This window comes from Ictidomys tridecemlineatus, chromosome 6 (assembly GCF_052094955.1).
Source record: "Ictidomys tridecemlineatus isolate mIctTri1 chromosome 6, mIctTri1.hap1, whole genome shotgun sequence".
In the NCBI taxonomy this organism is placed as follows: Eukaryota; Metazoa; Chordata; class Mammalia; order Rodentia; family Sciuridae; genus Ictidomys; species Ictidomys tridecemlineatus.
In genome coordinates, this window is record NC_135482.1 from 23335339 (window position 1) to 23822925 (window position 487587).

At 37.5% G+C, this 487587-nt stretch overlaps 6 protein-coding genes, 1 long non-coding RNA gene and 1 other non-coding gene across 29 annotated transcripts; 5 read left to right on the forward strand and 3 right to left on the reverse strand.

Moving 5' to 3' along the window:
* Positions 1-47183: 47183 nt before the first annotated feature.
* On the reverse strand, positions 47184-47260 carry Trnaa-ugc (transfer RNA alanine (anticodon UGC)). Its single transcript has one exon. It is a non-coding gene; the product is annotated as a tRNA-Ala (tRNA).
* An 11753-nt stretch (positions 47261-59013) lies between these two features.
* Positions 59014-88116, forward strand: Usp44 (ubiquitin specific peptidase 44). Of its 2 annotated transcripts, none has more exons than XM_005324445.4 (6): positions 59014-59099; positions 69906-71397; positions 74890-75085; positions 78294-78402; positions 84882-85087; positions 86334-88116. In XM_005324445.4, the coding sequence occupies exons 2-6, from the start codon at positions 69976-69978 to the stop codon at positions 86531-86533; spliced, it is 2133 nt and encodes a 710-aa protein (XP_005324502.2). In that variant the 5' UTR covers positions 59014-59099; positions 69906-69975; the 3' UTR covers positions 86534-88116. The 2 variants fall into 2 exon arrangements, with proteins under 2 accessions (XP_005324502.2, XP_021581478.2); XM_021725803.3 differs by lacking the exon at positions 59014-59099 and adding an exon at positions 59154-59336.
* Positions 88117-90336: 2220 nt separating this feature from the next.
* Metap2 (methionyl aminopeptidase 2) lies at positions 90337-126377 on the reverse strand. 2 transcript variants are annotated; one of them, XM_013358230.4, is made up of 11 exons: positions 126227-126377; positions 124361-124465; positions 117278-117343; positions 113657-113759; positions 108005-108166; positions 107113-107294; positions 106203-106297; positions 97647-97743; positions 92660-92763; positions 91659-91774; positions 90337-91029 (listed from the first exon to the last, which is right to left on the reverse strand). In XM_013358230.4, exons 1-11 carry the CDS (start codon positions 126375-126377, stop codon positions 90777-90779), a joined length of 1434 nt encoding a protein of 477 aa, XP_013213684.1. In that variant the 3' UTR covers positions 90337-90776. The 2 variants fall into 2 exon arrangements, with proteins under 2 accessions (XP_013213684.1, XP_005324501.1); XM_005324444.4 differs by having other exon boundaries at positions 124361-124468.
* On the forward strand, positions 126341-151879 carry LOC120888063 (uncharacterized). Its single transcript, XM_040279875.2, has 5 exons — positions 126341-126473; positions 138518-138590; positions 138852-138914; positions 149007-149097; positions 151625-151879. Exons 1-5 carry the CDS (start codon positions 126376-126378, stop codon positions 151726-151728), a joined length of 429 nt encoding a protein of 142 aa, XP_040135809.2. The 5' UTR covers positions 126341-126375; the 3' UTR covers positions 151729-151879.
* Positions 151880-158848: 6969 nt separating this feature from the next.
* On the forward strand, positions 158849-161853 carry LOC144378310 (uncharacterized). The gene is made up of 2 exons (XR_013440008.1): positions 158849-159583; positions 160241-161853. It is a non-coding gene; the product is annotated as an uncharacterized LOC144378310 (long non-coding RNA).
* Positions 161854-227444: 65591 nt separating this feature from the next.
* Positions 227445-312337, reverse strand: Vezt (vezatin, adherens junctions transmembrane protein). 9 transcript variants are annotated; one of them, XR_013440385.1, is made up of 14 exons: positions 312145-312337; positions 284462-284596; positions 280292-280381; positions 275301-275476; positions 273887-274162; positions 270782-270931; positions 267893-268040; positions 259710-260035; positions 255944-256137; positions 242675-242775; positions 240668-240875; positions 240502-240564; positions 237890-238360; positions 237167-237278 (listed from the first exon to the last, which is right to left on the reverse strand). XR_013440385.1 is itself a non-coding variant. In XM_078052984.1 (12 exons), exons 1-12 carry the CDS (start codon positions 312301-312303, stop codon positions 236749-236751), a joined length of 2352 nt encoding a protein of 783 aa, XP_077909110.1. In that variant the 3' UTR covers positions 227445-236748. The 9 variants fall into 9 exon arrangements, 6 of the variants coding, with proteins under 6 accessions (XP_077909110.1, XP_013213687.2, XP_005324498.2 ...); XR_013440386.1 differs by lacking the exon at positions 240502-240564 and having other exon boundaries at positions 270782-270919; XR_013440384.1 differs by lacking the exon at positions 240502-240564 and having other exon boundaries at positions 312145-312303.
* A 155-nt stretch (positions 312338-312492) lies between these two features.
* Fgd6 (FYVE, RhoGEF and PH domain containing 6) lies at positions 312493-426195 on the forward strand. Of its 8 annotated transcripts, none has more exons than XR_013440382.1 (21): positions 312493-312812; positions 318425-320837; positions 354083-354230; positions 368074-368141; positions 368246-368276; positions 377271-377422; positions 381066-381222; positions 383715-383802; positions 397290-397340; positions 400558-400616; positions 400697-400768; positions 401644-401712; positions 402240-402323; positions 403224-403303; positions 409952-410054; positions 410989-411135; positions 412605-412707; positions 414305-414432; positions 420303-420431; positions 421740-421848; positions 422116-422254. XR_013440382.1 is itself a non-coding variant. In XM_078052980.1 (21 exons), the coding sequence occupies exons 1-20, from the start codon at positions 312797-312799 to the stop codon at positions 421791-421793; spliced, it is 4152 nt and encodes a 1383-aa protein (XP_077909106.1). In that variant the 5' UTR covers positions 312493-312796; the 3' UTR covers positions 421794-421803; positions 422116-422251. The 8 variants fall into 8 exon arrangements, 6 of the variants coding, with proteins under 6 accessions (XP_077909106.1, XP_077909105.1, XP_077909108.1 ...); XR_013440383.1 differs by lacking the exons at positions 421740-421848; positions 422116-422254 and adding exons at positions 415012-415076; positions 416932-416960 and having other exon boundaries at positions 420303-420377; XM_078052980.1 differs by having other exon boundaries at positions 421740-421803; positions 422116-422251.
* A 5124-nt stretch (positions 426196-431319) lies between these two features.
* On the forward strand, positions 431320-487135 carry Nr2c1 (nuclear receptor subfamily 2 group C member 1). Of its 5 annotated transcripts, XM_040279927.2 has the most exons (15): positions 431944-432407; positions 440571-440770; positions 442135-442208; positions 448995-449225; positions 454983-455064; positions 457882-458061; positions 459219-459366; positions 459444-459534; positions 461452-461633; positions 462948-463098; positions 469562-469683; positions 478782-478921; positions 480992-481129; positions 483772-483877; positions 485077-487135. In XM_040279927.2, exons 3-15 carry the CDS (start codon positions 442155-442157, stop codon positions 485249-485251), a joined length of 1800 nt encoding a protein of 599 aa, XP_040135861.1. In that variant the 5' UTR covers positions 431944-432407; positions 440571-440770; positions 442135-442154; the 3' UTR covers positions 485252-487135. The 5 variants fall into 5 exon arrangements, with proteins under 5 accessions (XP_077909114.1, XP_077909112.1, XP_040135861.1 ...); XM_078052986.1 differs by lacking the exons at positions 431944-432407; positions 440571-440770 and adding an exon at positions 431322-431577; XM_005324440.3 differs by lacking the exon at positions 440571-440770.
* The last annotated feature ends 452 nt before the right edge of the window (positions 487136-487587 follow it).

The window sequence follows — 487587 nt, forward strand, 5'->3', positions numbered from 1 at the left end:
AGACCAGATAACCTTTAGTAAAGGAAACTGAATACAAGAGTTTCCAATCTTGTAGGTATCAGGATCCTTAGCATAAAAATTTTGATTCCTCCCCCAGACCAGGTAGCACTCACGCTCTTAGAATCTATTTTTTTAAAAATCATAATAGCCAGGCATAGTGTACACACCTATAATCCCAGTTACTCAGAAGATGGAGGCAAAAGGATTTCAAGTTCAAGACCAGTCTGGGCAACTTAGTAAAGACTATGTCTTAAAATAAAAGGGGTGGGGATGTAGCTCAGTGGGAGAGCCTCTTGGGTTTGTTTGCCAGTACCACAAAAAAACCTAACCAATCATGAATGACAACATATGAAGTTAGTGATACTTTTTAAGTAAATTTATATTTTATTTTTATGTATATTTGGAAGTCAAAATACAGTTAGATAGGAGAAACAAGTTTTAGTATTCTACAGCACAATAGGGTGACTATAGTTTACAATAATTTATTATGTTTCATAAAAGACCAGAAGAGAATAATACAAAGGTTCCCAAATAAGTAATAAATATCCAAGGAGTTGGAAATGCTAATTATCCTGATTTGATCATTACAAAGTATATACCTGCATCAAATTATCACACTGTATACCATAAAGGTGTATGATCATTTTTAGATACTCCAAAAAAGAAAATTATATTGTTTCTTTTATTTATTTATTTGTGGAATGTCCAGTCTGTGACAGACGCTGAGGTAGCACTGAAGATTCAAGGGTGAGTAAAAACGAGTATGTCACTTGACCTCAGAGAGTACATATATATTCAGGACTAGTTACATATTGAGTCTACAGAAAATGTTCACATGCAGATTAAAGAACCCTAGTCCCCCAGTCCTCAGCCCACAGACTAAGAATGACTGGTATAAAGCAATTTTTTCCTTCTTTAACCATCACATCTCTACTAAATAAAAACAGGTCAAGAATTAATACTTGATTACAGGAATGTGAAAAATAAGTGAAAAGTTTGTCCCATGTTGTCTTAGTCCCGAGAAGACATATTTAGGATCTTTTTTCAGGGTCACACAACATGCCCTTGACCAAGATATGAAGTTGATTAATACATGTTGATTTGTCATTGCAGGTCTGGACTTTTGCTGTAATGTAATTGGAAAAAGGAAAAAGATGCTCATACTTTTAAAAGTTCTTAGGAAGCAGTATTTAGTGGTATCTAAAGTAGGGTTATGAACCATGAGTTTTTAAAAAAGGAGGTTTTGCTTTAACATCACACTCAATTTTGATGCTATAATAAAAGAAAAAGTCAGTTAACAATTCACCTGATACACTGGGTGCCTGCCAAGGTACTTGTTGATTTCATTCTAAAACGTGTCCTGTTGGGGGGCAGGTGACAAATGAGAGAGATTCCTCTCTTTTACATCTATATTTGATACATGTTCTTTCAGGAACGTAGTCAGTCAGGAGAGGAGGGTCTTTTATATTCAGCTATGCTACTTGATACCAGAGAACTTCTGAATAATCTGATTTCCCCCTGTGGCCCCCAACGGAGCAGACTGCAATCCTTTCCTACCTGGAGCGCTGCAGGGGGTGTGACAGGTGGAGACATTATTGGACATTTGCATTTAAAGAATTAATAAAAATTCCTCATTTGCCTGAAAGCCCCATGAAGTTTATAACCTTGACGTTTTATAACCCCCTGCAAGGGTTTGTCTCCTGGTATGGCCAAACAAACCAACATACGTCTGTATTTTAAAGTATGCAATTAGTAATGTGCTCCTGGACCTCATACTGGAACTATGCAGTTCCCTTGGCCAGAGAATTTCACAAAAGGGAAACTAACAATACAGAACAATGAAAGGCATTCCCTGGACTATATTAACCTTTAGGTCACCCATATTAATGACAGCTCTTCCATGTGAACATTTCTTACTTGAAGCAAACAATCTATTGAGAACAAAAAGGTCAAAACTGCCCTTTTGGGGGTTGACATAAAGATCTTTTCACTTATTCTTGCCTAGACATTGAAATTATGGTGCTGCCTAAGGATGATTTTCAAGGTTTAGTCTGTAAATCTACCTTATGGTGCTCTGGGATCCATCCCTACAGTAGTGCAGTCGAGTGCAGAGCCCAGCCTACACTGAGGGTCCTGCACTTTACTTGGGGCAACACAGAAAGAGGTAATTAGGGTTCCTTCTAAGACCATAGACCTATGAGAATCAGTTCTGCCAGGGAAGTGATGGGTTTTACCATCAACACCCTGCAGGTGAGTGGGAGGGGCACTGGGAAAGGAGTACTTGTAGAAAATGCAAGAATATGTCCTGAGCCAAGAGAGAAAGAGAGGGAATCTGCCCCTGAGGCTGACACCGAAGAAGACAGAGAGCCCAAGACACCAATTAGGAAGACTCTTAGAACTCCTCAGGACTGCCTCCTCCCCACCCCACCTGTTACCCCCCCCCCCCCATATTAAAACAGGAATTTCTAGGAAGGTAAGTGGAATCCCAAACAAGTAAGGCCACTCAGGGTTTTGGTAGAGATTCAAGCGCCCTCTAGAGGTGATGCTGAGGCTTCCAGTCGCTGTGCCCCTTGTGGATGCTTGAGAGAGTTGAGGCCAGTTAGCTTTCTCAAGAGAATGTTTCCACCACCCCCTGCACCACTGGGAGCTGCCAAGGGAGCCCTGCTTGATAAGAACTGTTCCCAAGAGCAGCACCCTGTTTGTCACCTTTGAGGGAAACCAGTCTGTCCTGGCTACTTAGCACCTAGGGATGAAGTGGAGAAATAGGGCAGTGTTTCTTTTGGAAACCACCCTGAGCCCTTTAATCTCAAATTGTCTGGATCCTTGATTCCAAAGTTATTTCTTCTGATTTCTTCCCCTGAAAAACCTTTGCAGACTTCAACCTTGCAGCAACCTCCCCAGGAACCTGACACAACCTGTTGCCTCAGGAAATCCACTTGGGGCTGCCACTGCTTTGGCCTTGCAAGTGGGGTGGGGTGGGGTGGGGAGTAAACATGCACACAACAGACTCTTCCACTGATGACAAGGTTTCCAAGAGTCTCAAAAGTAACCAGCTGAGGGCTGGGGATGTAGCTCAGTGATAGTGTGCTTACCTAGAATGTGAGGTCCTAAATTCCATCCCCAGGACCACAGGGGGTGAAAGCAGAGTGTGGAGAGGCCAGAACAGTGGCACACACCTATAATTCCAGCGACTTGAGAGGCTGAGGCAGAAGAGTTGCAAGTTCTAGGTCAGCCTCAACAATTTAACAAAGCCCTAAGCAACTTGGTGAGACTCTGTCTCAAAAATGAAAAATAAAAAGAGCTGGAATGTAGCTCAGTGATAAAGTGCCCCTGGGTTCAATCCCCAGTACCAAAAAAAGTAACCAGCTGAGTCATCCCTTCTCTCTCATGTCCTGAGGGCTAAAGTGCAAATGATATTAAGGGTGGCCTTGGGAGCCATAGCTGGTAAGTCACTGTGATTTTATAAAGAATGAGTTTATTTGGAGGAGCGGAGATCATCCTGATACTGTCCCCAAAACTCCATTTGTACTTTACATGACTGAGAAATGCAACCTACTCTGTTGGGGGCAAAGAGAGTAACCAACTGGGAGAAAACATAAGATTATCTCCTAAAATGTGAACTAAAGGAGTTAGAATTGCCTAGGGGATGTTTGTTTTAAACAAGATTAAGGGTCTCATTTCAGACTTAACTAGAATTTCTGAAAATGGGATTGATGTCTGCTTATATAACAAGCTCCCCAGGTGAGATTTATGCATATTAATATTTTAATCACTGCCACAGAGATTTGCAACTTCACATGATACAGCTCCTCTCAGAGCCTACAAGGACAAAGAACCAACACTGGGGACCCTCCATACCTGGGCTTCAACCTGCATTCATGTGGCAAACACTTTCTCATCCCCATCACTGGTAGTGCACTAGCATGTCTGCATAGCAAAGCACATGCAGGCAAAGTGCCAAAACATCAGTGAATTTTCCCCTCACCCATAGTCTAAGGCACATGCAAGACCTTATTTCCAGTCCCATGAACTGCTTCTTCCAAGATGACTGATCAGTGAATTCCGACTGTCATGATGAAGACCACCACCTCCAACCCAAAAAGACATGAACTTGCTCTGATAGCCTCCAGGACAATCACTTTAGTATGTCCCCAAAACCTTGGGCCATTCCTCTGTTAAATAACACCACAGGTTAGACATTAACAGTCCAAGCTGCTTTTCCAGGTTCAATCCAATTCTTTTTATAGTCTCTCTTCTGTTGTATGATAAAGATAATCCCTATGTCCCTTTCCTGGAGGTCTCTTGATCCAATCTTAGACTAGAACATAACCAAACTCCCTAAGAAAAAGGAAGTTTTGGGGCTGGGGTTCTGGGTCAGCGGCAGAGCGCTTGCCTAGCACATGCGAGGCCCTGGGTTCGATCCTCAGTACCACATAAAAATAAATAAATAAAGGTATTGTGTCCAACTACAACTAAAAAATAAATATTAAAAAAAAAAGAAAGAAAAAGAAAAAGGAAATGGTAACAGAACAGTCTTGATCCATTCCTGGAAAAGAGGGATTTTGGACTCCTGGATTCTAAAATGCCATCAATTACCAGATAAACCATCAATGTAATGTAGGATTATTGTGGTTTTTTTCCAAAAAAGAACATATTAAAATACATAAAATGTTTTATTAACAATTTACAACAACATATATTTTATCGATACAATTATATTTCACTTTATAATGAAATTTTGAGCTTTCTACTCTTCAACTTCCAAAGCACTTGTAGAGAAAGCATGATGTATCGAGTAGTAACATTCAATTTGTGTTCTGCATTTGCTTTGTGCTTTTTTTTTTTTTTTGCACCCATGGGTGCTTAACCACTAAGCTACATCCCCATCGCTTTTTAGTTTTTATTTTGAAATATGTGCTCACTTCGTTGTTTATGGTCTCATTAAGTTGCTGAGGCTGTCTTTCAACTTGTGATCCTCCTGCCTCAGCCTCCCAAGCCACTGGCATTACAGGCATGTGCCACAGCTCCCAGCTTTGCTTTCATTTTCTTAGTTAATATGAATATAAATATTAGCTGAAAATGTTGGCTTACTTTAGTGCCTGAATCTTACATGATGTATAAATCAGTCATATCAATTTCTCCTATATTTGGCAACTTCCACTTTCTTTAATTGCATTACCAGGCCCATGACATATAACCCTTTTGCACATTTCACAGTAACAAAATGAAACAAAGTATTTGTGGGTGGTTACCCCTCTTAGGACCTACAAAGCATGTGGTTTTGTTAATCATGAAAATATGGACAGGAAGTCAGTCTTCAAATGATAAACTTTTTTCTTCTTATAAGAAATTTGTAGCCCATAGTTCTAATTATGGATGTATAACTCATATAATGAAAGCATAAAGTAGGCATGCCAAAAAAATATTAAAATTAAAAATTAAAACCAGGTTTAGGAATCATAAACACAAAATTCCAGATAGCGGTTATTACAGGAGGATTGAGAAGGACTACACAGGGGGTTTAAACTTACTTTACTTTTTTGGTGCTTTTATTCCAAAATGAGAAACACAAGATCTGCAAGAAATATGACAAGATGTTGAGATTTGTAAAAGCCAAGTAGTGAATGAATAAATGAATAAATAAGTGCATACATATATGTCTTATTTTCCATATTTTTTATGTGCTTAAAATATAATTTTAGAAGGACAAAGACTATATCATAGGGTAATAACAACAGAACAACAGTAATAACATACTATAATTCATATTGTATTTGCCTTGTCTTACACAGGAGATGAGAGCTACTCTGAGTATACAAATGCAAGCAAGTCTGATTTTTTATTTTTTTGTTTTTTATTTTTTTTGGTGCTGGGGATTGAACCCAGGGCCTTGTGCATGCAAGGCAAGCACTTCACCAACTGAGCTATATCCCCAGCCCTAGCAAGTCTGTACTTCAAAGCATCACCATAATTCAGTAGATATTTTAAGTATACTGACCTTTCAAGTGGGCTGATAATAGGAAATAATTTTTCACTAAATGGAGCTTAAAATCAATAATAATTAATTGTTAAAATTAATTTTTTAAAAAACCTTAATATTAGATTTCATTTTTCTTTTTCAGACTATTCTTCTCATTTTGGAAAAACTAGTCCTTTCACACCTTTGAAGTGAAAATTTAGGAGAATTTTCTAAATTATGCTTTTAGTGATTTGAATGAAACAAAGTTCCCAAAGGTGAATACACAGCCTTTTCAGTGCCAAATAAAGTCATTAAAACATTGGAAGCAGTGTGTCACAGTGGCAAGAGAACAAACTCAGAAATCAAGAAATAGAATGTTAATCTTGACTTTGCTACTAACTAAATGAGGGAAAAGTATATCCTCATAATCATTAATTTCTGGATATTGGACTAGTCACTCTAAATTCCCTTCCAACTCTATGAACATGTTCACTTACTCTGAACAGTAAAGTAACATGATGATAAGAAAAAACAAAAAGCAAAATGTAACTCTAAATGAAGAACAGCACTTTAAAACTCCAACCAGTAGAGTAACAGTCTAAATTAAATATATGACCTTCCCAGGCACTGAGTAATAGCCAAATGGCGACTGGATCATGGTGGTATTTTTAATGTAACACTATTCATATGGGATTCCTGAGATTTGGGGAAAGCAACAGTAATTAGAGCTAAAATTATTAAAGGAGGAGGCTATCAGTGGTTCTCATCTTTGTTATGTATCAAAATCACTCATTTGTCTTGTGGAAAAACACAGCTGTCCAAGCTCCACCCCAAAAATTCCAATTCAGAAAGTCTTTAGTGTTCTTCAGAAGAACTCAGCTGTGTTCTTCAGAAGTCCCTTAGATGATTACAGTGTACACAAATGTTAGGAAGTGATGCTACCAGGGAATCATATCAGCAGATTTCCTGGTCATTTTGCTTGGTTATTAATTATGGAATTATAACCATAGGTCTACACTTATTTAATTATCATTTACCTCTTCCATTAAAAACAAAAGCTGATGCAGTGATGACCATGATAATGAAGATGACAGCAGCTGGTGTGTATTAAACATCATTATGAGCCAAATATCACCCAATAAGTCTACACATATTTTCTCCTCCCAATCACCACAGGAGATAGGTATTATTATTAGTAGTAGTAATAATAACAATAATAATGATAATAATATTGCCATCCACTGTTAACACCATTAATGAGCAGCCATGCAAGGATTCCAACCTTCGGAGCCCACACCATCAGCCACTGCCTTTGTCCTGCCTCAGTAATAATGGGACTACTAACAATAGCTGTTAATAACAAGAGCTGCTACCTGACAGTGCACCTACTATGTACTGGGCTCTGTAAAATACATACATAATTTCATTTAATCCTCAAATATTCCTGCAAGTTAAGCATTTCTATCTGTATTTTACAGATGGAAAAACTGACGGAGAGATTGAGATAAGAGCTGTGGAGTGACAGAGCTCAAAGTTTCAGGGAGATCTGCTGACTCTTAAGCATATTCTCTTTTGGCTACATCAAGCTGCCTCTCTTGCTATCACTGGTTAGAGCTGTAATTCCTGTCCAGGAATTTGACCCTTGTCCTACTTGGAGTGGTCATTTTCTAAGGTCCCAGTGACTCTAGAAGTGTACTGCCCACTGTATCGGTTTTTTGAAGGCCAACTATTCTTTCTGGTTATCTGCTTCCTAAGCAATTGTTCCCAAACTTTTTTATTTTTGAAAATATCAATTTTTAAAATGTATTTCAGTAAAATATTTTGAACACAAATGCCACTGTATTTATTTATAAACTGTATAATGTGTACTAATATGTGTATCATATAATATATACTAATATATATGAATCTCATAAGACATGAGAAAAGTAAAACATTTTAAAGCACATAATTTTAAATATATAACTCTTTCTAAATGTTTTCTTCCGACATTCCCCCTTTGAATTGCATTGCTTTAGGACATTTTCATTAGGCCAAATAGCCAAAGTCAAAAATCTCACCATTTATAAACTATAAAGTTCCATGAAAATTCCAACCTGAGTTGAAAAGCGTTTTTGTTTTCTCCTGAGACAGGGTTCCCTGAGTGCCCAGACTACCCTTGAATTTGTGATTCTCTTGCCTCAGCCTCCCAAGTGCTAGGACTACAGGTGTACAATGCCTCACCCTGCTTGAAAATCTTGAGACAGAATCTCAAGCCTCATTCCCAAAGATTCTGACTTAGAAGATGTTTGTGCCCCAGTTGTGACTGATGGATGCTCAGTGTGGATACCACTATTCTAAAAGATCCAACCCTGGCCAAGGACCAGAGTCAGTGACAATATTGATAACATCTGTTTGGTCCCAGTATTATGCTTTTCCCTGCCTGGACTCATGCCTGATTACCTTATCTCCCTGACAAACTTGTTCACAGGATTTCAGTGATCCTTCTGCTTTCTGCCTTAAATTGAAAGGAAATACTATGTCTACTCTTAGATTTTAGATGAAAGAAGTTTCCAAGGGATTTTTTTACTACTAGGAAGACTGTTCTAGCCCAACTTTCTCAGTGGGCTGGTCCCTGATCCCTTTTAAAGGAATTTCTCCCTTCTTCCATAGTAGTGGTGTTAGCACAAAACAGCTTCTCAAACTTCTGGCTGGGCTAACTCAGAAAAGCCTTTATTTCTCATCTAATCCTTGTGGGTTACATTTACACACACAGCACTACTACTTCTAAAACAGGTTTGTTTCTTTTCCCCAGTACTGGGGATTGAACTCAAGGGTACTATACCACCAAGACAGATCCTCAGCCCTTTTTATTTTTTATTTTGAGACAGCATCTCACTAAGTTACTTAGGGCCTCTCTAAATTGCTGAGGCTGGCCATGAACTTGTAATCATCCTGTCTCAGCCACCCACGCTGCTGGGATTATAGACATGAGCCATGCTGCCTAGCCCAAGCCCTTCTTATTTTTTATTTTGAGACAGGGTCTAGCTAAATTGCCCAGGCTGGCCTTCAACTTATGATTCTCCTGCCTCAGCCTGCCAAGTCACTGGGATTATGTGCAAGAGCCACCATACCCCACTATAATAAGTACTTTAAATAATTAATCATATTCATTGTATTTACACAGTTACATTTACGGGTATGTATTGTAAGTGGTCGAGAAGGAATATAACCATGCAATCTGTTCCCAGGGTCATGTCTCAGTAACTAAACCATAATCATACCCAAGAAAGATTTATCAAATGTTTGCATAAGCCATTGTGTTTGTCATAACAAGAGATTTTTCACTAAGCCTGCTGATTAGCATTCATTAAAATGGTTTAAAGTGTCTACTTTGCTGCTCAGACTCATTGTGACCAGCCTCAGTTCTCACCATTTACATAATTCCTGCTTGCCTGATTTGCTGTTGGTTCCTAATCTATCTCTCGTCACCTACCACTTTTCTAAGGTCTTCATGTCTACTTCCACCTGCCCCACACCTGCCCAAAGGACAAGAGTGATGATATCAAGCCTATAGCAGCTATAGGTAGATTGCTATAACTAGAGATGATGCGTTATTCATGGCAGAAGAGGAACTCCACATCATTTTGCTCCCAAATATATTTGTAGAGCTTACAAAATCACAGACATAGTCACCAATCAAGTTTTATCCACTATACAAGCCAAAACCATCCTTCCCATTTAAGGGGGAAAAAGATTATTTTGTTAAAAAAAATTTCATTTCTCATATGTAGAAACTGAAAGAAACTATGGACTTGAAAATATCAAGCTTTTTAAAGATTTCTCCTATTAGAATTGAGGTGATCATAACTCTAGACCTACTAACCTCAGATTTAGAGATTTCTCCTAAGAAAATATAATGCATGTGAAGATTTATGTTCAGAGGTATTTTGTTTAATTTTACCATAATAAGGGGGAAATTAAGCCTAATCTAAATGTCCAACAACAGGAATCTTATTCAAATAAATTGTGGTATGTTCATTTGATGAACCTCAGAAAAACCTTTATTTCTCATCATTTGATTAAGTTTTAAAATCATGTTACCAAATACTACTTAAAAAGTAAACCATTAAGGGTTGGGGTTGTGGCTCGGTGGTAGAGCACTTGCCTAGCATGTGTGAGGCCCTGGGTTTGATTCTCAGCACCACATATGAATAAATAAAATAAAAACCCATCAACAACTTAAAAAAAAGTGTTGATATTTTTATCAACATATGGTGGGGAAAAGAGCATAAAGTAAAACATTGTCATATTCATATAGATTTTTATGTCTTATTGTTACAACTATCAGAGAAAAACATCTCTGATAAAATTTCAGGTGAAATTTTTCCAAATTATTTTACTTAACTACATAAGCATGATTTTATTAAATGCATTAAAAGCATTGTTTTACTTAAATATATATGTATATTTTGATTTTAAAAGGGAAAAACTGGTAGGAATAGTTGTTGAAACACTGCAATGATTTTATTATGAAAGGTCCCTAAATCACTTTAATTTGAAATCAGTATTATTTTAAACATTTTATTACTGAAGCTACTCAGTGTAAATGTAATATTACTTTATTATTAACTTATCACAAAATGTTTAAGTTATGCTCATTGCATAAAGACATATGTAATATTTTATGTTAATTTTATCCCATCTGCTTTTCTTATTTTAGATACATGAGAATAATAAAAAGAAAAATATTATCTGATATCCAGTACTAAATAATAATAAGAAGTATATTGAGGGACCTACTAATAGTGGTATTGTTTTTTGTTGGAAAAGATAAAAGTTTAAAAAAAAAAAAAGATAAAAGTTTAGACTATTACTCATTACCTTTGCTGATGCAATTCATGCTTCCTATTGTCCTATATTATCCATCTTTATTTTAAACAGTAACACCTCATAATTCTTTGAACTATAAATTACTAAGTGTAAAAGAGGAATGTTTGTTAACTTTTTATACACAACTTCTCATGGTTCTTATTTTTTTAGAAACAGCAAAGGAGGAATAGAACTTTTCAGATAGTTGGCAGGTGTAGTGGTGTAAACCCATAATGCCAGCTACTCAGAAGTCTGAGCAGGAGGATCTCAACTTTGAGGCAACTTAGGAAGACCCTGTCTCAAAAAATAGAAAGGGCCAGGTGTGGTGGCACATGCCTATAATCCCAGCAGCTCAGGAAACTGAGGCAGGAGGATCACAAGTTCAAAACCAGCCTCAACAATTTAACAAGACCCTATCTCTAAAGAAAATATATAAAAGGTCTGGGGATGTGGCTCAGTGGTTCAGTGCCCCTGGATTCAATCCCCAGTACCAAAAACTTAATCAATCAATTAATTAATTAAAAAATAAAAAGGGCTGGGGGATGTAACACATTGGTAGAGCACTTGCTTAGCATTCACAAAGTCTTCAGTTCAATCTCCAGTGCTGGAAAAGAAAAAGAAAAAAAAGAAAGAAAGAAAAAGAAGTTTGCAGATAGTTTACAGTTAGTTTGTTTGTTTCATTTTGTATTTTTGTTACATGTGTATACATGTGGTATATGTATGTGAGTCTCTTACAAGGGAGCTATACCCCCAGCTCCAGCTGTGGGAATTCTTAATATTAAGTCTTTGTATTCATGGGATTTATGCCACTGAAAACAGATAAGTCACAGAAGAAAAGCATTACACTTCTAATGATTCCAGTGGGAATGAGGCAGAGGAAAGAGGGGAAAGCTTTGACATGGCAACTCAGCTTTAAGCCTTCATGTGTTTTAGGTCTAAAAAATATCCCAGTGTTGTCGGGACCTAACAGTATAACAGTATAACACACACTCAAAACAGGATTCTTTTAACATGTTGCTTTAAAAATTAGTATCAACTATGGTAAGGCTGGTATGAGTGAGTGGTTTAGTGTGGATGTTTAAATTGAGCCATCAAATGATATTTTTCTCCATTCAACTATGCAATACAGGACAAAAAAAGGCAGGGAAGCTTAAAAGAACTATTCACTAGAACAAAATTAGAGCTCTGAGTCAACTATTTACACATTGCAAATGTGTCTCAGCCACATTAACACAGCACTGCTCCTGGCAACCTGGAGACTGTCATATCTCCTATTATCACTATGGACCCAAAGAAGCAGGACCCTAAAATGTTCCAGAGTGCACAGTTCTCCCAGGTGAAGAGGAAGCCTCTGGATTTGGACTTGTGCTTCTCAAACAAAAACGTGCCACTGTATAAATCCTAACTTGGAATCTCTTCTTATTATACCAGTGGTATTCTCACTGGAAAGGGTTTCCCAGATAAAAAGCAAACATAGTTCAAGGTTGAGACCTTATTAGCATTTCCAAAGAGCTGTGAAAAGCCTCTATTCTCTCTCCCCTGCCAAGTAAATTTTGTTTTTCTGAGCTTTGGCACTGTTCCTCTGTTGTCATGGTGGGGCATTATTGTCACAGCTGTCTGGGGGGGGGCAGGGCACTGCCTTGAATATGTTTAAAAAATAACACTCAAATAAGGAACATGACATTCACTATATCACAAGAGATCTCATAAGACAATCATGTCCACTATTGCAAAATTCCAAAGTGTTAATATAAGATCACTGTACTTTTAAAACAATGGAAACCAAAGATGAAGTTAGATAAATGAATAAATAATTAGACAAATAAAAGTCCATGCCTCCATAAATATGCACTTCAGAGGTAAAGGCATTAAACAGTACAAACAGATGCCTTCATTAAAAAGAGAAAGTAAAACAGAGAAGAGTACTTTGAAGATCAATTTTTAATATTAACAAGTGATGTAAACTTTTCTAAAACAATAAGCCACCCTCTAACTGCTGCATTTAGTAAATTTCCTTTTTCAAAATGACCCATTATTTTTTTTTATTATCTTCTTCTTTAGACACAGTGGGCTGTCATAAATGCAAAAAGAAGTACTCCAGTCTGCTTCCCAACTTCATACTGATTGTAAATTTAAAAGGTGGTTAGAGAAGTTGACAATAGTGGGTATGATTTTGCAAATGAGGAGCAAAATATGAATATTTTATGCAATATATTGGAATTTCCTTTGCAACTATGATGCCTTTAGGATATTTATGTTTAACCAGAACTGCAGGTAGGAACTTGCAACCAACTTGCATTTAATGAAATGTTATTTCGTCACTAGTAAATAAGTGGCTTAGAGGTCATTTCACAACAACCACTTTCACAGTGATTTCAGGTTAAAAACAAAGCAACTTCATCTTTAGTTGCTACTTTGGTTCTTCCAAAATCAAGGGATATAGCATCTTATCAGTACCATCACAGATTTGCATTGGATTTTGAGAAAGTTTCTTCCCCAGTCATCACTCCTCTTTCCAGAAATAGAATGAGTAAAATAAAAGTAATGACACTTCTAATGCATGATGATCATAAATTCTTAAGTACTTCTCACAGGAAGATAGAATTGCATTAGGATATTGATTGAACAGTTTAACAGAACCAAATATAACAGAGACAAATGAGAGTGAAGAATTATTTCAGCTCTACATAAAAGCCTGAACTGACAGGTGACCTGGAGTATAGAGTTGCTTTCTCCCAGAAGGTCAACCAGGGAATTATCTATGTTATTGTTCCAATAAAGCAGGAGTAATGGTCTGTCAGCTGCTTTGGAAAATAAAACTTCATTGGGACATAGCCAAACCCATCTGTATGAGTCGTGTCTATGGCTGCTTTTGAGCAACAAGGGCAGATTTGAGTAGTTGAGACAGAGATCCTATGACCTGCACACCAAAATATTTCCTATCTGGCCCATTAAGAAAAAGTTTGCTGACCCTTGGAAAGAATGTATACTAAATGAAGCTCTCATCTAAACAGACAAAACCAGTTCACTGCCAGGTTGCAGCCTCTGTGAAAGGATAAAAGGGAAGTGAAGGTATTCTCTGCAGAGTATCTACCAACTCCTTTCATGTGCCATTGGAGAAAACTTAGTCATATGGCCCACCTACCTTCAAGGGAATTCTACCTTGGTAGCCATGTGCCCAACTAAAAACTGAAGGTTCTGTTACTGAAAAGAAGATTTAGAGAATGAACATCAGAAGTCAACTAGTAGGCTCTTCTATAGACCATATCTCTGGCCACCCAAATATCAACACAGACCCTTCAGAGACACATGAACATATTCACTTCCTCCCCAAGGGAACCAGTCTAAAGCCCCCCAACCACATCCATCTCAGTGTCCATGATCTCTGAGTGGGGGGCAGTCCTCTCTGTCAAGTTTGGACATTGCTTCATCTGCAGCAGTGACTCATAAATTAAGACAACCAACCTGCAGTGGTGTGATAAGGACAGAATATCCACAGTTAAAACTCCACATCAGGGGCTGGTGTTATAGCTCAGTGGTAGAGCACTTGCCTAGCATGTGTGAGGCACTGGATTTGATCCTCAGCACCACAAAAAAAAAAACATAAATAAATAAGATTAAGGTACTGTGTCCATCTACAACCAAAAAAAACACATAAATAAATAAAATTTTTTAAAAATACTCCAAGTCAGAAAAAGGAAGAATGGGTGATACACAGTAGTCTCTGGTCTTCAGCAATGGTCAAATCCTAACAAGTAAGAACCACAAAGATTCTCTGCCCTGGCAGAGGGCAAGTTCGCTGGTTGGCCCACTGGACAAGCCCAGATTCAACCACGTAAGAGGTTTGTTGTTTGCCTTGGTGCTGGGGATCAAGCCCAGGGCTTCACACAGCCAGACAAGTTCTCTACCACTGAGTCTCACTACCCAGCCCCTGGAAGGTTCTTTTTTTTTTTTTTTTCCATTTGCATATCCATCACCTTAAATGTTATTTTAAGGTAATTACATTTAATTTTTTTATTATTATTTTTTTTATTGGAAGGTTCTTTTGTGTCCATTCATCTTCCATAGACACCACTGAGGACAGTTTTGAAAACTATATCTTTCCTGGAGATCTGAACTTTTCTCAGCTTGCTTTCTGCTGATATAGGCTTGGAGGGCCCAAGGGTTTTATCAGGAGTTGAAAAAACATGGATTTATGTGTTGAGAGCCACAGCCGAAGGGGTCCCAGCAAACTTCTAGCTGCCAGCAAACTTCCAACTGCCAGCTGATGATTGGCTCACAGCGGCCCCAGCAACATCTAGCTGATTGGCTCCTCTGTGGTGATGCTCATTGGGCTGTTTCCCTGCCCTTTCAGACCACGGAGCTGCTCATTGGGGGACTTTTTTTTGCTCCGCCCATGTGACCCAGCCAATCGGCCTCAAGAGCAGGAGGACTGTGGGAGGTAGTGAGGCTTGTGGTTGAGGGAGAGGCTTGTGGGAAGCTGGTGGTGGCAGTTGGGCTCTGAGGGTTTTTCCTGAGGAGCTGTTTTATTTGGCCTGTGTGGTTCTAAAAATAAAGTTTGTTTCTTTTGACAAGTGGCTCCTGAATTGTGCCCAGCCAGACTGCGGCATTTATGGTTTCTTGCAAATATTTAATACTAGTTTCTGTGAATGATGCCTCTGGAGTTGTATAATGCACAATCTGTAAAATTATATGTGGTCACTCTAATTTTGATTGAAGTCAGATTGTGGGAAAGACCAAAGGGACTCCATAAAGACACTCTCTGAACATAGAAGGAATCAAGACTCATGAGCTGAGCCTCCCAAGAAAGGTTAAAAGTCACAGTGCTGGCTTTTGCAAGCTAATATCAGAATCCACACTGACCTAGCCACGGCAGGGCTGTGCCTTAGGAGAAATGGCCAGAGACTTGTAAATTGAATAGAACTTCACCCTTGAGAATCCAGAGAATACAGGGTATTTAGGTACACCCCTGAACAAGAATTACCTAGATGAATGGAACATTTTATCCTTCTCTCTATCCCCCACTTTTAATATAATGGCATACCAATTACATAAATATTTTTCCCTTCCTTCCAAGAAAAATCGAAATGTCCCTTCTCTATTAGGTCAAAATTAAACATATTCTCCTCTGGACTCTAATATTACTTAGGAATTGTAATACTTTACTGACTGGTTATTAATTATTTTACTTCTACCTAGTATGGTGGCTTAGGCCTGTAATCCCTGAGACTCAGGAGGCTGAGGCAGGAGTATCTCAAGTTTAAGCCCAGCCTCAGCAACTTAGCAAAACCTGTCTCAAGACAAAAAAATAAAAAGGAATGGGGGTGCAGCTCCATGATAGAGTACCCCTGGGTTCAATCTCTAGCACTGCAAAAAATAAAAATAAATAAATAAAATTACTTAACTTCCCTCTGCCTTAGTTTCCTTACAGAAATAATAGTAAAGCTCTTAAAATTGTAATATGTAAGATTCAATCCCTCTAACTTCACTGAACTTTGCAGAAACTGGTTTTCAAGACATGAAAGATGGAGGATAATAAAAATTTAAATTGCATATTGAACTCATTATGCCTCGGTGTTCAACAAGTATATTAGACACTGCTACTTACCTAAATTGATCCATTACCTTTCTAACAAAACCCCTGGTTGGTTCAAATATCTATCAGTCTCCATGTGGTTCCTTCACCTTACACAAAGACAATCTGCTCTCAGCTCCTGAAGTAATTATGAATCATATAAAACAGTCATTTATGACAAGAGCAATATTTGCCTCCCAGGAACACTTGACAACTTCTGTGGACACAATAGTTGTCACATGGGTGGGTGGGGGAGTAAAGGACAGGGGTGCTGCTAATGTCCTGTAATATACAAGACAGACCCCAAAACAAAGAATCCTCCAGTCCCAAATGCCAATAGTGCTAAGGCTGAGAATTCCTAATCTAATAAAATCCCATATCTCTTATCAAAAGGGATGGTATATGACCCAATGCTAACCAATGAGATATGACAAGAGGTATTTTAGATGCTTCTGGGAAAGCTTTTCATCTCTCTAAAAAGCATGCACCTGCCTCTCCCCCAACCTTGCCAAGTTAGCATACAGCCTAATTGTTCCAGCAGTCATCCTTCAATCATGAGAACAACTAGTCCAAGGACTGAAACAGAAAAAGGAATCTAAAGAACTTCTGTCTTTCAAGACATAATGAAACCTCAATGGATCAACCAAAATTGGAGCCATCGTGAACTGGAGTTCTTCCTTTTGAACCAATTCATCCTCATTTCATAAGTCAGTTTGAGTAGCACATTCCGTAAATTTTATCAGCATCAAGTTCTTATTAAATACCTAATCTACTAGAGACAGTATTAGGTACTGAAAATATAAAAATGAGGAAGATAGCCAATTAGCCCAATGTTGAGTCTTATTCTAAAGGAAGACATGGTCTCTAAAAAATAATTGTGATATGTGCTGTGATAGAGATAAGTGTAAGGAGAACCTAATGGAAGAAACCTTCCTGATACCTACCTGGGAAACTGAATGTTTCCCTTACTAGATTCCTTCAAGGCAAAGAATCCAATTGTTTTCACCTTCTTATTCTCAGTGTCTGGCATGACTCCTTGAATACAGGCATTCAATAATATTTGATTATTTCATTTGGATATTTATTAAAAGAATAATTTTTACTGGGTTGTTGTCCAAAGGGCTGGGGAAATAGCTCAGTTGGTAGAGTGCTTGCCTCACATGCACAGAGGCCCTGGGTTAAATCCCTAGCCACACACACACACACACACACACACACACACACACACAGATTGAATCCAAATGCAATTCACAATTTCACTAATATTTCCTCCTATTTTTCCCGAAATCTCCAGCCTGATAGAATGTATGTGTGAGCATTTGTCAAACTTTAAAAACAGGTTTAAGGTACCTTAATATATAAAATGCAGACACATGTAATTTAAAGTGAAAATCACTAATCCAAGTGAAAAGACACAATTTAAGTTAAAATTGGGAAGGGAACTAAGAGGAAGGAGGAGACATTCTGAAACTTGGAAGATCTTAGAGGATTATACCTGTTTGCTTTGTAAAGACAAGACAGTCACAAAACTGAGAATTAGAGATAAATTAAAGACAAAATTACTGATCAGCTGTTCTATAAATATCCTTTTCACTGCTTATGACACACCTACCAGAAAATAGCTTATGCTCAGTGAATTATGTTATCATCAGCACATTTTTTGTGGGATGGGGGAGATTGGTGATAGAACTCAGAGCACTCAACCACAGAGCCACATCCCCAGCCCTATTTTGTATTTTATTTAGAAACAGGGTCTCAGGGCTGGGGATGTGGCTCAAGCGGTAGGGCGCTTGCCTGGCATGTGCGGGGCACTGGGTTTGGCACATAAAAATAAAATAAAGATGTGTCCACGGAAAACTAAAACATAAATATTTTTTAAAAATTCTCTCTCTCTCTCTCTCTCTCTCTCTCTCTCTCTCTCCAAAAAAAAAAGAAAGAAAAAGAAAAGAAAGAAACAGGGTCTCACTGAGTTGCTTAGCATCATGCTTTTGCTGAGGCTGGCTTTGAACTCTCGATCCTCCTGCCTCAGCCTCCCGAGCCACTGGGATTATAAGCATGTGCCATCTTGTCTGGCTTCATCAGCACATCTCAAAATCAATATTGCCCATCCACAACAGGAATTCTTTAGGAGTTCAGATTTTCTTTGTTCAGATTTTCTTAATACCAGTTATTTCTCTGGATCCTATCTTCCTAACATTTCAGGCCAGAATGAAATGAAGCTAAAACCTTGCAGTAGGTAGCCATAAATTTTTTTTGAAAGAAAATTTGGATAGAGGACCTCCTTAGAAGGGCTGGGGATGTAGCTCAGTTGGTAGAGTGCCTGCCTCGCATGCACAAGGCCTGGGTTCAATCCTCAGCACCAATAAGGAAAAAAAAAATTGTAGAGAACCTCCTTAGACAAGGTCCTACCTGCTTGGATTAAGGAAACTACTTTTAACTCTAGCATCTATACCTTCTGAAAAATTACCAAAGTGTTTGAAAATTCTGTTCTAAAGTTTTCAACAGCTGTCAAATTTCCAAGAAGAAAACTATTTTTAAGGTTGCATAAAACTTCCTTAAAGAATAGGTTGAATAAGCATGATTCTTGGATTATAAATAGTACAAATACACTTATGCTTATTTATTCGTGGTACTGGAGATGCTAGGCGAGTGCTCTACCACTGAGCTAAATGCCCAGCCCTTTTACAAATATGATTTAAATGAGCTTAAGAAAAAGAGCAAATGACTGAGATGTCTGAGTTCAATTATAGCTGTATCCAGGGGTCAGGCAAATACTGGCATTTTTCATTAGCTCTCTTTAACTCTACTTTGTCCCTGTGTGTTAGTTTTCTTATAATATAAGACAGACTCAGTTTGGTTTGTGAAGATTACTCTGTAACTCCATGCTACATCCTAATGTTGCAACTTATGCAAAAGAAATCTTCTATATTACCTATCATCTATTAGTTTCATAAGGGTCTTTGATTGATCTGGTTTGTATCAATAGCCCACACCTGAACCTTTCTCATACCTAGAGAAAGGGGTTACTATGACTGGCCAAGCCTGGTTCATGTGCTATTACTATGGCCAAATAAATGAAGCCTGGCATTGAAGCTCAGAATCATAGGAAGTGGGGCACAGGCACTTCCTGAATAGAAAGGAGGCTGGACAAAAACAACAAATGAAAATGTCCACGACAGTAAAAAAGCATACAGTCAGGTAAATCATATTACCCCAGGGAGTTCTTAGGCATGTATTCAAGGAGCCTGTGACAATTAGTCCTCTCTCTATTTGAGAAGGTGGGGGTGTGTGGCCTTCTGCCCTGGAACTAGCAACCTTGCATCATGGGAATTTGTGTTGTGTTAACTTTATAGCTTGCCTGTCCCACGGATCAATCCTTTCATTTTGTTGTGACCTCAGATAACATGCTTAGCTCCTTTAGATGTTCTGATGACATCTTCTGCAAGACAGGATAGGTGGGCCCTAATATGCCACAAAGCTTTTTCTAAAGCACTTTGAAATCCTGGGAAGAGCGGGGTTACAGCGTATGCTCCAGTGAGCCTGTTAAGATTACTCATGATGACTCTAGGCTATGTTTGGAACTCTTTCTGAAGTGAATAAACAGATGGCCAGCAGTGGCTAAAACTGAAAGTAGTTTGAAAATGCTGAGAATCAATTACTTTAATACTCTCCAAGCTTACAGATCCTCAGAAATGACTAGACAATATTTATTAGGAAACATGTTCCTTCTGGAATGAATTCAGCTCAAGGAGAACAGATGTGCTATATTCTGAGACATGAATTCAGAGTGATGTGAAAGAAGAATTACTGGTTTCACATCCCTATCACAGAAGTCTTGAGGCATAATTAATTGATGATGATTACTTTAGAAATATTCTGAGCCAAGACTCCAGCAAAAAAATAAAAGTACTTTCCTCATTAACTTCCTAATAGCACATATTTTCACAAGAAATTCATAGAAATGGGCATATATTTTGCCAAAAAAGGATGGTGACTCAGCCAGCCCAGCTGTGAGGATGCAGCTGTGAGAGGGCTGAAGAAAATGATGGAGGAGAAGGCGAGCTTACAATGCAGACACGAGCTGGGAACCACACCAGCACAGTGGAAGACAAAAACCAGCATTTAGAATGAGTCTGGCAATTAGAAGCTTGGATATGAGCAAGGGGGAAAAATAAATAAATAACAAAACAGAATAAATTTAAACAAGACCCCTCACAAAAATTAGTATCAAATGTGAAGCAGCTAACTATAGGAATGAAGGCAGAAGTTGAGCAGCAATGGAAAAAGGCAGACCACACTCTAAATAATAAAAAGTTTATAATATGTAGAGATTATCTTGTCCAACTACTTCATTTTCCAGATGAAAGAAAACAAAATGGTTTGCCCAAAGAGGGTGTTTCACTTATGTCTTGCTATTTAACAAATTATTACCCAAAAAAATTATGTCTTATGTAAATTATTCTGCAATTTGGGCCAGGTTTGGCAAGGATGGCTTGTCACTGCTCCACAGGTGGCAGCTGGGATGGTGTGACTCTGACTAGAGGACCCACTTCAAGATGGCCTCACTCATACATAGCCAGGCAAGTTGGGGCTGGCTGTCAGCTGGAAGATCAGCTGGGGCTGTTGGCCAAGGATTTAGTTCTTCTCCACATGGCTTCTCCTTGTGGCTATGTTGGGCTCATGGAGAGGACACGTGGAGAACCCCTGCTCACAGCAGGGCAGTCTCAGGGTAGACATATCACGGCAGCTGGCTTCCCCCACAAATTTGTTAGGCCTTTCTAAGGTTTAAACCTTGATCCAGCACAGTGTCACTTCCTCTGCATGCTATTGGTTCAAGAGGGTCTCAGGGACAGCCCAAATTCAAAAGAGGACTGCGTATTCAGAGCTCTGACGATCAGAAGGCATGGTTCAATTAATTTACTGCAGAGAAGAGGTGGCTTGCACAACATTAATTATATGCTACTATTAATAGGAGGAAATTTGTATCCTATTGTGTCCATAAAATAGAATGTAGGAAGAAAAAAGGAAAATAGGCAGAAATAGTAAAATAACTATTCTATTATCATAGTCATATGATAACTATTCTATTATCATAGTCAAATCTCAGCTTCACAACTTAAAGAAACAGGAAAATCCTGGAGTTAAGGCTGCGAAGAGCAATAATTAGACTAGAGGAAAGGAAATAAAACTTGCCATGAAACTTTGTTTTCTTCCCTTTTTTCCCCACTTGGGCTGAGGATTGAACCCAGGGCTTCACACATGCCTGCATACTTGGCAAGCCCTCTATCATTGAGCTATACTCACAGGCCACCATGAAAGTTTTTAAAAACTAAAATTATATAGCCTGGGAAAAAGAATACTAGAGAGTGACATAATAATGATCCTCTAAGTCTGCACTATATATGAACTTTCACCACCAGTTTCTTCCTATTCTCCAAGAACAGAAGAAGAGGGTGTCTACTGACATTGTTCAAATAAGATTTAGGTTGAAAAATTTCTTGGAATACAGAATACATTAGAAAAAGGGAAAATAAAAAAGTCTTTCTAAAAGTCTATGAGAGAGACTACAGTTAGTTGCCAGGCACGTGGCTCATGCCTATAATCCCAGCAACTCAGGAGGTGGAAGCAGGAGGATTGCAAGTTTGAGGACAGCTTGGGCAACATAGTGAGACATTATCTCAAAAAATAAAAAGGGGCTTGGGATGGAGCTCAATGGTAGAGTATTTGTTTAGAATGCATGAGACCCTGGGATCAAACCCCAGTACAAGATAGATGGATGGATGGATAGATAGATAGATAGGAAGGACTGGTGATGCAATTCAGTGGTAGGGTGCCCTGGAAATCAATCCCAGTGCAAAAAAAAAAAAAATGAGACACACTGCAGTTTAAAATCTAGGAAAGTTTTTTTCTGCCCCTGGAGAAAAGGAACCTTCCATGGCAACTCTCCTGTGAAGCTGTGAAGTTCCAAGGAAATGGTGTTGTCCTCTATAGATCCAGTTGTCTACAGCTGCCCACCTGCATCATTATTAATCTTTTTATCCCCTGTTCTTATCCCCTCTGCCCTACATCCCACCTAGTCTAGAAGTTCCTTGAGGGCAAGGATTGTGTCTAGATCTTCTTATCCCAGAGCCTACAACTTGCTCTTAATGAGTATACACTAAATAAACAAAGCTTTTAGATACCTTTACCCATGCTGACTGGATGCTAAGCATAGTAATTAACTAGTTGTCCATTTATTTAGTTCAATTAATATTTAGTGTGCATTCACTCTGTGCTAAACACTATGCTATATGCAATGAGAAACCATGGTCAGCAAAACAGTTTCTCCTTAGAGTATAGTAAGAAGACCAGCAATAGATAGATGGGTGGATAGAGCAATCGATCAATCAATCAACTGATTGATAGATAATTTTTTATGGAAAGTTATAGCACAGTATAAAAGTAAAATAGGGAACCTAATCTGGGGAAAGAGAAAAGTGTTTCTGATCATGAGCTTGGGGTTGAAATATCTACAAGTTTCTTAACAATAATGAACACAGATTTTTTTTTATCTGTAAAATGAAGTTAAAATAGTATTTATCTCATAAAACTTACAAAATTTAATGCTTCATCTGTCAATGTCCATCCATTGGACTCATTTTAGTTTTTTTCTTTTTTGTGGGGTGCCAGGGGTACCAGGGATTGAACTCAGGGGCGCTGGACCACTGAACCATATCCCCAGACCTATTTTGTATTTTATTTAGAGACAAGGTCTCACCGAGTTGCTAAGTGCCTCACTTTTACTTAGTCTGGCCTTGAACTTGTGATCCTCCTGCCTCAGCCTCCAGAGTCACTGGGATTACAGGTGTGAATTTCTTTTTTGATCCTATTTGTAAGGATTAGTTTTTCATACAGGTCTTCCTCTAAAAAGGTTGACTTGTTTTATCTCAGAAGTCTTCAAAACAATAAAAAGAAAATTTTGTTTTTGTCAGGGTTTTTTATTTTGTTGGCAGTACTAGGGATAAAAACCAGGCCCTCACCCAGGTAAAGTACATCCTCTATCACTGAGCTGTATTCCCAGCTCCTTTTTAAAAATGTTTAATTGGCTAAATCTCATTCTGTTTTGCAACTTTATTGTGGGTCAATAAGGTTCTTACAAAATCTAAGGTAAATTATGGGATCTTAATGATCCTATTTTTCCTATATCTTGAAATATTTTGCTATTTCATTATCCTAGGAATGAGTTCACCACTACTGGTTATTCTCAGCTATGATTTTTAAAAAGACTAAAGTTAGAAAATGGAAGAATTATGAAATTACCTAGGAAGATGATTCAATAGTGAAATTAATCACCATTAATACATAATTCATTGTACTAACCAAAATATCCAATTATCTTTCAGGAAGATATATAAGATTAAAAAACAAAGTATCTTTGAGTCTTTTTTTTTTATGCTTTTATTGAGAGCATACATGAGTATGCAAGCCAAGTTCAAGAGACAAGAGAGTTCAGAAAGGGGGAAGTGGCACTTCATGTGGTATATAACTGTAACAAAAACAGAAAAACAGTAAATTAATAGTTACAGCTTAAGAAATACTCCCCTTGGGGCTGGGGTTGTGGCTCAGTGGTAGAGTGCTTGTCTAGCATGCGTGAGGCACTGGGTTCAATCCTCAGCACCATGTAAATATAAAATAAAGGTATTATGTCCACCCACAACTAAAAAATAAATGTTAATATTTATTTTCCTTAAAAAATCAGGTAAAAGAGTTCCTTAGGAAAACACTGAATAATACCAAATTAGCCAGGCACAGTGGAGCATGTTTGGAATTCCAACTACTTAGGAGGTTAAGGCAGAGGATGACAAGTTCAAGACCAGCTTGGGTAACTTAGCAAAACCCTGTCTAATACATAAATAAATAAATGAGGGCTGGTTCTGTACCTCAGTAGTAGAATGTTTGCCTAGCATTCTTGAGGCCCTGTGTGCAATCCCCAGTATGATGGGGTGGTTTGTGGGAAGACTAGAGGGTGGGTCACTGAATTAGATCTGGTAAAAGCACAAGAGAAGAATAAAATGTCCTTTATTATGTGAAAAGGTATTAGCACTCATACTAAATGAAAACAACCTATGATTTGAAATTTTTTCAGGGCCAACTTGATAAAATGTATGTATAACAAATTAAAATTATTTTCTCTTATATTAGACCTTATATATGCTTAATAAAAACAAAGCTTGAGAAATAATACCAGGTGCTTTCAAGATATCTGCTAATCAAGTGAGAATGATAATATTAACAATTATGATAATGATAGCTGGTACTTAATGAGCATCATAATAAATATTTTACACCCATTATTTCATTCAGTTATCACGCTGATATACATTACCTAATGTTATGGTTTAGATATATGTGGTGTCCCCCAAAAGCTCATGTGTAAGACAATGCAACAAAGTTTCCAGGTAAAATGATTGAGTTATGAGAGCCTTAACCTAATCAGTGCAGTAATCCACTATAGGCAGGTAGGGTATAGATGAAAGAAATAGATCACTGGGGGCATGCCTTTGGAGTTTATATTTTGCCCCTAGTGAGTAGAGCTATCTCTCTCTCTCTCTCTCTCTCTCTCTCTCTCTCTCTCTCTCTCTCTCTCTCTCTCTCTGCTTCCTGATTACCATATCCTCAGCTGCTTTCTTCCTCCACACCCTTGGACCATGATGTTCTGCCTCATCTTGGACCCAGAACTATGGAGTCAGCTATCTATGGACTGAGACCTCTGAAACTAAGGACCCAAATAAACTTTCCCTCCTCTATGTTGTTCTTATGAGGTATTTTGGAAACAACAATGAAAAAGCTGACTAAAACACATAAACATTGAAAAAAAGGACACATGATGGTTTTAAACTCTTAGAAACTGATTGAACCCAATAATAAGAAGGATCCACAAGGTAGATATTGTAGTACATTACCCAGATCCCTCTTCAATGAAGGACTTGTCATCCTAGCTGCTAGGAGTATTGTTGGCAAACAGAATTGTCTGTTTGTGCCACAAATGTCACACAGCCCATTTCAGAATTGCCTCAGAAGCAGAGAGCAAACTTATTCAAAGTCTTAACTCTTTCAGAATGGACTATATTTAATGACTAGATGACATGAGATTATAAGAATTTGACCATCTAGGGCCAACATGAAGGACTATTGTAGCTTCAGAGCTCCTGGTGGAACTGGCCAATACAGATTGGTGTGCGTCACAGCTTGGTTTATTGCTTGGCTTCTTTCTCCATCTTTCCACAAGTTTTGATCCCAAGGGCACTTCTTAATAAACATCCTGCATGTTAAGCTCTGTCTCAGAGTCTGCTGTTTGGGGCACCCAACTTGCAACAATGCAAACAGTGTAAGTACACTACCAATAACAGACCATCTTAAAACACACACACACAAATCCCATCATTAATAACTTATCCTACTTGGCTTAATTATTATAAAATACTCTCAAACAAATTGCACTGTTTTTAGTCTTGCTCTGCACAATTCCCTGCAGGTGGGAGGGAAGATGGCCATGTGCTTCTGATATACAAAAAACAGTCATAGATCCAACATAGAGCTAGAGGTGAAAAGTGAGAAACAAAGTCTGTCAGACTAAAGATATAACTGATCCTCTTAATTAAAGTAAGTAGGGTCTGGGGTTGTGGCTCAGTGGTAGAGAGCTCATCTGCCATGTGTGAGGCACTGGGCTTGATCCTCAGCACCACATGAAAAGAAATAAATAAAGTAAGTAAAAAATAAAGTAGGTTATTCCTCTATAAAGAAGAATATATGTAAAAAAATGCACTCTATTTGGGGAAAAAACTTAATCACAGAAATTTACAGAATAAAAAGAGACATACAAGCCCCTTTCCTTACCTCAACTCCTATCTTATTTCCAAGCAAATAATGCACTGTTTTTTGTTGTTCATTATTTCCAGACCTTGTTCCATGAGTATCTGTGCATTTGTTTGAATATAAATATTTAGTAGAAATAAAATTTACTATATATATATTACCCTCCAACCCACACGATGGAAGGTAATCTGCTTTATTCAAAGTCTATTGGTATAAATATTAATCACATATAAAAAAAAAAAAAAAGCCGGGCTGGGGATGTGGCTCAAGCGGTAGCTTGCTCGCCTGGCATGCATGCGGCCAGGGTTTGATCCTTAGAACCACATACAAACAAAGATGTTGAGTCCGCCGAAAACTAAAAAAAAAAATAAATATTAAAAAATTTCTCTCTCTCTCTCTCTTTAAAAAAAAAAAAGCCTTCACAGGAACATGTGCATGTGCTGCACTGGTGTTTGACCAAATGGCTAAATACCATGCTATGAGGCAAGTTGACACATAAAATTAACCCACTGCAAGACCATCTCTGAGAGGTGATGGGAGGGGACGGGAGGGGAGGGGGGGATAGGAAGGGCAGCAGAATAAAATAGACACTAGTATTGCTGTATGTATATACGTGGCCGTATAACCAATGTGATCCTGCAACCTGTACATGTGAAAAAATGAGAATTCATACCCCATTTGAATCAAACGTATGATATGTCATGATCATTGTATTGTCATGAGCAACTAATAAAAAAAGACTAATAGACTATTTTTATGAAGTAAAAAATCATCGTGCCAAAAAAAAATAATAAAATAAAAAAAAAGAAAAAAAAAAAAAATCATCGTGCCCTTTTGCTGCAGAGATGAGAATTGTCTAGTGCTGGCAGCACTATTTCTTCTCTAACAAGCTGCAAGTAAGTGAAGTAATACCACAGACGTTGATTTAGTTTTCCTTGCCTATATAAATAAAGAATAATAATAACAAAAAAGAAATAAAAAAATAAAATAAAAGCTACTCATGATCATTAGTCTTTCCTTAACCAAAAAAAAAAAAAAAACCATCTATGGTCAACTTGGCACCCATAGATATCTCTTTAACCATATATAATCCCCAAATAAAGATAATAAGATTATACATGTGCCTGACTTAACTCTCCTGGGTACAACTGAAAATGCTCTAATCATCTTCTCCCCAGAAGAGGAAGAAAAGAACTTGAGTGATGTTCACTTTTCTTTATATAATGCAATTTAAATTCTATAATACAAACTCAGTAAGTGAAGAAAACAAAGATATTTGCTTTGATTTAGATATATTCACATAAATACGCCTAAACAGACTCATTATAAGGAAGAAATACTCCTGATAGTTACAGCTCTCATCTCTACCTTCTTCTACTACTCCTATATTCCATTTGCCTTCAGCAAGCAACTCAGCTGGCTACGGTTCTTCACCTGGTAGAATGATCCAAAGCTTCATTCCTGAAGACTCTTCAGGATCATTCTACCAGGTCCTTCTAGATTAGACCATTATAGTTTTCCATTGGCCTTAATCACAGGGCATGCTAATGCTAAGTGACCCCCTAAGGGATCTCCTCTATTTCAGACATATTCCTCCTTACCTCCATTGTAGTATATACCAATCCAATTCACTCTGGCAGTCAGAATCAATCACTCCAACCAGAACAGTATCTCCTTTCTTTGCCTGTAAATTCATTAGCATGAAGGGCCTACAGGGACCTGGTAGCAGTCTTGGTTTCCAGTTCAATTAAATTATTATTGTGCCTTTTGGTAGAGCATTCCTCCTTGTGAAACTAAAACCTCTACACCCGCAGAGCATAAGGTTATGGAAACAGGAATCAGAAAGTTTGTTAGTGGATCACTACCAGTAATACCACCCCTTGAAACCTAGGCCCATAAATTCTGGCTATGGGAGAAGAGCACCATATAACAGACACTGATTCAAAGCATATACATCCTTCTGAGCAACCCTGCCCCATCCCTGAAAGATATTGCCACCTAACTGACACTATAACTTAAGTCTTCAAAAGTTCATTTCACTATTTTTATCAAATTATCTGCTTCAGGATGATGGAGAACATGGTCAGAATTCCATGAGCATGGGCCCATTGTCACACTTCATTTGCTAAGAAGTAAATTCCTTGGTCAGTAACAATGCTGTATAAAGAAACAGGATAGTAGATAAAACATTATATACGCCCACACATGGCAATTTTGGCTGAAGCAAAATCCATATCCAGAGTAAATGTTAATTCCTGTAAGAACAAAATGCTGCCCCTTCTATGATGGAAGCAGTCCAATGTAATCAACCTTACACCAGGTGGCTGGCTGATCATCCTGATAAATGGTGCCATATCGTGGACTTTACTCTCTGCTGCTAAAGATTGAAAGCTCAGTGGTGGGTCAGCTGTGGTGAATGGAAGTCCATGTGGCTGAGCCCAGGCATCAGTTCCAACCCTGCTACCTTGGCCTCCATGTTCATGAAGCCAGTGGATGATGATGGGATAGCTAGGGAAAGAAGCCCAATTGATATCCACTGAACAGATCATCTTGGCCTCTTGATTATTCAAATCTTCCTCTGCTGAGATCACCCTTTGATGAACACTCACATGGAACACAAACATCTTTACATTTTTCACCTATTCAAAGAGATATATCCACATATGCCTCCTCCAGACCTCCTTGTCACCAACTTTTCAATCAGGTTCCTTCCAGTGGCACTTTCCTGATCACTTACAAACCCCTGGCCACAGCTCATGAATTGACATCCAACCACCTGCTGGCCATTTCTCATTCTAAGCAAAATGAACAACCTGTTATACTATTTGAAGTTCTGTTCACTGGGAGGATTTCATCACTGTCTTTTATGGATATCCCAGAGAAAGGCTATGGTACCCACATATCACACAGAACTATCTATAAACCAAGCTCAATCTTCCTTTTCCCCTATAGGATGATCACAGGGAAATCCCCATCAGGCCATAGGTACAGACTGGGTGAGAAAATGTAACATAGTAGGAGGAGGGATCCTTCTGTAAATCCTCACTATAAATTTAGCTCATTCATTTTAATAACTGGATAGAATTCTATTACATCTTTGTACCAAAATACCATCTTCTACTTAATAAATTTTTATCATGTCTTTTTTTCCTTCTTTTTTTGCTTTTTAAATGTTCTATTGAACATCCTGATTTTATATATATATCCTTACACACCTATGAGATTTTCATTTAAAAAAATAGACAACAGAGTTAATAAGATTTCTATTTACTGTGGCAATTAGATTGGCTAGAACACAAACGTATCAAGAGACTCTGAGGACCTTTCTGACATCTATTACAGAGAGTTTCCCCTTATCACTTAGAAAAGAAACTAATGAAACTCTCAAAAGTGAGTGTGTGTGTGTGTGTGTGTGTGTGTGTGTGTGTGTGAGAGAGAGAGAGAGAGAGAGAGAGAGAGAGAGAGAGAGAGAGATCACCTATGTACATTTTGAGCTAACATCTAAATCAATATAGAAGGAATTTTTTACCCACAGGTCATCACCAAACAAATTTTGGGTATTCAAAAAAAAATTTTTTTTTTTTTGCTAAATTTATAGTATGGGTATACAGAAGGATCCCTCCTCCTACTATGTTACATTTTCTCACCCAGTCTATACCTATGGGCTGATGGGGATTTCCCTGTGATCAACCTACAGGGGAAAAGGAAGATTAAGCCTGGCTTACAGATAGTTCTGTGTGATGTGTGGATAGTAGAATATATTTCAACTTTTTAAAAATTATTCTGGGACTTTGGTTGTGGTTCAATGGTAGAGCACTTGCCTAATATGTGTGAGGCCCTGGGTTCGATCCTCAGCACCACATATGAATAAACAAAATAAAAAATTCATTGACAACTAAAAAAGATTTTAAAAAATTATTCTGTTAGCTGCTGGTACAGCTCTGCAAATTATCTAGTAAATCAGTTAGCTATTTAGTAGTTTTTAATTATTATTCCTATTAACAGGAGATGGTTCAATCTTGGGAATAATTGTTTCAAGAATGCATTTTAAATTCAATGGAAATCCTATTTTTGTGCTTGTTATAATAATATATCTTTACTAACTTTGCCAAACTAATGATCTTAAAATTTATATTTCATGAGTCAAAGAAACTCATTGTATCCCAGGTAACAGTATTTGTTTGTTTCTTTCTTTTATAAATGACTTCTAAGTTTCATATTTTAGTGGTTGGTTGTATTTATTACATTTGACTGAGCTGAGAATAGTTGCCTCATACACAGGAAGATGTTAACATATGTATTACTACTGATCACTAAGTTAGAAGAGATTTCAGCTTTCACTCACACAGCAAAAGCTTCAGGCAAAGTGCTCTAACTCTTTGTTGATTTCAAAAGAAATCAACCCCCAACCAGAGGAGATCCTTTCTGGTGGGTCTTAGGTAAGTAGAGGTGTTTTTACTCAGAAAACCTTACAGAGGAGCTACTTTGTGAAAAATTGCCCCACATTTCTTTAAAAAGCTTAAATTCCATCATCTGAGATTGTATTTCAGATGCCCTTAAATCTTCAAAGCCCTTAAATCTTCAAAAAGGATCTCTTACAATACAAATTCCTAGAAGAGTTAATCCTTTAAACCAAAAGAACTGCTATCATCTTCGTTAACAATTTAGAGATGAGATTGGCCAAGCAGATAAAAGGAGAACCACAGAGACCCCCCCAAAAAAATTTAACCAATTATTTCAACAATTTTACCTATAATCTACCCTCTTACAATTTCAGATATTAAGTGACTAAGAAATATGAGCCCATACTTAGTTAGGCTTAGATATTAATTTATCTTTTAAAATATTGATAATTCTAGATAATATCTTATTTATAGATAACTCTTCTCTTAGACACACTTTTCTATTCAGTGGATTTTCTAGAGTTGTTTCCTCCTAGAAATTCATGACTATTACCCAGGGGAATGGTCCTTTTTTGTTTTTGTTTTTTCCTCCCATCCGTCTAGAACTAGCTATTATCCCCCCACACTCCCCTGCTGGGAATGGAACTCAGCACCTTGTACATGCTAGGCAAGAGATCTATTGCTGAGTTACATCCCAATCCCAAGATATCCATTATTTTAATTTTCATCATAATCATATCCTTGATTTCTAAATTTTACTCCCTATATGTTTATCCTTAAATAACGCAGTTTAGTTTTACCCACTTTTTAACTTTTTCTAAGGGGAGATCATATTGTATGCTCTGCCTAGTATCTTCTGTCCCAGGTTGTGCTGATAGTGGTTTGTTCATTTTCATTTCAGTATAATTTTCCATTTTATAAATATGCTACAATTTATTCCTCCCTTGTATAGCTAATAAGTAATTATGATGTTTCCTTTGAGGACTACTATGAATAACTCAACAGTTTTGAATTGTTCAACAAGAACTGTAGTAAACATGTAGTAAGCATGGTGCATTTCTAGTTGTAGAATTGGTATGTCACAGGATATGCATGTCTTCAACTTCACTTTCTTTTTTTTTTTTTTTTAAATATTTATTTTTTAGTTCTCGGCGGACACAACATCTTTGTTGGTATGTGGTGCTGAGGATCAAACCTGGGCCACACGCACGCCAAGCGAGCACGCTACCGCTTGAGCCACATCCCCAGCCCCTTCAACTTCACTTTCTAATGCAAACTAATTTCCAAAGTGGCTATGCCAAGTTACACTGCCACTGTGAGTGTATATGAGAGATCCTTTTGCTTCTTGTACTGGTCAAAATTTGATACTGCCAGGCTAAATCCAGTGGTGTGTACATGCATTCAAATCTGTATAGCCCTATTAGAAATGAGATTGAGCACCTTTTTTCTTATACCTTATCAACCATTTGGACACTCACTTTTGTGAAATGTCTTTTCCCTTTTTGGCCCTGGGAAAGTGGAATTGTCTTTTGGTTGTTGTTGTTTGTTTGAAGGAGTTCTTTATTCTGGATATAGGTGCTATAGTTTGCTAATATCTTCATCCATTCCTGTGTCTTATCTTTACAGTCTTTTTATAGTATTTTTTGACACTTCCTCTCAATGTGGTCATTTTTTTTCCCTTTATGTTTAGTGCTTTGTTATGTCTCGTTTAATAAATCATTTCCTACTCTTGAAATACTCTTTCATTATCTCTGAAAAGCTGCATAGTTTTTACTTTTAAAGTCATTAATCATTAATCCACCTGGAATTAATTTTTCTCTATAACACTGAATTCAAAAATAATATTTTTGTTGTTCAATTATAGACACAAAATGGTCTGGCATCATTTGTTGAAAAGAACAAGAGATTCTTCAGAGCTTTTTTTTTTCTTCTTCTTCTTATTTGTTTCTTTATTTGTTTCTTTATTTGTTTCTTCTTATTTGTACTAGAGACCAGGGATCCTAAACCATTGAGCTTAGTGAGATCTTGTCCAAAAATTTTTTTTTAATTTTTTTTTTTTTTGAACAAGGTCTCACTAAGTTGCTGAGGCTGGCCTCAAACTTGTGATCCTCCCACCTTAGCCTCCCAAATCCCTGAGATTTCAGGCATGCACCACCATATGCTGTTTTGTTTTTCCTTTAATGCAGATGTAGGAAACTTCTGGCCCTGGATTTAGTTACTTTCAGCTCATAAAGAATGTAACAACAAGAACTCTATTCATTCCAATAGATCCTAAAGTTCAAAAGGGTTTTTCTCTTTTAACATTGTTAGTTATGATAATTTAAAAAGCTAATTATAGAAATAGGTTTTTCTATCTAAAACCAAGATCTGGCATGCCTTATTCATAATATATAAAATCAATGGGGGAGCCAAGCATGGTCCTGTGTACCTAAAGTCCCAATTACTTGGAGACCTAAGGCAGGACTATCTCTTTTTTTTTTTTTTTTTTTTTTAAAGAGAGAGTGAGAGAGGAGGGGGAGAGAGAGAGAGAGAATTTTTCATATTTATTTTTTAGTTCTCGGCGGACACAACATCTTTGTTGGTATGTGGTGCTGAGGATCGAACCCGGGCCGCACACATGCCAGGCGAGCGCGCTACCGCTTGAGCCACATCCCCAGCCCGCCGGACTATCTCTTGAGCCCAAGAGTTTCAGACCAGTGAGACCAGCCTGGGCAACATTTAAAAAAAAAAATGAACAAAAAATAGTCCTGGGCTTATCACCTTAAATCTAATCAAATTCAATAAAAACTTAAAGAGTAAAATATTTTAAAACACCGGATTTATGTCTAACATTTATGCCTGTTTAATTCTGTGCTTATTTATTTTCAGTCTTTATATATGAAATTAGTTTTGATATTTTTATTCTCAAGATTTGGTAGGATTGAGGCTCTGTCTCTGTCTCATAGACTCCAGCATTACAGCATCTTCTTTACAACTACCAATGGTTGTCTTATTTGAAGAGCTCAATATTTAGCCAAAATTTACATAATCTCTATTTCTTTCATTCTCTGAACATTTTCTAACTAGAGAGAAGCCTGATCTTTCTTTCTTCTCCTGACTCCTCTAGTCTGGGTTTCTTCAGACTCAAAATCTTTATTTTATCAGTCCTAAAATCTTTATTTTATCCTTAATGTTCTGCCGGGTTGCACGCGACTAAAACACTCAGGGGTCACTCCAGGGGAACTGGGCTAACTGGGCTGTGCGAAATAATCACACAAGAGACAGAAATACCTTTTTCATTGGGGGTGCTGTGACGGCTCCTCTGACCTGAAGGGTCTGCAGAAAGAGAGAGAGAAAGAGAGCCCAGTGCTGACTCCTTTTATTGAGGAGAAACTATTCAAATGAGACAAGAGGTCAGGTTTCAAGGGGCTGAGTCTAGCTTCATGATGCCTGCTGGCAGCAGGTTGACTGACATCTAGGAAGGCCTCACCCAAGGGCAGAGTAAGAGAAGGGGACACACAAAGGGCACTTCCATGGAACATTCTATCCCAAACAGGGCAAGGGGTAATATTACAAAGAAACAGGTGAGCATAGCTCCACCCATGGGGATGTGGGAAGGCACGCCCATGCAGGAGACACAGTCGCTTGCACCCTAAAGACAGGGGTATCATCTGGATTCCCCACACAACCAGACCACAGAGTGACCAACGATGCCACACCAATCAGAAGGGGAGACAGACATGCTAGTTGGCCTCCCACAATGTTTTAATGTCATACATATTTCCTTGTCATCTTTGTTCTTCTGAATGAATTATTTGATATTGTGAATCATAAAGTTGACCAAGAGAAAGTAAAATAAACTATCACCTTCCTTACTTCAGATTTAATACTTTCATTGATGGATTTACCCTTTGGAAGCCACTTTCACTTTTTTACTGTTTCTGTAGGCCATTCACAACTGGCCACAAAAATGATACAAAATAAAATGTTTAATACACTATAAATAGCATTTTGTTCTCATTTTTAAAGTGGTCTAATGTTTCTAAATTTTTTTCACTCTTAAAAAATAACCTTGCCAAGACCAGGTGCCACGGTACACATCGGTAATCCCAGTGGCTGTGGAAGCTGAGACAGGAGGATCCTGAGTTCAAAGCCAGCCTCAGCAAAATTGAGGTGCTAAGCAACTCAGTGAGAGCCTGTCTCTAAATAAAATGAAAATAAAATGCAAAGTAGGGTTGGGGTTGTGGTTCAGTGGTTGAGTACCCCTTAGTTCAATTCCTGGTACCCCTCCAAAAAAACAAATAATAAAAATAACCTTGCCAGGCATGGTGGCACACACCTATAATCCCAGCTACTTGGGAAGCTGAGGCATGAAGATTGTAAATTCAAGGCTAACCTAGGTGTTATGGTTTGGATGTAAGGTGTCCCCAAAACCCTCATATGAGACAATGCAAGAAGTTTCAGAGAAGAAATTATTGGAGAACTTTAACCCAATCAGTGAATCAATCACCTGATAGGATTGGCTGAAGGAAGTGGGGCATTGGGGATATGGCTTTGGAATATGTATTTGTATCTGGCAAATGGAGTCTCTCTCTGTTTTCTGATCATCATGTGAGCCCTTCCTTCTGCTACACTCTTCTGCCATGAAGTTCAATCTCACCTGGAGCCCCAAGGCACGGTGCCAGATTTCTATGGACTGAGGCCTCTGAAACTGTGAGCCCTCAAATAAACTTTTCCTCCTCTACAATTGTGTTGGTCCGGTCTTTTATTCACAGCAGCGAAAACCTGACTAAAACCCTGAGTAGCTGAGACTTTGTCTTATAAAAGTGAGGTGGGGATGTTGCTCAGAGGTAGATCGCCCCTGAGTTCAATCACAAGTAACACAAAAAAAAATAAATAAATAATAATTTAAGTTTAATTAAAAACAATTCAATTATGTTACTTGTTTCTTACAGATGATCCCAAATGTATTAAAACACACACACACAATTTCTTTTTTATTTTTCTTTGGTCCTGGGGATTGAACAATTGAGGGGCACTTGCCCACTGAGCCACATGCCTATCCCTGTTCTGTATTTTATTTAGAGACAGGATCTCACTGAGTTGGTTACACCTTACTTTTGCAGAGGCTGGCTTTGAACTCATAATCCTACTGTCTCAACCTGCCAGTGGCTGGGATTATAAATGTACACCACACCCAGCTACACACATAATTTCGTGAGAAGAAATAGAGCCACTTCTAATAGAATATTTATCAAACAGTAATATTTTACTCTAACATGCAAGATAGAGATTTTTTGATCACTTTGTTTTCTTCAGAACTTTTTTTTAAGTGGAAGGAGAAAATTGTTTCTCTGCTTATTCATGGTCTTCAGTATGTGTATGGGACAGCACATTCCCTCCTAGACTTGTTTCTAATAGTCATCATTTTGAACTCTTTTTTATTCAATCCATAGGGTTTTTTTCTTTTGGAACAATTATAACTGATGATCCAAAAAACACAATTCTGCCTAGCAAAATCCCATTATTCCAAGTACTTGAGTCCTGCGCCCCAACCTGCCAGCAGGCAGGGTACACAGAACCCTGTTATGAAGCAGTTCCACACGAGTGCCTGCTTCTCCCTTGTGTTCTCCATGGCTGGAAATCACCTCTTTGAAAAACACAATGCTATGCTGAATGTGCACTTTTCATTAAACTGTGACCTGTTTCCAGGCTGGGATCTGTGCTCCACATTCAACTAACCCTTTGGCCAAATTCACACCCACATATTTTGGACATTCTTCTGGCCTAAAACTGCACCCAGAGCATCTGTTCTGTGCAAAGGATTAATGAGGAAAAAAAAATGTGTGTGCAAGTTAGAAGTCAGTCTAGCTACTGCACATCCTTCTGACGCTTGGTCAATCCACAAAATATATGAGACAGCCATCAGCCAAAGTGCAGTATAAGTGGCTACTTTGAAATCTTAAAAATTTTACGTTACAGATGGGAAGTCAAGGGGTGGGGGAAAAAAAAGAAGCCTTAAAAACATTTTCTATTTTAGTCCCTTGCCATTTATAACCTCTGTAGAATGTTCTATTACAATCAAAAGTCTAAGGGCTGCCAGGAGCAGTGACATATGCCTATAAACTCCAGTGGCTGAGGAGGCTGAGGCAGGAGGATTGCAAGTTCAAAGCCAGCCTCAGCAATTTATGGAGGCCCTAAGCAACTTGGCCAGACCCTATCTCTAAATAAAATATTAAAAGGGCTGGAGGGGCTGGGGTTGTGGCTCAGCGGTAGAGCACTCATCTAGCAGGTGCGAGGCCCTGGGTTCGATCCTCGGCACCACATAAAAATAAATAAAATAAAGGTATTGTATTCAACTACTTCTAAAAAAAATAAATATTTTTTTTTAAAAAAAGGGCTGGAGGGCTGGGGATATAGCTCAGTTGGTAGAGGGCTTGCCTAGCATGCGTAAAGCCCTGAATTCAATCCCCAACACAACAGGAAAAAAAAAAAAAAAAGGGCTGGTGATGTTGCTCAGTGGTTAAGAACCCTAGGTTCAATCCCATGTACCAAAATAAAGTCTAAGGGCTGGAAATGTGGTTCAGTGGTAGAGCAGTTACCCACATACTTGAGGCCTGGGTTTAATCCACAACATTGGAAAAGAAAACAGAGTCTGAAAAATGTTTGGGTTTTTAATTTTTTCATAGGTGAAAAGAACAGGAAATACAGTTTTAAAGCTCACAGGGAAAAGAGAAAAAACAGTTTGTGTACCTTTCCCTTACCCAGACCTCTCTTTTCCTCTTCTCTCTGTATCACTTCTAGAATAAATAAATAAATAAAAGGGAAGCTGGAGTTATAGCTCCATGGTCTCTGTGGTAGAGAATATGTTTAACACATGTAATCCCCATCATTAACAATAACAAAAAATAAGTGCTGGTACGAATATTTTTTTTTACTAATTAATGAAATGTAAAGAGAACACTAAAGACTATGGACTAGAAGATGTTATTCTCTAATAAAATCTTCCAACTTAAATTACATAAAACTTCACCCAAAATTTCATTTACTTAAACAGAGTTAAACAGTCATTAAGAAGACAGAAGGAGCCCCATCTATTTCTGCTTCCAGAGATGAGTTTAGGGAATGTATATAAAGGGAACTCCTCTTTCTAAGCAAGTTTTAACATTTTTCTCTATTCCCTCCCACTATATTCCAGGGCCATTTGTCAGCAAGGCTGGGAGGAACCAACACCTTCACACATGCTATGGTACGACCCAGGCAACTCTTTTGACCAAAACAATGAAGACTCTGTTCTGCCCCCTGCCATAACCATCTCTCTTAATGTCCTGTTGATGACCTTGATGAGTTAGTTATTCTTCAGAGCACTGTGTGCTTGGAATAACTACTATGATTGCCTCTAATTCTCCCTTCTGATCTATCAAGACAGAATTAAGTGTCTTGTCCACCTCTTCACCCTCCACACTTAGGCAAGAATAAAACCTAAGAATTGATCGGTAAGCAGTTCTAGATTGGGTTCCCACTCTCCTTCCCCAAGAGTATATATTAGTAGAAATACTGATAGAACTTTGTAAACAAAGCAATTTCGGGGCTGGGGGTTATGGCTCAGTGTTAAAGCCCTTTCCTTGCATGTGTGAGGCATTGGGTTCGATCCTTAGCACCACATAAAAATAAATATTTTTATAAAGTTAAGGTATTGTATCCATCTACAACTAAAAAAATATTTAAAAAAAAAAGAAAGAAAGCAATTTCAACTGTAATGTACCTCCACAACATTGATCAAAGATACAGCGAAGATAACACTACAAAAAGAAAATCTAAGTTTAAAAGAAAGCAAACATTAATTCCCAAAATTTAGCTTTCTATTCCTGACCCAGCAGAATTCCAGAGCAGGTTCAGTCCATTGTGATTGTAATCTCTTAAAAAAGGAAACACGTGCCCACACAAAATATTTTCCAGTGTTTGCCTTTTCCTTAGGAGTCAGAAATTGATTATGTATATTTTAAATAATTTTCACTAATTTTTTCATGTTTTAATTTATTATTTTTTTAAAATAAATATAGATATAGATATAGATATATAGATACATTTTTTATTTTTTAGTTGTAGGTAGACACAATACCTTTATTTTATTTATTTGTATGTGGTGCTAAGGATCAAACCCAGGACCTCACACATGCTAGGCGAGTGCTCTACTGCTGAGCCACAACCCCAGCCCTCATGGTTTTAATTTAAATGGATATCTTTTTACTATCAGTGAACGTGGATGGGAGGCAGAATTAACAAATCTAAATGCTGACTCTTTTTCAGTTAGCAGAGCAAACGACAGCAGCTTTGCTGAAAGTATTATCCCAGAGCACCCCCTTCTGGCAAAATATACTAAGAAGTGAATCCATGGAAAAAGTGTTCAATATAAGGAGATAGATATTGCTTTTCTACTTTTAAGAACTTTTCTCTTTTTTTTAATGAGAAATTAGAAGTCATCATGGCATTCAAAAGAACAGTTAACTTTAGATTTAGAAGTTTAATTTTATAAGTAGATTTATTTACTCTTCCAACAAATAACTGTCTTCATCCTAAAAGAACATGGAACCCTATACTTGCATGGCAAGCTAAACTAACCCAGTTTTTGTACTGCTGACAAGCTGAATTCTCAGATGGATTTCTTCTACCACCAGATGAACTTGCAATATTTTATGAAGTGTCATCTTTCATCAAATCATTCCTACCCACTAACTCCTGAATTCCTCTTGGACACCAGTTTTATAGCCAGTTTGGGCTATGAACACCTTATAAGCTGTTATTCATTAGCAAGATCACTGATTCCTATTGTTAAGATCATGAATGGCCACAGCTATAAACATCGATCCCCAGAGGGTTTTTGATACAGCTGAAAAGACAAGAAGTGATTAAATAATTCTGAACCAAGCAGGCAACTGTCCACATAATTCAGCTGGACAAGAAATCTACATATAACTTATTTTCCTGTCATCCTTTTTTGTTTTGTTATTTTATTTGTGGTGCTGAAGATCATACTCAGGGCCTCAGGTATGCTAGGCAAGCACTCTACCATTGAGCTATAGCCCCAGTCTTTCCTCCTGTTATATTTTTTAAGGGACAAGTTCTTGCTATGTTGCCCAGGCTGGCCCCAAACTCTGGGGCTCAAATGATCTTGCTGCCTCAGCCCCCAGAGTAGCTGTGACCATAGGCTTCACAAGCACTGTGTCTGGCTATTTTTTGTTATCTTTTAACCCATTTATTTAGCCTTTCTAAGTGCCCTATATGTTCTCTATGCTCCTATATTTAATATTATAAAAAGGCATTGAATTAAAACATGCTTGAACAGGAACTAAAATGATAAGAGTTAGGTTTGATAGCATCTTTAAATGCTAATCAAGAAAACAGATTAAGCCCAGAATGGTGGCACACACCTGTAATCCAAGCAATTGGGAGGCTAAGGTAGGAGGATTGTAAATTCAAGACCAGCCTCAGCAAATTAGGGAGATCCTAGGCAACTTAATAAGACCCTGTCTCAAAATTTTAAAAAAGCTGAGGATATAGCTCAGTGGTACAGCAACTCTGGGTTCAATCCCCACTACCTCCAGAAAAAGAACAGATTAGAAGCTGGGTGCTGTTGGGCATGCCTATGAATCCCAGCTACTCAAGAGACTCAGGCAGGAGGATTGCAAGTTCAAGGCCAGTCTGGACAATTTAGTGAGACCCCCTCATCCCAAATAAAAAGGGCTATGGATATAGTTCAGTGGTAAAGTGTTTGCCTAGCATGTGCAAGGCTCTGGGTTGGATTTCTGGTACCAAAAAATAAAAATAAAAAGAGAGTATTAGGCATTGAGTTTCTCTATTTCTTTGAGAAAACCATTCTTACTGTTAATCAACAATTACCTTATGCCATGGGCACATTATAACTGACAATAGCACAGTTCCTAAAAGGACAGGTCCAACTAAGGAAGCCTGAACCCTGAAAGTTAGATGACATCTAGATGTTAAACATGGGACCAAAGCCAGGAGGTAGTAACTTGTGAAACAGTCTTATAGGTACAGACTATCCACCAGGCTGCAGAGAGCCCACCTTATCATTACACTTAAAACTTTACACACATTCTAGGTGATTGGTCACCTTCACTTGTATTTTCCAAAGGCCTCTTTTACACTTATGATACCAAAATCTCTATTTCCAACCCTAATCTCATACCTATTGGTCAGTTTCACCTGAATAAGCTAGAGGTACCAGATTTACTGTGTCCCAAACAAAACTCATGAATTTAACTGCTTCCTCCAGACCTTCTCCTTAAGAATTTGTGAAGTATTCATCCGTCCAGGTGCCCCATTAAAAAAAGCAGAAGTTGGACTGGGGATGTGGGTCAAATGGTAGTGTGCTCGCTTGATGTGTGTGAGGCACTGGGTTCGATTCTCAGCACCTTATAAAAATAAAAATAAAGATATTGTGTCTATCTAAAAACTAAAAAATAAAATATTTTTAAAAAAGCAGAAGTCACCTTAAATATTGCCAATCACTAGACTAGATACTATCACTTCTGATTTTTCATCTCACACACCTTTATTTCCCCTGTCACTATCTTAAGTCAAGTCTTGGTTTCTCCCTGAAATACTATGATAAAATTTTAGCATCATTGCCTCTAGCTTTAGCCCTTACCCCCATCCCATTCATAATCTATATCACTTGGGATTTTCTCAAAAGATAAATGTTTATGTTGCTTTCACTGTTCCCCCATCAGTTACAAGGAAAAAACTTAGATGCTCTATATCATAGCATAAAATAGCAACCTGGCTTTTCTCCCCTAACCATCCATCTATCCAACATTATTCATTTTTGTCTAAATGTGTGTGTGTGTGTGTGTGTGTGTGTGTGTGTGTGTACTGTAGGTACATTATTAATCCCACCATAGCAGAGGAGCAAACTCAGTCCTGGGAAGGTATAGAAAATTGTCTTAGAGAGCTTTTCACCTCAGCTTAGGATAGGTAAGAGTTAATCCAAAAAAGGAAGAGGATGTTCTAGGAAGAGGGAACAGCATACGCAAAGGCTCAGGAAAGAAATTATCTTGATGTGAGGAAAAGAGAAAAAAGTAAGACTGGAGATGTAGCTGAGCACTGTGGAACATGCCTGTAGTTCTAGCAACTCGGGATTCTGAGGCAGGAGGATCACAAGTTCAAAGCCAGTCTCAGCAACTTAGTGAGGCCACAGCTGGGGGTGTAGCTCAGTGGTTAAGTGCCACTGGGTTCAAACCCTGGTACCCCATTCTCTCACCAGAAAAACAGTACCCAGAACATAAAATGTGGAATACTCACTACCTCATTCTATCTAAAGGTCCATAACTTCAAATTATTTATAATTCTAAGAAACCACTTTTTAAAAAAAGTCAGTCTCTTGGGCTAGTCTATCCATAAACTGATCTTTGGTCCTTCCCTAGAGAAATGTTAGTTTAAGGGATTCCAGCCACTTTTAACCTGTGATGAATCTTGCTTCATTTAAATGTACCTCCCCACATTTTGACCTGCCCCAGCCTTGACATCAAAGCTCATTGAAGCTGACTTCGCATCCAAACAGCCCTGGGTAACTGAATTGCTGATCTCCTAATTTATTTTATTCAGTGCTGGGAATCCCACCAGGGCCTCATATGCTTTAATTATGTAATTTCAATGGCCTGTCCCTCCACCAGCAATGACAGCTCCTGATTCCAAAATTTCCTGGAAACTAACAGGAAAGACCTGTAGAGGTCACTTTACTGTTACGTGCAAAGGGAATATCCGAGCTCTGCTACCTTTCAAAAGGTTATGAAATAGTGTTATGTTGACATTCTTAGAAAAGAGCAAGTTAGAGAGTAATGACATCTTCTCCAGGCCATAGGACAAAATGCTCCCAGAATTCGAAAGTTCATTAGGCTGAAAGTGTTTATTGAAATTATAGAAAACTGAGAAGAAATGAGTGTATCACTTCTCAACATACATTTTTACTACTTACAGCCTTCATCCCGGATCAGAACTCATACAACTACAGAAAGGCATCGGAGCAGGCAGAGCTCCTAATTTAGACCTTAATCTCATTGGAAGGTTTATGATCCTCTCAGGTTATGTGACTATTTCTGAGGAGAGAAAGACAGATCCATGAAGAGGTGAAGAGGGTGGGGTTTGAGGGGAGAGAGAGAAAGAGAGGGAAGGAGGGATAGAGAGAGAGAAAAATAATTATTTTGTTGTTGTTTAGGCAGCTCTCAGGGGCCTCACACAAACTATGCAAGCCTTCTACCATTGAGCTAACTCCCAGCATGACCACCCCGTCCCTTTTTAAAACTCTTTCCTGACACCAAAGAAAATTCAAGGAGAAATCTGGACTCAGAAACCCCTCCAACTTTAACTCTTAAGATTATCTCAATCAGACAGAAACAGATCAAGGGATTGGTATTTAAGTCCCAGGTTTTTTTTAGAAAGAGCTGAAAGGCAGAACTGATAGGCTAGCATAAGCCTCAGCATTCACCATCAAACTAAAAAGAACAGAATAAATGATAATTGTCAGTAGTAAGGTATTCGGGCTGAAAACAAAAAGAAGATAAATGAGAAGGCTCACCAGGATTTGAAACCCCAGGGCTAGGGACAAATGGGGATCACTGACATAGAAAAAGGGGTGGAACCCCCCAGTGAGATGCAGATTTGTTTGAAGCTGGGTGACCAGCTCCTGGAGATAGGAGTCCCCAGGGGCCAGCCCTCCCCTCCCCCACCACTCTGTGTGAGCTCACAATTCTTCATCCTTCTGGGCAGTTGCCTCATAGGGATTTAAACTGACCAAAATGGACCGCTTCAGATGAGGCTTCAAATGAGGCTTCAGATGAGCCTTGCTTGCTCTTGGTGTGAAGTCTGAGAATTCAGAAAGGCCTGAAGTTTCGACGGGTGAGCAAGAAAAGAATTTGGGGGAACTGTGATTTATTTCTATTCCTTTAGGAATCAAAGGTTTAGGCTTTAACATGCACTTGGGTAGGCTTGGAGTTTAGGACCCTTTGAAAAACAAAGGCCTTTGTTTTTGACCAACAATTATTCCAGACCTTCCCATCTATCAATTAAAACTGATTCATTAACAATATCTAGCAAAAGTACTGTGATTCTAAAGGTGTCCTTGTACCTAACAATTACAGACATGGAATGTCCTCTCACAGCACCTACATCAGGACTTGTCAGGCTTAAGGAAAGAACTTAGTTTTATACTGTCTCAAAAGCAAACAAATTAGAAACCCTAGAGGGGAATCGTCTTTTTTTTGCAGGGTGTGGGTGGGGAGATACCAGGATTGAACTCAAGGGCACTGAACCACATCCCTAGCCCTATTTTGTATTTTATTAGAGACATGGTCTCACTGAGGGCTTAGCCCTCGCTTTTGCTGAGACTGGTTTTGAACTTGCAATCCTCCTGCCTCAGCCTCCCAAACCACTGGGATTATAGCCATGTCCCACTTGCCCTGTCTAGAAGAGAATCATCTTAAGGAAATTAGAAGCAGAGTCCAACCTAAGAGCAGCTGCCCTCCACAAGTTCTTGCAAGTCAAAGGATCAAACAGCACCACTGTCTACAAGAACTTGGGAAAAGATGAACCCAATTGATACTTTAAAGCTAAATAACATCCAGTAGACAAGGCAAGTTAACAGAAAAAAATTAATTAATTAATCAAGAACCTGTAAGACTGAATCTAGCTCCAAAACATTCTGTGGGCTTCTGCAATGGCTTGCCCTACCTTCACCAGAGACACTCCATATGACCTGGCATTCATCAATTGCAATGAAAAGAGCAAGGGTTCAAAGTCCAAGCATCCATTCCACATGAACTCTATGTTCTAATGGCAATTTTGAAGAGTTATTCAAGCTCAGTTTCTTCATCTGTAAAGTGGGAATAAACTATGCCTTGTTAAGATTAGGAACATGATAGGTAGCAAACAAATGGAGTGAGAGAATGTGAGAGAGTGTGAGTGTGTGTCTGTGTGTGTGTGTGTGTGTGTGTAAATTATCCCAGCCTCCCTCTGATACAACAGAGTACAATGTATTACACAGAAAGTATTGAAAAATATGAGAGTGTATATATAACATAGTAATTCATAAATCTGAAATAATGATAGAAAGCATATCAAGGAACTAGCCACAGTGTGGTATATGCCTCTAACCCTAGTGATTCTGGAGGCTGAGACAAGACAGTTATAAGGCCAGCCTCAGCAACTTAGCAAGACCCTGTCTCAAAAAATAAAAAGGGCTGGGGATGTCACTTAGTTGTACAACATCCCAGTACCAAAAAGTATATCAAGGGCCCACTTCAACTAGTAGAAACTACAAAATAAGTCTAAGGCTTAGGCTAGATCTGTTGAAATTGCTCTTTTAATTACTTTAAGAATCAATAAGAGGGGCTGGGGATGTGGCTCAAGCGGTAGCACGCTCGCCTGGCATGCGTGTGGCCCGGGTTCGATCCTCAGCACCACATACCAACAAAAGATGTTGTGTCCGCCGAGAACTAAAAAATAAATATTAAAAATTCTCTCTCTCTCTCTCTCTCTCTCTCTCTAAAAAAAAAAAAAAAAAAAAAAAAGAATAAGAAGCCACCAGAAGACTAATTTCCACTCAACATCAAGAAAAGTTGTTAGTGGTCCTAAAACAGAAGGAAGGGCTGCCTCAGGAAACTCTGAGTCCCCAGTTGCTCTGGATAAGACAAGAACATGAGGAAGAAGAAGAGAGAGGAATGGAAGGGCTTACAATGTCCAGATCAACTGCTGGCCTGGGCTTTACAACCCTAAAACCTCTTTGCTAGAAAATAACAGAAGGAGTTTCTATTGCAAAAATGACAATCTTAATCTACTCACATTTTTGCTAACTTACCAGTATCTTTCCATACTGTTTGCACTAACTAGTAAAGAGGGGAAAGTCTGCATTTTCTGCTTATTTACAATTATTCCTAAAAGCACTAGGGTTCAGAAACCTACATTCACAGAAATGGCTTAAAAAGCAAAAACCACATTAATGATATTTTTTTAAAAAATTAGAATTTTTCAGATTGTCTACTCAAAAACAAATATTTTTGTGTATATTTGAATATAACTTTCCAGTTGATATTCTTTTTTAAAATTTATTTTTTAGTTGTGTTTGGACACAATACCTTCATTCTATTTATTTTTATGTGGTGCTGAGGATCAAACCCTGGAGCTCGTACATGCTAGGCGAGCACTCTACTGCTGAGCCACAACCCCAGCCCTCCAGTTGATATTCTTAATGAAATATTTGCCCTTTTTCCATAAGAATTCTAAGAAAAGCAAAAACATTTCTTGTCAGAGCATTTAGAGGCCTATTTATGTAAGTTTTTAAAAGTTCAAATAAGTTAGAAGTCATCCAACAGATATGGTGTGTGGCATAGCTAGACTCCAGGCAGAAAGCCTCCCTTGTCTCAATGTGTGTATAGACTAGGGCACAGAGACATAGTGGAAATGGTCCAGGAATCTCTGGAGTAGGACTGCTGTATCCACATCCTGGCATTGACACCTTCTAGCTACATGATCTGAAATAAGTTGCTTGTTTTCTCTGGACTCTAATGTTTTACCTCTAAGTGGAAATGATAATATATACTTTATGGGTTTATCATGAGGATTAAATGACAAAATACCTATGAACTGCTTAGTATAGTTCTTGGCATATATAGTAGTGCTTATGAAATAATTGCTACCATTGATATATCGTTCCCTATGTATGGGAGATATGTTTTAAATGTCGCCCTTTTAAAATATCTACAAATGAAATTTTCATTATAAAGATGACTATGGAAATGACTAAAAGAGTATTTTAAAAGAACATTTGGGGCTGGGAGATATAGCTCAGTGGTAGAACATTTGCCTAGCATGTGGTAGGCCTTGAGTTCCATACCTAACACCACAAAAAACAAAACAAAAATATTAATCATTTCTAATCCTATTAGAGAAAAGGTAGTTAACATTTGGTGTACTTCTTACCAGTCCTTGTCTTTTACCTAGCTGGGGATCATATGTACACAGTTGGTAAGATGACCAGAATTTACAGTGTGAGATTATGTGATACTTCCTTCTGTAGTGAACAGTTCCCATAAACACCACTTTGAAAACTCCATTTTCCTCTTTGAATTCTTTATTTTCCTTTGTCTTTAAGAATTTACTATCTAGGAAGAAAGAACATACTACTGTGAAATCTCCTGGCTTGCTCCAAGAACATTTTACCACTAAGCTACACCTCCAGCTGTTTTCTTAATTTTTATTTTGAGACAGGGTCTTACTAAATAGCCCAGACTGGCCTCAAACTTGGAATTCTCCTGCCTCAGCCTTTCTCTAACAACATCAAGAGGTACGCTCTCCTTATATATTCACTACTTCCCTTTTCCCCTCACTCTCCTGTACCTAAGTTCCTGGACTCAGAATCTGACTCCACAGCCTGGCCTGCATAATTCCTCCCTGGATTGTTGTGTAGAGTCATATTTAGAGATGATGGAGCTTCTTTCTACAGGTATTTCCTTTTTTTTTTTTTTTTTTTTTTTTGCTGTGTTGGTGGGGGAGTTTACTGGGGATTGAACCCAGGGCCTTGTGCATGCAAGGCAAGCACTCTACCAACTGAGCTATATTCCCTACAGGTATTTCCTTAAGTGATTTCTAACTATACAAATTACATAAAGCTTCACAGATATAATTACCTATTTGTCCTCATATTATGTATGTAACAAATAAAACTTGAATCTAGATAATCAAAATTGATTGTTTCCTACTCCATAATGAGACACAGTGGTTGTCAGAGTAAAGGATCATCAACTTCTACCATCTAATCTAGTACTATTAACTCTGTAGTTGCTTATTCTTACTGTAGTTACTGCTATTTTCAGCAATAAAATATAGTCACCATAATAATAAAGTACTCTCACCACAAACAGCAATCACCTACCATTTATTGTGTGCTGTACACAAATGGCTGTCTATTACATTTTACATATATTACCTCATTCAATCCTCAAAATAACTCTGTAAGACCTCCTGTTTTGCATGGGAGAAAAGAAGATTTAAATGAAAATCTATTTGATTCCAAAACCACTGAATTTTATTTCAGTTCATACCCTGAAAACCTCTGAGTCACACTTATCTCAGGAGTTTTCTCATGTAATATTTCACAGTTCAGTAACATAATCTTTTAAGAGTTGCTGGGCACAGTGGTGTTCACCTGTAATCCCAGCAGCTCAGGAGGCTGAGGCAGGAGGACTGAGAGTTCAAAGCCAGCCTCAGCAATTTAGCAAGGCCCTAAGCAACTCAGTGAGACTGTCTCTAAATAAAACAAAAAAGGGCTGGGGATGTGGCTCAGTGGTTAATTGTCCTTGAGTTTAATCCCTAGTACCAAAGCAAAAAGAATCATGCTAACATTTTACAGAGCTAAAAGCAAAAGACTTGTAAAAACTGTCTGGAAAGGCAGTGCTCTACGAGAGAGTATAGTTTCTGGAGGGAAACAAGAAATCTATCCAACCAGCCCAACTGGCCAAATCAACACTGGCTACTAATATAAGATGCAACAGTTAGAGCCAGCACCATTAGAGCCTCACAAAAACAGGTCGATTAAAAAAAAGTACTTCATGAAACCAAAGCTCTTGGAGAAAATGAAAGATAGACAAGTGCATCACTAAGCACTACTACACTTTGACTGACAAAATTACGCAGAGGTTCTTGGTGAAACATTTTCCAGCCCATTTGCTGGGGTAACAAATCTATGCATTTTGTTATAAGGGCTGAGAACAGAAAAGCTCACTTTACAAGATGCTCTAGGAAAAGATATTTGTTAATCCTTTTTCCCCCGCCAAAAAAAAAAAAAAAAAAACCAAGAAAAAAAAAACATTTTAAGGAATATCTGTCTACAGTGCTCATCTCTGACCCTCATTCTTTTTTTCTTTTTTTTAATATTTATTTTTTAGTTTTCGCGGACACAACATCTTTGCTTGTATGTGGTGCTGAGGATCGAACCCAGGCCGCACACATGCCAGGCAAGCGTGCTACCGCTTGAGCCACATCCCCAGCCCTGACCCTCATTCTTGTTCCCCAGTCTGCCTGAAGTTTCTGGATGGTGTCAGACACTCATAAAACAACCTCTCTGATGATAGCTCAGAAAGCCTGACTGGAGAGCACAGAACATAGAGTATACACATATATTCACATACATCTGCATGCAGGTACATGTGAGATGGCCAGCAGGACACACACAGACAAAGGATTGGGAGGGCAGGGCTAAGGTTGTAGCTCAGCAGCATAGCACTTGCCTCACATGCACAAGACCCTAGGTTTAATTCCCAGCACCACAGAAAAGGAGAAAACCTAATCAGATTAAGTTTAAGAGATGACAGGATGGGGCATGGTGGCTCATTCCTGCCTATAATCCCTGCTACTCAGGAGGCTGAGGCAGGAAGATCACAAGTTTGAGGTCAGTCTAAGCAACTTAGTGAGACTGTCTCAAAATTTAAAAATAATAATAATAATTTAAAGGTGCTAAGAATGTATCTCAGTCATAGAGTACTGTTTGCCTAGCAAGTATAGGGTCCTGAGTTCAATGTCCAGTAAGGAAAAAAAAAAAAAAAGAGAGAGAGAGAGAGAGAGAGAGAACAGGAAGAGAAGGGTTGGAGACAGAAAGCATAAAACATTTTCAAGGACATGTATTATTAAGAGAACAGAGAAATGGAACAATGGTGGAGTAGTTAAGAAAAGGTATTTTTAAAAAGGGAGAAATGTGCCTACTTCTATGCTACTGGTAATGATCTAGCAGAGAGAAAAACTCATGATGTATGAGAGGGTGGATTACAGAATACATGAGTAGATGAGAAGGCACAATCTCATTCACTAACCATGGCACAAAAAAATAGTCACACAACTAATTAATGGTAGAGTCTAGATTTGAACACAGGTCTTCGGTCCCATTTTCAAGCATTCTTCCCACTACAACATGATAGAAGAGGCCTTGGTGCACTCATGACAACATATTTGACAGTCAGTATCACCACTAATTACATTGTTTCAAAGCACACCTGATTTCATAGACAATTCATTTTAGCACACTGAATGTGTGTGTGATATATGTCAGGCACCAGGATGGTGGGAAAAAGGGAATATAAATAATTATGGAAACAACTTAAGTGTCCATGGACAGACCAATGGATAAAGAAATATGATACACAGCTTACATGGTGGTCCATGCTTGTAATCCCAGCTACTCAGGAAACTCTGAGGCAAGAGGATCACAAATTCAAAGCCAGCCTCAGCAACTTAGCAAGGCCCTAAGTAACTTAGTAAGACCCTATCTCTAAATAAAAAATAAAAAAGGTTGGGAATGTGGCTCAGTGGTTGAGCACCCACTAAGTTCAATCCCTGGTATCAAAATTTTTAAAAAGGATGAAGTATGAAAGTAAAACTTGGGTATCCCAATAGTCATTTCCTAATGAAAGATTACTGCTGGCTTTTTTTTTTTTGACACAGTTTATTAACACTTTAAAAGTTAAAATTTCAAGACCTCTCTCTTTCCTTCTCCCTCTCCTTCAGCAGATACTTTTCCCTCTGCTATGAGCCTCACAGTGAGATCTGCTATAATGAAAGGGAGGATAAAACTTTGTTGTCCATGTTTCTCAGAGTACTATAATCATTATAACATTATAACATTCATGGTATTCATTCTCAAATTAATCTTACTTTAGTACTAAAGTAAAACATGATTTTAGGTAAACTGCTTACCTACTTTGAAGAAAGGTTCTCCATTAGTTTCTATGGGGGTTATAGATATGAACAAAAATCAGTTTCAGAACTGAATCTTTAAAGGTGATAATGACCCTTGAAGAAATAATGATAAATAACATTTCTCTGACATGGTAAGTAGAATTTTCACACGTGAAACTTCATTTGATCCTTAAAACATCCCTCTGAGAAAAAGGACAGATTTTCCTAACTTCACAAATAAGACAGAGGAAAAACCATGCAAGAATTTTTTAAAAATTAAAAATAACTGAATAAACTGTGATACACTGTGATTGTAACTATATAAATTATTATATAATTATGTATATTTGTAAATACATATTGTGTGTGTGTGTGTGTGTGTGTGTGTGTGTGTGTGTACTGACCCACTCTCCCATAGTTTATCCTAGGACCTGGGCTTAGAAAAATATATGTCCCACTGAGTTGTGTAATGTTTAAAATTCTGGATATCTACTGGAGGGTCCATTAGAAAGACTTAAAGAGCCAGAAATGCAAAACAAAACTAAACACAACACTATTATTTTACAAATAGATCCATTTACTACATGATGATTGAGCACCTTAGAAAATGAAAGCTTGGGCCATCTATTCCAGAAAAAATATAGGGAAAGTTTTCATGCAGAAAGGAAATTGATTTGATTCTACAGTAAAGCCCTAGGCATAAAAGCAGCCTGAGATTTCTGAAAAGTTGAATAGGAAGAGGTGGAGTGGATTTCAGACAAAGAAACAAACAAGCTAGCCTCACTATGCTCCTTCTATTTCATACCTAAGCCCTGGCTCAGTTTCACTTTCAGGAGGCCTATGTTGGAAACTCGCCTCCAAGGAAGAAGTTTCCCTCACCACATATACACTTGAAAGTTGTTTAGGGGCTGGTGTGTAGCTCAGTGGTAGAGCAAGTGCTTAGTTAGCAAGTATGAGGCCCTGGGTTCCATCATCAACACCAAAAAAAATCTTCTAAAAACAAATCAACTTTGGTACTGTCTACTCAGCTTGCATGTATCTTCTTTACTTGCTGCCACTCTCAAGCTTCTTTAGAATTAATGCTAGGGCTGAGTGTATAGCTCAGTAGTAAAACAAATGCTTAGAGTGTGTGATCTCCTGAGTTCACCCTGCAAACTCTGCCCCTCACTTTTCTTTTTTAAAACTAGTTCTCTTTAGAGGCTGGGGTTGTAGCTCAGTAGCAGAGCACTTGCCTAGCACATATAAGGCACTGGGTTTGATCCTCAGTACTACATAAAAATAAACAAAGGCATTCTGTCCATCTACAACTATTAAAAAAATTTTAAAAAATTGGTTCTCTTTATACATGACAATAGAATTCATTTTTATAATTCATAATTATAAAAGCATGGTATATGATTTGTTCTAATTCAGTCCCCCAGTATTTCCTCCTCCGCTCCCTCACTCCTACCTTCTGTTTCCCTTCCCTCTACTCTATTGATCTTTCTGCTTTTTACTTATAGTTTTTTTTTTTTTAACTTAGTGTCTTGTGTATCATGGAAAGATTCACTTTGGTATGTTTATTTGTGTACATAGGAAAGTTAGATTCATTCCACTGTCTTCCCCTATCTCATGCCTTCTTTCTTCTCCTTAATTTCTCTTTGTCTACTTCACTGATCTTTCTTCTATTCTTTTTGTTTATCCACCCCTCCCACACACACACCTTATTTTGGATTAGCTTCCGCATATCAGAGAAAACGTTCAACCTTTGACTTTTGAGGACTGGCTTATATTTCACTTAGCATGACAGTCTCCAGTTCCATTCATTTACTGTCAAATGTCACAGCAGTTCTTTATGGCTGAATAATACTCCATTATGTATAAAAAGCAATCGTGAAATTCATTTGAAAAAGTAAGAGACCCAGAAGAGCAAAGTAATCCTTAGCAAGAAAAGTGAAGCAGGCCAAGTAATCCCAGCAGCTCTAGAGGCTGAGGCAGGAGGATCAAGAGTTCAAAGCCAGATTTAGCAAAAGGGAGATACTAAGCAACTCAGTGAGACCCAGTCTCTAAATAAAATACAAAATAGGGCTGGGGATGTGGCTCAGTGGTCAAGTGCCCCTGAGTTCAATCCCTAGAACAAAAAAAAAAAAAAGAAAAAGAAAAAAAGAAAGAAAAGTGAAGCAGGAAGTATCACACTACCAGACCTCAAACTATACAGATCTATAATAACAACAAGAGCATGGTACTGGCACCATACAGGTACAGGTACAGGCATGAAGACCAACAGAATAGAAGACACAGAGACAAACCCACATAAATAGTTATTCTGACACTAGACAAAGGTGCCAAAAACATATGTTGGAGAAAAGATAGCCTTTCTAACAAATGGTGCTGGGAAAACTGGAAATCCATATGTAGTAGAATAAATTTTAACCCCTATCTCTCACCCTGCACAAAATTCAACACAAAGTGGATCAAAAACCCTGCACCTACTAGAACAAAATATAGATCCAACATTCAACATGTCAGCTCAGGAACTGACTTCCTTAACAAGACTGCTAAAGCACAAGAAGTAAAATAAAAAATCAATAAAGGGATGGCATCAAATTTAAAAGCTTCTTCACAGGAGGCTGAGGCAGGAGGATCACGAGTACAAAACCAGCTTCAGCAATGGCAAAGCACTAAGCAACTCAGTGAGACCCGTCTGTAATAAAATACAAAAAAAGGGCTAGGGACAAGGCTCAATAGTTGAGTGCCCCCGAGTTCAATCCCTGTTAAGAAAAAACAAAACCAAAAAAAAAGCTTCTTCAAAGCAAAAAACAAGAGAGAGTCTACAGAATGGGAGAAAATCTTTGCCACCTGCTCCTCAGAGAAGCCATTAATATCCAGGATATACAATGAACTCAAAACACTTAATACTAAAAATCCCAAAACAAATAACCCAATCAATAAATGGGAAAAGGAACTAAAAAGTCACTTCTCAAAGGAAATACAATGGTCAACAAATATTTGAAAAAAATGTTCAATATCTCTAGCAATTGTAAAGAAATGCAAATTAAAGCTACATTGAGGTTTCATCTCAGTTCTCCACACTACTTTCTCAACTTCTTACACATTTGTCTGAAATTAAGGTTGTTCGGGTCCTCTCATTTGAAAAATTCAACTGCAGTGTTTTACTACATTTTAATAAACTTTATGGCTAAGCTCTTTGTGTGTGTGTGTGTGTGTGTGTGTGTGTGTGTGTGTTGTTTGTTTCTTTGAGGTGCTGGGAATGGAACCCAGGGCCTGGAAGCATGCTGGGCAAGTGCTTCTCACTGAGCTCCATCCCAGTTCCCTCTCTAGTATTTCTTTATCTACTTCTTCTATTCAATTCTTTTTCTCCTCCGAATGCTGACATAAAGGTTATGAATATCTCAGTGCCTAGCATGGTACCAAGCACACAGGTGTTCAAAAAAAATGTTAAATGATCAAATTTAGACAGGAACATTCAATCTATAAAACTTCAGCAATTCTTGTAAGTAGTTTCCCTAAATTATCAAAATCATAAATTTTTCTTTAGTCTACAATTATAATTTCAAAGATATTTCACAGATCCATGAAAGCCTGGACTTCAAAAATACTAAAAGTTGGGCTAGGTGTGTTGCTCAGTGATAGAGTACTTGCCTATATGAGAGGTCCTGGCTTTGATTCCTAGGTCCAAAATAATAAATAAGGCTGGGGATGTGGCTCAAGCAGTAGTGGGCTCACTTGGCCTTGTGTGCTGCTGGGGTTCGATCTTCAGCACTTCATACAACCAAAGATGTTGTGTCTGCCGAAAACTAAAAAATATTAAAAAATTATCTCCCCCCCTCTAAAAAAAAAAAAGAATCTAGGGCTGAGGCTGTAGCTCAGTGGTAAGAGTGCTCACCTAACGTGTGTGAGGCATGGGGTTCAATCCTCAGCATCACATAAAAATAAAGAAAAATAAAGTCATTGTATCCATCTACAACTAAGAAAATTTAAAAAAAAAGAATCTAAAAACAAACACTAAGCATAAAAAGTACCTCTAGGTTTTATGGAATGAATTCTGTAATTCATTCATTCTCTTCTCTCAGCATAGTTTGTGTTGTAACTCAGAAAAAAGTAGTTACATACCAATTAGGGATCAGAATCATTAAAATTTATGTTGTTAGTCTGCCATAGTGTAATCTCAGCTGCTGGGGAAGCAGAGGCCGAAGGACTGCAAGTTCGATGCCAACCTTGGCAATTTAGCAATACCCTGTCTCAAAAAAAGAAAAAAAAGGGGCTGGGGATGTGGCTCAAGCGGTAGCGCGCTCGCCTAGCATGCGTGCGGCCCGGGTTCGATCCTCAGCAGCACCACATACCAACAAAGATGTTGTGTCCGCCAAGAACTAAGAAAAAAATAAATAAATGTTAAAATTCTCTAAAAAAGAAAAAAAAAAAAAAAGTTACATCCTCGGTAATGTAAATTGTTTAGGAAACTAATTGCTTGCCTTGGGAAAAGGGCAAACTGTCATTTCTCCCAATTTGAGGACTGTAAAAACAAGGGAAACCCCTGATACATTACTTCCATATTAGGGAACTTCTTATTTTGTTAATTCATTAGAACCTTTAAAAGTATTTTTGGCCCTGACTATATTAAGAGCTGTTGAGAAGTATACAAATGGGGCAAAAGGTTACTTTGCAAATAGAACCAGGCTCAGAATTCAGAACAAAAGCAGTGACTGCATAATAATGTACTGCTGGGTTGGGGGATGTGAATCTGGAAGCCTGGTTACCAGGAAAGCAGTCCCCCAGAGGTGATTGTTTCAGACAGCCCTGAAAGAGGCTGATTGTGATGATTTGCAGGAGTAAAACTTGGAGGACTTTCTACTTAGTAGATAAACATCTGCCCTGATTTAAAGATGGAAAGTGCCTGAAGTGTGAAAGACCATAAAGGGGCTCTCCTCTTAGCGGTCCAAAGGCCAGTTTGGGGAAAGACTGATTTTTGAGGATATACTAGGTAAGTTTGGGGACATCAGTTGATGAAGGTGGGAAGGGAAAGAGGCATTTTTTTAATGTTATAATAAAAACTTTAGACTTGGTGAAATGGGTAAAAACAAATACGAAAATTAAAGGATAAGAATGAGGAAGACAGCTATGTAAAAATTGGATTGCAATAGGGAGGTCCTAGAGCTGGAAAGTACCATTATTTAGGCCAGGAATAAATTGGTAGCTGGGGATATCTAAAAGTTGCATAAATATTAATAGTAATAAAATAAAGAAAAACCTATGCTGTAAACATTATTCTTGGGCAGGGGATGTAGCTCAATGGTAGAGCACTTGCCTAGCATGCACAAGGGCCTGGGTGCTATCCCCAGCACCACAAAAGCAAACACAAACATTTATTCTCTTTAATTACAAATGATAATCTTCAGATAATTTCCCTCCAGTCTCCTCCATTCCCTCCGTCTAGTTTATAATCTTTATAAAAGACATTTTATCAAGGATGTATTATTCAGTACTCTCCACCTCAGCTTGTCTTTGTTTTCTTCCCAACTCAGCTCCTCCTTCATTTATTCACACACTTTAGGCTTTAAAGACCCAATCCAAGTGCCCCTCCCCCCCCAAGCCATTTATAATCTCAGAAATTCTCTTTTCTCTAGAGGAAAGGGAAATACTAGGCAATGGTATCAACCAAATGAATTGTTACATAGTGTGCACGAACAAATGAACCGTACCATTACGTATAATTGTAAAGCAAAAATAAAAATATGGAAAACCAAATTCAATAAAAGAGAAAGTCTCCTTTTTCTGAACCTCTGTTGGCTAATCAGTTTCTTCACATGCAACTTGTTTCCTGATTGGAATTCTCAACCAACAATGGTCTTCATTTTAACTTTTTGGGGATTGAACCTTGTACATACTAGGCAAGTGGTGCTCTACCACTGATCTGTAACCCAACCCATAATAACTCTTTACAACAGTTTTTTGTTTTGAAATGCTGGGGATTAACCCGGGGCCTTAAGCAGACTAGGCAAGCACTCTACCTTCTGAGCTACATCCCCCTTTAAGATCATTGTTTTTCTATTTTGTTTAATTATGATCATTGTAGGAGACTTAGAAAAATTAAAATCACTTGTAGTCATAACACCATTATAGAAATTTTGGATTCCTTTTCAGTGTTGCTCAATATGAATATAATGTATACAAACATTTTTAAATAGTCAATTTTTTTTTTTTGCGTCTTGCTTTAAGACCACTGATACTTCTGATTATACTTCTATTCCCTTGTGGCTCTTGCTTCCTGGTGTCATTTCATTGTACCTTTAAACCATTTCAGTCTACCCCAACCTCTCCTTCCACCTTGCTCAGTGTCTGGGCAATTTTAACAGGCTTCCCACAGATTACCCCTAGTCCTAGAGTCCATCCAAGTCCAATAATCTTTGCAAAAGGGAGGAGGGATTATGTAGTACCAGTAAGAAATTTATGAAGAAGATTCTTGGAACAATGGGAAAAGCAGTTGACCTGGCCTTCATATCTTTCATTTAATATTTTCTGAAAATAAGATTTGATAATTATGCAATCTGCCATATGGCTATACCAGATTTGTTTAACAATTCCTATAGTGCTGTTACCACTGTTGACCGGTGACAAGTCCTTGCTTCCCTAATGTTGAAGAATAACACCAGAGAAGCACGCTGAGGCAAGGTCAGAGTGGAAAATTAGAAGTTTATTAATAAAGGACAGAAGAAGAAGGGAGACCCAAGAGGTGGAATCTGTTGAAGGGTGAATGTGTTCTGCTTTTTATAGTTTTTGGTGAGGGAATGTAGGTGGGAAGGTCCAAAGGGTTGGGACACAGGTGCTCCCAAGAAGTAATCTGGGCACTTCTGAGTCAAGTTTGCCGTTCATTAACATTTCTTTGGAATGGGCTATCTTCAAATCTGTTGGGGGGGCTGTTTCCTGGGCTTCATTAACATTCCAAGGGTTGCTCAACTTTTCCAGAAATTCATTCTCAACATGGCCTCCATTTTAGATTTCACTCCATATTAGACCCGATTTACCTAACTACACTGACTACCTAACTTTAAATCTGGCTTCAGTGCCGAGTAGCAGTTACATTATTCTAAGTAACACAAATACAATCTGACAAATGAACTTTAAGAACGTCTTTAGTGGGATTTAAAAGAGTAAGAATTTGATCTTATATTTCTCTTTTAAGGAAATATAGGAAAAAATATTCTGTATGTCAGAAATACTTAATGAAATATTTCCTCTTAAGAGATGTCATTGAGGGGGGCTGGTATTGTGGCTCAGCGGTGGAGCTCTCGCCTAGCACAAGCCCAGGCCCTGTGTTCCATCCTCAGCACCAAATAAAAAATAAATATCTAAAAAAAAAGAGAGAGAGGTGTCATTGAGGCTGGGGATGTAGCCCGATGGTGGAGCATCTCCAGGTCCTGGTTTCAATTCCCAGAAGCAGCAACCGCTTCCCCAAAGATCATGTAATGCTTTCAGTAATTTTTAGATACCCAGGTGGTAGGCAAGATTACATTAGTTCCTGTGTTTCAATTGTGGGGGGAGTGCACTGGAGTCTGAACTGAATTGGAATTGTATGCCACTATTTATAGGAAAAGAAGATTGAACCATTAAATTATGCAAGTTCATTCCTTTAATCTTTATTTGCATAACTACAATCCTCATGCACATATTCGGCTTTTTTAAAAAAAAATATGACTCGATTAGACCTTATTGTTATTTTGTTACCGACCTAAGAATTCCCAAAAGTTACTCTGCCCCACCTTAGCCATTTTCCTTTGGTTAGCAGTTCATCCTTTCAGATACCGTTGGTCACACCAATGGAAAGATATTCCCTAGAGGGTAACTGTTGATTTAAAGACAGTTTTGGGGCTCGCCTTACTGAAAGATTTTCCATTCCGCGGACAGGTTGACTTCGCACGTTCGACTTGTAGCTTTTTAAACTCTCCCTTGAGAAGAATCTTAATTTTCAGTACCCCACAGGGTACCTGAGGTAGAACTGGCTCAAAGCTGAGCAAAGAGAAGAGCTCCATAAACATTAACGGATTAATTTTTAGGTACCTGCAGATCTCATCCTCCCACCCCAGTCTATTCTTATTTCTTTAAGGTATCGACTTCGACTTCATTATCCGGAATTGGAAAATTGCAAATTTGCCCAACTTGCGCCGCCGACTGGGATCGCGCTCCTGCCATCTCCCTCCTCTGGGCGTTCCCATTTTGGACCCCGAGTAACCCTGCCGCCGTGTGAAGAAGCCCAGTTCACAGCGATCACTGCCCCGGCGGCTTACACCCGGCCGCCTGCACGGGGAGGTGAGGTTCTCTGACGGAATTTCTACGCCTCTGAAATTGGGCAGATTTTGAAGGGAAGGGAACCGGCTCGCGTTTCCGCCCAACAGTTCGAAGCCGTGGGATTCGCAGAAATTCCGGGAACGTGATGGGCGCCTGCGGAATACTCCGCATCTCACCCGCACCGAGGAAAAGCTGGTTTACCTTCCGGGCCCCATGGCCACGACGGGTGCGGAGCCCGCCCTGGAGGCGCTGCTGTCGTCCGCGTGCCGAGTCGGCCGGGGGCCGGGAGCGCCCTCGGGAAGCGGCCGCCGGGCCCGCGGCCGGGGAAGGGAGGGGCGGGACAGGGCAGGCGGCGTCAGCGCTGACGTAGCCGCGGGACCTGCAGCCCCCGCCGCCGAACTGGGGCGCGGGCCGGGGGTGCGCGCTAAGATGGCCGCTCCGGCTCGGACCGGTGAGTGCGTGAGGGCGTGAGGGCGCGCGGCCGCGGCGGTTGGAGGAGCGGAGCCCCCTGCCGGAGCAGACGTCCGACGGGAGCCCAGGGGCCGGGAGGCACCTGGCGGCGCTTTCCCGCCGCGCAGGACGCAGGGGCTCCTGAGGGAGGGAGAGGGGGCTACGGAGCGAGCTGAGGGGCGCGCGGAGGCGGCGGCGGGTCCGGCGAATTTAGAATTGGCGCCTCTGGGAAGTTGCGGTGGGTCTTGCGATGCTCGGGCCAGTGTTCTGGGGACCACCTCACGAGGGCTCGGAGATGCTGCGTCCCCAGGGACCAGAGATCCTGGGCCGAAGCGGGCCGAGACTGGGGGTCTCGAAGGACTCGGAGGGGAGCTGTTCCCTGCCCTCGGGCGGGAGCGCCGAGGAATCGCGGTCGCGAATCAGAGCCGGCTAGGGCCCGGGGTTGCGCTCGCACGATGGAGAGAGAACCGCATCCTGCCCGAGGCTCTGATGACCGCAAAGTGATGCTCAAAGTCTCTGCGGCGCTTTTCGGGGGAGGTTTCTAGTGCCGTGTTTGGGAGGAAGGGGCTTCTCGGGATCTTCCTTCCCTCGGTCGGGTCCCTGCGCTGCCTGCACCTGCTGCCTCTTACAGACATTCCAGTTTTTGAAAACCAGCCTCCTCGAATCACTCCCGCTGGCCCTCGAGGGGGAGCAAGGCTAGTAGGCGCAACTCTTTTCGGGGGGCCCGAGAAACAGGTCAGTGTGGGGAGGAGGAAAACGCCTACTCAAGCTTCAGAGGAGGTGGGACCCACCCCACTAACCCCCATGAAAAGATAGCGAGAAATAACAATTGTTGCAGCGGCAGAGTTGAGCTGTTGTAAATTTCACTGGTAACTGGGTAGTTTTCTTGCAAATTTAATATTAGAAGGAAAGCCCTTTAGTAACAGGAGATTCACTTTCGCTCAAGCCCCCACCCCCTTTACACCTTAATTAGCAAATTAGCATGGAAATAAGACCTGGAGGCCCTCCACTGGAATTCCTTATTATCTGTTAAGTAGCTGCCTGTGGGGCAGAAGTAGGGGTGGACCCCGGAATTCCATTTTGCGCTGTCTTCAAAACCAGCACTTGGTGTAAACAAGAAAAAGACTTTGACTGTTCGACGTGATCCGATGCCGATCCATGCAGGAGTTAAAACACATGTTAATAGAATATTTCACAACTCGAAATTCAGGGTTTTATTTGTCCTAACAGAGATGAAACTTTGTATCCTTGGAACCTCATCCTTTTGTCCCTAATTTAGCATCTCAGGGAATTTGAAAGAGCCTGGAAACATTTTTGCCACTTTCCGGTTTTCTGTACCCACTCCGATTTCTGTGGCGTTTGTGATTTTGCGATTGGATGTCAGATTTTTCAATCCAGTATTTAATACTGTAGACTATTCAAATTGAAATTGAGACATTCTGATATTGAACAAATAGTCGAAAATGTTCAACTTTCTCATTGAACTATTTTAATTGTGCATCGATCTTTTTCTTCCAAAATCCTAATTGTTTGCAGTTTTTTAGCTTAAAGAATTTGAAGTGATTAACGAGTAGGCATTTAACATAATATTTAGTGGTATACTTTTTTGGAATATTTAAAATAGAAAAATCTATTGAAGATTTGGGTTACATATCTGAAATTTCTACCTAATTGCCCACCCTTTATAGATTATCCTGTTTGTAGTTTGAAAGAAAACTTATAGTACCAAACTTTTCATCTACGCAATTGAATCTTACTGAGTATTATAATATTTTGATGGTATTTAAGAAAATTATCTGCTGATTGGTCGTTTAAGGGCAGAATCTGACTGGCATCAGACAAACTACTTAGCCTGAAAGAAAAAAAAAAAAAAAAAAAACCCTGTGAATGTTGAGTTTGGTTTTTGAATGTTAGCAGTACAGAGAAGGGGAACTGTTTTGGCTTTTTGGTAGCAGGAAAAAAAAAAAAGGTGCTTTGAAGTTTTTTTTCTTTCCTGCAGTGTTAGGTAGAACAAACAAATTTTAATACATTTGTCCTTGGAGGGAGATTGAAGAGGCTGGGGCATATACTCAGGAGTAATCAATATGGGAAAGAAAGAAAATGTGTGCCAGATCATTTACTGACTCTAACAGGAGACACTTTTGCCATTAGGCCCACCCTAAATAGGTGAAAAGTAACTAAAATATAAGGAAATTCTGTAAATATGGGCTTTCTAGCAAAAAGATTATTGTAAGAAGTGTCCTGTATTCATAGCATTTTCAGATACCCTGAAAACTGAAATAATTCATTTTTAATTTTTTTAACCCATCACAAAGGGGGGGGGAAAAACCCTGATGTTAGGCCAAATCATAGATGTACTAGAACAACTGTTAGAATGTAGGCATTTTTATCCATCTGTACTGGAGAGGTTCCCCACCACTGATCTACATCCTCCACCTTTTTTTCCCCCCACAATTTATTTATTTAATGCGGTACTGAGGATCAAATCCAGTGCCTCCTGCATGCTCAGCGAGCACTCTACTTCTGAGCCACAACCCCAGCCCATCCTCCACCCTTTTATTTTGAGACTGGCTTTCCTTAGTTGCAGAGGCTAGTTTTATACTTTGAATCCTACTGCTTAAGTCTCCCAAATCGCTGGGGTTACAGGAATGAACCATCTTGCCCAATATGTTTAGTCATTTCATACACAAAATATTTGAACTCAATTACTGGACTTATAATAGAATGCTCAGGTTTTTTTTTTTTCTTCACGTTTTCCCCCATTGTTATGAAGTTAACTGCAGTAGGTTGATGTATAAATATGTTGGTGTGACACTGATAAAATTGCTCATGAACTAATTACTTGTAAGTAGGAGTTGGAAGTAAAGTATTCAGATAACCAGAGGAAGCCAGAACTTGTATTCTAGGGGTTTTATTTTAAAACACCTACAGCTAGAATCAGTCCCTGCTTCAAGAGAGCTATGTTGGAGACATAGGGAAGGCCCAGGAAAAAAAAAAGGGGGGGGGATATCCTTTATTATTTAATGAGGAGTTTCAAGCCAGATCAGGGTAATTATAGATTCTAGATTTCTAAAGGAAGAAAGAATAACCAAAGCCTTTTTAGGGATAAAGGAAAGGAAATACATCATGATTGACATGGAGAAGTGCCAAAGCACATAATAGGCATAATAGTGTACCTAAGAGAATTTGAGAGCCCATTGTGTTCATTTTGTTCAATAATTTGTTCATTCAAAAATAGCGAACCCCTTTCTGTGTACCAAGCACTGTGCTTGACCCTTGGTGTTTTACAAACATCTCTGAAGAGAACAGGGAACTATGATGGTTCCATGAAGTAAGTGGAAAATTGAAAACTTCTTGTAAGGAGTTACTAGGGTTTACCCTAATTACTACAAATTATGGATAAAACTGTTTTTTACTCTTATCCAAGTGCGTGTAATGATTATGGTGGTATGTAATTCTTAAAGCCTACTTCCTACTGAAATTATCATTTTCTCCTAGCTTTTATTATGGAAAACAACAACTCTTAGTACTTTTAATAACTTTTAGAGGATATATTTGTTACTGTTAAAAGAAACATAACTCCTTACAAAAATTATCTTTATCAAAGATTCAACATATGTCTGCTTCAGTTTACTTCTTCTCAGAGGTCTCAAGTGTTTTTTGTCGGGGTTTTTTGAGGGGAGGTTTTGTTTTGTTTTGGATTTTTGGTGCTGGGATTGAACCCCCAGGAGTGCTTTATCATTGAGCTATGTCCCCAGCCCTTTATACTTTGAGTCAGGACCTGACTAAACTGCTGAGGCTGCCTCAAACTTGGCGATCCTCCTGTCTCACCCTCACAAGTTGCTGGAATTTCAGGTGTGTGCCACTATGCCTGGTTTTCAGTGTTTTCTTTATTGAGATAAAGATAATTACTATGACACAATTTTTTATTCACTTTATTCCCAGTGGTACTTTTTTTTTTTTAAATTGAAGTACAATGTGTGTTTATACAAAATGTGCATGCCCATTTTCTATTAAAAACTAGTCCAGGGGGCTGGGCCAGAGAGCTCACAGCCCAGCGTAGAGCGCTCCAGCTACCGTGTGTGAGGCACCACGTTCAATCCTCAGCACCACATATAAATAAATAAAGGTATTGTGTCCATCTACAACTAAAAAATTTTTTAAAAAATTAAACTAATCTAGGGCTGGGGCTGTAGCTCAGTGGCAGAGCATTTGCCTAGCATTTGTGAGCCACTGGGTTCATTAGTACTGCATAAAAATAAATAAAGGCATTCTGTCCATATACAATACAAAAAAAAAAAATTAACAAACAAAACTACTCATGGAGTTGTAGTTCAGTGGTAGAGTGCTCACCTAGCAGTTAGGCACTGGGTTTGATCCTCAGCACCACATAAAAAATAAATAAAGATATCATGTCCACCTACAACTAAAATAAATAAATAAATATATTAGAAACTAGTCCATATCCCAGTTACAAAGAATTTTTAAAATTATACTTATCTAGGGCTGGGAATGTGGCTCAGGTGGTAGCTTGCTCGCCTAGCATGCGTGAGGCACTGAATTCGATTCTCAGAACCACATAAAAAAAAAAGATATTGTGTCCACCTAAACTAAAAAAAAAAAAAATGAATAAATATTTAAAAAATTATACTTATCTAAAATATGGTCATGTGTATATAAAAACATTTTAACAGGATGTGTGGGAAGTGACTAGTCACTGGTGAGAGTAGAAAAGTGCTACAATTTGAAAACTCTCATAAGCCAAATTAAGGAGTTTTAATTTTATAGCCTTACAATTTTATAATAATTGTAAAATTGTCCCTAGAAGACACTAAGAATTATATAAAATGTAAATATTATAGGAAGATCATGTAACTGCATGAGAGACCAGGGGGAGGTTATTAATAGAGCATAATTTATTTTGGCTTCTATTCAGATTTTAACATAGTTATTTACTTTTAATTTTTTTAGGAAGATGCATTAGCCATTATCCTCATTCTTTTCACTTTATTAAATGGTAATTTAGTTTGTCTGGTTGGGGTTTATTTTCACAGTAACTTGCCTGATATTTCTTTAAACATTTTTTTAAAAGGACGGAATCTAAAAATTGAGCCATTAGATTATGTGATTCATACTATTGACATCCGTTCTCCTGTAGGAATCTCCAATGCTTATAACTGTATTTTACCATTCCATGCTTTCCTTCCAAGTGTTTTTAAGATATTAAGGTAAAAAGGTGTGGTCAGCTGAAAAAAAATCATTAGTTTGAAGGTAACTAGAGTTTATAGTGAAATATTGATATTTGAAGTAAGAAAGCTTAGCTACCTTTCTAAATTGGGGGAGGAATGCTACTGGGCATTTTAACCTTGGGGCATTCTATCACTGAGCTCTATCACCAGCCCTATTCTTTTTATTTATTTATTTATTTATTTGTCTGTCTATTTATTTATTTATTTTTGAGGCAAGGTCTTTAAAGTTAGCATGTATGGGGTTTTTTTAAAATATGTTTTTTAGTTGTCAGTGGACCTTTATTTATATGCTGTGCTAAGAATGGAACTTAGTGTCTCATGCATGCTACACAAGCCTGCTATCACTGAGCCACAATCCCAGCCCAGCATATATGGTTTTAAAAAGCCATTCAGTCGCTACTATTTTGAATTTCAAGTGTGAAACATTTTTAAATGCATGAAAAGATAATACAGATAATTTAAATTCTTACTATAGAGATTGTTCAGAATATCTTATTGTATGATGCTTTTGTATAGGTACAAATAATATTTTGTCAGAATCTGCATATGGCATATAGAAATGTTTTTATTATATTTCTTTAAAATGAATATACCATGGGACTGGGGTTGTAGCTCAGCGGTAGATCACTTGCCTTGCATGCCTGAGGCACTGGGTTCAAAACTCCACACCACATAAAAAGAAAGAAAGAAAGATATTGTGTCCATCTACAACTAAAAATATATTTTTTAAAAGAATGAATATACTGCCAAAAAATCATAAATCTGATGTGCTGGAGCCAGAGTTAATAGCTTCCCAGCAGTGAATTAACAAATGAAAAGAAAGGGCTCTGGATCCAGTAGGGAAAAATAGGAAGTGTCAAGTTAATACTACCATCCTCCTTGCTTTTCCTCTAAGCTTTTAGATCTTTGATGAGGCCTCTTTGGGGATATCATCCATCCTAACTGTCTCTGAGCATTGGCTCTAGGCAGGAAAGCAAACAGATTTTGGGGGGCAGCTGCCTACCTCTTTAGCACCTATTTGCTCCCTCCTTTCCCCTAGTCATTCACCCCACTACTGGCTTCATTTATAAGTGGAGGGCATAAGTGGGACCCCCTCCTCTAAAATAATAATCTCATGATCTGTCATTCTGGTTTCACATCTTTGGATCTTAAAAAGATTTTTGAGAGACCTCTTTTAAAATGTAAATTCGTGTGGGAGAGGTCAGACCTTAGTTCTTAGCTAACATCTTGATTTCAGTCAGTATTTTACTTGGTTGAGAATGGACTCATAGCTAAAAGTGATCAACTCAAAACTAGAATTAGTATTAGTATTACTAGCAACTACAATGTATTAAGTGCCATATTATTAAATGTCAGAAATCTTCAATGGATATGTATATATATATATATATATATATATATATATATATATACACAATATATATAAATATATATATAAAAATAAATATATAAATTCCTTCAACAACCTACTGGTATTATTACTAGTATTTTACAGATTAAAAAAAATGGTATGTAGAACATGTAGTAAATGCATTCAAGGGTTAAACTTAAACATTTGGATTTCAAAGCATGCCCTTCAGCCATTTTGCTGAGATACCTCTCCCCTACTACAGCACCTCTCAAAGAAATGATATGTCATCAAGATATCACTCTTTTTCACAGTCTTGCATTGAGTAGACTCATGTGTTCAACTACAGATACCATTTCCTGTTGAAGGTCAAGGACCTTGCCCTCATCCAAATATATTTTTTAGTAACAATTTCAGTGAAACAGATAAATTTCCTTGTAACTAAGGGAATAAATTTGTAGAATAGAAAAGGGAATAAAGAGGCTAGGGACAACTTAGCCTCTATTTACAGCACTATCTTTTTCAACTGTTTTTTTACTTAAAACATACAACTAACATGTGTATTCTTTTTAGAAATTTGAAAATTTGGATTAATAAAGAGAAAATATGATAATTTTTTGTCTCATTACCCAGCAGTAACCCCAGAATAAATATGTATATTCTTTCTAGGCGTTTTTCTACTCACTATTCTTTTCTGAATGTGTATACGGTGTTAACTCATTCCACCTCTTTAAAAAATTTTTAAATAATTTTCTTTGCATGTAAATAAATAGCATTCTCCTTTTCTCCTCTGAAAATGTTTAAAGTAATTATTGTCTTTGATTTGCCAGAAACATAATGCTTAAATAAATTTTCTCTGCATTTTTAATTCAGTACATTTTGAATGGAAAGAGAAACTTAAATTCTCCCTTTAACTTCCAAATTGAATCAGTTCCCTTATGCAGTGTTTAAGCACTGAGTCTACCTCTGCTCCCTTTTTCAAAACTGCTACAGCTTTAATTTCTGGATTTCTAGAGTCTCTTTATTCTTTCATCCCTCTTCCAGATCTGTTCGCCATTCAGATCTCTCTTTAACCTACAAATCTGATCATGTCAATTCTCCACTACAGAATTTTTCAGTGGCTCTATATTGCCCTTACAGCCTAGGAGCAAATCTCCAAGACCCAGGTACCAGGGAGTGGGTCTAGAAGGGCAGTTTGGAGTATGTGAAGGCTCAAACATCCTCTTGGCCCTGCCAACTCCACATAAGTGTAAGTGGGAGAGGTTCAGAGCAAGGGTCTACTGACCTTATTTCCTTTTGGTCCCCGATTGTCTGGGTCTAGAAGCAGATTGCTGCTGTGTGTGTTTAGTAAACTTCCATGGCAGTAAAGATAGAATTGGAGACCATTTAAGGAGCCTCATTGCAATAGTCCAGGTAAGATTTGTTTGTGGCTTGGATCAGGTTGGTTGAAAAAGAGATGAGTACCGGGGATTGGACTCAGGGATACTTAACCACTGAGTCACATCCCCAGCCTTGTGTTGTATTTTATTTAGAGACCGTGTCTCACTGACTTGCTTAGTGCCTTGCAGTTGCCTAGACTGGCTTTGAACTCTCAATTCTCCTATCTCAGCCTCCCAAGCCACTGGGATTATAGGTTTGCACCACTGTGCCTGGCAGATTCTAGATATATTTTGGAAGTAGAGTGAACCATTTTTCCTGAAGGATTGGTGTGAAGAGAAAATCAGGTATGACTGTAAGGTATTTTGCTTTAGTTACTGGAAGGATATAAGATAACAGAGTATGTTAGTCATTAATGTCTCATTAGCAACCATTATTGAATCCTAGGAGTTCTAATAAAATAGTATGTATGACCAGATTTTAGAACTCAGGAAATTTTTAGGGGAGAGAAGTGAATTTAAAATGGGTGGGCTGGGGATGTGGCTCAAGCGGTAGCGCGCTCGCCTGGTATGCGTGCGACCCAAGTTCGATCCTCAGCACCACATACCAACAAAGATGTTGTGTCCACCGAGAACTGAAAAATAAATATTAAAAAAACTCTCTCTCTCTCTCTATATATATATATAATATATATATAAATATTAAAAAAACTCTCTCTCTATATATATATAATATATATATTATATATATTAGATATATATATATATCTCCACTCTCTCTCTAAAAAAAAGATCTTTAAAAAAATAAATAAATAAAATAAAATGGGTATTTGAAATGTGTTCACATGCGCAAGTTGGTACTGGCATGAGTTAAGTCATGCTTAGTAGGACTGATATCTAAAAGGAGGCTCTGATAGCTAGGAGATTTTACAAAGAGAAGTAGGAGAGACCGAAACCAGCTTTACCTTTGCAGTTTTCATAGGGCTCTGGAGATGGCACTTGAAAGTACCATTGAAATTCATGTCATCTTATTGCCCTTAAAATTTAAAGCATGGTCATGTTACATATGATGTTAATTTTCTCTATCTAGGTTCTCATCTGCACCCTGAAATTTGGCTTCAATTTATGTTAAACCAATGAAAAATGGCTCATAATCACTAGCTTGGTTTTTTTTTTTGTTTTAATTTGTCAATGAACCTTTATTTTATTTATTTATATGCAGTGCTGAAAATTGAATCCAGGATCTCACATGCTAGCAAGTGCTCTACTATTGAGCCACAATCCTAACCCTATCACTAGTTTCTAATACATTTTTTTCTTATTATTTTAAGTATCTATAACAGAAATGCTCCTGACTTTAACTTATAAAGGAGCAAGTTGTATATTAAAAATTATGTAGGCCTTTAAAACAGAAAGTTTATAAACAGGGCTTGGTGGTGCATACCAGTACTCCTAGCTACGCTAGAGACTGAGGAAGGAAGATTGCCAGTCTCAGCCATTGAGCGAGACCCTGTCAAAAAAAAAAAAAAAAAAAAGGGCTGGGGGAAATATGTAGGTCAGTGGTGAGCCCTTGCCTAGCAGGTATGAGGTCAATCAATCCCCAGCACTGTTAAAAAAGAAAAAGGAATACGCTTCTAATTTCAGATATGCTTAGTCTTGCTAAAATGTAATGGCTCATTATATTGCCATCCACTTCATATTCTTTCTCTTTACTCTTTGTTTACACATATTTTTACATTCCTGAGAATATTCAAACATAAAAACATACTCTTTCTCCTGAAGGCAAATTGTCAGGTCTGTCAAATAAGAGTATGTTATGCAGCCATAATTAAAAGTAATCATTGATTTACTAAGTGGAAAGACAAGTTTAATATAATTAAGTCAAATATTTAACTTAAATAAATAGAATATTAAAACTTATTCACTGTAGCTGCAGTTTATGGAGTATTTATCATGAGTCAAATAAACGTTTGTTATCTCTCTCAATCCTTGAACAGTTCTAATGAAGTTAGGATGATTTTTCTCTTTTTTTTTAATAGATGAAGTTTAGAAACATTAAAACCTTCTTGAACTTTAAAACTTTCTTAAAATATGAATCACAAATAGAATTCCAACACATGCTTTTAACTATGATTATGCTTTGGTAACTCCACATGGGCCTCAGAATGTTAGTAAATATCAGTGAGAGATATATTTGGGTTTTGCCATCCCCAGTGTTTAAGAAGAGCAATGTTTTAGGAACTGCCAGCAAACTAATGGGTAAAGAGGATAGATCTTGTTCCGATTTAGTGAAAAGTGGCCACTACCCATTTTTCACCACTAGATGGTGGCAGAAAATTAAACACAAAAGTTTTAAAGGGAAAGTAAAGTATGTGTTTGTTTTGTTTTTATATTTTTAATTGTAGGTACAATACCAAAGTATTTGGGGGTTTTTTGGGGGGGGGCAGGGGGTGGTGCTGGGGATTGAACTCAACCACTGAGCCACATCGCTAGCCCTATTTTGTATTTTATTTAGAGACAAGGTCTCACTGAGTTACTTATAGCATCTCACCCTTGCTGAGGCTGGCTTTGAACTTGCGATCCTCCTGCTGCTGGAATTATAGGTGTGCACTACTGCACCGGGCCCAAAGTATGTGTTTTTTAAGAGCAAAGTGAGTGAGAGATTAGGGAAACCAGAAGTAAAGGGAGAGGGAAAATTACATACGATCTTACGACAAGCAGCTCAGAAATTAGAAGCAGAGAGAACAGATTTACACTATTCTTATGAATATACCTTATAAAAAAGGAATATTCTTGACTTGCCTTTTATTAAAAATTGACATTGTTCTGCTTAGTTTTCAGGTTCTTCAAGTGTTGTGAACAGAGAGTCGTTTGGATTATGTGTTTCTCAGACAGACTGAATAAATGCTAACAATGGATAAGTGCAAACACGTTGGGCAGTTGCAGCTTGCTCCAGACCATTCCATCCTCAACCCTCAGAAATGGTATTGTGTGGACTGCAATACAACTGAATCTATTTGGGCTTGCCTCAGCTGTTCTCATGTTGCCTGTGGACGATATATTGAAGAGCATGCACTCAAGCACTTTCAAGAAAGCAGTCATCCTGTTGCACTGGAAGTGAATGAGATGTATGTTTTTTGTTATCTTTGTGATGATTATGTTCTTAATGATAATGCAACTGGAGACCTGAAGTTACTACGAAGTACTTTAAGTGCAATCAAAAGCCAAAATTATCACAGTACAACTCGTAGTGGAAGAGTTTTACGGTCTGTGGATACAAGTGACAATTCTTTCTTCTTACATGATGGCACCCAATCTCTGCTTCAAAATGAAGATCAAATGTGTACTGCCCTTTGGCACAGAAGAAGAATGCTCATGGGTAAAATCTTTCGAACTTGGTTTGAACAATCACCCATTGGGAAAAAAAGGCAAGAACAATTTCAGGAAAAGATAGCAAAAAGAGAAGTGAAAAAAAGACACCAGGAATTAGAGTATCAAGTGAAAGCAGAATTAGATAGTATGCCTCCAAGAAAGAGTTTACGTTTGCAAGGTCTAATTAAGTCCACCACCATTGAAATAGTTCCTGTTGAAGTACCACCACAAACTCCACTATCACCAGCAAAAGATAAAGTCATTTCTACCTCAGAAGATGTGAGATTTAAAAAAGGCAGTGACTCTCCAGTCAAACGAAGACCAATAGGAACTCCTGGTGTAACAGGATTGAGAAATTTGGGAAATACTTGCTATATGAATTCTGTTCTTCAGGTATTGAGTCATTTACTTATTTTTCGACAGTGTTTTTTAAAACTTGATCTGAACCAATGGCTTACTGTGACTGCTAGTGATAAGACAAGATCTTATAAGCATCCACCCATAACAGATACAGTAGTATATCAAATGAATGAATGCCAAGAAAAAGATACAGGCTTGGTTTGCTCCAGACATCCAAGTTTATCATCAGGACTAAGTGGTGGGGCATCAAAAAGTAGAAATATGGAACTTATTCAGCCAAGGGAGCCAAGTTCACAGTACATTTCTCTTTGTCATGAATTGCATACTTTGTTTCAAGTCATGTGGTCTGGAAAGTGGGCGCTGGTCTCACCATTTGCTATGCTTCACTCAGTGTGGAGGGTAATTCCTGCTTTTCGTGGTTATGCCCAACAAGATGCTCAGGAATTTCTTTGTGAACTTTTGGATAAAATACAACATGAACTAGAGACAACTGGTACCAGGTTACCAGCTCTCATCCCCACTTCCCAAAGGAAACTTATCAAACAGGTTCTAAATGTCGTAAATAATATTTTTCATGGACAACTTCTTAGTCAGGTATGGATTTTTTAAAATCTTATTTTCATCTTGAATTTGTAAAGTACCAGAAATGCACATTCTGTATGCATCAAGGTTGAGCTTGTTCCACTTTAGGTCAAAATGGATTGGTTTTATGAGTGTGTATAAAGAAGTCATTTACAGTTTTTTCCTTCATGTATCGTTGGAAAATAGTTATGTGTTCATGGAATGAGAAGCTTTTTGAGGGGAGGGGGAAATTAGGAAACAGAACTTTCTAGGTAAATAATAATACATTCATTCCAGGGGATTAAAGATACTAATGTTCTGTAATACGAGTGGTGTACACTTAAGCAATTTCTTTTTCTTTCGCTCTTTCTTTTTGGGAGGTGGGGGTGGGGCAGTGTATGTGGCATTGGAGACTTAACCCAGGTGTGCTCTATCACTGAGCTACGCCCTGGCCCTTTTTTATTTTTGAGACAGGGTCTCACTAAGTTACTGAGGATGGCCTCAAATTTGTGATCTTCCTGCCTCAGCCTCCCAAGTCATGAGATTACAGGTGTGTGCTACCCTGCCCAGCTAATACTTGAGCAAGTTCAGGGATCCTTGGAGTACTTTCTGTAAAGTCAGAGGGTCAGAGTCTTTTACAAGTAGGTAGGAAAATTTTAAGATAGACAAATGTAATTTTATCTAGAGTAATAATCCTAAATGGGTTTTCCTCTATTTTAGTTACTGCTATAACAGTTTCCTCTCTTGTAAAATGTTTCAGCTACAAACACAGATTCTAATTGAAGGCTCTCTATAATGAATGAACTGTTACTAGAAGTGGACTCTCTTCTTCTCTATAGCACACAGCTTTGCTTTTATTTTAACTGAAAAAATTAGGCCTTTAGGTCATCTTCTTCCCCCTGTACACCTAGCTGTATTTTTCAGTTCAACTTTCCATTATGATACCACCTTTGGGGGGTTTTTTGTTTGTTTTGTCTATCTTTTATGGTGCTGGGAATTGAACCCAGGGCCTTGTGCATGTGAGGCAAGCACTCTACCAACTGAGCTGTATCCCCAGCCCCCTTCCTTTTGTTTTTATAGAACACTTTTCTAGAATGTTTCTTTAAATAGTTCAGATGCAGTTCTTATAAGGAATAACTGAAATTTCAGTTTAATGTTTCAGAAATATAAAGATTCAACATTATACCAATTAGCAAATAAGGGCTAACTTTTTTGTCAGGCTCTTTTTTTTTGTACCAGGGATTGAACCCAGGATTGCTTAACCACTGAGTCATGTCCCCAGCCCCTTTTTATATTTTATTTTGAGAGAGGTTCTAATAAGTTGCTGAGGCTGGTTTTGAACTTGTGATCCTCTTGCCTCAGCCTCACAAGCTGCTGACATTAAGGCATGTACCACTGCGCCTGGCCAGTCATTTTTATCTTTTCTATGCAAAAGCTTTCAAATATACTGTAAGTAGAAAATCTGTATAATATAGGAATTATATAGTAGAAAAAACATTCCCTTTCTTGTCCCATATCGGCATAATTGGTAAAACTTAATATTTTGACATAATTCCTTCTAATCTTTTTTCCTGCACATATTTTGTACCATAATTGACTTCAATTTAATATTAATATTAAATTAATATTGTAAGGCTTTTCCATAGTCATTAAAAATATTTGATCATTGTTTTTAGCTGCTTGGGAGGCTGCGGCTAAAGGATAGCCAAGTTTAAGGCCAGCTAAGGCAACTTAGCAAGACCCTGTCTTAAAATTTTAAAAATTTTGAAAAGGATTAGAGATGTAGTAGCTGAGTGTAAAGCAGCACCTCTGGGTTAAATTCCAAGTATTCCCTCCCTCACACACATGAATTGATCATTCTTTTCAAAACATTTTAGTGTCCATTATATGTTTGTTTGTACCCTAACTTTAATCCCTATTTGACTTTCAGATTTTGTCATTATTATAATATCATGATAAATTAATGTAGTTTTTCTGATGATCTCTTTATGACCAAGTCCTAGAAATAGAAGTACTTTATCAAAAGTTAGGACTTTTGATACTTAATGAAAACATTTTTTTCAGAAAGATTTTTACCATTTTATATTTCCAGGAGTGTGAGAATGTCTGTTTTCCCCTCTTTTTCCTTTATAAATGAACTTTGAAATTAATGAAAATTGTTACACAAACTTTGCTTCTCTTAACCCATATTGGGAGCAAGGACAATTGCTGGGGATTGAACCCAGGGCCTTACACATGCTAAGCCCATGCTATACCACTAATCTACACCTCAAGCCCCTTTTCCTTTTAAACGTGTAATAAACTCAGAAAACTGGTTCACAGGAGATTCCAACAGTTGCTTTTATTTCTTTTCTTTTTATTCAAGAAACTTCTCAAAAGGTCAAGCCTGGTGCTAATGAGTCCCCAGACTAAACACCAAGAGTGTTCTTTGTGTCAGTTTGTTATATCTAAAACCTGTAGTAGAACTGGCTTCTTCTTTTTGTTGCCCATGCCAGGAATGTAGCTTATATGAAAGAGTTCCTTTGTGATATTTGTTATTGTTAGCCCTTAGTCTGTCTTCAAATATGTGCAGGATTGGTGGCATTAAATCCTGTTGTATGTTTCAGTGAAGTTACTTTTTTTTTTCCTTCCCTTCCATTTACTGTGTTGCTATATAAGTTGTTAGAATACTTTTTTTGTGGTTTTGTGGGGGTTTTTTGTTTGTTTTGTTTTTGTTTTTTTTCATGCTGGGGATTGAACCCAGGGCCTTCTTGGTGCATGCTAGGCAAATGCTTTACCACTGGCCTACATCCCCAACCCTTTCTAGGTTTTTTATATTTGGATAGGGATTATATGTAACTTAAGTGAAAATATGATAATATTTATATGTATTCTTTTGAAATTACTAGTTGGTAGGGCTTCAAAATCTGCATAATGAAATTTACCAATAGTGTTTTACTTGTACTGTGTTTAAGATGGTGTATTGAAATGCTAGGAGTATAACTCAGTTCTGGAGTATATGCCATGTGAGATGACCTGAGTTCGATCCCCAGCAAGCACCCTGCCCCCCATAAAAGATGGGTGGGTTTAGAGGTTATAGGATTTGGGGTGATAAAGACAATCAGTAGAAGATGAAGGAAAAAGGGCAAAGGACCTGGTGCCTAATAACATAAAATATGTTAAATTAAGTGCATATAAATATATTTGTGATGTGTATTTATGTATACACACAATATGTGTACACAGACACAATGTATGCCTATCAAATGAGCTTAAGTTAGAACTTTTGCGTAAGTTCTAGATTTGACTTGCATTGGGGCTTTTTGAAGGCCTCATAGTTGAAGCACACTAGTTCATAATGGGTTTAATGATAATCTTTTGGAAAGAAAAATTAGAATTTTTCTAACAAGAATATAAAGCCAGTAATTCAGCATTTTAATGATGCATTTTAGAAGAAATACTTATGAATTGTCAATGACCTCTAAGTGAAAGGAATTGGTGTTTCAACAGAATTGTAATCTGAGTAACTAATATTTGTATTTACAGGTTACATGTCTTGCATGTGACAACAAATCAAATACTATAGAACCTTTCTGGGATTTGTCACTAGAATTTCCAGAAAGATACCAATTCAGTGGAAAAGATATTGCTTCCCAGCCATGTCTGGTTACTGAAATGTTGGCCAAATTTACAGAAACTGAAGTTTTAGAAGGAAAAATCTACGTATGTGACCAGTGTAACTGTGAGTACAGAATATTTTCTGCTTTTCTAAGATTAACACAAGTGAGAAGAAGCTAGAAGAAATTCCTTAAGTGAAAATTCATGTTTTTAGTTCATCAGAAGAAATTAGACTAGACATCTTTACTATATAGTTGGCATTTATGAACTATTTTGCCTTATTGATGACATTAAACAATTTTTTATCCTATAGTCACTTGAGAGAAGAAATTCATAAAATAAGAAATTTAAATTTGACATGTAGGGGCTGGGGATGTGGCTCAAGCGGTAGCGTGCTCGCCTGGCATGCGTGCGGCCCGGGTTCGATCCTCAGCACCACATACAAACGAAGATGTTGTGTCCGCCAAGAACTAAGAAAAAATAAATAAATGTTAAAATTCTCTCTCTCTCTCTCTCTCTCTCTCTCTCTCTCTCTCTCTCTCTCTCTCTCTGTCCCCCCCTCTCTCTCACTCTCTCTTTAAATAAATAAATAAATAAATAAATAAATTTGACATGTAGAGTACAATAAAGTGGCAAAGGAAAGCATACCACATGAATGAAATTTGCTTTATGACAGTTTTGCTATATATCAAAACATTGTTATGTAGATTATGTATTTACATATTTATTAGAAAATAATATGTAGCTGAATTATTACTATGTCAGTTGGCTTCATAAAAACAGATTCAGAACCATCTACTGTCTCTTTTGTATTCATTGTTGTAATTGTTGTGGATATAGAGTTAACCAGTGCTCACATTCCTAGTGGAGGAAACGGACAATTAACATCCATTATGAACCAGGTGCAGTGACATACCCCAGTAATCCCAGCAGCTTGGGAGTATCATGGGTTCAAGACCAGCCTGGGCTACTTAGCAAGACCCTATATAAAAATTTTTAAACAGGGTAGACATGTAGCTCAGTGGTAGAGTGGTTACCTACCATGTGTGGGTTCAATCAACAGCACTGCAAAAATAATAATAATAATAATAATTCCAATATGATAACTCTCAAGAGCACACAAGAACCCCACATTAGAAGATGAACTAGCTAGGGCTGGGGATGTGACTATTGAATGCTCACCTAGCACCGGAGAGGTGCTGGCTTCAATCCTCAGCTCCACATAAAAATAAATAAATAAAGGTTTTGTGTCCAATTACAAATAAAAAAATATATATTAAAAAAAAGATGATGATGATGATGAACTAGCTGTCTCAAACAGAAGCATCTATTCCAAGAAAATACTATCTAAAACCACATCGATACATACATGTCAACATATATGTGATATTTTAGTGTTTATTATACACTTTCAGATATTATTCCTAATTTCCATGTCTCAGAAAAAGATTCTAGAATCTAATCTTTTCTTCTTTGCAGTGCTGGGGATAGAATCCAGGTCCTATGCACATGATAGACAAGCACTCAAACCATAAGTATGCCCCAAGCCCTGATGATAAACTTTTAATAGAAAAGATTTTAAGTTTTAGCATTGGGGCTGGGGATGTGGCTCAAGCAGTAGCACGCTCACCTGGTTCGATCCTCAGCACCACATACAAAAAAAGATGTTGTGTCCGCCAAAAAATAAATAAATATTAAAAAATTCTCTCTCTCTCTCTCTCTCTCTCTCTGTTTAAAAAATAATAATTTGCATTTCTCTGATTGCCAGAGAAATTGGACATTAAAAAAAAGTTTCATCATTGATCTTATCCATTAATGTGATAAGATCACATTAATTGATAGTTTTCTAAAATTACTTTAATTCATGTTTTTCTGCGTACTGTCTAATATGAGTTCTATTCTGAAGCGGTCTAAGATGTATAAGGTTTTAGAAAAAAAATGTATAAAGTTTTAGAAAAAATTGACTACACCTTTGTCAATTTTGTTATGATGAAGTGTGTATTTTCTTGCACATAAGTGTTAACAGTCCCAGATGCTTTCATCACCAAATTTGGGGTAGACTGATATTTATAGTTTTATACTGAGTTCGCATATATCTACTGGGGCTACCACATGGTGGCCTAGAAGAGCTGCTTGAATACATAAAGGCAGAGGATGAAAGTATTGAGTCAGCTAGGTGAGATAGTGCATACCTGTAATCCCAGAGACTCAGGAAGCTGAGGCAGAAGGATAGTAAATTCAAGGCTAGTGTCAGCAACTTAATGAGGCCCTAAGTAATTTAACAAGAACTTGTCTCAATAATAATAATTTTTTAAAAGGGGGGAGGGGCCTGGTGATGTGACTCAGTGGTTAAGCACCCCTGGGTTCAATCACCAGTAAAAAACAAAAAAAAAAAATATATATATATATATATATATGAGTCAAGAAGTTGGCATCCTTTGTATAGCTACTTGTGGACCATAAGGTTGTAGGAGAAAATCAAGATGTAGGAATAGGATATTCATCAGTAGCCAGGTACCTGATCTTGGGGTGCTTATCGACATGGCAGAAAGATTTCTGGTGGTCAGAAGAGACAGCTAGAACACAGCTTTATGGTGGACTGATTCTGCCTCCTACATGAGAAGCAGCTGCTGCCATGTCTGGAGTCAGAGTTAATGTACAAGTTGGAAAAGTCCTAGACATTAAGAGCAAACTTTGGTAGGCAATGGCCCACCAGAAAGCCAGGACACAATCAATTCCTAAAAAGAACACTAGAGAAGTGGAAGGGACAACAAAAATAATCTCAAATTCTATTTGTCTAAGATCTGATGCTAAAAGAGCAAAAATAACATACCTGAGTGAGGGAACCCTTGAATGCTCTGCTGGAAAGGTCCACTTTCTGAGGCTAACAGCCAGGACTGGGGTAGACCCCCAGGAAGGGTGGAGGGTTGTTCTGGACAGTAAGGACTCTGTCCCCCCCGGGGTCCTGATTAGCCTCAGTAAACAAGTGACCGCACATTTTTTAACAGTTTGGGAAATGTGTATTAAAATTTTTAGAAGGAAAATTTTAGATTTTTCCTACTAATTGGCCACTTTTAAATATGTGGCAGTATACTTCATTCTTTCATTTGCATAATTTTATGAAATCATGTGCTTATTTCTGTCTAACTTGTCTAGCTTGTTTCATTTTTTAAACTGTGGATCATAAGATCCATGTTTTTATCATTAGCACAGTACAACAGCTGTAGCACAGTAAGTGTTTAATTAGTTCATGTCTGAGTTAAGTAAAAAAGATTTATGCAAATTTTCCTTGTATCTTTAATTTGATTTTCATTCTTTCTTTGATATTATAGCAAAGCGTAGAAGATTTTCCTCAAAACCAGTTGTACTCACAGAAGCCCAAAAACAGCTTATGATATGCCACCTACCTCAGGTTCTCAGACTACACCTCAAAAGATTCAGGTTAGTAGAAGTAGTACCAGTTGCCTACTAATTTCACACTTCTAACTTGGTTATTGCCTCTTACAACGTTTTAAAACTCGAAAGAACACATATGATGGATTAAATTTTAATACTGTATACTTGGCTAGCAGATGACTAAGGAAAAAAACTAATATGTGTTGCTAACCTTGTTGCTAAAACTAACCTTCTATTAGCATTTCTTTGTAGAATGCATTACTGAGGAGTATCCTTACATTTTGGTCAGCTATATGCTTGTAAATTTGATGATGTTTAATGTTCAGCATTTTCAAGTATAATTTTAAAAAATTTAACCTATAATTTTTTTGGAGTGTTTGACATGCTTTGTGCTTGGAAAATATGTGATCAAAAGCATAGCAATTTGGGCTAGAGATTTAGCTCAGTGGTAAAGCACTTGCCTAGTATGCATGAGGCCCCTGGTTCAGTCCCTAGCACCAACCCTGCCCCCCAAAGGATAGCAATTCAATTCAAAGTGGTTTTTAGAAAGCCAAAATCCTCGCCTTCTGAAATAATAAGGTAAATTAATTGGCAAATCTGTTGGTTAATGAGTAAATTACTTTATTCTTCGTGTGAACTGCATTAACCTGAGGAGGTATTTTCTCTTAAGGAATGAGACCCTCTGAAGTTACTTAACATGCAATGGTTTAAAAGCTGTCTAGCCCATGACAAATTACTTGTTGCTATTTGTCTTTGTAATTTAAAAAATACCTGTGTTTTTTTGTTTGTTTTTTTTTGGTTTTTTGGGTTTTTTTTTTTTTTTTTTTTGGTGTGTGTGTGGTGCTGGGGATTGAACCCAGGGCCTTGTGCATGCAAGAAAAGCACTCTACCAACTGAACTATATCCCCAGCCCCCCAAAATACCTGCTTTTTAAAAATTCAAATACTTTAGTATAGTAAAATTACCTCTCTCTCCTCAGTACTACTTCTTAGGATTGATTACTTTAACATTAATCATTCAGTTATTTATTTTGCTGTTAAAGGTCTAATCAGCAGCCAGGCTCAGTAATGCATGCCTACAGGTTGTTCAGGAGGAAAAGGTCAGCTTCAACAACTTTTAGTGAGTCCCTATCTCAAAATTTTTTTTTTAAAAGCCAGGATGTAGCTCAGTGGCATAGCATACAAATTCAATCCCTAGTACCACAAATACCACAAATATAATCAGCAAATACCATGTGAAAGTTTAGAGAATTTTTTGTGGGTTGTTGTTTTGTTTTGTTACCAGGGATTGAACCCAGGGCCACTTAATCACTGAGCCACATCCCCAACCTTTTTTTTTTTTTTTTTTTTTAATGTTTGGAGATAGGGTCTTGCTAAGTTGCTGAGGCTGGCTTTGAACTCACAATCCCACCTCAGCCTCCGGAGCTGCTCGGATTGCAGGCATGTACCATCATGCCCAGCATGTGAGTGCTTTCTGATTCAAGATATTCTATATTCCATATATTCAGGCATGCACAGAAATAATGATTCAGTAGAAATATATACACTGCATATAAATATACTATCAGAGATTTGGAGGGAGGGATTTAGCAGATGTCTAAAACTTTCCCAAAGCCTTTCTGAGGGTTCCTCTGGGGCTTTATTCATTCAAGTCCCATTTCATCTGTGGTATCTTTAGGGAAGTCCTCTCTAAAGTAGCACCCAACCAGCCATCTGTCACAGTATCCTATTTTTGTTTAACAACAAAACCTACTCTCTGCAATTAAGTTGCTTGTTATTTCTCTCCTCCTACCAGGAGGACAAACTCAGTAGACTTAGTGTTTTCATCCCTAATATCTCAAGGCCCAGAACCATGGTCCACACATAGTGAGCCCAAAAATATTTATTAAGCAAATGAATGGGGTATATACAGAAGGAGGAGCACTTTAGTCAAAGGGAGCCACATGAACAAAGATATGAATGAAGGAATAGGGTAGAATTTACAACAAAAGGTTTAGTGAAAAATGAGATGAGCCCTATTATTGTGTATAAAATAATGTGGACTGAAAATAAGTTTACCTAGGGCAGTGGAGATTGGAGGGACAATGTATGTACATATATAACATTCTGCAAAGATAAACTTGAAAAGATTTAAATTTTTGTGATTTAAATTGGCACTTAGTTGGTTTCTATAAACTATTGAAGGATTTCCTGTTCTAATTACTGCTTTAATTCCATCATGGGTACTTCTCTAATCTGACACTTTAAGATCTTAATTCAGATTTGTTTGACATTCCATGTCCCTTCATCTTCTACCTAAACATTTTTAACTCTTAATACCATTTTTGATTCTAGAAACTTTATCTTGTCTCTACTGCATTTATCTTTCTCTGTTCTCTTCATCTATTCAAAGTACTATTGTATTTTCCAGAAGATAAAACATAAAACATGTATAAAAGATAAATCCCAGTTTTTAATGGACCTTTTTATTTTGGAGGGACACACAGTCATTTTTCTCCAATTATTAGATATGATTTTAAAGTAGCTTTGTAGAGAGAAACATTTTACTCATATTGTAAATAAGCAAAAATATATAGTTAAAAACTGTCACAATCAGTTTTAGTAATTGTACTCAGATGCTCTGTATAGAAAGTGACAGAACTCCACAAATGTATTAGAAACTGAGGGCCCCACACTTTATAGATTACACTGTAAAACACAAATACCAGTACCATACTTCTATATTAAGGACAATGGGAAAAAGTAAGCCAAGATATAAATTTGAATAATTGTCTATACAGGCAGTACAAATAGACACCTAATTATAGTATGTTGGAATAAATTACTAAGTTGCCACATGCATAAAGAAAAAGATTTCACTAACAATAGAGAAAAAAAAATCCAAAAAAAAAAAATAACCTTAAAAGTGGCATCCTGATATACATCACTACAGAGCCAGTCACAGGGGAAAAACTAATAAATTCTAATAGAAGTTCAAACCAATATAGTATATACTTAGCTACATAAGCAGAAAAAAGTTTATCATAAGAAGTTCATCCTCAGCTGGGCACAGTGGCACATGGCCTGTAATCCCAGTGACTCGGAGGATTGCAAGTTCAAAGCCAGCCTTAGCAACTTAGCAAGGCCCTGAGCAACTCAGCAAGACCCTGTCTCTAATAAAATATAAAAAGGGGGGCTGGGGATGTAGCTCAGTTGCCTCACATGCACAAGGCCATGGGTTCAATCTCCAGCACCATACACACAAAAAAAGTTCATCTTCATTCTGTGAATGATCTTTGCAGCCAAGTAAAATCTTCACCCAAAGCATTTAATAAGAGTTAATTTCTGAATTTTCCAGATAATTTTCTCTACAGCAGTTTAAATGGTACAATGGTTCACACCTATAATCCCAGCCACTGGGGAAGGCTGAGGCAGGAGGATCACAAGTTTGAGGCCAGTCTGGGCAACTTAGCAACACTGAACAACTTAGCAAGACCCTGCCTCAAAACAAAAAATAAAAAAGAACTGGGAATGTAGCTCAGTGGTAAAGCATCCCGAGTTAAATCCCTAATGCAAAATATAAAGATGGGCCCACCGGTCTTTAAAATATTGAGCTCTATTGCTAGAGTGCTTGCCTAGCATGTGAGAGGCCCTGGATTCACTACTAGTACCCACCACCTCCACACCACCCCTGCAAAAAAAATCTATTCTGCAAACTTGAACCTACTATTACATTCATTTTACTTTTGAGTGATGAGTTACAATAGGAATAAATACAATTCTAAAATATTTGAAAAGCAACCCAAGTTTTACTAATGATTGTCAAAAAACTTGGTAAGATGTAAACTTTTTACATTTTCAGCAGGTTCATGTTGTTTAGTCCCCTACCAAAGGAGCTGGGATGGGAGGTTGCTGTGGGCTTGGCTTCTTTGGTTTCATCATCTTGTGGTTGACAACTCTAAATGCAAATGGAAAACTTCTCTCTCAACATGTCCTGATCTTTCTCATGTATGTGTGTTTATGTATGTAGGTATGTAGCCACACTTAAATATATACAGTTACAAAATTTTGTTTAATAATGAATGTATCTTTAAAATACAAAAAGAAGTAATGCTCAAAATAGTGATTGCCTCTGGGGAAAAGGAAAGAGTGGGATTGGGAAGAGCAGCAGAAGTCTATGAAGAAACATAAGAAGTGAAATATTTCTCATATATCTTAGAAATACTTTGTGTCTACCTCCCAGTCCTATTTTCTTCACTTCTTAGAAGAAAGCTATTACAAATTCTGGGTAGTGTTATCTTGTTCTTTATCATTTTGTTTTATTTCTACCAGCATAAAAATTTGGGTAGCCAATCTGTTATTAATAGGAGAGTAAATGTTTTCTATTCAGATGTCTTACTAGTGTTTTTTTTTTTCAGTTTTATTTATTTATTTATTTATTTTATATATATTTTATTGTTGGTCGTTCAAAACATTACATAGTTCTTAATATATCATATTTCACAGTTTGATTCAAGTGGGTTATGAACTCCCATTTTTCTTACTAGTGTTTTAAATTAATACAGAAAAGTAACAAGGTTTGAATATTATGGTAAAGCTAAAGATATACATAAAGTGAGAATAAATGATAGAAGCTTCTCATATTAACCAAGTCCCATTATTTTCTGTGTTGATCTTCCCTTTTATTAAAGTTCTAGGTGCCTTGGATGCAAGGATATTTATGCATTTCATAGGCAGGATGTACTGGCAGTTTCTGTACTCTCACACACACAGTATTTCTGTGACTTCTGGTTACCAAAATCCATGGGGATTTCTCCCCATCGAGAAAGAAGTTCTACAACAGACCCTAGCTGGGTGTCCTCTAGTTCAGTTAATTTTGACACTACAACTGGAGATAGAATCAGATCCCACAGGTTGAGAGTTTAGCCCCACAGATGGGCCCCTACTTCTTTTAGTCACAAATCCAGAGTTACAGAACTCAGGGAAATATTTAAGTTTACCCATTTACCACAAAGGTTATGTTAAAGGATCCAGATGGATGAGATGTGCAGAGCAAGGAGCTTCCATACCCTCCCTGGCACATCACCCTCTGGGAACATCCACATCTAGTTATTTGGAAGCTGCTATAGTCCCTTTTGAGTTTTTTGTTTTGGGTAATAGGGATTGACTTGGGGAGCTTTATCACTGAGCGATATCCATAGTCCTCTTTTTATTCATTTTTATTTTTGTTTTTGCAGTGCTGGGAATCAAACCCAGAGCTTTGCACATGACAGGCAAGCACTCTGCCACTGAACTATATCCCCAGCTCTATTTTTTTTTTTTTTTTTTTTTACATAGGGTCTTGCTAAGTTGTGGGGGCTGGCCTTGAACTTATGATCCTCCTGCCTCAGCCCTCCCCAGTCACTGGAATTACAAGTGTGCACCACCATACCTACTCCGTTTGCACTTTTATGGAGGCTTGGTTGATTAAATTACCAGCTAGCAGTGTTCAGTTTCCTGGAGACAGGAGATAGGTCTGAAAGACACAACTAGTACCCATCTCTGAAGCTACTTAGGAGTTTCTAGCCACTAGTCATCTTGTTGGCATTCAAGATACTCACTGGAAGGATTCCAAAGTCTTAGGAAGCTGTATGTCAGTAAGTGAAAAGAAGACTATTTCACAATGTCACAGAAATACACCATTTTACATAGTACTAAACATTTCAACATTTACTTTTCTTTCTAAACCCTGTCTATATTCTCTGCCCTTTTTCTATTGTTTGTCTGAACTTCAAGTTTTAATACTTTCAATGTATTTATCGTTTGTCAGTGTCATCCTTTCCCAAACCGGATTACGTTCTTTTTAAAGAACATGATCCCCCCACCCTGTAGCTCCAATTCATAGTATGCCTATAAGAAAAACATTACTTGCCACGTTTAGATCCAATAATGGGAGGCATGACCAGAAGATTGAGAAAAATCACAATATAGGGACATTATTAGAATCCTATAAGTAATGGATATTATCCTGACTTACATAAAGGCAAGGTCAGTTTCAAAATGTTTCTTTGTTTGTTTTTAGTTTAAAGAGCTCTGAAATGTCCCAAGAAAATGAGTTTTTCCCTGTTTGGTTTTCTTTACTTCTCATCTGGCCAAGAAAAATGTGTATTATGTCTCTCATCTGGGGTACCCTATCCATACTGTAGTAAAACAATAAGAGATAATAAGGAATTTTTAAAAACTCTTTGGAGCCTTGACTTTATCTGTTAGAGAAAAATGCCTTTAGGACTATATAATTTTCCAAGAGCTAATTTTCCTATATGTCGTCTAACTCACAAGGCAAATATGTTTTTTGAAACCTGATTGGACCTCTTTAGATTTATTTAACACCTAAATATCTCCATTTATACCCGACTCATCATTAAAAGGAAATTATATACATGTTTGTTTTTTTTTTTAATTCATATATTATTTCTCATTCTCTGAGGTCTTAATGTTAAGCAAGTGTCTGGACCTAGTATGTGCTAATTTTCCTTCCTTTTCCTGATTATTTTATTTTGTTCTCAGGTGGTCAGGATGTAATAATCGAGAGAAGATTGGTGTTCATGTTGGCTTTGAGGAAACTTTAAACATGGAGCCATATTGCTGCAGGGAGACCCTGAAATCCCTCAGACCAGAATGCTTTATCTATGACTTATCTGCTGTAGTAATGCACCATGGGAAAGGATTCGGCTCAGGACACTACACTGCCTACTGCTATAACTCTGAAGGAGGTATAGATAGGAAAAATTATTTTATGTTGGGTTAGACTTGGACGTTGGATTTCAGGCTTTAGCAATTTGTAAGTTGGCCACTAGATAATCTTAAACAAAGCCACCTGACCACTTTTCTCCTTAGAATGTTTCTGAAGTGCTGGGAGTAGTCCCCAGCGGCATAGGAGGCTGAGGCAGGAGGATTGCTAGTTCAAAGTGAGCCTCGGCAATTTAGCAAGGCCCTAAGCAACTCAGTGAGACCCTGTCTCTAAATAAAATGCAAAAAAGGGCTGGGGATGTGGCTAAATGATTAAGTACCCCTGAGTTTAATTCCAAGAAAGAGAGAGAGAAAAGAAAGAATGTTTCTTAAGTATGCTAGTTTAAAGGGGGTGGGGGGCAGGGGCTCTGGCACACACCTGAAATTCCAGGACTAGGGAGGCTGAGGCAGCAAGATTACAAATTCAAGGCCAGCCTCAGAAAGCACCAGGGACATAGCTCAGTGGTAGAGCACCCCTAGGTTCAATCCCCAGTACCAAAAAGACCTTGGGTTCAATTCCCAGCACTGGGGGAAAAAAAAGGGGGATGGGGTGGGCTGAGGAGAGGTTGTGTAGAAAATAATTGTATTTTCGTAAGGTTTACAGTAATAGTATATTTTCTGAAAGTCTGAAATACTTTTGAGGATTTAAGGGTTTGGGGGACACAATACTGAAGGTGGTCTTGCTAATTAAAAGTCAGAATGTATACTTAAAGACATGCTTCCAATAGCAGGGTCCTATGTTTATTCCTTTTACTTCAGTTCATTTTGTTAACATCTAACACACAGATCACAGATATACAGAACAAACTTAAAGAGTACAACTTTAATATACATAATCTAGTTTTATTTGCTGTCTCGATGACCCTTCTAGGACAGTATAATCCTATCAGAAGTGATTGGATTAGACATTTCACTATTCCCATTTTGGTACCTGAATGAAGAATGAACCACCACCACCAATACCCACACAATAAATAATGTGAACAACACACATACACACCCCTCTACAAAAAGCCCAGATAATCCACAAAGGAATTAATTCAACAGTGAATTACCAGGAGTTAGTTACATACTGTAACATACTACATGAGCTGTATTTCTCATTGGAGAAATTGCTGAGAAAATTATTTTTCTTTCAGAAAAAGCTTAACTTTCAGTAAAATTTAGCTTTTTATACTAGAAACTTCGGAGGTTCCTTTATAAACATCCTATTTCTATGCTTCACTCTAGGGTTCTGGGTACACTGCAATGATTCCAAGCTAAGCATGTGCACTATGGATGAAGTATGCAAGGCCCAAGCTTATATCTTGTTTTATACCCAGCGAGTTACTGAGAATGGACATTCTAAACTCTTGTCTCCAGAGCTCCTGTCTAGTAGCCAACATACCAATGAAGAAGCTGATACCACTTCTAATGAAATCCTTAACTGATCCAAAGATAGTAGGGCTTTCTTCTTGCAATTTGTATATATACTTTTTAAAAGGGCTGACTTAAAATTTTGAGCTTCATTGTATTTTTTTTATTTTGAAATCAGTGCACACTACATTTACATTTTGTATTTATGACAACTTTTTATTTTTTTTTACAGAGACAGTGTATCAACTGCAGGGAACTAAACTTTTTTCAAGTACTCAGAGTTTTAAACTTTTAATGTTTACCTCAGACTAGTGTTACCTCTTATTTTGATGTCTTAACTGACTCATATCATGAATTTGTGCAATCTACTAAAAAAATTTGGGAGGCATTTTATATACATTTGTTACTTACCTTTTGTAACTATTTTCTATACAAATTCAAAATAGATTGAAAATTAGACACTTTCTTCACAATGTCTTAACCAAACAAAGTTATTTCTTTCAGGCTATTTTCGTATTGAATATCTGCCCCTTGAAGAGAATTAAACTATATAATGAAAGTGAAATATCCAGATATCATCTTAATACTCAGCAGTCATACTCACTGATGTTCCTGAGGCTTCATGCATTACAGGGCTCAAAAGATATCTTGTAAATTTTGTTTTAGTAATTGTTCTTTATTTGGCAGAGTCAATCTGCATTTAAATGAAAATGGCAGATTTACAAATGGTATATTAAGTGAACTTTGCAACTAAGGACATAAAAAAATGATGGCTGGGACTTATGATTTGTCGGCAGCAAACAGGTTCTAATAAGGCAGATTCTAATAAAGCAGTCATTAAAAAATTGAATTTAGCAAAACAATATGATGTAATACAAATGTAGTTTATCCTGGGTATATGTTTATTTTATATTTGATAACATTAGATTTCTTAAAGCTTTGTATACTTGAAATGTTTAGTTCAAAGGAATAAGAAGTCTCAAAAAACTGCATAGGTAGAGAAGGAAAATTCAAAATTGGCAACTGGTTTATATACCTAGTGTCTCATTTTTCTAAAAAACAGAAGCCTGGATTTTTTACTCTTGCTAGGATTATGTGACTACTGGAAACCACTTAAACATGGGGCCCCAATCTTTAAAAAAAAAAAAAAATTACCTGAACTTGAATTTTACTAAAAACTGTGAGACACTCACTTTGCTCTTCTAATAATCTCACTAGATGTCTTTTAAATCCTACTGCTGCTCCCTTACTCAGAAGGGAACTTCACTCCACTAAACTCTGCACATCAGTTCTGTAAGATCTTAAGCACAGTGTTAATTGCTAGAAGATGATTTGTCCCTCTAAGTGGGTTTATTTGCAGCTTGAAGTCTAATGAAAAATATCATCCTGTAGAATGCTCTTGGCCACTAGTGCTTATATGTAAGTATAAACTTGAAAGAGACCTCCATTAGCACATTTAAGTTTCACATGTCATCTGGGGAAGTTGATAACAAAGTGCTATGAGAATTTATCACTGAACAAATTATTTGTGCCAAAAATACAGCTGGAACATAAATGACTAGGTTTAAAACTGTTCATTTTCTGAAAACCTATGCAAGTTGTTACCTCTATTGTTATGTATTCTTATACCTCATTAAAGATTTATGTGGTCAAGTTATCGAGTTTATCCATTAATTTCAAGTACTGTTTTAAAAGGCTGTATTTTTGCACCTAATTTTAATGGGCTCTTAGGATAAATAAGGTTATGTCGTTTATAGTGCACGCCTGTAATCCCAGCATCTCAGGAGGCTGAGACAGGAGGATCCTGAGCTCAAAGCCAACCTCAGCAAAGGGGAGGCAATAAACAACTCAGTGAGACCCTGTCTCTAAATAAAATACAAAACAGAGCTGGGGATGTGGCTCAGTGGTTGAGTGCCCCTGAATTCAATCCCTAATTCCCCACCTGCCAAAAAAAAGGTATAGTTGCTTTTATTTCAGTGTAAAAATACATGAGAAAGAGTTGGTTGTGGTGGTACATGCCTGGAAATCCCTAGTCAGGATGACGATGCAGGAGGATCACAAATTCCAGGCCAGCCTGAGCAATCCGAGATCTCTCAAAAAAGGGCTGTAGTTCAGCACTAGAACACTTGCCTAGCATTGAGAGGCCCAGGATTCAATGCCCAGTACTACAAACACACACACACACACACACACACACACACACACACACACACACACACACAGCAGTCTTAAAATTTAACACCTGTATGACCACAGAGGGTATATAGGAAATCTGCAGTATTTTCCATAAGATTTTGCTGTGAATCTAAAACTGCTCTAAAAATTAATATTTTAGCAAACAAGAAACTAAAATCTATTTTTAAATGAACAAATTTTAGAGTTCTCACTAAATACCTCAAATATCAATATGGGTTTCTACATTCTCCTAAATTGGTCTAACAAAAAACAACATGTTTGGTTGTAAAATAATTTACTAAAGGCACTATTGTTAAACATCAAACTAATTATTTTACCAATAAGGTACATCATTGTACACATAACAAAATGATTAAGAGATACATGGCTAGTAGGCAAACATATACAATTTTTTTTAAGTGACAGCTTTCCTATTTACAAGATCGAATCCATTCCAGGGGCAGCTCCCACTAGTTATTTGGGAAAGGAGCATGGAGCATATATAGGTTATAGATCACTACTGCTAAAAAGGTCTCTCAGCTCCGAAATTCTTCCTTGGATCAGTTTTTAAAATCCTGGGTTTAGAAATCAAAATACTTGTTTTGTATTTCCCACCAAAGCATATAAACATATGGATTCAAAACCCCAAAGGAGCTAGCTGGAGGGCTCAAGCCCTACAATGTGTCCACACAAAACTGGTGAGCTCTGCTGCTTGAACAGCATCACAGAAAATGAAGAAATTATTCAAAGGTAGCTATTACATTAGCACCATAATAAACATAGCTTTTACAGCTAAAAACTAGATTATTTTTCTCAAAAGATAACATTCATTTATAGCTCTAATGCTGAAAGCAGCTTTTCAATGTAACAATCTTAAGTACATAAGTCATAGCTTCCTCCTTAAGAGAAAAAGGTAAACAAAATACAAACTAAACAAGCATCCCAGAGGCAATAAAATCTCATTGTGCTAAAAGCATATACAAATTAAGGCTTTACCTTGGCACATAACAATATTGAAATTATGCTGGAACAAATCACATAGAAGAATTCAAGCAATTAAGGAATCAGTAGTGGGGTCCAGTTCAAACAAGTAAATGTTATGCATCCTTACATTCAACTTAACGCATTTAGCTGCTGTAAGAAGGGTACTGGTAACCTCATTTCCTGAAATGGCCAATCTCGATACTAAGAATCCAAATCAGCTAAGGAACAGAGTGTTAATAGCATTTGACTCACTAATGAAAAACTCTAATTTCAGTTTCACCTTTCTAACTAGAACAAGATCTGAACATGGGAGTTTTTCCTTTGCTTTTGTAGCTTTAATACCCTTTTCATACAAGCTGAAAACACCTCCTGATAACTACCACTAAACAAAAGAATGAAATGTTTGTAGATTTTTTTCACTAAATCAATGATTCTCAAGTTGGTGAAATGTTCCTACTTAGTCATGTTTCAATTAGTACATTTTTCCAACATCAGAAAAAAATGAGAGGTACTAATCTGGTTCTATAAGAAGTAAAATCTTATAAAACTGTATACCAGTGAACGAAAAGATTATTGTTCCATTTAATGCACATGAAGATCTTATTTTAGCCACTATGTCAGAACCTCTCGATGTAGTATCTACAGTCCAGATAAAATGCCTTGAAAGTTTTAGCTACTTCCTGTTCAAATTATAACCACAGACATTGAAATGTAGCTCTCAGATCTGAAAATGTCTTTATTTTTTAGAAAATGGATTCCAGGAAGGTTAAAAAGCAATACCAGAGGGCATAGGTGCAGAATTGGATGTAGTCATTCAAAGCATTCAAGTAAGAATATGGCAATATAAATATCCAAAAAGCATCTCTTAGGTGTTCAAAACAAAATGTATAAGTCAGTCCTAACTAATTTGAGCTTTATAGCATTTCCTAGACTGGGGGGGGGGGGGGACACGACAGTTAACATTGTAAAGTCCTGAAAGCTTTTTCCTTGGTTAATTACATTAGACAGTTTGCCTTTGATCAAATTCCTTTAAACATGGATAAAAGTATTACACAGGTCCACTGTTAAAACAGACAACATGTTGCAAATTAATTCTGGTATAATGTATTCCAACAAAGCTTAGAAAATAAAAGATGTTGAGGTGGCTTTGGACTAAGTTTAATAGTCATCTCCTCTGCTGACAACTTCTTTACAAGTCGGACGCAACAGTATGGTATGTTCAAACTGCGCTGTGTATGATCCTTTAATGTCACATAATGGTGGATATGGATCTACAATGCCCAAGTCACACAGATTCTTCAGAGCCATCAAATATTTGCTTTCTCCCAAACGATCCAGCCATCTCCGGCAGAAGGCAAGGGTGCCGAAGTTTTCATTGATGACATTTAGTAAGTGTTTTGTTCTTGGAAGCCTAAGAAAAGAAAGTCCAAAGTTAATGGTTGGCAAGAATTACCAACTCATTTTCCCCATTAGGAAAAACCCAAACCTTAGCTGAGTCTTCAGAAACTTGTTGTTACTCTTTCAACAATCAAAAGCTGGAATGTGTAATAGCCCATCCCTAATTATATACAGCAGCTGATTAGGAAACCAGCTACAGACTATCTTATATGTGTATAGACATGTGTGTGAAACTCCTAGTGTACTAGTCTACAGAGTCATGGAAGTTCCCTTTTATGCACCAAGCTCAAAAACCACACATAAAAGGAGGTGCAAATCCAACCTTTAATCATCTTATATAAAAAAGGTTAAAAAAAAAGGCAATGTAAATTGAAATAACTTTAACAATGGGAAAATATTAAGACCAAAAACCTAGGAAATACTAACTAGCTAGGCAAAATAATTGGACATTATTATAATTATCAGACACTTACCTATATAACTTTCATCTCAGATTAAAATTTTTAACAGGCTAATCTATATTGTAGAAACTCAACTTACATAAGTGTACATTTACAAATGTATACCCTTATGTTTGCCATTATTTTTAGAAATACTGTTAATTGAGAAGAGATATATTAATTATAAATCAATGTCTCTCACCTTATTGGCACATGTCCAACATCAAAATTTTTCATGTAATGTGAACACTCCATATCATCATGCACAACACCTTTTCCCGTACTACCAAAGGTCTCAATGGCATACACTTCTCCTTCCTTCGAAAATACATACGGGTCAAGGAAAAAAGAAAAATTCAGAACTAGTTGCAATTACCATCTCTTGACTTCCCACCTAATGCAACATGAAACATCCTGTAGCAGCAGTCTTTATTCAACCTTTCCCTGCCTTATCTCCTAAGCAAATTTTGATCTTTCTGCATTCCTTATTAAAATGCAGGGAATTTTGTTTACTGCTATACCACCAGTGCCTACTAAAAAGATTGGACCCAGGCATGGTAGCATCTGCTTGTAATCCCAGGTACTTGAGAGACTGAAGCAGGAGGACTGCAAGTTCAAGGCCTAGGCAACTAAGACATTATCTGAAAAAGAGCAGAGGATAGAGCTCAGTGATAATAGTGGGTGGCTAGGATATGTGAGGCCCTGGGTTCAATCCTTAGCACCGTGAAATAAATTTGAGACTGGTACCTAGGAGATGTTCAGTAAACATTCATTAAATGTTGAATAAACAACACTTTGGAAGGTCCAGCTTCCACAGCAGACTGGGCTCTGATCTGATTAGATAGACGTTCTACACACATGCATATGTACAAACATCCCAATTTCTGTCCAGGCAAGTATGAACAGTAAACTCATTTAGTTCAATATGCCATGTATTTAACTACCATGAGTATTGGAAGAAAAAATCTACTGGCTTGTAACCCAAGAGGCTGAGGCAGTAGGATCTTGAGTTCAAAGCCAGCCTCAGAAAAAGCAAGGCACTAAACAATTCAGTGAGACCCTGTCTCTGAATGAAATACAAACTAGGGCTGGGAATGTGGCTCAGTGGTTGAGTGCCCCTGAGTTCAATCCCCAGTACACACTCCCCCCAAAGAAGAAAAAATCCAAATACTTTTCATGGAAGTGTGTTAATGATTTACATACCTCCATTCTTGTTGCCTCCCCTCCTTTCACAATGGGCACCGTCTTCCCAGCATGTATTCTATATGGCCCAATTGAATGTCCATTCAGATTACGGATTGGCTTCACTGTCATAATAAATACGGAAGTAAGTGTTATTCAGGGTATCTAATAGGACAAGCACATTCTTGGCCTTTTGGGTACAGAGTTAAGGCATTGTTTTAAAAATAAGGAGTGGCTCTACTAAATAACCTCACACCTAAAGTAGTTAGATATAAACTGGACTCTAGTGGAACATGCAATTTATTGCAGTTATTAATTTAAAATAATTTAAGAGGGAATGGAAAAAAAATTACAGAATGACACATTAGGAGTCATCTAAGAAGTTATAAATCAGTATAAAAGTGTCACGAATGCGGGCTAGAGTTGTAGCTCAGTGGTAAAGTGCTTGCTTAGCAAGCACAAGGCCCTGGGTTTGATCCCCAGCACTGCATAAAAATAAATAAATAAAATGCATTGGGTCCAACAACTAAAAAATACTTTTTAAAAAAGTACCATGTATGCAAATGATTAAAAACCAAAAATATTTATCTACATGATTATGGCAAAAGCAAGAATACTGTGCCAATTTTAATAAATGTTAAATTTTATTATTACCTCAACATTTCAAATATATATATATATGTATATATTAAAATCTAAATCTCAATGTCCTGAAATCAGTGACAGAATAGACAAATTATGGCATAGTTACACAAAGGAATATTATACAACAATAAAAGCAACAAGCTAGGGATACATTTAATAAGTAGAAGAAATGCAAAGATAAAATGAGCAAAAAGGACAACTATATATATGCTCTGCAATTCCATATTTTTATGAGTTCAAAATTAAGCATACTTCATCTGTTTATAAATCAATGTCTCTCACCTTATTGGCACATGTCCAACATCAAAATTTAATTAGTAAAGCAAATAAAATACTCCAGTTCCTAAGACTAGAGGAAGACTGCTGCAACTGGAAAGGCACATGAGTGCTATGGTGTGAATATGTCCTCTAAAGTTCATGTATTTGGAAACGATCACCAATGAGGTGGTATTGGAAGGTGGCGCGTAATCGAAGATATTTGGTCACAGTGACACCACCTTAATGAATGCACAGGTCAATACCACTATCAGGGCCCTTATAAAAAGGCCTCTTCTGTGTGCACACTGTCTCACTCCTCTGTTCCCACCCTCCCTTTGCCCTTCAAGCCATGGGCTGATATGACAAGAAATCTTTCACTAGATGATGGCCCCTTAATCCTGGACTTCCTAGCTTCCAAAATGATGAGAAATTAATAAATTTCTTTATAAAAATTACTTACTCTGAGGTATTCTGTTATACTAGCACAAAATAGACTGAGACAACGGGATTGAGAGGCTTCTAGATGCTGGTAATAGTCTTTTCTTTCAAAGGATAAGATCATAGTTTTTGGCATTTGAGATGTTGAATTTTTGTTTTGTGCATTTACAGAACTACACTTCACAATTAAAAAAAAAAAAAAGTTTAGAAAAATCTACTTCCATAATTCTAGAATCTCCAGCATAAAGCTACCTTTATTCTGGAGTAGAATGGAAAGTAAGATTTTTTTTAAAAAAAAATTTTAATTGTAGATGAACAATACTTTCATTTTATTTATTTTTATGTGGTGCCAGGGATCAAACCTAGTGCCTCATGCATTGCTAGGCAAGCGCTTTACCAGTGAGCCACATCCCTAGCCCAGGAAGTAAGACTTTTTAAAAACTGTTAACAGTTAAATGAAGTGTAAAATACAAACTTAGGGGAGGTTATGTTAAAAAAAAAAATTAGCTTTTTAATTCCTCTTATACAAAATAATCTATTTTTATTTTAAAATTTAAACCTCATTACTCTAAAGACCTGGCAAACTGACCACACAAGCCTATCAAAACCATTTTTATCTTAAGAAGTTTCTTGGCTACACCTTCCTAGAATATACCAGTTTCAAAGAGAAAAGTGGTACAGGGATACTCATTTTTATTTATACATGCTGTGACAGAAGTAGACTAATTCTGATGCCAATAGCTTTAAAAGTAACTTTCCAATCCTTTGGTTTCTTGATCAAAGGCACTTCCCTGATGACCCAGTTCTGCTATGTGGTTTTGGAATGAGTACTCCTAAAAGTTTAGAACAAAGTCTATTTCTTTATCTTTCTATTATCATTATTTTTCTAATATGTTTTCTGCTTAAATTGGTAAAAATAAATTGTTGCCTTCTAACTAAGAACCTTTATTTATACCCTAAGAAGTATCCAAATAGGTGCTGAAATAATACAACCTAAACTGTTGTATTAGCTTAGTGAAAGAGACAAGAAAACAGATATTAAGGATCCTAATAACAATGAAGGTTGGAACTACACAGTAAATCAAATTGTCATCTATTACAACTTGAAAGGCAGATCACATGCCAACAAACTGTAGAACTGTGAGAGAACAAACTGTAAAAATGGAGGACATTAGTGTAATGCTGGCTAATATTGGAATTTCCAAGAATTTTCACAAATTCTCAATTCAGTCTAGAAGTACTTTTCACGCAGACTGCTATTCAGTACAGGCTGCCAAGAGTCACAAATTCGGAAAGAAAAAAATGCTCTTCACTAGATGATGGCAACGAACCAAGAAACCAGAAGGCCAAACTTACAGACCCACAAATACCTCAAAATAATTTGGCATTTATTCTCTTAATTTCCGTTTTATCCACGGACAGAAAATACTTCTGGGAAGCTCGTGCATAACATAAACAGCCAATCCTACAACAGTTTCTGACTTTTTTTTTTAATTATATTTTTATTTGTAGATGGACACAATGCCTTTATTTATTTATTTTTATGTGGTGCTGAGGATTGAACCCAGTGCCTCATGCATGAGGGGCAAGAGTTCTACTACCTAGGCCCAATTTTTTAAGGTTTTTTGTTTTTGTTTTTAAAGAGAGAGAGATTTTTTAAAAAAAATATTTATTTTTTAGTTTTCGGCGGACACAACATCTTTGTTTGTATGTGGTGCTGAGGATCGAACCCCGGCCGCACGCATGCCAGGCTATCAAACTACCGCTTGAGCCACATCCCCAGCCCAGTTTCTAACTTCTTTTTTTTTTTTTTAAAGAGAGAGTGAGAGAGGAGAGGGAGAGAGAGAGAGAGAGAATTTTTAATATTTATTTTTTAGTTTTCGGTGGACACAACATCTTTGTTGGTATGTGGTGCTGAGGATCGAACCCGGGCCGCACGCATGCCAAGCGAGCGCGCTACCGCTTGAGCCACATCCCCAGCCCCAGTTTCTAACTTCTTAAAAAGAACCGGAAAAATAATATTTCGCAAAGAAAAGCAACCTGGAAAAGAAGCTTCACCCTTAACTAAGGGATGAGCTAATTTAAATCCACTGCTTTTCATATGAATTAAGTTTTTAAAAATTTCACATAATAAAAGCCAGAAACAAAATATATAAATTATGGGAGGTAATCTAATCCTATGACTTTCAGCTCTTCCAAATATTTTTTTTCAGTTGAGCTTCTGGGGAAAGACAGAGAACGTAGGAGAGGGCTATTAAGGTGTCAGGATTAACGCTGAGTAAAAAATCCTTTTTCTTCAAATAAGAGTGATAAAATTATAAGAACAGAGAAGAAGTATGATTTTCTTTTTGCATCAGGGCAAAAATTAAGGTATATTTGGTTTCTTTAATTATTTTTCTCTTCAAGAAAGTAATTTCCTGAGAGAAGGAAAAAAAAAGACTTTGAGAGGATCTTGATCAAGGACTATATTCATGAGATATCCCAGAACTGGGGGAAAGAACAGGGAAAAATGACAAGTATTTGCTGAGTGCCTAAGTTCCGGGAACTGTTATATTTCTCAAAAACAAATCCCATGATTAATCCTATAATCAAAGAAACTTGGGTATTTAGAGGTTATAGGATTTATCTAAGATCAAAGTTAGACATGTCTAACCTCAAAGTTTGTTTCTTCACTATGGCACAATATTTCCTATCCAAAGGTTAACAGCCTTAGAGTATTCTGGCTTCAACTGATGTTCTGAGGGCTAGTGACTTAATGTGCATGAAAGTCATAGAAATAATGAAGTTGAAGGTACAGATGAAAGAGAAGAATTAACACTGACATGAGGGCTAGGCAAGAGAAAGGACATTCAACCATGATGCAACCGTGAGAGTGACCCACCAGAGGGAATGAATATATGTGTGTGTGTACATTTTTTTTGGGGGGGGAAAGGGGGTGTTGGGATCAAACCCAGGGCCTAATGCCTGCTAAGCATACATGTTCTACCACTTGAGGTACACCCCTAGCCCCCAAAGGTTATTAAAAAGGAAATGGAAGACATTTACAGTAAGGGAAATTAAATAGCTGGAGAAAAAAAAAAAAGACTAATAGTTGTCTAAGAGAACAAGACTGGTGGTAAGTTTCAGTATTCACACATGGGAAAGGACTGTTATGGAGGCGAGAGCCACTGAGTTATCAGGTAACTGGTAATACCTAGAGGGATGACATGACTGAATGACATGAATTTACTGAGAGACAAGGAAGCAGGACAAGCCTCCACTCAAAAGTCCACAAATGACAAACAGACGTGGTTAAGAAATAGTCTGCAAGAAAATTATTAGAACAGAGTTATAGAGAGTCATAAGCACAGATCAGGAAGAACTATGGCTGGGGACGGTCAGATAGAATCTGGGAGCTGGAAGAAGGCTGAACTGATGGAAATGAATGCAGCACACCAGAAATATTGGAGAATCATCAGTAGAAAGGGACTCTGGCTTTTCCCTAATCCTTGATTTTACTAGTTATAGAAATTAGTTCAAATTTTGGCTACCTTAGAATAATTTCCCAGATGACTTGTCAGTGACCATAGTACTTCTAGCATGCACCTAAGAGTTGATCCAAAGAAAGCAATCAACAGTAGTTTGAAAAAATTAATTTCAAAATAAGATACATTTTTAAAGACCATACCTTGATATGTCTTCCCATCTATTTCAACTTCATAGGATTCCATAACTTCTTGGATGGCCTCACCAACATCACATAGACGAACATCAATTCCAGCACACTAAAAAAAGAATAAAGTAAACTTTGTTTTTCACAGAGTAAAGTTGTGCAGTGACTTAATTTTTTAGTATTTAAAAATAAAGGACAATCAGAAAAAGTGCTTTGTACATCAAAAATACCTATATAATAAACTTTGGGGAATATTCTGGAAAGATGGTGAAATAAGAAATACCAGGAGTAAACCCAAGTTTCTTTGACTATAATAAAATTAATGATGTGGTTTGTTTCTGAGCAATGTAAGGAACATATAATCAGGAATTTGTAGCAGGAATCTGTGTCCCTACCCAAACAACAAAAGCATTGGCAAAATCTATCTGATGGATCTATGGAAATGCTGGAAATTTACTAAAGTTAAAACCTGCATGGGAAGCATCAGGTGGTTCCTATAATAACCTCCACACAGCCGGGCTAAGCCAGAAGTAGCTGAAAAGAAACTGTCTCAAATATCTTGGAGGGGGCTGAGGGCGCAGCTCAGTGGTAGAGATACTTGCCTAACGTGCTCCAGGCTGTGGGTTCAATCCCCAGCACCACCACCAAACACACACACACACACACACACACACACACACACACACAAATATCTTGGACTTCCTCATTTTTGTCTTTTTCCTCTTTTAGGAGCTAAACATTAAAGATCAATACTTTCAAAACAATATATGAGATCATTAAAAGGGGAGCACACATACCCAGGGGAAAATGCCCAGAAAAAATCTGAGAAGACCTTAAGTTTACATAGCAGGAGGACTCTTGACAGGGAACACTTGCAATAAAGAAAGAGGAGAGGGCTTGGGGCTGTAGCTCAGTGGCAGAGAGCTTGCCTAGCATGTGTGAAGCACTGGGTTCAATCCTTAGCACCAAATAAAAATAAACATATAAAATAAAGGCATTCTGTCCACCTATAACTACAAAAAGGGGGGTGGGGATCAGTTTGCATACAAATTGGGAAAAAGTAGCCCATTCAAAGGAAACAAATCAATCAGCAGAAACTATTCTAAAAGAGATGTGAGGGAGATCTACTGGACAAAGACTTTAAAACCACTATCTTAAAGTTGTCCAAAGAATTAAAGGAAGATATGAAGTCCAGCAAAAAAATGTATGAACAAAATGGAGATAAAGAGATTTAAAAAACCTGAAGGAAACCAAAAAATATTCTGAAGCCACAAAGTGCAGTAACCAAAATGAAAATCTTTCTAGTGAGAAGGATTCCTTTTTAACTTGTACACAAATGTTTATTAACCAATAGCATTATATTAACAAAGAGTGTCCATCATTGGCAGAAATACAAAGAAAGGATCACCAAAACTGAAGATAAGAGGACCCGATAGGTTACTGTCAACTAGACCAATACATGCACTGTAGGAGTCTCAGAAGGAGAAGAGAAACAGGGGCAGAGAGAGAATGTGAAGAAAAAATGTCTGTTCCCTACCATATTTGATGAAAGACACAAATATTCAAGAAGTTTAATAAATGCCAAGAGATAAACACAGAGACCTATATACCAAGACATACTATAATAAAAACTTTCTAGAGACAGTGTGAATCTTGAGAGCAACTAGAAAGAAATGACTCAGTACATATAAGGAATCCTCAATTAGATTACAGGCAGAGTTCTCATCAGAAATTCCAGAGGCAAGAAGGTAGTAAGATTATATATTCAAAATGCTAAAAAATACAAAACTGTCAACTAAGAATTCTATATCCAGCAAACTTGTCTTTCAAAAGTAAGGTAGAAAAATAAAGGCATTCCCAGATAAATAAGGCTGACAGAGTTTATTACTACTAGGTTTACCATGCAGGAAATGCTCAAGGAAGTCCCACAAAGTATATAATGAAAGGGCACTAGATAGTAGCTCAATTATATGAAGAACTAATTGCTACCATTAGTCTAATGATGATTTCTAACTCCACTTTTTCTTTTTTACATGACATAACTAACATATTTTTTAAAACTTAGTTTTAATCTAAATGTTATTATGGTATGTATCGCGGTACAAATTTAAGTTGGAAAATGTATACATGGCTCAAAAAAATTCACACTGGGGATTTAACTTTAAAATATTAAGTGTAATCCTCATAGTAACCATAGAGAGAATATCTATAGAATAGGCACAAAAAAAAAATGAGAAGTAAACATTTCATTACAAAAACATCAATTAAACAAAGAGAGCAATGTAGGAAATGAGAGACAAAAGAGTTACAAGTTATACAGAAAATAGCAAAATGAAACCATACCTTCCTTTATCAGTAATATGGATTAAACTCTCAATGAAAAGTCACAGATTAGCAGAATGCATAAAAACGCATGATCTAACTACATGCTATATATCTAAGAAATCTGCTTAGCTCCAAAGGCATAAATAAACTGAATGTAAAAACATAGAAAAAGACATTTTTTAAACACAGTAACCAAGACAGCCACTCTAATATCTAACAAAATAAAACTTAAAAAGGCTAGGAGAGATAAGGAAGACCTCAAATTTCAATAAAAGGTTCAATGGAACAAGATATAGCAATTATTAACACCAATAACAGACCATTAAAATATACAAAGCAAACACTAACAGAACTGAAAGGATTAACAGACAAGTCTCCAATAACAGCTGGAAATGTCAATACTATACTCTCCCTAACAAATAAAACAAACTCAACAGAAGATAAACAAGAGGACTTAATAAATAAACTAGATCTAACAGACATACATACACAGTTGGAATTTCTACAACAGAGCACATGTATACTTTTCAGGTACATAAAGGACATTTTCCAATTCTGTCTCATTAGAATTTAGATTAGATAGATACCATCCAAGTTATCCTCTCCAATATCAATGAGGTGAAGTAAGAAAAATTAATAATGAAATTAAATCTTGAAAATTCACAAAATTGTGGAAATTAAACAATACATTCTTAAAAAAAACTAATAGATTAAAGAAGACATCAGGAGGGTAATTAGAAAATAAAAATACAAGCCCGGTGCAGGTACACTGTAGTCCCAACTACTGAGGAGAATGAAGCAGGAGGATCACTTGAGCCCAGAAGTTCATGGCCAGACTGGGCAACATACAGAGATTCAAAAAAAAAAAAGGGAAAGCAAAGTGAAAACACAACATACCAAAACTTATGGGATACAATAAAAGCAGTACTAATGGATAAATTTATAGCTGTAAGTGCTTACATTACAAAACAAAAAAGATCTCAAATCAATAACATAATATTACAATTTAACCCATTAAGTGTCAAATTTTCAATTCTGTGACTATTTCAACAATAGACACAGGTGCACTAAAATGTGTTAGAAATCATAATCTAGAGCTTATATATTATTATAATTACATTCATTATTATTATGTAGTATATACTGTATTTAAGTTTCTATAGGTTGTCCACAACTGGGACAATGGGACAAAACAGTTAAGAAACTTTCTAGAAAAAGAAAAACAAACTAAACCCAAAATTAGCAGAAGGAAGGAAATAATTAGAGCAGAGATACATGAATTAGAGAAAATAGAAAAAAAAAATCAATGAAATCAAAAGTTAAGTTCTTTGAAAAGATTAACAAAACTGATAATTCTCCAGATAGACTAAGGAAAAAAAAACTTAAATTACTAAAATGAGAAAGTGGAATATTATTATTGATTCTACAGAAATAAAATAATGATTCTGAGAGAACCACAAACAACCACACATTTACAAGTAGATAACCTGGATGAAATGGACAAAATCCTAAATACAAAACCTACCGAGACTAAATCATAAAGAAATACAAAATCTGAATTGACTTGTAACTACTAAGGAAACTGAATCAGTGATCAAAATTCTTCTGACAAAGAAAATTCCTGGATCTGATGGCATCACTGTGAATTCTATCACTTGAACAACTAATACTGGGGGTGCAGCAGAGTGATAGAGAGCTTGGCTAGCATACTCAAGGTCATGGTTTCAATCCACAGAACCTCAAAACAAAAACTAATACCAATCCTTCTCAAATTTCTTCAAAAAATTGAAAAGGACAGAATGACCTATCTTATGAGATCAGCATTAATTTGATATAAAAGCAAACAATGACACTCTAAGAAAACTACAGATCACTATCTCTTAATAAATACTTTATACAAAATCTTCAACAAATATTACCAAACTTAATCCTATAGCATATTACTAAGTGAGATTTACTCCTGGAATGCAAAGGTAGTTTCCACATATAAAAATCAATGTTAACATACAGATTTGAAAGGGAGAAAAGTACATGATTATCTCCGTGCATAAAAAGCATCTGACAGCTAGGCATGGTGGTTGTACCACATCCTATGATCCCAGCTATTTGGAAGGCTAAGGAAGGAGGATGGCAAGTTTAAGGCCAGCCTGGGCAACTCAGCAAAAGCCTGTTTCCAAATAAAATCAAAATGGACTAGGGATGTAGCTCAGTAGCATAGTACCTGCCTAGTATGTACAAGACTCTAGGTTTAATCTCCAACCCAATACTGAAAAGGGGGGAAGAAGGAAGCATTTGTCAAAATTCAATGTAATTCTATGATTAAAAATACTCAACAAATTAAGAACAGAAGGAGGGTTGGGTATGTAGCTCAGTGATAAGAGTGCTTGGCTAACATGTGCATGACCCTAGGTTTGATACTCAGCACTGAAGGAAAGAATATGTATATATTTAAGAGTAGAAGGAAACCACCTTCAACATATGAAAAGTCAGGTGCCTATAAGAAATCTACAGTAAACACGATATTCAACAGCAAAAATGTTTTCTCTAAGACCAAAAGTAAGCAAGACAGAATGACTACACAGATATTTTTATTCAACCCTGGAAGTTCAAATCAGATTAAGCAAGAAAAGGAAACAAAAGGTATCTAAATTGGAAAGAAAGAAGTAAAACTATCTCTGTTTACAGATGATATGATGTTACAGGTAGAAAACCCTAAGATTCCACAACAATAAATAAAAACCCTATAAAAACTAACAAATTCATCAAAGTAGAGGATATAAAGTTCACACAAAGTCTGTTGCATTTCTATACATTTAACAACAATCTGAAAGAAATTAACTTAAGCAAGGAAATAATCCTATATAATGAAAACTACAAAACATTGTTGAAAGATATTTTAAGAGACATAAATGAAGTCATATTCCATGTCCACAAACTGTATTACTTAAGATTGTTAAGACATTTATACTACCTGAAGCCATCTACAGATTAAATGCAATCCTCATCAAAATCTCAATGGTGGGACTATAATGTAGCTCAGTTTTAGAGGGCTTGCCTAGCATGCCAAAGCCACAGCAACAACAACAACAAAAAAATCCCAATGGTGATTTTCATAGAGATAAAAAACTCCACTCTAAAATTCAAATGGCACCCCCCATGGGATGCTGCATAGCCAAAACAATCTTGAAAAATAAGCACAAAAATGGAGGATTCATACCTTCTATTTCAAAACTTACTTCAAAGCTACAGTAATTAATACAGTGTGGGACTTGCATAAAACCGACATAGACGGATGGAATAAAGCCTAGAAATAACACTCATACAGACTGTCAAATATTTTGGACAAGTGTGCCAAGACTGCCCAATGGGGAAAAGACAGTCTTTAGAACAAATGCTGCTGGGAAAACTGGATATCCATATACAAATGAATAAAGATGGACCATTCCTCACCTAATGCTATATCCAAAAGTTAAAATGGATAACAGACCTAAATTTAAGACCTAAAACTTACTCTTAGAAGCAAACACTGGGCACAAACTTCAAAATGCTGGATTTGGGCAATAATTTCTTGGATGTAACACAAAAAATCCACAACAAAAGGAAAAAAAAAAAAACAACCACTGGACTTCATGAAAACATTTTATGCATCAAAATGAACACAATAAAAAGGCAACTCACAAAGTAGAAGAAAATATTTGCAAATCACCTGATGAGAGATTGATATTCAGAATATATAGAGGACTCCTGAAACTCAACAACAAAACAACCTAATTAAAAAAATGGTCAACGGACTTGAATAGATCTCTTCCCCAAGATGATATACAAATGACTTGGAAGCAATGAAAAGATGCTCCCCTCACTAATAATTAGGGAACTGAAAATCAAAACTACAATGAGACACTACATCACATTCATTAGGATGACTACTATTAAAGAAAAGAACCAGGCATGGTGGTAGATGCCTGTAATCCCAGAGGCTAATCCCAGAGGTAGGAGAATTTCCAAATTCAAAGCCAGCCTCAGCAATTTAGTGAGGCCCTCAGCAACTTAGTGAAAACATGCCTCAAAAAATAAAAAGAGCTGGGGATATGGTTCAGTGGTTAAGCACACTTGGGTTCAATCCCTAGTACAAAAAATAATCCCCCCCCACAAAAAACAAAAAAACTACCCAGATAAATAATAGGTGAAGTTAAAGATGCAGAGAAACTGGAACCTTTTTTGTTTGCAGATGGACACAATACCTTTATTTATTTATTTTTATGTGGTGCAAAGGATTGAGCCCAGTTCCTCACACATACTAGGCAAGTGCTCTACCACTGAGCTACAGACCTTTCTTTATGCACTGTTAGGTTAGTGGAAATGTAAAATGTAGAGCCATATGGCAAAAAGTTTTAAAAAATTACCATATGATTCAGTAATTCCAATTCTGGGTACATAACCCAAAGAACTGACAAACTAGGTGTTTTAAAGATATCTGTACTTGTGGGGAAGGGAGGTCTGGGGGCAGGAAAGATGGTGAAATGAGACAGACATCATTGCCCTAGGTACACGCATGACTGCACATATGGTGCAATGCTCCATGGTGTATAACCAGTGAAATGAAAAATTGTGCTGCAATTGTGTACAATGAATCAAAATGTATTCTGCTGTCATATACCTAATTAAAATAAATAATAAAAATTAAAAGATATCTGTACTCTCATATTTATAGCAGCATTATTCACAAGAGCTAAAACACGGAAATAACCCAAATGTCCATCAATACATGAATGGATGAGCAAATGTGGTATACACATAAAATTTTCTTTCTTTCTATATTTTCAATTGTTGCATTATAATTATATATAAATGGGATCAATGTTACATATTCATACACTCAAATATAACAATATAATTTGGTCAATACTGTTCCCAATATACAATAAATTATTTGGTCTTATAAATTCTTATGACAATATAATTTGGTCAATACTGTTACCGATATACAATAAATTATTCGGTCTTATAAATTCCAACATAAGTCACAACATGAGTAAAGCTTGAGGACATTATGCTAAGTGAATAAACTAATCACAAAACAAATACTATGATTCCACTTACACAGCAAAGCACTTATATTAGTCAAAATCATAGACAGTATAGTGGTTTTTGCCAGGGGTTAGTGAAGAAGGAAAAATCAGGAGCTACTATTTAATAAGTATGAAGTTTCAGTTTTACTAGATGAAAAGAGTTATGAAAATGAATGCTGGTAACGGCTGCAAAATATTGTGAATGTACTTAAAGCCAATGAATTGTACACTTAGAAACGGTTAAGATGGCAAATGTTATGTAGTATGTATTATAACACACACACACACACACACATTCACACACTACATGGTGGTGACTGGGGGAAGCTAGGCTGCACCAGGGATTTGTAGGAAGGAAAGATGAACTGGCAGATCAGAGGATTTGAAGGGAAGTGAAAATATTCTGTATGATGGTGAATATGTCATTACATATTTGTAAAAACCCACAAAATGGGGGCTGGGGATATGGCTTAGTGATAGAGTACCTAGCATGTACAAGGACCCCAAAAAAACTCAGAAAAACAAAACAACAAAAACTCACCACAGAATGTACAAAACTAAGGGGGATGGGGTTGTGGCTCAGAGATAGAGCATTCACTTGCCTAGCACGGGTGAGGCCCTGGGTTTGACACTCAGCACCACATAAAAAAATAAATAAAATCTAAACGTATTGTGTCCAACTACAACTAAAAAATAAATATTAAAAAAATATTAATGTACAAAACTAAGAATGAAGCCTAATGTAAACTAAGGAATCTGAATGTTTATGATGTCAATGTTGGTTCACTGGTTTTAACACATGTACCTCTTGTTGGGGGATGTCGACAGCAGAGGAAGTTGTACATAGATGAGGGCAAGGAAATACATGAAAAATCTCTAAACTATCTGCTTAATTTTTTTGTGACTCTAAAACTGCTCAAAAAATAAAGCCTATTTACAAAAAAAAAAGCCACAACAAAAAACAGCCAACTTGGCAGGCAAAAATAGATTCAAACTCTTAAGTTTTAATAAATACTAGAAAAGGTGAATTTTAAAAAAGCCTTTGGTATACTTACTACACACTCTAGACTCTAGAGGCACTGAAATAAGTAATTCATCTTAACTACCCACAGACTGTAAAACAGAGTATAAAATGCTTAAAACATGTTCTATGAAACGGTGCTTATAGTTCACATACCTTTATTCCAGTATTAGTGGCATCTTTTACAGCTTTTAATAATGCATCATATTTGGGATTAAAAGTGACAGTAAAAGCACAGTCAATAATCCTACCTGAAAGAACAACATTCATCTGTAAGTTTATTTTCAGTTACTCAATTTACTTAATTTATAGCATTTAATCTACCAACCTCAATAGTTAAAAGGAAAACATAATGATGGGCTCAAGAAAGGCAGCATTCTAAGTTTTCAGAGATCATTCATAACCAAAGGGGGTGGGGGGAGGAAGTACACAAAGATTTCAGACTGAAATGTGTAATTCCTGAATTCATCTGTTAGACTGTAACATTAATTCACTACTCTCTCAGACAGCTATGTAAACAAACAGAAATAAAAATAAAGCAAAAAAAAAAAAGAAAAGACAATGAAATACAGAACAATGCAGGGCAAAAAAAATGAATAAACCAAACCGATAGAACCACTGGATCCTACCTATCCAATTCAGTAAACCTTAGGTAAGTAGTTCATCTAAGTTTGCTTTCTTGCCTGTTAAGTAAGAAATAAGGTACTTGGGGTTTGGGGGAGAGTTTACAAAAGTAAACAAATACCCCAAAGCTGACAAAATTAAAGGCTCTACTATTTGAATAGATAATGTATATAACAATGACCTGACTAAAGAAACACAGGATACTTTCCATGCTTCAATAAAAAGAAAATAAACCTTGATTACCCAATAGACTTGATTTTCAGTTGGATGCTTTAAAGGAAAAGAAAAAATCTCCCTCAACACATCTCTACTGAAAAGGAGACAAGAACAGAATTTGGGAAGTTCAATATTTATAGTTCCATCTAACACTATAAATCTGGAGTGGCTGGTCTTTTTCCCGAGGGGGTGGAGTAAAAGATAGGAATTATATCCATGAACTCACCACTTATATGTGTTCCAAAGTCTATCTTACAGATGTCATCATACTGCAATACTGTTGTGTCACCAGCATTGGGAGTATAATGGGCAGCACAATTATTAAGAGAACACCCAGTAGGAAAGGCCAGGCCTGCGTTTAGTCCATTCTCTTTTATTAGCTTGCGTGAACAGTCTTCCAACTTTTCACTAAACAAAAAGAAAATGAAATTTGTTTACTTTTAGATTCTTACTTTTATATATCTTATAGATCAGTAAGGCCAGAATGTTTACTAAAACTCTTACATTACTTTTTGGGAACAATCTCAGTATTTTCTGGATATAAATAAGTAACAATTTCTACTATGATATGAAAATAGCTCATCCATAAAAGACAAAGAAATTTCATATCTGGAGAAAACAATCCAATTTTATTTAGTAGGAGATAAGTTTCTGATAAGTTTAAATGTTGATTTTATTTTTTCATGATGTATATTTTTTAAATTATCTAAATCAAAGAACTGTCTTTTATACTAATAATTTCTCAAGGTGAAAAATTAGGGAAATAATTTTATTGGTTTCTTCACTGCACTATAATTATGCTTTGTGTCTAAGAATTTTTATTTTATTATGAATTATTAAATCAGAGATTACTACACAGAATATAAAAATTAGTAATGAATACATGTGCACCTGAATATACACGTGCAAAAAAAGAGAGACCACGGTACAAAACAAGTGTGCTCCTCTTTTGGTTTCCTCATTATACTGATACAAGAACTTAGTAGATATTATAGAATCTTTATTTAAAAATAGTTTTATGAGCAAACAGTTAAGGAAAGCCAAACATTATAACTGCAGAGTTAGTATTTAAATAAAAATTTTTTTATCATGTTCTTACAAAAACGTATTCCTTTTACCAGATTTCTATCATTGTCATCCCAGGCTTGATCCAGCTCATAACATATTTTCTAACTTGTCGATGTGCTTCTGCAGCTTCTCGAAAATCATTCCAAATCTCTTCACTAGCTTGATCTAATGCTTTCTTTTCTTCACTTGTAGTTCTCCAAGCAGCTGTTCGCCTTTAGAATAGGCATAGCATACTATGAGTCATTTAAAAAAACAGCAGAACAAGCATAAAAGCTGAGGGAGATAATAATACAAGATACTTTAGATAAAGGATATTATGCATTCAATTTCTGTATGTCAACAAACTTTCTGAAATACCAAAAACACACACCTGTAATCAAACCAAATCAAGTTAAACATTTTTTTAAGATTCTTAAGGGGAAAAAACACCTCAAGTGATTTCATTCATAGTCAGACTAATATACTGGCAATATAAAATAACAAAAAAAGGAGAAAACCAGAAAAGACATAAGAGTTCTAGAAACCAAGCAGGTAGGAGAGAAAAGGTCCTACTTCCACTGGAGGTGATATATACTTACAGATTTCAAAAGACTACAACAAAAAGTAGCCAAGAGAGAAGTAAAATTGTCCTGCATATCTGGGGAACTGGTTCCAGAACAAATCCAATGCCCTGGGGATACCAAGATCCTTGAACGCTCAAACTCCTTATACAAAGTGATGTAGTGTAGTATATACATACAACCAATGGGCATTCTCCTGTATACTTTAAGTCATCTCTAGATTATTTAAAATTCCTAATAAAATGTATATGCTATGTAAGTGTTATACTATGTCATTGTACGTGTTCACCATATTTTTTCTTTCTTTCTTTTTGCAGTGCTAGGGATCAAACCCAGGGCCTCTCACATGGTAAGCAAGTGCTCTACTATTGGGTCACATCTCTAACTCCAGATATGTTTTTTAAAAAATATTTTTGATTGGTATTTGGATGAATCCACAGGCACAGAACCCAGATAGCAAGAGCTAACTATTAATCCAAAGACCTGAACTGGAAATGTGTTTACACTATCCTCAAAACACATTATACTATGTGCTTGTATAGGATTTTTCTGATTGTATAAGATACCAGAGGTAATGTTTCTCTTCAAGGAATGGCTCACACATTTTTAAACTGCCAGGGTTAACAAATTTTTATATTTAATATCTAGGAATGAAAGCCACTGACTCCCTCTAAGCAGAACATTTTTAAAAAATAGTAACTGTTTTAGAATGAAAAATCTTTTAAAAATCTTTTAGAACATCCTCATAATTTGGGGGTGGGTGGGTAGGGTCTGTGCTGGGAATCAAATCTTGGGGCACTCTACCACTGAGCCACATTCCCATCCCTTTTTAATTTTTTTTTTTTTTTAATTTTGAGACAGGGTCTTGCTAAATTGCCCAAGCTGGCCTTGAACTTGCAAACCCCCCGTCCTAGCCTCCTGAGATGCTAGGTTGTAGGCATTCACCACTGCACCTGTCTAAGCTCCACACATTCTTCAGTAATATTGTGTATATAGCTCACAACTCATTGATTACGAGAGCACAAAGGAGGCTACTTCAAGGAATTACCCTTATTTGCCTCTTAAGCCAGTGGCTCAGCCAACTTCGGCTCTCAGTTAAATCCAACCTGGTATCTGTTTTGTACATAAAATTTCATTCCTGTACCTATTCATTTATGTACTGTGGATAGCTCTTCCATGCTAAAACAGAGTTGAGTAACACTCAAGACCTAATATTTAGTACACGTTCCTTTATAGAAAAAATATACCCAAGTCTGCTCTATATTACAGGCCTCTAAGTTAATGCTCTAAAATGCTTCCTGACCTCTTCTGTGTATTACTATCAAGTTTACCACATTCATTTCCTACTGTTTTTGCTACTTGTGTGCCAATATCTAGCACCTCTAATTTGCAAAGGCCCAAGGAGATGTCCTATTTGGCAGAGGATCACACAGAATTCTTTGGCTTGTTTTCTGTTTGGAAATGTATTTGAGATCTGTTTACTGATGTTATCAGATAATCAAAATAATATGGTACCATCAATATAAAGTCAGTTTTAACCCCATAAGTATTTAAATGTATATGAATTACTTTTACAGAAATAGTGAAAATTTAAGCAATTTTTATTCAAAATATACAATGGACCATCCTATCTATATTTGGTAAAAGCATCAGGCTAGAAAGTAATAGGATAAGATCCTTCCTTTAAAAAGAATAAGCAACTCAGTGAGATCCTGTCTCTAAATAAAATACAAAATAGGGCTGGGGATGTGGCTCAGTGGTTTAGTGCCCCCGAGTTCAATTCCCACTACAAGTTACTTCAAGTATTCCACAAGACTCACATTAAATTATTAACACTATGTTAACAAACAGAGGAAACCAATGACTTTCTTCTCTTAACAATAAGCATATAGAAATGGAATAAAAACATTTCATTGGGGCTGTGGTTCAGTGGTAGAACACTTGCCTAGCATGCATGAGGCACTGGGTTTAATCCCTAGGACTACATAAAAATAAACAAATAAAATGAAGCTAGTGTGTCCATCTACAACTAAAAAAAAATACTTTAAAAAAACACATAAAAATTCATTCATATCAGCAACAAAAACCATAAAACATTTAAGAACAAATTTAACAAGAAACAGATAAAATTAGTCTGAAAAAAAAATGAATAAGTGAAAAACAGCATACCAGGACAATGGATAAAACAGCAATAAAACTGCCAAATTTCAGAAACTAATAACAATGTGATTCTAATCAGAATTCTCACAATGACATTTCAGTATGTATGTGTGTGACTGGGGAGAATAATTTGTCTTATCAACTTATTATATTACAAAGTTTATGACCTATTTTAAAGTTTCAATATCATATTAAAATAGCATAAGAATAGACAAATAGATCAGTAAAGCATAACAAACAATTCAAAAATTAATTCCATTATATATAAGAATATATGACATGACAAAGATGGTCATTTAATTTGGTAGCATGAATTATTTACCAATAAACCAGCTATCCATTTGAAAGAAAATGAGTACACAAAAAATCCAGATGTAAAACAACAAATAATCCAACTCTTTGAAAATTATTTTAACTTAATACATATATACCTACCTAGACAGAATTAACTGCTGAATGATTTATAGTGGCAAAATATACTAGAGACAAAGAGAATGCCCGTCAATTACAGATTGGTGGAATAAAATAATACATTCACACCACTGAACATTATGAAGTATTCAAAAATAATAATAGAGGGGCTGGGGATGTGGTTCAAGCGGTAGCATGCTCGCCTTGCATGCGTGCGGCCCGGGTTCGATCCTCAGCACCACATACAAAGATGTTATGTCCGCCGAAAACTAAAAAATAAATATTAAAAAAATTCTCTCTCTCTCTTTAAAAAAAAAAATATAATAGAACTATTCTAATTACTTGGAGAGACTTTCAAGAGGTAGCACTGAATAAGAAAAGTAAAGGAAGTGTGCCTATGATTCCATTTTTATAAAACAGTGACAAAATATTCTCCCTTATATAAAAAAGACACAGATGTATACATATCTGAGTAAAGAAAAATATGAAAAGCTACCTGCTAGGTGGTTAACATGAGTCTAGAAGGAAGGGAAAGAAGAGGGAATAAGCAAAATAAATAAATAAATAAATTTAAAGGTGTATGTGACCACATATGTACTATGAGAATTTATGTGATTAATGTATAATTGCATGTATCTATGACATTTGTGGCTCAGTAGTACAGCACTTGCCTGACATGTGTGAGGCATTGGGTTCAATTCTCAGCACCACATATAAACAAATGAATAAAATAAAGGTCTATCAACAACTAAAACAATGTATTTTTTAAAAAGTACATCTTTTAAGACAGGGATAGCAAATGGTGAATTCACATTCAAAGAAAAAATGTCTGTGCTATAAAATCCTAAATTTTACAGATTTAATGCCTAATAATATTCACATTTGGGAATAAAGGAAGTGAAATTAACATCATGTTTTATGTTTAAAGGAAAATAGGATGTCTTTATATAAAAAAAAAAAAAAGAAAGAAAGAAAACTACAGTAGAAGCTTTCTTAACCAACTATTGCAACCACTGAGTCACTCAATGCTTTTTTTTTTTTTTAATACCAGGGACTGAACCCAGGAGCACTTAACTACTGAGCCACATCCCCAGCCCATTCTAAACATATTTATAGATACACACACACATATACTGTTTAGAGACATATATATTGTTTAGAGACAGGGTTTCACTAAATTACTTAGGGCCTGGCTAAGTTGCTGAGACTGGCTTTGAACTCACGATCTCCTGCCTCAGCCTCCCGATCCACTGGGATTATAGGCATGAGCCACCACGCCCGGCTTACTCAATGCTCTTGATTCCCTCTGTAAAACAGATTGAAATGACCATGGTATTCTGAATATTTGTGGCTGACAGGTTACTATGCTGGAAGTAATAATAGCAGCTAATTTACTTAATGCTCACAATGCATCTGTTACTTGTTTAAGTGCATTACATATGTTATCGTTCCTCACAGCAATCTTCAAAGTGTGCATTATATAGAAGAGGAAATGAAAGCAGACACAATAAATTACTTGCCCCAGTCACAAATCTGGTTGTTAGGACTAGGATTTAAATACAGGTAGTTTGGTCCCAATTTCCATGCTGTCTACATAATACCACTATGAGCATCTGCTGACCAGATGAAACTATCCTCACAAAACAATTTTCTAAGAATTGGGAGAGTTTGTTTCCAAACCTGTGTACTTGTTACTGTAATTATATAATTCAATAATACACTATATAAAAATAACTGTTTCTATGAAAACTAAAATGACTTGTTAAAACTAAAACTAAAATGAAAGTCTCCTATAAAGATAAACCATCAAAAAATACTTCTGTCAAATGGGGCACAGTGGCTCAGACTTATAATCTCAGTGAATTGTGAAGCTGAGAGAGGAGGATCACAAGTTTGAGGCCAGCCTCAGCAATAAAACAAGGCCCTAAGCAATTTAGCAAGACCTTAACTCAAAATGAAAACTAAAAAGGACTAGAGACATAGCTTAGTGGTAATGTGCTCCTGGGTTCAATTCCAGGAAGGGAAAAAAAAAAATCTAAATAAAATATATATGGGTTGGGGGTGTGGCTCAATGGTAGAGGCCCCCAGGTTTAATCCCCAGCATCAAAAACCAAACAAAATAAAAACACTTTTGTCAAAATAACTCTAGATAAGATTAAATTTAAATGTTTTGGGGGAAAAATGTAAAGATACAGACATCCTCAGCTCACTTGGTTCTTTCTTACTCCTCTCCAGAGAAATCCAACATAGACATCATAGGTAATGCATTATGAATAGTTTATGAAGGAAAAAAGTGAAATCCAATGCAAGTCCATGCCAAAATACTGAGAAGTGAAAAACAAATTTAAATTACCCTTTATCTAAAAAGATTTATTTGGGGGGAGAGTCCCACTTTTTTTTCAACCTGCAAGAGGTCCCAATCATTTTGGATAAGAGGGCTTCTACTGTATACAAATTCATAAGCTTTTAATAATAAAACAGTAGTTCAAAGTCTAGATAAAAATCAAACCTGCTTGATTGCTAAACTAAAATTGCCAAAAGTCAAACTAGAAGTTGTTTTATGATCCTTACCCATCTTGAGTGGGTGGGTATTCACACTCTTGTCCTTTGGGAAATACTCCATTAGGATACAGGTCACATATCGGTACTGAGGGAGGGTCTGTTTGAACTCTTGCTGTGAAACACAAATAAAGTGTTAACTTCTATAATTAAATATAAAAGTAAGCAGTCATTATAGCTTTCTCTGTTCTAATGATTGTTATATCTCCTCATTTTAATTTCCCCGATGTCATATTACAGTTAAAAACAGAAGACACTGGGCTGGGGATGTGGCTCAAGCAGTAGCATGCTCGCCTCGCATGCGTGTGGCCTGGGTTCAATCCTCAGCACCACATACAAACAAAGATGTTGTGCCCGCCGATAACTAAAAAATAAATATTAAAAAAATTCTCTCTCTCTTAAAAAAAAAAAAAAGACACTTCAACATGCAGGCCATTTCCTGACTTACTGCTACATGGTGGAATGATCTTAATACCATAGATACTGTGTGACTGCATGGTGTGACGCTACATCTACATAGTGTACAACCAAAAGAAAAGCTGTGCTGCAATTGTATACATTGAATCAATGCACTCTGCTGTCATATTTACCTAATTAGAATCAATGAAAAAATAAAAAAGACATCTTTAACTCCGCAAGATTCCATTATGTATTTAAAACATATAAAAACATCATATACTTTGGTAGAAAAAGCACACTTCTAATGTTTTCAACCCCACTTACTGTACCAGAGATATAAGAGCACAGAAGGTGGCTTTCACAAATAAAAAAACAAAAAAGTGCCAGGCATGGTGGCACATGCTCGTAATCCTAATGGCTCAGGAGGCTGAGACAGGAGAATAATGAGTTCAAAGCCAGCCACAGCAAAAATGAGGCACTAAGTAACTGAGTGAGACCCTGTCTCTAAATAAAATACAAAATAGGGCTGGGGATATAGCTCAAGGGCTGAGTACTTCTTAGTTCAATCCCCAGTAACACCCCCCCACACACACACAAAGAAAATTAACAAGAAAATAAGAAGTCCTATTACATATTAATAAGTGAAAAACTATTATTCCCAGGGAATAATTAGTAAAAGTTAAGAGCGTAAACTATCAATGCTAAAAATCTTGAGTTAGCCATATGCAAAATCTCCAGATACATGAAAAAAGTTATAGCCCTTAGCAAACATCTTAGACATTATTTCTCAAATTGTAGAAAGTTTAAGTATCCCTAATCTAAAAATCCAAAACACTCCAAATCTGAAACTTTCTAAGCACTGAGATACTGCCATAAGTGGAAAATTCTACACCTTATTTCATGTGGCAGGGTGCAGTCAAAACACAAGCACGCTAAAAATATTGTATAAAATTACCTTCAGGAAATGTGTATATGAAACATAAAATGAACCTTCTGTTTAGACTTGGGACCTATTCCCAAATATCTCATTATGTACAAATAAGTAGTTCAAACTCTGGGGAAAAAAAATTCAAAAATCCAAAACACAGCTGTCCCCAAGCATTTTGGATAAGGGATACTCAACCTGTAAAGTCGCCAAAATGCTTTAAGAAAATATAAATTTTTCTCTTGAAACTTTTAAAAATACATAAGAACTAACCATGTAGTTCTTTACTATATGAAGACCTGCCTTTTAGTAATGAATGCTATATCCAAGGAATACCAAGAAGCTGCACGAGAGCTAATTTATGCAGCAATATATGACCTTCCGTGTAGACAACTGAAGCATTTACCAACTACTGAGTAAGTGGTTCATGTTATGAAATTTTTCTTAAATTTTACACATATTTTCCTTTTTTTGTTCTGTAAAGGGGAAAAAAAGGCACATAAACATGACCATTTAATGAGGCAAATTATTATCTAAGGAACCATTTTTTGGCTCACTCCTTCAATCCAAAAGTAGTATCTCACGAGTGCCAGCTGGTTCTTTCTCTTTACATGATAACATTTAAAACTGTTATATGGGCAAGGAAAACTGGGAAACACTTTCTCCTCATGTTCCTAAGAGGAAACAGAATTATAAAATGAAAAAAAATTTAGAGATTACCTAATCGAGCTTCACATTCAATCTAGGAATCCTCTAACACTCCTTACAGATGAAGCTGAAATCCTGACAGTGGAGATAGTCACTATCTCTCAAGCTAATATTTATTCATTTTGGGAACACTGTAACTGTCTGAAAACTCGTCCCATATTAATCTCTCTCTCTCTCTGTGTCACGTTCCTCTATTAGTCCCAGCTTTATTCTTTGAAGTTAAAAAAGAAAAAAAATTGACTATCCACTGCTACTCATTCCTCCCTACAACGAGGAACCACTTTAAGGGATATGACCATCTCATCACTTTTATCCAAATTTGCCAGCCTTGAATTTGTTAATGTTTATTTTAAATGGACCCAAAACTGACTTATATTAATGTGTCAAGTTAGGTACAATTAGTGTAAGACTATACCTTGGGTTTTATAATTCCTATTGTTATTGAAATAACTTAAGACTCCTCACACTCAAACTCCTAAGGATCCCAATCACCCTATATTAATTTTATATCTGTATCTGTAAAATTTCCGCTTATTAACAGGTTATATAACCTTATTAGCAGGTTATTATCACAGTTATCCTAGGTTCAAAAAAAAATCTTGATTTTTGTTTAAATATTATCACCAATTAAAGACTAGTTATTCTGGTCTTTTTTTTTTTTTGGTCAAAGTTTTATTACAAATAAATATGCCTTCTATATTGCCTACGAATTAAAAAATGTTAAAGATCTCAAAAAGAGCCAGAAAAAATAAAATATAGCCAGGTGAGGAGGTGCACATCTGTAATCCCAGCTACTCAGGAGGCTTAGGCAATATGATTGCAAGTTTTAGGTCCGCCTTAGTAACTTCGGGAGACTTCCCTGTCTCTATATAAAAAAATAAACTGAGGAAGTGCCTAAGTGGTAATGCACCCCTGGTTTCAATCTCCAGTAAGAAGAAAGAAAGGAAGAAGGAAGGAAGGAAAGAAGGGAGGGAGGGAGAGAATTTGTAATGAAAATATCAGAGCAGAGTTAAAGTCTATCATTTACCAATTACTAGCTGTGACTAGGACAAAACAACTAAAAGCCTCAGTTAAATGAGATAACAAAAAGAAGTCACATGAAATCCTGATAAACATTTGGTATCATAATGTACTGTATTTGAGGATGTGTGCGTGTGCACAAGCATGCGCGAACGAGGGGGTGTTCAAATCCAGGGCCTCATACATGGCAGATAAGCGCTCTATCACTGAGCTATGCCCCCCAAATTATATAAAACTATAAATAAGCTATAATAATATGTATTGCAACATAGGGCAACAACTTAGCCATCCCTGACAAAATTATTCTTTGTATTATGCAAGTTTTAATTTATAAAATTTTTAGGAACTCACCCCTAACTTGTGATTAAATGCAACCAACTTACATAAACACTATAGAAAACACCAAAAAGTTTGTTAAACTAAAATATTTGCTATATAATAATTAGTTTCACTAAATTTTACCTCTATTAACCTAAATTTGTTTCTCTGACGTGTATTAGGACCTTAAACTTCTAAACTACTCTTCAAACCTGTTGGTTAAAAATTAGTATTACCAAGTAAGATTAACTTAAGATACTAACGTCCTCTCTTCTTCTTCTTCTTTTTCTTCTTCTTTCCAGTTGCTCCATCACCATCTCCATCTCCATCTAAGAAAAAACAATTCCAAATACACATTCATTTAAACATCATAAGGACAGGGGTAAAGAAAACACAAGGAGGGCTGGGGATGTGGCTCAAGCGGTAGCGCGCTCGCCTGGCATGCGTGCAGCCCGGGTTCGATCCTCAGCACCACATACCAACAAAGATGCTGTGTCCGCCGAGAACTAAAAAATAAATATTAAAAATTCTCTCTCTCTCTCTCTCTCTCTCCTTTCTCACTCTCTTAAAAAAAAAAAAAAGAAAACACAAGGAGACAGGTGTGTATGAATGTGTACATATACACAATGCCTTTTAAATAGCATTTGATAAGGTATACTGCTAGCTTTTAGTACATTCATTTATGTAATCAAAAAACACTCGAAGATTTTACTTTGAATTACTTGAACACACATTGTTGAATAAAGCATCTTTAAGAATAAAAACTGTATTGACTTTCTTTTTTAAAAGCTAGGAAAAATAACTGTAAAAAAATTACATCAATAATAATGTCCCTGTGACTTCATCTAAAATAACACTAATAACAATTCACATGTACTTTGCAGTTAAACACATGTATTTCATTATTACCTCATACAATGCTCAAAGCAACCCTGTGAGGTAACAAGGAATTTCTAAGGTACTTGCACATAACAACCCTACTGGTAAATTGCATAACTAGATCAATAATTATGTCAATTGATTCCTAATCTAGTAGGATTATGTGGGGTATCATTATTTTTAATGCCTTTTCTAATACAGTTAGCAGAAAAAGAATTCTGCAGTTGGGCCAAACTTTATGCAAAACTCAGTGGGCATGGGCGGGGTTGTAACTCAGTGGTAGAGCACTTGCCTCACACATGTGAGGCCCTGGGTTCAATCCACAGCACCACATAAAAATAAAGATATTGTATCCATCTACAACAACAACAACAAAAAAAACATTTTTAAAAAATCAGCAGGCATATATATATATACTCTTCCTGGATTCATGGTTCTGGGTCTCTATAGCACCCGAAGCCCCAAAATTGGTGGAAAATAGTTGTCAAAGAAACACCCAAACGGCCATGAATTTGTTTGAGTCTTTATAATAACCATCTATGATGGAAACTTTGAGAAAAGTTAAGGATACATTTAAAGACTACATGAAATAGTGACTCAGAACATTTTAAATAAATGTATAGACCTAATAGTCTGAACTTCTAAAAATGCTGTTCAATAAATTCCAGCAATTACTTTTGAAGTTTCCAAATCTACCCAGAAAAATCACACTGCTCTGAAACTGCAATGAACATGACGCTGTCTCAGATAAATATTAGTTGATGGTCTAATAGTATGCTCATCATCATTTAAGTGTTCTTTTGAAAGTTCCACCTAGTGGCTGTAGTAACATCAATAATTTTAGATAATAAAACCCACACCTATAAAACATCAAATGTCTCAAATTTTTCTTCTTGAAGTGCACCCTTTTACTCCCAGATTAAAGAAGAGCCATTCTCTCACTATTCTATATACAATATTATTTTAATTATCATATAAAGTTGCAATCATTGGCTTAAACTGATCTCTATTCATCTGTGTGCTCCTTAAGGACTATACATCTTAAAACTAAGCACAGTGACAAGAACATGGTGAATGAATGGCCCTTTAATTTATCCTGTTAATATTTATGAAAAAATCAATGAAAATGCCAGTATTTGACAATTTTTTACTTACAAAATTGAAATTTCTTTTATCCAATCTTTTATTGGGGGTACTGGGGGTTGAAGCCAGGAGTGTTTTACACTGAGCTACACCTCCATCCCCCCCCCCCCCGCTTTCTTTTGAGAAAGAGTCTTACCAAGTTGCAAAGGCTAACCTTGAACTTATGATCCTCTTGCCTCAGCCTTCCAAACACAAGACATGTGTCACCATACCTGGCTGTTACATACAATCTTATAAAATTAACAAGAACTCACTAGGTAGAAGAGTACAATGGAAACACAAACACTGCAGATTTACTTGTTATGAAAAAAATATTCAAGTGTCTAGCATACTGCTACACACACTAGACTCAACCTAAAACAAACATTTTGAGATATGAAGCTAATTTTAAACATGCTGAAAATTTTTCCAGCAGTGTGCCTTTGGTGAATTATTTAGCCTCCCTCTACAATGGTTTCTTCATCTTAAAAATGGGATAAATAAAATATCCTTATTTGATATTTTATCATCCTTCTGAAACTAACTGCCTTATTCAATGTCCAATGTCCGATTCAGTATAGAATAACAGCCACCACTTATGGAACTCTTTGTGCCAGGATGGCAGCAGAGTCAAGATCTGAATAGTAAGCTATATGTAGTTATAGTTCCAACCATTATACCATATTGAAATTTATGTTTTTATATGTCTGTCTTTCATAGCATCCCAAAATATTTCTATTAGGTAAAGATAGTTCATATTTATTTCTTTATTAAAACTATGCCCAAATCAACTGATACCCGGCGAACTGACAATTAGACATTCACATAGGAAAGGAAAAAACCCTTCCATTTTTACCTTGCTCAATAGAAAAATTCTGAAAGGCCAGATGTGGTGGCATACACCTATAATTCCAGTGACTCAGGAGGCTGAGGCAGGAGAATTGCCATTTCAAAGCCAGCCTCAGAAACTTAGAAAGGTCCTAAGCACCTAGTGAGACCCTGTCTTAAAAATAAAAAATTTAAAGGGATGGGGATGCGACTCAGTGATAGAACACTTCTGGGGGTTCAATCCCCAGCACACATGCACACACATACATACACACACACACACACACACACACACACACACACAATCAAAAAGGACAACAGACCTAAATGTAGCAGGTAAAAATATATAACATTCTTGAAAAGAAAATCTTCATGACCTTAGAAAATGACCATGTATAAATTAAAAGTGGATAAACTGGACTTCATCAAAATTGTGTTACGAACAATACCATCAATAAAATGAAAAGACATTCCACAGCATGGGAGAAAATATTTGTAAAACATGAATCCAGTAACGTGCCTCTAGAATACACAAAGAACTATTATTACAACTCAATAAGATGACAAATAACCCAATAAAACATACACAAAAGATCTGAACACTTACAAAAAAAGATATATGAAGCCCAGTATGGTGGCACACACCTGTAATCCCAGTGGCACAGGAGGCTGAGACAGGAGGATCGTAAATTCAAAGCCAGCCTCAGCCCCGGTAAGGCACTAAGGAACTCAGTGAGACCCTATCTCTAAATAAAATACAAAATAGGGCTGGGGATGTGGATCAGTGGTTGAGAGCCCCTGAGTTCAATCCCCAGTAGCCCTCCACACCAAAAAAAAAAAGAAAAAGATATATGAAGCCTGGATTACAGACTAGTTGACACCTGTAGTCCAGTGACTAGGGAGTCTGAGACAGGAGGATAACCAAGTTCAAGGCCAGACTCAGCAATTTAGTGTGGCCTTAAGCAACTTAGTGAGACCCCCCCATCTCAAAACAAACAATTAAAAGGGCTGAGGATGTAGCTTAGTGGTAAAGTGTCCCTGGGTTCAATTCCCAGTATCACAAAATAAATAAATAAAAAGATATTAATATGAAAGACAAATAAAAACATGAAACCATAATGACGTACCATCAACCACACCTATCAGAAAGGCTGTAATTTAAAAACTGACAATAGTTAAGTGCTTAGGAGAATACGAACCTGGAACTCTCAATCATTGCTGAGAGGAATGCAAAATGGTACAGCCACTTTGGTAAAGTTTGACAGTTTCAGAAACCTCATTTGTAGGTATTTACCCAGGAGAAATGAAAACATATGTTTACACAAGGGCCTTTTTGCAACTGTTCATAACAGATAAAAGCTGGAAACCCAAATATCCTATAAATGGTAAATGGATAAATGAATATGGAATATTACTCAGCAATAAAAAACAATGTACTAATTCCTAAAAATGAATGCAACATCTAAATAACTGTCAAAACTATTATTAAGTGAAACAATCCAACAAACAAGCTGCATACTGAATAATTATATTTATATGATAATCTAGGAAAGGCAAAAACTACAAGGACAGAAAAACATTAGAGGTGGCCAAGGATAAGAGCATGGAGCAACAGAACTTGATACAAAGGGACAAAGGAAATTTTTTGGTGGAGATATTTTTATGGAAATGGTCTGTACCTTTGTTTTTGGCAATGGTAAACAATTCAATATCAAAACTCCCCAAAGTGTACACTTACAAGGGGAAAATACTATTTTAGGCAAATTAATTAGCCGGACTTAAATTTACTGAATGATTTACCTCTGGCATGTTGCCAGATGCCTATAGGATCAATTATTACATTGATACCAACAATCTCATGTTCAACATACCTAAAATTAAATTCAATATCTTGTTCTTTGCCTACAAAGTCCCTCCCCTAAATCTAACCAGCTCTCTGCTGAATTCATATTACAGGCAAGAGCATTAATGTTCTGTCACATCAACAGTCTCCATTACTGTTATTGGATACTTCCTCTCCATTTCTATTTGACTATTTGTTTAAATCTTCCATCACCACATGCCTGGCCTTTTGCTAAGTGGCCTTAAAAACGATCTACTTGCTTTTAACATATACATACTCTCCTGTAAATAATCATGCACAAATATAAAGTCTAATTATTTTGTCATAACACGGTTAAAAATGCTCAAAGGCTCCCTCATTGAATCCTCTTTTATAGCCAGTTTGCGCTGTTTATTATACTCTGAAAACTTTCTCAGCATTATCCCTTCTCAAATGGTCTCTTCTACTTGGTTTTAATCAAGTCTTACTCCCTCCAATGAGTATTCTTTTAGCATTCAGCTTACAATTCCATCTCCAAATTTCATTGAATTGTAGTGTATACACCAGAATATCTTTTCACTTTGGATATCTTTTCACTTGGTATTTCCAATACACCAACAGTTTTCTTCTAGGAGAAAAATTCTAAAATATAGCTTTCCATCGCTCAAAGAGCACTCATAACAGATAAGTAGTACTTAATTGATCCTTATTATCAAAACAAATTAGGAAAATAATCAGCTCAAATTGGTGAAAACTGTCAATATTCCTAAAATTGTCTTTAACACACTGAAGGTTTCTAATTTATCACATAAAACATTTTCCATGTCAAGAAATTCAGTGAACTTTGTAAAGGTAAAAACAGAACAAAGCAAACATCAAAATTAGCACTATGATATTCTTTACATAGTGGATCTATAACAACCTATTATATTACCTTGAATTTACAAACTCCTTTCTTGTTCAAAGTTCAAGCCAAAGTAGAATGGAGAAGATGTTTGCTTAAGGAAAAGGAAAAGCTAATGATTTCTTTCAATCTAGCCACCTCTTTTCCACTTATGTTTACTATAGCTTTTTTTTTTTTTTTTTAAAGAGAGTGAGAGAGGAGAGAGAGAGAGAGAGAGAGAATCTTCAATGTTTTTTATTGTTTAGTTCTCGGCATACACAACATCTTTGTTGGTATGTGGTGCTGAGGATCGAACCCGGGCCGCACACATGTCAGGCGAGCGCGCTACCGCTTGAGCCACATCCCCAGCCCTACTATAGCTTTTTTAAAAAAATGCTGCTGTGACTTGAACCCAAGCCCTGGGGCACACTAAACAAACATTGTACCACAAAGCTACACCCACAGACCTTTCTTAATTTTTCTCTTTTTTTCTTTTAATTTTGAGACAACATTGCTAAATTGCCTAGGCTGGCCTCAAACTTGCAATTCTCTTGCCCGAGGTTCCTGAGTAACTGGCATTACAGGTGTGCACCACCACACTACACCTGGTGTGACTTAAGCTTCCTGAAGGCAAAGAACATATCTTTCTAAAAAAAAAACTACTCTAGATTACCCAAACAAAATAATTTGGTACAGCCTCCACTGGCTAAAAGGTATTAGCCCCAGGCTGACAATGCTGGTAGTAAATAAATAAAAATTCAAAAAATAGGAAATCCCTATTTCCTCCTGTACCAAAACAGGCTACAGAATAATTATAGACTTCTGACTTAATCTTCTCTCCCTCCTGTCTTACAGTTACATCAAATACTAGCATTCTAGTAGCTTTCTTAAAAGAAATTTTATTTAAATATTTATTTTTTAGTTTTAGGTGTACACAATATCTTTATTTTACATTTATGTGGTGCTGAGGATTGAACCCAGTGCCTCATGCATGCTAGGCAAGCGCTCTACCACTAAGCCACAACCCCAGCCCCAAAAGAAATTTTAGCTTCCGAGATCAGGCGCGTTCAGGGTGGTATGGCCGTAGACGCTGAAGGCTGCCCCCAAAAGAAATTTTATAACATTCAAATACCCATAAAGAACTAGGATCCAGGAATTCAAAAGAGTTTAGAAGCACTCCAATATGCTCCTTTAAGAACGAAGAGAGGCAGCACTGGTATAGAGAATAAAAGGCATGAAGATAAGGTGCTAAGTTTCAAATTCTGGCTCTGTTATATATACTAGCTGTGTCATGAGGCAAATCATATAACTACCACTTCTCTGTAAAATGGTAGCACCTACTTTGCTCGATTTGTGAGGTTAAAGTAAGTGAAAGTATTCCAGCATAAGGTCTAGAATATAGTAGTTGTTAAATAAATATCAAATAAACAGCCTCTCAATTTTATTGTATTAATACCCTCTACCTGGCCTTCTGCCAAGTACATTTTTTAAAAAAGCTTTTTTTATTGTAAATGGACACAATGCCTTTATTTTTTTTTTAATTTTTATGTGATGTTGAGAATCGAAACCAGTGACTCACACGTGCAAGGCGAGTGATCCACCACTGAGCTAAAACCCAGCCCCTCAAGTATATTTTTGAAAAACTAAGATCTGTGCTACCTGAGCAGCTAGTCAACATACACAACTTTTTAAGGAGTTGCTAATAAATGCCTCTTCCTTTATCTGCAACATTAACTGAAGCTTTGGCAAGTGAAATGTCAGATAGCCTCACATTTTCTATTTATAATCACAAAGATCAAATTAACCATTTACCTTCATCATCATCATCTCTTTCTTTCTCTTCCAATGCTTGTTTTTCCAACTGTCTTGCTACCTCATCCACTGAGGTTCCTGATTCTTTATCAGGTTCCTGTTGCCCTGCTGATCAAATAAAATAGCATGAACCAAATGTAATAAGGATACTTTCCCACTAGAATATGTTCTAATGATCCTGGACAGCTTGCAAGTGCTTTTTTGATAAGTGCTCAGAAACAAAAAACAGAAACATTATTTTGAATATAATTTGTTAAATAGCAGGAAAAAAAAATCTTCCATACCTAAGTAGTACCATCCATTCATTAATTCATTCAACAAAATATCCACTACACATACTAGCAGTAAAGATAAATAAGAATACCTTCAAGGTCCCTATCCTTATTGTACTTTAACTTTTAAAAGTATTCAACACACTCATCAAATTCTTTAATTACTAGCAAGTACCTATCTAGTAATTAAGTATCTATTACAGGCAATAGTGCTGAAGGCCTTAAGAAGGATTCAGACAGAACACCCCTAACTCTCAAGAAAGCAGCTGTCATAATGAACTGGGTTTGAAAATCAATCAATCGAAATAAACAAAAAAGGATAGTCCATTGCGAAAATACAAATTTTTGAACATCTAAGCACAAGATGAAGCCCATGCTCTGCAAGTAATTACAATCTAGCTGTATAAGTAATACATTGAGAAAGAGTAAAACCAGGTAGCACTTAATAAAGTGACATTCTGATTACTGAAAAGGATTTATATTAAGAGATACAACTGTTAAAAATATATTAGGATTATTCTGCTGAATACCTTCAAGGACAAACTGAGGAGTTTGGATTTCATCTGAAAGCCAAAACAGCCACCAGAGTACGTCCTAGGATTAAATTTTGCTCTGGAAGAGACCCAGCAAATCTACAACTCTCCCTCTTCCCATCTAATCAAAATTTCAGAAAGACGTCGATTCATCCTGTGCACCCTTGTTTTCACTCTGACCTCTCCATTTCTGTTTCGTATCTCTGATTTTCATTAAAAACAGCTAAAAACAGTTTTTTTGCTAAAATGAAGTTGGTGAACAAAAACGGTGACTTCTCAAAACACTTGAATTCCTAGCTAATAAAACGATCCAACTGTGTACTTTCAGTTGTTTTCCTTGCTTCACCAGTAGATTTGGAGGTTATTGCTTGAGACGTTCCATTCAGAGCCAAAGAAGATCCCTTCTGCATTTGCCTGAAAGTGGCATCATAATTCGGGCCTAAAGGCCCTAATGCTGGACGATGCTGTGGAATAAGGCAGGTGAAAATTCGCACCACCACAACCAGAAATTCTCGCTGACACGAGTGTGTGGGCATACAGACATATATACACACCCCAAATGCGCAACCTGCAACAACAACCCCGATGTAAACCCGGATGGTGGGGGGCCATCGGGTCGGGCAATACTCTTGCCCACCGACATCCATACGTCTCCGGTAGTTCCAGCAAAGAGGCAGCACGGAGATTTTTGAGGAGGGCCCCAAACCACGCGGAATTTGGTAGAGCCGTGTTGTGTGGCTGGTTTCATGTCCGCGCCATGGTCTGCGTGGGAGCTGAGCCCCGGTTAAAAAAAAAAATGGGGGTGGGGGGGCCGGCCCCGCGATCCCAGGGCTACCGCATGCGAAGCTGAGGCATTCTTCTACCTCATCTTTGCCTCCCAAAGCGGGAGAAGCCGCCTCTCCCCAGCCTGGGAATCTGGAGCCCGGCCTTGCCCCTCTCTCAGGCCTGGGAATCAATCCAGTCTAGGGCTCCGGGTCCCTGGTCCCTGCCACCCCCGCCGAGCCTAAGTCAAGTCGTTCGGCCATTCCTGGCAGGGACTGGGAAAACAAGATTCCCCTTACCTGCGGTAGCCCCTTTACTCTTCTTCTTCTTTCGTCTTTTTTTCTTGGCTGCTTCTTCCGCCGTAGAGGCAGCTCCCTCCTCCCTGTCGTCTGGATCCAAGTCGCCATTCAGGTGGCTCCCGGAGGCCGCTGCCTCCTCTACGCCCGCCATGTTGCTCGAGAGAGCGCGAGGGAGCGAGACAGAGCGGCGAGGGCCCGCTCCTTCTTCACCCACCTACACCAGCGACGCCGGAAGCTGCTCTCGATGGTAGGGCCGCGGGGAATGCTGGGACGGCGGAGGACTGGACTGCGGCGTCGGGCTCTCTGCGGCCCGCGTGCTGGCTTCTGTGCCTATCTGGTGTGGGCTAGGGTCTGACTGACACCTGACTGGTCCGAAGCCTCGGGCATTCCCGGTACAAATCTGCCCGCGTACCGTCAGCTTGAAGGGGGACCAGTGTGAGCTGGAGAAGCCCGTGCCTGCTGTGTAGAGAGGGCGACCTGCAGGAGTAGGGGCGTGTTGGCTGGAACCGAAAATTTTAATAGTCTTGATTTATAAATCTTAAGGGAAGCAGCGAGCATGGCTTAAAAAAATGCGTTTGATTGAACACATCCCTTTTTGTGTGTGTGACTCAAGGACTGCGTCGTTAGTCACAGCTCTCTAGGCACGTCATGTTGGAATCTGGAATTCCGTGTTTCGTGTACTGTAAACCTTGGATGATTCAAGATGGGAGCCCCTCACGCTTTTCTTATTTTCCAGTCCATGACAAGAATTGCAGGTTCTGACAGACGAGGATACACAGCCCTTCCCATTGATGCATACGCCACTGTCTTTATTTCTAGTCCCCCTTGTTTTTGGTCTTAAGACTATTAGCCAGAATGCAATTGAATTTTGCCTATTCTTTCTCTAATCTTATTATGAGAGCCTTGCAGTTTGAGATTTAGTATGTGGCCTTAGTAGATTGTGATTGGCTGCCTGAGCCAATTCCTCAATTTCTACCAAATATGGGTCTTTGTTCCCCGACAGAATTTAGGGGTTTTAATCAGTTTTAACCGATTATGTTTCCATGTTCCATATATAGGACACACATAGAAGTTTACAAAAACTTAAATTGAGCAACAAAGTTAAAGGTATGGGGAATGTGTGTGTATGTGTGTGTATACATATGTGTGCATATGTATACTTATCCTATATGGGTGTGTCATGGAAAATGATATAAAGGTATATATGTCATATGTGTTTGAGTATCTCCATATATATAGGACCCAAGAACATATAGGGACCAAGCTTCGTTGGCATCAAAATGTCTGTAGGGGCCTTCTTGCTAGTAGTTTTATATTAAACCTTACTCAGGCTCTGATCATAGCCCCTGAAGTGCAATATCAGATGGGTAGGGTGTAGCTCAGTGGTAGAGTGCATGCTTAGAATGCTGTAGGCTCTGGGTTCAATCCCCAGCACCAAAAATAAAAAATAAAAATAAAGCATTATCATGTCTTAAAAGTTCAACACCTAGCCAATTCTACTAAAAACTATTATACCTTTACAAATATTTATTTTTCAACTGAAATATATCCCTACTTACATTTTAAATTCCTTCCTATGGTTGATATATATAAAAGTGACAATAGAAAACTATGAACTAAACACAGTATCAAAAAAGTAGATTTATCAACCAGTTACGAGGAAACTGGTTTGTAATAATATTGCAAGTCCCACATCTTAGTATTAAAAAAAAAAAAACAACCTGTAATCCTGGTATTGGTGTGGAGGATTATCCTGTAGAATGAATCTAATGTGTCAGTATATGATTTCATAGCTTAAATATTTATTTATGCTTTTGAACAGAGGAAAATTAGTTTGTAGTGTAACCATAAGAAAATAGACACACAGCATATTGTTCATTGGTACTTTAAGTTACTTGGTTTTGTAATATCACCAATAAAAGGTTTTGGCAATGTTGTTTAAAAAAAGTAGATGTAACCTCCATTTACCCACAATCCTTTAAAATGCCTAGTATGATCTGGCCCTTACCTATATCTCTAGACTCTCCATTCCCTTTCTTAGCTACAGTTCACAAAGTTCTGTCTGACCTTGGAGCATTTCACACATGCTGTTTCTTCCATCTGGGCTGTTCTTTGCCTGGCTGATACCTTCACTCACTCAATTTGGGCATGGTGACACAGGCCCACCATAATCCCACCAGCTCGAGAGGCTGAGGCAGAAGGATCGCTATTCAAACCAAGCCTCAACAATTTAGCGAGGCCCTAAGCAATTCAGTGAGACCCTGTCTCTAAATAAAATATTTAAAAGGACTGGGAATGTGACTCAGTGTTAAAGCACCCCTGGGTTCAATCTCTGATACCAATAACAGCAAACTCGTACATGTATGAAAATCAATTTCAGTTCATGATTATCCCGTTTTCCCTTCCCCTTTTTCCTTTAGTCTTCCCCTTCCCTTCTCCTTCTGTACTCTACTAATTCCTTTCTCTCGTCTATTAATTTGTATTTAATTGATTCTTTATGTAATCTTATCCATCCCTCTCCCTTTTCTCATTGTACTCTAGCTTCTGCATATGAGAGAGAACATTCGACCTTTGAGTTTCTGAGTTTCGCTAATTTCACATAGCAAGATTTTCTCCATTTCCATCTATTTACCAGAAAATGCCATAGTTTCATTCTCTTTAATGGATATCACTCATTCTTTAATCCATCCATTTAATGTCTAATATGTGCCTGGATCTGAAAATACAGAGAGACAAAAACAGAATTCTTGTCATCAGGAAGCCAACTAAGAAAAATAGATATTAACCAACTGATTATGCTAATAATGAGATATTTGCAACTAGTGATATTACACCACATTAATAAGGGGATTTGCCTAGATAGAATTGTCCAGTACAGCTTCCCTACGTAGCAATTAGGCTGAGATCTGAAGGATAAGTAGACAAGGAAGAGAAAGGCTTGAAGAGGACATTCCTGGGAAAGGGAAAGGGAGGAGAGCTTCATTGCATTTTTAAAAGAACACATGGATTCTAATATTAGAGTGTCATTTAATTATTACTTTGTGTCTCTGCATGGTTCACATCAACTTTTTTGAACCTTGAGACTGGAAAGGTAAGTACAGGTTTTGGAGGAAAGAAAATGGTAAGAGGAGTGCTTACATGTCCTTTCAAATGATACTTAGGGCTTTGTCCTTTGCCTAAGAGCAAAGGAAATCCCTTAAATAATTTTAATGGATGAGGTGGCTGTTAACCTGCTAATATTTGTAGTAAGCATAATCAGATATGGAAAAGATCATCAAGGCTGCAGTGACAATTGAGTGTAGTCAGGCAAGAGATGATAGAGGCTAGGGCCAGAGTGATGGTGGATATGATGAGAAATGAATATATTTAATAACACTTGGGAGATTAAAAGGGGCAGAACTTGGTGAATAATTGTATAAGGGGGTTGAAGAACAGGGAAATATCTTGGAGGCCACTTAGGTTTGTGAAGGTAAAACTGAATGAATGGTAATATCAATCATAAAGACTTCATTCTTAAGACTTCATTTAATCTCAATTACCTCTCCTGTCTTTAAATATAGCTACATTGGAGGTTAGGGCTGGAACAGATGAATTTGGGGAGGGAGACACAATTCAGTCTAGAACATGAACATTGTCAAATGTCTTTTGGGAGGGAGGGAATTGACCCCAGTTGAGAACTACTGGCATAAAGAATGTGATATATTTAGGACAAAGTACTCGCTGAGGAATAAACCAAGTTTCCAGATTGTAAAGGATCCTAAATAATATGACTTTTATTATAAGGCTTATAGGTGATACATAGCAAAGAACACTTAAGTTTTGATATTGGAAAAAAATCTCAAATTCCTAATAAAAGATCACAAGAAGACATCTATAGCATTTCAACATGATGAATACTATATAGACATTAAAAACCAGTAAAATGAGATGCCTGTAAACTATGTGGATAAATTAACATATTTACATAATACAATTGTCAAGATGGACAGCAATATAGTCATTTTGCTCTATAAACAATTGCTCTGCTAGCAATCTAGATTCTAGACCTATGGTTCCCATCCTATTGGATCCTGTATTCTATTCTGAGAGTACGGTACTTTCTACCTTTTAAGTAAACAGTCTTTTTATATTATCATTATGAAATGACAATGAGAGTAGATAACGTTAGTTTCTGTGCCCTGGCCAAAAAAAAAAAAAAATTATGTCAGTTCTGAAACCATTTTCAAACTTTTCTCAACAGTGACATCCCAAAGGCTAATAATGTTCTCTATTCTGAAGAAAGAATTGAAAATGGGAGAGCTTGGTGTGTGGGAAAACTGCCAAGTTATGCTGATAACAATATTGATGAGACTTTCCCAAAACTGTGATTGGGAGCTTAGAGAGAAGAGTTTGCACGGCAGAAATATTTCTTAAGTAGAATTAAGAGAACTTTATGGTCCACTGAACTTGGAGGGGGAGAGGTTGAAGATGACACCCAGGTTTTTGGCTCTGGTTCCTGGGTGGAGAGTGGTACCACTCCCTGAGATAGAGAATGAAGGAGGAGAAGGACTTTTGGAGGAGGTGGAATGAAAGATAAGTTTTGATCATTCTAGGTTTGAGATGCCTGCAGGGCATCCAGGCAAAGATAGGAGTCGTCAGTTAGAAATATGGATCTAGAGATACAGATGTTGAGGTCACTGGGGCCTAGGTGTGGCAGAAGACCATGAAGGAGGTAATTCAAGGAGAAGAGAAAAGGACCAAAAAACAAAACACAACTCAGAAGAGGGTTTTGTTTGTGGGGAGGGTGGGAACTTCTGTTAAGAAGACTGTAGAGGAATGGAAAGACAAGAAGAAGAAATGTTTTCATAGTCAGGTGCAGTAGCACATGCTTGTAATCCCGGTGACTCAGGAGGCTGAGAGGAGGATCACAAGTTCAAGGCTGGTCTCAGCAACTTAGCAAGGTCCTAAGCAATTTGGTGTAAACCCTGTCTCAAAACGAAAAAATAAAAAAAGCTGAGGATTTAACTCAGTGGTAGAGTGCCCCTATATCCTGTCCCTAGAACCAAAAGAAAAGGAAGGAAGGAAGGGAGGGAGGGAGGGAGGGAGGGAGAAAGAAAATGTTTAATTGCTATAGAAAAAAGAAAGAAAATGTTTAACTGCTATAGAAAAATTAAATAGTACAAACTCTCAAAAGATACTATTGACTTTGGCCATTAGGAAGCCACACTGGTGACTTTGCAAGAGCAATTTTGTCAGGAGATACCCCAAAAAAGATACTCGAAAGAGATTGGGATGCATGGAGGATCAAAAGATCCTTTGTCTCCAACTTGTTTCATCAGTGACTTGTAATAATCCTCTGTATTGTTCCACAGAGGACACTTCTTAAAACTAAATGTAGCTCCCTCATGCTTTGTAATTTCCCCCCATCTTAATCGTGTCCATTGACATCTCAAACTACCTTTTATCTTACAATATGTCATTATCTCCCTCTTGCAACTGGAGTATAATTCATTGCTAACTAGTAGAACATCTTTCCTTTTCCCCATACTCTTCGGGTATTGATAATTTCCATGGATTGAGGCTGAACTTTAGGAAAAATATATATGATTTGAAGCAATGCTCCTGGGACCAAGATATCAGGAGACTCATTACTTACACTGAATTTGTAAGTGCTTATTGGACAGAGCTTTGTAGGTTTCAATGTCAAAAGCTCACTAAAGACAGATCAGAACTATGTGAAATCCTATTGACTAATGTCTACAAACAGTTCCTTCTTTTATTTTGCCAGTTTGATATTGTACATGGTTGAACATGGAAATCCTCCTGCAGATCTTTCATGTCCATGTTTTTTGGCTTTCCTTCCAGATCTGGAGATCTTTGCTTGCTAGTGCATATTTTAAGATGATGTGGTAGAGAAACTGACTGAACTCCATGTCTGTGGACAGGACTTTGTCACAAATAGGCCACATACAGAATTCACTTTTAGTTTTTTCACTTTTAGTTTTCTTTTGTTAATATAACCCTCCTTTGGTTCAGGTGTCTAGCCTTCTTTATTTAGCCCAGTGAATTTATCCTTGACGCAAGGGTAAATCCTGAAAAGAAGCCCCATCTCCCTAGGGGTGGTTTGTTTTGACACTGGCATGTGTTACAATTTTGGTCAATGAAGAATGAATGAGAACTTCTGGAAAAGGTTTCAGAAAAAAAACTTCTGGAAAAGGTTTCAGAAAAAATGAAAAGACAAAAGAAAGTGTAGCTCTGTCAGATGTGGTGATGCATCCCTGTAATCCCAGAGACATTGGAAGCTCAGGCAGGAAGACTGCAAATTCAAGACCAGCTGGGCAACTTAACAAGACCCTGTCTCAAAATTAAAAAGGGCTTCAGACATAGTTCAGTGACAAAGCACTCCTGGGTTGAATCCCTAGTACAACCACATACCAAAATAAAATTAAAAAAGAATAGTCAAGGTATACGCCAATAATTTGGGACATTTGTAACTATTATTAAAAGTTAACTAAGCAGAAAGGAAGAAAGAAAGAAAGAAAAGGAAGGAAAGAAGGAAGGAAGGAATAAAAAGAAAATATAGTCCCTTTACTTTATTTTCTTGATATTGTCAAGTGTGAAAATGATCCGTATAAAATAAGAACAGAGAACAGCGAGATGGGGTGATGTTGGGCCCTTGATGATGTTATTCAGCCACTGAATTGGACAATCCTAGAGTCACTCTACCTCCAATCATGTATGATATCACTTCTCTGTATTGTTAGAAATGGAGATTTCTGATATCTGAAATCTAACAATTACAAACTCTAGAATGTAGAAGAATTGGTGCTCAGATGTCAACTTCCTTTCTGGCTTTGATAGTGCTTCCAGATCATTTGTTCTACTTCTTTAGAAGAGAACCTTCTGCCCAGGTGTGGTGGTGCAAGCCTAAAATTGTTAGTTTTTGGTTGGTTGGTTTGGGGGTTTTTGTTTTGTTTTGTGCTGCGCCCCTCCCCTGACTCAGGCAATGGCAAGGCCCTACTGAGGTGGATGGCGCAAGGCGTCCATCCTCTGGAGGAGCGCAGTATGTTTCTGGGAATGGGCTGGTTTGTTTTTGTATTCCTTTAATAAGTATAGATGCGATTTCTCATATGACCATTAAGTATGAAGGAAAAAACATGGCTTTCCCAATTAATGCAACTACTTCTAAAGCATAGATCTGTTTGCTCTAAATGCAATGATTCAGCTGTGGAGTGTAAATTGTTAATGTCTAATGAAAAACTCCCTGTATTCCTGTCAAGGAAGTTTTTGAGAAATTAAATTAAAATCTAGAGAAGAAAAATTAATGTTAAGAAGACAGATTAGTGCTTAGTACTGGGCAACTTGTTCTTGTTCCTGTGCACAATGGTTTGTGCTCTTACTCTTATTTGATTAAAAGTAATAACAAGTCAACCACTTGCCGTAACCATGGCACCGGTTCCAGTCAGTAAGTCAAGAAAGAATAGTCAAGGTATAGGCCAATAGTTTGGGACATTTGTAACTATTATTAAAAGTTAACTAAGCAGAAACAGCTCAAAGCAAAACGCGAACTGAAAGTCCAAATGCTTGCTTATGCATAAGCCAAGATACATTCTTCTATTCTAATTGTAGCTACGTAATATTTTGTTTCTTTGAATAATGATTCCTGTTTTGTAACCACAAAGTACTGTGAGCCTGCCAAAAATGAAAAGTATATATGATCAACTTCACAAGTAAAGATTGGGATCAACACCTTCACTTTGGTGTCTGTGTTGTTTCTCCACCCCTCTTTCGCCGACACCTCACCATCCGTTTGTCTCCTGAGACCCCCTGTTGGAGCTGGTCTCCGACAGTTTTGTTTTATTTTTTCCTGGCAAATGATGAAGCACCTGAATCCTAGGCATTACCTCTTATAAGAGTAGACTTGTTGACATAATTCTCAACATAGACTTTAAATTAATCCTTTTGTTTTAAGCCTCATGTCCTACTCTCTTGCATATTTAGTGTTTACAAGTCCTTAGGTTTTTTTGGTTTTGCTTTGCTTTTGTAGTGAGAATTGAAGCAAAGGATTGAGCTACATCCACAAGTCTTTCATTTTTAAAAAAAATTGTATTTATTTATTGGTATGTGGTGTTGAGAATCAAACCCAGTGCCTCACACATGCTAGGCAAGTGCTCTACCACTGAGCCACAATCTCAGCCCCACAGCGTTTCATTTTTATTTTGAGAGAGGGTATTACTAAGTTACCCAGGTTGGTCTCAAACTGGCTATCCTGCCTCAGCCTCCGGAGTTGCTGGGATTCCAGGCATGTCATTGAACCTGATTTCCCCAAAGTTTTACAGGGCTAATAGGGACCCTTTTCAACAGAAGCTTATTCTATTGAACTCTGAGTTTTGCCTTTTTTTTCTTGTGTCATAAATCTTCCCTCCATTACTGAACTTCAGTCAGAAAAACTTTCATATTTGGTGTTCCTTGAAATCCTGCTTCTATTCATGTGTTGTTGTGAATTGATTGTTTTAAATTATTTTACAACTATCATTTTAATAAGGTTCTGGGAACAACAAGAAATTTGCATGTGCTTGGTTGACTCTCTTGGTTCAGAAATTCCAAACTTGCCTTTCCATCTAAGGATGATTGAGAATAAAAGCCTTGCATGGAATTAACTGGTCTTGAAATTCTGAATGGAACTCTGGTATACAGTGATTCCAAGGGGAGAACCAATAGATTTCTAATATTCCTTGGGTATGAAAACTTACAAAAGCTGGTGAGACAGAAGGTAGGTACTTTTTGAGGTGCTCAGATATTTTTGAGAACCTGATCTTTGGCAGTTGATGTCACTAGGTTGATAGATACAGAAGCTGGAACTGTCTGTATAATTTTTATTTTATTTTATATATATAGACATATATATCTATATAATTTTGTATAGAGATATGTATATATGTCTATATAATCTATTTATATATAATTTACCTACCATAAAATTCACATTACAAAATGCACAATTCTATGAGTTTCAGTAATTACATATCATACAATTGTCATCCCTATCTAATTATAGAACATTTTCAGTACCCCAAAAAGAAACCCCATACTGATTAGTATTCACTCTTCATTTCTCTTTACCCCAACCTCTGGACTCATTTACTTTGTCTCTATGACTTACCTATTTTGAATGCTTCATATAAATGAAATCATGAAATATACAACCTTTGGTGTCTGCTTTCTTTCACTTAGCAAAATGTTTTCAAAGTTCATCCATGTCATAGCATATAACAATTCTTTCCACTTTAAGTCTGAATATTATTCTATTGTATACATATACCATATTTTACTCATCCAGTCATCAAAGGATGGGTGTCTACATCTTGGCTATTATAAATAATGCCACTATGCCTGGTGGGAGGCCAAGGCAGGAGGATCACAAGTTCAAGGCCAGACTGGATAACTTAGTGAGACCCTGACTCAAATTTTAAAAAGAGGCTGGGGGTGTAGCTCAGTGATAGAAAACATTTGCCTACTATGCACAAGGCCCTGGGTTCAACCCCAGTGCTGCAAACAAACAAACAAACATGGTGCCTGTGAACATTTCTTTGCAATTTTAGTGTGGGCATATTTTCATTTCTCTTGGTTATCTACATAGAAGTACCATTACTGAACATCTTAGTCCTTTTGGACTGCTACAACAATACACCTTCCACTGACTGGTTTATAAATAACAGAAATTTTTTGTTCACAGTTCTGGAGAATGAAATGTCTCAAAAAAAATTTTTAAAAAGGGCTAGGGATGTAGCTCAGTGATAGAGAACCCCTGGGTTCAATTCCCAGTACCACTAAATTAAGAAATTAATTAGAAAACTGAGCATATACTTCAGTGTAACAGTGCCTGCCTGGCATGCAGAGAGCCCGGTATGTTCAATCCCCAGTACTGAGAGAAGGAGAGAAACTAAAAATGAAAAAGGAGTCCAGGGCATTCTCAATGCTTGTGTTTTTTGACAGTTCCTAATTATTTCTCCTCCTCCTCCTCCTCCTCCTCCTCTTTTTCTTCCTTCTTACCACACTACCTTCCTAATTTCCCCAGGGACTGCTCCCTAGGTTTCAAGATGATAATGACATCATTTAAAACACTCTAAATTTATTTAAGCTATCTCCCTTCCCCCCTCTCTCTCTCCAAAGAAAATTACATTCTGTTCTGCTACAATGTGTGTTTATACAATGCAAATGAGCTAATGATTACTAAATAAGGGCATGATGTCAGTGTGCTGTGGAAGCCGGCATACTCCACTGTCCTAATGAAATGGAGGGCACAGTTAAGAGAGTAGAAACATAACTTTAGCAGAAAAGGAAGAAGACTTCAGCTCAGCTACTGCACAGGCAGGAACTCTTTCAACTCTTAAAAAAAAAAAAAAAAAAAAACATTGAAACCCACTTCCACAACTCTTCAATTCTGGCAGGCTTCACTTCCTTCCATCCCCACCTGATGTTGATTTCACTGGCAGGCAGCTCCACGTCCATCACCATTATCTCAGCACCAATAAGTTTGCATTTCTATTCTGTTGTTTAATGTCCCCTGAAGCAGTGTCCACAACTGCCTGCTTGGTCTATGTTTCTCCCAGAGTGCCAATTACAATTTTTCTTTTGTATTCTTATTATAGAGTGGCATAGCTTTAAATGGTCTTTCCTAACAGGTTTCCCACCCGCCCCACCCGCTACGTATATTCTATTATTTTTAGTGCACAGTTTTGTAGGATATGAGATATTTCATGAATGCATATATCATGTTATAGCATTAATGCCTGAATTTACATTCTAACCAGGGATTTTGGAGGCACATATTTGCTCAAAGTAGAGTCTTCACTCACAGTGGCAGGACAGTGAGAGATGTTCAGATAAGCAGAAGCTCCCCCTCCCACACACAGGTTTTTTTTTTTTTTTTTAGTTGTAGATGGACACAATATCTTCATTTTATTTATTTATCTTTTATGTGATGCTGAGAATTAAACCCAGTGCCTTGCTAGGTAAGCTCTCTACCACTGAGCCACAAACCCAGCCCAAGCAGAAGTTTTCGATGTCTCTCACATCTCATTTTAAAAACATTTTCCTGTTCTCTTTAAGAAAGGGATAGCTCTATCTGAGCCTTGGAAAGTTTTCTTTATTATTATTTTCATTGATAATAATGATACTGATAATAGCTAATGATCATCAGTCCACCATACATCCTATTCATTGAATACCTTTGCTCCTTCTGCTTAATTGCCCATTACATTCATGGCAAATCCATGAAACCATTTAATTTTGGTTTAGCTGGCCCCAGATTTCCCTCCCAGTTAAAAGTTGAGTGGTTTTCACAACTTGCTTAGTAAAATGTACACCCCCCACCCCGGGTTAAAACATCACAGACTTCAACATTCACCAGAATCCCCCTGAGAGGACTTGTCTAAAATAGATCCCAGGACCAGGCACAGTACCACATGCCTATAATCCCAGCTGCTGGGGAGGCTGAGGCAGTGGATTGTAAATTCAAGACCAGCCTCAGCAACTCAGTGAGACTCTGTCTCAAATAAAAAGATAAAGAAGGGCTTTGGGTTATAGCTCAGTGGTAAAATGTCCCTGAATTCCATCCCCAGTATGGGGCGGGGGGAAGTTTCCTGGATTCCACTGCCAGAGGTTCTGATGCCTTCTGTCTGGGTAAGACCTGAGGATTTGCATCTCTAACAAGGTCTTAGATAATGCTGATGTTGCTGATCTAGGAACCACACTTTGAGTGTCACTGCTTCAATAAACCTGCCATCATCGGTATCACCCATCCTCACAGGTACTAATTCCTTCCCAAGAAACTTCCCCCTCACCTACTGTCATTGCACAGTATGAACCAGGGGTTATTTTGATCCCAAGAGGACAATTGGCAATATCAGGTGATGCTTTGTGCTGTTATGTCTGCATAAGTGGGTATGCTACTGGCATCAGGTAAGTGGAGACAGGGTTGCTGCTGCTAAACATCCTACAAAGTACAAGCAGTTTTCACCACCAAGAATTAATTGGCCCAAATGCCAGCAGTGCTAGAATAGAGAAGGTCTAAATTGGCACGCTGTTACTGCTTTGATTTCAAATAGCATTCAGTCCTGATTGTATCAATGTCAAGTCAGTAGCCCATGAAATGAAAATGGAGATAAGGAAATGATTCAATCCACATCCCCTAATTTTTTTATACTTCACTGAAAATAAAAACATCAAGTTTAAAACCACTGAATGCTTTGAATCTCACCTAGAGTCATGATAACTTGTCTTCAGACTTCCAATTTCTTTTTTTTTTAGGTCTCATGGAAGAATGCAGGCATCTGTTAAAGATAAGCCTTTAGACACTGGACCCATCTATTTCTTTGATCAGGTAATAATATTGCTCCATTTCATCTTGTAATAATTTACTTTTAAAAAATTTCAATTTTGAATGACATTTCCGTCTTCATCTTTTTAAAATATTTTTTTAGTTGTTGGTGTACCTTTATTTATTTTTATTTATTGATATGTGGTGCTGAGGATCAAACCCAGTGCCTCACACATGCTAGGCAAGTGCTCTGCCACTGAGCTACAACCCCAGCCTCTCCCTCTTCATCTTAATCACAAACTTTTTTTTCCTTTTTCATTTCAGTTGAAACCTGAAAGGAATAAATGGGAAAAGGAAACATATGAAAAAGAGCTCTCCCAACTAATGGTAAAATATGGGTAAAACATTTGGAATTTCTCTTCAATTTTTGATATCGTTGTACATTTGCACAGGCTTATATAATGTTCAAGGGCACTGCTTTCCCCTTATTCATCCCCACAAAAACTATACCAAGGTTTGGCAGTTCAAACCCGACTCTGAGATCATGCAGAGAGCTCTATTTTAGTCACTTCAGTGGTTAACCTAACATACTGGTCCTATTCATCAGTCACCCTGGTTTTCTTCTTGTTTTGCAACAAACCCTGCTCACTCTACCTTAGGGAGTTTGCACCAGGTGCTGCCTCTGCATTCTTGTAGCTTCCTCCCCGTTTCCTTTTAGTTCTCTACTCAAATAGCACCTTTGTGGTAAGACTTTTCTTTCTTTCTTTCTTTGAGACTTTTCTTGATTACCATTTTTAGATTTCTTTTCTGCTCCTAATTTAGCACTCCTGTCCTCCCTTCCTAACAATATTGCTGTTGTATTTATCACTTTCTAGCTTTCTCAATGATATTCTTATTTATATGTTTACTGTCCAGCCCCTCAAAAGATTATAAGGATTTATTTATTTACTTATTTATTTTTGTAGTACTGGGGATTGAACCCAGAGGTACTCTACCCCTGGACTATATCTCCAGCCCTTTTTATCCTTTTTATTTTGAGGATGCATCTGGTGAAGTTGCCCAGGCTGCTCTGGAATTTGAAGTTCTCCTACCTCAGTCTCCCAAGTACCTGGGTTTGTAGTTGGGCACCACCACACCTAGCAAGGACAGGAGTTTTTAAATGCTTGTTCACTTCTCTATCTCTAGTCCCTGAAATAGTGTTTGGTGTATATAGAATGTATATAAAGAATGACCTAATAAAGATTTGTGATTAACAATCATGGAATGTGTCAAGTTCACAGAGATGAATGTAATAATGAAGCTAGTCATTCCATTTTTTTTTTATCAATTTAGTTACTATAGTTTCTTAACTTGTGAAGTGGAAATAAAAAAAAAAATACACCAATCCGTCTGATCTTCCCCCACCCCCAGTACTGAGCATCAAACCCAGGGCCTCACACATAGTGGGCAAGTACTCCACCCCAGAGCTGCACCCCTAGGCCCTCCACCCAATTTGAATTATTTCAAGGAAATACCTAGGGCTGCTAACTTTATAAAGAGAAGAGATTTATTTAGCTCACAGTTTTGGAGCTCCCAGGGCATGGTTCTGACTTTAGCTCAGGTCTCAGCTATGTCACCTTATGGTAGATAGCAGTGGTGGGAATAAGCAGGTGACATCATCTTAAACCAGGAGCAGAGAAAGGATGGGAGGGGCCAGGCTTGATCCCTTTATAACAACTCTCTTGCGAGAACTCAAGGATTTCACAAGAACTGCCAAAGGGTCCACAAGGCCTAACTCATACCCCCAATTACCTAACTTCCTCCCACTAGGTCCCAGCTCTTAAAAGTTCCACCCCCTTCTGTAGTCTCACCCTGGGGACCAAGTTTTTAATACATAAAACTTTTGGGAAATGCACAATTAGACTATATTCAAATCATAGCACAGTCAATTTTATCCTTTTTTTAAAAAAAAATTTTTAGTTGTAGGTTGACACAATGACTTTATTTTTATATGGTGCTGAGGATCAAACCCAGTGCATCATCCACGATAATCAAGCGTTCTACCACTGAGCCACAACCCCAGCCCAATTAAAATCCTTTTTTTAAAATGTGGTACTGGGCATTAAAACTAGAGGTGCTCTACCATTGAATCAGCCATTCTTATTATTTATTTTTTATTTTTGGCATAAGGAATTGAACCCAGGGACACTTTGCCACTGACCTGCATCCTCAACTCCTTTTATTTTTAAATATTGAGACAGGGTCTCACTAAGTTGCTTAGGCCCCCAATAAGTTTCTGAGGTTGGCCTTGAACATGTGATCCTCCTATCTCAGCTTCCTGAGTTGCTGGGATTACAAGTGAGCACTACCATGCCTAGATAGATAGATGATAGACAGACAGACAGATAGATAGATAGATAGATAGATAGATAGATAGATAGATAGATAGATAGATAGATAGATAGACAGACTTTTTTTTTCCTTTTTTGAACCCAGGGCTACTTTATCACTGAGCTGCATCCCCAAGCCCTTTTGATTCTTTATTTTTAAATAGGTTCTCACTTAGTTGCTCAGGGTCTTGCTAAATTGCTGAGGCTGGCCTGGAACAATTGATCCTCCTACTTCAGCCTCCCAAGTCACCAGAATTACAGGGGTGAGCACCACACCCAGAGATAAAAAATATTTTTAAAAGATGAGTTTTACATTTTACATTTACAACCACTTCTCTGGTTGTCCTCCAAAGAACAGGTTACTTTGAATTACCTAGGTGCCAAAAAGGGAATACCACTTGTAATTTTTAAACATGGTTTGCATAGCAGGTTTACAAACTGTGACTGAAAATTATGATGTTGGAAATACCTAGTCCCTTTGTGGGTCTGTTCTGTTGTCTATATTTTAGTATAATATGATAATATCTAAGAGGGGTGTGTAGGATAGCTAAGGCAGCATAGAAAGTGTTTGTAGACTAATGTTAAGAAATTCATGCTGGGTGCAGAGGCGCCTGCTATAATCCCAGCTACTTGGAAGGTTGAGGCAGGAAGAATGCAAATTCAAGACCAGCCTAGTAATTTAGCAAGACCTCTATTATTTAATAAAATATTACAATATTTAATAAAATATTAAAATATCTCTAAATAAAAAATAAAAGTCACTGGGGATGTAGCTCAGTGATAAAAGCATCCCTGAGTTCAATCTCCACTACAAAAAAAAAAATAAATAAAATTCAGGGGCTGTGGTGTGACTCAGTGGTACAGTGTTTGCCCAGCATGCTCCCATTTTGATTCCCAAGGCCATACACATGAAAAAAGAAATTCAGGAAAATCTTTCTGGAAGAAACAATCTCTGTCATGTCTTATAATTAAATAAATGAATAAATAAAACATTGATTTTTAATCTTCTGTGTATAAATATAATAAACATTCATTGTAAAAAAAGTTAGAGAAATATAAAAGGAGTGCCTGGTGTGGTGGAACACACCTGTAATCTGAGCCGCTCGGGAGGCTGAGGCAAGAGGATCTCAAGTTCAAAGCCAGCCTCAGCAATTTAGTGAGGCCCTCCCCAACTTAGTGAGACCCTATCTCAAAATAAAATATAAAAAGGACTGGGGATGTGGAGATCACACTATATATAGAATTAGGTACACTTGTCACATAGTATAATAACATAAAACATTTTCCCAAAAATATTAAAAGCATTTCAAACAGATCCTCGTGGCTATCTTCTTTGTGGTTATGGAGTTATGTACTTAGCTATATCTCTAAGAACCCTTGGGCTCTTTTCAAACTTCTTCTAATTTAAAAACGTTATAGTAAGCCATTTTGTGCATTGATGTTATTTTAATATAGATTTCTAGAAGTCAAATTACAAGGTTAAAGAGTATAAACTATCTTTAATGTTCACATTTGTTGTTTACACTCATAAAAATAGAACATCCAAAGAACTAAAGAAAGCTGAATTGAGTGCAGTCACATCATCCAAGGAAAAGAATGAGTCTCAGTTAATCAGCATCTCAGAACCACCAGGTGTATCCAAGCTTCCACTAAACCTTAAATTCTCCAAAACTCACTGGCAAAAGAAATTATTGGAAGAATACATGCTCACTGCTCCTGAAACACTGAGTGAACTTGAGACAATATTGCAGAAATATGATGAGCACAACATTACATTCCCTGTGGGCATTGTCAGTCTCGTGAATTTCAGTTGGCAAGATCTCACGGAGGGCGCTTTTGAGTGTGCACCCAAATATTCAATGCCGAGTCAACACAAGACCTTGCCAGGAGATTCCAGTTCCATAACCATGGTTGACTCGAAGGAACAGAAAATCATCAGTGATCCAAGAGAAGAGTCTAATAAGGAAAATTCCCTGGTTAAAGCCCCAAATGATCAACATATGACATCATTTAAGTCTATGGAAAAAAATACATAAGTAGAAGTTACTGGTTAGATTTATAAATAATGTTCCCAAAGAAATAAATAAAAACAGCAAGTAAATGTGATATTGAGAAAGCATTGTATTACACGTTTTGTGTTTATTATTCTAGTGAGAAATTCATGGATGTTACAAAGTTACAAGAATTTACACTGTTTTTAATTAAAGCATCTATTAGGCATTTTTCTTTTAAAATATTTCTTGTTCTTTTTAGTTATACATGACAATAGAATGTATTTTGACATATCACACATACCTGGAGTGTCACTTCCCATTTTTGTGGTTGTACATGATGCAGAGCCAACACTAGTCCTGTAAATTCATATATGAACATAGGAAGGTTATATCTGATTCATTCTATGGTCTTTCCCATTCCCATCTCTCCTCCCTTCTCCCGGCTCTCCCCTGTCCAATCCAGTGAAACTCCACACTTCCTAATTTCACTTAGCATCATAGTCTCCAGTTCCATCCATTTACTGGCAAATGCCATAATTTCATTCTTCTTTAAGGCTGAGTTATATTTCATTGTATATATATATATATATATATATATATATATATATATATATATATCACATTTTCTTTATCCATTCATCTGTTGAAGGACACCTAGTTGTTCCATAGTTTAGCTATTGTGAAATGAGCTGCCACAAACATTGATGTGGCTGTGTCACTATAGTATGCTGATTTTAAGTCTTTTGGGTATATGCCAAATAGCATTATCTCACTAAGTTGTGGAGGCCTTAGTGAGATAATGGCCTCTAATTTGTGACCCTCCAGCCTCTGCCTTCTGAGTAGCTGGGATTACAGGAATGTGTCGCTGAACCTGGAAAGAACTGATATTTTAAAAAATAAAATCATGTTCAGTTATAGCAATTTAGATCACAGAGAGCTGTCTAGCTATTGCCTAATGTAGTCATCCTGATATCATGGTTGGAGAGCTAATAGGATTTTTGTTGCAGAGCTGTTTGAGGAGACAGTATATCTGAAAAAAAAAAGTGAAGTCCATCTGAAATAACTAGTAGATAAACTAAGCTTAAAAATTAGGCCTATCCTGTGGGGAAAAAGGCACACTCATACATTGCTGTTGAGACTGCTGATTGGTATAGCCAATATGGAAAGCAGTATGGAGATTCCTTGGAAAACTGAGGATGGAATCACCATTTGACCCAGCTATCCCTCTCTTCAATCTATACCTAAAGGACTAAAAACAGCATACTAGAGAGACACAGCCACATCAATGTTTATAGCAGCACAATTCACAATAGCTAAATTATGGAACCAGCCTAGATGCCTTTCAGTAGATGAATGATAAAAAATGTGTTATATATACACAATGGAATATTACTCAGCATTAATAGAGAATAAAATTGTGGCATTTGCAGGTAAATGGATGGAGTTGGAGAAGATAATGCTAAGTGAAGTTAGCCAATCCCCAAAAAACAAATACCGAATGTTTTCTCTGATATAAGGAGGCTGATTCATAGTAGGGTAGGGAGGGGGAGCATGGGAGGAATAGATGAACTCTAGAATAGGGTAATAGGTGGGAGGGGAAGGGGACATGAGGTTGGAAATGATGGTGGAATGAGATGGACATCATTATCCAAAGTACATGTGTGAAGACATGTCTGGTGTGAATATACTTTGTATATTGTACTCCATATGTGTAATAAGAATTGTGATGCATTCTGCTGTCATATATAACAAATTAGAATAAAATATTTTTTTTAAAAAAATCTGCTAGGGTGGCTAAATCAAAAAGACAGACAATAACAAATGTTGGAGAAATTGGAGACCTCATATCAATTGGGAATGTAAAATAGTGCAGCCGCTGTGGAGAGCAGTTCAGCATTTCCTCAGAAGTTACACAATTATCATATGGTCTAGTAATTCCATTCCTGGGAATATACCCAAGAAAACTGAAAACATTTCCATGTGAAATCTCATACTCAAATCTTCATACAGCATTATTCCTAGTAACCAAAAGGCAGAAACAACCCAAATATCCATCAACTTATGAATGGATAAACAAATTGTGGTATATCCATACAATCAAATATTATTCTGCCATAAAAAGGAACACATTAAATCATATGCTTCATATATATATGTATCTGAATATTCTGACCTCGAATATTCAGCAACCTGGGAGACTGAGGCAGGGGGATCACAAGTTCGAGGCAAGCCTCAGCAATTTAGTGAGGCCCTAAGCAACTTAGTGAGACCCTGTCTCAAAATAAAAAATAAAAAGGGTTGGGGCTATAACTCAATTGTAAGGCCCTAGGTTTAATTGTCAGCACTGCAAAAGAATAAAAAAGAAGATATTGATATATGCTATACATAGATGAACCTTGAGAAAGAAGCCAGTCACAAAAGGCCACAATACTGTATTATTCCACTTATATGAACATTTGCAGAAAAGGCAAATCCATAGAGACAGAAAATGGATTAGTGTTGTCAGGATCTGGAATGACATGGAGATGAAGAGTTATTGTGAATAGATATGGGGAATTTTTTTTTCGGGGCGGAGGGAGCTAATGAAACTATTCTGGAATTAGGTAGAAGTGATGGTTACTGAGTGTACTCGAAACCACTGAGCTGTAAGCTTTTAATGAGTTCATAGTTGATAAATTATTCTAATTTTTAAAAGTTATGACATAAAAAGGGAAATATTACACCGGGGGCGGGGGGAAGCTATTGTACCAATTCAAACAGAAAGCATTTATAATTAAAAACTGCTAACTGAGAAGTGGAATTCATAGTAGCTATAACTCTAGGCTCTGAAGGCGTTTGCGGTCTGCAGTGTGCAATATAAGGTGGTAGGCATGGCTTACAGTAATAATCTTAGTAACTGTTGCAGAGTTTGAAGAAGGTTCAATAGACTCGGATCCTTTCGCTTCCCTTTATCCACTGTGTGGAAATACAGTCTCTAGCAACAGTTGAGGCTGCTGTAATAGGGTAGTAAGGAAGGGGGAGAAAGAAACACAGCCACCCTGAAGGAACAGCCTCGTGCACCGGTTGCGTTTCCTAGGGTCAGCTCTGCCCTTCAGTGCACCCGTGACTGTGAGTGGGAGAGAATTTTATGTGTCCCTATGATCTCACAGGACATAGCTGCTTCCTTATTCTATTAAGGATCCCACTCTTTTGTTGTACATGATGTGGAGTTACCCTGGTCGTGTATACAAATACAAGGCTAGGAGAGTTATGATAGATCAATCCCACTGTGTTTCCCATTCCCCTCCCTCCTCCCTTCCCTTCATTTCCCTTTGTCTAATCCAATGATTATTCACCTGCCCAACCTTGCTTGTTTTGGATTAGCATCCACAAATCACAGAGAACATTTGGCCTTTGTTTTTTTTTTTTTTTTTGTTTTGAGGGGATTGTCTTATTTCACTCAGCACGATATTCTCCAGTTCTATGTCTATTCTCGAGACAATGCCATAATTTCATTCTTCTTTACAGCTGAGTAATATTCCATTGTGTATATATATCACATTTTCTTTATCCATTCATCCATTGAAGGACACCTAGGTTGTTTCCATAGCTTGGTATTGTGAGTTGAGCTGCTATAAATATGGATGTGGCTGAGCCATTGTAGTATGCAGTTTTTAAGACCTTTGGGTATATGCCAAGGAGTGGAATAATTGGGTCAAATGGTGGCTCCATTCCAAGTTTTCTAAGGAATCTCCATACTGCTTTCCATAGTGGTTGCATTAATATGCAGTCCCACCAACAATGTATGAGTGTACCTTTCTCCCCACATCCTCACCAACATTTCTCAATACTTGTATACTTGATAATTGCCATTCTGACTGGAGTGATATGGAATCTCAGTGTAGTGTTTTTTTGTTTTGTTTTGTTTGGAGGGGGGGTACTGGGGATCCACTCAGGGGAACTCCACCACTGAACCACATCCCCAGCCCTAACTTGTATTTTATTTAGAGACAGGGTCTTATTGAGTTGCTTAGTGCCTTGCTCAGTGTAGTTTTAATTGCATTTCTCTAATTGCAAATTAATTGTTGAACTTTTTTTTCCAATATATTTGTTGACCATTCGTATTTCTTCTTCCGTGAAGTGTTTGTGCAGTTCCTTTGCCCATTTACTGATTAGGTTATATATTTTTCTGGTGGTGAGTTTTTTGAGGACAGAGCTTCTTGAAGTCCTGAAGTAGCTGAGAACAGATAGGCTCATAGGCACAAGAGAAGTCTGAGGAACAGGAAGTTTGAGAGTTTTTTTGTGTGGTTGGTTGGTTGGTTTTAAATGTTCTTATGTAGTGTTTCCACTATATATCCATTCTGTCCTCTCTTTTCTTTTTTCTTTTTTTTACAGGGAGCATCATAGCAGGTGAAAATCGATAGTTGGTGTTAAATTTGGTGTGCATTTATCATGTATGTTTCCATGGGAACATGTTGGGCAACTTCAGGGCGGTTTAGAATGGCCTTACCGGGGGGCAGTGGCCACGAAAATGTACCTCTCGAGTCTTGGAAAATAGGAAATGAATTGTTTCATGACCCCCAACTGCTGGGCTCAGAAATTCATTATGGCTTTTGTACTAGATCATGTTTTACATGGACTACAATCTGTAGATGACAATGGCAGGACTCGGGGAGACCTGGGACACTCCTTATTGGGACGCTATGGTTTGAAACCTCTCCATGAGCTTTGCTGACAGACTTCACTACAATATAAGATGATGCTACCTCACCTTCCTGCCTTCTCTCTCCCCTTACCTGGAGGTCAGATCTACATCACAGACTAAGAGGACGTTCTCCCAGATTCCTCCACCTCCCACCCCACTTTCCCTCTCGGGAATTTCTCCTGATATGTCTAGTCCCATATTAGTTCTGGTTTTCAAAAGATCTGGACAACACACAGGGGAATCCAAAAGAATCACCAAGAAATGTGACCAATCCTCTTCCCCAGCCAATTTTATCATAGTAACAGTAAATTCAATAGTTTTAAGCATCTGGGGGGAGCTGGAAAAGCACTGAATATTTTCTCTGGGTTATATTTTTAACTTTAATGATAGTCAATATGATATGGTGGGGGAATGACATTCTTTTGAATGAGAAAGACTCCAAAAGACTTTGCCAGTTGTACAACTAATCATTTTGGGGATATCTGGGAAATCTGTCTTGATTTCATCATCATCTGCAAAATGAAGATGACTAATGATAGAATTTTCTTGAGGGTATTAAATAATATAATGTATACAAGCACGTAGCATAGTGCTTAGAATCTAGTGAGTGGTCAATAAATATGCCATGGTTTTTGTGATCATTTTCACCTATATTCTTATTTTTCTTCTTTTTTTAATCATTATAATTTTTTACATTATTTTTTCTAGATGCAGCCTATTTTATGGGATCCTGAATTTACAGAACTCCTGGTTTATATATAAAGTTTAAGGTGTCTCATGAGTCTTGCTTTCTTTCCAACAAGTTACCTTTTTATTTTCTTCCTTTCTCTTTCTCTCACTCTCTATCCTTTAAGACAGGGTCTTGCCAAGTTGCCCAGGCTGGTCTCAAACTTGTGATCCTCCTGCCTCAGTTTCCTGAGTAGTTGTGATTCTAGGAACACACCACACCAATCCTGGCCCTTTATTCCCTTTCGGACAGCTTTTAAAACATCTATATTTTTTCTTCGTAGGATGGATTCATTCCACTTCACAAATTAATAAAGTTTTTGTTTTAGATTTATATTTTAGCACAAAACTTGATAAAGACACAGAATGGCAAGGACTGGTGGACTCGTGTCCTGAGACCCCCCTTTTTTTTTTAATATATATATCAGCAATGGGCTTCATCAGTAGTTCTTACATGGAAGGCCAGATCTTAGGACAGAAGAATAAGAAATTATGCAGAGGAGTTTTGAGTTTAAAAAGCTGACTCATTTCCAGAGTAAATGGTGCAAATACCTCATGGGTTATTGTTGGTGTTTATGAAATCTTTGCTAATGTCCTGGCAAGAATATTACATACTGGCAATTTGGTTTTCTGTGATAATCTAGCAAAATGCTCTCTTTATCTTCTCCTTCCCCTCTCCCCCTCACATTTCTCCTTTGCTTCCTAGCTTTTGTCAACCATAAACAGACCTTCTGGGGAGGAAAATCTGCCTGTTGTCATCCACTTGTCACTGCCCTCCAAGTTCTGTTTGGAAAACGGTAAGATCCCTTTACCCACCCAAATACAACTCTGGTGAGCAGCCAGAATGAGAGTCATTTCCGCCCCTGAGTCTGGCACCTTTCCAGCCATCCTCTTAGTGCAGCCATAATCAGAGCCAGACACTGAAGTTCTCAGATTTCAAGTCAGTTTTTTCCGAGGCATCTCCCTGACCCAGCCATCCCTGATTTCTCTACCCTACACCGTAGGAGTTTTTCCTTTAAAAACTTGAGAAACCAAATTCGGTGACAATGGTATTCATATTTTTAGATGAGAAGCTCAGGACCCTATCATCACAAAAATAAACCACTCTGAATCAGGACGAAGGACTCATATGTTAAAAGGCAAACTTTTGTTGTTAAATTGATTAAATGTTATAATGGAGATCTTCCAGGAAAAATTATAATTGCACAGATATAGAAAGAATACTGTCTATCCCTGAAAAAGGTTATAAAGTGAGTAGGATATGGGCCACCCCTTGGAGTATAGTCATGATATAGCCAACTGCTCCACGACCCAGGGAATGATAGAAGTTAGGGCTGATGAGGCTCATGAACTAGCTTTTTCTAGTGTTTTGTCATAGAGCAAACAACCTTAAGGACTGTTGAGATTCTTGATTTGAAGAATATGCTTGGGGGTGCCCCTCTCTACCTCCCCATTCTTTACATATACTTCTAGTTGTTGGCCTGAGAGATCAGTAGTTAGGACTGGCACTGTCTCACTGGGATAAGCCAGATATTGAGGAAATCGACCCAGGTGTGTAAGCTAATAAGAACAAAATTCAGTAAGCGGAGCAAAGAGCAAGTAGAATTGGGTGTCCAGAGACTCCAATGTGAACGTGTGGGATTTCAGATAGGCAATCTGGTGACTGGAAGTTTCTCAGCGGGCAATAAAATGGCAAGCCAGGGGTCATTCCAGGTCTAGGTCTTGGTAGAACTAGAAAGAACTAGGCCTTGGTGACTGAAGGGCAGGATTTAATCCCAGTTTGAGAAGCTGGGAACAATTAGGATATTATCTAGTCTTAAGGACATTAAGATGGAGCTTGTTCAATCTTCCAGTCTAAGGCTATGACAATTCTCATGATCCAGTAGTGATGCACCTAATGTGATTAGGGTTGTATTAGGACTCTTTTGGTGGTGAGTGTCAAAAAGTCAACTCACTCTAGCTTAAGTGACAAGATGACTATTTGTTCATGTTTTGGGAGTAACTTGCAAGATCAAAGGAACAGCTTCAGCAACAGAGTCCAGGGAAGGATGTGGGACTCAACACTGCAGGAACTCATCTCTGACCATCTCTGGTGGAATGCATTCTGCAGTCAAGGACTCTATGAAGAAAATTGTCCCTGCCACCCCTTGATTCACATGCCTCCCTGCTTAAAAAGAAAGTAATTTTTTTTTTCTCCCAATGTCATGTGTCAATCCCAGGTAATGATTCTGATTAGGTCTATTCAAATGAAGAGGCCCAACCATGGTTGCCTGGAAGAGTAATATTATTGGTCAGACTTGGGACATTGGCTCATAGATGGCAAGGGAGTTAATTATCAGTCCAACTTGAGTCACATGTGATGGTATAGGATGATATCCCAAGAAAAGGCACGCAAGCCATTCCATAGTTTTGGAAGAGAGGGTCAGTCTGTCCTTCACCTAGGGATAAGTTGGGGCTAAGCATGGCGAGGAGACACACCGCCCTGATCCAGAGTTTCACCTGGAGTCTTGGTTATGAAGAGCTCAAGGCAAAGGCAAAGACCTAGGGAGGGAGTATAGTGTGCTCATCCTAATTACAACTCGGGTGGAGTGTTCCCCATGTAGAGGTCAAAAGTTCTAGATGGAGATAAGCCAATTGTTATCAGTGTTTATGTGGTAGGATTCCATGTTCTCCTTTTTTTCCTTTCTCTTCTTTATTTTTCTAATTTTCGTGTATATGTAATTCAGCTGTGTATTGGAAGGACTAGACTTGGTGAGATGAAATAAGAAATAGTAAATTTTCTTCTCCCAAATTCCTGAAAGCTGCTTGGGAATCTTTCCATTTGTTCACTACAAAGGTTGAATTTTTACAAGAGAAGAATGTTACTGCACAGAGGAGCCATCGAGATATTTTCTTCTATCTGCTCCTTTTACAGATGAGAAAACCGAAGCTCAGAGATGTTGAGTACCCATTTCATTAGGGGAGAGTCAGAAATAACTCAAGCCGACTGACTCCTGATACAGTGTTCTTTCTAGCAGACAGTCCATCCCTAGACTGTGGGGTGCTGAAGAACCAGCAGGTCCCGTTGGTATGCAGGCATTCTGGAAAGACTTCAAATACTTGAGAAGACAGCTTTGGGTTAAAACTTTGACCCCATTCTAGGGTAAAACCCGTTGAGGAGAGATAATCCCTGAGCTGATAATTATGCATAGTTTAACACAACTGGATTTGGTTCCTTTCTTAAAGTAGGCTTTTGTACACTGATGCCAGGATTTACCCAGTGAATATTGGTGTATATTCTGAAGTATCCCTTCTGCATTCAACATGTGTGTCTTCTTTTTTAAGGTTGGATCTTTAAGCATCCCTACTCAAAATTGGAAATTCTGAAATGGATGACTGTCCTCAGTACTGCTGTGGAGAGACTACAAGAAGCCACCACTCAAATGTAGGGAGCCCTCTGCAATCTTTATCATCATATACTTTTTTGAGGCATATGGCATGGTAGGCAAGAATAAACACAGAGTGGTGGAAGCCCTGGCCATGTTTATCATCCTGTTACTCTATCACCCTGTCTATTGTGTCTATAATGTGAGGGGGGAAAAAAAAAAAAAATATATATATATATATATATATGTGCAGGCACACGCAGACTCTTCTTTTCCTGGTAACACAAGGGAAATTCATTCTACGGCACATGAACTCACCAGTCCATCATCTTCTTCAGGTACTAGTACAGGAGTATGTATGTCCAAAGGACAGAGAGGAAAGAGGGAGGAAAAGAAGAAGTGAGGGAAAGAAAAGGCAGCTGAAGGCAAAGCTCTGTTCTAAAGGAACATAGAACCAGTCCCTCTGTTCAGAGAACTTGTCACTCACAACCTAAACATCTCAACAAGTTACAATCAACTGAAGATTAGGAGGTGATGATAACAATAGACAGGCAAAGCAATGACCCTGTGCTAGACATCCGACCTGACGCTTTACACGAGTCATCTGCACTCCTCACACTAGCCCCAGGGAGGTGTGATTGTTACCTCCATTTTATTGAAGAGGAAAGTAGTAGTGTGCCATGAGGTGTAGCGATGTGTCACCCTCACACAGCTAGAAAAAGGCAAGGGCAGACCCATCCAACTCCACCATCTGGTCCTTCCCCTCGGTGACTGGTTTCTGCCTGTGTTCCTCACCAGGACTCTGGTGTGAAAATAACCACATTGCTTTAGGGATTGTATTTTAAATGTAATACACACTTAGTATTTAAACTTTTTAAAAAATTTAAAAAGCATCAAACTTAAGTCATATATGTTTCTGCCACACGACCAGTGCTGGCTTCATGAAACAAGGTTCGATTCATGAGTAAATGCTAGGGAGTTTTAAATTAAAGAGACAAGACTCTCATTACCTTTAATACCAGCTCCACTCCAGCCACCTAATGCGGTATCAAGGCTTACAGGAGAGAGAGAGAGAGAGAGAGAGAGAGAGAGAGAGAGAGAGAGAGAGAGAGAGAGAGAGAACACGCCAGGGGGTGGGCTTTTATTGGGGAACAAAAAATTCCAGAGAAAATCCCATCCAATGAAGATTAAGGGGGGCAGCATCCCAAGGTCAGGGGCGACCATTGGGTCTTTGGGGTAGTGGCCAGACACGCCTCTGCACGGACAAGCCCTTGTCCCTCAGACCTGGAGAAGGGTGGGGAAAGCTCTGACACAGCTGTGCCTAAGCGCTTCTCACCCAGCCAGGGAGGTAACTCAGATCATGTTGGAGGATGGCCTCCCACATGTGTTCACAAAGAGAATACCATTCTTACATTCTGGCTATTTCCTTCTGCTCTTTTTTTTCCTAACATACATACACAGGCACCCATCTGCACCCCGCTATATGTGTAATAAAACTGTATTTTGTACTATGCATTTTGTGTGTATATAGATCTATAAAATGTCTTCTTTTAAATAAAAATTGCCATTTTTATTTTATGGGTTTTTAAGTGTTACTGGGGATTGAACCCAAGGAAGCTCTTTCACTGAGCTACACCTCCAGCACTTTTTATTTTATTTTGGGACAAGATCTTGCTAAACTTCCCAGGCTGCGCTCAAATTTCCTATCCTCCTGTCTTAAAACTGTCCTTTGAATACCATACTTCTGTCCTGCTTTTATTTTTTCTTTCACTTGATCATGAGCATTTCCTCATGTTATTAAGTTATTCAGAAACAAGATTTTGGTCTGTGCCTGCCCCTCCTTTATGTATATTTGTTTTTTCCAGTACTGGGGATGGAACTCAGGGCCTAGAACATGCTGGGCAAGCACTCCACCACTGAGCTACATCCCAACCCTTCAGAAACAAGATTCTGAATGACTGCTTTGAATTTGAAGGCATGGATGTTCCATGACTTTTTTAAAAAACCATTCTCCCATTTTAGAATATCTACATTTATACAAGTGTCCTAAACAATTTTTTGCTTCTTTGGTTCTTTCTTAAGTCTAGATTCCTACAAGTGGAACTTATTCAAAGGATCTGAACATTTTTAAGGTTCTAGAAAGTGTTTTCCAATTGCTTTACAGAAAAAATCATGCCAGTTAACTCATCTCAGCATTGTTCTTAGCACTAATAAGAATTATAATGTTCATGCAACTTTGCTAAACTGATAAACCAAAAACAATAACAAAAAAAAACTACTCTCATTGAGTGCCTATGGGTTTTAGTGTCTTACTTATACTAGGGATTTTAATTTTTTGTCATTTGTGGTAAATATTTCTTTCTCCAATTTGTTTGCTTCTGAACACATAGATGTTTTAATTTTTATTATTGTTTGTCAATATTTCATCTCATGATTTTTTCCCCATTGTTCTGCTAACTAGAGAAACCTGTCCTCATTCTGAGATTTGATAGACCTCCCTTACTTTAAACTATTTTTTATTCTTTTTCTACATTTAACTGAAAATCATGCATGTGGTGTGAAGTGGTGAGATTCTACCTTTATTCCTCTGTGCTGGTAGGACTGACAGCTTGTATTTATTGAATGCCAATAATAATAGTTATTGAGCACTTGTGTTGTGTGAGGCACTGTATAAAGCACTTCACACACCTCCACAAGTTAGAGACTGTCTTTATGTCAAGACTGTAAAACTAATAGGTGGATGAGGGGCTATACAAGCCAATGCATTTAACTGTAATTCTCTTTTATCTCTCTAGAGCCTTTTTGGAACACCCTTTCTTTGACTTTCTGATATGAGTTCTCAGTTCATCTTATCTTCACTCATTAAAATGACTTCAGCTGCTTTATTTATTCAGATGCTATAATAAGAGAGGATGTCAGAGAATGGTGTTAGAGGCCTGGACTCCTGTCTGAATGGGTTAAAATCCCAACTCCATCCACTCACATGACTTTGAGAAATTCCTTTAAATTCCCTGTGTATCACTTTCCTCACCTATAAAACAGACATAATAATAGTAGCTGCCTATATAGGGTTGTAAGATTTCTAACTCAAGTAGCATTTAATAAATTTTAATTATTAGCTTAATATTTTTATATCAAATCCTCTCTGGTTATTCTTTCTATGTAAGAGCATCTTAGCCATTTTCACCAAATTATTCTTCTAAATGAATTGAGAACTCATTTTTCTACTTTAATAGGCCTCCAGGGAAATGTGGAGCAGATAGTATATTTCAAGGAAAGGAACACCAGACTTGAAGTGGGTGCTCTCTGTACTTTCTGCTTAATTTTGCTGTGAAACTTAAACTACTCTAAAAAATTAATTCTAGGGCTGGGGATGTGGCTCAAGCGGTAGCGCGCTCGCCCGGCATGCGTGCGGCCCAGGTTCGATCCTCAGCACCACATACCAACAAAGATGTTGTGTCCGCCGAGAACTAAAAAATAAATACTAAAAATTCTCTCTCTCTCTCTCTCTCTCTCCTCTCTCATTCTCTCTTTAAAAAAAAAAATTAATTCTATTTATTTTTTAATTGAAGGGAGAGAGAAAAGCCCATCAAAGTTGGAGTCAGAACACTCACGTTCATTAGTCAATGGGTGTGGGATCTTGCATAAGTCCTTGGACTCTCTGAGCCTCAGTGTCATCAATCATTTGGGGATAATGATATGTTTTCTGTTTGTACAACAGCAGGTGGTTGTAAAGCTGAATTCAACACAATTTCCATAAACATGCTTTATAGACACCAAAGCACTAAGCTAGTAAAAGGCATTTTAAAAATCATAACCCAGTACCATCAGAGACAGTTTTTTGGAAACAAATGGGTTTATGACTAAGAAGACGCTCAGGGGATAAGATGGAGAAAGAGGATTTGGCATGTAGTAGCCAGGATGAGTAAGAGACTATTACACATGACCCATGGTAATGAACCATGTCAAGGAATTTTTTTTTTTTAACAATGAGAATTGTTAAAGTTGCTTGAATTAGTCCCTAAGGAATCTGTCATACACAGAATCCTAGTTTCAAAATTAGCACATGCACTTTTGCAATACATATATTACAAAAGACTTCCACAAGAAAAGCAGTCAAATTCTAACATCCCTTGATTGCTGGCATTAGAGATACTGTGGAGATGACATGAAGCTTGCTTGCTTATTTTTTTTTAAATAAAACAGAACTTTCAGTTTCTTTGCCAACCATGTGATTAGAGGCACTTAGTTTCAAAAAGCCCTACTTTCCTCATGTAAATGGGGATCCTACTAGACTCTATCTTATAGGGTTGATGAAAGCATTAAGTAAAATCATGCAGCTCAATAACAGTATATCTATGCAATATGGCAAATACTCTAAGCAACAACTACAATTATTGTTCTCTTTCCTGTACTTTGGCTCCTTCATCTATATAATGGGATAAGAGATTCTCTGCACATCCTTCAGTTGCTGCCTTCAATGAATGCCTCATTCATTGAAGTTGGATTTAGCATTAGATCCTTAGGCTGATTTGATGTGAGATGACTTGAGATGTGGTTTCTTATCTATTCCAGCCTCTGTTTAGAGTAATCCAATACCAGAAGGCTGGGACAATTGGGTAACAATTGATTTAAAGAAGGATTATTCCTTAAATCTAGCAATGGCTTTTCCTAAAAACAAGCAATCTCATAAAACTTCCCAGCCTTCTGAAACCATTTGGTGCAAGTTTTAGGGCTCCTTTGTTAAATGAATGAACTTGGAGATAAATTATCAACTGCTAGGGAATCCACAAGTCAACTTCTGGCCCTCAGGCAAGAGGAGGGCAAGACTACTGTGCTGCCAACACTTTAAGAAAGGTGGAGAAAAGACCATTTTTGTTGGCATTGGAGACTGACTGGTCTTTATTCAATAAAGAAGACTCCTCGTCCTACTAAATGGGTTAGAAAAAGAAGCATTGCTTTTAAAAAGGAGATGGGCAACTTTTCCCAAACTATGGCTGCCTACTCCAAGTATTGGATTAATGAGGCCTTTATAAACTGTGAGATTATACCTTGGAGTTTTTTGCACTAGAGCTTTTGTGTTTTAAATTTTGGCCTTCTTGGTAAGGAGAGGGAGCATGGCTTTTCTTTTCCCAATAATTGCAGAGACTTACACTCTAGGGGCATATTTGCTGTTCTTTTAATAATCCAAATGGTTCATTTGCAGAAAGGTACAGAAAATACAATCAATTCTCAGCAGCATTGAATTTAAGGGCTGAGATTTGAGCTTGGGAAATTGGCAATTGGACTCAGGTTTCTGGTTGGGTTTATAAATATGTGTTGTTAAGCTGACATTCTGCCAGCTTATAAACAGCATGGCATGCTTGTGTTCCGGTGTGGGGAAGACAGGCAATCTATGAATGCTTTGCTTTTGTCATATTGTTCAAAAATGCTGCCCACTCATCTTGTTTTTTTACAGTGGGATACATTTTTATGAGAACATGGAAAAGAAAGGAAGGAGAGGCAGGAGGAGGGAAGAGACAAAAGGATACAGAGAGAGCAGTTGTTCTAATGACGTGTTTCCATTTTCCAGCTACCAAGTGGCACATTTGGCTCTCACCCACCTTTCCCACTCTCGTTCCTCCCCCAGCTATTATACCTCTTCCTCCTATCATTAATCAGCTATAGTATTTCCAGTGATTTATTCTTAATCCTTTTAAAATTTCCTTTCAGTATAGCTTTTCCCACTCCCCAAATCCTGCACCCATCAAATAAATGCATGCATTTAAACATTGCTACAGGGACACACACATACACACACACACATACACAGACATACACACACATACACACACGCATACCAATTCTCCCAAACACACTAAAAGCCTCCTTGAGATATGCCAGCTCCATTTGAGGAAATTTGAAGTACACCTTAAAATGAAAACACCAGGGAACTCCTGATCAAATCTGTTTTGAGGCTGAAGGAACTTGCCAAGGGCGGTCTTAGACACTTTTTCATGCTGTTGCTGGGATTTTGTTTTTAGCCCCTCTCTACGCCCACAATGGAAGTGCTGACTTTTCTCTGAGAAGCTGGCTCCCGTTTCTCCTAATGAGAATCCTAGCACTTTGGATTATTCTTGAGAGAGTGGCCCAGTCCATCCCTGCATTCCATCTTAACAAATGGGAAGCCAGCTGTCCTCCTTTGGTTGCTGGGACCATGGGGTGGGGCAAGTCAGCCAGTCCTTGCAGATAGGAAACAGGCAATGTAGTCTCTTTAGTATATGACCCCCCTGCTTTGCCATCTTGACTCCTGAGACTTCTAATGGCGTGTTGCCCACAACTACTGCTTGCCATGTTTGGGTACTTAAGCGTGTGTGTGTGTGTGTGTGTGTGTGTGTGTGTGTGTGTGTACATGTAAAAATGTGTCACACACATGTGTGCATGTTGGGGGCAAGAAAGTAGACTAGGAAAGAACTAGGAAGGTTTGCTTCCTTAGCTGATTTTTAGATACAGAGCCCTGGTGGATCTGGTAGTGAGTTTGGAATTGGCATGCATGCCGTTGAATCCTGGCTTTACCACATAGCTGTGTCACTGGGGCACTCTCTTTATTTTTATTTATTTTTTTATATTTTGCAGTGCTGGGGATAGAACTCGGGACCTCCAAATGCTAGACAAGTGCTCTACCACTGAATTATATCTCCAGTCCTTTTTTAATTCTGAGTCAGGGTTTTGCTAAGCTGCTGAAGCTTGCCTTGAACTTGTGATTCTCCTGTATCTACCTAAGTAGCTGACATTACAGGTGTATGCCACCTTGCAGGGTAAACTCAGGCACCTCTCTTTAGAATGGTGATAAATAGTGCCCATCTTACAAGAATCTTAGGATTTTTGCCTGTAAAAGGCCCCTAGTGAATAATGGTGAATGATTAAATGAATGTTCCAAGAGACTACCTATCAGGACTCAGTTTGAAACTTAAAGGTAATTTCACCTCCCTTTTTTCCTTTGCCATCTTATTTTCAAATGAACATATGTATATTCCCTACCAAATTGAAATAATTGCAACTAGTATGCGTTACAACTAGTGCATACCAAATACTGGGGTTCATGCTCAGGGGTTTATGTGCATTAATTAGAGAGTTCTTACATATCTGTAAGATCTTATTATCCCCATTTTATAAAGAAACTAAGGCTCAGTGCTGCAGCTGTATCTCAGTGGCAGAGCACTTGCCTAGCATGTGTGAAGCACTGGGTTCGATCCTTAGCAACACATATAAATGAACAAATAAAATAAAGGCATTCTGTCCTTCTACAACTACATAAAAAATTTTTTAAACAGAAAAGAAAAGAAACCAAGGCTCAGGGAAGGTAAGTAATTTGCCTCATTTGTTCAGTACCAAGTGGTAGAGTCAGGAATTGAACTCAGTTCTCACAGAAAGCCTGCTCTACACTGTGCTGCTCCTGTGATCCCAGGGGCTGTATACTAGTCCTTACATTTCCTATAGCCTCTGGTATAGTGCTTGCACGTAAGAGATGTTCAGAAACCCTTTTAAAACAGTAAGCACTCCATGGGCACTTGGCTAAGGACTCAGGGTGAATCTATTTCAAAATTCAGTTCTTCTGATTTAAAGAAAGCTTATTACATCCGCGGTCATGGTAGGCCGCAGAGGCCTCTAAGAGAGTCACTAGCCAGATAAGATCAAGAAATGAGCCATGTTGTGAATTGTTTTCTTTTGAACAGAAAAAGAGAAGAAGCCAAACTGAAAAAAAGAAGGATTCAACAAACAACTTATCCTGAGCCATTATTATGAAGCTGAAAGCAAGAAGGAGAACCAGGGTACCCAAGACTCTCAGAGTTTCTGGGTGGAGTTGCTGGAGAGGAGGCCTAAGATGCCCATTCTCAGGAAGACCAACCCAACGATGAAGAAATTCCATCATGCCCTGGTAGACAGTTCCTCTCTCATCTCACATCCTCATGAAATTCCCAAGGGGAAAGGAAGGTGAAGGTGGCAGGATGTGAAGGAAGGGGCTGACAGGTGGGGGTTTCCATCCAGCAGAAAATCAATCCCAGGAAGCACTGGGGAAAGAGGTCTCAGGCCTCGTGTTTGTTCAAGGCTTTCCGGTGAGCGTCGGCCTTCCTTCCCACTGGGGGCAGGACAAGTCAGGCCAAAAATGAGGTGGGGGAAAGTTCCCTGGTTTTCAAAACTTCCTTCTTTTTCAAGGAAGCTCTAGTGGTCCCTGACATTTTTTGTGAAGTTCCCAGAGCTGGTGTTCTGAGAAAAGGACTTCTCCCCCGATTCATTTTCATGATTGTTAGAACCACATGGAAATTTAGTATCTGGAGAATCTAAGAGAGAAGATTGATTTTTGTAATCAACTCCTACCTATCCCAAAGGAAAAAGTCCCTGAGAGTCCACCATAGTCCATTTCGTAGAGGCTGGTACAGATTTTGTAAAATCACTCCCAGAGCCATATCTCTACCTGTCCACAGGTGTTGATGGGAGACCTGACTCTCCGGCTCTGTCTTTAAGCAGCTTTGGTTTCCAACAACTCTGTATTACCAGGACCCGTCTGATCAGACTCCCCTGTTATTATTCACAGATTGGTTTAAGAGAAGATGGAGCCAAACAAGGATGCAGGAGTGTTTACACAGGGGGAGAGCGTGGAACTGTGAGTCAGAAGCCTGTGTGCTTGTCTAACCCTACCACCACCATGCTCTGTGACCACCAGAAAGAGTCATCTTCTCTGGAATGCCTCATAAGGAAATAGCTAATTAAAAAGAAGAAGAATGTGTGTTTGATAGAGTTAATGTCTTTCTATAGGACAAAAATTATTAGCATTATTGAGTTTTTTACCAACATCAATTCCTTGACCTGGATTTTATCTATCCTTCTGGCCGCCTAGCTGTCTGCCAAAGCTATTCTGACCTCCCTTGGGGTGGTGTGTACACCAACATATTCAGTGACTTGCCAGATCCAGTTATCCTGGGAAGCTTTACACCCTTGGGCTGTGGTAGCATTTCTTTACCTAAGAGGTATGTGAGATAAACTAGAACCTGTAAATAAGCGTGCTATCCAGGGAAGAGCCAAATGCCAACAAAGGCAAATGCAGAAAAGGGATCTTTTTAATTGTTAGCCTAATTGGAAAAGCAGGAAATGCTTTTGAAAGATAGACGTGTGTTCAAAGCTGCTTCTTGTACAGACTTGCAATTTAGCACAGGTCAAATTCCATGAGTCGCAATCCAATTGTGCCATCCACTAGCCATGCTATGGCCCTCCAGTGCATAGGGGCTTCCAGTGTAGGAGGACCAGGTCCCAGGAGTGCACAGGCTGGCAACACAACTCGGAAACTGTGTAAGTGAACCAGGGGTAACTAGATCCCATGCCTGGGAAAAGTCACATCCCTCTCAAGATTTCTGCAAAGTTTTCAGGGATTATGACCTGGGGTTCTCCTCTGATTTTTGCCATCCTTCGAGAATCTTGGTCTCTACTCTGTGTCTAAAACGTGTGGATTTATTTTGGCTCTCCTTTGATTTGAACCAGTTGGAAAATTAGCTCCTTTCTTTGATTTTTCACACATTAAAAACCACTTACGTGAGGCCTCTGTGAAGGTAGCTGAATTTCTTGATGGTTTGGGTCACAAGGAATTTATGGCACAGTCACATAAACAACTTGCATGGAATATAAAGTGTACTAAATGTTCCAGTCCTTCATCTATCCTACGATGCTGCCAATATGTCATGTTTTTCCTTTCCTGGGTCCTCTTTTTTCATTACCTTTCTGTTTTAGGAGTCTCTTTCATCTTTCCTTTCCATATACCTCTCTTCCCAAAATGTTCTCATGTTCTTACAGAAAGAAAATGGAAGATCAAATTCCTCTCTTTATAGCTCTGTCCCCAAACCAGACAACTTTCACTGAGCTAGCTGACGTGGGACAGGGGGGATGGGGAGAGAGAAAGGAGAGGTGGGGTCACTTGGCTGCCTCAGGCAATCTTTTTAGCCACACCTTTGCTGTGATGTTTTGTTCATTTGCTTACACATTTCTTTTTTTCTTTTAATAAATATTTGTTGGACACCTATTCCATTCTAGACGTTTGGAGAGTGGCATGAGACATGGTTCCTCTTTGTCAAGAGCTGTGTTATAGAGAAACAAAGGCAATATTTTAAAAAAGAAAAAAAAATACAGACATTGAAATAAAAACCTATCTGTAGACGATATTTGTTTTCATTGATTCGAAATCTTTTCAGAGGGCTGGGATTGTGACTCAATGGTAGAGCCCTCACTTGGCACGTGTGAGGCACTGGGTTTGATCCTCAGCACCACATTTTTTAAAAATCATAATATAATAAATAAAGGTATTGTGTCCATCTATAACTAACAAAAAATATTTTTAAAAAATCTTTGCCAAGCGTGGACTAGTGTGGACACTGCAAAGATTTTTTAATCTAATCTAAGCGCCAAGAATATAGTAGGGAACAAAATAAGGTTCTGGCTGGGGTATAGCTCAATGATAGAGCTCTTGCCTAGCATTTGTGAGGCCCTGGGTTTAATCCCCAGGGACGGTTTGGATCACAAAGCCCTTACATTTCGGGGGAAGGAAACCAAGTAAATAATTAAGTATAAGCTATATCAGGTGGAGAAAAGGAATAAAGCAAGATAAGGGAGACTAGAGGTGGTGGGGACAGTTAAGGGAGGCCTGTTGGATGAGGGGACATTGGAGCAGAAATAGGAGAAGTGAGAGACCGACCTGGCTGTGGTGGGTGGGGTATTTCAGGTGGAGGGAAAAGCCAGAGCACAGCCCTTCATTAAGAGCAGGCTTGACACCTCCAACAAAACCCTGATCTGTAGAATTCCAGCTCCCAGAAAATGCCATCAAAATGTCAACCTGCTGTTAAGACAAAGGCGAGCCTGTTCTTACCAAAGCAGGGAGAGCCCTGCTTTGACTCAGGCTTCTGAGCTTCCTATGATGGGGGAGGGCAATCTCAGGATCCACTGGTTGAGGACAGTTGAGTAAACTACAAGGTACTGCTGTCACTGGAACTCATCTCAGGCCACACATCCAGCGGAGCAGGAAAAACCACTTTCTTTTTTATTGCTCAATGTAATTTCTCAGTAAGACCCTCCCAGTGAGCAGCGGAAGCTGACAGCTGACATCATTTCTCTGAGTTCATCTCAGGTCCAGGGACTGATGAACCACCTGCATGGGCAGTGGGGGGTTGTCGTCCACTCCTCAGGCGCCTTCATTCCAAGGGGTCTGCAGCGATTGCTCCCTGCATCACGTGACTGTGTCCCTCACCATACCCCCACCTCCAGTTGTCTCTAGGAACAGGCTCTCTCTCAGCCACTTCCATGTCCTTCTTGGCGCACCAGAAACACTAGGCTGCTCCTGTCCTACGCTCAACGTGAGGAAACTGAGGCTGGCCCATACCCACCCGTGTAGAAGCCCCCACCCACATCTGTTCAGTCACCATCTTTTGAGTCATGTGGGGTCTAGCATCAGCACTAATGCTCACGACCTGCCCAGGCTTTCTGATCTGGGGCTTCTGGTAACTTCCCCCTGTTCTGTGGCTTGACCTCAGGAGGATAACAAAGGACTCTTTCTCAGGGACTTTCCAGCACCTGACACCTTTACCCTCCAACACTGCTCTCCACTCCCACCTCTTTGGGTTGCAAAAACCTGCCTCTGACATTACATATTCTTTCCTATCTTTTTTGTCCCTTTTTTGACATCTCAACTTTTCAATCTCAAAAGCCAAGGATTTAACACTTTAGCTCTCATAAACTTTTTCTGAAGCCATAGGTGATGCCCAAGACTTTGATTGAGTGTCAGAAGGTCATGGGTTTTAAAAAAAAAAAGGGGGGGGGTGGGCCAGGTGCAGTGGCACATACCTGTGATCCCAGCTACTCAGGAGCTGAAGCAGGAGAATCACAAGTTTGAGGCCAGCCTCAGCAATTTGGTGAGGACCCGTTTCAAAATAAAAAATTAAAAAGGCTGGGGGTATTGCTCAGTGGTAAAGCACCCCTGGGTTCAATCCCCTGTGCAAAAAGAAAAAGGAAAAAAGACATTGCAAATACCTCCCACTGTATTATGTACTGCATGCCAATTCAGGATGATAAGAATATCAACAGTGTTACAGTGTTAATACTTGGAAGTTATGATAAAAAACACACACGATAAAGAACACACAGTCTATATACAGTATTTACAGTCAATTAACTGGGAAGTATAGAAGTATCAATATTTTTATTATCAGAAAACAAATATTATTTTAAAAATTCACATTTATACATTGTTCTTGCCCCCATAGGGTGATTGTGAGACTAAATAAGAAAAACTGCGGGCTGGAGATGTGGCTCAAGCGGTAGCGCGCTCGCCTGGCATGTGTGCGGCCCGGGTTTGATCCTCAGCACCACATTCAAACAAAGATGTTGTGTCTGCCAAAAGCTAAAAGAAATAAATATTAAAATTCTAAAAAAAAAATAAAATAAAAATTTACCATGGAAGTATTTAGTGTGGTCTAAGATACGAAAGATAATTTTTGGAGGTGATACATATTTTTATGGTATAGATTGTGATGATGTATTCTCTCCAAATTCATCAAGTTGCATGCATTATATATAGCTTTTTGTATGTCAGTCATTCTTTAAGGAAGTAGCTTTTTCTAAAAAAAAAAAAAAGAGCTAGATAGATAGGCAGACAGACCGATGGACAATAGCTAGCTAGCTAAATAGATATGGAGATACGTAGGAGGTCAAAAATCTGAAAGGTTCCCAAGCAGTGATTCTGAGTGGCTTCCTGCCACTCAGGGGATGATGGTGTATAGAGTGGATATTTTGAGAATCCCCAACTGTAATGGAACACATTGCTGAGAAAACATGCATCTGACAACCCACAGGTAGGAATAAGACTGAGAGAGACTGTCACAGAGGACATGAAAGTTGCTGTTTCAAAATTTTGCAGCTTCTATACTGCTTTAGGAAATGCGTCCCAGCAAAAAATGTTTTCTTTGTAAACAGAGATGGTTCAGCTTGGAGGCAGATTGCTGCCCAAGAGTGGGGACCCACCAGGGACACTTTTCCTGTCCTCTATGATACTGGCGGGTTTTCTGCATCTTTGGGGATTACTCCTGAAGATCTTCCTGGAGATGAAGGCTGGGAAGCAGGGACCAGCCCCCCTCACAGGGAGCATGCTGGTGGCCCAGGAGGAGAGGACAGGTGCATTAATTTGTTAGGACTGCTGTAATAAATAACCACAAACTTAGTGACTGAACATAAATGTTTTCTCCTATAGTTGTGGACATTTTTAGAGGTTCAGAATGGGCCTCGTTGGACTGTCAAGCAACATACGGAGTAAGGCTCCATTTTCTAGCCTTTTCCAGCTTCAGAGGCAGCCTCTGTTCCTTGGCTCCTGGCCCCTTCCTCCATCTTTAAGCCAGCAGCATATTTTCAAATCCGCTCTTATTTCGACTTACCTACCTCCTTTTCATAAGGAAACTTGGGATAACATTGGACCATATAATACTCCAGGATCATCTCCCATATCAAAGTCTTTGTCTTGAGGGGCAATATTACCAGATGAAGTTTGCTTAGATAGACTGTACAATGCTAGCCGGGTGTGGCAGTGCAAGCCTCAAATCCCAGTGGCTCAGAAGACTAAGGCAGGAGAATCACAAGTTCAAACCCAGCCTCAGCAATTTGGCAAGACCTTAAGCAACTCTAGATAAAGTATAAATATCTAGAGATCCCATCAATAAGAAAAGAGATAGGGATGTGGCTCAGAGGTTAAGCACACTGGGTTCAATCCCCTGTACCAAAAAGAAGAGAAAAAAAAAAAAAGAAAGAAAAAGAAACGAAGGGCTAGGCTCAAAGAGAATTTGTCCCATGCCCCTCTCCTAGCTCCTGCTAGCTGCCAGAATTTCTTAGCCTATAGACACATCGCTCCAATCTTTGCTTCTGCCTTCCCATTTCTACCTTCTCGATGTGTCCTTCTGTGACCTGTCTCTTTTTCGTAAAGATACCGGTTATTGGATTTAGTACCCATCCTAAATCTAGCATAATTTTATCTTGAGTTCCTTAACTAATTACATCCACAGAGGCATTATTTTTAAAATAAGCTCGTGTTCAGGGGACATGAATGAGGGGGCACAGATTCAACTCACCATAACTTCTATTTCTCTGTATTACTCTTCTTTGGGATATACTTTGCCCCATTCCTCTGCCTACCGGTCTTCCATGTGCTCAATTTCAATTTAGTTGGTTACACATTAAAAGCATCGTAGATGGAACATTTGCAACAAAGGCATTGCAAATATCTAAATGCAGCAAACAACCACAAAAAAATAAGCAAGAAATGTGGCTTTGGAAAATATTTTCTGGCTCTCAGAGCTTGAGGAAGAGATTGATATGATAACTGTCCCATAAGGCCGCCTCTTGGTGAATGGGGGTGCCTTAACTCACCCTCCAGATTTACAGAATTTGATTTTTTAAAAAATGAGTCCCAATTGTATCCCTTCCCATTGCCTATATTTTGACTTCTCCTGGCTTCGAGGTGATGAGAGCTGAGAACTAGGTCATCCAGAGAATAAGAACCTTTTTTTCTTAACTAATTTGTAAATATTCATTTGTGGGCTTTTGCCCCGTTCAGAGTTTCATATAAACTGACCACACTTCTTGTGAAGCCCCTTCTCCTTGTTTTCTTCCCTTGTTTTTATGAGCCAAGTCACCTGTCAAAATGTGTCAGCAGCTTGCCAGTAAAGAGGGGACAGGTCAGCAAAAAGTTAAAAGAAATAAAAGACTAATGCTTTGTTTCGAAGATGCAAATCCATAGAGAGAGACAGATTAATAGGCTAACAAAGTGCCCTGTGAGCCACTTGTAAACACCTGCCTTTGGTGTGTCAGAGTCTTTCCCAACTTTGATGTTGAGATGAAAAGGTAAAGAATCTGGAGGCATTTCAAACGCTGAGAAAGCACTTCCTTTCAAAAAGCCTTTCGTCTTCCAACCATAGTCGCTCACTAGTTTCGAAAGAAAGACTAAGAAACATGATGTAATTTTATGGCATTTTAATTGAACATTCTATTCTGGAACACAGTAGTCAAGACATAAAAGTGACGATTGCTTTCCCAAAGAACAAATGTATTTCACTTAGGTTGTCCAAGAATTGTTGAAGTTGAGTTCTTTGGACACTGTTTCTGGTGAGCTTGATTAAAATATCAACCCTTATTCATTGCTTGGTATATATCACTTTAAGTTGAGAGAGCACTCTTAGAAGTCATTTAATTTTTTTCCAGAAGCCCAATGATGAGGTGTAATTTCTAACTGAGGAAACTGAGACTCAGAGAAGATGGATTCCTTTTCCAGGTGATAAGGGAGAGAAGAGCATTGGAGTCAGTTTTCAGTTTTGCCCTTTCCAACCTTTAACATGTTCAGAAATGTCTGGAGCTCGGTGTACACTCTGTGAGTAAGGAGGATTCCTTGTGGTAACAGCAACAATGAACTTGAGCGGTGGGGCTAGGCACACTTACTCCATGTCTGGCTTTGGGGCCACAGCAACAGGGCAATTGGGTCATATATCTGCATCCCGGCTCAGGCTGCCTGCATGGTGGCCAGACTCCAAAAGCAGGAAGACTGAAGAATTCGAGGGCATAAGCACTTTTTGAGACTCCTCTGGCATCACGTTTGCCAATGGTTCATTGATCAAAACAAGTCCTGTGGCCAGACCTAGATTCAGGGGTAGAGAAATAGATAGCTACTCTTGTGCGATGCTGCAAAATATTACAGTCATTTTTTTTTTTTTTGCAATCAATCAATTACAAGGGAGACACCTGAATCTAAATTAGGCTTTTTCTCTCTATATCCCCCTACTATTTTCTACCTCTAATTCTGTTTTTATTAATCATTTATAGTAGACTTGGAGAAGCATAAATACATGGAAGGTGGATCATGAGGCCAATATTAGTCTGTTAGTTGAGGATGTTGATGAAAATGTGTACAGATTGGTTACTTTCTCCCTTATGGATCTGATCCAGATATCCTTATATTCTTAGTTGGAATTCTGCATCATTTTCTGATCTCTTTTTTCATCCTCTGCTGGTTGAACCTGGATTGGCTGCTTCAGATCTCACGACTTTCACCTACAACCATTCACAAAGTTCAGACACTACAAGGTTATGTTTATACTGCTGCCTTCGTCCATTTTCTGTTGCTATAATAAGAATAACCAAGATTGGGTAATATATAAAGGAAAGAAGTTCACTTTAGCTGAGGGTTCTGGAGACACAAAGGTCCAAGAATCAGGCAACTGTGTCTGGTGAGGGCCTCATGCTGCCTCAACTCATGGCAGAAAGCAGAAGGGTGAGAGGGCATGTGTGGAGGAGACAAAACACAAAGGCAGCCTCACTTTATAACTACTCTTTGTGGTAACTAATCCCATCCCTCTGGAGTGAGAATAGAGGTGTTAATCCAAACACCTCCCACTAGGCCCACCTCCCAACACTGCCAGACTGAGGAACCCAGCACAGGAAGCGACACATTCCAATCATACCAGCTACTTTAGTGATTTCTGTTTCTGACTGGCACTCTATAGAATCCCACACATTCAGAACCTTCTAGAAATGTGAATTCTTCATATGCTTGTTAATGTCTCTAGACATGTTTTTAGAACAATGTTGGGGTGATTTAATGGACTCTTCAGCTGTAGTATGAGTGTTGCTTAAAACATTTATATCTTACTAGGAGTGGAACCACCATACAATCCAGCTATACCACTTCTCAGTATTTATCTTAAAGAATTAAGTTCAGCTTACTACAGCGATCCATGCAAATCCATGTTTACAGCAGCACAATTCACAATAGCCAAATTATGAGAGGAGCCTAGGTGTCTGTCAATGGATGAATGGACAAAGAAAATGTGGTATATATACACAATGGAGTTTTATTCAGCCATAAAGAAAAATGAAATCATGTCATTTGCAGGAAAATGGATGGAATATGAGAACATTATTTTAAGCAAATTAAGCCAAACTCAGAGAGTCAAGGGACATATGTTTTCTTTCACAAGGAAGCTAGAGAAGAAAAAAGAAAAAGATGGGAGTGACCTTTGAAAATTGAAGGAAGATGAGTAGTGGAAATTGACTGGGTGGAGGGAGAAAGGGAGAGAAAAGGGAAAATACTGGGAAATCATATTGGCCAAATTATATTATTATACTGTGTGCACATATGAATAGGTAACAACAAATCCCATAATGTACCAATAAAAAATACAGAAAACAGAGGGCTGCAGATGTAGCTCAGTGGTAGAGCACCCCTGGGTTCATTCTCCAGCATCACAGCAACTTAAGGAAGACTTGTCTCTTTTATTTATTTTTTCATTTGTTCTAATTAGTTATACATGATAGTAGCATGTATTTTGACATATTTTACATATATGGAGTATAACTTCTCATTCTTCTGGTTGTACATGATGTAGAATGACATTGGTTGTGTAATCATATATGCACATAGGATTCTAATGTCTGATTCATTCTACTGTCTTTCCTATTCCCATTCCCTCTCCCTTCCTATCATTCTTCTTTTTCTAATCCAAAGTACTTCTATTCTTCCCTGACCTTCCTCTTTTTATAAAATTAGCATTCGCATATCAGAGAAAACATTTGGCCTTTGGTTTTTTGGGATTAGTTTATTTCATTTATCATGATATTCTCCAGTTCCATCCATTTACCAGCAAATGCCATAATTTCATTCTTTTTTTATGGCTGATTAATAGTCCATTATGTACATATACCACATTTTCTTTATCCAGTCTTCTGTTGAAGGGCATCCAGGTTGGTTCCATAGTTTAACTATTGTGAGTTGAGCTGCAAAAACATTGATGTGGATGTGTCACTGTAGTATGCTGTTTTTAAGTCCTTTGGGCTTAAACTGAGGCATGGGATAACTGGGTCAAATGGTGGATCCATTCTAAGTTTTCTGAAGAGTCTCTGTACTCCTTTCCATTGGAGTTGGACCAATTTGCATTCCCACCAGCAATGTATGAGTGTGTCTTTTCCCCCACATCCTCGCCAACAGACTTGTCTCTTTTAAAACTTGGTGATGCAGGATGTACATCAGTGGTAGAGTGCTTGCCCAGCATGTGCAAAGCCCTGGGTTCAATCCCCAGCACCACAAAAGAAAAAGAAAAAAGAAAACCACTCAATGATGCTTCTTTTCTCCCCAGTTGGGCATTTTGCAGCTGTGGAATCTAGGATTGACAACTTTCCATTTGCTGCTTCATCCACAGGTTTCACTATGAAGTATTTCACACTGACTTTCCTATGAATTATGTTGCCTGGTAAGAGTTTGTGTCAGTATGGAACTTGGTGATCTGGAGAGTTTCAGAAGACTGTGCTTGCTCTGAAGCCCTTCCAATCTCCTCTCCTATGAGTCACTCCTTGTTTATGGGCCTTGATCTTTCTTTACCACCATTGCACACATTGTTCCAGTTGATTGAGAGCTCTTGTCCCAACTCTGCATGACTGTTCCTTCTTATTTATCAGGTCTCAGTTTAAATGTCAACTCCTTGAAGAAATTTTTTTCTTACTTTTCTTTTTATCTTAAATAGTTTTATTGAGACATAATTCTCATTTCACTAAATTCACTCATTTAAAGCATACAACTCAGTGGGGTTTTAAAAAAAATTTTAATTGTCAATGGACCATTATTTTATTTATTTATATGTAGTGCTGAGAATCGAATCCAATGCTTCACACATGCTAGGCAAGAGCTCTACCACTAAGCCATGACCCCAACCCCAACTCAGTGGTTTGGTATGTTTACAGAGTTTTCCAATTATCATAATCTAACTTTAACATTTTCATCACCTAAAAAAGAAACTTTGTACCAATCAGCAGTCACTCAACATTTCCCACCCCCACCTCGAACACTAGGTAACCACTAACCCACCTAGAGATTTGCCTATCCTGTATGTTTTATATAAATGAAATAATGCATTTATGGTCTTTTGTGATTGGTTTTTTATGTAGCATAGTATTTTTAAGTTTCTACTTTGGTTCTCTTTGTGGCTGAATAATACTCCACTGTGTATATATATCACATTTTCTTTCTCTATTTATCATTTGATAGACATTTGTGTTGTTTCCACTCTTTTGACTACTAGGAATAATGCTCACATGAATATTCACATACAAGTTTTTGTATAGACATTTTTCTTGGGTAGAAACCTAAGAGTTGGATTTTGTTGGGTTTCATAATAATTCTATTTTTAACCTTTTGAGCAACTTTCAGATGATTTTCCAAAAGAGATTATGTAATCACTCATCTTAAGGAGCTCTGTCCTTTCCCCCATTACTGTAGCCTAAAGCTTTATTTACTTACTCTTGGCACCAATCACCATCTAAAATTGAAATTTCATTTATTGAGTCTATGCAACTGGAATGTGAGCTAGATGGTAGGAGGGGCCATATCAGTCTTGTTCACTGCTCTATCTCTAACACTTGGTACTTGCTTAGTATATAGTGGTGCTCAATAAATATTTGTTATGTAGTTGAATAGTGAGTAAGCAAGACTTTTGGAAGATTCGTGTCAAGCTATCAGGAACTGGTATTGGGTGCAGGATTAGGATTTGAAATGCTGGCACAAACAGTGTTCTAAGAGACCTAGCAATAAACATTGTAATCAAAGCAGCAGAATGATTTTTTTTTCCCACAAAAGCAGAGTTACAATGTTTTGCTATAGCAGGAAAAAAAAAATTCAAACCAAAGATCAGAGGGTTCTAGGTGTCACATAATCTCTGAGTTGAGAGCCACAGTTTAGTCGGAATGACACCTGGCATTTTGCTAGAGGGAATGGTTGAAAGGTGACCCTGCTCTGGGATTAGGGTGGTTCCAGGATTAGGGCGGATCCTGGGGGGAATAGGTTGGCTCCGGGATTAGGGCGGATCCTGCTGCTTTGGGCGCCCGCTACTTTGGAGTTCCCGTTGAGTTCTCGCGGGGTTCCGGGAGAATTGGTGCGTGGAGCCCGGTGGAGGGAGTGTGTTCCCGGGAAGTGTGTGTAGAGTGCCGGTGAGAGTTCGAGAATAAAGAGTTGCTGTTTGAACCTACAAGGCTTTTTGGTGGCTTGGTTATTTGTGCCCAGCCAGACTGCAGCACTGTGGCTCAGTGATGTCATCAAGGACTGGGTTCTTTTCATTTGGTTATCTTTGGCCTCCTTCCTTCCACAGCAGTTCCCCAGGTGGTTAGGTGATTACAAGATGACTACTAGTGACACCGGCTACATGCTCCTTTTATGCCTAATAGGAAAAAGAAATAAAATAAAATTGTGTGTGTGTGTGTGTGAGTGTGTACGTGTGTGTAGGTGTGTGTTGCTGGGGATTGAACCAAGATCCTCATGCACATTAGGCAACTACTCTACTGATAAGTTACACCCTCAGCCTGGAACTCTTTTTCAAGAATAAATGAGCTGGGCACAGTGGCTGATACCTGTAAATCCAGTGACTTGGGAGGTTCAGGCAAGAAGCAATTTCAAATCTAGCCTCAGCAATTTAGCAAGGCCCTAAGCAGTTTAGCAAAAAAAAATAAAAAATGGTCCAGGGATGTGGCTCAGTGGTAAGGCATTCCTGGGTTCAACCTCTGGTATAATAATAATAATAATAATAAATTAAATGTTTTTCTTTTCAGTATCTTTAGGCCAACTTAGTTCCAGAGCCAACCCTGACCTAAAAGCAGCTGCCAAGGAATGCCATTACCCTGTGACCTAGACTACTCAGTTTCTACCCTGTAAATGGGGAATGACTCAGTAAGGAGATGAGCAAAGGGGGATGAGCTGAGCAAACTGGAATCTGTTAGGGAGGTACAGGGAATGGATGCTGGATGGGCAACTACAGTGGAGCAGAGGGAACTTCAGGTCAGCAGCAATCTCTGGGGGTCTGACCTGCTGGGTAGGTGCATGGTGGCAGCAGCCTTTCCAAAGCCATAGTGGTATTAATGGAGGGAATGAAGCAGACACCTGGATCAAGAACTGGCTGACTTTTTCATTAAAAGGCCAGGTGACCATCATTTTAGGCTTCATGGGCTGTGCAGTTTCTGTTGCAACTCTGCTCTGCCCTTGTAGCAGAAAAGCAGGAAGAGCCCACACACAAATGGGCATGAATGTGGGTTTGAATAAAACTTTATAAAAAACAGGTAGCAGGTACATTCGTCCTATAGGTTGAAGTTGGCCTATTCTTGGCTTCGACGATGGATAATATATTATCCTCACTGTTGCAAAAGCAGCTCAGAACCGGCGCTGTCTGAAGTTGGGTTGACATTTTCATTTTGTGCATATTTTTGCACAAGATTCTTCTCTAAATTTTAAGATACAATTCATGATGATTGTTAGAGTTTAGATGTGGTGTCCCCCAAAAGTTCATGTGTGAGATAATGCAAGGTTTGGAAGAAAAATGATTGGGTTACAGCCTAAACCTACACAGTGAATTAATCCCCGATGGGATTAATTGAGTGGTGACTGGAGGATGTGGGTGACTGGGGGCGTGGCTATAGGGTATATATTTGTATCTGGCTAGTGGAGTCTCTCTCTGCTTCCTGAACACCCTGTGAGCTGCTTCCCTCTTCCAGACTCTTCCACAGTGACGTTCTGCCTCCCCTTGAACCCCAAGAAATGGAGCCAGCCTTCTATGGACTAAGACCTCTGTAACCATGAACCCTAAAAAAACCTTTCCTTCTTTACAGTTGTTCTGATTGGGTGCTTTGGTCATAGCAGCAAAAAAGCTGACTAAAATAATGATTAACATTTTGAGGCACCCACTATGTGTCAGACTGCTTTGCCTAGCTGATTGTTCTCTTGTTGCTATCAAAATTTTCTGTTTGCTATTGGCTCCCAAAATTTGACTCTGAAGCGTGTAGATGTGGAGCTCGTTGATTTTTATCCTACCTTGAACATCTTGAATGTATAGATTAGGTTTTCATCAAATTTGGGATGTTGCAGGCCATTATTTCTTTAAATATTTTCTCTGTCTGCTTCCCTTGTCTCCATTCTGGTACAACCATGATGTGAACGTTGATGTACTTACTGGTGCCCTAGGGGGCTCTGAGGCTTTATCCATTTTTCTTAATTTTAAATTTAAAAAAAAAGCTACAAATGAAAAAAAAAATTATTAGCTGGTGGTTGATGCAAGTGATTGCTGAGATTTCCTTTAGGACTAACTTTACAGACAGACCTGCAGAATTGCAAGTCAACAAAATTAAAATGGAAAGTAAGGAGCATCCAAAATCTTTACTTTCTGGATTGGAGCCAGACACTTTGCTGCTCTAGTCAAACTATAATATTGCCCAAGAGTGAAGTTCATTCGGAAAAAAAAAAAAGGTCCCTTTGACTATTGGTAACATAAATAAAATGTCCAGGATGAGAATTATATCCACAAAACAGGGGGTAACAAAACTTCCCACCCTTTCCCCTCTGAGGTGGTTGTCTTCCTCACCTTCCCCTCACTTCTTAGAGAATGGTAACTAAGCTGATGTCCTTAGAAGCTTCTCACAGAAGCCCCAGTGCTAAGCCTCACCCTTGGGCAATTCCATCCTGAGCACCATGGGACGTCTCTTGGCAGAGGTGGGGGTCTGCTTTCAGCAGAAGAGAAGCTAAAAAAAAGAGAAGGAAGGAGGGTGGGGACAGGAAGGGACAACCATCAAGCTGCTCCCAAAGGCATTTCATTATTAACTGTGAGTCATCTTATCAACCAGTCCCCTTCTGGGAGATCTGTCCTCCTCCCTAATGGAGACGCAGCAGCCCTGCCAGCAGGAAGGTGGACACAGGAGGGACGTGCGCAGGACCCTTGTTGTCCAGATCCAGTGCCTAGGCAACCACCTCAGGCTGACAGGGAGACAGCTGCCTTAGCCCGGCTCACAGGCAGGTGGGTAGGGTCTTCCCCGAGGCCCCTCAAAAAATGAGAACAATTAGAGGCCAGACTCCCCCCGCCACACACACACCTTGATCAAGAAATAACGTGCTCTAGATATCCAGGGCTCATTTGGGACTGCTGTTTCTGTTCTTTCCCACTGGCTTTGTGGCTTTGCTCCTCCAGCCCAAAGTGCAGGCCCCTTACCGAAGCCAAAATTGCCCCTTTTGTACTAGGAATGGCACATGATAAACTACAGATGACCCTTGGCTTCTGCCTCCACAGACTCAACCAACCAAGACTAGAAAATGTAGTTAGGTCTATGACGTCTCATCTGTACCAAATATGTTTAGGCTTTTCTTCTTGTCATTATTCCTTAAACAATACATTATTTACTCTGCATTTGCTTCAGTTCCTCCCCAAACCATTTGGTCACAACACTTCCTTACGTTGTTATTAATACCCTTCTATGTCTTTTTCCTCTTAAGATGAAATTCATAATTCTTTTTTGGTACTGGGGATTGAACCCAGGGGTGCTTTACCACTGAGCCACATCTCCAGCCCTTATTAGTGTTTATTTTGAGACAAGGTCTCGCTAAGTTGTTTAGGGCCTTGCTAAATTGCTGAGGCTGGCCTCGAACTTGCAGTCCTCCTGCCTCGGGCTCCTGATTAACTGGAATTACACTGTAATTCCCTATGCACCACTACATCCAACAAAGTTCAATATATTGAACTGCATATCTGATCCTTCACAGCCACCCACTCCAGTCTCAACTCTAGTCACTCTGGCTTTCTTTCAATCCATAGAATTCATTGTGCCCACCTCCTTCCTCATGGCCTTTTACATATGTCGTTCCATCCATTAGGAACACATTACGGTGTCAAATGTCCGCTCCTGATTGACTCAGCTGCTGCCAAGGCATGACATGTGTGATTGGCAGATCTCATTCCTATAACCCTCTAGACGGGGTTATGGGGAGAAAGGGTGTGGCTCCAGGAAGGAGCATTCTAATCAGGCAGCCCTGTGCACCAGCCTTCCCTTCCAGGAGATATAGATATTAGGGCAGGCGCAGAGTGGCCATCCTCCAGGCAGGAGTGAAGACAGGGGAGTTATTCTTGAAACTTCTCCCCAGTGGTACTGGGGATTTAATCTAGGATCACTCTGTCACTGAGCAATACCCTCAAACACTTAAAAGGGAAAAAAATAAATTTTGAGACAGAGTCTCCCTAAATTGCCAAGGCTCCCCTTGAACTATGCCCCCATGACCCAGCCCAATGCACACAGTAGCATTACCTCTGTCCCCTGAGTCACTGGGTTTACAGGCGTGTACTCCTGCACCTGGAAGATTTCTGGACTCTTAAAGGCTATATCTTGGTGACTTCTACCACCTCAGCCAAATCAATGAGCCGCAGATTTTTCTTGTTCTAAATAGGTCTCATTTCTTTCTTTTTCACAGGAAAATAATAGCAATGATGTTTAATCCGGATGGCGACATAGTGACCGACAAAAGTGGAAAAATCATAAGGGAATGGATGTGGCCGTTAAAGGGGGAACTTGATGATCCAGTTGAAATTTGGGTATTATTGAATAATTTATCATTCTTAGGATTACTGCTTATGTCACAACAATAATTTGAGATTCTAAAATATGCTATTATGGGAAAAGAGGATCGGAAGGATTCAGTTGCTCCGTTTGGCTGTCTACAAGAACCCCTTGATGTTATGACTTTTTATTTCAGTTCTGCATTTCACTTGGCACACTATGCTTGGACCTTTCTTAATGGGTTTGTCTTGCTAAGCAGCAGCTGGTTTAAACAACAATTTTTTAAAAACATATTATTAGGAAATCATTTCATGCATAATATAAAAACAGTTTCAAAATAGGCAAGTATACAAGGTTCAGGCGAAAGGCCTCTTCCCCTCAATCTCACTGTGCAGGACTTAATCCTATTGATGACTTGGTGTGTATCTCTGTAGGACCAAGGATCACAGACTCAGATCACTTAGATGTGGGCCCACCAGGTAGGAACTATAGTGAACGAGGACAATTCCTACCTGAAGGGCAGCCTCTACTCAGGGCCAAAAGACTTTCCACGTGGGAATATGGGCATGCTTATTTTTTATTTTTATTCAAAAGGAGAAAAAAAGCCCTAGATAGTCAAAGTCTTTGGAAAAAATATTCTGCTATTTGAAAATTAGCAATTAATTCAAACATTGAGAGACCCAAATCAAATACTTCAGAGTTGCTAGTCTGCAATCTCTGTGCTAGACTTTCTTGATTTATATATAGTTACTTTGTGTGTGTGTCAGTGTGTGTGTGTGTGTGTGTGTGTGTGTGTGTACAAAATGGGCTGCAGTAGTCTAGGGCCACTGTGTATGGTTGTGCTGGTGGTGTACTGAACAACCAACATCCAGGACATCATTTGTACAGAGCTGTGTTTAGTATTGAATCCCTGAAATATCCTAGAAGTATAAAATATACAGCAGATTTTGAAGACTTAGTACAAAAAATATAATATATTCTATTAATAATTTTATATGTATTACATGTTTAAATACCACTATCTGGATATGTTTGGTTGTAAACTATATAACTAAAGTGAATTTCACCTACTTTTTCTGTTTTTAACATATCCATTAGAAAAATTTAAAATTATTCCCACTGCTCACACTTGTGACTCACATTTATATTTCCACTGGACAACGCTGTTCCAGGCTTTTGTGTGAAGATTATGTCTAAGTCTCTTCCCATAGGATTTACAAAAATCATCTGTGGTGGCCATGTGTCCTACATATATTTTTTAGATGGTAATTTTAGAAGAAGTTCTGCTTATTTCTAGAGGGTTAGGAAAGTAAAGAGTAGGTTTTATTTAAAAAAAAAAAAAAAAGTCTCAGACAAGATTCTATGTGCAAATTTCCCAGTATTCTGAAGTCAGAATTTCCTCTTACTTTACCTAAAAAAAAAAAAAAAAAGAATAGTATCAGGCTGGGAATATTGCTCAGTGGTAGAGCCCATGTCCAGCATACATGAGGCCTGAGTTCAAACCCTGTTCTGCAAAAATACAAACCCAAATCACTAATGGAGTAGATTATTGAGTTCAGAAGACCTGTACCTAAACCTTACAGCTTTAGAGCACCTGACTCAATTAAAATGCTGTACTTATAGGGAGCTTTTTAAGTATTCTTTTCACATCTCCAGATGTTCACTCACATTTTAAGAAATTGTTTGGCTATGGTTAATTTTCCATCTTGTCATTTATAAAATATCTCCAACTAACATGAGTTCCACAGTAACATTAAGGCTTGTAAAATGTCTAAGCACTTGGCAGCCATTAACGGCTCTTCTCAAAGCTGAGCAAATCAGATGTTACCAACTGTATTTTACAAGAAAGGTTGTCCTTGTCTCAGGGCTAGAATTGAAGGCTCAGAGGTACCCATAAATTGGCCTAGCATTTTCTCAATTTAAAATGGATCCAACTTTATTTGTAAGACATGACTTTTTGACTTCACGAGCAAAATTGTTTCTGCTCACTCGAGTTTCTTTTTTCCCTTAATGAATCATAGCAGCCCAAAACCAAAACCCATTTCTGATTTAATAGAATTAAGCTAAGAGATTGAAACTGTTTGTGAACATTGGTCCCAAATTTCCTTCCAAATATCATATGCAAACATCTGACTTCCACTTGAATTATGAAAGCAGGAATTCTGTGCAAAAAAACAAACCAACCAAAAAAATCCCTCCTTTCTATTTCCCCAGGTGAATAAGTTCATCACTGTGAGGATTTCTGGGCGTTTTGCCATCACTTTGTTCTACAAATGGCATCCCCAAAGTGTGACACTGTCACTGGCACCTATAAAATGCAAGGCTGACTCTCTGTGTTTTCCTGATATGGTAGGTCCAGAGGTTTCTGATCATCTCATGCCACCACCCTGTCCAGAGCAATGTCAACTAACTTTTACTTTCACCTGGTTGATGCTGGAAGTCTGCCTGGTTAAAAAATCCTACCAAGGCTGTTTATGGATCTTTCCTGCAAAATAACTCAAAAAGTTTGGAAAAAGGAGAAATTAGAAGGCAAAGATAGAGCTGGGAGAAAATTGAATATCTATTCTCTGATTTAAGGAAGCTGATTCATAATGTGGTTGGAGGCGGGGCATGGGAGGATTAGATGAACTCTAGATAGGGCAAAGGGGAGAGAGGGGAAGAGAGGGGGTATGGGCATAAGAAAGACAGTGGAATGAGATGGACATCATTACCCTAAGTACATATATGAAGACATGAATGGTGTGACTCTACTTTGTGTACAACCAGAGATATGAAAAATTATACTCTATATGTGTAATATGAATTGTAATGCATGCTGCTGTCATACATAACAAATTAAGAAAAAATGAATACCTAGTTTCTTCTAAGGCTGTGATTCATAAGCTTTGCAGAATCAATTTCCTTTGTGTTCTAATCGGTTGAATTGTTTGCATTTATATAAATTATAATCTTTATAAAAACAATGCAGGGCTTATATATTGTTTTTTAAGTCAGGTGAAATTAAAGACATGCAAATTAAAACTACACTGAAATTTTATGTCACTCCAGTCAGAATGGCAATTATCAAGAATACAAGCAACAATTATTGTTGGTGAGAATGTGGGGGAAAGGGTTCACTCATACATTGCTGGTAAGACTGCAAATTGGTACAACCACTATGGAAGGCACTTTGGAGATTTCCTCAGAAAACTAAGAATAGAACTACCATTTGACCCAGTTATACCTCTCCTCAGTGTATAACCAAAGGAGTTAAAATCAGCATACTACAGTGTCACAGCCACATCAATGTTTGTAGCAGCTCAATTCACAATAGCTAAGCTATGGAACCAACCTAGGTACCCTTCAACAGGTGAATGGATTAAGAAAATGTGTTATATATACACACAATGAAATATTACTTAATCATAAAGAAAATGAAATTACGGCATTTGCCAGTAAAAGGATGAAACTGGAGAATAGCATGCTAAGCAAAATAAGCCAAAAAAAAAACCCAAAGGTCAAATGTTCTCTCTGATATGCAAATACTAACACACAACAAAGAGTGGGTAAGGGAAGAATAGAAGTTCAGTGGATTAGACAACTGGGAATGAAGGGAAAGAATAGGGGGGATAGGAATAGGAAAGACAGTGGAATGAATCTGACATAACTTTCCTATGCTCATCTATGAATACATGACAAGTGTAACTCCACATCATGTAAACCACAAGAATGAACACATTTTTTAAAATGTAGTATTCGAATCAAGCTTCACAATTTCTTTCTTTCTTTTTCTTTTTTTTTTTAATGTGGCATTTCTACTTTTCCCTAAATATTTTCCCCTAATAAGTTCAGGCTTGGAAAAAAATCAATTTATATTTTAGAAGAAGTAAACATATATCATCATCAAGTTCAAATATTACAAACTAGCACTACGCCTAAAATACTTGAAAGGATGCTTATGTTTACTGCTCTTTCAAAATGTTAAGTATTGACATCCAGGTTCCTGCCAGTAGTATAGTGATCCTTCTGCTAGTATTGTAATCCCTCTCATCTCATCTCAGAATATAAATCATATTGCCACCATTATTTGCTTACTAACTGATCAATATATAAAAATCATTTTCCTAAAAAGAAAACCCACCATTTTTTGTCAACTTTTTAAGGCCATTAACTATGTTTATTCTATCTGTAAACTCTATTAAGATAACACATTACCTTTTCCTTGGTTAACTCAAATTAACCTTTTCCTTGGTTAATTCAAATTGAGGTGGTTAAATTCCACTTAAAAATTAGACTCCTATACAACTTAATGAATAACCACCTTTTTTAATTTTATTTTTTTATTCTAATTTGTTATATATGACAGCAGAGTACATTACAATTCATATTACACATATAGAGCACATTTTTCATATCTCTGGTTATATACAAACTATAATGAATAACAACCTTTTATATATTTTAAAATATATTTATAATTTAAAAATGCTTTGTTCCCAAGCCTTTCCCATGCATCTTTATAACCCTAAAAAGAAAAATATTCTCAGGTTTTTAATTTTTATCAAAGAAATAAATTCAATGAGGGGCTGTGGCTGTGGCTGTGTCTCAGCCGTAGGGCACTTACCTGGTATGTGTGAGGCACTGGGTTCAATTCTCAGCATCACATGTAAATAAATAAACGAAAGGTCTATCAACAATTTAAAAAATTTTTTAAAAAAAGAAAGAAATTCAGTGAAAGGAAATCTCAAGTTATTTTAAATATTCCAATTATATGTTTGGATTTAGCCAAAATATCTTAAACTTTTATACTTACTAATCACAAGTCTCAAATCAATTTCCTCAATTTAAATGGAAAGCTCAAGGGTAATGTCTCAGATTCTCTAATTTATCAAAATCCTTTTATATTTCAAATAGAGCAAACACACAAAATTATCCCAGAACTGAAACTTCATTCATATGCATTAAAGTTTTAATCCTGTGGGATTAATTTACTTCATTTCTCTATTTAAATTCTGAACCTTCCTGGAGTTTATTTACCCAGGAGAGTTTAGAGGTTCTAAGACTCACGTTTCCTAGTGAGTGTTATCAATGCCATGGATGGTTTCTTTGACTCTTATTGGAGTTATCGTGATAGGCAAGTTCAAGTCCATTCCCTTCAGAGGTAGTGGATTTTTCTGGAGTTAAGTTAAAGTCTCAACATTTACTTCCTGATTTCTGTAAAGCAGATTCCTCAAAACCTTCCCCTTCTACTTCATTCTTCTCTTCATGGATCATTGCCCCCTGAACTCTCTTCATATTCCTCCTGGGTTCTATATACATTCACTGTAACGTATCAGAATTATGCAAATAACACCCAGATAATGAGCTAAGTATACAATTATGTTTATGTTTTATACATAAATGTTCAGGTAATTATATATACATAAATATATAACTAAATGAACCATTTTCCTAGCTCATTCAAACCTAAACATATACTACTCACTATAACTATATATTTTATTTTTATTCTTAGTACTAGGGATTGAATCCAGAGGTGCTTAACCACTGAGCCACATTTTCAGTTCTTTTTATTTTTCATTTTGAGACAGGCTCTTACTAAGTTGCTTAGGGCCTTGCTAAATTGCAGAGCTGGCCTTGAACTTTCAATCTTCCTGCTTCAGCCTGGATTATAGGTGTCCACCACCACACCTGACTAATGTCCCTATGACATATTTCTCTGAAGCTTTTTACTGCTACATACAACCCAACATTATGAACATTACATTTTTCCTTTATGTCCTTCTAATCCCTTCCATTGCTCACATGTAGCATAGTTTCCGCTGCTATTATACTGTCAACGACCCATCCAGGTTTTCCACTGACTCCTTGAACATGGGGAAATGGCTTTTGCTCTCATTTTTTTATTATGGTTAAATACACATAACATAAAATTTACCATTTTAACCATTCCAAGTATATGATTCAGTGGCGTTAAGTACATAAGTGTGTCTTCGTGTCTTTAGTCCTTGTTTCTGGCACATTGCCTGGACCATAAATAGCACTTGGTAAACACTTGTTGGATGACCTACTTCCTAAACAAATGAGTGAATGAATAAAGGAATCTATGTTTGCTAATCATGCCATAAGTAGTCTCCCTCACCCTCCGCCCTCGTGTGTCTGTGTATCTAGATCTGGTAGATATCTGTAACTGTATTTCTCTTCCTGTTTTAAAGGATTCAGGTTTAGCAGACCGAGGGAATATGGATGCCTTTAATCCCGCAACAGACATAAGTCCTTTGCTTGACACAGCAATAGCTATCCAACTGAGAACACTGCAGAAGAAAGTTAAGCACATCTTCCTTCACTGGCTAAATCACTACAGATGTGCACTGGGTCAGTTGTCCAATCCCTTCCATTGATCCCCATAACCAGTTCCCATCCTTCCAACTCCCAGAGAACCACATTTAAGTGCCTTTTCCCTCCTAGCTGCCCACATTTTGGGGTCCATGGGGGTCCTGGAACCAATCCCTCACAGACACCAAGGACCAGCCATACTCTTTTTTTAAAATATTTGTTTATTTTTAGTTTTAGGTGGACACAATATCTTTATTTATTTATTTTTATATGGTGCTGAGGATCGAACCCAGTGCCTCACTCATGCCAGGCGAGCACGCTACCATTTGAGCCACATCCCCAGCCCCAATACTCTTATTTTTAGTTCAGCTGGCAGGGGCTTTGGTCTACTAAGGGTGATCAGTGGAATATATTTTTTTTACATTTCAGGAATGGATTCACTGCTTCCTTGTAAAATATCCAAGTTTCAAGTGATCAGAAAACAAAAGGTCTTACTAGTCAATGTTCCTCTGAGACAAGATGAAAAGGATAAAAATAAGGATGAGGAGTATCTTCGATACTGAAATACCTTCCTAATGCTGAAGGGTCTCTTTAATCCTTCACCTCTTCGTCGCATCCAGAGGACCCCAGCTGGCAATCAGTCTTTCAGGTAACTAGCCTCATTTGTCTTAAAAATTCAGAGTCCAGCTTGGGTTTGAGAGAATATTGGGTAGACATCTCGTTTGGTCCACCTAGAGATGCTCAGCCAGGCCTCCTGTTAAGCTACTTAACAGGATTTCTCTGTAAGCTGGCTGGGTTTAGGAGTGGCCACTTTCATGCTCATTAATGAAAAATCTCTTTAGAAACTGGGACACAGGGGTCGAGCTGTAGCTCAGCAGTAGAGCGCATGCCTCATACTTGTGAGGCACTGGGTTCGATTCCCAGCACCACATAAAAATAAATAAGTAAGTAAGTAAATAAATAAATAAATAAATAAATGGATTCAAGCAGTTGAGCTCTCTCCAACCTGCTTCTTAACAGGCTTGCAGCAGAATTCAGATCAATCAGGATTCATCAATCGGTTTAGTTTGCCTTCACATCTTTAGTGAACACATTTAAAAACTAGCTCTACACTGGAAACTCCTCATGTATGCTGGATGACGTGCATGTGTGCCACAAGTACTGCTCCCCTGCCTTTCCTGTCCAGTCCTCCCCAAGGAAATGTGTCCCTCATTTCTTCATCAGCATAATGTGTTTGTATCAGATGCATCTGTACCTCTAGGACTGGCTTGATACCTAAGATGGAGAGGAAGCATCTCTAAGTCTAGGTACCATGAGGGAGGAAAGGCATCCTGGAAGAGCTGCGCAGTCTCATTCTGGTGGCAGCCTCTGGAACCAGAGGAGAAGGCTTGGGCTCTCCCACTTCAATACTGCAGAACAGCTGTGCATGTATCTGCCCCCTATCCCTAGAGCTTCCCAGACTAATGCTGCTCCAGTAACATTTGGTGCAGACAGTAAATTAAAGGAAAAGTTATAAATGCAGTGAGGGAAATGTCTCATGTATTTTGAAGTATTTGCATCCTACCTAATTAATGCTGCTAAATGAAACACTGCTAGCAGATGCATGACCGTGGAATAAATTCATGTTCCACATAACAGTTATCTGCCACCTACAGGTATGCGGGTTAAGCATGATCAGTAATAGAAGGACTTGGTTCCTGGCCTCTAAGGGCTTTATGTCTGCAGGAAGAGATAAGATAGTGTGCACTATTAACAAAGAGAAAGTGCTAGCAGAACAGTATAGACAGAATGATAGGTGTTGGGAGGAGAATAGAAAAGAAGGCGTGTGTGTGTGTGTGTGTGTGTGTGTGTGTGTGTATGTGTGTATGTACATATGTACATGTGTGTTTGTGTCCTGAGGATTGCACCCAGGGCCTCATGCATGCCAAGTCTGGACTCTATCACTGAGATACACTCTTAGCTGAAAGGAAGGGATTTGGGGATTAGGGGTCAGGATTTCATTTAGTATTCACGACACACTAAGGTTAACTATAATTAATCCCTTGCTGTCCTTCCCATCTCCACTTTAGTGCCAAAGAAACTGAGACTCAGAGAGATTAAGTAATTTGCCCAAAGGCTCAGCTAATGAGCACCAGATCAGGGATTGAGCAAAGGCACCTAGTTGAGATGGTGCAGGCAAGTCAACTCAGCATTGTTAGAGCTCAGGGTGTGGAAGACACAGAGGATAGGCAGGTATTTCAGAAAGACCAGCGTCCAAGGCGGAAGGTGCCGATAGACCAAAGGAAGACGCAAGACAAATCCAGGAATGAAGAGTACAATTCAAGACATACTTCTGCCTCTAAGCCCCTAATAAATTGTACTCTCCATTCCTGGATTTGTTTTGCCTCTTAGACATAGAAGTGTGCCTTGGACAACAGCAAATCCAGAAGATTCCTGCACCCCACAGCAGGAAGAAGGGATTTATATGCTAAGCTAGACAAAGGTGGGCCACAGCCAATAGAATGCACCTGGGCTTTCTCAACAACTGTTAACATGTCAAACATAAATTTAAAAACAGTCCAGATGTCTGTGGCCAGCTGAAAGCGCTTGGCTGTCTTAATGACTGTTTATCCTATAGGGTTTAGAATGTGTGCCAGGGTCACCTGACAAGCAAAATGGTTGTTGTGACTACAATGACTGTCATCCTATCAAGCTGGATGTTCTATTGTAGGGTGGGGACAGATCATGGGAGCCTTGACCCTACGCCAGAACCATGTGCAAAAACAAAATTAACCAAATCCTTTCAAATGTGCAATAATGAAGGTGGCAGGCACTGTGCAAGGCAGCTCTAAAATGTTTACTTAAACTACCAAAATTACTCTAGAAGTCAAAACCCAAGCATTTCACATTTAAATGTAAACTTGTTTTTATGGCTCAGTAACATAGGTAGACATTTGAAAAGATTAATACACCTTCAGTAAGGGCTTCAGTTCTTTTTTTAAAAATTTTTTTCTTTTTTAAAAATTTTTTTTCTTTTTCTTTTTTTTTTGTAGTTGTAGATGGACAGCATGTCTTTATTTTATTTGTTTATTTTTATGTGGTACTGAGGATCGAACCCAGTGCCTCACATGTGCAGGGCAAGCGCTCTGCCACTGAGCTACAGCCCCAGTCTGAACTTCATTTGGTTCTATCAAAACTTCACTGACACCTTTAAATCCAAGATTCTAAATCTTGAAATAAAAAAGCAGAAAGACTTCACATAACCCATAAATTAAAAATAAGCACTATGCTTAGAAAAAAACCCATCCTATGTGAAAGTACTGCTCCATATGATTTCCTACACTGTAGTTCAATTTCCAGTCAAATCCTGTGTGTGACACATGATGACACTTAGTAGAGGGACAGTGATATAATGTCCTAATAATCCACTCAAGATCAGACTAGCCACGGAAACTTCAGCAACCTCTACCTCTCTGAACTTTTATTTCTTTATCTATAAATGTACAATAATGATAGTACCTATTTCACAAGGTTGTGTGGGAATTAATTGAGATAAACATGTCAAGTTTCTACCAATCTACTACTCTATAACCCCTCAATACAAAGTAGTTAATTTTGGATCCATCCTGGTAATGGAGAATATATGCTGTTTTTATGTGTACTTGGCTCTCTATACATGTGAGCATATCATGAGATTTGATAATTTTTCCTAGCTTTTTAAGAAAAAAGTTTGTTTGTTGAATGTGGTGCTGAGGCTGGAACCCAGGGCCTTGGGCATGCTAGGTGAGCACTCTACCACTCAGCTACATCCACAGACGTTTTGATTTCTATTTTAAGACACGGTCTCTTGGGCTGGGGATATGGCTCAAGTGGTAGCGTGCTCGCTTGGCATGCGTGCGGCCCGTGTTCGATCCTCAGCACCACATACCAACAAAGATGTTGTGTCGGCCGAAGACTAACTAAGTAACTAAGTAAATAAATAAATAAATATTAAAAAAAAAAAAAGACACGGTCTCACTAAGTTGCCAAGATTGACCTCAAACTTGCAATCCTCCTGCCTCAGCCTCCCAAGTGTCTGGGGTTTTAGGCATGCCCCGGTATACTTGACAATTTATTTCTATTTTAACTATCCCAGTTCTTAGAGGACTGAGCTAATTTCTTTTTACCCCGTTGTCTATGGACCCTCTTCAGGTAACTTTGTCTTTCCATCCTCTTCTCAGAAACTACAGTGATCCACATTTGAAGTTAAAATTGCCAATACAGTCCTCAAAAGTTCATTGGGCTGGAATTGTGGCTTGGTGACCGAGCACTTGCCTCACGCATAAGAGGCACTGGATTCGATATCAACACCACATAAAAATAAATAAATAAAGTAAAGATATTATGTCCATCTACAATTAAAAATATATTAAAAAATTCAAGTTTATTGAATAAAGCTGAGAAATGCAATGAGCAGACAAAGAGAATATGTGGTTCTTTCTTTCTTTTACAAAGATCAGCAACTATTCTCACTTGCAGAGGCCAATGCACAGGGAAATGCTGATAGTATAATAGTATTCAGATGAAGTATTGAAAGCTATAAATTTCAGTCATGTGTCAGTTTTCCCTTCTGTGATGGTCCATATGAGTAACAGTTTACAAGCAGACTAGTATTGATGTGTCTGCCTAAAATACACATTTGAAATCATCGCATTTTGTGGTGAATGTTGGTGAACATTTTAGTTGAATACCCAGGGGTTCTTCCCAATTTCATTCTTCCTAATAGAACCCTGAATTTATTTAGCATCTACGTAACTCCTCCTCAGCAGCTTTTCTTTTTTTAATATTTTTTTTATTTGTACATGGACACAATTCCTTTATTTTATTTATTTTTTAATTTTTATATGGTGCTGAGGATCAAACCCAGGACCTGACACATGCTAGGCAAGTACTCTACCACTGGGCCACAGCCCCAGCCCTCCTCAGCAGCTTTTGACCACATCCCAACTCTAGAGATGGACGCTGGTTGGTATAAAGCAATTATAATTTTTTCACTTCTCTGGTGACTGACATCAGTTGGGGAGGTGGGCATGTGACACCACACCTAATGGACTCCAGGCTTTTTGTTGGAAATGCTGGGAACATCCAAGCATTGGAATTGCTCCTCCTTAAGGGTTATCCTGGGCAGAGGTCAGACCTAGGATTGTTTGGCCATCTGTATCTGGCTACAGACACAGCTGACCCACAGAGGGGGGATTGGTATGGAACCACTGGATGATGCCACCCTGAACCCCTTCCTCTACCTTCCAGTTGTGGGAGCCAGTACTTGCTAAGTCAATTTGAGTTGCTTTTTCTGTTACTTGCAGCCAAAGAAAGGCATCCCAATTGCCATGACATGTAATATAACAGGCCTCCCAGATTTTTACCTTTAGTGTCCTTTTATAGACAGTGTAGTAGGTATTAGCAGACAGCAAAAGTAAATCTGAGTGTTGTCCAGTCTACTATATCTTAACAAAAAGTCTTCTAATTCTTTTCCCCCAAAATTATCTATTCTATCGTTTTTTAATTTTTTTTTTAGTTAGAGATGGACACAACACCTTTATTTATGTTGTTTGAAGAGCAAACCCAGTGCCTTATATGTGCTAGGTGAGTGCTCTACCACTGAGCCACAACCCCAGCCTTATTCCATCATTTTTTACCTTGAGGATACTAAACATAGTTGTTGTTGTTGTTGTTGTTGTTGTTTAAGGTACTTTTTAGATTTGCTCTATTTTTATTGTGCTCAGATATAATACATCCTCTGACTATTGATTGTGTGGACTTTCTTAGAATTAGCTGACTTTTTGTGTTTTGGGGTTCTGGATTCTCAAGTGAAAGGTTGCTTTTTCTCTCTTTCGGTGTGTATGTGTGTGTGTGTGTGAGTGTGTGTGTGTCTGTCTGTCTGTCTGTCTGTCTGTCTCTTCCCATCTCGTGGCTTCTCAATTGCCACCTGAGAAGGCCTCACAGTCAGGACCTGGTCTAGTAATAGTGGCTCAGGTGTCCTGCCCTGTGCATACCAGGAAACTGCAAACCCAGTCTCTAGGCCAGTGAGCAGCTTGCCTTTAGTCCTGCTTGGCTGCCTCTATATTCTCCCACCTTCATGAAGAATCCTGTGAGCCTTGACCAAGCAGGAGTAGGCAGCAGCTCTTATAGCCTCATGCAGACTGGTGGAAAGCCCTATCCTGGGCCACATTTTCAAGAAATGAACCAAGCAACATTCCCTATCCCCTTCCCCTTCCTTGAGAGTTTTCACTTAATTTTATTCTATTTTCCCATAAGAGCCAAATTCTTGTCCACTTTTGCTTCTTCTAGACTTGAAGCCAAGCAAGTGGATTTAGTGGATTTAGTCCCAATAACATATTGGGTTTCAGGCGTTCTTTTTTTTTTTTTTTTTTGTAGTGCTGAGGATGGAGCCCAGGGTCTTGTGCATGCTAGGCAAGTGCTGTACCACTGAACTACTTCTCCAACCCAACATGTGGGGTTTCTATCCACAGGGCTGTTCCCTTGGTTTGGAGTGCAGCTTTGTCCTTTAAGTGGCTTCTTTTCTATTTTACCTATCATTGCAATGAAGTCAGAGGGGTTGTTCTGGGAAAGAACTTAAAATGCCTTCTTAATCAGAAATTTATAGCCTGAAACCTGAATTTCAAGCTGACACTGGTGTCGTGCGGGGATGTTCAGATTGCCTCTCCCAGGGCCCTTATGTTGCCATGCTCTGTGGGCCCGTGATAAGCCCTGAGGAGACAGAGGTGGAATGGAAGAGTAAGTGCAAAACAAGAGAATGTCACTGGGGCTAGGACTCCCAGCGGTCTGCTTTTTCAGAGTGGAGATCAGAGACTCACTTCAAAACATACCCGAGTTCTTTGATGCAACTCCTACCTCCTCTCAGAGCTCTGTTGCTGCCCAGTCCCTGGCAAAGGTGATCAGGTTGCCACTCTTTATGGATCACATTGTATACCAAATTGGACATGCCAAAAAATTCTTTACTTTTGAACACTGTGCTCTTCAGGTTATGATATAGCTAACTCTGGAAATAACATTAATACATCAAAGAAGAAAAATAAAGCAAGAAGACTCATCCTACCAAATTTTAAGAACTTTTAAGAAGCCATAGTAATGAAGAGATTGTAGAATTGGCACCAGACTTTCATAGACCAATGGAACAGAGACCCACTCAGACCTGTTCACACAGGAGAATTCAATACACAACAGAGATAGCATCACAAGTCAGCAAGGGAAACATGGATTGCTTGACCAATGGTACTGGAGTGACTGATTATCAGAATGACATGCAAACAAAATAGAATTGACTAAAATCAGACAGGAGTCCTTGGGTCTTTTAATTTTGTCTAAAATTATAACACGAAAAAAAATAGACATATGTATCTAATGAATTAAAACATTAAGATTTGATAAAACAGTGATATGAGGGTATTTCTTTTATTTTTCATATTTTTATAAATATGTGAACTATTCCATTACATGCATGCAATGATGCACAAATATAAACTTTTACTGTAATTGATACAGAACTGATCATCTTCTGAACACTTCAGAAAAACAATATCCTACTGAAATTATTTGCCTCTTTTTCCATGAAAGCAGATTGGTTTCTAAATTAGCCTATATCTAAATTTATTAATTAACATTATACTGAAAAAGAAAAAAGAAGACATAGCTCTGGTTGGGCATTAAGGCAAGTGCCAAAATAATGTATTATATTTGTGTGCATGGGCCCTCTCTCTCTCTCTCTCTCTCTCTCTCTCTCTCTCTCTCTCTCTCTCTCTCTCTCTTTAGATACTGAGGGTTGAACCCAGAATTTTGTGCATACTAGACAAGTGCTCTTCTACTAAGTTAAATCCCAAGTTCCATGCATGGGCTTTCTTATGATAATCATTTCAGAAAGCCATGACTTTAACAAACAAAACAAGTTTCTCAGTATATTAGTCAATTTGAGTTGCTATAACAAAATATCACAGATTGGATGACTTAAGCAATAGAAATTTAATTTCTCACAATTCTGGAGGCTACAGGTTCATGAGCAAAGTCTGGTGGTGGAGGGGGTTTGGTTCCTGGTGGAGGTTCTCTTCTTGGCTTGCACACAGTTTCCTTCTTGCTATGTCCTCACATGGCAGAACCAGTAAAAGTGAGCCCTCTTGAGGTTCTCTTGCAAGAACTAATCCCATCAGATCAGCCACCCTCCATCACCTTATTTAACCTTACTTACTTCCCGAAAGGCCCTGTCTCCTAATACAGGTTCATTGAGGGTTGGCATTTCAACGTATGAGTTTTAGGGACACACAAACACTGAGTCCACAATACATGGAGTCAGAATAAAGAAATTGAAGCCAGTGGTGACTATTGTGATAATAAAATGGACTCCCCTCAGACAGTCACACACCTGTAATCCTAGCTACTCAGGAAGCTGAAGCAGGAGGATCACAAGTTCGAGGCCAGTCCAGGCAACTTAGTTAGAACCTATCTCAAAATAAAAAATAGCAAGGGCTGAGAATGTAGCTCAGTGGTAGAGTACAATCCCCACTAGTGGAAAAGGAAAAAAAAAAAAAAGGACTTTTCTTGCCACTAGGAATGTCGGTTCTAAATAACTTAATTAAAATGTTGTTATTTCTAAACAAGTTTTAACATTTCACAAAAATACTTTCAGCTAATTAAAATTGAGAAAATTATTTTTATAACCTTTGTCACTTCCCTAGAAGTTTCATGGAAACATGAACTTACCTACCCATAACAGATGTTATTACTGAAGCACAACTAGGCATGGTGGCTTATGCCTGTAATCCCAGTGGCTCAGGAGGCTGAGACAGGAGGACTGCAAGTTCAAAGCCAGCCTCACCAACTTAGCAAGGCCCTAAGCAACTTAAGGAGACCCTGTCTCTAAATTTAAAAAAAAAAAAAAAGTGCTGAGGATGTGGCTCAGTGTTTAAGCGCCCCTGGGTTCAATCCCTGGTACTCACCCTCCACCAAAAAAAAAAAAAAAATACTGAGGCACAAAGAAGTCAGAGGATGTATATAGTCACATTGAGAGCGACAGATGATGGACCCAAATATAGCTTTCTGATTTCCATTCTAAATATAGAGTTATATGGCTTATCTGGTCTATTAATAGATGTAATAAACCAACTCAGAAGAATGCAACAGGTATTTCATCTTCAGGAGCTATTTGGATGGCAATATTATAATAGGAAAAAAATATATAGGTTCAGATTCCAGCTCTGCCATTTACTCCTTGTGTGTTTGGGGTCAAACTATTGAATTTTCCCAACTGTAAGAGAATAAAAGTAACCATTCACAGAGCAGGCTTGCATGCATTCTTCTTGAATATTAACACTCTGCAATCAACACTCTGATATTATTCTTACTGGCCAATTATTTGCCTGCAGAGATGAAAAGACTTACATTTAAGTCTTAATATATTAACAAATAGGGATGGGGATGTGGCTCAAGCGGTAGCGCGCTCACCTGGCATGTGCAGGGCCCTGGGTTCGATCCTCAGGACCACATAAAATAAAATAAAGACGTTGTGTCCACCGAAAACTAAAAAATAAATATTAAAAACTTCTCTCTCTCTCTCTTTAAAAAAAAAAATATATATATATAGACAAATATTTTCACATGTTGGCAAATAAGATTCTGTCCAGAATTAAATTGGAATGCTTTACCAAAGCAGCCACTCATAATTTGGGTATGTTCTTTCTGTCCTTTAAGTTCTTTAACATGATTCATTTAACTTTACATTTCTAGGCTCCCTCTTCTCATTGAAAGCAATGATTCGTGGCTTACTTCCCAGCTGGTTTGTCCTGTGGTCCTAAGGAGAACACTGTGTGGGAAGCAAAAGGACAAATGCCGTTGTAGCTCTTACAGAATTCCCAAAGTGACAGACCTGGAGTATGATCACCTGATAAGCAACCAGCTGTCGTCTGTGGATCAGATCATCATAGTCTATGTGTTGTCAGCTAAGGAAAGAGACAGGATTATAAAAGAAGTGGCCAAAGTATACAGGGAACTGAATGGATCTAGAAGCATGCCTTGCATTCAGGTCAGTCTCTTGTGTATAAAGACGAACTGTGTGGGTGTCGTTGTCATCTTTTAGATGGCCTCAGCCACATAGAGGGTCATGGAAGGACTTTCTGCCCCACTTTGTTATTGAAGTATCTCATTTATATAAGAAAGGTTACAAATCTCAATGGTACTACTGTGGTTTGGACATGGTTTGTCTCCCAAAGTTACCTGTGCTAGAAGCCTGGTCCTCAATGTAATGGTATTAAGGTGGTGGAGTAAACTCTAAGGGGTAGGGCCTGGTGGGAGATGATTACGTCATGGGTGTACCAACTCTGGAAGAGACTACTGCTTTTCTCTCAGGAGTGGGTTGGGTCCCCTACACCTGGATTGGTTCTCATGGAAATTGGTTACTATAAAGTGAAGCCATTCCATGCATTTGGTCCCTTCTGCTTGTGGTCATTTCCCTTTCTCCTTGTCTACCATGTGATGCAGCCAGAGACTCCTCACCAGATGCTAGCACCATGCTATTTGAACTTTTCAGCCACCAGAATCATGAGCCCAATAAGCCTCATTTTTTAATATACCACCCAGTAGGGGCCGGAGTTGAGGCTCAGTGGGCAGAGCGCTTGCCTAACATGCATGAGGCACTGAGTTTGATCCCCAGCACCACACAAAAATATGCAAATAAAATAAAGGTATTAAAAAATATATACCAGTGTCAGGTATTTAGTTAGAGCAACACAAAATAGACTAAGACAGGTACATAGTATAATGAATACTTTATGTATATATGTACCACCCAGATCAAGATAAAGACTATTTCCTGACCCAAAAAGTTCTCTCCTGCCCCTTCTCAGTCAATAATCAACCTAACTTCCCACCACCAGGTAACCACTATTCTGACTTCTATCACCATAAATTAGTTCTCTCTGTTCTGGATCTTCATGGAATCATACAGTGTGTACTTCATGAAATATACAGCACATTTTTGTGCTTCCTCTTCCAGAGAATAGGAATAGTTAATAGCAGTCATGTGCAAGTTTTCTCCCATTCTACATCCATGACAGACATTACTAATCAAGCTTAGACTGGGTCCTGAACTTTTTTCTGATTGTGCTCTAAGTAGCTACTGCTACCTCAGCAGCCACACATGAAGCCTCACTAATTCTTATTGATTTTATTATCACTGTGACTTTTTTTTAAGAGAGAAGGGAGAGAGAGAGAGAGAGAGAGAGAGAGAGAGAGAGAGAGAGAGAGAGAAAGAGAATTTTTTTTGTAGATGGACACAACACAAAACACAATGCCTTTATTTTTATGTGGTGCTGAGAATCAAACCCGGGTCCCACCTGTGCTAAGTGAGCGCTGAACTGCTGAGCCACAATCCCAGCCCCTCACTGTGACTTTTTTTTAAAAAAAAATGTTTTAGTTGTAGTTGGACACAATATCTTTATTTTTATGTGATGCTAAGGATTGAACCCAGTGCCTCACACGTGCCAGGCGGGCTCTTTACCATTGAGCTACAGCCTCAGCCCTGACTGTGACTTTAAAAAAACAAAACAACAACAACAACAACAAAAAAAAAACTGCTTCTGCTTAATTCAGGCCTTTACCACCTCCTACATGATTTTCACCAATACCCTTTCTAACTGTTTTTTCTGCTTCTCTGCTTCTGGTCTCAGCCCCTACCCATTACAAGGTGTTCTTTTTAACATTTGAATATGACCGTGCTGTTCTCCCATTTAACATCTTCTGAGGACTTCCTTTGGGTCAAGTCCAAGGTCCTTAGGGAGCCCACTTCCTCTCTGGCCTCCCTACCCCCTATTGCATTCTCCATCTCAACCCTAATGATAACCTCAGGGTTCCTTTAGAGAGCCCAGATCTTGCTCTTTATCAGGTTGAAGCATGTGGAAGTCAAAGGCCTGGACTGTGTCAAAACTCTGAACTGCTTCTAATGAATTGCTTTTTAGGGTGATGCTCATCATATGTCCTGAGCTGCTTTTGCTATAGGCCTGGTGTCCCCTATCTAAAGCCCAATGTGAAAATTGTCTCTCTGAATGGGAAGCTAGAAAGCTGTACTTCCCGTAGAGTTTTTTGTGTTTCTTCTTGCCTGGTAATGAGATTTTGGCTGTCTCTCTGGGTTTTTCTCTTCATTCCATATAACCAGAAAACCTTGAAGAGTACATGGTGGTGGTGGCCTGGGGTTGTGGCTCAGTGGTAGAGCGCTAGTCTCACATGTGTGGGGTACTGGGTTCAATCCTCAGTACCACATAAAAATAAATAAATGAAATAAAATTATTGTGTCCATCTACAACTAAAAAATATATTTTTTAAAAAAGAGAACATGGTGGTGAAATGGTTGAGCTGTCTTTGGAAGCTAGTAGCATGGGAATTCACCAGGTACTCTGGTGGAAACATCAAGGGTACAGACAAAGCTGCTAAGAAGGTAGTCTGAGCCATGGGGGGTGTGTGGTGGCTTCTGGGAGGCCCTACCTTTAAACTGATACCTCTGCTCATAGACTGGAAGCCTCTTGATGGCAGGATTGTGTCCCATTCGCTGTCATAGCCCCAGTGCCTATTCCTGGGCCCTGCATGTTGTAAACACTTGACATATTTTTTAATGAATAAATAAACCAATTACTGAGTGAATGGTCCCTCAGTACAATGGTCACTGGTAATTTTGTCTTCAGAGGTGTTTCTAAAACCATGGGCTCGTGAGCTGAGCTAGATTTCACCTGAAGAGACAGACAAACTGAATGGATGGGAGGGCTGAATCGCTGTCAGAAGGAGTCAAACTCCCCACCGGGACAACAGAGTTCATCAAATCCCATGGGCCATGAGATCCTGGGTATAGGAAGAGCCTCACTCATTTATAAATGCCCCCTCCCTTGATGGACACCTAACTCAGCAAGTGATGGTTGAACTGATCAGAAATATCAAGGTAAGAATAAGATCAAGAAAGCAAATATTGCTGGGACGTGGTGGTGCATGCCTGTAATCCCAGCAGTTCAGGAGGCTAAGGCAGGAGGATCAAAGCTAGCCTCAGTAAAAGAGGTGCTAAGCAACTCAGTGAGACTCTGTCTCTAAATAAAATTCAAAATAGGACTGGGGATGTGGCTCAGTGGTTGAATGCCCCTGAGTTCAATCTCCGGTACAAAAAAAGAAAAGAAAACCCAGAGAACAGATAATCTGAAAATAGCAAAATAAGTGATGGCTCAAAAGCATCTTGCCATTTCGGACGTCATGTCAGAGAACTGCATGTTGGAACAGAGGACCTGAAATGAACCTGGGAGATGGAGATAAATCAGGATTGAGGCGGTGCATACTAGGGGGCTAGCAGCTAGAGAGTTCATGGGAGGCTGATTATGAGATTTGATAAAGAATTTGAACTCTTCTTGAAAAAATAGGATTCATTGAAGGACCTTAAACAGAGAGCAACATGAAAAAAAATTGTGTATTTTAGGACATTGACAGAACAATGCAGAAAAGTTCATGACAACAGAGAGAACTGTTATTGCATTTAACCAGGTGAGAAATGATCAGGCCTTAAGTGGGAATGGAAAAGGGTTCTGGGTATGAATGGGAGTGAGAAGTGACAATTTGTAAGATTCGACATGTTGAGTGAGGGAAGAGGGTAAGGGGTCTCTTACTTCTCATTTGGACAACTAGAAGAACAGTAGCATTATTTTTTGAGAGGGAAGAGGATAAGAAATGTCCCAGCATGTATTACTAAAACTGGAGTTTGAGACAGACAAGATTCTCTGTTTCTGCTGGTGGGTGGGGCCTGTGCTAGTCGAAGGCCTCTGCAGTCCAGAAAGTCTATTAGCCAAGGGCTGCAGCCAGAAAAGCCTGAATATCCTCCACCATCACCATCAAATGACTGTGTTGCAGCACTCAGTGTTGGAACTCGAAATAGGGGTTGTGCCCTCAAGCGTTGCAAAAAAAAAACCTCAGCAGCTCATGCCCAACTTCTTTCCAGGTTCTTGTCTCATAAATCTGAAGAATGAAACTCATAGGGTGATGGAAGGCAAGAGTGAAAGGAGTAGATTTATTGACGTGTGAAGAATAGAAACAGAGCTCTCACAGGAGCAAGAGGGGACCCCAATCAGTGTTGCTGCTTGAGTGTGCTCGTCTAGGGGCTTATACAGTACAGTCAATGCTGTTGGTCCAAATTCATGTTAATCAGAGTTTGGAAAAGCACCAACACTATGGATTAGCCCTGAAATCCCACTCACGTCTGCACCACTCCTATTTTTTCAGGCTGGCTGGGAAGCAGGAGGTTGGATTGTGGATGTTCTGGGGTTCCTGGGCCGTGGCACTGTGTGGAGTGGACTGTCTGCACTTGGCCACATGGGGCTGCCACAGGGTGATAGGTAGGTGCGCCCTGGCTTGCCATGCCTCAGGCCCAAGGTGGTATGTTGGGCTCCACGGGCTGCCTTAGCTTTAGGCCACCCAGGGCACTGCTCCACAGCTCTGGGTTAAGGGGTTGGCTCCATTATTGCATAACAAACCACCCCCAAATTTAGAAACTAAAAGTACACATTTGCTCATGAACTGGTCAGGATTTAGCAGGAATTGCTTAACTCTGCTTCACACAGCATTGGCTGGGGCACTCTGAGTACAGCTCATTCAAGAACAGCCCACTCAAATGGCTGGCAGATGGTGCAGCCCCCCATTGGGGAGCTCAGTTATGGCCGCTAGCCAGGGGTCTGTTTTTATGAGGGCTTTTCCACATAGCTGCCTGGTGTCCTCACAACATGGTGCCTGTTCAGAGAAGATATGTTCCAGGATGTGAAATGGAATCTGTACTTCTCTTAATGTCTGGCCTCAAAAGTAATGCAGTTGGTCAAAACTTACCATAGGCCAGACCAAATCCAAGGGTCATATAAATAGACCCCCCCCCAAGTTGATGGATGGAGTAGGAAATAAGTGATAGCCATGTTTAATCCAGCATAAGACTGTCTGAAGAAAAAGACAAAGAGCTCAGATTCGACATGTGGTGGGACATGAAAAAAGGGAGATGTCAAAGTACACCTCAAGGTACAAGTCTTGCACTCAGAGGAACACGAGCTTTTGGTAGGTATCCGAGCATTTGGTAGACATAAAGGGTAGAAGTATGGGTTACCCACAGAGTGTGGGAAGGAAGTAAATGGAAGGAGACAAGATGGGAGCTTTTAGTGCAGGAGAAATTTAGAGGTCAAGAGGTCAAGGGCTGGGGGGGGAAGTGTGCATGCTCAAGAAGAGGAGAGAAGATCTAGAGAATTAGAAAGAAGATGGAAGAGATTGGGGCCACAGAAGCCACAAGAGAGCTAGAGAAGGGCGTACTTACTGTTCAATAATTTCAAATGCCATAAAAAGATCAAGTAATAAAAGAAACATGGAAATGTCCATGGGTCTTGGCAACACGGAGGTTTTGGAGAATTTATGAAGGCATTTGAAGGCATCTGAAGGCAGTGGGTATAGAGTATAGAATTTGGGGGTTCAAGAGCACAAATACTGCTGAATGGAGCAAGAGATTCGTTGCCTGGGTATTAATATTTTCCCGACTTTTTCTTTTAGAGTCACTTGGATTCCTTTCGATTGCTCAAATACAACATCATCTCTGCATCTAAATTTACAGGCAGCAATTGTCCACTTCTAGTTCAAAGGCACAGTGTCATCCCGGGAATTTTCTTGGTATGTGCTTACAGATAGATGACTCTTTCAACTGAATGTTGAGTATCATGCTTTCACGACTTGGAGATCATTCATAGAGTCACCAGAAGGCTGGAGACAAGGTAGAAACAGCTTAGCTTGAATTATGACCTTCTGTGATAACTCTTTTCCAGAGATCTTCTTACAACTGCAGGTTGTAAGTACAGATTTTCACTGTCAGATTATCCTTACTGTTGCTCTAATGAAGTTTAAAATTGGATACTCTTAAAATGGTGGTAGTCAAATCATTCACCTCATGAATTGATATGGAGATTACTGTAAGTTTTAAAAGTCAATTCTTATAAGTCAGTGGAGAAAATAAGGGCACAGAGAAGTGCATAATTTGAGACTTCAAAGAATAACTACCATACGTGACCAGCCTAGTGTGGTAGAGAAAGCAGGATCACCAGAAAAAAACTGGGCCCCAACTTTGGTTCTAAATTCCTAAGCCTCTCGGATGGAGGCTGTTTTCTCTCTTTTATGAAATAAAGGAATAATTAACTAACCTATTAAATGTTTGTAAAAAATTCAATGAGAAAATTGTGTGAAGCTTTTGTTTCAACTCCTGGCACACGAGAGGCACTTAATACATGTTAATTACCTTCCACCAGGTTTTTTAGTTCAACAATGTTGATCAATGTCTGTTCTGTGCCAGACACAGTATATGATATAGAGAAGACAAAAATCAGTCGGTCAGCAAGCTTCAGTCCCTCCTGCCAAAGTGCTCCTAGTCCAGTGGGGAGAGCTGTATGGCCTGAGGCTTCCTGAGATCTGTGATATGTGAGTGGCCCCTAAGGGTGGGTGGTTTCTGACAGTCAGGCAAGAACAGACAGGAAGAGATTCCAGGCACAGAGAATCTTAGTAGTAAAGGTCAGGCTGGGGACACAAGGAACCTGCAAACCCAGTTTTTGCTCCAGGCTTTTCCACTGGGACCAGTCATATTTGTCTAGGTCAAACTCATCTGGAAGAGGAGAAGACTGGATTACATGAGTGACTCTCAACCATGGTCAATTCCTTCGGTACATGAAACATAAAGTGGTTTCTGGTTTTCACCCTAGAACAACTAAATCAGAATTTCTAAGGGAGAGGTATACAGTTGGTATTCTCTTTGTTGTTATGTATTTTACATACAATGTAATGTACTCATTTTAACTGAATGATTCTGATGAGTATTGACAAATGTATACTGTGTCACCATCTCCACAATCAAGGTAGGAAATGTCACTGCCAACGCAGGAAGTTTCCTTTGTCCCATTAGCCATCAATTCTTACATTCCTCATCCCCAAGCAACTACTGTCTGCTTTCTGTTACCATAGATTAGCTTTCCCTTTCCTTCAGTTTCATCTAAAAGGAGCCATACATTTAGAGTTCTTTTATCTGGCTACACTGTGGTATCAATGGTTTTTTTCAAAGCCTGTCTGGAGATTTTAATGAGAAGCAACACACTAGGTGATCTCTCAAGACCCTTCCAGCTAAAAAAGAAATCCCTATTTCACCAGGCATGGTGGCGCACACCTTTAATTCCAACAGCTCAGGAGGCTGAGGCAGGAGGATTGTGAGTTCAAAGCCAGCCTCAGCAAAAGTGACTTGCTAGGCAACTCAGTGAGACCCTGTCTCTAAATAAAATAAAAAATAGGGCTGGGGCTGGGGCCCAGTGGTCGAGTGCCCCTGAGTTCAATCCCCAGTACCCTCCACCCACCCCCCAAAAAAGAAAAAAAATCTGGATTTTTATTTGCTAGTCAATAGATGCATTACCAAGTCAAAGACAACTATATTAAAGTTGCATTTTAGGAATATCAAGTATACTGCTGTCATTATAATAATGATGACATTAATATTTATTGAGTTTTTACCACATGCCCACACTCCATGCTAAGCTATTCAAGTGCATTTTCTTATGTAAATCCTCACAGCCATGCAGGGGATAGATACAGTACCAATATTATCCTTGAGAAGAAGAGGTGGAAACTGAGCCTTAGATCAAGTTAACTCATCCAGGTCAAGGAATTAGTAAGTGGTAGGATCAGAATTCAAACACTGATTTTTCTTATTACTAATGGAGACTCTGCAAGGTCAAAGTCTCTTTGGATGCATATATGAAGTATAAAACTGACACCAAATGAATGGTTTTGGCTTGTGGATGGGCTCCAGCTGAGAAGAAATAAATTAAACATACACTTAGCAAGAAGGCACACAGCCTCTTGGCGCACTATGGAAAGCAAGCCAGCTTGATCCAAGTGCCAAAGAACTGTTTAGACAAGAGAAAGGGACTTAGTCCAAATAAGAAGGGACAGAGGCTTCATCTCGTAGATCTTCTAAGATCTTCTAAGACAGAAAGCAAGAATTGCTCATCCACTGATTTCACTTACATAAATTATTTTCTCAGATTTCAAGCCAAAAAAAAATCTATATTCAGTTTTCAAAATATATTTCACTGTCATTATGAACAATGAACAATGAGTTTTATTATGTGTCAGGAGAGTCTTCTCATAGTATCTGGCCAGTCACCAACTATCACCCTGTTCTTGCAAGCCCAGTGGATCCCAGGAGTCTTGGCAAAACGAGCTTGGTTGGTTTACAGCCTGTGCTTCTTTTAAATCTACTGGTGGTTAGGGAGGACAAAACAGAACAGAACATCAGCAGAATGAAAATGTATTTCGTCCTTAAGTGGCACTCGTCCGTGACATCCAAATCAAAGCATGTCCTCCGAGGTTGTCCCAGTTCCCCGTAAGAGGATATTAACAATTATTTCTTGATGCTGGAAACCAACAGGTTCCTATTTCAAACACTGTCAGTGTCAGGCTGTCAAGCCAAGAGCAAGGCTTAAGCCTCTTCCTGCTGAGCTGTCTGTCCACTGGGTGACAGTGTTGATCTGCGGGAAAAAATGTGCTTTGTCCCGTGGCCAAAAAATTCCAGGTCCCTAAAAGGAAAGACTGCAGCCAGATGGCGTTCTGAGGATGGTGGGGAAACGCTCTGCTTCTCTTCCCAGAACCAGGCAGGTCCATGTTTTTTTTTTTTTTTTTTTTTATCTTTCATCTCAAAGGGAAAACATAAGGAGAAGAGCTGTTCTATTGTCATGTTAGGCTCAGTATCTTTGGCCAAAGCATCACAGCGGATAGATGTGATTATTCATAATAAACTAACCTGCATTTTCCCGATACTTTAAAGAAGACAGGAAGCTTGCTAAAACCAATACCAACACGCAACTGAAAATTCATTTCAACCATTTACTTGATTCTTTGGGTGTTTGTACACGTGAGTGTAGTGAGGGCTCTGCAAGGGACAAGATTGTCATTATGCCGTGTTATTTATTTATTTTTTAAAGAGAAAGTGAGAGGAGAGAGAGAGAGAGAGAATTTTTAATATTTATTTTTTAGTTCTTGGCAGACACATCTTTGTTTTTTATGTGGTGCTGAGGATCGAACCCGGGCCGCACACATGCCAGACGAGCGCGCTGCCGCTTGAGCCACATCCCCAGCCCATGCCATGTTATTTTCAAAGTGCCAGGTCATGGTTTTACATTCTTCTGTCTACTGACTTGATCCTTTCTTCAAGAGGAAAGGCAGAAGGGCCAAAACAAACTGTAGTTTATGATTCAATGTGATCAGTGGAAATGATGGGCGTGTGTTTCAATGCAGGAGAGGCTCAGGGAGCTGTGACCAGGTCTCCACTGTAAAGAGAGAGCGGAAATCCAGTGGTACTTTTGCTTCAGGAGGCTGGAAGTGGGTTGATTAGGGCTAGATTTTTTTTTTAATATTTATTTTTTAGTTGTACACAGTATCTTTCTTTTAATTTTATGTGGTGCTGAGGATCGAACCCAGGGCCTCGAATGTGCTATGTGAGCGCTCTACCACTGAGCTACCACCCCAGCCCCATGGGCCAGTTTTTATTCTCTTCCATTCCTCCTCACCCAGAATGAAGTAGAGACAATGATTCAAAACACTGACTCTTCATTACAATGTTTTGTGAGCAATGAGGTTGATGTTAATGTGGGGCTTTGCTCCATACTCTTTCATCAGGATAAAAGACTCAAATAGGATACTCAATTTAAGAAAGTATAGCATGAAACTTTTTTAGAACTTTGTCACGAGAGGGCAAAATTGTGACAAATGCAGTCGAGGGGAGAAATAAAGAATGTCCACACGATTCTGCCCCTTTCAATGCTTTATTGACTCAAATTACAATACAGTTTCACTCTGTAGGTTCTTAATCAAGAAAACGCCAATCCTTAATGCTCAGCACTGCAAGAGACAATCAATTCACAGCAAAGAATTCTAGATTAATTCTAAGCACTGCAAAACACACTTAATCATGACAGGTTAATGATAGACATTCCCTCTGCATGCTACGTTCAAAAGTCTCAAGCCTTAGGCTTTATGTCTAGCAGATGCTCACTCACTCAGACTGCAGTGATCAGGTCCAGAACCAAGGCAGGCTTTTCTTGGCGTGGAGTGGACAACTGGTTGAGGAGGGGGTGGTAGGGAGGAATTGCGGCTCTCACCAAGGTCCAGACGAGGTGGTAGAGTTTGACAGTGGTGAGGATCACGAAGAGGCTCAGGAAATAATGACAAGTGATGGGATGTCATGTCCTCACCAGGCTCTCCAGCTTGAGTGCTTCCTTGTTTCCACTGGCTGAATCCCTGTTCATTTGCTCTAACATTTATACTAAATTTTGGGTTTTCTTTTTATCCCCCTTTCAATCCTTATCAGCTATGATTTCTCAGTGACATCATTTACCCTGGAGTCAGAAACCTCTGGTCTGGTGGTCTCCACCCTGATCTTCTCGCCCTTCCCTCTTATCAGGCAAGGACAGCCTGCCAGGGGCTTCACTCTCTTTAACAGGGTGAAGCTAAGTAACTTGTCTGAGGCCATACTGGAGGGCTCCGTGGGTATGCCTGGTGAAACTGCAGGTTTTTAAAAATGGAATTGCTTAGGCTCAGGCCTAAGGCCATTCTAACATACCTAAAGCTTTCTCCTTCTCTTTTGCTTTATTTGATGTTATCTGGTCTAATATATTTGTGCTAAATTAGCATGACACTTAAGAAAGGTTTTGAGTTTTTTTTAACAACAAAGATTTTTGATTGTTAATTTGTACTAAAAGTGCAGTAATGTTTTCCAGGAGAATTCCAATTGAGTTCTGAGAACTTCAATTTGTGGGGCTCTTACTCCCTGAGAAGTAGATAGACCAATATGGAACAAAGGGCCATAAGAAGCCAGAACGCAGAGCTCTATCTCCCGGCCACACCCTGACAGCAGGGGCTCACTTAGTAAGGCCAACTGCAACCACAGGCATCTTTGTATTCCCTCTCACCAGGATATCTTAAGGACATTTTCTCAGGGTTTTGGTGGTCCCCGCCCAGCAGGGCCCAACCCTGTCATCTGCAGGGAAGGTAGAAAGGTTTACAGAGGAGGCCTTGGGCAGCAGAGAGGGGGAATTTCGGGGGACTTCCCTGAGCAGAGCAGTTTCTCCTGGGAACCTAGACACTTCCTAGGAGTCTCCCCTTTTCCTAGTGAGTCACACAGAAAGCAAATGAAAAGAGAATAGGGTGGAGTCCACCCCTGCAGAGATGTGCACCCAATTCATCCATCCCCTGATTTCTGCTACCTTCTTAGTTTTCCTGTCATGAAGGTCTCTGGAGGTGCCTATGATTGCTCTGTGAGAAGCTGGTGTCACAGACTATTTGCACCGAGGGTTCTGCTGGGGTGGTGTGACTTTTAGAAATGCAGAAAAGCATAGGAAGCTGGGTAAGGTGGCTCACCCATTGTGACTCCAGCGACTGGGGAGGTTGACATCCTGGAACTCTTCCCTCCCTAAGGCCAGATTCAGAAAGTGCTGATTTTCTCTGTTCCTACCATAGGATTTTGTTTGCTTTTGTTTCTTTCAGTACTGGGGATCAAACCCAGGGGCACTTTACCTTTGAGCTATGTCCCTTGGCTCCTTTTTATTTCTTTTCTTTTCTTTTCTTTTTTTTTTTTTTTTTTTTGAGACAGGATCTCACTACATTGCTTAAGGTCTCACTAAATTGCTAATGCTGTCCTCCCATCTCAGTCTGTCAACTGAGTCGCTGGGACTACAGGCATGAGCTATCACACCTTAATAAGACCTTAAGAAAATCTTTTTTAAGTAAAAAATTTCTTTAAAGAGCACTTTCCTTCCTAATCTTGGGTTTTTCTCCTTTAGAGTGGATTAGACTCAAATTTAGGACAAACAATAACACACATTGAAGGATCTGTTTTAATTTATAAAGCAGTCTATGTACCTCATTCTGTACATGTGACACATTTATAATAATAATCAGCAAACCAAGGGCCATTCCTCTCTTCCTGACTGGGCAGGCAGAGTCTAAGCAGTACAGTGGTTCACCCAAGATCACTCAGCCAATCAGTCCTGGGGCTGGGGTGACAACTTCTACTACCTACTCTTTCTACTGTACATCAGAATCTAAGGAGAGGGAATGTAAAGTGCCACATGAAAAACAGCATGGTGGTAACCAAAACTTTAAACAGAAGCCAGGAACTGTGACACAACCCCTTGTAGTCCTAGTTACATGGGAGACTGAGTCAAGAGGGTGGTGTGAGCCCAGGAATTTGAGGCCAACCTGGGAAATATAGGAATACACTTGCTCTTAAAAAAAAAATAGAATTATCATATGTCCCCCAAATTCCACTTATGGTTGTATACCTCAAAGAATTAAAAGGAAGAACTCAAATATTTGCTTCAGAGAGGCATTAATTCACATAGTCAAATGTTGGAAACAACCCAAGTGTTCATTGACAGATGAAGGGATAAAGAAAATGTGGTGCCTATATTCATACAGTAGAATACTATTCAAATTTTTAAAGGAATGAAGTTCTGACACATGCTACGACATGGATGAACCTGGAAGACAATGTGCAGAGTGAAATAAGTCAGATTCAAAAGGACAGACATTGCATGATTCCACGTATACAAGGAACTTAGGAACAGTCACATTCATAGATAGAAAATAGAACAGTCATTGGCAGGTAAGGGGCATGGGAGTTACTGTTTAACGGGCCTGGAATTTTAGTTGGGAAGATGAGAGAGCCTGGAGGTGGATGGTGGTGCACGTACTCAATTACCTTTGAACTGTACACTTAAAAATGGTTAATATGGGAAATTTTTGTTACCTGTATAGTCTGGTACAATAAAGAAAAATAATTAAAGGGAGGCTATAAATATACACAATGGAGTTTATTCAGTCATCAAGAAGAATGAAATGGTGGCATTTGCCTGTAAATGGATGGAACTGGAGACTATTGTGCCACGTGAAATAAGCCAGATCCAGAAAGTCAAAGGTCAAATGTTTTCTCTGATATGTGGCGGCTAGTCTGAATAAGGAAGGAGAAAAGGTCGAGTTGGGTGTGAATGCCATCCAAATAGAAAAGAAATCAGTGGAGTAGAGAAAGGGCATTGGGAGGTAGGAAGGAAAAGGGAAGAACAGAGGAATGGATCTGACCTTACTTTCTTATGTGCATATATAGATACACCACAGTGAATCTCACCATTATTATGTCCACAGGCACTGATTAAAAAAAGAAAAACTAGGGCTGGGCTCAGTGGTAAGAGTGCTTGACTAGCCTGTGTGAGGTCTTGGGTTCGATCCTCAGCACCACATATAAATAAATAAAATTAAGGTATTGTGTACACCTACAATTAAAAAAAATTTAAAAAGAAAAAGAAAAACTATAAGTGAATAGCAGAAAGATCAGTAGAGTAGAGGGAAGGGAACAGGGGGAAGGAAGAGGGAAGGGAAGGGGAGTAGGGGAAGTGGAAAAGAGGCTGTATGGGAAAAGCAGCAAACCTTGGTTCTACTCCTGGTCTGCCTCTGACTTGTTGAGTGACCACAGATAATTAACCTTTTCAGTCCTCATTTCTTTATCTGTAAATCTAGGAGGACTGTATTAGATGATCTCAAGGAAGCTTTCGGTTCCAACAGTTGAATCAGGAACATGCATGTTCTGGGGACAAAAGTGTGACCTTATCAGGGGACTGCTATCAAGTTCTCACCTGATGGTTGAACATTCTGGAAAACCCCACAGGCAAGAAGAAGAGGCTGTGAGAGTGCAGTGCTTTCAAAGCTAACCTAGCCTGGTAGCCATTGAAAACACCGGGACAGAGTGGTGATCAAGTTTAAGTCAATGAGATCTCTGTTGCTCCCACGGTTGATGTATGCTCAAAAGGGAAATGTATGTTCAAATGAGAAAATGCATAAAAAGGCTATTGGAGAACAAAGCAATTCTAAGTTATTGTTTTGAGGGGCTGGTGTACAACTCAATCTTTAAGATTTTATCTAGTGATGGTGGTGGTAAAAAATGATGAGGAGGGGCTGGGTGTGGTGCACAACTGTAATTTCAGCTACTTTAGAGGCCGAGGCTGGAGGATTGCAAGTTCAAGGCCAGCCTGGGAAATTTAGCAAGACTCTCAGAATGAAATAAAAAGGCTGGGGATATAATTCAGAGGTAGAGCTCTTTCCTAGTGTTGATCTATCTTTAAAAATACTACTTGAGCTACAGCTTTCTCTCCCTCTTCATCTTATCCTTTCTTAAATCCTTAGTCCCCAAAGCTGACTGTCCACTGTGGTACTCTACAATCTACATCAGGCCTCATCCCCTGGAGGTTGTTGGGCAATGGGCTGGAGTGGAGCCTGAGTATTTTCTAATAGACCGTTATGTGATTTTCATACACAACTAGGGTTAAAAGCAAGCCAATTTTCTTAGCCTCTAAGAAGAAATTAGGGTAGTTCAACTAAGGTCTATTTCCTTTTTTATATGGGTTTGCTCTGGGTGACCTCACCTGGGGCTTTGAAAACAGTCAAGGTGCCTGGTGTGCTGGTGGCACGTATCTGTAATCCCAGCTGCGTTTTTTTACTGCATAATCATTGTAGATTTTTTAAATGCATGCCATATTTTTTAAAGTGAGGTACAACCATGAATTTTTTTAAGGAAAAAAAGTGTCATTATTACTTAAAAATCATTTATTATAAACTGTCTTCGGTGGAAGGTTAGGATGCACATAATGCTCATGAATATACATTAAAATTAAATAGTCTAAGCCGAGGTATATCATTTTTCATGACAGTTTAGCAAACATAATTCCCATCTGAAAAAAAAGCACATTAGTTGCTATTGATTTGTGCATTATAGGCAAAATATTACACTTCAGAAAATTTACTACAGTGTTGTGAAGTATAGACTTCACAAAATTTAATCTGCTGTGTCTGAAATTTCTGCCCTGCTACCATTGGCTTCATAATCTGATACACCGTGCAGCATCATGGATACACGATGTGTCACAGTGCTCTAAACAAACCAGGCAACTCAGCTTTCAGAAATGTACTGAGGATACCCATATGCTGAGAATTTTAAGCTGGAACTACTGGGCTTGAGAAAATAAATGTGTATCCACAGGCTACTGGTAAATACGTTGCTGCTCTGTTCACCTTTTTTTTTTTTTTAATTAGTTATATACATGACAGTAGAATGCATTTTGACACATCACACATAAATGGAGTATAACTTCTTATTTTTCTGATTGTACCTGGTGTAGAATCATGTAAGGTTCTGGTTGTGGAAGTGTACAAGACAGTGAATTTCCTCTGGTGAGCAAACTCCCAGGGAATAACAGGCGTTTTGTTTTCCACAGTTGGAATACTCTGCAGTTTTCCCCAAGAACTAGTAAGATAAATAATACATGTGCAATGCCTAGATGCTGTGGTAATGCCCTTTGTGAAGACGCTCTGTGCTAGAGTCTCCACCTTGATCTCAGGCCCTCAGCTCCTGGGAGTAAACTGAACTGTCTTGTTAGACAGCCATAATGTTTCACTGTGCCTAAACTGGTCCACATAACAATAACTTTATACAATGGTCTTTCTTGAGAGCTACACAAAGCTCCTGACATTGCACATTACAACTTAGTACATAACTGAGGAATAAGCTGCATAATGTTGCTGACACAGTAACCTACCTAGTGATACAATGAACAATATGTAGTAATGATGCCAATGACCTACAGTAACCTATTGATATAAATAAAGCTGGCAGCTTGGATGATCAGCCTTTGCTTTGCCTCTGCACCTTGCTTCTGCCTCCTTTTGCTTTCCCTGCAGAATCACACCGGTGGTGTAATTATGTATGTATGTAGGGTAATAGTGTCTGATTCATTCTCCTATTCTTTCTACTCCCATAATCCCTCTCCTCCCTTCACTCCCCTCTGCCTAATGCAAAGTACCTCTATTTTTCCCTATCCCCCTCCATTGTGAACTAGCATCTGCATATTAGAGAAAATATTCAGCCTTTGTTTTTTTGGGGGGGGTATTGGCTTATTTTGCTTAGCATGACATTCTCCTGCTGCATCCATTTACCTGCAAATGCCATAATTTCATTCTTCTTTAAGGATGAGTAATATTCCATTATTATACATAATAATATTCAATTATTACCATACCAGTTTCTTTATACATTTATCTGTTGAAGGGTACCTAAGTTGGTTCCATAGCTTAGCTATTGTGAATTGAGCTTCTATAAAGATTGATGTGGCTGCATTGCTATAGTATGCTGTTTTGAAGTCTTTTGGGTATAAATCGCAGAGTGGGATAGCTGGGTAAAATGATAGTTCCCTTCCAGGTTTTCTGAGGAATCTTCATCCTGCTTTCCATAGTGATTGCACTAATTTGTGGTCCCAACAGCAATGTGTGAGTGTACATTTTCCCCTACATCCTCACCAACATTTATTGTTGCTTATATTCTTGATAATTGCCATTCTGAGTGGAATGAAATGAAATCTTGGAGTAGTTTTGATTTTCATTTCTCTAATTGTTAGAGATGTGGAACATTGTTTCATAGTGATACTTTTGGGTTCTTCTTTTCCTATGCATATCACTTTAATCTCTTTCTTCTAATTACTCTAGCTAGAGTTTCTAAGACTATGTTGAACAGAAAGGGTGAGAGAAGGCATCCTTTTCTACTGTTTTGAACATGAAAAGTTGCTGTTTTTTCAAATGCTTTTTCTGCATTATATGATTATATGATGCTTGTCTTCAAGTGTATTGATGTGATGAATTACCTTTGTTGATTTCCATATGTTGAACCAACCTCAGCCCCTGAACCAACCTTCCATCCCTGGGATGGACCTCATTTGATCATAGGATGCTATATTTTAAGTATGTTTTTGTATGTGATTTGCTAGAATTTTTTTGAGAGTTTTTGGGTTTATGTTCATCAGGGACATTGGTCTGAAGTCTTCTTTCCTTGATGTCTCTTTGTCTGGTTTTGGTATCAGGTTGATACTAGCCTCATAGAATGAGTTTGGAAGGGTTCCCTCCTTCTCTATTTCATGGAATAATCTGAGGAGTATTGATGTTAATTCTCCTCTGAAGGTCTTGTAGAACTTGGCTGAGAATCTGTGTGGTCCTGGGCTTTTCTTGGTAGGCTTTTGATTCTAATATTTAGAAAATGCAAAAATTCCACCAGAAAACTTGAGAACAAATATTTACCTTTTAAAAAAGGGGAGTGACTAACAGAATTATCCCATGGAACTACTACACAATAAAAGATTATAAACCAATTCTTGGACTGAAAACAGAGTGAAAAATCATTTGTGATTATCCATTGTGACCATTCTGTGTTAAAATCTGATACTTGGGAGGCTGAGATTAGAGTTCAAGACCAGGCTGGGCAACACAGGGAAAGTGTCTCAAATAAACTAAAAGAGGGACAGGGGGTGTAGTTCAGTGGTAGAGTGCCTGGCATGCAACAGGCCCTGGGTCCAATCCCTGGTGCCACAAAAACAAACAAACAAACAAACAAAGGAGGAGCAGGAGGAATTTTATTTCCACCACGTCCCCAACCTGCTCCTCCAATTCTTCATTCAGGTAATGGTTTTCCTTAGGATCACAAAAATTGAAATAAATCTTGACTTGTCTTTTTTTCAGATCTTTCCGAGATCCATCTGTCAACCCTGTAGCCTCTGCTTTCCTAACATATCCAGACTCTGACCATTCCCACCATCTCTTCTCCACCCCCACGGGTCATCCTCTTTCACAACAGTCCTTAACTTTGAAAGAACAATCAAGGCTTGCCCTGGGAGAAAAAATGCCCCTTTATTGAGGCAGCTCTGCATAAGTATAGAGCCCGGGGGTGGTTTAACAGTTGAACCAGTTTAACAATTTAAGGGGTTTTTTTTTGGCAGCTGGCTTGGGGTGCATTCCAATTGGTGGGTAAGGATCATGTGAACCAGCAGGGCTCACCATTGAACGGCTCTTCTTGGGGATAGGGAAGTTAGTCTTTGGAGCCCGGGTGACTCCCAACAGACTTAACTTCCTGTTTCTGCCCTGACCTCTCTCTCTCTCTCTTTTTTTTTTTTTTTTTTTTTTTACAGAAAGCACTGGAATCTTTATATACAAAATAGATATAGCACTCCCCTGCTTAAAATCCTCTCAAGGGTTCTTGTCACACTTGAAATAAAATCCCACATCTTTTCTTTGGGCCACAGACCCCATGTAACTGCGCCCTCTGGCTGCTTCTCTTCCCTGCCCACTCAGCTGCAGCCTCCCTGGCTCCCTTGTTTCCGCTTCAGAGCCTTCAGGTGTGCTGCAAGCTCTGCTGGTTGTTTCGCATTTCTCACAACCTCACCTCCTCCATGGCCTTCCCTTCCTACTAACTAAAAGAGCAGCCCCATCCACTCTCATCCCTCACTCTTGTTTTATTGGGTCACAGAATTCATCATCGCTGGGTGTCGTGTACATCTACAATCTTACTGTCTGACTCCCCATAGAGGGCAAGAACTTTGTCCATTGTGTTCATTCTTGCATCCCAGTGCCTACAACACTGCCTGAAATAATAAGTAGGTTTTTCAATATATTTTTTAACTAAATGAATGATCACCATTCTTTCAAACAGGACTTTTAACTTTACTTTGGCTCTTTTACTTGCCAACCATAAATAATTAGTTCCTTGAGTTCTGGCCACAAGCCTATGAGGTGACAGTGCTATTTCTGTGTTACACATAAGGAAACAGAATCCTAGAAATCACATTGCCGAAGAGTGGAGCTGAAATATGAATCCGGGTATCCTGATTCATACTCCACATTGGGGAACAAGAAGTACCAGTCGGGATATAATGCATTGGCAGGAAGAGTGGGGAGCTGTCTCCTCTTTGTTTTTGAATGAATGAGACTCTTCAGGATGCTTGGGAGGGAGTATTTTGGAGACTCCACTTGCTGAACTAACACATACCCCTTCTGGGGTATCTACTTATGAAGGAGTTACTCTCTGGAAGCATCTTGAGAAATTTTGTTGAAGTTGTGTGAAAGTTTTCAGCAGGTAGTTAGAATCTTTTTACTGTTTTTAATATATATTTTTAGTTGTGGATGAACATTTATGTTTTATTTATTAATTTATATGTGGTGCTGAGAACTGAACCCAGTGCCTCACACATGCTAGGCAGGCCTCTACCACTGAGCCACAACCCCAGCCCTCTTTTTGCTTTTAATTAGTCATTAGGTCAATATTTGGTCACTATAGCCTAATATGTTTAGTTGGAGAGAGCAAAGCAGGGATGGTTTTCTGGGTTTGAGTTGTTTGGAGAAGTTTCTCAATTCAATTCCTGGAACAATGATCTAATTGCTGTGTTTAAACATTTAAACTGTCACCACAGTCAACTAGACAAAGCAGGACAGATTGAACCCCCCAACTAAGTAAGAAAACCTTCTCAGTTTACATAGTGCTTTTGCAAAGATTCTCCCATCAACCCGATAAATAACAGGAATTTAAACATTGAGGACAGCGGCATGGGGAGAACAGCCAAAGAAATGAGAGTAACTATTATAATATATGACTGAACAGTGTGCAGAGGAATGAATTGACCATTTGGTGAATTGCTTTTAGGGATCCGTGATTAAGCTAAATGCAGGCTGAGGGGTGTGTGATACTCCTTGAAGTGGAATTAGGAGTCCTCTGCATCTGTGCCTACAGGACCATATGTGTGAATGTGTGTTCCTACATGTGATGACCTATGCAAAAGACAGAGAGAAACCTGAAACAACTAATTTGAAGACCAAGAGCCTTTTGGGAGAACCTGGCCTATTATTTCAATTTTATTTACTTATCTATTTCATCTGGGGCCCTTGAGCTATTTAACTCATCTGAACCACTCTTCTTGTCTATGAAATGGGGATACTTATCTCACAGGGTGATTGTTGTCTTGTACCAAGAAGGCCACTCAATAAATGTGTGTCAAATGAAATGTGCTATTTGTTACCATCCATCATTAACAAATAGAATATTGTAAAATAATGACTTATTTGGCTTTTCAAAAAACCACTGAGGTATTCTTTATAGAACTCACTACATTTTCAAAGCATATTAATTCCTAAGATACTTGGGATATGTAATAAATTTAAAAAGGGATATAAACCTTAAAAAGCAAACAAACAAAAAAACAAACAAACAAACAAACAAAAAAAACCAAATGAACCAGCCAGACATGGCGCCACACATCTGTAATCCCAGTGATTTGGGAGGCTCAGGTGGCAGGATCCCAGGTTCAAGGTCAGCCTCAACAATTTAAGGAGGCCCTGAGCAATTTATTGAGATCCTGTCTTAAAATAAAAAGGGCTGGTGATGTAGCCCAGTGACAAAGTGGCCTTGGGTTAAATACCTAGTAGCAAAAAAAAAAAAAAAAAAAAGAAAGAAAAAAAGAAATGAGATAACAAATATGAAGCTAAATATAATTTACATAAATATCATTTACTTCCCTGAAGTGTAGGGTGAAAGTGATCAGGACAGGACAGTTATTCCACTGAAAACCCCTTTGCTTTGGTGGCTGGAGGAGTTTGACAGGGGCCCCATGGCACATGGCCTGTAATCCCAGCAGCTCAGGAGGCTGAGACAGGAGGATCTCGAGTTCAAAGCCAACCTCAACAAAAATGAGGCGCTAAGCAATTCAGGGAGACCCTGTCTCTAAATAAAATACAAAATAGGGCTGAGGATGTGGCTCAGTGGTTGAGTGCTCCCGAGTTCAACCCCCCCCCAAAAAAAAGCACCTCTCAAACAGAACATCTGCAGAGCAGTCACAGTTTGGCCAACATGTGTTTTCATATCTGCAACCAAAACAAGATGCACAAAAGAACTCTTTTTGTTGAATGACAATATATAAGCACCTGCTTCCAATAGCAACAGTGGAGGTTGAAGAACATCATGACCTATGAGGAATGCAGTGATCCAGGAGGTGGACCCTAAGACAGAACCATAAACATCAGGCCAAGACATTCCATTAGAATAAAAAAGCAGCCAATATGGTACAAGCATTTGACATGGATCAATTTCAACTCATCATCATTGCAACCCTGGGAGCCATTTCTGTGAGAATACCACACTTCACAGACAGCTGTGCCTGATAGAATAGAGTTTATTGAAAGTTATGTTGAGTTGGGAGGTTAGAATGAGATAGGGAAATAAGAAAGAACCATTTATTAGGATAATAATAATTAACGAGTTACTATTATGCTTCCTATTAGAAAACTGTCAATGGCCTTTTAAAATGGAAATAATCATCCCCCAATAGGTGGGAAGCTGTAGTCCTAGGAGGTAACTACAGAGGTGAAGGCGTAAAAGACCAGGGGACTCCAAATCTAGTGTTCTGTGCTATACCTTAGCAAAATCTCAAGCTTCATACTACTGTTTTGATCTTTTAGGTGTCATATCTAACCTTATTTTTTATTTTTGTTTTTAAAACTCAACTCTGTAACATTTTGTATTGTTGCTTGTGCTGTTTAAAACTCTCAACTCGGGCTGGGGATGTGGCTCAAGTGGTAGGGTGCTCGCCTGGCATGCGTGTGGCCCGGGTTCGATCCTCAGCACCACATACAAAGATGTTGTGTCAGCCAAAAACTAAAAAATAAATATTAAATAAAATAATAAAATTTTCTGTAATAAAAAAAATTAAAAAAAAAAAACAAACTCTCAACTCCTCTGGCTTCTAAATGACATATCCTTGTACTATTCCTCTGACCACTGGGTTTTATACAAGAAACTTGTTGATTGATAGTATAGAAAGAGCCCTTCCTGCCCATCATAAAGGGTCACAACCAATACTCCTATACCAAAGACAGGTTAACAAGAGAAAAGCACAATAAATTTACGTGATCACAGTTTTATGTGACACAGGTGCTTTCACACTGAAGATTTCTAAGACCCAGGGAGAAGTATCCATTTTATGCTTAGATTCAATGAAGTATGGACAGGACAGCCTTGTACAGATATGATTGGACCAAAGTGTGTGATCTAATGCAGATAGACTAAGGGAAAAACTTAGAAGGCCTTTCTGTTCAGATTCTTCTTGGACTCTGGGTGGCACTCCTTCTTCCCTGGTATGGGGCAGGACCCCTCTGGAAAAAAGGATCTTTTGACCTATTGTCAGAAAAGTTCAGAGAATTTCTTTAAGATCAGCTCAGAGACAGAAAGGCAGAGGAATATAGGAATATTTGTTAGATTTTATTACTTTTTTTTTTTGTGGGGAAGAGATTCTAGTTTCTATAACTTGCCTTGAGGAGGGGACATTCTAGTTTCTTTAATGTGTCTGGGGGGCGGGGAAGAAAACAGGAGGACAAAGTAAGGTCATAGAGGCTTTGCTTTGGAGGCTGCTGCTGGGGCCTTTACCTTTGGGGTATTGTTTTCTGGGCCTCAGCAATAAATAGTTAACATTTATGGAACACATCATATGTGGCAGGTACTGTCCTGATCCCTTTCCATGTATTATTTAATTCTCACAATAATCTCATGAATTAAGTGGTATTATTGTCCCCTTTGAAAAAGATGAGGAAACAGCAACAAAAGAAAAAATACAGGGGCTGGGGATGTGGTTCAAGCGGTAGCGAGCTCACTTGGCTTGCGTGCGGCCAGGGTTTGATCCTCAGCACCACATACAAACAAAGATGTTGTGCTGAATATTAGAAACCAGTGCCTTCACATGTACTAGCAATGCTCTACCACTGAGGCTACAACCATAGTCCTCTCTTCACGTCTCTTGACAGTGTCATCAAGTTTTAAAATTTGATCACCAAAGGGCACTGTCAAGAGAGTGAAGAGAGGACTATGGTTGTAGCTCAGTGGTAGAGCACTTGCCTAGTACATGTGAGGCACTGGTTTCAATCTTCAGCACAACATTAAAGAAAAATAAATGAATATAATAAAGGTATTGTATCCATCTTTTAAAAAAAGAGTGAAAAGACAAAAACCATAGAAGGGAAGCAAATATTTGTAAATCATAAATCTCTGAGAAGCGGTTACAGTCTGGAATACACCAAGAACTGCAACTCATCAACAGAACAAACCACTCTGTTCAAACTTGGGCAAAAGCCTTGAGCAGACATTTCTCCAAAGAAGACACACAAATGGCCTCCTCCTTCTTGGTCTTGTAACAGCATTTGACATGTTAATCGCTCCATCCTGTATGTTGTTCATTCATCTTCCTGGACACCACTTCTGTCACCACCTGCTCCTTTTTAGACCTCTTTGCAAGTTCCTTTTTATGTCCTGATGTCTAAATTGTAAAGGTCCAAGGTTTGCCTCAGTCCTTTGGTCATGACATTACACACCACCCAAAATGCTGACATTACCTGGTCTAGATCTCCCTTCTGCATTTCAACTTACATACTAGACACTCTATTCAACATTCCCAACTGCAGATGAGTAGGTATTTCATACTTAGCCCATGCAAAACCAGTTCCTGACTTCAACCCCAGCCTCGCTCGCTGCACCATCTTTGAAAACGACAGACCTAGTCTTCAAATGTGTAGGCCCAAACCCTGAGAATCCTCATCTTCCTTTCTATACATGAGCATATCCTATTGGTTCTACCTTCTACATCCAGAATTTGATGGCTCCTCACTCCCTCACCCCTCACATAGACAACTACAATAGCCAAAAGGTCTGTCTTTTCCCCATCTCTGTTAGGCTTCCATTCAGAAATAAGAACACTTTTAAAAACCTGTATCACATCATGTTACCACGCTGCTTAAGACCCTCCAATGGTTTTCCATCTCATTCAAGTTAAAGCCATGTTCATTACACACCCCCATCACCCAGCCAACCCTTTCTTTTTGCTGGGCTTCAGCCATTTGCCTTATGGTGGTTCTGCCTCAAGGCCCTTCGTTAACTACTTCTGCAGTGCTTTTCTCTCTGGTTTTATGGGACTGGTTCCCTCACTCCTTTCATATCTGACTGCTCTGTATAAAAAACTAATCCTTCATCCCCACCCCCATGTTTCCCATCTGGCTTTATTATTTTTTTAAAGGGAGGGAGGGGGGAGAGAGGGAGAGAGAGAGAGAGAGAGAGAGAGAGAGAGAGAGAGAGAGAGAGAGAGAGAGAGAGAGAGAGAGAGAATTTTTTTAATATTTATTTTTTAGTTTTCGGCGGACACAACATCTTTGTATGTGGTGCTGAGGATGGAACCCGGGCTGCACGCATGCCAGGCAAGCAGGCTACCGCTTGAGCCACATCCCCAGCCCCCATCTGGCTTTATTTTTTGCATAGCATGTATAGCACTTCACTCTCAGTATGTATGTTTATTATCTGACTCTCCCTTCTAGTATTCAATGAGGATGAGAAATTGTTCCTTGCTCTGTTCTCAGCAGGGACACAAAGAACAGTGCCTAGCATGTAGCACACAAATTCTAAATGATCATTAAGGCTTCTGATTAAAAAAAAATGTGCACAAGTTACAGTTTTTAAATTAATATAAACTTTTGTGGTAAATACATTTTATAAAACACGAGTTTTCATAGTGAAAATAGTATAATGGGGTTCTTGGTCATTCTGGATTGTATCATTCCAGAGGTTTTGTTTTGTTTTTGGTGCTGGGATTGAACACAGGGCCTCAGGCATGCTAAGCACATGCTTTACCACTGAGCTACGATGTCCGCAATCCTTATTCTAGGTTTTGAAGGTCAACTGAAATTTAAACTCAACACATTGTCATTAAGAAATACTATGGAATTTGGGTACTGAGTCTGGTATACTTTATGTTATAGAAACTTGAGGTTTTTTTTTTCCAGGCTAGTATTTCTATATTATGAAGTTATTCCTGCAAGAACTGAATAAATGCTACAGCCTGCCTCTTTTGTCACTAGGTGCCAGGTTAACCTTAGGAGGCAATAACTTGAATAAACACAGAATGGAAAGCTTTCTTCTGATTCACACAAATATAAGCCTGGAATACAAATAAAACTTTTTTCAACCTAGCAATTTAAAGAATTTCTACTTTCAAGTTGAGCATTTCACATTCATTGTTCTGGGAAAACTGGCTAAAAGTCACCCTTATGTCACTGTTTAGAAATAGTTACTCTTAGAGCTGGTGCACACCTCTAGTCCCAGCTACTCTGGAGGCTGAGGCAGGAAGGTCACAAGCTCAAGGGCAACTTACAAAGACCCTGTCTCAGAGTAAACTGGGTTGGGGATGTAGCACAGTGGTAGAGTGTCTCTGGGTTCAATCCTAGTACTGAAGGAGGTGGGGGAAAAGAAACAATCACTGTTAGGTCCTTCAGATCTTATAAAATATTCACATACACACTTTGTATTATAACCTTGTCATTATCTATAATTATGTAGGTATCATAGCTTATCTTCCAAGTTCAAGCAAGTTAAAGGGCTTCATGGCTAATTGCCAGGTATGGGTGCTAAAGGGCAAAAGCAATACACAAAGTATTTCAGATCAAGCAACATAGAACTCCATTTCAGCCAGTATTCACAGAAAGTACTGGTCACAGAAAGATTATTCTTTTTCTGCAGAAATGAAACAAACCAATTAAAATAAATAAACCAATTCTATTCCCATGGAGAAAAACTTTTAAGAGGATATCCCTTCATAATGTAGAGATTAGGCAATCTAAGGGGGAAAGGAACAGTGTGGAATCACAGGGAATGATGATGGCTCCTTCTTTTCCTAAAACTTGTGCTGGTACTTCAAGCAGTCAGTTGAAGATACCAGGTATGCTTCATTCTGAACAGTATTAAGAATGAAGCTTTGTGTTGGAACTAGCTACCCTATTTTTTATTTAAAAAAAATTTTCCCCTTTCCCTGCCACCTTTTCTTATCCTTTCTTCCCAGTCTCTAAAAGTTGAATGTTCTCAAGTTGCCACAGTCTGGCTGGGCACAATTCAGGAGCCATTTGTCAAAAGAAACAAACTTTATTTTTAGAACCACACAGGCCAAACAAAACAGCTCCTTAGGAAAAACCCTCAGAGCCCAAATGCCACCACCAGCTTCCCACAAGCCTCTCCCTCAAAACCACAAGCCTCTCCCACCTCCCACAATCCTCTTGCTCTTTAGGCCAATTGGCTGGGTCTCGTGGACGGAGCCAAAAAAGTCCCCCAATGAGCAGCTCCGTGGTCTGAAAGGGCAGGGAAATAGCCCAAGGAGCATCACCACAGAGGAGCCAATCAGCTAGATGTTGCTAGGGCCGCTGTGAGCCAATCATCAGCTGGCAGTCTGAAAGTTTGCTGGGGCCCCTTCGGCTGTGGCTCTCAACATCTCCCCCTCTCTGTTTAAACAACAAGCATGTGGCTTAGGAACCGTGCCTGCCTTAGGTTGTCCAATAGTACATATGGTTCTTACCCATTATCGGATGAGCTCACCTCAAGGCGTCAGCCTCCTGTCTTAGGTTGGTACCATTGCAATTGGTTCTTACCCGTCACTGACTACCGGTCCAGTATACAGCCACACCTGTGGAGAGGTCTTTGTACTGGGGGGGGGGTGAGGTTCTTTGCCTCACCTCTGTTGGCCCCCAAATTTTAGCTGAACAATCATGACAAGCAGAAGGGAGGAAGATACACCAAGCCAATTGACGATTCCTTTTGGAAAATTGTACCACCGATGACATCATCAGCAAAAATACCCCAACACTACCACAAGTTGCTGCACCAACAGATAGTTCACAATGCATACAGGTGAGTTCACAATGCATACAAGTGATATATAGTCCAGGCAAGTTCTGCAAGCAGTTCAGTGATGGCTATTGCAGAAGCTGTAGATTGGTTTTATCTTTTTTTTAAAAGAAAACAATTTTCTTAACAATTTACATTGTCTTCACCGGCACTGGGATGAAGATAGGAATTCTGGCAATAATGGCTAAAGAAAAAATTATGTAACATTCCAGAGGGCACTAAAAGAAAACAATTTTCTTAACAATTTACATTGTCTTCACTGGCACTGGGATGAAGATAGGAATTCTGGCAATAATGGCTAAAGAAAAAATTATGTAACATTCCAGAGGGCACTAAAAGAAAACAATTTTCTTAACATTATCTTGAAGAGAATTATTAAATATAATGAAAAGGAAAGGTGAAAGTAAACAAACAGATCTGTTAACCTCCTTTTTGTTCACATATTAAAACAATCCTCAACAGTTGTTTACCCAATTTAAATTAAACCATTTAAATCACGTGAAAAAAAATATTTGGATCCATTTTTTCATGAGCGATCATCATATATGATATATGGACATACGTACATTCAAACATATAACAGAAAACACAAGTGTGCACACATAATATAATACATACAACACATAACATAATAGTAAAGGCCTTATAACTTTTTACAGGTGAAATCTCCATTGCAATGTTTAAAAACTCTATAGTCAAAAAAATAGAACTGATCAGCAAAACACTAACCTAGGTCTGTATGAGCTCAAAAAACAAAATAGAACTTCATGATGTGGCAAAGGGCAATAATAAAATAGATATTGAAAAAAGCATCCTGGTTCAGCCAGATGTAAGGATAGCCAAACTGGAGTTTTGGATATCAGTTGTTATGGATTTGAGCCAAATCATCTTCTTTTTGGTCTGTAGAAATCGCTTTAGTTAATCTTTCTGGAATCCAAATCGGCTGCTTTTCTCCCTGTGGAAACACATAAACAGGCCCCCGACTCCAGACAATCACTGGGTCAGGACCTTAGTTAATCTCTCTGGAATCCAAATCGGCTGCTGTTGTCCCTGTGGAAACACACAAACAGACCCCCGACTCCAGACAATTACTGGGTCAGGACCTTTCCATTGTCCTGTTAGAATATCCTTCCAAAGTACCTTGGGCTTATGTACATTTTTTGGACACATATGCCTTTCTGCAGCACTAAGCCCCGATGAATCCAAATTTAAAAAGTTTAGAGTAAAAAGGGTTATTTTAAGTTTATCTTTGGGAATATATACCCCTTCCCAATTCCTTCTTTTTGATTTAATAAGTACATTTTAATAGTTTGATGAGCTCTTTCAACTATGCCTTGTCCCTGTGGATTGTATGGGATTCCTGTTATATGAGTAATGCCAAATGTTGAGCAAAATTGTTTAAAAGAGGTAGAAGTATAACCAGGGGCATTATCTGTTTTTAACTGTTTTGGAACGCCCACAGTGGCAAAATTTTGTAAGCAATGAGCGATAACATCTTTAGTTTTTTCTCCAGCATGAAGAGAGCCCATCAAAAATCCAGAAGAAGTATCAACTGTAACATGCAAATATTTATTTTTCCAAATTCTGGCAAGTGTGTGACTGACGTCCATCTGCCAAATATGGTTAGGTATCAGTCCTCTAGGATTGACTCCAAGATTAACTTGTGGTAAAAAGGTCACACAATTTTGACATTGTTTTATTATTTGTCTAGCTTGTTCCTTAGTTATTTTAAAACGCTTTTGTAAAGTATTAGCATCGACATGGAACTTTTTATGAAAATTTATAGCTTCTTGTAGTGTAGAGAAAATATGTATGTCATGTGTAGTTTTATCTGCTAAATCATTGCCCAAACTAAGGGCTCCAGGCAATCCTGTATGTGCCCTGATATGTCCTATAAAGAATGGATCTTTTCTGTCCCAGATTAGACTTTGTATAGTGGAAAGCAAAGAGAAAACAGTAGAGGAAGGGGAAATCCTACCAGCATCTTCAAGGGATACTATAGCATTAACTATATACTGACTATCGGAAAATAAATTAAATACAGAATCTTTAAACATCACAAAAGCTTGTAATACTGCATTAAGCTCTACCTTTTGAGCTGATTGTTTGGGTACTAAAAATGTTAAAAGTTTGATCAGGTGTAACTACTGCTGCTGTACCATTATTTGACCTACCAGTGAATATATTTGGAGCATTCATGATAGGTGTTTTTCTTGTCATTTTTGGAAAAATTACAGGATGCGATGACCAAAAAGACAATAAAGGATTAGATGGTAAGTGGTTATCAAATGAAACATTAGATTTGCACATGATTATTGCCCAAGTATTTAACTCATTAGCTAACTCATCAATTTGATTCATAGTATATGGAGTAATAATTTTATTGGGAGAAATTCCAAACACTCCCTTTGCTGCTTTTATTCCTTTGAGTATTAATTGTCCTACAGCCTCAGGATACCTACTAAGAATAGTGTTAGGAGAATAAGATAAATGTATCCATAATAATGGACCTTCTTGCCAAAATACTCCTGTAGGAATATTTTTTGTTGGTAGTACAATAAATAATAAAGGCAAATTTATATCAATTCTATCCAAATGCACATTTTCCATATATGTTTCAATGATTTTTAATGCCTTTCTTGCTTCAGGCGTTAACATTCAGGGTGAATTTGGATCTGATGGACCTTTTAGGATATCAAATAAAGGTCCCAACTCTCCTGTTGGTATACCTAGATAAGGCCTTATCCAATTTATGTCTCCTAATAACTTTTGAAAGTCGTTAAGTGATTTGAGTTCATCTACTCGTATTTGAATTTTTGGTGGACGGACCATGGTTGAGGATAATAGAACTCCTAAATAATTAATTGGAAATTTTAATTGTTCTTTATCTATTGCTATCTCTAGATTATAATTTTTTTTAATAAGTTTGTAAGTGTGGCATAACATTCTAGCAATGTGTTTTTATGTTTGTGTGCTAATAATACATCATCTATATAGTGAAATATTTGTAGTTCAGGATTTTGATTTCTAAGTGGCTGGATTACTTTGTTAACATAATTTGACACATAGTTGGGCTGTTAGCCATCTCTTAAGGGAGTACTTTCCATTCATATCTCTGATCAGGACCTTCATGATTCAGTGCAGGGATAAGTAAATGCAAAACGTGGACTATCCTCAGGATGAATTGGAATTGAAAAAAACAATCTTTAATATCTATAACTAAAACATACCAGGTTTTTAGCAAAGCAGACAATTGAGGAATCCCTGATTGAGCAGGTCCCATAATAACCATCTCATTATTATTATTATTTTTTTAAAGAGAGAGTGAGAGAGGAGAGAGGGAGAGAGAGAATTTTTTTTAATATTTATTTTTTAGTTTTCGGCAGGCACAACATCTTTGTTGGTATGTGGTGCTAAGGATCGAACCCAGGCCGCACGCATGCCAGGCGAGCGCGCTACCGCTGGAGCCACATCCCCAGCCCCACCATCTCATTATTAATGGCTCTTAAATCTTGCAATAATCTCCATTTACCATATTTCTTTTTGATGACAAAAATGGGAGTATTATGGGGAGATACAGAAGGTTGTATATGTCCTTCCGCTAATTGTTGTTTGACCAGGTCATGGGCTGCTTGTATCTTTTCTTTAGTCAGGGACCACTGAGGAACCCATACTGGTCTTTCTGATTTCCAAGTAATTTTTATTGTCTCAGTGGCCCCTTCTGAAAATTCAACCCATGTCTGTCCATTCCTTGATCTATTTGTATTGGTGCTGCTAAACATTGTTCTTGTTTTTCTAATCTTTTTCCTTTCCTAAAACCTTATGTAGTCATAATAGTGGGTGAATTTTGATTGATGTTATTTGTTAATGTCAAACCTAATTGATCTAGGACATCTCGTCCCCATAAATTTATGGGAAGATGATCCAATACATATGGCTGTATAGTTCCTTCACATCCTTCAGGATCCTTCCAATCTAATATCATTGCACTTCTATGGGGATTAGTCACCACTCCTAGGCCTCAAAGCGTTTGAGTGGCTTGGTGTAATGGCCAATGTTTTGGCCATTCTTGACGAGAGATGATGCTAAGGTCTGCACCTGTATCCAGTAGCCCATTAAATTTATGTCCTTGAATATTTAGTTTTAGCATGGGGCGAGAATCTAAATTTAAAGAAAGCATAGCCCAATCTACACCTGTGGAGCCTAATCCCTTGGAACTTCTTTTTACAGCACGACTGGAAAATTTATCATGTAGGCTTGGTATTATTAGTAACTGTGCTATTCTATCTCCTGGTAAAATTACTGATATACCCTTTGGAGAACTGGATATAATTTTTATTTCACCTTCATAATCGGGATCAATTACCCCAAGACTTATCATAAGTCCTTTTAGAGTAGAAGAGCTGCGTCCCAATAATAAGCCTACTGTTCCTTTGGGAAGAGGTCCTTTTACCCCTGTGGGAATGATATGAACTCTCTGGAGTTAGTACTGATCTGGCGGAGGTGCAGATGTCCAACCCTGCACTCCCTCTGGTTTGTCTGATGAGGGATCTGATGGACAATGTGTCCTGGGCACTACTCTGATGGAGTTGCTGGGTTCCTCCAGTGCTCCATATATTTGTGGTTTTGGGCCCTGGAGCATTGGGCCCCCCTGTCCATTTTTTGGCAATGGAGCCCGATGCCTTTCTCCACGATATCGTGGATAAACACCTGGTCCTTGTTCGTTTTTTGATAATGGAGTACCCTCTATGGTGGTTTGAGAATGGCATTCATTAGCCCAATGTCTCCCTCTATGGCATCTTGGGCAAATACCTGGTATTCTACTCCTTTGATGCCTAGTTTTGTTAAACCCTCCTCCTATGGGGCAATTCCTTTTAAAATGTCCTGTTTGTTCACAATTGTAGCATGTTCTTGGCCTGGCATCTAAAGCCTGTTTTACTGCAGCTGCCACAGTTTGCCCTTGGTCATTAATGTCTCTGGCATCTAAAGCCTGTTTTACTGCAGCTGCCACGACTTGCTCTTGTTCATTAATGTCTCTACATAATTGAATATATGTGTTTAAATCTTTATGTTTCCATGGTCTAATGATATCTCTGCACCAATGATTCGCTTGGTCATAAACCAGTTGTTTTATTAATTGCATTGCTTGTTCTGTATTCCCCAAAACTCTGGTAGCAGTTTGAATAAGCCTATCTACAAATTCAGCGTAAGGTTCATTATCTCCTTGTATTACCTTAGATAATTGACCTTGTAAACCTCCATGTCCTTGTAAAGTCTTCCATGCCCTAACCGCCTCTACAGCAATTTGTGCGTATACGCCAGGATCATATGCAATTTGTTGCTGCTGATCCTCATAAGGTCCCTTTCCTAACAACATATCTAGATTTCTCTGAGGATAACCAGCTGCTGCATTTCGACTAGCCGTCTCCTTGCAAAATTCCTCATTGGCAACCTTCCATAACAGGTATTGTCCTCCATTTAGCACAGCTTTACACATATTAGCCCAATCTGCTGGTGTCATTTTCAAGTTGTTAATAGATTCGATCAAGCTTACAGTGAAGGGTGCTTGAGGACCATAGGTTGTTACAGCCTCTTTTAGCTGCTTCACTGTTTTGAAATTTAAAGCATGGTGAATTCGCTGCCCTCCTGCCTCAAATACAGGGCATGTTAATATTTGAGATCCTGTCTCAGGATCCCAACTATCAACTGTGGGGGTTGGGAGCCTCCCAGCATATGGAGGTGGCGCTGTTGGTTAGACACTTACGCCCTCTGGTGATAGAAAAGTGTTAGTAGCAGTCTCCTGTAGAGGTGGTGCTGTTGGTTGGATCCTTACACCCTCTGGTGATAGAAAGGTGTTGTTAGCAGTCTCCTGTTGTAACTTTTCCCCTGATGGCTTTTTCTGCTCTAAACTTTCTTCCTCTGTCTGACTAGCTTGAGAGATTTTCTCTTTTACTTGAATCTTTTTCTCTGACTGACTTGAGAGACCTTCTCTTTTACTTGAATCAATATGTCTTCTCCTTCCTCTACCATTGTCTGAACTGAAGGTTTTGGACTAACCAAACAAGATACAAACGTCCACAATGGCAATGTGCCAACTGGCAGAGTCTCTGGGCTTTTCTTTTCTACTCTTTTTAAATCTTCACCATGATGGTTCCATTGTGATATATTTAACAACTCCCCCTTAAAAAGCCATGGGCTACATTTTTGTATTGTATCAACGTATGCCCTGACTGTTCTTGATTTTACTGAGATGCCTCCTTCCTCTAACAATTTACTTAACACTCTTTCAGTTTGTTTTCTACTAATTTCTGATCCCATATTTCTACTATAATACAACCCAACAAGGTAACACCTAACAAAACTGAAACAGAGTGAAACAAAATTGGAACAACACAAAATCATTATAATAGCCTCCTGAAATGTCCATCCGTCCTTTCTCCCTATCTGTTCCTCAGATGTGAGCAGTTTTTCTTCCACCTTACACATGTCCAGGGACAGGCAACTTAAAACAAAAGTGAAGCAAAACAAAAGAATAATCTTAAAATGGCTACCCATCCTCTCGCCCTGCCCTCAGGGGCGAGCAGTTTACCTTATCACTTACCCTCAGTCGTTCCCCGTGCGGGCCACCAAATGCTGCAGTCTGGCTGGGCACAATTCAGGAGCCACTTGTCAAAAGAAACGAACTTTATTTTTAGAACCACACAGGCCAAACAAAACAGCTCCTCAGGAAAAACCCTCAGAGCCCAATTGCCACCACCAGCTTCCCACAAGCCTCTCCCTCAAAACCACAAGCCTCTCCACCTCCCACAATCCTCCTGCTCTTGAGGCTGATTGGCTGGGTCGCGTGGGAGGAGCCATAAAAGTCCCCTAATGAGCAGCTCCATGGTCCGAAAGGGCAGGGAAACAGCCCAATGAGCATCACCTCAGAGGAGCCAATCAGCTAGATGTTGCTAGGGCCGCTGTGAGCCAATCATCAGCTGGCAGTCTGAAAGTTTGTTGGGGCCCCTTTGGCTGTGGCTCTCAACATCAAGTTGTTTCCTGTGCCTCAACTTAAGATGCTCTCTTAGAATGGAAAGACAAACTTGGCTTTACACAGAAGAGTTGTTATCTCCGTTAAGAAATGGAGAAACAGAATTTTAGAAATGAAATAGGCTTTTAGAGTTCTGCTCTATTTCATAAATATTAATCAATGTGTTTTTTTTCCTTATAGAGGTAACTATAGCTATATATGGTTAAATAACTTTGCCTGAGTTTAAAGAGAAGTAGTTTTGTTCAGATTCCAAGTCTGTTGACTTTCAAATTCAGGGGCTCTGTACTGTAGTGATTAGTTGTATGATGAAATGTGTACATAGACAGATTATCATAATGTTAGGAACAGATGCTATCTTTAGTATTAATTAGGATATGAGTTTTGCCACTTTGTGACCGAATGACTAAACTACTGAACCTTTGTCTTAAACTCAAATATATTCAGATTTCAGGAGAATGTGTGATGACCATTATCTAAATACTCATGAACATTTCCTCAAAGAGACACATCTGAAGATCTTCCTTTGAAAAAACAGAATTACTTTTTTAAATAACCACATTTTGAAAATGTACATTCGGGGAAAATTATTATTTGCCAACTTTATCTTCAATGGTTACAGCACATCTGCTAAAGACCTTTAAAAGCAAATTGTGAAGACAAGGAATGATTACCATAAGGGATATTTCCTACCCAGTGACTTCTGAATCTGGTAGAGTAACTACTCACATCCTACCTCACCTCACACTTTTAATTAGAAAATCTTAGACAAGGGCCCAGTTTCAAAATTTTCCTTTATCAATATTTATTCCTTGCATCAAGTCATTTCTGGAAAGAGGAGACTTTAAAAGTTCAGTTCAAGTAACTTTCTTAGCAGCATTTAATCTACAGAGCCATTTTGGAGCTCCAGGAACGTTTCTAAGGGTGTGAGTGAGCCCGAAAGGTTCAAACCAGTAACTCATCCTTTTGACCTACCTATCAAAGTATGAGCCACTTGATGTTAACTTCCTTCTTGATGTATGTGATTTCTGTCGGGGGGTCATATTAGTCAACAAATATAACATGCTTAGAACATGTCCAACAGGAATGGTGAAAATGGAAGTTTTAACTTGGCTCTTTCTATGCTGACAAATTATCAAGTGAGGAACTTCAGTGAACAAACCAAAGTTGGGGTAATGAATGAAAGTTTTTTTCAGACAAAGGCCTTTTTTAAAGAAAAAATTCTAAAGATATCACAATGGAGAAAAATAAACACAGAAGGATCACATAAGCCCAAAAGTTTGAGGCCAGTCTTAGTATCAGAGTAAGTCCCTGTCTTTAAAAAATAATTTTTAAAAAATAATAAATAAAAAGTTACATACACTAAAGAGGTAAGGAGGTACAGATTTTATTTAGAGATTTTTAAAGCTTAGAAGGAACAACAATAATACAGACATATGCAAACCTACAGTTGTGTTCTTTTAAAATAGCTGACCCAAAACTGATGTGATAAAATACAGAAAGTGATTAATAAAGAAAATGTTATGTGTAAAAAGAAAAGATTTTGCACATCCACATTCATAGCAGCATTATTCATAATAGCCAAGAGGTGGAAGCAACCCAAGTATCCAACACATGAATGGATCAACAAATGTGGTTAATACTTAACTATTCAGCCTTAAAAAAGAAGGAAGACCTGTCTCATGCCACAATATTGATGAACTTTGAGGACATAATGGAAAGTAGAACGGCATCAGGGGCTGTGGGGAAAAGAAAAGGATTACTAATAGTAATCATAGAGAATTCCTATTATTTAACGGGTAAGTGTTTCAAATTTTCAAGATGAAAATGTTCTGGAGATACATATCATTACAATGTGAATACACTTAAGCTTCTGAACTGTGCACTTAAAATTTTCTCAGTGGTCCTGGGGATTGAACCTAGGGTCTTGCACATGTTAAGCATTCTACCACTGAGCGACATCTCCCACTCCAATGGCTGCCTTTATAAACTTACTATATAAGCAAGCCTTAACTCCTTAAACAGTCCACACATTCCTATTTTCAGTATTCCTAACTAACCATGTTAAAAGAGAGTGCAAGGGCCCTCAAAATATATTGACAATATATTGTACCGTAAAATATAAATGTACCGTATATAAACCTAAAATGGGTTCACATTCATTTCAGGCTATGGGCAACAAACACAGTTAACTGTGCTGCCAGATGAGCGCACCAATACAGAGAAACACACTGCAGAAAAGAAAACATTGAGAAAGAGGTGTAAACATCAGACTTAAAAGGAAAAATAATACCACCTATGGATGAATACAGCATAAAATTAATTCCACAGTTGACTTATTCCGATGTGCCTCCATACGCTCCCAGTCCTATTTTGAAAGATAGCTTATTGACCAAATTTTGCTGTGATAAAGCTTGGAGGAACAGCAGTTTCAAGTTTCTTTCACATGTGGAGTTTCTGACTAGTTTGCAGTTATTTACACATGATCTAAAGCCATTGCAGAAGCTAGCATTAGCAGAAGTATGTTTTCATTGTGCACCATAACTTTTGGGTGTTAAATGCTTGCATGACTCTTCAGAGATCTCACCTACTAAATTAACAACAACAACAACAACAACAAAAACATGTTATGTAACTATAGCAATGCCACAATTATGATATGAGGCCACAAGATGAATTTAATCTTACTAAAAATATTCTGCAAACTACTGATGTAAAATGTGAGCCCTTAACCCATTTTTACATTATCCTAGCTTGTTTTCATTAACAATAACAGAAACTTTCAAAGTGAGCTCTGAAAGTTAGATTCAATTATAGATTCAAGGAAAAAGGTAGTAGTCTTCTGAAACAAGATTTTAAAATCACTTCGCATTGAAACCAGAAGGCAAAGACTAAATGCCCTTCAGAAACTGTGAACAATTATTATTCAGTTAAATGAAACTGGTACAATATTGTTGAGTAGAGAGTATTTAAGAGAACAAAACCCATTCATTTTTGAGGAGAGCTTTTGGGTCAGGGATTGATTTTTTTTTTTTTTTTTTTTGGTGGCTAAGTTGCTTCTACCGAAAATAGACATTTTAATCTATTATGTGATAATAAAAATCACAAGAATAACTCTTCTCACTGGCAATTAATAGTAATTGTAGAGAATTCCTATTAAGAGAAATTACTACAATGTCAAAGTCTGGGAAGACTATGTAGTGTTACCAAATGTTGTCCCTCTGATTTTAGAGGAATAACCAACCAACCCTTGCTAAAAGACAACATACATACAAAAAGATGTGAATCTTGGTGAACACAGGTTGTCTGGTCAGCCTCAGGTTATCTTCAGTCTTCACATTCGTGATGTTCCAGGAATGATGCACGAGCTTAGGTTGGTTCTAGGATAGGCCCAGGGGCCTGGTTTGATCTGGGATCCCTGGGACCATACCTAGAACAAACCCAAACAAAACCAAACTCCTTGGGAGTGCTTTCAGCTCAGGTCGACTTCTGGGCTTTTCACCCATATGGACCTCCATGGCTGTACCAGGACATACGCCAACCTTTAAGGGATGGGAGTGACATTTCTGGAGCCTTCTATACATTGTCATATGTAACTACTGTGCCTGAGTAAGCATTATGGAAATTATAGTACGAACAGAAGGTACAGATTAGTGTGATAAAAGTGCAAAAAATACTATGATTTAGAAATGGAGTTAATTTCCTTAAACATTTAATTGGGAAGGAAAAAAAGTTAGGTAATTATTTAGAATATCATAAAAGAATAAACTTGTAAGAGACATGCTTCAGTTTTAGCAAAATATGTACAATAATTTGTAGGTAGCTGACATTTAAGAAATGATATAAAACTGAAAAAATATAACGCCTCAAATAGTGAAATTGCCCCCTTAAGAAATTCTTAAGATATAAATAAAGGGAGGAATTCTATAACCATATCTCAGACTATATTCATTTTTAAAAATAGCATAGCCAGAAGTATAAATACCGTTCTATTGCAATAACATATTGCTAAATAATTTCAGTACATAGGGATAAAACTATATTTCATTGTCAAGAGTAGATCAAAATTCATAGCATTTTAAAGATATGTTCACTTTATTTTGTCACACATTTTAAGATATACATAAAATCAATTCCTCCTGATTGCTGCTAAAGTTTTGCATGTCTGAGTTCTGGAACTGATTTGTCTTCTTTTTGTTTTATAGCAATTATACTGTGTAGAATCACTTTTCTCTCATATCTATACTCAAAGAGAAGTTTTCTTCTTATAGCACCAATCCAGGTTTGGCATCATGACTATCTCTTCGGCAATGGCAGTCCCAACTCCAGAAATGGGTTTAGATAATCTATTTTTTTTAACCTTTATTCCATTAATTTATTTTTATGTGGTGCTGAGGATCGAACACAGGGCCCCGCAAAAGCTAGGCGAGCCCTCTACTGCTGAGCCACAATCCCAGCCCTATAGATAATCTATTTTTTATGATTGTTCTATCATAACTCTGTTCCATTAGCATGGATACCTGAAAGCTGACTCTAGGAAGTATGGTCATGAAATATATAGACTGATTTACCAATCACCTTGTGTGTAATGAAAAGCATGAGTCAACATACGTTGCTAAAACATAGTCAGTTTGTTAGTAAAAATAAATTGTTTGATGCTAAATGTACCTCTAGACAGATTTGAATTTTACTTGCAAATATTGCAACATGCAAATTTCATGTTTTTTTCCACCCAAGAGAGGAAAGTCATCCTGCTTGATTATTTTACATATTAAATGATGACTGAGGCATGCCAAATATAATAGAGTGACAGTGGGAATTTAGTCATTCAAATATTTGTCAATACCATTAGATTGAACACCAACAATTTTTGGTAAGCTTTTAACATACATTTCCTTTAGTTAAGTAAAAATAAAGATACTGTTAAAAAAGACGCAGAATTGACAGTATTTAGCAATTTACTAATATAATGGAGAGTCAATCAGGAAACCTCTCAGATTTTGTTCTAGGTACTTCTGTACATGGTGATGCCAATTTAAAATAGTTAAATTTATTTTTGAGCATTTCATAATGTATTTTGAACTAGGAACATTTGTAACATAAGGGTATAATGTTTTCAAGGAGATGATTCTGACCCTGTGTGCTTTGCTATGAAATCCTTTCAGATTATGCCATGGATTCACTGTGTAATCCCAAAGGGTCATTTAAGCTTTTTGCACCTCAGTCCTGTATACGTAAGAAAAAAATATACCTCCCAGATAATTTAATAAAGCAATTCAACAGTAAAAAAAAAATAAAGATACTGTTTGAAAAAGTAGCCTATCAAAGAATAAATACTTTGTGGTATAATTGCCTAGATCTTATTCTCTTGGGAAAAAAAAAAAGCACGTGGCATCCAATTCAAAGAGAAAATACGATTGAAAATGCTAATTCAAATGACCTGGTTTTAATCAGAGCCAAAGAATTGTAACATAGAACTATCCTAACAGACAGTAAAGTATGGAAACAAAGTGGCTCCTTTTGTAAAATAACAATTTGTATTTTGAGAGTAGGTATCTAATATGGTAACCTCACGAACTAAGGACAGCAACCTAATAGGTGGGGAGTCACAGATGTCACAAACATCCATGCAAGGAAGCACAATCCACTTCTTCATGTCTTCACTGTAGGTCCATTTACTCTTACTTTAGTTAGTACTTAGTTCTAACTATCTTAGTCATCTGGTCCCCCAAAACCCAAGCAGATCAGAAGATGCATTACGAAGGTGAATAAAGTACATTGCTACAATCACACTTAAGCAAGCAGTAATATAAATGGAGGAATCAGAACATCCACTGAAAACAAAGACATGAAAACTGAAACAAGTGCTGCAGAATGGAGTCATTTAGTACAGGACAAATAATTCTCAGAGTTTAGTCTATCCAAGTATAATAACTAATGTTCAAAATGATAATTTTAATATAAAAGCTTAAAGTATATTTCATATATTGTTTAAGAAGACAGCAATAGTTTTTATAAAGATTGCCTTCAGAAATTATTCCAAAAATTTAATGCTGAAAGAAGTTTAAGCTTAATAGAAAACTGGGATATCAAGAATGACTCATTCCCCAAATAGTCAAGTCAGCCAGTTCTTACTAAATTAGTCATGTTTTGTCTCAGACCAATAGTTCGAGAATATAAGTTTTGGTGGACAGAGCTGAAGTCATGTTAATCATGCCATAAATTTCAAATCTGTGTACTCAACTAAGAACGATTAACAAAAACAAAATATCTAACATTTTCCTGACATATACACAATGATTTATACAAATATGGTAGTCAAATTTTTCTTTTAGCATTGAATTCATTAATAGGAAATCCTAGAAACATCAATATATTAAAACAGAATTAATACTTCAAATATATGGCAATCACATATTCAACCAAGCAGTTTTAGCAAGTCCTTAGTAAGAGGCAAACAGATGAATGCTAAGAACCCAAACAGGTTATCACAAAGTCCATGCACTTTACTGATAGAAGAGCCCTTAGCCTTGTTGCAGTCTACTTACTCTTACTTTTAGACACAATTCTAGCAAGCTTGGCAATCTGGTTTCTCAGTCCACAGCAGATTAGAAGCAGCAAATTAGGGGCCTATTGCAGAAGGCAGGCACACAAGACAGCAACAAAATCACAGCTGATTATAAGGGAAGATAGAGAAACTGTGAAAAACAAACAGTGTTCAAAAAAGCACAGCAATGTGAAGTTAGCCAGTAAAGGGGCCCGACATCATTCCTGTCATCCCCGAGGGTGAATTTGTCAATCACCCATGATAGGAGGTGATATTCTTAAAGATGAAAAAGAAAAGGTTAAACTACATTCTATATACTTTAGAAAAATGGAGAGGTGCGATTAAATGAATTTGCCTCAAAATTTAACTGATTCAATGGAACTGGGACTGTAGCTCAGTGGTAGAGCACTTGCCTAGCATGTTTGAGGCACTGGGTTCCATCCTTAGCACCACATAAAATAAATAAGTATTCTGTTCATCTACAACTAAAAAATTTTTTAAAAATTAACTGATTCAAGTTAATAACCTGTCAATGATGACAGCTGAATAAATTGTTACAGTACTTAGGCATTTTCTATATTTCTCTCCTAAATTATTTGCAGTTTAGTTTTCTAATCTAAGTTATGAACTACACAGATATGTTCCTATAAATGGAACTGGAAAAATAAATCTTTATACCCTGTCTGTCATTCACAGCATCTATCTACTTAACCTCAAGCAATGGGTTAGCTATATGTATCACCATCTTATGGTATTTAGTTCTTGTATCCTGGTTTTGTTTGGGTTCAGAAACAACATACTGTGATTAAACCAAATCACATAGGATTTTTGACAAAGGATTTCTAATTATTTGGTAAAATGTAAATAGTCAACAGAGAGAAATAAAATCTAGGGTCCTATCTGATTAATACTCCATTAACCTATAACTTTTGAAATATACCAGAAGTTGATTTTTACACTTTAACATTAAAAGTTTTATAATTTTTAAAATGTGAGTCAGACTATTACTTTTTTAAGAAAACTGAGTTTAAAAACATTTGACCTGTTTTACTAATATATTTATAACCAATCTTGCTTTTCAGTCTCAAACATTTTATTTCCTTTTATCTTCTCTGAAAAGAAAGTGCAAATAGCATTTAGAAATTCAGAGAATTTGAGTTCTGTTGGAAAGACTCTCCCTAACATTATTAGGTCACAGCTTTTATATAGTTAATTTTTGAATTATTATTTATTTTATGTGGTGCTGAGGATTGAACCCAGGGCCTTGCCCCTGGTGGGCGAACACTCTACAGCTGAGCCACAACCCCAGCCCTCACCCACAGCTTTTAAATGAAGGGTATGGAATTTAAACTCAGCCTATTCTTCTATAGGAAAGCATGAACCTATCCTCTTAAAACTTTCTTATTAATTTGCCTTAAGTGTGTTTCTCTCAATTTGCTTGTCTTCAGTAACTTAAGAATTCTGATTTGAATTGTATCAGTTTCCTAATGAAATATATTCATATGCTGTGAGAACCATTAGCTTTAATGGGAATGTAAGCTATAAAATCAGAAAACACAAAGAACTTGTGAAAATAAGTAGAGGATTGCAAGTCACAGACCAACAAGAGTCTGGCCCTAGATGTGCCAGATAGGTAGGGCTTTAATAAAAGCTGAGAAAAAGGATTTAAGGCATGATAACTGGTACCAGACCACTTTCTGTCATGACTTTCCTATCCTTCCTTTGAGTAAATTGATAAAATAAACCATGGCGATATTTGTATTAAGAGCTGTCAGGATACTAGCACTACCACGATTTATACTGTCAAAAAATACTGTAAAATTTGCAAAGTACAGTTATAAGTGTTTTCCACAAAATGATTTTTTCCCAGAGGCTTCTTCTGGATGTAGAATGGCAGCTATTAAAACTATCAACAACCTGATAAGAGAAAGTAGAATATTCTTAGAAAAAGTAATAAACAAGAACACCTATTTATATAACATTGGTAAACAAGAACACCTATTTATATTATATTGGCCTGTTTTTTATATTTCCTAAGGTATTCATTGGAAGAACTAAGTGATAGACAGGGATTCTTACATTTTATTGGGCATGAACATTACCTATGTCTCATTTCAAGCTAAGAATTACAGAGAGTATGTCCTAAAATTCTCATTATAAAAAAAAAAAAGACCTCTAGTTTATTCTGAAGCAGGTATCCCACTAAAACGACAATGAGAAACATCAACTTAGAACATTGTCAGGAAAAAATTTGTCAAGGAATTTTCAAGAAGATAATATTTTATCTTGAAAATATTTTATAAGATGAAAGAAAATTTGAAAAACTACTTACAAAACACCTAATATTTGGTTAATGTTCCGAGATCTTTAGATCATGATTTCAACAAGTAGAGTTTTCATGAAACTATGTAATGGCTAGTGAATAAAACAGATCAGATTGGAAGACTGGAAAATTCTGATTCAAATTATCTAATCTTTCAGAATTAAGAAGCGTCACCTCAGAGAGCACTGAATAAAACTGATACCAAATCAAGATAGTAGAAACAAAATAGAATAAAAGAATTAAAATTATTAAACTCTGATTTTTTCTCTGTAAGGTTATAGGTTAAAATAAAATAAAGATCACCAAGTTTTTCTGTAATTGCTTTTCCTAAATCCTAGGAAAAATGGAGTTGGCAACTAAGTTTGTGATTTAAACCAGAAAGTATAGGTATTATTACTTAGGAACACAGAAGTCAGTAACAACACAAGAAGATTCTTTTTTCCTTCAAATTTAGCATAACTAGGTCCAACCTAAGGTATTACTCTGAAGAGGTTTATTACAATAAGTCCCAAAATTTTGGCAAAAGGCAAAAATCACTTATGGTACAAAGGATGTCTACTAGTCATATAAAGCTAAACCAAGTTTTTCCTCAGGATTAAAAAAAAAGTTATTAAAAAAATAAACAATTCTGAGTATAAGTAAATTTACTCACTGTAAGTGCTAAGTGACATAATTTAAATGTGTTTCTAGATTATCTAAAGATAATCTAGATTCATCATGTAATTTCCCTGTAGTATAACAGCGTAAGTTGAGTTATTCTTACATTTTCCTTAAATAGTGTCTATAAACTATGTCAGGTACAGGAGTTACAGGTTTCAAAAACAGTATACTCCAAAAAATACCAGTCTTCAACAATGGAATCACAACACATGAGATTGGCCACTTTGGAAAGCAGTATCTTCTAAGAGGTAGCTTGCAAATGAAGACTAGGAAGACAAGGTTTCTTTCCAGGAAGCTGACAGGTTTCTGAGTCTCACAGGCTCACAGGCTAGAAAATTGCAGCACTGGACCTACTTGTAGTAATGGTGCACAATTATCTTGAGGCAAACTGATACAAAGAATGTTACACTAAGTTGGGGGTAGGGTTTTTTACTATAGGGATCCCACTTTTGACAAGGAAAGTAATAACAAAGGAAGGAAAAAGTAATAATAAAAGAAAAAAGTTGAAAGGGTTTTTCTTGACCTGGTATGTTTTCCTTTTAAAGACTATTAGGAACATCTTAAAATTAACTACTGAATATTTACACGAACAATAAGAATTATGTCATAACCCAACTATTTTTGAAACTACTTTTAAGTTCCAAACCCCAGCACACATCAATTGTATGAATTAAATTTTTTTTATTCAGAACCTGTATCTTTTTTTTAAAGACTGGTATAAACAAAAATAAAATACAAACAACTCGATATTAACATAATAGCTGCAGTTACTAACTGCAAAGATACAGTAAAAAGGAGTCATACTAAATGTTAATGTTCTTGCAAGAGAATTAACCTAGTCACCTTATGGTAGCAAATTCTGGCAAGAAATGATAAATTCATTTCTTATTAAAAGTACTTAAATAATTACCAAGATTATCAGTTGGGCCACAAATAAAGCAGCAGTTTATTTTAAAGAGCCCTTACCTTTCTCTTATTTTCCTAAAAAATCTGCCACTTACAGGTAACTATTAATCTGAGACAGTTGTTCAAACCAGGTTTCTTCCTAGAAATTCACATCTTTATAGATAGTAAACTTACACTTATCTTCCCTTTCCAGTCCTGAAGCTAAAACACTTTTGTAAAAGGAACAATCTAAAATCATTTCATTGATCTTGGTTTTTACTTTCCTCTACCTCGTTTTCATTTTCTTCTATTATTTGTTCTTCCTCCTCATCGCCAAAAGTCTGTTCCTGCATGGTGGTGAAGGAGAGAGACCTAGCAGCCACTTCTGCTGCGAGGCCAGCAGTGAAGGTAAATTCTGGTGACAGCTGGAGCTGTGCCAACCTCTGCTTGATGGAGGGCTGCAAGGAGTCCCTGGGAGTTGGAGAGACAGTGGCCAGGCCACCTCCAACGGCCTGTGGAGATTCGTCCTCACTCTCACACTGGTAGCACATTGCTTCTTCAGGCCCTTGGAGGAAGACTTCATTTGCAGAATTGTCTTTATTTTTATCCTCTTGTTGATTCTCACATAAATACTCAGTCCTACTTATTTCATTGTCATTTGTGGAGGGCTTACTACTATTTTCCTCTTCAGTATCATTTTTACTGACTTTTCCCATATCTGAATTCACTGATGGTTCTGAATTACTTATGGGTTCCACTGGGTCTACAGGAGACAAGGATTTCAACACAGCTTCAAAGGAAAAAAAAAAAAAAAAGAGAGAGAGAAAGAGAGAAAAGGAAAGAAAAAAGAAAAATAATAACTAAGAACCCTGCAAATGATTTAAACTTTAATTTAAACTCCCAGTAACTTTTTTCTTTAAAAGAACAATAAATAAATAAAATTTATTAAAACTTTCTAGTAAAAGCAATAAAAATTTATAAGTTTAGGTAACTTTATAAGAAATAAAATGTCTAAGAAATGGAATGAGATGGAGATTTGATGAAGAGTTTTTTAAGCTATCATCTTATTCAAAAGCAGTGGTTCTCAAAGTGTGGTCCCTGAACCAACAAGGTCAGCCATCACCTAGGAATCTGTTAGAAGCAGAAATTCTTGGGCCCAATCTCAGTCTACTAAATTGGAAACTGTGGGAGTGGGGACCGGCTATTTTTTACAAGGCTCCACTTGATTCTGATGCACAATAAAATTTGAGAACCATTATTATTAAAGAATAAGCAGAGTGGTTTTCACTGAAAATGTGTTCAATAAAAGGCCTAACGTGACCCAGATAATAAGTGCATCTTCAACATCTATATATATTTAAAAGTTAAAACAGCATGGAAAAAAAATATAATTTAACTTACTTGCCAACCACCTAAGAAGACCCTAATGGAAGTAAAGTCACACTTCTACACATTTTGAAGCGCCACAGAAAAATACAAACAAAATGAAATTTGCATTCAAGATCAACTACGGAACAAAGTATAATACATAAACATATATCCATACGGTAGAAGTTGTCCTTGCAAGGAAAATGAAGTTTTATTTAGGCCCCTCTTGATGTTAGTAGGCAGTGGGTTGCTTGCTAGGCAGTCTCTCCTCCCAGCATGAGGGGTTAGTACAATACAATATATTATGAAGCATGACGGAAGGAAAAAAGTGCTTCTTGAAGATCTGGCGTGTGTTTAGAAAATATTTTTGTAAAACGTGTCCATTTCCAAGAAACATCCCTATGCTGCAGTAACTCCACTAGAGAAGCAGCAACAACAGAAAAAAATGGCCACGGCAGGTTCCAGTGTAGAATTTCCCTCTCTAATTCCATTCGGACTTTACCCCTGTAGGCAGAGATGAAAACAACTCTGGAAGACGTACTGAAATTTTTCATGGGAAAAGCATTTTATGGTATCAGCAGTTTTATTTTAAAAAACTACACAGCATTATTGCCTTTTCAAATGCAAACTGCATCAAAAGCACATACCTGAAAATGAGACCCATTTCTCTCATTTGCCCATAATGTTAATAGGTAATTTTAAAACTGTGAGAAGAAAATACTCAATAATAAAAGATACTAGCCTACATACAATGCTATTTTCAGTGTTTCGCACATTTTTTAGTTTATAAATATGCTAGTTCTTAACAAATGTAACATGTTAGAAGTTGACTGATATTCATGATTATTGCTAATTGAATGGGGGGATATAATCAGAACAAGGGGAGGATCAGTTGACAAGCTTGTGAGAATATAGGCTTTTTTTTTTGGTAGTACTGAAGATTGAACCCAGGGCTTCATGCATGCTAGGCAAGTGCATTACCAGCCAGGCAAGTGCATTACCACTGAGCTACCTTTCCAGCCTTTCAAAATTTACTGAGACAGAATTTTACTAAGTTGCCCAGGCTGGCTTTGAACTTGTGATCCTCCTGTCTAAGGCTTCCTAATAGCTGGGATGATGATATGCATTTCTGTCTCCTGATTTATATGCTATGGGTACAGCAGTAAACAGTGCCTCGCATATAATAGGTACTCAATAACTACTTGTTGAATGAATAATTTGCTAAATGAATACTGTGAGGGATAATAAAGTCCCTATTTAAGGAGACTGTAATTTAGTTCCAGAGACAAAAAACAAAACAAAACACTTGAACACATAGAAAGTAACAGTACTAAAACATAACGCCATTAATCTCTGATTTAGGTAGGCCCGACATATGAACCAGCATATTACAGAAACTCTCCTTCTGCTTCTGGAAAGCCCTCAATCATTTCCCTTTTCTGCTATGCTTTGATGCTCAAGTCTTTCTTTGCCTCTCACTACAATGCCTCTCTAGTGTGAGGTTCCACAGAGCTAGGAGAGGTAGGAGGGCTAGAGCAATCAGAATTTAGAGGAGAGACTAGTAGACAGGGCAGCTCTATAGAGACAGAATTCTTGGTAAAGGATTTGACATAAATTTTCTTTAAGAATAAAAATAGTTGGTGGAATTATATCTAATTAGCTGAATATAAATTGAGGAAGATTATCTTCACTAGAAACTGTGAGAAATATATTTGGACATGATGGATTCTTAAGATGAACAGGCTGATACTTACTGTAAGAAGGAGCCACTATAGCTTTTAAGATAAAGCAATTATCAATGTGCCATTTGAGAATTATCTGGAAAGAGCTTGTAAGATAGCTTAGGAAAAAAGGTACTGAAAATTGAAGTCAACTAGCTAAGAGACTATTATAATGAACAAGCATAATCTAGTGAGGACTTCAGCTATAAAGGGGGCTGATGGTGAGGAAGAGAAAAGTTAAAAGCATGATATGTAGACATGGACCAGGAGAAAAGGAGGGCTCAGAAGAGGAGAAAACCCTAAGGAGCATTCTAGAAGTACAGGCAATCTGTATACTACTTCTAGTGAGAAAGGGAGAGGCAGGCAATTGATTTTGAGGGTCCATAAAGATACTTCAAAATGGAAGGGAAGTCCCACTCTAGCTTGTTGGAAATCACAGGAATCAATACAACTAGCAATTAGTCAGAATGATCAAACTGCCAACGATCAAGCCTCCCTTCACTCCTTCCCCTGACTCTTCTAAAGCATGACTGAAGGAAAGAAGGGTGAGTAATGTGAAGAAGCTTAAGCTAACCTTTGGTTTTATTCCCATTCAGCCTAGTAAACAAATTAGAGTATGGAGACAGTACACATAGAAAACTTCCTCCCCTCCTGTCTGCTGAAACACTCAGGTCACTTAAGTGACTCTAACTGGCCTAGGCCTTAACATACTTTTCAATAGTAAACACAGTTATTAATTTTGTGTTTCAACAAGTTATTTTTAATACAGAAAACAGTTCCAAATTTCAATTCACTAAATTTGAAAACATTTTATTTAAAATACTCCAAATTGTTTAATGTAATGCCTATTTCAAAAAAAATTTAGTAAAAAATTAAATAACTGATAGAAAAGTCTAATTTTATATTTCTAGTATGTTTACATACCTATTTTATTGATCAAACTGATTTGCTTCTAGAAGAAAAAGTACTATGTTTATTGGTAGTTACCTAGAATTAAGCCATAAGAATTAGTTACAGTAAGATTCATGGTGTAAGAAAAAAAAGAATCACCTTCATTGAAATAAGCTTTTACTCTGAAATCAGTGCTTACCATGATCGCTAAAGAGAAGTTGCTTCCATTTCTGCCTTTCTGCCTCCGAAGCTTTAAATCCAAGCACAGATTTTAATTCTTGCAGTACCCTCTTGGATTCTTCCTGCTCACGCTTCTGTCTCTCTTTGTCTTCTTGAGACAAGTAATAAAAATCATCTTTTCTGAAATCACTGTCCATATCTATATCATCTACATAAGCTTCTAATTCCTGAAAATGAATAAAAGAAAAAGCATTGTAGGGCTGGAGATGTGGCTCAAGCAGTAGCACGCTAGCCTGGCATGCGTGCGGCCCGGGTTCGATCCTCAGCACCACAAACAAAGATGTTGTGTCCGCCGAAAACTAAAAAATAAATATTAAAAAAAAAAGAAAAAGCATTGTACTCCAGACAGTTTTCTAGCAGCATTTATGTATTTGTAGCTACATATCTCTTGAGTTAAATAATGAGGACTTGGGGGGATACAGTTCATTTGGTAAAGTGCTTGCCTCACATTCACAAGGTCCTGGGTTCAATCCCCAGCAACACACACACACACACACACACACACCTTGCTTTTGGCATAGGTCATTAAAGCATAGTTGAACAAAAACAGGGGGAAAAAAGAACAAAATTTTAAAAAGATCTATAGATTAATTGAAGTATTCAAAAAGCTTAACAGTTGATTCTAAAAAAGGGTTTAATAACACCCATGGTTATTTTTCCATGCCTATAACCATACTACAGATATGGTTAAAATTATGTTTTTTTTTTTTTTTTGCTATGCAAAAACCAATCAAAACTAGGACTGACAATGTGACAGTTAATGTTGTTCTTATGAGAAATTTCTATGGTTCTTTCTGACTTCCCAGGAAGTCTGAATACTCTTGCTAGAATTAGGGATCACCCCATTTTATTGTTCTCCACATCTCTAAGACCAGAGGGTAGAATATTTACTCACCCAGCTTTCCTTGCAGTTAAGATTTAGGCAAATGACATGGGATCCTCTAAAGAGATATACCTGAATTAGAAGTTTGTGACAAAAGAAGCAGGCACCTGAAGAAGGCCATTCTGGCAAGGATGTCAACAGATCATGTTCTGGGAGGGAATGGTTCTGAGGGTAGGATTTACTATTTGGCACTGAAAGAAAATCAGGCAATGTCAGTGCCCCTGGGCTAAGCAATGAGGTCTTCAATGGGAACAGTTCTTTTTGAATGAGTTTGGCTGTTAACCCTAGCCTGGCTCAAGCCTGTTTATCTAGTCTTCTGAAATGTTCTGTAAGCTAGTTAATGGTTTTAAATAAATTATCTGTCTGTTAAACTAGCTAATTTGGTTTCCATTTATAATTAAGAATATGAAAGATAACATGACTGAAGGAAGTTTTGCTTAGACTGAACAAGAGAAATCTTTGCACTAACTAATGCAACCATTAAAAATGCGTGGTATAACATCCATGAAGTCAAGTGCACAAATCTCAAGGTATAGATTTTTACACATGTATGCATATTAGCAACCACCACACAAATCAAGATAAAAATGTTTTCAGGATTCCAGAAGGCAACTTTGGTCAAACACTAATCTTTATTGTGTTTAAGCCCTTTAAAAGCCTCTATGAAGTGGACATTTGGACAAGAAATCTGGTGGTTTCAAGGAATTCAAATCCAGGGGATTAAGAACTAATGCCTTTTATAAATTCAATCATTTACATTGTGATCTTGAAATTCATTAGAAACAGAAATGCAATCAGCTATTTGACAATTATGTCACTTAAAAGAAAGGATAATGGGATGGAGTTGTAGCTTAGTGGTGAGGCACTTGCCTCACATGTGTGAGGCCCAGGGTTCAATCCTCAGTACCACATAAAAATAAATAATAAAGATATTATGTCTATTTATAACTAAAATATATTAAAAAAAAGAAAGAAAAAGAAAGAAAGGAAGGAAGGAAGGAAGGAAGGAAGGAAGGAAGGAAGAAAGGCAGGCAAACTTTGTGAAACTCTTTGGAAGTAATAAAGGGTAATTTTCCTTCTTACCTGCTCCTCGGGGATTGGATCTTTGTCTGAAATGTGTAGAGTAGGCTGCTTCAAAGGTACTACAGTACAATGTGGGTTTTCACAGGCTACTTCAGGCTTTCCTTTAAAAGGTGGAGGGCAGAATAAAGATGAGAATCAGGCCATACACAAATTAATGGACATATAGCAAAAATATCCCTGATACTAAAACTTTGTCAATTTCATAGTTCATCTTGTTCTAAATTTTATCACAAAAAAATCAAAGATACTAAAGTTAACAACACCAGCAGATTTACAATTGAGTTAAACTTTTGGAGAAGAGGACTGGTTTTCTCTCTTCTTTGCCTCACAACAGTATCTGATACACACTATAAATACTATTGAACCAAAAAAATCTGTTCAGAGAATAGGAATGGTCTTAAAGACAGATCACCACTTTTCCCCCTAATGCTAAGGATGGAACCTAGGGCCTCACACATGACAGGCAAGAAGCGCTCTACCACTGAGCCTCATTCCAGCTTCCAAGATACTACTATCAATAACAATAAAGAGGAACATTCAACATGTGCTAATAATCCAGCTCTCTAACAAAGCAAACATCCAATTCATAGCACTTGCTGATTTCTAATCTCCATGGTATAAATTCACTCACCATGGCCAATTTTAAGCTATAAATGGTGTTCAAGCAGCTCAAAGAATATTTAATACTCCATGGAGAACCTGCTCCAGCATGTAATCCATTTAATAAAAATCTACCAAGTACCAATCATAAGCTCAACAGTAAATTTACAGTCCTGGGAGAATATGAGGTATATGTATGCTCTATTGAATTTATTTGAAGGAATTTTTATTTTAGCATATCAGTAAAACATTTGGGGGAAAGGAGTGGGTATCTCTCAAGTTTCAACTTCATCTTTTTCTCCTCTTCAGTCTTCCACAAACTTAATCATGTGTTTGCATTTCCTTATATTATACTTATTTTTTTCCTGTTTTTTTTTTTTTTAAAAATTTTAGTGAACACAATATCTTTATTTTATTTTTAAGTGATGCTGAGGCTCGAATCCAGAGCCTCACACATGGTAGATAAGTGGGCTGCCTCTGTGCCACAACCCCAGCCCATATACTTATTCTTTTTCTGTGAAAAGTTTGAGGTGGAAAAATAAAATTAAACACTATCAAGCAGCCCAACTAAAACTAGAGGCCTTTGAATGGATTTCTCTGATATTTACAACCATTAATCTAAAATTATACCTTAAAATTTTTCTTTGAACTCTAGATTTTTAACCACATGTTCATGGTAAAAAACTTCACATAGTACAGAAGGGTATAAAATAAAAAAAGATCCCTGATCACTTTATCCCTCAATTCTACTTCCTGAGAGCAGGAATGATTGTAAAAGACCTTATATTAAAATGCTACTTTGTCCATTTGTTTAAATACAGTCTGTGGTGCTTTCACACTACTAAAGGAGCTGAATAGCTGCAACAGACACCAGATGGCCTACAAAACAAAATATTTGCTGCCTGGTCTTTCACAGAAAAAAAACTGCAGACCCCTGTCCTGGAGCAGTTTCTCAAATTTTAATGTGCAAACACATGATCAGATCTTGTTAAAATGCATATTGATTTAAAAAAATCAGGGATTACACTATAACAATCTGAAGGCCCTAGAGGTTATGAATGTTAAGAATTTTAGATAATGTGATATTTTTAATCATGGGAAACTATTGTTTTCTGGAGGTTCTTTTCTATTATAATTCTCTTTTAATGCTAGGGACTGAACCCAGGTCCTTGTACATAGTAAGGAAGTACTCTACACTGAGCCACACCCCAACCCTCTATGGCAATTCTTAAGTAATGCCAATGTAAAAATATGAAACCACATTGAGTATTAGAAGAAATCAGGAGAGAATTTGTAAAATAAATCCAAAATAAAGAATCTTTTAAACTATGTTATAAAAACTCATTAAGAAACAAAAAAAGGAAGAATATCTTTATGGGCTGGGAATGTGGCTCAAGTGGTAGTGGGCTCGCCTGGCATGCGTGCAGCCCGGGTTTGATCCTCAGCACCATATACAAACAAAAATGTTGTGTCCGCCGAAAACTAAAAAATAAATATTAAAAAATTCTCTCTCTCTCTCTTTAAAAAAAAAAAAGAATATCTTTATAAGGAAAAACCTATCATAAACAAAGACCAAAAGTTACATGATAAACCAGGAAAACTGTTGCATTTTATTTCACAGAGGATCATTTCTTTCTTTTTTTTTAACTTTTTTTTTTATTGGTTGTTCACAACATTACAAAGCTCTTGATATATCATATTTCATACATTAGATTGAAGTGCGTCACAGAGGATCATTTCACTAACACATAAAAGAGCTTCCACAAATCAATAAGAAAGTTGGCAATCAAAATAATGGACAAAGTGTATGGATAGACAGCTGTCAAGATGGGAATTACAAATGGCTCCTAAACACAGGAAAAGGCTGAAAACACCATAAGCATTCATTAAGAGATTTAATGAATGGTACATAATGCAGCTGAATATGCTGTCAATTTGAAAGAATAAGATATTTAGTAATTTTAATATATAATAATATAATAATTTAATATACAATAATAAATTAATGATAATAATTTAATACATAATATTATAATAATATATAATGATGCAATAATATTTAATAAAATATTTACAATGAATTTTAAAATAGTAATATTTGTTTATATTAACATATGTATAAAATCTTTAGAAGGATACAGAAGAAACTGGAAGAAGCAGTTACCTATAGGGAAGGCAATCAAGTGGTTGGGACGACTTCATAGAAACTTCATTATCACCTTTCTACTCTTTTGTGCTTTAAAAATTTTAAGGATATAAGCACCCTATTTTTTTCATGGAATAAACATTCAAAGAAAATTTTAAGAATGATTTGGTCAACTAAAGTATCAACTGGTGGGAATCAGTGTGATACAGGTACCAATGAGGAACTAACTTGTAGCTGGCAGGAGGTAGCCTGTATGAATTGTCTGAACGCTGGGAATAAAGAGCCAGCAAGGGATGGCAAGATGCTGAGACCAGAGTTGGAAAGACTCTTGGCTGGCATGGGCTGGTATAGTCAAAGCAAGATAGTCCAGAAGGGAAGAACTCTGAGAAGGTTGAGTTAGTGGCCATGTAGTTTATGAGACAGCCCACAGCGTCAAGTGATTAGTTTTATACAAAGGGACTGAGTTAAGTAAATATTTTGAAGAAGATGGTAGCCAAGTTTTTCACAATCAGGGAAGGCAGGTACAAATATGGAAAGGCAGAGGACAGAATAAATCATGTACTGTTGAAATTGAATTAGAGGTATTAGAATGACTCATGGTTTATAACAAACATGGACAAATAGATATAGAAATAGATGTGTCTATGTGTCCATATATACATATACAAATTTTGTAGCTCCATCCATACACTGAAAGGGTATAAAAGCAGTAACATTCCAGGGGCAAGATGTATACCTAGCCCCCAGATTTTGGTTTCTAAATGCCATTCTCTGTTAAAAAGGACTAAGGTTTCTTAGAGACATGGCTGATGTCAAGGGTAGTGCAAGGAAAGTAGAAAGTAATGGAAGTGCTCAAAGAATGACACTGATATAAATCAGCTCAAACAGGCTGCCTCTGGCCAAATCTTGGACAAATTGAGCAACAAAGTCATAATAGTACTGAGTTATGATTCACTGGATAAAATTAGGATCCATAAGTGTTTACTGATATAAATAAATAAATGTGTGGAGAAAGGGGATATTTTATCTTACAGTAGCATGCCAACTAATAAATGTAAAAGGAAAAATAGAACTAGAAAATTACCAATTGGCAACCATCACAGAGACATTGAATTCAAGCAATGACTAAAGCAAATGGATCCAAATAATATAAGCTAAATTTTTTTATTCTCTTTAAAAAATTCACTTTTTGGCATATAATTCTGAGTTTAGTAAATTACATAGTCATAGAACGACCACAACCAAAATACAGAATTGTTCTATCACCCAAATAAAAACCTATGCGGGCTCTTTCTAACTCATTCCTCCCGCCATCTCTAATTCCCAGCAACCACTGATCTGGTTTCTGATCCTCTGCAATTTTAATAATACCATATAAATGAAATAATATAGCAGAAAGTGATTTCAGTCTGGCTTCTTTCACTTGGCATAATGCTTAGAGATTCATTCACACTATTACATGCTTCACTCCTTTAATCCCTGAGTAGCTTTCTATTAGATGGATGAATGTAACAATTTATTCAGCAGCTGAAGGATAAATGCCCTATAGTTTTTACTAATTACGAACAAAGACACTGTAAATATGTATGTAGTTTTGTGAAAACTAAGTTTTTGTTTTATTTATTTATTTAGCAGTGCTAGGGCTGGAACCCAGGGCCTTGCATGCACTAGGCAAGCACTCTACCACTGAGTTACACTCCCAGCCTATGAACAAAAAGCTTATTATTTTTTGTTCTTTCAAAATGGGGTCTTATTGTATTACTCAAGCTGCTCTTCAACTTCTTATCTCAAGTGATCCTCCTGCCTCAGCCTCCCGAGTAGCAGAGATTACAAATACACACCACTGCACCTGGCTGAACATGAAGGTTTGATAGCCTTAGCTAAATACGCAGGAATAATATTTCTGAGTCATATGGGGTATATGTATTAATAGTGAGTAAAATTTTGATGAGAAAGGCTATATTTATACAACCTCTAAGTATTTCTTTCTTCTTATTATTTATTTTTTTTAAAGAATTTAACCTTTATTTTTTGCTGTTGTTGTTTTAATATGTGCCAAGGATCAAACCCAGTGCCTCACCGATGCTAAGCAAGTGCTCCAGCACTGAGCTACAACCCCAGACCCTCTAAGTATTTCTTCACAAAATATTTATCATGAAAGATTTTAAGAACAGGCTAAAGAGTAACAGAGAACACAACAACTAAATGTGCACATGATCTAGATTTAGACTTAGTTACGTATGAGAATGTCCATGTTTTTCAAAATTACAAAATCATTATCCAAAGTACATGCATGAAGACATGAATTGGTGTGAATATACTTTGTATATAACCAGTGATAGGAAAAATTTGTGCTCTATATGTGTAATATGAATTGCAATGCATTCTGATGTCATATATAAATAAAAAAATTAATTAAAAAATCTATTCTTTTTTTTATTATTTTGTTTATTTATTTTTATGTGGTACTGAGGATCGAACCTAGGTCTCAAATGTGCAAGGCGAGTGCTCTACCACTGAGCCACAACCCCAGCTCCCACCCCCTCCTTTTTTTTTACAGAAGTATTTAGGGTGATGGGATTTCATGTCTGCAACTTACTCTTCTATTGTTCAGAGTAACACCACTGTCAAAAGAATTATCCAAACATACAGACCCATACAAAAAAATGTGGTAGAATGGAAACAACCAGGGAATCTGGATGAAAGGTATTTTGAACTACTCTCACAATTTTTCTAAAAATTTGAAGTGACTTTTAAATAAAACACAAAAAAATGTGACTGACTAAAGCATTTGTTTCTTAAAACATTCATTTTATTTAAATTTGTATAGCCATGGCCACTAGGAGGGTTGAATGGGATATACTTTTATTTCTGGTGCTGGGAATTGAATCCAGGACCACCTGCATGCTAAGCACATGCTCTACCATTGAGCTACCCTACCCTCTTAGTCAAGGATGCTCGTTTAATACCACAAATATTTCTGAATATTTCTCCTTATAGAATATGTACTCAAAAGTTCTAGAATAGAAAAATTAATGTATTTGATCACTTGCAGATATTAAAATTCTTTAGTAGATTTATCCTTTGGAGAAAAAATTATGAACTACAATTATTATTACATTTAGATATAAAGTAATATATAAAAAAGGGCTGGAGCTGGGGCTCAGTGGCAAAGCACTTGGTGTTTAATACACATGGACCCATAAAAATGAATATGCAGTACTATTATATATAATTTATATATTATTTCTAAATAACTGATGTAAGTATCTTAAGATAACTTAAGTATGAGGACCCTAACTATCAAACCCATTATTTTATCCTAAAGGTAACTTTTATTACCCTAACTGTAAGTGTCTCTAGAAGTTCTGATAATAGAAAATACTAACAAAATTTATCTCTTCATTTCAGTTTTTATAAAAGGAGACACGATTCACTGAATCTTCTAAATTCAGAATAAGAAGCTGGACACGGAGACACACGCCTGCAATCTTAGCAGCTCAGGAAGTTGAGGCAGGAGGATTATAAGTACAAAGCCAGCCTCAGCAACCTAGGTAGTCATTAAGCAACTTAGCATGACTCTATCTCTAAATAAAATATAAAAAGGGCTGGAGATGTGGCCCAGTGGTTAAGTGCCTCTGGGTTCAATTCCCAGTACCACATACACATACACAAAAAAGAGCTAAGCCTTTGAATTCAGTGTCAAGTTGTACATATAAATTCAATATATATATATATATATATTTTTTTTTTTAGTAAACTAAGAAATTTTGTGGTCAGCTTCATCATGCAGACAAGAAATCCATCTAATAAAATTCCACCAGAGATGCATTCAAGCTCCCGTTCGCCTTCTTCTTGCAGCCAAACTGCCGTGACTCAGCACTAACGACCCCACTGAAATAACTGGTCGGCCCTTCTGAACTTACGGAGGTAAAAGCCAACCGAGCCTTCATAGGCAGTGGCCACAGGATTGAAACAGGGCTTGGGAGAGACAGTCAGGACCCACCTGTTGCATTGGTCACCCGGCAAAGAAAACAAACTGTCACCATTTGCATGGGATACCACAATGGCAGAGAACTGACGTCACCATAACGCAGCGGAGGAGATAACTTCATTGAAACCAGCGGCGACAGGTGTGTAATCCCCTAGCCATCCCTCTCCACACAGCGGGGAAACCTTAAGGGCCCCTCCCAGCTCTCCCGAGAGCGAAATAGCCAGACTGAGGGAATCAGGAGTGGCGCGGGACTCGCGACTAGTGGTGTGGGACTCCCAGCTACCGCTCCCACCAGTGCTGATAACTGAGGTCTCTTGCACCAGCTACCAGGGGCGTGGCTACCGGAGGGCAAACAAATTCGCTGGGGGATCTCAGCCCCAAGCTCTACAAACTTAGGGTCTGAGGGAATGGCAAACAGGGAGAGTGTGCTTAGGCGTTCATGAAAACAGGGCTCCCAGGAACGGCAGACCTGGTGTGTAGCCAGTATTGTGGTGAACGTCACCAGTGAGCGGGGCCTGGCTTGAGGAAAAGTGGGGAAGTGACTAGACACAAGAGAAGGCCCTAGGCACTCAGGATTGGAGACCCGCCCAGTCTGGGAGGAAGAGCTGCTGCACAGTGATTGGTTCCCACCTATTGAGAGGAGAAGCTTGGCCCAGTGGGCACAGCTCCACCTACAGGAAGAGAAGTTAATCAAACTCTAAGACTGCATTTATTAATTTTTTTTAATTTGTTTTTTTTTATTTTCATTTTTTGCTGTTTTTTTAAATTTTTTTTCTAATTTTTAAAATTTTTTATTTTATTATTATTTATTTAATTTTAATTTTCATTTATTATTATTTTAAAAAAATTTTTTTCTTTTTCTATTTGCTATTTTTTTTTGTCTTTTCTTTTCAATTTTCTTATTCCCCCTTCCTTGAATTCTACCTGCTTACTCTCATTCTCTTTAGTGACCTCTTCCCTTCCCTTCCCTTCTAATATCTTTCCTCCCAAGCATAAAATAAATTTATAAGAGTAAACAGTAACTCAGCAGTCAAACAGAACAAGAAGTAACATGAGCAGCATGAAAAAGCAAGAAAGAAAAGGAGTACAAACAATGCAGGACAGCCTAAATATTCAGGAGGACCTAGAGTCATCAGAAAAATGGTCATATAAAGAACTCAAGGAATACCTTAGACAGATGGAATGGAACCTTAAAGAGGATACGAGACAGCAAATTCAAACAGTGAAACAACACATTGAAAATGAGTTACATAAACAGATAAAAGAAGAAGTTAAGTATCTTTATCAGGAGATAGAGATAATAAAAAAAAATCAAACAATAATTCTAGAAATGAAGGAAATTATAAACCAAATTAAAAACTCAAATGAGAGTATCACTAACAGAGTGGAGCAAGTAGAAGCCAGAATGTCAGATAATGAAGACAAAATATATCATCTTGAAAAGAGTCTAGCCAACTCAGAAAGGCTGGTAAAAAAACCACGAGAAAAACATCCAAGAGATATGGGATAACATAAAAAAACCAAACTTACGAGTCATTGGGATAGAGGAAGGTATAGAGATTCAAACCAAGGAAATGAGTAACCTGCTGAATGAAATAATTACAGAAAACTTTCCAAAAAAGGAAAAGGATATACAAATTGTAGATGCATACAGGACGCCGAGCACACAAAATCACAGTAGACCAACGCCAAGACACATTGTTATGAAGATATCCAATATATAGAATAAAGAGAAAATATTAAAAGCTACAAGAGAAAGGAGGCAGATTACATTCAGGGGTAAACCAATAAGGTTAACAACAGATTTTTTATCATAGACGCTGAAAGTGAGAAGATCCTGGAACAACGTATTTCAGACACTGAAAGACAATGGATGCCAACCAAGAATTCTGTATTCAGCAAAATTAAGCTTCAGGTACAACAATCAAATAAAAATCTTTCATGATAAACAAAAGCTAAAAGAATTTGCAGCCAGAAAACCAGCATTGCAAAGCGTCTTGAGCAAAACACTACACGAGAAAGAAATGAAAAACAACAACCAAAACCATCAGTGGGAAGTGCCTAGGTAATGACAGAGGGCGGAGGGAAAGCTAATCATGGAGAAACAAACTAAATTTTAAAAAAAAGATAAATAATCAATCATGGCTGGCAGTACAAACCATATATCAATAGTAACTCTAAACGTTAATGGCTTAAACTCTCCAATAAAGCGACATAGGCTGGTAACATGGATTAAAAAAACAAATCCAACAATATACTGCCTCCAGGAGACACATTTGATTGGAAAAGACATACACAGGCTGAAGGTGAAAGGTTGGGAAAAAATATACCACACAGTCCTCGCAAACAAGCAGGGGTGGCCATCCTCATATCGAATAAAATCGACTTCAAGAATAAGTTAATCAAAAGGGATAAGGAAGGACAGTATATACTGGTAAAAGGAACCATTCACCAATAAGACATAACAATTATCAATATTTATGCACCAAATAATGGTGCTGCGACGTTCATAAAACAAATTCTCCTCAAGTTCAAGAATCAAATAGACCACAACACAATAATTATGGCTGACTTCAACACACCTCTCTCACCATTGGACAGATCCTCCAAACAAAAGTTGAATAAAGAAACTATAGAACTCAATATCACAATCAATAACCTAGACTTAACTGACATATATAAAATATATCAACCATCATCAAGTGGATATACTTTTTTCTCAGCAGCACATGGATCCTTCTCAAAAATAGACCATATATTATGCCACAGGGCAACCCTCAGTAAATATAAAGGGGTGGAGATAATACCATGCATTTGATCTGATAATAATGGAATGAAACTGGAAATCAATGATAAAAGAAGGAAGTAAAAATCCTACATGACATGGAAAATGAACAATATGTTACTGAATGATCAATGGGTTACAGAAGACATAAAGGAGGAAATCAAAAAATTCTTAGAAATAAATGAAAATACAGACACAACATATCGGAATCTATGGGACACAATGAAAGCAGTTTTAAGAGGGAAATTCATCGCCTGGAGGTCATTCCTCAAAAAAAGGAAAAACCAACAAATATATGAGCTCACACTTCATCTCAAAGACCTAGAAAAGGAAGAGCAAAACAACAGCAAATGTAGCAGAAGGCAAGAAACAATTAAAATCAGAGCGGAAATCAATGAAATTGAAACAAAAGAAACTATTGAAAAAATTAACAAAACTAAAAGTTGGTTCTTCGAAAAAATAAGATCGACAGACCCTTAGCCATGCTAACAAAGAGAAGAAGAGAGAGAACTCAAATTATTAACATACAGGATGAAAAAGGCAATATCACAACAGATGCTACAGAAATACAGAAGACAATTAGAAATTATTTTAAAAACCTATATTCCAATAAAATAGAAGATAGTGAAGACATCGATAAATTTCTTAAGTCATATGATTTGCCCAGACTGAGTCAGGAGGATACACACAATTTGAACAGACCAATATCAATGGATGAAAGAGAAGAAGCAATCAAAAGACTACCAACCAAGAAAAGCCCAGGACCGGATGGGTATACAACAGAGTTTTACAAAACCTTTAAAGAAGAATTAATACCAATACTTTTCAAGTTATTTCAGGAAATAGAAAAAGAGGGAGCTCTTCCAAATTCATTCTATGAGGCCAACATCACCCAGACAAAGACACCTCAAAGAAAGAAAACTACAGACCAATATCTCTGATGAACCTAGATGCAAAAATCCTCAATAAAATTCTGGCGAATCGGATACAAAGGCACATCAAAAAAATTGTGCACCATGATCAAGTAGGATTCATCCCTGGGATGCAAGGATGGTTCAATATACGGAAATCAATAAATGTTATTCACCACATCAATAGACTTAAAGATAAGAACCATATGATCATCTTGATAGACTCAGAAAAAGCATTCGACAAAGTACAACATCCCTTTATGTTCAAAACATTAGAAAAACTAGAGATAACAGGAACTTACCTCGACATTGTAAAAGCTATCTATGCTAACCCTCAGGCTAGCATCATTCTAAATGGAGAAAAATTGAAGGCATTCCCTCTAAAATCTGGAACAAGACAGGGATGCCCTCTATCACCACTTCTATTCAATATAGTTCTTGAAACACTGGCCAGAGCAATTAGACAGACGAAAGAAATTAAAGGCATAAAAATAGGAAAATAAGAACTTAAATTATCACTATTTGCGGACGATATGATTCTATACCTAGAAGACCCAAAAGGGTCTACAAAAAAACTACTAGAACTAATAAATGAATTCAGCAAAGTGGCAGGATATAAAATCAACACACATAAATAAAAGGCATTTCTGTATATCAGCGACAAAATTTCTGAAACAGAAATGAGGAAAAACACTCCATTCACAATATCCTCAAAAAAAAAAAAAAATACTTGGGAATCAACCTAACAAAAGAGGTGAAAGATTTATACAATGAAAACTACAGAATCCTAAAAAGAGAAGTAGAAGAAGATCTTAGAAGATGGAAAAATATACCCTGTTCATGGATACGCAGAACTAACATCATCAAAATGGTGATATTACCAAAAGTTCTCTATAGGTTTAATGCAATGCCAATCAAAATCCCAACGGCATTTCTGGTAGAAATAGATAAAGCAATCATGAAATTCATATGGAAAAATAAAAGACCCAGAATAGCAAAAGCAATTCTAAACAGGAAGTGTGAATCAGGCGGTATAGCGATACCACATTTCAAACTATATTACAGAGCAAGAGTAACAAAAACAGCATGGTACTGGTAGCAAAACAGGCGGGTAGACCAATGGTACAGAATAGAGGACACAGAGACTAATCCACAAAGTTACAACTATCTTATATTTGATAAAGGGGCTAAAAGCATGGAATGGAGGAAGGATAGCATATTCAACAAATGGTGTTGGGAAAACTGGAAATCCATATGCAACAAAATGAAACTGAATCCCCTCCTCTCGCCATGCACAAAAGTTAACTCAAAATGGATCAAGGAGCTTGATATCAAATCAGAGACTCTGCATCTGATAGAAGAAAAAGTTGGCTCCGACCTACATATCGTGGGGTCGGGTTCCAAATTCCTTAATAGGACACCCATAGCATAAGAGTTAATAACAAGAATCAACAAATGGGACTTACTTAAACTAAAAAGTTTTTTCTCAGCAAGAGAAACAATAAGAGAGGTAAATAGGGAGCCTACATCCTGGGAACAAATTTTTACTCCTCACACTTCAGATAGAGCCCTAATATCCAGAGTATACAAAGAACTCAAAAAATTAGACAATAAGATAACAAATGGGCCAAGGACCTGAACAGACACTTCTCAGAGGAGGACATACAATCAATCAACAAGTACATGAAAAAATGCTCACCATCTCTAGCAGTCAGAGAAATGCAAATCAAAACCACCCTAAGATACCATCTCACTCCGGTAAGATTGGCAACCATTATGAAGTCAAACAACAACAAGTGCTGGCGAGGATGTGGGGAAAAGGGTACTCTTGTACATTGCTGGTGGGACTGCAAATTGGTGCAGCCAATTTGGAAAGCAGTATGGAGATTCCTGGGAAAGCTGGGAATGGAACCACCATTTGATCCAGCTATTGCCCTTCTCAGACTATTCCCTGAAGACCTTAAAAGAGCATGCTACAGGGATACTGCCACATCGATGTTCATAGCAGCACAATTCACAATAGCTAGACTGTGGAACCAACCCAGATGCCCTTCAATAGATGAATGGATAAAAAAAAGTGGCATTTATACACCATGGAGTATTATGCAGCACTAAAAAATGATAAAATCATGGAATTTGCAGGGAAATGGATGGCACTAGAGCAGATTATGCTTAGTGAAGCTAGCCAATCCCTAAAAAACAAATACCAAATGTCTTCTTTGATATAATGAGAGCAACTAAGAACAGAGCAGGGAGGAAGAGCAGGAAGAAAAGATTAACATTAAACAGAGACATGAGGTGGGAGGGAAAGGGAGAGAAAAGGGAAATTGCATGGAAATGGAGGGAAACCCTCATTGTTATACAAAATTACATATAAGAGGTTGTGAGGAGAATGGGAAAATAAACAAGGAGAGTAATGAATTACAGTAGATGGGGTAGAGGGAGAAGATGGGAGGGGAGGGGTGGGGGGACGGTAGAGGATAGGAAAGGTAGCAGGATACAACAGTTACTAATAGGGCATTATGTAAAAATGTGGATGTGTAACCGATGTGATTCTGCAATCTGTGTTTGGGTTAAAAATGGGAGTTCATAACCCACTTGAATCTAATGTATGAAATATAATGTCAAGAGCTTTTTTGTAATGTTTTGAACAACCAATAAAAAAAATAAAAATAAATAAAAAAATAAAAATTCAATGATACTTAAAAAAAAAAAATTTCACCAGAGAGAAATGTGCATGTTCAATAAACACAGACCAGGAAACAGAACAGAGCAGGGAGGAAGAGCAGGAAGAAAAGATTAACATTAAACAGAGACATGAGGTGGGAGGTACCTTTTTTATCTGTATTTCTCCGTAGCAGTTTGTCCACCTGAGAAATGGCTTCTTCCCAGCAATTGTTGCTTGCTTGAACATGGGGCTCAATCAACTTTAACTTCTGTTCTAGGATTTGATAAGCCTCTGATACTAGTTCTTGTGTTTCTTTAGTACAAACAAGCTTTTCAAGTTCATCTTCAAGAATTATAACCCTGGGCAATAGAGAAAAATAGGAACAGACTTCTAAAATATGAAATGAAAAATTTATAACTAATAAGGTTTACTTAAAAAAAATCAAGCTTATTTGGGCTGGGGATGTGGCTCAAGTAGTAGCACGCTCGCCTGGCATGCACGGGGCGCTGGGTTTGATCCCCAGCACTACATAAAAAAAATAAAATAAAGATGTTGTGTCCACTGAAAACTAAAAAATAAATATTAAAAAAATTCTCTCTCTCTCTCTTAAAAAAAATCAAGCTTATAAGATTAGAAAAAGGAATGAAGATGAATGGTGGTGATGGTTACACAGCAATGCGTATGTATTTGATGCCACTGAACTGTACATTTAAAATGGGTAAATGAGGCTAGAGCTCAGAGCTCAGTGATAGAGCACTTGGCCAACCCGCATGAGGCTCTGAATTTGATTCCCCAGCACACCCTTCTGCAAAAAAGGCTTTTTTTTTTTATATCATGTATTGATTAAAAAATATTTCTTGGGACTGAGGTTGTGGCTCAGTGGCAGAGCACTTGCCTAGCAGTGTGAGGCACCAGGTTTAATCCTCAGCATCACATATAAATAAATAAAAAATAAAGGTACATCAACAACCAAAAAGTGTTTAAAAAAGATTTCTTACATGCATACTAGTCATTTTATGAGCTATAAAGATAAATTAAACCCATCTCCTACTTATTAAAAATCAATAACTGAAATAGGAAAATTATCATATATATATAAAAGTACAATATATATAAAAAGTTAAAACACTTTATTTTCACTTTACACATAAGGAATTAGGTTCAGAGAGTTAAATAAACTTGCCCAGAGTCACAAAGCTGGTACCGCTGGTTTGAATCTAGGCCCCAAAAGATAACACAACAGAGACACAGATATTCATTCGCAAAATGAGATGAGAGGAAAATTATGACCAGCTATGGGCACAGATGGGGAACAGCTAAGGAAGAGATACTTTGAAGAAACATTGAAGGATGGATAATTTTGTGCTTTTACAAAAAGTAAATGGAACATGGGAAGGGGCATTTACACAGTTTTGGCAGGACTGAAGGAAAGGAATGAGAAATAAAGATAGAAACTTGGACTGTGGCCAGATTATGGCCACCCTTTCCATAGAATGTTTTGTATAGACTTTAAGCTGCTGTACTTGGAAAACAGTGAAGATTTTCAGTTAAGTGAGAAAGCAAATACATGCCTCAGCAAACTTAACCTGGCAGTGCACACTGTGGAGGTCAATGCCCTGGTGCAGGTTAGAGGCAATATGGTCTGACAGGGAGGCATGGAGAGTGGGAAGAGCCGAGGGGACAAGGGAGAGAGAGAAGTGAAACACAAAAAGAGGGTTTCAAAATATGAAACATAAAACAATTTTCTAAGATAATACTTTTAAAAGTGGTGTGTAGCAGCACTACAGAACAAATCATATAATAATTTGTGAATGATATACTTTCTAGTTCAAATAGTTAGAAAGGTTAGATATAGTAGCATATACAGAAATTATATTTTAAAACAGGACACATACCTCCTATATATCCTACAATTCCTACCCAGGGTACCAAGCCTCTTTTCTGTATTCATGTCCACCCATGGTAGCACTCTTCCTTCCCTAAGCCGTCTTCCTTCCCTTTAATGCATTTCAATATACCTAGTGTATTTCTGATTCTATTCCCCAAAATTAATTCTTCGGACACTCTGGGTTTGCTAATATAACCTTTTCATGGAAATCTGATTTTTCTCTGTTATTGATGCAATCTCTACCCACTCAAGTGGAGAGAGCCTTATCTCCCATGTTCCCTGCTAAGAATTGGGTTAGCTGCTTTCTTAGAACAGCAGATATAGACCACTAGAACACCCTACCTCATGGCTTTTTCATTTTCCTTAGGAGCTTTATATCTGACTATCCCAGCTCTCCAACTGATGGGTAAAACCTATCTTCTCAAAATGTCTTTCTGACCTTAAATTTCTATCCTCTATATATATCTTATTTTTCCTCATTCCACTTAAACTAGGGTTTTCATTTTATTGATATGTCAAGTCCTTTTGACCCATTTTCTTATCTTATAAAATTAATTGCTGTCCTTCTCCTATTTCTTGCTTGGTAATCTGAGTCAAAGATATCAACTATAATCTATGAGTTCAATAAATTCCTATGACCTTCCTGAACACCAACACAACAAGAACTCAATCATTCATTTGATCCAGTCCTACAGTATGGACATTTAACTGTTAGAGAAAAGTTGCGCTGGGAATGATTATATTCAGATTACATTCTGGTTTCTGTAGTATGGCGGTTATCACTTTCGCCTCATAGATATTATATGCTTTGACTCAGATTTTAAATGTGAAAATTTCCATGCAGAAATAGATGAAATACAAAGGAAGCCTGGAGCTTGTGAAAAAGCAGAATACCCTCACTTATTGGGATACTAAGATATCAGCTATGGCCCCCTTCTTCCTCCTGGGAGAAGTCTATATTACCCCTTTTTAAATAAACCTTGCTTTATATGCGAAAGAAAGAAAGAAATAGAGAAAATAGGGTTTTATTTATTTATTTATTTTGCAGGACTGAGGGTTGAACCCAGCCTCAACCACTCTAGGCAAGTGCTCTACCACTGATCAATATCCTCCGACCTTTATTTATTTTATTTTGAGGCAGGGTCTCACTAAGTTTTCAGGTAGGCCTTGAACTTGGGATCTGCCTGCCCTGAGATTCCAGAGTTGCTGGGATTACAGAAATGTGTAATGACACCTGGCTGAAAATAGTATTTTTTAAAAATATATTATTTATTTTTTTAGTTGTAGTTGGATACAATATCTGTATTTTACTTACTTATTTTATACCTTTATTTCATTTATTTATTATTATGTGGTGCTGAGGATCAAATCCAGGGTCTTGCACGTGCGAGGCCAGCGCTCTACTGCTGAGCCACAATCCCAGCCCTGAAAATAGTATTTTTAATTGATAAAGGTATACCAAAGTAGGACAAAAAGTTTAAAATTATGGTAGAACACCCAATATTATGCAAAACAGAAGATCAACAAATATAAACTGTGGGCCCTACCTTTTCCTGTTCAACTGAAGTCAAAAAGTTAGTTCTGTGCCACAGAAAAATTTACAAATCTGCTATAATTTCTTTAGAAAAATAGCAACATATAACTCTCCAACTGTGTAATAATGGCTCTAGTCCTATTGCAGTGCTGGCAGGTATTCTCTCAGACTGCAGGTTCCAGTTTTAAAACCCTACCTTAAGGGAGTTAAAAGCAGCTCATTTTTTCATAATCTTCTCCATCTCAGCTTTCAAAGACAATGAACACTGGCTTTGTCCTATCTTTCTACGTTTTCTGTTAAAAAGTAAAAACTATAAGTGACTGTCTCCAAAGTTAGTAATTATAAATCTTTGTTTCTCTGCTACATTTGTAGCTATAAACCATCCTTCATGCTGCATGTCTCAATTTTGTTTCTTCTTTTTAACTAGGACACAAGCCAACAACTACAATGGCACAAGAATGAAGCTTGCTAATCACAGGGACATTTCCTTAAATGGCCTCCAAACTTACTCATTCAGTAATGCTTTCAGATGGAGTTGCAAGCTGCGCACTGCTGTGTGAACATTATTTAGTTCTTTTGACTTCTGCTGAGTTTTACGCTGGGGTACTGACTGGTGCTGGGTTTCAAAGTACCGGTAGAACTCATAGCTGCGTTTGAGCTCTTCTAAACAGGCAGAATGAGCATGAGGTAGACCTTGAATCACATCAGACAGTATATGATGAGGCAAGAGTGCTGGAGAAAGTAAGGGCCCTGGAGGTGAATTGGCTGAAGAAAGCAACAGGGCTAACCGTCTGAAGAACTCTGAACTCTGTGCCACCCAGAGTTGAAACAACACCTAAAGGAAAAAAAAAAAAAAGAACTGACCAATAAAAAACACTGGTAAACATTTAAAACAAACTACAAATCTTCTTATCTGCTTATCTTAACTTTTGGTTTAAAATTTTTACTTTATCCGAAATAATGAATATAGTAAGTTGAAACCAACTCTTTTTTTCTTTATGTGCAGTTATCTTTATTTCAATTCCTAAGTATATTAGTTTGACCTCAGACATATGTTAGGCATGTCACAAACAGTAGATAACTGAAACCAACATGAATTTTGCTCAAGACATCTAGTTATGTTCTTCTGCAATCCACTTATTAAATAAAAAACATGACTGGTTTTGTTTGGAACTTGGAAAAAGCCAAGTAATATTTTACGGTCATTATGACAAACTTTAACTTCACAGGCCCTGTAAAAAGATTTTCTTTTTGGGAGCTGGAGATTGAATCTAGGGCCTTAAAGCCCTTATTTTCTCATATCTTCCCATATCCGTAACTTTCCTGAATTCTTTAATATCCACATGTACCTGATGAACTGGGTAGCCTGTTACATCAGTAGTCAATGTTTAAATATGGGGTGACAGAAAAACTTGTATTCCTAATCAATTCATAGATGATTTTCAAACTCTTAATATTGGAAAAGCACAATTTTCTATTTAAATGACTATTATAAAAAGGAGACAAACGAGCCAATTCATGCAATGATATTCAGACCCTGTTCTAAAAAAATAAATCATATATCCAATTCTTACTGCTGAGTAAAGAAACTATCAGGTCATCAGCTACAGTTGAATGTTACTCCTCTTCTCCAAGCAAGAGGTATTTAGAATCATGAATGAATTCAAAGCCAACAAGCATAGAGTGAAAGCTTTACTCTAAAAGCTGAACTAACTCTTAAAATTAGCCGAGAATATTATATATATATACCAAATTATGTAGTCATCACATGTGGTAACTTATGATCTCAGTATAGTAAGTAACACATATGTGATTTAGTACAGTTCCATCATAGATGAGAGGTGCTGATGAGACACAATATATTTATTAAAAGCGAGTCTTTCTTCATGAATTATTTAACAATTTTTTACACAGAGAAAATACTAGAACTATTACATGTCTTCTTATTTAACTATTAAAACTATTTGTAGCTTGCCACAGTGGTGCACACCTGTAATCCCAGCAGCTCGGGAGGCTGAGACAGGAGGATTGCGAGTTCAAAGCCAGCCTCAGCAATGGCGAGGTGCTAAGCAACTCAGTGAGACCCTGGCTCTAAATAAAAGTACAAAATAGGGCTGGGGATGTGGTTCAGTGGTTGAGTGCACCTGAATTCAATCCCTGGTACCAAACAAAAAATAAAAAACAAACTGCATTTGTTCACTCAGAAAATACTTATTGAGCACTACAGTGGGTAAGGCAATGTTTGGGGTACTGACAATACAGCTTCATATGAACAAAAATGAAAAAGAAAATCCCCACCTTGATGAAACTTCATTCAAGTATGGGGTGGAAACAGATAATAATCAACAAGTAAAATACAGTATTTCTTGGTTAATGGAGACATGGAGTAAAATACTGTAGAGAAGGGGAATAGCCAGCGTGTACATGTGTATACACAGATGAGAGAGGAAAGGAAAGGGAAGAAAAGAGAGGAAGGGAGTTGGCCAGGAAGGTATCTATTAGCATCACTTGAAAGAACCAATCCATGACACCATCAAGAGGGAAGAGAATTCTAGGGAGCAGGAGGTTCAAGTGCAAATCAGGATGCTCCCTTGGCAGGAGCATATAAAAGAATAAAGTTGACATAGCAAACTGCTGCTTTTAAAAAGACTAATTTTTACCCAATTACTGTCATATTATATATTTAATCCAAAAACTCAGAAGCATGTATGTTTTTATCTGTTTATTCTTTGGATAAGGAAGGTGTTCTGAGTAAGAGAATACCCATAATTTATGGGCAACAAGAAAACTTTGATTTAAATCATTTCACAATATGTAGATTCATTTTTAAAATCAGAAAACATAGTACTTTATAGTTTAAAAAACTAGTTAAGGGCTGTGGTTGTGGCTCAGTGGTAGAGTGCTTGCCTGGCATGTATAAGGCAATGGATTCGATCCTCAGCATCATATAAAAATAAACAAAAGTAAAACAAAACTATTGTGTACATTTACAACTAATTTTTTTTTTAATTTAAAAAATCAAGGGGCTGGGGATGGGGCTCAAGTGGTAGCGCACTTGCCTAGCATGTGTGAGGCACTGGGTTCAATTCTCAGCACCACATAAAAAATAAAGATATTATGTCCACCTAAAACTAAAAAAATAAATTTTAAAAAAATATAAAAAAAATAAAACAAAAGCAAAAAAAAAAAAAAACTAGTTAAAAAGTTAAAAGAGCTGAATATAGTGGCACCTGACTATAGTATCAAGTACTGGGACAGCTCCTGTACTAGGTATTTTATATGTTTCTTTCAGAAGGTTGTTTTCCAAACACAGGTGCAACATTCCCTATTGCTAAGTGTTCCTGAGGGAATATATATATATATATATGAACAATAAAAAGATTAGTTCAAAATGTATTTTCTTTAGAGGGCACAATGAAGATTACAAAGGAAAACTGATTCATTTGTAAACCATCTTTCATTAGGTCTTTTTATAAAACTTCAGTGCTACTCTTTTGAGAAAGAAGTTTCTTTTAAAATTTAATTTATAAAAATCCATTTTAAAATTCCTCATCTGAGTACAGTGGAAACTATAAAAGGTGGAAATACCTGTTTTGAATATAACAGGAACTTGTAGTAGTTTACAGATATCAAGATAAGGCTTATTCTGGAGCCTGATAGTCCTAACAACTACACAATTATTGAGTTTGGTTACAGAAGAGCTATTTGTCAAAATAAGGCAAATATAAAAACTCTATTATAGCCTGATGTGAAAAACAATATGGACAAGAAAAAGGATCCAGTCATAATTGGCATCATTGGGGGAGTAAGATGGGGAAAAAAGGCCAGAGAACAGTCTCACATTTTAGAGATGGTCATATCACCTGCAAGGTAAAAATTCAGCTAACATTAATTGCTTACTCTATGCAAGGTATAACTGGCAAATATTTTATCCTTTGGAGGTAGGCACTGTAATTATTTCATCTTCATAAATGCAGAACCAATGATTTGCTCAAGGCTCCATAAAGAGGCAAGAGAGAACTAGAGAGAAACCTACAAAAGACTTAACTCCATGGGACCCACCTTTTCTCTTTGCTGCCTATATTTTAGGTTTGAACATAGTCAGAATTTAGCAAGCTTTTATTTATTTAAATTAATTAATTTATATTTTGGTACTGGGGATTAAACCCAGGAACGTTTTACCACTGAGCTATATTTTCTATATCACTTCTTTTTATTTATTTATTTTTTAAATATTGAAACAGAATTTCACTAAGTTGCCAAAGCTGGCCTTGAACTTGCCATCCTTCCACCTCAGCCTATTAAGTTGATGGGTTTACAGGCATGTGCCATGCCCCACCACCCCAACCCATGCCGAGTCCTTCTTAAAGAATACTACTTATTACTATTTTTGAATACCCATTATACGACAAGCCTGCTATAGGTAGATTGTTTGTCTTCTCATTTAATCTAACATTCAACAAGGCAGATGTGGCAACCTCCTTTTACAGATAAGTTCAAAGAATAGTTTATTCAAGGTCAAATGATCGATTAGAATCAGAGCTAATATATAAACTCAGCTCTGCTCAATTTTTTTTTGCAAGGGGTGAGGAGGGTAGTAGGGATTGAACCCAGAGGTACTTAACATCCTTTTACATTTTAAAAATTTTTAGACAGGGTTTTTCCAAGTTGCTTAGGGCCTTGCTACATTGCTGAGGCTGGCTTTGAACTTGTGATCCTCAGCCTCCTGAGCTGCTGGGATCAAAGGAGTACACCAGGGCACCTGGCTTTAATTTTCTTCTTTAAGAATTTCTCAGATTGTCCTTTGTAAAATACTTTATTTCCTTTGTAGAGTAAAGCATGGTCATGATATTGAATTTGGAAGTGAATGAAATTACCTGAAGTTCTACCACCCCAACAAGTATTATTAATATTTTGATATTTTCTCCTGGTCTTTTTAAATGTTTTTAATATTTTTTTGGGTGTAGATGGACATAACACAATGCCTTTATTTTTTATGTGGTGCTGAGGATTGAACCCAGGTCCCGCTAGGTGAGCGCTCTACCCCTGAGCCACAATCCCAGCCCTCCTGGTCTTTCTTAAAAAACAGAATTCTGGCCACACTGCTTATATATGTATGTATCCTGATTATTTCACTGGAAACAGATGTTTCTCTAAGACTTTACAAAATCTTCATAAGCAAGTCATAGCTATTACTCAGTCTTTCAATATGTGAATCTAGTCTTTTATTGCTGAGCACTTAGGCAATACTCCATTTTTCGCTATTATATACATAAAGCTTCACTGTATTTAGAATAATTTCCTTAAGAAAATTTTGCAAGGCTGATGATGTGGCTTAACTAGCATGTATAAGGCCCTGGGTTCAACCCCTAGTAGCACCAAAAAATAAAAATAAGATTTGCATGAGTATAATTATTTTTTTTAAGAGAGAGAGAGAGAGAGAGAGAGAGAGAGAGAGAGAGAGAGAGAGAGAGAGAGAATTTTAATATTTATTTTTTAGTTATTGGCAGACACAACATCTTTGTATGTGGTGCTGAGGATCAAACCCGGGCCGCACGCATGCCAGGCGAGCACGCTACCACTTGAGCCACATCCCCAGCCCCGCATAAGTATAACAATTGATCTAAAGGATAAAGCATTTAAAAGGCTCTCTCTTTTTTTTAGTTATAGATGAACATGATATCTTTATTTTATTTATTTATTTTTATGTGGTGCTGAGGATCGAACTTAATGCCTCACACGTTCTAGTCAAGCACTCTACTACTGAGCTATAACTGCAACCTCTGAAAAGCTCTTTGTGTGTCAAATTGTATTCTCAAATCAATAAACTTGAGGAAACTGAGAAGAAAATGAGTGTGGTGGCCTACCCAGAGATGATTTTACTTGCCTACAATGACATGCACCTATAATCCTAGCTGTTGTGAAGTTTTCAAGGCAGGAGAATTCCAAGCTTGAGGCCAGAGAAGCAACACAATGGGATTCCAGGAAGGAAGGAAGGAACGAAGGAAGGAAGGAACGAAGGAAGGAACAAAGGAAGGAACGAAGGAAGGAAGGAAGGAAGGAAGGAAGGAAGGAAGGAAGGAAGGAAGGAAAGGGAAGGGAAGGGAAGGGAAGGAAGGAAGGGGAAGGGAAGGGAAGGGAAGGGAAGGAAGGAAGGAAGGAAGGAAGGAAGGAAGGAAAGGGAAGGGAAGGGAAGGAAAGGAAAGGAAGGGAAGGGAAGGGAAGGGAAGGAAGGGAAGGAAGGAAGAAAAGGGAAGGAAGGAAGGGAAGGAAGGAAGGAAAGGAAGGGAAGGAAGGGAAGGGAAGGGAAGGAAGGAAGAAAAGGGAAGGAAGGAAGGGAAGGAAGGAAGGAAAGGAAGGGAAGGAAGGGAAGGGAAGGGAAGGGAAGGAAGGGAAGGGAAGGGAAGGGAAGGGAAGGAAGGGAAGGGAAGGGAAGGAAGGAAGGAAAGGAAGGAAGAAAGGAAGGGAAGGAAGGGAAGGAAGGGAAGGGAAGGGAAGGGAAGGAAGGAAAGAAGGAAGGAAGGAAGGAAGGAAAGAAGGAGAGAGATGACAGTGGCTAAGACTATAATGGTAGGAGGGGATACAGAAAAAAGTAGGTGAGTTTAAAATACATTTTAAAGAGAGAACTGACTCAAAAATCTGCTGGCTGACTGAATGTGAGAAGTAGGAGGAGAGATAAGAAGGATGGCTTCTAGCTAAGTTGTATGGAGCTATTCATTTAAGGTGGGTTAGAATAAGGGTAAGAATAAGTAAAGGCAAATTTAAAATAACAGGAAAGGGGAAAAATAAACAGGAAAATCAGAAAGAAAACTGGTGGTCTGGGGCTGGAGACTGAGTTATACAACCAGCTCCAGAATTAGAAAATTTACATGGAATAGAAAATTTAAAAGATACAAGTTGATACAGTCCCAAAACAAAATGGATCTTGATAAATGCTGTCAATTAAACTACACTTGCACTTGTTTTCATGATGATTTTTTTAAAGACTAGAAACAAAGAATACTTAAAAAGAAGTTGATGAATACTAAATACTAACCAGGATTTTCTTTTTTTGGTTTTTGGATTGGGGATTGAATCAAGGGACATTCTACCACTCAGCCATATTCCCAGTCCTTCTTATTTTATTTTGAGAAAGTCTTACTACGGTGCCAGGATAGCCTCAAACTTGTGATCCTCCTGCCTCAGCCTCCCAAGTAGCTGGGATTATAGGTGTGTGCCACTCTACCTGTCTAAAAAGGAATTTAGAACATTTGGATTGACTTCTTAAACATACTCCTAAAATCTTAGGAAATTTCTGTAACTTACTTTAACTTATATTTTTCCATGTTATTATTTTTCTTCAATATTTTGCTACTTCTAACAAAGAAGTTCATCAAATGTATTCATTATAACCATTACCAATTCCCCATTATATTAAACTTATAATTTGTTTCCAATATTTGCTGCTATAGTAATATGAACCTGCTTTGGATAAATCTTTGATTACTTCCTTAGATAAGTCTATAAAATTGCTGGAGGAAAGGATACACACTTTTGTGAAGACTGGAATTCACTGCTAAAGTGAATAAATTATTCTCTCACCATTAATATATGAGGTCTCTCTGATTCATCATTGATAATGAATATTAACTTTCAATATCCTTGGCAAAATGATTATTATTTTTGTTTCTTTCATCACCAAGATTTAAAATTTTATCATATTTATTAGTATTTGTATTTCTGCTTTGTGAACTGCCAGTTCGTTAACCTGACCTGTCTTCTATAAGCTTTGTTTTTTTGTTTGTTCTTGCAATGCTAGGGATCAAACCCAGGGCTTAATGCATACCAGGCAAGCAACCTACCACTGACCTACACCCTCAGCCCTTTAAGTTTTAGTACTTTAGTACTCTTTATATGGGAAAAATCCAAGCCCTTTGTTATAAATCATTGTAATTTTTTGAGCTTCTTGTAATTAAAATATGCAATATTTGGCCAAATTATGTTATGTGCAGGTATAGACACATAACAATGAATCCCACTATTAAGTATAATTAAAATGCATCAATTAATAATAAAAGAAAAAGAAATAAAATTAATTAGTATTTTAGGTTTGAAGTTTAAATTTTATGCAATCAATCATATCTTTTCATGTGGATTTTACTATATGAGAAATCTTTTCCTTAATATACGAAATATAAAAAAATCTGAGGGACTTTTTTTCAAGGGATGATATAGTTTTTTTTTTTTTTAGTTGTAGATGGATAGCATGCCTTTATTTTATTTGTTTATTTTTATGTGATGCCAAGGCTCGAACCCAGTGCCTCACACATGCTAGACAAGTGCTCTATCACTGAGCTACAGCCCCAAGTTATAAATCTTATATGCTTTGTCCATGTTTGTTTAAACAAATGGCTGACCATAAAAATCACTCATACTGGCTTTCTATTAAAGTAATTCACTTATTTCCAGGCTCTAATTTAAGGTATTTTCTTATATAAAGAATTTTAAGAATTTTGATACAAAACATAAATTTCATTTGTATGATTCTCTCAGTTTTTAAAAACAGTGTCACAAACATCATTAACATATTTATGATGATGACATCCAGCAACAAGGAAGGTAAACAAATACACCCATTTATGTTCAGAAAGCACAGGTATAATCCAAGTGTATCTGTCTTTTCTTCAGTATTTTTCTTCTGCAAATGGATTACCTTTAATGCAGGTAGGCTGAAGCCATCTGTAAGGTTATGTGCTTCCTCTTCTGAAATCTGCTCTTCACTAAGTCCAAGGCCCAGCTCCTTAAAAGGCACCACACAGATGTAGTTGGTAACATTGTCACTCTCAGAGTTCAGGGGGTAGGTTAAATCAGGTTAAGGCAATCAACAAAGCCTTTTCATTAAACCATAAAAGGATCAGTCAAATTGTTCAAAATTACATTTACTAGTCTATATTGTGAACTTTTAAAAAAATATATTTTAAATTGTTGATGGACCTTTACTTTATGTATTAATTTATTTATATGTGGTGCTGAGAATCGAACCCAGTGCCTCACACATGCCAGGCAAGCGCTCTACCACTGAGCCACAACCCTAGCCCTGATGTACTGTGAACTTTTGCTGGAGATTTATATCAATTTTTTAGCACTGATTAATCTCAAAACCTACATATTAACAACATTCAGATGTAGGATACTTGTGAATAAAAATTTTAATGTCTAGGGCTGGAGTTGCCGTTCAGTAGTAGAGTGCTTGCCTAGCATGTATGAGGCACTGGGTTTAATTCTAAGCACCACACAAAAATAAATAAATAAAAATAAAGGTTCATCCACAACTGAAAAATATATATATTAAAAAAAAATTTTAATGTCTAAATAATTAGGAACCTGGGATTGTGGCTCACTGGTAGAGTGCTCACCTAGCATGTGTGACGCACTGGGTTCAATCCTCAGCACCACATTAAAATAAATAAAATAAAGGAAAAAATAAATAAAAAAAATAAAAGTGACTCTTCAAAGGTGCTAAAATGTTAATTTAGTACTTTTTAACACCTGCCTTTTGAATTTTATTGTAGCTCAGGTCCCCACTATGCTACAGTAAATACTTCTCTTTGTTTCAGTCCATACACAAGACACAATTTACTTAACCCTGCATAGACTACTAACATAAATGGCACTAAACCTTTTCTGGGTTGTCTGACATAGACCACTGCTGTTTCCTTTGTTTTATTCCTTATGGACATATATCTGTATCAATCAAAAAGTTAGTTTTCCTTTTTGTTGTTGTTTATATACTTACTTATTTATTTTGGTACTGAGGATTGAACCCAGAAGCACTTTACCACTGAGCTACATTCCTAGCACCCCCCAGCCCCTTTTTATTATTTTTTACACTAAGTTGCTGAGGTTAGACGTGAACTCATGATCCTTTTGCCTCAATGGCCTGAGACACTGGGATTATAGGTATGCACCACTGTGCCTGGCCATTCATTGTTTTTGAAAGAATTATATCCATAGAATTCTTGATATTGAACCATCCTTGCATTTCTAGAATTTGCCTATTCGGTCATATTGTGATAATATTTTGATTTGATGCTAGGTTATATTTATAAATGCTTTGTTAAATATTTTGTATCTCTATTGTGAGATTAGTGTATAGTTTTTATTCTTTGTGATATATAATGTTTAGATACTGAGATTAAAGTATTTTAATAAATAAATTGATGTGGGGAGATTTCTAACATTTCCTATGACTGGATTTTTTTTAAACTAATAAAATCATCTTGACTTGGTAGTTAAAATTTTTCTTATTCAATTAATTTTTGAATAAGATTCAAAATTCATGAGGTCCAGTGAAAACTATTTTCTACCCCATCACTTAGTCACCTAGTTTTGCTACCAAAAGTAAAGGTAATCCATATTGCCATACCTTATGTATCCTTCAAAGTATTGTATACATACATATATAAAAGCAAATCTACATTTAAATATTTGTGTATCTGGGGACTGGGGATGTGGCTCAAGCAGTAGCGCGCTCACCTGGCATGACTGTGGCCCGGGTTCGATCCTCAGCATCACATACCAACAAAGATGTTGTGTCCGCCAAAAACTAAAATAAATATTAAAATTCTCTCTCTTTAAAAAAAAATAAATATTTGTGTATCTGGAGATATTTAATAATTATAGGACATATACACCTGGACACACAAACACTTACATACTTATTTATCCCTACATATTTACAGAGTCCTCTTTATGCATGGATACTATAAATATTGCTTTGAGCATTTTGCTGTTTTTTTCACTAAATAAAACTTGGAGATCATCTCACACTAAAGTATTAACTGCCAGATCACTACTGTTTTAATAATTGCATATTTTCCATTGTTTACATATAACCAGGTAGTCTCTTTATTTACTCATGATTTAATATAGCCACGGAAATTTTCCTAAAACAAAGATCATATACACTTTTATTTTCTGGCAAACAGAAGTAGTTTCCTAATTTAGTAAATTTAAGTGACAGACTTACTGTCATGTAGTCTTTGAGTGTTTCCTATATGCTAGGGACTGTCTGATCACTTTACATGCATTAACTCATTTGACCTGAACAAAAACACAATGAAGAAAATCATGTTATTATTGCCATTTTAAAGATGAGGAGAATAAAGTACAGGAGATTAAGAAACTGGTCACCTGGACAGAAACCAAGAGTCAGAATTTGAATTTAGGCAATCTGTCTGCTTTTTGAAAGGGGAAGGATTTCCTGTTGCCAGTTTATTACCATGTTCAGCCATTTTTAAAAATGTCAGACCTAGCAAATCCAGGCTCTTTTGACTTTATTCTGTGGATTTCTAAAGGGAGGGTCTTGATGTTTTGTTTTGTTTTTTTTTTCCTCCCTGTTAAAAATGAGCCACCTAAGAGCAGAAGAGCTTTCTTCCTGTTACTGTCATTTTCCTGGAATGCATTTCCAGTTTTAAAATAGAAATGATGATGAAAATTAGCTTCAAAACCACAGTCCAAACCTACTGTTAACTTTTACAGGATGCAACTATAATGGACTTTGGAATAATGTTTATTCTCACATATAGACAGAAAAGGATATTTTTTCAGCATATATAGGGTAGCTAGCCTTGCTGCTTGAAAGTTGGCTCTTACAGTTCTGTAAACAGCTTTCCGAAGACCGATGAGATGCTGACTGGGATGCTGTCCAGCTTTATTAAATGAGCAAGCAGCACTGACCCTGTCAAGCAAACTTGAAAAGTAAAATGTGATACAACTGTACAGATGTCCTAAAGTTTTTGTTTCCTAAATCCACAATTCTAGTAACATCAGAAAGAATTCCTTTCTCACAATTTTTATTAGAAAATGACTATAAGTATCCCAATTCAGGTGTCATAAATAACCATTTCCCTGACCTATACATGGCCATCAGAAAAAAACACAAGTGAAAAATCAAAATCTCAAAGATTAAAGGTTTCCTATGATATGGGGAAACCATCAGTTGTGATAGAATAGAAATATAAAAATATTTATGTAAGAATTTGCATATTTTTTTCCATAAAGATACTCTACCTTCTAAAATACACTAAAGAGGAACTACTTTACAGTTTTCAGAACCCATATCCATGAGATATATGAAGGATTTTAATTATCAACAGATTCACATTCTTAATATATATTTACATATATTCAATTAATCATATATTTGGTTACTTGTACAGAACAATCAAATACTGTATAGAAATAACATTCTGTACATTCATAAAAGTAGGGTAAAATTACTTACCCACCTGCTGCCACTGGCACTTACCTACTCAAAATGAAGTAGGGGGCGCAGAAAGATAACAGGACCAGTGGCCAACAGGGGAATGCAAGTAGAAAGGTAAAGTAAGGGTTACTTCGTGGTAGGAGAGCTACTCTCAAAATTGTTCAAAAGGAGCACATTTTATGCCACTTTCCTTAAGATTAATGGAAAGTATCTATTTGCAATAATTTATGTGTTGTTTTATGACTGTTACGTATGCTGGATTAAATATTATAGTTATTAGATAATAACAAATATCAATATTTGTAAATTTTCTATAATATAACCATAAACTTATATTTAAAACCCTAACTCAGAACTTTAAAAATGTTAAAACAAATTAAAATATATGGATAATGACTGATACTTATTCTTTTTTTAAAAAATTTTTTTTGTGGGCTGGGGATGTGGCTCAAGTGGTAGCACGCTCTCCTGGCATGCGTGCGGCCCGGGTTCGATCCTCAGCACCACATACAAACAAAGATGTTGTGTCTGCCAAGAACTGAAAAATAAATATTAAAAAATTCTCTCTCTCTTTAAAAAAAAAAAAAAATTTTTTTTGTAGTTTTAGATGGACAGCATGCCTTTATTTATTTTTATGTGGTGCTAAGGATCGAACTCAGTGCTTCACATGTGCTAGGCAAGTGCTCTGCCACTGAGCTACAGCCCCAGCTCCAACAGGCTTATTCTTAAGGCAAAGAAGGGTTAAATTATTTTCTAGAGAGGACAAATTGAGACAGAAACAAAATAGCATGCATAATTTCAACATATGGAACTATTGTTTGTGTTCCAATTTACTAAACCAGTTTTATAAAGTAAAAATATTTGTAAAAAATTATGATTCACAATTTATTATTTCTCATTTTTTTCAGAGTACTGTCCAGTTAGTCAGAAATAAATGAAACACAATTTCTTCCAATATTTTTTCTGCCTATCTGCCATCTGAACAGTAGAAAAGCATCATCTAGAGGTAAATTGTGTCTAACTGGCCCACATTACCTTTTCATGCCAATTCCATATATATAGGTAAAAACCTGAAAGTGACAAAGGCCCAGAATCCTCTACACATGCCTAAACATTAGATAGGCACCCAGACATTCAGCTTAATCAGTCAGGCCTTTCAATAAAATGCTGGGTAAGTCAGGAATGAAAAGGAGATATTACTTATTTTAAGTGTGATTTTTAATTTTTAAAATTTGACAAACAACATAAAACCATTATCTTCTAAGTAAGAAGCAGACTTAACCTAGTGGAAGGAAAATATCCATAGATACTGAGCACTTTTATTTTGAGTTGAGCAGAGGAGAAGGTATAAAATCGTCTAATGTCTTGGAATAATATGAACACTCAGAACTGTTGTGTAGAATACCACAGAGTAAAGAACATTATAACTACTGCAGCTTCTTCCTCTTCTTTGTTCCATAATGTTCCAGATATAGCTTTTCTGTCAAGATTGTTTAAGTACTATTCTAGAGCAGAGTGAAGAATTCAAGACACCAGAGGTTTTTCACTTCTGATTTTCACAATTTCCCAGATACAACTAAAAGTAATGGTTATTCTTTATTATATACTTTCTCCCACATATAGACTGCAATTGTTAAATAAGTAATATAAATTATTAAATATACTATAGTCCAGCCAACATTTGTGAACATTTAGTAGGCAACAACTTACTGGAAATAAGTTAAAAGTCAGATGGAATGGATTTGGATATGTGCTCTATCACTTACCATACAACTTGCCTTTAGTTGTATGTAAAAGTGATTAGCATAGTATATGGAACATAGTTGGTGTTCATTTAACTTTTTTTTAATAAAAAAAATAAGTAGCAAGTATGGCAGTAGCTTAAACACTTATGGCTGAATTGGTGAATATTTTGTTGCCAATGGGAATACGAAACATCACTATTTGCATGATATTCTGAAAGTATCTGTGCTATAATACCACCAATGTTTACTAAAGAATATTACTAACACAGGTTAAGACTTCAAAATTAATCCATGTCAGATACATCTATCACTTAAACTGGAGAAAGATGACATTTAAAAGAGAATAAAGGGAACAGACATGTATGGGGTACCAATTGCATGCTAGGTTCAGTGTCAGGCAGTCTTTTTATATTATCTCATACAAATAAATACATGGTAATAGATAAAATAATCATGATCCTTGAAGTACTATGGTTTCTCAAAGGAGGTAAGTAGATTTATACTACATGTTAAATCTAGCATATAATGTCTTTAACCCTTCATTTTATAGTTAATAGACTTTAAGTAGGGCTGACAGGTAACATGCTCTTTTCCAGTAAATTCAAGAGATAAATGAAAATAGATAATAAATAGTCTCCTTGAACTATGTAGTGAAAAACAATAATTTTTTAAATGAAACGAAAAATGAACTCACAGTGTAAATCCTCTGGAAATGACTTCAGTTTCTTGAATGAGACGTAAAGCTTTTCTCACAAGATTAGTAAACGCTCGGCTATTTGCTGCCATATCTTCCAGACGGACACTGTATTTTTTTAGGGTCATATGTAGTTTGGCTGTCCTCCATAATCTCAATGCTCGTATGATCAAATAAAGAAATAGAACCACTCCCCATACCATCCAAGAAGATACAATCCACCAAGTGGGAAGCATAATCAGCAAACTAATGAAGGCAAATAGCATTGAGACATCCCTAGGAACAGAGAAACCAAGAGAAGGATATCCATTAGACAAGAAAAAGAAAGATAAGTCAACTGGTAAATACAATAGTAAATTTAGGTGTACTAAAATTGATAAATTCTTTGTGAAACAAGACTTTGAAAACATGACATTTAATAAGATAATATGAAATAGTTGTAATTTTTTTTGTGTGTGTGTGGTTCTAGGGATTGAACCCAGGGGTGCTCTACCACCAAGCTACATGCTTAGTTCTTTTTATTTTGAGGCAGGGTCTCCCTAAGTTGTCCAGGCTGGCCTTGAACTTGCGATCCCTCTGCCTCAGGCTCCTAAATAGCTGGGATTACAGGTTTGTGGCACCTCACCCAGAAAATTCTTCCACTTTTGAAGGAAAAGATGCTTACTTCCTCATGATATTTGGTTGACTGCAGATTTAAAAAGTATCATACTTCACTATCTGAAGCATCTGTCAGTGTGACAGGAAAGACATTTAGAACACTGAGGCCAAAGAATGTAACTGCCTAATATAACTGGAACAGTGATTTAGTGCATTCCTTGATTCATTCCTCCGTTCTCTGTCAAATTTAATAAATGCTAATAGGAGGACATCAGCAACTTTTTATATATAATCTCATTTTACCATTCTTCTTCTTATTTAAAAAAATATGACTTTTGCATTAGATGCAGGTACTTCAAGAGATTGAAAATGGTTATCTGTTTGTTTTTGAGCAACATCTCCAGCTCTTTTTTGTATTTTATTTAGAGACAGGGTTTCAATGAGTTGGTTAGGCTCTAAGTTGCTGAGGCTTCCTTTGACTCACAATCCTCCTGTCTCAGGCTCCTGAGCCGCTAGGATTACAGGTGTGCACCACCACACCTGGCTTATATTTATACTTCTTGTTGAGCTGCTAAGCTCAAAACTAATTTTACTGAGTTGGAAGTATATGATAATCAAATCATATCTTTTTCCGGCTTCACTTTAAATAGCAGTTACTTCAGAGAAACATTTTTTAACCTCTACCATATCATTACATTCATTGTAATGCTAATTGTATAGGATGTTTATAATGCCTTTACAATGGAAAGCATGATGACATTTCCTCTGTGATACTCTATATGTAAGCAGTCAAAGATAGATGTTTTCTGGACAGTACCAAATATTAGGGGTTGCCAGGGAGCGGAGTGTTGGAAGGTGTCCATTTTCCTGTTGTTGAGGTTGCCCTGCAGACAGGATACTGGGATCAAGTAGCTCAATTAGTTCTACATCCTCTTGTAACAGGACTTCCTGTTGCAGGATGGTATGCAGTAAGTCAAGTCGGAATCCAGTATCCTTGCCATTAAAATGCCAGAAGAAAAGAATTAATACATACATGCCACTGTATTAAGTGCTAGGCTTCTAATGTATAATAAACCTTAGGAGGTATTCATTTTCAGTACAGACCCCCAAAAGAAACAGTCCAATCTATCTTAAGTATGATAGATGGGGTTTTATTTTCACTATATATGTGAAACAATAAAAATTGAGATCGACATTAAGATATTAGATATGAAGTATAAATTTTAAATAATGAGATATAAAGTAATTACAGATTAATAACACTGTCTGCTCAAGCCTACTTAAATTGTTGGGAGGCAATATGGTGAATATAATATAAAAGATGCTGACCCTGAATACTGTAATGATAAAGCCATATCTAAGAATTATGTCAACAGGATCAAGGCCTTCTAAAAATGGACATTCAGTTATTTAAAAGTACATTATTAGGTATGTAATGCAAAACAACATTAACATTTCCATAGCACTTTATAGTTTACAAAATGCCTTCACATATACCAGTTCATTTATTCTTCACTCTCTTCCTTCTATCCATATGTCAAGAAATATCTTCTTTAAGCAAGGTACCATGCTTGACACCGAAGACACAAAAAATGGACAAGACATACAAATCTCTACCTTTTATTTTTATTTTTTTGCAGTATTAGGGGATTGAACCTAGATCCTTGTGATACTAGGCAAGAACTCTACCAATGAGCTCACACTTGGCCTACCAGTCTCTACTCTTACTAAGGAGTTCCTAATAGTTTAATGGACAGAACCAAAAATTAAACAGTTAAGATATAATGTGTAAAGAAGTGTGATGAGGTATAACTAGGAAACTAAGAAAATGACCAGAAGAACCAAATTTAAAGTCAGCCAAAGTTAAAGAAGTAAAACCTGACATAGTCTTAAAGGATAAATAAGAATTGATCAGATAAAAGAGTTGGAAGAGTGGGACAGTCAGGATAGGAGCCCTTCTAATTTGGGAAAGCAGAATTCATGTTATGTGCAGAATGCACATTGCATATGGTAGAAAGGTGACAGAAGAGGTAGCAGTGTTAGGGCAGTCAGGTTAATTTTCACAGTAACCCTGTGATGTACATAATCATCCTCTTCTCCATTTTATAGAGAAGAAACCAAAAGCCAAAAGAGATGAAGTTACTTTCCAGAATTCTGATTTCAAATTCTAATAGATTTTTTAAGTTTAATTTTAAGTGATACATAAGAACACAAAAATTGTACATATTAATGGAGTACCATGTAATGTTTTAATACTCAGATACATGGTGTAATGTTTAAATCCAGTTAAACACATCTTTCTCCCCATTTATCATTTCTTTATGGTGAAAACTTACAAAGTCCTTTCTTATAGTTTTTTAATGTATAGTACATTATGGATATCTATAGTAACCTTATTGTGCAATAGCACATGAGAAATTATTACTCCTATCTAAATGTAACTTAGTAACCACTGACCAACCTTTCCCCATCCCCTGAACCTTCCGTAGTCTTTGGTAGTTAATTCTGCTTTTCTGCAGTTAGCCTCACCAGAAAATTTTACATTTTGTTTTGTATTAAATTTAGTAACAGAGTGATTTTGTTATATCAAAATAAAAATAATTTTTAAATGAACAAGGCCTTTTATAATAAAAATAAAACCAATTAGGTCTTAGGTTTGAGGGCAGAACTTTGCTTTTCCTTTGTTTAAACATCATTCCTAGCATCACACTCAACTGCAAAACTAGAATACTCTGCCTTCTCAAATCAATATGCTTAGAGGCAATATTAATAGCTTTGGGAATATCTGATTAAAGAATATAACACACCAACAACCTAAAATAATAGTGAACTTGAAAGGAACCAAGACACTTCAAATAACTAAAGTAGTGTTATCTTAAGGATTTGATTGCTTCTACAGAGGAAACACTTGAACTATATTCTGATAACAATGGCTATTTAAGTGGAATAAGATTAAATTAATAAGTTTCTTCAGGATAAATTATAAAATTATATATTACTATTTATAAAAATAAGAATTAACTGTAGAAAATATGCTGTACTACAGCAATCAAACTACCAGGAAAATAGTCATATGCCATATTAAGAAACATCTCACAACAGCCTTATTTGAACTGAGAAGTCCAGGTTCAAATCAAACAAAGGAAGAAATTTAAAAGATACAAATTCCGACTAACTTACATATCAGAGGTGGGAGCCCTGTGCTGTTGGAAGGTGCACTATATAAAATGGCTCATTCTCAACAAGTTTGAGTATCAAAACTTGGAACCTAGGCTTATATCTTGGGCTCACAACTTAAGCAAGTTAATAGCTTCTCTGTACTAGTTTTCTCATCTGTAAAGTGGGGGATAATAAAAGTACTACTTTATAGGGCTGTGCAGAATAAGTTGATATCTATAAAACAGTAAGAACAGTTTCTGGCACACAGTAAGTTCTAAGTGTTAGCTGTTAGTGTTGTTAGTACATATGAAATAATCACACTCAACTGCAAAACTAGAATACTCTGCCTTCTCAAATCAATATGCTTAGAGGCAATATTAATATCTTTGGGAATATTTTTGCATTGTATTATGCATTGAACATAATACAATGCAAAAACTTATAGAACATAAATATAGATAATTATTACTAGGTTGATGAATAAATAAGAGATCCAATGGAATGAAGTTTATGTGTGTGGGAGGGGAAACTTGAGAAAAAGCTAGGATTGCTTACTGAACAGATTCCAAGAGATCAAGAGAAAAATGGAAAAGAGTTCCACCACAGTATAAGAGCACATACACAGGCATACAGAATACAAAATTAAAGAAAAGGAAGGTGGATGAAGTTGGAAAGGTTGGTTAATACTAAATTATGCAGACTCTTTAGTGCTGAAGTGAGCAATTTGGATTGATTTTATGGATAATGGAAATTTCAGGATGTACACAGGAAAGTGGCATGAGAAAGTAACTTAGGACGATTTCTGCTTGGATGAAATGAAAAGGATATGAGAAGACACATTAAAGAATAAAGAGATTTCTAATTTTTTCTTCTGCATCAATGATCTTACACAGTTTTCTGTATCATAATGCTATTTCATAAAGCTGATAGGATCAAATGAGATACATGTGTGAAAGCATTTTATAGGTCAAAAAAATGCTTAAAAAGTACTACTAACACTACCATCATAATTGCTATAAAGGAATCTCTTTTTGTTTCAATCTCTAGGCACTATAAACATAAACAGTAAAATATTCAATATCAAAAATATTGCCAGTATTTTTATTTAAAAAAAGAGGGTCTGTTTCAATGTCTGTATAATTAACAACATATTAAATATATCACAACCAAGGTAGTAAAGTCAAGCAATCACATGACAGAAGCCAAGTGGTCAATTCCTTTAGTCAACTACTTCTTTGGTTATGTATTCCCATAATTCTCCATAATACAGGCACAAAAGGGATGCATACAGAGGCTGCCTGCCACTTTATAGAGAAACATGACATGAAACATGTGGCCACTGACAATGAACCAAAGAACAAAAGACCAGGCCAATGCAAACAATGAATAAACCACAGAAAAACATATGTGGATCCATATACCTTACCACAGTCCTAGTATCACTGAAGAATGAGATGGCTCCACCTGGGTAAAGATGATATTCTACGTAGATGATAAGACACTTCCTTGACCTTCTCAATACACCTTCTACAAAGATGAAACCCTGAACAGAGAACTTGATAATCTGGATTGCTAAAAACATAATTTTAGTCAAAAAATAATAATACTCAAGCTAGAAAGGTAGTAGTTTTGAGTGGAAAGAGCAAGGGTTTTGAAACCAAGAGACTTGGGTTCAGATTCTGACTCTATCATGTTCTGTAGCCAAATATTCTTGGGCAATTCACTTAATCGTATTACAGTCTGAATCTAGGCTTTTCACTATATTCAACCTTATAGTGTGTTTGGAGTAGTGAATCAAAATGTGAAAGCACTTTGTAAACAATCTCTTTACAGATGTTAATTTACAAGAATGACAATTCTTAGAGTCACAGGCCTGCAGAGGATCCTGAAACCTGCTCATTCATAACTTGGTTACTCCTTTTGGGAGCCATGAGAACTTTATAATTTGAATGTTTTAGCTATACTTCCTGGATTTTATATTGTTAGGTTGTAAGAAGGTCATGAGTCAAGCAATAGATATATTAATTACAGTCTAGTCTAGTGAAAAAAAAATTAAAATAGAAAGAAAACCTCTCAGGAATCACAAAGACCCTCAGCGTTGATTGACCATTTCAAATGTCTGTGAAATTCTGTGATTCACCAGTCCCCCAAGACTAAAATGATCACACTAATAGATGAATTCTCTTCCCTCCTGAGAGGAACACTTGTCAATGAAGCAAGATGGTAGCACTAATTTATAAGTCTAAAAAACAAGGTTCCAATAACTACCAGAATATTCCATTCTAAGTTGTTACTAACCTCTTAAAAGAGCTATGAACAATAACAAAAGCCTGAATTAAAAGGTCCCCAGTTGTTGCAGAATTCTTAATTAAAAAAAAGAAAAATCACTGCCAAAATCAGTAGCAAAATACATGAAGCCCTATAAGATGACAAAAAAGAAGTGAAGTGAAGGGGCTGGGGATGTGGCTCAAGCAGTAGCCCGCTCGCCTGGCATGCGTGCGGCCAGGGTTCGATCCTCAGCACCACATACAAACAAAGATGTTGTGTCTGCCAAATACTAAAAAATAAATATTAAAATTCTCTCTCTCTCTCTCTCTCTCTCTCTCTCACTCTCTCTTTAAAAAAAAAAAAAGTAAAGTGAATACTCACCAATTTGTGAAGTAAGTCATCTTTCTTATTGCACTGAGAAAAACAAATCCAACTTTTGATGGTTTCAGCCACTTTTAACAGGATGCCTTGCTGAAGGAGATGAATGACATTATATAGGATCACTAATTAAATATAACCAAAAAGTAAAAAAAAACTCTAAATACCTTACCTCTAGTTAATCAGAATTTTTATCGGAAAAATTGTCCAGGTTATACATTTTGTGAATGTTGCAGTCTCCTCGTTAATTCCAAAATTTGGTTGTACAATAGAATCACCTGGTGCTTTTAATTAGAAATATATTTCTGAGCCTCCAAACTAAGAAAAGTTTGATTCAACAAATTTGGAATAAGGCCTAGAAATCTGTTTCTCCAAAAGCAGCCCAAAGACATTCTAATGTAATCTATTTGTCTTGGGAACACTATATACTATCTATGTCAATGTGACATTGGTATTTATTTCAGAATGAAAATCCTAGGGCATGCCAAGTTCTCAAATATTAAGACTATTTCATTTCATAATATTAAGGCAGAAAGATGTTTTAATCATTTTAGAAAAACTGTCACATACTGAAATAAAAGATTTATTATTGAATCAACCAAAAATACAATTTACCTTAATTGCCCATTTCTGAGCGTGCCAGAAAAAGGAGGTTATATTCATTACATGATGGAATTTATATTGAGTGATTACAAACCCAGGTACTGCAAAGGGTCATAGAAATTAAAAATAAATACACATAACTGCTGTTTTCAGGAACTTAGTATAGAAGAGACAATAGAAATAATTATACACCAATGCAAAGTCTAGAATAAAGTATGGGAGGAGAGGAGGTCAAAAGAGCAGCTAATACTGGAGCTAAGCCCTATCAGAGGAGCAGGAATTCAACACAGGTGGGAGGACATTCCAGGGTAGGGAAGAGGAAGAGCAAAGGAGAGAGTCTAAGGAAGCACAGACCATGGGAATGGTGGCATAGCCCAGGACAGTTATGATTATAGGAAGAAGGGATTATTCAGGAAGTTAAAAGGTATATGGATTCCATAAAAACTTACTATTTTTATGTGCCAATTAAAGAAAAACAAAAAGATAAGGCAGAGGGTATAGTTAAATGGTAGAGTGTATGCTTAGAATAAGGGAGGCCCAGGGTCTAATCCCTAGCATGAGAGTGGCTGGGGGAGTATAATGAAAGGCATGGTATGATCTTAGAAAACGTCATAGTTTAGACATTATCTAATAGGTTATGAGGGGCCACCAAAGGTTTTTAATGCAAGAAAACAAAACAATAAATCAGCATTTTACAAAAATAACTGGCAATGGTGTAAAGGCTATAATGGCAAGTAATGTCTGCAGAATGACTAGGAGGATATTTAATAAGTCATAAATAATGATAAAGGCTTCAGCAAGGTATTGAATGTAAACACAGTAATACACAGAGTTAGATTTAAGATACATAGAAGCTGACCTGATATATCAATTAGTTACCAAAGCAACACAGGAATGATAGGAAATGGTGAGATAACTGACAGAGAGTAGTAATTTGGGAATATAGAGAGAATGTTTTTTGTTTGTTTTGGGGGTGACTGAGAAAAGAAGTCCTGTTTGGGGCATACTGAACCTGTGCTTACTGGAACACATGCAGGTGAAAATGTCTAATAAGCATCTGGACCTCAGAAAAGCCTGGAGAATGTATATAACCAATCAATGAAGGCAAGATAGTAGATAAGATTACCCAGAGAAGAAAGACCAAGGAGAGAAGAGGCCTGATGCTAAAATCTTGTGAAAGAGCTGGGAATGGTGGGTGTATGCCTACAATCAGGAGGCAGAGGCAGGAGGACTGGAAGTTGGAAAGATTGCAAGTTGGAGGCCAGTCTGGGCAACTTAGTGAGGACCTGTCTTAAATTAAAAAGTAAAAAGGGCTGGGAATGTAGCTTATGGTAGAACACCCCTGGCTTCAATCCCCAGGACTGTAAAGAAACAAAACCAAACAAACAAAAAAACCTTATGAAAGGAACATTTAAGAACTACCACAGAGCTGGGTTTGTAGCTCAGTGATAGAATGCTTGCCTAGCATGTGAGGCACTGGGTTTGATTCTCAGCACCACATATAAATAAATAAAGTCGATTGACAACTGAAAAAAATATTAAAAAAAAAGAACAACCACAGAAAAGGAGAAAAAAAGGTTGAATATTCATGATACAAATACTAGAAGAGACTATACAATAAATACTTATCATTAACATGAAAAAAAGAGAAGGCAATTAATAATGCTAATGACTGCTTCATCAAGAACATATATTATACAAAAACACTGCAAAGAAAAATAATTGATAGTTCACTCCCTGAACAGAAATTTGGGCACAATTCTAAAAATACATTCCCTGAGAATGAACTGAATAATTCAATAAATGCTTCTAAATTTTAGCTGTCCCAGATTCAGGGACAGCTAAAATTCATTTGAGGAAGATATAGCTCATACAGTAAAAAAAGTTGCTTAGAGATGAACAATAGGAAGACTAAATGAAATTTCTAGACATGGTAAGTTTTAAAAACGTCCTCTGGCTGCGTTTTTTTTTTTTTTCACCTCAATTACTGAGAGGATTCAATTATAAGCTCTTTATCTGATTTGTTTATAAACATTTCTATAAATAAAATCCTTATCATAAATGACAAGCATTAATATCTACAAAACCTGAGTTTATGCCAAAAACCACTTCCAAAACTAGAAGCCAATTCCCATCCCTGCCCAAAGATTATCCCTTAGCTATTCTTTGTCTGCTGATGCTAAGTAATCTCAAATACAAGTGCTAGTCTAAAAATAGCCTATCAGACCTAACTTTAGGTTTTGTTTTTCAAACCCCTTCCCAAGAAAGAAAAGGGCAAGAAGGAGTAAATTGTGACCCATGTGAAAATTAATTCCCCTAACTTCCATTTCTAGGTATTAGTTAAAAACATTTCTTTAGCATTTAGTTGGTTATTGCAAAGGGGCCAGCTTGGTTACCTCACATTTTATGTTTTACTAACAGGATCAGGAAAATATTCCTGTCAATTTATTCTCTATCTTCTTATCACAAAGGAGTAAATGACTAATTGGAAACTTAAATGTCTCTTCATAATAGTAACTGAGTCTTGTAATAAAACATGGATTAAACTAGAAGGATTAAGGAATGAGGTAATCTGGCTAATGGCTAATATTTTTCTAAATCCTTTGAATAAGACTGAAATGTACTAAATATTTTCATATTTCAGTAAATATAGCTAATAAAATATAAGGAATCTTGTAGATGCATCTTCCAAGACATAATTAATGGAGATTCTTCTAGTATCTCAGCTTCACAATGTTGTATATCACTTACATGAGCAATTTACTGTATACATGAAAAATAATCCTCTAAATATAAAGGCATCAGAAATTGAGGTAAACATACCCATTTTTCATATACCCTTGAAACTGTGTTTCAAAAACTTCAATTTGCTTTCTTATAGTTTGTGTTCTTTTAAAAAAATACTTAGAGGGGATAATTCCATTAAGTAGAGGATTTCTATTAGGTCGGTTCTAACTAAAGTTTTAGTATATTTTTCTGAATCCTTTTGGATAACTTAAATATTAAAGAAATAATATATTTTAATTCAACCATGTTCATTTTCTCAGTTTATGTAAGTTATCCACAAAACAGTCCAAAGCAGCAGTAAGGATTCCCATTTACCTAAACAATTTTGTACCACTGATAAAATGAAAAATAAGCACCTCACCAAGGACATGGAGGGGCTTAGGAGATGGTTTTGTTTTTTATTATGGGAGGCAAAAGTATTTAACTAGTAAGATAATTTAAAAAACATAAAAAATATGAGCATGCTTGGCTGACATGTTGCTCAGTGACAACAGTCCTTGCCTAGTGGGTAGAAGGCCCTGGGTTACTTAAGTTCCTAGCAAACCCCCCCCCCCAAATGCATATGTTCTCAACAGATGTGGTGGTGCATATCTATAATCTCAGGAACTCAGGAGGCTGAGGCAGGAGGATTCCAAGTTTGAGGCTAGCCTCAGCAACTTAGCAAGTTGTCTGTCTCAAAATTAAAAAATTAAAAGGGCTGGGATATGGCTCAGTGGTTAAGCACCCCTGCATTCAGTATCCATACCAAAAAAAAAGAAACAATGAGTATCAGTGTGCTCTTACTTTTGATAGGACTTTCATAGGAGGCTTTTGTTGTCCCTCTGTGGTAGCACATTTTTCGGTTTTTGGTGACAAAGAAGAACATATTTCAAAATCTGTGTGTCCCAAATCCTGTAAGTACTGGTAAAGTGGAGAATTCTGAAAGAGATATATAATATAAAGCAAATTTCAAGATCCTTATTTTTTTCAAGTTTAAAGAGGCCAAATTCAACATCAAACTTCACTGTCATGACTAGTATGTCCAAAGTCTTTAAGACTTCTGTGAGAATTGAATGCTGCAATTAATGTGATTTAATACCAATAAATCAACAAGCATTTAACAGAGAGACCCAAAAAAGGAAAAACTCTAAATAAAACACACAGAATATTTTGGGCAAGTACCAGCAAGCAAAACTGAATTTAGGAATATAAATAGATTGGTTAAGCAGTATCTTTGTCCCAAATTTTTGTATTCTTAAAGTAGACTGCTTCAAAATAGCCAATGCTGGTTAAAATTCCTAAGAGGATCTACAGTGAAACATGGTAATTACTTTAAGCCAAAAAATGTTAAGCAATGATTGCATTGTATTAATTACAATTTTATCATAACATCATCTTCATTACTTTGTTTATCACAAGTATGTATTATCTATCATACGCTTGGCACTACAAATAAAACTCTTTGAAAGAATTACCGTAGGTAAACTATAAATCACATATGAGTAATGGCAAACCAGAGAGTAATACATGCATTAGAACACAGTAATTGAAAACCCAAACTCTGGAGGCAAACTATAGGTTCAAATCCCAATTTTGCCTCTTACTAGCTAAGTAACCTATGGCAATTTACAATCCTCTGTGCTTCAGTTATGCCATCTAAGGGACAGCAATCTGAGATTCACTTGCACCATGGCAGACTATAGATGCCTCAAGAGATGAGGCAAAGCGGTTTTTAGGGGCAAAAAGGAAAATTCCATTTAAGGTATTTTGAAACAGAGACTCCTGGTTTACAAGGGGCTTATTGCAGGAGGTAGCATTGTTCATTGGTGGTATAGGCTCTTACTAGCAGAAGGTCTTTACAGAAGTGGCTTAACTAGAAGATTCTGGTTTGGTAAATTTCCATTCCTTTTTGGCAGTTCCTGTTTCAGGCTCACATGAGTGAAGGTTCTCCCCTCTTTGTCCTGGATTCCGTTTTATTAGGGTTGAAATAAGTGAATCTATTTTGGTGCTGACAACTTTCACACAGTTAACAAATCTCAAGTATTTACTTGCATCATCTCAGTTATAGTTCACAACAAAGTTGAAAGGATTTTATTATTGTCATCATTATAATTATTATTGCTATTCCCATTTAGTACATGTAGAAACAGATTCTGGATGAAAGCAGAAGAGTTGGGATTGACTACTAAATCTGTCTCCAAAGCCAACGCTCTGAAATATTATACTAAGCTCAAAGAAGAAATAATTCTTCATTTGTCTAGTAAGGAAGATACTAAAGAAGCTTATAGTTTAGTACAGAAAAACCAAGCAAATTAACAATAATAGGAACATATGGATGCTATGAAAACAAAGGAGCCACAGCTAAATTAGACTTTTAGGGACTATGTTGTTAAATTCAGAATAAGAGAGTAGAAATCTGCTGGGCCCCAATTTGAGCCAAATGCCTTTCTTTTAAGCTATGTCTAATCTCTTTTAAGAAATGTATTTTTAATATTATGAGGAAGATGTGTTTCTTATACATCTATTAGATTTAAAAATCTCTGGTGGCATAAACAGTTAATCTTTGTATCACCTCAATGTATACTTGAATATTGCCTTGAATTATTCAATTTGTGTTTTCAAGTTGAACTGTGAACCCCAACCTGCTTTGCCCTTCAGGGTGGCAAAAGAACAAGAACACTAGCCCATTTGTCTGGACTGACCTTTTGAAAAGTTTACATACTTTAAAAACAAAACAAAACAAAACACTTGTTTTTAAGGAGTAGAACTCTTTCTTCACTTGAATTCCCATGGGGGAGAACAATAAATAACACTGATCAGAGCAGAGTTACTTTAAGTCAGGGGCAGCAAACCTCTGCTATAAAAGGCCAGACAGTGAATCTGTTAGACTTTGCAGACCATATGGTTTCTGTCTCAACAATCAACCCTGCTGCTGAAGTGTGAAAACAGAGACAATACATAAACCCATGTACAGTTATATCCCAATAAAACTTTATTTCCACACAATGAAATCTGAAATTTATATAATTTTCATGTTTCACAGAATATAAGTATTTTGATATTTTCTCCAACAATTTAAAAAAGGAAAGGTAGACAGGGAGGATAGGCCTATGGCTATAATCCCAGATAATCAGGAGACTGAGGCAGGATGATTGCAAGTTTGAGGCCAGCCTAGGAAAGTTAGTCTCAAATTAAAATTTTAAAAAATGTGGATATAGTGCAGTGGTAAAGCACTTGCCTAGCATGCCAGGGGCCTGCGTTGGATTTTCAGTACTGAAAAATAAAAAACAAACAAACAAACAAAATAGTAAAATCATTGTTCACCAGCCATTTAAAAATTGGGGTGGGAGAATCTGGCCCCAAAACTTTATTTACTGATTCCTATTCTAATTAAAGATTCAATAGAAATCAGGAGGCATACTCTTTATCTATTTTTTTAAATGTGGTGCTGAGAGTCGAACCCAGTGCCTCATGTGTGCTGAGTAAGCTCTCTACCACTGAGCTATAACCCCAGCCACAGGAGGCACACTCTCAAATGATTTTTGAGAAGAGGCTTGGAAGGTAGGGGTGGAAGCAAATTTCTTTTTATTCAGATTATAATGCTTCTTTTACTGCACATATAGCAGATGCTCCCTTAGTACTAACCCCTCCTTTTCTAGTTATGTCATTGCTCAAAAAAGAACAAAATGGGATATCTGTAGCACAGATTAAAAAAAAAAAACATAAATAGAAAAGAAACAATGAACACTTTGTTTTCTAGATATGTTCTTCATATATGTTAAACATATACTTTCTGTTTGCTTTACTATAATCCAGAACACTTGCCTAACTCACAAAACAAAAGCATTAATAGATCATCTTCTAACCATAAATAATGTCCAACAAAGTCCTGTGATACAGCCTTTCTCCCTGGTTTAGTCTGCTTTTTCACTGCTGTGACTAAAGGACCTGACCAGAACAACGGTAGGGGAGGAAGTTTATTTGAGGGCTCACAGTTTCAGAGGTCTTAGTCCATAGAAGGCCAGCTCCATTATTTGGGGCTCAAAGTGAGGCAGAACATCAAGGCAGAAGAGTGTGGCAGAGGGCAGCAGCTCACATGATGATCAGGAAGCAAAGAGAGAGACTCCACTCTCCAGATACAAAATACATATCCCATAGCCACGCCTCCACTGCCCCATTCCTCCAGTCCCACCCCACCATCCTTTAGTTACCACTCAATTAATCCCATTGAGTGATTAATTCATGGATTGAGTTAAGGCTCTTGTAACACAATCATCTTTTCTGAACCCTTTTGCATTGTCTCACACGTGAGCTTTTGGGGGACACTTCATAACCAAACCATAACACTCCCAGTAGCTCATTCTGCTTTTTCTTCAAACATAAAAATGAACCTGGGCTGGGGACATAGCTTAGTTGACAGAGTGCTTACCTCACATGCACAAGGCCCTGGGTTCAATCCTCAGCATCACCAAAATAATAAAATGTAATTTCTAGACATCTATTATTATATTTCATATTTACAATTTTGTTTGTTTTTTTGGTACTGGGGATTAAATACAGGGGCTCTCTATAACTGAGCTACATCCCTAGAACTTTTTGAGACACGGTCTCTCTAAGTTGCTGATGCTGGTCACAAACTTATGTTTCTCCTGCCTCAGCCTCCTGAGCGGGATTATAGGTGATTGCCACCCCTCCTGGCCATATTTGCAATTTTCTATTTTGGCTGATAGTGCAAATCAGATCTCTTCCTAATATAAACCCAGAAACTGTATGAATGCAAAAGCTCCATTTTCTATGTTTATGACAACATTCTCAACTGTGATATTTATTTTACTGCTTTTTTTTTCTTCTTTTATGCTTCAATCACTTTTGAGCCAAAAAAAAAAATTTTAATTTAAGCAACGAGACACAAATGAAAACCAATCATTCTTTGGTTAACTAACTGGATGTCAGCCAAGACGAACTGACTAAGATGGACTTTGTAGCACATGAGAGGAAATTTCTGGTGAAATTAATGCTTTAAAAATATTTGGGGGGCTGGGGATGTGGCTCAAGCGGTAGCGCGCTTGCCTGGCATGCGTGCGGCCCGGGTTCGATCCTCAGCACCACATACAAACAAAGATGTTGTGTCCGCTGAAAACTAAAAAAACAAATATTAAAAAAAAATTCTCTATCTCACCCTCTCTCTCTCTCTCACTCTCTCTCTTTAAAAAAAAAATATTTGGGGATAAAATTTTCACTTTTTTCCTCAAACTGCAAAATAACTTGGAGATTATTTGATGGATCTTGGGAAACCACATCCTGACTAATGATTCTCAAAATTTTTGAGATACCTTATGGTCTAAAAATTCAGGGCTCAAGTCATTACAATGTCAATGTAAACAACATATTCTTAAAATTTATTTTTAAATTTTTAATTTATTAGTTCTAATCAGTTATACATGACAGCAGAATGTTCTTTGAGTCATTGTATACAAATGGAGCACAATTTTTCATTTCTCTGCTTGTACACGAAGTAGGGTTGCACCATTCATGCAATCATTCATGTACCTAGGGTAATGATGTCTGTCTCATTCCACCATCTTTCCTACCCTTGTGCTCCCTCTGTGGTAAAACATCTCTCAGTTCAATCCCCACCACCAAAACAGAGACTGAGAGAGAGACTATTAAAATACTTCTTCCTTTCCAACTAATTTCTGTTTAAATTGATTTTCTTTATGTACTTCACACAGTAAATTGCAAAACATAAAACCATACGTTGCATCATACTGAATGCATGAAAAGTGTGTTAGTTTTCTGTTGCTGTGACAAAATACCTGATACAAAAACCATATGTTGCATCACACTGAATGCATGAACAGCGTGTTAGCTTTCTGTTGCTGTGACAAAATACCTAAGACAATCAACTTATAAGGAGGAAAAGTTTATTTTGAAATGGCTCATGGTTTCAGAGATTTCAGTTCACGGTTTTCTATCTGGCTCCCCTGCAATGGGTCTGTGGTTAGACAGAACATCATGGTGTGAGGTGCATGACATAGGAAAATTGCTCACCTCATGCCAGCCAGAGCAAAGAGAGGGAAAGAGGGCAAGGACCCAATGTCCCCTTCAAGGATACACTCATAAAGACCAAATTTCCTTTTAGTACATCCCACCTCTTAACTATTCCATCACTTCCAAATAGTGCCACAGGAGTTACATTCACAGCCCTTTTAAGACATGGTCTTGTTGAGCTGCTGAGGATCTTAGTAAGATACTCAGGTTAGCCTTGAACTTTGTGATCCTCCTTCATTAGTTTCCTGAGTCACTGGGATTATAGGTATACGCCACTGCATTCATTTTTGATAATATCAACAAAGAATGGCTATGCCAAAACTTGATGCATCATTGTTCCAAAAAGGTTAACTTTCTCTCTTTATTTCTCTCTTTCTTTTTCTTTCAATGTGCTGGGGTATTGAACCCAACTATAAGCTCATACTCTTACCACTGAGTTATATCACCCTCAGCCCTTGAAAAGGTTAATCTTAATATAGAAAATGAAATTTTACCAATGCGTCTTTGTACTGTGTGTATGTATGAGAGAATGAGAGCGAATAATGTCTTAGTACTAAAACTTGATCACCCATTCTGGGCCTGGTGGTACATGCCTGTAATTCCAGATATTTGGGAGGCTGAGGTAAGAGTATCACAAGTTAGAGGCCAGTCTGGAGAAGTTAGTGAGAGACATCTCAAAATAAAAAGGGTGGGGCTGGGGATATAGCTCAGTGGCAGAGCACTTGCCTAGCACACATGAGGCCCTTGGTTCAATCCCTAGTACCACCAAACAGACAAACAAAACTAAGACTAACAACAAAATGCTTGATCACTCAATATAAAATAATTTATTTTGATTTTGATTGCTTTTATAGCAAAATGAGATTCTCTATTACAACTGTACTAACTACTTTGAGTTTGGGGTCCACTGGTTTTAAAAATTAATAAATACACAGAAATATCTATTATTCTCATAGTGTTATTATAGGATAATAGTGACTTTAGAAAGGGACTTTTTTGTGAGAGGGTAAGGGAGAGTAGGTGAGGCTAGGTAATTTTTCCTGTTATAAATTTTTCCTTGGTTTAATCACAGTAGAACCACAGATGTTTTAGTTACGTTGTTTTCTGAAGAGAAATCATCAGCATTGGACTCAAACTATAATTCTGAAGTATCAGAGAAATGTTCCTGCAGCCAAAATAAATACGAGAAACCTCAGACATGGCATGTGGGAGCTCCTCCTCAGGAAATCCTTGTGGTTCACTATTCCTGTAAATTCTAGCTGACAGAAAACACACATCATAGCACAAGAAAGAATTTTGCTAAATGAAAAATAGCCAAAAATCTTTGGTTGTACTGATTGTTCTGGTGGCTGAAACATATTTTTGCAAGAAAAATAAACAAAAATAGACAAGAAACCCCCAAAGTTTTGCTGAACAAGTACTTCAAGAAAATGACTCATCCAAGTCCCGTATTAATGGTATTACATACTAACCCTACACACAACCCCTGCTCTACTGTCCAACCTAAAGATATCAGACCCCACACTAATGGATATATAAAGTCTGAATCACGCATTTCACACAGTGTTTGTTTTCTGTGTGATCCACGGTACATTCTGTAGAGGTGTATCATTATTGTTGGTTTACACTTTAGCATAAAGATTATTTCAGAAATGGATGCGAAGGATGAAATGCTCTTATTATTAGCTTAACTCTTCTAAAATGCTTTAAATACAACAGAACAAGTTGTAATCTTTCAGGTCTGAGGCCAGAGAGGAACTGGGTAATTAGATCTGTAGATTTTCTGTATTCTGGATTTGCCTGATTGTGTGAGATAAGATGGCATTTGATTTAGCACAAAGTTCTATATAATAGTTGGAGGAGAGGAAAAGGTACAACGGTCTAGTAAAATATAAAGCTGCTGCAGTGGATGTTGGATGATAGGTACATGGAGCTTTCATTGTATTCTTCTCTGTTTAAATATATATAATTGTTTCTAAATTTTTAAAGATGGACACAATATCTTTACTTTATTTATTTTATTTATTTTTATGTGGTGCTGAGGATTGAACCCAGCGCCTCATGTAATCCAATTTTAAAGTCCACAATGACTGTCCTTTTAAAATCATATACCAGGTTTTCCCAGATTTAGACAGAAAAGGTTAAAGAAGCTAGTATGGAAGAAAAATGCAAAATTGACATACACACACACAAAAAAAATTCAACTTATCTTAATCTGGAAAAAAGGTCAATTTACTAGATTTTAAAATACAAATGTTAACTATTTTCCTTATAATAGTAGTGGTACTTTTAATTTCTACTCAAAGGGAATATGCCACAAAGGAATACAAAAATAATGAAGCAATATCTTTAAATTAATTTGTGAGTTAATCACACAGGCATCAACCAGTGTAACATGCACACATGATATTCTATGCATTCATTGAAAATACTCTGACAATGCAAGGCAAGTATTTGGTCCTACAGACTTCCTATGACAATGCCCAGGCACTTATTTTAAGAAAATAATGGATTAAAAAAAAGCAAAATTCAGAATAGAAAGTCAATTATTCTTCCATGGTTTGTAACCCAAAAAATCCAACAGAATTTCTAAAAATAAAGTGAATTACTTGCAAATCAAATGCACCAGAGGTGCTGGGGATGTAGCTCAGTGGTAGAGCACTTGATTAGATAGATGAGCAAGGCCCTGAGGTTTGATCCCTGGCACAGAAAAAAAAAAATGCATTTCAGAGTTTACACTGAAATTTTAATAAGCCACTAATACTATATAAAGACAAATAACTGCACTACTTGGTTATACTTAAATAACTTTTATGATAATCAATATGAACCTTTAAATAGGCTCAGAAATATTATCACAATATTAAAAATATATGAAGAAAAATTTTCTATAGAATCTTATGTATACTTTAATAAGGATTTAAATTTTAAATCCTATAAGACTTCTAGCTGAGCTAGACTACTGGAAGATTTTTTTCTACATGAACTTGCTGTTCATTTAACTGAACTAAGGTTTTCCAATAAAATAATTTTCATATTTAGGGTGTCAACATAAAAAAGAAATGCATGTCTGACTAACAGGGACACAGATATTAACTAGGAAAGTCAGGCATTTAAATAACCTAGCCTCTTCTACAAAAGTCTCCATGTTGACTAGTTTTCTTTGGCTACAGACACTATCAGTTTTAGTAGAGTCAGCCCTCTAGTCCTTGGGTTTCACATCTGTGGATTTAACTAACCACGGATAGAAAACTCCTACATCTGTAGAACATGTACTGATTTTTTTCGCCTTTTCATTATTCCCTAAACAATACAGCATAACAACAATTCACATAGTATTTTATTGTATTAGGTATTATAAGTGAGATGGTTTAAAGTACACAAGAGGATGTGTGGGGTTACTATACCATGTTCTATATGGGATGTGGCATTTGCTAATTTGGATATCCTGGCAAGGAGGGGCAGGAACAAATTCCCTGTGATTGATTGTGTTGTGGGCCTGTAATCCAGCCCTTCTATGGGACAAACAGCCAGTGCTGGCTACTAAGATAACAGTCACTGTGTCACAATGCTTTTTTCTGTTTTCCTTCTCTGTCACTTCCTCTGTCCTGGTCTGAACCCTTCATGCTCTCTTTTCACATTAACCCTGATGCACACTTTAGACTCTTTCTGTCCCTTCTTCAGAAGAGCTGATCTCAGAGCCATTTTTAAAAAGCACCTAGTAGCCTGCAACAACTGAGGGCCAAATTTTCTCTGGTTCCTCACAAACTATCTGTTCATCTTATAGATACCAATGACTGAGAGCTAAGAGTATTATAGTGAAAGCATCTGACTAGAAGTCAGACAATGGCTGTTCATTCATTTGTCAGTAACCAAATATTTATTGAGCACCTACTGTGTGTAAGGTACTAGAGTGGCTTTAGTAGTTTTTTGACTTTAACTTCTTGCTAGGAATAGGTAAGAAATTGTTAACTTATTTTACCTGTAAAAGGAAACTAAGCTTAATTGCTCAAACTCATTTTTTATTGCTTTTCTATTTTTAAATTTAAAAATTTAAATAATACAAAAAAATTTTAAAATGGCATAAAATGAGAATTAAGCTTGTTTATCCAACCCTTAACGCTTGGTCTCTCTCAAAAGATAATAAACATTCTTTATATTGTGAATCCTTTCCCCAAAGTTTAGTGTCCATTTATGTATATATGAATAGTCTTTCTTTATGTAGTATTGGAGATTGAATCAGGGCACTTGATCACTGAGCTATATCCCTAGCCCTTTTATTTTGAGATAGGATCTCACTAAATTGCTGAGGCTAGTCTCAAACTTGCCATCCTCCTGCCTCAGGTTCCCTAGCACCTGGGATTACAGACATGTGCCACTGAACCTGGAACCTTCAATATAAGTGGAAATATATTTTATACTCTTCTCTGTACCTGGCTTTCTTCATTTACTACATCTTAAAGATCTTTCCATATCAGGCCTTATATTCTACCTTATTCCTTTGTAGTGTCCTTATAGCATTTCAAGTCTAGGAATGTGCATTATTTACTTATTCTGTCTCCTATTGTTGGATAAACTAGACCAGGAGATATATGGAAATGGAGAAAATTTTAATAAATATTTAGGTATTAAAATAAAAATGATTTGGTTACTGACTAAAAACAGATGGCAATGGAGGGAACAAGATGACTCCTACCTTTCCATTTTGAATAATCAAGTGGTGCTATTTACTGAAACATAAAACAGCAGCAAAGCAACAAGTCAGAGAAGGAAAACAACAAGTCTGAAATAGTCAAAGGTGAATGCCACTGACCTAAAATATCTTGAGATCAGGAGAGTGGCCTACTGAATGTACAGATTCAAGTTTTTAGCATATAAATACAGTGGGAAGTCCATATGGCAAACATATGTAGATGAACTTGATGACATATGCAAGATGAACTACATACAACAGTATGAGAAGACAAAAAGGCTCTAAGAGAGCCCAATATATTAGAGAAGAAAAGAGTCAAAGCTGGAAAATAATAACAGCAACACTACAAATAGTTCACATTTGTTGAGTTGCTTATATGCTGGGCACTGAATAAGCATGTTTCAGAACACTGAATTCTAAAACCAGCCTTCTAAAGAGGTATTATTTTTACTCCCATTTTACAGATAAGGAAACTTATGTCATAGAGAGGTTATAACTTGCTTGGTTACTCAACCGAACTCAGCTGGTTGGATTCTAAAGCCCAGTTTTAATATAAAACTGTCTCTGAGGAAAAAGGGAGATAAAGAAACAATCAACTTCTGTGTCTCAAATTGGTCATACATATCACCTGTTATTTTCTTTAAGGTCCAAAATGCTAATCCTTGCCAGATATGGTTTTTAATTAAATCATATTTTTGTCTCTCTTCAGAATGTCCTCATCTCAAATTATTCTCTTTTACCAGTGGTATTAAGTTTCATACAAACTGTAACTATTAAGTTTCACAGAAACTAGAACTTTTTTCGGCACAGTTGAGCAGTCTTATAATCCCAGCAATTTGGGAGGCTGAGGCTGGAAGATCATGAGTTTGAGGCTAGACCCAGCAAATTAGTGAGCCCTGTGGCAAGGAATAAAAAGGACTGGGGATGTGGCTCTGTGGTAAAGTGCCCCTGGGTCCAATCCCCAGTAAGAAAGAAAGAAAAAGAGAGGGAGGGAGGGAAGAAGGGAAGAAGGAAAGAAGGGAGGAAGGGAGGAAGGGAAGAAGGAAAGAAGGGAGGAAGGGAGGAAGGGAAGGAAGGGAGGGAGGAAGGAAGGGAGGAAGGAATAAATAAATAAATTTAGCTCTAAAAGAAATAGAGATATAGCAAGCACTAGTATGAATACGATCATGTAAATTAAACAAAACAAAACAAATACAGTAGGTCCCACCTGAGGGTTCTGCAAGTGGAGAGTCAAGCAACAATGGACAAAAAAATTTTTTTTGAAAAGAAAAAAACAAAACATGTACAGACTTTTATTTTTGTCATCATTCCCTAAACAATATAGATGTATACTTACTATTTATATAGCATTTCCATTGTTAGGTATTATAAGTAATACAGAGAAGATTTAAGGTACATGGGAGGATGTGTGTAGGTTATATGCAAATACTATGCCATTCTATATAAGATACTTGAGCATCTTCAGATTAAGATACTTTAGGTGCCAGAGTTGTGGCTCAGCGGTAGAGTGCTTGCCTTGTGCACATGAAGCACTGCCTTCGATTCCCAGCACCATATATAAATAAGCAAAATAAAATAAAGGGCCATCAACAACTAAAAAAAATATTTTAAAAATTCTATTAAAAAAAAAGATACTTGAGAATCCTCAAATTGTGTTATCCACAGGAAATCGTAGAACCAATCCTCTGCAGATAATGAAAGATGGATTTATTTCAGTGCTGTTGTTTCCCACAGGCTATAGGGACCATAAGTGGTATATGGAAATGTCCCTCATCATCTCCCATCGCAGTAGCAGCTTTTACCTCAGGTGTAGTGATGTCAGTGGAGGTTCCTAATTTTATGTGATCCTGGCCAGATGTACTTTTTCCTCAAATGAGGATGATCAGTTTAGGTTCTCCTGTTTAATTTCCTCCACACCGATTTCCCCTCAAATAACAGCAGTATCAAATATTTACTGATTACCCAGACTGGGCTAGGCACTAATCTAAGTATTTTTATGTACTAACTTATCTCATCTATGCAATAATAACTTTATGAGGCACAGCTAATTTTAGATAAGAGGAAACTAAGGCACTTACTTAGCGTTACAAGGTTAGTGAATGAGAACAAGGATTTGAACCTCAGCAGCCTGATAGAGCCACTGTTGTTATCCACTGAACTATAAATAATTTGGAGTAAACAAGTTCATTAACTTGGTCTAGTGAGGTATTGTGTGTACTTTATTTTTTTTTTTTAAACAGAAAGTAGACTTGTAATTTAAAAACTATTTAGCTGATTAAGTTAGCAAACTCAAAATAGGTCAGCATTATTCTCTTGACAATATCTACATTTACTACCAATTACTTTATTTTTGTTTCAGATGAGCTATAATTCATATGTAAGAATTTAGTAAGAGCATTTGCCCCAAGCCATACAAGGCCAGATATTGCCTATAAAGATTCTTGGGGACTATAAAAACAATAGTAATCTATTCTTATAAATTGCTTTCAAATTTATAAGAATATAAAAAAATTAACTCAATTTTTTGTTTGTTTGCTTTTTTTTTGTACCAAGGATCAAACTTAGGGGCACTTAATCACTGAACCACATCCTAAGTTCTTTTATTTTTTTAATTTTGAGACAGGATCACACTAAGTTGCTTAGGACCTCACTAAATTGCTGAGGCTGGCTTTAAATTTGCAACCCTCCTGCCTCAGCCTCCTGAGCCACTGAAATTACAGGCATATACCCACCACACCCTGCTGCTCAAGAGATTTTTAAAACAACTCTTAACTGAAAATGGAGAGAAAATTCAGCCAACATGATGCAAGGGATTTCTTTATTGTACAGTTAACTTGTATAAACCAATAAGAAAAACATTTTTTAAATAGTATAAATGAGGAAAGGATATAAAGAAGCAATTTAAAGAAAAAAACACAACTGATTTAATATAAATGAAAATATGTTAAACTTCATCCTTGATTTAAGAAATGCAAATTAAAAATAAAATTCTTATCTATTAGTTGGCAACAATTAAGAAGTCTGATAATATATAACGTTGGCAAGTTATGGGAAACAGATATTTCAATCTAGTTGGAGCATAGGTGCAAAAATATGAGTATATAAATCCATCAACCTAGCAATTCCATTTCTAGGTATCTAGCCTATCAATGTAATTATAATAGTATGCCAGAACATACATACAAGAACACTAAATACTGCAACTATTTAAGAACCCCATTTATGTTTTGAAAAAAACCCACAAAATCAAGTTATACAATATCTGTGTGTCACAGAAGGATACACATGCATTCATACACACACAGAAATATAATTGTACTGAAACTGATCTGGAAGAACACATATCAAAGTGACTACAGAAGCTACTTACATGGAGAAAAGGGGAAGTGGGGGATAAAAAAAAAAAACATAACGGAAGGGGAAGGGAAAGCTAATGCTTTCCCTGGTATTATTTGAACTTCTTACAATAAGAATATATTCATATGCTATTTGTGTGGGAAATGGTACCCAGCAAACAGCCTGATAAAAAAGAAGATGCCCAACTAATCATTAGTCCATCAAATGAACAGAAAAATCTTGTACTCTTTTCCATATCAAAATTAAAGATCTACTTTAATTATTACAGATTCCTTTATTTAAAGTGTCAGTTCTGGACTGGGCTTGTGGCTCAGTGGTAGAGTGCTTACCTAGCATGCCTGAGGCACTGGGTTATATTTTCAGCCCCACATAAAAATAAAATAAAGATATTGTGTCCAGGGCTGGGGATGTGGCTCAAGCGGTAGGTAGCGCGCTCGCCTGGCATGCGTGCGGCCCGGGTTCGATCCTCAGCACCACATACAAACAAAGATGTTGTGTCCGCCGGAAACTAAAAAATAAATATTAAAATTCTCTCTCTCTCTCTCTCTCTCTTAAAAAAAAAAGATATTGTGTCCACCTAAAACTAAAAAATAAATAAAAATTTAAAAAAGTGTCAGTTCTATATCAAAACCAGACTCTTGGATCTGACAAAATGCTAACCATTATCAGATGTTTGGGTTCTCTAGTCTGTATTAAACACAAAAAGCAACAGGAAGACACAGGCACACTAGCTAGAAATACAAGGCAATATAAGGCACAAAGGATTAGTACTGACACCTGAAATTCTGTGATGTTTGAGGAGTTACTTTGTTAATGCAGCCTTCTCACCTACATGAATCTGTGTTCCCCCTAACCAAGAAGCCTTGGTTTTCCATTCCCAAATTACAGAACTCACCAAATTATTAACAGGTCACTTTAAAATTTTGTATCAACTGTAAATATCTGTTTTTAAAAAACTAATGTGTATATACACACACACTCACACTCACACACACACACACACACACACACACACACACACACACACACACGGTACAAAGTAAATTATATATATTTAAGTTTCTGCCATGCCAACAGACCTCTATTTAGAATGAAACCTTTAAAGAACAATGTATCTATACTTTAGGGATCTCACTGGAGAATATTTGCCTGGAAATCATTATTTGCTACTTTAAAAGATTTTTAAATATTATCTTTGAAAATAGCTTAAAACCATAGGTGTAAATGTGATTATCTCATATAAAATAGCAATTTTCTTTTTCTAGAAAATACTACCCAAAAGGATAAACTCTTATTAATTGTTATAGCTTCTTTATTTCTTTTCAGGCTAGCTTTAGAACACCACAAGATAAACTGATATAGCATCACCAAATTATTTAAGGCAGCAATTTTCTTAGTTATTAATGAAAAAGGTACTTAAAGAATTAAAACTCTGCCCAAATTAACAAAACCCAATGGAAAATAAAATTTCCCATTACTATTAATTATTTTATAATTATATAAAATAATTTATAATTATTATACTACATTTCTACAGAAATCATTATATATTGGCTTTTCTTTAATTCAGTACATAACCAGAAAGTATAATTTGAAATTAACTACTTACTACCTGTCCCTCCCTTAATCCTTGATAATATCATAGGACAGAGCCCTGCAAATTAAAGATATTATAAAATAATAGGAAATATACTTTGGAATTTACACATTTGAATATAACTTCTAAATATTACACCAAAAGCCCCAAATGCAAACATTCATTATTCCTCAATATTAGCAAAGCAAAATCTCATTATAAAATTCAAAAAGATTATGTTAAAAGGGTCCATAAAAATTGGTCCAGCTATGCTACTCACAGACAGCATAGTTCTAATTTCTCCAAATTGAAGAAGTTAGAGCCTCTAGTATGTATTCTCTTCTTGACCCACACACCTCTTCCAGGGATGAGTCCCACTTGATTCTCCAGAAGTACAGTACAAAATGGCCACTGAATAGGAGGGCGGGGCTTTGTCATTACTAAGCATTTTCCTATCTGAAGCAGCTCTTCAAAAAAAAAAAAAAAAACCTGAATATTATTTCTTCAGTGCTACTATTACTCAGCAACTGCTGAAGAAAGTAATTAGAAGAGTGGGCCTTCAAAAGATGTTAGTTAATATCAATGTATTTTAAACATTTTTTTTTTATAAACTAGTAGGATAGATAAGAATATATTCCTAAGTTTTCCTGGCTGCAGTCTTCTAATATTTTCACTGAAAATCATTTTACCCATTTGCTCTTGCATGAGTACTTTAAACAGCAGAAAGTTTTTAGAATAGTTTTCAAGGTCTTTGTATACAATAGTATAAATGCTATTTAAGCACACTAGTCCATAAGTCCAAAAATAAAATAAAAAAAATCAAACATATTCATCAAAAGAAAGGTTACTGCCAGATATGGTGGCATATGTCTGTAATCCCAGCTACTTGAGAAGCTGAGGAAGGAGGATGACAAATTTGAGACTAGCTTGGTAATAATAGCCAAACCCTGTCTCAAAATGAAAAAGAAAGGGTTGGAGATGCAGTTCAGAGGTAAAGTGGTAAAGTGCTCACCTGGCATGTGCCATGTGTGAGGCCCTGAGTTTAATCCCCAGTACTGGAGGGAAAAAAAAGAATTTGTAGTTCTATAGTTCTGGGAAGAGATAAAAAGGGAGACTTTTCTCTCAAAATGCTTCATAATTCTCCTACATTAGAAAGGGAGAGTCTAAAAGCAAAAGGAAAACAAGGTCAAGTAGAAAATCTATTTTCATAAAGATCTTAAAGATTTGAAGTAGAAAATCTATTTTCATAAAGATCTTAAAGAGATATGAAATTAAAGGCTGTGGGTCAATTAGCAAAATCTATCCATGTAGGTGGTTATAATTGTCAGCTACACAAATTACAATGTAGATTTTAAAATAAACAGTATCCTCAAATATGTTATTTCAAATAAAGACTAATGGACATTCTGATTTGCTGATTTTCTGTGGGAATAATAGGAAGTCACAATGGATACTGTGAACAGTAGCCCCAAACCCCAGGCAATGATGCTGAGCTTGGGGCCTTTTCTCCTAAACCCATAAGGCATGATTTCTTCCAGGAACTTGGAGGACACCTGGTACAGAAGCAGGGAAATAAAATGGACTCTAGGTTTCTAACCTAGAAATACACTGGAAATGAGTAAATTTTCTTACTGCATTTCCTAATTAATGGAAGCCTTAAAGGTAGTTTCAGATTTTCTAGAATGGATTTAAGAAAAATTTCATACTAAGGATGGTCTGGTACAAAGGATGATTTTGTTACAATGGGGAAACATGCTCTAGGAAAACTGATCTCATTCAGAGTCTCATTACTAATTAATATAAGTCTGTCTCTTTGATTCACTGACTAGTTCACTTCCCATGATGTTTTTTTACATAACGAAAATTTTTAATATAACTGCAAAAGTACCATAATAAATAATATAAGTGCTATGTGTATCACAGCTTGAGACAAAGGGACTTGCATTTTTTAAAAAAACGCAATGAAAATACTTAAAAGAGTTCTGGGATTGAAAAATAAAGTTCCTGGAATGGTGGCACATGTCTGTAATCCCAGCTACTTGGAAGCTGAGGCAGGAGGATCACAAGTTTGAGGCCAGTCTCAACAATTAGCAAAACTCTCTCTCAAAAAATAAAAAGAACTGGGGTTGTAGCTCAGTGGTAGAGCCCCCCACCCCCAGGTTCCATTCCCAATACTGCAAGAAAACAAACAAATTAACAAACAAAAGAGGCTGGAGACTAGCTCAGTGGTAGGGAATTTGCCTAACATGCATAACTACATGCATAAGGCTCTTAGTTTCATCCCAGGATAACATATACCAAGAAAAATCCTAAACCAAAAAAAGGATAAAAAAGAGACATACTTATTCCTCTTTTCAAATGTTCAGATTTTAAAAAAGAAAAAAATTTTAATATCTATACCAGAGCCCTGAGGATATGTGGAGAAACCAAAACTGAAGAAACAACACAACACAAATAGGGAAAAAGCAGACTTGTTCCCCTAGAATAATTTTTATAATTCATATTAAACATATAATTTCTTCTGCATATCTGGTGATAAACTAGCTTTAGTTGTCACTTTCAAATCAATAGGCTTGAGATTTAATAACAACATTAATATTCTATGATACTGATAAAAGTATGAATTTTGTATACTTCTAATTTCAGCTACTATTTGGAACTAGATTATTTTAAATAATAAAGTTTTAGGGTTTTATGTTTATAAACTAAAGCAGAAGATAAATTTTGAGGAAAAATAAGATGACATAATCTCTTAAATTTTATATGTATAATTACTCCAGATAGCAAGCTCCATTATCAAAACTGCAAACACTGTCCACGTGTACATTCACAGACCAAAACAATTTCCTTCCATTAGTCAAATCAATAATGCAAGTAGGACTCTACAAATAACACTTTGGAAAATGCCTTAGTGTTCTTTAGAGGTATATAATAACCTTAAAAAAATTTAAAGAAGCAATCACTCAAATAAAGGAGAACTTTTTTAAAACTTTGTTTTACATGTAGGAGGTTTTGTGAGTTGTTTCCTTTCATTTGATTTAGTGTTGTACACAAAAAAAAGTGCCAAAGCTGAACATACTGCCAAAAAAGGGTTAACATACAGCTCACAGAGAAGTATAAAGGATGAAGCAGAGAAAGAGATCATGCTAGAAGGGATAAAAGTTATCTTTCTCAGTCAGGAACAAAGGAAGAGGGAGAATGAATTCAAACACACACCAAAAACCTTGCCAGTAAAGAGTTCAACTATGAAAAATAAGGTTACCAAAGACAGATTTGAGGAGAATGCAAAAAGTTCCTTGAGGACAGCACTGTCTCTATAAGAAGGACTTAACAAAGAAATGGTTTAGATGCATGACAAATAATGTAAAGAGGCAGAAAAACTGTTCCTTCTGATAAAAAGGTCTTATTTCCAGGTAATTTTCCTCTCCTGGAATAGCAGAGTTTTAAAAAGAATGAATGGCTCGAGGGCTGGGGATATGGCTCAAGTGGTGGCGCGCTCGCCTGGCATGCATGCGGCCCGGGTTCCATCCTCAGCACCACATACAAACAAAGATGTTGTCCGCTGAGAACTAAAAAAAGAAAAATAAATAAATATTTAAAAAATTCTCTCTCTTTCTTAAAAAAATTTTTTTTAAAAAGAATGAATGACTCGAAATTTCTGCTATTTATATATGCATGTATGTCATGCATTTATGTAGCAAGGATTGAATCCAGGTCGCATGACCACTGTGCCACATCCCCGACCTTTTTATTTGAGAGAGGGTCTCGCTAAGTTTCTTAGGGCCTTGCTAAGTTTCCAAGGTTAGTTATGAACTCGAGATCCTCTTGCCTCAGCCTCCCAAGCTGCTGGGATTATGGTGTGCACCACTGTGCCTGGCTCTGCAATTAACTTATAACTAAGAAATCTGAAAGTTAAGAAAGAGCATCATAAGAACTTTAACACCTTTCAAAGGTGACTGGATAATTTTAACTTTCAAACATCTTAATAACAGAGTAAAACAACAATCTTGTTATTTCAGTATTTATTTTATTTCATGCTCACGTGAAACAAGGTGTCTATCCATTTCCTAAACCTTTCTTGGTGTTTAGCCAGAGAGAAGAGAGAGAGAGAGAGAGAGAGAGAGAGAGAGATATCCAAGAAAGGTTACACTGTCCTCAGGATAAGATGACTATAGAAGGTTCTGATTAACATAAAGTCTTAGCCAGGCATGGTGGTGCACACCTGTAATTCCAGTGATTTGAAGCGTGAAGCAGGAGGAACAAGAACAACAAAAAAGTTCCAGGCCAGCCTCAGCAACTTGGTAAGACCCTGTCTAAAAAACAAACAATTACAACCACAAAAAATTAATTAAAAAAGGGCTGGGGATGTCATCAGTACCCTGGGCTTAAACCTAGTATTACAAATTATCCTAGAGAAGGAGGAGCCATACTCCAATATAACAGAATTAACCTTACAGGTATGTAGGGAATCTAGCCCTGAAAGGGTAAAAGAAACTAAAGTTAAAATGTAAAGGACCAGGTATTGTAAAGTTTCTAAGGTGCAAAGTCAGAGTTAAAATGTAAAGGACCAGGTATTGTTAAGTTTCTAAGCTACACTCAAAGCCCGAAATTCCTATAGCTCTTAAGACAATTCCTGCTCATTAGATATCCCCACCACCACCACCACCACTTAGTTGCTTAACAACTTGGACCCAGTGCAGCTCAGCACGTAGGCACCTCAGGGCCTAAACCAATCTAGTTTGAAGGTATACCCCGCTTTAGGACTGACCTATCACACCCCCACACCTGTTCCCACCAATGAATGTACTAATCATGTTTGAGAGTTGTTGTTAAATTTTCCTGCGCCTCATGATGATTTGGTCTGATGTATACAAAGCCCCCACCCTCCCCAAAAAGTGTACTTAAGCACTGCTTAATCCCTGCTGGAGGCTCTTGGCCGCTCTCCCTTCTTGAGTGAGCACGGAGCCCCAGCGCGCTGGATCTGCAATAAACCCCCTTTTGCAATTGCATGAGTCAGTCTCTTGGTGGTCTCTTCCTCCATAGTTGGCAGTTCGCTGGTCCCTTACAGCCCTAAGATGAAGGTGGTCAGGTTCTAGGGCAAGGACTGGAAAATGGCCAGAAATCTCACTCTTCCTTTCCTCCTCAGTCCCTCTCCTACACCATCTTTCAGGGCTCTTCTCCTTTCAGACTAGGAGGACTTATCTATGGTTTAGATATGAGGCATCCCCCAAAAGCTCAAGTATAAGACAATGGAAGAAAGTTTAGAAGTGAAACAATTGGGTTATGAGAACTTTAATCTAATCAGCACATTAATCCACAGATAAAGATTGAATGGGCCGTAATTATAGACAGGGCATGACTGGATGTGGTGGGTCACTGGGGGCATGCCTTTGGGGTTTATATTTTGAACAGAGCTCTCTGTTTCTTGATTGTCCTGTTCTGAGGTGCATTCTTTCTCCATACATTTCTGCCATGAGGTTCTGCCTCATCCCTGGCCCACAGTAATGGAGTCAGCCATCAATGGATTGAAACCTCTGAAACTATAAGCTGAGCCCTCAAAAAACTTTTCTTCTTCTACATTTTTCTTCTCACGTCTTTGGTCACAGTGACGAAAAAATTGACCAAAACAAGGACTCAATGTCAACCTCTAGAAGAAGCATAAATGATGACAAATATAAGAAAAGATAGTAAAATTTACTAACAATCAAGGAAATAGAAATTAAAACAAGACACTTCAAAGGAGTTTTAAATCATTTTTTTTAAAGAGAGAGAGCGAGAGAGAGAGAATTTTTTTAAGTATTTATTTTCTTTTTAGTTTTTGGCAGACACAACATCTTTGTTTGTATGTGGTGCTGAGGATGGAACCCGGGCCGCACACATGCCAGGGGAGCGGGCTACCACTTGAGCCACATCCCCAGCTCCTCAAGGAGTTTTAAAAGATGAGATGTTGCTGGAATATTTTCCAAAATTCTGCTTGATTTAAAAATTTAATTTTAACGTATCATGTGACTCTGGGTGTCAAGACATAAATGAGTCTGATTTCTGAAATCATTAAAGTCAGCGTTATCCCAAATATGCCAAAAATATCACGAATTTCTGTAGGGAGAAGAGGTTAGGCCCTGTGATAGATATAGTGGAATGGCTTGTTCAACCTCCATTACATCTTTCTTCCAGTGCACCTCTTGTATTGCAGAGGCATCATTTGACATTTCCCAAATTAGCCTGCAGCTAGAGTGCTAGATATAAATTTAGAATTAGGGTTCATCCAATTAGGTGTACCTGTGAGAGACTAGGAAGGTAGAGGGAAACAGGTCCACTTTTTGCTCCTTTGGCTTCTCTTTTTCTCTCTTCCTGCTTCATGACCAATAATAATCTTGGAGTTTGATCCTCTAGACTTTTCAATAATAATGTAACCATTAACTCCCTGTATTTTGAAATCTCCTTCTGTGTATAGTTGATAGATGGCTTTCTTTTATTCACTAGGGTGTATGTCTGCCATAATATTTAGTGTCTAGCAGTAGGGCTGGTTTAATAAACTTGAAATACTCTGCAGTGGCTGAGTGGTAAGTGGCAAGGAAACATGCCCAATAAGCTTTCTGCTCTGGGAAGAGTTCATTATGCCCGAGAAGGAGGCACACACAAGTAATCCCAGTTACTTAGGAGGATGAGGCAGGAGGATCAAAAGTTCAAGGTTAACTTGGGCCATGCAGGGAAACCTTGTCTAAAAATGAAAAAAGGGTGGGGATGCAGCTCAGTGGGTTCAGTCCCAGTACCACCAAAAAAAAAAAAAAAAAAGAAAGAAAGAAAGAGAGGGAGGGAGGGAGGGAAATGACCATTTACAAAGCTGTAAGCAGCACTCAGACAAACAATACCCAGGGATCAGCAACAGCAGGAAGTCATTATCTTCCATAGGTCTAAAGATCAAAGGAAATAATCAGTGTTACTGATACCCTGTAAGGGCTGAAGTTACAAGGGAATAATTACCCAATAAGAGTTGTAGTTTTATGTACAAGGTAATCACTACTAAGTGGTAGCCCTGTGGGGAGAGAGAATAAGAATAAAAACCCAGACCTCTCTAGTGCCTCCTGATCTGTAGGTTCTTCTTACTGACTGAACCCAGATGAAATCATATGAGCAGGAGAATACAGGTGAACATAGGTAATGCAGTTCATAATTGTCAGGGTGGAATTAGGGGTCTGAGGGATGCATGCAACAATAACATCAATCCCTCACCTATATACCTGGGTGTTAAATAAGTCATGGGTCAAAGAAGTTGTTGAAATGGAAATAACAACACTATATGAGATAAACTACGTTTCAAAACTTAAAAGATAGAGTCAAGGCAATATTCATGGGAAAATTTATAGCTTTATAAATTATTTTCTGCGTTTAAATCATGAACCTAGAGAAAAGCAGCAAAATAAACACACAAAAAGTGAAATAGGTGAAATGAAAAATTTTAAAATTTAAAACTGCAAGCTGAATTGAGCTGATCAAACAAAACCAATAACTAGTTCTTTGAAAAGTCTGTCGCTGTTACATATAACTATAATGCATCAATTTAAAAAAGAGAGGAAGAAAAAAAGAAAAGTCTACCTGACAAATCAATATTCTGGCAAAACTGCAAGATAAAAAGAGAGGGTATGAATATACATAGATAATTTCTAATTAGTGTTATAAGTAAAACTAAAAATTAAGAAACTACTAAGAACAGTTTATATTAATAATTTTATAATTAAGGTTTAGAACAATTTTCAGGGAAGCCTTTATAATAAGTAATATTTACTAAATACTTTCTATATGCCCAGGTATTACATAAATAATTTACTTATATTCAGTACTTAGTTCTCATAACTGCTCTATGAGATAGGTACTATATTAATTCTACTTTACTTTTGAGAAAACTGAAGCTTAGAGAGGTTAAGTACCTGCTCATAGTCTTTCAGAATAAAAAATTATCAAAAAAATATAATTGACCAATAACCCCCCACACACACACACACCAAAAAAAAAAAAAGGAAATGATATACAACATCCATTCTCCAGCAAGGACCTAGATCCTATAAGGGCCATTTAGCTATATCCTCATGGAAGAGATAATTCTCATTTTGTAAAATCAGTACTAGAGCACAAAAAGATGGGAAACTGCCTGACTCATTTGGAAGGTAAGCAATAAATGTTCATGGGATTGGATGATTCAATATTGTAAAGATGTCAAGTATTCCAAAATTAATCTACAGATTCAAAGCAATCTCAATCAAATCTCATTAATTTTTTTTTTACCTGAAATTGACAGTCTTTCAAGATTTATGTGGAAATACAATAAGGCAAGAATAGTGAAAAGCAATTTGAAGAAAAAGAAAGCTGAAGGGTTTTATCCAATTAGATATTAATACCTATTATAAAGTTACAGTAATTAAAAAACATAGGAAAGGGCAAGAGAATGACCAATGGAAAAGAAGAGGGAATCCAGAACAAATCCACACATAAAAGATACCCTGACTTGTCGCAACACTACAACTCAGTGGGGAAAGAACAGTGTGTTCATTAAATGATGCCACCCAATTGGACATCCATACGGCAAAAAGAAATAAAGAAAAAAACTCATATTCTTCACTTTATACCATACAAAAATCAGTTCCATGTGGATGCAAGATCTAAATGCAAGAGGTCAAGTAAAGCTTTTAGAGAAAATACCTTTGTGACGGTAGGGTGGGCAAATATTTCTTTGAAAGCATTAACTATAAAAGAAAAGGTAATATAGCTCAGTTGGTTGAGTGCTTGCCTTGCATGCACAAAGCCCTGGGTTCAATCCCCAGCACCACAAAAAAAAAAAAAAAAAAAAAGAAAGAAAGAAAAGATAAGTTGAATTATAATAAATAAATTTAAGCTTCTTCATTGAAAGACACTATTAACAGAGTACAGATCTTGTATATAAGACTGAGATAAGAGATTTAAAGTATATATATCCACTAAAAGTAAAGTATATATATCCATTAAAGGTCTTGCACCTAGCATATATAAAGAATTTCTTCAAATCAATAACACAAAATAATAAAAAAATACAAGAAACTTGAAGTGGCTTCACAAAAGTGGCTTTACAATTGGCAAATAAACATATTAAACATCTTAACTTTCTTTTTTTAAATAAATATTTTTAATTGTAGATGAACATAATAACTTTATTTTATTTATGTAGTTCTAAGGCTTGAACCCAGTGCCTCACACATGCTAGGCAAGTGCTCCACAACTGAGCCACAACCCCAGCCCAATATCTTAACTTTCTTATCAAGGATATACAGATTAAAGCCACAAGAAGATACCAGGATATAGCCACCAGAATGGTAAAAAGACTGGAATAAACAAGTCGTGGTGAGAACTTAACCTTTCATACATTGTTGGCAGAACACTTTGGTACAAATACTTTGTAATAACATTTGACAATATGTAAGGAGAACTTATGTTTTTCCTATGACTCACTGATTCCACTTTGAAGTATATATCCAACAGAAATACATTTAATAAAGCACATACCAAAAAGTTCACAGTAGCAGTATTCATAACAGTTTCAAACTGGAAACTTACCTCATGACTATACAAAAAAAAAGATAGATTAAATCCTCATATATTCACACAGAATACTATGCCCAAATAAAAACGTTGACATCATGTGGATGAACCTCACAAAGAAAGCCAGAAAGCAAAAAAAGCCAGATACAAAAGAAAATGTAAAAGGAATTGGAAAGTCTGTAAGCAACCCCCCCCAAAATATGCATACACAAAAGTCATCTAGGTTAGTTACTACAAGTCTGAATAGAACTTATTTTTGTGGTGGGGAGTAGTGACTGAAAGGAGAAGGGAGTTTCTAATTGTCCCAGTGATGTGTTCTCTCTCTCTCTCTCTCTCTCTGCCATATGAGGGATTGAACCTATGGCACTCTACTTCAGAGCTACATCCCCAGCCCTGATATTCTGTTTCTTCATCTGGAAGCTGCTTACATAGGTGTGTGCAATGTGTGTACATACATCAGTCTTTTGCATACTTATGATATGTGTATTCCTAATATTATAGTTATGGTTCAGATATGAGGTGTCCTCTAAAAGCTCATGTGTGAAGCAATGTAAGAAAGTTTAGGGGTAAAATAATTGGGTTATGAGAACTTTAATCTAATCAGTACATTAATCTCCTGATAGACATTAACTGGATGTTAACTGTAGGCAGGTAAGGTGTAGCTGGAGGAGGTGGGTCATTGAGGGACCCATCTTTGGGTTTTCTATTTTGTCTGTGGTAAGAGGAGCTGTCTCTGGGCTTCCTGGTTTTCCTGTCTTGAGTTCCTTTCCTCCTCCACGCCCTTCTGCCATGATGTGCTGCACAGAGCAATGGAGTCACTGTCTATAGACTGAGACCTGTAAAACCATGAGCCCCATATAAACTTTTCCTCCTCTAAAATTGTTCTTGTAAGTTTTTTTGTCTATATCAATGAAAAAACTCACTAAAACAATACAAATTAATGTGTATTACTTAGAGTAAATAAGCAGCAATGGAAATTTTTTCCTACATTTTAATAAAGACTTAATAGTATTTGAAGAACTCATGTAAATCATCCATCCATCACCCCTTCCCCCACCCCCCAACTGATTAGAGAGCCTTGAACATGCTAAGCAACAAGCTAGGCAGGAGGCACTCTACCCCTGAGCCATATACCCAACCCAGTTCTAAGTCAATTTTAAAGAAGCTAAGCTGGGTATGATGTAGCTCAAGGTAGGAGGAATGCTTACCATGTGAGAGACCCTGGGTTCAATCTCCAGCATTTGAGAAAAAAAAAAGGGGGGTAGCATCAAGTGGACAAATGAATGAAGATAATCACTCAAGCAAAGAAATAAAAATAGCTAATAAATGTATAAATACTCAAAATGTAAATCAGAACAATGGAATGCTGTTTTTGCCTATCAAACTCCAAAGATTAAAGGAAACTAACAAGGTTGTTGATAATAATTTGATAAAATTAATACTTTCTTATTCCTAAAAGAAATGTGTATTGGCATAACCTTTCTTAATAAATCTTAAAACGTTCATGTCCTTTGACCTACTAGATCCTAGAAATTATTCTAAGGAAAATTAGAGTTTCAGTAAAAGATGGACTTATATCAGGGTTGACTACTATAGTATTTTGAAACAATCTATTCATAAAGGGAAACTGGTTATGATATGTTACATGATGGGAAAGCATATTAACAATCATGTTTTCAAAGAGTGATGAGTAGAAAAAGATGTATGATAAATTAAGTGAAAAATTTATATAAAATATGTATATGTTTTATGTTAACAAATCTCACACACATTAACATTCATTTGAACAAAAAGTCTATAAGAATACATAGCATATTGTCAGTAGTGGCCATCTTTGGATGGTGGGATATGGGTCATTTAATTTTTTTTGTGTTTATTTTCCACAATAAAATGTTCTTTGAGCATGTATTACTATTATAATCAAAAATCAAAGAATAATGGGCTAAAAAATATGGTTACCAATTTCCCCTGCTCTAGAAATCTAAGCAACCCAGATTTCTCCCTCCTTCAACTCCCATATGCAATTGAAAATGCCTATCCAAAGCATTATTACATTATTTCTTCTCTCATTTCCAAAATTTAGTGAACTCCTTGCACCCAGATTCTACATTATAGTGAAATGGCCACATTTCCCACAATTTCTACATTGTGGAAACATCAAACCACTTTACACAGAGAACTGCCACACCCCAGCCCCTAAAAATGCACACCAGGTACTTCCACATCTCCCACCCTAGGCATACTCAGAGCTCTTCTCCTATGATATCTTTTCTCCCTTCCATCTTCCTAATACGATTCATAATTCAAGATTCACCTCGGATCTTGTTTACCGGGTATAGTTCTTGGAGGCTGCAAGAAGAGACAGCCGTTTCCAAATTAATCTTCCAATGACAGTTGAACATGTCAACATTTAACATTCCGCAGTTAGTGCCTCATTATCTTGTTGGGCATGGGTCATTTTCCTTTTCTTAAAATCTAGGATGAGCTAAAGTACACATATGCAATGCATATAAACAGCGATGTGAATTTTTACCTGACAGAAAAATGGTATCAAAAACACTCGCCTGGTTTTTTTTTTTTTTTTTTCCATTCAAGATGGCAGAGAGCGCCTTGAAATAGTCCTACACAAAAGCACTGATCCAGAGCCTTGATTTCAAAACTGGCTACACCTCGAGAAATAGCAAAGGACAAAAGAATGGAACCTAGATGCTAAGGCGCCCCAGCCCTAACCACTCACTGCAGGTCCCACACCCATAGATTAAACCATGCTAGAAAAGTGGCACCTGCTGCCTTCATTTCGGGAACCACACCTAGACGGTGAACAGTGACCCAAGGCACTATTGGATAGCGACCCAAAAATTCAAGGATGTAAAAGGGGACAGCAGAGTTGTAATAGTATCTGGAATGCACGTTCCGGCCCCGCCCAGGAACAGTCCCCCCCGCGGTGCTTTAGTCTCGGGGAAGGAACGGACTGGGATCCCGCCCTAGGGCCGGGCAACCCCTCTCTGACCGGGAATTCTGGGCGGGCCTGAGAACGAGGCCGGCTGTGGTCGAGGCGCCTGGGGCTACACCTGTCAGGCTGCGGCCAATACTAGGCCCCAAAATCGCTGGGGTTGGGTGGTCCAGGCCGTCAAGAGCGCGTCAGTCGATCCCTCGCCCCGGGATCGCCCAGTCTCCTTGCTTTCCCTTTCGTCCTTCTCAAACAAAGGCAACCCACACCCACCGCCATTTTCCCTTTACCTCAAAAACCACCTCTTCGTCAAACTCCGGTGTCATCCTTCTCCGCCATGCCACCCGCCTCAGCACGATGGGAAATGAAGGCAGGCAGGAGAACAGGCGTGCACCGAGGCTTCTGCTCTTGCCGGTCCCGTAGGTCTTGACAACTACAATTCCCAGCATGCCTCGCAGCTCACGCCCCCTTTTTCGGTCCGCTTATTGGTGCAGAGGGTCACCGTGGGGGCGGAGTCAGAATGAAGTTCTAGCTCTTCCATTGGAAGACGCTGAGGCTTTTGTCTGCCTTTTACGGCCGCGACTAACAGGGGGCGCCTGCCGCACTGATATTTTTTTTTTTTTTGGAGTTTGAGAGGGGCGCGCGCCAGCGGAGCCGCGGTGAGTTCTGCTCGTGCCCGCGCCTGGCCCTCTGCCCGGAGCGCGGCAGGGTGGCGCTCGTGCTCGCCCGCCTGCTACCAGCGACTCGCGCCCGGGAGCGCAGTAGGGTAGCTGGAGCCGGCTGCATCCTTTGTGCGGCGCTCGGGTTTCGCCGCGGTGGCACGGGACAGAATGTGGGCTCTGCGGGGGCTTTTCTCTTCTGCCCAAACTCTGAAAACAATAGAGTGAAAGGGGAACATGGATTGAGGGGCGCGAGCAGGGAGGCGAGCTGCTCTGGGAAATCATGACTTCTGCCGCCGGTAAGTGGCCGCGCTCGCGCTGTCGCTGGAAAGTTTGTAAGGAGCGCTTTCCAAGCTGGGGCTCTCCGGCAACTTTCTCCGATAGGGTAGGAGAGTCGCGTGGCCTCTACCTTTCCCTAGCTTCTTGGCAAATTGCGAAGCGAATGGGGTTTGCTGTTGGATTCACCCGTCCCTTCCTTCAGAGAGGGCTGTTGGACCTCTTGGGACTTCTCTTCAAAGGGAGACCTGTGCTGGGGACTCTTAACTCCAGGTGAAACGCGCAATGGAAAGAGAGCATTTGCTCATTTCTCCTACAATTGGAGTGACTTTGTTTTTGCGTGGGAGGGTAGCATAGGTTCCCCTATTAAGAAATCATTTTTTCTAGGAAAGGGCAATGTTCCCAGAGTATTGAACTGAGCCACTAGGGTGAGTCGCTTTAAACCCAGGGTGGACTGAAAACCCTTTCCATTTCTTATAAAAGAGGTTTAAATATTGTTGCTCATGTCCTCCTGGTTTTACTCCTGATAACCTGAGTGTACAGTGGGATTGCCTCTGGAAATTTTTGTACTCATTTTCACTCCATTTCTTTGGGGATTTTTTTTCCCCAATAGTTCTACCTGCGTAGTGTAAACAAAGCCTTGTTTTCTGTCTGCTTCCTATAGGCTTTTCCCCTTATTCAAATGACAAAGCCTCTATTTTACCTTTGTGTGGCTTTCGATCCATGGTGGACAATATTTTTGCTGAACATTCTAAGGAACAAGTTTTATTTTACAAAATAATTACCAAAGTGGTGATACAGTCATTTCATAAGAACATGGGTTAATTTTAAAACCAGCCACTTAATAATGTATTAAGTGGTGTGTTTTTTTTTTACCTTTGTCTATGTTGAAAGAAACTTAGATTAGAAATTTTATAATCAAATAGTTTGAATCTTCCCCTAAAAGTTACTTGTAGATTCAGCACCTAAGTATCATGTTAAATTCTGATTGCTTTTCTTGGTATTTGTTTAAAATTCCTGCAACCTGAAGCTGTCAAACAGCACTCTAAATGTACTGATTTGTATTATCTCTAAAGCCTAGATATACTGGAGTGTTGGTTTGCTAGGAATAATCAGATTACAACTAATGAGGCAAGAAGTTAGCCAATAGAAATAAGAAACCAAGAAGTGAAATATTTCTGTAGAAGATTTTGTGGATTTTTTTCCTTTTTTATGTGCAACATACATAAGAAATGTCATAAAGCTCTATTGTAATTATTTATAAGCTTTCTTTTATTTATTAAGGAAAGCTTATATTGTATTATTTTCATCCTAAATTTCTTTTTTTTTTTTTTTTTAGAGAGAGAAAGAGAGAGAGAATTTTTAATATTTATTTTTTTTTAGTTCTCGGTGGACACAACATCTTTGTTGGTATGTGGTGCTGAGGATCGAACCCGGGCCGCACGCATGCCAGGCATGGCGCGCTACCGCTTGAGCCACATCCCCAGCCCTTCATCCTAAATTTCTGTGCCTTGTCAAGGTTTCTTTAATGACTGAACCAATATAATTAAATTAAAGGTGCTTAGCAATTTTACAATCCTTCCAGCCATGTATAGTTCTTCCCTTCTTTGTGGGGTCAAAAATATTCAAAATATTCATCATATGAGTATCAGTGTTCAATTTTAGTCCTAATACTTTATAGTGAACAGGTACAGAAGCATTTGACATTTATATATGTAAACTTGATTTCTAGGGCCCAGTCTGAAAGTTTATGATTCTTTCATTGGAATTACCCTAAAGTACTGCAAGCTATTTTTATATTTGATCAACTTTAGAATTAAAGAAATCCATGGACATTTTTGTGGTGTTTTTGAAAGAGGAACACTTCCTGTGTATAGCTGAGTTAGTTGGTTTTTGGTATGGCTCTCTGAGAAGCATTGGCTACTTTTTTGCTCACCCTCTGATAAAATTTATTATTATTATTATGTCTAGATTACGGAAGAGAGCTGGGGTTTAATTCTATCCCATCCTTATAAAACTACATATACATTGTTCTTATAAGCTAACCTGCAAGCACGTGGTGCTTTTTTGGCATAATAGTTAAATTTTAGGGAAGTTATTTATAGTTTGCAGGCAGGGGTGTTTGTTTTGAATCTAATCTATTGCATTTGGGAGCGTTGTTTTAATTTAAGAAAATAGCGGAATGTTGTAGAACATCCAAGTTGTATGTATCCTGAAGAAGAGCTTGCTTTGCTTTTCTACATCTATGGAAGAATTGTTGCTCAGTAGAGTTTAGAATTATTCAAAGCAGTATGTGAAAAGGGTGAAGTAATTATTGGTGTATATCTTGTATCTTTTTGAACGTGTACAAGTTATTGTCTCATTAATGTCTGTGCTTTGCATTTTATCTGATCCAGTAGCCAAGAGAGAGTGCAAGTGAGCCACAGCCATCTGTGTGTAACAGAAGACAATTTGTTTGTAATAGTAAAATTGTATTAGTGTTTCACTTTCTTACCTTATATTTCCCTGGAGCCAAACAGCTGTGTAAATAAAAGATTTGCTACATTGCTCTGAAGAAGCTTTGGGGTTGACTGTTCATGCTGTATTAAAATCCAAAGGTGCTGAATTCATTTCCAAACATTATGCGCTTATTTCAAGAGTTTAATATTGTGGCACACCATATTATAATGTCTTGTTTCTTCCAGTTGTGTTTCTTTCAAAATAGAGCCATTAAAAAAATAATAATGAAAGATTTTGTATATTGCAATACCAGTGACATAGTTGAACCTTTGTTTCTTTTAACCATTTTAAGGAATTATTCACTAATCCTATTGGTTGATTCTACTTACTTTTCAAACTATCATGTGAGGTTAAAATGAATATTGATTATTTTTTAAGGAATTTCCTGTCACTGAGATATAATAATGAGTATATTTATGTGTTAGCTAAGAGAAAGTAGCAACCTGCTGGAGCTTGCCTTCTAGTGGCAAAGACAGACAAAGGTGTACTAAAGAAAAATAACACGGGACAAAGAGGCTACAGCATATCAGCGTTCTCCAAAGTAGATATCTATGAAGTACAATCTTCATAGATCTTTCAAGTTACCCACTTAAAAGTAGGGAAACTGAGGCAGCCAGTTCTGCAAAAGCACACAATTAGGTCAGCCAGTTCCTGAGTTACATTATTGACTCCCTTTAATACACAGGTAACCAACAATGCTAAGCCCAAGTTCACAGGTATTTGCTTAATTCAGTGAGTATATATTAAGGGCTTAAGGAGCGTAATGCTGAGCTCTACTTTTGGAAATCAACCTCAGCTCATATGTGGTTGATTTAATTTCTATGACACCAAGAGAGAATAAGAATTTATGTCTCTTGGAAGAAGACTCAAAGAAAAGACTGAAATTGGTACCAGAGATTTTTTAAAAGAATGATTCAACTAAAAAGCAAAAATGGTTGGTTAATTACACTGAAACTTCTCACAAGGCTGTAAAGGTCAAAAAGTAAAAGATTAATTAGATGAGATTATTTTTAAAATTGTGGTAAAATACACATAAATTTATCACCATAATCATTCATAAGTATACAATTCAGAAATAAATGTTAAGTACATTGTTGGGTAGCCTCATCTCCAGAACTCTTTTCATCTTGTAAAATGATTTTTTGAATTCTTTCAAAAATCCCAGAGGTAGGATGATTCAAGGATGACAGAAATGAAATCAACATGACAGTCTGTTTCTTTTTAAGATAGGAGGTTGGGAAAAGTCCTATGGAATTCACACTTTCTCTGAAGATTTAACTTGATTGATTGACAGTTTAATAGACCAGTCAGCATTATCACTAGACTTTGAAGGGTTTTGCAAAATTATTTTCTGCCTTAAAAACCCTCAAGAATAATAACATGCTTATTGAACAGATAAATGAAAATTGCCTACTTTGGGAATTTGTTTTACTAGGGATCAAACCTGGGGGTGCTTTACCACAGAGCTATATCCCCAGCCGTTTTTATATTTATTTTGAGACAGGGTTTCACAAAGTTGACTAGGCTGTCCTTGAACATGAGATCCTTTTGTTTCAGCCTCCCAGTCTCTGGGATTGCAAACACATTCCCATCCTCTCTGTAGAATTTTTCATTATTTTGAAAATTCATTATCCTCCTTAATTTTGATAATATTATATCAAGAAATTGGGTGAGAAGATACCTGTTATTGTATAATCTTGGTTGTGCATATAGTATTAGAGGTTTGGGAATTTCTTTCCTGGTTGGGAAAAGGAAGTAGAGTACCCTACTTTTTTTTTTTAAACTTAGTTCCGTGTAATATTTTTCCAAACGTTGTGACTAATTTCCTTTGTTGAAAAGAAAATCAACACAAAATGAAATATCAAAGCCTCTGTGTGTTCAAGTAAATTAACAATGTCCAGTAGTTCTGTGCAACAGATATTTGAGAAAACATTTTTTTTCCATAATAAGTAAGGTTTTTATTAAGTATTAAATCCTGATAAAGGAACAGGCTTAATTATAAGAAGTACAAGATAAAACATGTTTCACCTCAGGTTTCCTTGGGTAAATATGGTTGATAAGTGACAGTTTTATGTGGGAGATCTTTAAAAAAATTAAGAAATACAGATATACAGTCTTTATATACCTTTTTATTTAATAGGTCTTTTGTGTAAAGCTGTTATCAAGTTCCTATATGCCAGGAACAGGTCTACACAAATCCAGCATTTTATAATAGGTGATAATTAAATACTTTATATGGAATGTTGAGGAAGAATTGCTGCACTAGAACTTGTGGTCATTTTTTAAATGCAATAGAATAGTGGTTATTAACAAAGAACAAACAACAGGGCTGGGATTGTGGCTCAGTGACAGAGTGCTTGCCTGGCAGGTGTGAGGCACTGGGTTCGATCCCCAGCACCCCATAAAAATTAATAAATAAAGGTATGTGCCCATCTACAATTAAAAAAGAAAAAGAAGAAGAAGAACGAACAACATAATCACGTATGAAATAGAGAAGAAATACAGATGTCCAAGCTCTACCATCAGAGACTCTAAATGATGTCTGGATATTTAAAAAACAAAGCTCCAAGAGGAATATAATGAAAATGCCCGACTGGTAACACCTGTACTGAGAAATGTCAGCTTTATTATGTGTTTAAATAATACCAAAGAATTTATTTTCATTTTTTAAGGGTAGAAATTTCTGATATCTGTATTCTTATTTAAAATTGTTTTGGGATTTCTATTTGCTGAAGAGTCTAAAAAGATTCTTGATGAAATGAAGGTAGAAAGACACTATGGCTTATTTGTATGAGAAACTTAAAGAGTTGAATTCTGTAGGCAAATTTAATTCTTAGCACTCAGCAAATGAACTGAAAACTAGTGTATAGGTTCTAACAGAAAAAATCAATTATTTTATTTAGTGTCAACACTGAAGGAAAAACTGCATTGGACCTACTAAATAATATACAACATACCAAAGCTACATATACTAGAAATTTAAGGAATCTTCAAAAGTAATGTTGACTCTACATAATGTGATATAATCTGCCTACTAACATGTACATTCATAGAAGTAAAAGTATTATCCAATATAATCCTCTATTGTCTCGTGCTTTGGTTATTTTATGATTTAATTATACTCTTTTCTTTCTAGAGATCAAGAAGCCACCAGTGGCCCCCAAGCCAAAGTTTGTGGTAGCAAATAATAAGCCGTCTCCTCCACCCGTTGCACCTAAACCTGACATTGTGATTGCTAGTGGTCCACAATCAACAAAGAAAACCAAACCGGCAATCGCACCGAAACCGAAAGTTCTGAAGAGCTCACCTGTTCGAGACATTGGGCAGTCATCATCAGGAACAATCTCTGTGAACCTGGAGGAGCATAAACTGGAATTACCTGAAAGCACTGACAACTTTAATTGCAAAAATGTTGAGGATCAGAGCAGTGATTATATTTTACCAATATGTTCCTGCAGGTCTGAGTGTGTCCATAAGCTTGGGAATAGAGAAGATTCATATGTAAAGCAGCTTGTTTTAGAGCCCCTAGAAATGAAAGAAAATTTACAAAATAGTAAAATTGATGAGTCCTCTTTGACTGTAAAAACCAAGAGTAGGTGGGATTCTCGTGGTGAAAAACACAAGAACCAGAGTGGGGTAGTTTTAAAGGCAAGCATCCTAGAAGGAAAGCTCAAAGATGTTTTAACACAACAGATGTCACCTGTAAGTTCCCTGAAGAAGCACAGATCCACAGACAACCCAGAAAGGAATGGTGGCTGTAATTCCAACAGACAATTCAGAATTGAACTTGCAGATTTATCACCTTCTCTGTCGAGCTTTGTAAAACTTCCTGTTCATCACAACTGCCAAGTACAGCTTCCGAGGGATGAGTTTCAAAGTCCTGAAACTTGTCAGGACAGCAGTGAAAAAAGCAATAGTCACTTTCATTCATCTGATCAAGAAGCTCTAGAAAATGGTAAAAGGAATACTTTTATATCTTCAGATGGAGTTAGTAAGAAAACAGAAGTTGAAGACCTTGGTCCCTTAGAAATTCATTTAGTACCGTGTACCCCTAGATTTCCAACTCCCAAGCCCAGAAAGACACGTCCTGCTCGCCTGTTACGCCAAAAGTATATAGACACTCCTAGTGAAAGTACTGAAGAACCAGAGAATTTCAACAACAGCTCGTCTTGTCTTATTGAGGACAGTTTGAAGAACAACAAAGTCAGTATTCTTCATCAGGATGCTTTGTGTAACCAAGAACAGGTGGACAAAGTGAAACCAGGAAATAATAGTGAACTGAATAGCAACTCCAACGATGACAGTCAAGATTTAGTCAATTCAGAAGCCATGTGTCAGGAAACATCTTCCTCTGAAAAAGTGGCACCTTCTTTAGATACAGACTCTAATTTGAGTTCTGATGGTACATCAGTAGACGGTGCTAGCATGGCACTTGCCACGGACCAAGGGACCAGTTTTATAAGATGCAGTACTCTATCTTTGAGCCTGCCAAAGCAACTCAAATTAACGTACAATGAACATCTGCCTACTGCCTGTAACTTGGAAGTGTCTATCCCTCAAATGCAAAAGGAATCTATAGTAAAAGAGGAAAGTTCCTCAAAAATTGTCCCCAGAAAACCTCAAAGACACAGCTTGCCTGCTGCAGGAGTACTTAAAAAGGCTGCCTCGGAGGAACTTGTGGAGAAAAGTTCATATCCCTCAAATGAAGAAAAAAATTCAGAGAAGGTTCTAGAAAGAAATCATTTGTGTGCCTCAAACCATGGTATGTCATCCCCCTTTGACATGCCTAAACGAACTTCAGAAAAGCCTGTGTGGAAATTACCTCATCCTATTTTGCCCTTTTTAGGGAACCCAGAATCCTTAAAGTCTGTTACTACATCCTCACATAGTGAGCCTCCCACTGCCCTCACCAAGCCTAGAGCAAAATCATTATCTGCTGTGGATATGGACAGGTGCACTAAGCCTTGTAAAGATTCTCCAAAGAAAACCTCTCTTAAGAAGTGGCTCAATATGAAACTGTCCATCTCTTTCATGAAGAGTGATTTTCAGAAGTTTTGGTCCAAGAGTAGCCAGCTCGGAGAGACACACACAGGCAGTTGTGGGGAGCAGAAAGGGACTGAAAGTGACTGGCATGACCTCATGGTGGGAGAAGAGAAGAGAAGTAAACCCATCAAGGCATATTCTGCAGATAATTACAGCCTGGAATCTCAAAAGAAGAGGAAGAAGTCACGGGGCCAGACCAGCACAGCTAATGGTCTGAGAGCTGAGTCTTTGGACGACCAAATGCTCTCCAAGGAGTCATCATGTCAAGTGGTTTGCAGGTCTCTTACAAACAGCTGTGCTCCAGAATATGAAAATATACGCCATTATGAGGAAATACCAGAGTACGAAAATTTGCCATTTATTATGGCTGTAGGGAAAACTCGAGAGTTGGAATGGCAGGATTCCTGCAGTGGGGAGGAAACTGATGCAAATGTGTATGAGGTAGAAGAACCATATGAAGCTCCAGATGGCCAGTGGCAACTTGGACCCAGACATCAGCGTTTCAGGTAACGTTGCACTTTTGCACTCATCATTGTAGTTAACCTTCAACAACCCCATGAGTAGGAATGCGGTGGGGAAAATCACTTAGCAAGGGACTGATCTAGAAAGTATATGTATTTCCATGTGCAGCCTCCTTATATCATAGAGTAGGAATGTGTTGCAGGTTTGTAGTGGGTAACTTATTTAGTAGCTCATTCAAAGAATTTAAATAACCATGTAGTACTACCAGGATGGCCTGGAAGAGAGAGTTCCTAGAACCTGCAAACATCGGCTCAGAAGATGTAGCAGGGAAGTCATAGCAGGGAACCAAGGGCGGAAAATTGGTTAATTCAGTGAAGATTATTTGCTAAATTTAGGGAATCTGAAGTTACTGAAATCCATTGATTTACCTGTGATGTCCTTGTCAGGGCATATTCAGAGATGAAACCTCTATATTTGCAGAAGTTATAGCTCTTTGAGGATTACTTATTCTGCTTGTTGAAGGCTAATTGCCAATCTCAGACCTAGGGAGAATGCAGGAAACACATAACTAGTCTTTCTTTCTCACTTTTGTGTACGCACTTCCTAACTTTGGAATACCTACTTTATCCTTCTTACTAAAGTTGTGCCCAACCTTGATGGTTCAGCTCATTGACTTCATAAAGCTACAGTTACTTAATGGGAAGTGTGATTTCCATTCTGAACCCTCAGTTATGCTATGATATTCTTATAGCGTATAACCTTTACCTGAGTCTATCTTATGGTATAATTTTTTTATTGGTATGTCTGATGTTCCGCATTCAGTTTTAAGTTCCATGAAGGGTTCTAGTCATATCTTTTTATCTTCCATGAGGCCAAGCAAGGAGTCCAGTAGGTGATCAGGAGACCTGGGATGGCAGTAGGAGCAAACGAATAAAAAAGAGGCAAAGGAAATAAGTGTTCAATTTGTGCTTAACAAAAAAACAGACTGTTTTAGTTTGGATGTGAGGTGTCCCTCCGCCCCCCAAAGCTCCTGTGTTAAGCAGGAATATTCAGTGGTGAGATGACGAGGGTCATGAGAACTGTAACCTAATCAGCCCATTCTATTTTGAATGGACTGGCTGATGGTCAACTGTTGGCAGGTGGGGTATGGCTGGAAGAAATGGGTCACTGAGGTGTGTCCCAGAAAGGTTCCTCTTCCCTGTAGCCCCTGACCCCTTCCTGCCCCTCTGCTTCCTGACCTCCAGGAGTGGGGCAGCTTTCTTCCACTACACCCTTTTGTTATGATGTTCTGCCTCACCTCTAGCCCAGAGGGAAAGAACTGGCTGATCATGAACTGAGACCTCTATAACTGAGAGGTCAGAATAAACTTTTTCTCCTCTAAGTTGTTCTTGTTAGATCTTTAGGTCATAGTGACAAAAAGTTGACTAGCACAGACCCTTTTGAGGTCTTCACATTATTCTTAGGCCACCAACATCAGGTTTTTGAGTAAATACTCAGCTCCTAAAGTGTTACTTTTTATAGGAAGACTGTCCCACCCAGCACATGGGGGCTAATAAAGGGCAGGGGGGATCATTAGCTTGTGAATCAAACACATTGAATTGTCAAGCAAGTCAGTGTATCATGAAAGTGTTTTTAGTTGCTTCAACTTCCAGATGCTTTTCTCGTGTTGATTTCTTTACCCGTCATCCTCTATTTTCTCCTTTTACCCGTGAAAAGCTCCTCGCCTCCCTTGCTTAATTTTTCTCTCATCTAACCCCATTTTTGCTTGTTTGTGCTTTTACATTAGTCTACTCCCCACACATTGGTACCTAGGCAAAAGCTTCTTCCTTGGCATAAATATTTCAACAGAGAACTGATGTTAATTATCCATCTATTTTAAATTTTTCTCTTTTTTCTTGCTTGATGTTTTCTCTACAGGGCAATTTTTTTTTTGGTATTGGCCTCTCTTAACATGCATTTCCATATGTGTATGTGCGTATGTTATGAATTTTATTGGTTTCTTTAAGATATACTGTCCTGAGTGTGCTCCGTCATTAACATAGACCAAACACATTTGTGCCTTTCCACAATATCAGAATTAATTGAATAACAATAAATTCACAGGCTACACCACTTACATCAATGGTAGTTCACTGAATACTTGTGGGTCACTTGGAAATCATAAGCCTGGCAATCACAGGTTTCTTTATTCCAGTCTTAATTTCTAGTATCTGTAACACTCAAGTCACATATTACACTTCACACAATTTTACATTTATAGGTTACAGAAAGGCTAAGAAAGGGTTAAGGCAGCTATAGGAGTTCAGAAGGCTGAAAGGGAGCAAAGGCAGAGAGCAGAGTTACTGTAGGTGGCCAGACAAGATTAGAAAGCAGCCACAGAACTTGCTCAGGGTGCAGAGCTGTCAAAGCAGGAACTTATTCTAGGACAAGATCTGGAGGTGGGCAGTTTCATAGTATAGTGGGACTTATGTGGTCATCACCCACAGGAGAAGTCATACTCTCCCAAAACCCAAGGACAGAGATTTGGAGATTGTCACTGTGGTGATTTTCCTGGGCAAGACTTGTGATGGGTGACTAGGTGATAGGGTCCCATTGCCACCATGTCTGTTCTCAGGATGTGAAGAACATCCATTTGTGGGTCTCTAATGAGGGAGTTGTATCATTTGGTGGACTGGTGTGATCAATAAGGTCACGGGCCTGGTTAATCCAATTTGAGTTTGATACATCCTTGCATCCATGAGTTCACGGGTGGTCATTCTTATTAGCACAGTTAATTTACTTATAGTTTATTCCTTATGATTGTGCCAGGCAGATGATGGGTTGTTCACTTGTACAAAGTGTAGGGTCATTCCACCTTAGCACTTAAACTCAAAATGGAGTAGCTTATGGCAAACTACTGCCTTACAAAATGGAGTAATCAAGGTTCAAGCACAACCTGAAAACTACTGTTCTGTACTCACAGAGTGACTCAGCTGAGCCCAACCTGCTCTCCACATATACTGTTACTCTTGGCTGAGCTAAACTTCTTTCTTGAAATTGGAGGTTTGGCCCTTGGGATAAGTGTCCTGTGGGCCCTTGGGTTTAAGTCTCAAGGGCTTAGCTTTAGCTGTGACACAGGTTCTTCACTTCTGAAACTTGTTCTTTGACCGGCTTGCTTCTTATTTCAAGGCCTGGCTTAGGGCCTTGCTGCTGAATTGGGGGGAACCAGGTTGAAGGGGTGAGTATACACTGCCAGCCAGTGCAATTGGGCAGACATTCATTCATACAGCGGGGGTCTTTCTGGAGGCCGCAGGACACTGAGGGCGGTTTTGGACAGGTTGCAGGCAGCCTGGTGAAGGGTGAGAGAGCTCTGCTTTTGAATTTTGCTTCCCTAGAGGTTTTTGTTTAGGCCTGGAGCAGGGAGCCCTAAACAGATTTTGAGACTTCTAAAATGTGCCAGCTGAATCAAAAGCCTTCATTCAGCAATATTGCCTGGGAGATCTTTCCTTTTGTGAACAACATTGAATAATCAAGAGAAAGCCAAATCCAAGTCTTCATAAGGAGGACACCTGAAAATAAAATAAATATATGCAGGGAATATATTTCAGGTGAGAGGAAAATGATTCAAATGGGAATCCTGTATGGAAGTCTGGGTGCTGTAAACATAGACCTGTGCCTTGCAATAATTAATCCAAAATCCAACATGCTGCCTGGAATTCTAAAATCTTAACAGGGTTCATTTCCATTTTTTCATAAGATTTTTATGCTATAGTCATTGGCAGAGTATCTCTAACATTTTCTCAGCCTTCGAGGAGGAGAGTCTAGGTCTTGCCTAGGGTGCTAGATCAAAGAATCACTAGCCACATATTTAAAAAAATAATAATTCTGGATGAGTAAACAGACATTTGGCAAGGTTGGGTCATTGTCTTTAAAATATAGATGTGTCATAAATCCAACAGCTTATCGTTTATTAGGAATAATGGTAGTGAGTCCCCAGTTCTAAATTTGTTGGTATTCTAAAAACTCATGTCAATTAGAGACAGTGTATTTCTGGAATAAAGTTTTGGAAATGGTGGTGAAGGTCCCAGTTTAGCCCCAGGTTATATTAATCTTCACTGTCAGAGCCTGCACCCAGGGGAATTTTCTTGGCCCTTTCGTGTGCTGCAGTGTGATGCAGGCTGGGGCTGAGTCTGGAGTGCTGGCCAGGATGGAGTGAGCACCTGACATCTCAGAGGACAGATCCACAGGTCTGAGGCAGCAGGGTTTGCGCAAAGGGTGAGGTGACTAAAGAAGAATGAGGAAATTGGGGGCTGGGCTTGCTGGAGAAGATTGTTAAGGCTTGGGGAGTGATAAGGAGAAGGAAGGGTGGGGTGGTTGGAAACTAGTAAGCAAAGGATTTCTTTACCTCCTTTTCTTTTATAATCCAGAGCCCTTCTCTCTTTCCTTCTCACTTCTCCTTTGCTGACTAAAAAGTTCTGCTAATTAAATTTCTGACCCTAGACAAGAGTGAGAAGAAGAAATGGGGGAGGACTTTGGGTGGGGTAAAGCAGATGTATCCAGAAGCCCAGAGTAGGGAAGGACTAACAGCCCCATCTGAAGGTGAAAGGAGTCGAAGGAGCGGTCTCATGGCTGTAGAAGCAATGGGTGTTTCCAGATGGTTTATCATTTGGTCACTGCGCTGGGGTCTCAGAGGCAGTTTTGTTGGAAGTCAGATTGTGAGCTCTCTGGAGTATTCCACTGTGCTATATATTTATGAGACCTCTTCCCCCAAATGTTTCAAATATCATAAAACTGAAATACCTAGCAAGCAATGGACATTTCTAGTTTATTGGTGTGCAAGTGAGGAGTTTTCGTTTACTACCACTTTTATTTCAGGGAGTTTGATTTTCATAGGAAGGTTCCTAAACTTTGAGTGGTTGATATTAAAGGTGGATAGACAAATCAGCAAAATAATAATGTCCAAATGTTAGAATTTTTCTTTTGAAATTGAGGCAGATTTCTTGACTTGGTAGAGGAAAAAAACTTTTCCTGGAAACATTCCAGGTTTTTCCTGTGTTTTGTGCTAAGCACTTCGAAGAAAAAGTATGGTAATTAGGTTTCCTGAGTAACCTAGCAAGCACTCGGCTTATTTATTTTAAAGATAGTGACCAGGTGTCAAGCACTGTACATTCAAAGGTGAGAAGGGGTGTCTGCTCCCAGTAAGGCATCTGTTATAACACACTGGGGTTTTATAAATCCAAGCTTTCTCCAAGTTGTACTTATGTGAGTTGTACACTGGAACAGGGTATAAAAGAAAGCCTTACAGAGGGTAGTGACACTTGAATCAAGACTTTTAAAATGGATGGGATTAGATTTGGCACTTAGGCTGTTTTTTAACTGTGGTAAGAGCACTTTAGTGGTGCTCTTGGGGGAGAAAGCAGAGCACACGGAGAGAGGAAGTTGAATCAGAAATGTGGATTGCTGTTCCTTGAAACTGTGCCCAGAAGTCCCCATCCTTCCACAGGTTTGCATTTATCTTTTGGTCTTCTTTAAGAAACAGAATTTAAAATAACTAAATCTCAGAATAATTTCTTTTTCATTGACCTGCATACTCTTATCTCTGATGAAGGAAAGAACCAAGTGTTTCTCTCTCTGTTACAAATGAGCCTGGGCTTGAAGTGCTGCCAAATGGCATTACCAGCATGTCCAATCCTGTTAGGGCATTTGTACTTTAATCATCAGACCTGGTCTAGAAGACATCTCTCTCTGGTTGCATTTACCATCTGGTGGTATTGTTGGATTTTAATATAATGTTTGAAGGATAAGTTGAGAGCCCTAATGAGCAATTTCTCGATGTTGTCACAGCACAGATAAGATTATACACAGCAAAGAGGTGGGGGTTGGGACAAATATATCTCAACAGCAGCCCTTTCCTGTTAAGTTATTTTCAGCATCAGCTCAGGAAATATCAAAAATTTGTATGCCTCTTTAACTTTTTGTTTCTTGTGTTAGAATCATAGCCACACAGTTTTGGCAAATCTGCTTGTTTATACACTTACCCGGAAACTGCAGCTAGAGGCCTCTAGTTTTATTTCTTGTCAATAAAGCATCTCTTTTTTCCTTTTAAATATTATTAATTAGTTAAATTATAGTATTTAGCCAGCTCTATGGCTTCAGTATTATTTCCTGCCAAAGCAGATAAATGATATTTTATCAGATATTTATTTTTATATGTCAGAGTGTCACTTTGTGCAACTAGAGGTGTATTTGTAGGCAGAGTTAAAAGAGTGTGTGTGTGAGTGTACATACATACATCTTCTGTCCTGATTGGTAACAGTGCATTTTTTTGAGGTAGATGAAATTTTCACATTTAAGTGGGGGTGGCAGGGAGGTGGCATTGTTATCTTCATAGCTAATTGATAAGTTTTCCATTGCTGGGTTCTTATTAAATTTTTAAATTTTTAATCTTATAATTTGGCCAAGGATATGATGATTTTTTTCACAAAATTAGAATTAATTACAGTAGTGAGACAGAAACTGTTTTGGAAAATGGAAATCTTACCTATTTGCTGAAGAAATAGTCCCAGTATGAACTTTTTGGGGAAAGGCAGATGAGGCAAGGGTGACCAAAGGGCCACTCCTAAGCATTTGCAATTCTGATAAGCACCTGATACATAAAGATAATCAGACAATTGACCAATCTGTGAATGGATTAAAATTAGGATGTTTGGAAATCAGGATGCATTTTGACAGTAAATAAAAAACAAAACAGTGAATAGGAGTTGGGTTCTAGCCTTCTATGTGAAAAACGCTGCAGAAAGTGATAGGAAATGAGACTCTGTCAATAATGTAATAGCAATAAAAGAAATAGATTTTATGACTCTGCAATGCTGGAAAAGGTTAGTGTGTTGAGGAGGGAAGTACTAATGGGGAACAGAACAGATGAAGGTGGGGAAGATGACCTTTGACTGGAAAATTTTCCAGGTGGCTCAGGGGAATTCCGGACCTAGGCTCCTGTTTGATATTCATATATCAGGTATTCCTGAGTAATGCCTGTGCTTGTAAATTACTTTTGTAAACTTTCTATGTTCTTTAGACATTTCTTTTAAATGCATCATCTTTTCCTGGAATTGCATAGATAAATTTGGTATTTAGAGAAGGGATTTTGCATTAAAAAAGAAAACTAGACGTCTATATATCAATTTATTTATTTTAATACTTTTTTGAAGCTATATTAGGTACAAAGAGCAGTTTGCAAAATAACACATTTTGGGTGTGGGAAGTACTAACTTTTAAAAAGTATGAGTTTCAAAGTTAAGTTCAAGAATGGAACTGCCTAGTGTCTTCTGGGTGGTATGGAAAAACTACTTTGGTGGTTTGGTTTAATTGTATTTGTAGATCTCTGTAGGAAAAACAAATGTGTTTGTAAGTAGTTTTGACATTGGGCACAGATAATGTGTCATTGTAGCTGTAAAAACAGGGGTGGCCAAACAGACTAGCAATGGGGTGGTAAAGTACCATGATAGTATTTCCAGGAAAAACAGCTGTCTTCTGCAGCTCTCTTTCCCAGATTTCTCAGCCTTGCTGGTTTGCATATGTTATAGATCTCTTTTTGTTCTAAGTAAGTGCGAATTGGAGTAAAGCTGTATTGGGTGTTGTTATACCTTCTTATACATAAATGAGTCGTGTTGTTAAAATGACTTCATGGAAATGGACGATCGTGGAAATGTACAGGATTAGTGGTCTTGAGCCCTAATCTTCAAGGGTCTGTTTAACAGATTGTCCCATTTATAAAGTATTTTGGTTTCTGCTGCAGGAAAGGTGAAATAATAAACACTGAACAAAGAAAATCAGTTTCCCCTGAATGTTTGGATAAAAATAAAAAAGGAAAACAAACACATTTAGTCATTTTTGTGTTTGAAATGGTGTAACTGCTTGTTCTTTTAGGTCATGTGGATTTAGTTGAAAACAGTAAATTCTAGTGAGATCATTTTTTTTTTTTTAAGTTAGCCTCTTGATGACATTTCTATCAGTGGAAATACTTGGCATATTTAGATTTGAAATGTTACAAATTAAAGAATAGATTTGGATTTTATTTATTTATTTATTTATTTATTTATCCGTCCTGGGTATTGAACTCAGGGGCACTCAACCACTGAGCCATATCCCCAGCCCTATTTTGTATTTTATTTAGAGACAGGGTCTCACTAAGTTGCTTAGTACCTTGCTGTTGCTGAAGTTGGCTTTGAACTGGTGATCCTCCTGTATAGGCCTCCCAAGCCACTGGGATTACAGATAGATTTGTGGGGGTTTTTTATAATTTTATTTTATTTAATTTTATTATTATTATTATTATTATTATTTTATGTAGTGCTGAGGATTGAACCCAGTACTTTGCACATGTGAGGTAAGCGTTCTACCACTGAGCCCAATCCCAGCCCAAGATTTGGTTTTTAATACTCTTGGAATAGCTTGGTTTGGGTGATTTTTTAAATCTTAAAGATAGTTCCAATTTTTATTTTTTGCAACTATAATTCAAGTCCAGGAAAGCAGATACAATGTAGAAAAGAAATAATTTGTACCTTTTTCTCTTATATTTAGGGTTTTTTTTTTGGTGGGTGCGTGCCAGGGATTCAACTCAGGGGCACTCTACCACTGAGCCACAATCCCCAGTCCTATTTTGTATTTTATTTAGAGGCAGGGTCTCACTGAGTTGCTTAGCACCTTGCTTTTGCTGAGACTGGCTTTGAACTCTCCATCCTCCTGCCTCAGCATCCCAATCCACTGGGATTACAGGCCTGTACCACCACAACTAGCTATGGGTTGTTTTTTGTTTTTGTTTTTGTTTTTGTTTTTGTACCAGGGATTGAATGCAGGGGTGCTTAACCACTGAGCCACAATCCCAGTCCTTTTTTATATTTTATTTAGAGACTGGGTCTTGATGAGATGCTTAGGGGCTTGGTAAATCACTGAGGTTGGCTTTGAACACAGGATCCTCCTGCCTCAGCCTCCTAAACCACTGGGATTACAAACTGGCATGTGCCACCATGCCTGGCTGTGTTGGTTTTTTAATATATTAGCAGTCAGAAGTAAAGAGAGTTTCTATTTATTAATTTATATCAAAAATTGAACCCATCGCACTTGACCACTGGGCAACATTCCCAGCCTTTATAAAATTTTTTAAAATTTTGAGACAAGATCTCACTAAGTTATTGAAGCTGATCTTTTTTTTTTTTTTTTTTTTTTTTTTTTTGGTGCTGGGGATTGAACCCAGGGCCTTAGGCATGTGAGGCAAGCACTCTTGAGTTATATCCCCAGCACTGAAACTCATCTTAAACTTGAGATCCTCCTGCCTCAGCCTCCTGAGTCACAGGGATTACAAGATATTTCAATTTAAATGAATAGCTTTTTCACCACTTAATTTTTCTTTTAATATCTCCACTAAAAAACCCAGGCTTAAACACAGTCTGTTCTGCTGCCCCAGTTAGGTGATGGGAGAGATGAGGAAAGGACGACAATGATGAGATTGTTCACATATCCAGATATGATTTATTTCATGGCAAATTTCAGAAATCTTAGTCTTTTAGAAATTTGGGGGTAAGGTAACATAAATAGGGCCCCCCCTTTTTTTAATTAACTGGTTTGAAAAGTTTGGAAACTCAAGTATATCTTGTAATGGCTTTAGGTTGAATAGGCTCATAGAATGTCTCGATTTTAGAACTAAAGAGGTCATTACAAACATCCAGCCCAGCCTCTTCACTTGCTGATGAAGCCAAAGCTCTGCAAGAATAATTGGCTTTCCCCACCACAGAGATGGGAAATTGCAAAACCAGGGTTCCAACCTGGAGCTTCACAACATGGTCTTCACCGCATGCTCTTGTCTCTTCTCCTGCTGGGGAAGCATTGCAGAGAGAATCAGCAGGGTTTAGAAGACTCAGGGGATCTTAGGCACTGCAAAGACCCAGGTTTACTTGCCTCATTACCCTTTTCTCTTGGGTTGTAACAAGTATTGTTATTTGTAGCAGGCAGAAGAGCTGCACACAGCTACACAGGAACACAGAATTATGTGGCTTTAGTGTTTTATATGGTGATTTCAGGGAGCTGAATATTCAAACTATGCTTAGTTAAACTTTGAGCAAACAAGTATCTTCCCCCCCACACATACCCTTTCTTTTTTTTTCCCCTGAGATTGATCCCATGGCTTTGCACATGCTAAGCACATGCTCTACACTGAACTATACCCAACCTCTGAGGACTCTTGCTTTTCTTTTCTTTTTTCTTCCCGGATCCTCTAACCCCCAAACCCCAGCTGCTAGAGCCTGAACCCAAGACCTTATTCATGTTATGCAGGTGTTCTACCACTGAACATCGCCAACCCTCTTTTTGTCTCGTTTTGGGGACAAGGGTGTTGCTCTGTTGCTCAGGCTTGTCTTGAGCCCCTGGGCTCAAGTGATCTTACCCTGTCATCCAGGTGTGCACCACAACACCTGGTTTTTGTTTCTTGTTTGTTTTTGCTTTTTGAGAAGTAGTGTCTCACTATGTTGCCCAGGCTGGTCTCTCAAACTCTTGGGTTTCAGTGTTCCTCCTGCCTCAGTCTCCTCATGCCACCAAACTAGGTTTACAAATGTCTGATGCTACCACTAGTATATGTTGACACAACTTTCCTGACCAAACTGTTTGACTTCCTATCAATCCAGTTTTTTCTCCACCTCACTAAAAGTCTTTCAACTAGATACTACCAAAGATTGGGAATGCTGTTCGTGTCAAATAGCATGGATTTTGTATATGATAGCAGCAGCTACTATTTACTTAATATCTGTGGTATGCCAAGGGTCATGCTAGCAGCTCTTGCATGTATTCCTTAGTTCCTGCTGCCCTGTAAGATAGATTTTATAATTTTTCTTTCACAGAGGAGGAAATAAAAACTTTATCAAGTTAAGAAACTTGCCAAGGACACATAGATAATGCAGATAAACTGAGTAAAATACCAAGAATTCAGATTCTGAGACAAGTTTTAAAATCAGAGCATGATCGTTTTCTTTGCTGTGAGCCATGGTTTTGACATTATTTTCTTTTATTATATTTAATATTTGTAGTGTTCTCTGAGTTTTCTACCCAGGAGACATGATGGGGAATATATACCTGTTTCCAGTTTGTTCACAATGTAGAGGGAAAGAAGAGAGACACCTGCAGGGATGTGAATAGACACTGGTAAATTTTCAGAAGCCCCAGATTTTTCATGCAAGAAGAGCTCATTGATTGGAAAAATTTTGATGGTCAGGCAACAGGTGTTTCAAAGGCTGGAAACTGAATTATGGCATATTTGCATTTGGTCCATTTAGTGATGGTCACCTCTCAAGCAAGATAAATGTACCTTCTGTCATTACTAGTTGCATGTGGACATTAGTGACATGGAAAGGATTATGCATGACTCACATTTCTCCATTTCCCCACTGATTTACATGAGGATTGCTTTTTGGAGTGGGGGGGGGTACTGGGGATTGAACTCAGGGGCACTCTACCACCGAACCACATCCTCAGCCCTATTTTGTATTTTATTTAGAGACAGGGTCCCACTGAGTTGTTTAGTGCCTCACTCTTGCTGAACTCCCAATCCTCCTGCCTCAGCCTCCCCAGCCGCTAGGATTATAGGCATGCACCACTGTGCCCAGCTCTGAGGATTGCTTTTTTATCTGTTATTTCTGTTCCTCATTTCACACTCGGTCAAGTTCTTTTTGACTTCTAAAACACCTTAATGATTAATCACTATTTATAGATTCCCAAAGTAAATAATTTTGTAAGGTTAAAGAGCTTTTATAATAAGGTAATATCCTTGTTATCTTAGTGAAAAAATGTGGACTTAAATGAATGTTAGGAGTTTTTTCCCCAAAGAGGCAGATGATACACTGTCACTACTGAACTGAGGACTTCTTAGGGGAAGTAGTCTTTCTAGAGACTTTGAATTATAAGAGGTTAAGACCTGGACACTTGCGGAAGGCACACACACAGTTGGGCTATAGGTGGAGAGAAGTTCCTGGATACTTACTGTTAGCTCTGTTGCTGGAACTGCTGATGTACATGCCCATCACTGGCCCTGTTCCCTAGGAGGATTGCTCAATCTCCTTCTGATTGAGATGTCCTCTTGTGACCTACCCCCTCCCCACTGCTTATCAGATACACAAACTGGCTTAGTGAAGGTGGATTAACACAGTTTATCGGTCAAGAGGGAAAAAGTTCAGTCATCATTTGCCCCTTTGTGACTTTTAACTTGTCCCTGTAATCCTCTCGCCTAGGCTCAGCTGAACTTGTTCTCTGTTGTTTTAAAGGCTGCCAACTATATGATAGGAAGCATATTTAAATTCCTTCTGTGCACACCCCAATGGATATTTTTACACTGTATTTACATAAATTAATTACTGTGCTGGTTATAACAGGTTTCTATAAAAGGAAGCTGGATAAGACCTCTACTTAGCTCTCAATGTTTGTTTCCAAGACATGCATGGTAGTGCACACGTATAGTCCCAGCAACGCAGGAGGATCACAGGTTTGAGGCCAGCCTTAGCAACTTAGCAAGACCCTGTCTTTAAATAAGAAAATAAAAGGGGCTGGGGACATAACTCAGTGGTAGAGTGCCCTGGATTTCATCCTTTGACACCCCCCCCCCCGCCAAATAAAAAAATTGATAACAGTGTGTGAAAGTACTCAAACTGTATTTGATTAATAATATCCTATAATTCTGAATTTTAATCAATTTTTAATATTTTCTTTCAATTTAATCCAAATTAATATATACCCAGAAATAGCTACCCAGTTGGCCTGGTGGTCAGGAGTCTGCTTATTAAAGGCTGTAAGTATAGGCTTGCAGTGTTTAGTCTACAGGTGTGGACACAGGTGTGTTCCACAGCCTTACATCACTTGCTTGCTGCCTCTTGTCTTCCCCCATTTCACATATTAAAACAAAGGATGGAAAAGGGACCATGATGGGATTCTGCTCTGAAGGCCTGGTGAAATCCTGTGGCCTCAATCTGCCAGGATTCCATGGCTCTGCTACCCAGAGACTCCTGCTAGTGACAGTTGATTTCAAAGGTCTCAGATTTGTAGTGACATTTTAACTGCCAGTGGGGATCTTTTCAGGTGATTTTATTCCCTAGTAGTTCATCAGGTACTTCAGAGATAGCTGGATTTTTAGATTTTATTTCATAGAATTTACATAGTAACTTGTACATAGAATTTATAGTAAAATGTATATTTTATTTAAAATGTATATTTTTTACTTTTATGGAAGTTAGTAAACTTAATTTCCTCTCAGGTATATCAGAAACCAATAATTACCTTGTATTATGACCTGATCTCAGGCTGCTCTCAATATTTGTAAATATAGCCTACAAGTCAGAGATGCTGAGCGCAGTTTGTACTCAGAAAGAATTTACAATCTGGTTGTTTGTTGTTTTTAATTAAAAAAAATTTGTTGATACAATTATAGATTCACATGCAGTGAAAATAACACAAGGGGAAGCTAAGTACACTTTAGCTTGTTTTTCTCAATGGTAACATTTTGTAAAACCTAGAAAAACATCACAACAGGGGTATTTATATCCCATTATCCTGTACATAAGACACCTATCAAGACTTAAATTAAGCAAGTTTATAGGTATAAACTTGTAAGATTTTATAGGTTTTTATATGTGTCCCATGTGTAGGCCAGCAGGACATGATGGGTTCACATTGATACAGTCCACTGATTTCTCTGTTTGTACTCTTGTTCAAATGTGTGTGCATGTATTCAATTCTATTTGATTTTATCACAAGTGTGTGTTCTTGTATTTACCTCCACAGCCAAGATAATGAATGATTCATCACCAACAACAAATGTTATAAAAAAAATGGAATCGTGTGGGACATAATCTTTTGGGATTGGCTCTTTGCATTCAGCATGATTCCCTGTAGGTCTACCCAAGTTGTATATATCAATAATTCTTTCCTTTTTATTGCCCTGTGTTATTCTAGTTAAAAGATATCCAGGCGGTTTCCAATGTTTAACTCTTACAAATAAGGCTGTAATTAACATCTGTATTCAGATTCTTGTGTGACAGTACATTTTCATTTCCCTGGGATAAATGTCCACAAGTGTAATTGAGGGTTGTGTGGTAATTGCATGTTTAGTTTTATGAGAAACTGCCAAACTGTTTTCCAGTGTCTTGCATCCTTGCCAGCACTTGGTGTTTGTCACTGTTATTTATTTTATAGATTCAGATAGGTGTGTAATGAAATCCCATTGTGGCTTTCATTTGCATTTCCTTGATGGTTAATGATGTTGAACATCTTTTCATGTGAATATGTGCCATCTGTGCATTCTTTTAGGTGAAAATCTCTTTCTCCTCACCCCCCCACCCCATCCCTACCTGCCGTCCCCATCCTGGGAATTGAACCCAGCGCCTAAGCTGGGTTTTTCCTCAGAGCTACTTCCACAGCCCTCTGCTTATTTTTCTTTTTTCTTTTCTTCTTTTTTTTTTTTTTTTGGTACCAAGGATTGAACTCAGAGGTGCTTACCGCTGAGCCACATCCCCATCCCTTTTTATTTTATTTTTTATTTAGAGACAGTATCTCAGTAAGTTGCTTAAGGCCTTGCTACGTTACTGAGGCTGACTTTGAACTCACAGTCCTCCTGCCTCAGCCTCCTGAGCTGCTGAGATTACAGGCTTGCACCACCGCTATTTCTTTTGCCTATTTTCTACTAACAATTCTTGTTTTGTTTTGTTTTTTGTTTTTTTAAAGAATTACTTTGTATTAAGCATCTTTTGGTGTCCCAGCCCCTAGAAAATAAAATTCTAACTCTGTAGTTAGAATTTTTTATGACCTGGCCACACTCTGCCATCCCAATCTCATAATCTTATTATGCACTTAACCAGAAACTTATTACATAAACTAACTACACCAGGCATGGTAGTGCATGCCTGTAATCCCAGTAATTTGGGAGGCTGTGGCAGGAGTATTGCAGGTTCCATCCAGACTAGCCTCAGCAATTTAGCAAGACCCTGTCTCAAAATTAAAATTTAGGGGCAAAGTATCGCTGGATTCAATCTTCTGTACCAAAACCAAAAAAACAAACAAAAACTGACCACATTCCTAAACCCCCCATTCCCTTCCAAAGCTTTGTTCCATTGCCCAAGAAGCCCTTCTGAACAATGCATGAAGATGTCTTGTGCCTAAGGATGATGCTACTTCTCATCCCTCTAAACTTAACTCAGATGTCAATCTTTTGTGTCAATCTCCCCTTCAAATGTAGGAAAAGTATCAGAAATACCCCCACATCCATTCTGTTTCTCTCTATCCATTTGTCCAGTTCTAATTTTCTTTGTCAAACTTGCTGTTCCCTTTAGTATGTTATCTATTTGATCATGAATCTCTAAAATACTGCCTGCATGAGTTGGCATTACTTAGTTATGTTACATTGCTTTATTCACAGTACCTATTATACCTGACACATAATAGCTGCTTAGTAAAAATTTATTGAAAGAGTGAATGAGGCAGTTAATTTTTGTATATTTGTGTCCCCCGTCCCTTCCATAACATGTCTCCTGACATATGCTGTTCATAGCATAATAAAAGTAATAGATAACATTTACTGTATGATTTTATTACATATCCAGCAGAACAAATCACCCTTTTCCTTGGGCTTTTACTACTGCATAGCACTACTAACTCATCGTTCTGTTCTAACACTTGTTAATCTTCCCCTACTCCCCCTGCCAAAAAAAAATCTCTAAGAATAAATATTGTGAGAGATTACAAGCACCTTTGTATCCTTGGCCCCAGCAGATACCTGGCACAAATTAGGTGATCACATCTGAGCAAATAGTGGTAAGGTTAAATATTGCTTTTACTTGTGAGGTCAGAATCCAGCTGCATTTTGAGTAAACTAGTGTCCCACTGACTAGACTACAGAATGCACAGGAAGCATCTGTTAATTTTGGAAAGCAGTTACACTGATTGGGAGAATTACTGCCATTTGGTAAAACAAAGCTCCCTTGGAGAAAAGAAATTAAGTTAAAAGACCTTACATATGTCTGTCTTTATTCACTACATAGTGAGCATCTATTGTATTGTGGAATGGTTAAGCAAAAAAGCATTGTTTGTGTAACTCAGACCTCTTTCCCAAAAGAAGACATAGGGTCTAAATACCCACAGCCAATCAAAGTCAGCTTTTAACAGTGTCTTAAGTCATATGGATCTTAAGGTATCTTCACGTGCTTGTCAGAAAATGCAAAGATGATTGTTATTACTAAAAAGAAAATATGAAGTTTGAAGAAACTAATTTTGAAAGAAGGAATTATGAACTATCCCAGTAGTAAGACTGAAAGTGAAAAAATTAGGCAATGTGTAGGTAACTTTGGAGTTAGCAGAACTCATCCTAGGGAAGGGCTTGGTAAGTTTTTGTATCTATGGGAAAATGATGAGAATCATTTAGCTATAGAAGACATACTTTCTCTTGTATATAAATACAAGAGAATCCATATAAATATTTCAATAGTTGAACATGCTATCTGCCAAAATACACTATTTTAGATTCTTTGTTGTCTCCATACAACACATAAGTATGGCTTAAATAAAATGAAGTGTTCTGCAAACCCCAGAATGAACTAATCCAGTATTATGATGGAAAATATATAAGAATATTACCTTAGAGAACTACCACATCTTTTAGAAAAATGTTAAGAAAAGTCATATTTTTATTTCACTGTACAACATACAAAATGCCATGTCTTGTCTATTTACCGAGATAGGTAAATTGTGCTTGTGGGTTTTCAAAGACAACAGGTGGAAGCTCCTTCATAGATTACATCTTTCCTCGTAATATTTTAAATACTATTTGTAGTTTACAAGTGTTCATTGCACATTCACTGTGTGTGAAGCATCATCTTTTTGGAAGTTTAAAAGAAATTTTTGCAATGAAAATTGTCCCTAATACTTAAGTGAAAAATATAAAATGAAGGATGAAAGTTTTCTGTGACTATTAATGGCTTTGATCTCGTTAAAATACTTTCGTGAGATCTTTTAGCAGTGGGAAATTTAAATATTGCAAAACATATTAGCTGTAGCTAAGTTCAAGAGCTTTTTTGGGGGGGGGATAGTGAAATGACTTAAGATAAGTTTTTATTTTTTTTTTTAGTTTTTTTGATGGTGCTAGGAATCAAACCTAGGACCTTGCTCTTGGCAAATATGCTTGACCACTGAGCTACACCCTTAGCTTTGGTTTGTTTTTATGCCCCTGAATTAGTTGATTAACTGTTGATGCTTTCATACAATAAATAAAATGAGATTTTAGCTGTTTTTCCTTATCTATTTATCTATCTATCTATCTATTTATTTATCAATGTATTTGATACTGGGGATCATATCCAGGGCCTCATACATGCTAGATCTTCACTTTATCATTGAGCTACCTCTTCAGCCTTTTTATTGTATTTTGGGACAGTTTCACTAAATTGCTGAGATTGAATTTGCCATCCTCCTGCCTCATCCTCCTGAGTAGTTGAAATTACAGGCTTGTACCACTGCCATTTTCTTTTCTTTTTTCTTTTTTTTTTTTTTTTTTAATACCAGGAACTGAAACCACCGGGCCACCTCCCCATCTTATTTTATTTAGAGACAGGGTGTCATTAAGTTGCTGAGGCTGGTTTTGAACTCTGGCTCCTCCTGCCTCAGCCTCCCAAGTTGGGATTAGAGGCATGTGCCACCACACCCGGCCTAAGCCATTTTCTTGAATATGACTTTATTAGATTGACTCTTTTTTTTTTTTTTTTTTTGTACTGTGGATTGAACTCAGGGATGCTTACCACTGAGTTATATCCCCAGCCCTTTTAAAAATTTTATTTAGAGATGGGATCTCTCCAAGTTGTTTAGGGCCTCGATAAGTTGCTGGGGCTGGCTTTGAATTTAGGATCCTCCTGCCTCAGCCTCCCAACTACTGGGAGTACAGACATGCACCACCATACCTGGCTAGATTGACTCTTGAAAGTAGTAATTCTAAACATCTTTAATTCTTAACTGAGCCCTCATACTTTTAAGGAGCAAAGAGTAAGGGCTCTGTGCCAGAGCACTTGCCACACATGTGTGAGGCCCTGGGTCCCATCCCCAGTGATGCCAAAACAAAACACTGCAGCAGCAAAAGTATTTCTGTACACTATTCTAAAAATTATGTCTTTTCAGTCTGCTCCTTGAGATCTTGTCTATTCTACTAATATCCTGGGAGTATTCTGTAAATAAACTCCATGACCATGAACATAAGCGCCTTTCAGACGCTTCCACTTTACCATACTTACCTGCAACTGTGGATGAAAACTGTCTTTCTTTCTTGGGTGTACCTTACAAAAGACAGGAAATTTATCATTTTTTCCTGGGGGTGGGAGGTACATAGGGGAATCAAAGAGTTCACGTAGAGACTGCCTAAAGGAAGTGTACTGAAAACTGTTACCATGATCCACATGTTACCATGTTCTGATTATTTTGCATTTGGGGGGGAGATCAGATGGGGATACCTGCCTCCAACACTTCCTCTACTGGGTCTTTAACTCTTTCTTAAGTATTTTAAGTATTTAACTCTTTTTTAAGTATTTTTTTAAAAAAGTGGTTAATAAGGGATAAGGGATGCTTGAAATTATTAAGATTAATATTATAGAAAGGTGAATGTGGATTTTAAAAAAATTTTTAATTGTAGGTAGACACAATATCTTTTTTTTAAGATTTTTTTTTTTAGAGAGGGAGAATTTTAATATTTATTTTTTAGTTCTCGGCGGACACAACATCTTTGTTTGTATGTGGTGCTGAGGATCGAACCCTGGCTGCACGCATGCCAGGCAAGCGCGCTACTGCTTGAGCCACATCCCCAGCCCTAGACACAATATCTTTATTTTATTTATTTATATGTGGTGCTGAGGATCTAACCCAGGGATTCACACATGCTAGGCAAACACTCTAATGCTGAGCCACAACCCCAGCCCAAGAATGGGGATGTTCAATTATATTATGTATTAATTTGTTTAATTATAAAAATTATATAGAATCCTTTCTTGTTGTTGTTTAAGTTAAAGTGAAAAATAAAATGTCCCTTCTTTCTCATTATTCCCCAAGGGTTTTTTGGTTTTGTTTTGTTTTTTATTTGCATTTTTTTTTGTTCTGTTTGTTTTCATTTTTAATATGGAAAGTTTTAGAATAAGTGGAAAGTTCAGGAGTGGTCAGACTCTGACCCAAGAAGGCTGTTAATTCTCTTTGAGGAATACAGAAAGACAGGCTAACAGCACAGTTTCCCCAGGGCAGGAACCCTGTCTTCCTCCCCTGAGGTTTGTGTGCCATTCACAGTCTGACCAACTGGCACTTTAGTAAGTGTTTATGGAAACGTGTGCCACATGCACCCACATATCTGGATGGTGCTCTTTCTTTCCACCTGCCCCTTATTTCTCTCTTCTTTCCTTCTTTTCTTACAATTTTCTGGTATGTTAATTTCATCTTTCCTTCTTCTCCCCTTGTTTTGTGCTTTTGGTTCCAGACTAGGAGCAGGTGATCAGTGTTGTGAAATGCAATCTGCTGGGCTCTTTCCACTTTGGTCCAGTATGAAAAAATTTGTATTTAGAAAAGAAGTAAGGGTACTTTGCTTTCCGTTCCAGAATGAAGTTCACATTTTCCAAAGGAGTCAGCTGCTTTTTTGCATACAGAACACATACTTACAATGTCATTCCTAGGCCCTTTTCGGCTTTTGTCACTCATTGAAATGGTCATTATTAACCAAAGAGGGACTAAAACTGTTTGAGAGGGGCTGGGCGGTAGCTCAGTGGCAGAGTGCTTGCCTAGCATGTGTAAGGCACTGGGTTCAATCCTTAGCACCACATTAAATAAATAAACAAATAAAGACATTCTGTCCATCTACAAGAACAAAAAAAAATTTAAAAATTGCTTGAAAAGTAGATGAATCCTCTAAAGTAGCCATTTTATGCTAGCAACTGAAATTCTTTTACAAATAAGAGATAATATTGTGACATGTATCTAACTGTAATTTGGAGTTATGAGTATTACTTTACAGCAGTAAACTATCTAGAAGCAATGGAGAAATTGGCATGGAAACCAAGCTCTAGGAGTGACTTGTTATAAAACTGTGACCATATGACCTCTGCGTAGGAGTTCCTTACTCAAACATTCAAGCTGATGATAAACTATTTCACATGACTGGTAATGCAGAAGCTTCTCTCTGAAGCAGCTTTGTATACATGCATAGATTTTTAAGTGTCTACAGCAATAATTTGTTTTTCTCTATTTCATATATATTTTTCTAAATATATATGAGGGAAGTAAAAAAGCAGACCCTCACCAACCAACCAACAAACAAACAAAAAACAGGTAGGCACTGTTATCATCCCCGTTTTATGCATGAGAAAATTGATGCACATGAAGGTTAAGACTTACTAAAATTTCATTAAACTAGTAAGTGGCCAAGACTCAACACATAGGCAGTTTGGGTCCAAAGCAAATATACTGCTTCTTGCAGGTAATCTATTATGTCAAAGCTCAGCAAACATTTTCCATAAAGGGCTAGGTGGAAAATACTTAGGCTTTGTAGGCCATAGTTTTTCTGTTTAGCTATTCAGCTTTACCAGTGTAGTGCAAAATCAGCCACATACAGTATAAAAACAAATGAACATGTTTGTGTTCCAATAAGACTTTATTTGTAGACACTGATTTTTAGATTTTACATAATTTTCACGTTATAATTTTTTCCCACTATTTAAAAGTGCAAAAAAATATTCTTAGATTGTGTGCATTATGCAGAGAGGCAGCAGGTTGGGTTTACTGTATACATATATATGTGAAACATTAAGATAAAGTCTATTCATTTGTACATTTCATGTAAGAGATAGATCAGGTATCATACTAAGTTCTGGGATTACCAGAGGTGAACAAGAATAAATATTCTAGTTCCTCTTGTCATTTTGCTTACTTAAGGAACCCTGATGGTCTCTCTCTTATCATGTCTGTTTTTTAATATTTTGTCCATTGCAAGTATCAGACACATTTGCATTATCTTATTAAATCTTCACAGCAGGGACTCATATCTCAATTTTATAGTTGAGCGGAGTGTAGATTTAAATAACCTAAATAGCTAATCAGTTACTATTAGCCAGGTGAGTGGTGGAGCCCAGCTTCAAATGCAGGTCTGTCTGAGGCTGAAACTGGTACCTCTTCTCCTCTATAGCTTTTCCTTTGTGCCTAGAAATCTATGAAACTATGAAGAAATGTTTGCCATCCTGTCAAAAGTGGATCTGTGTATTTCACTTCCTGAATACATATTTTCACTTCCCTTCCATTTTCACTGATTCCAGCTCTTTCATGTTATCTCTGGTATAGGAATGATTTTGGTTTTTCTTTGTTTCCAGGTTAAAGACGCTAAAAATAAACAGGGGGAGCTACTCAGCATTGTAGCTGGTGGAGTGATTCACTGGTGTGTAGGATAAGAGTGGCAGAAGAAAGCCATGCCTTCCCCTGTGCCTCTTGAACCTCCGGTTTTGAGAAAATGGACCTGTGTCCACGGGTGCTCTCAGAAAGAAAGAGGTTTCATATAAGTCTCTGGGATGGTTGGTGATTTATTCCTGGTCTACAGTAGGTCTTTAAGAGAGATCTTTTGTGGATCTACCTCAGAAAGAAGTGGCAAATGGAATTGTTCCTACCTAGTTGTAAATAAGGAAGGGATTGAATTTATTCATGAGGCCCAGTTTAACTCCCACTTCTCTGGTTCCTAATGGGCTCCCAATGAAGCCTCCTACCCTTTTCCCCATGTCAGTGAGAAATCCCAGTTGTGTTTGTGTTCCTATTAGAAAGCAGACATTCTTTGGGTTAAACTACTGATTTCCTTGTAATTCACTGATACTATGGTGGGGTCTGTATTTGATGTAACATTTAACATAATGTTACGTGGAGAATGTCAGATTTCTGTAACAGCTAATGTTAATGTCTTTGATTGGAAACTTGCTTCAGTTTTTCATGGCAGAGTCTTTTGGATGTTTATGCAAAATATAATGAGGTAAAAACGAAACTAACTCTAGAACACCCCTCAGTATGACTTCTTAGGATAATCCTATTAAACAACATCAGTGCTCTGTTTAGTTACTTTCTCTTCACCACATTAGTGAAGGAGAGAATCCCGTCCTAGGTCATGGTGATGGCCAAACACTGGAAGACCAACAACAGTTTATTCGTCATCTGTGTTCATAGGCTTCAGGAGGAGGACACACATACCAGCAGTGCTACCTGAGGATTACACTTAGGACAAAGTAAACACCCAGGGGCTGTGGGAGGCAGGCTTTGTGGTATTAAGAGGGTAGGTGTCTCATGCACCCACCCTCTGGTGCCTACAGGAGTATACAATTGGCTCATTTGAGTAATTCCAGCGGCTGGCAGGGCACTAAAGCCCATCATTCAAGGATAAACAGGGTTATTTGACCAGGAGCACTTTTCTCCGAGAACAGTGGGAAGGGGAACTTGGGACTAGGCTGTTCAGGGGCTCCTGGTTTCCCCCAGTTGTTGTCAAGGCAGAATGTATTACTGGGCCTTAATGTCTGACACTGCAGTGGTTTTCTACTGAGTCATGATCAAGAGCATAGGATGTGGTCATTTTTTCCAGAAGTCTCACCACTTTCCAGTGGTCAGTTAGGATTATGACAATATATTAGAGGAAACTGTGTGGCGTGTGCACCCGACACAGGCCAGGGCTGTTAGAGAAGGTAATCAAAAGTGAGCCTTTTCTTCACTTTCTCAGCAACCAGGCTCACCCCCTGGCCAGCTCCCCTGGTAGGTTCCTTACCCTGGTGTTAGCACCTGGCACAGCCACAGGAAGGGTTGAGTTTGGATCTGCCATTGTGGATGGATGCTGTTCTTCTACCTCAGCTGCTTGCCAACCATGTTGGCAATCACTACCTCTCTGTGTCTCCTGGTGGTCTGTCACCTCACATGGTGCAGAAATGCCCTCCCCACACTTTTCCCATGCACCCGCATCCAGGTCACCTTCCACATCACTTCCATCCTGCCTCCAAGCCCTCCGTCACACCTCCCCCTCCAGGCCTCTCCCACTCAGAATATCTTGCTCCTCCTTCATTTGCTAGAGTCACTTCTCAAGTGCAGTCACTTTGAATCTCGATGACTGCTGCACCCTGGATAAGGTACTCATGTCTCTTATGTCTCTGGCTCCATAGTTCTTAGTGTCTGCATTTAACATTTAGCATGCACTAACTTTTAGTTATTTTCTTTTCTTCATTGTTCCCCATCCCCACCCCCAGGACTGAACCCAGCATATTGGGCCTCGTGTATGCTGATTATTTCATGCATGCATGATTATTATTTTTTGATATGGTGTTGGGCCTGGAACCCATGTACTCTTGAATGCTAGGCAAGCACTCTACCAGTGAGCTACATCCCTAACCCTTATTTTCTTTTTAGAAAGTAGTCCCTGCCTTCATCCTAATTACCATGGTTATCCCAAATTCCTTTTTATTTATCTGTTTAGGAAAGTCTCATTCAACAGGAAAATAAAGAGAAGTCATGTTAGAATTTACGTTTGAACATTATCTACAAGTAATTCTAATAGATGATCTGCATCTAATAGATGATTTAGGGCCTAAATGAGGCCCTAAAACAAATGAAACATAATAGGTTCTAAATAAATATTTCATTGAAATAAAAGGCATAACAAAAAAATGGCCAGGCCTGGTAGCACATGCCTGTAATCCCAGCTACTTGACAGGAGAATTGCTGAGAGAGAAAGGCTAAGACAGAAGAATTCAAGTTCAAGGCAGCCTCTGTAACTTAGTGAAACCCTGTCTCAAAAATAAAAAAAAGAAAAGAAAAGAAAGTTTAAATGGGCTGAGGATGGATGTAGCGCAATTGTAAAATACCCCTGAGTTCAGTCCTCAGTATTACAGGGAAAAAAAGAAATGGTATAGTTATTTATATATTTAAGTGTTATAAAATACATATATATGTATATGTAAATATATGCTTGAGAGGGAATGGGTGTGTAAATATGAAGTACTGTCATGTAGCCATCTCACCCTCATTGTTTATTTCTAGTGGCCTTTGTTTGTTCTGATGCTAAGTAGTTATACTTTCATCATGGGGAAACAAAGGGGAGAAATGATGGTAGGCCAACCTGACTTTATCTAAAACCTTTTTATTTTTTAATAAAAATAATATCGTCTTTGCTACAGTGACAAAACTGCATTGGAAACCTGTATTTTATTGAAGGCAGTTTTAAGCTCAGTAGAATACTTTTCTGTTTGTATTAACAGAAACATTTTAGTCTGCATTTCTTTTTTTTTTTTAATTTTGTACCAGGGATTGAACCCAGGGGTGCTTAACTACTGAACCACATCCCCAGCCCTCTTTAATATTTTATTTAGAGACAGGGTCTCACTGAGTTGCTTAGGGCCTCTTTGAGTTGCCAAGGCTGACTTTGAACTCAGGATCCTCTTGCCTTAGCCTCCTAAGCCATTGGGATTACAGGCGTGTGCCACTACACCCTCCGTTAGTATGCATTTCTTTTAATATTTATTTTTTAGTTGTAGTTGGCACAATACCTTTATTTTATTTATTTATTTATTTTTATGTGGTGCTGAGAATTGAACCCAGGGCCTCACAAGTGCTAGGCAAGCTTCCTACCGCTGAGCCACAACCCCAGGCCAGTACACATCTCTTGAAGAGCATCTTAAGGAGTCATTCCCTAAAGCCCTCCAGATTCTAAGATAGCAAAATTGCTGGCAATTAAATGTGATAATTGTTTTAGCTAGTGCTTGTTTTAGGATACATGTTCATAACAGTTTATTCATTTCTAATTAGAACAGCTCAGGCCTGACCTGGGTCAGCTGGGGCAAGAGTGTCTGTTGGACTGTGTTCAACTGTGGACTCTGCCTGCGTCATAAAGAGAGAACCGGGAGCCTGGAGGGCATGGCCTTCTTCCCTCGCAGGCCAGGCAGCTCTTCCACAAGGCAGGGTGCTGTGGGAGATGCCCACACTGACAGTGTGTTGTGGTTACTCTGTGACCCCTGCACACTGACCTCTTTTTTCCTTTGTAAAGTCCTCTATAATCTAGAAGAAGGGACTCCTTCCATTATTTAAAGACTTATGCTAGTGGTTCTCCCTGACAAACCCCTATAGACTAAGAGAGGGCCATATTTACATATTAGCAACCTAAAAGTTAAGAGTTGTTGTTGTTTTGTTTTTCTTTAAAGGCAACTATGAAGCTGCCCAACTTCTAAGCCTGTGCGTTAGGCAGATAAAAGGGGAAGAGGAGGGCAAGAATATTTTTCTTTTTAATTTTCATCACTGTGGAAAGGAAATAAAATATCCCCAAAGAGTTGTAGACATATAACAGAAATGTGTGTGTGTGTGTGTGTGTGTGTGTGTGTGTGTGTGTGTGTGTGTGACTTTTCAGAATTTCTCTGTGCGGTGTTGGGGTGGTCTTTGAAAAAGGGATAATGTGTGTGATAACATTTTTTAAAAATACTCCAAAGGGTAGATAATGAAGTTCTCCTCTCACCTCAGGACTTTAGTCCCAAAGGCACTTTCTTGTGAATCTTTCCAGGGATAGCCTGTGGACATAGGAGCATATTTGTACATGAGTATATGTTCTTATGTATATTTAAAAAGCAGTTTTTTAGCTGGACATGGTAGCACGTGTCTGTAATCTAGGCACTGGGGAGACTGAGGCAGAAGAATCACATGTCCAAGGCCAGCCTCAGCAACTTAGCGAGACTCTGTCTCATATTAAAAAATATAAAGGGATGGGATGGATCTCAGTAGTAAAGTACCAAGTAGTAGTAGATAGCACTTTTTTTTTTTTAATGCGCTGGGGATAAAACCCATGGCCTCTCATATATTAGACAAGCATTCTTTCAACTCAACTACATCCCTAGTCCCCCCAAACACATTTTTTAATTGTGTGGTGTTGTGTGTATGTATATTTATATATACATGCATATATACTGTAAATATATATATACACACACACACACACACACACACACACACAACACAAATGGGAACACTATGCTCTTTTTTAAAATATTTTTTAGTTGTAGTTGGACACAATACCTTTGTTTTATTCATTTTGATTTGGTGCTGAGGATTGAACCCAGGACTTTGCACATGCTAGGCGAACACTCTACCGCTGAGCCACAACCCCTGCCCCTGCTCTTTTCTTTTTTATGGACATAATACCTTTATTGTATTTATTTATTTTTCCAAGGTGCCTTACTCATGCTGGGCCAGTGCTCTACCACTGAGCTACAGCCCCAGCCCTGCTCTTTTCTTTTTAGCCTAGCAGTATTTCCTGGAGCGCAGTCACGTTTCGGTGCATAGCCCTGCCTCGTTTTTAGATGGTTGCTTGGCAGTTTGTTTTTTTTGGAAATACCCCAGTTTATTCACTTAACCAGTCCTCTATTACTGGCCATTGCTGTAAACTCTTTTAAAATGGCTTTTTTTGTAATTAAACCTAATGACTTTCAAATATAATTACATAAAAAGAATGCAGGTTTCTTGATAGGCACTCTTTCTACTTTAAGAAATGCTGAAAGCCATTTGCTTTTCAAGCCCTTTGTAGAGTTGCCCTGTGAGGACTATTTAAAATGATACAGAAGGTAATTTTGAGGTACAGAAGGTAATTTTGTTTTTAATCAGTAGGGTACAGTTTTAAGAATCCTGATCATAAATGCATTCCTGGGGAGGACAGTGGTGTGGGCATTCCTAAGGGTGGAGGAGATAGGCCCTGAAAAGCGAAGCAGGCCTGCCTCTCAAAGTCCTCGAAACCTGGTACCCTTCCTAACAAGGTCACCCAGAGTAGTTTTGAACAGTCTCTAGTTCATATTTCAGGGAAGCTGTGTATTTTTGTGTGGCTTCTTTTTCAGAAGCCATAGAAGCTTTGCTTGCTAGTTTTCAAGGCTTGGTTGTTAACACCTCTAAAATTTATGACCAAAAATAAAACACTAATGCAAACATCTAATGCTTTTCATTTACTCCTTCTTTCTTTTGGGTTAACAAACTCCTGTTGTGCTTATCCTTATAAATATTTTTTTTAAAAAGAGAGAGAGAGAGAATTTTTTAATATTTATTTTTTTAGTTTTCTTTTTTTTTTTTTTTAGAGAGAGAGTGACAGAGAAAGAGAGAGAATTTTTTAATATTTATTTTTTAGTTATCGGCAGACACAACATCTTTGTTTGTATGTGGTGCTGAGGATTGAACCCAGGCTGCACGCATGCCAGGCGAGCGCACTACCGCTTGAGCCACATCCCCAGCCCCATTATTTTTTTTAGTTTTCGGTAGATACAACATCTTTATTTTATTTTTATGTGGTGCTGAGGATCGAACCCACCGCCTGGCACATGCCAGGCAAGTGAGCTACCGCTTGAGCCACATCCCCAGCCCATAAATTTTTTTTTAATATTTATTTTTTAGTTGTAGTTATACATAATACCTTTATTTTTATGTTGTATTGAGGATCGAACCCAGGGCCTTGCACGTGCTAGGTGAGCACTTTGACACTGAGCCACAACCCCAGCCCTCCTTATAAGTATTTTAATGATTTTATTTACTTTAATTCTATATTAAATAGTTTAACTCAAAACAGTTATTACACTATTCATATGTGCTCCAGATTTTTTTGTTTGTTTTATCTGACATCAAGGTAATTAAATCATTCATTTTCCTAAACAAAATAAAGTTTGCTTTAACCTTTAAGTAAAAATTTTAGGCAAAAATATTTAGGCAAGATTAACAATTTATATACATACTTCTTTTTTTGGGGGAAGGATTTCCATTCTTGTACTGTCATCTAAGAGCATCAGCACCCACTATTTTCCATGATCCTTTACATGTTTCTTTTGGTCTCAGCTCTGGGGAAGACCTGCCAGATGATCTGGTTTACCTCCCTGCAGAGGAGTTTTACTTGTTGAACCTGATGTTATTCAGGTCAGATAATTTTGCCTCAAACTCTGTATTATCTCTTGGCTTCTATGTTCTGTCACACAAGCTCTGCACATATTTGACATAATTACGCAAGATCCTCTGTGTGGAAAACCTAAAGACAGGACATGAATATGTGATTCATGTTCTATTAGAGGATGAAATGGTCACGTATGCTTATTTCACAAGTTGTATCATGTTCCCTAAAAGAATTAGAGCAATGCCTTCCTCATTTTTAGGGGTCATTCCCAAGAAAATCATTTGAGTGGAGAATGGAGAAAATTCGAGAAATTCTTTGTAATTGCAAGGAGGACCTGAAAAGGAGAATAAGAAAGGTGCTTAAATGAAGTTTTCTATTGACCTGATGCATAGTTTCACCATGACACTGGAATCTATAGTTTTATAAGGAAATGAAAGTAATAGAGTATAAAGGTTTTTGGTGAAACTAAATAGGAATAATGGTCTGTGAAAATTGTGAACCAAATTTATGCTGTGAGCATATTATCATAACTAATTATTATATATTTTATTTAAAAAATATTTTGCTAAGTTTTCCATGTCATGTCCATCCTTTGGGTCTTTGAGAGTTTTTTCCACTCATTCTGTGATAAATTTGAAAGCAGCCAAAGGAAACACATAATCACAAAATTACAATGAGACAGCATTCGAAATGAATTGTAACAACATCCTGAGGACTAGTGGGTTCTGTTCAGTTTGGGCCAGTAGTAGACGGCAGAGGAAGAGGAAGACCACAGAAATTCAGATTTACACGTTGAAACTTGGAAATGAAAGAAACTTCTGAAGGTGAGGGTATTGGGATGAATTTCTTTTGAACTTCAAATGTGGAGGAATTATATACAGTGTTCTTTGGTTAAGGGATTTAGAGTCAAATCAGGGCAAACAAGGTAACTTAAAAATGTCCGTAACAGAGCTGATAGTGCTTTGAGATCTTTGTTCAGTTAACTTGGCTCCCTTCCCTTCTGGCTGCTGTCCTTGTTCTTCTCCCTCTAACCCTTGCTGGGATTTTCAATTTAGTGGAGGTTCACAAGGACGTTTTTGTGATGAACCCTGGCAACCCTTAGGCCTGGCTCAACACCATGCAGGTTTTATGTTCCTAAAAACTCCTAGAGGAAATTGGCTAAATATTTTTTCAAAAGACAATTCTGTCTCAGAGAGAACTGTTGATGAGACATGTTACCTGAAAGAGAAATCTGGTATACTTCCAATGGAGGATGTTCTGTTTCAATATAGAAAACCTAGAAAAAAATCAAGCATATAATTTTTAAAAAGTGATGGCATTGAGTTTTTCTCACTCCAACTGTATAGATCTTGACATGTGGAACTGAAGGATAGAGCCTATCAGTAGGAATGATGTCTCTGGCCTTTTTTTAATTTTCTAGACACTGGGCTCCCTTCAGAAGCATATTTGAGTTAGGGAGGATGGTCTGGGCAAATAGAGCTGGTCCTTTGTTCTAGTTTCTGTTGCGCCTCACTTTCCTTGTACTTCCAACTATCAAATCGTGAACTAACTAGGCAGGAAGATTTGGAGGAAGCACTATGTCCTGTTACTTTAACTCACCAAGCAGACAGTTTTGGGGTTTTATTTCCGTGACATTGGGAAGGAAATAAAAGAAGTGCCCTAACTACATGAGTGGTATCAGTAAGGAATCCGTGTTTCTAGAACTGGGTGCAATGATGCACACCTGTAATCCCAGCAACTCGGGAGACTGAGGCAGGAGGATTGCAAATTAAAGACCAGCCTCATCAATTTAGCAAGATCATAAACAACTTAGTGAGACCCTAAGTCTCAAGATTTAAAAATAAAAAGGGGCTAGGGATGTGGCTCAGTGGTAAAGCACCCCAGATTAAATTCCTAGTACCCTCCAAAAAGAAAAGGTAATCTGTGTTTCTTTATCAGAAGTCTAAAATTTTAATCTAAGTTGATTGAAAAGCTTTAAACAATTATGTAAGGAAACAACTTAATTGTTTTAGAAATGAATATATAAATGTGGATCCTAGATGCCATCTTTCCTGATTTGCTGGTAAACCCTTTATTTTTTTTCCTTTAAAACTAGGTAGGTTCCTGTTCCTGTTTGTTTCAGTTGCTGTCACTTATTCTGCTAGTGACGTGTATTTGAAGCCTGCATGTCTTCCATACGTTTTTTCCTTACATCCACCTCTTCATCTCTATTCCCCTACTGTAGCCACTCTGATTCGGGGTACTTGCACTACTGAGAAGTGGGGAGGAATCCTTGGGGGCCTGTTGTATTTCAGGCAGTCTGCTAGGGATTCTGGTAAGAAACACAATTTCCTGATCCTTAGGAGTTTGCATTTTAATGAGGAAAACAATATGTCATCAGTGGAATGAGATGGAATAGGATTCAGAAGAGACAGTGGACCAATTTGAGATACACAGAGGGAGGTCAAGGAAGCTTTTTAGCAGGGAAAGAATTTAGAGAACTAAAAGTCTGCTGCTATTTCATGGCATTATGGTTTTTTAAATTATTAATTAATATAGTTTCTGCATTATAGTTACATAATACTTTCTTCCTGTCACTTCATTTCCCATTAAGTATTGATATTTTGTTATATTCAGACAAAAGCACATTTCCAGTCTTTTGTAATAAATATCACAAAATAATAGATATTTGCATAATACAATTCTTTACAGTATAAAAGCTTAACAGACGTTTGTCTTAAAAATAGTCAAAGTTCAACTTTGTGATTTATACATTAAATACATGAAAAGCACCGAAAAACACAAAAACATCAGACTCACCCAGCTGTTATATGGATGCACCCTGCATCCAGCCATCTCCTTGATCTTAAATGTTAACTCTTGTACTTTAATCCCTTTTGTATCCCTAATGGATGTGACAGCTGGTTTACTGTCTTAATAGTAGCCTTCAAAATGTGTGAAGAAGAGAAGAAAAACCTTTCAGCTCTCTAGACAAAATAAATCTGATTTCTTCACAGTGCCACAGCCCTGTTCTAATTCTCCAAAATTCTTATGCCATGACATCCATAACAGTCCACAGATGTGCTGATTGTAAAGCCTTTTGAGCAGAACTTCTCACCTGTCACCTGAGTTTTGTTGTAACAGATTCTGATTCAGTAGGTTGGAGTAGGGGCTGAGATTTTGCATTTTTAAGAAGCTTGTAGGTGATGCTGATGCTGCTCAGAAATCAAACATGTTCACAGGGTTTTAGGAGATGTAAAGAGATAAGAAATTAAGATGAAGACAAGTGGGGCTGGGGTGTGGTAAGTGGTAGAGAACTTCCCTGTATGCACAAGGCCCTGGGTTCAAGCCCCAGCACTGGAAAAACAAACAAGTAAAGGTATGATTTCTTCTGTCTGTGTGGATAGCCTATATTTTGTTAACTATTTCTTTATTTATGTGCTGGGGATTGAAGGCAGGGGCACTCTACTGATGAGCCACACCCCCAGGTCCCCACCTCTTTTTGGTACTGAGGATTGGCCAGGGGCACTCTACCACTGAGCCATATCCTAAGCCCATTTTGTATTTTATTTAGTAACAGGGTTTCACTGAGTTGCTTAGTACCTCGCTTTTGCTGAGGCTTTGAACTTGTGGTCCTCCTGTCTCAGCCTCCCAAACTGCTGGGATTAGGTGTGTGCCACTGCGCGCAGCCCCAACCCTTCTGATTTTAATTAATTAATTTAATTTATTTTATTTTTTGTTTAATTTTTAATTTTGAAACAAGGGTCTCTCACTCAGTTGCCCAAGCTGGCTTTGAACTTACTGAGACTGACCTTGAATTTACCATCCTCTTGCCTCAGCCTTCCAGGTAGCTGGGATTACAGGCATGAGCCATTGTGCCCAGTAACACTCATTTATTCTTTCCAATCTAAATCAACAGCTAACAACCAGGCTGGGTTGGCTCTTATCCCTGCACCCAGAGACAGTAATCTTGCCAGTGATTTGACTGGAAAGCTTTTGCTCTTCACCCCACCCCCAGGGTGTGAGTCTCCTCCAAGTCATGGAAAGGTATGATAAGGTATGTACTCACCTAGTTGAGAGATAAGAGTCCCTGAGGCCCGGGTCACTGAGTAATAGGAAATCCCATGCTGGATGGTGGAAGGCATTCATTTTGGCCTTCTGCCTGCATCCAACCACCTGGGCTGCAGGGATGGTTTCTGACCAAATCTGTGTCCTACGATGTGTAATCTGGAAGTGGCAAAAGCTTTATCTTTAGCTTTTAAGATTCTCGTTAGAAACTCTCATAACTTGAAGCCTTGGCAGTTGAGTGACCTGCCTGTGACCTGCTGAAAGAGCCCAATGGAGTGGAATGCAAGTGTCTTTATTCTGCTGGAGTGCTTCCCCCTGTGGTTTTCTTTGGATCTTTTACTGGCCCCACCTGTAGTCTTCTGTTCTGCAGATATTCCTGTAGACTGACAGCAAAAAACGTCTTCTGAAGGCAATTTTTTTTTTTTCTGAGTCTTGACAGCCAACATTGGAAAGAACTGTTTCCTGGGGAACTTTCCGGTGGAATTCCCCCTACAGTTTGGATTGCAGCCCTGGCTGTTGATTCATGAGGTCTGTCTCAGTACAAACTGGGAAACCTTGATATCAGGCTGGCAAGGGGGACTTGGTAAATGGCCTATAGTGGTTTTCAGACTTTGGCCTGAATCAGCATCACCTGGAAGGTTTGTTAAAATGCAATTTGCTGGGTCCTGCACCCCTAGGGTTTCTGATTCAGCAGGTCTAGAGTGGAGCCTGAGAATTTGCAGCATTTCCCTATTCCTGTCCATGTCTTGTGATGTGCATACAGACCAGCGAGAACCAGGAAGGTGGGCACTTGTTCACAGTAGCACATACATTGCTGATTATTTATTATTATTATTATTTACTCCCAGCCCGCATAGATTTGGTACTTGGTTTTGTTGTTGTTAAACACTGAGGCCCAAGGAGGCAGTTAACGCTTCTGGTGAACCTGTGCACCCAGTGCCCTTTGTGGTAAGCCAGCCCACCCCTGCGGGGTTTGTTGGTTTATAATGAGAAGAAAGGCCTGATCTTCTAGGGGAAAGCGAATGGAAGCACAGGATGGTGACAACTGGGAAACTTGCTCCCATCCACCTCCCTGTCATCAAAGTGATATTAAATTGGTGTTGAATTATTTAAACCCAACATGAATGCATTTGACAGCCAGGTCAGGGAAAGGGAAGGGGAATGGGCCCAATCTGACCATTTCCATCCCTCAGAACCAACCCGTTAGATATGTGCTTCACTCACATCACAAGGATTAGGTGGTTGGTTTTGGTTTGGTTTTGCCAGCACTTGTTATTAAAGGTGACTGAATCAGACTTTCTATTGAAGCAGTTCTGGAACATCCCAGGAGGAACAGGATGATTTCGACCTTGGTGACCTACCCTCTGATGAGGAGGAAGTCATTGACAGTTCTGATGAAGATGATGTCAGCTCTGAATCCAGCAAAGGAGAGCCTGACCCACTGGAGGATAAACAGGTGTGTTTTGGCGATTAATTGTTTCTACTTATGTGCTTTCTGGCTGTCACCGTGCTTGGAATAATGTTTGTCAGCACGATAGGCACAAAAACCCTAGTGAGCTTTCTTAAATCTTTTACAACATTTGTCAAGTTTAAACTTAATTCTTGTTCTAATGTAGCACCTAAAATGTCATCATGTTTCCAAATAAAGACTTAGTGATTTTTGAGAAATTGTTTTTACTTATGTCTTTTAGGTTTGTTTTTTCTTTTTTGATAATAAAAACCCCTGTTTGGATTGCTCCTGGTACTGCTACCAGTTCTTAGATTTCTTGAAGGAAAGGAATTATATGCATTTCAAACTCAAACACATCTTTTTAGGGATAGACTAAAGATCGCTGTTCCGGTACAATCATCATTTGCTTTGAAATCATCCAGAATGTGTGTATGTTTGGTAGGAACATGGCATATATGAAGATTGTCTGTGTGTTGGTCATTGTTTAAAATGTGTCATGGGGAAATTAATTATAATGCCTCCAGTTTGACATGAATATTTATTTTACATTTCTTTGAATAAAGACATTTTGAAAGGGAGAAAATTAGTACAGTAGCAATATCCCCATGCTATACTGCAAGGTTACAGAAAGATGAAATCTGAAAGAATCCTCACAGTAAGTCAAGCCATGCAGAAAGTCTGCGTCACCTAACTCCTGTGCCATAATTCATCGATCTGCTATGCTTCCTGTTGAACATTTTTTCTGTGTTTAAATTCACTTCCACCTTTAATGAATGGCACAAGTGCAATTATCTGAATCTGAGTCCCAGAGTTTACCAGCTACAAACTGGGTAACTGCAGGCTGATTTTTTAACCTCTTTAGCTTAAAGATGCCACTTTGTAGATGAAAAATAGGTTAGTACTTATAGAATTATAAGGATTAATCAAGTTTATATATGAAAAACTGTAGAACCCTGTCCAGTACGTAGTAAGAACTTGTCAATCAATGATTTATTGCTAATGAGACTTCATTTCTATGCTCTCAAGTATTGATCATGGTGTTGGGAGTCACCACTAGAAATTATTTAGGCGAATGGATTTTGTAAAACTCCTAAGACTTATGCATGACTGATCCAAGGATTTACCGCATCCCACAGCAGTCTGTGGGTTTTGTTTTGACTGTCAAGTAATGATTCCTATGCCTTGACAGTATTGGTCATGCATTAATTTGAAAACTCATTTTTCATGTTGGCATGTAGGTGCCTCTTGGATGGGATTCTACAGACCTGTGTAGAATACCCACCATGTTCCCAGTGCCACCCGTATTAACTAGAAATAAGCTGTGCTTACCATCCGTGCTTTTGTAGTACACATCCAAGAAGAATTTCAGGGTTACAACCAATGCAGGGAACAAAACAGAGGGACATGCAGAAACCGAGGAGGCTGCTTTGGAGAAAGCATCTGAGAAACTGATATTTGTTTGGAATTTAAATGACTGGAAAAAGCCAGAACCTGTGACAAATTTGAAGAAGAGCATTCAAACGGTCTTCTCTAAGGGTCATAATTAAATCAACTTTTACTCTCCTTAATAAGCAACCTCATGTTCTTTCACTTCCTAACAAATACCTATTGTTTTGTTCTTTTCATTTCTCTTGCTTGAGCCTTTTTCCAGTTTCTCCACATACTTGAAGTAGTGACCAAAATTGTTTCCACGTCTACAGGGGACGGTGCTGAAACATGGTGTGAAGGAGGAGTAATTGCTAACCTTGTTGTATCTGCCTCTTCACAGCCGCCTGTCCTAACACTGTCTGGTTGACTCAGTCATTCTGTGGTCATGGAGACTCCCAGAGTTCCTTCCTTTGTATTAGTGCCTGCCTTTCATTTCCCTTCCTGTATTTATTTTATTGTTTTATGTCCTTAGTTGTGCCGCAGTGCAATATCCCTGTTAAAAGTGGGTCTGTCTCTTAGTTAATCATGTAATATTTTCACCTGATGCCAGGGATAATGGTTTTCCTCCTTTAGCAGTTTATATTAAAATAATTATTGGTTTATATTAAAACAAATGAACAAGATCTTAAACATCACAAATCAAGCTTTATGTAACCTTACCAATAAATACATATTGTTTGCCCTCTCTTTAATGTAAATATGAAATTTATTTATATATAAGGTACTATTGTGTTTTAATAGAAATTTTGAAAGTTACTATCCTAAGACCTATGTTTCAGCCTCAGTTCTGCCACTTACTAGCCGAATGACTTTGGTTAAATAGTTTTTTTTAAATCAGTTTGTTTATACCAGTCTCTCTATCCACGTGAATTTCAGGTGACTGAACAAAAAAAGTTATGTCACACAAAAAAGTCGAAAAAAATCAGGATGTTAGCTGGGGGTGTGGTGGTGCACGCCAATAATCCCAGCTGCTCAGGAGGCTGAAGCAGGTGACTTGCAAGTTCAAAGCCAGCCTCAGCAATTTAGCAAGATTTCGAGCAACTGGGGAGACCCTGTCTCAAAATATAAAATAAAAAGGGCTGGGGATGTGACTCAGTGGTTAAGCACCGCTGGGTTCAATCCTTAGTACTCCCCCACACCAAAAAAAAAAAAAAAAACCAGGATGTGGACAAATAGTAATGGAGTTACCAGTTTTCTATCTGCAAAGGGATGAAGTTGGACCTCTTCCTTTCACTATATACAGAATTAACTCAAAATGGAGCATAGAACTAAATGTCAGGACTCAAACTATAAAACCACTAGAAGAAGAAAAAGAAAAAGAAGTAAAAATAATAGTGAAACCCTTAGAAGAAAATGCAGGAGTAAGTAACTCTTTGTTTGGGTTAGACACAGGTTGTTAAAATGTAAATGATGATCACAAGTAATGAGAAGAAAATAGATAAACTGGACATCATCAAAATTAAAAAAACTTTTATACTGCAAACAGTACCATTAGGAAAGTAAAAAGAAAACACACAAAGTAGGAGAAAATATTAGCAAATCATCTGTCTGATCAAGGACTTCTAAGCAGACTACATAAAGAACTATTACAACTCAACAGTAAAAAAATAACTCAGGCCCAAAGATCTGAATAGACAAAAGAAAATGTACAAATGACCAATGAACGTGTGAAAGAATGCTCATTAAACATCATTAGTGTTTAAAGAAATGCAAAGGAAGACCTTAGTCAGGTGCTACTTCACCCACTAGGGTGGCTGTAATAAAAATGATGGACAATAACAATGCTGATGAAGATGTAGAACAAGCCGGAGCGGTCGCACACACCTGTAATTCTAGCAGCTCGGGAGGCTGAAGCAGGAGAATCCCGAGTTCAAAGCCAGACTCAGCAACTGTGAGGCACTAAGCAACTCAGTGAGACCCTGTCTCCAAATAAAATACAAAATAGGGCTGGGGATGTGGTTCAGTGCTCCTGAGTTCTATTCCTGGTACCCCGCCCCCCCCCCAAAAAAAAAAAAGGTGTAGAGCGATTATAATCTTCAGCTGCTACTGATGAGAATGTGAAATGATACCACTGCTTCACAAAATAGTCTGGCAGTTCCTCAAAAGCTTAAATATGGAGTTATCTTATGGCCCAGTAATTCCCATCTTAGGTGTCTACCCAAGAGAAGTGAAAACATGTGTCCCACAAAACATTCCTGTATAGGAATGTTCAGATCATCATTATTCATAATAGCCAAGAAATGGAGAGTATGCAAACTGAAAAACAGATGAACTAAATGTGATGTATCCTTTAAATGGAATATTATTCTACCCTCAAAAGGAATGGGAGGTATTATAGTTTCGGTCTGAAATGTCCCCCAAAGACTTGGTCCCAGCTGATAGAGCTGTTGAGCCATGGAGGAAACTTGGAAGGTAGGGCTTAACTAGAGGAAGAAAGTCACCGAGGGTGTGTCCTTGAAGGGTGTAGCTTGTCCTCTGCCCCTTCCCCCCATCTCTGCTTCCTGGCCCATGAGTTGAGCAACTCTGTTCCTCTATGAGCTCTTTGCCATGGTGCTCTGCCTCACCACAGGCCCAAAGCAGTGGGCTGAACTTAGACACCTCTGGAGCCATGAGCCAAAATAAATCTTTCCTTCTTTTAAGTTGTTTATCTCAGAAAGGCTAACAGTGGAGTGAATGGTAAGGGGCATAGTTTCTATTTTGCATGAGAAAGTAAGAAAATTAGATTATGGTGATATTTACACAACCCTGAATGCATTCAGAACTAGTCAACTGTTTATAAAGAAATGAAAATACATGTTATGGTATGTAAATCATATCTAAATAAAGCTCTTGAAGAATAAAGGAAGTCCTACTAAAGGAAAAACAATAATGCTAAGAGGAAGACTCTCACACAGTCATGCGTATCGTATAATACCATGCAGTAGCCAAGGATAGCCACAGATTTGGCTTTCCAGAGACTCCAGTAGAAAAGGTGATATCAAAATGCAAAAGAAAAACCAGTTCTTTGGAGTAGGAGCATAGGAAGAGGAGTTTCTTTATGCCTTCTCTGATCCTTTGTTTCTCTTTTAGTAAAATGGGCTAACACTGTTCTTGGAGTTACTCTGAGGTTCAACAGCTTCAGGGTAATAGATGCAAAAAGCACTTGGAAAGTCAAGAAAGTTTATGCATGTTTAAACGTGTAATTTATTTCTGTGATTGCATTTGGAATAGGTTGTTCTAGGTTCTTAGGTTCCCTGTGATTAAAGTACCTCAAACCAGGTGACTTAAAACAACAAAAACTTGTGGTCTCGCAGTTCTGGGGGCTAGAAGTTAGGAATCAAGATTGGCAGACTCATGCTCCCTCTGAAACCTGCAGGGGAGGATCTCTCCTTGCCTCCTCTGGCTTCTAGTGGTTTGCCTGCAATTCTTGAAATTCCTTGCCTTGTAGCTGCAGACTTCCTGCTCTGCCTATGCCATCACGTGGTATTGCCACTCCAGTGTCTCTACACTGAGCCTTTTTTTTCTTAAAGGACAGCAGTCATATTGGATGTCAGTATGACCTCACTTTGCCTTATCTGCAATGACCCTATTTCCGAATACATTGGGACCTCTTAAGGAGACAGAGTTCAAACTATTTCAGGTGGCATATACCCTGGACGTATAACCAGTGTGTGTGTCAGTGCTAATCACTGATGTATGTCTAGATGCCAGTAATATTTTCTTCATTGAAAGTGCCCAAATTTGTAAGAGGAAAAAGAAAGGGTAGGAACTATTGTGCCCTTATTCATCTTTTATGCAGAAAAAGCAAGTAGGAATTCAAAATTCCTAATGGTAAAAGTGGTACCACACAAGAAATGGAAATTAGGGGCTGGGGTTGTGGCTCAGTGGGAGAGTGCTCACCTAAGATGTGCAAAGGACCTGGGTCCAAACCTCAGCACCACATAAAAAAAAAAATAATTAAAATAAAGCTATAAAAAAAAAAAAAGAAATGGAAATTAGCATTCTCCCACTCCTGTGTGTCATTGCTTGTCCCTGTGCTGTGGCTGCACATCATTACACTCTATTATAAACATCTGACCCATGTCCTGTTTGTTTCCCATGAAGAAAAAGAGTTTTAGATAGGGTAAGTAATTTGCCTTAGAATGCCCTGAATTGGGTTTTTTGACCCAAATCTATCTCTATTAACAAATTGGTACATCATTCTCAGAAAGCTCAATGGGACATGTTTGGGTTGGTAAATTAGTCAGCTTCTCATCACTGTGACAAAATGTCTGAGAAAAACGATTTCAAGAAGGAAATATTTAGTTTAGCTTAGGGGTCCCGAGGTTTTAGTCCAGGGTTGGTAGCTCCATTGCTTTGGGCCCGAGGTGAGGCCGAGAGCATCATTGTGGAAGAGCATGGTGGAGGAGAGCTGCTCAGCTCATGGCAGCTGGGAACCAGAGAGGGAGCACAGAAGTGTTCAGGGTCAAAACATACCCTTCTAGGGTGTTCCCCCCATGACCACTTCCTCCAAGAAGACCCCACTTGCACAGTTTTTAGCACCTCCTAATAATGCCATCAAATTATGACTCCCTCATTGCAGTAATTCCTCCATGATGCCAGAGCCCTCATGATCCATTCACTTCCCCCAAAATCCCCACCATTGAACATTGCTGCATTGGGGACCAAGTCTTTAACACATGAGCCTTTGGGGGACTCTTATATCCAAATTATAACAGGTGCGGTAATGAGCCATGCTATTCTCTGTTGTCTCTTTTTCCAAATTTTCTTAGTTTTATATTTTTCGTTGTTTCCTTTCAGCACTTAATAATTGTTTGTTTAAAAATTGAGGTGGCCAGGCATGGTGATGCACACAACTCAGGAGGCTGAGGCAGGAGGATCACAAATTCGAGGCCAGCCTCATTAACCTAGTGAGGCCTTCTCTCAGATTAAAACATAAAAAGGGCTGGGGATGTGGCTCAGTGATAAAGTGCTCACGGTTCAATCTCCAGTACTGAAGGGGAAAAAATGAGGGATTTATTCTGCTTCTTTATGGTTAGAATATTCACCCTTTTTGTTCTGCTTGTTTCCTTGTCCTTTTCCAAATCATCTGTGTAAAATAGCTTGTCGTGTACTCCCTCGAGAATAGAAGGGTGAGAACTGAAGAGAGCATTGTCCTTTAGATATTGGTCATGATTCACCTCATCTTTGGGGTAACTTAAGGAAGAAGAGATGCTGTCAGGTAGGTCTGGAGGTTAACATTGTTTCATTTTATTAAATCTCTTGAGTAGGATAGAAAGAGGCCTTTTAATAATTCGGTTAAAGAGTAGTGGATACATTTTATGAAGCACCATAGTGAACAAATATGAAAAGAGAAGAACATAGTTAAGAACTTACCAAGTTGGGCCATTACTGAGATCAGAGCATACAACTGGATTTCAGATCAAAGGTTCTGCTCTGGAATGTGTTTGATTTGCTTTATGACCTTGACAAAGTAATTTCATTTGTTTGTGTCTCATGTCGCAACTTCCACAGCAGTGTATTTCTGGAAGATGCTGTTATTTAACAGGCAGTCTGCTTTGAAATGTGATACCATTCAAGTGAGAATTTTGATTAACCGAAAATTTGAGATGCCAAACTTGGCCTTTCTAGAGGTTTACTGTGAGGTGTGTTTTTCATCATTGTTCGAGTTGGTCAGAATCAGTCCCTTGTTTGTACAAGTTGGAAGTACTCTAGAAACTTCACATTTTCTTTTGACTTTTTATTATCTCAGACTTTTTGTGTTCTTTGAAAAGGATTGTAATCCATTGATTCATTTCCTAATAATCATCTTTCTTTATTTAGCTTGTTACTTTTCCTAGTTTAAGAGGCAAAATAGATAATTGAATAAATAGACTTCCATTATTCTGAAATTGGAAAAGGCCTAATCATCTAGTGCAGCATGCTACTCCTTTAAGTGACAGAAGTTTTTAGTTTATTTAAATTTGCATTTTTATGTTAGGCAGTATATAGTAAAAACAATGTCCTGGTCTTCCGATTCCGAGAAGGTGGCAGCCACCCTTGTTCACATTTACTTAAGCCTGAATTTTAACCATGCAGAAGCTCAGGGGCTGAGCTATCTGCAGATACCAGGGTGAGTAAGGGCATAGACTAGAGGGAATTGGGACATTTCAGGAAATAAACACAATCCACCGAGTAAAGCCCTGTACATACTCTGTGAACAAGAGAGTGATCTTTTCCTTTGGGGGGGTGGCAGGAAGAGAATATCAAGGCAGCCCTCATAAAGAGAAGACCTTTGGGTGTTATCTTAAAGGATGCACTGGAACATAACAGGCAGAAATGGTTGGCCAGATGTCAAAACCAAAAGAAAGGTACATGTGAAGGAGACAGACAGGTAAGGGCAGAGCACACTGCAGTCACAAGGTGGTTGATTCCAGTTTGGCTGGAGTTGAGTACACAATGTGGAGGAGTGGGAGAGAGCGGCCAGGGATGGCGGATGCTTTGTGAGGTGCCTCACTTACATGGTGAAGGAAAGTTTGGTCTTGGTTATCCATATGTGACAGGGGGCTGCGATGAGTTCAATAACTAGCATTATTGTATTTGCATTTTAGGATATTTTCCTTGTGGCGATGTAGAGCATAGATGGCAGAGCATTTAGTCTGTAGCCGAGTAAACCAGACAGGCTACTGTGATAGCACAAGCAAGACAAGGAGGCAGGGTTGAAGGGCAGTGCTGTTGTTTGAATCCCCAAAGGCCCCTGTGGTAAAGACTTGGTTGCCTGGCTGTGGCACTGTTGGGAGGTGGTAGGACCTTTCAAAGGTGAGGTCTGGTGGAAGGAAGGTAGGTCATTGGGTGCATGCCCTTTAAGGGACTTTGGGAACCCTGGCCCCTTCCTGTCTTTCTCTCTGTGCTTCCTGGCTGCCAGGAGCTGAGCAGCTCCTCTGCTACATGCTCCTGTCATGTTGCCATGGACCCAAAGCAACACTAAGTGACCATGGATCCAAACTGCAGAGACCATGAACATTTCCTCCCTTCAAGTTTTTTATCTCAGGTATTTTGCCACATGATGGAAATCGAACAATGGGAAAAAAAATAAAGAAATATTCAGAGGATGAATTGACAGGCCTTGTCAACTCTGGTGTGAATGATAAAAGATGGCTCTGAGGCAAGAAAGAAGAGTTCAGGCCAGGTGTGGCGGTACCTGTAACCCCAGTGACTCAGGAGGCTGAGGCAGGAGGATCAAAAGTTCAAAGCCAGCCTCCGCAATTTAGCAATACCCTATCTCTACGTAAAGAAGGCCAGGGATGCTAGGGGTGTAGCTCAGTGGTAAAGTGCCCCTGGGTTCCCCAGTATCCCCCCCAAAAAAGAAAAGAAAAGAAAGAAGAGTTCATGTTTCTGATTTTAATCTATGGGTATGTACAGTAGCTAGAATAGGAAAGTCTAAACTTTTCTATCTAAAGATTCCATATTTGGGGCTGGGGATGTGGCTCAAGCGGCAGCGTGCTCGCCTGGCGTGCGTGCGGCCCGAGTTCGATCCTCAGCACCACATACAAACAAAGATGTTGTGTCCGCCGAGAACTAAGAAAAAATAAATAAATATTAAAATTCTCTCTCTCTCTCTCTCTCTCTCTCTCTCTCTAAAAAAAAAAAAAAAGATTCCATATTTGAGTCTGCTGAAATAAACTGATAATGGACAGATCAGCAACAAGAAAAGCATGCAAATTTGTTAGTGATCCCATAGGAGCCACACAAAATATGATATGCAGAGGGCCAGTTAGTTGAAACTTCAACACCCTCCTCATAGGGGAAAATGAAATTGGGGGAGTGCGGGATATTACTGTGAACAAAGGTGGTCTTATAATGCAGACACAGTCTCTCAGGTAGAAGTTCTCAGAAGAATAGAGGGAAGTGTAAATATATATGAAGACCTTTTACTATACTCTGTGGGTTAGCTTTTTCCAATTAATGAGATTTTAAGGAGGAAATTCAAGACAATTGTATTTCTTTTTTTTTAATATTTATTATTTAGTTGTAGGTGGACACAATATCTTTATTTTATTTTTATGTGGTGCTGGGGATGGAACCCAGTGCCTCAAGCATGGTAGGCCAGCGCTCTACCTCTGAGCCACAACCCCCCCCCCCACCAACCAAGCAATTGTATTTCTTTTGGAAGAACTTTCTTTAGTTAGTTAAGCAAACTTCAGTGAGAACCCCTCCCTGTGCTTGAGGGTGGATAGAAACAAGAAAAGGTTAGAGAGACCTTGAGTCTAAGGCTGCTTCATAGGCCTCCAGTTTCCTATAATTCAAAGTCGTCAGCATGTCACAGCATCATGCTTTGGGGTATTGTTTTATGAGCCTTAACACTAGGAAGCAAGTTTGATGGATTGTTTAAAAAAGTGATTGAAGTTCATTAGATGCTTTACTGTTTGTGAAGCTGGTCCTCATTTCATACCCACCTGGTTATGATCTTTCTTTCCTTCAAGATGTCAGGTTCATAGTTGGCCTTATATATCATTAATGTACATATTTACTCTCTTATTTGCTTCTTGAAGGCTCTGTCTTTAATTCCCTCTTCTCACAAACACTGTTTTTTTTTTTAATATTTATTTTTTAGTTTTGGATGGACATAATATCTTTGTTTTATGTGGTGCTGAGGATTGAATCCAGTGCCTTATGCATGCTCTACCTTTGAGCCACAACCCCAGCCCCCACTAATACACACTTTTATGTTCCATCTCTGACCAAGACAGGTGCCTGGGAATCTGAAATTTAAGCGTAGCTGGTTATCCTAATGATTGGTCATGTCAGGCTTAGCCATGTAACAGTGAATCAGCTGGCGGGGAGCTGTTTTAATCACCTTGCTATCAAATGTTAGCAAATCAATTACTAACTTCAGATTTTACATTGACAGCATAAAATAGTACTGACTCCTCTTTCTTGGAAATGACCTCAGAATAACAAGGAAGATAAGAAGTACAAACTCTGTCCTCAATGATATCAGGTGACAGCAGAGAGCGTGAATCAAAGAGTATAAGCAAGGGCTACCGTGCCCCTCTGCAATGTGTAAAGGTTCTATTTCCACAACCTTGCCAACACCTTTTATTTATTTATTTTTTTAAATGCAGCCATTCTGTGGGTGTGAAGCTGTATCTCATTGGTTTTAACTTACATTTCCCTATTTAGTAATTATGTCAGGCAACTTTTCATATATTTGTTGGCCATTTTTATGTCTTTGTTGAAATCCTGTTCACACACCCCCCCTCTCTTGGTACTGGGGATTGAACCTAGGGGTACTTTACCACTGAGCCGCATCCTCATCCTTTTTATTTTTTATTATGAGACAGGGTCTCACTAAGTTGCTTAGGGCTTCAGTAAGTTGCTGAGGCTGCCTTTGAACTTGTGATCTTCCAACATCAGCCTCCCAGTTCACTGAGATTACAGATGTGCACCATTACACCCAGCTCCCCTTAATGTACTTCTAATTCTAAAAGTTATACTGTATTTTTTTTAAATATTTATTTTTTAGTCATCGGCGGACACAACATCTTTGTTTGTATGTGGTGCTGAGAATCGAACCCGGGCCGCACGCATGCCAGGCGAGCGCGCTACCGCTTGAGCTACATCCCCAGCCTCTATACTGTATTTTATAAGCATTGAACTTTCTAGCTACAGATGATACTGATAAACCCATTATAATATAAAAGCAATGATTTGCTAAATATTTTTCCAAAATAATAGTGATCCAAGTGTGTGTATGGTATGTAAGTGTATGCAATTGTGGTTATTAAAGCATGATTGATATGTGATCTGTAAGATCAGATTGCACTTAAGATGACTTCCCCAGGGATGTTAGCTATATAGTTTCTTTCTCTCTCTCTGTTCGTAGGTGTATGGTCTGTGTGGTGTGTATGGTGCTAGGGATTGAATCCAAGGGTCTTGCACATGCTAGCCAAGTTCCACCACTAAGCTGCATCCCCAGCTCTTTTAAGAGGGTGTTCTTGCTAAGTTGCTCAGGCTGGCCATGAATTTGTTATCCTCCTGCCTTAGCCTCTAAAGTAGCTGGGATTATAGGCCTGTGCCACTACACCCAGCTCTCTCCCTCTTTTTTTTTTTTTTTTTTTTAAGCATAGTTTAAAAGGTGAATGAATGGGGTTGAGTTTTTTTTTTTTTATTGGTTGTTCAAATGGAGTTGAGTCTTAATGCAACCTATTAGTCTCAATCATTCAACACCTTATCTTAGAAGAGAGGAATGATAACAGGGATAGAGGTCAACCTTCATTTAACTATCCCTATAACGATAAATGTGAGAGCTAAGGTCAAGCCAGGAGCAAGGCAGATATCCTAGGCTAGTACTAGGTTGTTCTATACTTTGACTAGTAATTGATTATCCTTTAAAGATTATTTTCACAATTAACCGTATTTACATTCTGACAGAAAGGTCAGGGTTTCTTGTTATTGCATGTAAACTCTTGTAATAAAGTATGAAAACCTAGAAGGAACAAATACACACAGTAATTGCAAGATTAGTGGTCACTTCTGGAGAAAGAGAACTTTAATGTTATAACAATTTGTTTCATTAAAAAAATTTTATGCAGCTGGGTGTGGTGGTGCATGCCTGTATCCCAGAGGCTTGGGAGGCTAAGACAGGAGAATTGAGAATTCAAAGCCAGCCTCAGCAACTTCAAGGTACTAAGCAACTCAGTGAGACCCTGTCTCTAAATAAAGTACAAAATAGGGCTTGGGGTGTAGTTCAGTACTCGAGTACCCGCGTTCAATTCCTGGTACAAAAACAAAAATTATGCAAATACTGCAGAATATTTGGATTTGTTAAATCTTGCTAGGGGAGTGGGAATGTGGGTTTATGTTCAGCAGTGAATGTTTGTGAGGCTATGACAAGGTCACTCATAGATATTGAAGGGAAATTCAGTGTGTAATACAGTAATTCTTTGGTTAGATATTGGGAAATTTGGGATCTCTTCCCAATGCTTTTGCATGTGTTTGTGTACAGTTTGCAGTGCGGGGGATCAAACCCAGGGTCTCAAAATTCTCGTCCACTGAGCTAATCCCCATGTCCGCCCTAGTTCTTCTAATAATCAGCTTTGGACCTTGGCTAATTCCTGTTTTAAGTGGGTCTTCTTGGTCTTCTGCTATTGGTTGGGTTTTCTTTCATTCAGCAATCATAATTTTCACCTTTAGCTATCTAAAATGTCATAATTGCTTATTCCTTATGTAGTCTTTTTTGCCTTTCACTGAGGAACTGCATGTTCAGATCTTTCATAGAAACAAAAATGAAGGAGCTGGAGTTTTGGCTCAGTGGTAGAACGCTTGCCTGGCATGTGTGAGGCACTGGGTTCAATTCTTAGCACTATATATAAATAAATGAACAAAATAAAGGAATCTCTTTAAAAAAAAAAAGAAAGAAACAGAAACATTTTCTCTAATTCCCTGGAGCCAAAGCCAGCTCTATCAATGTTTAAACTAAAAACAACAAAATACTAAGATCTATTTTTGAGGCATCTGCATTATTATTTATTTCAAACCTGCACATTTTTTGTCCCTCTAGGGCATTTAGTTTACATACAAAGAAGTAAAAAAAAAAATTTCATTTCAGCTATTCTGCCTTTGATTCTTTGGGATTGGCTTATTTCATTTAGCTTGATATTCTCCAGTTCCATCCATATGCCAGCAAATGCCATAATTCCATTCTTCTTAATGGTTGAATAATATTCCATCACGTGTATGTACCACATTTTTTAAATTCATTCATCTGTTGAAGGTTGAGCCCTGGAATTTGAGATCAGCCTGGACAACATGGTACACCTCATCTTAGAAAGAACAAAGCAGAATTTTATTTTGGATCTTTAGAGTAAAATGGCCTTGACTCTAACAGCATATATCTAAAAGGGATTTTAAGGAAATTAAGAGATCCTGTGGCTACAATGTAATTAGTGTTTGGTATGAGGAACCCTGTTCAGATCGTATTCCTGTTTCTCAGAAGGACTTAGGGTGAAGCGTTTTATGCATTCCCATTGGATATTTCATTAATAATTATGTGGCTATTTATGTGTACCTGAAGGACTCATATAATAGCTATAAGGGTCCTTTCCATTGCAGAATGTGACTTTTCCATTTTGAAACCTTGATGGCTTTGCTGCACCAAGGCCCTGGGGTTCCCCAGTATAGTCCATTAATCCTATTACCCACAGCTCTCAGCTACTTCTGTGTCAGGGATTATCTCTCATCTAATGCTCCATGTTGGCCTTTGAGATGTTCTAAATCAGTGTGAACCATATGTTAGTAGGAAACTTGTAAGTTCAGAACTGAAATTCATTCTTGACTGCTAATAGCTGACCTCCTTTATCCTTTCATGAGTTCATGATCTTTTCTGAGATCATACGAGATCAGGTGTATTTAGGGTGGTATGGCCTAGACTCATGCTCTGTTAATGAACTCTTATCCACAGGATGAAGATGCTGGGATCAAAAGTAAAGTTCATCATATTGCCAAGGAGATCATGAGCTCAGAGAAAGTGTAGGTATCTAGTTTACTATTCAGAGGACTGTTGTTTTCTTCATTGGCTCATTTAAAACATTTTTTCATTGCTGTTTTTTGTTTTGCTTTGTTTTGTTTTGCAGATTTGTGGATGTGTTAAAACTTCTGCATATTGTAAGTATCTGCTAGTTTTTTCAACTCTAAGACTTTCCCCTTTTGCACCTTTCCTACCCCAAAAAGTTTTCAACATAACTAACTTAAATGAACATAACTAACTTAAATGAATTCAATGCATACGTTTTCTAATACCTGGTTATGTCTTTAAATTCACACACATATATGTAAAAGTAGGCATTTTCTAAAACGTATATATCTTGTGTATTTGTAGATAAATGCAGATGATTTCTAAAAAATAAAGCCTTTATTTTCGTATCTCCAAAGTCTTCAATCTTTCTATCTTCATAATAAAGAAGCTTCTTTTGTTTCATCCTTCTGTCTTTCCTTCCTTCCTACTTTCTTTCCTATTTTCCTTTTGTGGTGCTGGAGATCAAACCCAGGGCCTCATACATGATAAGCACTGCATCCCCAGCCTTCATAATAAAATTGAGTTTTCAAAGTGAAAAAAAATGTCCTTGGACATTTGCAGAAGTCACCTGCTGTTAGTAGAATTTTGCATTAGCAGTGTAGAAAGAATGTCCTCTTTGTTGTTCAAAACTGTTTTTCTCTTAGCTGAATAGCTTGTAAGAACAGACACTTGGAATAACATTTTTACAGCTAACTTTTTAAAGTTCTATTTTCAATTTTTTACTTGTCAACTCTTAACAGACCTGTTGGGAAACAATTATATGCTTCTGACCACATATTCCTTTTTCTCATGCATTCCTTTGTACTTGCAAGTTTTTACAAGTTTCACTATGCATTTGCAGTTAAAGTGCTTTTAGTGTTACTTTATTCCAATTATGTTTCAGTAAAATATTAAGACTTAACAATAAGAAAGGGCTAAAGTAGAAGAAACAATGAAAAAGAATTTGAAGTGGAGTTTTACTTAATGTGATGTAATTATTATATCATCATAAATTAAACTTAATAGCTGAGAAAAGAAGTTTCACAAAATATATACCCATTATGTCCCTGCAGTGAGTATAATTGTTTTCATTTTTTTTTTAATTCCCATGGTATTGGGAATTAAAACCTAGGTCTTGCACATGCTAGGCAAGTACTCTACTTCTGAACTGCATTCTCAGTCCTTTTTATTTTTAATTTTGAGATAGGGTCTTGCTAAGTTACATAGGCTGGCCTTGAACTTGCTGTATTCCTGCCTCAGCCTCATGAGAAGTTAGGATTACAGGCATATGCCAACACACCTGGCTTCATTTTTCCTCTTAACAAATACAGATGAACATGAAAAAGGGGTTGCATGATTGCTATTATCTAAATGATTCCCCTTCACTGTTTGCTTGGTCCATTGGAAACATACAGGCCTAATTCCTGAATGAAGAATCTTTGGCTTTGGGAACATTTTCTAAAAATTTCCTTCACATTGCTAATTCGTTTCAAGAAATAATTCCACATGAATAGTTTCTCCCATTAGCTGTTGACTATATTGGTAAGGTTGGGTTTTTTTTTTTTTTTTTTTGGTAATTTATTTTAAAAATAAGTAAACACAATATTTTATTGCCCAAACATATTGTTTGAGTTTCAAGTTAAATGTACATTTGCTGCTGTGCCCCAAATATTCCCACTGAAACTTAGAAATCTGATGTAATGAAATAAAATAATATGATGTGGTTTTTTGTTTGGTTGGTTGGTTGGTTTGCTTGTTTGGGTTTTTGTTGTGTTGTTGTTTGTTATGTTATTTGCTTTGTGGTACTGGGGATTGAATCCAGGAGTGCTGTACCATTGCATTACATTCCCAGTCCTTTTTATTTTTATTTTTTTTTTGGAGGGTGGTACCAGGGATTGAACTCAGGAGTACTCAACCAATGAGCCATATCCCCAGCCCAGTTTTGTATTGTTTTAAAAATATTTTTTAGTTGTTGATGGACCTTTATTTTGTTTGTTTGTATGTGGTGCTGAGAATCGAACCCAGTGCCTCACGCAAGTGAGTTACCACTGAGCCACAACCCCAGTCCCCCTAGTTTTGTATTTTATTAGAGACAGGGTCTCACTGAGTTGTTTAGTGCCTTGCTGTTACTGAGGCTGGCTTTGAACTCACTATCTTCCTGTCTCAGCTTTTTTTATTTTGAGACTCACTAAATTGCTGAGGCTGGCCTCCAACTTGTGATCCTCCTGCCTCAGCTTCCCAAATTGCTGGAAAATCCATAGGTATGCATCACCATATCCAAGTAAATAATATGATAAAAATAATTTGAAAGGGAACAATCATAGACTTGGGGGTCTTGTAGACAACAATGGTCTGGTTAAGTTATACTTAAGTAGTACTAGTAATAAGCCATCTTTGTGCCACTAATTTTTTTAAGTGGAGAGAATCTTCCCAATGGAAATTTAAGAAACTTTCAATAAAATCCATGGAGTAGACAGGTGCAGTGGTGCATGCCTATAATTGCAGGTGCTCAAAAGGCTGAGGCAGGTGAATCTCAAGTTCAAGGCAACTTAGCAATACCTTGTCTGAAAATAAAATAGTAAGGACTGGACATGTAGCTTAGTGGTACACAGCAATTGCTTATCATGTGCAAGGCCATGGGTTCAGTCCCTTGTATCACAAAACAAAACAAAACAAAATTTAAAAATAAAATCTTAGAGCTGGAGGCAAGGTCACCTGAACATTCTGATTCCTAATACTAAATAGTCTGTATCTTTTATTTGTTTTTAAGTGCATTATAAAATGAATAGAAGGCTTCCTCATTTCCCATGTTTGTCTCATCTTAAAATCTTCATCCTATTCTACTAAATGCACCCTGTTTCGAGTCTTGGGAACTATTTAATTATCATTTACTGTTGAGTTGTAATGACGTAGCTATCTAACCTCACTCCTGAGCAGCTTTGTTCTTGTGAGGACGGCCCTTCACTGATGAAGTTTCATAGTCAAGAGCGCCTTTGTCTTGCTGCAGAGGCTCCTTTCCCATGTTGGTTTGGTATTTCCCTCTTTCTATGTGCCTCTTGTTTCAGAGCTTCCAAGGCCTTGTGGATCTTAAATGAGGTTCATGTGGTCATTGAAACTGTCAAATCTTTTAATTCAATAAATGACCTCTATTGAAGGCCCTCTACATTGTATAACTATGTTACACAAATTATCTGTTTTAATCCTCAGATCAAATGGGTGTTATTTCCAGTTTTTAAGTGAGGAGCATAAGCTAGCTGTCAAAAGAAAGCCTCTACTAAATGTGAAAGCCAGGCTTTGAAGTCTGATCTGTCTGACTTCTTGCCTTTTGTGATTGTGTAGAAATTGATTAAAAATTGTTTCTTGAAATTTCGACCATGCTATATAGGATGTGGTGTCTCCTGAGGCATTTTAGCTTGCTTTTAGATTTCTTTCAGTTGCCTAGGAAATGAGAGAAATGCTAGTCTTTCATCTTGTAAAGATGGTAATGAAGCTAGACCTTTGTTACTTGGGATACAGTATGATCTTTACTTACTAATCTTATTTAAAGGGGATTGGAAACTTGAGATGAAGGGTTGGTTTCAGTCATGTTTTATACAGTTTTGCCTTGATGATTCTGCATGATATTAGCAGGTCTGTGCATAAGGAACAGAGGAATAATTTCATTGTGAAAATATTTTTCATTTTAAAAACAAAGTCAAAAATTGTCAAGATGGGGACTGCCCCTTTGTAGTTTTACTTCGTGTTTTCTCACTCATTACTGCATATTTATCATGACTCTTAGACCTCAGTAGCTGCTTTGCTCTTATGTAACATGAAGTGGTTCTTTATGATTTTTACTTACAGAGCTTCCTGTTCGTATGTCCATGTGGTCTTTGTAATCCACTGCATCATGATAGTGGTTAAGTAATGCCTGGAGGTCAGGAATCCTACTGGGGTCAGCTGGTGATTAAGTCTCTCTTCTGTGGCTCTGGAGATATAAAGCCTGACCCCATGAACAAAGCCATCTGTTCTGTGCTTCATTGCCTCGGATATTCATACTTGATTTTATTTGCATTGATTTTTCCCTGGGTCTTCCCCAAGTGATGAGAGCTGTCAAGGCTAGTATCTTAATACCTTAAAGGAATTAAAGATCCATTTAAAGTTATTCTGGTTCTTATTTATATGTTTTTGGAAAATGATTAAGAATATTAAGATGGCTGGGGATGTGGCTCAAGCGCGCTCGCCTGGCATGCGTGCGGCCCAAGTTCAATCCTCAGCACCACATACAAAGATGTTGTGTCTGCCAAAAAAATAAATATTAAAATATTTTTTAAAAAAAAAGAAAGAAAAGCTTATAATTCTTTTAAAAAAAAGAATATTAAGATATGCTTAGGTCCATTTTTATCTCTATAAATTCCACTTGAACAAGCAATTTGGTTAGTGGAACCAAAAACTAATAAGAGTGGTTAAATTTTGCAGAGACTATGGTGGATTTTATATTAGAAAGACTGAAGCAGAGTGAGTTAATTGATACCAGTAATCTCTATAGCTTGCCTAACATTTTCACACCTTTCTTCCCCCCAGACCTTTATTTTCATTACCCACTTTTCCTATAGTGGAAAAGTCAACTCTGAATCTAATTTTCAAACTGCTCATTCTGCTGTCTTGCATCCTCACGGATGTCTCCGAGGTGTTGGTGAATTTAGATTCTTCTAGTCCAAAATAGCTTTGCCTCTGGCTCTTAAGTGTCATCACACTTTCCCAAATTATCCTGGCTGTTAACATTTAGAAAAATAACCAGACATATGTTGTAATCATCCTTTTTATAAAAAAATAGGATGTTACCTCCTTCCAGTGGCACCAGTTTTGGCAATGGCTGAGGTTCATGACGAGCTGAGAAATTAAGGAGTCTGTGTGTAGTTCCTGTGTGATGAGTTACATCTGGCAGTGGGGCAGAGTGCACTACTTTCAGAGGATGGTGGCCCAAGAAGTGAGGGAGTGAGATTGGGGTCATTGCTGCTTTGTGTAATTATGGAGGTCATAAATTCCAAGTTGGAGGCCTTGGTATGTGAATTGTATTGGCCCAGAGGAAGGAATGCTCTTTTTTTTGGAGGAGGGGGGGTACTGGGGATCAAACCCAGGAATCACATATGCTAAGCATGTATGTACTCTACTACTGAACTACACCCCCAGCCACAGTGCTCTTTTCTGTTCTGAGAAAGGCACCAAGAAATCCACTGATATCCTCAGGAGAAAAAAATTATCCAATAAGACTTGTTAAAGCATGGTAAGGCCAGTTTCCTCCAGAATTATCACTGTAGTCATAGGGACCATTGCAGTGGGATTTTGTAGTGGCAGAGAAAGCGTGAGCTTAACCCCTAACACAGCATGGAAAAGTGGGAGTTTGTAGCCAAGGAGCATAGTGGGAATCAGTGAATGGAAAATGACCGACAGGGAACCTCAGCATTAAGGGTGCTCTATCTAACAAAGCCAGCTTAGCAGGATTCTTGCTGAAGATTGGCCAACGTGATCACATATCACCTGAGGGATGATGGCAGATGAGGAGCAGGGCCAGATACCATGGGCTGAAGATTTTTACTAAAGATGGATTTGACAGGGAAAGTACACAGGTGGACCTAAGAAAAGGTTCAGGAACCTGATTACTTTGGTCAAGCATAGAGTCTTTGTCAAGTGCTGCTTAGAATATGTAACTTTCTAGGCCTTATGGATATATACTCTCAAAATTCCTATAGTCTTTATTAAATGTTGGTCTTTTGCTCTTTTAAGTATTAAATTTTCTATTTTATTCTGACATATTACTCATAATTAAAAAAAAAAAAAAAAGACCTCATGGAGCCAGGCATGGTAGCACGTACCTATAATCCATTTACTCAGGAGGCTGAGTCAGAGGATCTCAGGTTCAAGGCCAGCCTCAGCAATTTAGTGAGGCCCTAAGCAACTTAGTGTGACCTTGTCTCTAAATAAACAAACAGAAAGGGCAGGAGATGTCCTTCAGTGTTTAAGCATCCCTCTGTTAAATCCCCAGTATCAAACAAAAACAACAAAAACCCACAATGGTACATCAGTTCTTTCTGAGATGCCTACAAACATCTAGGAATGCTGGGGAAAGCAGAGTTTTGCATGGTATGTGTCAAGGGCCTCCATTCAGAGGTGGCCATCTCACTGGTCAGCCAACTTTGGATATGGCCGGTCTCTGTTAAATGTGTCTTAAATAAACAAGTTTCCCTTTTGGCAGAGGTGACAGACATGGAATGCAGAGTCGGGCAGAAGCTGTGTCAAACCGAGTCCTTAAGTTACTTAGCAGCTAACATCTACTGTCCTTGTCATGGCTGAGGAAATACTTTCCAACTGGAAAACAAAAGCTATCATGCTGCCAAGTGACAAACATAGACATCCCTTCTTCTACCAGAAGAAAGGAAGGGCAGTGTTCACTGCTTTGCTGAGCAAGGAGCTCTTGTGTCTAAATTATACCAATTGCTAACCTGGTTTAAAAAAAAAAAAACACTGAAGAAGATGTCTGGGTTTTTAATATATTCACAACTTGGGCAGTTATTTGTCATTGTATTCTACGGGTCTGCCTGAGAGCAGACAATCTGATGACTCTCAAAAGTGTTAAGTAGCTCTATTTTCTCCTAGTAATTGGGAGTGATGATTGAAACAAGCTGTTGGGAGGTGGAATTTGGCCAATAGCCACTAGGTTCCTGGAGATGTTTTGTGTGGTTTTTCTGGATTGGAGCTGATGCAAGTTATAAATTCTTGTTTTAAATTATACAAGTTCTTTTAATTTGGTTAGTTCTTTTGGTTTATAGCTGCTTCCTTTGGGCCAGTGTGACAGTAAAACCAATAAAGATGATCTCAGGTATTGAGTCCTAAGTGAGGGAGGTTTAGCACTTGTTAAATATAGGTTTGACTTATCTAGACTAGCCATACTTAGGGGAGGGGACATGTCTCAGTGGTCAGCACTTGACTGGCATGTGCAAGGTCTTGGGTTCAGTCCCCAGTGTTGCAAAAAAATAAAAATTGAAAAAAATAACCATACTTTAGAAATTTCTTTGTGTACTTTTAGATCATGAGGTTTTGTTTGTTTTGTTTTTGCTTTATCCAGAAGAAATACGGCTAACATGTATGGGTTGGGGGCATGAAGGGATCAGGAGAGGAAATGGTATCTTTTGTTTATTTGATTTGTCCAGTGAATCCCTAAAGGAAAGCAGTTGGAAATAAAGGTAAAAGAAAATAAAGCATGATGAGAATCATTTCACCCTACTTTAAGATTTTAATGAAAATAATTTTTTCTATTGTTTTTTATTATTATTATTATTATTATTATTATTAGGCACTGGGGATTTAACCCAGGGGCAATTTACTACTGAGCCACATCCCCAGTTCTTTTTATTTTTTATTTTGAGACAGGGTCTTGCTAAATTGCTTAGGCCCTTGCTAAGTTGCTGAGACTGGCCTCGGACTTGTGATCCTCCTGCCTCAGCCTTCCAAATCACTGGGATTACAGCTGTGTACCACCATACCCAGCTGAAAACTACTGTTTCTAAAAAGGAACAAATGTTTTGAATCCTCTGGACCTCTTCAGATTCCACTGTTGTTTTACTTGCATCTCAGGCCCACCCTCAGGGAACAAGGAAATCTAGGCAAATAGTTATCTACTACCCCACCCTTTCCAAGATCTGGAGTGATAGGGTGTGATGGGGTTGACATATTAAAACACAGTACAGATGGTTTATGGGGCACAGAAAATGAAAAAATATGTGAAGAAAAATTTTCTTATTTGTGAAGAGTCCAAATCCTACTATATATTGAAAGGTTGGCTAAAGGGAGGGGAGAAATTAAGATCTAAAGTTAAAATGTTTTGTTGATGCAGGGTACATGATATGCATGGCAAAAGATTTTGTGTAGTATCTAATTGAAGTCTCATAACCATTATACCCCTTCAACAGATGAGAAAAACGAGGCTGCATGCCTCACCTAGAATGCTTTGGTTGTTGGAAAATGATCACTGAAAATGAAAAGAGGGACTTTTAAATCCAGAATAAAATTAGTTTGGTGTGGTGGTGCACACCTGTAATCCCGGCAGTTCAGGAGGCTGAGACAGGAGAATTTCAAGTTCAAGGCCATCCTCAGCAACTTAGTGAGACCTGTCTAAAAAGAAAAAATATATAAAGGGCTGGGGATGTGGCTCAGTGGTTAAGTGCCCCTGGGTTCAATCCCTGGTACCAAGAGGAAAAAAAAAAAAAAGAAAGGAAGGAAGAAAAAGAATAAAATTAGTTAATGTTAGAAATACCAGAGTACCACAAGGAATTAAACGTGCTGGGAAGTAGGCAAAGCAAACTTTACTTCTATAGAAGGGTGTGCTACGGAGCAAAGTCTGGCGAGCAAGCACACTTGGGAGAGAAGCCCCCTTGTTTTTATCCTTAAGGCAGCACTGCCCACTCGCCCTGATAGGAGGAGCCAGGAGTTGTGATTCACACAATTGGCTAATTTTTAAAAAATACTTATTTTTTAGTTGTAGTTGGACACAATACCTTTATTTTATTTATTTTTATGTGGTGCTGAGGATCAAATCCAGGGCCTCACACTTGCTAGGCGAGTATTCTACTTCTGAGCCACAACCCCACCCCCACAATTGTCTATTTTTAGAATTGGGGTGGGCAAAGGGAAGGGCTACATCCCAATTAAAGCTAAATACAATATTCTGAAAACAGACCACATGGACTTCATATTTCTGACAGTTAAGATCTCCTAAGGACTTTTTAAAATGGTTGAGTTTATATTATGATTTTGGAGTATTTTTAAAATCTAGAATTGCAATATAATTTCTAGACACCTTCCTGACAAAACTAAAAGGCTTAAGAGAAACATCATAGTCTGTTTTAAAATCAAATATCTGCCCTAGCCTTGTAATTTCTTAAAAATTTCCTGTCTGCTGAGTGGGATAGCAAGAATTGAGTTCTTTTGATTTGTTATTCTGTGTGGGAAATAGAACTTTGCAGTTTATATCATTTTAGGGAAGAGGGTGATGGGGGGAATACTTTTTATAAAGTTTTATATCTCTCTATATATAATATTCTTTTTCTTCCTCTGAACTATAATAGGATTTCCGGGATGCTGTAGCCCATGCTTCCAGGCAACTTGGGAAGCCAGTGATTGAGGACCGGATCCTAAATCAGATCTTGTACTACTTGCCTCAGCTCTATGAGCTCAACCGGGATCTCCTGAAAGAACTGGAGGAAAGAATGTTGAATTGGTAAAAATAATATACTGAGTTTTGGGCTCTCCCAAATTTTCCAATTTTAAGTGAAGCCATAACCCCATCTGTGACAGGAAGGTGTTGTTCTTACCTTGTTTTAATAGACTGAATTTTCTTGACAATTACTTGTAGATTGACGATTTGGAGTGGCCAGAATTCATAACTTCGCCCATTGAGTTCAACACATACCACTTAAACAATTCTTCAGTAATGCTTGCTCAGACAAGAAGGGCCCACACTCGGTAGACTTAACTCCCCCACCACCACACCCCCCCATGGACTTGACTATCTATAAGTGACCTTTGAGATGAAGATTTTTCTTTCTTTTTCTTTTTTCCTTTTTGGTGCTGAGCATGGAACCTAGGGCCTCATGCATGCATGTGTTCTAACACTTAGCTATATGCCCACATCAAGATTTTCATGCAAGAGAAGTTTTTAAATGTTTTATATATCTTCTAGGGTTTTAGGTCAGGAAATGATAACTGCATTTTTAAAAAAATGTTATTCTTAAGTTTTAGGTGGACACAATATCTTTATTTTACATTTATGTGGTGCTGAGGATCGAACCCAGTGCCTCGTGCATGCTACCACTGAGCCACAACCCCAGCCCCATGCATTTTGAAAGAGATCATTCACTGTTTTTGTTTGTTTGTTTTCTTTGCCAAAGACAAAATTACAGATGTATGACATTGTAAAAACTATAGATCTCAGAATAGGAAGAAAATACTAAGAGGTAGTATTGGAAGCTGTCTATATTGGATTGAGGAAAAGAAGCAGAAACTTTAGTGACATTATGGAAATTTGTAGAAAGATTAGTCTAGGAGGATTGAACATATTATTGAAGACCATTGGGGAATACAAAATGGTAAGAGTCACAAAATAATGGGCTGGGGATGTAGCTCAGTGGCAGAGCACTTGCGTATCTTGCAGGAGGCCCTTGGTTCTATCCCCAATACCAAACACAAAAAAAGAATAGCATCACTTAATTTCTTGATAAAGTTTCCCAATCCAGAAAAATACCTTTGCCTATGTTAGAAATGTTGTGCCTCTACATGTTGGGAACCATGTTAGATAAGCAGTTAATACTTATTTATAGCATGAGTATAAAATAACACACAATTAAGGACTGAGGGATGACTAAAAGTAGTTTTTAAAAGTCATAATAGAAATAAAGTATAATTTTAAAAAACATTCTTATACATGCTTTATTTTTTCCTTATAAAAATATCTTAAAAATATGAATTGTCTTTGGGCTGGGGATGGGGCTCATGCGGTAGCATACTCACCTGGCATGCGTGCGGCCCAGGTTCGATCCTCAGCACCACATACCAACAAAGATGTTGTGTCTGCCGAAAACTGAAATAAATATTAAAAAAAATTTTAAAAAATATGAATTGTCTTTAAAAGATATGCATATTTCCACAAGTGTTTGGGGATTTAAATATATTTTTGCTTCTTTTTGTTTATTTTTTGCTTTTACTAAAAGTTACCTCAAATTTAGATCCATAGATGTTCTATATGAAAATATTAAGCATTCCTAAAAACAAGGATAATGAAAACTACAAATATGGAAAAAGCTTCCCTTATACTAATATAAAATTCTTCAAATCCTTGGTTAAGATATTTTCTACTGGGGCTTGGGTTGTTTCTCAGTGGTAGAGAGCTTGCCTAATAGGTGCGAGGCACTGGGTTCGATTTTTAGCACCACATATAAATAAATGAATAAAATAAATATTTATCAACATCTTTAAAAAAAAGATATTTTCTAATAAAATATTTTTCTTCTAAGAAGTCTTTGAATTGACATATTTTGTGGGGCTTGGGATGTAGCTCAGTGGTAGAACATGTTCAAGTTTCAATCCCCAGTACTTGGTTGGGAGCATTTTCTTTATTTTTCTAAGTTTCTGACATAACATTTTTCTTTTTTTTTTTTTTTGAATTTTTTAATATTTATTTTTTAGTTCTCGGCGGACACAACATCTTTGTTGGTATGTGGTGCTGAGGATCGAACCTGGGTCGCACGCATGCCAGGCGAGCGCGCTACCACTTGAGCCAAATCCCCAGCCCGACATAACATTTTTCCATTGACATTTTTTTGTGGGGGGGTACTGGGAATTTAACCCAGAGGCAATTTACCACTGAGCCACACACCCCCACCCCACCCCCGCCCTTACATTTTAAATTTTGAGACAGGATCTCACTAAGTTGCTTAGGGCCAGTTGTTGAGGCTGGCTTTGAACTTTTGATCCTCCTGCGTCAGTCTCCCAAGTCACTGGGATTACAGGTGTGTGCCACTGCACCCAACTTTCCCATTGACTTTATTTTTTTTTAATATATTTTTTTGGTTGTCAATGGACCTTTATTTATTTATTATTTATATGTGGTGCTAAGAATCGAACCCATGCCTCACACATGCTAAGCAGGTGCTCTTCCACTGTGCTATGATCTCAGCCCTCCATTGACTCTTTTTTGTTTTTAAGAGAGAGAGAGAGAGAGAATTTTTAATATTTATTTTTTAGTTATTGGCGGACACAACATCTTTGTTTGTATGTGGTGCTGAGGATCGAACCCGGGCCACACGCATGCCAGGCGAGCGCGCTACCGCTTGAGCCATATCCCCAGCCCCCCCATTGACTCTTAATAACAGTTAATGAAATATTTCATTTCACATTCAACAAGAGTTTATATATATTGTTTTCTAGTCTGTGCTTTTAGTATGCAGAGCATATCATAGTTCACAAAATAGACAGGATTGGGCTAGGCATGTAGCTTAGTGGTAGAGCACTTGTCCTGGGTTCCATCCCTAGCACCGGAAAAAAACAAAACATCAAGGCTCTTGCTTCCAGACAATTTAGAGGGGAAGGACCAGAAAATAGACAAGGCAGATATCAGAAGCAGTTTCTGATCTGCAGAGATGAATACAATGCTGGAGTAGTATATGAGGATTGGGTGGCCAAGAAAGGCCCTCTGAGAAGGAGGAGTGTGTAAACTGACGTCAGAGTGTAAAGGAGGAGCCAGCCATGTTCCCTATGTCCAGGCCTGGGCATCCACAGTGAAAGTCTGAAGTGGGAATGGACTCTGGTGCATTCAGAGAGTATTAAGAAGGCCATTGTGTTAGAGAGTAGTAGGAGAGGGGAGAGAAGGGTGGCCTGGGTCAAAAGGTGGGCAGCAGCAGTCCCTGGAGGGCTTCACACCCCAAGGTAAGGAGTTTATTTTTAGGTATCAGGGTGCACTCAGTAGTAGAGCACTTACCTAGCGTGCCCCAAATCCCTAGCACTGCAAAGAAGGGGAAAAATAAATAAATAAATAGATTAATTAATTAATTAATTAAAAAGGAGTTTGTTATCCTAAGTGTGATAGAGGACCATTCAAGGGCACAAGATATGTACATTTCTTAGACTCTCGGGTTGCACTCAAGAATGGGCTATAGGGGACAAGGATGGAAGTAGGGAGACCAGTCAGCTGGCAGAGTTCAGGCAAGATGTGATGGCAGAAGGGGAACTTGAGAAGAGTTAAGTTGGGGATAAGAGAGGGAGATAGCCGGTGGCTTCCATGCACAGGTCTGCTTCTGACTGGATGTGTTTTGGATACACTAACAACTCTCCTTTTATATTTTTGTTTCTCTCTCCTCTATCTATAGGACCGAACAACAAAGAATTTCTGATATCTTTGTAAAGAAGGGACCATATCTAAAAATGTATTCTACATATATCAAAGAATTTGATAAGAATATAGCTTTGCTGGATGAGCAATGCAAGAAAAACCCAGGCTTTGCTGCTGTTGTTAGAGAATTTGAGGTATTTGTACCATCTAGTGTAGAACATTTCCTTTTCCTTATTTTTTTTTTTTAGAGCTTTAATAATAATTTAAGGTCATTGAAAATGAAGCTTGCAACCAAAAATGTGTTAAAATAGAATACCTTCTAAATCAAAGAAGGAATTAGTCAAATCAAATAGTGAAAACTCAGTGTACAGGATTTAATTCTGAAAATCTGTTATTGCCCTTTGAACTATTTTGCCTTGGAAAACAGTATTTTGATAGGACTTTTATAAAATTTTGGTAAAATATAAAACATAAATTTACCATCTTAGCTTCTTTTTTTTTTAATAGTGGGGATTGAACCCAGGGGTGCTCCACCCTGAGCTACATCCCTAGCCCTTTTTAAAAATGTTTTATTTTGAGACAGATTCTCCCTGAATTATGATCCTCCTGCCTCAGCCTCTGGAGTTGCTGGGATCACAGGTGTGCACCACCACACTGGCGTTTTTTTACGTTTAAGCGTGCAGTTTGGGAGGGTTATGGACATCATTTTGCAACCATACCTCTAGAATGCTTTCCATCTTATAGCACTGAGACCTGTACCCATTAAACATTGACTCTTACCTTTCTCTCCTCCAGCCCTCACACACCCTCTGCTTTCTGTCTCAAAGAATTTGAGTTCTCTAGGAAGCATTTTTTATTTTTAACTTTTTTATTTGCCCAACAACCTATACCTGTGAGAGGGAAATAAAATTTACATTTGCCTTTAGATAAATAAATAGCAGTTTCAATGTCAGAGTTAAGAACAATTAAGCATCTGCCTATTGCATATGTCATCTAAAACTTCTTGTTTTGATTCAAAGCTCTAAGGGATAAAATGACACTTAGTTTTTAAAGTAAGGTAAGTTTACTCTACTGATTGGATTACTATATTTTGTATTTATTTGTTTCAAAACTAAAAGAGTAAGTGAATTCCAGCTATATTTCAAAAATATAACAACATTACTTATTTCTCGCTTGTGCAATAGACAAATAATTTGACTTAAAATCACTTGCAGCCCATTTTTCTTCTTTCCCTCTCCTGTGGTGTCTTTATGCTACCAAAAAAAAAGTATAAGCTGGGTACTGTAGCACATGTCTGTTATCCCAGCCACTCTGGAGGCTGAGGCTGGAGGATTACAAATTTGAGGCTATCCTTGGCAATTCAGCAAGATCCTGACTCAAAATACAAAATTTAAAAAGGCACGGGTTAACTCAGTGGTAGTGTGCCCCTGTACAAATAAAATGAATGCAGAATTGTTTTTACTTGGCCACTTTGATACCACCTCCAAGTAAACTCTTGGATTGGAGAATGGGTGAGCTTCAGTATGTCTGTTATACATACTGAGGAAAAGAGTTTTGAAAGCAGAATTAGATGCTCTTAAGGTCAATTCAGAATGTGGTCCCAGGTTTGGGATGTGGCTTAGTGGTAGAGTATATACTTAGTGTTTAAGGCCCTATGTTTGATCCCTAGCACCACCAAAGTTCTTATATGTACTTATTTTTTTTGTAGTGGGGATTGAGTAGCAGGGATTACCTCCGAGTCACATCCCCAGCCCTTTTTAAATTTTTTTCTTTTGAAAACAGAGTCTCACTCTGTTAGTTGCTTAGGACCTTGTAAATTTGCTGAGGCTGGCCTTGAACCTGTGATTTTCCTGCACCAGCCTCCCAAATCACTGGGATTACAGACAAGTGTACCACACCTGGATCCTACATATACTTTTATTTGGCAACTGATTTTTATAGGGTCATTCATCTGAAAAAGGATTTTGTGTTTTATTTAGAGACTAGAGCCTTTCTTTTTGCTGAGACTGGCTTTTTTTTTTTTTTTTTTTGGTGGTGGTGGTGGGGATGGAACTTAGGGCTTTGTGCACGTGAGGCAAGCACCCTACCAACTGAGCTATATGCCCAGCTGAAAAAGGTTTTTGCATCCTCAGCCTTGTAAGAGAAAGCATGCTTACCAAGTCTGCTCTTTGGGTTATCTTTCATTTCTATGCGTCTCCCTACCACCACTCTGTTGTTGTTATGAGCATATTGACCCCAAGGCTCTGATTGTCATGAGTCCAATTCCCAGAGGTTTTATTTCTGCCACCTTATTTGGGGGGCTGAACATTTCCTTCTTGGTCCTTTGGGGTTTGTAATTAGAACTACATTGGCAAATTTCCCTCTGTGTGGGAACTCCTGAGTAGGGAATGCAGACTGTGGCCATCATGTTCTGTGAAAGAGCCAAGAATAAGTGTTCCCTGGGAGCAGGCGTTTCAGAGATCTCCTTCAGGAGAGGTGGGCCTTGGTGGTGAGTCTGGCTGTGGCTTCCCTTGCAGCATGATAGCTGTGAACAGTGTGAATAGCTGTCCCTCACCATGAAAGGGAGCATCTCTGAGTCCCCTTCACAATTGCTGGCTGTTTCAAGTTTGGCTTCCTGAGCTCTTGAACCTGCGTCTCTTGCTTCTTGGACAACATGGTGTTTACTCTGGATGTCTCTTCCTTTCAGATGAGCCCACGTTGTGCTAATCTGGCCCTCAAGCACTACCTGCTCAAGCCAGTTCAGAGGATCCCTCAGTACAGGCTGCTTCTGACAGGTGGGCTTCTCCCTGCTTCACCAGCCACCCAACCCTATTTCCCTGACGAAGCTCTGCCTTTCCTCAGAATGTCTTTTTCTCTGCTTAATGCATGAATTTATGGTATGTTTATATATTTCACATATACATTCCTCTGAAATGACCTACTTTTAGATCTTTGTTTTTTCCTGAGCACTGTTACCTCTGGGCATTCATACATGTAACTCCTTTTGCTATGATCATCTTTCACCATCCCAACCCCACAACAACCTTGAATCATTCATGATTAATATTATTAATCCTCAAAAGATACCTAAGAAGGGCAACTTATAGGAGGAAAAGTTCATTTTTGTCAATTTCAGAGGTTCAGTTCATGGTGGGCCAGCTCCATTACTCTGAGCCCACGGTAAGGCAGACCATCATGGCAGAAGGGCATGTTGGAGGGAAGCTACTCTGTTCAAGAAGCAGAGAGAGAAAGGGAAAGGGGGAAGATAACCCCCTTAGGGTATGCCCCCAGTGACCCACCTCCTCTAGCCATGCCCCATCTGCCTCAGTTACCACCTGGTCAGTCCATTCAAACTAGGATGGACTGATTAGGTTATGGCTTTCATATCTGATCATTTTACTTTTGAATAGTCTTGCATTAACATATTCCTGCCGGAGCTTTTGGGGGGGTCACCTCATATCCAAACCATAACAAGGTTTTTAGAGTTTAAGTGGTTTGGCTCCACAAAAAAAGCTAATAGACTAGATAGGGCAAAGGGGAGGGATGAGGAGGGAGGGGACAAGGGGGTAAAAAAAATGGTGGAATGAGATGGACATCATTACCCTAAGTACATATATGAAGAGACAAATGGTGTGACTATACTTTGTATATAAGCAGAAATATGGAAAATTGCACTCTATATATGTAATATGAATTTTAATGCATTCTGCTCTCATAAATAACAAATTAGAATAAAAATTAAAAAAAAAAAACTAATGGACATAGTCTCCATACCAAACACAATATACAACACATACTACTAGGTGCCCTGGAATATTTGCTGAAATGTATTGCATGTACAGTGGCTTAATATACATATACATGTGCATTGAGCATTGTTTCAAAGTGGACAAGAACATTGAAATGCCACCTTAACTTTCTAGTTAAGTTTTGTAATTTTATGTAAACAGATTTTTGAGGTACTTGGCTCCAGTTAGTGTCTTTAGGAAATGATGTGCATGTTTTTCTCCTTAATCACTTTATCTTAAAAAGAGCTATAGAGGAGATAGTACGTGAATCCTGGAAAACCAGGATATCCCCATTTCCCTTTACACAAAGGTTTTAGGCCTTCCAAGCTTGCTAGTGACAGATAGACTGCAGATGAGAAAGGCAAGCCTTTTAGCCCCAGGACCTGCTACCCAAGGCATGTCAAATATTTAATTTTAATTTCTAACTGTGAATTGGTCACTAGATTTCTCTCTGGAATGACATAAAGCAAACCAAATAACTGAAGGATATCCTGCCCATCTGTACTTTCTTTCATTTTTGGCAGAGATTTTGAATACACAGGGCAAAAGGAAGTACTGATACACATGTTGTGTTTTTGCTAGATAAATCCAATGCCCTGTCATAAACTAGCTATTGAATAGCACAGGCTATTTCCACAGCTGTCGAATGAGTACTGTTTTTAGTGGCAAAAGACAACTGTGGTTTCAAATGTGAGAAAGAAGCATCATGATTTTGAAAGTATAATGGGAAAAACAAATTTTCCCCACTCTATGGTTGATCTCAATAGTAAAAAAGCTACCTGTGGTTAATTTAGGTTGCATGCTGAGTTTATTTTTGTGAAATGGTGAAATGGTAGAAGCCAGTTTTAAAAATTCTTTTTAAGAAAACAGATTTCATTTGTTTTATAATACCTACATCATGTGAACTTAGAGTTATTTTTAGTTTTGATTTGCCTCTGCTTAATCTTAAACCACTTTCCCCTGTTTCTTAAAGTGGAAAATCTTACTCATTATTCAAGGGATGCATAATACCTTATATATAGCAAGCCCTCAGTAACGGCAGATTGGTTGAGGGGCAAAGATGATGAATGGCTTGTTTGAGGTCACAAAGTTAGAACTAAAAAAATAAGCTGAATTATTTTTCCAGTGTCTTTTCTTTCCATGAATTCAAACTGTTCCCTTCCTCCAAGCCTGAGCTGAAGTCCTCCATTATCTTTGAAGCCTTCTCCAATTTCCCCCATTTCTGTGACCCTTTAGTATCAGTACCATGTGACTTAGCAGATATTCATGTGATACTTTGTAAATTTGCTAATATTTATGCCACTTGAAATAATGTCTTCCTTAATTTGCTTATAAACTCTTGAGGTCAGGGACTACATCTTTCATCTGTAATATAGTGACACCCACGCCCCTTCTCCTAAAAAAATTAGATCAGTGTTAGATTCCAGAAAGCTATCCGGGAAATTTTAAATTAATTTATTTATTCTAATTTGTTATACATGACAGCAGAATACATTTCAATTCATAGAACATATATAGAACTCAATTTTTCATGTCTCTGTACACAAAGTAGAGTCACACCATTCGTGTCTTCATACATGTTCCTAGGGTAATGATGTCCATCTCATTCTACCCTCTTTCCTACCCCCATACCCATCCTCTCTTCTCCTCCCTCCTCTTTGCCCTATCTAAAGTTCCTCCATTCCTCCCATGTTCTCCCATCCCCCACCCCCATTATGGATCAGCATCCCCATGTCAGAGAAAATATTTGGTCTTGGGTTTTTTGGGATTGGCTAACTTCACTTAGCATGATATTCTCCAACTCCATCCATTTCCCTGCAAATATCATGATTTTTTTTTCTCTTTTAATGCTGAGTAATATTCCATTGTTTGTAGATACCACAGTTTCTTTGTCCATTCATCTATAAAAGGGCATCTAGGTTGGTTCCATAATTTAGCTATTGTAAATTGTGCTGCTTATAAACATTGATGTGACTGCATCATTGTAGTATGCTGTTTTTAAGTCCTTTGGGTATAAACCAAGGAGGGGGATAGCTGGGTCAAATGGTAGTGCAATTCCAAATTTTCCAAGGAATCTTCATACTGCTTTCTAGATTGGCTGCACAAATTTGCAGCCCCACCAGCAGTGTATGAGTGTGCCTTTTCCCCCACATCCTCAATAAGACTTATTGTTGTTTGTATTCTTAATAGCTTCCATTCTGACTAGAGTGAGATGAAATCTTAATGTAGTTTTGATTTGCATTTCTCTAATTGGTAAAGATGTTGGACATTTTTTCATGTATTTGTTGATTGATTGTTTATCATCTTGTGAGAAGTGTCTGTTCAGTTCCTTGGCCCATTTATTGATTGTTATGATCTGATTGTTCCCTATTTTGTAAGATGTTTTTCTACTGCTACTGCCAACATGACCTTGTCTATACACTTATGTTTAGACTTTAAGTCTTAAGTTTGCATCTCTTTAAGTATGTTAATTAAATGGGTCCCTGTTGGATAAACAACTCAATTGATTTAATCCTGCAAAATAACCTTGTTAAAATAAGTACTTTGATTTATGTTTCGGAATTTAAAGGTATTCCAGATGCATAAGATGTATAGGAGCAGAAAGGAAGAATGAGAATTTATTTGAGGCAACTCCTTGTAGTAATGTTAATTTATCACATATTTTAGGCAGAATGGGGAATGGTTCCTGTGCCTGCCTTGGAGTGTAGAGATTTGTACCCAGTTTGCTTTATTTGGAGGGGAAGATTGAGAAATGCATAGATAAAGGACTGATAAAGTAGGATTTCTTTTGGAATTCTTTAGAGAAAGATTAAGTGGAAATCCCCTGCTAACAGCAGTCCTCACTCTTGTTCAAATAACCATCCTTTTGTTTTGCACCTTTTTTTTTTTCCTGGACAATTTTAGGTTCTTTAGGGTATTCTACTGAGCCTATCTCTTCCTTTATTGTAGTAAAAATCTTCCAACTAAATTATCAGTAGGGGGGCATTTCCCTTGCATTCACAAGCTCAGTCCTCCAAACAGCAACAGTTGAATGAATGAATAAAATGAATTCTTGGTAGAATTTTTTTTTTTTTTTAATCAACTCCAAGTAGGATCTAGCACATCTGGAGAGGTGATATGTCCTGCAAAGTTCACCTAAATAGTATTAATTAAGGCACATATGGGATCTAGGAGAATATGTACAGTTATATAATGAAATATTTAAGGAAAAATAAAGTGAGTGATTTACTTAATTTAAGTCTAAAAGCTTGTAAATTTTCTTTCATACTGGTTACTCTGTGCCAGGGCATTGGGCTAGATTAAGTCTGTTTGGGGTTCAGCTCCTGTTTTAGGTTGTGAAGAATGGAGATCAAGAAGCAGCAATCAGGAGGGAAGCAAACATTGTCTAGGAGCCACATGAATTTACTTTTGATGCTTGTTTCCTACCCTCATGTATCTGCTGGGTAGGAATTGTCTTTATTGTCCCCCATTATGTCTGGCACAGATCACCATGTTGGGGACTCAGTCAATTGAAAGCCTCAGGGAAGGGACTGGGGGCCATAGCTCAGTGGTAGAGCACCTGCCTTGCATGTGTGAGGCAATGGGTTCGATCCTCAGCACCATATAAAAATAAATAAAGATATTGTGTCCGACTACAACTAAAAATAATATTTTTTTAAAAAGCCTCAGGGAAGTGAAAAATTGCTCCTTCTTATGAGGTTCACAACCCTCATGCAGTAGCACCAATGAATGTTTGCTGGCTGGCTGGATCACGAAGAAACCCTGAAGAGTCAAAGCATTCTTCATGTCTCCCAGGCACGAGATTGTGGAAAGGACTGAAATTCTTCCCTCTCACCTCTTCTTCCCAGTAGGATCTACCAACAAGTTTCCTTGCTCCTCTGATCCCTGTTCTTTCCATTTCCTTGTGATGATCCAGATCAGCCTTTCTCAACACAGCACTTGCAGCAATCCCTTCCATACTGGTCTGGCCACATCTTATCACACCCTGTGTCACTTAGCATATTATTGCTTAAGGCCTTTGCCTAGGACACACTTTCATTCTGTTAACTATAAAAGTTGAAAATGTCCTTATCTGTAGTAGTTTATAACCCAGAATTCCAAACCTTTTTTTTTTTTTCCTTTGCTCTAACTGCAGAAGGTTTCTCACAATCTCCTGAAACATGTCCTTCAAGGCCACATTCTCTCATTCACCACTCACTCAGCAGATATGAATATGAGCCACCCTGAGCTGGACACTGGCAGACAGTTCAGCAGTGGCTCCTGCCCCAGTGGGGCTTACAGCCTCCTCTCTGAGGCTTCACCCAACTGCTTAGGCTCCCACTGAGCTCTTCTTCCCCTCAATCCTAAAAATCCTTGTTCTCACCATTTGTTATGTGACTGCATCTTTCAATGATTTAATTATTCTACAAATTTGTGTTAGGTCTTCTCAACTAGATTGTAAAGCCATTTAAGTCAGAGGCAAAATAAGTACAAATAGCAGTCACACAGCTATTTGCTCATTTTCAGTGAGAATGTTCTGGTCATTTATTATTTTTGCAAGGGTCACTTTTTTTTTTTTTTTTTTTTGCTTTGAATGAATAGTTTATGCTACGCAAATATACAGGTTATGTAAAAAAGCAAAATCCCTTTTCATCTTCTGCCATCCAGAGATGACTATCATAGATTCTTTTAGTTTTTTTCCTCTACCTGTGTTATATGTTGTATAATTTTCTTTTTCAATAAAGAGCCTTTCACTTGTGGAAAGTTACTACATTGGTGCTGAAACAAGTTGAATCCGTGAGGATCATAGAAGGGAAAATATAATGAAAAATATAATTTAAAAATTCCTCTGAAAAATCTTTTCCACTTGTATATTTAGAGGGGAGAAATAATCCTTTGAACTTTGATTCAATGTGGATCAGGTAGTTTCTTTGATCTTGTCCAAAATATTTATATTAAATAAAGTTGCTTTAACAATATATCATATTACTTTTTCCTGTAGTGTTTTCCTTTTGTCTAGGATGGTATTAATTCCCTTAGGTTTTAGGAATCCAGGATTTCCCATGTCGGTAGAACTGGGTTATTAAACACATCTGTTACAGTATTCTGGTGCTATAAACTTAGCTGTGAACAGGCTTATAAACAAATTCAAGCACTCAAACCTGTGGATTACTCTTAAACACACACACACACACACACACACACACACATACACACACTAAAAAACAAAACTTCTGTTAAGTAAGTATTTGTTTTAAAAATCCAGGGCTAATATAAGTCACTTTCTCTAGGGGCAGAACTTGATAGAAAGTGAGGCTGTTCCTGGACCACAGCCAAGGAATTTAGTTTCTGATGAGCCCAAAGGCCCTGAAATAAGGCAGTTCTGTCCATGTGAAATAGGAGGAGGAGACCATTCAGAACTGCTGCTGTGAATTAGCTCAGCTCTTGCTCTGCTGCAAGTCATTTTGAATTGTGGTTTTGAACAATGTGTTTTTGAGAAAGATGTTACTAAATAATTTATATCTGTGAAGTATTTTAATACTGTGGAAAGACTTTAGGATATCAGAGGTAAACACACTTTTGTATCTGTTCTGTTACCTTAGAGCTTTTCAATGTAATCTCACTTTCTTCGTAGAACAGGAATTCTTCACTTTTTTTGTGCTTGGATCTAGCTGGAAATCTTAACACAGCCTGTGTCTCTCTCAGAAAAACTTTTTAAGTTATAGGATTAATTACGTAAGATTGAAAGGAAAACTAATTGTGCTGAAAAACAGTTATTAAATTTATTTATTTGTTTGTTTATTTAGACTGGGGACAGAACTCCCAGGGCCTTGTGCATGCTAAGCATACCCTCAGCCCTAAAATATATATATATATATATATTTTTTTTTTTTACTGAAATTTTCTTTTTTATTCTTATTAGTGAAAATTAATGACATCATACTGTTCATTTAATTAATTTGACCTAAAAGCTAAATATGCAGCTTTCTTACTTAATAAAGGGAAATTAATTTTTAAATATATTCAAACTGACCTTTAAATAGATTTGATTCATTATAATGCATGAAAGAAACAATGAATTTGAATAAAGCTAAAGTAAATGTGAAGTTATTACCTGCTAGCTTTTTACAAATTTTTTTATTTATTCTAATTTGTTGCCCTAAAATATCTTAAAAAGTGTGGCATAGTAATACCTGTGCTTCTTTAGGACTTCATGAAATAAGATCTGGTGGCAGATCCAATAATTAATATGCTTTTTAAGGTAATGGTAAGAATCAGTAATATTTTGAGTTTTCTGCTGCAACTGTGAGGTGTTATTTAAAATACCTTGATTTCCATGGTGATATGTCATAGGTATGTAGGTTGGCTGCCTACCATTCACTGTGGAAAGAAAAATCTGTATTTCAGTTACATATTCATGTGCTTGTTTCTGCCCATCCAAGATTGCTGAGACCCTGACTTCTCCCCATAGACCTTACTGCAAAACCATTCTTATTCCAATTCTGAGTACAGATTTGACCCAGATTCCCTGGAAGTAGCCAAATGCCTCGGTTGCTGGGACTTGTCTTGGCAAAGGTTTAGCAAGCAGAATTTGTTGCTAGAGTTTCTCTCACAGTTTTTGTCGGAATCATGGGCTCCCATCAGGAACTGTTCCAACTGGAGAAAACACTGAAATTTAGTTAAATTTGAACTTACTTTGTGCTTATATTTTCTTTATTTTTCACTGGGCTGTTGGATAGCAAAATATGCTATAAACCTAAATTTACTCTTTGTTGATAGGATGGTGGGGACAAATACGGATAAGAGCTTTTTTAAGTGTGGGTTAATTATGCCAAGGCCATTTCTGTACTCTTTAACGATTCTCACTTGATAAACTGGCAGCCTTACTGATTGGAAAATGTATCCACTAAGAAGCATAGTCTCAGCCAAGGCAAAATAATGGGTGTTTACTTTCGGTGAGAGACTTCTGTGGGTTTGACTCATCATCTAAGGACATTTTGGGTATGCCTAGCCTGGGGAAATTCTTCTGTTCATTGTGAGATCTGCTGCAAAAGTAACCCAGGATGAGCCTGGAGTCAATTTTGGTTCCTGTGTCCTCTGGGGGTACAACTTTGGGACTACAGTTATCAAAGTCTAGTACAGACACAAGCTTCCTTGTGTGGCTGTACTCTGCCCCAGGGTACCTGAGTGAGGTCCGAGTGCAGCCTGTGCTCTGTGGCCATATTTTGTACCCTGCTGAGGGGTGCTTCTGCCCAAGGAAGGAGCCTTTTCTTATTCACAGAAAGGTACTGCTTGCTTTCCAAGCCATTAGCCTAGAGGCTGAGAATCCAAAAAGGGCACTTCCCCCCCCCCCTTAAGACAATACTACATGTACAAGAGGCAGGCCTGGGCCACATATTTAGGAACCAGAATTGAACTAGTATTTGAGAAACAGAAAAATTACAGCCAAGGACCATAGCACTTTTTAATTTGAAATGACACCTTCCAAATATCCTCTCACCTGCCTAGTAAAATCTGAAGCAAGAAATGGTAGCTGTAGAGTGTCATTTAGTTCATTATAAATTCAGCAAATGTTGATTAAATATGTATCAGATCTTGTTGTAGGTGCTGGGGATGTAAGGATAAATTGATTCGGCCTTCTTGTCCTTGCAAAACCCACAGTTTTAGCATTTGTGCATACCTTGGGTCAGGTGTGTTAGTGCACACCCATAATCCCAGTGTCTTAAGAGGCTAAGGCAGGAAGGTCACAAGGCCAACCTCTCCAACTTCACAAGACCCTGTCTCAAAATTAAAAAAAAAATAAATAGGGCTGGGGATGTAGCTTAGTGGTAGAGAGCCCCTGGGTTCAAGAACCAGTACTACAACAAACACTACTTACCACTTATCATCTGAACCTGTTAACTTTCAAGAGCAAAAAAGAATGGTATTTATAATTATTGCCTGGACAACAGATATAAGGGAAGGTCATCATGGGCAAAAGTGGAGTATAAAATTCTATATATTACTATGTCAAATTGAGCATTTATAAGAAAAGGAAATGGTTGAAAATTGTACTCATTATTTTAGAGAGGTGTTAATTCGTGGTTTAAGTTTTCTCTTTTGTTTTTGACTCTCCAAATTTCTCCTAATGCATTTTAGAATTAAACAAAGTATGCCTCACAGTGCTTTAGAGTGAGAGTCATTAGATAGTTTTCCAACCTGCCAGCCTGATTCTTTTATGTATGGGGATATTGACATCCAAAAATGCTGTGGAGGCTGGAGGTGCAGCTCGGTGGTTAGAGCACTTGCTTAGCATGTGTTAGGTCCTGGGTTTGTTCCCCAACACCACAAAATTAAATAAAAAAAGAATAAAAATGCATTTTTAAGGGACTGAGCCTTGACTCAACATGACTAGACCAGGGGAGTAAGAATTTCCATCTTCTTATTTCCTTTCAAGGCTCTCAACTACTTCACCAAGCTGCCTTGAAGATGTCAATCTTGTAACTTGATGCTTAGATGTTTGTTTGGGTTTTTAAAATGGTCTGTACTTTGTTTTACAAGCCAGGATTTCTCAGGATCCTGTAATTCTGTATGTGTTGCTGAGCTCACTAAATATTTATGGAGGGAGGAAGAAATCTGAATAACACAAAGCAAGAAATATCCTTAAATTTGAAACACTTGTCTCTGGAATGTTACCCCCTCATATGCTCATTTCCTCTGTGCTCTGCCACCAACACTTTTTCAGCACACAGTCTAGGAATCCAACTGGGAGTTCAATGTAGAAAGTCCCAGCTTCCCACTGATGACTAATTTTTAGTAAAGGTTAATTGTAGAGCTTCAGAATAGTTTCTCTTTTCAGTTGGCTAATGACTGATGAGGTAATCTAGGAGTACTAAGGCTTACTAGGAACACTTACAGAGAAAAGTTAGACCTTTAACCAGGTGTTGTATTTGCTAGGCCCTCCTCTTTTCATCCTTGGCCTTGCATGAGTAAAAAGCTAACTTGCGTATATCCCTGGAGATTGCACTTGGTGTGTTTCTGTTACTTTTGTGCTACTGACAGGCTTTGATCAGGAGTTAATTAACTTATAAATCAACGGTGCCACCTGGTGGCCAGAGGATACATTTTGTGGTGCCCACACACTGCACCAGTTTTCATTTTTCATTGATTAAAGAAACAACAACAAAAAAAGTGAGCGACATCTGATGCACTTTTATTAGTGAAATTTTGAACAGTGCTCGCTTAGTTTGTTTGGGCAGGAGCAGTAGGAAAGCCATAAGAAACTACAAGTCTCACATGGCAAACTGAAATGACTGTTCTCCCCATTGTTATTATGAAAGTTTCTCCAGGAAGCTTGGTCCTAAGTGGTAGGTGGTAAATAATTCCCATGACCAATGCAAGCCTGTCTGTCTAGTCTCCTCTCCTGGGTTCCACCTTGGTTATAGCAGTCACTGGGGCAGCTCGTGGTTTCAGTGCTCCTCCCGTCTGACTCAGGGTGATCAGTCAGACACTTATCATGCTGCATCTAAGGCACTGGGTGATTCATAACTGTTTAAGGGGATCATATTCCTGTCTTCTTGAAAAGGTAGAAGTTCTCAGAAGGATATATGGCTACACAACCCTAAAAGCATACATGGAGGGATAAGTTGGAAAATTGGATCTTGAAAAACACTAAGAGGTTTTTCCAAAATTGGCAAAGAGAGCAGACTTAAATCCATCACTTCCACGATAGCATGATGTTGCAACACCTTTGTGGCAAGTTTTCTGCTTAGCCAATTTGTGTACATAGACTTGGTTCTTAAAAGTTCAGATTGACAGGCTGTGGTCGAACTGAATTATAAGCAAAACAAAAAGCAACTCAAAAGTGAGCTTATCAGGCTCACTCAACACAGTGATTCTGAGGTCAGGATTTCCTAATATGGACATCTTCTAGGGAGCCGTTGGTGTAGAGAAATCTCTGTTTGCTCAAATATACTTCAGTCTTGAAGACAAAATTGAAATTTGTCATGTATCTGGTATTTAAGCAAACCTGCTTTCCTTTCCATACACTTCAACTGACTAAAAGCTTAAAGAAAATTACTTTTGATTCATTATCTCAGGCATTGAGAACCTCTAACAAGAAAGGTAAGTTTGTCTGAACCACATCACTCCCAGCCACAGGATTATTAAACAGTTGGATTTGCCAAACATGGCTTATGTACAGAAGGAATCAGAATGAGAATAAGGTTATTTTTTTCATTTCTAAGTAGAACTAAATGCAATGTATATTAATGTATTTTGTTAATTTCTGTGGTTTTCAGTAGCTCTTCCATCAGAGGCATGCTCTTCAACCTGTGAGTTGAGGTTACTTTAAGATGTAAATAGTGAAGTGATTCCGCCCAGGATGGAGCCTAGACCCCGGTGCAGGGAACCTCAGTGTGGTTATACACAATGTCTCACCACAGCTCACTGCCAGTGCTGGGTGTTGATAATATGCATGTCTAGACTTACACAGGCTCTTGGATCAGTGTCTCAATGACTTAGGAAGTTTCAGCAGTTGGGCGTGTGTGGGTCATTATTACGTTCAAAAAGCTGGCACTGACATCCAAGTTTTCCTTTGTGCCTTTGAGCATGACTTCAGAATCAACAGGATGAAACTGTATCTGTTCCATAGTGTTGCTAAATAGAGATTGGGTCTGATAGCAATGCATTCAGTCTTTGAACATGCCTTTCCTCCTTTTATTTTGTGGACTCCTACTGGCATTCAGATTGTTTTCTGCCTTTATTGCCTTTTACCTAAACTAAGACACAATCCTGCCTTTAAATAAAATGTTGGGGGACTGGAGTGTAGCTCAGAGGTAGAACACGTGTTTAGCATGTGCAAGGCCCTGGGTTCAGTTCCCAGTTTAAAAAAAAAAAAATTTAACTCATTAAGCATTTGTTATCCCCTGTGTGCAAAACTCGTAGAGATAAAGGTGATGTGGATCCTGTCCTCAAGGAGCTCTGAATCCAGTGAAAAAGAAAATGATAGAAGGCATAAAACAAGTAACTGCCATGTCAGATCCTATTCACAGGGAGAAAATGGTTCTTTCAAATGGAAAGTTTTGTAGGAGAACAAAAATTTGAGATAATCCTTGAAAAATTTGAGTTGAAAGCTAGGAGTATAGCTCAGTGGGAGACCACATGCTAGCATGCAGAAGCCCTGGACTCAATCCCCAGCCCACACACACACAAACACACAAACACACAAACACACACACATACACCCCCCACACACACACACACACATACACACACAGAATATGACTTGAATTATATACAGTGACAGAGAAAAGGATTTAGAAGAAAGGAGTCCTAGAGACAAAGAGCATGGAGCAAGGAAACTTGGGGAGTGTTGAAGGAATTATGCACAACCCATTATGTGGTTAAGGACAAAGGGTCAGATGAATGGAAAGGGACCAGGCAGTGGGGTATGGTAAATTTCATGGAAAGGAATTTGCACTGATTTGATAGATACAGGGAAGCCATCCTGTGTTTCTCAGCAGAGAAGGAGGTGTTCCCTTGAACTCCTGTGACATTTGTTGGTGTTGAAGATTTGTAACATACAACTGTTTGCTTCGGTTTCGTCTGTCTTTTCAGAAGTACAGCCATCATCATATAGACCAGGATTTCTCAGCCTCAGGCATATTGACATTTAGGCCACATAATTCTTTGTTGTCAGGCTGTATTACAGGGTGTTTAGCAGCATCCATAGCCTCTAGCCACCAGCTGCCGGTAGCACCCCCTTAGCCCTAATTGTGACAACTAAAAATGTCTCCAGACATTAGCAGATGTCCCCTGGTGAGTAAATGTGTCCCCACTTGAAAACCACTGATTCAGACACATGTATTGATTCCTTTGGTGCCCTGGGCATTGAAGGATGCTTAAATTAATTGTCTTAGAATTTTATCCTAGATCTGACTGGGTGCAGTGCCAAATTATATGCCTATAATTCCAGCAGAAACTGGAGGCAGGAGAAGCGTAAGTTCAAGGCTATTTTGGGCAACTTAGCAAGTTCCTATTAAAATAAAAAATAGAGCTGTGGATGTAGCTCAGTGGCAGAGGGTTCATAGGTTCAGTCTCCATTACCATAAATATTACACACACACACACACATACATATATATGTATATGTATATATATTATATTACTAGATTTGGCCGTTAAGATGTTTGATGTATGTTGAGGCAAAAGAACAACTGAACAGGGACCAGGAGACCTGGATTCTGGTCCTGGCTCTGGAACAAAGAGATCATGTGATTTGAGTGAGTTCTTTCACTCAATCATCTGATTCCTTCACAACAAAAGAAGTGACTTCTAAGGGTTTGTGCAGCTCTGATTCTAAGTCCTGATTTCAATTTTATTTTCAAGGCTTTATTTTTCCATGTTTTTAGAAAGTCAGCACAAGTTGGAGAATAACAAAACCAGGTGGAATACTGAATAAGAAGATAAGTGTTTGAAGGCTCAGTACTTCATTGTGCTAAATATATTGTAAATATATAATTTTTTTTTTCTAGATTATTTGAAGAATCTCTTAGAAGATTCTGGAGATTACAGAGACACTCAAGGTAAATAACTTTTGCCATCCCATGTTGCAAACATTTCTGTATCATGTTTTATTTAGACCAGTAAAGTAAAAATATACTGATAGCAAAACCCTTGTACAAAATTGTTCAGTTCATAAGAAGGCTTGAAGCTTTTAAAAAACTCTTTTGGACAGATTAAAATAGAACCAAGTAAAGTAGTAAAATGTGACTAGTAACAGAGAGACTGTATGGGTCTCTAGAGATTATGGGCAGCCCTACACAAGAGCCAGGTTCCTGAGAGAGTGGCCCTGGCATGGCCTGGGGTCAGGACACTCCTGAATGTGCTCAGTCACTCTGTGCCCCTATTCAAGTTCTGTAGATGTCCACTTCTTCATCTTTCAAACATAGCAATTAAATGAGAAGATCTGCAGGGTTCTTTTAAGCTTGAAGGTTATGAGTCCATGAAGGGCCTAAGCTATATGAATCAAGAATAGTCTAAAATACCATGTTATTTTGGGATTCTTTAATGATGATATATTTTGTAAAGTTCCATTTCTTTTTAAAGTAAAAGCAGTATGACCTGCTTCTTCTATTCTGTGAACATATACTCTAATTGATGAAGAAACCTATAATCCCCATGAAATAAAGAATAAAGCAGATGGGCTGGGCCCAATGGTGCATGCCTGTAATCCCAGCTACTTGGTAAACTGAGACAGAAGGATGGCAAGTTGGAGGCCTATGTGGGCTAGTTAATGAGACCCTGTCTCAAAGTTTTTAAAGGTGTGGGAATGTAACTCCGTGGTAGAGTGCTGCTAGGTTCAATCCCTAGTACTCAAAGAAAAGAAATGAAAGCAAATGGCTTTTTTCCACTCCTCCTTTTGTTCCTCCTCTTCCTTCTTTTATTTTTTTCCTCCCAGTGCTGAGGAATGAACCTAGGCTTCCTGCATACTGGGCAACACTACCACTGAGCTGTGTCCCAGCCCAGCAGATGGTTGAGGGTGAGGATGCCTGTGAAGTACAGAATGATTTGAGAGTAGGAGAAAGGTGATAGTTTGAGAGGCAGGAAGATTTGCTTAGAAAGAAGACATCTGGAGAGGAGCTAAAGGGTGGGCAAGAAGAAGAGTGAGCATTGCTGAACAAAGTTTGTACTGTGAAGATAACGATTGTTGGCAGAGGTTGGGGGTTAGCTCAGTGGTAGCACATATTTGGCAGGCTGTAGGCTCTGGGTTCAATCCTTAGCACCAGGAGAAAAAGAAAGAACAAAAATAGTAAAGAGATCTTGGCAAATGGGACCTCAAGAGACATCTGTTCCATGTCTCAGAGCTTCTGCCTTCAAATAAAGTGAGTTGTTAGCTCCATTTTGTGGATGAAACAAATATAGGGCCAGAGATTAAGAAGCTTGTTTAATGGAAATTACACACTTTCACAAAGGCATAAATTAGAACTAAGCAGAGAACAGTAAGGTGCACTATATACCTACAGGCCACCAGAAGAGTGTGGTGGGCCGCTGTGGATTAGGTTGCCTGAGGGTGAGGGAGATGAGATAAAATACACCTTTGCGAGGTAAGCCAGATGAAGAGTCACCAGGCCCTCTTGTAGAGATGATGTGGGGAAAGCAGAAGTGCAGAATGGACTGAAGAAGACAGAGCTTGGAGGCCAGGTGACCAGGTCACAGCCATTTTATCATTCATGCACTTCTTACATCCCAAGGCTTCTCTGCTCTACCCACTGGGAGCCCCATCAGGCCAGAAAGCAGGGAACACAGGTAACATGGAATATGTGCTCTGATGATCGTGCCAGGTGCATAAATTCTGATATATGGTTGGGATTGCTATATAAGGAAATGCTGCTTATCTTTTTTTTAATGGACACAATACCTTTTATTTTATTTGTTTATTTTTTATGTGATGCTGAGGATCGAACCCAGTGCCTCACACATGCTAGGCAAGCGGGCTACCACTGAGCCACAACCCCAGCCCCTCTGCTTATCTTTAATAACAGTGAAAGGGCTGGGAGTGTGGCTAGAACTCTGTCCTAGCTTGAGCAAGGCCATGGTTTGATCCCCAACATCTCTCTCTCTCTCTCTCTCTCTCTCTCTCTCTCTCACACACACACACACACACACATGCACGCACACACACGCACGCACACACACACACACACACACAAACCGTAGTAATATGTTTAAAGACTATGGAAAGTTTCAGGGTTATTTTTAGAGAGTCTCTTGATGAGTTATGGTCATTAAACCAAAAAATCTCAACCCCTTTTAAAAAATTAGTCTTATTTTTTTTTATCATTGATAAACATCATCACTTCCACAAAGCCTCAGAAGGGCATGACTATTCATCATGTGTTCATTTTTTCTCAGTTGATGATGTCACTGTCATATTATACAGGATAATTTCTGTGGATTTCTGAGTACTGCAGGATGTTTAGAATCCCTATCTTCTACCTACTAAAGGCCAGTGACCTTCCTGGTCATTGTGATGACCACAAGTTGTCTTTACACATGTCCACATGTCCCTAGGGAGTGCTGCTGCCTTGGATAGAAAACAAGTACTTCCCAAAAGCAGACAAAAGGCAGACTTTATCCTTTATATCCAGTTCCAAATACTTTGCAAAAGACTGCAGAAGGCAAGAGGCGAATGTAAAGTGTAAAACATAGATTGATCTATGAAGCTGAATAAGCCAGCTCAAAAAACGATGCTTGTACGTTCCTAAGATCTAATGTGCTTCCAGAAATGCCACATGGAAGCACATTAGATCTTAGATTTCTCTCCTTTCTAACCCACACCTCTTGGAAGCAGACTAGATACCCCAACCCTTGAGCCTTTTAAATAATTTTTCTCACAGTTCTTGTTTCCTTGTCTCTCATGATCCCTCTTCCCTGTGACAGTCTATATTGATGTGGTCCTTTGCTTCCTGGTAAAATCCTATTCTAACCCTTGTAAACTTCCAGAGGGCAACAAATCCCAGCACAAAGAAACCCTGAAATTATGTTATTGATAAACATGGTCTACCCTGTCTCTTTAGAGTCTTTCTGTGGCTCATTTTTGTTCACAGGTATTATGTTTTGCTTGTTTTCCTTGGATACACCCCGATTGAACCTTATTGTCTATGTTTCCGCCTACTCACAGTTAACCCAGCTCCACCAGAGTTTGGTTGCTATGAAATAACTGCCCTGTCATCTGGAAATGCTTAATGTTGCAAACTGTGTGTGTCAATGGTAATAACCAGAAGCCCCCTTCTATTTTAGATGCCCTTGCAGTTGTAATAGAGGTAGCAAACCATGCCAACGACACCATGAAGCAAGGAGTAAGTATCTTATCATTGACTAGCACACTGTTCAACCTGGGAGCCTGGGCCTTCACGTGCTCTACATTGTCTTTCTCTAGGACAACTTTCAGAAACTTATGCAAATTCAGTACAGCTTAAATGGACACCATGAAATAGTGCAGCCTGGACGGGTAAGTGTTATAGACTACCTTTTGCAAATTTAACACGTACTCAGGCACCATCTGTAGCTAATTTTTATTTTAGTTATGAAAATAGGTTACTCATTATTGTTAGTCTTCGCTGACCTAATATGGATTGCTCCATCCATTCAAAACATTTATAACGTAAGTCACCATGACAAGAAGTCCAATTCAATTAGGAGAAAGGCAAGGGACCCCACAGAGTCCCGATAAAATGATTTAATGGGATCATTTTTATTTTGTAATACCAACTGACCTCACACAGCTTTGAAGTCAATTATACTTAAAATCTTTGATGCAAAGAGGATTATGAAGGGAGGGAGAAAATTGATATTTTGATGCTCCTCATAGAGCACAGAAGTGGCCTGGGGAATGAATTCAGGAAAATTACAAAATGCAGTTATCCAGTTGCTGTATATGCCTCAGGACTAAGTACGTACTCAATTACATATCAGTCCACATAGTTCCCCTGGGGCTGATATATGATTTATGAAACTTTATATGCTTATCTAATCCTATTCTTGTTTTGTTTTCCTTTTATTTTCTGGCTTTTTTTTTTTAAATCTTTCCTTTTGTCCAGTTTCTAAGTGACTTACAGGGTTTAAAAAGAAAAGTATTGGGGGTGGGCAGGATTGTAGCTCAGTGATAGAGCACTTGCAGGAGGACCTGGGCTTGATCACCAGCACCACAATAGAAAAAAGGCATGACTATAAAAAGTCACAGGGAAATTTGTCCTAGTTGTTCCAGGCTCCCACCAAAAAAAAAAAAAAAAATTCTTAGGGAAGAAAAATGAAAAAGAAATTGTATGTATATTGCAATTGTAATACAATGGTTGGAATAACTGAGTTTTTGCTTGAATGAATCAGGTTTTTCTCAAAGAAGGAATTCTGAAGAAGCTATCCCGGAAGGTCATGCAGCCCCGAATGTTTTTCCTGGTAAGAGGCCACATGTAACTCTGATGTGTCCAGATCATTGCTTAATGTAACAAGACATTTATATACAACACACAAACATAACACATTCAAATACCAGTTTTAATGGAGTCTTTGGCCATATTATTTAGTTTCATTTCAAGTATAGAAAATAAGGTCTGTTATGATGCATATCAGAAAATTATTTTCTTTTGGAATTTAGTTTAATTTCTAGATTGGTAGAACTGTTTTTAAAAAATCAGTTATTTTTTTAAGGGAAACTGAAACCTTGGTAGGATTTAGAATTCAGAAAACATTAAATCTGTTATAGAACTCAGAAAGGAAACACATTTTCTAGAAATTGCCTTTTGAATAATATTCTCCTAAAACATTTTAGATGGTTTTAGTATATATCAGCAGAACCTAAGTATTTTGTTCAGAGAGCTATTAACATGAGGTAATATTTTCCCTTTATTTTTTTTATCATATCAGTATCATTGTAGCTAGTATTATTTTCTGTAATTTGTCCTATGAAATATTTCTACTTTCAGTTTAATGATGCCCTGTTGTATACAACACCGGTACAATCTGGGATGTATAAACTGAACAACATGCTCTCATTGGCTGGAATGAAGGTCAGTGCATCTGTTAGAGGTTTTTTGTGTATGTTCGTTTGTTTTGCTTTGCTTTGTTTGTTTGTGGTGCTGGAGATCAAATTCAGGGCCTCCTGCATGCTAGACTAGTACTTTAACACTGAGTTTCATCCCCAGCCCTAGAACATTTTTTTTTTTACTCAGACATGTTTATATATGCAGAGAAGAATCCCTAAGAAATCCTCTTTCTCATGTCATTAACTCTTCTCTGTCCTTATGCTACTGTTCATGCATCTGCTTATTCATTCATGTCATTTGTTCACTCATGCATTAATTTATTTCTACCATATTTATTGAGAATGACTATAAACAAAACATGGTAGTAGGTTTGATGAAAATAGGAGGATGAGTTGAAGAATGATTCTTTTTGTCTACCTCAGCCTCCCTCCCCAGCAAGATTGAGTACACAGTTAGAAAGATAATACACTATACAGTAGACAGTAATAAATATCACTGTAAAGACATAGTGAAAAGTATTTAGGAATTTATAAAATAAACACACATCTTTTGATGGGCATAGTGAAGGAACTGGCATGCGTATTTTGATAGACATTTAGGAAAGAGGAGAATCAAGGAAGTCTAAGACAGAAGAGCCAATGAGCCTTAAAGGATGGTTCATAGGTGGCCACACTGGAATATGGGGAAAGGAATTCTGGCTGGAGGGAATATTGTGACCAAAGGCCTGGGTTTGGGAAATTTGGCCTGGATGTGGGTATTCATCTGAAGCATAGAGTAGGTGATGGAGATTAGATGATGGAGATGGAGATCAAGCTGAGTAGGAAGGTTGATCCTGGATGTTAGCAACTAGGCAACTTCAGCTGCAATTCAGAGTTGGAATTTATAATAGGATGAGTTTGCTCAGGTTTTTATGCTTTCTTCCAGGTCAGAAAACCCACCCAGGAAGCATATCAGAATGAATTAAAGATTGAAAGTGTTGAACGTTCCTTCATTCTCTCAGCCAGGTAAATTTTTTTTTTAAATGTACACATTTAGATGAATTTTTGCCAGTAAGATAGTGTCATATCTCCTGCATTTTTTAATTTTTTTTACATTTAGGTTGTTTACTAGACTTTTTATTCCTTCCTTTTCTTTCCTAAAACTGATTTTTTCCAAAGTTGACTTACATGCACATAAATGACTGACAACTGATATAATAGTATAATAGAAGCACAAAGATAAAAATATCCTTCAAAATAGGACAACACTGCTGTAAAATGATCTTTTTGTTTTTGTTGATAATGCCAGGGTTCCAGTCCAGGGCCTCACACATGTTAAGCAAACACTCTACCACTGAGCTACCACTACCAGCCTCACTGAGTTTTTTTTTTTTTTTGAGTGACTATTTCTGTATTAGTCAGCTTTCCATCACTGTAACAAATACCAGTCAGAAATAAACTTAGAAGACAAAACATTTATTTTGGCTCACAGTTGCAGAGGTTTCATTCTTTGGTCTGTGGACCCATTGCTGTAGTGCCCATAGCAAGGCAGCACATTATGATGGGAGCATGTGGTAGAGGAGGCTGCCCACCTCATCACAGCCAGGAAGTGAGAGAAAAAGGAAGGGGCCAGAGTACTAGTATCCTCTTTAAGAGCACATCCCAATCCTAGCTTTATTCTACTACGTTCCACCTCTTAAAAGGTTTTCCAACCTCCCAGTAGCACTAAGGACCAAATTGTTAATACATGGGTCTTTGAAGGACATTCCAGATCTAAACATGACAATTTCAAATATTTTTACAGTGAAACATAAGATTTTTAAAAACAACTAGTGCTTTATAGTTTACTAGAAAGTTTTCACATTTCATTTAAAGGCATAGCAAATGTATGAGGTAGATGTCATCTCACCTTGAAAATGAGGAAGCCAAATTATAGAAAAGTTGAGTTTCCCTTTCATGGATACAGAGCTGGTGAAGCTAGGATACAACTTGAAGTCTTTTGCTTTTAAATGCATTGTTTTTTATGATACCAATTACCTTAAACTGAAATCTGCCGTGACTTGTGTTAACCAAAACATACTACCATAATGTTAATCAAGCAGTAAGGAAAACTGAAGCTGTGTGACTCATATAGACATACCTTTCTTTACTGTGCTTCACAGATACTGCATTTTTTACTAATTGAAATTTTGTGGCAACCTGCAAATCTGTTAGTGCTATTTTTCTGACAGCAAGTGCATACTTTGTGTCTGACTCACATTTTGGCAGTTCACACAATATCTGATTTGATTTGATTTGATTTGATTTGACTTATTTTTGCAATGCTAGAGATTGAACCCAGAGTCTTGTGCATGCTAGACAGGTGCCCTCCTACTGAGCTACACCACCAGCCCTCTCAATATTTTAAACTTTTTCCATTATTATTTTATATATTGCAGTAATCTGTGATCAGTAATCTTTGATCTGTTTGTTGTTTGGGGGCACCGTGAACATACCCACATGAGATGGAAAACTTAATGAATAAATGTTGTATGTGTTCTGACTACTCCATCGACCTGTCATTCCCCTACCCCTGTCACTCTCATGGAGCCTCCATATTCACTGAGACACAACAATATTGAAATTAAACTAATTAGTAACCCTACAATATCTTCTAAGTGTTCCGGTGAAAGGAAGAGCTACACATATCTCATTTTAAATCAAAAGCTAAAAATGACTAAGTTTATTGAGGAAGGTATCTTGAAAACCAGGACAGGCTAAAAGTGAGTTAACTAGGGTGTTAATGAAAAGGAAGAGTTCTTAAAGGAAACTCAAAGTGCTGCTCCAGTGGATGCATGAATGAAATCCTATCAACAGGGAGAAAGTTTGAGTAGTTTGGATAGAAGATCAAACCTGCCACAGGCTTTAAGCCAAAGTAGGCTTTCAGCTAAAGCCTACTCCAGAGAAAGGCCCTAACTCTCTTTAATTCTTTGAAGGCTGAGAGAGGTAAGGAAGCTACAGAAGAAAAGTTTGTGAGTAACAGAGGTTGGTTCATGAATTTAAGGAAAGATGCATCTTTATAACGTAAAGTGTACAAGGTGAAGCAGCAAGTGCTGCTGGGGAATCTGCTGCAAGTTATCTAGAAGGTCTGGCTGAGATCTAGCTGAGGTAAAGATGAAAGTGGCTACACTACATGACAGGGAAGTTTTGTTTGTTTGTGTTTTGTTTTGGGGGTAGTAGGGATTCCATCCTACTTTACCATTGAGTCCCATCTCCAGCTGTTTTCATTTTATTTTGACACAGAGTGACACTAAGTTGCTTAGGGCCTTGCTAACTCACAGGGGCTGGCCTTGAACTTGAGATCCTCCTGCCTCAACCAAGTCATTGGGATTGTAGGCAAAAAAACAAACAAACAAACAAACCTAAATATTGTTTTGCTACTGGGGATTGAATTCAGAGGCACGTAACCACTGAGCCACATTCCCAGCCCCACTTTTTATTTTTTGAGACAGTATCTTGCTGAGTTGCTTAGGGCATCGCCAAGTTGCTGAGGCTGACTTTGAACTTGTGATCCTCCTGCCTCAGTCTCCTGAGCCACTGGTATTACAGGTATGCACCACCACATCTGGGCACTGCTAGATTTTTAATGTAGTTGAAACAGCCTTATAGAAGAAGAAGGTGCCGTATAGTACTTTCTAGAGAGAAGTCAATGCCTGGTTTCAAAGTTTCCATGCAGTCTCCATGCATGCTACTATCTTTCTGCCTTGCCCAGGTAGCTACCCCACCTGGAATTCACTCCTTCATTCAGTAATTAATTTGGATCCTCAAGCCTGGCAGGCATTGCAGTAGGCATCAGGATATAGTGGGTAATTAAAAAGTCCCTTCCTTCAGGGAGCTTACATTTCATTAGGGAAGACAAATGAAAGACTTAGCAACTATCACCACTAGTAGGTATTATTGTGATTAACAGGAGAAGTCCTAGGTACTATGAAACTATAAAACAAAGGAGCTTGAGCTAGATTTTTAGAGAGAGGATAGGAGGACAAACCCCACAGGCCTGCTGTGCATATTGACTTAAGAAGGATGAGTAGGTGCTGGAAGAGCCTCCAGGTCTTTAGAAACAATGAGTATGAAGATCCCGAGACAAAAGGGAGCATGGAGTATTCAAAGAACTGAAAGTCCAGTGTAGCATGAGCTAGAACATGACAAGGAGAGTGACCAGCCTGGAAGGACAAGTGGGATAGATTTTGCAGAATCACCTTATGGATTTGGGTCTCTAGTTTAAGAGCCACAGGAAGCCACTGAATAGTTTATACCAGGGAATGATGTGCTACTGAGAACACAGTTGGGAGGGTGGACTAAAGGAAACATTTAATTGGATATGGATATGAGAGAAAGGGGTTATTCCTCAGGAGTCTCCAGTCTGTATGTGGTGGGACCACTCACTATGTAGAGGAACGCTGAGAAAGGAGCAGCTTCATGGGGAAGTCAGGCATTTAGTTTTAGAAATGCACATTAAATGTGAGTAAGGTCTGCATGGAGCTGTCAGAGTAGTTTATGTAAGGATCTGGACGTCAGGAGGAAGCCTGGGCTACAGGTATACATTTGGGTGTCATCAGTTGGGATGGTAAATAAAGCTAGAAGACTTTAATGAGGCTGCACAGAAAGACTGCAGTTCCCTGTCTAACTCTTGTAATTCTTCAAGTTCTAACTTGGTCATCACCTCTGCAACCTTCCCTGACACCTAAATAAGTAATTTATCCCTTCTGTTATTTATCTGCCTTACATTTGTTCTATCTTATGTTGTTTGCTTTTCTCGTCTCAGTTGGATGTGAGCCTTTAAAAGTGAGGTGTGTTATGTGTGCCCAGTTTCTGGTTTAGTTTCTGGCCCTTAATATTCTCCCTGTAAATGTTACTCAGATGCTTCAAAGTGATGTCTAGTCTTTGAACCTCACAGTAGCATCCCACAGTTAGTACAAAAAGTGGTGTAGCTTTGTCTAATGCACCAGCAGTCCCTTTGATTGAAGAGTTTTTTCCCCTTGATAATTCATCTCAATTAACAGAAAAATGGTACTCGCTTGACAGAACTTTGAATTCTAGTTCTATACAAATTCTACAAAAGAATGCCCCGTTTCCCAGTCCAAGAAAGATGCCTATTCTTTGACTAATCATGTTACAAAAAGAGAGCCTGAATGTCTCCTCTGGATGCTGTGGGCAAGTGTGTGTGGTCTGTGAGGGAAGTGTTATCAAGAGCTGGTAAACATCGTCTTGGCAGACCCCACACAGGAGAGAGCCAGGAATGATTTAAATGAGAGAACAGCATATGCGACATGATTTGCACAGTTGAGTCACTTTCCACATGCTCCCAGGGCTCCAGAAAAATCTGACAGCCATTCTCAAATTAGCCATCTGCCTCTGTTTTCTGTTACTTCTTCCAGTAAAGAGTCAGGGGGAGGGAGGGAGAGATAGTAATATCATATGAATGTTTGCCTAGAAGCCTGAGCATGTGTCGCCATGGTGTAGTCCATCAAAGAACTTGAACAAGCTGGCAATGACCCGATTGTGAAGGGTTCAGTCTTAAATTACACTTGGGTCTAATAACCAGCTTATGAGGTAGTAGCCTGTTGTCTATAAAGCCAGATATCTAACATGGCTAATCTTCAGTTTCCTTATCAGGAAATGGAGATGATGAGTGATGGTGTCATAGAGGGGAGATGGGTGTGTGTGAGATTCAGTATCTATTCCATAGGGTCACTCTGAGGGTGAGGCATGATGACATTTGGAAGTACTCTTACAGGCTGACATATACTCATTAGTAGATAGTAGCTGTTTGGGGCAGTAATGCTAAAATAGTAGAGATAACTGAGGTAGGTTTAGTTTAGAGAGAAGTGTTTCTTTTTTTGTTGTTTTGTTCTTTGTGTGTAATGGATATTTGAAAAATATGTTAGTTTTAAACTTTTTTTTTTTGTAAACCGTATTCCTACCTTTTTATATACTTACTACTGAATATTCTAAATGGCACTCAAAGCTATTTAATAGGGAGGTACATTTCTGAGAGTGATTATTGTATAAAAGATGAGTGGTTTCTAGTATCTTCTTGATCTGCTCTGGGACTTTCAAAATATAGTTTCAAGGGGGCTGGGAAAATAGCTCAGTGGTAGAGCACTTGCTTAATATAGGCAAGGACCTAGATTCAATTCCCAACCCTGTGAAAAAAATTCAATGCAGCATTGTATGTTTATTCGTGCCATTACTTATCTTTATTTTATTTTTATGTGGTGCCGAGGATCAAACCCAGGGCCTCGCATGTGCTAGGTGAGCGCTCTACCGATGAGCCATAACCCCAGCCCTATATGTGCCATTACTTATGATGGAGTTTTTATACTTAAAATTATAGTGACTAATACACTGTACTGCATTTAATCACTTGATGAAAAAATCATCAAGACTGCTGCATAATTTTCTTTCTTTTTTTTTTTCCCTGGTATTGGGAATTGAACCCAGGAGTACTTTACCACTGAACTATGTTCCTATTCCTTTTTATTTTTATTTTTGAGATAGAGTCTTGCCAAGTTGCCCAGGCTGTCCTCTAACTTGCCATCCTCTTGCCTCAGTCTCCCGAGTTGCAGAGATTACAGGAGTGCACCACCATGCCCGGTGCTATTCAGTTTTCTAATTTATGATTTTCTAAAGTATTTTAGAAAGTGGACATTTTCTTACACAGTCACAAATCTATAATGAATGGATTTTATTTAATTATGATGGATTTTTAAGTTGATTGTTAAAGTCTATCTCTCCCATTCCTTCTCTCTTCCCCCCATGTATATGTATAAATTAATATATTTATGTTACTTAATATATGCCTCTCAGTTTTGAATATGCCAAACAAAAATTTTTAAATAGCTTCTTAAGTGTCCTGATACCAGTGATGATTGGGAGTTATGACAGAGTTTTGGGGGGAGAGGCATGGTAGCGAAACTGCAGGACAAGAATGCCCTTTTCTGGACAGGCTTTCCCTTCTTTGGCCCATTCCCATTAGAGTTGAGTTAAAGATTCACCTGATGATTCGGAGGAAGGAACAGAAAACCTGGTGGCCAAGTAGGGAGAGGAGCCCTCAAAACAGCTGTGGGCTTTTTCCCTTATTAACCACTCCTTCAATATCTGGGGTTTTTTTATTTTTTCTTTTTTTTACCATCTGTTTTATGATATTAAAAATATATTCCCTTCACCTCGCTATCCTTTCTAGAAATTTTTGGTAATATGTTAATAATCTAAAGGTATTTAATATTCTGCGCTGTATGTAGGTGTTTGAAACATAATTTCTTGGTATATTTCTAAATTCTAGGATTATGTCTTAGGAAACTCTTTGGTTATGTAAATAATTATAATTATGAATTGGGACAGTTAGCCCATAAACCAAACAAAGATACTTGTAAATTTAGGAGACTTCAGAAGCTACTTAATATAATGCAGTACTTTTAGAAAGGACAAAAGCATTGCATTTGCTAAAATGCTTTGGGTTTCCTATTGCCTGCTCTGATTATTTGTTCACATAAACCTCTAAGTTGCTGCTTTTGATGAGTAGTGTTGGAGGGTGGTGGAGTTGGTTGCCATGGGAGAACTAACAGAAGCAAGAAAAAGGCAAAAAGTCAAAGCTGACATCTGGTTGATGGAACCTTCTCTTGCCCCCAACAGTTCTGCCACTGAAAGGGATGAATGGCTAGAAGCAATTTCCAGGTCAATAGAAGAGTATGCCAAGAAAAGAACCACCTTCTGTCCTAGTAGGAGTCTCGAGGAGGTATTATCTTTCCTTGTTTCTTTTTCCAATGTACTTCAAACAGTTTTTTACCTTAAAGAAACATGTCACAGGGGTTTAATGAAGCAACATGTTGCAGAGAAGGATCAGAGGTGGGTGTCTAATTTTAGCAGTACATGTTTATCCATCTGTGAATTTCTAACTGCGAGTCTGTGGTAACATGTAGCATACTCTTGTTTTTTTCTAGTTATAAAACTTAATTGTAGGGGCTGAGGATGTGGCTCAAGCGGTAGCGCGCTCGCCTGGCATGCGTGCGGCCCGGGTTCGATCCTCAGCACCACATACCAACAAAGATGTTGTGTCCGCCGAGAACTAAAAAATAAATATTAAAAAAAAAATTCTCTCTCTCTCTCTCTCTCTCTCTCTCTCTCTCTCTCTCTCTCTCTCTCTCTCCTCTCTCACTCTCTTTAAAAAAAAAAAAACTTAATTGTAGGAAATTTATTTACTGTGTGTGTGTGTGTGTGTGTGTTGCTAGGGAGGAATCCATGGCCTCATGCATACTGAACACATGCTTTGCACTGAGTTATACCCCTAGTCCCCATTGTAGGAAATTTAGAAAGTACAAAATAGTTTAAGGAAGAAGCTAATCAGCTGTTATCCTACTTTTAAAGTTAATTTTGCACTAAGAGGATTTTTAGAATATAGCTAACCTCAATATCCTGAGAACACAAAAAATAGAATAGCCCATGTTTCCTCCTACATCTTTTTTTAAAAATATTTTTTAGTGTTGATGGACATTTATTTATACGTGGGGCTGAGAATTGAACCCAGATCCTCGCACATGTGAGGCAAGCACTCCTACATATTTAATGATACCATCAGCACCTGGAGAGGGCACCATCACTAGCTAAAAAAGCCTCCGTTCTGACGCAGGCTGTGTGCATGGAGGTAATCAGAAGTCATTCTTTTCCCGCAGGCTGACTCAGAAAATAAAGATGAAGTTAGTCCCCTTGGATCAAAGGCTCCCATCTGGATTCCTGATACCAGAGCCACAATGTGTATGATCTGCACAAGCGAATTTACTCTGACCTGGAGACGACACCACTGCCGGGCCTGTGGAAAGGTCAGAGAGGACAACCCATCTGCATTGTGATTTCTCCTCTCACTAGGCTGTGCACAGTGGGGAAGCATATTCTGCCTTAGAAACCCCTGCAGTCATCACAGCAAAAGAAAAAATAACCAAGATAGTTGTGGTAGAAAACATGGATATTGTCTTCTCTAAATATTTAGGAACAGGGGAAGGGAAATCTTGTTAGGGAACTTCCCTCCTCTCACCCCAAATGTACTTTCTGATGTCAGTAATAGAGAACTTACATTCAGAAACCAAAACTAACAAATCCGTGATTAAACGATCCTCACATCTATAGCTAGTTATTTAAACCACCTCTGTCTACATACTATTTAGCAAGGGGAACTTCCAGTGGTCAAATTACCCCTAATGACACTTGTTGGTTTTTTTAGTCAGCTTTCCATTGCAATAACAAATACCTGAAAAAAATCAATTTAGAAAGAGAAAAGGTTTATTTGGTCTCATGGTTTTGGAGGTTTATTTGGCTCATGGTTTTGCCTGTGGTGCACATCATGGTGGGAGTAGGAGCAGAGCACACAGCAGAGAAAACCTATTCACCTCAGCTGTTTACTGTTCGTGGCCAGGAAAAACATTTAAAAAAAAAGGAAGAGACCAGGGTTCCACAATTTCCTATGAGGACATATCCTCCATAACTTAAAACCTCCCACGAGCCCCCCCCTTTTACAGGTTCCACTACCCCCAATACACCCAATCTGGGGACCAGTGCTTTCAATCATAGGCCTTTAGGGTACTTTCTAGATCCCAACTATAGCATAAGCCTTCTTGACATCAGTAATGTGAGCTTAATAACAATGATATCCACATTACTCTAAAGATTAAACAAGCCAGGTGCGGTGGCATATGCCTGTAATCCTAGCAGCTTGGGAGGCTGAGGCAGGCTTTGATTGTGAATTCAGAGCCAGCCTCAGCAAATGCGAGGCACTAAGCAACTCAGTGAGACCCTGTTTCTAAATAAAATACAAAAAATAGGGACGGGGATGTGGCTCAGTGGTTGGGTGCCCTTAAATTCAATCCCTAGTACTAAAAATGAAAATGATTAAACAAGGAACAAGGTCCCATTTAGAGAGCACTTGGTACGGAGCCAGACACTTGGCAGAGGAGCATAGAAGTGGTCATTGCTGCAGCTGTGATGGTGATGATGATGATGATAATGGTCAGTGCAGCTATCAGGACTTACTGCATGCTAGGCACTGTTCTAAGCACTTGATGCATATTAGCTCTTTGACTGCATTATTTTACATAGTAGTTGCTCTGTGATGATTTGTGGCCTGTCTTTCAAGTGTGATATCACATGCTAGTTCACTGTATGCCTGAACTCCATGAGGTTAAGTAAGATAACATGAGCATGTAACTGTTTTGAAAAGTGGACAGTGCTGTAAGACCTACTTTATAGTTTGGAAACAAAAGTTATTATAAACAAAATAATTGTAATGTGTTTTCAGATTGTATGCCAAGCTTGTTCATCAAATAAGTATGGCTTAGGTTACCTGAAAAATCAGCCAGCAAGAGTATGTGAACACTGTTTCCAAGAGTTGCAGAAACTAGGTAATGTATAAGTAAAGATTTGACCAAAAATTCCATTTTTCCCTAGATGCTTTCCAATAGGCTTCTGAAAGAATCATCTTTGGTACATTAGCATTGTTGATGCTTGTCTTAAAATTAGTATTAAGCTTTCTTAACTCATACTTTGTGGTAATTTTCAAGAAAACTTGGACTGAGATTTGTTTTTACAGTGTGAAAATGTTTTGCTAAGAAAACCAATTGTATAAAATTACAAAATTAAATACTTAAAACAAACGGGAACTTTAACTTGCAAGTTATTTTGAAGTTTCTTGTTTCCCATAATAGTGTGCTAGTAAGAATTATTTTCTAACTATTTATAAAGTCATGGTCTATGGAAACATGCCTGGTAACACTTTTAATAAGATTTTATTGTAGATTTTTGAACAAATACAAAATGATGCTTCATACATATCCTCTAGTTATTTTCAAGCATCCTCCAGGCCAAGCGAACGCAAGTAGGACCATTCAAGTCTACATTTTGGATGGGGAAATGTAATTAAATTTCTGAAACATATAGAATCTAAATCTTGAAAAGATTGTCCTTTACTCCATGAAAAATAACTTCTCCTCAGTAGATAGGAATATCTATGTGGGAAAAAAAAAAAGTAGATGACATCCTGTTTCAGAATCCATGTATTTGTGAATTAACAGTAGTACATTATAGTCTGTACATTTTCCATGGAGACATCCCCTGTTCCTTTGCCAGCCTTTCTGTTCCTCTCTTTGTTCTTTGAACCCATAGTATGAACTGTAGACATTCTAAATTCATCTTTGAATCTTCCTTTCTAATCATCCACACCTATTTGGTTATTAAATCTTGTCAGCTTCTTCTCAAATAGTCTGTGTTGATTTTGTATCAGTCCTAATGAGGTCTAAATTACTTTAATAATTTTCTTATGAGTTTTCTTTGTTGCAAATCTCTCCTGACTACTGCCAGATTTAATTTCTAAATTTGATCCGGTCTTGATACACCCAACCTAAAGAGCATTCCAGGTCCCTTTTTTTCTAGCTTCCTTATTTTATAATGCAGTTGCTCACGCTGACTTCCGCGTCGAGTGTTCTCTCCCCTCTTATACCTGGCAAACTACTTACGCCTCAGTGTCCAATGTAAATGTCTCCTTCTCTTCCTAGGGTTTCCTTTGCAGTCAGAATTAATTGTTCCCTCCTTTGTATCCTACAGAGCTCCTTTTTAGTACCTTGTTCATTGTAATGTTGTTACTTGGTTAAGTATCTAGACACTGAATAAAGTTAGGTATTTTTTAAGTCAGTAGGGAAGTTTTGGGGGGTGGTTATTTTTTTCCATTTGGCAGGACATTCATATGTTTCAGAAATTTAAAGGCTCAAAAGGATAATTTCTTCATGTGGTTTAAGTTCAAAAAGTAGAAAATCAGACAGTGGGGTCTTCCTCTCACTCAGCTCTCAGCAATCATCTTCCTTTTTCCAGGGCCATGGATGTCATCCATTTCTCGAGCATCCTTTTATGGCTATTTTGTACAATGTGTTTATTGATTTGAATTAAGTTGAAGCGCAGAATGCCCCTCACCATTGGCTACATAAGTTTGTATCTGGTTTGTTGTAGATCGCCAGCACTCCCCTAAGGTTGGATCTCCTGGGAATCACAAATCTCCTTCAAGTGCCTTATCATCAGTCTTACATAGTATTCCATCAGGGAGGAAACAGAAAAAAATCCCAGCCGCTCTCAAAGAAGTAAGTGTTTCCATTAAACTTATAATGAGATAGAGGTTGAATTATTCATATGCACATAACATGCTGTTTTTATTTCATAAAGGAGGATGTTATTTCCCATTGCTATTAAAATATGAATTTTAATACTGGTGATGGAGATGGCTGATTTCTTACAATCTTGCTTGGTCTCCCTTATGACCTGAGTCATTTAGAAAATGGCTGTTGAAAGCTTCAGAGAACCTTTTATAGTAATGATAGAGAATAAAGCTAAGATGAACACATTTGAATTTTTAAAATTACTTCAAGGAGGCCTCTTTCCAAAGGGAAGGAGTTCATAGAATAATGGGGGCCCTTTGTTAGCATTTACTGATTTACATGGTTTGTTATTTGTTGACATCCTTTAATCTTAAATTTTTAAACAGTCAGGATGGGGCTGGGGCTCAGTGGTAGCATACTTGCCTGTCATGTGTGAAGCACTGGGTTCGATTCTCAGCACCACATATAAATATGTAAATAAAATAATCGTCTATCAATAACTAAAAATATATATATATTAAAAAAAAAAACAACCCTGGTAACAAAGAAAATTTTATTAAACAGTGGCTGCTATCTGCCAGCAGTAAAATCCACAGGCAACACTGATACCTTGTCACAGTTCCTCAAATGTAAGTGTCAATCAACAAGTGCCAGAGAGCAGACAGCATTGCCATTCTGGCCCCTCCCATCACAATTAATTATTCATTAGTTCCTCTTGTGCTAGTATTATAGCCCACAGAGCTGGTAGCTTTTATCTGTTGTTGTTGTCCATGTTGTTTCGGTACTGGGGATTGAATCCCCAGGGCCACTTTACTACTGATATACATCCCAACCCTTTTTATTTTTTATTTTGAGACAGGATCTTGCTAAGTTGCTTAGGGCCTTGCTAAATTGCTGAGGCTGGCCTCTAACTTGTCATTTCTTGCCTTAACCTCCCGAGTCACTGGGATTACAGGTGTGTGCTGCCACACACAGCTGTTTAGTATTGTTTTGACATGCGGTCTCACTGTGTTGCCCAGGCTAGCCCCAAACTCCTGTGCTTAAGGGGTCCTCCTGCCTCAGTCTCGCAAGTAGCTGGGACTGTAGGTACATGCCACTAACCCCAGATCTGACTAGGGTTTTTGATTCACCTGCTTGTTTACCATGAAGGTGTTCTGTTATACAGAGTGGAAGCAAACAACTTTAAAATTTTGATGAGGATCATGATTCGTAGGTAAAACTAAGAATATATTCCCAGTGATTGATAACTTATCTGATGAAATAATAAGGATTTGAAGTTTCTAATTGCCAAGCTTTAAGTGAAACTGGTTAAGCCAATTTAGTGAGCACCTCTAAACTGTCTCTTCTATCCCTCAGTTCCCAAGTATAAACCTGCATTCATAACTTTGAGGTTCTTGCCATGTGCTGTCATTCACCCTTGAGGTCCCAGCTACTTGGGAAGCTGAGGAGGGAGGATCCCTTCAGCCCAGGAGTTTGGGGCCAGCCTGGGCAAAACAGCAAGACCCCTTGTCTACAAATAAATGAATGAATGGATGAATAAAATAAATAAATAACCTACCTGCCTTAAGTTTCTTAATCAACTGAAGTGGTTCTCAATTCTCTATAATTTTTAACTTCTCCAATGTCATACTAGTTTCTAAATACAATTCTTTCAATTTGCTCTCGTCTTCAGTTGAAATTTGTCAGCATTAGTTACAAAAATCTTAGAGTATAGCCTAGATTCAGTCTAACTCTAGTCCTGTTTTATGCTGCCCTCCAGTTCTTGAATACAGCCATTTCTTCCTTTAGTCACCTGATTTTCTAAGTGGCTCTGAGACCGGTTACATCAGTTATCTCCTGAGAACTTGGAAATTCTCAGGCCTCACCCAAAGTCTACAAAATCAGAAATTCTAGCAAGCACCCTGGTGATTCACATGCCTGCTAATGTTTGAGAGCTATTCTTTGACCTTTATAGTCATACCCGAGAAGTTAATATGTATATTTAAGTGTTGTAAACATCAAACTATAGTATTTTCCTTGGGAAACTATGTTCTTTGGTTTTGTTTTACTTAATTGAAGTGAAATTCACATAACATGTAATTACCCATTTTAAAGTATACAGTTAGTGGCATTCAGTGTGCTGGCAATGTTGGGTAACCACGACGATATCTTTCTAGTTTCAAAACCTCTTCATCATTCCATATAAACATCCTTTGTACATTCAGTAATCAGTCCCTTTTCCCCTCCTCCCACCCAATAGCAACCTCTAATCTGCTTCTGTCTCTCTGGAGTTGCCTATTCTGGTTATATCATGAAAAAGAAATCATAGACTATGTAACTTTCATGTCCAGGTTCTTTTCACTTACCATAGTGTTTTCAAGGTTTGTCAAAATTATAGCATGTGTCAGTATTATAGCATGCATCATGCATGTCATTTCTTTTTTTAAAATATGTTTTAGTTTAATATTGTTTTATTTTTTTTATTTACTTATATGTGGTGCTGAGGATTGAACCCAGGGCCTCACTCATGCCAGGCAAGTGCTCTACCACTGAGCCATAACTCCAGCCCCACTTCATTTCTTTTATGTCTAAATGATATTCGTTTTATCTGTATTCCACAATTTATCCATTCATCCCTTGATGGACATTTGAGATGTTTCCACATTTTGGCTCTTACAGGCTATGAATATCTATGTACAGATTTCTGTGTAGACATACATTTTCATATATCTTAGGTTTATGCTTAGGAATGGACTTGCTTGGTCACATGATAATTCTATGTTTAACTTTTTGACAAACTGAGAAGTTTTGTTTTGTTTTGTGGTACTGGAGATTGAACTCAGGGCTTCACACACGCTAAACAAGCACTTTAACCAATGAGCTACATGCATCCCAGCCCTTATTTCAGTGAAATTAGAAAATTTTTAGAAAACCCTCTGTTTTAGAATTACATTCAGATTCTTGGTACCCTTAGAAATGACAGACTGCTCTTTGAGTATTATTTATTTATTTATTTTAAATATTTGTTTTTTAGTTTTAGGTGGGCATATATCTTTATTTTACATTTATGTGGTGCTGAGGTTTGAACCCAGGGCCTCATGCATGCTAGGCGAGCACTCTACCACTGGGGCTGGGGATGTGGCTCAAGCGGTAGCGTGCTCGCCTCGCAAATGTGCGGCCCGGCTTCGATCCTCAGCACCACATACAAATAAAGATGTTGTATTCGCCGAAAACTTAAAAAAAATAAATATTAAAATTATCTCTCTCTCCCTCTTAAAAAAAAAAAGAAAAAAAAAAGCCTTAGTGAATCAGATGGTTAAATTGTTAACACCAATATTACTTTTTAATGTGCCAGGCAAGCTCTCTCTGCCACTGAGCCAAAGCCCCAGTCCTACTTGATAGACTTTTAAAGGATGCTTTTTTTTTTTTTTTAACACAAGTCTACTTTCACTTAATTGACATTTGTAACTTAGTGTTAGCTCTTAAAATTTCCAGTAAACAATATATAATCCTTTTGTAAAATTTATAAGAAATTCATATAATTCATCCATTAATGCATAATTAAAGATATATTTTTAAAATTCACAGGGCTAGTCAGGCACAGTGGTGTGTACATGTAATCCCAGCTACTTGAGAGACTGAGGCAGGAGAATCAAAAGTTCAAGTAACTTTTGATTAGTAACAACTAATTTAAGACCCTGTCTCAAAATAAAAAATAAAAAAGGGCTGGGGATATAATTCAGTGGTAGAACATCCCTAGGTTCAATTCTCAGTATCATAAAAAACTTAAATTTAGATAAAATAAAATTCACAAGGCTGGGTAGCGATAGGATACTTACCTAGCATGAACAAAGCCCTGGCACTACAAATATAAAATTAAAGAACCCCTCTCACCCACCCACCCCCCCGCCATAATAGTTTTCCATAGCTGTATAACAAATTACCACAAACTTTTGGTAGTTTGAAATAACATGCATTTACTATCTCAGGAGTCCAGGCATGTTTTAGCTGGGATTTCTACAGCACCATAATCAAGGTTTGGCCAGTGTTGAATTCTCATCTGGAGCTTCAACTGGCAAAGGGGCTGTTTCAGAGCTCTTTCAGGTTTTTTGGAGAATTCATTTCCTTGCTGTTGCAGACTGAAAGCCTAGCTTCTTAAGAAGCTGCTTTCTGCTAGTGGTCATCCTCAGCCCCTTGCCAGTGGACCTTTCAACATAACTACAAAGAGAAAAGTCTCTGTGGTCAGTTTTCTAGCTTGAGAGAGTCTTATATAATGTAGCATAATCATGAGGTGACATCCCATCACCTTCATCAGATTCTTTTTTTTTATTTGTTCTTTTCAGTTATACATGAACAGTGGGGTGTATTTTGATGTATCATACATACATGAACTATAAATTACCACTTTTGTGGTTATACATGATGTAGAGTTACACAGGTCATGTATTCAGATATGAACATAAGAGAGTTATGTCCAGTTCATTCTACTGTCTTTCCCTTTCCCACCCCCATCAGATTCTTTTCATTAGAAGTAAGTCATAGGTTCTGTCCTTGCTCAATAGGAGGAAGCACGACACTGTGACTGTCAGAGGCAAGGATCATAGGAAGTCACCTTAAGAGTCTACCCACCTGGCTAGAGTGCTTACCTATGAGCCATGTGGATTCCCAGCAACACACCCACAGATACACAACCACACACAGGCACAGAGTCTGCCCGCCACACTTCTAATAAGGCGAATCCTAAACATGATTTTTAAAAAAAAGCGCTTTAAACTGCCAGATTATAATCACTGATGCTTTTTTGCATAAAAATTTGAACATTTTCAACTTTTATATATATATATATAAATTTTTAATTTTATTTTATTTATTTATTTTTGCTGATGAACCTTCTTTATTTTATTTATATGTGGTGCTGAGAATTGAACCCAGTGCCTCACACATGCTAGACAAGTGCTCTACCACTGAGCCACAACCCCAGGTGCATTTTCAACTTTTATAAAACAAAAATAAGCTGCTTTTTCTTCTTCCTTTTGATTTTGTACTGGGGATTGAACACATGCTATGCCAGTACTCTACATTGAGCTACATCTTCAGTCTTTATTTATTTATTTATTGTATTTTGAGGTCAGGTGTAAGTTGCACAAGCTGACCTTGAACTAATCATGATCCTCCTGCCTCAGCCTCCAGAGTAACTAGAATTTCAGGCATGTACCACCATGCCTCAATAGCTTCTTCTCTTTCAGAACATAGTTTGGGGAGCAAGATTGATCCTTAAAATAACCTCCATTAATAGAATTTTCAGGCTTTTTATCTCAATGATAGAGTGCTTGTCTAGCATTGTAAGGCCCTGGGTTAGATCCTCATTGGGGGTGAGGGGATTTTCTACTTACTATTCATTGATTGGTTTTTAGAAGTCCAAAAAGTCACTTCAGGAATGGAGTTAACGATTTAAATAACTTCCCCCTAATATTTGCAAGAAAAGCAGTAGATAACATATGCAGTCCCAAAATGCATCTTCACAAAAAAGCATGGAAGGCTTTTGGGTTATTTTTCTTCTCCTACCAAACCAGAAAATACAGAGGATCCTACTAAGACAGGCAGATAGACAGACACACACACACACACACACACACACACACACACACACACACACGTGCAAGCATGGTAATAGGTAAAGTTCTAGAACTTGTTTCTAAGAGCAAGGATTTTTATGCTCATGCAAATTTGTATTGTAGCACACTTTGAAAATGCACAATTTCATTCTGAAAGATTCTGTTGTTATGGTGATTGCTATTAATTCTTAATGATGACAAGCAACTTTGCTGTTCTTTACAATTTGTCCAAAAACCATTAATGTATGGGCTTACTTACAGGTATCAGCAAACACAGAAGATTCTTCTATGAGTGGCTATTTGTACAGATCAAAGGGCAATAAGAAACCATGGAAACACTTGTGGTTTGTCATAAAAAATAAAGTGTTGTATACATATGCTGCAAGTGAGGTAAGATGTGAAATCTAAAGATGAGTAATTTGGGGGTCTTGTTTTAGTTTGTGTACGTTTTATTGCTCTGCTTTTGTTTGTTTGTTTGTTTTGGTTTTTGTGTTGGTGGGGGTAGAATCCAGGCCCTCCCCCAGCTCCTTGTTGCTTTGGTTTGGAGCAAGGTGGTGTCATTTTTAATGGATACCTAGTAGAGAGCTCTTACTCACCTTAACTCACCTGTTAAGAATTTTCCACAGTAATAAAGTACAAGTCTTCCTGGGTGACTACTACCACTTCACTAAAGGCAGAGCTTCTTATCCCTTTGAGGCAGAGACAAAGGTCAGGCAGTCAGTGTAGGTAATGAACAATGGGGGTCAGGTCAAGAGGCTGAGGACTGGTTTTCAAAGAGAGAACAATGGGTTGCTAACGGTTAACCTCCTCTTGTGCTCCTCTGCACTCTGGGTTGCTAACAATTAACTTCCATGCTCCTGCTCCCAGTCACTTACACAGGGAAGAAAGAGAAGGCAGTGATTAAAGAGTGGGGTTATGAGGTCTATAAGAAAGACAAGTCCACCCTCGCCCACAGGCTTTCGGCTCCAAAGCCCCCTTCTCTTTAAAGAAATCTGTCTCTATCACTTTCTTAAATAAAACTTGCTATACTTGCTTTGGCGTTTCTCTGGTGTGAGTTCTTCAACACTGGGAAACAAGAACCCATTCCTGATCTCCACTGCACCAGTATCACTTTCTGTCCAGCTCTCTTGAGTGACACACTCAGGACTGTCCCTGTTTACACAAAAGGGACTGAGCTTGATGCAAACTTCACGGATCAGCACAACTTTTATTTAGGGATGGAGTGACGCCTCTGATGGACCCACTTTCCTTGTGGAAAATGAGCCACGGGCCAGAGGGGGAGTTTAGGCTTATATTGATTACACTGAGAAGTGACTTAATTAATGAGCATGTCAGTTTGGGCTGTCTTTACTGGGCCAAATGGAGGATGTGATGTTAGTGGTTAGTGTCTGGGAAAGAATTTGTTTAAGGTGGAATCAATGTTCTGGCCTCTTCCCAGAAACTATCATTTCAGATTTGATAAATATCTCCTCCCCAGGGCCTGTCTTGTCACTGGGAAAGACTGTCTCCGGAAAGGATCAATGTATTGCCTTCTCCCTCATTCCTTCTCCCTAGGTCACATTATTTTGGGGTTTCTCGTTTTCCATATCCAACAGTCCCCTGATTATATTGGTCAGGCCTCAGCATAATAAAATAGGCTTTGGATTATGAACAGTTTCTAGCTGTTGCTGAAATTCTGTCTTTTTCTTCTACCCAAAGCCTCTGGTGTTCTCACAGCCTAGAAAAACCTCCAGGGTCCAAGCTGTTCCTTAGGAGGATCTGGGTAACTCACCTTTCCAAGCTGTGCTTCTCCATCCATAAAATTAAAGTAATATAGTCACTTACTTTCCTTGGCTGTAGTGAAAATAATGTGAAATTCAATGAATGTGAACATGCTGAAATTTTCTAGCACAGTATCTGGAGGTGGGGAGTGGATGGCTCAATAAATATTGTAGAATAAATTAAAAATGCATAATAGAACTTTTTTAGATATATGTATATGAAGTTAATTTGGAGCTACATTGATCAAAAGCTCTCAAGTCTGAATTGTGTCTCAGTTTAAAAGCCTATCTTTATTTGTCTATTTTTAAATTAGGATGTGGCAGCTTTGGAGAGCCAGCCTTTATTAGGATTCACTGTCACTCAAGTCAAAGATGAGAATTCAGAGTCTAAAGTATTTCAGTTACTGCACAAAAACATGTTATTTTATGTGTTCAAAGCAGATGATGCTCACTCAGCTCAGAAGTAAGTAATGTAGACTTATTTTCCTTTTTATATGTGAGATTTCAAGTTTCCTATTTAAATGATTGACTTTAAGATTACCTTCTTTAAGGCATGGGGACAACTCAGAATTTAAACCATGGGTCCAAATTAGACAGATTTAATATATTATTCAAACTCTTTAGAATTGTTCTAAAACAAAGGAAAGCAAGGGTATCTGGAATAGTTTCAGGAGACAGATGGGAAAAGAAGATGGGTAGTCCTGTCCAAAGTACTCTGTCCACACATGACCTCAGAGGAAGCAGCATGGTGCAGCTCTGCTGAGGAAGGGAAGCTGAGGCATCTGACCTCTCCATCACTGAGGCTAAGAATCTTCCCTTGAAACATTCCAGGGCTTTGGCCATCCAGTGATTCAATTATGCTGTGCAACAGCAGGAGTTGAAACAGCTGCTTACAAACTTACTTCTCTGAGAAAAAGGTCAAACATGTAAAGAGGCTCCATGCTGTTTTCAGTGACTCAGTAGAAGGAAATGGATATCATTTTAGATGGTGAAAGCTGAAAGCCTCTTCAACATTCCAACAGGAATCTTGATTTATTTAGATGTTATAAAGTTGTTTAACAGATTAGAGGAGGTGTATGTATCTTTGTGAAATCAGGATCCCTGCTGAACAAAGTAGATCAGTTCACCTCTTTTTCATTTGAGTTGTACTTTGGCTCACAAAATACACTTTTGTGTTTTTCATAAGAGATGTATGTTCATGTTTTCTCAGTGGGCTTTAATGTGCTTGAAGATTTAAAAAAAAAAAAGAGTGCTTTGAATAAGCAAGTCTGGTGGTTTCTTAAGGCAATTTGAATCTACATATCAGAATTGCCTGTGTTCTGACTGCTAACCAGATACATACAGTGTAGCTTAGTGGCAAAGTGCTTGCCTAGCATGCATGAGGCTCTGGGTTTGATCCTCAGCACCACATAACAATTAACAAATAAAACCAAGTCATTCTGTCCATCTACAACTACAAAAAAAAAAAGTTTTTAAATAAATAAAAATAAAGATATTGTGTCCATCTACAACTAAAAAAACCATGCTGTAAGGCTGCCCCCACCCTCCACCCCTGGCCAGTTTTAGGATGTTCTGTAGTGCATAGCTGTTTTTCTGGTTCTTTTTTTTTTTTTAATATTTATTTTTTAGTTCTCGGCGGACACAACATCTTTGTTTGTATGTGGTGCTGATTATCGAACTCAGGCCGCGCGCATGCTAGGCGAGCACGCTACCACTTGAGCCACATCCCCAGCCCCTGTTTTTCTAAATAATTCTCTGTGGGTATTGAAAAATATTTTAAAATTATATTACTTTACTCTTTTTTTCTGTAAAAAATATTTGGACAAAATAGTTATCACCCTAAGATTCTGCAACATATTGTCTTTCTCATAATTTTCATCTATATTTATCATGAAACCAATAAAAATTATTGCTTTTCAAACACATGATCTTTTGCTTATACCATTAAGTTGACTCAACTGAAAGGCTGTTAAAACAGAATTAAATGTAATTGGGTGAAAAAAGTCAACTTACTTATAATTTAGAATTGATCCAAGCTAAATTGTAAGTTTCTTTTTGAAGCTATTTATATCATATAGATTGCATTTTTTGTACATGACAGAATATTAAAATGTGTTAATTTTACTGGACAATTGTGAGACACTTTAAAAGTTTTGCTGTTATAACATATAGGCTATTTATGTACAAAATTCAAAATTTTTTAAATTTTGCCCTTGAAATTCGACCAGAATCTATTATGGGGTGTTCTTACTAATTAAAATGGGTGATTTCAAATGTTCATAGTTGCCTGGACCCCCCCCCCCCATTTGTTGTTGTTGTTGTTGTTGTCGTCGTTCTGGGGATTGAATCCAGGGGCACTCTACCACTAACTAACTGAGTTATACCTCCAGCCACCCCTACCACCAGCTTTGAATAAGGCAAAGATGACATTTTAAAATGACTTTATTTTATGTATTTATTTTCATGTGGTACTGAGGATCAAGCCCAGTACCTCACATGTGCTAGGCAAGTACTCCACCACTGAGCCACAACCCCATACCTTTTTTATTTTTTGAGATGGGGTCTTGCTAAGTTGCTGACTTGCAATCCTCCTACCTCAGTCTTCAAGTTGCTGAGTTAGAAGTGTGCACCATAGTGCCAGGCTGGACTCTTTCTTTAACCTATTACTGTAAGAAATTATATTTCAGGAAAAAAAGGAAAAATAAGTTCAGAAGCAATAAGACTAATAGGTATGGAAAACAAACTACCCCCAGTGCCTAATGAATAATTACAGCTGTGTTTATTGTCGAATTAAAACATTGAGACTAAAGAATTTTGGAAAGACTTCTGTGAAATTTTGAAAAGCTTTCATATTGCATGTAGAAGTTTGATCAATTGGGAGTGGACTAAATGCCATATTGATGTCCTTTAATGAAAAGTATTGGGACCAGTCTGGAGTAGGATAGGAGATATCCAAAGAAATTCTGGTAGGGTCAAAGGAGGAGGAAACAGGCACACAGCTACTGTTCTTACTAGAACTGAGTCAGAACACCAGAAAAGAGAAAAGGAGTTGTAATAAAAGCCTTTGCTGATATAGCTACTTCCATAACCAATTACATGGGAGCATCGGGACTTTATAGAACTTTTTACACATGAAATGTTCCCTTTCGCCTGCCTCATAATCATAAGAGAGACACTTGGCAGGCCAAATTTTGAACCATATTACCAAATAAAAGGCAGTTCCATGTATACAAGGATTTTAGTTTGCCCTAAGATCTTAAATATTCTGTCATGGTAATCCAGTCTACAGGCCCAGTTATGATCCATATTGTGCTCACATATATCAGATGACTGGGTTTTACACATCTAACAGATTTCTCTTATTAACAGGTGGATAGAAGCATTTCAGGAAGGCACAATATTATAGCAGTATTGGTTTCATCTTTTCTGTGATTCCAAGGAAGTGGAATTTCATCAGAATGGAGTAAAAGCAATTCAAGCATTTTATAAAAATAAACACTGCCAAGATAAATCCAACCAAACACTTCATCAGATATAAGAAATTATTTTGTTAGGTATAAGGAGTTTTTTTAATTAATGTTTGCTTTTTCATGTATGTTATTTATTAAAGTTGTGATGTTTACTTAATGGTCAGAATTGTTTCTGAGATGCACACTGAATTCTAAAGTACCATAATACCTTAATATTATATACAGTGTTAATTATTTGTGACACAGTCCACATCATTTTCTCTGCTTTTACACTGTGACATTTTCACTAGTGACAAATCTTTGTAAGTTAAAAAAAAAACACATCAAGAAGCAAATTTCCATGTGGTGCTTGGTTTAGAAATTAAGATTATCATAAAAATGCTGGTGAAAATGCATATCTTTGAATTAATAAGTTAGATGAATTTTTTTAATCTTTCAATGAAAAATATATGGCTAGCTTCTACCTCAGTAACTGTGAAATGAAATTTCAGTAAATTGTCTAAAGTATTTCTACCTTATGTATGTCTTCTGGCATGAGTTAATATTAATCATCAAAGAATTATAACAAAGGAATAGAAATCTGACTTTTATCAAACTGTGAGTAGGAATGAGGATGTTTTCATTTGCAGAGACACAAGTAATCAACTCTATGGGCTTTTCATTAATTGAGTATTTTTTTAAATAGCAAAATATGGCAAGTATTATTTTATATAATATTCCCTGCTATTTTGAGAATTCTGAGCCCAAGTCGGGTATTTATAAGTGTTACATTTCCTATAATGTTGAGCTTTAAAAAAAAAAAAAATGAACTGGAATTACCATGTTAGAAAAGCACAAATTCTAAGCCAATATCAACTGAAATTGTATAGTATTCTTTTTCATTTGTGATGTGACCTTGGTAATAAAAATACCTTTTTTTAACTATCTGTGCACCTACATTGCTAATTCTGGCATACTATTGTTTAATATATGAACCATCTTATGCATAAAATTGGGCATCAACAATAGAAAAATAAAATCAATGGCTGAGGTTGTGGATCAGTGGTAGAGTCCTTGCCTAGCACGTGTGAGGCACTGGGTTTGATACTCAGCACCACATAATAAATAAGTAAAATAAAGGTATTGTGTCCATCTATGACAAAAAAAAATTAAGAAAAAGAAAAATGAAATCAGCACAGTGATTAAAGTTGTTCCTGATATTCATAATATACATTTTGTCTACTGAGTTTAAATTATAAATTATCTTAAAAGGCAAGGTTATCTGTAGACTGTATCATTAAAGGGTACAAGAACTTTCTGCTTCATTGTAAAGGATTTTCTAATTCATTGTGATACTGATAGTCAAAAGAATTACATCCTAAATGCCTTCACAGGGCCTTTTAGATGCAAACAAACTAGATCTAGAGTTGGTAGCTATAGTCTTTTCTGGCTATTTCCTGCTATGGCATTGTCATAATCCCTATGCAGCCTTCCACACAATTCTAACATGCTATCCTCCCAAGTATTTTTGTCACATCAGGTAAACTGATATTTCTTTGTAGCTCACTTTAATCAAGATCACATAAATTAAGTTTTCCACCTTAACACCTCTGCATTTTTAGTATATTCTTTTTGGAGGCCAATGAATGCCTAATAAGTATTTCCTTCTGTTGCACTGTCTGGCATTTAGCAATACAACAGATTATTTGGGGTTCTTATTCCTCCTTGAGTTCTTGGCCTTTAAAATTCGGCATAAATCTCAGGATCTAAAAATTATCAGCCAGACTATTCTATCTTTGACATCTGGCTGAATAAAATACCAGACTAGCCCAGTGTAGTGGCTTGCATCTATAATCCCATCAATTTGGGAAACTGAAGCAGGAGGATTGCAAGTTTGAGGACACCCTTGGCAATTTAGCAAAGCCCTAAGCAATTTAGCAAGACCCTGGCTCAACATAAAAAATAAAAAGGGCTGGGGGCTGGGGTTGTGGCTCAGCGGGAGGACACTCACCTTGTACATGCAAGACCCAGGGTTCTATCCTCAGCACTACATAAAAATAAATAAGTGAAATAAAGTTATTGTGTCCAACTACAACAAAAGAATTCAATAAATAAATAAAAGAGCTGGGACTATAGCTCAGTGGTTAACCACCCCTGAGTTTAACCTCTTGTACCCACCCAGACACACACAAAGTAAACGTACATAGAGAAGACAAAGCTAGCACAGACTTTAATTACATGTGAAACTCATGTATAACTGTATTCTCTTAGCCATTTTGAAAAATATAAAATAGAAGGCATTAGATTATTCATCCCCATAAAGAAGTTTGTTAATAGTGTTAGATTCTCTCCCGCCCCCCATATCAGTCCTTGATAACTTACTAAAGATGATCAATTATTATTTATTTAATCTGGCTCACTCAGTGCTAACTAAGAACCCAGTTACTTACAATCTGTTGTAAACTATTTTTAAAAACATCTCTTGATAGCTAACATTTTAAAGGAAAAAAATGATATGGGGTGCAGTCTATAAGTGTGGAGAAAGTATAAGTCTCTAGATCCCAAGAGTACTATATTTTTTACAGATACATGTGTTTCCATGAAACCCTTTTTAGTGTCTCCTTTTGTTTATAAGGAGAGAGGCAGTTATATATCTAAGCTGAAAAAAGGATGCTGAAAATAATCTAGACAAGATGCCAGCTAAACTAGGGGAAAGACAGCATTCTTGCAAGTATCCCAACCAACAGTCTTCTTTTATATGTAGCAGCTTTAAAAGCAGAGGACCACCAGAGTCCAAAGAAAATGGAAAGGTTGTCATGATTTCACTTGTCTGAACCTCTTTCCAATCTCTTCCTGTTTTCTAATGTAGCCAATATCCTCCTACTGTGCTTTGGCTGCCCAAGATACATACTTCCCTCTTCTCCAACTGAATGTTTGAATATTTAGTAGTTTTTTGTTTTGTTTTGTGTGGGGATTTTTGCTGTTTTATATTTGTTGTATTGGGATTGAATCCAGGGCCTACACATGCTAGACAAGTACTCCATCACTGAGACACGCCCCCCCAGCCCCTCTTTGTTCATTTGATTTTGAGACAGGGCTCACTAAGTTCCCCAGGCTGGACTCAAACTTGTGATCTTCCTGCCTCGGTTCTCTGATTTGCGAGGATTACAGGTATGTACCGTCCTGCCTAGGCAACTAGCTTTTATTTTTTTTGGGGGGGGGGTATTGGGGATCAAACTCAGGGCCTTGCACTAGGCAAATGCTCTTCCACAGAGCTATATCTCCTGTCCCAGCAACATTTCTATAAATGAGAACATCAGACAAACCCTTGATTAATCATAATTTATAATGATATTACTAAGTGACGAAGACTTTATAGTTCTGTTAACCAAATGTATATTTTATATTTGGCTAGAAGAATACCTAGAAGGGAAAGCCTCCTATTTTAATAATTTAGTTAATATATAAATATTACCATAGCATGTGTTGTTATTGTCTTTGAATATGCTTCCATGTGTTAAGGTTTTGAAGTTTGAGGTTCATCATAGTCAAATATAGTTACTATGATTTTCAGAGAGGTAAACCCTGTTTCTCTTACTGTACTCTACACTCCTTGAAGGCAGATGCTGTATTTATATATTGGTTTCTCCCACAGTACTTCCTTGGGTCTTTTCAGAGAAAACATTGAACTGGAAAAAGTAGAACAGAATTCTTATCAACAATTTAAACATAACCTAATTCCCTGTTCTAACTTAGACCATACACTACTCTCTCCATTATCCTGCAAGGCCACTTTGCAACTGCCTGTTGGGATATCTTCATGAGTCCTCAAGCAGATTAAATTTTGTGTTAACACTGAACTCATTTTCTTCCTATTCAAATGTTTATTTTCCTTTGTAATAGAAAGATAACACATGAGGCTCCAGATCTCAAAAACGACTCTGTAATTCCTCTTGTATCATTTTCCTCCTCATTGTCTTGCTGTTGTTTTTGCATAGGACTGGCCCAAGTCCTTGTTACCTCTTCCTAGTGATTGCAGTAATTTTTCTTCTTGGCTGGGAATGTAACTCTGTGGGTGAAGCACTTGCCTAGCATGGGAGAGGCCCTGGCTTCAATCCCCAGAACTGGAAAAAAAATTATTTTTAAAAAAACACACTTATTTTTCTTTATTGCCTTCATTGTGTGGTCCATTTTAAACACTGCCTGAGCAATTTTTCTAAAGCATTATTCCAGTCTTGATTCATGCCTACTCTTGCAGACTTCAGTGGCATTCCCGGTGGTTCAGCATGGAACCAATCCTCAGGAACCATACAATCCAGCATGTCTCTGTCCACACTATTTCTTCTTGTTTTCCTTTATACCTCATCCCCATCTTTGCCTGTTTATCCCATATTTCTCTATAACAGTTGATTCTAGTCCTTTCTTCCTTGTTCAGTTTGAGTAGATTCTCCTCTATGCTCCTATAGTCTTATAGTTTATAAACTTTCATATGATTCTTATCACACTCTGTCCTTGAGAACAACTTTTCTTGTTTGTTTGAGATTGCCCCACCACTTCTGGTGTAGTGACTTGCATGCAGTTAATAGTGTTTGTTGTTGACATGGATTCCTGCTTATAGATCTCTAAAGTGTCTCCAGTACACATCATTCTGTTGTCTATGACACTTAAAAAATTTTTTTTCAGTTGTAAGTGGACACAATACCTTTATTCTATTTATTTTTATGTGATGCTGAAAATTGAACCCAGTGCCTCACACATGCTTGGCAATTGCTCTACCACTGAGTCACACCCCCAGCCCCTGTCTAGGAAACTTTTAATGTAATTTTCTAAAGGAAAATATTATCTATGAACTTTCCCATATAAGAGATAGTTTCTGCTAGAATTTTGTTTTAAAGATAGAGTTAGTAAAAAACTAAATATCAAATTTCTTTTCCTTTGGAATAGGAGTTCATCATAGCATATAAGAACCAATCTTGAAAAACTATTTTTTTATTTATAATACTTTCTACTTAAAGTGACTATAATTTGTATCTTATTGTCCATATACAGATCATTTATAAATAAAAATTAGCATTGTAAGTAAATATGTATTATATTTATACAAAATAAATCTACTATAATATTACTACTGGTGTGATGTCTTTTAAACCCTACCATTTTTCAGTTATTTTTTTTTTTCTTCAGTAATAGGGATTGAATCCAGGGATGCTAAATCACCAGAAGCTACATTCCCAACCCTATTTATTTATTTATTTGAGACAGGGTTTTGCTAAGTTGCTGAAGCTGGCTTCGAATTTTTTATTTTCCTGCCTCGGCTTCCTCAGAGTAGCCAGGATTACAAGTGTGGGCCACCACTCTCCTCTATATTTGTTTTACCTAACATGGATTTCCACCCTGAATCTGTGCCTGCTTTCCTATAGCTGATCTATGTTAAATGCCGAAGAAATTTCAAGGAGAGCTTATTCTAAAGTTTAAACTACACAGTACTTTGAAGACAGGGCCGGGCTTCCTATCACAAGCAGCCACTGTCAGAATGTGAGGTTCTGGTAGTGCCATTTCATTTCACAAATCTTGAGGCCAGTAGGTATTGACTGTCTCGCGTACTTGAAATACACCATCAGAAACTTAACATTCTAGTGATATTATTGCTCCATTAGTCATTATTATTTCTTTATGCACAATAGTTAAGTAAACTCTACTATTTCTTTATTACCTGATTCTGCCTCAGATTGTTATATTAAGGGAAATTTAAATATCTCGTTTGTTCTCTAATAGAATGTAATGTAAGAGTATTTACCGGAAACCAGTTTTCCAGAAATTATAAATAGAACTGCATAAATCCTAGTCGGTTAGTGTTATTACTCAAATCTGAAACATTGACCCAAAAATGCCTTCAATAGACTACATTTGGCAAACACTATGCTAAAGGGCGCGCATCACTTGTAAAAGTGGCTGATGGCAAGCAGATCTGGCGAGCCATTTCCCTCCAAGCCGACAGGGGGCGGTCGACTCGGGCGCTGCTCCACTCTCCAGTCTCTCCGCTCCACCCAGGGAACGTCACGACCCCCTCTCGCTGCTTCTCCACGTCGTTATTGCGCAGGCGTGGATTGGAGAGCTCACGGCCGAGCCGAGGGAGGGGTCACGAACTCTGACCCCCCACCAAAAACACAAACCCAGAAAGCTGTTTACCCCTACTTCGCCTTGATTCCCTACTCCTTTCAGCTTTCTCCAACCCTCCTCCCGGGGCGTCTCCCCACCCAGCTGCCGCCGCAGCGGGACTGTCGGGTCGGCGCCCGACTGAGGAGTTAGTGCAACGGAGAGACGCGGGTAAGAAGTGCCGGGTGGGGGGACAGGGCCTTGGCGGCGCCTGGGAAGGGGTCGGGAGTGCCCCTTTATCCCAACTGCCAACGGACGCAGCCCTAGCGCGTTCGCACAGCCTGCGGTCGCCTCCCGGCCCTGCCAATCTGTTCGGAGTGCCGCGGCGGGCTGCTCGGGTCGGGCCGCGGGTGCGAGGAGTGGCCGGAGCGTCGGGGCCCCCAGAGAGGTTGAGGCCGTAGTCGCGGCAGGACGCGTCGTCGGGCTAGAGACCGGGGCGGCCGGGCGCGGGGACTGCAGGCGAGCGGCGCGGTGCACACCGCTCCCTCTCCCGCGGCACCTCTGACCTTTCACCTACAGGAAAAACTTCCGTCTCGGCGGCGCCACCGCCGCCGCTTTCCCCGCCCCGGGAAGCCGAGGGCGCATGGCGACGGCGGCGGGCGAGAAGCTGGAGAGGTGCTTCTCCTTCTCTGGGCCTGGAACCCTTTCTCCGTGGCCGCGGACTGATTCCGAGCTTACACAGTAAAGACAGAATGGCGCTCTCCACTTTCACTTTTCTCTCACGACAAAGAGAGGCGAGAGTAGCCTCTGCCTTTGGACCTCTGAGTTTTAGAAAAAAACCGGAATGGCCCAGGGTCCTCTCTGCAGTGGACATGTCCAAGCTACCAGTAGCTCTTTTGTTAAGAACTCTGCCTCCAACTCGCGCAAACATCACTTTATGAAATACAAATGTTGCCAACTCGCCCGGTAACCTTCAGTAAGTAGGTCAGCGTGTAAAGTAACTGGAAGAGAAAAGCAGGCTTGAAGTTAAGGTCTTTAGGGCTTTTGCTTCCCCGGAAGTTGTAAGTATACCTCGGATTTTGAGGTTATTTTAGCATTGTCTACTTGTGTGTTGGGAGATGCACGGTTGATTTTGATTTTGGTTTATATGTGCAGTTGTTGGATCTGAAAGAGAGATTGTGGATCAGTTCAACTCAAGACAATGAAAAGAAAAAGAACTTTGGGGTCTTAGAAATTTGCAGTTGGGGAGACACATATTCAAATAGCTCTGAATCCGTGTTTCAAGGAAGGTGGGCACTTATGTGAGTTGTTGAATGTTGAAAAAATAAGGGCTCAATGAACTACAAAGGTACAAAAAGGAACATATATGCTTAGTAAAAAGGCCCATAAAACAAGGGTCTAATAATATTTTGGTATGCATCTTGAATCTGTGAGTATAATGTAATTTTCCAGTTGTTGTCGTCATTCCAGAGTCTTGTGGTCAAAGTATGGAGGTGACCAAAGTTCACATTCCTAGGTAGCAGCTTGAGTCCTGCTTCCTTTATGGCTTCCACACCAATTTTGAAAGATCTTAACAGTGTTGCTTTCATTGTATTAACAAAAATTTTTCTGTTTGTTATAAAAAGTATCACGGGAAGGGGCTGAGGCTGTGGCTCAGCGGTTGCACACTTGCCTATCCTGTGTGAGGCACTGGGTTCTATTCTCAGCACCACGTATTTAAAAAAAAAAAAAAGTACCATTTGAACCCTGGGCCTCAGGTGCACACAGGTGTAATTCCAGCTCAGCTGCTCTGGAGGCTGAGAGAGGAGAATCGGGAGTTCAAAGCCAGCCTCAGCAAAAGTGAAGCACTAAGCAACTCAGTGATACCCTATCCCTAAATAAAATACAAAATAGGGCTGGGAATGTGACTTAGTGGTCGAGTGCCCCAGAGTTCAGTCCCAGCTATCCAAGGGGTGCAGGGTATCACATGAAATGTAACTCATTTCATTATTCATTGTAGAACATTTTGGTATCTTAAGGATTTGAGGAAGACACAAGTCAGTGTTTCCTGAGAAACCTATGATGGTGTGTGCCATACAAAGTATAATAATGCCTATCCAAGGGAAATAAGAAAGACTAAAGAAAAAACAGCATACAATAAGTAATGGTATATGTATGAATTTTTTGCCTTTATTGAGTCATATGACGACCTACAGTCTTTTTAAATATTTTAGGAACCATCTTTAGAAAATTGCAACTCTATATAAAAATTTTACATGTTAGTAATTAATGGAAGTTTCTTCCTGAATCCTTGTTAACAATCTTACTGTACACAATGAATGCTACATCAATCTAGACATATTGGGTAAGCCAGGTGTGGTGGCACATGCCTATAATTTCTGTTATTCTAGAGGCAGAAACAGGATCACAAGTTTGAGTCCAACATGGATATCTCAGTGAGACCCTGTGTCAAAATTAAAAGGGCTGAGAGTGGGCTGGGGTTGTAGCTTAGTGGTAGAGCACTTGCCTCACATGTGTGAGGCACTGGGTTCAATCCTCAACACCACATAAAAATAAATAAATAAAGATATTGTGTCCATCTACAACTAAATATATATATATATATATATATATATATATATATATATATATATATATATTTTTTTTTAAGGTTGAGAGTATAGTTAAGTGGGAGAACACTTCTAGCATTATTTTATGGCTCTGGGTTAATTCCCAGTACCACAGGAAAAAGGCAAAAAGTGAAAAGCAAGAAGAAAGAAAAATTGGGTAAAAAAGTGTTGGAACTAAATCTCAAAGGTCAAGTTGAATTTAAATGAGGGAAGAGGAAATCAAAATGGTATATTCAGGAATAATAGAAATCCCCCTTATCTGGGATTGTCCTTTCCATGGTTTCAGTTATATATAATCAACTCCCAAAATTTTACCTCAAGAATTCCTAAGTTGGGGTTCTTGGGCTGCTTTTTTGAAAATTATAGCACTTAAAATGGTTTGTAGTATGAATGAATGTGAACTTGGGTTTTTCTGCTGGGGGAAACCTTAACTCCATCAGATTTTCAAAGGGACCCATTCCACCTCCACAGAAGAAAAGAGAGAATTGTTATTTTATATCATATTTTCAAATCTTATGACAACATACCACACAAATAAGTTTTGCATAATATATACTAAATTGAAATAATTTTCTTCATGATTTCTGTCCCTTAAAAATCTGATATGCTATTTTCTATATAGTATATATTTTTTATGCACTGTGTTCGACTTTCTCCCTTCTTTTCTTCTTTCTATTCTAGTTGTGATCTACTAAATTAATTTACCCATGCATAAACAGGTCACAATACAAAGATTGCAAAATAGTGCTTTGGGTGATAATAGCCTATATTGAGTATGGGAGTGGGACTGGAAAGAATGGGGACAAGGAGCAGATGTTAGGAAAATAAATTAACCGTATCAGATATAGAAGTTGAGTCAAAAAGCAATGTTAAGTTTCCTAATCTGAATGGAAAAGGATGGCACCATCTATATCATAGGCTTTTCTTTTTTAATCTATTTCTGTGGGAAAGATGGAAGGAAACTGAACAAGCGATGATGTAGGTTTCTGTGCCTTCTGTTAATTAGCTCTGGAGTAGTAAAGAGCATTCTCATGTGTTTTGCTTTCTCTCTCAGGCTGGTAAAAACACTTATCCTTCAGTAACTCAAGTCTCTTCTAATAGATTACCTGGGATCTCCTCTTTTAGGGTTGATCATCTTTAACACTACTCCCATTCATTTAGGGAACACTTTGTTAATTCAGTACTTTTTATGGAATAGTGAGCTAAGTAAAACTTTTTTTTTTTTTTTTTGTACCAGGGATTGAACCCATGGGTACTTAACCACTGAGCCACATCCGCAGTCCTTTATATTTTTTATTTTGAGACAGGGTCTGACTAAGGGCCTCTCTAAGTCACTGAAGCTGACTTGGAGCTTGAGATCCTTCTGCCTCAGCTTCCTAGAACCACGGGTGTGCACCACTACACCCAACAATAAACCTTTTTTCTTTATAACTTATCCAAATTTGGGTGTTCTGTTTTGCAACAGAAACAAGACTAGGTGATGATACCGTATTTTATTTATTTCTTTGTTTTCTGTTCACCCACCAATACATAAATGTAACAAGGGGAAAAGATGTGTTTGTTTTTGTTGTTGTTTTAATATTTTTTTTTAGTTGTGGATGAACCTGTATTTTTATTTATATGTGGTGTTGTGGATTAAACCCAGTGCCTCGCACTTGGTAGGCAAGTGCTCTGCCACTGTGCTACAGCTGTAGCCCTGATGTGTTTAAGATCCTCTCCTGTATCCTCATCTCCTAGAAAATTTCCTGGCCTATAAAATGTGCCCAATGAGTATTTGTTGAATGCAAGACTGTAGAATAAATTGTTGGATAATAAGTTTGAACATTTTTAAAGTTCTTGATGCGCAGTGGCAAATTACTTTTCTAGGAAGGTTAAAACAGTTTAGTTTTCTACCAGCTATCTGTAAAGAATACCTGTTTTGCCTCATCTTTTGTGCTGAATTAGTCTTGGAAAGTAAGTATTGATCTACTGATTCCCTGGTATTTATGGTACAGAGAAAAGCCATTAGCAAAGACGTGGCAGTATGAAACAACATAATTAAACTCAAGGAATTACAATAATATGTACAGCTAGAATGTGTAGTTTAACAAATGACACCTCAGATCCTTATAGATAAGGGAAATCTGTGAGTATTGGGGATTGAACCCAGGAGTGCTATGACTAACTACATTCCCACTTCTTTTTATTTTTTGAGATAGGATCTTGCTAAGTTTCTGAGGGTCTTGAAAGTTGCCCAGGCCAGCCTTGAACTTGTGACTCTCCTGCCTCAGCTTCTTGGGTTGCTGGCATTACAAGCATGCCCCACTGAGCTCAACAAGATCTATATGCCAGAGCAGTCTGGCTGCAAAGTATTCAAGTAGCAGTTAGCTGAACCATATGAGGTTTTGAGGTCAAGAACTTGGAGACTAGATTGGTTATAATTTGTCTATTCTTGTGGACACAAGTTATCCATGTTGATGGTAGAAAAGGGACGTTACAGGCTGGGGTTTTGGTTCAGAGGTAAAGCACTTGCCTACCATGCGTGAGGCACTGGGTTCTATCCTCAGCACCACATAAAAATAAAATAAAGATAATTTAAGAAAAGAAAAGGGACATTATAGGCATGTACCATCTTCTGAGTAGCTGGGATCATAGATATGCTTTTTTCAGAGTGCTAGAACATCAACAGTGTCCTGGAGATCTTGATAATAATTACTCATTATATTATAACTAGCGCACGCACATGTGCACACACACATTCACACACACACATGAAATGTGTATTTTCATGTTCATTTGCTTTTTTTCATTTGAATTTTTAAAAATTCTTTTATTATCTTCATTAACAATAATTTACTTAAGTTTTCCCTAGAAAAAATTAAAAACTGTGTCTGTGTTATTGAGTTCCCATTGATGAACCTCCTCATTTATTAGCTTTTCTTTGAAACTGTAGATAAAATTGGTTCTTTTTTTACCCCAACAGTAGTTTTTCCCCATAAAGAAAATTCGGTACATCAGTATATCAGGGCAATTGGTAATCTTTGATGTCCTTTGTTACATGAGAAAGTATAATAGCAAGGTCTAAAATATCAAGTGTTCAAGGTTTTGGGGTTGGGGGTTACTGGACATTGAACCCAAGGTCTTGCCTACATGTTCCACCCCTGAGATACATACCCAGCCCCCCTTTTATTTATTTATTTATTTATTTATTTATTTAATAATTTTTTAGTAGTCAATGGACCTTTATTTTATTGATTTATATGTGGTGTGTGCCTCACACATACTAGGCAAGTGCTCTACCACTGAGCCACTTCTCCCACCCCTCTTTTTTATTTTTATTTTTTTTTAAGAGAGAATTTTTTAATATTTATTTTTTAGTTTTCAGTGGACACAACATCTTTATTTTTACGTGGTGCTGAGGATCGAACCCAGCGCCCAGCGCATGCCAGGCGAGCACACTACCGCTTGAGCCACATCCCCAGCCCTTATTTTTATTTTTTTTAATTTATTTTGTCCCATAGTCTTACTAAGTTTTTCAGGCTGACCTCAAATTTGTAATCCTGTGTCAGCCTCCTGGGTAGCTGGGATTATAGTCATGCACCCCTGCACCCCTGCATCCAATCAATCTTCAAGTTTTTAGTATTGAGAATTTCAAAGCTGCCTTACCATCACTACTTATGCCCTTTTACCAATTAAGGCAGGGAGGAGTCTGGTATGTTTATCTTGAGGAAAATTCTGACAATTCTCTAGAAACTTTGGAGATTATCTAATACAACATACCTCTTAAATTAAAGTTATTATTTACTAAAGAACTCAGAAAGCAAGAAATTAAAGGACCTTGATCTAAATGAAGCCCAAAACAATATTTAGTATTTTATTAGGGGTTTCATCCCCCATCCTCACTTCTTTTTGAGATTTCTCTAATAGAGAAAATTGGAATAAATAGCAAATTAAGTTTTTGAGTAGTTTAGTGGTGTTCTTTTATCAGTAGTAGAAGCAAATTAAAGTGGTTGCCTGGCCATTCTGGAACTACCCAGTCCCAGTATATGAGAGTGAGCCCCAAGATGCCATGAGATAGATGATCCAGGATTTCACAGAGAGCAGTCAGTTGAGGGACTTGAAGAAGGCTGATCTTAGGCTGTAGCAGGACCAGTGGATCTGCATAATTTGGGTCAGAAATAGGGGTGTATATATTGGTTCAAACAGAAGTGACTTCATCCAAACTTTACCTGGCCTATTTTAAGCTCTTGTCAAAGAGTCAGGTATATTTATGGTGCTAGGGACCAGTTGTAAATTTCTACATACCAGACTCTAATGGTCTTATGTATAATTTGATGGAAAACTGCAGGAAAAACTGATTAAGGTTACTCTGGGGCAGTCACGGGGTTATGAGTTAGGGTGGCTGCAGTCATGTCAAGCTGAATTCATACAGTCAGTAGCATGTCTGTGCTAGTCTTCATCATTTGAGAAATGGGCCTTTCAAATATGGAAGCTGCCTATTCCTTCCAAAAATGGAAGCTGCCTATTCTAGTAACCTTTTTTCCTGGCTTATCTAGTGATTAATCCTAGACATAAGCTCATAACTTAGACTGGGCTAAGCAGAATCCATTACTAGGACTTTAAAATTGAAATAAGAATACTTTTCATTTCACTGAAATAAGAATACATTTTACTCTTTACTACAAATTTGAAAATTACCAACATAGAAGCTGACAATAGAGAAGAAGATACTTGATTGTGTCTTCTTTTTCTAGTTTTCTCCAAGGTCAGCTCTGCTTGTTATCCTAACAATGATTATTTCATCTCTCTCCCAGCCCTCAATTTTTATTTTATTATTTTATTTTAATTTTTTTATCATTTTTAGTGACGCAGCCACATCAATGGGGGGTTTTTTGCATTATAATTCTTAATACACATATATACCACAATTTTTGTATCTCTGTATATAAAGTATGTTGACACCCCAATTTTTTCTTTTTATATCTTAGCACAATTGGGCTGGGATTGTGACTCAGAGGTAGAGCGCTCGCCTAGCATGTGGAAGGCCCTGGGTTTGATCCTCAGCACCACATAAAAATAAATAAATAAAATAATGATATTGTGTCCAGCTACAACTAAAAAATAAATATTTTTTTAAAAAGTCTTAGCACAGTTGTTATAATTGAACTGATATTTAAAATTCAGGCTTTCCTATTTAAGTAAGCAAGCAATAATCATGTGTAATTCTTACATTTAGGCAAATTTTAAAGAAATACTTATTCAGTGAAAAATAAGTTACCCTCTTGGAAGTGGTCATTATATCCTTTTTTCTTCCTTTTTTTTTTTTTTTTTTTTTTTTTTTGCAGAACTGAGGACTGAACCCTGGGTAACCATTTTCTTATGTTTCCTTCCAGATATAGTTTGTTGTTGTTGTTCTTTATGGGATATATTCATAATTATTTATGTCTCCAGATACTGGGAAATGGATAGAAATATCAAAAAATTTGGAGCTTAGTAATAGGTAGAAACTAGGAAAGATCTGAGGTATGTGGTAGAAAAAAGTCTAGGTTGCCTTGAAAAGACTTGATAGAAATATGGATTTTTATATTACAGAGGTGAAGATTCAGGAAGAAAAGAGGAAAGCTGTAGAGAAAGTTTCTCTCATCTTGGAGATAAGTCATGATCAGATGTTGATAGAAATGTGAACATTAAAGGTGTTTCTTGTGAAGTCTCAGATGGAAATGAGGAACATGCTGGACACTGAAGGAAAGATGATTCTTGTTATAAAGTGACAACTTGGCTGAATTGTGTTCTAGTGTTTTGTGGAAGGTAGAATTTGTAAGAGGTGAACTGGGATGCATACATGAGAATATTATTAAAAAAAATATTGAAGGCACAGTCTGGTTTTTCCTTGCTGCTTATAGTAAAGTTTAAGAGGAAAGATAAACTGGAAAAGGTTTTATTTATTTGTTTCCCTACTGTACTGAGGATTGAACCCAAGGGTATTCCATCGTGGAGCTTTGTCTCTAGCCCTTTTTTATTTTGAGACAAGGTGTCAGTAAATTGCCTCAGATGATCTTGAATTTATGATCTTCTCCTTTTAGCCTCTGGAGTTTGTGGGATTACAGGCATGCACCACCACACCCAGCAAAAAAGGAATTGGTGGGCTTAGAGTGTGGCTCAGTGGTGGAGCGCTTGCCTCACATGTGTGAGGCACTGGGTTCAATCCTCAGCACCACATAAAAATAAATAAAGGTATTGTGTCCATTTACAACTAAAAATTGTTTTTAAAAAAAGGATTTTGGTAAGGAAATGACATCTTGAAGATTTGGAAAATTCTTAGCTTATTCCTACTGTGAAAAATATGAAAGTGGGAGCTAGAGGTATTGTTCATGGTAGAGCACTTGTCAGGTATGTATGAATCCCTGGGTTCTATCCCCAGTAACTCCCCCAACCCCCAACACACAGAGATCCATAAAGCATGTTATGGAGCAATTGTCAAGATTGTGCCTGAGGATTATGGCTTAGTGGTAGAGCAGTTGCCTGCAGTATGAGGCACTGGGTTTGATCCTCAGCACTACATTAAAAAAATACATAAAATAAAGGTATAGTGTTCATCTATAACTAAAAATGTTTTTCCTTTTTTTTTTTTAAAAGGATTGTGCCTGAACAACCATCTTTCAAGAGATGGGGGGTATACGACTTATAGATCCAGCAGCCATCTCATTGAAACTGGGAATAGCGTAGAAATATGATTATCCATGAAAGATCTGCAGAGGACTCTTGTCTTTGAATTCCATGAACTGCATGGGAGACCAGTAGAGTTGTTGAAATACTACCAATCTTAGACTCAAGGGGTCAGTGATGAGATGAAAAAGAAAGACTATTGGACTTCTGAGATTGCAGAACAGACTAGTATAATTATCTAGCTACAAACATTGTTGTCTTTTTATTAAAAGGGAAGAATGACACCAAGGGTGTCTCAGAGGTTGTCAAGGCTACACTACACTATCACAACAGCTCAAAAGGAACTATTCCTAGAATGCTAGGGCTGTCTCCTCCTCTGATGATTCCAAAGAAGTTAGGGCTACTCCTGTTCAATCTAGTAAGAGAGAGTTGAATAATGAAGCTAATTATTGAATATTGCTTTTAGCACAACTAATTAAAACTTAAGATATTCTAAATAATTAAAAGAAAAAAGCAATTCAAGGCTGGGACTGGGGCTGAGTGATAGATAATATACTAGTCTGGCATGTGTGAGGCATTCATTGGTTCAATCCTCAGCACCACATAAAAATAAATAAAATAAAGGTATTATGTCCATCTACAACTGAAAAAAAAGATAAAAACAATTCAGATAATTTGGCAGCTAATAGTAATTATATTTGGAGAATATTAGTAAGTATATGACAAACAGTGTTTAAGATAAAATCACAAAGTTTTTGAATCTTGACTGTAAAATGTAGAGAAAATGCAAAGTTGAAGTCAAGCCATTGATGTTTCAGCCTCTCAAATTCATTTGGAGACAGTTATGCATTAAATTCAAGTTAACCTTAATTTGAAGTCAAGCCATTGATGTTTCAGTTTCTCTCTTTTTTTTCCTTTCAGTTTCTCAAATTTATTTGGAGACAGGCAGTAAATTCAAGTTAACCTTAATATGTATAGAAAATTGCAACTAAAGAAGAGTTGCAAAATTCTAGAGATTTTGTGTGTGTGTGTATGTACACAATACCTTTATTTATTTTTATGTGGTGCTGAGGATCAAACCCAGGATCTCTTTCGCACATGCAAGGCAAGCGCTCACTGCTGAGCCACAACCCCAGCCTGGGAAATTTTTTAATGTATTGAATCAACTATCAGTTTTTATAAATCTTTTTATAAAATATTGATAAAAGAACTATCAGGTTTATTCACAGGTTTGCCTTTTATTAAATTAGTAAACTACAACTCAAAGTTCTCCTGTCTAGTCTATTTGAAAAGTAAATTGTTGGTGCTGGAATAGTTTTGTCAATAGACATTTCAGAACATGCAAAGCAGAAAGTCACCAGCTGATAAGATGTTTAGCAGTTGTCAAAACAAGACCAATCTTGTCTGTTCTCTTCTACTTCCACCCATCCCAACTGAGTTACTTTCAAGCAAATCTTAAGTTTATAAATTTCCCCATAAATGTGTTTTTATGGGTATCATTGTAAAAAAAGTATTTGTCTTTTATTTTTGGCAGGTCATTTTGACAATTAGATCATGGCAACCATAGAAGAAATTGCACATCAAATTATTGAACAACAGATGGGAGAGGTACGTCTACGATGGGTACTGACTCATCAAACTTTTATTATTTATGCTAAATGTATATGCTAAGTTCTGAAGGTACAAAGATAAATTATACCCCCAACTTTAAGATAGCTTTTCAGTCTTCTGAGAGTTAGTTGAATAATCAGTCACAATATAGTATAAGAATATGATAGATAACCTGTGTAGTGTGCTGGAGAGCACAAAAGAAAAACAACTAATGGGGAGTGTAGAGTTGGTGAGGACCTAACCAGGGGATGCATTTTGGAGGGTGCAAAATCTGAGGTCAGTCTTGATAGACCTGTAAGAATTATTGTATGTCAGTATAGACGACTTTTTTTTTTTTTTCCCTTGTACTGGGAAGTAATTGAATCCAGGAATGCTCTGCCACTGAGCTGTATCTCTACCCTCTTTTATTTTTTAAATTTTGGGACAGAGTCTTACTAAGTTGCCCAGGCTGGCCTTTAACTTGCAGTTCTCCTGCCTTACCCACCTGAGTAGCTGGGATTACAGGCATGTACCACCACACCTGGCTACAAATTTATTTTTAAATGGTTTTATCCTATTCTTTAGCAAAAGGTACCTATTAAATGATGTATTTTGTGGCGGTTATTTTGGCTCATTATTCCCACAGTCAAATATGGGTGTTTTTTTTTTTTAATTCTAATTTGTTATATATGACAGCAGAATGCAATTCATTTTGTATTACAGAAATAGAGAGCAATTTTTCATGTCTCTGGTTGTATACAAGGTGGAGTCACAACATTCATGTTTTCATACATGTACTTTGGGTAATGATGTCCACCTCATTACCCTATCTTTTCTACCCCCATGCCCCCTCCTCCTTTTTTCCCCTTTACCCTATCTAAAGTTTTGTTTTTATTATTGTTGTTTTGCATGTATGTGGTGCTGGGGATTGCCTTGTGCATACGAGGCAAGCACTCTACCAACTGAGCTATATTCCCAGCCCTCTAATGTTGTTTTTTAAGTAACAAGAATAATATTAGCATTTCAGACCTCAGAAACATGCTTCAGAAAGCAGTCTATAACTTACTCTTACACCCGCCCCAATCCCTTCACTACTCATATCCTCCCTTTAGGAGGGAAATCAACCTGCTAACCCGAGGTACCCAAGAAAACCCAGTCTCGATCTAAGCCTATAAGATGAGTCAGGGTAATTGATTTTGTCCCCAATTAACATAAAATCCAAAAATAACCAAGTTATAGCCAACTATGATAACACTTATCTTTTTTTTTTTTTTTTAAGAGAGATTTTTTAATGTTTACTTTTTAGTTTTCGGCGGACACAACATCTTTGTTTTTATGTGGTGCTGAGGATCAAACCCGGGCCGCACGCATGCCAGGCAAGCGCACTACGGCTTGAGCCTCCTTAGGATATACTACCTGTAAAAAATGACTGGACTGAGGGGATATTAAATCCAATCAGTTGATTTTTATAAATTGGTCAACGCAAGTTCATTACAAGGTACAAATAATAATTGACTAGTACAAAAATATAAAAATGTTTATAATGACATAAGACAAATTAGTTTCTTTTTATTTCTCCCGACCCCACACTGGCTTCTCCATGTTACGGATGTATTTTTGTTAATACTAGTGCTATATCTGTTATACGAATTCTGCAATGTACACAGATACCCTGACAGATAATGATTGTTTTGTTATAAGGGATCCATGTTCAGAAATCGGAGAATGGCCTGTGGTAGGATATGTTTTTAGGTTTTATTCAGAGTACATGGCTCATTACTCCCATGGGTTTTATAACACTTTAGGCTTCATGTAGGCCTCAGAAAAGAAAGTCTAATTCTGTGACTTTCTACCCTCCTTTTGCCTACTCTTTTTTTTTTTTTTTTTTAATTCTCCATTGCAAGCCATAGAAATAAATCTGTTTTGCAGCTGGCATAAAAAATAAGTTATCTGATAAGACCCTAATTACAGAAGGGGTCCTGCACCATACCCCCAAGAAAAGAATGCTCTTTTGAAAACCCAAAAACCTTGCTGGGTTTCCCCACTCATTCTGTTAGTATTAGATAATACCCTTTTTGTCGAATCATTTTGACATGATTATGTCATGCTTGTACAATGAAGTCTCTATAAACTCCAAAAGATAGAACTGGGGTTGTGGCTCAGTGGTAGAACACTCGTCTGGCATGTGTGAGACACTGGTCCATCCTCAGCACCACATAAAAATAAATAAATAAAATTAAGGTACTGTATCCATCTACAACTAAAAAAAAAAAAAGTTGGTTTTGTTGTTGTTGTTTTTTTTTTTTTTTAATAAAGAAAAGCTTAACATATAGAGCCTCACAAAATGGCAAACAAAAACTCAACTTCACATGCCAGAAGAATGTTTCATCCCAGCTCTATGGGGACAAAAGCTCCTTCATTCAGGACCTTTCTATACTTCACCTTTTGTATCTCTTCATCTGGCTTCTTATTCCTGTCCTCTAAAACATTCTTTATGATAAACTGATAAACATGTTTCCCTGAGTTTTACAAGCTGTGGTACAAATTAATCAAACCTAAAGAGGTCATAAAAACCCAAACTTAAACTCCCTGCCAGAAATCACAGAGGATGCCCAGACATGAGGTTTTCAAGTTCAAGGCCAACCTGGATAACTTGGTGAGAAATAAAACTTTTGTCTCAAAAAGAGGTTTCTTTTGGGGTGGGGGTGGGGTGGGGTGGAGAGCTTGGGTTGTAGCTCAAGTGATAGAGCACTTGCCTAGCATGAGGCCTTGGAATCAATGCCCAGTACTAGAGGGGGGAAGAGTACCTAGACTTCTAACTAGATCTAAAATGGGAATAGTGTTAGATGGACTGAAGCCTCAACCTGTGGGATCTAACCCTATTTCAGGGTAGATTGTGTTAGAATTAAAATAAGTTAGAAGACCCCCAGTTGATGTCTACTGCAAAACTGCCTACTTGCTAGTGGGGAAAAATCCTCTCATGTTTTTAGGTCACAAGTCTTCTATGTTGATAGTGATATAAGAATTTTTCAAAAATCCCTCAAATACTGCTTTTCCTAGACACACAGTACCGTCATCCAGATGTTCTCAAAGTATCATCTAGGGACCTTTTCACAAAGGCAGCAAGGTCAAAACTGTTCTCATAATAGTACTAAAATATTATTTATCTTATCTTTATTGTTCTTTCACAAATATACAGTAGAAGTTTTTAGAAGCTACATGATATGATATTATCCTGTGATGAAATGTGTCAACATTTGTAACATGTATATTATTCATTGAATGAGTGTTTTCCAAGTGAACAATGCAATGCATAATGTTACAAAATAGTGCATGCATAAAGGATCCATTCAAATTGTAGAATAGACCAGTGGATTTTACGATATTACAGTGAACCTCTGAGAAGTCAGCCCTTGTCAAGTTTTGGTGTTATATCAAAGAACAGTTTCCAGGCTGGAGTTGTAGCTAAATGGTAGAGTCCTTGCCTCTATGAGACACTGGGTTTGATCCTCAGCATCACATAAAAATAAATAAAAAATAGTTTATAAAAAAAAAAAACTTTAAACAAACAGAAAAACAGTTTCCACAGTTTGAGAAGGCTATAAAAATACCATGCTCCACTTATATACTGAATGTAAGACTGTGCTTGCTTTATATATTTAATCCATACAACATACTTCTTTTTTTTTTTATTGTTGGTCGTTCAAAACATTACATCTTTCTTGATATATCATATTTCACAGTTTGATTCAAAAGGGTTATAAACTCCCATTTTTACCCTGTATACAGATTACTGAATCACATCAGTTACATCAATTACATTTCCATTCATTTACATATTGCCATTCTAGTGTCTGATGAATTCTGCTCTCTATCCTATCCTCTACTATCCCCCCTCCCCTCCCCTCCCCTCTTCTCTCCTCTCTCAACCCCCTCTACTGTAAAACATTTCTTCCACTTGTATTATTCTTCCCTTACCCCTCACTTCCTCTTGTATGTAATTTTGTATAACCCTGAGGATCACCTTCCCTTTCCATGCAATTTCCCTTCTCTATCCCTTTCCCTCCCCCCTCTCATCCCTATTTAATGTTAATCTTCTTCTCCTGTTCTTCGTCCCTACTCTGTCCTTAGTTACTCCCCTTATATCAAAGAAGTCATTTGGCATTTGTTTTTTAAGGATTGGCTAGCTTCACTTAGCATAATCTGCTCTAATGCCATCCATTTCCCTCCAAATTCTATGATTTTGTCATTTCTTAATGCAGAGTAATACTCCATTGTGTATAAATGCCACATTTTTTTTTATCCATTCATCTATTGAAGGGCATCTAGGTTGGTTCCACAATCTTGCTATCGTGAATTGTGCTGCTATGAACATCGATGTAGCAGTGTCCCTGTAGCATGCTCTTGTTAGGTCTTTAGGGAATAGACCGAGAAGGGGAATAGCTGGGTCAAATGGTGGTTCCATTCCCAGCTTTCCAAGAAATCTCCATACTGCTTTCCAAATTGGCTGCACCAATTTGCAGTCCCACCAACAATGAACCAGTCAGTGTACCCTTTTCCCCACATCCTCGCCAGCACTTGTTGTTGTTTGACTTCATAATGGCTGCCAATCTTACTGGAGTGAGATGGTATCTTAGGGTAGTTTTGATTTGCATTTCTCTGACTGCTAGCAATGTTGAGCATTTTTTCATGTACTTATTGATTGATTGTATGTCCTTCCCTGAGAAGTGTCTGTTCAGGTCCTTGGCCTATTTGTTGATTGGGTTATTTGTTGTCTTTTTGTCTGATTTTTTGAGTTCTTTGTATACTCTGGATATTAGGGCTCTATCTGAAGTATGAGGAGTAAAGATTTGTTCCCAGGATGTAGGCTCCCTATTTACCTCTCTTATTGTTTCTTTTGCTGAGAAAAAACTTTTTAGTTTGAGTAAGTCCCATTTGTTAATTCTAGTTGTTAACTCCTGCGCTATGGGTGTCCTATTGAGGAATTTGGAGCCCGACCCCACAGTATGTAGATCATAGCCAACTTTTTCTTCTATCAGATGCCGTGTCTCTGATTTGATATCAAGCTCCTTGATGCATTTTGAGTTAACTTTTGTGCATGGCGAGAGAAAGGGATTCAGTTTCATTTTGATGCAAATGGATTTCCAGTTTTCCCAGCACCATTTGTTGAAGATGCTATCCTTCCTCCATTGCATGCTTTTAGCCCCATTATCAAATATAAGATAGTTGTAGTTTTGTGGATTGGTTTCTGTGTCCTCTATTCTGTACCATTGGTCCACCCGCCTGTTTTGGTACCAGTACCATGCTGTTTTTGTTACTATTGCTCTGTAGTATAGTTTGAAGTCTGGTATCGCTATACCGCCTGATTCACACTTCGTGCTTAGCATTGTTTTTGCTATTCTGGGTCTTTTATTATTCCATATGAATTTCATGATTGTTTTATCTATTTCTACAAGAAATGCTGTTGGGATTTTGATTGGCATTGCATTGAACTTATAGAGAACTTTTGGTAATATCGCCATTTTGATGATGTTAGTTCGGCCTATCCATGAACAGGGTATATTTTTCCATCTTCTAAGGTCTTCTTCTATATCTTTCTTTAGGGTTCTGTAGTTTTCATTGTACAAGTCTTTCACCTCTTTTGTTAGGTTGATTCCCAAGTATTTTATTTTGGGGGGGGATATTGTGAATGGAGTAGTTGTCCTCATTTCCGTTTCAGAGGATTTGTTGCTGATATACAGGAATGCATTTGATTTATGCGTGTTGATCTTATATCCTGCCACTTTGCTGAATTCATTTATTAGCTCTAATAATTTTTTTGTAGACTCTTTTGGGTCTGCTAGGTAAAGAATCATGTCATCTGCAAATAGTGATAATTTAAGTTCTTCTTTTCCTATTTTTATGCCTTTAATTTCTTTCGTCTGTCTAATTGCTCTGGCCAGTGTTTCGAGGACTATGTTGAACAGAAGTGGTGAGAGAGGGCATCCCTGTCTTGTACCAGATCTTAGAGGGAATGCCTTCAATTTTTCTCCATTCAGAATGATGCTGGCCTGTGGCTTATCATAGATTGCTTTTACAATGTTGAGGTATGATCCTGTTATCCCTAATTTTTCTAGAGTTTTGAACATAAAGGGATGCTGTACTTTGTCGAATGCTTTTTCTGCATCTATCGAGATGATCATGTGGTCCTTATTTTTAAGTCTATTGACCAAACAACATATTTCAACAGACTGAATGAAGAGGCAGACATGAAATTCCAAGTTCTATTAACCTGACATAAAGAATTTGCAAAAAATGTAAAATAGTGCTATTCTCTCTACTAAATACTGTTTGGAAGATAAATTTATTTTTCATAAAAATCTGAGCTGTTGCTCAGATCTCACTTTATCTTGCTTTGTTTTTCTTCATAGTAATACCTGCAATATTATTATTTTTTTATATCTTTTTACACTGAAGTAAAAGCTTTATGAGGGCAGAGATTTTTGTTTCATTCTCTGCTATATCCCCCCAGAATTCAGAACAACAATGTTGTTTGTCTAAATTAAGGTGGGAAAGAAGAGGGAAAAAGGAATCAAAATAATATAAGGTCAAATAATTTACTGTCATACCAAAACAATAAGGTCAAATGATTTACTATCATACCTTTATCGGTTTGTTTCCATAGGGTAAAATGGAAGTAGAATTGCTAGTTTAAAAGGTTTATAGTGGTGGCTTTTCTAGCTTTGAGAATATAAGAAAATTGTATCACTAAGAAAAACAAAATATTATGCTGAATCGATTATTAATTTAACCTGATTGTGTTAGATTGTTACAGAGCAGCAAACTGGGCAAAAAATCCAGATTGTGACAGCACTTGATCATAATACACAAGGCAAGCAGTTCATTCTGACAAATCACGATGGTTCTACTCCAAGCAAGGTCATTCTGGCCAGACAAGATTCCACTCCAGGAAAAGTTTTCCTCACAACTCCAGATGCAGCTGGTGTTAACCAGTTATTTTTTACAACTCCTGATCTGTCTGCACCACATCTCCAGGTAAATAACTGTAGAAGTATCTCCCTTTTACACTTATAAAAAATTAAAAAGCTTAAATTAAAGTCCTGCCATAAAGACTTCAAATATATGCATATTATGTAGAATATAATATTGTGTAAATTGTGTTCAGAGTGTCTGTGGTGACTGCTTTTTCCTGTGGGCCATTGTACTTTCACTCATAACCCTCCCTCACGTCCAGATATTTTGAGCAGTTCTTAGTTATATCAGGAAGATCCATTCTAGCTAGTTTGGCTAGGGAGCAATTTAATAACTATTAGAGCATGCTACAAAATTTGGTTCTGAGAGTCCCCTCCAACTTCTGAGGTTCAAAGTAGACACTGTCAAATTCAAGAACAACTTTTATAGCTGTGGTGTCTGGAACCAGGCTTCCTATGGTACTCATAGCAAGCTGCCAGATCAAGAACTAGGAAGTGTTGCTGCTGGCTTCAGCATTGTTCCTACTTTCTTGTCAACCACACCTTCATTGACATAACAAGCAATCCATTAATTGTCTGCTTTTACTCTCACACCTTTATCTGTTTGTTTCTATAGAGGATAGAATTTCACGGAAGTAGAATTGATAGTTTAAAAGGTTTATAGTGGTGGCTTTAACTTCGATGGTTTCTTACTTGTTTTTGATGGCCTTGACAGTTTTGAGATGGGTATAGTTTTGTGTGGAAAAGATTATGGGAGTTAAATGCCAGTTCATCATTTATCAAAAGTACTTATTGCTGGGAGCGGTGGCACACGCCTATAATCCCAGCAGCTCAGGAGGCTGAGGCAGGAGGATCTTGAGTTCAAAACCAGACTTGGCAACTCATTGAGGCCCTAAGCAACTCAGTGAGACCCTGTCTCTAAATAAAACGCAAAAAAAGGGCTGGGGATGTGGCTCAAAAGGTAAGCACACCTGAGTTCAATCCCCAGTATCAAAAAAAAAAGTATTTGTTGTCAATGTAATATGGATGGTGAGGTAAATTTGATCACCTGGCTGAAGTGCTGTTAAATCATGTTTCTTCATTGTAAAGTTACTGCTTTAAAAAAAAAAATTGGGCTTGGGGATGTGGCTCAAGCATTAGCGCGCTGGCCTGGCATGCGTGTGGCCAAGGTTTGATCCTCAGCACCACATACAAACAAAGATGTTGTGTCCACTGAAAACTAAAAAAAAAAAAAAATATATTAAAATTTTTTTTAAAAATCTCTATTTTTAAAATAAAGATCATATTGGAACTTGCCTACTTTATGGATTCCCTCTGAGGAAAATAAAAGAGAAACAGATATAGGTTACAGTTCCCCTAGACTGAGAAGATTTGATTCAAATATGAGCATTCCTTTTAACTTCTTTGTATTAAAATAATAGCCTCTAAAAGATAAGCACCATTTGTAAACAGTATGCAATTAAGGAAGTGTGATACTTGTCATAGGTCCTTTCAGAGGACATCTACTATCAGAAATTTTTGTTCACTTGTTATTACTTCTTTTTTTTTCTTTGATGGGGTCTCACTGTGTTGCTTAAGCGGGCCTCCAGCTCCTGATCCTTCTGCCTCAGCCTTCTTAGTAGCTGGCATCACAAGTATATACCACCATGCTTGGTGTTGAATTTTTTAAAGTACTTATTGAAGACTGATTTTTGAGGTGATATAGAAAGAAATAATACCTTATATTACATAGGAAGGAACAGTCATTTTAAGAATCGTTTACAGTTTACCATTTAAAGTTTTTTTATCCTCCATTTAAAGTTGTCAAATGAAAATTATTCATGAAGACATTCACACTCCTAAATGGAGAGAAAAAGGTGGGGATTAACAGGGGTTTTCAAGTAGCAAGAGAAGGTGTTTAAATGCTATATCATTGTTTTTGGACCACATTGATGATTTGTTAGTATTTCAAAACTTTGGGGAAAAAAATATGAAGGTTGGAAGATACCCCTAAAACAGAAGAAACTATTGTTCCTTTGCTAGTTTCACATTCCTCCTGCTTAGTGATGAGCTCTTTATATAATTTAAAAGGCCTGGTAATTTGCCGAAGACCATCCCACCGAATTTCACTTCTAGTCAGTTAGGAGCTACTGTTCATCAGACCAGAGCCCATGATCTCAACCTGCACATGTCCCCAGTCATACCTCATTAGTACAAAGTCTGAATTTTGTATGTTGATCATATTTTCAAAGTTATGATTAATTATATCATCAAAATTTGTTTATGATAACCCATTTCCCCTCAAAAAGTTCAGGACTTTTTATGCTCTTAAAAGTTTTAATCAGGCCATTCTATATGGAAAGTTTCTAAGTTTTTAAAAGAGAGTGAGAGGGAGGGGGAGAGAGAATTTTAATATTTATTTTTTAGTATTTGGCGGACACAATATCTTTGTATGTGGTGCTGAGGATCGAACCCGGGCCTCACGCATGCCAGGCGAGCGCGCTACCGCTTGAGCCACATCCCCAGCCCAGTTTCTAAGCTCTTCAAAGACATGTCATGGGGGCTGGAATTTTGGCTTAGTGGTAGAGCGTTTGCCTAGCATGTGTGAGGCACTGGGTTTGATTCTCAGCACCACATACAAATAAAATAAAACAAAGGTCCATTTACAACTAAAAAATATTAAAACAAAACAAAAAAAGACGTGACATGATAGGATTAGTAACTGCTGCAATGATTTTTTTGTTTTGTTTTGGTTTTCTGTTGTGTTGTTGTTCTTTTTAGTTATACATGACAGTAGAATGTATTTTGACATACTGTATACACATATATATACATGGAGTATAACTTCCCGTTTTTGTGGTTGTACAGAATATGGAGTCACCCTGGTCCTATATTCATTTATGAACATAGGAAAGTTATGTCCAGTTTCATTCTACTGTCCTTACTCTTCTCACTCGCCCCTGCTTCCCTTCATTTTCCTTTGTCTAATCCAAAGAATTTATGTCCCTCCCCCACCCCCATTGTGTGTTAGCATCTGCATATCAGAGAGAACATTCAGCCTTTGTTTTTTTGGGGATTGGCTTATTTCACTTAGCTTGATAGTCTCCAATTCCATTCATTTGCCAGCAAATGCCAGAATTCCATTCTTCTTTATAACTGTATATTTACCACTTTTTTTTTTTTTATCCATTTAAATGTTGAAGAGCACCTAGGTTGGTTACCCTTACACAGCTTAGCTGTCATGGATTGAGCTGCTATAAACATTTATGTCTGCCATAATAATTTGACATTCTATATGAATAATATTAGTACCCCATCTCTCACCCTGCACAAAACTCAGCTCAAAGTGGACCAAGGACCTAGGCATTAGTCCAGAGACCCTGCACCTACTAGAAGAAGTGGTAGGCCCAAATCTCCATCATGATGGCTTAGGAACCAAATTCCTCAACAAGACTCCTAAAGCACAAGAAGTAAAATCAAGAATCAATAAATGGGATTGTATCAAACTAAAAAGCTTCTTCACAGCAAAGGGAAGCAATCAAGAACATGAAGAGAGAGCCTAAAGAATGGGAAAAAAATCTTAGGCACTTGCACCTCAGAGCATTACTCTCCAGGATATATAAAGAACTCAAAAAACTTAACACCAAAAAGCAAACAACCCAATCAATAAATGGGCAAAGGCTGGGGCTGGGAATGTGGCTCAGAGGTAGAGTGCCCGCCTAGCACGGGTGGGACCTGGGTTCCATTCTCAGCACCACATAAAAATAAAGGCATTGTGTTGTGTCCATGTATACCCCTCCCTCCCTCTCTCCCCCACTTTATTTATTTATTTATTTATTTATTTATTTATTTTAAGAGAGGGGGGGAATTTTTTTTTTTTTAATATTTATTTTTTAGTTTTCGGTGGACACAACATCTTTGTTGTGTGTGGTGTTGAGGATCGAACCAGGGCCGCACGTATGCCAGGTGAGCGCACTACCACTTGAGCCACATCCCCAGCCCTCTACCCCACTTTAAAAAATATTTTTTTAGGGGCTGAGATTGTGGCTCAGTGGTAGAATGCTCACCTAGCATGTGTGAGGCCCTGGGTTTGATCCTCAGCACCACATTAAAAGTAAACAAATAAAATAAAGATATTGTGTCCAACGACAACTAAAAAATAATTTAAAAAAAATTTTTTAGAGATAATTAAAAATAAAAAATAAATGGGCAAAGGAACTGAACGGATACTTCACAGAAGAAGAAATACAGATGGTCAAGAAATATATGAAAAAATATTCAACATCACTAGCAATTAGAGAAATAAAAATTAAAACTACACTGAGAATTTATCTCCAGTCAAAATCACAGTTATTGGGCTGGGGATATTGCTCAGTTGGTAGAGTGCTTGCCTCACACATGCACAAGGCCATGGGTTCAATCCCCAGTAGCACACACAAAAAAAATCATAGTTATTAAGTATACAAGTCACAATAAATGTTGATGTGGATGTGGGGAAAAAGTGCACTCATACCTTACTGCTGGGACTGCAAATTTATAAAACTACTCTGTAAAGCAGTATAGAGTCCTCAGAAAACCTGGAACAGAACCATCATTTGACCTAGTTATCCCACTCCTCAGCATATGCCGAAAGGACTAAAATCAGCATACTACAGTTGCACAGCCATGTCAATTATTCATAGCAGCTCAGTTCACAATAGCTAAGTTATAGAACCAACCTAGGTGCCCTTCAATAGTTGAACAGATAAAGAAAATGTGGTACGTACACACAACGGAATATTACTCAGTCATACAGAATGAAATTATGGCATTTGCCATTGAATGGATGGAATTGGAGGCTATCATGTTAAAGTGAAATAAACCAGTCCCAAAAAACCAAAGATCAGTGTTAACTCACAATAGGGAAGGATCACATTGGGAAGGTGTGGAGGGAGGAGTGGAGGTTCACAGGATTGGGACTGGATAGAGGAATGCAGGGAAGGGTGTGGAGATGAAGATGGGAATGGGAAAGATAGTGGAATGATTTGGATGTAACTTTTCTATGTTCATGTATGAATATATGATCAGTGTAATTCCACATCCTGTACAACCACAGAATGGGAAGTTGTCCTCGACATATGTAAGATATATCAAAGTACATTCAAGCCAAGTGCAGTGGCACACACCTGTAATCCCAGTGGCTCAGGAGACTGAGGCAGGAGAATCACTAGTTCAAAGCCAGCCTCAGCAGAAGCAAGGTGCTAAACAACTCAGTGAGACCCTGTCTCTAAATAAAATACAAAATAGGGCTGGGAATGTGGTTCAGTTCAGTGCCCTTTAGTTCAATCCCAAATACCCAAACAAACAAACAAAAAAAATCTATTGTCATGTATAACTAAAAAGAACAAATAAAAATAACTTTGAAATAATATTAGTGTTTATGGTTAAAATGCATTTAGAAAAAAAATTTATGTAGCTGGGTATAGAGGTATATACCTGGAATCCCTGGTACTCGGGAGTTTGAGACAGAAGGGTCTCAAGTTCAAGGTTAGCCTGGGCAACCTAGCAAAACCCTTGTCTCAAAAAAAGAAAACCAACATCAAAAAGATATTAATGTAATTGTGTGTTGAATTTGATTTTTTAATGGAGTTGTTTTGGAACAAATTGAAAAGATATTTTTGCTGTCCTTGTTTTTTATAATAGTTGAGATTTTCACCTATATATAAGACTAGTTTAATTGATATAAGTTCACTGTTTAAGATTAACTTAAGATAAAGTAAAAAGACTGAATATTCTTTAATTTTTTTAACAGAATGAGATTGTTACCAAGTAATAACATTTTTCTTTTCTCTCTTTTTTTAAGCTCTTAACAGATAATTCTTCCCCAGACCAGGGACCAAATAAGGTTTTTGATCTTTGTGTAGTATGTGGAGACAAAGCTTCAGGTAACATTAAAAATTACCTATATGTATTGTTTTGTTAAAATACATACTATCTTTCTTCTAAAAATAAAAACAAAAATAGTTCTGGGTGTGTGGCCCAGTGTTACAATGCTTGCCTAGCATGTGTGAGGCCCTGAATTCATCCCCAGCACTGCAAAAAAGAAAAAGAAATATGTCATTTTTATAGTGACATATGACTTTATGTGATTATTCCCCCACTATTGGTGATTGAACCTAGGGCTTCCCACATACCAGACGAACACTCTACCACTGAGTTACGTCCTCAGTCCTTTTTAAATTTTATTTTGAGACAGAGTCTCAAAGAGTTGCCAAGGCTGGCTTCAAACTTGTGATCCTCCTCTCTTAGCCTCTCAGGTAGCTGGTATTATAAGTATGCACCACTGCACCCTGCTCAAAATGTAGCTAATTTTTCCCCAGAGCTTTTCTTTCACCTTCTACTTCAGTGCAGTTTGATTTGTAGTGATATAAAATGATGAATCATGGCAAGTTTCACTTTAAGTGTACACGTAGACATTTTTGAAAGTTAAATTGGAGGATTTGTCAAAGGAATCACTTTATTATTTTTTTCAGTGTATTATTTTAAAATAAGATGTGATTTTTAGTAATATATTACATCAGTTGTTAACTTCTGGGAATACAGAGTAATTTGAATTATTGAAGTGAAAAAAGCTTTGGGGAATCTTTATTCGGTGTTCTGTGTAACTGAGAAGATTGTTCTCAAAGCTTATTACTGGTACTTGGGGTTAAGTCACTTTCATTCTGATCATTATTATTTCATGCCAGAAATATACTCATATCTGCTCATACATATTCACAGATGCCAGTGGTATACAATTTAAGAGTTTTAAGTTTATTACTCTTTTCTAAAGCTTCTTTATGAAAATCTCCATTAGAACTTTTCCCAGAGTATGTTCAGTTTGTTAGTAAGTATGCAAAAGAAATTATCACGGGATAATCAAAATGTAATAGATTTCTTCAGAAATTTCAAAAGTGAACCTCATGAGTAGAGATGATTATATTTCAAATACTAGCCCATTTTATCTTCCTTTCTGGTGTATATAGTATTCAGATTAAAGTATATAATAAAACTAGTTAATAAGTGATCTTATAAATGAAAACTTTCGGGTTGGGGATGTGGCTCAGCAGTAGAGCACTTGCCTAGCATGTTCAGGCCCTGGGTTCAATCCTCAGCACCACATAAAAAATAATAAAGATATTTTGTCCAACTACAACTAAAAAATAAATATTAAGAAAAAAGAAATGAAAACTTTTCTATGTTAGAAAAGAAAACTTTCTATGTTTTGAGTCACCCCCCCACACCCTTATCAAAGATGACATTCGGCATTTGTTTTTTAGGGATTGGCTAACTTCACTTAGCATAATCTGCTCTAATGCCATCTATTTCCTTGCAAATGCCATGATTTTGTTAATTTTTAGTGCTGAGTAATATTCCATTGTGTATAAATGCCACATTTTTTTATCTATTCATCTATTGAAGGGCATCTAGGTTGGTTCCACAGTCTAGCTATTGTGAATTGTGCTACTATGAATATTGATGTAGCTGTGTCCCTATAGTATGCTCTTTCTAGGTCTTTTAGGTATATTCCAAGAAGGGGAATAGCTGAGTCAAATGGTGGTTCCATTCCCAGCTTTCAAAGGAATCTCCATCCTGCTTTCCAAATTGGCTGCACCAATTTGCAGTCCCACCAGCAATGTACAAGTGTGCCTTTTTCCCCACATCCTTGCCAGCACTTGTTGTTGTTTGACTTCATAATGGCTGCCATTCTTACTGGAGGGAGATGGTATCTTAGAGTGGTTTTAATTTGCATTTCTCTGATTGCTAGAGATGGTGAGCATTTTTTCGTGTAATTGTTGATTGATTTTATATCCTCCTCTGAGAAGTGTCGGTTCAGATCCTTGGCCCCTTTGTTGATTGGGTTATTTGTTTTCTTGTTTAATTTTTGAGTTCTTTGTATACTCTGGAGATTAGAGCTCTATCTGAAGTGTGAAGGGTAAAAATTTGTTCCCAGGATGTAGGCTCCCTGTTTACCTCACTTATTATTTCTCTTGCTGAAAAAAAACTTTTTCATTTGAATACATCCCATTTGTTGATTCTTGATTTTAACTCTTGTGCTATAGGTGTCCTATTAAGGAATTTAAAGAAGATTACCACTAAACAGGGAAGAGAGGTGGGAGGGAGAAGGGGAATTGCACGGAAAATGGAAGGAGACCCTCATTGTTATATAAAATTGCATATATGATGGTGTGAGGGGGAAGAAATAAAAGAAAAATGTGTCACAGTAGATTGGGTGTAGAGAGGTGAGGGGAGGGGAGGGGAGGGGAGGGGGGATAGGGAGGGCAGCACAATACAACAGACACTAGTATTTCTCTACGTATAAACGTGGCTGTATAACCAATGTGATCCTGCAATCTGTACACATGGAAAAATAAGAATTTATACCCCATTTGAATCAAATGTATGATATGTCAAGATCATTGTATTGTCTTGAGCAACTAATTAAAAAAACAAAGAAAAGGGGATTATGGGTGATTTCTCTTTCCCAAATTTTCTTTAACATTGTTGAGCTTACATTATAAAATTAAAATTTTCATATTTTTTATAATTTATCACAAAGTATAATTATTTCATTCTGTTTAATAGTTCCTAAAAAAGTTTTGCACGTCAGAATCAATAATCTTAGTTTTATCAAATTTATTATTTAAAGGAAGAAATGCGTTTTTTTTCATTTCTGTTCTAAAATATGTGACTTTTATGTTGTCTTAACATTTTATCTCTAGGGCGTCATTATGGAGCAGTAACTTGTGAAGGCTGCAAAGGATTTTTTAAAAGAAGCATCCGAAAAAATTTAGTATATTCATGTCGAGGATCAAAGGACTGTATTATCAATAAACACCATCGAAACCGCTGTCAATACTGCAGGTTACAGAGATGTATTGCGTTTGGAATGAAACAAGACTGTATGTATTAGCTTTAAAGGAGAAAATACTTTTTAAGAATTCCAGCAAACTAGAATTATATTCAAATTAACATTAAAAATGTCAAATATATATACTTTCTCATTTCAGTTTTCCAACTAAGAATATAAGAATATGTACATATGTGTATTATTCAACAAACATTTTTTGACTGTTAATATATCTAGTATATATTTGTAATTTGAAGTTGGCACCCAAAAAAATATGACTAACTGGATTCGAGTTTACTTTTTTTTTTTCCCCTAACAGTGCCTGGGGATCAGACCCAAAACCTCACATGTGCTAGGCAAGCACTTTACCTCTCTAAGCTATAAACCCCAGTTTGCTTTTTGATTAAACTACTAAAAAGTGACTTAATAAGATAATGATAATGGCTAATAAAAGCTCTCAGTATACAAATACTACACTTAGCATATATATTAATTTCCTCTCAGGGCAGTTCTCTACAGAAGATACTATTGTTATCCATTTTACATTTTACTAGACAGATGTTGAAAAACTTACCCAAGGTATACAATTAATAAGGAGCACAGCTTGGCTTTGAATGCTGGCAATTGTTTTTTAATTTTTTTGAATGCTGGCGATTTGCCAGAAAATGTACAGTTTACAACCATACTACTTTATCTATTAAGTAATACGAAATAAAATTCTTACAAGTATACTTAAGTGAATTTAATATATGTTACAGTATATATATTATAAATAAAGACCAGACAGTTGAAATATTTTTTTAAAAAAAAAAATCTCCTTGCCCTTAGCTTAAAAAAGATCTATCTTAGACTTTTCTGTGTTTATTAGTATAATTTTTAATTGGTCACATTTTATTTCATTTTTATTGTTTAAACTCATAGATACATGAGGGATTCCTAACTTTGTGTCAGTGAGCTTTTAAAAAATAAAAATTCCTCTATTTCTACCACAGGAGTGGAGGAGAGACAGAAAACTGAGAGATGCAACTGGCTTATTTTACAAATATGAAGCAATTTTTAAAAATTTGCTTGTATTTTAAGTATTGATGGTTATCTGTGGAATTCAGTGTGGTGGCCTTGACTTCCATTATTAGCAGGATTGTTGACCTAAGCTTACATTTATAATAGGCATGAGTTCTGTATTATGATATAATCAATCCATTTTTATAGCTGTTCAGTGTGAAAGAAAACCCATTGAAGTATCCCGAGAAAAATCTTCTAACTGTGCTGCTTCAACAGAGAAAATCTATATCCGAAAAGACCTTCGAAGCCCATTAGCTGCAACTCCAACTTTTGTAACAGATAGTGAAACTGCAAGGTATAGTGAAACAAACATTAAGTAGTTAGTCATTTGTTTTTCCCAGTGATACTGAAACATAAACTTATTTGTTACAGGTCAACAGGACTGTTGGATTCAGGAATGTTTGTGAATATTCATCAGTCTGGAATAAAAACTGAGTCAACTGTGCTGATGACACCAGATAAGGTGTGTTTAGGGCAATTTAAAGCTAAATTTTTAAAATATAATAATTCCTTTAAGAAAGGAAGGGAACTAACTTTTGTTTAATTACTGTCTGCACAGACACTGTGTTTTACTATTTGTCTTTGTATTAAGTGGTTATAACAATGTTGTATATTTAGTTTCTCTTACAAACAGGCCCAAAGGACTCAGATTGTAACTCAGAAGAGAGTATGCTATGCCCAGGCTTCAATCACCAGCACAAAAACTTGAGAATCTAGCTGTATACGTTGTTTCATGGAAGGAGAATATATGTGTCTTTAAGTTTTAGCTGAAAATTATAATACAACTGTTTACTCATATATAAGAAGGCTGTTTGGAGCTGTGGCTACAAGCATGGAGTACAGTCATATAGACTTGACTTCCTGTCCCGCCTCTGCTTTTTACTGCCTGATTTTAGAGGATCATTCTTTTGTTTATGATAGAGGGATGGTGATTCCTGTCTGACGGGGTTGTTATGAAGATTAAGTAAAATACACATGGAAGTAGTAGTCATGTAATTAATATTTATTAAATAATTATCTGCCTACTGATTAATTTGAGGAGAGCACAGAAATTGTTTGTTTTGCTATACATTCACCAAAATCAACTTCATTCACATAGAGAATCAATAGAACAAATGAAACAACAGAAACACAGTTATTATTTTAAGATTAAGAACAGTATGAGGGGTCTGGGGTTGTGGCTCAGTGGTAGAGCGCTCGCTTCACATGTGTGAGATCCTGGGTTTGATTCTCAGCACCACATAAAAATAAATAAGTGAAATAAAGGCATGTGTCCAATTAAAAAATAAATATTAAAAAAAAAAAAAGAACAGTATGAGGGGCTGGGATTGTGGCTCACCTACCATGTATGAGGCCCTGGGTTCCATCCATAGTACCACATAAAAATAAATAAATAAAATAAAGATATTGTGTCCAACCAGAACTAAAAAATAAATATTAAAAACAGTATGAATAAAAACCATAAAGCAAAGTACTAATTGAAAAAATATTATTAAAGGATCTTGCCAGTAGACCATAGAAGGAGGTTTGGAAGTCCTCTCATTAGGTTTGATGGGATAATTTGAGCATTAAAGAAAGAATGTAACAAGGGGCTGGGGTTGTGGTTCAGCAGTAGAGTGCTCATCTAGCATGTTCGAGGTACTGGGTTTGATCCTCAGCACCACACAAAAACAAATAAATGTATTATTTTCAACTACAACTAAGAAAACTTTTTTAAAATAATGTAACAAATTCAGATATCTAAAAATGTATTAATTGAAAATGATACGCAGGGGTTGGGGTCGTGGCTCAGTGGTAGAGCACTTGCCTAGCAAGTGTGAGGCACTTCGTTCAATCCTCAGCACCACATAAAAAAATAAATAAAGATATTGTGTCCATCTACAACTAAAAAAATATTTTAAAAGAAAATAATACTCAGGAAAATCTGTCGCCATTAGAAGTTGTTAAGGTATCAATTCATTGCTCTGAAAAATTGATGAAGAAAATGAAGCACTTCGTTATATTTACTAAGTGAAGAGTTAAGGGAAAAAATTGTTTCTAATGAAGTACAGCTAATGCATACAGGATATATTCTATAGTTGTTAGCAAACATAAAAAATGAAGTCAAATGAAGTGTTGTATAAGAAAAAGCCAACATCTTAACCCTGTATAAAGATTGTTCAACTCCAATAAAAAAAGAACATGGGATTGGGTGATTTTTTTTTTTTTTTTTGAAAAGGGAGTGTGGGGGTGTTTGAACCCAGAGGCTTAATCATGCCAGGCAAGCATTCATTTATCTTAGTGCACTTATAGCATTTTGTAATCTAGAACTGGACATTCAGATTTTAAAATAAATTGATGCCGATTTGTAGAATTTTAATACAATTTTTTTTTTTTTTAGGCTGAATCATGTCAGGGAGATTTAAGTACATTGGCCAGTGTGGTTACCTCATTAGCAAATCTTGGAAAAACTAAAGATCTTTCTCAAAATAGTAATGAAATATCTATGATGGAAAGTTTAGGCAATGGTGATTCATCTTTGTGTGAATTTCAAGAAACACAGAGCAATGGTGATGTTTCAAGGTAAGGTTTATCTTAATAAGTGTCTTTTTAAATGTTTTAGCATTTACTGGTATATATTTGTTTTAAACACTGTTGATTAAAGTTTCAGGAAATGTGTATTTATTTCTATTAGACTTAGAAAATTTAAAGTGTAGTAAGTTTTAACCGAAAAACTGCATTTAATATAAAATGTTGAGCAAATTACATTCTAAATAATAAGCAATAAGTGAATAAGATTAGAATGTATTCGTAAAATTTAGGAATATTTTCCCTCTTGAGTGGTAATTTGCATCTGATACTTTAATTGCTAGATTTTATCTTCTGTTTATGTAAGCACAAAATATTTTCTTTCTAAACAGTCTTATTCCACATACAATAATTTTTAGTGATAAAAATAAATGTAAAGACACCCAGTTGAATGAACTACACTTGAGGAAAATAATGCAGAATTCTGTTTTTTATTCTGTTAGTGTTAACACTCAGGATTTAGAAACCAAATTTCTTCAAACTTTTCTTGTAGTTCTGTCACCTAAAATATTAAATATTGTTCTGGGCTGTAGCACAGTGGTAAAGCACTTGCCTAGCATGCCCAAGACCCTGGGTTCAAACATTAGCACCAGAAAATAAGTAAAATAAAATATTGATAAACTGCAATTGAATCACAATAAGTACTTTATTTAAAATGAGATTTTAAGGAGCTCTAGAAGGCATATCATTGAAAAATATGGGGTGTTACTTTGAATAATTATTTGCTAATAGTTAATTATTCTTATTTCAAATGCTTAACAGTTTTTACATTTACCTATGTAACCACAGATTTTAAATTCTCTGAATTTGTAAGTCCCAACTCTGTAAATAGAGCACAAGAATTCCCCCCCTAAGATTTTTTTTAGAAGAAACTTAATTCCTTGATATTACATTAATCTGATAATATAGTGTTTCATACCTTACGTATGAAGTTTAATTTGTTGAGTTTGAAGAGAATCATACAAGTCATTAAAATAAACTGTTGATATAGCAGATATCTATTTTCTAAAGTTGTGGAGGTTGTTTTGTTTTGTTTTGTTTTGTTTTGTGGTGCTGGGGAATTAAACCTGGGACCTCATGCATAAAGGCAAGCACTGTACCACTTAACACCACATACCCAACCTATTTTCTAAAGAATATTTTAGGTCTTAAATCTTTGTGGGGAAGGGTGGGCCTCCTGCATGCTAAGCAAATGTTCTATCACTGAACCACTAGGCTTAGGTCACAATTCCAGAATTTTCTGTAGAATTTTTATTTTACTCTTGGAGAAGATTAGTCAAGCTCACAGCTTCTGATGTCTCTTTTTAGGGCATTTGACACTCTTGCAAAAGCATTGAATCCTGGAGAGAGCACTGTAGAGGGAATGGAAGGAAGCGTACACCTAATTGCTGGAGATTCAAGCATAAATTACATCGAAAAAGAGGGGCCACTTCTCAGTGATTCTCATGTAGCTTTCAGGGTATTTCTATATGTTTTTAAATTTTCTTATTGTGTTATTTGATTCTGATGTTCCTTTCAAAAAATTCAAAATTTCAAAAATTTAAAAAAATGAAAGTGTGTTTGTTGTACTAAAAAATATCCCTGGTTAGAATTCCAAAACTAAAACTAATGTATACATCTGGCTAGAAAAGATGCTCAATAAAGCATCCTGTTATGATAGTAATTAGTGTGCTTAAGTCTTAAAAAGTTAGCTTTTACAGCTCTTTAACCATAATTGTTTTTTTATTTTGAAGTTAAAGCATTGGCTTTAATGATGTTTTAAGTGCACTGCTTTTTGTTCAATGCCTGGCTACTACTACTTTGGTGTAAATCAATAACTAAGAACCAGATATTCTGTGGTACTACAAAGAACTCCGTTTTTTTATCACTCTAATTAACTTTCAGTGCTGTTATAAGAAGGTATAAAATTTTAATTATATTAGATTTTTTTTAATGCTACTTAATTTTAAAAATTTTTTAGTTGTGGATGGACACAATACCTTTATTTTATTTATTTGTTATTACATGGTGCTGGGGATTGAACCAAGTGCCTCACATGTGCTAGACAAGAGCTCCACCACTGAGCTTCAACCCCAGCCCTAGCTTTTGGTTTTTAACCATTTTGGAGGAGACACATTTATTTTTTTGCCCTAAATATATTCTTCAGAATGGAAACTATACACATAGAATACTAGAAACAATATGTGTAGTATACTAAAAAGTCACTTTTTAGTATTTGTTTTGTTTTCAAATGTTATTTGTTCCAGAGTTATAAAAATGCTCACTATTGAGACCTCACTTTAAGAACCTATTATTTGGTGCTCCATCTTAACCACTCTGTATCTCTGCCAGCTGTGGCTGATGTTAGCAAGGTGTATGTAAAGTGATTGAATATACACGGGAGGTTTTCCTTAGCAATCAATGCAGGGCCTAACTATTCTGTAATGCCTAAGGGTGATTGCTCATAATTTTATGGTAGATTATAACAAATTTCTTAGGAAAACTTGCACAGTTATCATTATAAATAAGTGTATTACCAGTAGAAATAATGAACAGAAAATAAATACAACATTAGCCAAAACTGTGTATGATAATGTCTTTTTGTAAAATTCAGTTTATAGAAACAGCTAGAGAAAACGCATTGTGACTTTAATAATGGCAGATTTTTTGCTATAATTTAATATAGTAAAATATATTAGTGAAGCCAATTTTCATATAAAAACTTACATGGAAAAACTCAAAATGTTTTATCTGTACTATGCATGGCATTTTAAAAATATTTATTTTTTAGTGGACACAGTATCTTTATTTTATATTTATGTGGTGCTGAGGATCAAACTCAAGTGCCTCAGGAATGCTAGGCAAGCATTCTACCACTGAGCCACAACCCCAGCCCCTATACAGGGCAATTTATTATGAATAATTAGTGTTATCTGCCGGGCAACGTGGTGTACACCTATAATCCCAGCAGCTTGGGAGGCTGAGGCAGGAGGTTTGGGAGTTCAAAGCCAGCCTCAGCAAAGCAAGGCACTAAGCAACTCAGTGAGACCCTGTCTTTAAATAAAATACAAAATATGGCTGGGGCTGGGGTTCAGTGGTAGAGTGCCTCAAGTTTAATCCTCAGTTACCAACCTTCCAAAATTAGTATCATCCTAAAAAATTATGCTAGGTATAAACAAGGGTGGAGCAAGGCAGATTTTGATTATTTTTTCTCAGTGTTGTTTTTATTCTAAATAGAAGATATTCTTTTGTTGGTTTTATTTTCTGCTCTTCTACTTAAATGGAAAGAAGGACATAATGAGACAAATGCAGGAAGAGGACCCAATTTGAGGAAAAAGGACAAAGGACTTGTTTAGAAAGAAGTTGTTCAACTTTTTTGTCTTTGATGTTGGTCCTCAAGATTTTTGCTTCCTTGAAATAAGAGTTTTAAATAGATGAATTGGAAAAACTAGAACTTTGTTTTTCTTTCTGGAATTGGCTTTTTTCCATTCTATCTTTGACTGTTATACCCCGTGTGTCCTCAGAGTTAGCACTGTGAAGCTTCTTTGCTGCTGAAAAGGACAGCTTGTTTTGATTATTATTTACAGTTCTATTATGTCGAGAGTTTTATGTTTCCTTGATTTCTCTTAGTTCCTAGAGCCAGGTCATTTCATGGTTGGTTCTCTCATTGAAATTTACTGGTCATGACTTGAAGACTGATATCTGTAATGAGATAGCTCAGTTCTCTTATTTGCTAGGCTAAATTGTAGCATGTTCTTCAATTTTTTTACAGCACATTTTCACATACATTTCTTCCCTTAAGTCTCACTACAGTCTTCTGGGGACATTTGAATTTTTATTCTCACTTTGTAGATGAAGAAAGATATTAAGAAATTTTTCAGTGTCTTTTTCAAAATGACTACATAGTCAAGAAAAATAGTCTAATAATAGAAATAGAATAATAAATAGAAAAATAGAATAATAGAAAAGTAGTCTGATGAAACTGGAACTTAAATATAGGATGATAATAATGTATAACAGTTTTATTAAGCTAGAGTCTTGGCTATGATTTCATATACCTATTTCACTTGATTGTGAAAATTTTTTAATTCTTTTTTTAATCAATTTATTGATTTTTAAAATAATAAATGACAGCAGAATGCATTACAATTCTTGTTATACATATAGAACACAATTTTTGTGAAAATTTCTTTTAAGAATAGTCAATATAGATAGTATTTCCATTTTAGAAATCAACTTATGAGACAGAAGATGATTTCCAAAACTTTTCTTCTTTTGTTTGAGTTATCTTAATATTAGAATCACAGTGTTTTTAGTAACCAGTGTTTGCATCTTAGAATTCCTTGTCATTCTCCCCATGCCTTATTCCTATCCATACCATAACTGAAATTTAACCTTTCTGGTATTTTTGAGTTTGTCCCTTTCTGCTTATTCCTGTTACCATATTTTAGACCTTTTAAAATCTCCAGCTTGAACTATTAACAGTAATATCGTTTCCAGTCTGTCTTCTTCATCTTGTCCTGTGCATTAGAATGATACTTGCTTAAAAAAAAAAATCAATCTAATAATGCCACTTGGCTATTTGTAAGCCTTGAGCTGAGAATGTAGCTCAGTGGTAGAACCTCCACTTAGCATGTGCGAGGTCTTGGGTTTGATCCCTGGACTGCCTTTTTTTTTTCTTTTTTTTTTTTTTGGTACCTGGGATCAAACCCAGGGTTACTTAACCACTGAGCCCAAGCCCTTTAAGTTTTATTTTGAGACAAGGTCTCACTAAATCCTTAGGGCCTCACTGAGTTCCTCAAGTTGCTCACAAACTTGCAATTTTTCTGCCTCAGCATCTCAAATCACTGTGATTATACTGCATCCAGTGCCAATTTTTTAATTAAACCAGATATAGTGGCACACACCTGTAATCCCAGCACTGTGGGAGGCTGAGGCAGGAGATCTTCAAGTTTGAGACCACCCTTGGCAACTTATCAGACCCCATCTCAAGATTTAAAAACATCTGGTGATACAGTTCAGTGGTAAAGCCTTGACCTGGCATGTGCAAGGTTCTGTGTTCAATTCCGACTACAAAAAAAAAAAAATAATAAATTAATAAAAAAATTAGTAAAACTTTCAGTAGCTTCTCTTACCCATATGGAACTAAGTTCATTTTAGGGTCCTCCACGTTCTGATCCAACTGCCCATTATTTCTCACAGGTGTATCATTTCCTAGCTTAGCCATTTTCATTGTATTCCTCTACTGAAACAGAAGCACAGGGATGCTTTCTGTAAATGGTTTTCAGATAAACAATCTACATAGTCATATAAATAATTAATAAAGAGTTAAAAGTTAGAATCTATACCCTAACTAAAGTATCGTAAAGCCTACATCATGTATATTATTAGCAGAATTCCATACAGAAATAGTGTTAGAAGGATAATTGCAAAGGCAAGTGATAACCTCTAAAATAGATTGGTCAAGTTTAGGTCTTGTCTATATCCCTTAAAAAATCAGTTCAATTTATTAATTTTCTATAGTTTAGAAAATGTGTATCATTCTGTTTATAAAAATAAAGATCCACAGACATTTTGGGGAAGCTTTAACAGCTTTGTAGTAGAAACTTCTATAAGAAAATGTTGTTTCTTCATCCACATTAACTTTCTGATCATAACAGTAGAGGCATATTAAAGTCTATAAAAGACAAATCATAAAACATTTCCTCTTTTTCCAAAATAATATAGCATGATAGTTGTTTTTTTTTTTAATGATGAGCTTCTTTAGTGTATATTGCAAATTATTTCAACTTTTGTGATTAAAACATGGGAAAGTTTTACATTATCACCACTGTTGTGGGAATTAAAGCCATTGTACCTAGTTTTTACATGTTGCAAGTATTTTATTTATTTAAAGGCCATTTAAAACTATTTAGTAAAGGGTATTTTTTTTATTGTTTTGCTTTTTACTCATTCCTCCCCCATAAAACTAGAAATGTTTGGTAATTCCCCAAAATTTTCAGGCTTTTTTTCCCCTACTCACCTTGAGAAATTCTGAAAAGGTATGATAGTTCTCAATTTTTAAATATATATGTTCATGTGTAGAGACAGTTGTATCTTAAATGTTTAAGATGTTTAAGTTTGCTTGACATGTTAAGAATTGTCTCATCAGGCGCAATGGCTCACGCCCGTAATCCCAGCAGCTAAGGAGGCTGAGGCAGGAGGAATGAGAGTTCAAAGCCGGCCTCAGCAACACTGAGGTGCTAAGCAATTCAGTGAGACCCCATCTCTAAATAAAATACAAAATAGGGCTGGGGATGTGGCATGGTGGTCAAGTGCCCCTCCCAACCAAAAAAAAATTGTCTCAGTTGTATTTTGTTTCACTGCCTCAGTAAACATTATAAAACATTTCAAATTTTTTCTTCTTAAGTCTGAGCATGTAGCTCAGTGGTAGAGCATGTGCTTTACATTTTTATCTAGCATTTCTAGAGAATTTTTACATCATTTTGATGTAAACTTTGATGTTTATCATCATAAGTATCTTGGAGAACTTGGTAAAAGCTATACATACATTCCCCAGAAAAATACATTTGTGCACATCTACTTACCCCACCTCAGAGTTAGTCACTATTTCCTGTGTACTGTGCTTTCCTTAGTCCTTTCTATATACATATATATATATATATATGAACACTTAAATATACTCTGTATTATAAGTCAGATCATCAACATTCTGTTTTGTAATTTTTTCACTTAGATGTCTGCAAGATATTTTTTCTGGTTTTTGCATCTCAGTTTATATTTTTTAATACCTACAAGGTATTCTGTTCTGTAATATGAATTATTCTTTTCCCTTGAGGAAATTTGGGGTTGTTGCCAGCATTTAGTTTCACCATTAGAAGTAGAGCTACAGAGAATATCTTTAGTTGGTCTTCAACTCCTGGGCTTATTTGATCCTTCTTCCTAAGCCTTCTGAGTAACTGCAACTAGATGCCTGTGATATGTGCTTTTGTGTGTGTGTGTGAGCATGAATTTTTCTGGAATAGAAATACAGACTGAGTATCCTTTATCTGAAATGCTTGGACCCAGAGTGTTTCAAATTTTGGCAATTTTTTTGGATTTTGGAATATTGACAGAGACCTTACTAGTTGTTCATTCCTAATATGAAAATCCACAGTGCTCCAAAATCCAGAAATTTTTGAGCTATGAAGTGTTTCAGATTTCTGATTTTTGGATTAAGATTACTTATGACCCATATTGGAGGCAGAATAATTTTTTTAGTACTTTTTTATTTATTACTTTTTTTTTATGGTGATACTGGGATTCAAACTCAGAACGTCAGGTATGCCAGGCTAGTGCTCTACCACTGAGTGACATCTCCAGACCCCCTTTTTAAATAAGACTTTACAAAGATCCTGAGCTTTTTGAAAAATTGAAGGAATGGCAGTGTTGAGCCCAAATTTTCATGTTTTATTTATGCTGGATTCAAGACACTGAATTGCCGTTTGTCTGGGAGTATGCTCTCCCCATTTGGCACCGGTATTTCTGCTTTACTTGTTACCTTTCCTACCTCTGTAAGCATTTGAATGTATTAACCCTGTAGTCTAAATGAAACAGGATTGCACCTGAATTTGTTGTGTACTATTGTTAGGAGGGAAGGAGGGAGAAAAAACGCATTGATGAACCAAGATAGGAAGTAACTTAAAAACACAACCAAATAATACCGTGGTTGATATTTATTAAGTTAGATTCTGCTTTTCTGAATATTGCTTTGATAGAAACTGTGATCTCATTTATAAACCCTTTTGTTAACTTAAAATCCAGTAACTTGGAAAACTTCAAGATTTTTATGAGCATATTAGATTCATATTGATGTGTTCTGTTTACATTCAAATTTTTCAAAGAAATGATAATTTAGAACTTTCAGTCATAAGATAATTTACCTAAATCCCTGTTCATACTAGCTCACCATGCCTTCTCCTATGCCTGAGTACCTGAATGTGCACTACATTGGGGAGTCTGCCTCCAGACTGCTGTTCTTATCAATGCACTGGGCACTTTCGATTCCTTCTTTCCAGGCACTAGGGTGAGTGTTTTGAAGTCCTTGAGTATAAATGTGATTTTGTAGCACAAATGTACATTAAGCAAAAAACTTTTATTTTGGGAGAATTTGCATTAAAGGAATAAAAACGTGTAACATTGTGACTTTTAAATTGTGTCATTTATATGACAAATTATGGCAGCTAACTAACAATTTCTCTATATTATTTTTATTTGGGAGAGTATCTATATTTCATAGTTTACTGACCAAGTTAACAACTTTAGTTGGAATATAATAAGTATTAGAGTTGATAGATCATGGCTGGCATTGATAATGGCCGCCTTTGATTGTGTCAAGGACAGTGCAGCTGTAGGATTGCCCCAGGTTGTTTCTCCTCCCACCATCACCCTTGCAGTATTCATTCCAGCCATGTTATTGGGAGCTAAAGTTTGCTTACAAAGGTTATGTTTAAAAATAGAGATAATTATTTTTCTAATTGTGTGGTTCAGTAGAAAAAGAGAAAGGATGAAAATGTAAACCCCATAGTACAATTACAGTGATTTAGAGAGTTGATCTTACCACTGAAGAGTACATCTGTATTCTAAACAGTTTACTTTCACATCCTTTCCATCTGTTTTTCCTTTTTTTAAAATGGATGTCTCTACCCATCCCGATAGACAGTATTTTGAGTGTAACTAAGAAACAACTGAAACATGACAGTAAAAGACATATTTGAAACTGTTATTACTAATCAGTGTCAGACATAGCTATCAGTGTATTCAATCATGAATTAAGTAGTACAATTACATAGGCTAAAAACCTGATTTAGAGTGATAACTATTAAAATGCTATTAGCTCCTTCTCTCAAAACACAGTATAAAATTTTACACAATATCAGTTTATTATTTCCTTCCCCACCACCCCCAGTACTGGGGATTGAACTCAGGGCTTCAGGCAGTAAACTGTACCCCACCCCTTTTTTCTTCAGGCAGGATCTCACTAAATTGCACCAAATCTCACTGTATACTTAATATTTTTAAAGTAATAAACTATCCTGACATTGTGACACACGTCTGTAATCCCAGCTACTCAACAGGCGAGGCAGCAGGATTGTAAATTTGAGGCCAGCCTAATCAATTTATGAGACCCTGTCTCTAAAGTAAAATAAAGAGCTGGGAATCTATTTCAGTGGTAGAGCAAGGTCCTTGTTTTCAATCCCTAGTACCTTAAAAAAAAAGCTTAGTTCGTTAAGATCATAACTGGTATACTTAGGCCAGAAAAACAACCTGGTATTTTATTGTAGTATGTCAACTAAGAAAGGAATTTGGGGTGTAATTTCAACTCCATGGATTAGTCATGACATCATTGATCTTCAGTGCTTCTTTTGAGTATGATTATCCTATTACAAATAATCCAGATATTGGGGGGCAGCCCGAAGTTTCTGGTTATAAAATAATTTTAGTGTGATTATCACATTTCCCTGAGAGGTCTTTTTTAAAAATCACTTTCAATGTAACAACCACAGGATTCTTTATGATTAGAAGAATTACTAAGATAGCAGTCAAGACCATTAGGTGGTACATAAACTCTTATATCTTATTGCCTGTCTAGATATAGATCTTATGCTGACTTAATCAGATGGATAAGGACTAGATACTAATGATGGAAGAGTATTATGTAGAAATAAAAACTTCTAAATCTAGGAACTGGCATGAGCTGCATTTTTATTGCTAGATACAGAAGTTGGCAAAAAAAACAACAACATAATTTTACAGAGAGAAACAGATAAGCAGTTTGTTATTTGATGACTTAGTGGAAGAGGATAGTAGCTTTAAAATTTTTTTAATTGTGTAGTTATTTGTATTTTCTAAAGATAATTTCTGAACTTAAAGGAATTCGGGGGTTTTTTTAGTTCTTTCTTCATAATTCAAGTGAAGCTCTACATAGTCATAGGACATTCTGTTGAAGGGCAATGGGGGCACTATGCCTGATTTGCCTGGAGTACGTATGGCAGTAGTCCTTTCCAGCTAGATTCTTTATATTATGTCACCAAAATTCCGAAACAAGAGGCTAGAGTTGTGGCTCAGAGGTAGAGCACTCACCTAGCATGCATGAAGCACTGGGTTTGATCCTCAGCACCACATAAAAATAAAATAAAGATTAAAAAAAAAATCTGAAAAACACTGTTTGCCACAGGAGACTATTAAGTAATTTAAGCAACCTTCCATGAAATGTTAATCCTGAAAGTTGAATCTTTTAAAATACCATAAACAATCTAATATACTGGTAACTTTGTGGGCTTATTGCCATATCATTGATTATTTTCCCCCAAGGACATGCCTTCAGTTGAAATAGATGGTGCCAGGGAAAGAATAATGTGATGAGTTATTTGTGTAGATTACAAATGGTGGGGTATAGGTGATTTAGTCAACTTAATGCTTTTCTGAAGTGCTGGGGATTAAACTCAGGGCCTTGTGCATGGTGGGCAAGTGCTTTACCAGTGAGCTACAATCCCAGCTCCAGTGCCTTTTTTTGATATCGTTATAACCTATATTGCTTTCTGAGTGCTTGAAGGTACCTTAACTTCATTTGCTACCCAGCTCCTTCTGCTTCTCGAAAGAAAGATGTTTTGGAAATAGGTAGTAGAATGTGACTACAATAGTCATTTGTTAATTTTTTTCCTAACAGGAAAAAACAAAAATAGAACCTAATAGCCAACATGCCCTTACCATCCCAAAGTATTAGCTTTAAATGAGGTGTCTCTACTGAGAAATTTTACTTTCGTAGTTTACCTGCTAATTTAGGTAAGAAATTATTACTTAAAAAAAAGGCGGGGGGCTGGGGATGTGGCTCAAGTGGTAGCGCGCTCGCCTGGCATGTGTGCAGCCCGGGTTCGATCCTCAGCACCACATACCAACAAAGATGTTGTGTCTGCCGAGAACTAAAAAAAATAAATATTAAAAATTCCCCCTCTCTCTCTCTCTCTCTCTCTCTCTCTCTCTCTCTCTCTCTCTCTCTCTCTCACTCTCTCTTAAAAAAAAAAAAAAAAAAGCATAGCCTTTAAACATCTGGGTTTAAATCCTGGTTCTAATTCCTCTGCAACTTACATGTTTTTGGACTGGGTTACTTAAATGAGACTAATTTCCCCCACCTCTAGATTAGGAGCAGACACTTGCTTATGAGTTATGCACTTATGTGAGATAATGAATGTAAATTTAATCCTCTGCCTGCTACAAAGTACAAAGTGGTCATTTTTCTTCATACTCTTAGGAACCTTTTTTAAAGAGGGTTCTGGTTCTTGTTTTTCTCTCCTAATGGAATGAACTTTTAAAAAAAAACACTTAAACAACATAACTAGCTAGAGTACCAGGGGTTTGGGGGGTTTTGTTTTGACTCCAAATGCAGACAGAAAGCTTTCTGTAATTGATTTCTATTATTAACTCTTTGACTTTTCCTTTGAAAACAAAATTACCTGGTAATTTATTCCTTAATCACCAGTTTTATCTTATTTCTTTAGTAACAATTTTGGTGTTTCTCATCTTCTGCAATGGTACTTATCAACATTTTCTCTGAGCCTTCCCAATATTGTCAGAGTACTTTTTTCCTTTTTTTTTTTTTTTTTTGTCATTCAGATATATTTCATGACAATAGTTAAATTAAACTAAATTATAAGTAGGAACAAGGCTAGAAATAAAGAATAACAAATATTCTCAACTTTGTGAAAATTGAACACAGTTTTAAATAATTCACTGTTGATATAATAAATCAAAGTTTTTTGTACAACATTACAGTCATTGATAAACATAATAAAAATTGGATCTACATCAAATTTATGTCTTGATTCCATATATTTTTAATTTTTATTCTTTTTAGTTATATGATAGTAGAAACCATTTTGATGTATTTATACAAGTTTGGAATATATCTTATTTTAATTAGGATCTGTCTTGTATATGTACACAATGGTGAGATTAACTGGTGTATTTATATATTCATACATGTTCAAGGTACTTTCTTATAAGGGGTATAGCACAGGCCACTTTTATTTATTTCCTTTCCTGTGTTCACCAGGTAATTACCTTGTTTAGCTGTTTCCTATTTAAAATTTAAGAATTAGAGGTCAAGGTGAAAACTGGTTCACTTTTAACATTTCCTCATGTTTAAAATAATACTGAAGTATAGAACTATCAAGTTAAGCCTCACTCTCCAGAGGTAACTAACCCCACTGTTAATAGTTTAATATCCTAGATTTTTTTCTGTGACACCTTTATTAAACAATCAGAACGCACATTTACATAACCTATTTTTTGCCTTGCTTTTTCACATATATTCTAGACTTCTTCCTATGTCAGGACATGTAATTTACCCTGTTTTTCTTAATGGCTACCCACTATTCCATTTTATGGGTTTATTATAAACTAACTTACCTGTATTTTGTTTGTAGACATTTAAGTTATTGCCAGTTTTCTTTGTTGTTATATCCAGTGCTATAATGCACATTTTTGCCTGTGTATTATTTCTATAAAATAGATTCTTACAAGAAGAATTGCTAGGTGTAAGAAAGTGGACATTAGTATCTTTTATCTTTCTCTTTGATTTTGCTTAAACTGAGATTGAAATTTAATCCTTTTCTATAAATTTTTTTAATGTTTATTTTTTAGTTTTCAGCAAACACAACATCTTTGTTTTGTATGTGGTGCTGAGGATCGAACTCGGGCCGCACACATGCCAAACGAGCGCGCTACCACTTGAGCCATATCCCCAGCCCTATATATTAATTTTTTAAATAGGGGTTTTCTTTGTATTTAAACTTTCAAACTTATTTTAATAGCCAATTTCTAGTGATATATAATCCTTCTGAAGTATTGACTGAGAAAGAGATCAACCTGGAGTGAAAAATCTCACCTGAATAATTCCTGATGAGAAAAAATTACGTTCTTAAGTTTGCAGTATTAGCCTTTGTATTGAGTGTACATATATATATATATATATTTTTTTTTTTTTTTTTTTTTTTTTTTTTTTTTTGCAGAGGTGGGAGTACCAGGGATTGGTACATCCCCTGCCCTATTTTTTGCTTGCTTGCTTGCTTATTTATTTATTTATTTATTTATTTGCAGTTGTAGGTGGACAGAATGTCTTTATTTTATTTGTTTATATGGTGCTGAGGATCGAAACCAGTGCCTCACACATGCTAGGCAAGTACTCTGCCATTGAGCTACAACCCCAGCCCTATTTGTGTTTTAATTAGAGACAGGGTCTCACTGAGTTGCTTAGCACCTCACCATTGCTTGAGGCTTTTTTTTTTTTTTTAATGTGGTGCTGAGGATCAAACCCAGGGTCTCACACATGCAAGGCGAGTGCTCTCTTGAGGCTGTTTTTGAACTTGCAATCCTCCTATCTCAGCCTCCTGAGCCACTGGGATTACAGGCATGTGCCACCGCACCCGGCCTATTCTATTTTTTAATAAAATGTAATGTAACAAAGAAAGCTGTGATTCTTAATGATTTCTGTTGAACACACTGATGATCTTAATTTTTAAAGTTTTTTAAGAAGGAAAAAAAAGTAAGTACCATTCATTAGGATGCACATATTTCTGATCAGGATGTTCTTACGAACTGAGAACTCTTTGGACAAAGAAAACCAATCTTACAATTTCATTATCTTAAGATAAAATTTATAGGTTTGGTTTAAAGATTGCTTGATTGTAGAAGGGCCCAGACCCCACAGGTTTTCTAACTGTCTTTTCTAAGTCTTAACTTCTACCTGCTGTATATCCCCCAAAATCAGAAAACATGTGTTGAATTCCTTCTGTATGCCATGTACTGTGCTGTTCACTGAGATTGAGAAACACAAGAGAATATTGCCTTCAGTGAGGATTTTGTAATATGGGAGACAGAATTAAAACAATAAATTGGGATACCATGAACTATGTATAAAATATGAACATATAGTTAGCACCAAGGAAGGGAGAGGAATGTTGCAAGAGAATGTTTCTTCAAGAAAGTTAACTTTGAAATATGTTAAGGGTCAAATAACCCTATTAACCAGGAAAACAACGCAGGGAAGAACATTTCTTTTTTTCTTTTTTTTTAATTTATATATGACAGCTGAATGCATTACAATTCTTTTTTTTTTATCTTTTTTTTTTTTTAGAGAGAGAGAATTTTTTAATATTTAACTTATTTTTTAGTTTTTGATTGACACAACATCTTTGTTTGTATGTGGTGCTGAGGATCGAACCCGGGCCGAACACATGCCAGGCAAGCGCGCTACCACTTGAGCCACATCCCCAGCCCTACAATTCTTTTTTTTTTTTTAAAGAGAGAGTGAGAGAGGAGAGAGAGAGATAGAGAGAATTTTTAATATTTATTTTTTAGTTCTCGGCGGACACAACATCTTTGTTGGTATGTGGTGCTGAGGATCGAACCCGGGCCGCACGCATGGCAGGCGAGCGCGCTACCGCTTGAGCCACATCCCCAGCCCCCTACAATTCTTATTACACATATAGAGCACAATTTTTCGTATTTCTGGTTGTATACAAAGTATATTTACATCATTCGTGTCTTCATACATGTACTTTGGATAATAATGATCATCACATTTCACCATCATTAATAACTCCATGTCCCCTCCCTTCCCCTCCAACCCCTCTGCCCAAGTTTGTCTGTTCTTCCCATATTCCCTCTCCCTATCCCACAATGAATCAGCCTCCTTGAATCAAAGAAAACATTCAGTGCAGGGAAGAACATTCCAAGAAGACCACTTTTAAGTAATTCACTCAACACTGTTTTTTCTTCTGTCCTGGGAATTGAACCCAGGTGCACTCTACCACTGAGCTACAGCCTCAGACCTTTATGTTTTTTTATTTTGAGACAATATCTTGTTAGGTGGCTCAGGTAGATCTTGAACTTAGGATTTTCCTGCCTCAGCTTTCTGAATAGCTGAGATTGCAAGTGAGTGCCCACCATATCCAGCGCACACAACACTTTTTATTGAACACCTATTATACACTTGTTACCATCATGGCATCTGCATTTATTTTTTTCTTCTTTATTCTCATAGATATTGCTTGTGTGCAGCCGTGTATGTGTGCATTAAACCTATGGCCTCACACATGCTAGGCAAGCACTCTACCACCAAGTTACATCCCCAGCCCCATATTTTTAAAAAATTTCTCTGCCATCTTTCTCAAAATTACTGAAATTTCACTGCCTCAGCAATGGCTTAGAATTTTAATGTTTATTTTTTAGTTTTCGGCAGTCACAAGATCTTTCTTTGTATGTGGTGCTGAGGATTGAACCTGGGCCGCACACATGCCAGGCGAGTGCACTACCACTTGAGCCACATCCCCAGCCCAGCAGTGGCTTCTTTAACCACCTTAGCTAAACCTCGTCATTTTCTTATGTATCAAACTACTTTATAGCAATGTAGAATTATCACTACCTGAAACTTACTATGTGTATAATCACACATATATATAGTATTTATATAGAGTGTTTGAAATTATACATCTGTAGTGTTTCCCTTCTTTTTCATGAAGGCATAGGTAATATATCTTGTTAACTGCTAGTTCTCCAATGCCTCAGAGAGAACTTAGCATGTTATGATCTGTTTCTCAATATAGTCATATTTTTAATTGATGCATTGTAATTACACACATTTATGGGGTGCATTGTGACATTTTATTACACTTATAATCAGTTGATCATGGTAACTGTCATATCTGTCACCTTAGATACATATCATTTCTTTGTGTTAGGAACATTCAAAATCCTCTCTACTAGCTGTTTTGAAATATTCAATTATTATCCACCATAATTATACTATTGCACTACAGAATATTAGATTGCTCAGGTAGATCTTGAACTTGGGATTTTCCTGCCTCAGCTTTCTGAATAGCTGAGATTGCAAGTATTGATTTATACTCTTGTTTTTTTGTGTTTTTTTTTGTTTTTTTTTTTAAGAGAGAGAGAGAGAGAATTTTTAATATTTATTTTTTAGTTTTCGGCGGACACAACATCTTTGTTTGTATGTGGTGCTGAGGATCGCATGCCAGGCGAGCGCGCTACTGCTTGAGCCACATCCCCAGCCCCAATATACTCTTGTTTTTGTTTTTAATAGCTGCACCCCTGAGACCATTAACCTTCCTTCATCACTTCCGTCCTCATACCCCCTCCTGGATCTGGTAACCACTATTCTATACTTCTTTGAGGTCAACTTTTAGCTTCCTTATATAAGTGAAAACATGCACCTCTTTATAATTTTAAGCATGATATAGTACGTACAGTGTCTCTGCATTTTAGAAAGTTATGCAGCCTGAGACCTGGGGAGCTTACTTGTCTAATTTCAAATGGATAACTGATTTTTTAAACCATAGTGCTTTGTACTTCTAAATACTTTTTCTATTTTCTTATGCTGTGAAGAGAGTTCTTATTCAGAAATTCAGGAAAGGCCTTTGGCTTTTTGTGTTATTCATAGTAAAATTATGGTTATCTCCTTTACAGGGATACTAATGTCTCTTCTGAATTATAGAATGAATCATTTCTCCACCAAATTTATTGCTTTCCTACTGCCAAATAATTCAGTTACCTCTTTATAAATTTAAAGGAAAAGAAAGCCAGGCTAGGGTTATAGCTCAGTTGGTAGAGTGCTTGCCTTGTATGCATAAGGCCCTGGACTAAATCCCCAGCAACACACACACACAAACAAACACAAAAGGCTAATTGGTGTATATACACATACACACATGCTTTTTTCAGTGGGGAGGGTACTTGGAATTTAACTCAGGGGTACTTTACCACTGAGTTACATCCCAATCCTTTTTATTTTTATTGCTGAGGCCCTTGCTAACTTGCTGAGACTGGCCAAAAACTTCTGTTCCTCCTGTCTTATTTTAAGTTTATAATATTACTTTTAATTATTCTTAGAAACTAACTGGTAATGAGCTAATATTTAAATTCTAAGCACTTTTAATCAGTTGCCCTCAGCTATGCAAAACATAGAATTGATAAATCCTTGCTCAGTTGGTGTTTCTAAGTAATTTTAGTTCAGTAATATTTTTAAGTACATGGATAAGTTGTGAAGTTTATAAAATTTATTTTAATACTTGATTTATACTTTTTTGTTTGTTTGTTTTTTAATAGGCAAGAAAACAGCATATCATTGGTAAAAGCTTACTGGAATGAACTTTTTACTCTTGGCCTTGCCCAGTGCTGGCAAGTGATGAATGTAGCAACTATATTAGCAACATTTGTCAATTGTCTTCACAGTAGCCTTCAACAAGGTAAAAAGCACCTTATTTATTCCTTTTCCAGGATATAGAAGGGGAGACATCCATTTTATAGAAGGTTATGACTAAAGTTAGATATCCTGATGATTATATTAATGTTTTTAGGTACCTACCCTTTTAGTACAATTTTTATATTTTCTTTTTTAAATATTTATTTTTTTAGTTGTATAGTTGGACACCTTTATTTATTTATTTATTTATTTATTTATTTATTTATTTTTATGTGGTGCTGAGGATCAAACCCAGGGCCTTGCCAGGTGCTAAGCAAGTGCTCTACTGCTCATCCATAACCCAGCCCCACAATTTTTACATTTTAGTTAAGATTTATTAATCATCCGAAAATACTGTTAAATGAGAGTGCAGCAAAATTGAAAACTAGGATGTTTAAGTTTGGCAGGCTATCCTAGTCCATTTCCTGTTGCTAAAGCAGAATGCCTGAATTGGAGTTATTTGTAAGAAAGAGGTTTATTTTGGCTCATGATTCTGAAGGTAGAACAACCTGGCACTGCCATCTGCTCCTCTTCTTGTAAGGGCCTCATAGTAGAAAAGCAGAAGGGCAGGCAGGTACCTTTAGGAAAGAGAGCACATGGCTAGTGAGGAAGCCAGAGAAAGTCAAGGAAGCCAGACTTGATTTTATAACAACCTGTTCTCTAAAGAATGAATCTCAGTCTTGAGGAAGACATTAATCCTTCTTAAAAAGCCTTACCTCCTAACACCCCTACATTGGCACTCAAGTTGCAACATGATGGGACAGATCACATCCATAACATAGCCCAGACTATTTTTGATCAGACCCTGTGTATTTTTATACTACAGTACAGAATCCAAAAAGCTAATGTAGAGGTGCTCAAATCTCTAAAATATATATTTCCCAATTTTAAAACTGCTTTGCTTCATTATAGCCCTTTGATTCCCAGTATAGGCTGGTTTCATATCAGTTCAACAGAGTATATTCTCTCATGTGCAGAAAGGAAGAGTCATGGAACAACTTTTACTTTCTTTTTCCTTTGCTAGATGCCAAGGTGATTACAATTGTCATTCATTTCAGGAGACAGGCAATAACTGGTTTATAAAGTACTTAACTTTAGAATGGCTTATCACTATAACCAGGAGGGTGTTTCAGCCTTTTGAGCTCAGGAATGCTTTTTACATTGGGGACTACTTTTTAGTTCCTTACTGTATTTGGTTTTCATTATTTTACATTATCTTTTTTTTTTAATATTTACTTTTTAGTTGTAGTAGGATACAATACCTTTATTTCACTTATTTATTTTTATGTGGTGCTGAGGATTGAACCCAGGGTCAGGCACGTGTGAGGGGAGTGCTCTACTTCTGAGCCACAACCCCAGCCCTTACATTATCTTTAAATCATCTGCTTTTTCCTCATATTTAAGAGCAGAGAAATAACCTTAAAAATCTCATTTTCAGTATATCTACTAGAAGGCAGTACCACATTTCCATCTTATTTATATACTTCTATTCCTAATTCTTTTCTTGTATACTTGTAGTTTGCCACATACCACCTACCTTCAGAAGGGCTATGGTTGACTAATTACTAATGTCTTATACACATCTTCCACAGTACACTAAAATATTTACTGTAAAACTTTTTTTTTTCCTCAGTTTTTCTTTTATCTTGGCAGGGTTTGTTTGTTTGTTTGTTTTGCTAAATATTTGTTTCATTATAGTAGTATTGCTAATTCTTAAAGATGGGTTTGTGCATTATTTTTTGGATCAATATGAGCTTAAGTAAAATACTGTTACTATATTTGGAGTCTTTTGTACTTTGGCCAATTTTTGGGATGATTGTCTCTAAACCTTTCCTTCTCAAAGATGTTTATTGAAAGAAAATGTTACCTTAAGTGTTACTGTAATAACAGTTTAGTTTTTGAATGAGCAATATCTGAAGATGATTAGTTTCATCTATAATTATATTCTGAATTTTAAACATTTATAGATTGATTATATTCAAAGTTAGAAAATCAGTAAGAAGGAAATATCATGCATCAAAATAGTCTTATGTTTTAGATGAAAACTATAGAAGTGTTTGTTTTTTAATTAAAGATAAAATGTCACCAGAAAGGAGAAAATTGTTGATGGAGCACATCTTCAAGCTACAGGAGTTTTGTAACAGCATGGTTAAACTCTGCATTGATGGATATGAATATGCCTATCTGAAGGCAATAGTACTCTTCAGTCCAGGTATATAAACATTTACTTCTTAATTAAAGTACAGTGTTTAAGGAAATGGAGAAATTGAAACCCTCATACATTGCTGGTTGGAATGTAAAATGGTGCAGTTGTCTTGGAGAAGAGTTCAGTAGTTCTTCAAAATAATAATCCTGGAATTACCACTATGACTGGAAGTTACATTCCTGTCAGTCTGAGAGAAGTGAAAATATGTATCTACACAAAAATATGCATATCAGGGCTGGGGTTGTAGCTCTGTGGTAAAGCGCTTGCCTTGCACACATGAGGTACTGGGTTTGATCCTCAGCAGCACATAAAAAAATAAATAAAGATTGTATCCATCTACAACTTAAAAAATATTTTTTAAAAATGTGCGTATCAATGTTTTATAGCAGCATTGTTAATAATAGCCCAAAAGTAGAAACAACTCAAGTGTCCATCAACAGATGACTGAAGAATCAGCATATATATATACCATGGAGTATCATTCAGCCATGACAATATGTGAAATTCTGATATGTGCTCTATAACATGATGAACATTGTGAAAACATTTAAGTGAAGGAAGCCAGTCACAGTGGAACACATATTGTTTGATTCCATTTATATAAAATAATGCAGTGTGGGTAGATGTGAAGAGAAATTAAGTACATAACCGTGGTCAATAGGATCTAAAGAGCTAGGACACTGAGGAGTATCTCCTAATAGGTAGAAAGTTTCTTTTTGGAAGGACAAAATGTTCTAAAATTAGATTGTGGTGATGATTGCACAACTCTTACCAAAAAATCATCCTTGTATTCTTTATATTGGAGAATTTTAAGGGTGTTAGACATCTGAGAATGAAAAGGAAGGTTGGAAAAGCAGTGAAGGCATGTATAGACTGTATTTATTTGGGTTGTCAGGTCAACATTGAAATTTTGTAAGTATATTTTGTTAGACATAATAAATAACAGAATGAGAAACAATTGTTGCTATGTCAGGGGATAAATTCTCAAGCATCTTATTAGACCTAGTTTCTTACTTTCCTGCCAGTTTTCTAGTTTTCCAAAGACAAATGACAGAAAGCTTTCAATGATCAATTTATGAATAGGAAAAGTTTAAGAGTTTTTATTAGGATCTGTTTTTCATTTTGCTATGTATTTCTGTCCCTGTGTGTCATAATGAAATTATCTGAACAAATTTCTCAGTGATAACAGTAAGATAATTAGAGCTTATTTGTACTATTTATTCTAATGTTCACATGATTTAGTAACGTGTCTCCATTTTTCAGTGGTGATAGAGATTGAACCAGGGCCTTGCACATATTAGGCAAGTGCTCTGCCACTGAACTATACTTGCAGCCATCATATGTCTCCATTTTTATCACAGGCAATGTGCCACCTTCATTTTCTATAGATGAAAGTTGAATGCATCATTTTTATGAAGTTCTTTTAGTATTCCCAGTTTTGTGAAATGTTACAGTGACCATTGAAATGCTTATGTAGAGGCTGGGGCTGTAGTTCAGTAGTAAAGCACTTGCCTCACATGTGTGAGGAGACACTGGGTTCCATCCTCAGCACCACATAAAAATAAATATACTTGTGTGTTCATCTACAACTAAAAAAGCAATATTTAAAAGAAATGCTTATGTAGATTATTTTACATTTTTTGATAGTGATAATGTTTATGTTTTACAATTTCATAAGTACTTTGTTACCTAACAATAGTAGGGTTTTTTCCTCAAGAAAAAAAAAATACCTGGCTGGGGATGTGGCTCAAGCGGTAGCGCGCTCGCCTGGCATGCGTGGGGCCCGGGTTCGATCCTCAGCACCATATACAAACAAAGATGTGTATCCGCCAAAAACTAAAAAATAAATATTAAAAATTCTGTCTCTCTCTCTCACCTCTCTAAAAAAAAAAAATACTAAAATACCTTCTAAATGCACATACTATGAATAAAAGATACTTCTTTAAGCTGTATGATTTTGGTTGTTCATTCCTTTTTTTTTTTTTTTTTTTTTTTTTTTTTTTTTTTTTTTTTTTTTAAGAGAGAATGAGAGAGGAGAGAGAGAGAATTTTTTTAATATTTATTTCTTAGTTCTCGGCGGACACAACATCTTTGTTGGTATGTGGTGCTGAGGATCGAACCCGGGCCACACGCATGCCAGGCGAGCGCGCTACCGCTTGAGCCACATCCCCAGCCCTGTTCATTCCTTTTTAAAACCATAAAATGGTCAAAATCTCACTGTCTTTGGAACAGAAAGAAAACTTTTGTTTTGTTTTTAGTTATAGATAGACACAATACCTTTATTTTATTTTATTTTATTTTATTTTTTATGTGGTGTTGAGGATCGAACTCATGCCTCACACATGCTTGGCAGTGCTGTACTGCTGAGCCACTACCCCAGCCCAAGAAAACTATTTATTTTGGTAACATCCAGTGATCTCATTTTTTATTAGATGCTAGAATATGTATGAGAGAAAATAATTCAAGTATGTAAAGTCCAGTGTTTGGTATATAATAGGTGGGCTTAATAAATATTTGTGTAATAAAAGTGCAACGCATTATATAAATTGGCTTCTTTTTTGACTAAACTATATTTTCATCTTCACTTTCAGGATTTCATTAAATGAACATTCAGAATTAGAGTAACAATATATTCTTTATTGTTTCAGATCATCCAGGCCTAGAAAATATGGAACAGATTGAGAAATTTCAGGAAAAGGCTTATGTGGAATTTCAAGATTATATAACCAGAACATATCCAGATGACACTTACAGGTATCTTAAATACTATATAACTAAATTCATTTATTTCATTATTTTCCAATATAAGAATAATCAAATGTTTTCAGCAGCATTTATCTTTGGACTAGCTAATGCTACTGTAAGCAGTAGCGTGACTGGGATGTGACTCTGTGGTGGAGCACTTGCCTGGCATGTGGGAGGCCCTGGGCTGATCCCTAACACCAGAGGGGAAAATAAAGGAACAGTTTTGTTGAGAGTACTTTACGTATAGTATATTCATCAGTTCTCACATTTTATATGGTAAGAGAGACAGGATAAGTAACTTGTTCAGGGTCACTGTTTTTGAGGCATCCACTGGGAATCCTGGAACTTAACTCCACCGATTAGGGGGGGACTACTGTGTGACAAGGATTAAGTCAGTTCATGTGTGTGAAGTGCTTAGAAGTACATCTGGTATGCAGTAAGAGCTATGTAAGTGTGCTTATATATAATGAATAAAACAGTTTAGCATATTTCAAACTAATAAAAGAATATTTTATGTATAACAGTGTGTTATACCAAGTCATGTAGATTTATAGACCAATTCCATCAAGAAAACCAGTCTTGGTTTATCTGACTAGTTTTCCTACCCTGCTTCCTTTCAGTCCTGTGGATGGGGCTCACCTGCTGGGAACAAACAGGAACTGAGTAATTTTAGTAGTAGTAGAAATATGCTATACAGGAGCTCTTGTCTCATTTGGTCTCAATTGTTAAGGCAAGGCCAGAGGAGGTTTTGTCATAAGGGGCAGTTGAATCAAGGTTTGGTTCCAGTGGTCTTGATTCCATGTTCTATAACAACTGCTATCTGTTACACCATTTCCAATAGTTTTTTGCAGAGCATAATCAAAATTTATTGAATCTCATATATCATGATAACACAAACATTGCATTTGTACAATCTGAAAGGAGTTGCTAAGTCATTCTTAATTGTATAACCTGACCCATGGTTTAATAATTTAGTTACCTGGTCCTTAGATCCAAGTGGGACAGCAGTTGAGAACAAGGCTTTCATGTAGAGCCTTTTAGACTACACTGGTATCCAGGTGACTGTCATAGGTTTTACACACAAAAAGTAGATCTTTATTAAATTACTCTACAAGTAATAGACATGCATAAATTACTAATATCTTTCTACAAAATCTCTAGTATTTTCAACTTTGTTCCCCTGCCCCCTTTTTTCTTTTTCATTTTAGATTATCGAGACTCCTCCTCAGGTTGCCAGCTTTGAGATTGATGAATGCTACCATCACGGAAGAATTATTTTTCAAAGGTCTCATTGGAAATGTACGGATTGACAGTGTCATCCCACATATTTTAAAAATGGAACCTGCAGATTACAACTCTCAAATAATTGGTCACAGCATTTGAAAAGCTGAGATCATAGTGCTATAAACTTATTGTTCTTTTCCAGAACACAGGAAAACACCAAATTGTACTCATTGCTTCCATAGTATGTGCAAATTTTGACTTTAAAGACTAACCAGGGGCTGGGGATGTGGCTCAAGTGGTAGCGCACTCACCTGGCATGTGTGCGGCCCTGGTTCGATCCTCAGCACCACATACAAAAAAACAAAGATGTTGTGTCCGCCGAAACCTAAAAAATAAATATTAAAAAAAATTCTCTCTCTTTCTCTCTTTCTCTCTCTCTCTCTCAAAAAAAAATTCTCTCTAAAAAAAAAAAAAAAAGACTAACCAAAATTCAAGGAATTTTTATTTTAGCTTCCTTCAAAGAAGACTTTTTGAAGCGACTGGGCAGTCAGCAGGAATTAAATATCCATTTCTGTCTTAAATAAATAAGAAATACTATGGATTTATTCTTGGTAAAGATGACATCTGAAGCTGTCACCTCCAGACCATTAAAACTAAGATTTCTATTTTATTTTATAAAGCAAATAAATTAGTCTTTTTTTTCCCCCCCAAATTGTGTTCTATTCATATTTAGCTTCATTTTGAACTAGTATGAATACTTAGTGGTCAAATATCCTTACAGAGAATTCCTTGCATTTTATTCTTCATAATGTAATCTGTTTAATTGCCATATCAAAAGATTATTTTATGCTCAATGGTATAATGATAAAATTAGAACTGTAGGAAATAATAATTGAATATGTATTTTTTTGACTTTTGTAAATATCATGATATCCTTAAGCATATACCACTCATTGCTGGCAGTGAGATATAGGTCATTTGTGATTTTTAGTGTTATTATACCTTATTAGTTACAAGCACTTTTTATTTACATGGCAGCAAATGGTTCTGAGAATTGGTTTTGAGAATAAGGTGGCATTTGTGGTTTAATTTTTTTGGTTCACTGCTGTGTTTTAAACATAGTAGAGACTAACTGAACCCAAAATGTTTCAGTATTTCAAAATAGGTATTAAAATTGTTGTTCTATTCCATAAAATAACTCTGTCCTTTCCCTCTTTTCTGATCTGTGTTGTAGCTTCTTGTCCCTGCTCTGGGTTTTAGCCAATTCCTTTAGGTAATTAAAAAATACCCTAAATTTGTTAAATAATGGATTTATCAGAGCCCATCCATGTTTCCAAAGCGAGTTAAACAAAAAAGCAATTGATCACTTTTAAAGATAAAGGAATATGCACTGATTTTTCATTGTAAAATGGAGGAGAGCTGCTTTAGCAGTAGTTGAGGCTCACCCTGAAACTGTGTGTTGCCACAACAGCATCTCAGACTCCTGGGATGCCCTCCAGAGTACTGTTACAAGCACAGCTGGTTCTGTTAAATCTCTTTACCCTGCTTTCATGATGAATTATTTTGATAAATTGCTTATTGGTTTTTCAAACACAAATATAAAGATTTTATTGCACTCATTACATTTTTTAATAAGGAATTTTACAATAGAGGAAAAGTTAAAATTTGCAGGTGATGCAGATTTTACTAATTACTATTTTAGTAGTAGCCAAAAGGTTTCAAAAGTATCAACTTACGCTTTTTACCAGTGTATTAAGGGAAATTTTTTCCCTACTTAAATTAAATCATAATTTTTGTCACCTTTATTTTATAATTATCAGCTGTGAAAAGCTTCATTTAATATAAAATGCCCACCTGGAAAAGTCAGTAGGTTGATACCTTTTTAATCCAAGTAGTAAGCCAAGGATTCAGAAAAATAATTCTTTAAAATAATGTACTAATGATTAATTACATTGTTACTTTCAGGTATTTTTCCTGATTAAATTTGTAGATATATTTGGAAGTGTTTTTAAAACTATATTAAAATGTGACTTGCATTACAAATTTCTGTATCCTGCCAGTATATTTTATTTCAGTGTTTATTTGCTCAGTATTTGGATATCCTTCATGTCATGAGGCTGAGAATATAACTTAGCAGTAGAAATGTACGTTATCACTTGAGGCCCTGGGCTCAGTCCTCAAGACCAAAACAAAAAACATTTATGTCAGTATTGTAGGAGCAAAAATAAATAAAGCCAGGCACAGTAAATAGTGCATGCCTGTAATCCCAGGGATTTGAAGGACTTGAGACAAGAGGATTACAAATTGCAGACCAGCCTCAGTGACTGAGACACTGTCTGAAAAAAAAAGGAGTGGGGATTTAGTGTAGTGGTAAAGCACCCCTGGGTTCAATCTGCACTAGCAGATTATATCCATTGATGGGGAAATGGATAAGTAAATTGTGGTATGGTACCCAGTGAAATACTATGCAACACCAAAAAGGAGTAAATTGTCAA

Coding starts and splice junctions, on each gene's coding strand:
- Usp44 (XM_005324445.4), top strand. CDS start 69,976: ATGCTAACAATGGATAAGTGCAAACACGTTGGGCAGTTGCAGCTTGCT. Junction 71,398..74,889: donor ATGGACAACTTCTTAGTCAG/GTATGGATTTTT, acceptor TTGTATTTACAG/GTTACATGTCTTGCATGTGA. Junction 78,403..84,881: donor CTACACCTCAAAAGATTCAG/GTTAGTAGAAGT, acceptor TTTTGTTCTCAG/GTGGTCAGGATGTAATAATC.
- LOC120888063 (XM_040279875.2), top strand. CDS start 126,376: ATGTTGCTCGAGAGAGCGCGAGGGAGCGAGACAGAGCGGCGAGGGCCC. Junction 138,915..149,006: donor AAGAGCTCTCCCAACTAATG/GTAAAATATGGG, acceptor TTTGCTTCCTAG/CTTTTGTCAACCATAAACAG. Junction 149,098..151,624: donor CAAGTTCTGTTTGGAAAACG/GTAAGATCCCTT, acceptor TTCTTTTTTAAG/GTTGGATCTTTAAGCATCCC.
- Metap2 (XM_005324444.4), bottom strand. CDS start 126,377: ATGGCGGGCGTAGAGGAGGCAGCGGCCTCCGGGAGCCACCTGAATGGC. Junction 108,167..113,656: donor TACCCACCCACTCAAGATGG/GTAAGGATCATA, acceptor CCTATTCTAAAG/GCGAACAGCTGCTTGGAGAA. Junction 91,030..91,658: donor GTTGGACATGTGCCAATAAG/GTGAGAGACATT, acceptor TTCTTTTCTTAG/GCTTCCAAGAACAAAACACT.
- Vezt (XM_005324441.5), bottom strand. CDS start 312,303: ATGCTGGGAATTGTAGTTGTCAAGACCTACGGGACCGGCAAGAGCAGA. Junction 275,477..280,291: donor ATGACTTACTTCACAAATTG/GTGAGTATTCAC, acceptor TTTAATGGCAAG/GATACTGGATTCCGACTTGA. Junction 274,163..275,300: donor CTGGCAACCCCTAATATTTG/GTACTGTCCAGA, acceptor CTCTGTTCCTAG/GGATGTCTCAATGCTATTTG.
- Fgd6 (XM_078052977.1), top strand. Junction 383,803..397,289: donor GTACAGGCTGCTTCTGACAG/GTGGGCTTCTCC, acceptor TTTTTTTTCTAG/ATTATTTGAAGAATCTCTTA. Junction 410,055..410,988: donor CTAGTAGGAGTCTCGAGGAG/GTATTATCTTTC, acceptor CTTTTCCCGCAG/GCTGACTCAGAAAATAAAGA.
- Nr2c1 (XM_078052986.1), top strand. CDS start 442,155: ATGGCAACCATAGAAGAAATTGCACATCAAATTATTGAACAACAGATG. Junction 455,065..457,881: donor ATGTGGAGACAAAGCTTCAG/GTAACATTAAAA, acceptor TTTTATCTCTAG/GGCGTCATTATGGAGCAGTA. Junction 478,922..480,991: donor TCACAGTAGCCTTCAACAAG/GTAAAAAGCACC, acceptor TTTTAATTAAAG/ATAAAATGTCACCAGAAAGG.